General features: G+C 48.2%; 3 protein-coding genes across 5 annotated transcripts in view; 2 read left to right on the plus strand and 1 right to left on the minus strand.

Moving 5' to 3' along the window:
- LOC129715037 (polyadenylate-binding protein-interacting protein 2-like) overlaps positions 1-22,969 on the minus strand; it is an 87,651-nt gene extending 64,682 nt beyond the window's left edge. The window contains exon 1 of one of the 3 annotated variants that reach the window (XM_055664871.1): positions 22,817-22,969. The gene's annotated coding sequence lies outside the window, so the exon portion shown is untranslated. Of the gene's footprint in view, positions 1-22,737; positions 22,757-22,816 lie in introns of those variants that run through there. The other 2 variants (XM_055664869.1, XM_055664870.1) reach the window with 2 other exon arrangements.
- A 27,977-nt stretch (positions 22,970-50,946) lies between these two features.
- On the plus strand, positions 50,947-325,244 carry LOC129715027 (exocyst complex component 6B-like). The gene is made up of 8 exons (XM_055664851.1): positions 50,947-51,088; positions 109,545-109,710; positions 119,588-119,635; positions 121,206-121,296; positions 141,770-141,815; positions 199,878-200,082; positions 324,263-324,572; positions 325,201-325,244. Exons 1-8 carry the CDS (start codon positions 50,958-50,960, stop codon positions 325,242-325,244), a joined length of 1,041 nt encoding a protein of 346 aa, XP_055520826.1. The 5' UTR covers positions 50,947-50,957.
- A 98,576-nt stretch (positions 325,245-423,820) lies between these two features.
- Positions 423,821-437,596, plus strand: LOC129715028 (exocyst complex component 6B-like). Its single transcript, XM_055664852.1, has 6 exons — positions 423,821-423,859; positions 426,545-426,628; positions 426,854-426,900; positions 431,763-431,883; positions 433,592-433,663; positions 436,874-437,596. The coding sequence occupies exons 1-6, from the start codon at positions 423,821-423,823 to the stop codon at positions 436,973-436,975; spliced, it is 465 nt and encodes a 154-aa protein (XP_055520827.1). The 3' UTR covers positions 436,976-437,596.
- The last annotated feature ends 1,533 nt before the right edge of the window (positions 437,597-439,129 follow it).

Raw genomic sequence — 439,129 nt, forward strand, 5'->3', positions numbered from 1 at the left:
CCTACAATTTACTCCACCCCCTCCTCAATACACATTCTACCAAGCAAAAAAAACATTACCAACGTGTGAACCAAAGATTGTAAGGACAAAAGGAAAAAACAATCATGGAGAAATCACATAGACAAACCACACGTTCAAAGATATTAGACTATCTTTCAACATATCTCCACATTGATGGTGAGAGAAAAAAAAGATCTCATCACACCATATTTGTCTTTTGCAGCAATCAAGATGCCCCTTTTTCATCAAAGAAAAATCAAAACTGGTGCTATAAGTAGAAAGACTATGTTCAAGATTATTCTATGTTCTATGTTCAGATAACTATCTAAATGGTGTCAAGTTGGGAAAAGGGGAAGTACAGCCAGATCTGGGGGTCCTTGTTCATCAGTCTATGAAAGTATGCATGCAGGTACAGCAGGCAGTGAAGAAAGCGAATGGCATGTTGGCCTTTATAACAAGAGGAGTCGAGTATAGGAGCAAAGAGGTCCTTCTGCAGTTGTACAGGGCCCTAGTGAGACCACACCTGGAGTATTGTGTGAAGTTTTGGTCCCCTAATTTGATGAAGGACATTCTTGCTATTGAGGGAGTGCAGCATAGGTTTACAAGGTCAATTCTCGGGATGGTGGGACTGTCATACGCTGAGAGAATGAAGCAGCTGGGCTTGTACACACTGGAGTTTTGAAGGATGAGAGGATATCTTATTGAAACATACAAGATTGGTAAGGGTTTGGACATGCTCGAGGCAGGAAACATGTTCCCGACTTTGGGGGAGTCCAGAACCAGGGACCACGGTTTAAGAATAAGGGGTAAGCCATTTAGAACAGAGACGAGGAAACACTTTTTCTCAGAGAGTTGTGAGTGTGTGGAATTCTCTGCCTCAGAGGGCGGAGGAGACAAGTTCTCTGGATGCTTTCAAGAGAGAGCTGGATAGGGCTCTTAAAGATAGCGGAGTCAGGGGATATGGGGAAAAGGCAGGAACAGGGTACTGATTGGGGATGGTCAGCCATGATCACATTGAATGGCGGTGCTGGCTCGAAGGGCCGAATGTCCTACTCCTGCACCTGTTGTCTATTGTCTAATGTGAATGAATACGAGCATAACTTTCAACCTAGTACCCAAGCCATCATTTCTAATGTTTCCTTTGCGTGAACACATTGTTGCATATCAAAAAACATATTTTTCAATCCAAAAACGGTTTCCAGCCTTGCTATTGCACCCAATCACCCTGTTGCGATGATAATAATTAATTTCTCATTCTTCCCAATATGCCTAAAGTATTCTTCCTTCAATATCTCTTTGTAATCCAGGTTTATGAAACTGCAATAGTTTTTACTAACAAAGTTTAGCAGAGAATAATCAACAACAGTTTCTCTCCCCTTGTGTATATTACTACTTCTGGCGCCATGAAACTATTCTTAGTCCAAAGCTCTGCCACCCACATGCCAGTCCTTGGGAACACATTCAGGCTCATAATATTAGAAGATATGCCTACAAGGTGAACAGCTCAGGAACATTCAGCTAAGGTTCAATGGTTATTTTATTGGTCACATACACCTAGGTGTAGTGAAATGCTTCTTGCCAATGCAGCACATAAAGAAAGAATACAGACATAACAGTAATAAAGAAATTTAAACATAAAAACATCCCCCCACAATGGTTCCCATTATGAGGGAAAGCACAATGTCCAGTCCCCATGCCATGTCCACCCATAGTCGGGCCTATTGAGGCCTCCACAGCTGCCTTTACGGAGGCCCGATGTTTCAGGCCGTTCTCGCCGGGTGATGGTGCTCCGGCGTCGGGAGAATCCTCTCAGCGGCTTGGGAAATCTGGAACGGCCGCTTCCCTTACCGTGGCTTCCGAAGCCAACAAGGCCACGCCGGATGGAGCTTCACCACTGGCGATTTCGGCGAGAGATTCCAGGATCACGATGAAAAGTTCAGCACCGCTGCCGCCCGCTCCACAGACCCGCAGCTCCGCGATGTTTCATCGGCGGTCTTCAGCTCACCGGAGGAGCTCCAGCGCGGCGACCCAGGCAAGGCATCGCCCGCTCCGCAATAGTGCTCCAGCGCTGTGCCGCCGCCGCCGAAGTACTGGGCAGTCCCCTCAGGAAACGCCGCTCCAGGCCCGCTGGTAGGCCGCGAGGACGGGTCGAAAGTCAGTGCAGCCCAGAGAAAAGCTACCTCTCCGACCAGGTAGGGACCCTGAAAAGTAGTTTCCCCCTTCCTCTCCCCCACCCCACACATAAAAAAACACTAGAGCTCCAAAAACAAAACACTAAAACTCACTAAAAATAAAAAAGAGTGAAAAACGAACAGCTGCAGGTTGGGCAGCCATACTCCACTCCAGCTAGAAAAAGGCTGTAAAGACCATGGAAAAGGGGAAAATCTGAAAACTAAGATACTTTCTACTCTATAATACATTTCAACCTGTCCTAACAGCCGATCAGACATGAGGAAAACCTTTTTCACCCAGAGAGTTGTGAATCTGTGGAATTCTCTGCCACAGAAGGCAGTGGAGGCCAATTCACTGGATGTTTTCTTTCAAGAGAGTTAGATTTAGCTCTTAGGGCTAAAGGAATCAAGGGATACGAGGGAAAAAGCAGGAATGGAGTAATGATTTTAGATGATCAGCCATGATCATATTGAGGGCCTATTCCTGTACCTGTTTTTTTTATGCCTCTAGGCACAGGATAAGTACAGCATTCTACTCCCACTGTTCACTGATGAGGTTGAGGTTGTCCACAACATTCGTCATCTCAAACACCATTCACAAGCCATTCCATTCAAGGGTGTGCGAACAGGGAACGATGGGTACAAATGGTCCTTGATTATGTTGGTTGCTTTCCCGAGGCACAATTGACCACAAACTAAGACTCCCTTCCTTCGCAAGATTGACCACAAACCAAGTGGCACATTTGTAGTAACACTATATTCTGAACTGGTATTTTTCTCTTAGCACTACCAGTTGTACTTATGTATAGCATGATTGCACTCCCCCCTGTATGGTATGATTTGACCAGAGAGCACGCAAAGTTTTTCACTGTATCTCAATGTACTAGATAATAATAAACCAGACATAATAAAGCACACCTTAACAGCTCTTTGATCGAGCTTTTGTTTGTATCTTATGCCATAGTGTAGTCATTCCTGTGAAGCAGAAACATAAATGTGTTGTTCATCTGATGAATCCAGGAAGGAAGCCACCCTCAACAGCATGTCAGCCTAATCAAGTCATTCTTTGATGAAATAATAAATGAAATAGTATCTGCCGGCAGACCGATTTCAATTAACACAAAGGCCACAATTCCAAAGTAGTGCAGGTGGTTAAGTAAAGCTAACTGTTTCCTGAGGAAAAGGTATCATTTAATATGGCTATGAAAGTAGAACTTAGTTGGCAAAGTGAAGATTGTTTTTTTGGGCATCCTAATTATCAAGGCAAAGGAATCATGGCACCTACTTTAGGTATGTTACAAAACCTACCTGAATCGTGGCTGAACATCTGCCCTACCCCGTGTGCGCGATTTTGGCGCTGTTTAGAGGGGGCGGGTTTAAAACGTGATTTTTACTAGGCTGTTGCAATCGAAAATGTTCAGCCTAGTAAATCATTAACGGAAAATCGCTGAAAGACCCCGTCGCAAAAGGTATTATTAGTTTTTATGGCCTTGTATAATAGTTATAGTAGTTTAAAAATCACTCTCTAAACTCGCAACCTCTCGCAGCCCCAGGGTTTTATAAAGCAAACAATTAAAGGTATGTACCTTATTTTTACATTAAATGGGGCTTCTTAAGAACCCTGTATATAAAGTTTTCTATAGCGAGTAGTTCATTTTGGGCTCTTTATATCCCGCAGTATTTTTCTGGGCATTTGAGGGCACAAATCCAGCGCAATGTCAACGTTCTAAACCAGCGCGTTCCACAGGAACCCACTAGAAAGCTGATTTAAATTGACTTTAATTTACAGCAATTGAACACTAAATCCCTTCCATTTGGCCTATAAATTGATGTAAATGAGATTTAAAAGTCATGTTTTATTGTGAATTATTTGTGAATATTATTTGGACACTTGGGCTATTTAAAAATGTTAATCATTTATTAAGAAATGGATAGATGTTTAGATCTAGTAATTGAAGTTTGAAATTAGCTACAATTGGGTAACTAACTAATTATATGCTTTAATTTCAGGTCATCCAAGTAAGATTATTTTATATTTGTTTCAGAATGCTTCAATCTATGATAACTGAAAATTTCATTCAGTTCTCTTAATTTTTAAGAAGGTTATGGGCTTTTGACTGTCCACGATCACAGCTTTTTTGTTATGTCCATAGAAAATCAATAGGGAACAAGATGCTAATTTCCGAGTATGAAAATGGCCATAACTTTTTTATTACTTGAGATATGAAAGTGAATTAGGTGTCAAATTAAACTTATTGTTATGCTTTATCTGATGGGATAAATTGCAGACTTGATTTTTTAAATCTCAAAATTTTGTAACATTGCTACCTACTTAACAATAGATAATTCAGCGATAATTCACTGATAATTCAGTGAAGATTCTTCCAGGACAACTTAAAACCAACAACTTTCAGTTATGTATCATAGCAAATATCACAAGGCAAACATCACAAATAAATTTGTATTGTATTGTATATTAAGAGGCAGTGGAGGTTGGAATGCCTGTCCTCTATCATTTCCAAATAGAACTGCTTCACCAATGCCTTCAGCCACCAAGGTGTATAGCTCTGGGAAAGTTTCTTGCATCTTTGCCGTTATACTTTAAAAAAAATGTTTATCAGTGTTCAAAGTTTACTTCTTTGAGCAAACTTTCAGCTAATTGACCCAATATCTAATTGTGGTTCAGTATATTCAATATTACTTCTGTGCTGCAAGGCCAATGCTAATTTTACAATCATCTTTCACTTAAATTTCCCATTCCACTCCCACTTTGACAATAGTGGAGGAATGTCGGAGGCTGAAGACAACCATCATGTACACAATTCCATTTACCAGTTCTTGGTCCGTTGCCATTTATGCCTTGATGACTCGGGTGTTAATCCAGACACTTGATAAATGTTGTGAGAGAACCTGCCCAATCACCAACTTTTCAGGCAGTACCTTCTAGATTGCAACCGCCCTTAGGGTGAAATTTTCTTCCCCCATCCTTCTCAGATATCAAAACCTTACTCCACGTTAAACAGATGGCCTCCAGTCTTAGATATCACAGTAATGGGAAAATGTCTCTTATCGTCTTTCCTATTCATGCCTCTAATAATTTTGTAAACTATCAGGTGCCCATTCGGCCCACTCTGCTCCAAGAAAGACAGTTCCAGGCTATTGAGTCTCTCCTCATTACTGAAAAGTCACATCACAGGTAAACACCCTGGTAAAAGTAGAATCCCAAATACAAATGTCAACGATTTATTTTCCCTGCAATTGCTGCTCGAGCTGCTGAGTTGTATTTTGCTCCATCGAGTGTAAACCAGAATTTCACACAATTGTGACGATGTAGCACCAAGATTTTATAAAATTGACTCAAGACCTTTAGAGCCTTTATTTCTCTGCCTGGGTTAACGAATGCCAATATCCCATATACCTTCTTCATGGATAAACTTCAAATAGCTTTTACCACTTGAGCATAACTTGATTGTTCCTATATCCTCTCGTGCAGCTCAACTAATTACCCATTCAGATTATTATTTTCCATTCAATTTCACAAGCTACAAAATTTGGGAACTAACCTTAGATACTATCAAATGTTTTCAGATTGTCTACATTTACCGATTGCCATGTCAATTCTTCCCATTTCTTCACGTGTTCCCATCAGGACAGCAGAGTTAAGAGTCAGGGTAACAGAGAATAGAGCACAAAAACTGACCCTTCTGCCACCAAGTCTGCATTCGCCATCAAGCACCCATATTTAGAGTAATGTTCCTAAATCAATTTATCCTCCTCACTTTCTCATTAACTTACCCCACATCCCTGCCCCCATACAAAATTTTCACATTCATCATATTGTAACCAATTTATCTATTAACCCGCACATATTTAGGACATGGGAGGAAAGCGTGAAGTGTAGATAGAGTCAACGGTGGGGAGTCTGGTCTATGTGAAGGATTGGGCTATCCACAACTCTGCAATTGTTTCTGGTCTTGGGCAGAGCAATTCCAAAACCAAGCCGAGATGTATCCCAACAGTATGCTTTCTATGGCGCATCTGTGAAAGTTTGTACGTCATTGGAAACATGCCAAATTTCTACAGTCTGCCGAGGAAATAGAAGAATTGGTGCCTCCTTGGCTGTCACTTCATGTGGTTGGACCATGACAGAACAGTTGATAATATTTACACCAAGGAACCTGACGATCTCAATCAATTCCACTTCAGCACCAGTGCTGCCAGCAACATGTTCAGCAAGGACATTGTGACAAGGGCCTCTTCCCATGCTACACTTTTCTGTGTGTCATGTAATGTCACTGTGAGGCAGCATCTCTGCAAGCTGAACCACTGTGCTGCCCTAAATCCTATTCAGGTTTTCAGAATAATAGTAGGAGAATCCATTTTGTGTGTCCATTACTCTCTTCTGATATTTGGCATGAATGAGGTCAATGATGGGATCAATGATAACTCAACTGGGACTGTAGAATGGCATGCCAGCTGCAGCAAACATATTGCAATGAGGGAATAACCTATCTGAAGCCTAATTTCATACTGGAGAATATGTTTTTTTGTATTGAAACAGTTTCACAAGCAACAAATCAACATAGTATTCTATCAGTATACCACATTAACGAGAACAATTCATGTTGCTGACTAAGCGAACAAAGTGACAATTATTTGGTAATGGAAGAAAATTGACCGTGCAAGCAGTGTTTTAATTATAATAGGACAATTCTATCATAGCCTGATCAATCTTCTCCAAATGATTAAAAGCATGATTCATGGACCCATCTTCAAAACAAAGTGTCACAGATAATCAGCTCACTAATCCACAGCACTGGTTCAGCAGAATCATCTGGTTTTAAACTTCATCATCACATTGATCCAATAGGGATGCAAGTTAAACAGCAGAGTGAGCACTATCAATTCATTTATCTGCAGCACAAATGAATACTGTATCTAGGAAGTTGATCAAATGGAGTTGGGACACATGACAATAAACTCTTTTGACTTGACTTGAGCTACCCAATCATCTTCAGGGGCTTCATTATGGTCAAGAGTGGGAGTGATTACTAAAAAATAATGTTTGGATCATAGAGCACAGAAGCATATCCTCACTCCATTTCTTCTGTGACCAAACACCCACATACAATCACATGACTGTGCACAAATGCAGTCACAGAGAACATGTATAAACCATGCAGAAGGTATCCATGGTCAGAATCATACCACGGGTTTGAGCTGTGGGGCAGCAACACTAAATGCTGCATCAATGTACCACCCCTTCACAAATATTCAAATAATAAACAGCCCGACAAGTCAGTATGGCCAATAATATTCATGCACAAGTGTCTGACAACCAATCATCAAGAAGAAATATCCCAGCGAACAATTTTCAAAAACACAAAATCACTATCATAATAAACTTCTACCATCATTCATACTAGGTCTGCCAATGGCTGGAAACTTAATTTACTTGCCATAATAAATAGTGTACCACAGAGCAGTGAAGGAATGGGATTTGTGTAACATGACTAACCTCTCAAATACTGCCACCATGTACAGAATTCATGTTAGAGTACTATGGAACATCTGAAAACCTGCCAGGATAACGCTGCAACAGCTGAACCCCAAATTATATCCATCCAATTACTACCACAAACAAACGTTACATCTACAGGATGCAATGTAATAACAAACCAAGCTTAACCAAGATATCTCAAGTTTTAATCTATACCTGAAGAAGTAAATTGAATCACTTCCAACACGCCTCACCCCCCTTCAAATTACTCCCTAGACTGTAAATACGAAGGTTCACCATCGCAATGTTAAAATGTTAGAATCACAGCAACAAGCTCTGTAACAGCGCCCGCAGTAGTTGAAAACAGCACAATAACATCTACATCCTGTGAATAACTATATAAAAAATTTTTTAAAAGAGCTATAGCATCTCCTCCAAAAACCAGCTGAAAATTGTAGTTTTTTGCAGGAGGGACGGAAAATTAAATACATTTAAGCACTAATAAGAATATAATTTTGAATATTATCTACCGTGTAACAAGTGAAACATTGGTCTACAGCTGAAAGGCATCTCCTAACAGCCAAGCTTCAATAAAGATTTAGGAATGAAGCACTTGTCTTGTTTTTCCATTTAACTACAACCAAATATTTTACTGTTACTACTATGACATCACTATAACAACTGTTGTTCCCAGGGTTACACAACTTACCTAGCCAACCACCTCTCACTCCATCATTACCCCAAATCTTTGCTTTGAGCATAGAAATGTCTAAAGACCTCAATATTAATAACTACATGGATAACTAGTTGTTTTAATTGAATTGAGTGATTGATTGAAAGACACAATATGGAAACAGGTCCTTCTGCCAACCGAGTCCACACCGACCATCAACCATCCATTCACACTAGCTCTGTTATCCCACTTTCTCCTCCATTCCCTACACACTCAGGAAAATGTAACCATCAAACCTGCAAATGTTTCTGATGTGGTTGGAATCCAGAGCACCCAGAGGAAACCTACGCAGTCACAGAGAGGACATATAAACTCCACACAGACAGCTCCCAAGGTCAGGATCAATTCTAGGTCTCTGGCACTGTGAGGCAGCTGCTCCACCAGCCGCACCACTGTGTGCAGCTAAATAATAAACTGGGGATTTGTTATATTACTGGACTTTTTTTTTTAAACTTGTGGAAATTAAAATAAAGGTAGTAAAAGTGTTCAGATGGGCATATGCAACGAACTGCTGGTGGAGGTAGTTGGGGCAGGTTCTATCTTAACATTTCAGAGACATTTGGACAGATACATGAACAGGATAGGTTTCGAGAGACATGGGCAAGGTGGGACTAGTGTAGATGGGACATGTTGGTCAGCGTGGGCATGTTGGGCCGAAGCGTCTGTTTCCACACTGTATTAATCTATGACTCGCTTATACAACTATTGCCCAAAGTAGGATGCTCTCAATAAATCTCAATGCTCAAAACTCAAGATACACAAGTTCTCATTAAGGTGACTGTTTTTTTCCTTCCAATGGTGTTCCCTTAACTGCAGTATTTCCAGAATTTTCAACTGAAATAGAATTACTTACTTACTGCCACAATCTAAACGGGTGCAACTGGAACTAGACAACACTAACCACCTTTCACCAAGAATAATCAACTTTTTGCAGTTCTGAAGCAACTGCTGACATAAAGTTAAGGAATAATCTGCTCTTCATAAATCTGCTCTTCAGCATCATAAACTCACCTACTGCAGCAAATTATCTTTCAACCCATTTACAGAATCATAGCATAGAAACAGGCCATTTGACTCACCATGCCAACCAGTGGGCACTCTTCGGTGTTAATCCCACTGCCCAGCACTCTGTCCATAGCCCTCATGCCTAAGAAATTCCTACTGTCTTGTTCATCTACTCTTCTTTAGTCTATATACCTCAATCGTCCCCTCTTAATTTTGTCTAGAACTGATCTAGCTTCTCCAGCCTCTTCTGCATCCTAGGAAACATTGTGGCGATTCTACTCTGCACCCTCTCCAACATCATTCCAATAGCTTGATGACCGCATGCAGTGCTCTAGCCGAGGTCTTCCAAAGGTATAAAATTCCCTCCTTCAGTAGCCAGAAACCAGTGCCTGTGCTGTCAATATACCTTCGTAACCAAGTTATCTAAGGCGTTACCGCCTTGAAGATCCATGGAATTGCACTTCAAGGTCCCCATATTCTGCAATAATGCCCCAAACCCTACCATTCACGGTGTATGCTCCAACATCACATGTACTCCCATAATGCACAGAATGCACTTCCAAAAACCCCAACTATCCTGTTTTACGCTTTGGTAATCAAACCAGAATATTTGGTGTAAATAACATCGCAATAGAAAATATAATTATTAAGACAAAACACAGCTACAGGAGTGTGTGCATCCAGACAAAACCTATGAGACGTGAGGCAGGGATAGTGATAGAAAAGAATTGGTCAGTAGAAGTGAAAGAAAGAATAAACAAAAATAGATAAGATGTGCACATGATCAGATAAAGAACTCCCCATGTATACATGCAGATAAACAGACAGTCCTCAGTGGGATGAAGAACTCATTTCTGTGCTGTATCTCTCTAAAATAAAGTGATATACGGAAGGAACTAGGAAAAACCCTTCAATGAGATAAAATTTCACTCAAAGAATTCAGTTTCTAAATTAAGATGTTTTCAACACCAAATCACCAAAACAATCCAAAAAAAGCCCTGAATATTTACTTATCTCTACTTCAATGTATCTTCTACCACAATAACTTTTGGTTCTCTTAATGCCCTGAAATCAAACAATCTGTTTGAACAAAACTCAATAGGTTTCATAGGCCTAGAATTCCAAAAATCCACTGAGTTACTCCAGCATTTTGAGTCGATCTACAGTATAAACCAGCATCTGCAGTTCCTTCTTATTATGCCAGTCACTGTCCAGTTTCCAGAGTGTAGGAGTGCAGTGAAGCTTCACTAAACTTATTTGAGATGACTTTATAGTTTAGGTGTTTTGTTATATAAGATATTAGGGGAAATATACGGAAATCATATTGAAACATAGTGTATTATAGAATGTTGCACTCAATACATGGAGGGTGTTTTCCCTGGTTAGTATTTCTCCGAGTGCAGGTCTGTGACGGGGCGTTTTTCATGGACTAGTGCTGGGACCGTTGTTTTTTGTGATTATGTATAAAATATTTGGATATTTGGATGCTCTTGCTAGTACATTTGCAACAACTCAAATGTTGGTAGAGAGTTGTGGATGATAAAGAAAGTTGTCAAAGCGCACGATATAGGTCAACTGGCAGTTTGGTTAATGTGGACAAGCACGAGATGCAGCATTTTGGGAGTTCGAATGGAAGAAAAAATCATAAATATCACAATTCTGCATTGATGTACAGAGGGATCCTGGGGTGCAAGTCCATTTCTCCCGAAAGTGGTAACACAAGTGGATAGAGATGTAAAGAAGGCACATGGTGTGCAATTCTTGTCGCCACACAATGGGAAGGATGTAGAGGTTTATTATTAATGTTTTATGTATCATTCTTAACTGTCATTGTATGTCATGTTGTCACTTGTAGGTGGAGCACCAAGGCAAATTCCTTGTATGTGAATACTTGGCAAATAAACTTATTCATTCATTCATTCATTTAGGAGGATGTGTGGAAGAAGTTCATCAGGATTTTGCCAATATTGGAGAATGTTAGCTTTAAAGAGAGGTTGGACAAACTTGAATTGTTTTCTCTGGACATGGAGGCAGAGGGCAGATCTGATACGATGGGAGCATTTAATTAACATTTTGACAGACATATGAATTGTCAGGAAATAGAGGGATAAACACCATATGCAGGCAAATGGATTGGATTAATTAGCATCATGGTCGATGCAAACATAATGGAATGAAGGGCTTGTACCTACGTTGTGTTTTTCTATGTTCTATGACGAAAACTTAACTCAGTGGGTCAAGCAGCTTCCCTGGAGAAAAACGGATTTGTGACATTTCAGTCAGGGATCCTTCTGAAGAAGGGTTTTGGCCCGAAACGTTGCCTATTTCCTTCGCTCCATAGATGCTGCTGCACCCGCTGAGTTTCTCCAGCTTTTTTGTGTACCTAGGGATCCTTCAACTACTGGGGTGGGTGGGGGGGGGGGGGGGGGGGGGGGGAGAGAAAAAACTTGGAGAGGAATAACCAAGACAAAATCAGGGCCAGCAGCAGATGACATCAAACACGGGGAGGTTCCCTGATAGGCCGATTCTTGGCTAAGGACGGTGTGATCCCAAGAGGGATACATCGTTGCAAACTGGTTAACTGTTCTTTCGGAGGAACGGGAGGAGGAGGGCAATGTTTATAGAAGTTACGGAAAATTAGAGAATTCAACTGTCGGGTTGCAAGCTGGCCAACAAAATGTGAGGCTCTGTTTTCTCCAATTTGCGTGTGTCATCATGCAAAGTGTAACGGAGGCACAAGAAGCTTTCTAATGTTTAATGCAATATGCTGGAGTTCAATGAAGATTATAGTGTACAAGTCGGAAGAAGTTTGGATGTACCTTATTGTTTTTCATCAACAATAAAGAATTTATTAATCAAAGGACTATGTTTTGAAGATTTATCTGTGAAGAAGCTCTGACGATCTTGGACGGAAGCTCGCATGCAAATAATGACATTCCCCTTAACCGTGTAGTCCATTTAGCAGCTAGAGGGAGTAATTTCTTGAACGATATCAAAATTTGCCGCTACAGCGTGTACCCTCATTCATCCAATGGAGGCGGCCCAGGACAGACAGGTTAGTATGGGGACGCCAAAGGGAGTTAAAATGGTTAATATTCAGGAGATCCTGTAGGCCTTGGCTGATCGACAGAAGTATTGAATATGCGGTCACCAAGTCTGAACTTTGTCTCACCAATGTACAGGAGAGATGGCCTTTATTTAAGATGTAATGCAAATCAAGCCAGGGAACAACCAACAATGAACCTAAAATCATTGCTTGGAAAATTAGGGGAAGAGATTCTGAGACAAGATCTGCATGCATTTGAAAGGCACGGGTGATTAGGGATCATCAGCATGGCTTTGTGTGCTGGAAATCATGCCTCACAAAATTGATTTGAGTTTTTTTAAATAAGATTGATGAAGTGGATTGACGAGGTCAAGGCAGTAGCAGTTTTAAAACACATAAAGGTAGCATCTATGGAGCGAAGGAATAGGTGACGTTTCGAGTCCGCCTCCTCCTTTCTTTTTCCCGACAACCCCCCGACATCAGACCCGAAACGTCACCTATTCCTTTGCTCCATAGATGCTGGCCCACCCGCTGAGTTTCTCCAGCTTTTTTGTCTACCTTTGACATACAAGATAGTATTTTTCTAATTGGAGGTCTCTGACCAGCGTTGTGCCACAGGGTGCCCACTAATATTTCCCCCTGAGAAAAATAAAGTTTGTTCGTATCATATCGTACATCAACGATTTGGATGGCAATGCCGTTAACATTGTTAGCAAATTTGTAGATGACACCAAAATTTGTGGTAGACTGCGAGAATATTTTAGCTTACAATAAGATCAAGATCAATTAGGAAGGTGAGCTAAGGAATTGTAAATAAAATTCAGCTTTGGCCACTGATCGTTGGTATGTCAAGTACAGTTAATGGTCGAGCCCTGGAGAGCTTTGCAGAACAGAGAGATCTGTGAGTAGAGGTATATGGTTCCCAAAAACAGGCGAGTCAAATGGACAGTGTGGCATAGAGGCTTGCATTGTGTGCATGCTGGTACAACATGAAGTGGCTGTAAAAGTCGATTTTGGGACAGAGCAAGTTTACAGAACGCTGTCTGAATTAGAAAGTATAAGCTATAAAGAGAGGGTTACACAAAAAAGCTGGAGAAACTCAGCGGGTGCAGCAGCATCTATGGAGCGAAGGAAATAGGCAACGTTTCGGGCCGAAACCCTTCTTCAGACTATAAAGAGAGGTTGGACTAACTTGTTCTGTTTTGGCTGAAACATCAGAGGTTGAGGGGAGACCTGATAGAAGAAAAAATTATGAAAGGCATAGATAAACGGAATCTTTTCAGGCATAGCTTTACGGTGACATGGGCAAAGTTTAAAAGCGATGGGCAGGGCAGGTTTTTCCATGTGCTTCTAGTGATCGATAAGCATGCCCCATATTGAAGCTTACCACCATCGCATTACTGCCACTTTGTAACCATTCTTGCACATTCTCAATTCAACTAAAGTTGGTTGTCTGCTCAGTGAAGGAGCAGCAAGAAAATGGACACTGGAGGCAACATATTCCGATAGTTCATATGAATGCCCTATATTCAGTTATAAGATATGCTCCTGACGATATGTGACACAATGGAGGATTTCCCCAGTATGAAGGAGGGAAATATATGTTCAAACTTGATTAGTGAAGGTGTCCGAGGTTATGGGGAGAAGGTAGGAGAATGGGGCTAGGAGGGAAAGATAGATCAGCCATGATTGAATGGCGGAGATTATTTTATCGGCCCACGTCCACTCCTGTCACTTATGACATAGAAACATAGAAATTAGGTGCAGGAGTAGGCCATTCGGCCCTTCGAGCCTGCACCGCCATTCAATATGATCATGGCTGATCATCCAACTCAGTATCCCGTACCTGCCTTCTCTCCATACCCCCTGATCCCCTTAGCCACAAGGGCCACATCTAACTCCCTCTTAAATATACCCAATGAACTGGCCTCAACTACCCTCTGTGGCAGAGAGTTCCAGAGATTCACCACTCTCTGTGTGAAAAAAGTTTTCCTCATCTCGGTTTTAAAGGATTTCCCCCTTATCCTTAAGCTGTGACCCCTTGTCCTGGACTTCCCCAATATCGGGAACAGTCTTCCTGCATCTAGCCTGTCCAACCCCTTCAGAATTTTGTAGGTTTCTATAAGATTCCCTCTCAATCTCCTAAATTCTAGAGAGTATAAACCAAGTCTATCCAGTCTTTCTTCATAAGACAGTCCTGACATCCCAGGAATCAGTCTGGTGAACCTTCTCTGCACTCCTTTTATGGCAATAATGTCCTTCCTCAGATTTGGAGACCAAAACTGTACGCAATACTCCAGGTGTGGTCTCACCAAGACCCTGTACAACTGCAGTAGAACCTCCCTGCTCCTATACTCAAATCCTTTTGCAATGAAAGCTAACATACCATTCGCTTTCTTTACTGCCTGCTGCACCTGCATGCCTACCTTCAATGACTGGTGTACCATGACACCCAGGTCTCGCTGCATCTCCCCCTTTCCCAATCGGCCACCATTTAGATAATAGTCGGCTTTCCCGTTTTTGCCACCAAAATGGAAAACCTCACATTTATCCACATTATACTGCATCTGCCAAACATTTGCCCACTCACCCAGCCTATCCAAGTCACCTTGCAGTCTCCTAGCATCCTCCTCACAGCTAACACTGCCCCCCCCAGCTTAGTGTCATCCGCAAACTTGGAGATATTGCCTTCAATTCCCTCATCCAGATCATTAATATATATTGTAAATAGCTGGGGTCCCAGCACTGAGCCTTGCGGTGCCCCCACTAGTCACTGCCTGCCATTGTGAAAAGGACCCGTTTACTCCTACTCTTTGCTTCATGTTTGCCAGCCAGTTCTCTATCCACATCAATACTGAACCCCCAATGCCGTGTGCTTTAAGTTTGTATACTAATCTCTTATGTGGGACCTTGTCAAAAGCCTTCTGGAAGGCCAGATACACCACATCCACTGGTTCTCCCCTATCCACGCTACTGGTTACATCCTCGAAAAATTCTATAAGATTCGTCAGACATGATTTACCTTTCGTAAATCCATGCTGACTTTGTCCAATGATTTCACCACTTTCCAAATGTGCTGCTATCCCATCTTTAATAACTGACTCTAGCAGTTTCCCCACTACCGATGTTAGACTAACTGGTCTGTAATTCCCCGTTTTCTCTCTCCCTCCCTTCTTAAAAAGTGGGGTTACGTTTGCTACCCGCCAATCTTCAGGAACTACTCCAGAATCTAAAGAGTTTTGAAAGATTATTACTAATGCATCCACTATTTCTGGAGCTACTTCCTTAAGTGCTCTGGGATGCAGCCTATCTGGCCCTGGGGATTTATCGGCCTTTAATCCATTGAATTTACCCAACACTACTTCCCGGCTAACCTGGATTTCACTCAATTCCTCCAACTCCTTTGACACGCGGTCCCCTGCTATTTCCGGCAAATTATTTATGTCTTCCTTAGTGAAGACGGAACCAAAGTAGTTATTCAATTGGTCCGCCATATCCTTGTTCCCCATGATCAACTCACCTGTTTCTGACTGCAAGGGACCTACATTTGTTTTAACTAATCTCTTTCTTTTCACATATCTATAAAAACTTTTGCAGTCAGTTTTTATGTTCCCTGCCAGTTTTCTTTCATAATCTATTTTTCCTTTCCTAATTAAGCCCTTCGTCCTCCTCTGCTGGTCTCTGAATTTCTCCCAGTCCTCCGGTATGCTGCTTTTTCTGGCTAATTTGTACGCATCATCCTTCGCTTTGATACTATCCCTGATTTCCCTTGTTATCCACAGATGTACTACCTTCCCTGATTTATTCTTTTGCCAAACTGGGATGAACAATTTTTGTAGTTATCCATGCAGTCTTTAAATGTCTTCCATTGCATATCCACCGTCAACCCTTTTAGAATTAATTGCCAGTCAATCTTGGCCAATTCACGTCTCATACCCTCAAAGTTACCTTTCTTTAAGTTCAGAACCATTGTTTCGGAATTAACAATGTCACTCTCCATCCTAATGAAGAACTCAACCATATTATGGTCACTCTTGCCCAAGGGGGCACGTACAACAAGATTGCTAGCTAACCCTTCCTCATTACTCAATACCCAGTCTAAAATAGCCTGCTCTCTCGTTGGTTCCTCTACATGTTGATTTAGATAACTATCCCACATACATTCCAAGAAATCCTCTTCCTCAGCACCCCTGCCAATTTGATTCACCCAATCTATATGTAGATTGAAGTCACCCATTATAACTGTTTTGCCTTTGTCGCACGCATTTCTAATTTCCTGTTTGATACCATCTCCAACTTCACTACTACTGTTAGGTGGCCTGTACACAACACCCACCAGCGCTTTCTGCCCCTTAGTGTTTCGCAGCTCTACCCATACCGATTCCACATCCTCCAAACTAATGTCCTTCCTTTCCATTGCATTAATCTCCTCTCTAATCAGTAACGCTACCCCACCTCCTTTTCCTTTCTCTCTATATCTCCTGAATATTGAATATCCCTGGATGTTCAGCTCCCTGCCTTGGTCACCCTGGAGCCATGTCTCCGTGATCCCAACTATATCATAGTCATTAATAGCTATCTGCACATTCAACTCATTCACCTTATTACGAATGCTCCTTGCATTGAGACACAAAGCCTTCAGGCTTGTTTTTACAACACTCTTACCCCTTATACAATTATGTTGAAAAGTGGCCCTTTTTGATTTTTGCCCGGGTTTTGTCGGCCTGCCACTTTTACTTTTCACCTTGCTACGTATTGCTTCTACCCTCATTTTACACCCCTCGGTCTCTACGCTCACACATTTAAGAAACCCTTTCCCTTTAACTCCATCCTCCACTATCCCATTCGACACCCCACCCCCCTTATTGAGTTTAAAGCCACCCGTGTAGCAGTGGCAAACCTGCTGGTCCCACACCTGTTAAGATGCAATCCGTCCCTTTTGTACAGCTCCCCCTTACCCCAAAACAGATCCCAGTGATCTAAGAATCTAAATCCCTGCCCCGTGCATGAGTTCCTCAGCCACATGTTCAGGTCCCGTATCTCCCTGTTCCTGCTCTTGCCAGCACGGGGAACTGGAAGCAAACCGGAGATAACAACCCTGGAGGTCCTGCTTTTCAACATTTTTCCGAGCTCTCTAAAGTCACGCTGCAGAATATTCATCCCCTTCTTTCCGACATCGTTTGTGCCGACATGCACTACCACTTCCGGATGTTCACCTTCGCCCTTGAGGATTTTCTGCACTTTGTCCGGACATCCTGGATCCTGGCACCAGGAAGGCAGCACACCATCCTCGCATCCCGTCTGTTGCCGCAGAAACCCCTGTCCGTACCTCTCACGATGGAGTCTCCCACTACAATAGCCTTGCCTTTTTACCTTTTTGGTTTTGGCTCACAGCCCTATTCGCATCGCAAGCCAGTCCACCGCTCACGTCTTCTGTCCCAACAGCTTCTAAGCGGATTAACCCGTTTACAAGAGGTACACCACCCGTTTCTCGGACGAACCGGAGGTCATCCACTTGCTTCTCCAGTTCCCCAACACGGCCCTTCAGGAGCTCTACCTGGATGCACTTTTCGCATTTGTAGCAGGCAGAGGCACCACCGGTGTCCTTGACCTCCCACATACTGCAAGCATTGCACATGACCAAACTACACAGAACATTAAAAAGTACAGAATAGAAACTGTACTGTATGCACATCTGTGCCAAAACTAACGTAAATGTAAACTAATCTCATTTGACTGCACTGGATCTATATCCCTCTGTTCCCTGCATATCCATGTGCCTATCGCAAAGCCTCTTAAATGCCACCATCATATCTGCCTCCATCTCCATCCCTGGCAGCACATTCCAGGCACCTTCTGGGGGGAAAAAAACTTGCCACGCACATCTCTTTTAAACTCTGCCCCGTTCACTTTAAAGTTATGGCCACCGGTCTTCAAAATTTCCTCCTTGGGAAAATGGTTCTGACAATCTATCATATACTTCTATCAGTTTTCCCCTGTCTCTGATATTCCAGAAAACAACAATCCAAATCCGTCCAACCTTTAGTTGTTGCTAATACTACCTTATCCATGCAACATTCTGGTAAACCTCTTCTGCATCCTCTTCAAAGCCTCCACATCCTTCCTGTAAACCAAAGTTTATTATGCTACATCATGATTTTCTGACTCTTATGCTCAATGCCCTGACCAATGAAGACAAGCATACCATATGTATTTGTTACCACTCCATCTATTTGAGTTATCATTTCACGGAGACCAAGATCCCCCTACTCATCAAGGTTTTGCGGCACTCGACCTTCCAAGTTGCAACATCTCACACTTGCTCGGATTAAACTGCCATTTCTCCACCCATTTCTGTAGTTGATCTGTATCCTGCTGTATGCTGTAACAGCCTTCTTCACTGTCTGCAAATCCAGCAATCTTGGTGTCATCTACCAAACTATCTAGATTTACACCCAAGTCATTTACATATAGATCAGAGGTTCTGGCATAGATCCCTGCAGACTGGTCTTAAACCTCCAACCAGAACAACATCTGTCCACCACAACCTTTTGTCTATTATGATTAAGCCAGTTCTGAATCCATACGACCAAATCACAGTGACTCAAATGCATCTTAATCTGCTGAATCAGCCTACAGGTGGGAGGGGTTCTTCCTATCCATAGAATCTACTCCAATAACTTCCCTATCACTAACGTGAGGCTCACCATCCTAAAATCCCTTTGATTATCTTTACTCCCATTCTTAAACAAAGGGTCAACATTGGCTACTCCCTGGTCCTCCAGGACCTCGCCTGCAGTTAGAGAAGTTGCAACGGTCTTCGTCATAGCTCCTGGATTCTCCTCTTGCTTCTCTTAATAACCAGGATTAGATCCATCAGGCCCAGGGGATTTATCCGCCTTAATGCTCTTCAAGAGCCCCAATACCGTTTCATTCTTGATCTCAATCTGTCCTTGCTTATTAGCATTCTCCACACTGATCCCAGTCCTCTATGTCCTTTGTGCAGCAGATGCAAATTGCTCGTTTAGTAACTCACCTACATCCTCTGATTTTAAGCACAAATTCCCTCCTTTATCCATGAGTGGTCCAGACCTCTTCCTGGTTACCCTCTCTTCTTTAAATGTACATATAAAAAGCCTTGGGATTTTCATTAATCCTACTCACCAATGACTTTTATGGCCCCTTTTGGCCCTTCCAATCACAAGCTTGAATACTTTCCCACTTGCAGCTGTTTGAAAGCCCATCAAAATACTGTAGGCACACAACAAACTACAAAAGATGAACTGCCTTTCAACATACCAGATGATAAACGGGATTAATGGTGTAGAAACTAAGCAACCATTTTCTCCAGCTGGGGCTTCTAGAACATGCGAGTGCACTGTCAGGTTGAGGGGTCGGCCCTTTAAGAAAATGGGAAATTTCTTCTTGCAGAATATGGCACACGTGAAGAATTCTCCACCTCTTGATTAATACAAGGTTGACATCAAAAGATTTTTGTACACCAAAGAAATGAACAACACAGAGATCAGATGGGAATGTAAAATTGAGGCACAAGATCTGCTGTCATCATGTTGCCAGCAGTATTTTCCTGTCTTGTGTTTCCAAATAGCTTATGTGGTTAATATCCCATTGCTAATTGTGGGAGGTCGCCTTGCCCAATTCAGGTGTCATTTCAATAGGCACAACACTTCAATATATTTTGCTTCAAATTGATGTTGTAAAATTTTACCACACTGCTAATCCTTTGATTTTGATGACAAAACAATGCAATGTGCAAACAAAAATTACTTCTCCAGATATTACCGCAAGAGACAACAACAGAACACAATCTAGAAATGGCTGAACACATTCACAGCCATTTTAACATTATTAACAAGAAAACCTTCAAAAACATTTCCTTCGTAATCACAATCTTTGACATTGGATTGAAGGTGAAAGTGGATGGGGTGGGGGGGGGGGGGGGGGGGGGGGGGGGGGGGGGGGGGACTAAACCCAGAGATTGGTGGATTTATGAGTGGGGGGGGGGGGGTGGGGTGGAGAAGGAAGATGAGTAGGGATTGGTAGAGGGGGAAGGACTAAGCTCAGGGGTCGGGGTGGGTACAAAGAGGAACCAAGCCCGAAGATCATGGCATTTAAGGGTCAAACCTGGGAATTATCAGGGGAGGGGATCTACCCCTGCAATCTCACAGGGATGTGAGAGTCGACCCTTGGCTTATAAGAGAAGGCTGGCCCCTTGGATTGGAGAAGCATTGATACGTGGGATTGACTCCGGGGGTTCGGGGGAGAAGGATAAATCCAGGAATTTCAGAGAGGGGTTGCCTTGGTATAAAAACGGCTTTGATTCCATGGGTTGGTGGAGGCGTCAAATTATTGATTCTTGGGAAGGTTTAATTCCTGGAACTGGGTACTGTTCGGTCGAGTTCACCTGTGGATTTGGAGAGGGATTGCCCCTGGTATTAAGGGCAGTTGACCTGGCATATTAAACTCCTGCACTGGGGGGAGGGGGTCATGTGGATTGGGAGAGTTTATCAGTTTAGTTTGTCCTGACCGAGTTTACGGAGGTACAGTGAAAAGCTTTGCCCAGGTGTTGCCCCTGGATTTAAGGGGGATTGACCTAATAGATTGGGGGAGGTGTACAGCCCCTGGAAATGGGGAGGGGTGGGGGTCATATTCGTGGAATTGGGGGATGGTGACCTCATGGATTTGGGGGGGGGGGGGGGGATATAGGGGGTCCTGCCCTTGCTTCAAGGGCAGGGGACCAACCTTTGGAATTGGGGGGAAGAGGTGACCCAGTGGATTGGGGGACCAGCCTCGGAGTGGGGTGGTGGACTGGGTGAAGGGGTCCATCCCCAGATTTGGGGGATGACTGATCCCATCAACCGGGGAAAGGGCCCAGCCCCCGGAATTGGAGAGTGGGTGGCCCCAGGGATTGCAAGAGGGGTGGCCAGCACTGAAATTTTTAGGGGGGGGGGGGGGGGGGGGGGGGGAGGAGATTCCAGCCCCTGCAATTGGGGGGTGGTGGACCCCGTGGCTTGGGAGAGTTTGACCCCGTTTTCTAAAGGGGGGCTCTGCCCCGGGGGTTCAAAGGGGGACTCTGCCCCGGGGGGGGGGAGAGGGGGGGGTTTCAAAGGGAACTCGGCCCCGGGGGGGAGGGTTCAAGGGGAACTCTGCCCCGTGGGGTTCAAAGGGGAACTCTGCCCCGTGGGGTTCAAAGGGGAACTCTGCCCCGTGGGGTTCAAAGGGGAACTCTGCCCAGTGGGGTTCAAAGGGAACTCTGCCCCGTGGGGTTCAAAGGGGAACTCTGCCCCGTGGGGTTCAAAGGGGTGTTTATCCGGGGGCTACTTAAGGGGGAGTTTGACCGTTGAGTAAAAGGGGAGTTTGCCTCAGGATTTAAAGGGAAGTTTACCGCGTGAATTGAAGGGAAGTTTACCCCAGGATTTAATGGGGAATGTATGGGGGAGTTAACCCCAGGATTTTAAAAGGGGGGGGGGGGGGGGGGGGGGGGGGGGTTGATAGTGAGTTTTTACCCCCAGGATTTCACGTGAAATTTGACTCCAAGATCTAAAAGTGGAGCTTACCCCGGGATTTAAGGGAGTTTACCTCAGGGTTAAATGGATTTTACCTCAGGATTTACCATGGGATTTAAAAGGGAATTTGACCCCCGGATATAGAAGGGGGGGTTTAACCCTGGGATTATTAGTGAGGTTATTTAAGGGGAGTTTATGATCCCATAATTTACACGGAAGATTACCTGAGGGAAGGCACTCCAGGATTTAATGGGGGGAATTTACCCCTCTGTTTACAGGGAAGTTTATCCCGGGATTTAGAAGGGGGAATTTGCCTCAGGATTTTAAAGGGAGTTGATCCCAGGATTTAAAGGCAAGTTCACCCCCAGGATTTAAGGGGGAGGGGGGGGGGGGGGGGGGTAACCACAGGATTTAAGGGAGAGTTTGCACCCCTGAGGTGGTTTTTCAGGGGGAATTTTCCACACAGGATTTAACCAGATGTTTACCTCAGGATTTGGAGGGTGGATGTCGTGTCGTGCTCCCCAGGGGGAAAGTAAAAAGGCAAAGACACCAAAAAATGCTGGAGTGAGTAAGTCAGCTGGAGTGAGTGAGGACGGGCAGCATCTGTGGAGAGAAGGAATGGGCGACGTTTGTGGGGGTCGAGACCCTTCTTCGGGAAGGTTAAAAGGCGCTGGAGTGTCTCCCCCTCCCTCACACACACACACACACACACACGCGCGAGAGAGGGAGAGCTCCAGGCTTTCGGGCCTACCTACCGCGAGTGAGGCGCATCGCGGCCACTGGGTGAAGGGACACACGGCCGGGGAGGAATCCGCTCACACGACGGATATTTACCTCAAAAAAGAAAAAAAAAACCCTCCTCCTCCTCCTCCACCACCCCCTCCTGCTCCTCCTGCGGCTCCTGCTCCGGGTCTCGGTCGGTCGCTCGAGCTGCAGCTGCTGTTGGGCTTTGGCGGCGGCGACGGGCGGGCGGACGCGCGGACGCGGGCGGGCAAACAAACGAACTCTCTCTGGCTCGAGCAGCGCTGGGGGGGGGGAGGGGGGAGGGGGGGGGGGGGGGGGAGGGAAGGGGAGGGAAGGGGAGGGTCATTAGCCCCACCCCCCCCCCCCCTCCTCCATGTCCCACCGTCTCCCGCCTGGTGATGGACGGCTGCCTCACCCAATGCACATCGGGTCATTGGCCGAGGCCCTTCGTTTGATTGGTCGGTCAGGTGCGAGAGGCGGGACGACGATGAAGACCCGGACCTCCTATTGGTCCAAAGCCCCCCTCCCCAGGTCCCGCCTTCCGCTGGAGATGGACGGCTGCCTCAGCCAATGCACATCGGGTCATTGGGCGTTTGATTGGTCGGTCAGCTGCGAGAGGCGGGACGACAGTCAACAGCCGGAGCTCCTATTGGTCCAATGCCACCCCCCCCTCCCCCGACGGCGATGGACAGCGGGCTCAACCAATGCGCATCGCATACGGGGCAGAGGCCGACGTTTGATTGGCTCGCGGCTGGTGCGGGAAGCGGGAGCCGCAGGGAAGAGCCAAACCCCTATTGGTCCAAAGCCCCTCTCCGAGTCCCGCCTTCCGACGGGGATGGACAGCTGCCTGACCCAATCGGGATCGGATACGGGGCAGAGGCCGACGTTTAGTTGGGTCATGATCGGTCAGGTGCGAGGGGCGGGACTAGACGAGGGGCGGGACTAGGACACCAGATGGACAGCTCCACCGTCCAATGATCGTCGGTTGCGAGGGTTGGAGGCCTGGGTTTGATTGGTCGGGTTCCACGTCGGTCAGGAGCGAGAGTCGGGACAGCAGTGAATAGCTGAACCCCTATAAAGGGCTTAATTAGGAAAGGGAAAATAGATTATGAAAGAAAACTGGCAGGGAACATAAAAACTGACTGCAAAAGCTTTTATAGATATGTGAAAAGAAAACGATTAGTTAAAACAAATGTAGGTCCCTTGCAGTCAGAAACAGGTGAATTGATCATGGGGAACAAGGACATGGCGGACCAATTGAATAACTACTTTGGTTCTGTCTTCACTAAGGAAGACATAAATAATCTGCCGGAAATAGCAGGGGACCGGGGGTCAAATGAGATGGGGGAACTGAGTGAAATCCAGGTTAGCCGGGAAGTGGTGTTGGGTAAATTGAATGGATTAAAGGCCGATAAATCCCCAGGGCCAGATAGGCTGCATCCCAGAGTACTTAAGGAAGCAGCCCCAGAAATAGTGGATGCATTAGTGATAATTGTTCAAAACTCTTTAGATTCTGGAGTAGTTCCTGAGGATTGGAGGGTAGCTAATGTAACCCCACTTTTTAAAAAGGGAGGGAGAGAGAAAACAGGGAATTACAGACCAGTTAGTCTAACGTTGGTAGTGGGCAAACTGCTAGAATCGGTTATTAAAGATGGGATAGCAGCACATTTGGAAAGTGGTGAAATCATTGGACAAAGTCAGCATGGATTTATGAAAGGTAAATCATGTCTGACGAATCTTATAGAATTTTTCGAGGATGTAACTAGTAGAGTGGATAAGGGAGAACCAGTGGATGTGGTGTATCTGGACTTCCAGAAGGCATTCGACAAGGTCCCACATAAGAGATTAATATACAAACTTAAAGCACACGGTATTGGGGGTTCAGTATTGATGTGGATAGAGAACTGGTTGGCAGACAGGAAGCAAAGAGTAGGAGGGAGCAGGTCCTTTTCACAATGGCAGGCAGTGACTAGTGGGGTACCGCAAGGCTTGGTTCTGGGACCCCAGCTATTTACGATATATATTAATGATTTGGACGAGGGAATTGAATGCAACATCTCCAAGTTTGCGGCTGACACGAAGCTGGGGGCAGTGTTAGCTGTGAGGAGGATGCTAGGAGGCTGCAAGGTGACTTGGATAGGCTGGGTGAGTGGGCAAATGCATGGCAGATGCAGTACAATGTGGATAAATGTGAGGTTATCCACTTTGGTGGCAAAAACAGGAAAGTAGATTATTATCTGAATGGTGGCCGATTAGGAAAGGGGGAGATGCAACGAGACCTGGGTGTCATGGTACACCAGTCATTAAAAGTAGGCATGCAGGTGCAGCAGGCAGTGAAGAAGGCGAATGGTATGTTAGCATTCATAGCAAAAGGATTTGAATATTGGAGCAGGGAGGTTCTACTGCAGTTGTACAGGGTCTTGGTGAGACCACACCTGGAATATTGCGTACATTTTTTTCTCCTAATCTGAGGAAAGACATTCTTGCCATAGAGGACAGAGAAGGTTCACCAGACTGATTCCTGGGATGTCAGGACTTTCATATGAAGAAAGACTGGAAAGACTGGATATCTAGCGGTTTGTGCTCGCTAGAATTTAGAAGATTGAGGGGGGATCTTACAGAAACTAACAAAATTCTTACGGGGTTGGACAGGCTAGATGCAGGAAGATTGTTCCCGATGTTGGGGAAGTCCAGAACAAGGGGTCATAGTTTAAGGATAAGGGGGAAATCTTTTAGGACCGAGATGAGGAAAACTTTTTTCACACAGAGAATGGTGAATCTCTGGAATTCTCTGCCGCAGAAGGTCAGTTCATTGGCTATATTTAAGAGGGAGTTAGATGTGGCCCTTGTGGCTAAAGGGATCAGGGGGTATGGAGAGAAGGCAGGAACAGGATACTGAGTTCGATGATCAGCCATGATCATATTGAATGGCGGTGCAGGCTGGAAGGGCCGAATGGCCTACTCCTGCACCTATTTTCTATGTTTCTATTGGTCCAAAGCCGCCCCCCCTCCAGATCCCGCCTTCCGCTGGGGATGGACAGCTGCCTCACCCAATGGAGATCCGAGACGGGGCAGAGGCCTTCGTTTGATCTGTCGGATTCCCAATCCGTCAGCACTGAGGAGCAGGAACAGAGGGGAGGGTGGGAGCTCCCAATCCCAATCCTGATCCCAATACCAATCCTAATCCCAATCCTGACCCCAATCCTAATCCCAATCCCAATCCCAATACCAATCCAAATAACAATCCTAATCCCAAACCAAATCCCAATACAAATCCCATTGGTCCAAACTACCCTCTTGCTGCAGGTACAACAGGCAATGAAGAAACCTAATGACACGTTGACCTTCATTGCGAGAGGATTTGAGTTTAGTAGCAAGGAGGACCCACTGCAGTTGTACAGGGCCCTGGTGAGACCGCACCAGGAGTATTGTGTTTAGTTTTGGTCTCCATAATTATGGAAGGACATGCTTTCTATTGAGGGAGTACAGCATAGGTTCACCAGGTTAATTCCCGAGATGGCAGGACTGACATATGATGAAAGAATGGATCGACTTGGCTTGTATTAACTGGAATTTAGAAGGATGAGAGGGTATCTGATAGAAACATATAAAATTCTTAAGGGACAGGCTAGATGCAGGAAAAATGTTCCCCATGTTGGGGGAGTCCAGAACCAGGGGTCACAGTTTAAGATGAAGGGGTAGGACATTTAGGACTAAGATGAGGAAAAAGTTTTTCACCCAGAGAGTTGTGAATCTGTGGAATTCTCTGCCACAAAAGGCAGTGGAGGTCAATTCACTGGATGTGTTCACGAGAGAGTTAGATAGCGGTGTCGGTTGTGGTTCAGTTCCACGTCGGTCAGTGTACGAGAGGTGGGACTAGAGTGAAGGGCCGAACCCCATTTGGACGGGACCCGTCTATGTCCTGCCTTCCGCCGCCATTGAACCCAGTTCGAACCCTGCTATTGATTGGTCGAATTCCACGTCACACGAGGAAGAGGCGGGACCAGAACGAAGAGCTGAGCCCCTATTGGTCCAAATCCTGCTCCAGGTCCCGCCTTCAGCGGCGATAGACAGCGACGTCACCAAATGGCCGAACGGGAGAGAGAGGGATGGCCTTAGTAGAAGCAGGGTCACCTATTCCTTCTCTCCATAGATGCTGCCTCACCCGCTGAGTTTCTCCAGCATTTTTTGTCCACCTTCGATTGTTCCAGCATCTGCAGTTCTTTCTTGAACATCTATAAGAGATGGGGAGGGGAGGAACAACATGGTTATTTGTCAGCCGGAGAGTGTGGGAAGGCTGTGCCGTGGCGTCATCGCGCTGCAGCGTTCAGGGTCAACCAGGACAGAATTCGGCCACTCGGCCCATCGAGTCTATTCCAACATTCAATTGTGGCTGATCTATCTCTCCAACCTAACCCCATTCTCCTGCATTCTTCCGACAATTTCTCACACCATAATAATTAAGAATCTAACTATCTCCACCTTAAAAATATCCACTGACTTGGCCCCCACAGCCTTTTGTGGCAATGAATCCCACAGATTCACCACCCTCTGACAAAATATATTTCTCCTAATTTCCTTCCTAAAAGAACGTCCTTTAATTCTGAGGCTGTGACCTCTAGTCCTAGACTCTCCCACTAGTGGAAACATTCTCTCCACATACACTCTATCCAAGCCTTTCGCCATTCTGCAAGTTTCATAGAAACATAGAAATAGGTGCTGGAGTGGGCCATTCAGCCCTTTGAGCCGGCACCGCCATTCAATGTGATCATGGCTGATCATACAAAATCAGTGCCCCGTTCCTGCTTTCTCCCCATATCCCTTGATTCTTTTGGCCATAAAAGATAAATCTAATTCTCTCTTGAAAACATCCAGTGAATTGGTCTTCACTGCCTTCTGGGGCAGAGAATTCCACAGATTCACAACTCTCTGGGTGAAAAAGTTTCAATGAGGGGTCCCCACATCCTTCTAAACTCTGTCGAGTACAACCATCTATCCATGCCATAGAATCGTATAGTGATACAATGTGGAAACAAGCACTTCAGCCCAGCTTGCACACACCAACCAACATGTCCCAGCTGCACTAGTCCCACCTGCCTGCGCTTGGCCCATATCCCTCCAAACCTGTCCTATCCGTGTCTAACTGTTTCTTAAACGTTGGGATAGTCCCTGCCTCAACTACATCACCTGGCAGCTTGTTCCATACTCCCACCACCCTTTGTGTGAAAAGGTTACCCCAGAAATTCCTATTAAATCTTTTCATCTTCGTCTTGAACCTATGTCCTCTGGTCCACGATTCCTCTACTCTGGACAAGAGACTATGCATCTACCCGATCTATTCCTCTCATGATTTTATACACTATAAAATCACCCCTCATCCTCCTGCGCTCTAAGGAATAGAGACCCAGCCTGCTCAACCCCTCCCAATAGTCCTGGCAACATCCTTGTAGATCTTTTCTGAACCCTTTCAATTTTGACAATATCTTTGCTATAACATGGTGCCCAGAACTGAACACAATATTCTAAATGCGGTTTCACCAACGCCTTATACAACTGCAACATGACCTCCCAACTTCTATACTCAATAGGTTACACAAAAAAGCTGGAGAAACTCAGCGGGTGCAGCAGCATCTATGGAGCTGGAGAAACTCAGCGGGTACTCAATACTCTGACTGATGAAGGCCAATGTGCCGAAAGCCTTTTTGCCCACTTTATCTACCTGCGACTCGACATTCAAGGAACCCTATACGTGTACTCCTAGATCCCTCTGCTCTACAACACTACCCAGAGGCCTACCATTTACTGTGTAGGTCCTGCCCTTGCAAGATGTCCCAAAATGCAACACCTCACACTTCTTTGTATTACATTCCATCAACCATTCCTCCGCCCACCTGGCCAATCGATCCAGATCCTGCTGCAATCGTTCACAACCATCTTCACTATCTGCAAAACCACCCACTTTTGTATCATCAGCAAAGATCGGCGAGACCAAACACAGACTGGGCGAACGTTTCACAGGACACCTTCGCTCAGCCCGTGTGAACGAACCTGATCTCCGGTTGCTGGACACTTTAATTCTCCTTCCCATTCCAACACTGACCTTTCTGTCCTTGGTCTCCTCCATTGTCTGAGTGAGGCTAAACGCAAATTGGAGGAACAGCATCTCATATTTTGCTTGGGCAGCTCACAGCCCAGTGGTATGAATATTGATTTCTCTCACTTCAGGTAGCCCCGGCATTCCCTTTCTCTCCATCCCTCCCCCATCCAAGTCGCACTCGATTTTCACCCAACAAATAGCTAACAATGGCCTGTTTCCTTTAGCATGGTTACTTTTTTGCACATCTTTCATTCATAGAAACATAGAAATTAGGTGCAGGAGTAGGCCATTCGGCCCTTCGAGCCTGCACCGCCATTCAATATGATCATGGCTGATCATCCAACTCAGTATCCTGTACCTGCCTTCTCTCCATACCCCCTGATCCCCTTAGCCACAAGGGCCACATCTAACTCCCTCTTAAATATAGCCAATGAACTGGCCTCAACTACCCTCTGTGGCAGAGAGTTCCAGAGATTCACCACTCTCTGTGTGAAAAAAAAGTTCTTTTCATCTCGGTTTTAAAGGATTTCCCCTTTATCCTTAAGCTGTGACCCCTTGTCCTGGACTTCCCTAACATCGCGAACAATCTTCCTGCATCTAGCCTGTCCAAACCCTTAAGAATTTTGTAAGTTTCTATAAGATCCCCTCTCAATCTCCTAAATTCTAGAGAGTATAAACCAAGTCTATCCAGTCTTTCTTCATAAGACAGTCCTGACATCCCAGGAATCAGTCTGGTGAACCGTCTCTGCACTCCCTCTATGGCAATAATGTCCTTCCTCAGATTTGGAGACCAAAACTGTACGCAATACTCTAGGTGTGGTCTCACCAAGACCCTGTACAACTGTTCATTGTTCTTTATCTCTCCACACCACCGTCTATATCTCTTGTTTCCCTTGTCCTTAACCAGTCTGAAGAAGGGTCTCGACCTGAAACGTCATCCATTCCTTCTCTCCAGATATGCTGCCTGTCCTGCTGAGTTACTCCAGCTTTATGAGTCTACCCTCAGAATACTCTCTAGTAACTTACCAATTACAGAAGTTAAGCTCACTGGCCCGTAGTTCCCAGCATTTTCCCTGCAGCCCTACTTGAAAAGAGGCACAACATTTGCCACCCTCCAGTCTTCCGGCACCTGAATGAATGAATGAATGAATGTATGAATGAATTAATGAAAACTTTATTGTCATTCAGATATACACCTAGACACAGTGCACCTTGAACGAAATTTTGTTGCATTGAAATTACCTCTCCTGTATTTAAGGACGACTCGTAAATTTCAACCAGGGCTCCCGCAATTTCCTCTCCAGTTTCTCACAATGTCCTCGGAAATATCTGATCAGGCCCTGGAGATGTGTCTACCTTCATACACGATAGTATCTTCAGTACTTGTTTGATGGTAACACTGACTGCTCTCAAAGACACTTCCATTAACTGCCCCAAGTTACTCCACTCTAACATGCTAATATCTTCCCTCTGATTAGATTAGATTAGATGAGATTAGATTAGATATTGCTTTATTAATCCCCTTATTCAGGGGAAATTCAGATGTCCTTGCAGCACACTAATAAAAATACAACATAGCATTCAAGAAGTTTAACATTCAGGGTAGTGTTGTAGAAGGCACAAAGTCCAGTCCCCATCCTCTTGTTCACCCAGAGTCGGGCCTATTGAGGCCTCCACAGTCGCCGTTACGGGGCCCGATGTTCCAGGCTGTTCTCGCCGTGTGCTGGTACTCCGGCGTCGGGAGAACCCTCAGCAGCTTGGGGTGCCAGGAACAGCCGCCTTCTTACCGGAGACCGCGGCTTCCAAGCCAACAGACCGCGCTGAATGGAGCTTCACACACTGGCGATCTCGACGAGAGATCCCAGGCTCCAGGATGTAAAGTTCAGCGTCGCAGCTGGCCGCTCCACAGAACCGCGGCTCCATGATGTTATTATCGGCGGTCCCAGCATACTGGAGTTCCAGCGCGGCGACCCAGACAAGGCATCGCCCGCTCCGCGATAGCGCTCCAGCACTGTGCCGCCGCCAAAGCCGAGGTTCTGGGCAGGTCCCCTCAGGAAACGTCGCTCCAGGACCCGCTGGTAGGCCGCGAGGACAGGTCGAAGGTGCTGCTCGGAGGAAGGCAACCTCTCCGACCAGGTAGGGACTTGACAAAGCAGTTTCCCCACCACCCCCCACACATAAAAAGATTAGACCCCCCGACTACACACTTTAACGTACTAAAAATAATAAAAAATTAAGTGAAATAAAACCGGACAGCTGCAGGACTGGCAGCCGTACAGGACAGCGCCCCCACTGGTTCTGGGTGCTCATCTCCTTTAGCAGCCTCACGTGCGACACCTCTTCAAAGACCTTCTGAAAATCCAGGTAAACAACATCCACTGGAGCCACAATACTCATGTGTGTGCAACTGTGAGGAGCCCAGTGTGTTTGACGGCACTGGGCCTGTACTCGTTGGAGTTTAGAAGGATGAGGGGGCCCCTCATTGAAACGTACTGAATGACAGAACGTACAAACTCCGTACAATCAAGCATGTGAGGCAGGAACCCGCAGCAACATGACTTGCTGTGTCACTGTCCTCAATGCTAGCATTTATTTCATTATACAAAAACAGGGATGTAATGCTGAGGCTCTATAAGGCGCTGGTCAGGCCACATTTGGAATATTGTGAGCAATTTTGGGCACCATGTCTGAGGAAGGATGTGCTGGCTCTCGAGAGGGTCCAGAGGAGGTTTACACGAATGAGTAGGTTAACCTACGGTGAGAGTTTGGCAGCACTGGGCCTGTACTCCCTGGAGTTTAGAAGAATGAGGGGGGACCTCATTGAAACATACAGAAGAGTTTCCTTAGTCGAAGGGTAGTGAGTCTGTGGAATTCTTTGCCACAGAAGGCTGTGGAGGCCGTCAGTGGATATATTTAAGGCAGAGATAAATAGATTCTTGATTAGTACGGGTGCCAGAGGGGAGAGGGCAGGAGAATGGAGTTTGGAGGGAGTGACAGATCAGCCACGATTGAATGGCGGTGTAGACTTCATGGTCCGAATTCACTGGATGAATTTAAAAGAGGGTTAGATGGAGCTCTTGGGGCTTGTGGAATCATAGAAATATAGAAACATAGAAAATAGGTGCAGGAGTAGGCCATTCGGCCCTTCGAGCCTGCACCGCCATTCAATATGATCATGGCTGATCATCCAACTCAGTATCCTGTACCTGCCTTCTCTCCATACACCCTGATCCCTTTAGCCACAAGGGCCACATCTAACTCCCTCTTAAATATAGCCAATGAACTGGCCTCACCGAGAAGGAAGGCACGGGTTACTGATTGTGGATGATCAGCCATGATCACATTGAATGGCGGTGCAGGCTCGAAGGGCCAAATGGCCACTTCCTGCATCTATTTTCTATGAAGGGCTGCCCGAGAGCAGTTAGAAGCCCCTTGGAATACGCAAACAGATGCTGCATCCTCACATGCAAAACATGCTCTTCCAGTTCGCAGAAGTTGTGCGGCACGGTGGCGCAGCGGTAGAGCTACTGCCTCACAGCGCCAGAGACTTGGGTTCGTTCCTGACTACGGGTGCTGCTGTACGGAGTTTGTACGTTCTCCCCGTGACCTGCGTGGGATTTCTTGGGTGCTCCGGTTTCCTCCCACACTCCAAAGACGTACAGGTTTGTAGGTCAATTGGCATTGGTATCGCCCACCAAAGATGCATAAGGACTTTATCTCACAATTTGGTGATCTTATTGCTAGCTTGTTTCCCAAATTTGACCAGGTCCTGATTCTTGGTGACTTTAACATTCACGTTTGCTGTCCCATGAAGCCTCTTGTGAGTGAATTTATGAACCTGGTTGAGTCCTTCAATCTGTCTCCACTCATCACTGGACAAGCTTGGCCATACACTAGACCTAGTGCTTTCGTCTGGTCTCCCAACTTGTAACACAGATATTATTAATGCCTGCCAGTCTGATCATGGTGCTATTATATTTGATATATCTCTGCCTTTCCCTCCCTCAAAATCCCATCTCCCTGCTCGCTACTCCCGCTACGTTAACTCCACGACGGCCAGTAAGTTCTCTGAGGCTCTCATAGCCGCCCCCGACATCTGCACTATTGAGTCGTCTCCCCTCATCTCAGTACTGACGACCTCATTTCTTTATTCGATAATACCTGCTCTTCCGTCCTGGATTCTGTTGCTCCTCTTAAAATGAAAAAGCCTAAGCCTAAAGGTGAGCCGTGGCTCAATGACACCACCAGGGCCCTAAGAAGAGAATGCAGAAAATCAGAACGTAATTAAAAATCTGATAAGCTTCAAATTTCCTTTGAACTCCTGAAAAATAATCTTGACAAATACCAGGAAGCAGTAAAATCTGCAAGAACTGAATATTTTTCCACCCTTATCGCCAAAACCGCGCAAAATTCCAAGGTCCTCTTTAGCACCATCACCTCCATCATCTGTCCTGCCACCAGCACCAGCCTAACTGGGTCCCCTGCTAAGTGCCAGGAATTTACCACATTTTTCACCAGCAAGGTAAAGAATATATAGGTTGAATAAGTTAGGTCTTTATTCTCTGGAGCGCAGAAGGATAAGGGGGGACCTGATAGAGGTCTTTAAAATGATGAGAGGGATAGACAGAGTTGATGCGGACAAGCTTTTCCCTTTGAGAATAGGGAAGATTCAAACAAGAGGACATGACTTCAGAATTAAGGGACAGAAGTTTAGGGGTAATATGAGGGGGAACTTCTTTACTCAGAGAGTGGTAGCGGTGTGGAATGAGCTTCCAGTGGAAGTGGTGGAGGCAGGTTCATTGGTATCATTTAAAAATAAATTGGATAGGCATATGGATGAGAAGGGAATGGAGGGTTATGGTATGAGTGCAGGCAGGTGGGACTAAGGGGAAAAAAAATTTGTTCGGCACGGACTTGTAGGGCCGAGATGGCCTGTTTCCGTGCTGTAATTGTTATATGGTTATATGGTTATAAGAACAAATATTTCCCCTCCCACCCATGACCTGGCTGTCTCATTGGTCTGTTCTTCAAAATTAGACAGTTTCCAACACGTTACTCTACCCTCCCTGGTAAAACTGATCACCACCATGAAACATACTACCTGCCCCCTCAACACTGTCCCCTCTACCCTCCTAAAGGACATCATTACAACAGCTGATCCCAGCATTCTCGCCATCTTCAACAGCTCTCTGGCCACTGGCACTGTACCTACCTGCTTCAAGCACGCGGTGGTCCAGCCACTCCTGAAAAAACCTAACCTCGACCCCACCTTGCCTAGCAACTACAGACCCATTCCTAAACTGCCTTTCCTCTCAAAAGCCCTTGAAAATGTAATTTTAAGTCAGCTTATGCCTTACCTTCACCAAAACACTATCTTGGAAACTTTCCAAACAGGTTTCAGGGCCCACCACAGCACAGAGTCTGCCTTGTTGAAGGTACACAATGACCTACTCCTCACCGTTGACTCCGGAGACTGTGCAATCCTGCTCCTTCTTGACCTCAGTGCAGCATTTGATACTGTCGACCACACCATCCTCATTGACCGTCTCTGGTACAGGGTTGGTATTGATGGCACTGCCCTGAGCTGGTTCATCTCCTACCTCAAAGGTAGGAGTTTCTCGACTAACATAGGCAACTCTTTCTCCTCCCCAGCTAATCTCTGCTGTGGGGTTCCACAAGGTTCCATCCTTGGCCCCATTCTCTTCTCCCTGTATATGCTCCCCTTAGGCCAAGTCATTGAAAGGCACGGCATTTCCTTCCATTGTTACGCAGACGATACCCAACTCTATCTCCCCCTGAAGCCAAAAAAACAATCAAATCTGTTTAACCTTACCCACTGCCTCGGGGATATAAAGTGTTGTATGGCCCAGAACTCCCTCCAACTAAATGACAGTAAGTCTGAGGTCATCCTTCTCGGCCCCTCGGACTCAATGAAAATGATAGCAGGCAGCGTTGGAAGCCTTACCCCACTACTCAAACCTCACGTCAAAAACCTTGGCGTGATATTTGACTCGGCACCGAAATTTGACAAACAAATCAATGCCGTGGTAAAAGCTAGCTTGTTCCAGCTTCGGACAATAGCTAAAATAAAACAATTCCTCCAGTTTGATGACCTGGAAAAGATCATCCACACATTCATCTCCTCCCGCCTAGATTACTGCAACTCCCTTTACACTGGCATCAGCCAATCCTCCCTGTCCCGCCTGCAACTGGTCCAAAACGCCGCAGTGAGACTCTTGACGGGCACCCGAAAAAGGGACCACATCACCCCGATCCTGGCCTCTCTCCACTGGCTCCCTGTGCAGTTCCGTATAAACTTCAAGATCCTCCTCCATGTCTACAAAGCCTTCAATGGGCTTGCCCCCACCTACATAAAAAGTCTTCTCACCCACCACTCCACCTCCAGGCCCCTCAGATCGGCCGACTTGTGGTTGCTGAATATCCCACGGTCTAGGCATAAGCTCAGGGGCGACCGTGCCTTTGCGGTTGCAGCTCCTAGACTGTGGAACTGCATCCCCTTTCCCATCAGAACTGCCCCCTCCATCGACTCCTTTGAGTCAAGACTAAAGACTTATCTATACTCACAAGCCTTTCCTGACGTCCACTGAGTGAGGGCTACATGTATATATGTATGCAGCTTGTTTTGTTGTGGTAGTCTTATAACAAATGTAAAGCACTTTGGCCAACGAGAGTTGTTTTTTAAATGTGCTATATAAATAAATGTGACTTGACTTGACTTGGTAAAAAATATGTAAATTGTTCCCAGTGTGTGTAGGATAGTGTTGGTGTGCGGGGACTCGCTGGTCTCAGCGGACTCAGTGGGCAGATGGGCCTGTTTCTCTAAAGGAAACTAAACTAAAAGCGGCAGGTGATGGGCATGTACACCCTGGCTGGGGTTGCGGGCTCATAGTCACAAGAAGCGGCCGTTCCAGGCATCCCAAGCGTTGAGAAGATACTCCCGATGCTGGAGCACCATCACCAGGTGAGAATGGCCTGGAACATCAGGCCCCGTAGCGGCGACTGCAGAGGCCTCAACAGGCCCGACTATGGGTGGACAAGGGGGTGGGGACTGGACTTTGTGCCTTCCCTCACAGTGGGAACCATTGTGGGGGGATGTTTTTATGTTCTATGTTAAATTCTCCTTAATGTTGTGTTGTATTCTTATTAGTGTGCTGCAATGACAACTTGAATTTCACTACACCAATTGGTGTACGTGACAACAAATGAAACTTTGATGACCATTTACGTGCTGAAGAGAGGATATAATCTCTATTTATATCCTCATTCCTATACACTTTCTGGACATCAGCTAGAGGCAGTTTCTAGTCATAAATATTTTGTCTGAACACATGAAATGGAACAAGTATGTGGAAGGCGCAACAGTCAAAGCCAGCAGTGTCATCGGCTTTCTACGTCTCAATCTGCAAACCGCACCCAGAGAAGTTAAGATCCAAGCATGTAAAAGCCTTGTGTGTCCACATGTTGAATATTTCTGCTCTGTGTGGGATCCTTTCACTCAAGGGAACATCAATAAGATCCAGACAGTGCAAAACAGAGCAGCAAGGTTCATATCCAACAACTACAAGTAAGTGTAAGTAAGTAAGTTTATTGGCCAAGTATTCACATACAAGGAATTTGCCTTGGTTCTCCGCCCACAAATAACAACATGACACACAGTGACAGTTACGAATGACTCAGAAAACACTAAACATTAATAATAATAAAACATTAATGATAAAACACTATTGATCAAGCATGTGAACCAACACAATACCAGATCAAAGGGAGGCTACAGATTTTTGGCTGTTGAGTAGAGCAACTACTCGTGGATAAAAACTGTTTTTTATGTCTGGCTGTGGCAGCTTTGACAATCCGGAGTCGCCTTCCAGAGGGAAGTGATTCAAAGAGTTTGTGGCCAGGGTGGGAGGGGTCATAGATGATCTTGCCCGCTCGCTTCCTGGCCCTTGCAGTGTACAGTTCATCAATGGAGGGAAGGTTGCAGCCAATAACCTTCTCTGCTGATCGGACGATTCGCTGCAGCCTCCAGGTGTTGTCGTGTTGTCCAGGTACAAGTGGCAGAGCTCAGTCTCCAGCATGGTAAAGGACCTTAAACTTCATCCACCTTCTACTCGTCACAAGTTGACCAGACTGACAACATTCCACAAGATATAGAATACCACTACTGATTTAAAGATGGAGGACCAGGTCCAGTCAACCCAAGCACCCATAGGCAGGTCAACCAGAAGCTGCCACCCTGGAAATTATTTCATTCCACACGGCACTTCATTCGCACTTTCTAACTTGATTTTCTTCAAGACAGCAAGGGATTGGAATACCCTACCAGCCAGCATCAGAGATTCAATTCAATTCAATCCAACTTTATTGTCATTGCACAAATACGAGTACAGGTACAACGAAATGCAGTTTAGCGTCTGGTCATAGTGCAAGATAGTAGAAATAAAAATAAAAACACTGGTTAACAATGTGTGGACTGTGGATGAATTAAACTGGTACATAGGCAAATAAATGTATACAAATGCGAGAGTCTAGAGATAGCTAGTGACGGGACTGTGAGATCAGCAGTGTAATGGTGTTATTGAAGAAAGCTGTTCCTCAGCCTGCTTGTGCGAGACCCGAGGCTCCTGATCTCCAAAACATCAACACATACAAAGATACAACTCCAAAAGCATCTCACCTCCACCACCATCATAGTGCTGAGCGATGGTCTACCTGGAGCTTTTCAGCGTACTACATCCAGATCCAGATCTAGTCCTGTTGCATTGTGAATAGAAACCTAGAAATGTTTGACGCAGGAACAGGCCTCTCTAGCTCACTGTGTCCTTGCTGGCCACGATAGCGTAATCTCTTTGCATACGGTCCTTATCCCTCTGCTCCCTGTCTGTTCATGTTTTTGTCTAAATGCCATTTTCCACGTCCAGTCCGTGCTCCAGTTGTTACGAGCGGTGTCTAATCCAGGCGAGCCCCAGGCTGCTGCGGGGCCTCCAGCCGTCACCTTCCTTGGACGTGTGGATCGACCAGTGACCCCACGTCCCTCTCCTCCCCTCGCCCGTCCACCTTTGTACCATGGTGGGGTGGGGGCCTCCCGCAGCCGACTTCCAGGGCGCGGTGGGCCGGGCCCCGGACCCCTCTCCTCTCCTCCGGCCTCACTCCACGCCCCTCACGTCCGACGTCATCGCCGGTTCCATCCTCACGGTTTCTGGTCTTGGGGGAGATTTACGAGGATGTTGCCAGGACTCGAGGGTGTGAGCTATAGGGAGAGGTTCAGCAGGCTGGGACTATATTCCTTGGAGCACAGGAGGATGAGGGGTAATTTTATAGAGGTGTACTAAATCATGAGAAGAGTAGATCGGGTAGATGCACAGAGTAGGGGAATCGAGGACCAGAGGACATAGGTTCAAGGTGAAGGGGGAAAGATTGAATAGGAACCTGAGGATTTTTTCACACAAGGGTGGTGGGTGTACGGAACGAGCTGTCAGAGGAGGTAGTTAAGGCAGGCACTATCGCGACACTTAAGAAGCAATTAGGCAGGTACATGGATAGAACAAGTTTAGAGGGGTTTGGGCCAAATGTAGGCAGGTGGGGCTTGTGTAGATGGGGCATGTTGGTTGTGTGGGTAGATTTGGCCAAAGGACCTGTTTGCAAACTGTATGACTCTATGAGTCAGGTCCCCATTAAATCTTTCCCCCCTCACCTTAAAATCTATATCCTCTGGTTCTGATTCCCCAACTAGAAGACTATTCCTCTCATGATTTTGTTCACCTCTATAAGATCACCCCATATCATCCTGCACTTAAAGTCCCTCCCAGGCCACTCCTTCTACTCCCTTCTCCCAGCGGGCAAAAGGTACATATATAAGTGTGAAAACGCACAGCTCCGGGACAGTTTCTTCCCAGCTGTTATCGTGTGGCTCAGTGGCGCAGCGGTAGAGTTGCTGCCCTACAGCACTTGCAGCGCCGGAGACCCGGGATTGATCCCGACTACGGGTGCTGTCTGTACAGAGTTTGTACGCTCCCCCCCTGACCATGTGTGTTTTCCCCGAGATCTTCGGTTTTCCCCACACTCCAAAGACATACAGGTTCGTAGGTTAATTCGCTTGGTGTATGTGTAAATTGCTCCTAGTGTGTGTAGGATATTGTTAATGTGTGGGGATCGCTGGTCGGTGCAGACTCGGTGGGCTGAAGGGCCTGTTTCAGCGTTTTATTTCTAAACTAACCTAAAAAAACGGAACTATCCTACCAACAACTAGAGAGCAGTACTGTACTACAATCTGCCTCATTGGAGACCCTCAGACAATCTTTGATCGGTCTTTACTGGACTTTACCTTGCACTAAACGTTATTCATGTTATTTCCTTCATCGTGTATCTGTATACTGTAAATGACTCGATTGTAATCATGTATTGTCTTTCCGCTGACTGGTTAGCACGCAACAAAAGCTTTTCACTGTACCTCGGTACACGTGACAATAAACTAAACTAAATTGATAACCCCAATACTGGTGCAGTATACAATCCTTCTGCAGTTGTACTAGTGAGACCACACCTCGAGTATTGTGTGCAGTTTTGGTTCCCTAATTTGAGGAAGGACATTCTTGCTATTGAGGGGGTGCAGCATAGGTTTACAAGGTTAATTCCCGGGATGGCGGGACTGTCATATGCTGAGAGAATGAAGCAGCTCGGCTTGTACACGCTGGAGTTTAGAAGGATGAGAGGATATCTCATTGAAACATTTAAGATTGTTAAGGGCTTGGACACGCTAGAGGCAGGAAACATGTTCCCGATGTTGGGGGAGTCCAGAACCAGGGGCCCCAGTTTAAGAATAAGGAGTAAGCCATTTAGAACGGAGACGAGGAAACACTTTTTCTCACAGAGAGTGGTGAGTGTGTGGAATTCTCTGCCTCAGAGGGCGGTGGAGGCCGGTTCTCTGGATGTTTTCAAGAGAGAGCCAGATAGGGCTCTTAAAAATAGTGGAGTCATGGGATGTGGGGAGAAGGCAGGAACGGGGTACTGATTGGGGATGATCAGCCATGATCACATTGAATGGCGGTGCTGGCTCGAAAGGCCAAATGGCCTACTCCTGCACCTATTGTCTAACGTGCTCAATAAAACCAAAGGCAATCCATAATTCATCGGTTAATGTAGAAAGGAACTGCAGATGTTGGTTTAAACCAAAGACAAACACATAAAGCTGGAGTAACTCAGTGGGACAGGCAGCAACCCTGGACAGAAGGAATAGGTTAGTGTTGTGCAGTGTTCGAGAAGCCGATATTGGTCTCTGAAGGGGAAAGGTGAATGTTGTTGTGGAAGGCAGGGGAATAACAACGTGTTGTAAGACAGAGGGGATATAACAAGTTTCAGGACTCAATGATAAGTCACAAGGTCATAAGTGATAGGAGCAGAATTAAGCCATTCGGCCCATCAGGTCTACTCCTCCATTCAATCATGGCTGATTGATCTATCCTTCCTAACCGCATTCTCCTGCCTTCTCCTCATTACCCCCTGACACCCCTGATAAGTATCTTACTGCAGGGAGACTGGGGAACAGAAGTGATGAACGAAACAGAACCCTCGGTCCACCGAGTCCGCACCGACCACCGATCCCCGCACACTAGCCCCATCCCACACACAATTTACAATTTCACCAATGCCAATTAACTTACAAACCTGTGCATCTTTGGAAACCGGAGCACCCAGAGAAAACCCACGCAGGTCACGGAGAGAACGAACAAACTCCGTACAGACGGCACCTGTAGTCAGGATGGAACCCAAGTCTCTGGCGCTGCGAGGCAGCAACTCTATCGCTGCGCCACCGTGCTGCCCTTGGACTTCCAACATGTGGACTGGACTTTGGACTTCTCCATTTTTTGTGTAATTTGTAATTTTCTTTGTGATTTTAAAGCGGCGCAAAAATCTTCTACAGATGCGGCCCAGAAAGCATTTTATCAGGATCCATCCAGTGACTTGGCTTCCACTGCCCTCTGTGGCAGGGGATGCTATAACTTCACAACTCTCTGGGTGAAAAAGTTTCTTCTCACCTCAGTCTTAAATGGCCTCCCCTTTATTCTAAGACTGTGGCCCCTGGTTCTGGACTCGCCCAACATTGGGAACATTTTTCCTGCATCTAGCTTGTCCAGTCCATATAACCATATAACAATTACAGCACGGAAACAGGCCATCTCGGCCCTACAAGTCCGTGCCGAACAACTTTTTTCCCTTAGTCCCACCTGCTTGCACTCATACCATAACCCTCCATTCCCTTCTCATCCATATGCCTATCCAATTTATTTTTAAATTATACCAACGAACCTGCCTCCACCACTTCCACTGGAAGCTCATTCCACACCGCTACCACTCTCTGAGTAAAGGAGTTCCCCCTCATGTTACCCCTAAACTTCTGTCCCTTAATTCTGAAATCATGTCCTCTTGTTTGAATCTTCCCTATTCTCAAAGGGAAAAGCTTGTCCACATCAACTCTGTCTATCCCTCTCATCATTTTAAAGACCTCTATCAGGTCCCCCCTTAACCTTCTGCGCTCCAGAGAATAAAGACCTAACTTATTCAACCTATCTCTGTAACTTAGTTGTTGAAACCCAGGCAACATTCTAGTAAATCTCCTCTGTACTCTCTCCGTTTTGTTGACATCCTTCCTATAATTGGGCGACCAAAATTGTACACCATACTCCAGATTTGCTCACCAATGCCTTGTACAATTTTAACATTACATCCCAGCTTCTATACTCAATGCTCTGATTTATAAAGGCTAGCATACCAAAAGCTTTCTTTACCACCCTATCTATATGAGATTCCACCTTCAAGGAACTATGCACGGTTATTCCCAGATCCCTCTGTTCATCTGTATTCTTCAATTCCCTACCAGTCCTTTTATAATTTTATATGTTTCTGTAAGATACCCCCTCATCCTTCTAAATGCTTGACTAATGTTTACTCATTGACTCATGCTTGACTAATCTTCTGGAATGTTTTGAGGTTGGAACAAGTAGAATGGATAAGGGAGAGTCAGGGTATGTGGTATAACTTGACTTTCAAAAAGCCTTTGACAAGGTCCCACACGAGAGATTAGTGTGCAAAATGAGAGCACATGGTATTGGGGGTAGGGTATTGACTTGGATAGAGAATTGGTTGGCAGACAGGAAGCAAAGAGTAGGAATTAATGGGTCCTGGTCAGAGTGGCAGGCAGTGACTAGTGGGGTGCCGCAGGGTCGGCAGCAGGTGAAGGAGTGCATGGGGTTGACTGAGAGGTAAGCTCTTGGGAGTTTTTGTCAGTGTTTCTTTGCAGCAGCGGTTGGTTTAAAAAACGGGTGGGACCAGCCTAGAGCACATACCTTCAAGGTCGGCAGTGGAACAGGAGGTGAAGGGATTGGCTGAGGAATTTAAGTCGCAAATTGGCGAATTAGGCAATTAATCAGTCAAGGTTTGCTTTAGGGGAGCGGCCTTGTCGAGGGAAGTGGCTTGTGAGTAAAGTGCAAGTCTTTGTCTCAGTACTCGGCTTGTACTCGCTAGAATTTAGAAGATTGAGGGGGGATCTTATAGAAACTTACAAAATTCTTAAGTGGTTGGACAGGCTAGATGCAGGAAGATTGTTCCCGATGTTGGGGAAGTCCAGAACAAGGGGTCACAGTTTAAGGATAAAGGGGAAGTCTTTTAGGACCAAGATGAGAAAAACATTTTTCACACAGAGAGTGGTGAATCTGTGGAATTCTCTGCCACAGAAGGTAGTTGAGGCCAGTTCAGGACTATGGTGCCTGCCATCCTCACCTTGGTGCCATTTATGTTATGTTGTGTTGTGGACTTTCTGTGTTTGTGCTTTTTTTTAAATTCAATTTCAATTTTATTTTTTATATGTTTATTATTTATTTATTTATTTATTTATTTTTTATGATGATTTTTTTTTATGATACTGCCTGTAAGGGAAATTCATTTCGTTGTCTCAAATTGAGACAATGACAATAAATTTGAATACAATACAATACAATTCATTGGCTATATTTAAGAGGGAGTGAGATGTGGCCCTTGTGGCTAAAGGGATCAGGGGATATGGAGAGAAGGCAGGTACAGGATACTGAGTTGGATGATCCGCCATGATCATATTGAATGGCGGTGCAGGCTCGAAGGGCCGAATGGCCTACTCCTGCACCTATTTTCTATGTTTCTATGTCTATGTTTCTATGGTTCGAAATTTGTGATTTTTGTCCTCTGAAGAAATGGCAGGCATGGTTCAAAGATCCAATAGCAAAGCAAGAAAGTGCACTTGATGAAAAAGACGTAGTACGGTCATGGGCAGATTCGTGGGTAATCTTCGGCGCCATTTCCGTAACCGGCTTCCGTCTCCACCATCTTTGTCCACCATAGATGAGCAACGATATTAGTGCGGAGACAGAAGCCAGTTACCGAAACATACTCGTCCAAATCAAAGATCTTTGGTGAGAATCTTCTCCTCATATTCTCTCTGCCCCTCTGCCTCGTTAAAGAGGCTCACTGATGGGGGGAATGAGGACAGGCATGAGATCCGAAGCTGAGAACAGACGGCCTTTGGTTTCTTCCCCCATCATACTCTCTGCCCGGCTCCCAAACTCCGGACCGATCTGCTCTTCACTACTCCTCTGCGTCGCTGACTGTCGGACATTTATTCCTCTTTCTGCCAAAATGGCTGTGCTGGAACGGCCCTTTCGTTCGGCCAGCCCCAGTGCTGCAGCAGTTTGGTGGGGGTCGGGCTCGTACCCTGGTAGATTGGAAAGGTCTCCCCTTTTACACTGCCGTGTGGGTGCACCCTCTTTGCCCTCAGTGCCCCCTCTACCCTTGCACAGTCTAATCCCAATCCCAGGGCTTTGAATCCAAAAACATTAAAAAAAGAGGAAATTAACAGAATTATAATTTATTAACATATTAATCATTCACAAAAAAATAACAGAATTATGAATCATGAATCTAACACTATAATCACACATACACACACTGTTCCCCCGCATCACTGATTTAAACTGCGAGAGGGATATACCAAAGACCCTCTAGCAAGCTATAGGATCTTTGGGATATACAAAGTCGGGTCGGGTTACTGAAATGGCCGACGTTCCGCTCGGTTGCGTACTACACGTCAGCCCATTGGTTTTCGCAGGAGTGCACTATCTTGCTTTGCTGTAGGATCTTTGGGCATGTTGGTGCAGTGTGTTTCCTGCCGGATGCGGGAAGTCCGGGACACTGCCGGAGACTACACCTGCAGAAATTGTGTCCAGGTGCCGCTCCTGAATGAACGTGTTGGGGAACTGGAGAAGCAGCTGGATGACCTCCGGGCCATCCGGGAGAACGAGAGTTTCGTGGGCAGGACCAACAGTGAGGATCTCATGCCACGGATACAGGAAGAGCGAAGGTGGGTGACTGGGAAAAAGGGGAGTCGCCGTGGAATGCAGTGGCTGTGCCAAATGAAAACAAGTACGCCCTTTTGGGAGCTGTCGGGGCAGACGACCCTTCCAGTCCAAGCGCCGGACAGGTCGGTGGCTCCAATCCTAGCGATGAGACTCGACTGGCGAGACCGACGTCGGGCAGAGCTGCAGTGGTGGGTGACTCCATTGTCCGAGGTGCCGACATTCTGTTGCGGCTGGCAAGACTCGAGGATGGTCTGTTGCCTCCCTGGTGCCAGGATTCAACATATCACGACCCGACTTCAGAACATCCTCGGGAGAGAGAAGGTGAACAGCCGGCAGTAGTTGTGCACATTGGCACAAACGACATCGGGAAGAAGAGGAAGGAGGTTCTGCAACAGGAGTTCAGGGAGTTGGGAAGAAGACTTAAATGCCGAACTTCTAGGGTGGTTATCTCTGGATTGCTTCCAGTACCTTGTGCTAGTGAGGACAGGAACAGGGAGATAGGGGATCTGAATGTGTGGCTGAGGGGCTGGTGCAGGGAGCAAGGATTTATAGACCACTGGGATCTCTTCTGGGGTAGGGGTGCCTTGTACAAAAGGGACGGACTACACCTTAACTGGAGGGGGACCAACATTCTGGCAGGCAGGTTTAGTAGTGCTGCACGTGTGGGTTTAAACTAAATAGTGGGGGGGAGGGATTGACAAATTGGGAGTATAAAGATGGAGTTGAAGGGGAAGTGAGTACAGGAAAAATTACAAAAGGCTCTCGAGTTAATGGGAGGGAAAGTTCAACAAGGGATAAGAGAGCAAGATCAGGGCCAATAGTGCATTAGGGTTAGGGTTAGTGTGAGAGGGGAGGTGAATACGGAGGTCAAAGTGTTGTATATGAATGCGCCAAGTATAAGAAATAAAGTGAATGAGCTTGAGGCTCAGATAGAAATTGGCAAGTATGATGTTGTGGGAATTACAGAGACATGGCTTCAAGAGGACCTGGGCTGGGATTTGAATATTCAAGGGTATACCTCCTATTGAAGGGTTTCGGCCCGAAACGTTACCTATTTCCTTCGCTCCATAGATGCTGCCGCACCCGCTGAGTTTCTCCAGCATTGTTGTCTACCTGGGAAGAAGTGTAGTCCAGATACCTATGGTCAGTTGATTTGTAGTAGATGTCGGTCAGTAGTCCGTTACCTGCGATGGAGACGGTGAGATCCAGAAACGGGAGGGAGATGTCGGAGATGGTCCAGGTGAATTTGAGTGCCGGATGGAAATTAGCGGTGAAATGGATGAAGTCAGTGAGTTCTGCATGGGGGCAGGAGGTAGCACCAATGCAGCCGTCAATGTAGCAGAGGTAGAATTCTGGGATAAGGCCATGGAATGCTCTCACTACATCACCCGACATGCTCTTCCTCATCGCCTTCGCGCCTGAAGACCGGCAACCTGTCTGTCGTCAGTGTTTAAGAAGGAACTGCAGATGCTGGAAAAATCGAAAGTAGACAAAAAATTGCTGGAGAAACTCAGCGGGTGAGTTTCCTACAACCTCATCTACTGCATCCGCTGTCGTAGGTGTCACCTTCTCTGCATCGGCGCAGGCTTGGCGATCGCCCAACACCTCCGCACGGTTCGCAATAACCAACCTGATCTCCCGGTGGCTCAGCACTTCAACTCCCCCTCCCCATTCTGAATCCGACCTTTCTGTCCTGGGCCTCCTCCATGGCCAGGGTGAGGCCCACCGCAAATTGGAGGAACAACTTTTTATTTTAATTTCAATATATACTTTATTCGAGAAAGAAATATACACAATACATGATCCTTACAAAACTCCATCCGACATTCTTGTAGTTTGGAGTTTCCCCAAATCACAAATTTATCCCCCACACTTGCCACTCATGTGGCCCACTGGCGTAGGATCCCTTCACTTATTTTGAGGGGCGTCTCCACCACACTCTGCCCCCCATGTCCAGCAGCGGAAGGGCCCTAGACTGTGGTCCTCCCCCACCGAGCCTTGGCGTTGGCTGAACCGAGCTTCAGTGCGTCCCTCAGCACGTACTCCTGCAGTCTGCAGTGGGCCAGTCGGCAACATTCCCCGACGGACATCTCGCTCCGCTGGGTGGTCAACAACGGACAGGCAAACCAAAGGGCATCTTTCGCCGAATTGATGACCTTCCAGCAACACTCGATGTCCATCTGAATGTGTCCCTGGGAACAGTCCGTAAATCACAGAGTCCTCTGTGACGGAGCTGTTCGGAATAAACCGTGGTAGAGACCCTTGCAGACCTCTCCAGACTCTCTTTGCAAATCCACACACTGCAAAGAGGTGGGCAACTGTATCCTCCCCATAGGAGCCGTCCCGAGGGCAGTGTGCGCTGGTAGGTCTTGGTGCTTGTTGGTGAGTTCTGGCGATGAGGCATTTTGCCAGACAAGCTGGGCAGTCTGCTCTGGGAACCACGCCACCGGATCCATCGAGTCCTTTCCCTGCAGTGCCTGCAGGACATTCCGTGCTGACCACTGCCCGATGGACTTGTGGTCAAAGGTGTTGGTCCGGAAGAACCTTTCCACGAACGACAGATGGAGCGGCAATGTCCAGCTGACTGGCACATTGCGTGGCATCTGCGCCAGGCCCATCCTTTGCAACACCGGGGACAGGTAGAACCTCAGCAGGTAATGACACTTAGTGCCCACGTGCCTTGGCTCTACACTCCGCCTGATGCAGCCACACACGAATGTGGCCATCAGGGTGAGGGCGACATTGGGCACGCTTTTACCCCTGTTGTCTGCCGACTTGTGTATTGTGGCCCGTCGCACCTGGTCCATCATCGACCCCCAGATGAACTGGAAGACAGCCCGGGTGATCCATGTGGCGTAGGAGGGAGGGACAGGCCACACTTGTACCAAGTACAGCAGCCCTGAGAGCACCTCGCACCTGATGATTTTTTTTCTTTCTTTTTGTTCCTTGTCATGTTTTAGTTAATTTTGTTTTATTAAGTAGTGTATGTGTGTGGGTGGGGTGGGAGAAACATGCTTTGGTCTCTTCCTTCGGGGGATGCGACTTTTTCCTCGGTCGTATTCCCCGTCCCCGTCCCCGTCTGCGCCGAGGCCTAATGGCGGAGCTGGCGGCATCGGAGCTGTAGCGGCAGCAGCAGCGGTAGCGGAGACCCGACTCGGCCCCGAAGCTGTGGTGGAGGCAGCGACCACCCGCGGAGTTTGAACCATCGCCTCGGCGCAGAGGGAGAACAAAGATGGAAGAGACAGAGACTTTAAGATTTTGCCTTCCACCACAGTGAGGAGGTGTTTGGTGAACTCACTGTGGTGGATGTTAAATTTGTGTTGATTGTGTGTTTTTGTCATTAAAAAAAAAATTATATGTATGACTGCAGGGAAACAAAATTTCGTTCAGACCGAAAGGTCTGAATGACAATAAACTAATCTAATCTAAACGAATCTAATCTAATCTAATGACCAATTTTTTCCACGTTATAGAGAGTTGCTTCCACAGCTCCCCTCGTAATTCGCTTGGATAGTTTACACCGCAGTGGTATTGACTTCTCCAATTTCAGGTAGTGCTTGCTTTCTCCCTCCGCTTCTCAGTTCTCCGCCTCCTGTGTCCGCCTCTTCCTTTCTTTCCCCCACACATCACCCGAAACATCACCTATTCCTTCGAATAGTCTTGACTTGAAACGTCTCGACCCGAAACGTCACCTATTCCTTCGCTCCATAGATGCTAATGGTTTTCTAATTTGGTTCCCATAGGTCTCCTAATTTGAGGAAGGACATCCTTGTGATTGAAGCAGTGCAGCGTAGGTTCACGAGATTGATCCCTGGGATGGCGGGACTGTCATATGAGGAAATATTGAAAAGACTAGGATTGTATTCACTGGAGTTTAGAAGGATGAGGGGGATCTTATAGAAACATATAAAATTATAAAAGGACTGGACAAGCTAGATGCAGGAAAAATGTTCCCAATGTTGGGTGAGTTCAGAACCAGGGGCCACAGTCTTAGAATAAAGGGGAGGTCATTTAAGACTGAGGTGAGAAAAATAAATTTCACCCAGAGAGTTGTGAATTTGTGGAATTCCCTGCCGCAGAGGGCAGTGGAGGCCAAGTCACTGGATGGATTTAAGAGAGTGTTAGATAGATCTCTAGGGGCTAGTGAGTCAAGGAATATGGGGAAAAGGCGGTGAATGGCGGTGCTGGCTCGAAGGGCCGAATGGATGATCACAATGAATGGCGGTGCTAGCTCGAAGGGCCGAATGGCCTCCTCCTCCTGCACCTATTTTCTATGTTTCTATGCTGCCTCACCCCCTGAGTTTCTCCAGCATTTTTTGGATGTGGAGTACACTGAAAAGCTCTAAGTAGGACCTGCACGTCTTTGGATTGTGGGAGGAAACCGAAGATCTCGGAGAAAACCCACGCTGGTCACGGGGAGAACGTACAAACTCCGACAAACAGCACCCGTAGTTGGGATCGAACCCGAGTTCCTGGCGCTGCATTTTGCTGTAAGGCAGCAACTCTGTGGTGAGAGGGAAATAGGACTACACTTCCCGTCATGTCGTCTGCCCCCCCCCCCCTCAGCACACGGCTGTAGTCAGCAAAGATCCTATAGCGAGCAAGATAGACAACTTGACGAAAAAGGCGTGGTACGGTCATGGGCAGATTCATGGGTAATTTTCGGCCCCATTTCCGTAACCGGCTTCCGTCTCCGCACCAAAGATCCCGTAGCGGAGCAACGATAACTAGTGCGGAGACGGAAGCCGGTTACGGAAACATCCTTGAAAAAATAAAAGTTCTTTGGTAAAAATCTTCTCCTCATTTTCAGGATTATAATTTATTAACACAAACTGTCCCCCCGTAACGTTGATTACACTGTGAGAGGGGTCGGGTTACTGAAATGGATGAAAAAAAAAGGCTCCGTTGCGTACTACACGTCAGCCCATTGCATTTAGCAGGAGTGGTCTATATTGCTCCGCTATTGGACCTTTGACAGCCATTGGACTGATCTGACTACATCTCCTGTCATGCCGTCTGTCTCTTCTGAATTTTGTAGTCAGCAGGGACAGTACTCTGCATATCGCCAACTTGGACAATTTTTACATTTTTATCAAGCCAATTAATCAATCCAATTAACCTACAAACTGTACGTCTTTGGAGGGTGGGAGGAAACCGAAGATGTCGGAGAAAACCCACGCAGATCACGGGGGGAGAGAACGTACAATCTCCGTACAGACACAGCACCCTTAGTCGGGATCGAACCAGGGTCTCTGGCGATGCATTTTGCAAGGCAGCAACACTACCGCTGCGCCACTGTGACTGCCCCCCTCCCCCCAGCACATGGCTGTAGCCAGTGGACAGTGGACTGACTACATCTCCCGTCATGCCATCTGCCCCCCCAGCACATGGCTGTTGTCCATGGACTACACTGACTACATCAGGTTAACAAGACCTACACCAAACCCAAACCAATTAGGAGCAGACGAGGGCATTTGATCCAATTTGTGATCCCAGCTACAAAGACAGATGTGTACAGCAATTTGTTCTTCCCCCGCACAATTAAAGCATGGAATAATCTCCACCCAACTATAGTTACCCAACCTGATGCAACTAAATATAAAGTAGCTCTTTCTTACCTTTAACCCTTTCTGGGTTAAGCCCTCCCTTCACCACCCCCAGATTTAAATTCCATTTGGAATATTTTGGAGGACCAAGAAACCAAGAACCAAGGACCAAGAATGACGGGAGATGTAGTCTTGGTTCTTGATTTCTTGGTCCTCCAAAATATTCCTCTAGGATCTTTGGTAGCCAGTGGACCGTGGACTACTGGACTACATCTCCCGTCATGCCGTCTGTCCCCCCCCCCCCCCAGTACACGGCTGTAGTCGCAACTATAGTTGCGAATGGTATGTTAGCTTTCATTGCAAAAGGATTTGAGTATAGGAGCAGGGAGGTTCTACTGCAGTTGTACAGGGTCTTGGTGAGACCACATCTGGAGTATTGCGTACAGTTTTGGTCTCCAAATCTGAGGAAGGACATTATTGCCATAGAGGGAGTGCAGAGACGGTTCACCAGACTGATTCCTGGGATGTCAGGACTGTCTTATGAAGAAAGACTGGATAGACTTGGTTTATACTCTCTAGAATTTAGGAGATTGAGAGGGGATCTTATAGAAACTTACAAAATTCTTAAGGGGTTGGACAGGCTAGATGCAGGAAGATTGTTCCCGATGTTGGGGAAGTCCAGGACAAGGGGTCACAGCTTAAGGATAAGGGGGAAATCCTTTAAAAACGAGATGAGGAGAACTTTTTTCACACAGAGAGTGGTGAATCTGTGGAACTCTCTGCCACAGAGGGTAGTTGAGGCCAGTTCATTGGCTATATTTAAGAGGGAGTTAGATGTGGCCCTTGTGGCTAAAGGGATCAGAGGGTATGGAGAGAAGGCAGGTACGGGATACTGAGTTGGATGATCAGCCATGATCATATTGAATGGCGGTGCAGGCTCGAAGGGCTGAATGGCCTACTCCTGCACCTAATTTCTATGTTTCTATACCACATGGACTACATCTCCCGTCATGCCGTCTGTCCCCCTCCCCCAGTACACGGCTGTAGCCAGTGGAACGTGGACTACATCTCCCGCCATCCGCCCACCCCACTAACGTCATGACGTGATGACGCCCAGCAGGCCCCGCCCAGTGCCGGGGACCATCAGCAACAACACAACAGCCGGGGGGCGGGAGGGCGGGGGCCAGATGGCGGCGGCGGCGGCGGCGGGGCACGAGCGGCACGAGCGACAGGAGACGGCAGCGGCCGAGCACGAGCACGAGCGCATCCTGCGGGAGATCGAGAGCACAGAGTCGGCGTGCATCGGGCCCACGCTCCGGTAGGGCAGCCTGGGCGGGGGGGGGGCAGCAGCCGCGAATCCGGCCCCTCCTCTCCTGCTCAGAGGTCAGGGGTTGTCTAGGGGCAGTCGATGCCAGCCCGCGCCCTCTGACCCCTGACCCCCTCCCACTCGGTTTATGGCCCCTTTCCCTCACTGCCCCAGTCACCCCTGACACCATCCTCCCCCTTGATCTTTGACCCCTGACTCCATCCACCCTCTTTGCCCCTTGACCCTACTTTCCCCGTTGACCCATATTCACTCCGTCCCACTTGCCCTCTGACCCCATCCGTCCTGACTCCTAGCCTCACTCCGCTATAGGACCTACCTCACCAGGGACTAACTTTACTCTACCATTCTACTGTTTTGGTTTTTTTTTAAATTGGTGTTTTTTTTTTCCTTTTTCCATTTCACCAACAATATGTAAAATGTAAAAGAATATGTGATTCTGTTCCATTCTGTTTGTAGTTTGTTTGTTTTTTGCCCAAAGTCCGCGAGCATTGCCACTTTTCATTTCACTGCACATCTCGTTTGTGTATGTGACGAATAAACTTGACTTGACTTGACTTGGCCTCTCCCACACCCTAATTTCATGACTTCTCCCGCTCCCTGCCTCCTGACCAAAGATACTAGAGGAGCTCTTCTAGTATCTTTGCTCCTGACCCCGTCCTCCCCTCACTCACAATCCAGGGTCACATTTGCTTATTTCCAATTTTGTCACAGTTTTGATTTATGTGTTGCAAACTTTTATGTGCACCTGGTTTTTGTTGTGTTTTTTGCTGCATGCTTGCTGTCTGAAGTTCACGGTGATTGCCATGGATGAGTTTGTATGCGCATCTCAGGTAATCAGCAAATAGATGGGCTTGAAGTTCCTAAGTATAAATGCATCGACCAATTTGTCCTGGACCAGCCACATCAATGTGTAGAAACAGAAACTGCAGATGCTGGTTTACAAAAAAAAAGACACAAATGCTGGAGTAACTCAGCGGGTCACTCCGCCGTTTCAGTTTGGGGAGGCTTCTTCAGACTCAAGAAGAACTCTTAGTGTGTCAGTGTATCAGTCTGAAGAAGGATCCTGACCCCAAACTTCATCTATTCATCTTGTATTCACTGGAGTTTAGAAGGATGAGGGGGATCTTATAGAAACATATAAAATTATAAAAGGACTGTACAAGCTAGATGCAGGAAAAATGTTCCCAATGTTGGGTGAGTCCAGAACCAGGGGCCACAATCTTAGAATAAAGGGGAGGCCATTTAAGACTGAGGTGAGAAAAAACTTTTTCATCCAGAGAGTTGTAAATTTATGGAATTCCCTCCGCAGAGGGCAGTGGAGGCCAAATCACTGGATGGATTTAAGAGAGAGTTAGATTGAGCTCTAGGGGCTCGTGGAGTCAAGGGGAGAAGGCAGGCACTGGTTATTGATAGGGGACGATCAGCCATGATCACAATGAATGGTGGTGTTGGCTCGAAGGGCCGAATGGCCTCCTTCTGCACCTATCATCTATGTTTCTATCCATTTTCTCCAGAGCAGCTGCCTGACCCGCTGAGTTATTCCAGCACTTTTCCCCTTACAAAAAGATAAAATCTGAAGAAGGGTCCTGATCCAAAACGTCACCTATTCAAAACGTATCAAAAGGACACAAAGTACTGGACTAACTCAGCAGGTCAAGCAGCATCTCTGGAGAACATGCATAAGTGACGTTTGTGTCGAGACCCTTCTTCAGACACAAAACACATCAATGCTTCTACTTGCTTAAAAGGCAAAGGGAGGTCAACTGTACCAACTTGTCTGGTTACACCGCAAACAAATATCCTACTCAGATCTATCTCGGTTTGGTATGGCAGCATTTTGGCCCAAGAGCACAAGAAACTACAGAGAGTTGTGCACTGCAGAGAGTGTGAATGCAGCCCAGTCCATCACACATACCCGCCTCTCCCCTCACAACCCCCCCCCCCTCCCCCCCAAGCTCAAACCCTTGCCTTGCAGTCGTCCTCAATGGACTCCATCTACGCCACGCTTTCTCAGGAACGGAAGCAATATAATTCAAAAATTTACATAAACTGTGGTAAAAGTTCATAAGATCCAGGAGCACAATAAAGCCATTCGGTCAATCAAGTTGACTTTACCAATGGATCATGACTGATCTACCTTTCCCTCCTAACCTCATTCTCCTGCCTTCTCCCCATAACCCCTGACACCCGTACTAATGAAGAATCTGTCAATCTCCGCCTTAAAATATCCATTGACTTGGCCTCCACAGCCGTCTGTGGCAATGAATTCCACATATTCACCACCTTCTAACTAAAGAAATTCCATCTTATCTCCTTTCCAAAGGTATGTCCTTTAATTCTGAGGCTAAGGCCTCTGGTGCTAGACTCTCACACGAGTGGAAACATCCTCTCCACATCCACTCTATCCAGGCCTTTCACTGTTCGCTATTATAGGGTGATGCTCATCACAGGCTGACTCAGATATGGCAGAGTTCCAGACTCGGTGATCTCATTGATGATCTCATTGAAGTGTGCAGAATATCCATGGAGAGTTACGGGGTGGATGCAGTGTTGATGTTTCCCTTGGCTCGGTGTCCAATTCTTAGAGGATTGCACAGGCCAGATGTTAGGAAAAATGTTCCCAATGTTGGGGGAGCCGAGAACCAAGGTCTAAATGTTTAAGATTAAGGGGTAGGCCATTTAGGACTGAGATGAGGAAAAACATTTTTACCCAGAAAGTTGTGAGTCTGTGGAATTCTCTGCCACAGAAGGCAGTGGAGGCCAATCCATTGGATGTTTTCAAGAGAGAGTTAGATAGAGCTCTTTGGGCTAAAGGAATCAAGCGTTATGGGGGAAAAAGCAGTGAAAAGCTTTTGTTGTGTGCAAACTACTTAGGGGAAAGACAATCAAGCCATTTACAGTGTATAGATACATGATAAGGGAATAACGTTTAGTGCATAGAAACATATAGATTGTTAAGGGTTTGGACACGCTAGAGGCAGGAAACATGTTCCTGATGTTGGGGGAGTCCAGAACCTGGGGCCACAGTTTAAGAATAAGGAGTAAGCCATTTAGAATGGAGATGAGGAAACGCCTTTTCTCACAGAGAATGGTGAGTCTGTGGAATTCTCTGCCTCAGAGGGCGATGGAGGCAGGTTCTCTGGATGCTTTCAAGAGAGAGCTGGATAGGGCTCTTAAAGATAGCGGAGTCAGGGGATATGGGGAGAAGGCAGGAACGGGGTACTGATTGGGGATGATCAGACATGATCACATTGAATGGCGGTGCTGGCTCAAAGGGCCGAATGGCCTACTCCTGCACCTATTGTCAGTTGCAAGGTAAAGTCCGATTAAAGATTGTTCGAGGGTCTCCAATGGGGCAGATGGGAGGGCAGCACTGCTCTCCAGTTGTTGGTAGAAAATGCACACCTCCAGATTCAGGGACAGTTTCTTCCCAGCTGTTATCAGGCAACTGAACCATCCTATCAACAATTAGAGAACATTCCTGAGCTACTATCTACCTCATTGGAGACCCTCGGAATATCTTTCATTGGATTTTATTGGACTTTATCTTACACGTAATGTTATTCCCTTCATCATACACCGTGGACGGCACGATCGTAATCATGTATTGTCTTTCCGCTGACTGGATAGCACGCAACTCTACCTTGGTACCCGTGACAACAAACTAAACTAAACTAAACTTGCGAGGAAATAAGAAAATTCACATCTCCTTGTGCCAAGATCGGACTTTTCAAAGGCTTGGAAGTTATAAGATGCCACCGGAATGTGGCGTCTCTCTGCATGCTATTGTAGAAGAAGATCTGTTGGACTCATGTACAGTATGTTGATTAGTATATATTGATTAGTCGGGGTGTGATTGTTATGGGGAGAAGGCAGGAGAATGGGGTTAGGAGGGAGAGATAGATCAGCCTTGATTGAATGGCAGGGTATGGCCCAAAAGCCCTGTCCCACGGTACGAGTTTATTCCAAGAGCTCTCCCGAGTTTAAAAAAAATCAAACTCGTGGTAAGCACGGAGAATGAACGTAGCAGGTACGTCGGAGCTTGGGGACGTCTCATCGCGCTAACGGCAGGTACTCTGGAAGACTCGCTAACGGCAGGTAAACACGGGAAGATTTTTCAACATGTTGAAAAATGTCCACGAGAGCCCCGAGTACCGACGAGCGGCCATTATCGTAAATCTCCGAGTTCGAATCAGGGCAAACTCGGGAAAGCTCTTGGAATGAACTCGTACCGTGAGACAGGGCTTTAATTCTGCTCCAATCACTTATAAATTAGGTAATCTGACCGGGTAATACACAGAACAAACATTTTCACAGTTTAGTTTGGAGCAAGGGAGAGAGAGAAATATGTGGAGAGATGCGGATGGGAACGAGAGAGAGAGATGGAGAGGGAGGGAGTGAGGGGGGTACAGAGGGTGGAGAGGGAGAAAGAGGGAGGAGAGGAGGGATGGGTGGGATGAGGGGATGGAGAGGTTGGGAGAGAGAGGGGTAGAGGGAGAGAGAGGGAGGGGGACAGGGAAAGAGAAAGGGAGGTAGAGGGAATGAGAGGTGGAAAGGGAGGTGAGACAGAACGGGAGGTGAGGCGAGGGGTATGGAGGGTAGGGATGAGGAGAGGTGGGGGGAAGAAATCTTTCCTCTCTCACCTTAATCCAAGGGTTCCCAACCTGGGGCACATTTACCTCCAGGGGGTAGATTTCACCTACCCAGGGGGTAAATGTGTTGATTCTGGATGTCTACATATTTTTTCTCATTGACTGTGTTTGGTTCTGGTATACCGGTATCTGTTCATCATTAATTGTTCATAAATAAGTTAAATAATATTAAGTGCTATTAAAGTTGCCAGGGGTAAACAAGATGAAAAAGGTTGGGAACCCCTGGTTTAGAGATACACACGGAAACATGTCCTTCGGCCCCACCAGCGATCCCCGCACTTTAAAACTATCTACACACACCAGGAACAATTTTACATTTATACCAAGCCAATTAACCTACAAACCTGTACGTCTTTGGAGTGTGGGAGGAAACCCACTCAGGTTACGGGGAGAACGTACAAACTCTGTACAGACAAGCGCCCGTAGTCGGGACGGAACCCGGGTCCCTGGCACTGTGAGGCAGCAACTTTACCGCTGCGCCACCGTGACGCCTTGTACACGCGTACGTCTCCACACATGACCGTAATTAAACGGAACTAAAAAAATGGTGTGTTTTCAAACCGCTGCAGAACCAGTGTAGTGTTTCAGCCAGGGTTTATCCAGCCTACATTATAAAAGAAAGCCAAATAAGTCCGCTGAGAAAACATAGTGTCTCCACATGCTGCAGAATACACTTGGGTCCAACCCTGGGTTCATACTAATTTCATGGTGCTTGAGGAATTAGGCCACTTTCCCCTGATGGTAAAGTTATTTCTGAAGTATGAAAATGTACTGGTTGACCTCGCAGCTGCAAAAACACATGCAAGGCGCGCATCCCCAAGCCCCAGATCCTGATTGTGTAACTCAGCAGGATTGCCATGCATCCAAGCATTTACCCTCAACACAAAGTGTTTAGAATTTTGTCATACAGTGTGGAAACAGGCCCCTCGGCCCAGCAAGTCAGTGCCGCCCGACCAATGATCCCCGTACACGAGCACTCTCCTACACATTAGGGACAATTTTACCGAAGCCGATTAACCAACAAACCTGCACGTCTTTGGAGCGTGGGAGGAAACCGGGAGCATCCGGAGAAAACCCACGCTGTCACGAGTCCAAACTCCGTACAGACAGCACCCACAGTCAGAATTGAGCCCGGGTCTCTGGCGCTGTGAGGCAGCAACTCTGCCGCTGTTCCACCGTGCTGCCCCTAGTGCTGGCGGAAACAATACCTGGAGGACAGGGTAACTCTTGTGGACTGAGCTGAAGCGTTCTTTAGAAAAAATGGCACAGTGGCGCAGCAGAGCTGGTAGAGCTGCTGCCTCAAAGGACCAGAGACCTGGGTTCAATCCTTAGCTCTGGCGCTGTCTGTGTGGAGTTTGCGCGTTTTTGCTGTCACTGCGTGGGTTTCCTCCGGGTGCTCGGGTTTCCTCCGGGCACTTTTAGGTTTGTAGGTTAATTGGCCTCTATGAATTGCCCTTAATATCATCATCATGGAGCACGGATTGTCCGTGGATTGTCACCTTGTCGTGGTGGAGAAGCATGTGTGATCCTGAGAGCGATGCCGTCTGGAGCTATCTATGCTCCTGGTAGGGCCACCCATGGGGGTAAGGTCGAGGGAGAGGTCTTTGACAAAGAGCAATCCAACCAAGACCTCAGGCGGAGGACAATACAATATTTATTACATGTCATTTGAACCTCAGTGAGGCTCAAACGAAACTCCGTTTCCACAGCCATACAAATAAAGACAGTTTCCTAGAGACACATACACAATTCAATTTACAGAAACATCCATCACAGTGAATCTCCTCCTCACTGTGATGGAAGGCAAAGTCTTTTCTCTCCCCTGTTCTCCATTTTTCCCCCGATATCCAAGCCCCAGGCGGGCGATGGTAAGTATCACGGCCATTTTAGGCCGCGCCGGGCGATGTCCGGTCCCGCCCCCGGTCTAAAAGTCACAAAGTTGGAGCCCCCGGCGGGCGCTGCAATGTCCCGCGGCCATTAAGCCGCGCCGGGGGATGTACGGCGTCGCTCCGGGTCGTTCCAACCCCGCGACACTGGCTGGAGAAGTTACGTTGCGGGAGCTCCGGAAAGCGGTCTCTCACCCGGACCCGCGAGCTCCCGATATCCCGACAGTCCACAGAAGCTGCGTTGCTGGAGCCTCCGTGCTCCAGAGTCGGGCTGCAGCAGCGAGCCACCACCGCTCCCCACGCTCCGAGGCCGGCCAGCCCCAAGATGGTGAGACCGCAGGCTCCGAGACTGGAGCCTCCAGGTCGTTCCAGCTGGAGGCCGCTCCACGGTGCTAGGCCCCAACGACAACGGAGACCCGACAGGGAAAAGGTCGGGTCTCCAGTGCAGGGAAGAGATTTTTTTTAAGTTTCCCCCCCCCCCCCCCACATATACACAGTTAAAAACACAATTAAAAACACGAACAACTACACTTAACTAGAAAAAAAAAAAAAAAAAGACAGACAGGCTGTAGGGGCCGCTGCAACAGTGTCGCCCCGCCACTCTCTCCAACCTCCAAATAAGCTGCTGACCTTCGTGGAGCGCCACAGACGATGGCTGACCTTAGTGGAGCGTCACAACGGCTGGGCAGGCGGATGAAGGCTGCAGCAGAAAATGGTCTCCGGCCGTCTTGGACTCCATGCCACTGGATCGTGACCCAGATCTGTCAAGGACCGTGGTGTGGCTGTCTGTGCACCAGTCTCCCCACGTAAACAAAGTCACGCACTGGCATCCTCCAACCCTGGAGCCACCCATGGTCAGCCACGACTGAAGGGGGCCTAAGAGAAAGGAGCATGGAGTCAGGCCCTACGGCCCAACTTGTCCACGCTGAGCAACGTGTCAGGAATTAATGCAATGTGGAATAACATAGAACGAGTGTGAACGGGAGATTGATACCGGCTATGGACTTTTCTATGTTCTATGATCTTTATCCCACTGCAGTCATTCTTGTGAAGATAGGCACAAAGTGCTGGAGTTACTCAGCGGGTCAGGCAGCATCTTTGGAGAAGGAGGATCCACACCGACGGCACCTGAGATCAGGATTGACTGGTCACTGTGTACCAAAGGGCATGTTTCTGTGCTGTGAACCATCCTACCAACAGTTTAACAGTTCAATAGCCACAGTTTAAGAAGTGAAGGAAATAGGCGACGTTTCGGGCTGAAACCCTTCTTCAGTCTGAAGAAGGGTTTCGGCTCGAAACGTCGCCTATTTCCTTCGCTCCATAGATGCTGCTGCACCCGCTGAGTTTCTCCAGCATTTTTGTGTACCTTCGATCTTCCAGCATCTGCAGTTCCTTCTTGAACGCCACAGTTTAAGAATAAGGAGTAAACCATTTAGAGTGGAGACGAGGAAACACTTTTTCTCACGGATTGGTCCCTTCTGCTGTCACTCCGCTGGACGGCTCGCCCCTTCTTGCGCCATCACGTCTTTACTGCAGCTGCCGGGATGGCCGGCGTAGGTCTCAAAAAGGACACCATTTTCCGGACTCCCTCCTCCTGCACCTATTTTCTATGTTTCTATGTTAATATGTTCCAAGATGATCTGTGATAGAATATAGTTTTATTTAATTCCAGTTTTGCATCCTACACTCTGGGGGAAACATAGAAACATAGAAATTAGGTGCAGGAGTAGGCCATTCGGCCCTTCGAGCCTGCACCGCCATTCAATATGATCATGGCTGATCATCCAACTCAGTATCCCGTACCTGCCTTCTCTCCATACCCCCTGATCCCCTTAGCCACAAGGGCCACATCTAACTCCCTCTTAAATATAGCCAATGAACTGGCCTCAACTACCCTCTGTGGCAGAGAGTTCCAGAGATTCACCACTCTCTGCGTGAAAAAAGTTCTTCTCATCTCGGTTTTAAAGGATTTCCCCTTTATCCTTAAGCTGTGACCCCTTGTCCTGGACTTCCCTAACATCGGGAACAATCTTCCTGCATCTAGCCTGTCCAACCCCTTAAGAATTTTGTAAGTTTCTATAAGATCCCCTCTCAATCTTCTAAATTCTAGAGAGTATAAACCAAGTCTATCCAGTCTTTCTTCATAAGACAGTCCTGACATCCCAGGAATCAGTCTGGTGAACCGTCTCTGCACTCCCTCTATGGCAATAATGTCCTTCCTCAGATTTGGAGACCAAAACTGTACGCAATACTCCAGGTGTGGTCTCACCAAGACCCTGTACAACTGCAGTAGAACCTCTCTGCTCCTATACTCAAATCCTTTTGCAATGAAAGCTAACATACCATTCGCTTTCTTTACTGCCTGCTGCACCTGCATGCCTACCTTCAATGACTGGTGTACCATGACACCCAGGTCTCGCTGCATCTCCCCCTTTCCCAATCGGCCACCTGTAATCGGAAGTTTACAGAAAGCTAATAACCTACAAACCTGCACGTCTTTGGGATGTGGGAAGAAACCGGAGCAACCCACGCGGTCGCAGGGACAACGTCCAAACTCCGTATGGACAGCTCCTGTAGTCAGGAAGGAACCAGGTCTCTGGTGCTGTGAGGCAGCAACTCTACTGTGGTGCCACTCATACCCCAGCACTTTGTGTTTTGCTCGAGATTCCAGCATCTGTAGTCTATTGTGTTTCTTTTAGTTTAGTTTAGACATACAACGTGGAAAAGACATACACTTTTGGAAAAGAAAGTTATTTCTAAAGCTTCAGATTTAAACACTGAGTCCCACTGAGTCTGCACCGACCAACGATCCCCGCACGCTAACACTACCCTACACACACACACAGTTGGGCCAATTATACCAAGCCAATTAACCTACAAACCCGCACGTCTTTGGAGTGTGGGAGGAAACCGAAGATCTCGGAGAAAACCCACGCACGTCACGGGGAGAACGTACAAACTCCGTACAGACAGCGCCCGTAGTCAGGATCGAACCCGGGTCTCTGGCGCTGTGAGGCAGCAACTCTACCGCTGCGCCCTGCAGGCATTTAGCATTGTTGCTTCTGCAGGTGCAACTGAAATGTTGGAACACATTGAAGAGTGCATGGGCCAGTAGCCAGCTGGATCCCACCTAATCTATGTTTCTATGTTTCCAATGAGTAAATAACGCTGCTCGTATTAAGGCAGCAGAATAAGGCAGCATTGCTCTACACGTGAGCAACTATGCTTCCATTTCAAAGGCATCCTTGCAAGACTTGACATATTTGAGGCTTCCTCTGCCGTAAACACTATAATTGCTCTTGCAAGATCTCGTACTTGTTCTGAGTTGTTTGTACTATGTATACAAAAGGCTCGACCACTTTGCTGCTTGAAGCATAGAATTGTCACAGCACACGCCATTCAGTTCTTTTTTTATTTTAATTTCATTAGAACCAATTGTAAAAAGAGAAAACGTTCGGCATCTAGAATTATACAATTGTTATACAGTTCATTTTTAACCTTATAACCTCAATTGAAAAATTGAAACAAAGGGAAAGCAAGAAAAGAAAGGAAAAAGTGAATAGAATAGGAAGGAATGAGAAAACGTCCCCTGAGCTGCCAAAGCAGTGCAGCAGAGAGAAAGAGGAATAAGAAAAGATGGAGATATACCTTCCGCCCACCCCCTCACCCAACGTAGCATCGGATTTAAATTTAAATTTGTGTTTCACCATACTATTGTTGTAAAAATTCAGTAAAGGGTGTCCATGTCTTAAGAAATTCATCTGGTTTTTCCGCCAAGTGAAGCTAATGTTTTCCAAGTGTAGTGTCTCGGACATGTCTGTAATCCACATCTTCACTGTAGGGACTGTTGTCTGTTTCCAAAATTTAAGTATTCGTTTTTTCGCCGTTTTTAGGCCGTAATTGGGGAAACTTCTTTGAAATATTGTTAGCTTAGAACACGCCTCTGACATACCACGGCATTCAGTTCTACGTAGTTTTGCAAAGGTTTTTTGTTAGTGCAAATCCAGTTGGTCCTATTTTATATTCCGATTTTTCCAATAGTTTAGACACAAAAAGCTGGAATAACTCAGCGGGACAGGCATGGGTGAGAAGGAATGGGTGGCATTTCGGGTTTAGATGCTTCTTCAGACTATTAGTTTAGTTTGGCGATTACACGCGGAAACAGGCCCTTGGGCCACCGTGTCCGCGCTGACCAGCGATCCCCGCACAATAACACTATCCTAATGGGAGAGTCCAGGACCAGAGGACACAGCCTCAAGATATAAGGACGTACCTTGAAAAAGGAGATGAGGAGGAATTTCTTTGGTCAGAGGGTGGTGAATCTGTGGATTTCTTTGCCACCGATGGCTGTGGAGGTCAAGTCAGTGGATATTTTTAATGCACAGATTGGCATATTCTTGATTAGGACGGGTGTCGGGGGTTATGGGGAGAAGGCAGGAGAATGGGGTTGAGAGGGAACTCCTGCAACTTGTAAACCAATTAACTTTACGGTCATCAAGTATGAAGGAGGGAATTTTACCCCGTTTAGTGCACGTCAGTGGGTGAACCCACAAGTTTTTCATGAAAGAGCGTCCTCAGGATGGGCGTTGCAGGTAGGACTGATGTCTGTAAGCATGCAGGCACAACGGGCAGTGAATAAAGCTAATGGCATGTTGGCCTTCATAACAAGAGGAGTTGAGTATAGGAGCAAAGAGGTCCTTCTGCAGTTGTACAGAGCCCTAGCGAGACCATACCTGGAGTATTGTTTGCAGATTTGGTCTCCTAATTTGAGGAAGGACATTCTTGCTATTGAGGGAGTGCAGCGTAGGTTTATAAGGTTAATTCCCGGGATGGCGGGACTGTCATATGCTGAGAGAATGGAGCAGCTGGGCTTGTACACTCTGGAGTTCAAGATTCAAGACTCAAGAGAGTTAATTGTCATGTGTCCCAGATAGGACAATGAAATTCTTGCTTTGCTTCAGCACAACAGAATATAGAAGGCATAAATACAGAACAGATCAGTGTGTCCATATACCATTGTATCGTTTTTCCTATCCAGGTAAGTTGCTCGTTGCTGTAGGTAATCTACCTCTTCTGTTTTGCCGTTAGCAATAAGTCGCCGCTGGCTGGCGCCGTCTTGGATCTTTTTGAAACATATAAGATTATTAAGGGATTGGACACGCTAGAGGCAGGAAACATGTTCCCAATGTTGGGGGTGTCCAGAACCAGGGGCCACAGTTTTAAGAATAAGGGGTAGGCCATTTAGAACAGAGATGCGGAAAAACATTTTCACCCAGAGAGTTGTGAATATGTAGAATTCTTTGCCTGAGTAGGCAGCGGAGGCCAATTCTCTGGATGCTTTCAAGAGAGAGTTAGATAGGGCTCTTAAAGATAGCGGAGTCAAGGGATATGGGGAGAAGGCAGGAACAGGGTACTGATTGGGGATGATCAGCCATGTGCTGGCTCGAAGGGCTTAAAGGCCGACTCCTGCACATATTGTCTATTGTTGCCTCAAGAAAGTGCTGCAAATGTCATTAAGTTGGAAAGCTTGCAGAGACGATGTACAAGTATGTTGCCAGGGCTCGAGGACCTGGTCTAGACATGGTTTGAGCATGCTAGTACTTCATTCCCTGAAGCGCAGGAGGATGAGGGTGACCATATCAAGATGTACAAAATCATGAGGGGAATAGATAGGTTTCAGGTGAGAGGGGAAATATTTAATAGGAACCTGAGGGGCAACATTTTCACACAGTGTATGGGTGTATGGAACGAACTGCCAGAGGAGGGAGTTGAGGTAGGTACAAAAACAAGTAAGTAAGTTTAAGTAAGTACGTTTATTGGCCAAGTATTCACATACAAGGAATTTGCCTTGGTGCTCCGCCCACAAGTAACAACATGACATACAGTGACAGTTACGAATGGCTCAGAAAACACTAAACATTAATAAACAACATTTCAAAGATGAGTTTTGTTTATTGTTACGTGGACCGAGGTACTGTGAAAAACTTTTGTGGCGTGCTATCTATCCGGTCAGCGGAAAGACAATGTGTATGGAGCCATTCACAGTGTACACATACTGCATTAAGAACATAATTTTAGTGCCAGATAAAGATCAGTAAATTCCAATTAAAAGAAGTCCGAGGGTCTCCAATGAAGTAGATAATAGCTCAGGACCGCTCCCCAGGTGTTGCTAGGATGGTTCAATTGCCTGATAACAGCTGGGAAGAAACTGTCCCTGAATCCACTTCTGTACCTGTTGCCTGATGGGAGAGGGGAGAAGAGAGAGTGGCCGGGGTGAGACTGGTCCTTGATTATACTGCTGGTCTTGCCGAGGCAGAGTGAGTATTAGAGGTGTAAATAGAGTAAATGGAAGGGCTAAACGTGGGCAAATGGAACTAGTGCAGTGGGGCATTTCAGTTCAGATTCAGATTCAGATTCAATTTTAATTGTCATTGTCAGTGTACAATGGTACAGTTGGTATGGATTAGTTGGGCTGAAGGGCCTTAGTCTGTGCTCTATGGCTTTATGACTCTGACTGATGTTTGTGTACAGATAAGCCATGGTCTAAATGAACAGACAAATAAATAGGGTGGCACGGTGGCGCAGCGGTAGAGTTACTGCCTTATAGCATTGGAGACAAGGGTTCGATCCTGACGCCGGGTGCTGTCTGTACGGAGTTTGTATGTTCTCCCTGTGACTGCGCGGGCTTTCTCTGGCTGCTTTGATTTCCTCCCACACTCCAAAGACTTGCAGGTTTGTAGGGTAAATGTAGACTGTAAATTGTCCCTTGTGTGTAGGATAGAACTAGTGTAAGGGTGATCGCTGGTTGGTGTCAATGGGCTGAAAGGCCTGTTTCTACGCTGTATCTCTAAACAAAAGAAAACTAAGATGATAGATTCAAGTTATAGTCCATAATGAGGCCTGAGGGTATTCATACCATGGTAGAGATTTATGAAAGTTGTGAGTTGTCAGAGAGTTGGTGAGTCTGTGGAATTCTCTGCCTCAGAGGGTGGTGGAGGCAGGTTCTCTGGATGCTTTCAAGAGAGAGCTAGGATAGGGCTCTTAAAAATTGCGGAGTCGGGATATGGGGAGAAGGCAGGAACGGGGTACTGATTGTGGATGATCAGCCATGATCACATTGAATGGCGGTGCTGGCTCGAAGGGCCGAATGGCCTACTCCTGCACCTATTGTCTATTGTCTAGGGTTAGGAGGGAGGGATAGATCAGTCATGATTGAATGGGCCAAATGGCCTAATTCTACTCTTATCACTTATCTTGTGGCAACTGCAGTTGTTTAAAGTGCTTTATAAATAAAGTTATTATTGCTATTATTATGACCTTATAATCACACTTGTGCGAAAATTATTTTTCACACGGAGAGTGGTGAATCTGTGGAGTTCTCTGCCACAGAGGGTAGTTGAGGCCAGTTCATTGGCTAGATTTAAGAGGGAGTTAGATGTGGCCCTTGTGTCTAAAGGGATCAGGGGGTATGGAGAGAAGGCAGGTATGGGATATTGATTTGGATGATCAGCCATGATCATATTGAATGGCGGTGTAGGCTCGAAGGGCCGAATGGCCTACTCCTACACCTATTTTCTATGTTTCTATGACCTGTCTAAATGTTTCTTAAACTTTGTGATAGTTCCAGCCTCAACTACCTGCTCTGGCAGCTCGTTCCATACACCCATCGCCCTTAGTGTAAAAAAACAAAGTTGGTCCTCCGGTTCCTATTAAATCATTTCCCCCTCAACTTATTCCTATGTTCTCTGGTTCGCGATTCCCCAACTCTGGATAAAAGACTCTGCTCTTTACACTCTATCCCTCTCATGATCTTATACACCTCTATAAGATCACCTCTCATTCTCCTGCGTTCCAAGAAATAGAGCCCTAGCCTGCCCAGCCTCCCACGAGCCCAGCCCCTCCAGTCCTGGCAACCTTATAATAACCATATAACCATATAACAATTACAGCACGGAAACAGGCCATCTCGGCCCTTCTAGTCCGTGCCGAACACGTATTCTCCCCTAGTCCCATCTACCTGCACTCAGACCATAACCCTCCATTCCCTTCCCGTCCATATAACTATCCAATTTATTTTTAAATGATAAAAACGAACCTGCCTCCACCACCTTCACTGGAAGCTCATTCCACACAGCCACCACTCTCTGAGTAAAGAAGTTCCCCCTCATGTTACCCCTAAACTTCAGTCCCTTAATTCTCAAGTCATGTACCCTTGTTTGAACCTCCTCAGAAATCATCACTGCAACCTTTCCAGCTTAACAACATTTTCCTTTAACGGGGTGACCAAAACTGACCTTCTGTTTAAGTCTGATGGTTGTGGAGTATGTGTGGTATTCCGTGATGAACGTAATACATATTGTGTGCACAAAGAATTGATAAGACTATTGGAAACACTGTAGTATCTTTGGAATAGCCAAGTACAAGTTGTAATGATGATGGGTACAATGAACTAGACGTGTAATAAATAACTATTTGGATTTAATACTTTTGTTCTGATCCTTTTGACGCAACGTTGCAGGGGTGGTGCTGACCTGCATTTGGAGGCGGAGATCAGCCATGATTGACTCGATGGGCCGAATGGCCTAATTCTACCCCTTTAACGTGTGAATTTGTGAATATGTCTGGATTTACCAGGATGATGCGTGGATTAGAGGAGTCTAGTTACGGGGCGTGATTGGATAGGTTGCGTTTGGTTTTCCTGGGCTGTGAACTGATGGAGTTATATAATTGTAATTGTAATTCATTTATTAGCCAAGTATGTAAAAAACATACAAATAATTTGATTAACCATACAGTCATACTGAAAAAGCAACAAGACGCACAAGTACATAAAAATTAACATAAACATCCAGCACAGCGAACTGTGATGGAAAGGCAATGAAGTCTTATCTTCTTCCCTCCTTTTCTCCCGCGGTCGGGCCAGCCACACCATCTGCAGTCTGGGCGATTGGAGCTCCCGAAGTCACAGAAACATAGAAAATAGGTGCAGGAGGAGGCCATTCGGCCCTTCGAGCCAGCACCGCCATTCATTGTGATCATGGCTGATCATCCCCTATCAATAACCCATGCCTGCCTTCTCCCCATGTCCCTTGACTCCACTAGCCCCTAGAGCCCTATCTAACTCTCTCTTAAATCCATCCAGTGACTTGGCCTCCACTGCCCTCTGTGGCAGGGAATTCCACAAATTCACAACTCTCTGGGTGAAAAAGTTTTTTCGTACCTCAGTCTTAAATGACCTCCCCTTTATTCTAAGACTGTGGCCCCTGGTCCTGGACTCGCCCAACATTGGGAACATTTTTCAATTCGGAACAAATTCGATCCTTAATCAAGGCACCGCCAGCTCCACGATGTTACGTCCGCAGGGTCCCGGGGTTGGAGCTCCCGGTCGATCCCCAGCAGTAGGCAGCCAGCTCCACGACGTTAGGCCGCAGTGCGGACAGAGATACGATACGGAAAAGCCTCATCTTCGTCGAGGAAAGAGATTAAAACAAGTTTCACCCACCTCACTCCACACATAATACTAAACTAAAGATACACTAAAACCATCATCATCGGCGGTCACTTGAAACGAGTATGACTGTCCTCTCCACTCGATAGGGTCATCTACCTGTGGCTCTGCAGATGTCTATAGAGGCCGCACACCTTGGTGCAACGTGGGCGGTGGAGACTGGAGGTGGTTGGTAGTCGTCGAGTCCCCTTCTCTCTCCCTCTCTCTCCTTATGGTGCTGTCGCTTTGTCTGTGCCACACGGCGTAGTTCCGTTTCGTGACGTGCACCACCTTCCCGCACGGATTTCCTCCAGGAGCGCCTGTCCAGTGTAATGTGCTCCCAGTTGCTCGATGTGATGTGGAATTTCTTCAGGCTGTTCTTGATGTTGTCCTTGAAGCGTTTCTTTGGCCCGCCGGGGGCTCGCCGACCTTCCTTCACTTGAGACTACAGGATTTGTTCAGGGAGACGTGTGTTGGACGTGTGGATGACACAGCCAGTCCATCGAAGTTGTTGCTGCATTATTGTGGTGGTGATGCTGGTCATGTTGGCTTCCTCCAAAACCCTGATGTTGGTGCGTTTGTCCTCCCAGCTGATCCTCAGAATCTTTCGTAAGGATCTTTGATGGTATTGTTCCAGGGCACTCGGGTGGGTGCTGCAGGTCCATGACTCGGCTCCATACAACAGGGTGGGGAGGACAATGGCTCTGTGGACCGTTATGAAGTCCTCGACAGTGAACCCCATGGGCAATCACTACCAAAGTGTCTGCCCACACAGTCAGTACATCTCTCCTACACATGTCTCCTGTACTAAGTCACCCCAACCTTTCCCTCCCAACTCCAGTCCCGTCCCGACCCCCTGGGAAACTGAAGGGAGCGACAATCAACTGCCATGGATACAAATAATGTCATACACAAGAAAGGGCAGATGCTGGTTGACAAAGTGTACACACGGTGCTGGAGTAACACAAAGACACAGCAGAATTTTGGAAACGTCATCCCGTTACCCATTCCTTCTCTCCAGAGATGCTGCCTGTCCCGCTGAGTTAAAGAGTGCCCACGGTAGACTCACGCGTCACTACGGTAAACTCACGGGGCAACTACGTTCTTACAACGAATTTAAAAGTTTAAAACTTTTACTTTAAGAGTAAGGCTGGTGAAGAAACACATCTGCGCCTTCCTCCCTCGGAACATGGACCCGTTGCAGTTCGCATACCGTCCGAACAGGTCCACGGACGATGCGGTCTCCCAGGTCTTGCACACCGCTCTCTCCCATCTGGACAGCCAGAAGGGGGGCTACGTGAGGATGCTGTTCATAGACTACAGTTCAGCCTTCAACACGATAGTCCCCACCAGACTGGCCGGGAAGCTACTGGAATTGGGGCTCAACACCTCCCTGTGTGCCTGGGTCCTGGACTTTCTCACCGCCAGGCCCCAGGTAGTCAAGATGGGAGGGAATACATCGGAGTCCCTCACCCTGAGCACAGGATCGCCCCAGGGTTGCGTCCTCAGCCCCCTATTGTACTCCCTGTACACACATGACTGTGTGGCTAGGTTCAGCTCCAACTCAATAATTAAGTTTGCTGATGACACTGTGGTGGTGGGCCTGATCTCAGACAATGATGAGAAGGCCTACCGGGAGGAGGTGGCTGGTCTAGCACTCTGGTGCCAGGATAACAGCCTCCTCTTGAACATCAAAAAAACGAAGGAGCTGATCATGGACTTTAGGAGGGCACATCATCCGAGGACGTACACTCCATTGAGGATAAATGGGGATCCTGTGGATAGGGTGAACTGTTTTAAATATCTGGGAGTCCACATCTCCGAGGATATGACATGGGCATCACACGCCTCAGCACTCGTGAGTAAGGCAAGGCAGCGCCTTTACCACCTCAGGCAATTGAGGAAATTCAGAGTGTCTCCGAGGATCCTCCAGTGTTTCTACGCAGCGGCGGTGGAAAGCATCTTGTCCGGGAACATTACCATCTGGTTTGGGAATTGCTCTGCCAAGGACAAGAAGGCTCTGCAGAGAGTAGTGCGTTCGGCCGAACGCACTATGGGAACTTCACTCGCCCCCCTGCAGGAACTATACAACAGGAGGTGCAACTCCAGAGCAAATAAAATCATGGGAGACCCCTTCCACCCCTGCAACGGACTGTTCCAGCTGCTACGGTCAGGCAAACGCCTCCGTTGCCATGCGGTGAGAACGGAGAGATTGAGAAGGAGTTTCTTCCCAGAGGCAATTCGGACTGTAAACGCCTATCTCACCAGGGACTAACTCTACTGAACGTTTTTCCTTCCATTATTTATTATGTAAAAGAATATGTGTGTTATGATTGTGTTTATAATTTGTTTGGTTGTTTTGTTGTTTGTCTTTTGCACAAAAATCCGCGAGCATTGCCACTTTCATTAAACTGCACATCTCGTACGTGTATGTGACAAATAAACTTGACTTGACTTGACTTGAATGTGACTCGTGGAAATCTTTCATCATGTTGAAAGATTTTCACGAGTTAACAAGTTTCCCGAGTACCTGCCGTTAGTGTTACGAGCCCTAAGTTACGTCCACGAGTTCTGACGTTCCCGCTACGTGATTACCACGAGTTTGATTTGTTTTAAACTCGGGATCACTCGTGGGTGGACTCGCACCGTGAGACAGGGGTTTAAGGGTGTCAAACAGGGAGAAGGCAGGAGAATGGGGTTGAGAGGGAGAGATAGATCAGCCTTGATCGAATGCCAGAGCAAACTTGATGGGCTGAATGGCCTAATTGTGCTCCTATGTCTTATGGATGGAACAACTCTATCCAAGAGTCAGGACAGTTGTGTGTGACCTCGTCCTCATCGTGATTTCATGATCCACTGATTCTGTGGTTCTAAACTGAAGGATGTCTGTAACTCGTTCTCACCTAGCCCACAGCCAACAATGGCCTGTTTCCTTTATCATCGTTACTTTTTTCCCCATATCTTTCATTTATTTGTTCTACATCTCTCCTCATCACCGCCCATATATCTCTCGTTTCCCCCTCCCCCGGACCCTCAGTCTGAAGGAAGGTCTCGACCCAAGAGGTCACCTATCCCTTTTCTCCAGAGATGTTGCCCGTCCCGCTGAGTTACTCCAGCAATTTCTGTGACTCTGTTGTGTGGCCGTGTTTAATTCCCACTGTGACCTGTCATCACCGTAAATCAATGAAGATAATTCAGTTTTCCTCTGCAAGTCAGCACATCAAACTGCAGTTTGATTGTTGCTAGCGCTGGCACTCTGCAGCATCTATTGTGTAACTGTTTGCAGCCCTCGATATCGATGACTTCCTCGCTGGCTGCCAACTGAGGACACATTTGTGACGCGGGCAGTTTAACTCCAGCGTGGGAGCTGCGTTAAAGTGACTTGAGCCAAGATGCTTCAGTGACCTTCCCAGCTTTTTGTTGCGCAGTATATCGAAGAGGGCAGGATCGGTTTTGCGTCTGTGTGTGTGTGTGTGTTTGTCTGCGTTGCGACGCTTGCATTGCGGAAGAAAAGTATCATTTCAGCGGTGGAACAGGACAGTGTGCTTCCTGAACTCGTCAGGACAGGACTTGGGGATTTATCGGGTGACTGTAAACATCCATCAGCAGGCTGAAGCTAACTTAGCCGCCACCACCACCACCATAGTGCTGGCCTGGGCCGACACAGCAAGTCATTAACCCTCGAGCAGTGCCGCTCAATGCTGGTGCCATGGAGTGCGATGGAGCTGGATCTCTGGACATGCCTCGTTGGTGAGTGAAAAAGCATTCTGTCCACGGGCCGCATCCTGTCATGAGGGGAGTCAAAAGGGTGACTGCTGAGAGACCGTTACCCAGGGCGGGGGGAGTCAAGAACCAGAGGACACAACTTAAGTTGAGAGGGGAAAGTTGTGCATAGATAATAGGCGCAGGAGTTGGCCATTCGGCATTCAATATGATCGTGGCTGATCATCCAAAATCAGCACCACGTTCCAGCTTTTTCCCCCATATCCCTTGATTTCCTTAGCCCTAAGAGCTAAATCTAACTCTCTCTTGAAAACTTAGGAATCGTTTTAATAGGAATCTCAGGGGAATCGTTTTTATAGCGGGCGGTAGCTTCTTTTTCTTGTGTATGGCGTGCACAGCCTAACGTTGGAGGACAACTTGTTCGATTTGATCTTATTTGATTGTGCACGCCGGGTTGATTGCATTCGTCGAAACAGGGCGGACCACGTGAAGGTTGCAATCTCCCACCCCGGGCGGTAGCTATATGGAGCGGGCTGCCAGAGGAGGTAGTTGAGGCAGGTACAATAACAACATTTAACAGGGACATGTTCAGAGAGGTGGCACAATGGCGCAGCGGTAGAGTTGCTGCCTTACATCTCCAAAGATTCAGGTTTGATCCTGACTACGGGTGCTGTCTGTACGGAGTTTGTACGTTCTCCCCGTGACCGTGCGTATATGCTTCGGTTTCCTCCCACGCTTCAAAGACGTACAGGTATGTGGGTTCATTGGCTTTGGTAAAAATTGTAAATTGCCCCTAGTGTGAAGGATGTTGTTAGTGTACGGGGGTGATCGCTGCTCAGCATGGACTCAGTGGGCTGAAGGGCCTGTTTCTACGCTGTATCTCTAAAGTCCAGAGGGATATGGACCAAATGCAGACAGATGGGATTAGTTTAGATGGAGTATCTTGGTTGGCGTGGACAAGTTGGGTTGAAGGCCTGTTTCCAGGCTATATGATTCTCTGTCGTATATCAGACCATTCAGCCCTAATCTTACCGTTCCGCTGATTAACTCTGTTGCTGATTCGGCTCTGGTTGTGCTAAGGAGAGACAGAGTTTACCTTATCCTCGCCCTACTACATTCTGAGGTGCCCACCTGCTTCAAGAAGACCACCATCATCCCAGTGCCGAAGAAAAGCAAGACCTCATGCCTAAACGACTACCATCCAGTGGCATTGATCTTCACCATGGTGAAATGTTTTGAGAGGCTAGTTATGGAACGCATTAAATCCAGTCTACCCTGCGGCCTTGACCCAGTGCAGTTCAGCATTCCGCCACAACAGGTCCACGGACAATAGACAATAGGTGCAGGAGGAGGTCATTCGGCCCTTTGAGCCAGTTCCGTCATTCAATGTGATCATGGCTGATCATCCCCAATCAGTAGCCCGTTCCTGCCTTCTCCCCGTATCCCCTGACTCCACTATTTTTTAAGAGCCCTATCCAGCTCTCCCTTGAAAGCATCCAGAGAACCAGCCTCCACCGCCCTCTGAGGCAGAGAATTCCACAGACTCACAACTCTCAGTGAGAAAAAGTGTTTCCCCGTCTCTGTTCTACATGGCTTACCCCTTATTCTTAAACTGTGGCCCCAGGTTCTGGACACCCCCAACATCGGGAACATGTTCCCCCAACATTGGGAACAATGGCATCGCCTTGGCCCTATACTCATCCCTGGGACACCTGGATAAGATGGACACCTACATTAGTCCTATTCATAGACTACAGCTCTGCTTTTAATGCCATTATACCATCCAAGCTTGTCACCAAACTCACGCGACGGTGTCAGCACTCATCTCTGGAACTGGATCCTCGACTTCCTGACCAACAGACCCCAATCAGTGAGGATAGTGGACAAATCATCCTCCACCATAATCCTCAACACTGCTCAGCAAGGCTGCGTTCTCAGCCCCCATCTTTACCACTTGTAAACCCCCCACTGTGCAGCCGGGTACAAATCTAATTCAATTTACAAATTCACAGACGACACCACCATTGTGGGCCGTATATCAAATGATGATGAGACAGAGTACAGGGAGGAGATCGAGAACCTCGTGTCCTGGTGTCCAGACAACAACCTTTCTCTCAACGTCAGCTAGACAAAGGAGATAGTGATGGGCGTGAGGAAGTGAAGCGGTTCACACACCCCAGTCTGCATTGACGGCGCTGAAGTGGAGATGGTTGAAAGCTTCACATTCGCAGGAGTCAATATCACCAACAACTTCTCCTGTACCACCCATATTGAAGCAACGACCAAGAAAGTACACCTACTTCCTTAGAAGGCTAGAAGTTCGGCATGTCCGCTACAACTCTCACCAACTTCTACAGATGCGCCGCAGGAAGCATTTTATCGGGATGCATCACAGCACGGTTTGGGAACAGCTCCATCCAAGACCGCAAGAAATTGCAGCGAATTGTGGACGCAGCCCAGACCATCACACAAACCAACCTCTTTTCTATTGGCTCCATTTATACATCACATCGCCCCGGCAAGGCCAGCAGCATCTTTGAGGACCAGTCTCACCCCGACAACTCCCTCTTCTCCCCTCTCCCATCGGGCAAGAGGCACAGAAGTGTGAAAATACACACCTCTAGATTCAGGGACAGTTTCTTCCCAGCTGTTATCGGGCAACTGAATCATCCTACCCCAACCAGAGAGCAGTGCTGAACTACTATCTACCTCTTTAGTTACCCTCGGATTATCCTCGATCGAACTTTGCAGGCTTGACCTTGCATTAAACGTTATTCCCTTATGTATCATACACTGTAAATGGATCGATGGTAATCATGTATTGTCTTTCTGCTGACTGGTTAGCACGCAACAAAAGCTTTTCACTGTACCTCGGTACACGGGACAATACTAAATTGAACTGAATTTCTGGAGATAAAGCTCAATGTGCACAATGGGATAGAGGTGAATTGCACAATACACCTGAAATGTTATTTCTGTGAAGGTAGACACAAAAAGCTATAGGTAGACAAAAATGCTGGAGAAACTCAGCGGGTGAGGCAGCATCTATGGAGAGAAGGAATAGGCGACGTTTCGGGTTTCTCCATTGATGCTGCCTCACCCGCTGAGTTTCTCCAGCATTTTTTGTCTACCTTCGATTTTTCCAGCATCTGCAGTTCCTTCTGAAACACAAAAAGCTGTAGTAACTCAGCGGGTCAGGTAGCATCTCTGGAGAAAAGATGCCTCGGGAGGCAGGCTACTATTTTTGACCTGCATATTTAAATAAAGCTGAAACATACTTATTTAAAAAAATGATAAACACACACCTAGGGCACACGGTGGTGCAGCGGTAGAGTTACTGCCTTGCAGCACCAGAGACCCGAATTTGATCCTGACAACAGGTGCTGTCCATAGGGAGTTTGGACGTTCTCCCCGTGGCCGTGTGGGTTTTCTCCGAGAGCTTCAGTTTCCCCCCACACTCCAAAGACGTACAGGTTTGTAGGTTAATTGACTGTGTAATTGACTTAGTAGATTAATTGGCTTGGTGTAATTGTAAACTGTCCCTAGTGTGTGCAGGATAGTGCGAATGTGCAGGGATCGCTGGTCGGCGCGGACTCGGTGGGCCGAAGGGCCGGATTCTGCGCTGCATCTCTAACGAAAAGTAAAGCTAAAAAGGGGTAGGTAATGTTTTGGGTCAAGACCCTTCTGAGAGTCTCTCAGTCTGAAGAAGGTTCTCGACCCGAAACGTCACCTATTCCTTTTCTACAGAGATGCTGCTTGTCCTGCTGAGTTACTCCAGCGGAGATAACATTTCGGGTTAATTCCTGCAAGAGCCGATCAGTTTCCATATCCGGGAAACTTTGTTTGATATAAATGGATTTTCTTCTTTTTGATGTTCCGTTCTGATTCAGGAACAGGAAATTCTGAGCTCCCTCTGTGTTTACCACAGCTGCCTCCCCCTGATTTATCTTGTCTTTCCTTACACATAATTCAGCCTCGGTGTCGCCTGTACATGTTTTTTTCCCTTCCCGCACTAGATTTTGCAACAGAATCCCCTCCCGGATTTATTGTAGGTTCTTTGTTTTACCTGCGTGTTTAAATAAATCTGGAGCATCATATTTATTGTAAAAAAAAATTGTATAAAAACTCTCACATCGGGCGGTAGAACTGCTGCCTCGAACCTGGGTTCGATCCTGACTACGGGTGCTGTGTTGTACGCTTTCCCCGTGAAATCATGGGTTTGCCCCGGTTTCCTCCCACACTCCAAAGATGCGCAGGTTTGTAGATTAATTGGCCCGTGGAACTTGGAGTCAGCACTCTCCTCTGCATCTGGATCCTCGACTTCCTGAGCAAGCAATGAGGTGACAAATCATCCTCTACCATAGTCCACTGGTGCCCAGCCTCCTGTTATACTCATGACCTCCCCACCATCGAGGGGACCCATCGCAGTCGCTGCCTCAAAAAGGCTGCCAGCATCATCAAGGACCCACACCATCCTGGCCACACACTCATCTCTCCGCTGCCTTCGGGAAGAAGGTACAGGAGCCTGAAATCTGGAACATCCGGGTTCATGTACAGCTTTTTCCCCACAGCCATCAGGCTATTAAACACAACTTCAAACAAACTCGGAACAATAACAGCCTATTGCACTTTATCTGGTTATTTATTGTGTATATATATATATGGTCTAAGGTATACAGACACACTGAACTTTTATCTCCTGTTCTATATCATGTTCACATATTCTGTTGTGCTGCAGTAAGCAAGAATTTCATTGTCCTATCTGTGACACATGACGAGAAAACTCTCTTGTGTCTTGTCTTGTCTTGTCTTGTCTCGTCTTGTCTCGTGCACTCATGACTGTGCAGCAAAATACGAATCCAACTCAATTTACGGGTTTGGAGAAGGCTCCTCCATAATGAGCTGGATATCAAATAATGACAAGACAGAGTATGGAGAGGAGATTGACAATAGACAATAGGTGCAGGACTAGGCCATTCGGCCCCTCGAGCTAGCACCACCATTCAATGTGATCATGGCTGATCATCCACAATCAGCACCCCGTTCCTGCCTTCTCCCCATATACACTGACTCTGCTATCGTTAAGAGCCCTATCTAGCTCTCTCTTGAAAGTATCCAGAGAACCTGCCTCCACCGCCCTCTGAGGCAGAGAATTCCACAGACTCACAGCTCTCTGGGTGAAAACGTTTTTCCTCATCTCCGTTCTAAATAGCCTTCCCTTTATTCTTAAACTGTGGCCCCTTGTTCTGGACTCCCTCAACATCAGCAACTTGTTTCCTGCCTCCAGCGTGTCCAATCCCTTAATAATCTTATATGTTTCAATAAGATCCCCTCTCATCCTTCTAAATTCCAGAGTGTACATGCCCTGCCGCTCCATTCTCTCAGCATATGACAGTCCCGCCATCCTAAATGGCCTACACCTTGTTCTTAAACTGTGCCAGGTAGACAAAAGTGCTGGAGAAGCTCAGCAGGTGCAGCAGCATCTATGTAGCGAAGGAAATAGGCAACGTTTCGGGCCGAAACCCTTATTCCTCCCTCTTAAAGTGTGCCCCCTGGTTCTGGACTCCCCCAACATCGGGAACATTGCAGATTGACGCAAAATGCTTGAGATTGGAACTGTGAGTGGCTGGTATGTTTTTGCAGCAAGTAGGTTGGAAAACGTACAATGTTATCAGTTAATACTGAGACATTGGTATGAGATTAGTACTGAGAGAGTTAGTCAGCTTTAGTTTATTGTCACTTGTACCGAGGTGACAAGGTAACTCTTAAAAGAGAGTTAGATAGGACTAGCGGAATCAAAGGATGTGGGGGAAGGCAGGAACGGGGTACTGATTGTGGATGACCAGCCATGATCACATTGAGAGAGTGCCTTTTTACTTCAACCCAAACCCAAACCCAAACAAACATTTGCAGGCAGTGCTTTTTTACCTCTAACCATATTTTCATTTTCAAACCAAATTAAGGGTACTCACAGTGCTGTAGACATTTGTCAGTGTCATTCAAAGCACTGATTGAGGCACACCACTTGCAGAGACTGATTGAGGCACACCACTTCCTGGTTTTATAGTCCCTCCCCCCTGCTGCCAGCGGGGGCAGCAGAGAGAATGGAGAATTTTGTAAAATCATTAATATCTCTGTCATATTTCATCGACGGGAAAAATCCTCGGCACACATACGTCGGAGGGGGGCTCTGAGCGAGGTGGCCAAAAATGACGGCAGTAGGTGGCGGCGTTCTCCCGGAAATCGCAGCACAGATCGCTAAAACCGGTCAAGAACAGAGTTTTAGTAATATAGATATATATATATATATATATATTCTATGGTTTATGGACACACTGATCTGTTCTGTATTTATGCTTACAATACTCTGTTGTGCTGCAGCAAGCAATAATTTAATTGTCCTATCTGGGACACATGACAATAAACTCTCTTGACTTGACTTGACATGTTGTTGCAGCAAGTAGGTTGGAGAACTCACAATGTTATAATGTAATCACAATGTGATGCTTTCAAGAGAGAGCTAGATATGGCTCTTAAAAATAGCGTAGTCAGGGGATATGGGGATAAGGCAGGAACGGGGTACTGATTGGGGATGATCAGCCACGATCACATTGAATGGCGGTGCTGGCTCGAAGGGCCAAATGGCCTACTTCTGCACCTATTGTCTATAACTTAATACTGAGACATTGAATGAATGAATGAACGAATAAGTTTATTGGCCAAGTATTCACATACAAGGAATTTGCCTTGGTGCTCCGCCTGCAAATGATAACATGACACACAGTGACAGTTAGGAATGACGCGTAAAACATTAAATATTAATAATAAAACATTATTGATTAAACACGTGAATTAAATAAAATACCAGAGCAAACGGAGGCTACAGATTGTTGGTTATTGAGACTGGGACTGAGAGAGGCTGCTAAGTTGTAGCAAGTAGGTTGGAGAACTCAATGTTATCACTGAATGTGAAGGGAAAAGAATGCAAATGTAGCATGTTCTGTTTATTTCCCTCTGGCCTTGAGACAGTATTTGGATTCAGTGTACAGAATTGGTTACCTTATTCAATGAAACATCAAGAATAGACACGTGGGGTGGTGCAGTGGCTTAGCTGGTCGAGCTGCTGCCTCGCCGCGCCACAGACCCGGGTTCGACCCTGACCACAGCTGCTGTCTGTACGGAGTTTGCATGTTCTCCCCGTGACCGCGTGTGTTTCCTCCGGGTGCTCCGGTTTCCTCCCACATCCCAAAGAACTGCATGCACCATTCCAACTGCGTCTGAACCAAAGTCCTGAATAGGTGCATCGTAGGAGTAAAGAGGTCCTTCTGCAGTTGTATAGGGCTCTGGTAAGACCACATCTGGAGTATTGTGTACAGTTTTGGTTTCCTAATTTGCGGAAGGACATCCTTGTGATTGAGGCAGTGCAGCGTAGGTTCACGAGGTTGATCCCTGGGATGGCGGGACTGTCATATGAGGAAAGATTAAAAAGACTAGGCTTGTATTCACTGGGGTTTAGAAGGATGAGGGGATATCTTATAGAAACATATAAAATTATAAAAGGACTGGACAAGCTGGACGCAGGAAAAATGCTCCCAATGTTGGGCGAGTCCAGAACCAGGGGCCACAGTCTTAGAATAAAGGGGAGGTCATTTAAGACTGAGGTGAGAAAAAAACGTTTTCACCCAGAGAGTTGTGAATTTATGGAATTCCCTGCCACAGAGGGCAGTGGAGGCCAAATCACTGGGTGGATTTAAGAGAGAGTTAGATAGATCTGTAGGGGCTAGTGGAGTCAAGGGATATGGGGAGAAGGCAGGTACGGGTTATTGATTGGGGACGATCAGTCATGATCACAATGAATGGCGGTGCTGGCTCGAAGGGCCGAATGGCCTCCTCCTGCACCTATTTTTTATGTTTCTATGACTTCCTGACTCGCATAGTGCAAAAGCGAAGTCCATAGTACAACTAAAAACGCAGTCCAAAGAAGGACATAGTTGCTGAGTAACTCAGCGGGTCAGGCAGCATCTGTGGAGAACATGGATAGGTGACGTTTCACAGAGTGCTGGAGTAACTCAGCGGGTCAGGCAGCATCTGTGGAGAACATGGATAGGTGACGTTTCAGGTCGGGATGCCTCTTCAGACCATGAAATCTTACACCACAGATGGGCGCCTGAAGAAGGGTCCTGACCCGGAATGCCGCCTGTCCATTCCCACCACTAATGCTGCCTGATCTGCTGAGTTGCTACTTTTGCATTATTTTCCCTTCGCATTCAGCACTTTGTCAGTTGCTCAGGTTTCCAGTATCTACAGTTTATTGTGTGGCCTCGGTAATCCTTTTGTGACTGTAGGTCACCTTGGGTAAGCGCTGCAGAAAAACATGTTAGTTTAGCTTATCTTGGAGATACAGCGCGGAGACCGGCCCTTCGACCCACCGAGTCTGCACCGACCAGCAATCTCCCACACGAACATTATCCTACGCACACCAGGGACAATTTACATTTGCACCAGGCCAATTGACATACAAACCTGCTCGTCTTTGGAGTGTGGGAGGAAACCGAAGATCTCGGAGAAAACCCACGCAGGTCACGGGGAGAACGTACAAACTCCGTACAGACAGCGCCCGTAGTCGGGATCGAACCCCGGTCTCTGGCGCTGTGAGGCAGCAACTCTACCGCTGCGCCACCGCGCCGTGCTGCACGGATAGGTGAATTGTTCGTGTCGGGACTCTTCTTCAGATCTTACAATATAGACTTAGATGGGGACTTGAAGAAGGGCTTCACCCCAATTAGGGCAGTTGCCTAAAGAGTCGCCTAAGTGGGACAGGCCCTTAAGGCCATTCGGCCCAACAAGTCTACTGCCATTCAATCGCTTGTTCACTCGTGTGCCAGACCACGTGTAGCTCGCTGTTGGCTTCTGTCGCCGTCTAACATGTTGACTGAACTGGTCGCCTGAGGCGTCGTTTCCGGGGATGGCCACGAGGAGGCTTCTGTCATGATCCCCAGCCATTCTGGCGGAACTATCTTTCCCTCTCAACTCCATTCTCCTGCCTCTTCGAACTATACAAAGACAAAACTGCAGAAGGGCCTGTCACCACTGGAGGAATCATAATCTGGACAATGCTTCCCCTTCGGAACTCATACAGAGACGATGTCTTCGCCAAGAGTAAATGGGCACATTCCTATTTCCATACATCCTGGTGCGGACTATATCCTGTGCAAATATTCTCTCCTGTCCCATTCCAGGCAGGATGGGAGAAATGACACATTTTTTCCTTTGCTGAGCTGTTAACAACAGTGCTGTCTTCTGCGTTCACAAGGACCATAGAGCAGCACAGCACGAGAACAAGCCCTTCAATGGTTCGTAGGTTACAGTAGTAGAATAAGGCCATTCGGCCCATCAGGTCTACTCCGCCATTGATGCTATTGAAGGAGTGCAACGTAGGTTCACAAGGTTAATTCCTGGGATGGCAGGACTGTCATAAGCTGAGAGAATGGAGCGGCTGGGCTTGTACACTCTGGGATTTAGAAGGATGAGAGGGGATCTTATAGAAACTTATAAAATTATAAAAGGACTGGACAAGCTAGATGCAGGAAAAATGTTCCCAATGTTGGACGAGTCGAGAACCAGGGGCCATAGTCTTAGAATAAAGGGGAGGTCATTTAAGACTGAGGTGAGAAAAAACATTTTCACCCAGAGAGATGTGAATTTGTGGAACATATAAGATTATTAAGGGTTTGGACACGCTACAGGAAGGAAACATGTTCCCGATGTTGGGGGAGTCCGGAACCAGGGGCCACAGTTGAAGAATAAGGAGTAAGCTATTTAGAACAGAGATGAGGAAACACTCTTTCGCACAGAGAGTTGTGGGTCTGTGGAATTCTCTGCCTCTGTGGAGGCAGGCCCTCTGGATAATTTCAAGAGAGAGCTAGATAGGGCTCTTAAAGATAGAGGAGTCAGGGGATATGTGGAGAAGGCAGGAACGGGGTACTGATTGGGGATGATCAGCCGTGATCACCTTGAATGGCGGTGCTGGCTCGAAGGGCCAAATGGCCTGCTCCCGCACCTATTGTCTATTGTTTTGGGTCGAGACCCTTCCTCAGGCTGACTGAAACTGATTGAAACAGCATTGAACTCAGGCTGATTGAAACAGCATTGGAAGAGAGTTGGGTAGGCAGTGAGCTAAGTGAGAGCTGGTTCAATGTATAACCCGTGAGCTTGTTTGCTGCACAAAACTACTTTATCATAGTGCTTATTATTTCCTAGTTTCATTCAAACAAACAAAAAAAAAACTTGTCCTGAATTCTGCACAGGGAGACAGGCGGTTGCCAACGTTTTGTATGGAAGAGTTTTTGTTCGACCCAACCCTTCCCCAGAGGATGTGTAAAAACGAGGTGGGGCAGGAAAGAAGTTGGAAGCTCTCCCCAAACATCTTGACGCACATGCCACAGCTCCCTGACGGACACCGCCTGAAAAATGGCAAGCATTCACAATTGTGGAACAGTACTGTTTTTACAAGCAAAAATGTTTTCCATCTCAAACCCGCTGGAAATATTGGAGTGGCTTCCTGTTTGGAGAATTGCTTGGATTGTGTTTCTCACTGCAGGGGCAGCATATTTTGACTCGCTGTGTCATACAGCGTGGAAACAGGCCCTTCAGCCCAACATCAAGATGTCCCATCTTCTCTGCACCCTTTCCAGATCAGTCTGAAGAAGGGTTTCGGAAGGAGTTTAGAAGGATGAGAGGATATCTTATAAGATTAAGGGTTTGAACAGGCTGGATACATAGAAACATAGAAAATAGGTGCAGGAGTAGGCCATTCGGCCCTTCGAGCCTGCACCGCCATTCAATATGATCATGGCAGATCATCCAACTCAGTATCCTGTACCTGCCTTCTCTCCATACCCCCTGACCCCTTTAGCCTCCCACAAGGGCCACATCTAACTCCATCTTAAATATAGTCAATGAACTGTGGCCTCAACTATCTTCTGTGGCAGAGAATTCCAGAGATTCACTACTCTCTGTGTGAAAAATGTTTTTCTCATCTCGGTCCTAAAAGATTTCCCCCGTATCCTTAAGCTGTGACCCCTTGTTCTGGACTTCCCCAATATCGGGAACAATCTTCCTGCATTTAGCCTGTCCAACCCCTTAAGAATTTTGTAAGTTTCTCTAAGATCCCCCCTCAATCTTCTAAATTCTAGCAAGTACAAGCCGAGTCTATCCAGTCTTTCTTTATTTGAAAGTCCTGACATCCCAGGAATCAGTCTGCTGAACCTTCTCTGTACTCCCTCTACGGCAAGAATGTCTTTCCTCAGATTATGAGACCAAAACTGTACATAATATTCCAGGTGTGGTCTCACCAAGACCCTGTACAACTGCAATAGAACCTCCCTGCTCCCTGGGGGCAAGGATGACAGGGAATCTCATTGAAACATATAAAAGTTGTAATGGGCTTGGACACGCTAGAGGTATGAAACATGTTCCCAATGTTGGGGGAGTCCAGAACCAGAGGCCACAGTTTAAGAATAATGAGTAAGCCATTTAGAACGGAGATGAGGAAACACTTTTTCCCCACAGAGAGTGGTGAGTCTGTGGAACTCTCTGCCTCAGAGGGTGATGGAGGCAGGTTCTCTGGATGCTTTCAAGAGAGAGCTAGATAGGGCTCTTAAAAATAGCGTAGTCAGGGGATATGGGGAGAAGGCAGGAACGAGGTACTGATTTGGGATGATCAGCCATGATCTCATTGAATGGCAGTGCAGGCTCGAAGGGCCAAATGGCCTACACCGGCACCTATTGTCTATTATCTAAACGTTGCCTATTTCCTTCGCTCCATAGATGCTGCCTCACCCGCTGAGTTTCTCCAGCATTTTTGTCTATGTCCCATCTACACTTGTCCCACCTGCCTGCCTTTGGCCCATATCCCTCTAAACGGAGGGTTCACATCCTGGGGTACATTTACCCCCAGGGGGTAAATTTCGCCTACCCGGGGGTTACATTTGTTGATTCTGGATTTGTACTTTTTTTTCTCATTGACTGACTGTGTTTGGTTCTGGTATATCTGTTCATCTGTTCATAAATAAGTGAAGTAACCTTGTCTCACCTGGAGCAGCGGGGGAGCTACGTGCGGATGCTCTTTGTGGACTACAGCTCTGCTTTTAATACTATCCTTCCCCACAAACTGGTGGACAAACTGGGGGACTTGGGACTTCCACACTCCACCTGTACGTGGATAAATAGCTTCCTGTCGGGTCGAAGCCAGAGAGTCAGAGTGGGCCATCACACATCCACGGCCCTCAGCCTCAGTACCGGCTCTCCACAGGGCTGCGTACTGAGCCCCCTGCTCTACACCATCTACACGCATGACTGCACCCCCGCCCACCACAGCAACACCATTGTCAAATTTGCGGATGACACTACAGTGGTGGGACTCATCTCCAGGGGGGACGAGTACGCCTACTGGGATGAGGTGGAGCAGCTGACAGTGTGGTGCGAAGAAAATAACCTGCTCCTCAACACCTCAAAGACGAAGGAGGTAATAATAGACTTCAGGAAAAAACAAACAGGACATGGTACCACTGACCATCAGAGGGGACTGGTAGAGAGGGTGGCGGATTTCCCGCTTCCTGGGATCCACATTGAGGAGGACCTGACGTGGACGTGAACACCACTGCGCTGCTGAAAAAGGTCCAGTAGAGACTGCACTTCCTGAGGGTGCTCAGGAAGAACAACATCACTCAGAGGCTGCTGCTGTCCTTTTATCGGTGCTCCATTGAGACATACTAACATACTGTGTATGCCACCAGCTGCACAGCGGCTCAGAGGAAAGCGCTCCAGAGGGCCATTGACAACGCCCAGAGGATTGTCGGCTGCCCTCTCCTTACCTTGGAGGACCTACACAGTTCCCGCTGCAATAAAAAAACCCAGAATATAATAAAGGACATCTCCCACCCCGGACACTCCCTGTTTGAACTGTTGCCGTCAGGCAGATGGTACAGATCCACAAGGACAAGGACAAATAGACTAAAAAACAGTTTTTACCCCACTGCTATAAAAGTACTAAATGTGGCCGCCAAGGAACGCAGGGGCGATACAGACTAAGGGACTGTGGTAACGGTGAAATCGACAGAAGGATGGAGGGTTGGGTGTGTATGCGTGCTTTGTCTGTGATTTTTATTTATTTGCTTATCTTTATTATTTTACCGTGGATGTTTCGTTAGCTTTAGAAATGTTTGAATGCTGCACTGACTGGCTGACATTTTAAATTTCGTTGTACATGGCCCATGTTACAATGACAATAAAGAAACTATTCTATTCTATTCTATTATGTGCTATTAAAGTTGCCAGGGATAAACGGGACAAAAAAGGTTTGGAACCCCTGCACTAGACCTGTCCTATCCAAGTACCTGTCTAAATGTTTCATCAACTCTGGAGTCGTATCCACTTCGACTACAGCTCGTTCCGTACACCCACCACCCTTTGCTTGAACAATTATCCCTCAGGTCCCTATTACATTTTTCCCCCTCTCACCTTCAACCTGTGTCCTCTGGTTCTCGATTCCCCCACTTTGGGCAAGAGACTCTGTATGTCTACCCGATCTATTCCTCTCATGATTTTATACACCTCTATGAGATCACCCCTTCATCTGCAATTCAAGGAAAAGCGTTCCAGCCTGCTCAACCTCCCCCTATAGCTCAGACGCGCTATAGCTCAGAGTCTTGGCAACATCTGGAAATCTTCTCTGCACCCTTTCCAACTTGACAACATCTTTCCTGCAATTCTTGTGATTGAGGCGGTGCAGCGTAGGTTCACGAGATTGATCCCTGGGATGGCGGGACTGCCATATGAGGAAAGATTGAAACGACTAGGCTTGTATTCACTGGAGTTTAGAAGAATGAGAGGGGATCTTATAGAAACGTATATAAATTATAAAAGGACTGGACAAGCTAGATGCAGGAAAAATGTTCCCAATGTTGGGCGAGTCCAGAACCAGGGGCCACAGTCTTAGAATAAAGGGGAATCCATTTAAGACTGAGGTGAGAAAAAACATTTTCACCCAGAGAGTTGTGAATTTGTGGAATTCCCTGCCACAGAGGGCAGTGGAGGCCAAATCACTGGATGGATTTAAGAGAGAGTTAGATAGAGCTCTAGGGGCTAGTGGAGTCAAGGGATATGGGGAGAAGGCAGGCACGGGTTATTGATTGGGGACGATCAGCCATGATCACAATAAATGGCGGTGCTGGCTTGAAGGGCCGAATGGCCTCCTCCTGCACCAACTTTCTATGTTTCTATGACTCTTTTCCTCAGTCTGGCGTAGGCTCCACTGGCACAACTCAGGCGATTGTTGACCTCAGAGTCGATCTTCTATGTTTCTATCTTTCTAACTTGATGCCCAAAACTGAACACAATACTCTAAATGCGGCTTTGCCAACATCTTATACAACTGCAAAATGACCTCACAACCTCTACACTTGCATTAACCATTTTGAGATTTAAAAAATCAAGTCTGCAATTTATCCCATCAGATAAAGCACAAAAAGAAGTTTAAATTGACACCTAATTCACTTTCATATCTCAATTATTTAAAAGGGTTATCGCCATTTTCATACTCGGAAATTAGCATCTTGTTGCCTATTGATTTTCTATGGACATAACAAAAGAGCTGTGATCGTGGACAGTCAAAAGCCCATAACTTTCTTAAAAATTAAGAGAACTGAATGAAATGTTCAGTTATCTTAGATTGAAGCATTCTGAAACAAATATAAAATAATCTTACATGGATGACCTGAAATTAAAGCATATAATTAGTTAGTTACCCAATTGTAGCTAATTCCGAACTTCAATTACTAGATCTAAACATCTATCCATTTCTTAATAAATGATTAACATTTTTAAATAGCCTAAGTGCCCAAATAATATTCACAAATAATTCACAATAAAACATGATTTTAAAATCTCATTTACATTAAATAAATAGGCCAAATGGAAGGAATTTAGTGTTCAATTGCTGTAAATTAATGTCCATTTAAATCAGCTTTCCAGTGGGATCCTGTGAACACGCTGGTTTAGAACGTTCACATTGCGGTAGATTTGTGCCCTCAAATGCCCAGAAAAATACTGCGGGATATAATGGGGCCCAAATTAGCTACTCGCAACATAAAAGTTTGTATAAAGGGATCTTAAGAAGCCCTTTTTAACATAAAAATAAACAGCCTACCTTCCGTTTTCCCCTGTATGAGATCTGGCCCGTTGTCGACGGTCGCGGGTTTAGAGATTAATTTTTAACCAACTATAACAATTAAATAAATCCCTTAGAACTAATAATAGCTCAAGCGATGGAATCTTCCAGTGATTTTTTGTTAATAATTAACTAGGCTGAAAATCCTCGATTTGAACAGCCTAGGGAAAATCGCGTTTTAAACCCGCCCCCCTCTAAACAGTGCCAAAATCGTGCACACGGGCTGGGACAGATTTTCAGAGACCTTCAGGTACGTTTTGCAAAATACCTACTTGCATAGGTCACAGAAAATAACAGAAAAGACCCACTGAGCTTTGTCCATCAGTCTTACATTTATTTTCATAGCGTCATAGAGTTTATTATTATTTATTTTGTGTCCTTACATGATTGTTTGCCAATAGCGAGCAACTTTTAATGCCACATCGTTGGCCTTTGCAAGGCCCTTCACTGTGCATGTGTCATACCGCATGTCAAGTTAAGAGAGTTTAATGTCATATGTCCCAGATAGGACAATGAAATTCTTGCATTGCTGCAGCACAACAGAATATTGTAGGCATAAATACAGAACAGATCAGCGTGTCCATATACCATAGAATATATATATATATATATATACACACACATAAATAAACAGATCAAGTGCAATAGGCTGTTATAATTCAGAGTTTGTTTGAAGTTGTGTTTAATAATCTGATGGGTGTGGGGAAGTAGCTGTTCCTGAACCTGAAGGTAGCGGAGAGATGAGTGTGTGGCCAGGATGGTGTGGGTCTTTGATGGTACTGCCAGCCTTTTTGAGGCAGTGACTGCGATACATCCCCTCGATGTTGGGAAGGTCAGAGCCGATGATGGACTGGGCAGTGTTTACAACTTTTTGCAGCTTTTTCCGCTCCTGGACGCTCAAGTTGCCGAACCAAGCCACGATGCAACCGGTCAGCATTGTGGCAAAGAATTCCACATATTCATCACCCTCTGACTAAAGAAAGTCCTCCTCATGTCCTTCCTAAAGGAACATCCTTTAATTCTGAGGCTGTGACCTCTGGTCCTGGACTCTCCCATTAGTGGAAACATTCTGTGGAAACAGGCCATTTGGTTCACTGCGTTCGTGCCAAGCATACACTATTTAGTACTATCCTACACACTAGGGACAATTTACAATTTTACAGAGCACATCAACCTACAAACCTGCACGTCTTTAGAGTGTGGGAAGAAACTGAAGCACCCAGTATACTGATTAGTATGGGTGTCAGGGGTTATGGGACGAAGGCAGGAGAATGGTTGAGAGGGAAAGATAAATTAGCCATGATTGAATGGCGGAGTGGACGTGATGGGCCGAATAGCCCAATTCTCCTCATAGAACTTATGAATACCTAGAGAAAATTCACGCAGTTCACGGGAAGAACGTACAAACTCCGTACAGACAGCGCACGTAGTCAGGATCGAACCAGGGTCTCTGGCGCTTTAAGGCCAGCCAGAGAGTTATGAATCTGTAGAATTCTCTGCCTCAGAGGGCGGTGGAGGCCGGTTCTCTGGATATTTTCAAGAGAGAACGAGATAGGACTCTTAAAGACAGCGGAGTCAGGGGATATGGGGAGAAGGCAGGAACGGGGTACAGATTGGGGATGATCAGCCATGATCACATTGAATGGCGGTGCTGGCTCGAAGGGCCAAATGGCCTATTCCTGTTGTCTCTTGTCTGAAGCAGTAGCTCTACCACTGTTCCACCGTGCCAATCCTGGTCTGATCACATTGATGCTATGGTGAGGAAAGCACCAACAATGGCGTTTCATAGTAGTGTGAACAATGCTTTGCTGATGGAGGTCTATGACCAGTGATTCATTGCTGGACTGGACTGTTGTACACTGAGACAGTGTACTGAGTCACCAGTTTGGCAGCCATTTTGAAGTCCCTGTTGTTGGAAGTGCAGGGATCTTGACCTGACCATGAAGGCCCGTTGTCATGGCGACGTTGCATAGTCGGCTTGGCCAAGCGTAGCCGTGGTGTCCTCCGCCACTGCTCCATTGCTGTAGGCTGCGTGCGATCAACGTGCTCGACCTCTTGAAGCGGCGCCCGGTGTGAATGTTGTTCTTATTAGTAATTGTTATTAATAATTAGTAAACAGTGTACGGATACATGATAAAGGAAATAACGTTTAGCTCAAGATAAAGCCAGTAAAGTCCGATCAAAGATAGTCAGAGGGTCACCAATGAGGTAGATAGTAGTTCAGGACTGCTCTCTGGTTGTGGTAGGATGGTTCAGTTGCCTGATAACAGCCGGGAGGAAACTGTCCCCGAATCTGGAGGTGTGCGTTTTCACTTTTATTCTGAATATCCAGTACCTGATGGGAGAGGGGAGAAGAGGGAGTGGCCCAGGTGAGACTGGTCCATGATTATGCTGCTGGTGTTTAATGCTGGAGTAACTCAGCGGGTCAGGCAGCATCTCTGGGGGAAAAAGGGTGGGTGACGTTTCGGGTTGGAACCTGAAGTCTTAAGAAGTGTCCCAACCCTAAACCAGAACCCGAGGAGGGTTCCAACCCACCCATCCTTTTTCTCCAGGGATGCTGCGTGAACCACTGAGTTGCTCCAGCACTCTGTGTCGGTCTTCACGAGAATAATTGAATCAGTTTGCAGCAGGAAGTAGATCTTAGCCCAGGGGTCGGCAACCTTGTTGAATAAAGGGGACTGTGGGGCCATGAGGGAGGAGCTGGCCAAAGTTGACTGGAAAGAGACCCAAGCAGGGATGACAGTGGAACAACAATGGCAGGTATTTCTAGGAATAATACAGAAGGTGCAGGATCAGTTCATTCCAAAGAGGAAGAAAGATTCCAAGGGGAGTAAGGGGCGACCGTGGCTGACAAGGGACGTCAGGGACAGTAGAAAAATAAAAGAGAAGAAGTAAAACGTAGCAAAGATGAGCGGGAAGCCAGAGGATTGGGTAATGTTTAAAGAGCAACAGAAGATTACTAAAAAGGCAATACGGGGAGAAAAGATGAGGTACGAAGGTAAGCTAGCCAAGAATATAAAGGAGGATAGTAAATGCTTCTTTAGGTATGTGAAGAGAAAATAATAAGTTAAAGTTGGACTTTTGAAGACTGAAAAAGGTGAATTTATTATGGGGAACAAGGAAATGGCAGATGAGTTGAACAGGTACTTTGGATCCGTCTTCACTAAGGAGGACACAAACAATCTTCCTGATGATCATGTTCTGTAGAATCAGGATCATTTCCTGTGGTTTGAAGGGTAGCTAATGTTATCCCACTTGTTAGGAAAGGCAGGAGAGAGAAAACAGGGAATTATAGACCAGTTAGCCTGACATCTAATCGGTGGTGGGGTAGATGCTGAAATAATGAAATAATCGCACATTTGGATAGCAGTAACAGGATCGGTCTGAGTCAGCATGGATTTACGAAGGGGAAATCATGCTTGACTAATCATTTGGAATTTTTTGAGGAACAAGGAAATGATGTTACAATGACAATGGACAAGGGGGAGCCAGTGGATGTAGTGGACCTGGAATTTCAGAAAGCATTTGATACGGTCCCACATAAGAGATTAGTTGGCAAAATTTGGGGCACATGGTATTGGGGGTAGAGTGCTGACTTGGATAGAGAAGTGGTTGGCAGGCAGGAAACAAAGAGTAGGGATTAATGGGTCCCTTTCAGAATGGCAGGCAGTGACAAGAGGGGTACCGCAAGACGCGGTGCTGGGACTGCAGCTATTTACAATATACATCAATGATTTGGATGAAGGGATTCAAAGTAACATTGGCAAATTTGCAGATGACACAAAGCTGGGTGGGAGTGTGAACTGTGAGGAGGATGCTATGAGAATGCAGGATGACTTGGACAGGTTGGGGGGAGTGGGCAGATGCATGGCAGATGAGGTTTAATGTGGATAAATAGACAATAGACAATAGGTGCAGGAGTAGGCCATTCGGCCCTTCGAGCCAGCACCGCCATTCAATGTGATCATGGCTGATCATCCCCAATCAGTACCCCGTTCCTGCCTTCTCCCCATATCCCCTGACTCTGCTATTTTTAAGAGCCCTATCTAGCTCTCTCTTGAAAGCATCCACCTGCCTCCACCTGCCTCTAGCGTGTCCTAACCCTTAACAATCTTAATAAAATGTGAGGTTATCCACTTTGATATCAAAAACAGGATGGCAGATTACTATCTAAATGGCGTCAAGTTGGGAAAAGGGGAAGCACAACGGGATCTGGGGGTCCTTGTTCATCAATCTATGAAAGTAAGCATGCAGGTACAGCAGGCAGTGAAGAAAGCAAATGGCATGTTGGCCTTTATAACACGAGGAATCGAATATAGGAGCAAAGAGGTCCTTCTGCAGTTGTACATAGCCCTAGTGAGACCACACCTGGAGTATTGTGTGCAGTTTTGGTCCCCTAATTTGAGGAAGGACATTCTTGCTATTGAGGGAGTGCAGCGTAGGTTTACAAGGTTAATTCCCGGGATGGTGGGGCTGTCATATTCTGAGAGAATGGAACGGCTGGGCTTGTATACTCTTGAATTTAGAAGGATGAGAGGAGATCTTATTGAAACATATAAGATTATTAAGGGTTTGAACATGCTAGAGGCAGGAAACATGTTCCCGATGTTGGGGGAGTCCAGAACCAGGGGCCACAGTTTAAAAATAGGGGGTAAGCCATTTAGAACGGAGACGAGGAAACACTTTTTCTCACAGAGAGTTGTGGGTCTGTGGAATTCTCTGCCTCAGAGGGCGGTGGAGGCCGGTTCTCTGGATACTTTAAAGAGAGTTAGATAGGGCTCTTAAAAATAGCGGAGGTAGGGGATATGGGGAGAAGGCAGGAACAGGATACTGATTGGGGATGATCAGCCATGATCACATTGAATGACGGTGCTGGCTCGAAGGGCTAAATGGCCTACTCCTGCACCTATTGTCTATTGTTCTATACAGGGGCCAGGACGCATGTCTGTGAGCGGATGGCGGGCCACATCTACTACGTGTACACATGGATCCTGCCCCCATCCCGCCCCGGATGGCAGGCATCAATAATAATAATAATAATAATAATAATAATAATAATAACAGTAATAATAATAATAATATCTTTTATTGTCATTGCACATAGGTGCAACGAGATTTGGTATGCAGCTTCCATCAAATCACGTATTCACATATATCCCGCTCCTTCGAGGACAGCACCCGGTGCACTGGCCCTTAGTTACGGGCGCTCACGAACATGGCGCACCTATGGACTTTCCTTCAATGCAGGATCTTAAGGGCCTGTCCCACTTAGGCAATTTTTTTGGCGACTGGACCCCCCACGCCAATGTCGACAACAAGCTACTGCCTAGTCGACGTCAAGCTACGGCAAGCTACCGACAACCGGCGACCCACCTACGACCACACAGGCAACAACCAAAGTCAACCTACGTCCACCCGAGACAAGCTACGACAAGCAACGACCCTGTCGGCGACAACTCAGTCGCCGGTACCTGTCGCCGGTTGACGGAGGTAGTCACCAATGGAATTCACCAAAGTCAGCACCGGCGACAACCAACGTCACCTGGCGACCACCTACGACAGCGCCTATAATAATAATAATAACTTTATTTATAAAGCGCTTTTAGACAACATCAGTTACCACAAAGTGCTGTACATGGGAAGTCAACAAAAAATTATTACAAACTACTAAAACCATTAAGACGACAGGACTATAAAAACAGTAAAAATTAAAAGACATTAAACGCACTAAAAACAGGAACAAAGTCTCAGCCAGTGTCGAAAGCCAGTGAATAAAAGTGAGTTTTTAGGGAGGATTTAAAGATGGACAGTGAAGGGGCCTATCTGATCTGCAACGGCAAGGTGTTCCAGAGTGCCGGGGCAGCAACAGAAAAGGCTCTATCCCCTCTGAGCTTCCGCTTAGACCTTGGTACCTCAAGGAGTAGCTGATCCGCTGACCTGAGGCACCGGGCAGGAGCATATAGGTGGAGCAGCTCAGAGAGGTAAGGCGGGGCGAGGCCATTCAATGATTTAAAAACAAATAAAATAATTTTATTTCAGGAGGAGACAAGCCCACAGTCGGCAAAACGTTTTGAACGTTTCAAATTCCAGTGGCGACCAGGAAAACGTTACGGCTCTTTAGGCGACTTGTGGAGACGACTCACGACCATACAGGCGTCACCCATCGACCATGTGGCGACAGCCTAGTCGCCTGTAGTCGCCGAAAAAATCGCCCAAGTGGGACAGGGGCTTAAATCCTGGAATACCTGACGGCAACACTGTGGAAATACCATCACAGTTTAAGAGGGTGACTCACCAGCGCCACCTCAAGGGTAACAAGGGTACTAATGTGTTGGAAGCAACTGCAGATGTTGGTTTACACTGAAGATAGACACAAAATGCTGGAGTAACTCAGCGGGCAGGCAGCATCTCTGGAGAGAAGGAACAGGTGGGCGGCACGGTGGCGCAGAGGTAGAGTTGCTGCCTGACAGCGCACGCAGCCCCGGATACCCGGGTTCGATCCTGACGACAGGTGCTGTCTGTGCGGAGTTTGTACGTCCTGCCCATGACCGCGTGGGTTTTCTCCGGGATCTTCGGTCTCCTCCCACTCACCAAAGACATGCAGGTTAATTGGCTTGGTGTATGTGTAAATCGACCCTAGTGTGTGTAGGATAGTGTTATCTCTGTATCCTTCTACAGTTGTACAGAGTTGTACAGAGCCCTAGTGAGACCACACCTGGAGTATTGTGTGCCGTTTTGGTCTCCTAATTTGAGGAAGGACATTCTTGCTATTGAGGGAGTGCAGCGTAGGTTTACAAGATTAATTCCCGGGATGGCGGGACTGTCATATGCTGAGAGAATGGAGCAGCTGGGCTTGTATACTCTGGAGTTGAGAAGGATGAGAGGGAATCTCATTGAAACATATAAGATTGTTAAGGGATTCGACACGCTAGAGGCAGGAAACATGTTCCCGATGTTGGGGGGAGTCCAGAACCAGTGGCCACAGTTTAAGAATAAGGAGTAAGCCATTTAGAACGGAGACGAGGAAACACTTTTTCTCACAGAGAGTGGTTAGTGTGGAATTCTCTGCCTCAGAGGGTGGTGGAGGCCGGTTCTCTGGATGCTTTCAAGAGAGAGCTAGATAGGGCTCTTAAAAATACCGGATTCAGGGGATATGGGGAGAAGGCAGGAATGGGGTACTGATTGGGGATGATCAGCCATGATCACATTTAATGGCGGTGCTGGCTCGGAGGGCCGAATGACCTACTCCTGCACCCATTGTCTATTGTCCCTTTCCCCTGGCTCAGTCTGAAGAAGGGTCTCGACCTGAAACGTCACCCATTCCTCCTATCCAGAGATGCTGCCTGTTCCGATGAGTTACTCCAGCAATTGGTGTCTATCCTGTGGAACTCCACCGGACGCAGACCTCCAGCATGAACAACACCACAACCTTCTGTCTTCTCTCATTAAGCCGGGTTTGAATCCACACGACCAAGGTTCATGTGAATCTTCTGAATCAGCCGACTCTTGTCAAGATGGCACTCTGCTGCCATCTACTGGTAATACCAAACGACTATGCCAGGCAGAATTCGAAATTGGCCGAAGTTCAAGTTCAAGTGTTCACGAGAGTTTATTGTCATGTGTCCCTGATAGGACACTGAAATTCTTGCTTTGCTTCAGCACAACAGAACATAGTAGGCATGAATACAGAACAGATCAATGTGTCCATATACCATTGTATATACATATATATGAAGAATAAATAAACTGATCAAGTGCAAATAACAGATAATGGGTTATTAATGTTCAGAGTTTTATCCGAGCCAGGTTTAATAGCCTGATGGCTGTGGGGAAGTAGCTATTCCTGAACCTGGTTGTTGCAGTCTTCAGGCTCCTGTACCTTCTACCTGATGGTAGCAGGGAGATGAGTGTGTGGCCAGGATGGTGTGGGCCTTTTTGAGGCAGCGACTGCGATAGATCCCTTCGATGGAAGGAAGGTCAGAGCCGATGATGGACTGGGCTGTGTTTACTACTTTTTGTAGTCTTTTCCTCTCCGGGGCGCTCAAATTGCCGAACCAAGCCACGATGCAACCGGTCAGCATGCTCTCTACTGTGCACCTGTAAAAGTTAGAGAGAGTCCTCCTTGACAAACCGACTCTCCGTAATCTCCTCAGGAAGTAGAGGCGCTGATGTGCTTTCCTGATAATTGCATCAGTGTTCTCGGACCAGAGATAGTTGAGTTTAGTTCATTGTCACGTGTACCGAGGTACAGTGAAAAGCTTTGGTTGCGTGCTAACCAGTCAGTGGAAAGACAAGGTAGACAAAACATGCTGGAGAAACTCAGCGGATGGGGCAGCATCTATGGAGAGAAAGAATTGCCGATGATTCGGGTCGAGACCCTTCTTCAGATTGATGTCGGGGGGGGGGGGAAGAAAGCAAGTAGGCGGACACAGTAGTACTTGTGGGAAAGCCAAAATTCTCGTAAAGACAATACATGATTATATCCACAGTGTACACACACATACATGATAAAGGGAATAATGTCAATAATATTTAGTGAAAGATAAAGCCAGCAAAGTCCGATCAGAGATAGTCCGAGTGTCACCAATGAGGTAGATAGTAGTTCAGCACTGCTCTCTGGTTGTGGTAGGATGGTTCAGTTGCCTGATAACAGCTTTAATAATAACTTTATTTATAAAGCGCTTTTAGACAACATCAGTTACCACAAAGTGCTGTACATGGGAAATCAACAAAAAGTTATTACAAACTACTAAAACCATTAAGACGACAGGACTATAAAAACAGTAAAAAATTAAAAGACATTAAAAGCACTAAAACAGGAACAATGTCTCAGCCAGTGTCGAAAGCCAGTGAATAAAAGTGAGTTTTTAGGGAGGATTTAAAGATGGACAGTGAAGGGGCCTGTCTGATCTGCAGCGTTAAGGTGTTCCAGAGTGCCAGTGCAGCAACAGAAAAGGCTCTATCCCCTCTGAGCTTCCGCTTAGACCTTGGTACCTCAAGGAGCAGCTGATCCGCTGACCTGAGGCACCGGGTAGGAGCATATAGGTGGAGCAGCTCAGAGAGGTAAGGCGGGGCGAGGCCATTCAATGATTTAAAAACAAATAAAAGAATTTTAAAATGAACTCGAAAGTGCACTGGAAGCCAGTGAAGGGAGGCCAAAATTGGCGTAATGTGCTCCCTCTTTCGATTTCCGGTTAAAAGGCGAGCGGCAGCATTTTGGACCAACTGGAGACGAGCCAACGAAGCTCGTGAGACTCCAGTGTAGAGCGCATTACAGTAATCCAGCCGAGATGAAATAAAGGCATGGATTACTGTTTCAAAATGCTGCCGCTCGAGAATAGGCTTCACCTTTGCCAGCTTCCTTAGGTGAAAGAAGCTGGACTTAACCACTGCGCCTATTTGTTTATCTAATTTAAAATCACCGTCCATCATAAAACCCAGGTTTAAAACTGTTGGCTTTACGAACACTGCAAGTGGACCCAAGTCAACAGAGGGAGGTTCACGGCAGCCATTAGGGCCAAACAAAATCACTTCTGTCTTTTTTTCGTTAAGTCCCAGAAAGTTTAAGGCCATCCAGGACTTAATGTCCTCAAGACAAGACATAAGTGATTTTAGGGAATAATTATCTTCTTTCCTGAGTGGCATGTACAACTGGCTATCATCCGCGTAAAAGTGAAAGGAGATGCCATGCCTTCTTAAAATTGAGCCCAGTGGAAGTAGATAAAGGGAGAAAAGCAGGGGCCCTAAAATTGAGCCCTGTGGAACCCCATATGCCAAGGGAGCAGAGGCCAGGTTTCTTGAGTAATGGCTGCACTACAGCATGTTTAAATTTTATGGGGACAACCCCAGAAGACAAGCTACTGTTTATGATGGCGAGGACCGAATGCCCTATGCTCGGGAAGACCTCTTTAAAAAGAAGAGGAGGGACAGCATCACATGGGGAACCCGATGGCTTGATATGGGTAACCACATCCTCTAGACCCGACAGCGTCAGGGGAACAAACTTATCAAATGCCACCCGGCAAGGGGCCAGAACAGGTGGGTCTGAGGCAGGAGCTGAGATAAGAGCCCTAATAGAAACAACCTTGTTTATAAAGAAGTGCAGGAAGTTGTTGCACAATTCGGGCGATGCTTCCAGCTGGGAAGAAACTGTCCCTGAATCTGGAGGTGTGCGTTTTCACACTTCTGTACCTCTTGCCCAATGGGAGAGGGGAGAAGAGGGAGTGGCCGGGGTGAGACTGGTCCTTGATGATGCTGCTGGCCTTGCCGAGGCAGCGTGAGGTGTAGATGGAGTCAACAGGCCGTGCATACAATATTAGGGAATAATTCTTTATGAAGGGCCTTTCCTGCTAGATGTTGAAGCATTCAAACATGTTCAGCAGCTTTTTCTAATAATAATAATAATAATAATAATAATAATAATATAATAATAATAATATATTTTATTGTATTTGCACATAAGCGCAACGAGATTTGGTATGCAGCTTCTATCTGATGTCATAACTTAAATAATAATAATAACATTTAGATTTAGATACCCCGAGAACATGGTTTGTAAAAAGAACATTACAACTGTAAAATAGTTAAAACAGTTCAAACAGACTAAGGTGCAGATGTGTCTGTGCGACGTGACCATCCGAGGGAGACAGTCCGGGGGGGGGCACTCAGAAGGGCCGGTTCGGAGCAGCTATAGCTCTGGTAATTAAGCTGTTCCTGAGTCTGGAGGTTCGGGCGTAGAAGGCCTTGTAACGTCTGCCGGAGGGAAGTAGTTCGAACAGTCCATTACAAGGGTGTGAGGAGTCTTTATGGATGCTGACGGCCTTCCTGAGGCACCGTGTGTGGTAGATGCCCTCCAAGGCTGGTAGCTGTGTCCCAATAATCTTCTGCGCTCTGTGGACGACGCGCTGAAGAGCTCTCCTCTCCGCCTCCGTGCAGCTGAGATACCACACAGAGATGTCATACGTTAGTATGCTCTCTGTGGTGCAGCGGTAGATCAATGGGAAGCAGATTCAATGATCTACTTCCCATGCGCTGTCAGTCAGCAACTCTACCTCTGCGTCACCGTGTCGCCCACCCATTCCTTCTCTCCAGAGATGCTGCCCGCCCGCTGAGTTCAGAGGCCAGTTCATTGGCTATATTTAAGAGGGAGTTAGATGTGGCCCTTGTGGCTAAGGGGATCAGGGGGTATGGAGAGAAGGCAGGTACAGGATACCGAGTTGGATGATCAGCCATGATCATATTGAATGGCGGTGCAGGCTCGAAGGGCCGAATGGCCTACTCCTGCACCTAATTTCTATGTTTCTATGTTTCTATGAGTTAATCCAGCATTTTGTGTCTATCTTCAGTGCAAAACAACATCTGCAGTTGCTTCCAACACATTAGTACCCTTGTTACCCTTGAGGTGGCGCTGGTGAGTCACCCTCTCAAACTGTGATGGTATTTCCACAGTGTTGCCGTCAGGTATTCCAGGATTTAGCCCCTGTCCCACGGGTGATTTTTTCGGCGACTATAGACGACTAGGCAGTCCACCTGAGTCCACCTGAGCCTATAACACCTGGAGGAGAGGAACACCCACGTGCGGATGCTGTTTGTTGTATTCAGCTCAGCATTTAACACGATAATCCCCCAGCATCTGGTGAGCAAACTGGCACCCTTAGGATTCAATACCAGACTATGCAACTGGATCCTGGATTTCCTTTCTGAAAGACCACAGTCTGTGCGGGTGGGGAGGAACACCTCCTCGGTCATCACACTGAGCACCGGCTCCCCTCAGGGCTGTGTCCTGAGTCCGCTGCTCTTTACATTGATGACACATGACTGTGTCGCCAGGTCCACTACTAACCATATCATCAAATACGCGGATGACACAACAGTAGTGGGCCTCATCCGCAATAACGACGACCAGGCATATAGAGAGGAGGTGGAACAGCTGGTGAGCTGGTGCAGCAGGAACAACCTTCTCCTAAATGTGAACAAAACCAAGGAGATTGCCGTCGATTTCAGAAGGAAAATTCAGCCCAGTCACACTCCACTTTGCATCAACAACTCAGCAGTGGAGCAGGTGAAAAGCATCAAGTTCCTGGGGGTGCATATAACGGACACCTTAAACTGGTCCACAAACATTACATCTCTGGCAAAACGGGCACAGCAGCGGTTGTACTTCCTCCGCAGGTTGAGAAGTTTACACCTCCACCCTCCCATCCTCACCATATTCTACAGAAGCACAATTGAGTCGGTCATGACCAGCTGCATCTCTACGTGGTGCGGCAGCTGTACAGCTGCGGACTGGAAGTGCCTTCAGAGAGTGGTAAGGACAGCGGAAAAAATCATTGGGACTTCTCTTCCTTCCATCATGGACATGGGGTACAAGCGCTGTCTGATTAGAGCTAAGGGCATTACCAGAGCCCCCACACACCCACAATTTGGACTGTTCATACTGCTTAACTCTGGGAGGAGGTACCGCAGCATGAAGAGCGGGACAACCAGGTTCTGCAACAGCTTCATCGCCCAGGCCATAAGATACTGAACAATCAACAAAACCGAGGCTAGAACTTTTTAAATATCGACACTTGTTAAAAACTTTTAATATATATATATTTATTTTACAGAACCATGCACATGAGGCATTTTTTTATGGACGCACCTAGCACTTTTTACTATTACCTGATTTTGGAGAGGCAAATGCAACGAAATTTAGTTCAAGATGCACTGTGTCTAGGTGTATATCTGAATGACAATAAAGTTTTCATTCATTCATTCATACATTCATTCATTCATCATACATTCATTCATTCATTCATTCATTCATCATTCATTCATTCATCCATACATGCATTAATTAATTCATTCATTCATACATCAACTCATTTATTCATTCATCATTCATTCATTCATTCATTCATACATCAACTCATTTATTCATTCATCATTCATTCATTCATGCAATCATGCATTCATTCATTCATTCATACATCATTCATTCATTCATCCATTCATTCATTCATACATTCATCCATTCATACAAACTCATTCATTCATTCATTCATTGAATGGCTGTGCAGGCTTGAAGGGCCGAATGGCCTACTCCTGCACCTATTTTCTAAGTTTCTATGTTTCTCCTGTCGTAGGTGCTGTCGTAGGTGGTCACCAGGATGGCGTTGGTTGTCGCCGGGGTGGTGACATCGGTGAATTCCATTGGCGACTACCTACGTCAACTGGCGACTGATTTGTCTTCAGTTGTGGCCGACAGGGTCGTTGCTTGTCGTAGCTTGTCGCGGGTGGACGTAGGTTGACTTTGGTTGTCGCCTGTGTGGTCGTAGATTGTCGTCGGTGTGGTCGTAGGTGGGCATCCTATCGGGTCGCCGGTTGTCGGTAGCTTGCCGTAGCTTGACGTCAACTGGGTGGCAGGTTGTCATAGACATTGTCGTGGGGGGGGGGGGGGGAGTCCGGTCGCGGTTTTTCAGCGACCTGCTACGACTGTGTCAGTCACCGGCAATCACCGAAAAAATTGCCAAAGTGGGACAGGCCCTTAAGATCCTGCATTGAAGGAAAGGTGCCACCTTTTTAAGCCTCACACCTCACACTCATTGCGATGAAATTCCATCTACCCACACTCCGTCCAACTTTCCATCACGTAGATACAATAACGGCTCTAGATAGGCACAAGATCATCAAAGACCCCTCACACCCCAACCATAGACTGTTTGCCCTCCTCCCATCAGGGAGGCGGTACAGGAGCCTCAGGTCACGTATTAGTAGGATGAGGAAAAGCTTCTATAACAACACAATCACACTGCTGAACTCGGAGTCCCGACGATAGATTTCTCTGGTCCCTCCGTCCCCTTTGTTTAATCATTCTGTATTTCCTGATTATTCTGTATCTTCCCTCTATCTATTTTTTTTTGTTTTTCTTTATGTGCAACTACTACTGACTGACGCAAAACTGCATTTCGTTGTACTCATACTTGTATTTGTGCGATGACATTAAAGTTGAATTGAATTGAATTGAATTGAATTGAATTATACATTGATATGCAGGGAATGGAGATATATGGGTTATGTGCAGATAGGTATGAGTTAGTCTTGGCATCATGTTTGGCACATGCATTGAGGGCCAAAGGGCCTGCTCCTGTGCTGTACTTTTCTATGGTCTAAGACAGGGGTCGACAACCTACAGCCCCCGGGCCGAGTGCGACCCGTAACCCAGATTGAGTGGGCATGGGTTTAAGGTGAGAGGTGAGATTTGTTAGGAACCTGAGGGGGAACCTTTTCATTCCGAGGATGGTATGTATATGGAACAAGCTGCCAGAGGAAGAGGTCGACGCAGGTGGAATAACAACATTTAAAAGATATATGGGCTGGTACATGGGTTACGGCAGAGACTGTCATATTCTTGATTAGTGCGGGTGGGTGTCATGGGTTATGGGGAGGAGGCAGGAGAATGGGGTTAAGAGGGAAAGATAGATTGTGATTGAATGGTGGACTAGACTCAATAGGCCTAGTGGTCTAATTTTGTTCCTGTGACTTATGAACTCACCTGCCTATCAAAAATCTCTGCTCAACTATCAACCTGTATCTGAAGAAGGGTCTCGACTCGAAACGTCACCCATTCCTTCTCTCCACAGACGCTGCCTGTCCCGCTGAGTTACTCCAGCATTTTGTGTCTATCTTTGGTGTAAACCACCATCTGCAGTTCCTTCCTACGCAACCAATTACCTGTCAGAATTTGTACTGCCCCCCCCCCCCCCCACCCCAACTATCAGTCTGAGGAAGGTTCCCGAATCGAAATGCCACCTAGCCAACTTTTGCCGTCACTGGGCCTGTACTCGCTGGAGTGCAGAAGGAGGATGAGGGACCTATTTGAAACTTACCGAATAGTGAAGGGCCTGAATTGAGTGGATGTTGAGAGAGTGTTTCCACTCGTGGGAGAGTCTAGGACCAGAGGTCACAGTCTCAGATTAAATGGACGTACCTTTAGGAAGGAGAGGAGGAGGAATTTATTTAGTCAGAACCTGTGGGATTCTTTGCCACAGACGGATGTAGAGGCCAAGTCAGTGGATATCATTTAAGGGAGAATTGGATAGATAGAGAAGGGAATTCTTTATTAGTACAGGTGGGACTAAGGGAAAGGGGCACGGACTTGTAGGGGAGATGAAGGCAGGCTGTAATTGAATGGGTTATAGGAGGGCCAAGTCAGATATAGAGAGATAGAGTTCTTATGTACAGGTGTCAGGGGTATGGAATGGCAGACCTGGGGTTGGGCTGAAGGATGTCCTTATTCTGGGCTGAATGTGACTTATGAACATGAACTTGAACTTAGGGGGTCTCAACCCAAAACGTTGCCTATTCCTTCTCTCCACAGACGCTGCCGGTCCCGCTGAGTTACTCCAGCATTTTGTATCTATCTTGGTGTAAACCAGCATCTGCAGTTCCTTCCTACTCAATGTATTACCTACCAGGCTCCCATCTCCCTCCTCCCCCTCTCTCACTCCCACTATTCCTCTGCATGAGGGCCCCAACTCGAAACACCAGCTATCCATGTTCTCCAGAGATGCTGCCTGACAGGCCGAGTGACTCCAGCACTTTGTTTTATTTTTGCAAACTTGTTTCCACTTCTCACAGTGACCTTGCTCTCCCCGCCGGTCAGTAGGTGGCAGTGTTGAGCTGCTAATACAATTTGAAGAGTCAAAGCAAGTCAATGGGAATGAGAAAGACCATCTAGTGATGAATGCAGAAAGGCACAGAATTCTGGAGTAACAGCGGGACAGGCAGCATCTCTGGACAGAAGGAATAGAAACATAGAAAATAGGTGCAGGAGTAGGCCATTCGGCCCTTCGAGCCTGCACCGACCGCCATTCGATATGATCATGGCTGATCATCCAACTCAGTATCCTGTACCTGCCTTCTCTCCATACCCCCTGATCCCTTTAGCCACAAGGGCCACATCTAACTCCCTCTTAAATATAGCCAATGAACTGGCCTCAACTACCTTCCGTGACAGATAATTCCACAGATTCAACACTGTGTGAAAAATGTTTTTCTCATCTCGGTCCTAAAAGATTTCCCCCTTATCCTTAAACTGTGACCCCTTGTTCTGGACTTCTCCAACATCGGGAACAATCTTCCTGCATCTAGCCTGTCCAACCCCTTAAGAATTTTGTAAGTTTCTATAAGATCCCCCTTCAATCTTCTAAATTCTAGCGAGTACAAGCCGAGTCTATCCAGTCTTTCTTCATATGAAAGTACCTGACATCCCAGGAATCAGTCTGGTGAACCTTCTCTGTACTCCCTCTATGGCAAGAATGTCTTCAACTTTAAGGTGAAGGGGGAAAATATTTATTAGGAATCTGAGGGGTAACCTTTTCCACACAAAGGGTGGTAGGGGCATGGAACGAGCTGCCGGAGGAGGTAGTTGACCCAGTCAAACAATGGCACGGTGGCGTGGCGGTAGAGTTGCTGCCTCACAGCACCAGAGACCCGGGTTCCATCCTGAATACGGGTGCTGTCTGCATGGAGTTTGTACGTTCTCCCTGTGACCTGCATGGGTTTTCTCCGAGAACTTTGGTTTCCTTCCATGCTCCAAAGGCGTACAGGTTTGTAGGTTGAATTTCTTGGTATAAATGTAAAAACTGTCCCTAGTGTGTGTAGGGTAGTGTTAATGTGCGGGGATCGCTGGTCGGTGCAGACTCGGTGGGCCAGAGGGCCTGTTTCCACCCTGATCTCCAAACTAGAGCGGGTCTGTCATATGCTGAGAGAATGGAGCAGCTGGACTTGTGCACTCTGGAATTTAGAAGGATGAGAGGAGATCTTCCATCTACTTTCAATGACTGGTGCACCATGACACCCAGGTCTCGTTGCATCTCCCCATTTCCTAATCGGCGACCATTTAGATAATAGTCTACTTTCCTGTTTTTGCCACCAAAGTGGATAACCTCACATTTATCCACGTTTCGGGTGACGTTTCGGGTCAAGACCCTTCTCCAGACTGAGAATCAGGGGAGAGACAGAGATATGGAAGGTCAAGGTGTGTGTTCTTACTGAAGGGCCTGTCCCATTTGCTGATTTTTTTCGGAGACTGACGGCATCATTAACTGACATATCGGGTCACAGAAAAAGTCGCGGCGTGACGTGGCATGACGACGTATTGACGCACGGCGTCTCCTCATGTACCACAACATTTTTTTTGTTGCCGCTGGATTTTGAAATATTCAAAATCTTTCGGCGACCCTGATACGTCAGTCAATGACCTGGGCAGTCGTCGAAAAAAATCGCCGAGTGGGACAGGCCCTGAATAGATTCTTGCAAAACATTTCTCCTTTGTAGGTATAGACCAAAGATTCTAGAGGAGCACATTCCCCGACCCCCCCCCCCCCCCACTCCCCCCCCCCCCACCCCACCCCACCCCATGAATGATGTCTTTGCACTAACTATTTATTTTCAATAGCTGTTGAACTTTACTTTGATGTTAATATTCCCGATTTATTCCCCCCGGTCTCTGTTTTGCTCCTTTGCTGTGTTGCACTATTTGGCGAGATTCCCAGCAGCTTGGTTCCCTTAACAGCCACTGATCAGTGTTGTAAACTTCAGCTGCCACCGCTGGCTGCAGGCAGGGATTAACGGGGAGTCTGCCTGGATTCCCCACTTGCCCCTGGGGTTATCACGGAAATAGACTGTTGGGATCGGGGTTGACAATAGACCAGGGGGACGAGTGAGTGTGAGTATTTGAGCCACCGCCTTCAGGAGCCACCACCTCCACCACCTTAAGTACGCCATGTTGATGAGCGCCCGTAACTAGGGGCCAGTGCTCGTCCTCGAAGGTGGCGGGATCTATGTGAACACGCGATAGATGCCGTCCGCTCACAGGCATCGTCCCGGCCCCTATGTAGAACAATAGACAATAGACAATAGGTGCAGGTGTTGACCATTTGGCCCTTCGAGCCAGCACCGCCATTCAATGTGATCATGGCTGATCATCCACAATCAGTACCCCGTTCCTGCCTTCTCCCCATATCCCCTGACTCCGCTATCTTCAAGAGCCCTATCTGGCTCTTTCTTGAAAGCATCCAGAGAACCGGCCTCCACCGCCCTCTGAGGCAGAGAATTCCACAGACTCACAACTCTCTGTGTGAAAAAGTGTTTCCTCCTCTCCGTTCTAAAGGAAAGGCTGTATCGTTTATCAATTCATCTAGTTCACCACGGGAATGAGTGGGTTAACCTATGATGAGCGTTTAGACAATAAACAATAGACAATAGGTGCAGGACTAGGCAGAGAATTCCACAGACTCACAACTCTCCGTGTGAAAAAGTGTTTCCTCGTCTCCGTTCCAAATGGCTTACCCCTTATTCTTAAACTGTGGCCCCTGGTTCTGGACTCCCCCTGGACTCCCGGGAACATGTTTCCTGCCACTTGCGTGTCCAAACCCTTAATAATCCTATCTGTTTCAATAAGATCCCCTCTCATCCTTTTAAATCCCCTCGCATCTACCTCTGCGCCACCCTGACCGCCCTGTTTAAAGTTGTGAAAGGTTTTAAAGATGGTAAAGGTTTGACATGGTATATGCAGAGAATTGAGGTGAAGGCATCATGTACAGGCCACATGAGATCATGTCGACAAAAATGCTGGAGAAACTCAGCGGGTGCAGCAGCATCTATGGAGCGAAGGAAATAGGCCGTTTCAGGCCGAAATCCTTCTTCAGACTGATGTAGGGTGGGGGGGGGGGGCGGGAGAAGAAAGGAGAAATGAAGAGGAGAAGCCCGAGAGCTGAGAAGGGGAGGCGGGGAGTTGGGGGGGCGGGGGAGGGGGGCGGCAGTCAGAGAGGAGGTTGTAAAACTGTCTTCGGAGAGAGGAGGAGAACCTCTTCAAAGTAGGCATACCGTGAGGAGATTTCGCAGGAGATCATGTCGTCTTGGCATCATGTTCGGCACAGACATTATGGGCCGAAGGGCCCGTTACTGTGCTGCACTGTTCCACGTTCTATAAATGCAGGTCTTGTTTTGATTTTTCCTATGTACACACCATCTAAAAGCTCTATAATGGTAACGCTATAACACTGTAATATTATATCCCGTGGTCTGGCATTTTTCTCTTTGCACTATTGTAGTACTTGTGTGTGTCTTGATTGTACTCAGGTTCAGCATGCTTTGACTGGATAGCATGGGGGGAGGGAAAAATCAGGGTATCTCGATACATGTTAAAATAATAATGTGTTCCCAGTAAAAACGCCTCACGTTGTACAGAGCTAATACATTTCACATTGCAGAGATGGGAGAATAGAATTTATTTGGGATTGAGACATGTTCAGGGGACAGGATGAAACACTGGATTAGTCTGGCATTGTTGCCACAAGATGAGAGCATAGACACAAAACATAGAAACATAGACAATAGGTGCAGGAGTAAGCCATGCGGCCCTTCGAGCCTGCACCGCCATTCAATATGATCATGGCTGATCATCCAACTCAGTATCCTGTACCTGCCTTCTCTCCATACCCCCTGATCCCTTTAGCCACAAGGGCCACATCTAACTCCCTCTTAAATATAGCCAATGAACTGGCCTCAACTACCGTCTGTGGCAGAGAATTCCACAGATTCACCACTCTGTGTGAAAAACGTTTTTCTTATCTCGATCCTAAAAGACCTCCCCCTTATCCCTAAACTGTGACACCTTGTTCTGGACTTCCCCAACATCGGGAACAATCTTCCTGCATCCAGCCTGTCCAACCCCTTAAGAATTTTGTACGTTTCTATAAGATCCCCCATCAATCTTCTAAATTCTAGCGAGTACAAGACCTAGGCTGGGGACAATCTTTACATTTACACCAAGCCAATCCACCTATAAACCTGTACGTCTTTGGAGTGTGGGAGGAAACCAAAGTTGCCTTAGAAAAGCCACGCAGGTCAGGGGGAGAACGTACAACTCTGTACAGACAGCACCCGTAGTCAGGATCGAACCGCAATCTCTGGCGCTGTACGTGCTGCAAGGCAGCAACTCTACCGCTGCACCACCGTGCCACCCATGCTGCCATTGCTGTGTCTTAAACCAAACCAAACCTCAGTGTATAGGAAGTAACTACAGATGCTGATTGATATTGAAGGTCGACACCCCATACTCTGGAGATTAGAAGGATGAGAGGGCATCTCATTGAAACATATAAGTTTATTAATGGATTGGACATGCTAGAGACAGGAAACATGTTCCCGATTGTGGGGGAGTCCAGAACCAGGGACCACGGTTTAAGAATAAGGAGTAAGCCATTTAGAACAGAGATGAGAAAAAACCTTTGCACACAGAGTGTTGTGAGTCAGTGGAATTCTCTCAGAGAGAGCTAGATAGGGCTCTTAAAGATAGCGGAGTCAGGGGATATGGGGAGAAGGCAGGACGGGGTACTGATTGGGGATGATCAGCCATGATCACATTGAATGGCGGTGCTGGCTCGAAGGGCCGAATGGCCTACTCCTGCACCTATTGTCTATAGCCTGTCCAATCGCATAAGAATTTTATGTATCCCTATAAGATGCCCTCTCATCCTTCATCAGTCTGAAGAAGGTTCCGAACCAAAATGTCACCTATTCTTAAACTTGGTATGTAAGCTTCAGGTAATGTGTTGTTATGATTGCACTGTATTGGATTTAAATAAATGGAACATATTTTAATTATTTGTTCGTTATATTATCTATTGAGTACGATGTTTACCAACCTATTGTGCTGCCACTATAATTGACATTGTTACTTAATTAAGATATTTAAAGAGGAGAGTATGCGATTCTTGATTAGTAAGCTGTCAAAGGTTAGGGGGAGAAGGCAAGAGACTGGGGAATAGACTCAACGGGCCGAAGGGCCTACTTCGGCTTTTATGAATTATGAAGAGTCAGAAAGTCAGGTGGTGGCTTTACAAACTGGTTTGTAAGTCGCATTTGGAGTATCGTGTACAGTTCTGGTCCCCCCATTAATGGAATGATGTGGAAGGATTGGAGAAGATGGCGAAGAGTTTACAATACAATACAATACCGTTTATTGTCATTTGAACCTCAAATGAAGTTCAAACAAAATTTAGTTTCTGCAGTCATACAACAAGAAAAGAACCAAGACACACACCAACACAATTTACACAAACATCCATCACAGAGAATCTCCCCCTCACTGTGATGGAAGGCAAAGTCATTGTCTCTCCCCTGTTTTCCATTCCTCTCCCGATGTTGAAGCCCCCGGCGAGTGATGGCAAGTCTTACCATAATGCTGCCTGAATTAGGGCGTGTTCGCCAGGCGGGGAGGTCAAGTCAAGTCAAGTCAAGTCAAGTTTATTTGTCACATACACATACGAGATGTGCAGTGAAATGAAAGTGGCAATGCTCTCGGAACAACAAAACAACCAAACAAATTATAAACACAATCATAACACACACTATTATTTTCTCTACATAATAAATAATAGAAGGAAAAGAAGTTCTGTACAGTTATATAGACCCTGGTGAGAAAGGCGTTTGTACAGTCCGAATTGCCTCTGGGAAGAAACTCCTTCTCAACCTCTCCGTTCTCACTGCGTGGCAACGGAGGCGTTTGCCTGACCGTAGCGGCTGGAACAGTCCGTTGCAGGGGTGGAAGAGGTCTCTCATGATTTTGTTTGCTCTGGAGTTGCACCTCCTGTTGTATAGTTCCTGCAGGGGGGTGAGTGAAGTTCCCATAGTGCGTTCGGCCGAACGCACTACTCTCTGCAGAGCCTTCTTGTCCTTGGCAGAGCAATTCCCGAACCAGATGGTAATCAAGGTTTGACACACTTGCTGTAGGAGAGAACTGCAGATGCTGGTTTAAATCGGAAAAAGGCACAAAATGCTGGAGTAACTCAGCAGGACAGGTAGCATCTCTGGAGAGAAAGAATGGGTGACGTTTCGGGTTGAGACCCATCTTCAGACTTTTCACACTTGGATTGCTTTCTCTAAAGTGTTGGCGGTTGAAGGGACACTTGATAGAAGTATATATATGGTCTATGGTATACAGACACACTGAACTTTTATCTCCTGTTCTGTATTATGTTTACATATTCTGTTGTGCTGCAGCAAGCAAGAATTTCATTGTCCTATCTGGGACACATGACAATAAAACTCTCTAGACTCTTGACTCTTAAAATCGTGAGAGGCATCGTTCGGGTAGCCAGTCAGAACCTTTTTACCAAGGTAGAAAAAGACTTGATGGGCCAAATTCTACTCCTATGATCACAGGTCAGGTCAGGGGGAGTTCCCCCCCGCCTCAGGTACCCGTGCTACCTGCTCCATGGTTGGATAGTTGGTGACTAAACCGTCTCCCCCACCCTGCTTTGCCAGGTGAGGAGGGGGCTGTGGACCCCCAGCAGGACCACAGAAGCAAGACTAGTCAAAGGGCGGATGAGCTTCTAGCGAGCCGACAGCCATCCACACTTCAGTAGAAGTTGCGATCCCTGTGGTACACGGCATTGTAAGGAACGATGATAAAGCACACACACACCAAAATCCTAGACTTCCAGCGGTGGAAGTCCGCAGGAACTGGAGGACAGAGATGTGTGGTGCGTTCGTCACCGTTCCCGTCGGAAACCAACGCCATTGCGTCACTAATGTTTTCAATGGTGATGAATGAATGACTGATGAACACTCTCGACTCTTTTACACAAAGGGTGGTGGGTGTATGGAGCGAGCTGCCTGAGGAGGTAGTTGAGGCAGGGACTATCTCAACGTTCAAGAAATAATTAGAAAGGTAACATGGATGGGGCAGGGTTAGAGGGATATGGGCTAAACGCGGGGCAGGTGGGACTGGTGTAGCTGGGACATGTTGGCCGGTGAGGGCAAGTTGGGCCGTGGGATCTGTTTCCACACTGTATCACTCTATGACTGTAATGGGACTGGTGTAGCTGGGACATGTTGACCGGTGTGGGCATGTTGGGCTGTGGGGCCTGTTTCCATGCTGTATCACTCTGAAAGAGTTAGTTATTAATTGATTGTTGTCATATTTAAGCTTTCCTGTTGTAAAACGCCAATTGTAATGCATGATGGGATTTGGACAACTCCCATCATGACAATGTTTTTTTTTTAACTTAAGTTGAATAGTTCACAGCTATCTTACAAGGTTTTTTTTAATGTAAGTTGAAGAGGTTAATCAGATAAGAAGGGGCCCAGAGGATGCCATTGGGATGACTGGCTTTTGGCAAAGAAACCATATTTGGAGGTGGATGATGGTTTCTTGTACATTACATCATGCAATTGGTTTTATGTCTGTAGGTATATAAACTCGGGTTTTCTGGTATTTCTTTGTGTGTGCTGCTGGAGATTCAGACGTAAAACTGTTGCCTCTGGGTCTCTAGGTCCCCACCCGTCAGACGTTAAATTAAAGCGTTGTATGGTCTTAGGAATTTGTACTTTGTCTATCTTTTTAAGTGAACTTTTACAACTCTGTGACTACCTATGGAAGCTTTAAAATGCTTTAAACGTCTTTGTCCCGTTTCAGGTCGGTGTACGATGGAGTGGAACACTGGAGGTTCATGGAGAAACTGGATGCCCGGATCAGGAACCACGACCGGGAGATTGAGAAAATGTGCAACTTCCACTTCCAGGGATTTGTGGATTCCATCACGGAGCTGCTGAAGGTGCGGGGAGAGGCGCAGAAACTGAAGGTGCGTCGATCTTTCACGTCATTAGTTCCTAAATTCCAGGAGCACAGCGACGCCATTCAGCCCATCGTGTCAACTCCGCCATTCAATCGTGGCCGATCTATCTCTCCCTCCTAACCCCATTCTCCTGCCTTCTCCCCGTAACCCCCGACACCCGTACCAATCAAGAAACCGCCTTAAAAATATCCATTGACATGGCCTCCACAGCCGTTAACAGGGCTCGAAATTAACGGTTGCCCGGGTGCCAATGGCAACCTAAAGTCCCGCTTGGCAAGCACCCGGGACACCTATCGTTCAACTCTGAGCGGGCCCCCCTTCTCTATCTCTCTCTCTGTAACTCTCCGTCTCCGCCCGCCATCTGTATCTGTGTCCGGGCCGCCGGGTCTCCGCTCTCCGCCTCCGCCCGATCCTCATCTGCCGGCACGGCCGGCCGCCTTACACATACGTACTGCCACGGCCTGCACATCCTCCCCTGCACGTGTGCACAACCACGGCCAGCACATCATCGACCGCCCTGCGCATGCGCACTGCCACGGCAACTGGTCGGCGCTGGGCACTTTCTCCCTCGCTTTGAATTGTGGGCGATCTGGCCGCCATTGCTGTCCGGTTGCCGCCTCGCCGCGACCGCTGAAAACCAACGCAGAATCACTCTCTGGAACTGGAGGAACTCCGTGGAGTAACTCTTGCTTCTTGGTTTCCTGGTCCTCCAAAAATATTCCAAATGGAATTTAAACAGGAGTGGACCCACCACTGCCGAACTCCAAACTCTGAAAAATAACAGCCTATTGCACTTTATCTGTTTATTTATTGTATATATATATGGTCCATGGTATACAGACACACTGAACTTTTATCTCCTGTTCTGTGTTATGTTTATATATTCTGTTGTGCTGCAGCAAGCAAGAATTTCATTGTCCTATCTGGGACTCATGACAATAAAACTCTCTTGACTCTTGGCTTGGACAAGCGAAAATGGGTTCTTGGGGAAAAAGAGCTACCTTAAATTTAGTTGCGTCTGGTTGGATAACAATGGTAGGGTGAAGACTCTTCCATGCTTTAATTGTGCGGGTGATCTCCATGGAGCAGTCAACATTTCAGGATAGAAGAAATTGGGTGACGTTTCGGGTAGAGACCCTTCTTTAGACTCCCTCTGGTTTTTGTGTTTTTAGTTTAATTTAAAGACACAACATGGAAACAGGCCCTTCGGCCCACCGAGTCCACGCTGACCACCGATCACCGACCGCCCGTACATTAGTTCTATCCCACACAGCGACTTAAGTCAAGAGTCAAGAGTGTTTTATTCTCTCACATCCCAGTTAGAACAATGAAATCCTTACTTGCAGCAGCACAACCGAATATGTAAACATAGTACTCTGTAAACAATGTTATAAACGAGAAAACAAAACACTGTATATTTATATATGAATACATAACTATATATATATATGTGTGTGTGTGTGCGTGTGTGTGTGTGTGTGTGTGTGTGTGTGTGTGTATAATATAAATACCCACACACAGGCACACACAATTTCCCTCCTGGGATTAATAAAGTTCCATCGTATAGTATCGTGTGTGTAGGAAGGAACTGCAGATGCTGGTTTAAACTGAAGATAAGACACAAAAAGCTGGAGTAACTCAACAGGTCAGACAGAATCTCTGGACAAAAGGAAAATATTACTTTTTGGGTTGTGTCTGAAAAAGGCTCCTGCACACCTTTGGAATGTTGAAGGATACAAGAGCACCCGGAGAAAACCCATGTGATCAAAGGGAAAAGGAGCAAACTCCATACAGACAGCACCCATATTCTGGATCAATTCCGGGTCTCTGGCAATTTCAGGCAGCAACTTTATGGCCAATATACTGCCCCATAGTCTTGAACTGAATTAAAACATACAGTAGCTGTAAAGGGACATAGCGTCACTTAGAGATTTAAGACTGAAAATGGATAGTTTCTTTTTTTTTGGTAACCAAAGTTTTCAATGTATGATTTTTTGTGTGTTATACAAAATATAGTGGCACAACTGGTGGTCTTGCTGCCTCACACGCCATGGATCTGTGTTCGATCCTGTCCTCGGGCACTGTGTGTTGAATTTGCACATTCTCCCTGCAAGCGTGTGGGTTTCCGCCCACATCCCAAAGACGCATTGCATTGGCTTTGTAGGTTAACTTGTCTCTGTAAAATTGCCCCTAATGTGTAGGGAGTGGGTGAGGAAAGTGGGATAACACAACTTGTGCGAATGGGTAGATACAAATGCTGTAGAAACTCAGAGGGTGAGGCAGCATCTATGGAGCGAAGGAAATAGGCGACGTTTTGGGTCGAGACTATTCTTCAGACTGATGATGTGAGGGTGGGGGGGGGGGGGGGGGGGGGGGGGGAAGAGAAAGGAAGATGCGGAGACAGTGGACTGAGGGGGAGAGCTGGGAAGGGGAAGAGAAAGCAAGGACTACCTGAAATTGGAGAAGTTAATGTTCATACAGCTGCGGTATAAACTGCCCAAGCAAAATATGAGGTGCTGCTCCTCCAATTTACGGTGGGCCTCACTCTGACCATGGAGGAGGCCCAGGACAGAAAGGTCGGATTCGGAATGGGAGGGGGAGTTGAAGTGCTGAGCCACCGGGAGATCAGGTTGGTTATTGCGGACCGAGCGGAGGTGTTCAGCGAAACGATCGCCAAGCCTGCGCTTGGTCTCACCGATGTAGAGCAGCTGACATCTAGAGCAGCGGATGCAATAGATGAGGTTGGAGGAGTTGCAGGTGAACCTCTGTCGCATCTGGAATGACTGCTTGGGTCCTTGAATGGAGTCAGTGGGGGGAGGTAAAGCGACAAGTGTAGAATTTCCTGCGGTTGCAAGGGAAAATGCCAGGAGAGGGGGTGGTTTGGGTGGGAAGTAACAAATTAACCAGAGAGCTACGGAGGGAGGGGTCTGCAGAAAGCCGACAGGGAAGGAGATGGGAAGATGTGGCCAGTGGTGGGATCCCGTTGGTAGACAAAGCTGGAGAAAATCATCAGGTGATGCAGCTTCTATGGAGCGAAGGAATAGGTGACGTTTCGGGTTGAGATTCTTCTTCAGACTGATGTGGGGGTGGAGGGGGGGCAGGAAGAAGAAAGGAAGATGCGGAGACAGTGGGCTGGGGGAGAGCTGGGAAGGGGAGGGGAAGGAGGGAGAAAACAAGGACTACCTGAAATTGGAGAAGTTAATGTTCATACCGCTGGGGTGTAAACTGCCCAAGCGAAATATGAGGTGCTGCTCCTCCAATTTGCGGTGGGCCTCACTCTGGCCATGGCGGAAGCCCAGGACAGAAAGGTCGGATTTGGAATGGGAGGGGGAGTTGAAGTGCTGAGCCACCAGGAGTTCAGGTTGGTTATTGCGAACTGAGTGGAGGTGTTGTGCGAAGCGATCGCCAAGCCTACGCTTGGTCTCACCGAGGTTGATCATACGCTGAATAATCCAAACAGATTTTTGTTTGGAAGTGGAAAGAAATAATAGAAATTGCATTCATTGTAAAAAGAGTTGAGATACTGTGTTATAATTTTGCTGCATGTCATTGTGGGATATATCATGTCTTGATTGGTGAATATGTTTAGTTTGCAACTTTATTTGAAGCAGAAATAATATGTGAATGCTTCATTGAGCATAATTCCGACTGGTAACTACGCACTTCGTCCGAGCACATTATCGCACGTGTCATGCAAGCCGTCTTAAATGACCACCTAAACTGTCATTTGGCAACCTAAAAAGCTGCCTAGGTTGCCCGGCTGGCAACAGAGAAAAAAAGTTAAATGAGAGCCCTGGTGGTGGAGGCAGGTTCGTTGGTATAATTTAAAAATAAATTGGATAGGCATATGGATGAGAAGGGAGTGGAGGGCTATGGTATGAGTGCAGGCAGGTGGGACTAAGGGAAAAAAGTTGTTCGGCACGGACTTGTAGGGCCGAGATGGCCTGTTTCCGTGCTGTAATTGTTATATGGTTATATGGTTAGCCACCAGTAACCATGGCACTCTGGGCAGCAGCGGTAGAGTTGCTGCCTAGCAGCGCCAGACACCCTGCTTCTATCCTGACTACGGGTGCTGACTGTATAGAGTCTGCACGTTCTCCCCGTGACTGCGTGGGTTTTCTCTGGGTGCTCAGGTTTCCTCCCACACGCCAAAGCAATGTGGGTTTGTAGGTTAATTGGCTTCTGTAAATGACCCAGTCTTTCTCACAAACATGGTGCAACTGACTTTATTAAAAGATCCTGTCCCACTTAGGAAACCTGAACGGAAACCTCTGGAGACTTTGCGCCCCACCCAAGGTTTCCGTGTCGTTCCCGGAGGTTGCAGGTAGTGGAAGCAGGTAGGGAGACTGACAAAAACCTCCGGGAACCGCACGGAAACCTTGAGTGAGGTGCAAAGTCTCCAGAGGTTTCCGTTCAGGTTTCCGTTCAGGTTTCCTAAGTGGGACAGGGGCATTACAGTACACTGCTGTAGCATGTTGCTTCAGCTGTGTGGCGGCAAATAGACTAACAGCACAAGCTGGGTTGCGATAATATGAACCGTGTAGTAGGCAGAGCTCCTAATAATGAAGCACTACAAATGTAGACAAAAATGCTGGAGAAACTCAGCGGGTGAGGCAGCATCTATGGAGCGAAGGAAATAGGCAACGTTTCGGTTCCCGAAACGTTGCCTATTTCCTTCGCTCCATAGATGCTGCTGCACCCGCTGAGTTTCTCCAGCACTTGTGCCTACCTTCGATTTTCCAGCATCTGCAGTTCCTTCTTCAATAATAACACACTACAATTGGTTAGTGTGGAGTAACCAGTCTACAACTTCGGCATATGTAGCCGAGTGTGTAGGATAGAACTAGTGTACGGTGGTCGCTGGTTGGCGCAAACACGTTGGGCCGAAGGGCCTGTTTCCACACCGTATCTCTCAAAATGAATAAAATACACAGAGAACGGTACCTCACCTCTCCATGCTCTCCAGAGATGCTGCCTGACCTGCTGAGTTGCTCCAGCACTTGGTGTCTACCTTCGATTTCAACCAGCATCTGCAATTCCTTCCTGTGCATCCCTCAATACATTATATCTGTTGAGTCTTGTTCCTAATTTTATATTTTCACCTTCCATTTGACCTTGGTGCAACATCAGTCGAGGAAGTGAGCAACTGTGCCGGCTCTGGAGAGGGTCCAGAGGAGGTTTACAAGAATGATCACAGGAATGAGTGGGTTAACATATGATGAGCGTTTGACAGCACTGGTCCTGTACTGGCTGGAATTTAGAAGGATGAGGGGGGGGGGACAGTGAAAGCTTCATGTGTTTTGCACCAGCTTATGAGTGATAACATTCACCACAATTTTGGTTGACTCCCCAATTTTCCCACACCGACTAATGTTGTCCATCTACACTTGTCTCACCTTATAAGTTCACGGGGCGACTTGACGCAAGATGTAGCCAGAGTGAAGTGGTTGTGGTCTAGCACGATATCACACAATATTACGGGGGTGTAGACAAAGAGTTCCCACGGTACTCGGCATTTCTGTTATTTGTGCGAGTGACTTGTCCGTCTCCCGAGCTTTCCCGTTAAATCTTGAATGACATTGTAAACTGTCAAGTGTAATTAAATCATCACGTGGCACAAATGATGTCACTTTTTTTTTTTCACACACTATAAATATCCTCCCTTGGTTGAATTGGTATATACACACACAAAGCAGAGTTTTACTGTGTATGTGGGAGACACAGATGGAGTGAGCACAGTTACTCGGTCTTTACTGTGTGTGGGAGAGGGGGAGAAAGAGACGTACACTCACAGAGGCAGTCTCTCAGTCTGTGTGAGAGGGAGGGAGGGAGAGGGAGAAAGGCACACACAAGGTGGATGTGAAATCTCACCTGCCTGTTTCAGTGACAGACACCCGCCGCCAGTAAATGAAGACACCCCCATCTGTCTCCCCCTCCTCTCCCTCGACTCCCCCACCTTTCCCTCCCAACTCCAGTCCCGTCCCGACCCCCTGGGAAACTGAAGGGAGCAACAATTAACTGCTGCCTGCCCGCTGAGTTAAAGAGTTCCCACGGTAGTAAGACGATGTTAGTTGCGCCCAAGTTTAAATTTCCAACGTGTGTTTCAGAGTAAATCAAAAACTGTCTGAATCAGCAAGTTAGACACAAAATGCTGGAGTAACTCAGCGGGCCAAGCAGCATCTCTGGAGAAAAGGAATAGATTCCATTTTTGGTCGGGACCCTTCTTCGGGATGATTGTAGGGGGGAACTGGAAGCAAGAAAAGACCGGGACAAATCAGGGCCAACAACAGATGACCTCAGCAGGGTATTTTGAAGAGGGGTCCCGACCCGAAATGTCGCCTAACCCTTTCCTCCAGAGATGCTGCCTGACCCACTGAATCACTCCAGCACTTTATGTCTATATTTGGTTCCCTGATAGGCCAATTGTTGGCTAGGGATAGTGTGATCCCAAGAGGGAACCATCGTTGCAAACCTTGGACGGGTAAACCGACAATTACTGGATGGGGGGGGGGGGCAGGAGGGGGTGGGCGAGAGAGAGAGAGTGTAAGTTACCTAAAATTAAATAATTCAATGTTCATAGTGAACACGGACACACAATGTTGGTGTAACTCAGCAGGTAAGACAGATCTGGGAAGAAAAACATAAAAAGCTGGAGTAAGTCAGCGTGTCAGGCAGCATCTCTGGAGAAAAAGTATAGGTGGCGATTCGAATCGGAACCCTTCTTCAGACATCCTAATCGGAATTGATGTCTTTTTGTGTCTGTCTTCATTTTAAACCAGCATGTGCAGTTCACTCCTTTACACGGGTCTCTGGAGAACATTGATTGGTAGCGTTCCGGATCCTGCTTCGGAAAGGCATCGATCGCTGGTCGGCGAGGGCTCCGAGCTGTATCTCTCAAAGAAGTATATGTGAAAAATTTCTCACGGGCCATAAAAATGCAGGGCCTTTCAGTAAAGTCCCTTTTAAAGATTATAGTTATTTTCTTGAATCTCATTAACATAACTCATGAATAAGTTGATGTCCATATGCGGATGCAAATCTTTATTTTTTAAATTCAATCCCACAGAAGACAATTTTTACTCACCTTCTGTCCCCTCTGTCCAGCTTCCGGGTTCACCGTTCGCAGGAGTTCCCACGGTACACCCAAGAATCAGTACGGATATCGCACAGGCCATTACGTGCATATATTGTTGCAATGTTCAACCACAAGTGTACAAGTCACTCTTGGAGAAATTCAAGCTTGTTTGAATTTTCTCCCGAGTCACCAAGTTACACGAGTACCTGCCGTTAGCGCCACGGTGATCCACGAATGCCGTACGGTTATCGCAAGAGGTTCCCACGATGTTCAACTCTGGTTAACTCTTGCGTCAAGTCGCCCCGTGAAAAAGGGGTTTAAGGGAGTACAGAGAAGGTTCACCAGACTGATACCTGGGGTGTCAGGACTTTCATATGAAGAAAGACTGGATAGACTCGGCTTGTAGTCGCTAGAATTTAGAGGATTGTGGGGGGTTCTTATAGAAACTTACAAAATTCTTAAGGGGTTGGACAGGCTAGATGCAGGAAGATTGTTCCCGATGTTGGGGAAGTCCAGAACATGGGGTCACAGTTTAAGGATAAGAGGGAAATCTTTTAGGACCGAGATGAGAAAATCATTTTTCACACAGAGAGTGGTGAATCTGTGGAATTCACTGCCACAGAATGTAGTTGAGGCCAGTTCATTGGCTATATTTAAGAGGGAGTTAGATGTGGCCCTTGTGGCTAAAGGAATCAGGGGGAATGGAGAGAAGGCTGAGAGACAGGATACTGAGTTGGATGATCAGCCATGATCACATTGAATGACGGTGCTGGCTCGAAGGGCCGAATGGCCTACTCCTGCACCTATTGTCTATGAATGAATGAATACGTTTATTGTCATTACACAATACTGTGCAACGAAATTCCATTACATCTCCTCCGGTTAAAAAATGCAAACACGCCAACCATTGACACATATGTACACTTATTAGTAAAATAATAAATAAGTATTTAAAAAGAATTAAAAAGAATTTGGCGGCATTTCTTGGAATTACATTTTGCTTCCCCAGTGTTCTCTGTTGGAATTAAACTATTTTACCGTAGAAACTATTTTTTAGTCTACCGGTGCGAGCCTTCAGAGACCTGAATCGCCTCCCAGAGGGTAGCAGAGTGAAAAGGTAGTTGGCAGGGTGGGATGTGTCCTGCTTGATATTTGTGGCCTGGCGTAAGCATTGGGCCCTGTATATGTCATCCAGGGAGGGCAGGTTAGAGTTTGTAATGCTCTGCGCAGTTTTTATAACTCCCTGCAGCGCCCTCCTCTCAGCCACAGTGCAGCTAGCAAACCACACCAGGATTCCATAGGAGAGGATACTTTCCACGGCGCATCGGTAGAAGGACAGCAGCAGCGGCTGTGAGACGTTTGCTCTCCGCAGAGACCTCAGGAAATACAGCCGCTGATGTGACTTCTTCACGAGAGTGACGGTGTTCATTTGCCACTTGAGGTCCTGGGAGATGTTTATTCCCAGGAACTTAAAGCCAGTGACTCTCTCCACCATGTCTCCTTTGATGTATAAGGGAGCAGGTTCCTCTCCTCCTGAAGTCAACGACCAGTTCTTTTGTCTTTGCTGGGTTGAGTACCAGGTTGTTTTTGGTACACCAGACAGTCAGTTTTTGGACTTCATCCCTGTAGGCAGACTCGTCGCTGTTGTTTATCAGTCCCACCACAGTCGTGTCGTCCGCAAACTTGATGATCCTGTTTGTACTAAAGAGAGCCATTAAAGAGGCTTATGTTTCTATAAGTTCGATCGCTCGTGTGTCAGACGATGTGTAGCTCGCTGTTGGCTTCTGTCGTGGTCCAACATGTTGACGGAATTGTTGCCCAACGTGTCACAGAGTGCATCGCGTCGTCACTTCTAGGGATCGCCACCAGGAGGCGTCTGTCATAATTCCCAGTTCATACGTGAGTAGAATTAGGCCATTCGACACATCAAGTCTACTCCGCATTCAATCATGGCTGATCTACCTCACCTTCATAACCGCTGTGTTTGCCCCTTATCACAATCCAAATCACAATAATACTTTATTAGCCAAGTATGTTTTGCAACATACGAGGAATTTAATTTGCCAAGTCAGTGATACAAATAAAAAGCAACGGAACACACAAAACACATTTTAACATAAACATCCACCACAGTGACTCCTCCACATTCCTCACTGTGACGGAAGGCGGAAAAAAGTTCAAATCTCTTCCCTTTGCTCTCCCGCGGTCCAGGGGCCTCGAGCCCTCCGTTGACGGGATGATCTTGGCTCCCGTAGCTGGCGGCGTTTGGGCCCTCCGCGTCGGGGCGAACAGCTCCTGCATCAGGGGGATGTCAGCTCCCGCGCCGGCGATCGAACCTCGAGTCGGGCTGGTCGAACCTTCCACGACATTGGAGCTCCTGACATCCACGGCCTCGCCCGAGACTGCGAGCTCCCGATGTAAACCTATCCTATCCATGTACATGTCCAAATGTTTCTTAAGTGCTGTGATAGTACCTGTACCAGTATCTGGATACTTCCTCCAAATATATCTCCTTAGGATATCATAGAAAAGCCAAGTAGCATCCATAATAGACACAAAATGCTGACTGACGAAGGGTCTCGACCCGAAACCTCCCCCATTCCTTCTCTCCATAGATGCTGCCTGTTCCGCTCAGTTACTCCAGCATTTTGTGTCTATCTTCAATGTTAAACCAGCATCTGCAGTTGCTTCCTTCGCATCCATAATCATTTGTTTGTGTTTACAGCATGCATCTTGATGATTTAGCGCTAATTACTTGCATTTGTTATTTACTATCAGCATTTTAAAAGGACTTTTTTGTTGCCTCAGATCCAGGTGACTGATACAAATGACAAGCTGCAAGAGACGGGGAGGGAGGTGAGTTCCATTCCAATTATCGAACCAGATTTTACTCTGCGCCACTTGGTTCTTGAGTTCTGAAAACCGCTACATTTCCGGGGGACGACTTTGCCGAACAAGGGTGGCGCGGTGGCCCAGCGTCAGAGACCCGGGTTCCATCCTGACTACGGGAGGTGCCTGTACGGACAATAGACAATAGACAATAGGTGCAGGAGGAGGCCATTTGGCCCTTCGAGCCAGCACCGCCATTCAATGTGATCATGGCTGATCATCCCCAATCAGTACCCCGTTCCTGCCTTCTCCCCATATCCCTTGACTCCGTTATCTTTAAGAGCTATCTCTCTCTTTGACTCTCCCTTGAAAACATCCTGAAAATTGGCCTCCACTGCCTTCTGAGGCAGAGAATTCCACAGATTCACAACTCTCCGTGTAAAAAAGTGTTTCTTCATCTCCGTTCTAAATGGCTTACTCCTTATTCTTAAACTGTGGCCCCTGGTTCTGGACACCCCCAACATTGGGAACATGTTTCCTGCCTCTAGCGTGTCCAAACCCTTAATAATCGTACATGTTTCAATGAGATGCCCTCTCATCCTTCTAAACCCCAGAGTGTACAAGCCCAGTCACTCCATTCTATCAACATGTGACAGTCGTGATATGTCATGGTCGTGAAGTATTCTGAGAAAATTGCCGCTGTCTTTTTGGCCGTGATATTAGTTGAGTTTAGTTGAGATATACAGTGGAGACACAGGCCCTTCGGCCCACCGAGTCCATGCCGATAAGCAATCCCCACACTCTAGGAACAATTTACAATTTTACTGAAGCCAATTAACTGATAAACCTGTACATCTTTGGAGTGTGGGAGGAAACCGAAGCACCCAGAGAAGACCCACGCAGGTCACGGGGAGAAGTACGCACAGACAAGCACCCGCAGTCAGATTTGAACCTGGGTCTCTGGCGCTGTGAGGCAGCAACTCTACCACTGTGTCACCAGACCACCACTATTCCTCTTGGGATCTGATACACCTTCATAAGATCACCTGTATTACCAGGGGCCACAGTTTAAGAATAAGGGAGTAAGCCATTTAGAACGGAGACGAGGAAAAACCTTTTCACACAGTGAGTTGTGAGTCTGTGGAATTCTCTGCTTCAGCGGGCAGTGGAGGCCGGTTCTCTGGATACTTTCAAGAGAGAGCTAGATAGGGCTCTTAAAGAGAGCGGAGTCAGGGGATATGGGGAGAAGGCAGGAACGGGGTACTGATTGCGGATGATCAGCCATGATCACATTGAATGGCGGTGCTGGCTTGAAGGGCCAAATGGCCTACTCCTGCACCTATTGTCTATTGCCTAAATAAAGTCCTAGCCTGCCCAACGTCCCCCTATAGTTCAGGCCCTCGATTCCTGGCAACATCCTCGTGAATCCTCCCCATTCACTTTCTGAATGCATTCAGTGACGCATCCACCAGTGTCCCGGGACTGACTGTACAGCACTGCACATGTGTTGAATGCCTGTCCCTTGCCATCCACTAGCAAGATCGGTAAAACGCAGGTTAATGAAGTTGTTTCTTTTCCTTCCGATCCCCCCCCGCAGCTAATTGTGGAGATGGAGGAACTGAAGAAGTGTCGTTCTCAACAGAGGAACATCGCTGCCACCATGGACCAGCTGACCCTGTGTCTACCAGGTACGGCCAGCAACACAAGTTGATATCTCAGCGTAGGTTTACAAGGTTCATTCGGCCCTTCGAGCCAGCACCGACATTCAATGTGATCATGGCTGATCATCCACAATCAGTACCCCGTTCCGGCCTTCTCCCCATATACCCTGACTCCGCTGTCTTTAAGAGTTCTATCCACAGAGAATTCCACAGACTCACAACTCCCTGTGTAAAAAGGTTTTTGGGGGAGTCCAGAAGTTTAAGAATAAGGAGGAAGCCATTTAGAACGGAGACGAGGAAACACTTTTTCTCACAGAGAGTTGTGAGTCTGTGGAATTCTCTGCCTCAGAGGGCGGTGGAGGCCAATTCTCTGGATGCTTACAAGTGAGAGTTAGATAGGGCTCTTAAAGATAGCGGAGTCAAGAGATATGGGGAGAAGGCAGGAACGGGGTACTGATTGTGGATGATCAGCCATGATCACATTGAATGGCGGTGCTGGCTCAAAGGGCCGAACGGCCTACTCCTGCACCTATTGTCTATTGTCTATTGTAGATAGAACAAGCTGCTAAGGCGGTAGCGGAGGCATGTACTATAACAGCGTTTAAAAGACATTTGAACAGCCACATGTGATAGAAAAGGTTTGGAGTGATGTGGGCCAAGCGCAGGCAAATGGGACTAGCCCTTAGTATTTGGTGCTGTGAGGCAGCAACTCTACCGCTGCACCACCGACACTTTGAAATTGTTTGGGATATGTTTCTGTTTGACAACTATTTAATCAATGTGAGTTGTTCTGTGTCGAAGAGTCAACCATTTGATCCCTTGTGCCTGTTTCATGTTCCGTCCCAGGAAGGCGGATCTTTATCCTCGGTACAACCTTCCTGTATGAATCCCTTGTGGCTCCTTATGTAGCTTAGTCCCCTTAGCTGGGGCATCTTTGGTCAGCCTCGACAAGGTGGTCCAAGGGGTCTGGTTCTGTGCTGTTCGACTATGACTGTGAACAGTTCAGCCACGACTGCATAGGTTATACTTTAGTTTAGTTTAGGGATATAGCGCAGAAACAGGCCCTTCGGCCCACCGAGTCCGCGGCAACCAGCGATCTCCGCACGCTAGACTGATTCCTGGGTTGGCAGGACTTTCATATGAAGAAAGACTGGATAGACTCGGCTTGTTCACGCTAGAATGTAGAAGATTGAGGGGGGATTTTATAGAAACGTACAAAATTCTTAAGGGGTTGGACAGGCTAGATGCAGAAAGATTATTCCCGATGTTGGGGAAGTCCAGAACAAGGGGACATAGTTTAAGGATAAGAGGGAAGTCTTTTATGACCGAGATGAGAAAATCATTTTTTACACAGAGAGTGGTGAATCTGTTGAATTTTCTGTCACATAAGGAAGTTGAGGCCAGTTCACTGGCTATATTTAAGAGTGAGTTAGATGTGGCTAAAGGGATCAGGGGGTATGGAGAGAAGGCAGGTACAGGATACTGAGTTGGATGATCAGCCATGATCATATTGAATGGCGGTGCAGGCTCGAAGGGCCGAATGGCCTACTCCTGCCCCTATTTTCTATGTTTCTATGCCAGCACTATCCTACACACAGTAGGGACAATTTACAAATTTACCAAGCCAATTAAACTTTTGAGTGCGGGGGGAAACCCGCGCTGGTCACGGGGAGAACGTACAAACTCCGTACAGACAGCACCTGTAGTCAAGATGGAACCCGGGTCTCTGGCGCTGTGAGGCAGCAACTCTCCCGCTGCGCCACCGACACTCCTTTGAAATTGCTTGGGATGTTTTTCTGTTTGACAACTATTTCATCAATGTGAGTTGTTCTGTGTCGGAGCGAGGAGTCGACCATTTGATCCCTTGTGCCTGTTTCATTTTCAGTTGAAACACGGCGGATTTTTAGCCTCGGTACAACCTTCCTGTACGAATCCCTTATGACTGCTTAATATCCAAAGCATATCAGTCTCTTTCAAGAGTACAATCATCAGCTAAGCCATCGCAGCCCCCCTGGGTAGAGGATGCTAGCTGTTCACTGCAGTCTCAATGACGTAATTCCCATTCATCTCAGCCCAGAATGACAGAGCACTTGGTTCCAATCCCACTGGTTCTCGACGTCCCAGCCAGACATCATCTCCATGTCTCTCTTGTCAAAACCCTGTGAGTGCTTTGTATGTTGCAATGAAGTCACCTCTCACTCTTCCAAACTCTCACAAGGGCCAACCCAGTCTGTTCCCCCCCCCCCCCCCCCCCCCCCCATTTGTGAACAATACCTCCTGTGCATCGGCTAGACCAAACGCAGGCTCGGCGATCGTTTTGCTGAACACCGCCGCTCAGTCAGCCCAGGCCCACCTGATCTCCCAGTTGCCAAACTCTTTAATTCCCCCTCCCATCCCCACACTGACCCTTCTGTCCTGGGCCTCCTCCATTGGTAGAGTGAGGCCCAGCACCGATTGTAGGAACAGCACCTCATATTTCGCTCGGGCAGCTTACACCCCAGCGGTATGAACTTTGACTTCTCTAACTTCAAGTAACCTTTGCCTTCCCTCTCTCTCCATCCCCTTCCCCTTCCCAGTTCTCCCACCAGTTTTATCCAACTACATTTTGTGGTTTGTTTTGTGGTCAGCTAACAATTTTCTCCGATCTCCATTCCCTTTCTCCTGTTTTCACACCTTGCTCTTCCTTATCTCAGTATCTACCTTTCTCCTGACATCAGTCTGAAGAAGGGTCTCGACCTGAAACGTCACCCATTCCTTCTCCCCAGAGATGCTGCCTGTCCCGCTGAGTTACTCCAGCATTTTGCATCTATCTTCGGTTTAAACCAGCATCTGCAGTTCCGTCATACACACCTCCACTAGCAGATTGAGTCCAGCTTGTCATGGGGGGTCATGCAGCGCAGAAACAGGCCGTCCGGTCCAATTTGGGCAGCACCTTCTCCCTGTGACCGTGTGGGTTTCCTCCGGGTGCCCCGGTTTCCTCCTACGTCCGAAAGACGGTGGGTTTGTAAGTCAGTGTCATAATCATGCATAGACTGGTTAGCACGCACCAAAATCTTTTCACTGTACCTCTGTAACTGAACTCAAACTAAACTAAACTAACCCATTCGATGTTGGGGGAGTCCAGAACCAGGGGCCACAGTTTAAGAATAAGGAGTAAGCCATTTAGAACAGAGACGAGGAAACACTTTTTCGCACAGAGAGTGGTGAGTCTGTGGAATTCTCTGCCTCAGAAGGTGGTGGAGGCCGGTTCTCTGGATGCTTTCAAGAGAGAGCTAGATAGGGCTCTTATATGTAGCAGAGCAGAGTCGGGATATGGGGAGAAGGTAGGAACGGGGTACTGATTGGGGATGATCAGCCATGATCACATTGTATGGTGGTGCTGGCTCGAAGGGCCGAATGGCCTACTCCTGCACCTATTGTCTATTGTCTATAACCTAATTGGCCCAACTGCGTGGGGAAATAATGGGAAAGTGGGATAACTTAGACCAAGTGTGAACGGGTGATCGGTGTGGACTCGGTGGGGCAAAGAGCCCGTTTCCTTGCTGCATCTCTCAGCTAAAGCAGTGCATCATGAAATCTTCCAACGTGGATGGGTGGGGAGGAGATGCTTTTGACCCAACATGTCTTAGTACATAGAAGAGTACAGCACAGGAACAGGCCCTTCAGCCCACAATGTCTACCGAATATGATGCCAAGGTAGATTAAACGAACTGTACACTGCAAGGGCAAGGAAGCGAGTGGGTAGGATCATCTCCGACCCTGGCCACAAACTCTTTGAATCACTTCCCTCTGGAAGGCGACACCGGACTGTCAAAGCCGCTACAGCCTTTTTTCCCCACGAGCAGTATGTCTACTCAACAACCAAAATTCTGTGGCCTCCTTTTCCTCTGGTATTTTATTTCATTCTGTCACCATTGTTTAAATTATAATATTTTATTTTTAATTGTCTACTGTATATCGTGTAGTTAGTTGCGAGCAAAGCACCAAGGCAAATCCCTTGTATGTGGACATCGTTAGCTACTAAAATGTATTCAATTCAATTCAATTCAAACTCCTCTGCCAGCACGTGGTCCACATCCCTCCATTCCCTGCATATCCATGAGCCTATCCAAAACCCTCTTGAAACATCTATATTGTATCAACCTCCACTTCTGCGGTGTGGCGGCGGCTCGACTGCAGTCCGTCTGCCTTTTAAAAAAAAAGTTTGTTCGTTAGATGTATGTTTTTGGTTCTAGTTTTTATTTTTTTTTACCTGTGTATATATAGAGAGAGTACAGAGGAGATTTACTAGAATGTTGCCTGGGTTTCAGCAACTAAGTTACAGAGAAAGGTTGAACAAGTTAGGGCTTTATTCTTTGGAGCGCAGAAGGTTAAGGGGGGACTTGATAGAGGTTTTTAAAATGATGAGAGGGATAGACAGAGTTGACGTGGAAAAGCTTTTCCCACTGAGAGTAGGGAAGATTCAAACAAGGGGACATGACATGAGAATTAAGGGACTGAAGTTTAGGGGTAACATGAGGGGGAACTTCTTTACTCAGAGAGTGGTAGCTGTGTGGAATGAGCTTCCAGTGAAGGTGGTGGAGGCAGGTTCGTTTTTATCATTTAAAAATAAATTGGATAGTTATATGGATGGGAAGGGAATGGAGGGTTATGGTCTGAGCGCAGGTATATGGGACTAGGGGAGATTATGTGTTTGGCACGGACTAGAAGGGTCGAGATGGCCTGTTTCCGTGCTGTAATTGTTATATGGTTATATGGTTATATGTGGGGGTGGGGGGGGGAAACCGTTGAATCTCTTCCCTGTACGGAGGACCCGACTTTTCCCCTGTCGGGTCTCTGGTGTCGTTGGGCCTAACATCGAGGAGCCGGCGGCGGATCTAACTGGAACCAACCTGAGGGCTCCAGTCGCGGAGCCTGCGGACTCGCCATCGCGGAGCTGGCCGACTTTGGAGCGGGGAAAGCTGTGGTGGCACACGGCTGCGACCCGACTTCGGAGCTTCGGAGGCTCCGGCCACAGGCCCTGTGGACAGGAACATCGTGAGCAGGGTCCCTGGTGGGAGACCGCTTTTCGGAGCTCCCGCAACGGCAACTTCTCCCGCCGGGATCGCGGGGTTTAAATGGCTCGGCGGGGTGCCTAACATCTATCGGAGCGGCTTAAACGGCCGTGGGACTTACCATCGTCCGCCAGGGGCTTTAACATCGTGAGCCCCAGTCGCCTCGACGCTGCAGTTGAACTGCTGGACCACGGGAGAATAACAAGAAGAAGAGATAAGACATTTGTCTTCCATCACAGTGAGGAGGTGTTGGAGATTCACTGTGATGGATGTTTGTGTAAATTGTGTTAAGTGTGTGTCTTGTTTTTTTGTGTGAAAAGCCGCCACTGCCAGTTGCTGTCTGACCAGAGGCGATGGATTGAAGACAATAGACAATAGGTGCAGGAGTAGGCCATTCGACCCTTCGAGCCAGCACAGCCATTCAATGTGATCATGTCATGAGTGTAGGAATGATATTTTGTTCAAACCCTGTGTGTTTGAATGACAATAAAAGGCATTCTATTCTATTCTATTCTAACCTCCGACGGCTGTTGTGGATACACACATGATACAGATACATGATAAAGGGAATAACGTGGATAATGTTTAGTGCAAGATAAAGCCAGTAAAGTCTGATCAAAGGTAGTCCGAGGCTCTCCAATGTGGTGGATAGTAGTTCAGGACTGCTCTCTAGTTGTATATATGGAAGGGACACACAAAATGCTGGAGTAACTCAGCGCGACCAGCAGCATCTCTGGAGTGAAGGAAAGGGTGACGTTTTGGGTCATTTCAGTCTGAAGAAGGGTCTCGACCTGAAACGTCACCCAATCCTTCTCTCCAGAGACGCTGCCTGTCCCGCTGAGTTATTCAAAGTATTCAAAGGTATTTTATTGGTCACATTCACATACACCGAGGTGTAATGAAGTGAAATGCTTTTTGCCATTTTGTAGCACACAAAGAAAGAATACAGACATAACACCAATGAGAGTCTTAAACACAAAGAACATCCCCCCCACCATGGCTCCCACCATGAGGGAAGGCACAAAGTCCAGTCCCAAACCCCAGTTCACCCATAGTCGGGCCTATTGAGGCCTCCACAGTTGCCGATGTTCCAGGCCGTTCTCGCCGGGTGATGGTGCTCCGGCGTCGGGAGAGTCCTCACAGCGGCTTGGGAAACCTGGAACGGCCGCTTCCGCACTGGAGGCCGCGGCTTCCGAAGCCGACAAGGCCGCGCCGGTTGGAGCTCCACAACTGGCGATCTCGTCGCGAGATCCCAGGCTCCCGGTGTAACGTTTGGCGCCACCGCCCGCAGCTGGCCGCTCCACAGACCAGCAGCTCCGCGATGTTGTTCCCGGCGGTCTCAGCTCACCGGAGCTCCAGCGCGGCGACCCAGGCAAGGCATCGCCCGCTCCACGATAGCGCTCCAGCGCTGTGCCGCCGCCGAAGCTGAGGTTCTGGGCGGTCCGCGACAGGAAACGCCGCTCCAGGCCCGCTGGTAGGCCGCGAGGACGGGTCGAGGCTGCAGCCCGGAGAAAAGCTGCCTCTCCGACCAGGTAGGGACCCTGAAAGGTAGTTTCCCCCTTTCCCCCTTACTCCAGCATTTTGTGTGTACCTTCGATTTAAACCAGCATCTGCACTTCTTTCCGACACGTGGTGTACATGGATATATAAAGAGCCGATGAAATGTGTTTCTTGGCCAATTTTTGTTCCCCTGGAACCACAGTTACCAGAAAGAAAAGTCACGGCTGTTTATGAGCTGTTAGTGTGTAAATTGGCTGTGGTGCTACTCTATGTAACGCAAACAAAATCTGCTTTGAAGCATCTGATGCACTTCAGTGATTGATGCCTGGTGATGCAGCAACGGATGATGTCCCATGCTGAGTTCTGCCGTGGCCGCGCCAGAACTTTTAACTGCGAGGAACTCTGAGTCTTGATGTGTTGAGTCCCAAGTGCAACGTGTACACCACCAGCAGCGGGTTGTAAAACAACCTTGGAGGCAAAACAGTATGTAAAACCCATTCTTCGAGCGCCCGGCTTGGCCGGCTGCCGACGTTCCCAACCACCCTGATTACGTGCGGCGAAACCGCAGTATGGGAATGCGACTGTCTGCGCGGTGCTCGGCCTGCCAATTGTTCAACCAAGGCTTTGTCGTTAAGTTTTATTGGAGGGATTTCGCTGGAACGGCAGGGAGCAAAAACCGCCACTGCCAGTTGCTGTCTGTGACCAGAGGCGATGGATTGAAGACAATAGACAATAGGAGCAGGAGGAGGCCATTCGGCCCTTCGAGCCAGCACTGCCATTCAATGTGATCATGGCTGATCATCCCCAATCATTACCCCGTTCCTGCCTTCTCCCCATATCCCCTGACTCCGCTATTTTTAAGAGCCCTATCCTTTAGGACTGAGATGAGAAAAACATTTTTCAGACAGAGCGTGGTGAATCTCTGGAACTCTCTGCCACAGAAGGTAGTTGAGGCCAGTTCATTGGCTATATTTAAGAGGAAGTTAGATGTGGCCCTTGTGGCTAAAGGGATCAGGGGGTATGGAGAGAAGGCAGGTACAGGATACTGAGTTGGATGATCAGCCATGGTCATATTGAATGGCGGTGCAGTCTCGAAGGGCCGAATGGCCGACTCCTGCACCTATTTTCTATGTTTCTATGTTTCTATTTTGCTCTCTCTTGAAAGCATCCAAAGAACCGGCCTCCACTGCCCTCTGAGGCAGAGAATTCCACAGAAATACAGGATAAAGAGAGTCGCCAACAGGTGACAGAAGGGAGATGAGAATCCTTTCAGGTAGCGTGTCATGATAGTTTGGTTTAGTTCAGAGAAACAGCGTTGAAACAGGCCCTTCGGCCCATCGAGTCCATGTCGACCATCGATCAATCGTTCACATCAGTTCAATGTTAGTCAACTTCTGTACCCATCTCCTGCACACTAGGGTCAAGTCAAGTTTATTTGTCACATACACATACAAGATGTGCGGTGAAATGAAAGTGGCAATGCCTGCGGGATTGTGCAAAACAACAGAACAACACAACAGAACCTGTATTTACTTTTTTTTTAAAGACGCCCTGGTGAGATCAGAGTTTACAGTCCTGATGGCCTGTGGGAAGAAACTCCGTCTCGTCCTCTCTGTTGTTGCTGCGTGACAGCGGAGGCGCTTGCCTGACCGTAGCGGCTGGAACAGTCCGTTGCTGGGGTGGTAGGGGTCCCCCATGGGCAATTCACAATGAATCTATAAACCTGAAGAATGGTCCCCACTCAAAACTTCACCTATCCATCTTCTGCAAAGATGCTGCCTGACCTGATGAAACTCTGCGGCATCTGCAGTAAACCAGCATCTGTAGTTCATTGTATCTACACACCTGCTGGTCTTTGAGATAAGGTAGCACATTATAGCACAGGAACATTCGGGCCTTTCAGCTCCATAATGTTTGGAGAGCATGCAAAACAAAGCTCTTCATGTTCCTCAGTAGTTGAGTCTATTATCGGATGAACCGAGGTACAGTGAAAGGCTTTTGTTGCGTGCTATCCAGTCAGTGGATAGACAATACATGATTACAATCGAGCCGTCCACAGTGTACAGATACAGGGTAAAGAGAATAACGTGGGTAACGTTTAGTGCAAGATAAAGTCCAGTAAATATGAAACATATAAGATTGTTAAGGGGTTGGACAGGCTAGATGCAGGAAGATTGTTCCCGATGTTGGGGAAGTCCAGAACAAGGGGTCACAGTTTAAGGATAAGGGGGAAGTCTTTTAGGTCCGAGATGAGGAAAACATTTTTCACACAGAGAGTGGTGAATCTGTGGAATTCTCTGCCACTGAAGGTAGTTGAGGCCAGTTCATTGGCTATATTTAAGATGGAGTGAGATGTGGCCCTTGTGGCTAAAGGGATCAGGGGGTATGGAGAGAAGGCAGGTACAGGATACTGAGTTGGATGATCAGCCATGGTTAGCCGGGAAGTGATGTTGGGTAAATTGAATGGATTAAAGGCCGATAAATCCCCAGGGCCAGATAGGCTGCATCCCAGAGTACTTAAGGAAGTAGCTCCAGAAATAGTGGACGCATTAGTAATAATCTTTCAAAACTCTTTAGATTCTGGAGTAGTTCCTGAAGATTGGCGGGTAGCAAACGTAACCCCACTTTTTAAGAAGGGAGGGAGAGAGAAAATGGGGAATTACAGACCAGTTAGTCTAACATCGGTAGTGGGGAAACTGCTAGAGTCAGTTATTAAAGATGGGATAGCAGCACATTTGGAAAGTGGTGAAATCATTGGACAAAGTCAGCATGGATTTACGAAAGGTAAATCATGTCTGACGAATCTTATAGAATTTTTCGAGGATGTAACTAGTAGCGTGGATAGGGGAGAACCAGTGGATGTGGTGTATCTGGACTTCCAGAAGGCTTTCGACAAGGTCCCACATAAAAAATTAGTATACAAACTTAAAGCACAAGGCATTGGGGGTTCAGTATTGATGTGGATAGAGAACTGGCCGGCAAACAGGAAGCAAAGAGTAGGAGTAAACGGGTCCTTTTCACAATGGCAGGCAGTGACTAGTGGGGTACCCCAAGGCTCAGTACTGGGACCCCAGCTATTTACAATATATATTAATGATCTGGATGAGGGAATTGAAGGCAATATCTCCAAGTTTGCGGATGACACTAAGCTGGGGGGCAGTGTTAGCTGTGAGGAGGATGCTAGGAGACTGCAGGGTGACTTGGATAGGCTGGGTGAGTGGGCAAATGTTTGGCAGATGCAGTATAATGTGGATAAATGTGAGGTTATCCATTTTGGTGGCAAAAACAGGAAAGCAGACTATTATCTAAATGGTGGCCGATTGGGAAAGGGGGAGATGCAGCGAGACCTGGGTGTCATGGTACACCAGTCATTGAAGGTAGGCATGCAGGTGCAGCAGGCAGTAAAGAAAGCGAATGGTATGTTAGCTTTCATTGCAAAAGGATTTGAGTATAGGAGCAGAGAGGTTCTACTGCAGTTGTACAGGGTCTTGGTGAGACCACACCTGGAGTATTGCGTACAGTTTTGGTCTCCAAATCTGAGGAAGGACATTATTGCCATAGAGGGAGTGCAGAGACGGTTCACCAGACTGATTCCTGGGATGTCAGGACTGTCTTATGAAGAAAGACTGGATAGACTTGGTTTATACTCTCTAGAATTTAGAAGATTGAGAGGGGATCTTATAGAAACTTACAAAATTCTTAAGGGGTTGGACAGGCTAGATGCAGGAAGATTGTTCCCGATGTTAGGGAAGTCCAGGACAAGGGTTCACAGCTTAAGGATAAAGGGGAAATCCTTTAAAACCGAGATGAGAAGAACTTTTTTCACGCAGAGAGTGGTGAATCTCTGGAACTCTCTGCCACAGAGGGTAGTTGAGGCCACTTCATTGGCTATATTTAAGAGGGAGTTAGATGTGGCCCTTGTGGCTAAGGGGATCAGGGGGTATGGAGAGAAGGCAGGTACGGGATACTGAGTTGGATGATCAGCCATGATCATATTGAATGGCGGTGCAGGCTCGAAGGGCCGAATGGCCTACTCCTGCACCTAATTTCTATGTTTCTATGTTTCTATGATCATATTGAATGGCGGTGCAGGCTCGAAGGCCGAATGGCCTACTCCTGCACCTATTTTCTATGTTTCTATGATTCTATGTAATAAGGAGTAAGCCATTTGGAACAGAGACGAGGAAACACTTTTTCTCAGAGAGAGTGGTGAGTCTGTGGAATTCTCTGCCTCAGAGGGTGGTGGAGGCCAGTTCTCTGGATTCTTTCAAGAGAGAGCTAGATAGGGCTCTTAAAAATAGCGGGGTCAGGGGATATGGGGAGAAGGTAGGAACGGGGTACTGATTGGGGATGATCAGCCATGATCCCATTGAATGGTGGTGCTGGCTCGAAGGGCCAAATGGCCCACTCCTGCACCCATTGTCTATTGTCTAAATGCCGATCAAAGATAGTCCGAGGGTCTTCAATGATGTAGATAGTATTTCCGCGCTGCTCTCTGGTTGTGGTAGGATGGTTCAGTTGCCTGATGAGGGTAGATAGTAGCTCAGGACTGCTCTCTAGTTGTTGGGCGAGTTGGTGGTACATATGACGCTCAGAAATTAAAGGCTCACATTGGCGCAGCGGTAGAGTTGCTGCCTTATCTTTAAACTGATCCTAAACCAAACAAAACTACCTACAGAAGACAGACACAAAATGGTGGACTAATAGCCCTGTCCCACGGTACGAGTTCATTCCAAGAGCTCTTCCGAGTTTAAAAAAAATCAAACTCGTTGTAAGCACGGAGAATGAACGTAGCGGATACGTCGGAGCTCGGGGACGTCTCTTTGCGCTAACGGCAGGTACTCGGGAAGACTCGCTAACGGCAGGTAAGCTCGGGGAAGACTCGTGAAGATTTTTCAACATGTTGAAAAATGTCCACGAGATCCCCGAGTACCGACGAGTGGCCATTACCGTAAATCTTCGAGTTCGAATCAGGGCAAACTCGGGAGAACCCTTGGAATGAACTTGTACCGTGGGACGGGTTTAACTCAGTTGGACAGGCGGCATCTCTGGAGAGAAGGATTGGGTCACATTTCAGGTCGAGACCCTTCTTCAGACTGAGAGTCAGGGGAGAGGGAAACGAGAGATATGGAAGGGGTAAGGTGTGAAAACGACAGATCAAAGCAGATGATGATAAGGAAATGTAGAGGTTCATTTTTAGCTGAGGGGAAAGTGACAATGTGGCATACTATCAATATTTAGCTGGGTGGCAGTGTGAACTGTGAGGAGGATGCTATGAGAATGCAGGGTGACTTGGACAGGTTGGGTGAGTGGGCAGATGCATGGCAGATGCAGGTTAATGTGGATAAATGTGAAGTTATCCACTGGCAGCAAAAACAGGAAGCCAGATTATTATCTAAATGGTGTCAAGTTTGGAAAAGGGGAAGTACAATGGGATCTGGGAGTCCTTGTTTGTCAGTCTTGAAAGTAAGCATGCACGTACAAGCAGTGAAGAAAGCGAATGGCATGTTGGCCATTTAACACGAGGAGTTGAGTATAGGAGCAAAGATGTCCTTCTGCAGTTGTATAGGGCACTAGTGAGACCACACCTGGAGTATTGTATGCGGTTTTGGCCTCCAAATTTGAGGAAGGACATTTTTGTTATTGAGGGAGTGCAGCGTAGGTTTACAAGGTTAATTCCCAGGATGGCGAGACTGTCATATGCTGAGAGAATGGAGTGGCTGGGCTTGTATATTTTAGGATGAGAATGGGATCTTGAAGGAGTTGAGTATTATCTAAATGGTGGCTTATTATCTAAATGGTGGCCGATTGGGAAAGGGGGAGATGCAGCGAGACCTGGGTGTCATGGTACACCAGTCATTGAAGGTAGGCATGCAGGTGCAGCAGGCAGTAAAGAAAGCGAATGGTATGTTAGCTTTCATTGCAAAAGGATTTGAGTATAGGAGCAGGGAGGTTCTGCTGCAGTTGTACAGGGTCTTGGTGAGACCACACCTGGAATATTGCGTACAGTTTTGGTCTCCAAATCTGAGGAAGGACATTATTGCCATAGAGGGAGTGCAGAGAACGTTCACCAGACTGATTCCTGGGATGTCAGGACTGTCTTATGAAGAAAGACTGGATAGACTTGGTTTATACTCTCTAGAATTTAGGAGATTGAGAGGGGATCTTATAGAAACTTAAGGGGTTGGACAGGCTAGATGCAGGAAGATTGTTCCCGATGTTGGGGAAGTCCAGGACAAGGGGTCGCAGCTTAAGGATAAAGGGGAAATCCTTTAAAACCGAGATGAGAAGAACTTTTTTCACACAGAGAGTGGTGAATCTCTGGAACTCTCTGCCACAGAGGGTAGTTGAGGCTAGTTCATTGGCTATATTTAAGAGGGAGTTAGATGTGGCCCTTGTGGCTAAGGGGATCAGAGGGTATGGAGAGAAGGCAGGGACAGGATACTGAGTTGGATGATCAGCCATGATCATATTGAATGGCGGTGCAGGCTCGAAGGGCCGAATGGCCTACTCCTGCACCTAATTTCTATGTTTCTATGTTTCTATGTCTATTTAATCAGGAGAGTATTCTTTAATCAGGACAATTCACTGTTGCACCAAACACCACAGCCCCACCGGGCTCGGACCTGCCCTGCAAAGAGTTGGTCGCCCTGAACCAGCTCTGTAGAGGGGTCGGCCGGTTCAACGCCAACATGCATCGCTGGGGGGGCAACATCCATCAGCAGCCTGTGTGTGTGGAACAGACCAGCAAACAGCGCAGCAGCCCCTCATTTTCGACTGCGCTGTTCTCCGCCCCCCCCTGGTGGAGGGGTAGACCTCATGGCCCTCGACAATAGCACGTTGAACTGTCTGCAGCGCCTGGAGGCCGTTACATAGCCTCTGCTGCCTCAAACGCAAGAAGAAGAAGGGCAGTAGAACTAGTTGGAGAACTCGGATGGGGGAAGGGACGGAAAGAGAGGGAAAGCAAAGATTATTTGAAGTTTGAGAAATCAATATTCATACATCAACATTCATGGGTTGTAAGCTACAGTTCCGTTTAGTTTATTGTCACGTGGACTTTAAGATGGCGCAAGAGTAATTGGATCTGCCCACTGAGTCATTGCTGGCTCTCTGTAGAGGAGTCCTCTTGGATGATGCATAACGGTAATGAGATTAATCTGTTTGAGATTTTGGATCGGGGTTAAAAGCTGGTCAAGAAAAAACTCCTCTGCCTTTTTGAGCTGTATCCTTGCCAATTTATTTGCCTCGAGTGCTTATCGGATTTCCTTTCCTGTTTCCACCTCCCTCGAAGACAATGTGCTCCAGGTGGCGCAGCGGTAGAGTTGCTGCCTCACAGTGCCAGAGACCCGGGTTCCATCCTGGCTACGGGTGCTGTCTGTACGGAGTTTGCACCTTCTCCCTGTGACCTGCCTGGGGTTTCTCTGGGTGCTCCGGTTTCCTCCCACACTCCAAAGACGTACAGGTTGTTTTAGATTAATTGGCATTGGTAAAATTTGTAAATTGTCCCTGGTGTGACAATTTACAAATTTGAGTTTAGTTTATTGTCACGTGTACCGAGGTACAGTGAAAAACTTTTGTTGCATGCTAACCAGTCAGCGGAAAGACAATACATGATTACAATCAAGACGTCCACAATGAAGAGAAACATGATGAAGGGAATAACTTGAATACTGTTTAGTGCAAGATAAAGCCAGTAAAGTCAGATCAAAGATAGAGATAGTCTGAGGATCTCCAATGAGGTAGATAGTAGCTCAGATAGTCGCCCTCTAGTTGTTGGTAGGATGATTCAGTTGCCTGATAACAGCTGGGAAGAAACTGATCCTGAATCTGGAGGTGTGCGTTTTCACACTTCTATACATTTTGCCTGATTGGAGAGGGAATGCATTTCGTTGTCTCTGTACTGTACACTGTCACTGACAATTAAAATTGAATCTGAATCTGAATCTGAATCTGAGGGGAGAAGTGGGACTGACTAGTGTCTGGAGTGATGGCTGGTCGGCACGGACTCGGTGGGCCGAAGGGCCTGTGCCCACACTATCTCAAAATTAGATCCATGGCACAGGCTGTGCAAATAAAGTTCTTCGATGCTATCTAGAAGGGCCTGTCCCACTTAGGTGATTTTTCAGCGGACTGCCAGCGACTGTCAAGTTGCCAGCACTCGCCTGAGAAACCGGGAACTGGAACGGCGACTGTCAGAATGGAACACACACAATGCACGCACACGCGCGCACACACACACACACACACACACACACACACACACACACACACACACACACACACACACACACACACACACACACACAGCATCCTTCACCAGGGACAGGGAGCGGGGGGAGTGCTGTCTGAAATTCACACGGTGCAAAGCCAAGGTAATACAGACACACATCACGATAAAAAGGAAGGTTAAGACGGCTAGCACAGTGTAAGGTAAGTCCTTCAAAAGAGGTGAGGTGGGGGGGAGAAGGGGTGGAGCCAACTTTTAAGAAGCCAGAGATACACGGCTGTGATGCTCGGCGGGCATTTAACATTACCAGTCGGTTATCCTTGGTTCTGAAAACTCCTGCTTACGTTTTTTCCCCGAATGAGCCAATGAAAATGCCCGGTCAGCAAAAGCGATTAACTAAAACTACCTGCGACTACCTCGACTACTTATAACTACATGGCAACCCCACGACAACTGCACCTACGACTATATCGATTATCTCCATGGCGACCAATTTTTGGTCGCAGAAACGTTTTCAACATGTTGAAAAATTCACGGCGACCATACTGAGGCCGCGACTCGTTCCCAGAATGTGGGAACTCCTCGCGACCATGAAGGAGACTCACCAGAGACCACCAGCGAACATGTGGCGACCATGTGGTGAGCGCAGAGACTCCTGCACGCGCCTAAAAAGTCACCTAAGTGGGAGAGGCCCATTAGGATCTACTACCCTTAGAAATATAATGTGAGCATTCATTATCTCCAGGGCTCTGCTATTTACTGTGTAGGTCCTGCCCGGGTTTGATACATTGCAACACCACAACAGAGTTAAATTCCATTTACCATTCACTGGAACGCATCTTTAGAGATACAGCGCGGAAACAGGCCCTTTAGCCCACCGAGTCCACGGCGACCAGCAATCACCCTTTACACTGGCACTATCCTGCACACTAACGGACAATTTACAATTTTCATTGATGCCAATTAACTTACAATCCCGTAGGCCTTTGGAATGTGGGAGAAACCAGGAGCACCCAGAGACAACCCACACGGCCACGGGGAGGACGTGCAAACACCGCACAGACAGCGCATTTGTACCTTGTACCTTCCGAAGAGTCCAGCAGGGACTATACTGGAAGTTGGACGATTTTATACTGGACCATTTTTACATTTACCAAGCCAATTAAACTGCAGACCTGCACGGCTTTGGAGTGTGGGAGGAAACCGAAGATCTCGGAGAAAAGCCACGCAGGTCACGGGGGAGAACGTACAAACTCCGTACAGACACAGCGCCCGTAGTTGGGATCGAACCCAGGCTGCATTTTGCTGTAAGGCAGCAACTCTACCGCTGCGCCCATAGTCAGGCTCGAACCCAGGCCTCTAACGATGTCAGGCAGCAATTCTACCGCTGTGCCACCATGCCACTTCACCCCTCCCTCTATTCTAGATGCTTTGTGTAAAGTAGATATCCTTCCTCACGGTCTACGATACTGCCTGTTCTGGACAGTCAGTCGAGATTTTTGTCCATGCTCATTGCGACGGGGTGTTTCTGACACAAGACAGGGTCGGTTCAGCAGTGGATGAATGAATCAAGACTTTATAACCATGCAAGTGTGAGGCGTCGCTCTTTGGGAGGTCGAATGTAAGGGGAAAGTTGCCATTCATTGACTGTGTTTATGGTGGCTGGCTGCTGGGTGAACTAATGAACCAGGATCTCCCACGTTGAGGCTAGTCATACCCTTGCTCACAAATGGTGGCAGTTGTTATACCCCTGGGACGGATGGTGGTTCTTCACTCCCTGTCTGACTCATAAGACTATTCCAGCCCTGGCAGGGCAAGGAAACATCGTTAGAATGAGCCCACTGTTACAAGTCAAGCAGCAGGCAGAGATTTGGATCGTGCTTCACTCCTCTGCACTCACTCACCATAATGGGCCTCTCACTTAGGCCACTTTTCACCTCTGTGGCAGGGAAATCCACAAATTCTCAACTCTCTGGGTGAAAAAGTTTTTTCTCACCTCAGTCTTAAATGACCTCCCCTTTATTCTAAGAATTCTCGTGCCGTAGGTGGGTCGCCAGGAGGTTGAAGGTTCTCGTAGGTTGTAGCCGGTGCTGACCGGTGGATTTCATTGGCTCATTGGCGAAAAAAGGCGTAAGCAGTCGTTGTATCTCTGGCTTCTTAAAAGTTGTCTCCACTCGTTCTCCCTCCCTCTCCCCCTTCTCCCCACCCTCTTTGAAAGGGCTTACCGTACACTGTGCTTTAGCCGTCTTAATTACAGCGCCAACCTTCCTGTTCATCGCGGTGTCACCTTGGCTTTGCGCCGTGTGAATTTCACTCAGACAGTGTTTCCCCGCTTGTCCTGCATAACGGGCTGGTGAAGGAAGTGATGTGTGTGTGTGTGTGTGTGTGTGTGTGTTCCACTCTGACAGTCGCCGTTCCAGTTGCCAGTTTTTCAGGCGACTGCTGGCAACTTGACAGTCTCCGGCAGTTGCCTATGTGGGACAGGCCCATTATTCTCTGCTACTCTCAAATCTTCCCTCTAAACTGCATCTAGGGTGCACGGTGGCGCAGCGGCAGAGTTGCTGCCGTACAGTGCTTACAACGCCAGAGACCCGGGTTCCATCCTGACTACGGGCGCTGTCTGTATGGAGTTTGTACCTTCTCCCTGGGTTTTCTCCAGGATCTTCGGGGTTTCCTCCCACACTCCAAAGTCCTACAGGTTTGTAGGTTAATTGGCTTGCTGTAAGTGTAAATTATCCCTAGTGGGTGCAGGATAGTGTTAGTGTGCGGGGATCGCTGGTCAGTGCTGAGTCAATGGGCCGAAGGGCCTGTTTCCGCGCTGTATCTCTAAACTAAACCAAACTAAACTAATCTGCTACCAAGATGTGGCTTTCCATTCTAGGACATCGGCAATATCCTGTTTCTTGAATGCTTTACTTTAGTCTTCGATACAGCGCGGAAACAGGCTCTTCGGCCCCACCGTGTCCATGCCGACCAACGATCACCCCGTACACTAGCGCTATCCTGCACACACTAGGGACAATTTACGATTCTTTTACCTAAAGCCAATTAACCTATAAACCTGTAAATCTTTGGAGTGTGGGAGGAAACCCACATAGTCACATGGAGAATGTACAAACTCCATATGTACGGCTATGGTGCAGATTTCACTGTCTTCCACACGTTACTCACACAAACCCGCAATGGATCTTAACTGTACTCCACTCTGTGGGCCTCAGTCACACAGACTTGTTTTTTTAAATGTTATTCTCGCATGTACCGAGGTACAGTGCTAACCAGTCAGCGGAAAGACAATACATGATTACAATCGAGCCGTCCACAGTCTATGATACAGGCCTTAGATACATGATATCTACTCTACCGCTGCGCCACCGTGGGATCTTGTTCTGTTTTTCCCACCAAGGGTGGCGCAGCAGTGGAGTTGCTGCCTCACAGCGCCAGAGACCCGGGTTCGATCCTGGCTACGGGTGCTGTCAGTACGGAGTTTGCACGTTTTCTTCCCGTGACCTGCGTGGGTTTTCTCCGAGATCTTCGGTTTGCTCCCACGCTCCAAAGACGTGCAGCTTTGTAGGTTACTTGGTTTGGTGTAAGTGTAAATTGTCCCTAGTGTTAGTGTTGTGGGTCGGTACGGAACTGGGTGGGCCGAAGGGTCGATGTTTCCGCGCTGTATCTGGAAAACTAAAACTAAAAACTAAAGTTGTCAAGTGCCTCAGAGAAACAAAACAGGCATCCAGCTTCGATGATCTGAATCAACGCCGACCGCCATTCAGACTCGAGCTTGGCACAAAAAACATTGCGACCCCAAGCCCAGATCAATTTGTTAGCGTGCGCTGACAGCAGCTCTGGGGCGTGAGTGCACTGACGAGTTTAGCAGCTGGGTGAAGTGTGCAGGGGGGGGGGGGGGGGGGCAGCAAAGGTGTTGGCAGGCCGCTGATGAATCGCATGTGACACTGTGAGATGAATGATTCACCTCCATCTCAGGCCACCTATTTATCACTCGCAGCTGAAGACCGAGCGAGAAATCTGGCAATGAAAATCTAGTTCCCAAAGTGGAATTGTAAATATTCTTTGAGGGAGGCAGCTCTCTGCGTTTCATAACCCAGTGACAGATTTGAAGGGAGTCAAGAGTGTAAACGTATGTTTACGTATGTAAATGTATGTAAATGTATGTAAACGTATGTAAACGTATGTAAATGTAAATGTAAGAGAATAAACGTATTGTATTCTATTAATTGTCAAAATAAGGGCAGTTAATGTGTGAAACATGAGGACATAGGTTTAACATAGAAACATAGAAAATAGGTGCAGGAGTAGGCCATTCGGCCCTTCGATATGATCATGGCTGATCATCCAACTCAGTATCCTGTACCTGCCTTCTCTCCATACTCCCTGATCCCTTTAGCCACAAGGGCCACATCTAACTCCCTCTTAAATATAGTCAATGAACTGGCCTCAACTACCTTCTGTGGCAGAGAATTCCACAGATTCACCACTCTCTGTGTGAAAATTGTTTTTTTCATCTCGGTCCTAAAAGATTTCCCCTTTATCCTTAAACTGTGACCCCTTGTTCTGGACTTCCCCAACATCAGGAACAATCTTCCTGCATCTAGCCTGTCCAACCCCTTAAGAATTTTGTAAGTTTCTATAAGATCCCCCCCTCAATCTTCTAAAATCTAGCGAGTACAAGCCGAGTCTATCCAGTCTTTCTTCATATGAAAGTCCTGACATCCCAGGAATCAGTCTGGTGAACCTTCTCTGTACTCCCTCTATGGTAAGAATGTCTTCAACTTTAAGGTGAAGGGGGAAAATATTTATTAGGAATCTGAGGGGTAACCTTTTCCACACAAAGGGTGGTAGGGGTATGGAACGAGCTGCCGGAGGAGGTAGTTGACCCAGTCAAACAATGGCACGGTGGCGCAGCGGTAGAGTTGCTGCCTCACAGCAGCAGAGACCCGGGTTCCATCCTGACTACGGGTGCTGTCTGCATGCAGTTTGTACGTTCTTCCTGTGACCTGCGTTGGTTTTCTCCGAGAACTTTGGTTTCCTTCCATGCTCCAAAGACGTACAGGTTTGCAAGTTGAATATCTTGGTATAAATGTAAAAACTGTCCCTAGTGTGTGTAGAGTTGTGTTAATGTGCGGGGGTCGCTGGTCGGTGCAGACTCGGTGGGCCAGAGGGCCAGTTTCCACCCTGATCTCCAAACTAGAGCGGGACTGTCATATGCTGAGAGAATGGAGCAGCTGGACTTGTACACTATGGAATTTAGAAGGATGAGAAGGAATCTCATTGAAACATATAAGATTTTTAAGGGTTTGGTCACGCTAGAGGCAGGAAACATGTTCCCGATGTTGGGGGAGTCCAGAACCAGGGGCCACAGTTTAAGAATAAGGGGTAAGCCATTTAGACAGAGATGAGGAAACACTTTTTCACAGAGAGAGTGGTGAGTCTGTGGAATTCTCTGCCTCAGAGGGCGGTGGAGGCCAGTTCTCTGGATGCTTTCAAGAGAGAGCTAGATAGGGCTCTTAAAGATAGCGGAGTCAGGGGATATGGGGGAGAAGGCAGGAACGGGGTACTGATTGGGGATGATCAGCCATGATCACATTGAATGGCGGTGCTGGCTCGAAGGGCCGATTGACCTACTCCTGCGCCTATGTCTATTGTCTAAACTAAACAGGTACTGATGACAGTGTGTGATCTTTGTCCTTCTTCTCCCCCTCAGTTCTGGAGATGTACAGCAAGTTACGAGAACAGATGAAGACTAAAAGGTAAGTTGCAGTCTTGCTTTACAACTTTCTTTTACTACTCCTTGGCTGCCAAGGGCATTGCATTGAAGCTGGAGTATCTGGAGACAAGGAATAGGTGATGTTTCGGCTTGAGATGCTTCTTCAGACAGAGAGTCGGGGGAAAGTTATATACGAGAGCTATAGACGGTGATGTGGAGAGATAGAGAACAAATGAATGAAAGATGTGCAAAATAGTAACGATGATAAGGGCATTATTAATAATAATATAATACATTTTATTTTTGGGCGCCTTTCAGAAATCTCAAGGTCACCTTATAGAGAGTAACAGGAATAAAAAACATATAATCAAAATAAAATAAATAATAGGGACATCACAGAAACACAAATTAAAAACAGAATTCAATCCAAAAACAAAAAATCAAAAACACAACATTATTGCACCATTGGGCTAGGTGAAATCGAGTAACAGACAATGAGACTATACACGTCGACTTTGAAGATAGACACAAAATACTGGACTGGCAGCATCTCTGGAGTGAAGGAATGGGCGAAGTTTTGGGTCGAGACCCTTCTTCAGACTTTGTTTGACGAAAAAAGTCGACTTTGAATCCCGTACAACAACTTTGGTGGGGGAGAGACGGAGAGAGAGGGGACGCAAGGGTTACTGGAAGTTGGAGAAATCATTATTGATAAGAAAATGTCCGTGCGGCGCCCGTTTCTGATGGTTGGCGTGGACAAGATGCCCCTTTGTTATTCTGTGTAACTCCGACTCTGCAATGGACAATTGGCTGAAAAATCGTCTGTGTGAAGAAAATGCAAAATCGGAACGGACTTTCATCAGAAAATATCCAATGTTGGATCCTAATGCTAACCCTGGAAAATGAAAAGACAACATTTCTAACTTGGGGGTGCATATTTGGCTGCTGTTCCCCCCCACATTGCTTGTTCATTTATGTAACTCCGACTCTCCAATGGACAATTGGACAATTGGCTGAAAAATCGTCTGTGTGAAGAAAATGCAGTCGGAACGGACTTTCATCAGAAAATATCCAATGTTGGATCCTAATGCTAACCCTGGAAAACGAGAAGACAACATTTCTAACTTGGGGGTGCATATTTGGCTGCTGCTCCCCCCCACATTTGCTTGTTCATGCCATTTTAGCAGAGAAATCTCAGCTGGTGACAGGATCTTTATTGGGATTGAGTAAGATGCAAAAACATATTTGTAACTCTTCCATCGTAAGTTGGAACTATGAATAATACCCGGCACAACCTTCCAATTTGGAAGAACGTTATAATCCTACAAAGCAATTCATTCGTCATGTCAGTGGTGGCTGTCAGTGGAGTGCATGTTGTCTGGTTGCATGACGGCCTGGTTCGTCAACTCGGATGCCTAGGAGCGAAGGAGACTGCAAAAAAGTGCTGGACACTGCCCGGGTACTGACCTCCCTTCCTATTGTGGACGCAGCCCAGACCATCACACAAACCAACCTCCCTTCCATTAACTCCATCTACACCTCACGCTGCCTCGGCAAGGCCAGCAGCATCATCAAGGACCAGTCTCACCCCGGCCACTCCCTCTTCTCCCCTCTCCCATCGGGCAAGAGGCACAGAAGTGTGAAAACGCACACCTCCAGATTCAGGGACAGTTTCTTCCCAGCTGTTATCAGGCAACTGAAACATCCTACCACAACCAGAGAGCGGTGCTGAACTACTAGTTCAAGTTCAAGTTCAAGTGAGTTTATTGTCATGTGTCCCTGTATAGGACAATGACATTCTTGCTTTGCTTAAGCACACAGAAAAATAGTACTACCTACCTCTTTGGTGACCCTCGGACTATCCTTGACTGGACTTTGCTGGCTTTACCTTACACTGAACGTTATTCCCTTATCGTGTAACGGCTCGATTGTAATCATATATTGTCTTTCTGCTGACTAGATAGCACGCAACAAAAGCTTTTCACTGTACCTTGGTGCACGTGACAATAAACTAAACTGAACTCAAAGGGATTTACCGGAGTCGCTGCCTCAAGAAGGCAGCCAGCATCGTCAGGGACCCATATCATACTGGCCACGCGCTCATTTCACCCTGCCATCGGGAAGAAGGTACAGGAGCCTGAAAACTGTAATGTCCAGGTTCAGGAACAGCTTCTTCCCTACAGCCATCAGGCTATTAAATGCGACAAACCGTCTAATTCCAAAATCGGAGGTTCAAAGAGACTTGGGAATGCGGGTGCAGGATTCCAAATTGGCTTGAAGGGCCGAATGGCATCTATTGTCTATTGTCTAAGTAGTTAATATGCAAGTAGAATCGGTAGTATGAGAGAGCTAGAATACAAACACAGGGATGTAATGGTGAGGCTTGAGAAGGTGCTGGTCAGGCTGTATTTGGACCATTGTGAGCAGTTTTGGGGCCCATATCTGAGGAAGGATGTGCTGGCATTGGAGAGGATCCAGAGGAGGCTTACGGGATTGATCCCAGGAATGAGTGGGTTAACATATGATAAGCATTTCAAGGAACTGGAGTTTAGAAGAATGAAGGGGGGACTCCATTGAAACTTACTGAATAGCGACTTGCCTGGATAGAGCGGATGTGGAGAGGATGTTTCCATTAGCGGGAGAGTCTAGGACCAGAGGGCACAACCTCAGAATAAAAGGATGCACCTTTAGAAAGGAAATTAGGAATTTCTTTAGTCAGAGGGTGGTGAATCTGTGGAATTCATTGTCACAGACGGCTGTGGAGGCCAATGGATATATTTAAGGCAGAGATAGGTTCTTGAATAGTACGGGTGTCGGGTTATGGGGAGAAGACAGGGGAGAGAGATAGATCAGCCATGATTGAATGGCAGAGTAGACTTGATGGGCCGAATGGCCTAATTCTGCTCCTAGAAATTATGAAATTATGAACTACAAATAAGCTGTGAACTGGATAGACTTGGGGGCATTATTTTTGTATTTGCACTATTACTGTTTTTTTTAATATGTATATATACAGAACCTTTTTTGTTGTTTAGCATGGTGTTTACAGAATATTATGTTTATATATCTGTTACGCTGCTGCAAGTAAGAATTTCATTGCTCTGTTTGAAGACATTTGACAATACTTGACACTCTTGGAATTGTCAAGCAATTAGGAATGTGATTTATGTTACATCGTTACTGTTGACATTGTTAAGAATTTCATGCAAGTTTTTTTATAAAAACAGAATTGGCTTCCGGTTATTGGTATTGGTTTATTATAGACAATGGGTGCAGGAGTAGGCCATTCGGCCCTTCGAGCCTGCACCGCCATTCAGCTGATCATCCCCGATCAGTACGCCGTTCCTGCCTTCTCCCCACATCCCCTGACTCCGCTATCTTTAAGAGCCCTACCTATCGCTCTTTTGAAAGTTTCCCACCGCCCTCTGAGGCAGAGAATTCCACAGATTCACAACTCTCTGTGAGAAAAAGTGTTTCCTCGTCTCCGTTCTAAATGGCTTACTCCTTATTCTTAAACTGTGTGGCCCAAGGTTCTGGACTCCCCCAACATCGGGAACATGTTTTCCATCTACTCCTTGCCATCGTCCTCTTCTTGCGTGTGGCGTGCACAGCCTAAAGTTGTAGGCCAAGGGCAGACATCCAGGCCAGGACAGCATCAGTTGGTGAATGGCTTTGATGCTACCAGGGAAAAGCCTCAATGCGCAGTCATTCACGATGTGTGGGATGGTCTGGTCCGGATGTCCGCAGTCGCAAGCAGGACTGTCTGTCGCCCTCCCCACTTATGCAGGTGATGGGCTGTTCTTGCATGGAGGGTGCGCATTCTGTTCAGGGTTAGCCATTGCTTGCGATTCAGGTCATATCCCGATGGTTTCACTGTGGGGTCTGCGATCACCTCTCCGTTGTTGGTGTTGGCATCTTTCCAGTCTCCGCGCCACTCAGTCTTGGAGTCCAAGTCTTCCAGGGATTTAACGGAAGGGTTTGTGGGACTTCAGGCGTATGATGGGCAGATTGTTCACATTGCCATGTGAATTTCTCTTTGACTATTTCAATCTCAGGACAGGAAATCAAAAGCTTGGCAGTAGAGTTAGACAGTCCGAACATTTTTTGCCAAGGTGGAAATATCAAAGACTTGAGGGCGTAGCTGAGAGTCACAGAGTCACCGCCATTCCAGTCCTGTTTCCGCCGCCCTCAAAGACCATGCGCTCCAGGTTGCGCAGCGGTAGAGTTGCTGCTTCACAGCGCCGGGGACCCAGGTTCCATCCTGACCACGGGTGCTGTCTTCTCCCCGTCACTTGCCTGGGTTTTCTCTCGGTGCTCCGGTTTCCTCCCACACACCAAAGACATGCAGGTTTATAGGTTAATTGGCTTTGGTAAAATCTGTAAATTATCCCTAGTGTGTGTAGGATAGCGCTAGTGTTTGACTTTAGTTTATTGCCACGTAATAACGCCCAAGTTTCTTAACTGTTTCTTAAACGATAGGATAGTCCCAGCCTCAGCTCCCTCCTCTGGCAGCTCGTCCCATACACCCACCACCCTCTGTGTGAAAAAGTAACCCCTCGGATTCCTATTAAATCTTTTCTCCTTCACCTTGAACCTATGTCCTCTGGTTCTCGATTCCCCTACTCTGGGCAAGAGACTGTGTGCGTCTACCCGATTTACTCCTCTCATGATTTTGTACACCTCTACATGATCTCCCCTCATCCTCCTGCGCTCCATGGAATAGAGACCCAGCCTACTCAACCTCTCCCTATAGCTCACACCCTTTAGTCCTGGCAACATCCTCGTAAATCATTTCTGAACCCTTTCAAGCTTGACAACATCTTTCCTATAACACGGTGCCCAGAACTGAACACAATACTCTAAATGCGGTCTCACCAAATCTTATACAAGGCGTATATAGAGGTGTAGTTTAATTTAATTTAGTTAAGGGCGGAACTGTGACGCAGCAGCAGAGTTGCTGCCTCAAAACGCCAGAGATCGTGACCTTGGGTGCCGTCTGTACGGAGTTTGTCCGTCCATCCCGTGACCTGCGTGGGTTTTCTCCGGGTGCTCCGGTTTCCTCCCACACTGCATAGACGCAGGTTTGACGTTTAATTGGCTACTGTAAAATTGTAAATTGCCCCTGGTGTTTGTAGGATAGTGTCAGTGTATGCAGATCGCCAGTCGGCACGGACTCGGTGGACCGAAGGGCCTAATTCCATGCTGTATCTCCAAGCTAAACTAAATTAAACTAAACTTGGAAATCAAAAGCATGATCATAGAGTTAAGAGCCTGTCCCACTTGGCGATTTTTTTGGGGGTCTGCTGGCATCATTGACTGACATATCAGGTCACCGAAATGTCGCAGCGTGATGCGGTGTGACACGTCGGGGACGCGCCATGATGACGTATGATGCGCGGTGTTTTTTTTCGAGTCTCGCAACGTATTTTTGTCACCGCTGGATTTTGAAATGTTCAAAATCTTTTGGCTACATGTATATGACTCCGAAAAAATCGCCAAGTGGGACAGGCCCTTTGGGGACAGTCAGAACCTTTTCCCCAGGGTGGAAATACCAAAGACGAGATGGTATAGCTTTAAGCTGAGAGGTTTAGTTTAGTGTAGTTTATCGTCGGATGTTGGGCTGCTGCTGCAGGAGGGGTTTGAGAGTTTTGAGCAATAGTAATGTGTGATTGCAGATCCACTTCTGTAGCCAGCACACAAAGGTTTAGTATGGTGTACGTTTATTGTCACGTGTACTGAGGTACAGCGAAAAGCTTTTGTTGCGTGCGAAAGGGCCTGTCCCACTTTCACAACTTAATTCAAAACCTCTGCCGAGTTTAACGGACCGTTAAAAAAAAAAATCAAGATCGTGGTAATCCCACGAACTTCCACGACTATGTTCACGAACTCCTACGAGTATGTCTGCGAATTCCCACGACTATTTCGATGCCCTCCTTACGAGTGAAAAGTTGCGATTTCTTTCATCCCCACCATTTTTTTACTCGTGGATATTTTTTATCGGGCTGGAAAAAACTTCCCGACTTACCTGATGCCACGAGTACCTACGGCTGGCGTAGCGGGCCGCTACGATATATCTACGAACTCGAACGACCTCCTACGGACTTGTTACGAACATTTGGCGAGTTTGAATCAAGGGGAAAACTCGGGAGAATTTGTGAATTACCTCGTGAAACAGGGACAGGCCCTTAAAGAGTCAGCGGGAAGACGATACGGGATATGAGTCGCTAGGTTTAGGCGCCATCTTGGATCGGGTTTATACAATACCAAGCGGTTACAACGACGGTGGGAGGGTGCATGGAACGCGCTGCCAGGGGTGGTGGTGGTGGTGGTGGAGGCAGAGACTATAGTGGTGTTTAAGAGTCTTTTATAAATGCACATGGATACACTTTTTCTCACAGAGAGTTGTGAGTCTGTGGAATTCTCTGCCTCAGAGGGCGGTGGAGGCCGGTTCTCTGGATGCTTTCAAGAGAGAGCTAGATAGGGCTCTTAAAGATAGCGGAGTCAGGGGATATGGAGAGAAGGCAGGAACGGGGTACTGATTGTGGATGATCAGCCATGATCACAGTGAATGGCGGTGCTGGCTCGAAGGGCCGAATGGCCAACTCCTGCACCTATTGTCTATTGTCTATTGATAAGCAGGGGATGGAGGGATAAGGATCGCAATAAGCACGCGGATGAGATTAGTTTGTCTTGGCATCATCTTCGGCACAGACATTGTGGGCTGAGGGACATGTTCCTGTGCGGCACAGTTCTGCGTTCTATGTTAAGGGTGTCTTGTGGCTTTGGCAAGTCTCTTAACATTATGAGATGAGGTGCTAGCTTCACGTCTTGGCCACTGGACCTCCTTCAGCCAGTGTAATGGACAGACTGATGCCTCATGTTGTGCATCGTGTGAGAAGTGACTGCTGTTAGCATTGGCCAAGCTTCATGGCCGTCTGATTCCCGTAAATAGTTTCTTTGTCTTTTCCTCCATCTGTTCCCCATTTGTGTGACCTTACCAGCTCTGCAACCATCGCTGCCTTTGCTTGCATGTGCACTCCGAGTTGTCCTGAACACAAGTCTTCTTGGTGTCTCTCCTGCGTTAGCTCATAGAAACATAGAAAATAGGTGCAGGAGGAGGCCATTCGGCCCTTTGAGCCAGCACCGCCATCCATTGTAATCATGGCTGATTGTCCCCAATCAATAACCTTGTGCCTGCCTTCTCCCCATATCCCTTGACTCCACTAGCCTCCAGAGCTCTATCTAACTCTCTCTTAAATCCATCCAGTGACTTGGCCTCCATTGCGCTCTGTGGCAGGGAATTCCATAAATTCACAACTCTCTGGGTGAAAAAGTCATTCTTAAATGACCTCCCCTTTATTCTAAGAACCTCCCCTTTCACCATCGAAGGTTGCTGCACAAAAAGCTGCCTCAAGAAGGCAGCCAGTATCATCAAAGACCCACACCACTCTGGTACATGGATAGGACAGGTTTAGCGGTGCTGGCTCGAAGGGCCGAATGGCCTACCCCTGCACCTATTGTCTATTGTCTAGAGGGATGTGGGCCAAACACGGGCTGGTGAGACTGGTGTAGATAGAGTCATAGAGCGATACAGCGTGGAGACAGGCCCTCCGGCCCAACTTGCCCACACCGGCCAACATGTCCCAGCTACACTAGTCCCACCTGCCCGTATTTGGTCCATATCCCTCCAAACCTGTCCTATTCATGTACCTGTCTAACTGTTTCTTAAAAGTTGGGATAGTCCCTGCCTCAACTACCTCCTCTGGCAGCTTGTTCCATACACCTACCACCCTTTGTGTGAAAAAGTTACCCCTCAGATTCCCGTTAAATCTTTCCGCCTTCACCTTGAACCTATGTCCTCTGGCCCTCGATTCCCCTACTCTGTGCAAGAGACACTGAGCGTCTACCCGATCTATTCCTCTCATGATTTTGTACACCTCTGTAAGATCACCCCTCATCCTCCTACACTCCAAGGAATAGAGTCCCAGCCTACTCAACCTCTCCCTAGAGCCCACACCCTCGAGTCCTGTCAACATCCTCGTATATCTTCTCTGTACCCATTCCAGCTGGACAACAGAGTACGTTGGTCCGTGTGGGCAAGTTGGGCCGCTGGGACCTGTTTCCGCGCTATATGACCCTGTGCCTTCATGGCATTAAATCTTTCTGTTTAAGAAGGAACTGCAGATGCTGGAAAATCAAAGGTAGACAAAAGTGCTGGTGCTGGAGAAACTCCGCTGGGTGCAGCAGCATCTATGGAGCGAAGGAAATAGGCAACGTTTCCTTCGCTCCATAGATGCTGCTGCACCCGCGGAGTTTCTCCAGCACTTTTGTCTACAACTAAATCTTCATCCCTGTCAAGTCCCCCCTTCCCCCCCCACATGCTGACGACTGCTGTTAACACACAGCGTGAGTTGCAGCAGCTCCCTGTCCATGATCCAACTCGTTGTCACAGAAGCATCGCGGCTGAGACACATGTTGTCCACTTCCGGATACGATACGAGGCTCATGAACTTGGCATCGCTGCGCAGTTCTGAGAAGCAGATGGCAGCCACAAGCCGTGCTCCTCTTTCAAAACTGCTCGTGGGCCTGGATGGGGGCAGGGCACCGCATCAAGGGAAGGACGCAGACTGAAGAAGGGGCACGCATATAAGCTAAAGGGCCTATCCCACTATCGCGACTTTTCAGCGAGTGTCTTCGGCCTTCAAGCTCGAGGGCACTCGCCTGAAAAACCTCGAGCTGGATCGACCGTCAGGGATGAAACCGCGAGCCGGATCGACTGACTGCGCACACGCACGCACACACACACGCACGCACACGCACACACACACGCACACACACACACACACGCACGCACAAACACACACACACACACACACATGGCAAAGGCGGGGGCCAGGGAAAGCGGGGGAGCGCTGTCTGAAATTCACACTCGCGATGAAGAGGAAGGTAAAAGACGGCTGCACAGTGTACGGTAAATCCTTTAGAGAGCGCGGGGGGGTGTGAGAGAGAGGAAGAGAAGGGGAGACAAGGGGAGAGAAGGGGGGGAGAAGATTTGGAGACACTTTTAAGAAGCCAGACAACTTATAATAAAGTGGGCATTTAACATTACCGGTTTTCCTTGGCCCTGAAAACTCCAATGAGCCAATTAAAATGCCCGGTCAGCAAAGGAGATTGCCTACAGCTGCCCTCGACTGACTAGCGACCCCACTCCATTGCACTACGAGTTCAAAAGAACCATGCCAACCAATTTCTACTCGTGGAACATGTTTCAGCATGGTGAAAAATTCCCCTCGACCAAACTGTGGCCGCGAGTATGCGGGAACTTCCCTCGAGCATGAAGGGGAGTTCCAGTGACCTCATAGGACCACGTGTTGACCATGCTGCGAGTTTGAGTCGAGGGCAAACTCTTCCTAGACTCGCAGATTAGGTTGCCGCCCTTTACCGCGTACCTTTATTATACAAATACTTTTATTCGGAAAATAAAACTAAACATACAGACCATTAACACGACCAAAGGCTGCCTATATGGACAGTTTCCATACAAACGCTCACCAGACTAATACATCGGCAACTTTATCAACAATACACTCGACCTCCCGCGGCGACCAGCCTCCAGTGTCCTCCAGAGTCCCCTTGGACACCGCGTGTTTCCTCTCCACGGACGTAGGCCCAGTAAAGGGGCAGGCACCCAACCCTGATGCAGACCAATTTCCCTCGGGGGATGAATAAAGTTCTATCGTATCGTATTGTATCGTCTCGATGCTGCCAGTCCCGCTGAGTTATCCAGTTATTTGTGTCTATGGTTTAAACCAGCATCTGCAGTTCCTTCCCACACACAATTTTTTTTCGTATTTTGACTTGGAAAGATAAGAACATTGGATCCGACTATTTATTGAAATACACAGGGTCCAAGAGAAATATTTGGCTTTAGACAATAGGTGCCGGAGTAGGCCATTCGGCCCTTTGAGCCAGCACCTCCATTCAATGTGATCATGGCTGATCATCCACAATCAGTACCCCGTTCCTGCCTTCTCCCCATATCCGCCTGACTCCACTATCTTTAAGAGCGCTATCTAGCTCTCTCTTGAAAGTATCCAGCGAACCGGCCTCCACCGCCCTCTGAGGCAGAGAATTCCACAGACTCACCACTCTCTGTGAGAAAAATTGTTTCCTCGTCTCCGTTCTAAATGGCTTACTCCTTATTCTTAAACTGTGTGGCCCCTGGTTCTGGACTCCCCCAACATCGGGAACATGTTTCCTGCCTCTAGCGTGTCCAAATCCTTATATGTTGTGGCCCGGTGGTTGGGCCACCAGCTACACGAACCCTCGGCAGTCGGCCATGTGACTGGGCAATGGCAAGGAGGAGTTGTCACCGGATACAGGGGTGTGTCCTGGGATATAAAACAAACCCTGGTACAACCTTCTTCTCTCTCTCTCTTACTTCGAGCTGACCAGCTCTCTCCTCTCTTTGGGTGAGTGTCCTTCCACCTCAGCAGGGGCTCAGCTCGAGCCCACGAGGCAACATCCTCGCAGCAGCAACTTTATGTTAGAGGACCAACGTACATGTATAACGGACCTTTTATGCCTGAATAAAGTAACCCATTTGTTCACCGTGTTTGGTGCCTCTACACTGTTTCAATAAGATATCCTCTCATCCTTCTAAACTCCATAGTGTACAAGCCCAGCCGCTCCATTCTCTCATGGGGAGTCGGGGTATGGGGAGAAGGCAGGAACGGGGTACTAATTGGGGATAATCGGCCATGATCCAAGCTCTTGATCCGCTCTTTACTCAGAGAGTGGTAGCGGTGTGGAATGAGCTTCCAGTGGAAGTGGTGGAGGCAGGTTCATTGGTATCATTTAAAAATAAATTGGATAGGCATATGGATGAGAAGGGAATGGAGGGTTATGGTATGAGTGCAGGCAGGTGGGACTAAGGGAAAAAAATTGTTCGGCACGGACTTGTAGGGCCGAGATGGCCTGTTTCCGTGCTGTAATTGTTATATGGTTATATGATCACATTGAATGGCAGTGCTGGATCGAAGGGCCGAATGACCTACTCCTGCACCTATTGTCTATTGTCTATTACCACAATTGGATGTGTGCCTCTCTTTAAGATGGTGATGATTACTGTATCTTCGAGACTTCTGGTATGCCCTCCTCTTTCCAGATGTTGCAATAGTGTTTTTGAAACTGAAACTCTTTGACTTTTAAAACTTCAGTGCTGGCCCCAATTTGCTCCCAATTCCTTGTTTATTTTTGTTGGGACGTGACCTTCTGGATCTCTCTCTCACTGGTCTGGCAAGTCTGGCCCACATGGGTTGGTGTGGGACGGATGAATTAAAGGACACTTCATTCCTTTTTCTTTAGTCAGAGGGTGATGAATCTGTGGAATTCTTTGCCACAGAAGGCTGTGGAGGCCAAGTCAGTGGATATTTTTAAGGCAGAGATAGACAGATTCTTGATTAGGACGGGTGGAATTCTGTGGAATTCTCTGCCTCAGAGGGTGGTGCAATGAGGTTCAGGTTGTGGGTCTCTTGGCAACAATCCCACGGAGAGTTACTGAGCACTTTCCGTTTGCAAAAGCTCTGTGGCCGGAGGAGATGGTGTCGGGCACTGCAGGCCATCTTGAGAAGAGAGCTGAGCCAGGAGCCCCAGCTGGAAGGTCAATGAGACATGTTCCCTGGCGTTGGAGGCCTGCCACACCTCCTCCCCATCTGGATCGTGTGTGTCTTTGTGGCGCAGATGTGGGTCGCACTTCCCCAGGACTGGCAGCAAGATGTTAAACCCTGCCCTGGTGGTTTTGCTGAGTCTTCGAGCGTGGGATTCGAGGCGGGGAAGTCGCGGCGAGCGGCAAGGTGGGAACGTGGATCATAATGTCAATAGACAATAGGACCGCCATTCAATGTGATCATGGCTGATCATCCCCAATTAGTACCCCGTTCCCGCCATCTCCCCATATCCCCTGACTACGCTATCTTTAAGGATCTATGGGGTCGATGAACTCGGCAGTTCCGCATGCACGCGTGCACAGCTTCATCGAGTGTCAAATCTGGCCATCTCAGCTCTGATCTGAGGTTTAAATCACTAATGCCATTCACTAAAATGTCCCTCGTTAATTGATCAGTCAGCTGATCGATCGGCCATTGGCTATAGTTAAGAGGGAGTTAGATGTGGCCCTTGCGGCTAAAGGGATCAGAGGGTATGGAGAGAAGGCAGGTACAGGATACTGAGTTGGATGATCAGTCATGATCATATTGAATGGCGGTGCAGGCTCGAAGGGCTGAATGGCCTACTCCTGCACCTAATTCTATATTTCTATAAGCCCTATCTAGCTCTCTCTTGAAAGTATCCAGAGAACCTGCCTCCACCGCCCTATGAGGCAGAGAATTCCACAGACTTACCACTCTGTGAGAAAAAGTGTTTCATCGTCTCTGTTCTAAATGGCTTACCTCTTATTCTTAAAACTGTGGCCCCTGGTTCTGGACTCCCCCAACATCGGCAACATGTTTCCTGCCTCTCCGTGTGTCCAAGCCTTTAACAATCTTATATGTTTCAATGAGAAACCCTCTCATCCTTCTAAACTCCAGAGTGTACAAGCCCAGCTGCATTTCTCTCAGCATATGACAGTTCCGCCATCCCGGGAATTAACCTTGTAAACCTACGCTGCACTCCCTCAATAAAAAGAATGTCCTACCTGAAAATAGGGGGCCAACACTGCACACAATACTCCAGGTGTGACACACAGACTTTACAGACACACAGAATACGGAGTAAGCCATTTAGAACGGAGAGGAGGGAACATTTTTTCTCACAGAGAGTGGTGAGTCTGTGGAAGTCTCTGCCTCAGAGGGCGGTGGAGGCCAATTCTCTGGATGCTTTCAAGTGAGAGTTAGATAGGGCTCTTAAAGATAGCGGAGTCAGGGGATATGGGGAGAAGGCAGGAACGGGGTACTGATTGGGGATGATCGGCCATGATCACATTGAATGGCGGTGCTGGCTCGAAGGGCCGAATGGCTTACTCCTGCACCTATTGTCTATTATCGATTAACACAAAGTGCTGGAGTAACTCAGCGGGTCTGGCAGCATCTCTGGAGTAAGGTCAAATCTGAACAAGAGTTCCGATCTATTCCTTTTCCCCATTGTGTTGGAAGGAACTGCAGACGCTGGTTTACACAAAAGCCAGACACAAAAAGCTGGAGGAACTCTGCGGGTCTGGCAACATCCCTGGAGAAAAGGAAGAGGTGATATTTTGGGTCGAGGCCCTTCTTCAGACTGAGAGTCAAGGGACATGGTGGTGAATCTGTGGAATTCCTTGCCACAGAAGGCCGTGGAGACAGTGGATAGAGAGGATGTTTCCATTAGTGGGAGAGTCTCGGACTAGAGGTCACAGCCCCAGAAGTAGACATTCTTTTAGGATGGAGATGAGGAGAAATTTCTTTAGTCAGAGGGTGGTGAATCTGGGAATTCTTTGCCACCGAAGGCTGTGGAGGCCAAGTCAGTGGATATTCTTAAGGCAGAGATAGATGGATTCTTGATTAGTACGGGTGTCAGGGGTTATGGGGAGAAGGCAGGAGAATCGGGTTGGGAGGGACAGATAGATCAGCCATGATTGAATGGCGGAGTAGACTTGATGGGCCGAATGGCCCTATTCTACTCCTATCTCTTATGATCTTACAACAATTAGTGGGTGTAGTTGAAGGAGAGGTTGTTAACAGTGAGGACCACAGCTCCTCTGATGGAGGAGAGTGTTAGTAGGAGGGAATTTGGCTGGTTCTTCAGTCGAGGATGAAACAGGCTTTAAGGCCTTCCTGTTGGGGATAGAGTGACTGAACATCCCTTGACTTCCCTGGTGCTCAGTCTGAAGGAGAGTCTCGACCTGAAACATCACCCATTCCTTCTCTCCATAGATTGCTGCCTGCCCCGCTGAGTTACTCCAGCGTTTTGTGTCCATCTTCGATTTCAACCAGCATCTGCAGTTCTTTCCTGCACACCAAGTCTGCCCGACCTCTCCTTGCAGTCAATACACCCTACTCCGGGCATTAGTCTGGTGAATAAAAGGCACACGGTGCTGGAGTTACTTAGCGGGTCAGGCAGCATCCGTGGAGAAGGTGGGTCGCTGACGTTTCGGGTCGGGGGCCCTTGTTCGGACTGATTGTCGGTGGTGGAGGTGGGGCAGGTGATGGGAAGATTGCAACCTTCACGTGGTCCGCCCTGTTTCGACGAATGCAATCAACCTGGTGTGCACAATCAAATAAGATCAAATAGAACAAGTTGGCCTACAACTTTAGGCTGTGCACGCCATACGCAAGAAGAAGGTGATGGGTGGATATAATATTGTTCCATACATTGTCCTATAGAAATGAACCATTAACTTAGTTCATAACTTCATAAGTTCATGTCAGAAGAGCAGAATTAGGCCATTCGGCCCATCAAGTCTGCTATGCCGTTCAATCATGGCCAATAAATGTGAGGTTATCCATTTTGGTGGCAAAAACAGGGAAGCAGACTATTATCTAAATGGTGGCCGACTAGGAAAAGGGGAGATGCAGCGAGACCTGGGTGTCATGGTACACCAGTCATTGAAAGTAGGCATGCAGGTGCAGCAGGCAGTGAAGAAAGCGAATGGTATGTTAGCTTTCATAGCAAAAGGATTTGAGTATAGGAGCAGGGAGGTTCTACTGCAGTTTTACAGGGTCTTGGTGAGACCACACCTGGAGTATTGCGTACAGTTTTGGTCTCCAAATCTGAGGAAGGACATTATTGCCATAGAGGGAGTGCAGAGAAGGTTCACCAGACTGATTCCTGGGATGTCAGGACTGTCTTATGAAGAAAGACTGGATAGACTTGGTTTATACTCTCTAGAATTTAGGAGATTGAGAGGGGATCTTATAGAAACTTACAAAATTCTTAAGGGGTTGGACAGGCAAGATGCAGGAAGATTGTTCCCGATGTTGGGGAAGTCCAGGACAAGGGGTCACAGCTTAAGGATAAGGGGGAAATCCTTTAAAACTGAGATGAGAAGAACTTTTTTCACACAGAGAGTGGTGAATCTCTGGAACTCTCTGCCACAGAGGGTGGTCGAGGCCAGTTCATTGGCTATATTTAAGAGGGAGTTAGATGTGGCCCTTGTGGCTAAGGGGATCAGAGGGTATGGAGAGAAGGCAGGTACGGGATACTGAGTTGGATGATCAGCCATGATCATATTGAATGGCGGTGCAGGCTCGAAGGGCCGAATGGCCTACTCCTGCACCTAATTTCTATGTTTCTATGTTTCTATCTATCTTTCCCTCTCAACCTCATTCTCCTGCCTTCACCCCATAACCCGAAGTGATCAAGAATCTGTCAATCTCTGCTTTACAATCCCTGGTTTTTCCCGTCTCACATGCTAGCCTGACTTGCAGAGTGTCTTATGCCTTCTCAGTTCTTATTTCAGATTTCCAGCATCTGCAGTTTTGTTTCATTTTCTCTTGTCGTGTGCTGTCTGTCTTTAGGTGGCAGTATAACATAAGGCCAGCACTTGGAGAGCAGGGAAGCCACAAATACTGGAGCTAGAACAGTCAATGCCGGAAACGCAGAACCTGTCCATGAAAACATAGAACAGTGCAGCATAGAGTGGTGAATCTGTGCAATTCTCTGCCACAGAAGGCTGTGGAGGCCTAGTCAATGGATATATTTATGGCAGAGATAGATAGATTCTTGATTAGTACGGATGTCAGGGATTATGGGGAGAAGGCAGGAGAATGGGGTTAGGAGGGAGAGATAGATCAGCCATGATTGGATGGCAGAGTAGACTCGATGGACCGAAAGGCCTAATTCTGCTCCTATCGCTTATGATCTTATGATCTTGAGCACAGGACCGGGACAGGCCGTTTGGCCCACAATGTCTGTGCTGTACATGATTAAACTATTCCAGCTGCTTGCACGCTATCCATCCCTCTCCATTCCTGGGCAGGGAAGAACTGCGGATGCTGGTTTAAATCGAAGGCAGACACAAAATGCTGGAGGAACTCAGCGGGTCAGGCAGCGTCTCTGGAGAAAGGGATTAGGTGATGTTTTGGGTCGAGACCCTTCTTCAGACTGAGGGTCGGGGCGAGAGGGAGACGAGGTATGAAAAGCCAGTACCAATGACCAAAGAGCCCACAATGGTGCATTGTTGGATGTGGAGGAGGTGGTAAAGAAGAGGTATGGACAGGAAAGCTAGAGAGGGAATGCAAGGGTTCTTGAAATTAGAGAAATCATTCCTTTTCTTGCATATTAGGTTTATGGCTATTATTGTCACGTGTACCGAGGTACAGTGAAAAGCTTTTGTTGTGTGCCAACCAGTCAGCGGGAAGACAATACATGATTATAATCGAGCCATTTACAGTGTACGGATACATAGTATAGTATAGTATAGTATAGTATAGTACAGTATAGTATATCTTTATTGTCATTTTCCTGAGTACTCACATACCCAGAGGAAACAAAAAAACGTTGCTCAACCAGTGTCCATTCAGTGTGCAGTAAAAAATGCATAGAAATAAAAATACATATATCATGAACAAATTAAACACTCTACTCTCTACTAAACATCAACAGGCGTTCCGATCGGCAGCGGCACGACAGTGGCTCTGCTGCAGTGTGTCCAGGTTGGTGGTTGGTGCGCGATACTTTGGCAGGGGGCAAAGTCCGTTTAGCAGTCTTATAGCCTGCGGGAAGAAGCTGAGGAGCATCCTGCTGGTTTTGCAGCTAATGCTCCTATACCTCTTCCCAGATGGCAGGATGGAGAATATGTGATGCGATGAGTGGTAGGGGTTTCGGCCCAAAACGTTGCCTATTTCCTTCGCCCCATAGATGCTGCTGCACCCGCTGAGTTTCTCCAGCATTTTTGTATACCTTCGATTCTCCAGCATCTGCAGCTCCTTCTTAAACAATATCCACCAACCTCTTCAGGCACCCACCTGCTTTAAATCTCTCACCTCAAAGCCACGCCTTCAAGTGTTTGACATTTCCTCCCCGTGGTAAAATGTTCTGTCTGTCCACCCTCTCCATGCCTCTCATCATTTTATACACTTCTGTCAGGGCTCCCCAACTTCTGACGTTCCACAACTCAAGTTTGCCCTTCCCTACCTCCCCGACCCCCACCCCCTCTCTACTTTCAGTCTGAAGAAGGGTCCCTATCCAAGACGCCTCCCAATCCTTCTTCTCCAGAGATGCTGCCTGACCTGCTGAGTTACTCCAAGGTTGTGTTTAGTTTACATACAAACATAGAAAATAGGCTCAAGAGTCGGCCATTCGGCCTTTCGAGCCTGCACCGCCATTCAATATGATACCCCTGATCCCTTTAGCCACAAGGGCCACATCTAACTCCCTGCGAAATATAGCCAATGAATTGGCCTCAACTACCTTCTGTGGCTGAGAGTTCCAGACATTCACCACTCTCTGGGTGAAAAATGTTTTTCTCATCTCGGTCCTAAAAGATTTCCCCCTTATCCTTAAACTGTGAACCCTTGTTCTGGACTTCCCCAACATCGGGAGCAATCTTCCTGCATCTAGCCTGTCCAACCCCTTAGTTCAGTTCAGAGATACAGTGCGAAAACAGGCCCTTCGGCCCACCGAGTCCGTGCCGACCAGCGATCCCCGCACAATGACACTACCATACACACACACTGGGAACAATTTTTTGTTTACATTTATACCAAGCCAATTAACCTACAAACCTGCACGTCTTTGGAGCTTGGGAGGAAACCGAAGATCTCGGAGAAAACCCATGAAGGTCGCGGGGAGAACGTACAAACTCTGTACAGACAGCATCTGTAGTCGGGATTGAACCTGGGTCTCTGGGGCTTGCTGTACCGCTGCGCCTCCGTGCCAAGGTGTTTGTCCAAACTCTGATGATACGTGATACCCTCTAATCAAGGCAGCATTGTCCTGTGGACAGACACAAAATGCTGGAGTGACTCAGCGGGACAGGCAGCATCGCAGGAGCGAAGGAATGGGTGACATTTTGGGTCGAGACCCATCTTCAGACTTGCGTCACCTCTGAACAGAATGATTTAATTGGAGGGGGTTTTGCATTCCTCCTACCAGCCCATGTCAGCAACAAACGCTCTTTTCCTAAATATTACGCCTCCTCCGCAGTCTCACTAACGTTGGAGCTGACACAGCGTCCTGTCCCCAGCTCCTGTTTTCTCAGGTTAACCTCATTTGTCTCACACCTGCCACCTTCTTGCAATCTGCCAGAGCGTGCTGTCATCCGTGGCCCAGCACGAACCAGTTTAGTTTTAGTTTTAGAGATGCAGCGCAGAGTACAGGCCCTGCGGGCCACCAACCAGGGGTTCTTAAGGGGTTGGACAGGCTAGATGCAGGAAGATTGTTCCCGATGTTGGGGGAGTCCAGAACAAGGGGTCACAGCTTAAGGATAAGGGGGAAATCTTTTAGGACCGAGATGAGAAAAACATTTTTCACACAGAGAGTGGTGAATCTGTGGAATTCTCTGCCACAGAATTGTTCCGGCCAGTTCATTGGCTATATTTAAGAGGGAGTTAGATGTGGCCCTTGTGGCTAAAGGGCTCATGGGGTATGGAGAGAAGGTTGGTACAGGATACTGAGTTGGATGATCAGCCATGATCATATTGAATGGCGGTGCTGGCTCGAAGGGCCGAATGGCCTACTGCTGCACCTATTGTCTATGTTTCTATGACCAGCGATCCCCGCGCATTAACACCACCCGACATACACTGGCAATCTCAATTTACACTTATACCAAGACACTTAACCTTCAAACCTGCACGTCTTTGGAGTGTGGGAGGAAATCGAAGATCTGGTAGAAAACCCATGCGGTCACGGGGAGAACGTACAAACTCCACGCAGACAGCACCCGTAGTCGGGATGGAACCCGGGTCCCTGGCCCCACAAGCGCTGTAAGGCAGCAACTCTACCGCTGCGCCATCATTCTTGCCTCTGATTCATTCCGGAGACTTGAACTCAAAAAGCCCAACTAATTTAGAGACACAGAGTGATACAGTGTGGAAACTTGTCCACACCGGCCAACATACCCCATCTACACTAGTCCCACCTGCCTGCGTTTGGCCCATATCCCTCTACACCTGTCCTAAGCACGTACCTGTTCAAATGTTCTTTAAACATTGTGATAGGACCTCGCTCAATGTTTAAGAAGCATTGGACAGGTACATGGATAAGACAGGTTTGGAGGGATATGGACCAAACGCAGGCAGGTGGGACTAGTGTAGATGCGACATGTTGGCTGATGTGGGCAAGTTGGGCCGAAGGGCCTGTTTCCACTCTGTATCACTCTGTGAAAGAGGCTGCAGAAAGTGTGGACATTGCCCGGTCCATCACAGGTGCTGAGCACCCCAGTATCGAAGGGGTTGTATGGATGTTGTTGGCTGAAGGGACTGGTTTCCAGAGGGTTAGTATGGACATTGTGGGTTAGTATGGACATTGTGGGCCGAATGGATTATTGGGCTGGCGGCTGTTGTGCTGGCAGCTCACTCACTCACGGCTGGTGGGCTGGCAGTTGACTCACGGCTATACTTTGAAATTCCATTTCAAGCAGGGTGCAAGACCACCAAATTCAAGTTCAATTTCACATCATTTCAAGCAGGGTGCAAGGCCATGGCGTGATTGACAGGAGAGAGAATCTCAACATTTTTTAAACACTAATAACTCTTTTATTTTTCATCGATGGGAAAAATCCTCTGCACCTGATGAGCGGAGGGGGACTCTGAGTAAGATTGTCAAAAGTCACAGCCGTACGTGGTAGCGTTTTTTCTAAAATCAATATAGTGCGGAAACAGGAAGTGCTCAAGATTAGACTTTTAATTTTATAGAAGGCAAGGCAACCTTAATTAGGCACGGCAACTTTAATATGGCAAGGCATCTTAATTAGGCAAGGCAACTTTAATTAGGCAAGGCAACCTTAATTAGGCAAGGCAACTTTAATTAGGCAACACAGCTTTAGCATTTCCAAACCAAAGGCAACACAGCTTTAGCATTTCCAAACTATATTTTCAAACCACATTAAGGGCACTGACAGGTCAGTAAAGCCACTCACGGTTTAGTAGACATGTGTTCAGTGTTATTCATAGCTCAGACTGAGATACGTGACCCTCTCGCTCCCCAATCTTGCAGAGACTGAATGAGGCACTTAACACTTCCGGGTTTTATAGTCCCTCCGGAAGGGGCGTGGCCTTCAGGAGAGAGAATCTCAACATTTTTTAAACACCAATAACACTTTTATTTTTCATCGATGGGAAAAATCCTCGTCCTGCGCAGTGGAGGGGGAATCTGAGTAAGATGGCCAAAAATCACAGCCGTAAGTGGCAGCGTTTTTTCTAAAATCAATATACAGAACAACAGGAAATGGTCAAGATAAGACTTTTAGTAATATAGATACCCCGGCTCTCTCCCCCAGCCTCCCTCCCCCCCCGCCTCTCTCTTTCGCCCCCCCCCCCCCCCCCCCCCCCTCTCTTCCACCCCCCCTTCCCCCACCTCTCCCCCCTCCCCACTGCCCTTCCCTCCCTCCCCTCTTCCTCCCGCGTTGAGGGGACGGGACCCAACGGGTCCCGCTTGGACTAGTATATATATATATTATATATATGTGTGTGTGTGTGTGTGTGTGTATGTTTATGTGTGTAGTATGTGTATATATATTCACACTGAACTAATTTCTCTCATGTATGACATTGTTTACAGTGTACTGTGTTATTCTGTGGTGTGCAGCAAGTAAGAATGTCATTGTTCTGTATCTGGGACATATGACAATAAAACACTCTTGACTCTCTTGACTCCTGGCAGAGTTCAACAAACAGTTCAGGTCCGCTGCAGGTTGGCCTTTATTGTGAACAGGTTGGAGTTTAAGAATAGGGAGGTTTTGTTCCACTTGTGTTGGTTCAAGAGTTCAAAAGTGTTTATTTTGCCGTACGCACTGGATGTGAACCGGAGCGGTGGAATCCTTACCCGCTGCAGCTTTTGCAGGCAGATTAAACGCAACAATAACAACAATAGGTTTACAGTAATTTACAGTTATTCCCAGTAAACCAGACTATGAACCTGCCAATAGCAAAGTACGCAGAGCGGTGGAAGGGTCTCGACCCGGAAACCCGGGTCTCCCATTCCCTCTCTCCGGAGATGCTGCCTGTCCCGCTGAGTTACTCCCAGCATTTTTGTGTCTATCGTCAATGCAAAGTCTGTTGTGGTTCGATGCTGAGACAGGTTTGTATGCCTTCCCCCTCAGCAACTAACAATGTACCATTCTACATTGTGTAGGAAGGAACCACCGGTGCTGGTTTACACCGAAGATCAACTTCAAATGCTGGAGTTACCCAGCGGGACAGGCAGCGTCTCTGGATAGAAGGAATGGGTGATGTTTCAGGGTCGAGACCCTTCTTCGGACCACTGAAGAAGGGTCTCGATCGGAAAAGTCACCCATTCCTTCTATGCTGTTCAAGAAGGAACTGCAGATGCTGGAAGATCGAAGGTACACAAAATTGCTGGAGAAACTCAGCGGGTGCAGCAGCATCTATGGAGCGATGGAAATAGGCGACGTTTCGGTCTGAAGAAGGGTTTCGGCCCGAAACGTTACCTATTTCCTTCACTCCATAGATGCTGCTGCACCCGCTGAGTTTCTCCAGCCATTCCTTCTAGGCTGCCTGTTTTGCTGAGTTGCTCCAGCATTTTGTGTCTATCATTCTGCATTTCCTTACCATCGTCCCCGTTATCGTCTAGAGTGGGAAAGATAGATCAGCCATGATTGAATGTTGGAGTTGACTCGATGGGCCAAATGGCCTCATTCTGCTGCTATGACGTGAAACTTATCACATTGAATGGCGGTGGAGGTTTCAAGTGGTATCTGGCACACTGCTGCTACAGTTTCCTTGCTTCATTTTCTCTTGAGAGCTACAGTGGCCTTTTAACCCACCAAGACCTGGATAGAATGGATGTGGAGAGGATCATTCCACTGGTGGGAGAGTCTAGAACCAGAGGTCACAGGTTCAGAATAAAAGGATGTTCCTTTGGACACGCTGGAGGCAGGAAACATGTTCCCGATGTTGGGGGAGTCCAGAACCAGGGGCCACAGTTTAAGAATAAGGAGTAAGCCATTTAGAACGGAGACGAGGAAACACTTTTTCACACAGAGAGTGGTGAGTCTGTGGAATTCTCTGCCTCAGAGGGCGGTGGAGGCAGGTTCTCTGGATGCTTTCAAGAGAGAGGTAGATAGGGTTCTTAAAAATAGCGGAGTCAGGGGATATGGGGAGAAGGCAGGAACGGGGTACTGATTGTGGATGATCAGCCATGATCACATTGAATGGCGGTGCTGGCTCGAAGGGCCAAATGGCCTCCTCCTGCACCTATTGTCTATTGTCTATGGTCTATTGTGGCTTCCACAGCCTTCTGTGGTAATGAATTCCACAGATTCACCACCTTCTGACTAAAGAAATTCCTCTCCATCTCCTTTATAATGGAACGTCCTTTAATTCTGAGGCTGTGACCTCTGGTCCTAGACTCCACCACTAGTGGAAACATCCTCTCCGCATCCACTCTATCCAGGCCTTTCACTAATTCTGCAAGTTTCAATGAGGTCCCCCCCTTATCCTTCTAAACTTCAACGAGTACAGGCCCAGTGCTGTCAAACGCTCATCATATGTTAACCCACTCATTCCAGGGGTCATTCTTGTGAACCTCTCCAGAGCCTGTACATTCTTCCTCAGATGTGGGGCGCAACACTGCTCACAATACTCCAGCTGCTTTTGCAAATTGGGAAATAACATTCCTGCTCTAAGATTAGAAGAGTTGTTCGAGTTTAATGAGTTGAGATCTCGCCTCTGGCGGGTTACATACTTGTCATACAGGAATACGCCTAACGTTAAAGATTGGGTGACCTTTAGATGAGTTTAGTTTAGAGATACAGCGCGGAAACAGGTTCTTCGGCGCACCGAGTCCACGCCGACCAGCGATGCCCGCACATTAACACTATCCGACAAGCACTAGGGACAATTTACATTTATACCTTCTGCAGTTGTACAGAGCCCTAGTGAGACCACACCTGGAGTATTGTGTGCAGTTTTGGTCCCCTAATTTGAGGAAGGACATTCTTGCTATTGAGGAAGTGCAGCGTAGGTTTACAAGGTTAATTCCCGTGATGGCGGGACTGTCATATGCTGAGAGAATGGAGCAGCTGGGCTTGTACACTCTGGAGTTTAGAAGGATGAGAGGATATCTCATTGAAACATATAAGATTGTTAAGGGTTTGGACACGCTAGAGGCAGGAAACATGTTCTCGATGTTGGGGGAGTCCAGAACCAGGGGCCACAGTTTAAGAATAAGGAGTAAGCCATTTAGAATGGAGATGAAGAAACGCTTTTTTCACATTGAATGGCGTTGCTGGCTCGAAGGGCCGAATGGCCCACTCCTGCACCTATTGTGTATTGTCTATACCGAAGCTTTGTAGTGTGGGAGGAAGCCGAAGAACTCGGAGAAAACCCACGCGGTCACAGGGAGAACGTACAAACTCCATACAGGCAAGCACCGATCGTCGGGATGGAACCCGGGTCTCTGGGGCTGTAAGCACTGCAAGGCAGCAACTCTACCGCTGCGCCCTGTTTGAGCCCTGGAAACCTCTTCTTGGTTGACGATTGTCGACCACAGCCTTCCGCCTGCCTCTTCCATCATCATCTCACACCTTTTGTCTTTTCAACTCTGGCTCCCCCCTACACCCCTCACATGTATCCATCTGAGGAAGGGTCCCGTCCCGACCCGAAACGTCACCTATCCATGTTCTCCTGAGGGGCCGGGTACTTTTCGGCGCTGCCGTTCCGGCACCGTCGATTCGGCACCGCTGTTTCGGCGCCTCCGTTTTGGAGGGTTATGGTTAGGGTTAGGGTTATGGTTAGGGTTAGGGTTAGGGTTAGGGTTAGGGTTAGGGTTAGGGTTAGGGTTAGGGTTAGGGTTAGGGTTAGGGTTAGGGTTATGGTTAGGGTTAGGGTTAGGGTTAGGGTTTGGGGTTAGGGTTAGGGTTAGGGGGTTAGGGTTAGGGTTAGGGTTAGGGTTAGGGTTATGGTTAGGATTAGGGTTGGGTTAGGGTTAGGATTAGGGTTGGGTTATGGTTAGGGGTAGGGTTAGGGTTTAGGTTAGGATTGGGGTTAGGGTTAGGGTTAGGGTTATGGTTAGGATTAGGGGTTAGGGTTAGGGTAGGGGTAGGTGTAGGGTTAGGGTTAGGGTTAGGGTTAGGGTTAGGGTTAGGGTTATGGTTAGGGTTATGGTTAGGGTTAGGGTTAGTTAGTTTAGGGTTAGGGTTAGGGTTAGGGTTAGGGTTAGGGTTAGGTTAGGGTTAGGGTTAGGGTTAGGGTTAGGGTTAGGGTTAGGGTTAGGGTTAGGGTTAGGGTTAGGTTAGGGTTAGGGTTAGGGTTATGGTTAGGGTTAGGGTTAGGGTTAGGGTTGGGGTTAGGGTTTAGGGTTAGGGTTAGGGTTAGGGTTGGTTATGGTTAGGGTTAGGGTTAGGGTTAGGGTTAGGGTTGAGTCAAGTTTTGAAAGTGACCAATGCTCCTGTTCTTTACAGCATCAGCATCAGGTGCATTGGTACAGCTGTAGACACAAGGAATTGCAGATCAGTTTAGTTTAATTTAGAGATACAGCACGGAAACAATAAACAATAGACAATAGACAATAGGTGCAGGAGTAGGCCATTCGGCCCTTCGAGCCAACACCGCCATTCAATGTGATCATGGCTGATCATCCCCAATCAGTACCCCGTTCCTGCCTTCTCCCCATATCCCCTGACTCTGAGCTCTATCTATTGTTTAAGAAAGATCTGCAGATGCTGGAAAAACCAAAGGTTGACAAAATGCTGGAGAAACTTGGCGGGCGATTTCCACATATTAACACTATCCTACACACACTCGGCTAGTGCAAGATGAAATACAGTAAAATCCAATTAAAGATAGTCCGAAGGTCTCCACTGAAGTAGACAGTAGCTCAGGACCGCTCTCTAGTTGTTGATAAGGTGGTACAGTTGCCTGATAACAGCTGGGAAGAAACTGTCCCTGAATCTGGAGTTGTGCGCTTTCACACTTCTGTACCTCTTGCCCGATGGGAGAGGGGAGAAGAGGGAGTGGCCGGGGTGAGACTGGTCCTTGATGATGCGGCTGGCCTTGCCTTGCCGAGGCAGCGTGAGGTGTAGATGGAGTCAATGGAAGGGAGATAGACACAAAATGCTGGAGCAACTCAGCAGGACAGGCAGCATCTCTGCAAACTGTAGAAGGGCACGTCACCCATTCGTTCTCTCCAGAGATGCTGCCTGTCCCGCTGAGTTACTCCAGCATTCTGTCTATCTTCGGTTTAAACCAGCATCTGCAGTTTCTTCCCACTCAATAGAAGGGAGGTTGGTTTGTGAGATGATCTGGGCTGCGTCAACAATTCACAGACAGCACCCGTGGTCAGGATCGAACCCAGGTCTCTGGCACTGTCAGGCAGCAACTATACTGCTGCGTCACCGCGCCTCCCTACCTGGGGAAGAGAACCTGTATGTGTATCCGATCTATTCTGAAAGTACGTATGCAGGTACAGCAGGCAATGAAGAAACTGAATGGCATGTTGGCCTTCATAACAAGAGGAGTTAAGAAAAGGAGCAATTTGTACAGGGCCCTAGTGAGACCACACCTGGAGTATTGTATGCAGTTTTGGTCTCCAAATTTGAGGAAGGATATTCTTGCTATTGAGAGAGTGCAGCGTAGGTTCACGAGGTTAATTCCCGAGATGGCGGGACTGTCATATGTTGACAGATTGAGCGGCTGGGCTTGTGCACTCTGGAATTTAGAAGGATGTGAGGGGATCTTATTGAAACATATAAGATTATTAACACGCTAGAGGCAGGAAACATGTTCCCAATGTTGAGGGAGTCCAGAACCGGGGTGATGGAGGCCGGTTCTCTGGATGCTTTCAAGAGAGAGCGAGATAGGGCTCTTAAAGATAGTGGAGTCAGTGGATATGGGGAGAAGGCAGGAACGGGGTACTTATTGGGGATGATCAGCCATGATCACATTGAATGGCGGTGCTGGCTCGAAGGGCCGAATGGCCAACGCCTGCACCTATTGTCTATTGTCTATTGTCGATTCCTCTCAGTCACACAAGCATATTTTCTGAGAAACAATGAACCTCTTAGAGGGCCGCATGGAGCGGAAGTCTTTAACTTAAGACAAATGACGGTGTGTATCAGGCGCGCATGATATTTTCCAGGTGCGAAAGAAAGCACAGGAGACCCATTACGCGCTCAATTCCTTCCTCACTGCTGGAGTGGAACAAGGCGGCGCAACATGAGAGCACCGTGATCCTGCACTTGCTTCATGTCTGGGAGAGCAGGTCGGCGCTCCAGAGGTTGACAGTTCAAGTACCACCAGAGCGAGCTGTGAGATTGAATTCAAGAGCAGTCTGCACGTTGGTGGACTGGCTTTGCACCTCGGCAGGGAATTTAATTTCCTCAACGTGCCTGGCCTGGCTGACACGGGATCATTTACTTTTCATCGAAACATAGAAACATAGAAAATAGGTGCAGGAGTAGGCCATTCGGCCCTTCGAGCCTGCACCGCCATTCAATGTGATCATGGCTGATCATCCAACTCAGTATCCCGTACTTAGACCCAGACTTAGATCCTTTATTTGTCATTCAGACCTTTCGGTTTGAACGAAATGTCGTTGCCTGCAGCCATACATATAATAATAAACAACAAAACACACAATAAACACAAATTAACATCCACCACAGTGAGTTCACCAGGCACCTCCTCACTGTGATGGAGGCAGAAATCTTAGGGTTGCTGTCTCTTCCCTCCTCTTCTCCCTCTGCGCTGAGGCGATACCCCACCGGGCGATGGTAGTCAGTCCCGCGGCTCAACCGAGCTCCGCGAACGGGCCGGTTCAAGCTCCGCGGCCCGGGGTGGTCGAAGCTGCCGCCCTCCAGTCCAGCGGACGCAGCTGTTGCCGCGGGAGCTCCGGAAAACAGGCACCAGCCTGTGACTTGCGAGCTCCCTACAATGTCGTCCACTGGCCCGCGGCCGAGCCCCGGATTCAGGTCACCGCCGCCAGAACGCCGCCTCAGCCACCGGAGCACTGCCTGACCGCCTGTACCTGCCTCCTCTCCATACCCCCTGATCCCTTTAGCCACAAGGGCCACATCTAACTCTCTCTTAAATATAGCCAATGACCTGGCCTCAACTACCCTCTGTGGCAGAGAGTTCCAGAGATCCTTTTCAAGATACTTTCTTCTGGGGCGGCACGGTGACACAGCGGTAGAGTTGCCTCCTCACAGCGTCAGAGAGCTGGGTTCCATCCCGACTACGGGTGCTGTCCGTGTGGAGTTTGCACGTTCTCCCCGTGACCCGTGTGGGCTTTCTCCGGGCGCTCCAAAGATGTGTGGGTTTGTAGGTCATTTTGCCTTCTGTGAGTCGCTCCTAGTGCGTAAGGAGCGGATGAGAAAGTGGGATAACATAGAACTAGCGTGAACGGGTGATCGCTGGTCGGTACGCACACGGTTCGCTGAAGTGTATAAGAAAGAACTGCCGATGCTGGAAAAATCGAAGGTGAACAAAAACGCTGGGGAAACTCAGCGGGTGAGGCAGCATCTAAGGAGCAAAGGAATAGGCGGCGTTTCGGGTCGAGACCCTTCTTCAGACTGATGATATCTGTTCATCAAGACCCTTCATCCGTCTGAAGAAGGGTCTCGACCCGAAACGTCAACTATTCCTTCGCTCCATAGATGCTGTCTCACCCGCTGAGTTTCTCCAGCAATCTACCTTCAATTTTTCCAGCATCGGCAGTTCCTTCTTAAACAGGTTTGTAGGATAATTGGCATCGGTGAACAAACATAAATAGTCCCTAGTGGGTGTAGGATAGTGTGTGTCTACGGGGTGATTGTTGGGCGGCGCGGACCCAGTGGGACAAAGGTCCTGTTTCTGTGGTATCGCTAAACTAAACTAAGCTAAACGAAAGTCTGAGCTCACTGCCTGAGCCCCAGTCCCTGCAATTCCTTCCCAGTCAACACTTCAACCACTCCATCTCTCCCCTTTCGCAACTCACCCTGTGACCGGGTCTCCAGTCACCTGCCCTGCCCTGCCCTGGCACGTTGTTCTTCTGGCCAGTTGCCAGGTTTTGTCTGAACACAATTCTGAGAAGTGCTTGCGGGATCCTTCACCAAGTTAAGGGTGTTAATTAAATAGACGTTGCTGCTGTTTTCACACATCAGTCCTCTCTCTCCCTGCTCAGAACGATGATGATTCAGGCCCCAGAGGACACAAAGTAAGAATGTCATTAATCCATCTGGGACATATGACGAGAAACCACTTGTAGGAAGGAACTGCAGGTGCTGGTTGAAACCGAAGATAGACACAAAATGCCCGAGTAACTCAGCGGGACAGGCGGCTTGGTATAAATGTATAAATTGTCCCTAGTGTGTGTTGGATCTCTGGAGAGAAACTCGCGGATAGAAAAACATAACAAACACATAGAAAAAAAACGTTAGGTGCAGGAGTTGATATGCCATTGGCGGCCCCGGTCGAGCCTGCACCGCCTGTATTCAAACTATGATCATTGGGCTGATCGATCCAACTCAGAGATCCAATAGACAATAGGTGCAGTACCTGCCTTCTCTCCATATCCCCTGACTGCTATTTTTAATCAGGCAGCATCTCTGGAGAACACAAATCGGTAACGTTTCAAGTCGGGATTCATCTTTAGTGATCAATGTTTCTGGGTATAAAGAAGGGTCTTGACGAGTAACGTCACCTATCCTTTTTTTCCAGAGATGCTGCCTGACCCGCTGAGTTACACTCCAGCACTTTGTGTCTGACGATGTTTCAGGCTGATTGGTTTCAGCATGTGACACTGTGTCACTGATGCACGGCCCACCGAGTCGGCACTGGCCAGCGATCACCTCCCCCCGTACACTAGCACTATCCTACACACACCAGGGACAATTTACAATTTTACTGAAGCCAATTAACCTACAAACCTGTACGTCTTTGTGGTGTGGGAGGAAGCCGGAGAAAACCCACACGGTCACGGGGAGAACATACAAACTGTATCTGGAATGAGCTATCGAAGCGTCTACAAATAGGACTTTAAAAATACATTTGGGCAGACATATGGAAAGTTTAGTTTATCATTGCGTACAGGGTAAGGAAATAACGTTTAGTGCAAGATAAAGTCCAGCAAAATCCAATTAAAGATAGTGTGGAGCAAAGATCCTACAGCGGAGCAAGATAGACCACTCCTGCTAAATGAAATGGGCTGAAGTGTAGTACGCAACGGAGCGGAACATGGGCCTTTATATCATCCATTTCCGTAACCCGACCCGACCCGCAGTGTAATCAACGTTGCGGGGGGACAGTTTGTGTTAATAAATTATAATTCTGAAAATGAGGAGAAGATTTTTACCAAAGAACTTTTATTTTTACGAGGATGTTTCCGTAACCGCCTTCTGTCTCTGCACTAGTATCTTTGCTCCGCTACGGGATCTTTGGTGCGGAGACGGAAGCCGGTTACGGAAATGGGGCCGAAAATTACCCATGAATCTGCCCATGACAGTAGTACATCTTTTTCGTCGCTCGCTATAGGATCTGTGGTGTGAAGGTCTCCAATGAGGTATATGGGAGGTCAGGGCCTCTCTTTACTTGGAGATAGGATTGTTCGGTTGTAGTTAGGAAGAAACTGTCCCTGAATCTGGAGGTGTGCGCTTTCACACTTCTGTACCTCTTGCCCGATGGGAGAGGGGAGGAGAGGGAGTGGCCGGGGGTGAGACTGGTGCTTGATGATGCTGCTGGCCTTGCCGAGGCAGCGTGAAGTGTAGATGGAGTCAATGGAAGGGAGGTCGGTTTGTGTGATGGTCTGGGCTGCGTACATAATTTGCTGTAATTTCTTGCGGTCTTGGATGGAGCTGTTCCCAAACCGTGCTGTGATGTATCCCGATAAAATGCTTCCTGCGGCGCATCTGTAGAAGTTGGTATTTACAGGAACGCTTTTGGCTACATCCCTTGGTAGTGTGACACCTTTCGCACACTACCCAGAGGGGACAGACTGCATCTCTGGATAAAAGGAATAGGTGACGTTTTGGATCGTGATCCTTCTCCAGACATGGTTTACTTCAGTCTTGATTTTCTCGTTTTCACACCTTACACTTCCATATCTCTGTGTTTCCCCCCTCCCTTCATTATCACCACTTCCACAGCCAACAATGGACCTGTGTGGGCTCTACCTCTCTTTCATCAGCGGTGCCAGCTCTGATGATTTGTTCTGTACCTTTTAATCCCTCTGGTTTCCCTGTCCACTGACTCTCAGTTTGAAGAAAGGTCTCGACCCGAAACGTCACCCATTCCTTCTATCCAGAGACGCTGCCTGTCCCGCTGAGTTCCTCCAGCATTTTGTGCCTATCTTTGATGTATAATGTTTCAGCTGACTGGGATAACATGCAACCAAAAGCTTCACCTGAAGTGGCGTTTGTCCATTTCCTTCCACAGATGCTGCCTGACCCGGCAAACGTGACACAGGGAACTGCAGGTGCTGGAATCTTGTGTACGACACAAAGTGCTGGAGGAACTCAGCGGGTCAAGCAGCATCTGTGGAGAAATTGGACAGGCGACCTTGTGGGTCATGACCCTGCTTCAGTCTGACCCGAAACATTGCCTGTTGATGTACCTCACCAGACCCGCTGAGATTGTCCAGCACATAGTGCATTGCTGCAATTGAAGGTTTTTCTTGTCTTGAAGTGAGAGGAAAATAGGATTTGCCCACGGCTGCCCTATTTTGTTTAGCTTAGTTTATCATCACCTGTACCGAGGTACAGTGAAAAGCTTTTGCGTGCTAACCAGTCAGTGGAAAGCCAATACATGATTACAATCGAGCCGTCCACAGTGTGCAGATACAGGATCAAAGGTACAGCGCTTCATGCAAGATAAGTCTGATTAATGATAGACCAAGTGTTTAAGAAAGAACTGCAGATGCTGGTAAAATCGAAGGTGGACACAAATGCTGGAGAAACTCAGCGGGTGAGGCAGCATCTACGGAGAGAAGGAATAAACGACGTTTCGGGTCGAGACCCTTCTTCAGACTGATGTCCGGAGGGGCGGGAAGAAGAAAGGAAGAGGTGGAGACAGTGGGCTGTGGGAGAGCTGGGAAGGGGAGGGGAAGCAAGGACTTGGAGAAGTCAATGTTCATACCTGAAATTGGAGAGGTCAATGTTCATACCACTGGGGTGTAAACTGCCCAAGCGAAATATGAGGTGATGTTCCTCCAATTTGCGCTGGGCCTCACTCTGGCCATGGAGGAGGCCCAGGACAGAAAGGTCGGATTCGGAATGGGAGGGGGAGTTGAAGTGTTGAGTCACCGGGAGATCAGGTTGGTTATTGCGAACGGAGCGGAGGTGTTGGGCGCAGCCTGAGCTTGGTGGTCTCACCGATGTAGAGAAGTCCAAGGGTCTCCAATGAGGTAGATAGTAGCTCAAGACCACTTTCTAGGATTGGTAGGATGGTTCAGTTGCTGGTTGACAGCTGGGAGGAAACTGTCCCTGAATCTGGACAGATTCAGGTTGTCTTTCCAGGTGCGGCAGAGGTTCACCTGCACCTCCTCCAACCTCATCTATTGCATCCGCTGCTCTAGGTGTCAGTTGCTCTACATCGGTGAGACCAATCGTAGGCTTGGCGATCGCTTCGCCCAACACCTCCGCTCAGTTCGCATTAACCAACCTGATCCTCCAGCATCTTGTGTCTATCTTTAGTTTATTGTCGCATGTACCGAGGTGCAGTGAAAAGCTTTTGTTGCGTGCGATCCAGTCAGCGGGAAAGACAATCCACGATTACAATCAGCCATTTACAGTGTACAGATACATGATAAGGGAATAAGGTGAAGCCAGCAAAGTCCGATCACGGATAGTGCGAGGGTCTCCCATGAGGTTCAGCGCCGCTCACCCCAACCTCTGGCCCCTTTGGGCGGAAGGCAGAACCACTGACTGAAGGTCTCCCTTTCAGTCTGAACCAGGCTCCAGCCCTCAGGTAACTGGCTGAGTGTATAGCCTTCATTATAGTGAGCACATCTCCCAAGGACCGTGCTCTCTGTGTGAATTACATTTTGAAAAGTGGTGCCAAGCATTTGTTCTGCAAACCTGCGCTTTTTTCCTACCCCCCCCCCCCCCCCCCCCCCCCCCCCCCCCCCCCCCCCCCCCCCCTTCTCCTTCTCCTTCAAAGTTCACATTGTGCCCCAGGGTCCCTGGGGGGATTTGCCGAGGCCTGACCTCAATTAAAGAATAATTATTTAAATATGAACCCTGACAGTCGAGATTACGGGTGATTATTCAAGGATTTTTAATCCTGTATTAAGGTTTTTATGTTTAGGTCTGTGGTTGTTAGCGCAAATTAATTCACTTTATTCTTTCTTGAGAAGCTGGGTTCCACTTTAACCCCTCGGTGACCACAGCGGGCAGAGCACTCCGTTCGTCTGCCTCTGCTGCTGGTTAAACCCCTGCCTTGAAACCACGATTGGGAAAGAGAATAACGCTCGCCAATTCATAAAGGGCGGTTGGATGGAGAATGGACGGCTGGGCTTGTACACTCCTGAGTTTAGAAGGATGAGAGGGGATCTCATTGAAACATATAAGATTGTTAAGGGTTTGGACACGCTAGAGGCAGGAAACATGTTCCCGATGTTGGGGGAGTCCAGAACCAGGGGCCACACAGTTTAAGAATAAGTTGGATGATCAGCCATGATCATATTGAATGGCGGTGCAGGCTCGAAGGGCGGAATGGCCTACTCCTGCACCTAATTTCTATGTTTCTAATAAGGAGTAAGCCATTTAGAACAGAGACGAGGAAACACTTTTTCTCACAGAGTGTTGTGAATCTGTGGAATTCTCTGCCTCAGAGAGCGGTGGAGGCAGGTTCTCTAGATGCTTTCAAGAGAGAGTTAGATAGGGCTCTTAAAAATAGCGGAGTCAGGGGATATGGGGAGAAGGCAGGAACGGGGTACTGATTGGGGATGATCAGCCATGATCACATTGAATGGCGGTGCTGGCTCGAAGGGCCAAATGGCCTACTCCTGCACCTATTGTCTATTGTCCATTGTGTCTTGTCTATTGATGAGCTGCTAGCAAGCCAATGGCCATCCACACTTCAATAGAAGTTGCCATCACTGTCGTGCATGAACGATGAGAAAGTGTACAAACCCACCAAAATCCTAGACTTCCAGCGGGCGGATGTCCACAGGAACTGGAGGACAGAGATTTGTGGTGCGTCCGTCACTATTCCCAGCACCACTGCGTCGCTAATGTTTTTCAGCAATGATGATGATGATGATGAGTCAATAAGTTTCAGGAGCAGAATTAGGCCATTCGGCCCATCTAGTCTACTTCCCCATTCAATCATGGCTGATCTATCTCTCCCTCTCAACCCCATTCTCCTGCCTTCTCCCCATAACCCCTGACACCCGTTTTAATCAAGAATCTATTAATCTCCAACATAAAACGATCCACTGACGTGGCTTCCACAGCCATCTGTGGCCTCTGACTAAAGAAATTCCTCCTCATCTCCTTTCTAAAGGGACGTCCTTTTATACTGAGGCTAAGGCCTCTGGTCCTAGACTCTCCCACTAGTGGAGATATCCTCTCCACATCCACTCTATTGAGGCCTTTCACTATTTGGTAACTCATTAGAAAGTATTAAACTCATCTCGGCCGAAGCAATTGAAGCAGATTCAAAATGTCCGACTCAAAACGTCACCTATCCATGTTCTCCACAGATGCTGCCTGACCCGCTGAGTTACTACAGCACTCTGTGAAACATCACCTATCCATGTTCTCCACAGATGCTGCCTGACCCGCTGAGTTACTCCAGCACTCTGTGAAACGTCACCTATCCATGTTCTCCACAGATGTTGCCTGACCCGCTGAGTTACTCCAGCACTCTGTGAAACGTCACCTATCCATATTCTCCACAGATGCTGCCTGACCCGCTGAGTTACTCCAGCACTCTGTGAAACGTCACCTATCCATATTCTCCACAGATGCTGCCTGATCCGCTGAGTTACTCCAGCAGTCTGTGTCATTTTTCCCCTCAAAAGTCTCTGCCTCATTCGCATTTAGATTCCCGTAGTTTAAGATTTTAGTTTAGTTTAGTTTAGGAATACAGCACGGAAACAGGCCCTTCGGCCCAGCGAGTCCTCGCCGTCCAGCGATCACCCTGCACGCACTTGGAACAATTTACAATCTTACTAAAGCCAATTAACCTGGAAACCTCCCCGTCTTTTAGAGTGGGAGGAAAGCGGAGAAAGCCCACGCGGGTCATGAACTTAGAAACATAGAAACATAGAAAATAGGTGCAGGAGTAGGCCATTCGGCCCTTCGAGCCTGCACTGCCATTCAATATGATCATGGCTGATCATCCAACTCAGTATCCTGTACCTGCCTTCTCTCCATACCCCCTGATCCATTTAGCCACAAGGGCCACATCTAACTCCCTCTTAAATATAGCCAATGAACTGGCCTCAACTACCTTCTGTGGCAGAGAATTCCACAGATTCACCACTCTCTGTGTGAAAAATGTTTTTCTCATCTCAGTCCTAAAAGATTTCCCCCTTATCCTTAAACTGTGACCCCTTGTTCTGGACTTCCCCAACATCGGGAACAATCTTCCAGCATCTAGCCTGTCCAACCCCTTAAGAATTTTGTAAGTTTCTATAAAATCCCCCCTCAATCTTCTAAATTCTAGCGAGTACAAACCGAGTCTATCCAGTCTTTCTTCATATGAAAGTCCTGACATCCCAGCAATCAGTCTGGTGAACCTTCTCTGTACTCCCTCTATGGCAAGAATGTCTTTCCTCAGATTTAGGAGACCAAAACTGTACGCAATACTGCAGGTGTGGTCTCACCAAACTCCGTACAGACAGCACCCGTAGTGAGGATGGAACCAGGGTCTCTGGCGCTGTGAAGCAGCGACTCTACCGCTGAGCCACCGTGCCGCCCTTGGATAGCTCTTTACTCACCACATTCCTCCCATTATACGAGAGCGGGGAGATACATCAGTGCAGATTGTCTTGACATGTATCGGAGTGTACACTCATAAATCTATTACACCTCGGCCTTTAATTATAAAATGGGCAGCAGAGTGGTGCAGCTGTGCGCTGGTTCCTCACAGCGCCAGAGATTCCCGGGATGGCGGGACTGACATATGATGAAAGAATGCATTGACTGGGCTTGTATTCAGTGGAATCTAGAAGGATAAGAGGGGATCTTATAGAAACATCTAAAATTCTTAAAGGTACACAAAAATGTTGGAGAAACTCAGCGGGTGCAGCGGCATCTATGGAGCGAAGGAAATAGGCAACGTTTCGGGCCGAAACGTTGCCTATTCTCCTTCGCTCCATAGATGCCGCTGCACCCGCTGAGTTTCTCCAGCATTTTTGTGTACCTTCGATTTTCCAGCATCTGCAGTTCCTTCTTAAACATAAAATTCTTAACGGATTGGACAGGCTCGATGCGGGAAAATTGTTCCCCATGTTGGGGGAGTCCAGAACCAGGGGTCACACGCAGTTTAAGAATAAGGGGTAGGCCATTTATGACTGAGATGAGGAAAAACCTTTTCACCCAGAGAGTTGTGAATCTGGAATTCCCTGCCACAGAGGGCAGTGGAGGCCAATTCACTGGATGTTTTCAAGAGAGAGTTAGATAGAGCTCTAAGGGCTAGTGGAATCAAGCGATGTGGGGAGAAGGCAGGCACGGGTTATTGATAGGGGACGATTAGCCATGATCACAATGAATGGCGGTGCTGGCTCGAAGGGCCGAATGGCCGCCTCCTGCACCTATTTTCTATGTTTCTCTATTTCTATCACACGCGGTCACAGGGAGAACGTACAAACTCTGTACCAACTCTGTACAGACAGCTCCCCTAGTCAGGATAGAACCCGGGCCTCTGGCACTTCTTCTTCTTGCGTATGGCGTGCACAGCCTACAGCTGTAGGACAGCTTGTTCTATTTGATCTTATTTGTTTGTGCACGCCGGGTTGATTGCATTCGTCGAAACAGGGCGGACCACGTGAAGGTTGCAATCTCCCGCCCTGTCTCTGGCGCTGTGAGGCAGCAACTCTACCGCTGTGCTAATGTGCTGTAGCTACTCAATGGGTCACAGGTCCCCAGTTTCCGTGCTGTATCTCTAAACTAAACTACACTAACCTGAATGTTTTTCATCGAGAAGCCTAATGCTTTAACATGGCGACTTGTAATGCCTTTGAACTTTCAGTGGCTGCTGCGTTCAGTAGGGTCCACTTGTTTGCTTGCCTGGATAACATTGCCCGCATGTCACACAGCATGGAAACAAGCCCTTCGGCCCAACTTGTCTATGCCGACCAAGATGCCACATCTATGCTTATGTCATTTGCCCTGAACGACACTACTCTGACATACACCTGTCAAGGTCTCTTTTCAATGTTGTTATAGTGATTCATAAATTCATAAGAGATAGGAGCAAAATCAGGCCATTCGGCGCATCAGGTCTACTCCGCCATTCAACCATGGCTGATCTATCTCCCCCTCTCTACCCCATTCTCCTGCCTTCTACCCCACAACCCATGACACCCGCACTAATCAAGAATCTGTCAACCTGCGCCTTAAAAATATCACTCTGAAGAAGGGTCTCGACCCGAAATGTCACACATTCCTTCTCTCCAGCGATGCTGCCTGTCTCACTGAGTTACTCCACCATTTTGTGGTCTGCCTTCGATTTAAACCAGCATCTGCAGTTCTTTCCTACACCTTAAACATGTCCGATGACTTGGCCTCCACAAGAGTGAATCCCACAAGTGTACATGTTTCAATATAGTACCTGCCTCAACTACCTCGTTCCATATAGGTACCATCCTCTGAGTGAAAAAGGTGCTCCTCGGGTTCCTATTAAATCTTGCCCCCGACAACATTAAACTTTCGTCTACAGGTGCACAGTAGAGAGCATGCTGACCGGTTGCATCGTGGCTTGGTACGGCAATTTGAGCGCCCAGGAGCGGAAAAGACTACAAAAAGTAGTAAACACTGCCCAGTCCATCATCGGCTCTGACCTCCCTTCCATCGGGGGGATCTATCGCAGTCGCTGCCTCAAAAAGTCTGGCAGTATCATCAACGACCCACACCATCCTGGCCACACACTCATCACCCTGCTACCTTCAGGTAGAAGGTACAGGAGTCTGAAGACTGCAACGTCCAGGTTCAGGAATAGCTACTTCCCCACAGGCTATTAAACTCAACTGAAACAAATCTCTGAACATTAATAGACCATTATCGGTTTATTTGCACTTTATCTGCTTATTTATTAAATGTGTGTATATATTTAAATAATGGTATATGGACTCACAGATATATTTTGTATTCATGCCTATAATATTCTGTTGTGCTGAAGCAAAGCAAGAATTTCATTGTCCTATCTGGGACACATGACAATAAACTCTCTTGACTTGACTTGACTCTAGAATAGGTGACCCTTTATTTTTAAACATTGTCGTCTGTGTCCTCTGATTCTTGAATCCTCTACTGTGGGTAAAAGTACCGAACCCTTCCCCTCATGGTTTATATAACCTCTATAAGATCATTCCTCATCTTTTTTACACTTGAAGGAATATGATCCTAGCCTACCCTACCACTCCCTCAAGCAACATGGAGCGTGGTTCCTCAGGTTCCAATTAACTCTTCCCCCCCCTCACCATAAGCCAATGTCCTCTTGATCTTGATTCCTCTACTCTGGGTAAAAGACTGTGTACGTTAACCTTACTTATTCCCCTCAAGATTGAATACTCTTAAAACACCAATACCAACGTCGCTTAGAAGAGTAGAAAGGCTCTGGGATGAAGCACAAACTCTGTGATTCCTGTCGGGTGGCATCCCAGGATCGCTGCTTCTCTTCGGATAAGGAGTTAACTCGCGATCCCTTCTGCCTGTCCACGTGCGCGGAACATTCCTGACGGGATGGCGATCAGACGAAGGTTTTATTTCCTTTTGAAGGCCCCCGCATATTTAAGACGTTGAAGCAACAACATTAATCTGTGCGGACTAAAAGCAGTGATTCAATGTCATTGTGAAATGGTATTACTGTGTAGTAATCAAAACCCGATTATCAGCTTCAGGTCATAAGATTTCTAACCCTTTGCCCTAGATTTAACACTGCCTTGCGTAATGGTTTTACGTTTTAATGGAGGCCGCTGTACAATTTCCTAACCGCTAAGCTTGCGATTTAGAAAGACGCAAGAATGGATCGACTGGGCTTGTGTTCACTGGAATTTAGAACGATGAGAGGCGATCTTATAGAAACATATAGATTTCTTAAAGGATTGGACAGGCTAGAGGCAGGAAACATGTTCCCCATGTTGGGGGAGTCCCAGAACCAGAGGTCACATTTTAAGAATAAGGGGTGAGCCATTTAGGATTGAGATGAGGAAACATTTTTTCACCCAGAGAGTTGTGAGTCTGTGGAATTCTCTGCCACTGAAGGCAGTGGAGGCCAATTCACCGGATGTTTTCAAGAGAGAGTTAGATTTAGGTCTTAGGGCAAAAGGAATCAAGGGATATGGGAAGAAGGCAGGAACGGGGTACTGATTTTAGGTGATCAGCCATGATCATTTTGAATGGCGCTGCTGGTTCAAAGGGCCGAGTGGCACCTATTTTTCTAAGAGACCACAGATGTGGAATCCTGAGGAAAAAACGGCATGCTGGATGAACTCGGAGGTCAGGCGGCATCAGTGGGGGGAATGGACAGGTGACGTTTTGGGTCGGGGCCCTTCAGACTGGCAAGGTGGCGCAGCGATAGAGTTGCTGTCTTGCAGCGCCCGAGACCCGGGTTCGATCCTGACTACGGGTGCTGTCTGTACGGACTTTGTACGTTCTCCCCTCTGACCACGTGGGTTTTCTCCAGATGCTCCGGTTTCCTCCCACATTCCAAAGACATACATGTGTGTATAGGTTGACACAAAAGGCTGGAGTAACTCAGCGGGACAGGCAGCATCTCTGGAGAGAAAGAATGGGGACCCTTCTTCAGACTTCTTTGGATAAACAAAAATGCTGGGTCGAGACCTTTCTTCAGACTGATGTGGGGGTGGGGGGGGGGACAGGAAAAAGAAAGGAAAGGGCGGAGACAGTGGGCTGTGGGAGGGCTGGGAAGGGGAGGGGAAGGAGGGAGAAAGCAAGGACTACCTGAAATTGGAGAAGTCAATGTTCATACCGCTGGGGTGTAAACTACCCAAGCGAAATATGAGGTGCTGCTCCTCCAATTTGCGGTGGGCCTCACTCTGGCCATGGAGGAGGCCCAGGACAGAAAGGTCGGATTTGGAATGGGAGGGGGAGTTGAAGTGCTGAGCCACCGGGAGATCAGGTTGGTTAATGCGAACTGAGCGGAGGTGTTGGGCGAAGCGATCGCCAAGCCTGCGCTTGGTCTCACCGATGTAGAGCAGCGGCTGCAATAGATGAGATGCAATCGAATGTAAGATGCTGGTCCTTCAACTTGCAATTTACTGACTTCTTTCGATGTTTTAAACATCGTGGAGAATTTAGTTTCTCCCTATTTCATGTCATTATGTCCAATGTTAAAAAAACGTCGCTCACGACAAGCACGTCCCAAAGATGAACGTTAGAAGAAAAGGTCTCTCTATTCAAGGGAATATTTTTACATTGAACAGAAACTATTCAAAGTCCTGCATTGCATTTATCCTTCAAGCAGCTCTCTTAAAAGGGAATAATTCACGACTTGTTCTAAGGCTTGGCTGTTGGACTTGTCTCTCTGTGGAACTTTGTTGGTGTGTTCAGCCAACACTTCAAAGGTTATCCACTGGCTGTGAAGCTCCCTGGGACATCGTGAGAGTGCGAAGTATTCCGAATGAACCTGTTTTTTATTCCTGCACTGGATATTTCAGGCTAGGACTTCACTTCTGGGAGGGCAGGAGGCTGAGGGGAGGCCTGATAGAGTTTACGTTTGAGTTTGAGCTTATTGTCATGTGGGTAGGCCTGGATAGAGTGGTTGTGGAGATGATGTTTCCACTCGTGGGAGAGTCTTGGACCAGAGGACATTGCCTGTAAGATTACTATCTAAATGGCGCAAAGTTGGGAAAAGGGGAAGTACAACGGGATCTGGGGGTCCTTGATCATCAGTCAATGAAAATTAAGCATTCAGGTACAGCAGGCAGTGAAGAAAGCGAATAGCATGTTGGCCTTCATAACAAGAGGAGTCGAGTACAGGAGCAAAGAGGTCCTTCTGCAGTTGTACAGGGCCCTAGCGAGACCACGCCTGGAGTATTGTGTGCAGCTTTGGTCCCCTAATTTGAGGAAGGACATTCTTGCTATTGAGGGAGTGCAGCGTAGGTTTACAAGGTTAATTCCCGGGATGGCGGGACTGTCATATGCTGAGAGAATGGAGCGGCTGGGCTTGTACACTCTGGAGTTTAGAATGATGAGAGGGTATCTCATTGAAACATATAAGATTGTTAAGGGTTTGGATACGCTGGAGGCAGGAAACATGTTCCCGATGTTGGGGGAGTCCAGAGGTCACAGTTTAAGAATAAGGGGTAAGCCATTTGGAACGGAGACGAGGAAACACTTTTTCTCACAGAGAGTGGTGAGTCTGTGGAATTCTCTGCCTCAGAGGGCGGTGGAGGCCAGTTCTCTAGATACTTTCAAGAGAGAGCTAGATAGGGCTCTTAAGGATAGCAGAATCAGGGGATATGGGGAGAAGGCAGGAATGGGGTACTGATTGGGGATGATCAGCCATAATCACATTGAATGGCGGTGCTGGCTCGGTGCTGCCTACTTCTGCACCTATTGTCTATTGTCTATTCTCAGAATAAAAACATGTTCCTTTAGAAAGGAGACGAGAAGGAATTTCTTTAGTCAGAAGGTGGTGAATCTGTGGAATTCATTGCCACAGACGGCAAGTCAATGGATATTGACAGATTGTGTGTCGGGCTGTGGGGAGAAAGCAGGAGAATGGGGTTGAGAGGGAAAGATATATCAGCCATGATTAAATAGGAACCCGAGGGGGTAACTTTTTTAGACAAGAGGTGGTGGGTGTATGGAACGAGAGGAGGTAGTTGAGTCAGGTACTATCACAACGTTTAAGAAACATTTAGACAGGTACATGGATAGGACAGGTTTAGAGGGATATGGGCCAAACGCAGGCTGGTGGGACCAGTGTAGATGAGACATGTTGGTCGGTGTGGGCAAGTTGGGTCGATGGGCTTGTTTCCACACTGTATCACTCTTTGACTATAAAATCTGCTTCTTCAACTCTCCCCCAAGTGCTTTCTCGATGGTGATGACATTTGCGTGTGGTTTAGATAACAAGGCCACAAATTGGTCTATGATAGCCACTGGAGAAAATGCTTCAGGAAAACTTGGAAGCATTTTTGTTCAGCCAGATTTGTGAGTAAGTGGAACTTTACTTGTGAGTAAGCTGCCGTACAGCGCTTGGAGCACGGCCGATCGAGACGAAGAGGCGTTGTATTGCTGTCTTAATGGCAGGAAACATGTTCCCGATGTTGGGGGAGTCCAGAACCAGGGGCCACAGTTTAAGAATAAGGAGTAAGTCATTTAGAACGGAGACGAGGAAACACTTTTTCTCACAGAGAGTGGTGAGTCTGTGGAATTCTCTGCCTCAGAGGGCGGTGGAGGCAGGTTCTCTGGATGATTTCATGAAAGAGCTAGATAGAGCTCTTAAAAATAGCGGAGTCAGGGAATATGGGGAGAAGGCAGGAACGGTGTACTGATTGGGGATGATCAGCCATGATCACAGTGAATGGCGGTGCTGGCTCAAAGGGCCGAATGGCCTACTCCTGCACCTATTGTCCATTGTCTATTGAATGTAGTGCTGGGACTAGTGTGGATGAGGCATGCTGGTCAGCGTGGGTAAGTTCATCTCATGTGATAGGAGCAGAATTAAGCCATTCGGCCTATCAAGTCTATTCTGCCATTCAATCATGGCTGATCTATCTTTCACTCTCAACCCCATCCTCCTGCCCTCTCCCCATATCCCCTGACACCCGTGCTAATCAAGAATCTATCTATCCCTGTCTTAAAAATGAGCCGTAGAGGCCTGTTTCCACATTGTATGACCCAATTTAGTCAGAGGGTGGTGAATCTGTGGAGTTCTTTGTCACAGAGGGCTGTGGAGGCCGTGGATATTTTTAAGGCAGGGATAGATAGATTGTTGATTAGTACGGGTGCCATGGGGTTACTGGCAGAAGGCAGGAGAATGGGGTTAGGAGGGAGAGATAGTTCAGCCATGATTGAATGGCGGAGTTGACTTGATGGGCCGAATGGCCTAATTCTACTCCTATTCCTCATGACCTAATGACTATGTTCGGGGCAGACATTATGGGCTGAAGGGCCTCGTCTGCTGTTCTAAATGCTACATTATTCGGTCAGGGTGCTGGTAAATGATTGCGTGAACTGTGAACCGGCCTAGTTTCATGTTGGGCCTGCCCGTGGGACTGGTGGTGGGGGGGGGGGGGGGGGGGGGGGGGGGTGGGGGGGGGGGGGGGGGGGGGGGGGGGGGGGGGGGGGGTTGTATATGGTGTGAACAGAGAGAACTTGGTGATGTGGTGAGGAAAAGGAATTTGTCTTGTGAGATCCTGTTTGGTAAAGCATGTTAAAAATCTGCGCTATGTCCCCCCAAAACCACATCAGTGGCTCGCCACAGCTTGGAAAGGCATGTGAGCCGCTCGGAGAAGCCCGTGGCTGGGATGTGGATGCGAGCGTTCGTGAGCAGAGTGGGCCCAGCGCAGAATGTTCCGGCTGCTCCGACGATCACCCGCTCCGCCTGCCAACATCTCACGGGAAAGTTTGTCACCGGAACGCCCCCGTGGGGGCCTTGGGATTGTACTCTCGGGGGGGAAGGGTTAGTGAGGGCAACCCAGCCATGCTCGATCTTTCCTTCTTTAGTTCTCCAGCCAATAAAATCCACTGTTCTATTCTGGGTGGCGGAAGACCTCAGTTTTTGAAAAATAATAATGCCGAACTTCTGTCAAAACTGCGCTGGGACTTTAGACTTAGGAGAGACTTTACCTCATAAACAGGCTTCTCGGCCTTCCGAATCCCCAGCGACCAGAGATCACACCGTACACCAGCACCATCCAACACACACTAGGGGCACATTTGACCAAAGTCATTCAACCTGCAATCCTGTACGTCTTTTGGAGTGTGGGAGGAAACCGGAGTACCCTGAGGAAACCCACGCGGGTCACGGGGAAAATGAACAGACTCCGTACAGACGGCACCCGTAGTCAGGATCAAACCCGGCTGTGAGGCAGCAACTCTACCGCTGCGACATGCCTATATTTTTGTGAATGAACTGTCTGCGGTTCGAACATAGAACAGTACAGCACAAGAAGAGGCCCTTCAGCCCTCAATGTCTGTGCCGAGCATGGTGCCTACACCGAATCTTATATGCTTGCACATAATCCATATCTCTCCGTTGGCCTGCATAACCATGTGCCTATCCAAATGCCTCTTAAATGTCTCTATCGTATCTGCTTTGAGCACCATCCCTGGCAGTATGTTCCTGCCACTCACCAGCTTCAGTGTAAAAGTTCTGCCCCCCCCCCCCCCCCCCCCCCCCCCCCCCCCCCCCCCCCCCCCCCCCCCCCCCCCCCCCCCCCCATGTCGCCTTTAAACATTGCCCCTCTCACCTTAAAGCTAGGCCCTCTAGTATTTGACTTTTCCACCCTGGGGAAAAATGTAACTGAATGTCCAACCCATTTATGCCGATCATCATTTTATACACTTCCGTCAAGTCTCCTGCCAACCTCCAGCGCTCCAGAGTAAATAATCCGAGTCTGTGCAACCTCTCCCTGTAGCTAAGGCCCTCTAATCCAGGCATCATTCTGGTAAACCTCCTCTCCCAAGCCTCCACATCCTTGTAATGGGGGTGACCAGAACCGTATGCAATACTCCAAATGCGGCCCGACCAAAGTCCTATAAAGATGCATCATGACCTCAAGATTCAAGATTCAAGAGAGTTTATTGTCATGTGTCCCAGATAGGACAATGAAATTCTTGCTTTGCTTCAGCACAACAGAATATTGTAGGCATAAATAAATACAGAGCAGATCAGTGTGTTCATATACCATTGAATAAATATATATATACACATAAATAACCAATAAAGTGCAAGAGGCTTTTATAGTTCAGAGTTTGTTTGAGTTGAGTTTAATAGCCTGATGGCTGTGGGGAAGTAGCTATTCCTGAACCCGGATGTTGCAGATTTCAGGCTCCTGTACCTTCTACCTGAAGGCAGCGGAGAGAGGAGTGTGTGGCCAGGATGGTGTGGGTCCTTGATGATGCTGCCAGCCTTTTTGAGGCAGTGACTGCGATAGATCCCCTCGATGGTAGGGAGGTCAGAGCCGATGATGGACTGGGCAGTGTTTACTACTTTTTGGAGCCTTTTCCGCTCCTGGACGTTCAAGTTGCCGAACCAAGCCACGATGCAACCAGTCAGCATGCTCTCTACTGTGCACCTGTAGAAGTTAGAGATTCTTATAGTCAGTTGCCTGAACTCCTGATTCTTATTCTCACTTGCCCAACCTATGAAAGCAGGTATACTTACTACATGCCTTCTTTACCACTCCACTTACTTGTGTCGCCACTATGGCAACCTTATTGGCGAGTTTAGGAGAGTCTGCGCTCACCGCAAGCCCGCAGCATGGTCGACACGTGGTCGTAGGGGTTCTCTGTGCATTTCGTTGTGCATTTAAGGCATCTAATGCATTTCGTTGTCTCTGTACTGTACACTGACAATGACAATTAAAATTGAATCTGAATCTGAATCTGAATCTGAATCTCTGTCAGTATCCTTCATGGTCGAGAGGAGTTCCCGCATAGTGGTTACTACTCGCAGCTTCAGTTTGGCCGCGGAAAATTTTTCAACGTGTTGGAAATTTTTCTGCGAGCAAAAATTGGTCAGCATGGAGAAAATTGATATTTTTTAACTCGGAGTACAGTGGAAGTTGGGTCGCCATGCCGTTGTCGGTAGTCGAGGTAGCCGTAGGTAATCTCCTTTGCTGACCAGCCATTTTAAGTGGCTCATTGGGGAAAACGAAACGTAAGCACGAGTTTTCAGAACCAAGGAAAACGGACCGGTAATGTTAAATGCCCGCTAAACTTCACAGCTGTGTGTCATAGAAACATAGACACATAGACAATAGGTGCAGGAGTAGGCCATTCGGCCCTTCGAGCCTGCACCGCCATTCAATATGATCATGGCTGATCATCCAACTCAGTATCCCATAGAAACATAGAAATTTCTCCATACCCCCTGACGGCATGGACTTGTAGGGCCATTCAATATGATCATGGCTGATCATCCAACTCAGTATCCCGTTCCTGCCTTCACTCCATATATGATCCCTTTAGCCACAAGGGCCACATCTAATTACTCCCTCTTAAATATGGCCAATGAACTGGCCTCAACTACCGTCTGCGGCAGAGAGTTCCAGAGATTCACCACTCTCTGTGTGAAAAATGTTTTCCTCATCTCGGTCCTAAAATACTTCCCCCTTATCCTTAAACTGTGACCCCTTGTTCTGGACTTCCCCAACATCGGGAACAATCTTCCTGCATCAAGCCTGTCCAACCCCTTAAGAATTTTGTAAGTTTCTATAAGATCCCCCCTCAATCTTCTAAATTTTAGTGAGTACAAGCCGAGTCTATCCAGTCTTTCTTCATATGAAAGTCCTAACATCCCAGGAATCAGTCTGGTGAACCTTCTCTGTACTTCCTTTATGGCAAGAATGTCTTTCCTCTGATTAGGAGACCAAAACTGTACGCAATACTCCAGGTGTGGTCACACCAAGACCCTGTACAACTGCAGTAGAACCTCCGTGCTCCTATACTCAAATCCTTTTTGTCAGCAGTGTCTCTGGGGTATTAAAAATTGGCTGGCTCCTGTTTGCCTGATACACTAGTCCCACCTGCCATCATTTTGTCCATATCCCTCCAAACCTGTCCTATCCATGTACCTGCCTAACTGTTTCTTAAATGTTGACATAGTCCCTTCGTTGACTACCTCATCTGGCAGCTCGTTCCATACACCCACCACCCTTTGTGTGAAAAAGTTACCCCTCAGATTCCAATAAATCTTTTCCCAATCATCTTAAACCTATGTCCTCTGGTCCTCGATTCACCACTCTGGGCAAGAGACTAACCTCCAATTCCTCTCATGATTTTGTTCACCTCTATAAGATCACCCCTCATCCTCCTGCGCTCCATGCAATAGAGACCCAGCCTACTCAACCCCTCCCTATAGCTCAGACCCTCTAGTCCTGGCAACATCTTCGTAAATCTTCTCTGTACCCTTTCCAGCTTGACAACATCTTTCCTATAACATGGTGCCCAGAACTGAACACAATACTGTAAATGTGGTCTCACCAACGTCTTATACAATTGCAACATGACCTCCCAACTTCTATACTCAATACTCTGACTGATGACGGCCAAAGTGCCAAAAGCCTTTTTGACCACCTTATCTACCTGCGACTCGACCATCAAGGAACCATGCACCTGTACTCCTAGATCCCTCTGCTCTACAACACTACCCAGAGGCCTACCATTTACTGTGTAGGTCCTACCCTTGTTCGACGTCCCAAAATGCAACACCTCACACTTCTCTGTATTAAATTCCATCCACCATTCCTCCGCCCACCTGGCCAATCGATTCAGATCCTGCTGCAATCATTCACAACCATCTTCACTATCTGCGAAACCACTCACTTTTGTATCATCAGCAAACTTGCTAATCTTGCCCCGTACGTTCTCAGCCAAATCATTGATGTAGATGACAAACAGTAACGGGCCCAGCACCGAACCCTGAGGCATACCACTAGTCACAGGCCTCCAGTCTGAGAAGCAACCTTCCACCATCACCCTGTGCTTCCTTCCATGGAGCTAATTTGTTATCCATTCAGCTATCTCTCCTTGGATCCCATGCGATCTAACCTTCCAGAGCAGCCTACCATGCGGAACCTTGTCGAATGCCTTACTGAAGTCCATGTACACAACATCTACAGCTCTGCCCTCATCAACCTTTTTGGTCATGGCTTCAAAAACTCAGCGGGTGAGGCAGCATCTATGGAGCGAAAGAATAGGCGATGTTTCGGGTCGAGACCCTTCTTCAGACTGATTAGTGAAGATGAGGGGGTGGGGACCTGGAAAACGGAAGTGATGAAAGAGACAAAGAGCGGTGAGGTGTCTTGGACATAGGAAGGGAGGGATTTGACCAGGGAGGATAAGATGGAGTCGAGTTATGTTGAAATAAGTTTGGTGGGACAAGAACTAGCAGAAACAATGGATCTGCCAGGACAGGCTCTCGACCCGAAACGTCGCCTATTCCTTCGCTCCATAGATGCTGCCTCACCCGCTGAGTTTCTCCAGCTTTTTTGTCTACCATCAATTTTTCCAGCAACTGCAGTTCCTTCTTAAACTCTTCACGAAACTCAATCAGATTAGTGAGACAGGTGACGAACCTGCGTGGGTTTTCACCGAGATCCTCGGTTTCCTCCCACACACCAAAGACGTACAGGTTTGGAGATCAATTGGCTTGGTATAAATGTAAAAACAAATTGTCCCTAGTATGAGCAGGCTAGTGTTAATGTGTGGGGATCGCTGGTCGGCACGGTGGGCCAAAGGGCCTGTTTCCACGCCGTATCGTTAAACCAAATTAAACTAAACTAAAGTAAACTAAATATTGACTCAAGATGTTGGGGCTTTGGTCAACAAAGTCAATTCCCTTTCCTTTGTTTCCTCTCATCCCTTCATGGACATCGTTGAAATTATTTATTTAGGCAGTGTTGCTGTTGAAGGGAACTTTCCAAGTTGAAATTGGCCACCATGTTCCTATTCTAAACTAATATCGATGTTTTTATGAGTGAAGAATGAGTCTCGACCAGAAACATCACCCATTCCTTCTCTCCAGATAGCTCATCAACACGTGTCCCACCTGCCTGCGTTTGGCCCATATCCCTCTAAACCTATCCTATCCATGTACCTGTAAAGGATTATTAAAGGTTATTCATTCATTATTCATTCAGTCTAACTGTTTTTTTAAACATTGCGATAGTTCCAGCCTCAACTGGACATGCTAGAGACAGGAAACATGTTCCCGATGTTGGGGGAGTCCAGAACCAGGGGCCAGAATTTAAGAATAAGGGGTCAGCCATTTAGAACGGAGATGAGGAAACACTTTTTCACAGTCTCTTGCCCAGAGTAGGTGAATCGCGGATCAGAGGACATAGGTTTAAGATGACAGGGAAAAGATTTAATAGGAATCTGAAAGGTAACTTTTTCTCACAAAGGGTGGTGGGTGTATGGAACAAGCTGCCAGAGGAGGTAATTAGACAATAGGCAATAGGTACAGGAGTAGGCCATTCGGCCCTTCGAGCCATTCAATGTGACCATGGCTGATCATCCCCAATCAGTACCCCATTTCTGCCTTCTCCCCATATCCCATGACTCCGCTATTTTTAAGAGCCCTATCTAGCTCTCTCTTGAAAGCATCCAGAGAACCTGCCACCACTGCCGTCTGAGGCAGAGAATTCCACACTCACCACTCTCTCTGAAAAAAAGTGTTTCCTCGTCTCCGTTCTAAATGGCTTACCCCTTATTCATAAACTGTGGCCCCTGGTTCTGGACTCCCCCAACATGTTTCCGGCCTCTAGCGTGTCCAAGCCCTTAACAATCTTATATGTTTCAATGAGATCCCCTCTCATCCTTCTGAACTCCGGAGTGTACAAGCCCAGCCGCTCCATTCTCGGTCGTCTCGGCCCCGGTGGGCCGAAGGGCCTGTTTCCTCGCTGTATCTCTAAACTGCAACGTGACCTCCCAATGCTCTGACTGATGAAGGATAATGTGCCAAAAAGCCGGGTTTTTTTTCGTTGAGGGAAGCTTTGCGTGTTCTCTGATCGGGCCAAACTGAGTAAAAGCATGAACTTGCCATTAAAATGCCACAAAGGTTTGCACTGTGTTATACTCTTTGAGGAACGCCATAATGAATATCATTGCAACTATTTTTTCCCCCAAAAGGAAAACATTACATGAGTTACTTATAAAGAAGCTGAACCGTTGCCAAGGCCACTGTTATGAGTTGGGTCTCCAAGCTGCTCCGACTGTCCAATCCTAAATTTGTTACATTACCGCAGTAACCTATGTTTTTATTTGTAAAGGAAAGGAACAATGATTTATGCAGCTCCTGAAAATAGCGGTCTATTCGTTTGGAAATGCTAACGAGAAGCATTTCTACATTTCCTCAGCCCCACTAATGGCTCTCGTTGTATTTTTGGTTAAGCTGGCTTGGGCTGGCTCGGGGTCATGGCCAGGTCACCACCGACTTTACACTCCATAACCCAGCCGCGCAAACCACCAGTTTATAGTTACATTGGCCCGTGCAATGTCGTTCAGTTTAGTCAAGTCCCGCGGGGCGGCACGGTGGCGCAGCGGTAGAGTTGCTGCCTCACAGCGCCAGAGGCCCGGTTTTCCATCCTGACCACGGGTGCTTGTCTGTACGGAGTTTGTACGTTCTTCCCGTGACCTGCGTGGGTTTTCTCCAGTCTAGGAGCAAAGAGGTCCTTCTGCAGTTGTACAGGGTCCTAATGAGACCGCACCAGGAGTATTGTGTGCAGTTTTGGTCTCCAAATTTGAGGAAGCACATTCTTGCTATTAAGGGAGTGCAGCGTAGGTTCGCCAGGTTAATTCCCGGAATGGCGGGACTGTCATATGATGATAGAATGGAGCGGCTGGGCTTGTACACTCTGGTACTTAGGATGAGAGGGGAATCTTATTGAAAGATAAGATTATTTAGGGTTTGGCTGTGCTTGAGGCAAGAAACTTGTTCCCGATGTTGGGGAGTCCAGAACCAGGGGCCACAGTTTAAGAATAAGGGGTAAGCCATTTAGAAAGGAGACGAGGAAAACCTTTTCCACACAGAGTGTTGTGAATCTGCGGAATTCTCTGCCTCAGAAGGAAGTGGAGCCCAATTCTCTGGATGCTTTCAAGAGAGAGTTAGATAGAGCTCTTGAAGATAGCAGAGTCAGGGGATATGGGGAGAAGGCAGGAACGGGGCACTGATTGGGGATGATCAGCCATGATCACAGTGAATGGCGGTGCTGGCTCGAAGGGCGGTATGGCCTACTCCTGCACCTATAGTCTATTGTTCATTGTCTTCGGTTTCCTCCCACACTCCAAAGACGTAGGTTAATTAGCTTGGTATAATTGTAATTTGTCGCTAGTGTGTGTGTAATAGTGTTAATGTGCGGGGATCGCTGTTTGGCGTGGACTCAGTGGGCTGAAGGGCCTGTTTCAGTGCGGTATCAACAAAACGAAAGTTTGGACATACAACAAAGAAACAGGTCCTTCAGCCCACCCAGCCTCTCGTTAAGCATTAATCACCCGTTCATGCTAGTTCTCTGTCATCCCATCTTTGCATCCAACATGGTCGGCATGGACAAGGGCCTGTTTCCATTCGCACAGCTCTATGACTTTATAAGTGAGTGATGGATATTTGTCTGAAGAAGGACCTTGACCCCAAATGACATCAATTTGTTTTCTCCAGAGATGCTGCCTGACCTGCTGAGTTAAGGGCCTGTCCCACTTTCACGATCTAACTCACGACCTTTTTTACTCGTGGACATTTTTCATCAGGCTAGAAAAAACGCCCCGACCTACTTGATGCCACGAGTACCTACGACTAGCATCACGGCCTGCTACGACCTACCTGCGACCTCCTACATAGAAACATAGAAAATAGGTGCAGAAGTAGGCCATTCGGCCCTTCGAGCCTGCACCGCTATTCAATATGATCATGGCTGATCATCCAACTCAGTATCCCGTACCTGCCTTCTCCCCATACCCCCTGATCCCTTTAGCCACAAGGGCCACGTCTTAACTCCCTCTTAAATATAGCCAATGAACTGGCCTCAACTACCTTCTGTTTAATTTTTACTGTTTTTATAGTCCTGTCGTCTTAATGGTTTTAGTAGTTTGTAATAACTTTTTGTTGACTTCCCATGTACAGCACTTTGTGGTAACTGATGTTGTCTAAAAGTGCTTTATAAATAAAGTTATTATTATTATTATTATTATTATTATTATTATATTCTGTGGCAGAGAATTGCACAGATTCACCACTCTGTGTGAACCTGGTGACAACCATGCTGCGAGTATGAGTCAAGGGCAAACTCGGTAGAGGTGGTGAATTAGGTCGTGAAAGTGGGACAGGGCCTTAACTCCAGCTTTTTGTGTCTGTCTTTGATGGAAGTTTAGTTTAGTTTAGTTTATTGTCACATGTACTGAGGTACAGTTGTTGCGTGCTATCCAGTCAGCGGAAAGACTGTTCACGATTACAATCAAGCCGTCTACAGTGACAGATGCAGGATAAAAGGAGTAGCGTTTAATGTAAGATCAAAGGCCAGTAAAGTTTGTTTAGAGGTAGTCTCTTTTCCAGCGAGGTGGACAGTAGCTCAGGACCGCTCTCTAGTTGTTGGTAGGATGGTTCACTTGCTAGAACACAGCCAGGAAGAAACGTTACCTGAATCTGGAGGTGTGCGTTTTCACACTTCTGTGCCTCTTGCCCGATTGGAGAGGGGAGAAGGGTCAGAGTCATAGTGTCATCGAGTATTACTGTACAACGTGGAAACAGGCCCTTCGACCCTACTTGTCCACACCGGCCCAAGAGTGTATAAAATCATGAGAGGAATAGATCGGGTAGATGCACAGAATCTCTTGCCCAGAGTAGGGGAATCAAGGACGTAGGAATCGAGGACCAGAGGACGTACGTTCAAGGTGAAGGGGAAAAGATTTAATAGGAATCTGAGGGGTAACTTTTTCACACAAAGGGTGGTGGGTGCATGGAACAAGCTGCCGGAGGAGTTCAAGTTCAAGTTCAAGTGAGTTTATTGTCATGTGTCCCAGATAGGACAATGAAATTCTTGGTGTTTAAGAAGGAACTGCAGATGCTGGAAAACCAAAGGTACACAAAAAAGCTGGAGAAACTCAGCGGGTGCAGCAGCATCTATGGAGCGAAGGAAATAGGCAACGTTTCGTCCCGAAACGTTGCCTATTTCCTTCGCTCCATAGATGCTGCTGCACCCGCTGAGTTTCTCCCGCTTTTTTGTGTACCAATGAAATTCTTGCTTTGCTTCAGCACAACAGAACATAGTTGAGGCTGGGATTATCCCATCGTTTAAGAAACAGTTGGACAGCTACATGGATAGGACAGGTTTGGAGGGATATGGACCAAGTGCAGGCAGATGGGACTAGTGTTGCTGGGCGGTGTGGGCATGTTGGGCCGAAACAGAAGGGGCTGTTTCCACACTGTATCACTCTATGACTCTATATGATGGAGTGTCTGAGGGTGAGAAGGATGGGAGGGGGGAGAGGGGCGTGAGCCGAAGGGCCTGTTCCTGTGCTGTGCTCTTCTATGAGGTTGTGAGGTTATCCATTTTGGTGGCAAAAACGGGAAAGCAGACTATTATCTAAATGATGGCCGATTGGGAAAGCGGGAGATGCAGCGAGACCTGGGTGTCATGGTACACCAGTCATCGAAGGTGGGCATGCAGGTGCAGCAGGCAGTAAAGAAAGCGAATGGTATGTTAGCTTTCATTGCAAAAGGATTTGAGTATAGGAGCAGGGAAGTTCTACTGCAGTTGTACAGGGTCTTGGTGAGACCACACCTGGAGTATTGCATACAGTTTTGGTCTCCAAATCTGAGGAAGGACATTATTGCCATAGAGGGAGTGCAGAGACGGTTCGCCAGACTGATTCCTGGGATGGCAGGACTGTCTTATGAAGAAAGACTGGATAGACTTGGTTTATACTCTCTAGAATTTAGGAGATTGAGAGGGGATCTTATAGAAACTTACAAAATTCTTAAGGGGTTGGACAGGCTAGATGCAGGAAGATTGTTCCCGATGTTGGGGAAGTCCAGGACAAGGGGTCACAGCTTAAGGATAAGGGGGAAATCCTTTAAAAACGAGATGAGAAGAACTTTTTTCACACAGAGAGTGGTGAATCTCTGGAACTCTCTGCCACAGAGGGTAGTTGAGGCTAGTTCATTGGCTATATTTAAGAGGGAGTTAGATGTGGCCCTTGTGGCTAAAGGGATCAGGGGGTATGGAGAGAAGGCAGGTAAAGGATACTGAGTTGGATGATCAGCCATGATCATATTGAATGGCGGTGCAGGCTCGAAGGGCCGAATGGCCTACTCCTGCACCTAATTTCTATGTTTCTATGTTTCTATGGTCTGTGTTTGTAGAAATATTTCCTGGAACCTGCCTGGCTCCAATATTTAGATTATGCTCCCTGACCCCAAACTCCGCACCCTGTGGAAATAATCTCTCTCTATCCACTTGATCAAATCTCCTTAACATCTCAAAAACTTAAATCAAATCACTTCATAACCTGCACATTTCAGTGGGAGTACAGCCGTTGCGTGCATTAATCATAATTTAACTCTGTGTAGATCAAGTATCATATTGGTTCATTTAGACTTTAGAGATACAGCGTAGAAACAGGCCTTTCGTTCCACCGTGCAGCGCCGACCAGCGATCACCACGTACGGTAAGAACAGTCTGGAATTCATTGCAACAGACGGCTGTGGAAGCCAAGTCAGGGGATATTTTAAATGCAAGGGATAGATAGATTCTTGATCAGTACCGGCTTCAGGGGTTATGGAGAGAAGTGCAGGAGAATGGGGTCAGGAGGGAGAGATAGATCAGCCCCGATTGAATGGTGGATGGAATGGACTTGATGGGCTGAATGGCCTAATTCCCCTCCTATCACATGAATTATCCTACACATTAGGACCAATTTTACAAATCACCAAAACCAATTAACCTACAAACTTGTATGTCTTTGGAGTGTGGGAGGAAACCGGAGAAAACGAATAAGGATAAGGAGTAAGCCGTTTAGAACGGAGACGAGGAAACACTTTTTCTCACAGAGAGTGATGAGTCTGTGGAATTCTCTGCCTCAGAGGGCAGTGGAGGCAGGTCCTCTGGATGCTTTCAAGAGAGAGCTAGAAAGGGCTCTTAAAAATAGCGGAGTCAGGGGATATGGGGAGAAGGCAGGGACGGGGTACTGATTGGGGATGACAATAGACAATAGGTGCAGGAGTAGGCCATTCGGCCCTTCGAGCCTGCACCGCCATACAATGTGATCATGGCTGATCATCCAACTCAGTATCCCGTAACTGCCTTCTCTCCATACCCCCTGATCCCTTTAGCCACAAGGGCCACATCTAACTCCCTCTTAAATATAGCCAATGAACTGGCCGGAACAATTCTGTGGCGGAGAATTCCACAGATTCACCGCTCTCTGTGTGAAAAATGTTTTTCTCATCTCGGTCCTAAAAGACTTCCCCCTTATCCTTAAACTGTGACCCCTTGTTCTGGACTTCCCCAACATCGGGAACAATCTTCCTGCATCTAGCCTGTCCAACCCCTTAAGAATTTTGTAAGTTTCTATAAGATCCCCCCTCAATCTTCTAAATTCTAACGAGTGCTAGCGAATTCTAGCGATTTCTAGCGAAATTGTCCCCGAGTGTATGTGGGATAGTGACAGTGTACGGGACGGGGGATCGCTGGTCGGCGCGGACCCGGTGGTCTGATGGGACTGTTTCTGTGCTGTATCCTGAACTAAACTGAATGTAAACGGAGACAGAAGCCCAGCGTGGCAGGGACATTCATGGCCGGAGCGCTAAACGACACAAGGAGACGGGGGGGGCGTCCGACTTGTTTGGGGAGAACGTGCGCAGTTTCTTTGGCAAGCATCTGCCGTCCACTATTGACCCGACTCCCAATCTGTTGCTGTTTATACCAGTTATGAGGGTCAGTGCTCCGATGTTAATAAGAGCCTTAATCAATAAAGTACTTAACACTGGAGAGGAGACTGCAGCAGAGGATTTAACTCGGATTAATTTCCAATATTGACCTAAAGGACCAACAGTCAGGACCTTGTAAATGCACTGAAAGGCTTTCGTTGCCTGATAGATATAATTTGAGTTAAGCAGCTTTGGATGAAATGTTCGCGGGGAGTTGGTGGGCCGCTAACAGATGGGGAGATAATAACGTTTGCTCCTCGTAATCGCATCGCTGGGCAGTTTGGGACGAGGGACGGGGACAGACTGCGATGGTATAAAAGCCGGGGGTTTGGGGGGAGGGGGGGAGGGAATGTGGGCGTGTGGCGAAGAGGAAGCTTTGCAGAAGATTATCAGTAATGAGTGTAATCCCTGGGATTGTTGCTCAAACTCATCATATCATGCAGAGCTACATGCTTTTAAGTATCTGCAACTGATTTGCCAGTCCGAAAATATAATCCGATGCAGACATTTGGGTTTTTTTCCTGCTCCTTTTCCCTAATCTCTATTTGGATACAAATAATATTATGTAAGGCAAATATATTTGCCCTGTTTGTTTTAATTTAGTTTTGCTTTCAATGTAAAGTTAAGAGCAAGTTTTAAACTTACTGTAGACTGCAGTAAAACACGTTCTTCCCATTTGCTCAACTTGAGTTTCACTTGGTTGTATTTATGTATGGAATTTATCACTTCATTCGACAATAGACAATAGGTGTAGGAGTAGGCCATTCGGCCCTTCGTGCCAGCACCGCCATTCACTGTGATCATGGCTGATCATCCCCAATCAGTATTTAAGAAGGAACTGCAGATGCTGGAAAATCGAAGGTACACAAAAATGCTGGCGAAACTCAGCGGGTGCAGCAGCATCTATGGAGCGAAGGAAATAGGCAACGTTTCGGGCCGAAACGTTGCCTATTTCCTTCGCTCCATAGATGCTGCTGCACCCGCTGAGTTTCGCCAGCATTTTTGTGTACATCCCCAATCAGTACCCCGTTCCTGCCTTCTCCCCAAATCCCCTGACTCCGCTATCTTTAAGAGCCCTATCTAGCTCTCTCTTGAAAGCATCCAGAGAACCTGCCTCCACCGCCCTCTGAGGCAGGGAATTCCACAGACTCACAACTTTTACTCCTCTCACCTTAAACCTGTGTCCTCTGGTTCTCGATTCCCCTACTCTGTGCAAGAGATCCTGAGCGTCGACCCGATCTATTCCTCTCATGATTTTGTACATCTCTATAAGGTTGCTTCTCATCCTCCTGTGCCACAAGGAGTAGAGAAATACTCCCGCACTTTGCGCCTTTGTTTCTCAACCAGCTTCTGCAGTTCCTTCGAAGTGAGGGAAGATAAGCGGAAAAGGAAAATGGGTGAGGGGGGAGATTGGGCTGGGATTTCACATTAGACATCAGCATCTGGACCCTGAATATAAGATGTGCCCTGGGAGATGTTTTGAGGTGACATCTTTCCATTAAGACATTAAGCAGAGCTTCCCTCCAGCCCCTTGGGCAGACATGAAAGATCCGATGCCACTGTTTATAAAACAGAGCCATCCGTTCTCCCGCTCCCTAGACTCTGAACAAATGCCACCGCAATACATTAGCTTTCATTTATTTAATTTAACCCCTATATATCGGCGAGACCAAGCGCCGGCTTGGCGGTCCTTTCGCTGAACACATTCCGCCTAAACCTACCTGATCTCCCGGTTACTCAACACTTCAACTCCCCCTCCCATTCCCAATCTGACCTTCCTGTCCTGGGCCTCCTCCATTGTCAAAGTGAGGCCCAGCGCAAATTGGAGGAACAGCACCTCATATTTCGCTTGGGCAGCTTACACCCCAGCGGGACATGGACATAGACATAGAAAATAGGTGCAGGAGGAGGCCATTCGGCCCTTCGAGCCAGCACCGCCATTCAATGTGATCATGGCTGATCACCCCCAATCAATACCCCGTTCCTGCCTTCTCCCCATATCCCCTGACTCCGCTATGTAGCTCTCTCTTGAAAGTATCCAGAGAACCTGCTTCCACCGTCCTCTGAGGCAGAGAATTCCACAGAATCACCACTCTCTGTGTGAAAAAGTGTTCCTTCATCTCCGTTCTAAATGACTTACTCCTTATTCTTAAACTGTGGCCCCTGGTTCTGGACTCCCCCCAACATCGGGAACATGTTTCCAGCCTCTAGCGTGTCCAAACCCTTAATAGTCTTACCTGACCAGCTGAGTTACTCCAGCACTCTGTGAAACGTCACCTATCCATGTTCTCCAGAGATGCTGCCTGACCCGCTGAGTTACTCCAGCACTCTGTGAAACGTCACCTATCCATGTTCTCCAGAGATGCTGCCTGACCCGCTGAGTGACTCCTGCACTTTGTATCTTTCCTTGGTAAACCAGCATCTGTAATTCCTTGTTTCTATAATTGCCTGGTGGTAGAAGTCTGTTCTGATTCTCATTAGTCAGAGGGTGGTGAATCTGTGGAATTCTTTGCCGCAGAAGGCTGTGGAGGCCAAGTCAGTGGATATATTTAAGGCAGAGATAGATAGATTCTTGATTAGTGCGGGTGTCAGGGGTTATGAAGTTTAAATCTGCTTCAATTGCCTCGGCCAAGATGAGTTTAATACTTTGTAATTAGTTACCAAATAGGGAAAGACCTCAATAGACTGGATGTGGAGAGGATATATCCACTAGTGGGAGAGTCTGGGACCAGAGGCCTTACCCTCAGTATAAAAGAACGTTCCTTTAGAAAGGAGATGAGGAGGAATTTCTTTAGTCAGAGGGTGGTGAATCTGTGGAATTCATTGCCACAGACGGCTGCGGAGGGAAGTCAATGGACATTTTTATGTTGGAGATTAATAGATTCTTGATTACTACGGGTGTCAGGGGTTATGGGGAGAAGGCAGGAGAATGGAGTTGAGAGGGAGAGAGATAGATCAGCCATGATTGAATGGCGAAGTAGACTTGATGGGCCGAATGGCCTAATTCTGCTCTTATCACATGAACATGAACAATGACTAATCAAATTCTATTCTTTCTCCCATCTCCCTCTCCATTCCCTCTCCTTCCATTTCATTTTCACTCTCTTTTTCTTTTGGCCTCCTTTGTTTTTGCCCCCTCCCCGACCACCTCACCCTTCTGCCCACCCCCAATTGCCTCTGTCCCCCTGCCTGCTCCTCTCTGCCTGGCTGCCTGCCGTCGCACTTTTGTCTCCCCCCCAACTCAGGCACTACCCCGCCCTGAAGACGATGGAGTACATGGAGCACACCTTCCTGCCCCGGGTCAACCCCTACCGCTTCTGCAGCATCATGCTGGAGAACATCCCCAGGCTGCGGCAGGAGATCAAGGAGGTGTCCATGTCCGACCTGAAGGACTTCCTGGAGAGCATCCGCAAGCACTCGGACAAGATCGGGGAGACGGCCATGAAGCAGGTGAGGCTCTCTGGGCCGGTGGCACGCACGCGCGCCTAGCACCAGAACCTTCTTGGCAACGAGGGAGGGAGTTAACCTACGAACAGCGTTTGACGGCACTGGGCCTCTACTCGCTGGAGTTCAGAAGAATGAGGGGGGGGGGACCTCATTGAAACTTTCATTTCACTGCACATCTCGTATGTGTATGTGACAAATAAACTTGACTTGACTTAAGAGCCTGTCCCACTTTCACGACCTAATTCACAACCTTTTTTGCTTGTGGACATTTTCAAGTTCAAGGTCAAGTGAGTTTATTGTCTCGTGAACCTGATAGGACAATGGCATTTTTGCTTTACATCAGAACACAGAACATAGTAGGTATTTTGCATAGAAACATAGAAAATAGGTTCAGGAGGAGGCCATTCGGCCCTTCGAGCCAACACCGCCATTCATTGTGATCATGGCTGATCGTCCCCAATCAATAACCCGTGCCTGCCTTCTCCCCATGTCCCTTGACTCCACTAGCCCCTAGAGCTCTATCTAACTCTCTCTTAAATCCATCCAGTGATTTGACCTCCACTGCCCTCTGTGGCAGGGAATTCCACAAATTCATCACGCTAGAAAAAACGTCCCGACCCACTTGATGCCACGAGTGCCTACGACTAGCTTCACGACCAACCTACGACCTACCTACGACCTCGTGACGACCTCGTGACGACCATGCTGCGAGTACGAGTCGAGGGCAAACTCGGTAGAGGTCGTGAATTAGGTGGTGAAAGTGGGACACGCCCTTTACCGAATAGTGAAAGGCCTGGGTAGAGTGGATGTGGAGAGGATTTTTTTTTCCCCTAGTGGGAGAGTCTCGGACCAGGTTCAAGTTGAAGTTCAAGTAAGTTTACTGTCATGTGTCCCTGTATAGGACAATGAAATTCTTGCTTTGCTTCAGCACACAGAACATAGTAGGCATATTACTACAAAACAGATAAATGTGTCCATATACCATGATATAAATATATACACACATGAATAAATAAACTGGTAAAGTGCAAATAACAGAAAGTGGTTATTAATAATCAGAGTTTTGTCCGAGCCAGGTTTAATAGCCTGATGGCTGTGGGGAAGTAGCTATTCCTGAACCTGGTTGTTGCAGTCTTCAGGCTCCTGTACCTTCTACCTGTAGGTAGCAGGGAGATGAGTGTGTGGCCAGGATGGTGTGGGTCCTTGATGATACTGCCAGCCTTTTTGAGGCAGCGACTGCGATAGATCCCCTCGATGGAAGGAAGGTCAGAGCCGATGATGGGCTGGGCAGTGTTTACTACTTTTTGTAGTCTTTTCCTCTCCAGGGCGCTCAAATTGCCGAACCAAGCCACGATGCAACCGGTCAGCATGCTCTCTACTGTGCACCTGTAGAAGTTAGAGAGAGTCTTCCTTGACAAACCGACTCTCCGTAATCTTCTCAGGAATTAGAGGCGCTGATGAGCTTTCTTGATTATTGCATTAGTGTTCTCGGACCAGGAAAGATCTTCAGAGATGTGCACACCCAGGAATTTGAAGCTCTTGACCCTTTCCACCATCGACCCGTTGATATAAATGGGACTGTGGGTCCCCATCCTACTCCTTCCAAAGTCCACAACTAGTTCCTTGGTTTTGCTGGTGTTGAGGGACTGGTTATTGCGCTGGCACCATATGGACAGTTGCTCGATCTCTCTTCTATACTCTGACTCATCACCCATCAGTGATACGCCCCACAACAGTAGTGTCGTCAGCGAACTTGATGATGGAGTTCGCACTGTGACTGGCTACGCAGTCATGAGTATAGAGGGAGTACAGCAAGGGGATGAGCACTCAGCCTTGAGGTGCTCCCGTGCTGATTGTTATCGAGGCTGACACATTTCCACCAATACGAACAGACTGTGGTCACAGAGGTCACAGCCTCAAAATTAAAGTATGTTCATTTAGGAAGGAGATGAGGAGGAATTTCTAGTCAGAGGGTGGTGAATCTGTGGAATTCTTTGCCACAGACGACTGTAGAGGCCTCGTCAAAGGATATTTTTTAGGCAGAGATAGATAGATTCTTGATTAGTACTGGTGTCAGGGGTTATGGGGAGAAGGCAGGAGAGTGAGAAAGATAGATCAGCCATGATTGAATGGCAGTGTAGACTTGATGGGCCGAATGCTAAATGGTTCCATGGTACTTTATTTATCATGTTTACTGAGGTACAATTAAATTAATTTTGGAATACAGTTCAGTACAAGTATCACTATACATAAGCATTTAGATACATCTTAGATCAGCATATCAGATACAGTACAAGTGTACAGCAGTAGAACACACTGAGACAGTATACAGAGTCGCCAGTTTGGGGCCATTTTCTAGTCCCAGTTGTTGTAAGTGCAGGGATCTCGACTTGACCACAAAAGTCTGTTGTTCCCGGGATGGCGGGACTGTCATATGCTGAGAGAATGGAGCGGCTGGGCTTGTACACTCTGTAGATTAGAAGGATGAGAGGGCATCTTATTGTAACATATAAGATTATTAAGGGTTTGGACACGCTAGAGGCAGGAAACATGTTCCCGATGTTGGGGGAAGTCCAGAACCAGGGGCCACACAGTTTAAGAATAAAGGGTAAGCCATTTAGAGGAAACACTTTTTCACAGAGAGTTGTGAATCTGTGGAATTCACTGCCTCAGAGGGTGGTGGAGGCCGGTTCTCTGGATACTTCCAAGAGAGAGCTAGATAGGGCTCTTGAAGATAGCGGAGTCAGGGGATATGGGGAGAAGGCAGGAACGGGGTACTGATTGGGGATGATCAGCCATGATCACATTGAATGGCGGTGCTGGCTCGAAGGGCCGAATGGCCTACTCCTGCACTTATTGTCTATTGTCTATTGTTGTCATGGCAACGTTGCAGGGTCGGCCTGGTCAAGCGTAGCCGTGGTGTCCTCTGCCGCCACTCCACCGCTGAAGGCCGCGTGACTGGCTGATAGCGATTATGTGCAGGCAGATAAGAGATGGCCTCGCCATCATTTCAAGCACAGTCATTGCGGGCCGAAGGGCCCGTTCCTGTGCTCTGTTCTATTTTAAGGGCCACACCTCCTCCTATTTATATGCTCTTTTTGTGTTTTATTTTCAAAAACAGCTGTTGATCTCACATCTGAATTTCCTGGCAGCTCACTTTAGTGTGACCTGTATCATCGTCTGATGCCAAACTCATTGCTTGTGAAAACACTGACATATTTTATTGAGCAACAGCCACCAATTAATTCTGAAACTGTGCTTGAAAAGCAAACAATAACAGCAGATGTTGGAATTCGCAGCGTCCGAGATTCAAACACGGATGGGCCTGGATAGAGTGGATGTGGAGAGGATGTTTCCACTAGTGGGAGAGTCTAGGACCGGAGGTCACAGCCGCAGAATTAAAGGACGTTCCTTTGGGAAGACGAGGGTGAATTTCTTTCATCCGAGGGTGGTGAATCTGTGGAGGTTGTTAGTGGTGGATATTTTTAAGGCAGAGATAGATAGATTCTTCTATTGATTTTTACGGGTGTCAGGGGTTATGCAGAGAATGGGGTTACGGGGCTGTTCCACTGTACGAGCAAATTCCAGAGTTCTCTCGAGTTTGCCCCGATTCGAACTCGGAGAATTACGGTAATGGCCGCTCGTGGGCTCTCGGGGCTCTCGTGGACATTTTTCAACATGTTGAAAAATCTTCACGAGTCTTCACGAGCTTACCGCGTTTCCCGAGTACCTGCCGTTTATGTTACGAGCCGCTAAGAGACGTCCCCGAGCTCCAACGTACCCGCTAGGTACATTCTACATGATTACCACGAGTTTGTTTTTTTTTTAAACACGGGAGAGCTCTTGAATTACCTCGTACAGTGGGACAGCCCCTTTAGGAGGGAGACTCAGCCATGATTGAATGGCAGAGTAGACCTGATGGGCCGAATGGTCTAATTCTGTTCCCATCACTTATGAAACAGCACGAAACAGGCCCTTCGGCTCATCTTGTTCATGCCGACCATGATGCCCCATCTAAGCTAGTCCTATTTGCCTGCTTTTAGCCCATATCCCTTTAAACCTTTCCTGAACATGCACCTGTCTTTTAAATGTTGTTTATAGTACCTGCTCAAACTACTTTAGTTTAGTTTAGAGATACAGCGTAGAAACAGGCCCTTCGGTCTACTAAGTCCACGCCAACCAGCGATCCATACACACTACACTACACACATACACTACACACACCAGGGACAATTTACTTCTTTTACCAAGACAATTAACCTACAAACCTGTACATCTTTGGAGGGTGTGAAGAAACCGAAGATCTCGAAGAAAACCCAGGCAGGTCACCGGGAGAACGTACAAACTCCGTACAGACGGCACCCGTAGTCAGGATCGAACCTAGGATGTGGGTCTCTGGCGCTGTAAGGCAGCAACTCTACCGCTGCGACACCATGCCGCCCTCTGGCAGTTTTGTTCCACATAGCCATCAACCACTGAGTGAAAATGTTGGCTCTCAGGCGTCTAAATCTTTCTCCCTTCATCTTAAACACATGTCCCCTGGTTCTTGATTCCTCTACTCTGGGCAAAAGACTGTGTGCCTTCACCCTATCCACTCCTCCCATGATTGTTCACACTGAAATAAAAAATCTGAATTAAAAACGGAATTCCAGTGAATTCTATTTTCATTTCTTAGTTAATATTGTTTCTTTTGTACAATTGTCAGCTCCTAAGGTGGGCCTTTTTAAACTTTAGACCTCGATGTAGCACAGAAGCAGGGGCTTCGGCCTACCGATTCCACGCAGACCATCAATTACTCTGTACATGGCTACACGATAGGGGCAATTTTACGATTTTGTTTAACTGAAGCCAATTAACCTACGAACCTGTACGCATTTGGAGCGTGAGAGGAAACCGTAGCACCCGGAGAAAACCCACGATGTCACAGTGAGAAAATGCAATCTTTGTAAAGACAGCAGCCGTAGTTACTATCGAACCTGGGTCTCTGGTGCTGTGAGGCAGCAACTCTACCGCTGAGCCACCGTGCCGCCCCAGTTAGGAAATTGCTCCATGTTTAAACCATGGGCAGCACAGTGGCACTGCGGGATAGTCACTGACTTAACAATAGACAACAAACAATAGACAATAGGTGCAGGAGTGGGCCATTCGGCCCTTCGAGCCAGCACCGCCATTCAATGTGATCATGGCTGATCATCCCCAATCAGTACCCCGTTCCTGCCTTCTCCCCATATCCCCTACTCCGCTATCTTTAAGAGCCCTATCTAGCTCTTTCTTGAAAGCATCCAGAGAACTGGCCTCCACCGCCCTCTGAGGCAGAGAATTCCACAGACTCACAACTCTCTGTGTGGAAAAGTGTTTCCTCGTCTCCGTTCTAAATGGCTTACTCCTTATTCTTAAACTGTGGCCCCTGGTTCGATCCGACCTCAGGGGCCGTCGGTGCGGAATTTGCAGGTTTTATCCCCGTGACCTTGTGGGTTTCCTCCCACATCAAAAAGATGTGTGGGTTTGTAGGTTAATTGGCCCGCTGTACGTTGTCGCTGGTGTGGGGGGGGGAGGGAAGCGGGTGTGAAAGTAGGATGACAGGACTAGTGTGAGAGGGTTGGCGGGGAATCGGTGGGGTGAATGGCCTGTCTCCAAAACTAAACAAAACTAAAGGCATTATCCTATTCTGAAAAGACAACATGGGCGCTGAAACATAGAAACATAGAAACATAGAAAATAGGTGAAAGAGGAGGCCATTCGGCCCTTCGAGCCAGCACCGCCATTCATTGTGATCATGGCTGATCGTCCCCTATCAGTAACCCGTGCCTGCCTTCTCCCCATATCCCTTGACTCCACTAGCCCCAAGAGCTCCATCTAACTCTCTCATAAATCCATCCAGTGACTTGGCTTCCACTGCCCTCTGTGGCAGGGAATTCCATAAATTCACAACTCTCTGGGTGAAAAAGTTTTTCTCACCTCAGTCTTAAATGACCTCCCCTTTATTCTAAGACTATGGCCCCTGGTTCTGGACTCGCCTCACATTGGGAACATTTTTCCTGCATCTAGCTTGTCCAGTCCTTTTATAATTTTATATGTTTCTATAAGATCTCCCCTCATCCGTATAAACTGCAGTGAATACAAGCCTAGTCTTTTTAATCTTTCCTCATATGACAGTCCCGCCATCCCAGGGATCAATCTCGTGAACCTACGCTGCACTGCCTCAATCACAGTGGTTGTGGTAGGATGGTTCAGTCGCTTGATAACAGCTGGGAGTACCCAAGCACAACCCCAATTAGCAGGTGTACAGAAATAGTCCTTTCATTCCACAAGTAAGAGGCACCATGTTTTGGCGGCATTTTCATATTCCAGTCCGTGCTCCAGTGGTTCTGATCCAGGCGAGCCCCAGGCTTCTGCGGGGCCTCCAACCGTCGCCTTCCTTGGACGTTTGGATCAACCAGCAAACACGATGTGTTGTAATGTGCACTGTGAAATATTACTAAAAAGTTATACAGGGCCCTAGTGAGACCACACCTGGAGTATTGTGTGCAGTTTTGCCCCCCTAATTTGAGGAAGGACATTCTTGCTATTGAGGGAGTGCAGCGTAGGTTCACAAGGTTAATTCCCGGGATGGCGGGACTGTCATATGTTGAAAGAATGGAGCGGCTGGGCTTGTACACTCTGGCGTTTGGAAGGATGAGAGGGTATCTCATTGAAACATATAATATTATTAAGGGTTTGGAAACGCTAGAGGCAAGAAACATGTTCCCGATGCTGGGGGATTCCAGAATCAGGGGCCACAGTTTAAGAATATGGGGGAAGGCAGTTCGAACGGAGACGAGGAAACACTTTTTCTCACAGAGAGTGGTGAGTCTGTGGAATTCTCAGCCTCAGAGGGCGATGGAGGCCGGTTCCCTGGATTCTTTCAAGAGAGAGCTAGATAGGGCTCTTGAAGATAGCGGAGTCAGGGGATATGGGGAGAAGGCAGAAACGCGGTACTGATTGTGGATGATCAGCCATGATCACATTGAATGGCGGTGCTGGCTCGAAGGGCCGAATGGCCTACTCCTGCACCTATTGTCTATTGTCAAACAGCACACAGGCGGTAGAGTTACTGCCTCACAGCCGCAAAGACCCGTGTTCGATCCTGACTACAGGTGCTGTCTGTACGGAGTTTGTACGATCACCCTGTGACCACGTGGGCTTCCTCCAGGTGCACCGGTTTCCCCCCACATCCCAACGACGTGCAGGTTTGCAGACGAATTGGCTTCTGTGTAGGATAGAACTGGTGTGTGGATGGTTGCTGGTCAGTGCAGTCTCAGGGGGCCGAAGGGCCCATATCCATGCTGTATCTCTAAACAGTTTCAGTTTAGTTTATTGTCACGTGTACCGAGGTACAGTGAAAGCTTTTGTTGCGTGCTGGTCCAGTCATCGGAAAGACAATACATGATTACAATCGAGCCATTTACTGTGTACAGATATATGATGAGATAATAACGTTTAGTGCAAGGTAAAGCCAGCAAGGTCCACTCAAGGATAGTCCGAGGGTCTCCAATGAGGTAGATAGTAGTTCAGCACTGCTCTCTGGTTGTGGTAGGATGGTTCAGTTGCCTGGTAACAGCTGGGAAGAAACTGTCCCTGAATCTGGAGGTGTGAGTTTTCACACTTCTGTACCTACGAAACTGAACTAAAGTTAAATTAAACTAAGTAGGCCGTTCCGCTGGTTGTGTAAGATAGTCTTTAAAATGAGTCATCCATTGAACCCATTCCTCGAATGAATGTCATCACTCCGCAAGTTGTTTACAAGTCGCGGCCCAGTTTCTCGTTGGCTCCGTGTTATCTTCTGTCAGCCTTCAGGCGGATATTCAACATCATGTCAGTTCACGAAAAAAAAAATCCCTCTCATCTTCCCTGAGAACAAGGTCTTTCCGCTTGTTCGGAAGCAAGATGCAGGAAATGAGGAGTTTCTTTTCACGCAAGAGGTGACGGAAAGCAGAAACCGTTTAACCGGTTTGCCCAACAGCTGCTGTAGAGTCATACGGCACGGAAACAGGCCCTTCGGCCCGACTCACCCATGCTGGCCAAGATGCCCCATCCACACCAGTGCCACCTGCCCGCATTTGGCCCATATCCTTCTCAACCTGGTGTAGAGAGGAACTGCAGATGCTGGCGTAAGACGGAGATAGACACAAAGTGCTGGAGTAACTCAACGGGGTCAGGCAGCATCTGTGGAGAGAAAGTCAAACTCAAGTTCTGTAGGTGGGACAAAGGGGAAGCAAAGCCCCATTTTTTTTCTCCACAGATGCTGCCTGACCTGCTGGATCACTCCAGCACGTTGTGTCTATCTCGCTCCAAACCTTTCCAATCCATGCACCTGCCGAAATTGAGAAAACTGCTCGGTTAAGAAGCTGCCGTTGAGACAATGTTGGATTACCTTTGAAAAGTAGGAGGAGGATGCGAACTCAACGCAAATAAGCTAGTTCTGCCCCACATACTCGGGATAATTTACAGAAGCCAATTAACCTGCAAACTCTGCATGTCCTTGGAGTGTGGGAGGAAACCCGGAGCACCAGGAAGATACTAACATGGTCATGGAGAGACGTACAAACCCCGTACAGACAGCGCCCGTGGTCAGGATCGAACTCGGGCCTCTGGAGATCTGAGACAGCACCTCTATCGCCCTGCCACCGTGCCGGACAATCTGGAGAAACGTGATGTTATTCACTTCCTGAGTAAAGATTACGGAGATTCGGTATGCCAAAGAGGACTCACCTGAACTTCTACAGGTGCACAGTAGAGAGCATGCTGACTGCTTGCATCGTGGCTTGGTTCAGCAACTTGAACACCCAGGAGAGGAAAAAAAATGCTGAAAGTTGTGACCACTGCCCAGTCCATCATCAGCCCTCACCTCCCCACCATCGAAGGGATCTATCGCAGTCGCTGCCTCAAAAAGGCTGGCAGCATCATCAAGGACCCACACCATCCTGGCCACACACTCATCTCTCCGCTACCATCGGGAAGAAGGTACAGGAGCCTGAAATCTGGAACATCCAGGTTCAGGAACAGCTACTTCCCCACAGCCATCAGGCTATTAAACACAACTTCAAACAAACTCTGAACGATAACAGCCTTTTGCACTTTATCTGTTTATTTATTGTGCATATATATGGTCTACGGTATATAGACACACTGAACTTTTAACCTGTTCTGTATTATGTTTACATATCCTGTTGTGCTGCAGCAAGCAAGAATTTCATTGTCCTATCTGGGACACATGACAATAAAACTCTCTTGACTTGACTTGACTAACGAATACTAAAGATTTGCCACAAAACGCAATCTCTCCGCATTCCTGTCTTAAATCGGTGACCTCATTCTGAAACTCAATACTTTAGATCCAGATTCCCTTAAGAAGAAACATCTTATCAGCATCAAACCCTTTCAGCATCTTATGCATCAATCAGATCAATTAATCTGTCTTTATACAAAAAGCGTACGGGCCCAAACTTCTCATTCGTTACTCATCAAGCAAGCTTTTATTCCAAGAACCAACTGCGAACATTCCTTGAACTAGCTGACATGAAGGTATTCTCCCCGCTGCGATAAGAGCAGGACGATCATGACTGCACCAACCCCCGGGTGGAATTTCACGCAGAGTGCAACAAGGCTTCCACCCTTTTGTAGTTTGTTCCTCACGGAATAAAGGTCGACATTCCATTCCTCGTCCCGGCTCCTCGCCCTCTCCACTCGCCAGCTACCTGTGTTACATCTGCAATCTCGATCTTGAACGGGGACCTGAGCTGCAGGGAGAGGTTGAGCAGGCTGGGACTCTATTCCATGGAGCGCAGGAGGATGAGGGGTGATCCTTTAGAGGTGTACAAAATCATGAGAGGAATAGATCGGGTAGGTCTTGCCAAGAGTTGGGGAATCAAAAACCGAAGGACGTAGGTTTAGACAGAACCGTCAATAGACAATAGACAATAGGTGCAGGAGTAGGCCATTCGGCCCTTCGAGCCAGCACCGCCATTCAATGTGATCATGGCTGATCATCCCCAATCAGTACCCAGTTCCTGCCTTCTCCCCATATCCCCTGACTCCGCTATCTTTAAGAGCCCTATCTAGCTCTCTCTTGACAGCATCCAGAGAACCGGCCTCCACCGCCCTCTGAGGCAGAGAATTCCACAGAATTCCAATTCCATTGGTTTAAGGTGAGGGGGCAAGATTAAAGAGGAACCTAAGGAGCAGTTTTTTCCTCACAGAAGGTGTTGGGTATATTGAAAGAGCTTGATTTAATTTAGTTTCGAGATGCAGCACGGAAACAGGCCCGTCGGCCCACCGAGTCCGCTCTGACCAGCGATCCCCGCACACTAACACTATCCGACACACACTAGGGACAATTTATAATGTTACCATGCCAATTAGCCAACAAACCTGCACGTCTTTGGAGTGTGGGGAGGAAACCAGAGCACCCGGAGAAAACCCACTGAGAACGTACAAACTCCGTACAGACAGTACCCGTAGTCAGGTTCGAACCTGGGTCTCTGCCGCTGTAAGGCAGCAACTCTACCGCTGCGCCACCGTGCCACCCTGCAAGACGAAGTTGAGGCAGGTCCTATATTAATGGTTCAATAATGCTTTTATTGTCATTGACATCGAAAAGGCATTTGAACAGGTACATGGATTGGAAAAGCTGAAGCTGAGAGGGCTATGGGCCAAATGGAACGAAGGGCCTGTTTCCACGGGGTATGACTGACAACATTGCTGAGTACCACGTCATTCATAATCTCTCACCATTCACAAATCCACAGATATACAGTATCATATAAACCGATGACGGAGTAACGAAATACCGTGGCTCATGTTTCACATGCTGTGACTTTTCCAGGCACATTAATGCAACAACACAGTAATTAAATACAGTATTCAATAATCAATTCATGTAATGGCCAATTCAACCAATGGCCAAGAACACACACCCACGCCTCTACTTCCTTAGAAGCCTCGGGAAGTATCCTCAACACTGGGACTCCACAAGGCTGCGTTCTCAGCCCCCATCTTTACCCCTTGTAAACCCACCACTGTGCAGCCGGGTACAAATCTAATTCAATTTACAAATTCACAGACGACACCACCATTGTGGGCCGGATATCAAATGATGATGAGACAGAGTACAGGGAGGAGATCGAGAACCTCGTGTCCTGGTGTCCAGACAACAACCTTTCTCTCAACGTCAGCAAGACAAAGGAGATAGTGATGGACGTCAGGAAGTGAAGCGGTTCACACACCCCAGTCTGCATTGACGGTGCTGAAGTGGAGATGGTTGAAAGCTTCACATTCCCAGGAGTCAATATCACCAACAACTTCTCCTGGACCACCCATACTGAAGCAACGACCAAGAAAGCACACCAACGCCTCTACTCCCTTACAAGGCTTAGAGAGTTTGGCATGTCCCCTACAACTCTCACCAACTTCTACAGATGCGCCGCAGGAAGCATTTTATCGGGATGCATCACAGCACGGTTTGGGAACAGCTCCATCCAAGGCCGCAAGAAATTGCAGCGAATTGTGGACGCAGCCCAGACCATCACACAAACCAACCTCCCTTCCGTTGACTCCATCTACACCTCACGCTGCCTCGGCAAGGCCAGCAGCATCATCAAGGACCAGTCTCACCCCCGGCCACTCCCTCTTCTCCCCTCCCCCATCAGGCTAAAGATACAGAAATGTGAAAACGCACACCTCCAGATTCAGGGATTTTTTTTACCCAGGTGTTATCAGGCAACTGAACCATCCCACCTCCAACTGGAGTGCGATCCAGACCTCCCATGTACGTCGATGTAGACCTTCGGACTATCTTTAATCGGACTTTACTGAATTTGTCATTCCTCCTGCTTAAAGAAGAGTCAAGAGAGTTTTATTGTCATGTGTCCCAGATAGGACAATGAAATTATTGCTTGCTCCAGTACAACAGAATGTAAAGATAATACAAAACAGGAGAGAAAGGTTAAGAAGAAGATAAAGGTTCAGTGTGTCTATATACCAAAGACCATATATATAAAGAATAAATAAACAGATAAAGTGCAATAGTAATAATAGACTATTAATGTTCAGATTTTTGTTTGATGTTGTGTTTAATGGCCGTGGGGAAGCAGCTATTCCTGAACCTGGATGTTCCAGATTTCAGGCTCCTGTACCTTCTTCCCGATGGCAGCGGAGAAATGAGTGAGTGGCCAGGATGGTGTGGGTCTTTGATGATGTTGGCAGCCTTTTTGAGGCAGCGACTCCGATAGAGTATTCTGTATCGATACGCTACCACTATTTGATGCAACAGGGACAATTTACCATTCTTTTAGACAAAGCGAATTAACCTGCAAACCTCTGCACGTCTTTGGAGTGTGGGAGGAATGGTCAGACTCATCATGCAACGGTGAAAGCAACAGGTGTCCTAAACTTTCTGAGGCGCAACTTTCATCATTGTTCAACTTCTGTCAAGGAGAAGCTATACTTCACCCTCGTTAGACCTCATTTGGACTACGCAGTTGCAGCATGGGACCCATACACAAATAAAAACATTTCTTCCATCGAACGTGTCCAAAGACAGGCAGCTCGATTTGTTACTAACACCTATGAGAGAGAAGCGAGTGTCACCAAACTTCTGAATTCTCTGGGGTGGAACCCTCTCCAAGACACACGTGAAGCTCACCGTTTGACCTGTTTTTACAAAATGTTAAATGGTCAGCTCGACATAGACTACAAGACCTACACCAAACCCAAACCAATTAGGAGCAGACGAGGGCATTCGATCCAATTTGTGATCCCAGCTACAAAGACAGATGTGTACAGCAATTCGTTCTTCCCACGCACAATTAAAGCATGGAATAATCTCCACCCTACTATAGTTACCCAACCAGATGCAACTACATTTAAAGTAGCTCTTTCTTCCCAATAACCCTTTCTGGCTTAAGTCCTCCCTCCACCACCTCCAGTTTAAATTCCATTTGGAATATTTTGGAGGACCAAGAAACCCAGAACCATGAGGAATCCGGAGCACCCAGAGAAAACCTACGCAGGTCACGGGGAGAAGGTACAAACTCCGTACAGACGGCAGCCGTAGTAGTCGGGATGGAACCCGGGTCTCCGGCGCTGTGAGGCAGCAACTCTACCGCTGCGCTATCATGCCGCTCTCGGTCTTACCAGCTACTCACCCTGTCTACACACCAACTAGCCGTGTTACATCTGCTAAACCTCTGTCCTGCAAGTACTGAATGCAGAAACAAGGCAGCCACATATGTTGGTTTACAAAAACAAAACACCACAAATTGCTGGAGCAACTCAGCGGGTCAGGCAGCATCTCCGGAGAACGTTGGCAGGTGGCGTCTTGAGTCTTATTCTGACTGATTGTAGTGGGGTGGGGGTGGGTGGGGGGAAGGGAGAAGAGAGCAGGGGCAGGCTAGCTGGATACAGGTGAGGACTGGGGGTTGATTGGCAAATGGTTGGACAAAGGGATGAACAGATGGAAGGTGTGAGAGACAAAAGGATGAAGAGTAGCAAATTGTGAAGCTAGAGGAATAGAAACATAGATCCATTGAAAATAGGTGCAGGAGGAGGCCATTCGGCCCTCCGAGCCAGAACCGCCATTTATTGTGATCATTGCTGATCGTCCCCAATCAATAACCCGTGCCTGCTTTCTCCCCATATCCCTTGACTCCACTAGCCCCTCGAGCTCTATCTAACTCTCTCTTAAATCCATCCAGTGATTTGGCCTCCACTGCCCTCTGTGGCAGGGAATTCCATTAATTCACAACTCTCTGGGTGATCTCAGTCTTAAATAGCTCCCCTTTATTCTAAGACTGAAATCCATCCAGGGGCAAAATGGGGAGAAGGGGATTTGGTTGCCTCCACAATGTTCATACCTCTGGGGTGTAAGCTACCTAGGGAATTCCCTCCAGTTGCGCTGGGTCTCACTCAGTGGAAGAGGCAAGGACTCTCTGGTTGGCAACTGGGAGATCCACGTTTTTGAAACTGTTTTTTTTCAGATTCTTATACCTGGTCACAGTCCCTTCGCAATACCAAGATGTCCATCCCCTTTATTCTCTCTGATAGATCCATTTACCTGTTCAAGTAGAGATAGTGTTGTAGTAGAAATCCTCTGGTCGTTCCATATACACAACACCCTCTGAATGAAAAAGTACAGGCGGTTTCATTCAGCACTTACCGAGGTACCTTTTTGTTGCAACCGCCATTACACTATACAATCGAACCATTTACAGTGTTAGATACATGATCATATAGACACCTGGAGTAACTCAGCGGGACAGGCAGCATCCTAGAGAGAAGGAACGGGTACGTTTCGGGTGCCTTCTCTTCCTATACCCTCCGATACTCCCTTAGCTTTGGTTTCACAAGGGCCACACTCTAACAAGGTCCCGATCTTAAGATATAGCCAATGAACTGGCTTTGACTACCCTCTGTGGCAGAGAGTTCCAGAGATTCACCTCTCTCTGTGTGAAAAAAGTTCTTCTCATCTCGGTTTTAAAGGATTTCCCCTTTATCCTTAAGCTGTGACCCCTTGTCCTGGACTTCCCCAACATCGGGAGCAATCTTCCTGGATCTCTTCAGCCTGTCCAACCCCTTTGCTTCATCTGTGTGGCTTCAACTCCAGGAACTTTTGTAAGGTTTTCTCTAAGGTAAGTCAGATCTTAAAGATAGCAGACGGGGATGAAAGGCAGGAATGTTTTGTTGATCTCACCTCAGTGGCCTTAATGTTTCTCTAGCATCATGACCTCCCCACTTTAAATTCTAAGACTTTTGCAATCCTCTTTTATATAATTGGTTCCTCTGGCATTTTGTGCTTTACTCGAGATTCCATCAACTGCCGTCTCTTGTTCGACTATTCTTATCGAGGTGTATAAAATCATGAGAGGAATAGATCGTGTACATCTCTTGGAGTTGGGGAATCATAGTTAAAGTAGGGTAAAAGATCTAGAGGGTGGAGGCCATAACTTCTTCACACAAAGGCCTGCCTCACCAAGGTCTATCTAAAGTGATACTTGGCCTCCACTGCCCTCTGTGGCAGGGAATTAGGCTTACATTCCGTCCATCAAGTCTCCTCTTCCATTCAATCATGCCTTCGCCCCATAACCCCTGACACTCATACTAATCAAGAATCAATCTATCTCTGCCTTAGGTGTGGGTGGTGGGTGTATGGAACAGGTTGCCAGAGGAGGTAGTTGAGGCAGGGACTATCACAATGTTTAAGAAACAGTTAGACCAGGTACATGGATAGGACAGGTTTGGAGGGATATGGACACAATGTGGGCAGGTGGGACCAGTGCAGCAGGGACATGTTGGCATTCCTGGGCAAGTTGGGCTGAAGGGCCTGCTTCCACACTGTATCTCTCTATGGCTCAATTCTTAGACTCTATCCAAAAGATGGTTCAGAACTTTGAGTCGACCATGTTGGAATGCCAACCTCTGTATTGGAGGAATTTAGGAGCCCTATAGTAAAGAACACCTATAGTGTTTCCACTAGTGGGAGAGTCTCGGACTCGAGGCCATAGCCTCAGCATTAACATAGAAAACATACATAGAAAATAGGTGCAGGAGTAGGCCATTCGGCCCTTCGAGCCAGCACCGCCATTCAATATGATCATGGCTGATCATCCAACTCAGTATCGTGTACCTGCCTTCTCTCCATACTCCCTGATCCCTTTAGCCACAAGGGGCACATCTTACTCCCACTTAAATATATTGCCAATGAACTGGCCTCAACTACCTTCTGTGGCAGAGAATTCCACAGATTCACCATTCTCTGTGTGAAAAATGTTTTCCTCATCTCGGTCCTAAAAGATTTCCCCCTTGTCCTTAAACTGTGACCCCTTGTTCTGGACTTCCCCAACATCGGGAACAATCTTCCTGCATCTAGCCTGTCCAACCCCTTAAGAATTTTGTAAGTTTCTATAAAATCTATAAGATACAAGAATGATCCCAGAATTGAGTGGGTTAACATACGATGAGCGTTTGTCGGCACTGGGCCTGTACTCGCTGGAGTTTAGAAGGATGAGGCGGAACCTCATTGACACTTACCGAATAGTGAAAGGCTTGGATAGAGTGGATGTGGAGAGGATGTTTCCACTAGTGGGAAAGTCTAGGACCAGAGGACACAGCCTCAGAATAAAAGGACGTACCTTCAGAAAGATGAAGAGGAATTTATTTTGTTGGAAGGACAAAGGACAAAGGACAATGTATTTGTCACGTACACCAATTGGTGTAGTGAAATTTGTCTTGCCATGCAGCACACAGATAAAGATAAGACACAACATTAAAGAATTGAACAATAAACATAAAAAACATCCCCCTACAATGGTTCCCATTATGAGGGAAGGCACAAAGTCCAGTCCCCATCCTCATGTCCACCCATAGTCGGGCCTATTGAGGCCTCCGCAGTCGCTGCTGCGACGGCCCGATGTTCCAGGCCGTTCTCGCCGGATGATGGTGCTCCGGCGTCGGGAGAACCTTCTCAGCGGCTTGGGAAACCTGGAGCGGCCGCTTCCTAACTGGAGACCGCGGCTTCCGAAGCCAACAGGAGCTCCACCACTGGTGATCTCGCTGAGACATCCCAGGCTCCCGGTGAAAAGATCAGCGCCGCCGCCCGCGGCTGGCCGCTCCACAGACCCGCAGCTCCGTGATGTTTCATCGGCGGTCCCAGCTCACCGGAGCTCCAGCGCAGCGACCCGGGCAAGGCATCGCCCGCTCCGCACAGCGATAGCGCTCCAGCGCTGTGCCGCCGCCAAAACCGAGGTTCTGGGCGGTCCCCGACAGGAAACGCCGCTCCAGACCTGCTGGTAGGCCGCGAGGACGGGTCGAAGGTGGTGAATTTATGGACCATTGCCGCAGTCGGCTCTCGAGGCAAGTCAATGGATATTTTTAAAGATGAAATTGGTAGATTTTTGATTAACAAGGTTGTCGGGTTATGGGGAGATGACAGGAAAATGGGTGTGAGATGGAGTTGTGGATCAGCAATGATTGAATGGCAGTGACCTGATGGGCCGAATGGCTTAATTCTGCCTCTGGAACTTATGAACAGCAAGTCAGGCAGCATCTGTAGAGCGAAACGTCGTCTGTCCATTTTTAGTTTAGTTTAGTTTAGATATACAGCGCAGAAACAGGACCTTTAGCCCATCGAGTCCGCGCCGGCCAGCGATCCCCGCACGCTAACACTATCCTACACACACTAGGGACAATTTACATTTATACCAAGCCAATTGACCTACAAACCTGTACGCCTTTGGAGTGTGGGGGTAAAGCAAAGATCTCAGAGAAAACACACGCAGGTCACGGGGAGAACGTACAAACTCCGTAGAGACAGCGCCCGAAGTCAGGATCGAACCTGGGACTCTGGCGCTGAAAGCGCTGTCAGGCAACAACTCACCGTACCTTCCACAGATGCTGGCTGACCAGCCAAGTTCTTCCTGTACTTTGCAATTTGATCATAAGTACGAAGTATGCAGTTTCGCGAGGAAAGGGTGAATCGCAAAGCAGAGGAAAAGGAGTGAGTCTTAATGGCAGAGGGACAGCAGCGAGTGTTTCACCATTGGTGGTTTTGACTAAGTCCCCTCTGCACGATATCTTGTTTCACTCCTTTCCCATGGCTGCTGAGCAGAGAAATTTAGAGGGAAAAATGTTGGCTCCTGTTCTTTTTAATGTGAAGCAAAAAAAAAACCTTAACATGCTTGCTGGCAGATGGAGTTCTCAACACTGCCAGTTCCCTAAACCCACCATCTTAATCAGCATCACATAAAACTTAACACATGCTTTGAAATATGCACCAGACTCGGGGAAGGGAAAAAAAACCCCTGGGCCTCGAGGGGATACTGCAGAAGAAGGAAAAAAAAAACCTCGCACAGCAGAGCAAACCTCAGCTCCTGCAACAATTATCTTTCAACTCTGGCTGAACCAGCAGCAGACCCTGGCTGCCAAACGGAGGAAAGGTCACAGGGTCAGAGCAGCCAACTTGCACAATCCGACAGGCACATGTTCCCTTTAAAAGGCGTTCAGGACGAAGAGGCTTTACGACGCCCGCACGCGAAGGCGCAGTGGGTAGAGCTGCTGCCTCACGGCGTCGGAGACCCGGGTTCCATCCTGACCACGGGCGCTGTCTGTAACGGACTTTGTACCTTCTCCCCGTGACCTGCGTGGGTTTTCTCCAGGTGCTCTGGTTTCCTCCCCACAATCCAAAGACGTACAGGTTACTTGTAGGTTAATTGGCTTGGTATAAATGTAAATTGTCCCTAGTGTGTGTAGGATGGTGTTAGTGTGCGGGGATCGCTGGTCGGTGCGGACTCGATGAGCTAACTATCCTATATTTCTAAACTAAACTCAACTAAAAATGGATTGGGTAAGTGTGTAGGATAGTGTTAGTGTGTGGGATCACTGGTCGGCGCAGACTCCCTGGGCCTTAGGGCCTGTGCCCACCACTGTATCTCTGAAGTCTCAAGTCTAAACAAGTGCAAGAACCTTGGGCCCAATGAACCAAAGGGGGCATGGGGCAGTGGCGCAGCGGTAGAGTTGCTGTCTCACAGTGCCTGGTTCGATCCTGACTACGGGTGCTGTCTGTACAGAGTTTGTTCGTTCTCCCTTATAAGTTGATAACTCATAGAAGCAGAATTGGGCCATTCAGCCCATCAAGTCCACTCCGGGCTGCCTGTGCCCCCGTGGGTCTCCGGATTCTCCGGGATCTCCAGTTTCCTTCCACACTCCAAAGACCTACACGTTTGTAGGTTAATTGGCTTGGGTTAAAAAATTGTACAATTGTCCCCAGTGAGTGGGATAGTGCTAGCGTATGTGGGTGATCACTGGCCAGTGTGGACTTGGTGGGTCGAAGGGCCTGTTTCTGAGTTGGGTCTTTAAAGTTTAAAGCTTGTGTGCGGGAGCCAGAATGTGGAGCAATTGCAAAAACCTGGGCTCATCAAACCAGAAAATATATAGTGGAGCTTTTTACAGTCCCCAATGGACTGGCCGGGAATCTTGGACTGTTGCTCCATAAATGTTCGTTCGTAGGATATCGTTGGCTGGTGAAAGTGTCAAAGGGCTGCCTTTTAGTTTAATTTAGAGATACAGCGTGGAAACAGGGCCCTTCGGCCCAACGAGTCCACACTGACCAGCGATCCCCGCACACTTGCACTATCCCACACACACTAGGGACAATTTACATTTATACCAAGACAATTAGAAACATAGAAACATAGAAAATAGGTGCAGGAGGAGGCCATTCGGCCCTTCGAGTCAGCACTGCCATTCATTGTGATCATGGCACATGTGATCATGGAGATACAGCGCAGAAACAGGCCCTTCGGCCCACCGGGTCCGCCCCGACCAGCGATCAACGCACATTCCACCCGGGACAATAGACAATAGAGGAGGCCATTCGGCCCTTTGAACCAGCACCGCCATTCAATGTGATCATGGCTGATCGTCCCCAATCAGTACCCCATTCCTGCCTTCTCCCCACATCCCCTGACTCCGCTATCTTCAAGAGCCCTATCTAGCTCTCACTTGAAAGTATCCAGAGAACCTGCCTCCACCGCCCTCTGAGGCAGAGAATTCCACAGCCATTCACCCAGCCAATTAACCTACAAACCTGTTCGCCATTGGAGTGCGGGAGGAAACCGGAGCACCCGGAGAAAACCCACGCGGGTCACGTGCGAACTCCGTGCAGACAGCACCCGTAGTCAGGATCGAACCCAGGTCACTGGCGCTGTGAGGCAGCAACTCTACTGCTGCGCCACCGTGCCTTGTTGAACCCCTGTGTGGTTTGTAGTGGAAGCAGTGCTCTTAATGAGTTCCAGAGGAGGCTGACCCGGTACATTTTCAATGAAGGATGCCGTGGATGTTTGAAGGGAACTCAGTGTTCCCAAACACTCTCTGCTCCTTTCATTCATGGCGGGGGGGGGGGGGGGGGGATGTGGAATTTAGAAGACATTGTGAAAGGAAGCCCTGCTGAGTTGCTGTAACAAAGCCGACAGAACAGGCATGACGGGGATAGGAAAAAACATACTGTCAACGTCATGTGTAAGTCCATCAACTGTATCCTGGGGCTCTCCTGGATCGGACTCCGCTGATGAGAACTAGCGGGCAGACAGGACGTTGAAAACCGCTCCAAAAGATGGCGCCTCTTGCACGTGAGATCAGTGTAGTTTAGAGATACAGCGTGGAAACAGGCCCCACCGAGTCCGCGGCGACCAGCGATACCCGCACACTAACACTATCCGACACACACTGGTGACAATTTTACATTTACACCAAGCCAATTAACCTACAAACCTGCACGCCTTTGGAGTGCGGGAGGAAACCGAAGATCTCGGAAGAAAACTCACGCGGGTCACGGGGAGGGCGTACAAACTCCGTACTGACAGCGCCCATAGTCGGGATCGAACCCGGGTCTACGGCGATGTAAGGCAGCAACTCTACCGCTGCGCCACCCTGACCGCCCTCAGTGGGCTGAGGACTGAGGGATCAGTTGGTCATTTCAGGACATTTGCGAAACGGGGATGTGCTTGGGTTCGGCAATACTCGCAATAGTGTGCGGACAGGAGCCAAAGCCAAGATGCAGAAAGGATATGACGTTGAAAAGCCATGATGCTGAATGGGCAAGAAGCCAAAAAGCTTCTATGGTTTAGGGTTAGGGTTAGGGTTAGGGTTAGGGTTAGGGTTAGGGTTAGGGTTAGGGTTTAGGGTTGGGGTTAGGGTTAGGGGGGGTTATGGTTAGGGTTAGGGTTAGGGTTAGGGTTAGGGTTAGGGTTAGGTTTAGGGTTAGGGTTAGGGTTAGGGTTAGGGTTAGGGTTAGGGTTAGGGGTTAGGTTTAGGGTTAGGGTTAGGGTTAGGGTTAGGGTTATGGTTAGGGTTAGGGTTAGGTTTAGGGTTAGGGGGTTAGGGTTAGGGTTAGGTTTAGGGTTAGGGTTTTGTGTATTCTTGCAGTGAAGATAGAATTTTGTTTCATAGTGTTTCATATCTATTTATAATTTCCGCCTCATGTCGGTTTGGCACCATGGCTTTTTGCCGTCATGTCCTTTTTGTCCATGTCCATCTTGGCTTTGGCTAAAGTGCATTTTGCGTCCTGTCTGGTTACCGCAATACTCTACGGGACTGGTTGTAAGAATTTCACTGTGCGTTTGCACTTTGCATAGGCACAGAGCCTTGCAGCATGAAAACAGGCCCTTCCGCCCAACTTGCCCACACCCACCAACATGTCCCATCTACACTAGTCCCACCTGCCTGCGTTTGGTCCATATCCCTCTTTACCTGTCCTATCCATGTACCTGTCTACCTGTTTAATAAACGTTACAATAGTCCCTGCCTCAACTACCTCCTCTGGCAGTTCGTTCCATAGTCCCACCACCCTCTGTGTGAAAAAGTTTCCCCTCAGATTCTAAATCTTTTCTCCCTCACCTTAGGCCTATGTCCTCTGGTTCTTGATTCCCCTACTCTGGGAAAAAGACTCGTTCACCCGATCTATTCCTCTCGTGATCTTATACACCTCTGTAAGGTCACCCCTCACCTTCCTGCGCTCCAAGGAATAGAGTGCCGGCCTGCTCAACCTGTTCCTGTTGCTCAGGCCCTCGAGTCCTGGCAACATCCTCGTAAATCTTCTCTGCACCCTTTCAAACTTCAGCAACTGTGATCAATCGTGTAGGAAGGAACTGCATGGTTTACACTGATACGATCAACACAAAATGCTGGAGTAACTCAGCGGGACAGGCAGCATCACTGGAGAGAAGGAATGGGGGACGTTTCGGGTCGAGACCCTTCTTCATACCTACCATCTATCTTCTTCTTCATGCGTACGGCGTGCACAGCCTAAGGCTATAGGACAACTTGTTCTATTTGATCTTATTTGATTGTGCACACCAGGTTGATTGCGTTCGTCGAAACAGGGCGGACCACGTGAAGGTTTCAATCTCCCACTCCCCCGATGATCTATGATCAACTATGGTCAGTTAAGGGCCTGTCCCACTGTACGAGCTAATTCAAGAGTTCTCCCGAGTTTCCCCTGATTCGAACTCGGAGAATTACGGTAATAGCCGCTCGTAGGTACTCGGGGCTCTCGTGGACATTTTTCAACATGTTGACAAATCTTCACGAGTCTTCACGAGCTTACCGCGTTTCCCGAGTACCTGCCGTTAGCGTTACAAGCCGCTAAGAGACGTCCCGAACTCCAACGTACCCGCTACGTACATTCTACCGGCATTCTACATTCATCTGGTGGGTGGCGCGACTCACGTCGCAGCGGCCTCTGCAGTCCGTCTGTCTATTTATTATTTTTTGTCCCGTTTTAATGTAGTTTTTATTATTTTTTGTGTGTGGGTACGTGTGTGGGGGGCGGGGGTTGGGGGTTGGGGGAAACTTTAAAAAATCTATCCCCTGCACGGAGAACCCAACCTTTTCTCTGTCGGGTCTCCGTTGTCGTTGGGGCTGCACCGTGGAGCGGCCTCCAGCAGGAACGATCTGGGGCTCCAGTCACGGAGCTGTGAACCTACTCACCATTGTGGAGCTGGCCGAGTTCGGAGCGAGAGGAGCGGTGGTGGCGCGCTGCTGCGACCCGACCCCGGGGATTCGGAGGCTTACCGCAGGTCTGGCAGACAGGAACACCGGGAGCCCGCGTGGGTCCCTACTGGGAGACCGCTTTTCAGGGCTTCCGCAACGGCGACTTCACCCGCCCGAGTTGCAGGGTTGAAGATTATCTGGAGCGGGGCCTTACATCACCGCCCCGTGCGGCTTGGAATGGCTGCGGGACTTTGTCCGGGGGCTCCGACAACAAGACCCGGTGCGTGGCCTTGCATCACCCGGCGCGGCGTTAATGGCCGCTGGACAATTGTCATCGCCCGCCGGGGGCTTTGACTTTAACTCTGACATCGGGAGGGGAATGGGAAGTGCAGGGGAGAGATAAGTCTTTGCCTTCCATCACAGTGAGGAGAATATGCGCTGTGATGGATGTTTGTGTAAATTGTGTTGTGTCTTGGTTTTTTTTTGTGTGTATGACTGCAGAAACAACATTTCGTTTGAACCTCAATGAGGTTCAAATGACAAATAAATTGTATTGTATTGTATTGTACGTGCTTGATGTTTTTTAAACTCGGGAGAGCTCTTGAAGCACCTCGTACAGTGGGACAGGGCCTTTAGTGTCCACAGTAAACCATTAATAAAAGAACTATGGATGAAATGTGATCCACCGATTGAGGAAGAAGCTGCTACGATACGATAGAACTTTATTACATCCCAGGAGGAAAATTGATCTGCCAACAGTCATAAAACACAAAATACATGAAGCATGAAATTAAAGTGACCAGTGGAAAGGATTGAAGGTAGACAAAAATGCTGGAGAAACTCAGCGGGTGAGGCAGCATCTATTGAGCGAAGGAAATAGGTGGCGTTTCGAGTTGAGGCCCTTCTTCAGTGGAAAGGATTTTATTATTTTTATTATTGTGTTATTATTAATGCTTTATGTGTCATCCCTAACTGTCACTGCATGTCACGTTGTCACTTGCGGGCGGAGCACCATGGCAAATTCCTTGTATGTGAATACTTGGCCAATAAACGTATTCATTCATTCAAAGGATTGGGGATGTGCAAATATAATGGTACCACGACAGTGAGGAGATGTTGTGAGAGCTTCAGGTTCCTTGCTGTTCATTTTGGTTCAACCAGTTTAGTTCAGCGGTAGTCCCGAGGTCGGGATCGAACCGGGTCTCTGACGCTGAGAGCGCTGTAAGGCAGCAACTCTACCGCTGCGCCGCCGTGCAGCCCCGAATATCCGCAACGATCGGCCGCGGATCAAGCACAGTGTTTTCCGACGGCCAAGAAGGAAGGCACACCAACGCCTCTACTTCTTTCGGAGAGAGTGTCAGGAATTTTGGCATGTCCCCAAAATCTGTTACGCACTTCCAAAGATGCACCATCAAAAAAAGCATACATGTCGGCTTGCATCACAGCTTGGCTTGGGAACAGCTCTGCCCGAGACCGCAAGGCATTGCAGAGAATTGTGAACATAGCCTAGTTTGTCACGCTGGCCAGGCTCCCCACCATCGACTCCGTCTACACCTCACGCTGCCTTGGAAATGCAGCCACTATAAGTCAAATATAGACACCACATGGCTGGAGTAACTCAGCGGCTCACGCAGCATCTCTGGAGAAAAGGAATAGGTGACGTTTCGGGTCAAGACCCCACCCCAGTCATTCCTTCTCCTCCCCGCTACCGTCCGGCAGAAGGTACAGAAGCTTGAAAGCGCGCACCACCAGACTCAGGAACAGCTTCTTCCCCTCTGTTATCAGGCTTCTGAACAGCCCTTCCATAAGCTAGGGTACTGTCTGAAGAAGGGTCTCGACCCAAAACATCACCTATTTCCTTCGCTCAATAGATGCTGCCTCACCCGCTGAGTTTCTCCAACAATTTTGTCTACCTAGGGAGGGTACTGTCCGATTCACCTCTACCCCATTGCGGACATTGGACTTTGTCTGTGGAACTGATGCGCTACAATGCTGAGAACTATATTCTGCACTCTGTATCTTCCCCTTTGCTCTACCTATTGTACTGGAGTTTAAACCTTCTTTGAACTTGAGTTGGACTTGATTGTATTACACAATCTGATTTCACCGTACCTCGGCACATGTGACGAGATTAAACCTAAACGCAAAGATGAACTTAGGTTGACCTTGGAAATCCTTGCGAAAATCCGTTGTTCTATTGAAATTTATGTGTTGTTTGGAGTGGCACGGTGGCGCAGTGGTAGAGCTGCTGCCTTACATCGCCAGAGACACAGGTTCGAACCTGACCACGGGTGCTGTTTGTGCGGAGTTTGTACGTTCTCCCCGTGGCCCACGTGGGTCTTCTCCGGCATCTCCAGTTTCCTCCCACACTCCAAAATCGTGCAGGTTTGTAGCTTGATTTGTTTCGGTAAAATTGTAAATTCCCCCTTAGTGTGTAGGTTAATGCGTAGGTGGACAAAAATGCTGGAGAAACTCAGTGGGTGCAGCAGCATCTATGGAGCGAAGGAAATAGGCAACGTTTCGGGCCGAAACCCTTCTTCAGACTGATGTAGGGTGGGGGGGGGGGAGAAGAAAAAGGAAGAGGAGGAGCCAGGGGGCTGAAGGAGAGCTGAGAAGGGGAGGAGACAGCAAGGGCTACCGGAAATTGGAGAATTCAATGTTTATGCCGCTAGGGTGCAGACTGCCCAAGCGGAATATGAGGTACTGCTCCTCCAATTTCCGGTGGTGCTCACTTTGATCAAACACTTGTAGGTTACTAGCCGGCATGGTCTTGGCGGGCCGAAGGGCCTGTTTCCATGCTGTATCTCTAAAGTCTGTCGATCTTTCACAAAAAACAAAATCTGTCTCCATGGTCATATTTGTAAGCCTGTAAGACCTGTTGCGGCGTTGATGAAAAAATATTTTAAAAGTTATTGAATGATTCACAGCCTCACGAAGCCTCGCGGCATTTTCTAACCTGCAAAATATTTTTGACTTCTCAAGACTTGTAATAAAGCTGGGAGCCAATTTGAGTGCACCAGAGTCCCACAGCAGAAATGAGATGGCAAGCAGATAGGGTTGGGAGGCCCCCTCCCTGACTTTCAGTCTGAAGAAGGGTCTCGACCCGAAACGTCACCTATTCAGGTTTCAGTTTAGTTTATTGTCACATGTACCAAGGTACAGTGAAAAGTTTTTTTTTGCGTGCTAACCAGTCAGCAGAAAGACAATACATGATTACAATCGAGCCGTTTTCAGTGTACAGATACATGATAAGGGAATAACGTTTAGTGCAAGGTAAAGTCAGTAAAGTCCGATCAAGGATAGTCCGAGGGTCACCAATGAGGTAGATAGTAGTTCAGGACTGCTCTCTGGTTGTGGTAGGATGGTTCAGTTGCCTGATAACAGCTGGGAAGAAACTGTCCTTGAATCTGGAGGTGTGTGCGTTTTCACACTTCTGTACCTTTTGCCTGATGGGAGAGGGGAGAAGAGGGAGTGACCGGGGTGCGACTGGTCCTTGATGATGCTGCTGGCCTTGCCGAGGCAGCGTGAGGTGTAGATGGAGTCAATGGAAGGGAGGTTGGTTTTGTGTGACGGTCTGGGCTGTGTCCTCAATTCACATTTCTTGCGGTCTTGGATGGAGCTGTTCCCAAACCGTGCTGTGATACATCCCGATAAAATGCTTCCTGCGGCAAATCTGTAGAGAGTTGGTGAGAGTTGTGGGAACATGCCGAAGCCTTCTAAGGAAGTATGGGCGCTGGTGAGCTTCTCAATCTACTTCCTGTCCTCCGTCTCATCATGACTTGATATCTGGCCCACAATGCTGGTGCCGTCAGCAACATTTCCTCCAGAGATACTGCCTGTCCCGCTGAGTTCAGGGCCTGTCCCACTTGGCCGTCATTTGCGCCTCATTTACGTGTTATATGTAAATTAGTTCGACGTGTGAAGTGCGCATGCGTTGCGCATGGTGAGGCGTGGAAACGTATGCGGTATTGCGCGGCACTCCAGGATTTAATACAGGAACAAAATCCTCGCACGCCACCCGAAACATTGCCTATTTCCTTCGCTCCATAGATGCTGCTGCACCCGCTGAGTTTCTCCAGCACTTTTGTCTACCTTTTAAATGGCCCTATTGTGTCATATGCTTTCCCTCTTTTATCAGGTGTGTGAACATAGCTTCCATATCCTCGGGAGATCGATAGGTTATTGATTAGTAAGGGTGTCAAAGGTTAAGGGCCTGTCCCACTTAGGCGATTTTTGGGGAGACTACAGGCGTCTGCCACAACATGTTGAAAAATATTCGGCGACAGTGGGGACAATTTTTGTTCTTGAACCTAGTTGCCATAGGTTGTCACCAGGTGTCGTAGGATGCGTTCCATTAAAATTAGTCTCCTGGAGTCGCCTAAAGAGTCGCCTTAGGCCCGTTAGGCGACTCTTTAGGCGACTACCAGGGACTAGTGTAATGGAATTCACCTACGACACCGGGCGACAACCTACGACAGCACCTACGACATCCTACGACAACCGAAATTGTCGCCACTGTCGCCGAAGGTTTTCAACATGGAATCGCCCCAAAAAAATGCCTAAGTGGGACATGTCCTTAAGGGTGCAAAGTTAGTTTGTTAAGTACTTAGTTAGTTAATTAGTTTTTAGTTTGTTGTCACATGTACCAAGATGCAGAGTAAAGCCTTTGTTGCGTGCTAACCAGTCTGCGGAAAGGTAATACAATCAAGCCGTCCACAGTGCAAACATATACGATAGGGGAACTTCATTTAGTGCAAGGTAAAGCCAGTAAAGTCCGATCAAGGATAGTCCAAGGGTAACTCTTTCCTCAGGGAGGACAGTAAATTAAGAACTCTCTCCCCCCACTTTTTTAAAAAGGGAGGGAGAGAGAAAACATGGGGAATTACAGGCCGGTTACTCTAACATCGGTGGTGGGGAAACTGCTGGAGTCAGTTATTAAAGATGGGATAGCAGCACATTTGGAAAGTGGTGAATTCATTGGACAAAGTCAGCATGGATTTACGAAAGGTAAATCATGTCTGACAAATTTTTCGAGGATGTAACTAATAGAGTGGATAAGGGAGAACCAGTGGATGTGTTATATCTGGACTTTCAGAAGGCTTTCGACAAGGTCCCACATAAGAGATTAGTATACAAACTTAAAGCACATGGTATGGGGGGGTTCAGTATTGATGTGAATAGAGAACTGGCTGGCAGACAGGAAGCAAAGAGTAGGAGTAAACGGGTCCTTTTCACAATGGCAGGCAGTGACTAGTGGGGTACCGCAAGGCTCAGTGCTGGGAACCCAGCTATTTACAATATATATTCATGATTTGGACGAGGGAATTGAATGCAACATCTCCAAGTTTGCGGATGACACGAAGCTGGGGGGCAGTGTTAGCTGTGAGGAGGCTGCTAGGCAGCTGCAAGGTGACTTGGATAGGCTGGGTGAGTGGGCAAATGCATGGCAGATGCAGTATAATGTGGATAAATGTGAGGTTATCCACTTTGGTGGCAAAAACGAAAGTAGACTATTATCTAAATGGTGGCTAATTAGGAAAAGGGGAGATGCAACGAGACCTGGGTGTCATGGTACACCAGTCATTGAAAGTAGGCATGCAGGTGCAGCAGGCAGTGAAGAAAGTGAATGGTATGTTAGCATTCATAGCAAAAGGATTTGAGTATAAGAGCAGGGAGGTTCTACAGCAGTTGTACAGGGTCTTGGTGAGACCACACCTGGAGTATTGCGTACAGTTTTGGTCTCCAAATCTGAGAAAAGACATTGTTGCCATAGAGGGAGTACATAGAAGGTTCACCAGACTGATTCCTGGGATGTCAGGACTTTCATATGAAGAAAGACTGGATAGACTCGGCTTGTACTCGCTAGAATTTAGAAGATTGAGTGAGGGATCTTATAGAAACTTACAAAATTCTTAAGGGGTTGGACAGGCTAGATGCAGGAAGATTGTTCCCGATGTTGGGGAAGTCCAGAACAAGGGGTCACAGTTTAAGGATAAAGGGGAAATATTTTAGGACCGAGATGAGAAAAACATTTTTCACACAGAGAGTGGCGAATCGCTGGAACTCTCTGCCACAGAAGGTAGTTGAGGCCAGTTCATTGGCTATATTTAAGAGGGAGTTAGATGTGGACCTTGTGGCTAAAGGGATCAGGGGGTGTGGAGAGGGCAGGTACAGGATACTGAGTTGGATGATCAGCCATGATCATATTGAATGGCGGTGCTGGCTCGAAGGGCCGAATGGCCTACTCCTGCACCTATTTTCTATGTTTCTATGTAACATGGTCTCTGTCCTTAATAAATCATTGGACTGTAGACATTAGAGATACAGTGTGTAAGCAGGCCCTTCAGCCCACTGAGTCCGCGCTGACCAGAGATTATCCCATTCACCAGCTCCATGCTACACACTAGGGACAATTTACAATTTTTAGCAAAACCAATTAACCTGCAAACCTACGATAAACACAAAATTCTGCAATAGCGTGACAATAAACTAAATTGCCTCCTCTGGCAGCTCGTTCCATATACCCACAATCAATTCATTGCCACAGAGGGCTATGGAGGCCAAGTCAATGGATATTGTTTTAGGCAGAGATAGATAGATTTTTGAATAATACGGGTGTCAGGGGTTGTGGGGAGAAGGCAGGAGAATGTAGTTGGGAGGGAGAGAGAGATCAGCCATATTTCAACGGTGGAGTAGACTTGATGGTCCGAATGGCCTAATTCTGCTCCTGTGACATGACTATGACCAAATGTGCCAACTGAGTGAAAACGTTGCTCTTCAGGTTCCCATTAAATCTTGAACCTCTCACCTTAAACCAATGTCCTCTTGTTCGCAGATTCAGATTCAATCTTTAGCAAAAGGATTTGAGTATAGGAGCAGGGAGGTTCTACTGCAGTTGTACGGGGTCTTGGTGAGACCACACCTGGAGTATTGCGTACAGTTTTGGTCTCCTAATCTGAGGAAAGACATTCTTGCCATAGAGGGAGTACAGAGAAGGTTCACCAGACTGATTCCTGGGATGTCAGGACTTTCATATGGAGAAAGACTGGATAGACTCGGTTTGTACTCGCTAGAATTTAGAAGATTGAGGGGGGGATCTTATAGAAACTTACCAAATTCTTAAGAGGTTGGACAGGCTAGATGCAGGAAGATTGTTCCCGATGTTGGGGAAGTCCAGAACAAGGGGTCATAGTTTAAGGATAAGGGGGAAATCTTTTAGGACCGAGATGAGGAAAACATTTTTCACACAGAGAGTGGTGAATCTCTGGAACTCTCTGCCGCAGAAGGTAGTTGAGGCCAGTTCATTGGCTATATTTAAGAGGGAGTTAGATGTGGACCTTGTGGCTAAAGGGATCAGGGGGTGTGGAGAGGGCAGGTACAGGATACTGAGTTGGATGATCAGCCATGATCATATTGAATGGCGGTGCAGGCTCGAAGGGCCGAATGGCCTACTCCTGCACCTATTTTTTATGTTTCTATGTTTATTGTCATTGTGCAGTGTACAGTACAGAGACAACGAAATGCAGTTAGCAACTCACCCAGAAGAGCGAACATAGAATAATGAGCAATAAATATATATACGTACATACAGTCATAGTAGTGCAATTTTTCTGGGGGAAGGAGTGTCTGGGGGTGGGGGCGGGTGGTGGTGATTGGCAATCACCAAGGTGCAGAGTTAAGTAATGTAACAGCCGCAGGGAAGAGGCTGTTCCTGGACCTACTGGTCCGGCAACGGAGAGACCTGTAGCGCCTCCCGGATGGTAGGAGGGTAAACAGTCCATGGTTGGGGTGGGAGCAGTCCTTGGCGGTGCTGAGCGCCCTTCGCAGACAACGCTTGCTCTGGACAGACTCAATGGAGGGGAGTGAGGAACCGGTGATGCGTTTTGAGAACCCTACTCTGGGTAAAAGGCTTTGTGCATTCTCGCCTTCCATTTCTTATCCAGGCTAAGTCCCCAGTATTAAGTTGCACACAAACAGCCACATTAGGCAGGTCACGTCATTAAATAACTTATCCTTCCAGTTGATCTCTCACTAAAGTTTTGAAAGAAAACATTTTGCAATACAGCTTGAAAATGTTAAATGGGCCCCAGACATACGTTGCAAGAAGTCCCAAGGCCAGGACCACATTTTAGCAACAAAACATTTTCTTTTTCAGTAAACGTTAATATTTCTCCAGCAGAGCAAACAATTCAAGCATTCTTACAATGTTGAAGCATTGACATTTTTTTTGCTGAGAGCTTTATTCTGGGAATATTGTGGTTTCTGATCTCTTTGGCTCTGTGGATTGTCACCTTGTCGTGGTGGAGAAGCTTGTGTGGACCTGAGATCCTGAGAGCGATGCCGTCTGGAGCTATCTATGCTCCTGGTAGGGCCACCCATGGCGGTAAGGTCGAGGGGGAGGTCTCTGACAAAGAGGAATTAAACGGTGGAACAGGCGGAGGACAACGGCTGGGAAGGCGGATGAAGGCTGCGGCAGAAAAGGGTCTCCGGTCGTCTTGGACTCCACGCCACTGGATCCCGACCCAGATCTGTCAAGGACCGTGGGGTGGCTGTCTGTGCACCAGTCTCCCCACGTTAAACAAAGTCACACACAGGCGTCCTCCATATAGGGAATAGCACCCTGGAGACACCCATGGTCAGCCACGACCGAAGGGGGACTAAGATGATCTCTGTCATCAGGAAACTGTATGAATGAGGATGTCAAAATAGGCACGGCAGTGCGGTGCAGCTGGTAGTGCTGCTGCCTCACAGCGTGGGTTCCCAGGTTCGATCCCGAACTCGGGTGCTGTCTGTGTGGAATCTGCATGTTCTCCTTGTGACCGCATGGGTTTTCTCCTGGTGTTTGGTCTTTAGACTTGGGCCTTTCGTTCCAACCGAGTCCACGTCAACCAGCACATCGCCCCGCACACTAGCACTATCCTACACGCTAGGGACAGCTGTAAATTAACCTACAAACCTGCACGTCTCTGGAATGTGGCAGGAAACCGGAGCGGCGGCAGCAAACGCACGCGGTCACAGGGAGAACGTCCAGACTCCGTGCTGGGTCTCTGGTGCTGTACGGCAGCAACACTACCGCTGCGCCACCTTGCCACATCCCAAACACGTGCGGGCTGCTCGCCAAACTTGCCGCTGTACATTTGCCCCGATATTGCCGTGCAAGTTGATGTAAGGAGTTAATGAGAGAGTAACATGGAACTGGTGCGAACGGGTGATCCATGGTCAGCATGGATTCGGTGGGCCAAAGTTTCCTAACTTCATCAGTGATAATAAACAATAGACAATAGGTGCAGGAGGAGGCCATTTGGCCCTTCGAGCCAGCACCGTCATTCAATGTGATCATGGCTGATCATCCCCAATCAGTACCCCGTTCCTGCCTTCTCCCCATATCCCCTGACTCCGCTTTCTTTAAGACTCCTATCTAGCTCTCTCTTGAAAGTATCCAGATAGGGATAGGAGCAGAATTAGGCCAATGGGCCGATCAAGTCAATTCTGCCTTTCAATCTTAGCTGATCTATCCTTCCCTCTCAACCCCATTCTCCTGCCTTCTCCCCATAACCCCTGACACCCGCACTGATCAAGAATCTGTCAATCTCCGCCTTCGAAATATCCATCAACTTTGGTCTCCATGGCCTTCTGTGGCAAAGAATTCCACAGATTCACCGGCATGGTGGCGCAGCGGTAGAGTTGCTGCCTTACAGCGAATGCAGCGCCGGAGACCCGGGTTCCATCCTGACTACGGGTGCTTGCCTGTGCAGAGTTTTTTACGTTCTCCCTGTGGCCTGCGTGGGTTTTCTCCGGATGCTCCGGTTTCCACCCACACTCCAAGGACGTACAGGTTTGTAGGTTAATTGGCTTTGGTAAAATTGTAAGAGCAGAAGCTCTCAGGACTGTGTCGATTTCCCAGAGGAAGGCGGGCGGATGGATGTGGTTGCAGGGAGCAAGGAGGGGGTACTATCGATCCCCACACACTAACACTATTCGACACACACTGGGGGCAATTTACAATTTACCGAAGCCAAATTAACCTACAAACCTGCAGGTCTTTGGGGTATGGGAGGAAACGGAGCACCCGGAGAAAACCCACGCAGGTCACGGGGAGAACGTACAAAGTCCGTACAGGCAGCGCCCGTAGTCAGGATGGAACCCGGGTCTCTGGCGCTGTGAGGCAGCAACTCTACCGCTGCGCCACCGTGCCTCCCTAGTGCGGGTGTCAGGGGTTATGCGGGGGAAGACCGGAGAATGGGGTTGAGTGGGAGAACTCGGCCTCAGAGGGTGGTGGAGGCCGGTTCTGGATATCTTTGGATACTCAAACCTCACGTCAAAAACCTTGGCGTGATATTTGACTCAGCACTGAAATTTGACAAACAAATCAATGCCGTGGTAAAAGCTAGCTTCTTTCAGCTTCGGACGATAGCTAAAATAAAACAATTCCTCCAGTTTGATGACCTGGAAAAGATCATCCACACATTCATCTCCTCCCGCCTAGATTACTGCAACTCCCTTTACACTGGCATCAGCCAATCTTCCCTGTCCCGCCTGCAACTGGTCCAAAACGCCGCAGTGAGACTCTTGACGGGCACCCGATAAAGGGACTACATCACCCCGATCCTGGCCTCTCTCCACAGGCTCCCTGTGCCGTTCCGTATAAACTTCAAGATCCTCCTCCATGTCTACAAAGCCCTCAATGGGCTTGCCCCCACCTACATAAAAAGTCTTCTCACCCACCACTCCACCTCCAGGCCCCTCAGATCGGCCGACTTGGGGTTACTGAATATCCCGCAGTCTAGGCATAAGCTCGGGCGACCGTGCCTTTGCGGTTGCAGCCCCTAGACTGTGGAACAGCATCCCCCTTCCCATCAGAACTGCCCCCTCCATCGACTCCTTTAAGTCAAGACTAAAGACTTATCTATACTCCCAAGCCTTTCCTGACGTCCACTGAGTGAGGGCTACATGTATATATGTATGTAGTTTGTTTTGTTGTGCTATTCTTATAACAAATGTAAAGCACTTTGGCCAACGAGAGTTGTTTTTTAAATGTGCTATATAAATAAATGTGACTTGACTTGACTTTAAAGAGAGAGCTAGATAGGGCTTAAAAATAGCGGAGTCAGGGGATATGGGGAGAAGGCAGGAACGGGGTACTGATTGGGGATGATCAGCCATGATCACATTGAATGGCGGTGCTGGCTTGAAGGGCTGAACGGCCTACTCCTGCACCCATTGTCTATGGTCTATTGTCTATTGATTGAATGGCGGAGTGGACTTAATGGGCCGAATGGCCTGATTCTGCTCCTGGAACCTACGCGCATGAAGTTCCTCAGTGGTCGGCTGCAGGCGAAGTGTGAATGAGCTGGCGTCAGGTCACCCCCTGTTCAAGCCCACAACGCCCTCTTGTTCTCCCTCTCTGTCAACTTCAAAGCTGTCACATAAAGAGCGGTGCGCCCTGGAACACATGCAGGCCTTGCTGCGGCCCACCCCGTTACCTTTGAAGGGCTGTAGTGGGTAATCACTCACTCGCTCTCTTGCCCGCTCGCTGCCCCCAGCTCCTTAGTCACGGCGGGACCCGGTAGATGGATTGTGACGGGGGGGAAGTGAGAGCGGTCGACAACTGGAGCTGGTGCACTCTGCTTCCCCGACTGCCTTCAAACCGCACGCACGCACGACTCCTGATCAAAGCCCAGCACTCCGGCCCTCTCCCACACTCAGTTCGCAACGTGAAGTGTGACGGGTTTATTAGTGAAAACTGGACCTTTTTATAGTTGATTTTAGTTTAGATGGGCACAGAGATATGCAGGGAATGGGTTAGGAGTCCATGAGTTCATGAGTAGACAAAAATGCTGGAGAAACTCAGCGGATGAGGCAGCATCTATGGAGCGAAGGAATAGGTGACGTTTCTGGTCGAGACCCTAAGGGCCGACAAACGCTCATCATATGTTAACCCACTCATTCCTCATTTCTGGATACTTTCAAGAGGGAGTTATTAATCAATCGATCAATCAGTTTTATTCGTCAATTGCACATAAAGTGCAAGTGAAATGAATTTGCCAGTAGCAGTACAATGAAAAAGGACACATAAAAACGCAACAAAAAAATTTAACACAAACATCCACCACAGCATTCACCACTGTGGTGAAAGGCACAAAATTTGGCCAGTCCTCCTCCATTTTAAGATAGGGCTCTTATAGATAGCGGAGTCGGGGGATATGGGGAGAAGGCAGGAACGGGGTACTGATTGGGGATGATCAGCCATGATCACATTGAATGGCGGCGCTGGCTCGAAGGGCCTACTCCTGCACCCATTTTCGATTGTATCTATTGAGAACTTTCTTCAGACTGAGAGTCAGGGGGGGGAGGGAAACTAGAGGTATGAAAAGCAACAAACAACACCTGAATGAAAGATGTGTAAAGAACAAATCACAGCCAATCAAGCAAAGGTGGAGCCCACAATGGTCCATTGCTGGCTGTGGAGAAGGTGATAGCGAGTGGATACAGACAGTGAAACTAAAGCAGGATGACAGTGAAACCAGTGGGGTGAGGGAGGGACAGAGAGAGAGAGAGAATGCAAGGGCCACTCCAAATTAGAGAAATCAATACGCCGGGAATATTGTGTGCAGTTTAGGTCCCCTAATTTGATGAAGGATATTCTTGCTATTGAGGGAGTGCAGCGTAGGTTTACAAGGTTAATTGCCGGGATGGCGGGACTGTCTTATGCTGAGAGAATGGAGCAGCTGGGCTTGTACACTCTGGAGTTTAGAAGGATGAGAGGGCTTCTTATTGAAACGTATAAGATTATTAAAGGTTTGGACATGCTAGAGGCAGGAAACATGTTCCCGATGTTGGGGGAGTCCAGAACCAGTGGCCACAGTTTAAGAATGAGGAGTAAGCCATTTAGAACGGAGACGAGGAAACGAGGAGAGTGGTGAGTCTGTGGAATTCTCTGCCTCAGAGGGCGGTGGAGGCGGGTTCTCTGGATGCTTTCAAGAGAGAGCTAGATAGGGCTCTTAAAGATAGCGCAGACAGGGGATATGGGGAGAAGGCAGGAACGGGGTACTGATTGGGGATGATCAGCCATGATCACATTGAATGGCGGTGCTGGCTGGTAGGGCTGAATGGCCTCCTCCTGCACCTATTGTCTATTGTCTATTGGCTAATATTGGCACTGCTGGGTTGTAACTTTTCCGCCGCGCCACCGTGCCGCCCAAAAGTCTTTGGGATGTGGATGGAAACCGGAGCACACGGAGGAAAGCCAGGCCACCACACTCACAGGGAGAACACGCAGACTCCACACTCACAGCACCCGAGGTCACGATGGAACCCTGGTCTCAGGCGCCGCGCGCGATGCAGCGGCTCTACCAGCTGTGCCACCGTTCTGCCACGTGTGTGGGCATTTAATGTATTGTGTGTGGTGAGATTGGGAAGGCTGAAGTGTGGAATTCCCCGTTCACACAGTCACTGCCCGCCCGAGAGACTGAAAATTGGCATTGAGTGCAGCTGTCGGGAAGCCAAAATCCTCAGCCTATATCCTAACCCTGCCAAGAAACCCTGCCATCAGGGGAAAGAGTGTATATTTTTTTAGTTCTCGCATCCACTGTTTCAAAAAACACTTCCCTCTAAGTTTAGCTGCAACTCAGTCAAACTCCGCGTGGTTTACTAACAGCGGGTCAGAGCAAATTGCAGGCTTCTAACGTCAGAATCATCCTTGTAATTATATCCTCATAACCGACACGCAACAAGTGTAAGTGATTTGTAAGACGGAACATCATCAACAAAAATGTAAAAATGGATATTATATACTTGTCTGCTGCTCTTGTTGCTAAACCCTCAATTAAGCGTTTTTTATATTTAAAAATCACTCACGTTCACTCAGGTCGAGAGTTCAGACTTCATTCAAGAGAGTCGAGTGCATAATCTGGGCTGGATGGGGTAGTGACAATAGACAATAGGTGCAGGAGTAGGCCATTCGGCCCTTCGAGCCAGCACCGCCATTCAATGTGATTATGGCTGATCATCCCCAAACAGTACCCCGTTCCTGCCTTCTCCCCATATTCCCTGATTCCGCTATTTTTCAGAGCCCTATCTGGCTCTCTCTTGAAAGTACCCAGAGAACCCGCCTCCACCGCCCTCCGAGGCAGAGAATTCCACAGACTCACCACTCTCTGTGAGAAAAAATGTTTCCTCGTCTCCGTTCTAAATGGCTTACTCCTCATTCTTAAACTGTGGCCCCTGGTTCTGGACTCCCCCAACATCGAGAACATGTTTCCTGCCTCTAGCGTGTCTAAGCCCTTAACAATCAATGAGATACCCTCTCATCCTTCTAAACTCCAGAGTGTACAAGCCCAGCTGCTGCATTCTCTCAGCATATTACAGTCCCGCCACCCCGGGAATTAACCTTGTAAACCTACGCTGCACTCCCTCAATAGCAAGAATGTCCTTCCTCAAATTAGGGGACCAAAACTGCACACAATACTCCAGGTGTGGTCTCACTAGGGCTCTGTGCAGCTGCAGAAGGACCTCTTTGCTCCTGTATTCGACTCCTCTTGTTATGAAGGCCAACATGCCATTCACTTTCTTCATTGCCTGCTGTACCTGCATGCTTACTTTCCAAAGTTGTTGAGTCCCAGCTGCTCCCTCTATTTTATAACAAAACTCCAATTCTGCAGCGTTACGCGGCAGTGTTCAGTAGTGGTGCCTTCAGGGGACTGACCAAAGGAAATAAATTTAAAAAACTTAAATTTAAAAAGGTTTGCCAGAGGGTAGGATCTGTTCAGGGGAACTGCATATTTCAAATATTTACGTGTCATAAAATCCCCCTTGCAGAATCCTGCTGCTGGAAGCTGAGTTCAATTAGTTGTGCAGGAAGGAACTGCAGATGCCGACTTGCACCGAAGATAGACACAAAAAGCTGGAGTAACTCAGCGGGACGGGCAGCATCTCTGGAGAGGAGGAGGGGATGTCAGGACCCATCCTCAGACTGAAAGATAAGAGATTAGTATGCAAACTTAAAGCACACGGTATTGGGGGTTCAGTATTAGAAACATAGAAACATAGAAATTAGGTGCAGGAGTAGGCCATTCGGCCCTTCGAGCCTGCACTGCCATTCAATATGATCATGGCTGATCATCCACCTCAGTATCCCGTACCTGCCTTCTCTCCATACCCCCTGATCCCCTTAGCCACAAGGGCCACATCTAACTCCCTCTTAAATATAGCCAATGGACTGGCCTCAACTACCCTCTGTGGCAGAGTTCAGAGATTCACCACTCTCTGTGTGAAAAAAGTTCTTCTCATCTCGGTTTTAAAGGATTTCCCCCTGATCCTTAAGCTGTGACCCCTTGTCCTGGACTTCCCCAACATCGGGAACAATCTTCCTGCATCTAGCCTGTCCAACCCCTTAAGAATTTTGTAAGTTTCTATAAGATTCCCTCTCAATCTCCTAAATTCTAGAGAGTATTGATGTGGATAGAGAACTGGCTGGCAGACAGGAAGCAAAGAGTAAGAGTAAACGGGTCCTTTTCACAATGGCAGGCAGTGACTAGTGGGGTACCGCAAGGCTCAGTGCTGGGACCCCAGCTATTTACAATATATATTAATGATTTGGACGAGGGAATTGAATGCAACATCTCCAAGTTTGCGGATGACACGAAGCTGGGGGGCAGTGTTAGCTGTGAGGAGGATGCTAGGAGGCTGCAAGGTGACTTGGATAGGCTGGGTGAGTACACAAATGCATGGCAGATGCAGTATAATGTGGATAAATGTGAGGTTATCCACTTTGGTGGCAAGAACAGGAAAGTAGACTATTATCTGAATGGTGGCCGATTAGGAAAAGCGGAGATGCAACGAGACCTGGGTGTCATGGTACACCAGAAATATGTTGGCGTCTTGGCTTCCAAACGCAAGTTTCCCTTAATCACCACCACCACCCTTGGCAGTGCAGTGCGTTCCAGGCACACACCACCCTCTGTGTAAACTAAATTGCCCCGCACATCTCCTTTAAAGTTTGCCCCTCTCACCTTAAAACTATGCCCTCCAATATGTGATATTACCACACTGGGAAAAAGGTTCTGACTGCCCACCCTGTCATTTTCAAATTCTTATGCTGAGAGAATGGAGCAGCTGGGCTTGTACACTCTGGAGTTTCGAAGGATGAGAGGATATCTCATTGAAGCATATAAGATTGTTAAGTGTTTAAGAGGGAACTGCAGATGCTGGAGAATCGAAGGTTACGCAGGTTACACAAAAAAACTCAGCTGGAGCAGCAGCATCTATGCAGCGAGTGCAATAGGCAACGTTTCGGCCCGAAACGTTGCCTATTTCCTTCGCTCCATAGATGCTGCTGCACCCGCTGAGTTTCTCCAGCTTTTTTGGAACCTACGCTAAGTGTTTGGGTCACGCTAGAGGCAGGAAACATGTTCCCGATGTTGGGGGAGTCCAGAACCAGGGCCACAGTTTAAGAATAAGGAGTAAGCCATTTAGAACGGAGACGAGGAAACACTTTTTCTCACAGGGCGGTGAATGTAGGTTCTCTGGATGTTTTCAAGAGAGAGCTAGACAGGGCTCTATAAAAATAACTCCAACCCCATAAGAAACCCACACGGTCACAGGGAGAACGCACAAACTCCACATGGCCAGAACCAGAGATCAGGATCGGATATGGGCCTCTGGCGCTGTGAGGCCTCAGCTTTACCAGCTGCGCCACCGTGCCACACTTGTGTAAGAAGGTGCCAAGTGGCAGGCCAGACTAAAACGTGAGGCAAAGCTGCAGGTGTTACATCTGGCTCTGAGCCTCGTAGCGATGGGTTTTCAGGAACTTGTAAAGAGATGATGAGGTGAAGATGGTGAGGAAGGAAGTTCTGGAGTTTAACGCTTCAACAACTTGAAGCCTGGCTGGCAACGATGACTCGTAATATAAATATTTATAAGCTATATTATATCTCTCCGAGGTGTTAATCTCTCTCCTGGATGTTTCTTAGTGACTCAGATTTGGTCCTCACTTGTGAAGGAGGTGCTGGGCTTTTATACAAGCACTGCTTTAAGGGCCTTTCCCACTTGGCAGTTCCGGCGACTTCTGGCAACATTTATAACACGAGGAATCGAATATAGGAGCAAGGAGGTCCTTCTGCTGTTGTACAGAGCCCTGGTGAGACCACACCTGGGGTATCGTGTGCAGTTTTGGTCCCATAATTTGATGAAGGACATTCTTGCTATTGAGTACAGCGTAGGTTTACAAGGTTAATTCTTGGGATGGCGGGACTGTCATATGCTGAGAGAATGGAGCGGCTGGGCTTGTACACTCTGGAGTTTAGAAGGATGAGAGGGAAGCTCATTGAAACATACAAGATTAGAAACATAGAAACATAGAAATTAGGTGCAGGAGTAGGCCATTCGGCCCTTTGAGCCTGCACCGCCATTCAATATGATCATGGCTGATCATCCAACTCAGTATCCCGTACCTGCCTTCTCTCCATATCCCCTGATCCCCTTAGCCACAAGGGCCACATCTAACTCCCTCGTAAATATAGCCAATGAACTGGCCTCAACTACCCTCTGTGGCAGAGAGTTCCAGAGATTCACCACTCTCTGCGTGAAAAAAGTTCTTCTCATCTCGGTTTTAAAGGATTAACCCTTCATCCTTAAGCTGTGACCCCTTGTCCTGGACTTCCCTAAAGTCCAGGACAAGGGTTGTTAAGGGTTTGGACACGCTAGAGGCAGGAAACATGTTTCCCGATGTTGGGGGAGTCCAGAACCAGGGGCCACAGTTTACGAATAAGGATTAAGCCATTTAGAACGGAGACTGTGGAATTCGCTGCCTCAGAGGGCGGTGGAGGCAGGATCTCTGGATGCTTTCAAGAGAGCTCTTAAAAATAGCGGAGTCAGGGGATATGGGGAGAAGGCAGGAACGGGGTACTGATGGGGGATGATCAGCCATGATCACATTGAATGGTGGTGCTGGCTCGAAGGGCCGAATGGCCTAGTCCTGCACCTATTGTCTATTATCTATTGTCTATTACCTAGCGCCAAAGACCTGGGTTCGATCCTGACTACGGGTGCTGTCTGAAGGAGTCTATACATTCTGCCCGTCAACTGCAGAAGCTGGTTGAGAAACGAAGGGCAAAGTGCGGGAGTATTTCTCTACTCCTTGTGGCACAGGAGGATGAGAAGCAACCTTATAGAGATGTACAAAATCATGAGAGGAATAGATCGGGTAGACGCTCAGGATCTCTTGCACAGAGTAGGGGAATCGAGAACCAGAGGACACAGGTTTAAGGTGAGGGGGGTAAAAGTTGTGAGTGTGGAATTCTCTGCCTCAGAGGGCGGTGGAGGCAGGTTCTCTGGATGCTTTTAAGAGAGAGCTAGATAGGGCTCTTAAAAATAGCGGAGTCAGGGGATATGGGGAGAAGGCAGGAACGGGGTACTGATTGGGGATGATCAGCCATGATCACATTGAATGGCGGTGCAGGCTCGAAGGGCCGAATGGCCTACTCCTGCACCTATTGTCTATTGACTGATGTATCAGATTACAGAAAAAGCCGCGGCGTGACGACGTATTGTCGCGCGGCGTTCCCTCGTGCGTCTCAACATTTTTTTTGTCGCCGCCGGATTTTGAAATGCTCAAAATCTTTCGGCGACACTGGTACGTCAGTCAATGACGGCTGTCGGCCAAGTGGGACAGGCCCTGCAGTCCTCAATGATGGAGTTATTAGTTTTTAGTTTTAGTTCTAGAGTTACAGCACGGAAGGAGGCCCTTTGGCCCACCGAGTCCGCACCGACCAGCGATCCCCGCACATTAACACTACCCCGACACACACACACACACACATACAGTCATAGAGTGATACAATGTGGAAACAGGCCTTTCGGCCCAACTTGCCCACACCGGCCAACAATGCCCCAGCTACACTAGTCTCACCTGCCTGCGTTTGGTCCATATCCCTCCAAACCTGTCCTATCCATGTACCTGCCTAACTGTTTATTAAATGTTGCGATAGCCCCAGCCTCAACTACCTCCTCTGGCAGCTCGTTCCATACGCCCACCACCCCTTGTGTGAAAAAGTTACCCCTCAGATTCCTATTAAATCTTATCCTCCACACCTTAAACCTATGAACACTAGAGACAATGTTACACTTATACCAAGCCAATTAACCTACAAACATGAAGGTACACAAAATGCTGGAGAAACTCAGCAGGTGCAGCAGCATCTATGTAGGGAAGGAAATAGGTGATGTTTTGGCCTGAAACGTCACCTATTTCCTTCGCTCCATAGATGTTGCTGCTCCCGCTGAGTTTCTCCAGCATTTTGTGTACCTTCGATTTTCCAGCATCTGCAGATCCTTCTTGGACAACTTACAAACACGTACGTCTTTGAGAAGGAACTGCAGATGCTGGAAAATCGAAGGCAGACAAAAATGCTGGAGAAACTCAGCGGGTGCAGCAGCATCTATGGAGCAAAGGAAATAGGCAACATTTCGGGCCGAAGCTCTTCCTGTACGTCTTTGTGTGGGAGGAAACCGAAGATCGCGAAGAAAACCCACGCATCTGGCGCTGTGAGGTAGCAACTCTACCGCAGCGCCACCGTGACATTTTAATTCCCTCTCTCATTCCCACACTGACCTTTCTGTCCTGGGCCTCCTCCACTGTCAGAGTGAGGCCCAGCGCAAATTGGAGGAACAGCACCTCATATTTCGCTTGGGCAGCTTACACCCCAGCGGTATGAACATTGACTTCTCCAGTTCCAAGTAACTCCTGCATTCCTCCTGATGCCCAACTTTACCTTGCATTAAACGTTATTCCCTTCATCACGTATCTGTACACTGGGCGGCTCGATTGTAAACATGTATTGTCTTTCCGCTGACTTGTTAGCTTTCCGCTGCAGATAGACACAAAATGCTGGAGTAACTCAGCGGGACAGGCAGCATCCCTGGAGCGGAGTGGGTGACATTTCGGGTCGAGACCCTTCTTAAGACGTGCACTTCAGTACACGTGACAATAAACTAAACGCAGCCCCCTCTCCCCCCCCCCCTCCCCACCATAGTCGTCCTACCAGTTCCACTGTTCGAAGTCCCTCTTGTTATCGCATCTTCGCCAGCCAACAATGGACCATTGTGGGCTCCACCCTTCCTGAGGGCATCTGTTGCCCGGCCCTGGCCTTTTGTTGCCTCTGGTTTATTTCACCCCCCTCCCCATTCCCCAACTCTACTTTCAGTGTGAAGAAGCGTTCCGACCCAAAACATCACCAGGTATTTTTCTCCACAGATGCTGCCTGACCCACTGAGTTACTCCTTCACTTTTGTGCCGATCTTCTGAATTCTGACTGCACCGTCCTGTCAGGACTTTGAGTCACAGAGTCAAACGGCACGGAAGCAGGCCCTTCGGCCCAACTCGCCCATGCCGACCAAGGTGCCCCATCTGAACTGGTCCCATTTGCCCGCTTTTGGCCCAGATCCCTCCAAACCGTTCCTATTCATGTCCCCTTCCGAGTGTCTTTTGAGCACCTTTATCGCCCCTGCCTCAACTACTTCCTCTGTCGTTCCATACACCCACCATCCTCCGAGTTGAAAAAGTAACCCCTCAGATTCCTATTAAATCTTTTCCCCTTCACCTTAAACCCATGTCCTCTGGTCCTCGATTCCCCTCCTCTGGGCAAGAGACTCTGTGCGTCTATCCGATCTATTCCTCTCATGATTGTGTACAGCTCTATAAGATCACCCCTCATCCTCCTGCGCTCCAAGGAATAGAGTCCCAGCCTGGTCAACCTCTCCCTATAGCTCACACCCTCTAGTACTGGCAACTTCAAATGTTTTTGCGATTAATTGAGAGGAAAAAAAGCCGGCATGTTTTTGGAACGTGTTCGGAAGTCCGTAGGAAACCCCCCGCGGTCACAAGGAGGTATGTGCAAACTCCGCACAGACAGCACCCAAGGTCAGGATCGAACCTGTGTCTCCGGCGCTGTGAGGGAGCGGGTGGACCAGCTGCGCCACCGCGAGGGAACTAGAGGTCGATGCTCTCAGCGTGCCAGCTGCCCGTGTCCCTCCAGATGGTGACGATGATGAGTTTACGATGTACCAAGGCAAGCTGATCGTCAATTTTCCCACCAGTCCCACCACTACCAGCAGTGCAAATTAGATAAAGCTGAACGCGTGCACTAACTTTAAAACAGGAACATTTGCTTCAATTGGTCATAAAATAGAGAAATAGCCATTCAGAAAACTTTCACCGTCACAGCCATAGAACTATATGGAGGAGGTATCACAGAGACCCGAGCTCGAACCTGATCGCGGGGTGCTGTCTGTATGGAGTTTGCACGTTCTCCCCGTGACCTGCGTGGGTTTTGTTCCAGGTTCGATTGGGAAAAGGGGAGATGCAACAAGACCTGGGTGTCATGGTACACCAGTCATTGAAAGTAGGCATGCAGGTGCAGCAGGCAGTGAAGAAAGCAAATGGTGAGTTAGCATTCATAGCAAAAGGATTTGAGTATAGGAGCAGGGAGGTTCTACTGCAGTTGTACAGGGTCTTGGTGAGACCACACCTGGAGTAATTTGTACAGTTTTGGCCTCCTAATTTGAGGAAAGACATTCTTGCCATAGAGGGAGTGCAGCCAGATGCGACAAAGGTTCACCTGTATCTCCTCCAACCTCATCTACTGCATCCTCTGCTCTAGATGTCAGCTGATTTACATCGGGGAGACTAAGCGGAGGTTGGGCGATCGTTTCGCCGAACACCTCCGCTCAGTCCGCAATAACCTACCTGAACTCCCGGTGGCTCAGCACTTCAACTCCCCCTCCCATTCCCAATCTGACCTCTCTGTCCTGGGTCTCCTCCATTGCCAGAGTGAGCAACACCGGAATTGGAGGAACAGCACCTCATATTCCGCCTGGGTTGCTTGCGTCCGGTTGGCATGAACGTTGAATTCTCCCAATTTTGCTAGCCCTTGCTGTCTCCTCCCATCCCCCCGCCCTCGGGCTCCTCCACCTTCCTTTTTCCTTCCTTCTCCCCCCCACCCCCCATCAGTCTGAAGAAGGGTTTTGTCCCGAAACGTTGCCTATTTCCTTCGCTCCATAGATGCTGCTGCACCCGCTGAGTTTCTCCAGCATTTTTGTGTACCAAAGTTCACGAACGCTCATCGTATACAAACGCTCATCGTATGTTAACCCACTCAATTCTGGGATCATTCTTGTATCTTATAGATTTTATAGAAACTTACAAAATTCTTAAGGGGTTGGACAGGCTAGATGCAGGAAGATTGTTCCCGATGTTGGGGATGTCCAGAACAAGGGGTCACGTTTAAGGATAAGGGGGAAGTCTTTTAGGACCGAGATAAGAAAAACATTTTTCACACAGAGAGTGGTGAGTCTGTGGAATTCTCTGCCACAGAAGGTAGTTGAGACCAGTTCGAAGGGCCGAATGGCCTACCCCTGCACCTAGTTTCTATGTTTCTATGTCCAGAGCCAAAGTGTCACCGATTCATGCTCTCCAGAGATGCTGCCTGACCCAGCGAGTTACTCCAGCACTCTGTGAAACGTCACCTATCCACGTTTTCCACAGATGCTGCCTGGCCCGCTGAGTTACCCCGGTACTTGTGTTTTCTGTTTGAAATAAAATGTTGGCTATCCTCAGCAAGAGTGATTGGTTTAGTTTAGTTCAGTTTAGTTTAGGTTAGAGATACAGCGTGGAGATAAGCCCTTTGGCCCACCGGGTCGGTGCCGACCAGATCCCCGCACATTAACACTATCCTACACACACTAGGGACAATTTACCACCAAACCTGTACGTCTTTGGAGTGTGGGAGGAAACCGAAGATCTTGGAGAAAACCCACGGGGGCATGGGAAGAACGTGCAAACTCCGTACAGACAGCGCCTGTAGTCGGGATGGAAGCCGGGTCTCCGGCGCTGTGAGGCAGCAACTCTACCGCTGCACCACCCTTCTTCTGTAAAGACTATTAACAAACTCAGTAACTTGCTAATTTTTTATTTCTCTTACCATTTTAACTAATTGAACATAAAACTTGTAAGTTTAAACTTGTCTCTAAACTAAATTAAACTAAGTTGGAATATGGCCTTCCAGCGAGTCCATCGATCACCCGTTCACACTATGTTGTTCCACTCCCTACACACTAGGGGCAATTTACAATTAACTCACAAACAAGCACGTCTTTGGGATGTGGGAGGTAACTGGAGAACATAGAAATCTAGAAACATAGGTGCAGGAGTAGGCCATTCGGCCCTTCGAGCCTGCACCGCCATTCAATATGATCATGGCTGATCATCCAACTCAGTATCCTGTTCCTGCCTTCTCTCCATACCCCCTGATCCCTTTAGCCACAAGGGCCACATCCAACTCCCTCGTAAATATAGCCAATGAACTGGCCTCAACTACCTTCTGTGGCAGAGAATTCCAGAGATTCACCACTCCCTGTGTGAAAAATGTTTTTCTCATCTCTGAACTGGTGAACTTTATTTATAAAGCACTTTAAAAACAACCACTGTTGCAACAAAGTGCTGTACATGACTAATCATAAACATAAAACAAAACCATAAAAACATTAAAAGACTGTAAAAACAATAAAAAAACAACAATAGAAACAAGAGCAAAGTCTCATGCAGGGGCGAAAGCCAAGGAATAGAAAAGGGTTTTAAGACTAGTTTTGAAAATGTCCTAAAATGTCTTTTCTCAGTCCTAAAGGATTCCCCCTTTATCCTTAAACTGTGACCCCTTGTTCTGGACTTCCCCAACATCGGGAACAATCTTCCTGTATCTAGTCTGTCCAACCCCTTAAGAATTTTGTAAGTTTCTATAAGATTCCCCCTCAATCTTCTAAATTCTAGCGAGTACAAGCCGAGTCTATCCTGTATTTCTTCATATGAGGCACAATAATTCTCCCAGTTGCATCTCACTTGGAATAAAGTCACTTTCCCTTGGGTAACCTCTGCAATATTTTAGTTTCAATAGACTGTAGGGATGTTTAATTTGGTTCAGTTTGGTTTAGAGATACACGCCGACCATCGATCGCCCCTTCACGCTGGTTCAGTTTAGTTCAGCGATACCACGCAGAAACAGGCTCATCGGCCCAGCGAGTCCGCCCCGACCAGCGTGTACCGAGTCCGCACCATCCCCTGCTCATTAGCACTATGCTGCGTTTGGGACATTTAAAAAAAAAAAAATTTATACCAAGCCAACTAACCTTCAAAACTGTACGTCTTTGGAGTGTGGGAGGAAGCCGAAGATCTCGGAGAAAACCCACGCAGGTCACGAGGGAGAACGTACAAACTCCATACAGACAGCGCCCGTGGTCGGGATCAAACCCGGCTCTCTGTTGGCTGTGAGGCAGCAACTGTACCACTGCGCCCTAAATTACATAGAAGTCAAACTCATGGACATTCCTCATAAGACATTAAGTTCATGAGGTCATAAGGGTAGGAGCAGAATTAGGCCATTCGGCCCATCGAGTCTACTCCGCCATTCAATCATGGCTGATCTATCTCTCCCTCCTAACCCCATTCTCCCCATAACCCCTGACACCCGTACTAATCAACAAAATATCTCACTCTGCCGTAAATATATCCACTGACTTTTGGCCTCCCCAGCCTTCTGTGGCAATGTATCCCGCAGATTCACCACCCTGTGGCTAAAGAAGTTCCTCCTCATCTCCTTCCTTCCTTCAAAGACACATGGCCTATACATAGACGTTGATTGCCTCTAAACCAGGGTCTCTGGCACTGCGAGTGCTGTAAGGCAGCGACTCTACCGCTGCACCACCGAGCCACGGGATTGATCTTAAATCGTGGACGTTTCTAACTAACCTTTGAACAAGATGCATATTGCATAAGGAATCCACCGACAGTAGGAACTGAAATTAACTCCCAACCCTCTCATGCTCCGAGCCCGACCCGGGATTCCATGAATCACATCAACCAGAAACCATCTGTATCTACATTAGAAACAGCTTCTCACTGGCTGCTCACTGGCGGAGGAGAGCTCAGAATCTAGTGGGGAAAAACAGTCATAAGGTCATAAATGATGGGAGCAGAATTAGGCTATTCGGCCCATTGAATTGCATTCATACATTGCATTCAGAAAGTATTCAGACCCCTTCACTTTTTCCACATTTTGTTACGTTACAGCCTTATTTTAAACTGGATTAAATGCATTTTTTTAAAAATCATCAATACCCTAGAATGAAGAAGCGAAAACAGGTGTTTAGAAATGTTTGCAAACTTATTAAAAGGAAATAACTGAAATATCAAATTTACATAAGTAAAGACCCTTTGCTGTGACACTCAAAATTGAGCTTAGGTTCATCCTGTTTTCACTGATTATAGAAACACAGAAAATAAGTACAGGAGTAGGCCTTTCGGCCCTTCGAGCCTGCGCCGCCATTCAATATGATCATGGCTGATCATCCAACTCAGTATCCTGTACCTGCCTTCTCTCCATATCCCCTGATCCCTTTAACCACAAGGGCCACATCTAACTCCCTCTTAAATATAGCCAATGAACTGGCCTCAATTACCTTCTGTGGCAGAGAATTCCACAGATATCTTTGTGATGTTTCTACAACTTGATTGGAGTCCATCAGTGGTAAATTAAATTGATGGGACATGATTTGGAAAGACACACGCCTGTCTATATAAGGTTCCATAGAATTAGACCAATCAGCATATTCAATCATGGCTGATCTATCTCTCCCACCCAACCCCATTCTCCTGCCTTCTCCCCATTACCCCTGACACCAGTACTAATCAAGAATCTATCTATCTATCTATCTCTGCCTTAAAAATATCCACTGACTTGGCCTCCACAGCCGTCTGTGGCAAAGAATTCCACAGATTCACCACCCTCTGACTGAAGAAATTCCTCTTCAACTCCTTCCTAAAAGAACGTCCTTTAATTCTGTGGCTAGACTCTCCCACTAGTGGAAACATCCTCTCCACATCCACTCTATCCAAGCCTTTCACTATTTGGTACATTTCAATGAGGTACCCCCCTCATTCTTCTAAAATCCAGTGAGTACAGGCCCAGTGCTGACAAACGCTCATCAAATGTTAACCCACTCATTCCTGGGATCATTCTCGTGAACCTCCTCTGGACCCTCTCCAGAGCCAGCACATCCTTCCTCAGATATGGGGCCCATAATTGCTCACGATATTCCAAATGTAGCCTGACCAGCGCCTTATAGAGCCTCAACATTACATCCCTATTTTTGTATGTAACAAGATCCTTCCTAATCCCATTCTCCTGCCATCTCCCCATTAACCCCTGACACCCGTACTAACTGTTTAATATTTTGGCTTCATTTGTTTGTTTAGTTTAGAATTGTCTCGCTAGAATTTAGAAGATTGAGGGGGGATCTTATAGAAACTTACAAAATTCTTAAGGGGTTGGACAGGCAGGAAGATTGTCTCCAATGTTGGGGAAGTCCAGAACAAGGGGTTACAGTTTAAGGATAAGGGGGAGGTCTTTTAGGACCGAGATGAGGAAAACATTTTTCACACAGAGAGTGATGAATTGGTGAATGGTGAGTTAGTGGTGGCCCTTGTGGCTAAAGGGATCAGGGGGTATGGAGAGAAGGCAGGTACAGGACACTGAGTTGGATGATCAGCCATGATCATATTGAATGGCGGTGCTGGCTCGAAGGGCCAAATGGCCTACTACTGCACCTATTTTCTATGTTTCTATGTTTAGTTTAGAGATACAGCAAGGAAACATGCCTTTCGGCCCACCGAGTCCACACCGACCAGCGATCCCCGCACACTAACACTATCCTACACACACTCGGCACAATTTACCAAGCCAATTAACCTGTATGTTTTTTTTTTTTAAACTGCATGTAAAAAACAACAGGTATTTATTTATTTAAATAAATACAAATTTCACAACATGATCTTGGTGAATACCGGTCCAAAAATTCAGATTCTGCATTTGTTTGTGAAACAAATCAAAAATATCGGCACCTTTCAATTCAAGTGTCATGATCATTTTGATAGACAAAATGCTGGAGTAACTCAGGGGGACGGGGAGATCTCGGAGAGAACCCACACAGGTCACGGGGAGGACGTACAAACTCCGTACTGACAGCACCCGTAGTCAGGATCGAACCCGTGTCTTTGGCGCTGTGAGGCAGCAACTCTTCCGCTGTGTCACCGCAAATGCCGCAGTGCACTTACATTTCGTTCTGTCCTTGGTGCCCGCAAGCCAAGCCAGTACGTATAGAGGCGTTTTCGTGAATGGGACAGAATAACGTTACATACACTCTTCATAAACTCATAGGTCCTAAGAGCAGAATTAGGCCATTCGGCCCATCGTGTCTACTACGCCATTCAATCATGGCTGATCTATCTCTCACACCTCACCCCATTCTCCTGCCTTCCCCCTATATCCCCCAACACCTGTACTAATCACGAATCTATCAATCTCCGCCTTAAAAATATGCATTGCCGTGGCCTCCACAGCCGTCTAAGGAAATTAGTTCCACAGATGGGGGTGGGGGGGGGGGGGGGGGTGTTATGGGGAGAAGGCAGAAGAATGGGATTGAGAGGGAAAGACAGACCAGCCACATTTGAATGGAGGAGTAGACTTGATGGGCCGAATGGCCTAATTCTGCTCCAATCATGATGTTATGAATTCATGATGAGGTAGTCTGTCCGTGCTCGGTGGCTCTGAGTCGTTCAATCCAACTGACTGCCAATATTTGCCGACACATTTGCAATGCAGGTCGTGCGTTGAATGCGAATGAGGAGAAAACGTTATATACTTTGACAGCACTCTTTCACTGCTTCTGAACATCCCAAATCACTTAACAGCCAGCAGAGTATTTATTTTGATATGTAAGCAATGCTTTGGCCGGGGTATCAGATGGATGAAAATTGTTTCCATCTATCTCTACGGCACATTGGAGCAGAGGAATAGGCCCTTTGGGCCGCAGTGTCCATGCCGAACATAATAGACAATAGGCCAGTTCGGCCCTTCGAGTTATAGCCCTGTCCCATGGTACGAGTTCATTCCAAGAGCTCTCCCGAGTTGAAAAAAAAATCAAACTCGTGGTAAGCACGGAGAATGAACGTAGCGGGTACGTCGGAGCTCGGGGACGTCTCTTAGCGGCTCGTAACGCTAACGGCAGGTACTCGGGAGACTCGCTAACGGCAGGTAAGCACGGGGAGACTCGTGAAGATTTTTCAACATGTTGAAAATGTCCACGAGAGCCCCGAGTACTGACGAGCGGCCGTTACCGTAAATCTCCGAATTGGGGCAAACTCGGGAGAGCTCTTGGAATGAACTCGTACAGTGGGACAGGGGTTTAAGTGGGACAGGGATAGCTGGTCGGTGCGGACTCGGTGGGCCGAAGCGCCTGTTTCTGCATCAGATAAAAAAAACAAATAAATATGGTGACATGCATTATGTGAGCTATGCTAAAAGAATCTCAATGTACAGTGAACAAATGACAGTAACAAACTATGTGGAAGAAGGAACTTTAAACCGAAGATGGACATAAAATGCTGCAGTAACTCAGCGGGACAGGCAGCATCACTGGAGAGAAGGAATGGGCGACGTTTCGGGCATTGCGGGTATATAGGGTGGTCCAAAACGCTTTCTCAGTCTTTATCGGTCAGAATTTTGAGTATAGAAGTTGGGAGGTCATATTACAATAGACAATAGACAATAGGTGCAGGAGGAGGCCATTTGGCCCTTCGAGCCAGCACCGCCATTCAATATGATCACGGCTGATCATCCCCAATCAGTACCCCGTTCCTGCCTTCTCCCCAGATCCCCTGACTCCGCTATCTTTAAGAGTCCTATCCAGCCCTCTTTTGAAAGAACCAGCCTCCACTGCCCTCTGGGGCAGAGAATTCCACAGACTCAACTGTGTGTGAAAACGTGTGTCCTCGTCTCCGTTCGAAATGGCTTACCCCTTATTCTTAAAGTGTGTGGCCCCTGGTTCTGGACTCCCCCAACATTGGGAACATGTTTCCTGCCTCTAGCGTGTCCAAACCCTTCATAATCTTATATGTTTCAATGAGATCTCCACTCATCCTTCTCAGCTCCAGAGGGTACAAGCCCAGCCATATGTATGGATGTATAAGAAGTTGGTAAGGCCACATTTGGAGTATTGTGTTCAGCTTTGGTAATACTGTTATGGGAAAGATGTCAAGCTGGAAAGGGTGCAGAGGAGATTTATGAGGATGTTGCCAGGACTCGGTGGTCTGGGTAAGATTTTATTCCTTGGAGAACACCACGAGGCTGAGGGGTAATCTTACAGAGGTGTATAAAATCACGAGGGGAATAGACAGTGTGAATGTACAGTTTTTTTTACCCGAGTGGGGTAGTCAAGAACCAGAGGACACAGGTTTAAAGTGAGTGGGACCCAGTTTAATAGGGACAATGTCTTTACCCAGATGGTGGTGGGTGTATGGAACGAGTTGCCAGAGGAGGTAATTTGAGGCAGGTATTTCAACAGCTTTGCAATGGTTAGGAAAGGTTTCAAACAATATGGGCAAAACCCAGGCAAATGGGATTATCTGAGACGGCCCTAATCTGAGGAAAGACATCGTTCCCATAGAGGGAGTACAGAGAAGGTTCACCAGACTGATTCCTGGGATGTCAGGACTTTCATATGAAGAAAGACTGGATAGACTCGGTTTGTACTCGCTAGAATTTAGAAGATTGAGGGGGGATCTTATAGAAACTTACAAAATTCTTAAGGGGTTGGACAGGCTAGATGCAGGAAGATTGTTCCCGATGTTGGGGAAGTCTAGAACAAGGGGTCACAGTTTAAGGATAAGGGGGAAATCTTTTAGGACCGAGATGAGGAAAACTTTTTTCACACAGAGAGTGGTGAATCTCTGGAATTCTCTGCCGCAGAGGGTAGTTGAGGCCGGTTCATTGGCTATATTTAAGAGGGAGTTAGATGTGGCCCTTGTGGCTAAAGGGATCAGGGGGTATGGAGAGAAGGCAGGAACAGGATACTGAGTTGGATGATCAGCCATGATCATATTGAATGGCGGTGCAGGCTCGAAGAGCCGAATGGCCTACTGCACCTATTTTCTATGTTTCTATGTTTCTATGGATAGGTAGGGCCCAATCCACCTGGCATGGTGGAGTTGCTGCCTCACAGCACTTGCAGCGCCAGAGGCCCAGGTTCGATCCCGACTACAGGTCTGTACGGAGTCTGTACATTCTCCCCGTGACCTGCGTGATTTTTTTCTCCGAGGTCATCGGCTTCCTCCCACACTCCAAAGACGTGCAGGTTTGTACGTTAATTGTTTTGGCATTAATGTAAATTGTCCCTAGTGTGTGTAGGGTGGTGTTAGTGCGCTGGGATCGCTGGTCGGCGCAGACTCGGCGGGCGGAAGGGACTGTTTCCGCGCGTGACTCCGTGACACTTGAGGGATCAGCGTTTGAGCCCCATCTCTTCATATCAGGTGTCACCATTTTAGATGCGAGGCGGTTACGGTGGCGCAGCGGTGGAGTTGCCGCCTTACAGCGAATGCAGCACCGGAGACCCGGGTACGATCCCGACTACGGGCGCTGTCTGTACGGAGTTTGCACGTTCTCCCCGTGACCTGCATGGGTTTTCTTCCAAGATCTTCGGTTTCCTTCCACACTCCAAAGTCACAGGTCAGGTAGCGAGCGGGCAAGATCTTCTCTGACCCCTCTCACCCTGGCCACAAACTCTTTGAATCACTTCCCTCTGGAAGGCGACTCCGGACTGTCAAAGCTGCCACAGCCAGACATAAAAACTGTTTTTATCCACGAGTAGTTGCTCTACTCAACAGCCAAAAATCTGTAGCCTCCCCTTGATCTGGTATTTTGTTGGTTCACATGCTTGATCAATGGAGTTTTATCATTCATGTTTTATTATTATTAATGTTTAGTGTTTTCTGAGCCATTAGTAACTGTCACTGTAAGTCATGTTGTTACTTGTGGGCGGAGCACCAAGGCAAATTCCTTGTATGTGAATACTTGGCCGATAAACTTACTTACAGGTTTGTAGGTTAATTGGCTTGGTAAATGAAAAAACATTCTCCCTAGTGGGTGTGGGAAGGTGTTGATGTGCGGGGGTCGCTGCCCGTTGCGGACCCGGTGGGCGGAAGGGCCTGATTCCGCACTGTATCTCTAAACCAAACGAGGAAAGAAGTCGGGAGGTCATGTTGCTGTTGAATAAGACGTTGGTGAGGCCATATTTGGAGTATTGTGTCCAGATTTTGGTCACCGTGTTATAATGAAAGATGCTGTCAAACTGGAAAGGGTATGAGAAGATTTACGAGGATGCTGCCAGGACTCAAGGGCCTGAGCTATAGGGAGAGGTTGAGCAGGCGGGGACTCTTAACTTGGAGCGCAGGAGGATGAGGGGCGATCTTATAGAGGTGTACAAAATCATGAGAGGAATAGATCGGGTAGATGCACAGAGTCTCTTGCCCAGAGTAGGGGGAGTTGAGGAGCACGGGGGCTGATTTAATAGGGACATGTTTTTCACTCTGCTGGTGACGGGTATAGGTAACGAATTGCCATAGGAGGTAGTTCTTCTTCTGTCGTGTGTCTTTTAGACCTGCAGCTCCGTTGAGGCGAGCCAGGCCAACGTGTCATCGTCCAGGTCTATCAGACCTCGTTCACCATTCGGTGGCCAACCGGTGTTTGGGGCAACTGGTGACCATGTGCTCCACTGTCTGTGTTGGGTCCCCACACTCGCAGGAGGCGCTCGCTGTCCACGAGGCCCCCACCTCTTCATCGCTTCTCCATAGCGTTCGACGCCCGTCCTCAAGCGGTTGAGGGTTGTCCACTGCTTTCGGGGGCAGGTCCTGGCCAAGGACGTCCATGGGGTCATCGATGTAATGGATGTAGCATAGATGGTTCCGCTGACTGACAACAGCATTGAAAAGACACTTGGACAAGTACAAGGGGTAGGAAAGGTGCCAAGCGATGTGGGCCAAACTTGGGACGGGCTCCGAGAGGGCATCTTGGTGGGCGTGGGTACGTCGGGCTGAAGTAGTTGTTTCCGTGGCACGTTGGTTCCGTGACGCTTCAGAGATCTAGCCCTTCATAACTGGTGTCGCGTTTTTAGATGAGAGATCCAAATGTAACATTTAGATTAGAGATACAGATACAGTGCGGAAACAGGCCCTCCTGCCCACCGGGTCCGCGCCGACCAGCGATCCCCGCTCACACTAACACTACCCTACACCCACTAGGGACAATTTTTGACATTTACCTCAAGCCAATTAACCTACAAACCTGCCCGCCTTAGGAGCGTCGGAGGGAACCAAAGATCTCGCTAGAATTTAGAAGATTGAGGGGGGATCTTCTAGAAACTTACAAAATTCTTAAGGGGTTGGACAGTCTAGATGCAGGAAGATTGTTCCCGATGTTGGGGAAGTCCAGGACAAGGGGTCACAGTTTAAAGATAAAGGGGAAATCCTTTAGGGCCGAGATGAGAATTTTTTTTTTCACACAGAGAGTGGTAAATGTCTGGAACTCTCTGCCACAGAAGGTAGTTGAGGCCAGTTCATTGGCTACATTTAAGAGGGAGTTAGATGTGGCCCTTGTGGCTAAAGGGATCAGGGGGTATGGAGAGAAGGCAGGTACAGGATACTGAGTTGGATGATCAGCCATGATCATATTGAATGGCGGTGCAGGCTCGAAGGGCCGAAGGGCCTACTCCTGCACCTAATTTCTATGTCTATGTCTATCTCGGAGAAAACCCACGCCATGCAAACTCCGTACGGACAGCGCCCGTAGTCGGGATCGAACCCATGTCTACGGCGCTGTGAGGCAGCAACTCTACCGCTGCGCCACCCTGACCGCCGGTGACTTGGAAGAAAATGTCTAAGTTTTCCCATGATTTGGAAGTGAGTGTGATTGTGCGCTGCCAGGAAGATGTAAGAGTGCTGGTGGGTGATTTAGACAAGTTGAACGAGAGGCAGATGTGTGTAATGTAGATAAATGTCAAGTTATCCTTCTGGGCGAGAGAAAGAACAAAGGGGAGAATGTCATTTTGAACAGATTGATTGTAAACGTTGATCTACAAAGAGATCCGGGTACCCCAGTTCCGCACTCGCTCAGAATGAACGTGCAGATGCAGGAAGTAGTTGAGACAGGACACGTTGGCCTTCATCGCAAGGGGTTTGGAGTGCAGGAACAAGGAGACTGCAATTATGCAAGAACGTGATAGGAGCACACCTGGACCGCACTGTTTTGATCTCCTTGCCGAAGAGGATTGCAAATAAAAACTCGGTTCAGAGGGCAGATTCCCGAGGAGACCAATATTGAGCGGGGTGTGTGGAGGAATGGGAGGAAATCACTTTAAAAGGCAGTGGCGTGCAGGAAGGGACTGCAGATGCTGGTTTCTGAGGCCTAATCTGAGGAAAGACATTCTTGCCATAGAGGGAGTACAGAGTATAGGAGCAGGGAGGTTCTACTGCAATTGTACAGGATCTTGGTGAGACCACACCTGGAGTAATTTGTACAGTTTTGGTCTCCTAATCTGAGGAAAGACATTGTTGCCATAGAGGGAGTACAGAGAAGGTTCACCAGACTGATTCCTAGGGATGGCAGGACTTTCATATGAAGAAAGACTGGATAGACTCGGCTTGTACTCGCTAGAATTTAGAAGATTGAGGGGGGATCTTATAGACACTTACAAAATTCTTAAGGGGTTGGACAGGCTAGATGCAGGAAGATTGTTCCCGATGTTGGGGAAGTCCAGAACAAGGGGTCACAGTTTAAGGATAAGGGGGAAATATTTTAGGACCGAGATGAGAAAAACATTTTTCACACAGAGAGTGGTGAATCTCTGGAATTCTGTGCCACAGAAGGTAGTTGAGGCCAGTTCATTGGCTATATTTCAGAGGGAGTTAGATGTGGCACTTGTGGCTAAAGGGATCAGGGGGTATGGAGAGAAGGCAGGTACAGGATACTGAGTTGGATGATCAGCCATGATCATATTGAATGGCGGTGCAGGCTCGAAGGGCCGAATGGCCTACTCCTGCACCTATTTTCTATGTTTCTATGTTTTCAATCGAAGATAGAGACAAAAAGCTGGAGTAACTCAGTGGGGGACAGGCAGCATCTCCAGAGAGAAAGAACGGGAGACATTTTTTCAGTGTTCTTCACTGTGATGGAATTCAATAAAGTTCAGTCACCTTCCTCCCTTGTTCACCCGCGGTCGAGGCCTTGAATCCTCTGCGGCCGCCGCTACAGATGTTCAGGCCGTCTCGTCGGGATGATCGAGACTCCGATGTCGGGACAGATCGGAACACGCTTGGAGTTCCCGAATCGGCCGCTTCTTATCGGAGACCGCGGCTTCACGGTGTTAAAGGTCCACAGGCCCCGCACGGTCGGAGTTCCAACAGTGGCGATCCTCGGCAAAGGATCGCAGCTCCGCGACGTTAAGCCCTCGCCGCGCCCGCGGCTTGAAGCTCTGGGCCGGTCTCCGGTCTGAAGAGGCCGCGCCAATCCGTGCGCCGATCCAAAATCCTCTTAAACGCCACTATCGTATCTGCCTCAACCACCAAACCTGGCAGCGCGTTCCAGGCACCCACCACCCCATGTGTAAATAAAAACGTAACCTGTACATCACCGTTAAATTTTACCCCTCTTAGACGGTTTCCCCTCCTATCATTTTGACTATCAGTTTAGTTTAGTTTAGTTTAGAGATACAGCGCGGAAACAGGCCCCTTGACCCACGGAGTCCGCGCCGACCAACGATCACCCAATATGTTAAAGGGCCGGTCCCACGAACATGCAACTGCATGCGGCAAGCGCGACCAAACCGGAAGCGGGGGCCGCGCAGTGGACGAGTGATCCCGTACGAGTTGAAGTGCGAGCGAAGTCCGCGGGAAGTTCGCGCGTGACGTACGGCGTTAAGACGCTGCTTACAGCGTCGAGGCGGTGCGTACGGCCTCAATGCCGCGCGGAATTTTTGGACAGTGTCAGTTTTTCTGAGTCCCGCGCGATGTCGGGACCAGCTCTGCACAACTCCATACGGCTCCGGCGATCGAAGTGGGAGCGGCCCCGCGAGGCCGCACGGCTCAAGCGACCACGTTAGGTCGCGCTCGTGAGACAGGCCCTTTACGCTTTCCTACACACTCCAGGGACACGATATAATTATAGCTAGCCAATTAACCTACAAACGTGTACGTCTTTGGAGTGTGGGATGAAACCAGAACATCCGGAGAAAACCCACGCAGGTCACGGGAATGCTGCCTGACCAGCTTTTTGTGTCTATCTTCGGTTTAAACCAGCGTCTGCAGTTCCTCCCTGCACCTCTCGATGTACTTTCCGTCTCGATGAATAAAACTCACAATAGGTTTTTTTAGCCGTTCTCTCAACTTATCCCACCATCTTCAAGGTTTTATTTGCCTATTGCCCCAGGCCCCTCTCTGCTTGTGACCCACATTACAATTATGTCATTCCAACGACGGAGTCCCTTTGTATTCTCCCAACCTGACTGCATCACTTCACACTTGCCTGCACCAGATTTAATCTGCTCATATTTTTACTAGCGCCTTATTTAATTGCCGCAACGATCTCTGTAACTCACCAGGGCACACTACCAGAGTTGGAAGAGGCAGACACAAAAGTCACAATAAGACGTTGGTGAGGCCGCATTTAGAGTATTGTGTTCAGTTCTGGGCACCTGTTATAGGAAAGATGCTGTCAAGCTGGAAAGGGTACATTGATGATTTACCAGGATGTCGCCAGGACTCGAGGGGCCTGAGCTACAGGGAGAGGTTGAGCAGGCTGGGATTCTATTCCTTGGAGCACAGGAGGATGAGGGGTGATCTTATAGAGGTGTACAAGATCATGAGACTAATAGATCAAATAGACACAGAGTCTTTCACCCAGAAAAGGGAATACAAAACTGTGTGCCGTTTTGGTCTCCAAATTTGAGGAAGCACATTCTTGCTATTGAGGGAGTGCAGCGTAGGTTCACTAGGTTAATTCCCAGGATGGCGGGACTGTCATATGTTGATAGATTGGAGCGGCTGGGCTAGTATACTCTGGAAATTGGAAGGATGAGAGTGGATATATTATGCCCTTGTCCCACTTAGGCAACCTGAACGGAAACCTCTGGAGACTTTGCGCCCCACCCAAAGTTGACGTGCGGTTCCCGGAGGTTGCAGGTGGTTGCCGGAGGTTGCAGGTAGTGGAAGCAGGTCGGGAGACTGACAAAAACCTCCGGGAACCGCACGGAAACCTTGGGTGGGCCGCTAATTCTCCAGAGGTTTCCGTTCAGGTTTCCAAAGTGGAACAGGGGCATAAGGTTATTGAGGGTTTGGACACGCTAGAGGCAGGAAACATGTTCCCGATGTTAGGGGAGTCCAGAACCAGGGGCCACAGTTTAAGAATAAGGAGTAAGCCATTTAGAACGTAGATGAGGAAAAACCTTTTCACACAGAGAGTTGTGAGTCTGTGGAATTCTCTGCCTCAGAGGGCGGTGGAGGCCGGTTCACTGGATGCTTTCAAGAGAGAGTTAGATAGGGCAGGAACAGGGTACTGATTGTGGATGATCACATTGAATGGCGGTGCTGGATCGAAGGGCCGAAGGACCTACTCCTGCACTTATTGTCCATCACCTATTGCCTATTGTCTATAGAACAAATTCGTGAGAGGAATTGATCGAGTAGACGCACAGTCTCTTGCCCACAATAGGGGAATCGAGAACCAGGGGACATAGGTTTAAGGAGGGGAAGATTTAATAGGAACGTTTTCACACATGAGTTGTGGGTGTATGGAACAAGCTGTTGGAAGAGGTATTTGAGGCAGGGACCATCGCAACGTTTAAGAAACATTTGACAGGTACATGGATAGGACAGATTTAGGGAGATATGGACCAAATGCCGGCAGGTGGGACTACTTTAAGAATAAGGGGTAAGCCATTTGGAATGGAGACGAGGAAACACTTTTTCTCACAGAGAGTGGTGCGTCTGTGGAATTCTCTGCCTCAGAGGGTGGTGGAGGCCGGTTCTCTGGATGCTTTCAAGAGAGAGTTAGATAGGGCTCTTAAAAATAGCGGAGTCAGGGGATATGGGGAGAAGGCAGGAACGGGGTACTGATTGGGGATGATCGGCCATGATCACATTGAATGGCGGTGCTGGCTTGAAGGGCCAAATGGCCTATTCCTGCTCCTATTGTCTATTGTCTAATGTCTATTGTAGATGGGACATGTTGGCGGGTGTGGGCAAGTTGGGCCGATGGGTTGCTTGCACGCTGTGACTCAATGCCTCCATATGCAGGTAGATAAGAATTGGGTTTGCCATCATGTTCGGCACAGGGATTGTGGGCCCATGGGCCTATTTCCGCCCTAATGTCCCGAATGTCTAACAACTAACGTCATGTTCGGCACAGACATGTTCGGGCTGAAGGCCCATGCTATGTTTCTAAAAACGTAAGGTTGGCACGTTACTCTGAGAGTAAATACCATTTCAGCCCTCAGAAACAGAAGTAGGAACCGGCTTTTTTGTAAAAGCGAGTTATAAAAATGTGGTGAGAAAAGCCGTTACTAAAGTACATGACCTGAAAAACAGGGTTTAATGCTCCGTGTTTTAAGTGTGATGGAATTCATTGTAATTGCTGGAGCATGCTGTTTTTGGCAATGGAATGGGAATTTGGGAATAGTTAGTATCCAGATGTTGGGAGATGGCCTCAAGGATTTGAGGATTTCGATATATTATAACATATATGTATATATATTTATAGATTTTTTTTTTTCGCGGACCACTGTGGGCCTCAGGAGAGCGACTTGTAAATTGAGTGGAAACGTCTTGAGGAGTTTGGTTAACAAAAGGCCGTGTTCCGCAGCCCGTGGCCATCCACTGGATTCTCGGAAGCCCCTTCATTTCATCATTCCAGTTCATCTTGTGGTCAGATGATTCCTGTAAAGTGAAGGGGAGAAAATTGTCAGTGGTTTCCCACCGGAGGAATCTTTCACGAGCCTCGAATGGGTTTCACTGCAACATGTTTTCGTGAAACCTTTCAACCCGACGTTTTTCCCTCTTCTCTTTCATGAGGGGAACCAGGTTCTTCTTCCTTCTGTGCGCATCCAGGCGTGTGAGTGCCAGCAAGTTTAAAGGCTGCAGTGCATCTTATAGAGCTTCTCGTTTGCCCATTAGGAAACAGAAGGTGAGGGGGGAAAAGATTGAATAGGAACATTCTTGCCATAGAGGGAGTGCAGAGAAGGTTCACCAGACTGATTCCTGGGATGTCAGGACTTTCATATGAAGAAAGACTGGATAGACTCGGCTTGTACTCGCTAGAATTTAGGAGATAGAAACATAGAAACATAGAAATTAGGTGCAGGAGTAGGCCATTCGGCCCTTCGAGCCTGCACCGCCATTCAATATGATCATGGCAGATCATCCAACTCAGTATCCCGTACCTGCCTTCTCTCCATACCCCCTGATCCCCTTAGCCACAAGGGCCACATCTAACTCCCTCTTAAATATAGCCAATGAACTGGCCTCAACTTCCCTCTGTGGCAGAGAGTTCCAGAGTTTCACCACTCTCTGTGTGAAAAAAGTTCTTCTCATCTCGGTTTTAAAGGATTTCCCCCTTATCCTTAAGCTGTGACCCCTTGAGGGGGGATTGAGGGGGGATCTTATAGAAACTTACAAAATTCTTAAGGGGTTGGACAGGCTAGATGCAGGAAGATTGTTCCCGATGTTCGGGAAGTCCAGGACAAGGGGTCACAGCTTAAGGCTAAGGGGCTAATCCTTTAAGACCGAGAGGAGAAAAACATTTTTCACACAGAGAGTGGTGAATCTCTGGAACTCTCTGCCATAGAGGGTAGTTGAGGCCAGATCATTGGCTATATTTAAGAGGGAGTTAGATGTGGCCCTTGTGGCTAAAGGGATCAGGGGGTATGGAGAGAAGGCAGGTACGGGATACTGAGTTGGATGATCAGCCATGATCATATTGAATGGTGGTGCAGGCTCAAAGGGCTGAATGGCTTACTCCTGCACCTATTTTCTATGTTTCTATGAATCCCAGGGGGTATTTTTTTTCACACGGAGGGTGGCGGTGGGTGTATGCAACAAGCTGCCAGAGGAGGTAGTTGAGGCTGGGACTATCCCAACGTTTTAACAAACAGTTGTAGACAAAAATGCCGGCGAAACTCAGCAGGTGAGGCAGCAGCGAAGGAATAGGTGACGTTTCGGGTCGTGGCCCTTCTTCAGACTGATGTGGGGGGGAAGAAACATAGAAACAAAGAAACATAGGTGCAGGAGTAGGCCATTCAGCCCTTCTTGCCTGCACCGCCATTCAATATGATCATGGCTGATCATCCAACTCAGTATCCTGTACCTGCCTTCTCTCCATACCCCCTGATCCCTTTAGACACAAGGGCCACATATAGCCAATGAACTGGCCTCAACTACCTTCTGTGGCAGAGAATTCCAGAGATTCGACACTCTCTGTGTGAAAAATGTTTTTCTCATCTCCGTCCTAAAAGATTTCCCCCGTATCCTTAAACTGTGACCCCTAGTTCTGGACTTCCCCAACCTCGGGAACAATCTTCCTGCATCTAGCCTGTCCAACCCCTTAAGAATTTTGTAAGTTTCTAGTCTGAAGAAGGGCCTCCACCCGAAACGTCGCCCATTCCTACTCTCCGCAGATGCTGCCTGTCCCGCTGAGTTAGTCCAGCTTTTCTGTGTCTGTGTCTTCTGAGGTAAATTGCCCTGGGCTCCTCAGTCTTTCTTCCCAGCCACTATTTACCATTCCTGAAGTCATCTTTGTAAATCATCTCTGCACCCTCCTGAGTCCAGACCTGTCTTCCACGCAATGTGGTGACCAGAACTCTTTTACCGTCTACAGTGATCAGAGTGTGTACATGAACTGGTGCGCTAAGCTTAGTAAAACCACACTTGTTCTTACTCTGGGCTCAGGCTGATGAAACACTTTCTTTTTAACCATTAAGATGCCTGCTGCCTTTAAGAATCCACAGGTTGGCTCCCAGTTCAGTACACTGCCATTCGCTGGGTAAAGTGCAAAACTGTACTCGCACAGCGGTAGAGTTGCTGCCTCACGGCGACAGGGACCCGGGTTCCATCCTGACCACTGGTGCTGTCTGTGTGGAGTTTGTACGTTCTTCCCCCGTGACCGCGTGGGTTATCTCCGGGGGCTCCGGTTTCCGCCCACACTCCAAAAGACGTACAGGATTGTAGGTTGAATGGCTCTGGTAACACTCCAAAAGACGTACATGTTAAAGAAACAACTGCAGATGCTGGGCAAATCGAAGGTAGACAAAAATGCTGGAGAAACTCAGCGGGTGAGGCAGCGTCTATGGAGTTTCGGGCCGAAAGAAGGAAATAAGCGACGTTTCGGGCCGAAGCCCTTCTTCTTGAGACGTACAGGTTTGTCGGTTAATTGGCTGTGGTAAAAATGTCAAATTGTTCCCAGTGTGTAGGATAGCGCTCGTGTGCGGGGATCGCTGGTCGGCGCAGACTCGGTGGGCTGTAGGGCTTGTTTCCGCTCTGTGTCTCTGAATTAAACTAAAACTAATCATTCAGTATACAGACTGCCATTCACTGTGCAAGTGTGAAGCCCGACCTACACTTAAACTCTCTTCTCTTGCCAACGTGGCAACTCTGACGGCACGGTGGGGCAGCGGTAGAGTTGCTGCCTCACAGCGCCAGAGACCCGGCTTCGATCCTGACCGCAGCTGCTGTCTGTTCCTTCTCCCCGTGACCTGCGTGGGTGAGTGCTCCGGTTTCCTCCCACGCTCCAAAGACGTGGAGGAGAGGTCTGCAGGTTAATCGGCTTCGGTAAAAATTGTGAATTGTCCCGAGTGTGTGCAGGACAGTGCTGGCGTACGGGGGCGATCGCTGGTCGGCGCTGACTCAGGTGTTCCTCAGGGCCCGTTTCCGCGCTGTGTCCCTAATCTAAGGTAGTGCAGCGTAGGTTTACAAGGTTAATTCCCGGGATGGCGGCACTGTCATATGCTGAGAGAATGGAGCAGCTGGGCTTGTACACTCTGGAGTTTAGAAGGATGAGAGGGAATCTCATTGAAACATATAAGATTGTTAAGGGTTTGTACACGCTAGAGGCAGGAAACATGTTCCCGATGTTGGGGGAGTCCAGAACCAGGGGCCACAGTTTAAGAATAAGGAGTAAGCCATTTAGAACAGAGACGAGGAAACACCTTTTCTCACAGAGAGTGGTGAGTCTGTGCAATTCTCTGCCTCAGAGGGCGGTGGAGGCCGGTTCTCTGGATGCTTTCAAGAGAGAGCTAGATAGGACTCTTAAAGATAGCGGAGTCAGGGGATATGGGGAGAAGGCAGGAACGGGGTACTGATTGGGGATGATCAGCCATGATCACATTGAATGGCGGTGCTGGTTCGAAGGGCCGAATGGCCTACTCCTGCACCTATTGCCTATTGTCTAGTGTCTATTAAACAAAACTAAACTCGGCATTAGACCATTCACAGAAGAAACCTTTGGGAAAGGTTTGGACGAATCTTATAGAATTTTTCGAGGATGTAACTAGTAGAGTGGATAAGGGAGAACCAGTGGATGTGTTATATCGGGACTTTCAGAAGGCTTTCGACAAGGTCCCACATAAGAGATTAGTATACAAACTTAAAGCACACAGTATTGGGGGTTCAATATTGATGTGGATAGAGAACTGGCTGGCAGACAGGAAGCAAAGAGTAGGAGTAAACAGGTCCTTTTCACAATGGCAGGCAGTGACTAGTGGGGTACCGCAAGGCTCAGTTCTGGGACCCCAGCTATTTACGATATATATTAATGATTTGGACGAGGGAATTGAATGCAACATCTCCAAATTTGCGGATGACCCGAAGCTGGGGGGCAGTGTTAGCTGTGAGGAGGATGCTAGGAGACTGCAAGGTGACTTGGATAGGCTGGGTGAGTGGGCAAATGCATGGCAAATGCAGTATAATGTGGACAAATGTGAGGTTATCCACTTTAGTGGCAAAAACAGGAAAGTAGACTATTATCTGAATGGTGGCCAATTAGGAAAGGGGGAGATGCAACAAGACCTGGGTGTCATGGTACACCACTCATTAAAAGTAGGCATGCAGGTGCAGCAGGCAGTGAAGAAAGCGAATGGTATGTTAGCATTCATAGCAAAAGGATTTGAGTATAGGAGCATGGAGGTTCTACAGCAGTTGTACAGGGTCTTGGTGAGACCACACCTGGAGTATTGCGTACAGTTTTGGCCTCCTAATCTGAGGAAGGACATTCTTGCCATAGAGGGAGTGCAGAGAAGGTTCACCAGACTGATTCCTGGGATGTCAGGACTTTCATATGAAGAAAGACTGGATGGACTCGGTTTGTACTCGCTAGAATTTAGAAGATTGAGGGGTTGGACAGGCTAGATGCAGGAAGATTGTTCCCGATGTTGGGGAAGTCCTGAACAAGGGGTCACAGTTTAAGGATAAGGGGGAAATCTTTTAGGACCGAGATTAGATAAAAAATCTGCACACAGAGAGTGGTGAATCTGTGGAATTCTCTGCCACGGAAGGTAGTTGAGGCCAGTTCATTGGCTATATTTAAGAGGGAGTTAGATGTGACCTTTGTGGCTAAAGGGATCAGGGGGTATGGAGAGAAGGCAGGTACAGGATACTGAGTTGGATGATCAGCCATGATCATATTGAATGACGGTGCAGGCTCGAAGGGCCGAATGGCCTACTCCTGCACCTAATTTCTATGTTTCAATGAAAGAATGCGGGAAGGGCAACTGAAGAAGGAACGTCAAAGCAATTTTCCCCTTTTCCCAGTTTCTTATGGGATACATGAATTGTTGCCAATTCTTTATAGTTAGCAGATGGCACTAATTGAAATGGTCACTTTGGCATCTCTATAAAACAAATGTTTAGTTTTTTTTGGGACTCCGGGGAAATTATATTCAGAAACTCAAATGTCAAATACTTTTTACAAGGTCAAGTACTCTTATAATGAGTTTATTTTTTCTTTCCACTGTTTTAAGCTGTTTTTTTTTTTCAAACAATTCCCAATTCAACCTTGCGGTGCTGACAAAGAGAAAACACAAATCCCGAGCAGTTCCCAAAATGATTATTAATGGGAAGGCAGCCATGGAGATCCCGTGTAAAACGGGAGGGAGTGGCCTTCCTCAGTGGCGCTACTTGTAATAAACAAGGGCTTCTTAAAAAAAAAGGAATTGATTGCAGCCTCCATTATTAAAGCTGAGCTCAAATCTCCAAGGCAGAGGAATGGATAACCTTCAGAGGTTCAGAGGATCTGGGAGCAGATTTAGGCCATTCGGCCCATCAGGTCTACTCCGCCGTTCAATCACGGCTGATCAATCTCTCCCTCCTAACCCCATTCTCGCCGCCTTCTCTCCATCACCCCTGACACCCGTACTAATTAAGAATCTATCTATCTCCGCCTTAAAGATATCCACTGACTTGGCCTCCACAGCCGTCTGTGGCAAAGAATTCCACAGATTCACCACCCTCTGACAAAAGAAATTCCTCTTCATCTCCTTCCGAAAGGTACATCATAAGGTCAAAAGGGATAGGAGTAGATTTAGGCCATTCGGCCCATCGAGTCTACTCCGCCATTCAATCATGGCTGATCTATCTCTCCCTCCTAACCCCATTCTTCTGCCTTCTCCCCATAACCCCTGACACTTCTGCAAAAATGCGGGTGCTGTCGGTTCGGAATTTGTACGTTCTCCCCGTGACCCGCGTGGGTCTACTCCCAAAGCTCCAGCTTCCTCCCACATTCCACAGACGTGCAGGCATTTAAGTTAATTGGCTCTGGTGGGAGATTGCAACCTTCACGTGGTCCGCCCCGTTTCGACGAACGAACGCAATCAAATAAGATCCAATAGAACAAGTTGTCCTCCAACTTTAGGCTGTGCATGCCACACGCAAGAAGAAGAAGAAGAAGAAGAAGGCTTCGGAGAAAAAATAATAATCCTAGTGTGTGTGTGTAGGAATATTAATGCACGAGGATCGCTGGTCGGCGTGGACACGATGCGCCGAAGGGCCTGTTTCTGCGCTGTATCTCTAAACAAAACTAGTCTGGACTAAACCAAACTAGACTAAACTAAACTATAAGATGACCCCTCAGCCTCCTGTGCTCCAAGGAATAATGTCCGAACCTGCTCAACCTCTCCCTGTAGCTCAGGCCTACAAGTCCTGGCAACATCCTCGTAAATCTTCTCCGCACCCTTTCACAGTGTAATTGTTTCCTTAAATTTCATAGACCAAAAGTTGCCGTGATTTTAAACTTCTACTTTTGACTTTTTAACATGTGTTGAATATATTCAGTGGCTCCTGATCAAACTGGTTTAAGCCTGCAGGAGCCTGGAGCTTGGATAACTTACTCTGGGATCTCAGGAGGATCTGTTCTAAGCTGACAACAAGTGGGCAGTCTTAGGCTGCATGGTGTACGAGCAAAGGGGATTGCCTGCTCAGTTCACTTCAGTGCAGGTTAGTTTGTTGTCACGTGCAGTGAGAAGCTTTTTGTTGCGTGCTCTGTGAATCACTTTCCTCTTTGAATCACTTCCCTCTGGAAGGCGACTCCGGACTGTCAAAGCTGCCACAGCCAGGCATAAAAACAGTTTTTATCCACGAGTAGTTGCTCTACTCAACAGCCAAAAATCTGTAGCCTCCCTTTGATCTAGTATTTTGTTGGTTCACATGCTTGATCAATGGTGTTTTATCATTAATGTTTGATTATTATCAATGTTTAGTGTTTTCTGAGTCATTCGTAACTGTCACTGTAAGTCATGTTGTTACTTGTGGGCGGAGCACCAAGGCAAATTCCTTGTATGTGAATACTTGGCCAATAAACTTACTTACTTACTTACTTATCCAGTTAGCTGAAAGACAATCCACGATTACATTCGAGCACGGTGGCACACCGGTAGAGTTGCTGCCTTGCAGAGCTGGAGACCTGGGTTCGCTGTCTGTACGGAGTTTGTACGTTCTCCCCATGACCTGCGTAGGTTTTCTCCGGGTGCTCCGGTTTCCTCCCACGCTCCAAAGACGTGCGGGTTTGTAGGTTAATTGGCTTCGGTAAAATTGTAAATTGTGTGTAGGAGAGTGTTAGTGTCAAGGGTGATCGCGGGATAGCATGGACTCGATGGGCCGAAGAGCCTGTTTCCATGCTGCATCTCCAAAGTCTAAAGTCTGAAGTCTAATGAATAGGAATCTGAGGGTCAACTTTTTTCACACATGGTGGATGTATGGAACAAGTTGCCAGGGGCGGTTGTTGAGGCAGGGACGGTAACGACATTGAAGAGACATTTGGATTGGTACATGGGGGATGGGAAAGGTTTAGAGGGATAAGGGCCAAACACGGGCAGGCGGGACTAGTGCGGTCACGGTGGCGCAGCGGTAGAGTTGCTGCCTCACAGCAAATGCAGCGCCGGAGTCCCGGGTTCGATCCTGACTACGGGCGCTGTCTGTACGGAGTTTGCACGTTCTCCCCGTGACCTGCGTGGGTTTTCTCCGAGATCTTCGGTTTCCTCCCACACTCCAAAGACGTGCAGGTTTGTAGGTTAATTGGCTTGGTAAATGTAAAAATTGCCCCTAGTGTGTGTACGGTAGTGTTAATGTGCGGGGATCGCTGGTCGGCATGGACCCGGTGGGCCGAAGGGCCTGTTTCCGCGCTGTATCTCTAAACTAAAGATGGGACATCGTCATAAGATCGAGGAGTAGAATTAGGCCATTCGACCCATCAAGTCTACTCCGCCATTCAATCATGGCTGATCTATCCCTCCCTCCTAACCTCATTCTCCTGCCTTCTCTCTATTACCCCCGACACCCGTACTAATCAAGAATCTTGATCGGCAAGGGCAAGCTGGGCTGAGTGACTTTATGCCGAACTCTTGCTCACCAGTTAGCTAAACCTAAACCTGATTGTAGTGGTTATCATTTTCTTACACAAGAATAAACCTCTATGAAGCCTCTATTCATCATGCATTCATTGAGTCTCCAAAGCTGATGGGCGAATGTTATTGTATTTAAAATGAAGCTGGTGTATATGAGGAATCATTGAATACGAAAATATCCATCCGAGCATTGGAGGCTGAGGACTGAAGTCCTAGGCTGCCCGCCATGAATGAAGTCCTAGTGAGACCACACCTAGAGTATTGTGTGCAGTTTTGGTCCCCTAATTTGAGGAAGGACATACTTGCTATTGAGGGAGTGCAGCGTAGGTTTACAAGGTTAATTCCCGGGATGGCGGGGCTGTCATATGCTGAGAGAATGGAGCAGCTGGGCTTGTACACTCTGGAGTTTAGAAGGATGAGAGGATATCTCATTGAAACATATAAGATTGTTAAGGGCTTTGGACACGCTAGAGGCAGGAAACATGTCCCTGATGTTGGGTGAGTCTGGAACCAGGGGCCACAGTTTAAGAATAAGGAGTAAGCCATTTAGAACGGAGACGAGGAATCATTTTTTCCAGAGTGGTGAGTCTGTGGAATTCTCTACCTCAGAGGGCGGTGGAGGCCGGTTATCTGGATGCTTTCAAGAGAGAGCTAGATAGGGCTCTTAAAAATAGTGGAGTCAGGGAATATGGGGAGAAGGCAGGAACGGGGTACTGATTGGGGATGATCAGCCATGATCACTTTATATGACGGTGCTGGCTCGAAGGGCCGAATGCCCTACTCCTGCACCTATTGTCTTTTGTCTATTGCCATCTCTCCATTAGTGTAGGAAGTTAACTCCAGACGCTGGTTTAAACCAAAGGTAGACACAAAATGCTGGAGTAACTCAGTGGGACAGGCAGCATCGCTGGAGAGAAGGAATGGATGATGTTTTGGGTCAATAGAATTCTCTGCCTCAGAGTGCGGTGGAGGCCAGTTCTCTGGATGCCTGCCTGCCTGCATTCGGCCCATATCCCTCTAAACCCGTCCTCTCCCTGTACCTGCCCAAATGCTCCTCAGCTCGGGCTTGTTTCATCGGCACTGGTTCCCCAAGGGTTAATGGGAGTCAGTGAGTCAGGGGCAGGAACATGCCCATGGAGGGAAATGAATACAGTGTGTGTCTTGTATGAGCAGAGATGATTTAAAGCTGTATGAAACCATAAACCAGAACCTCGTAGCGATCCTGTGAACCTTTCATCGATTCTTTCTCATGGCGTCTAAGCTCCTTACTGCAATTTACTCAAAATAGATAACTCGGAACCACATGTGGGAACAACCTGTATCCACTTCTGGAATAGTTTCACACTGGTGGGCAGATCTGGGACAAATGAAAGCACACTTTCTTTAAATCCACCTGCCTCCTCACCTCCAGAACAAGGAGCACACACACACACACGCACACACACGCACACACACACACACACACGCATTCGCCGCATGCACACACACGCACACACACGCATTCACGCACACCACACACACATTCATTCGCTGCATTCACGCACACACACACATGCAGGCGCATGCGCGTACACACACACACACACACACACACACACGCACACACACACACATGCAGTCGTACACACACACACACATGTAGACTCACACACACACGCACTCGCCGCATGAAACCATATGCAGACACGCACACATGCAGACGCACACATGCAGACACGCACACACACACGCACACACATGCGCGCACACACACGCGCACACTCACGCATACACGTGCACACAAACCCGCACGCACTCACACACTTGCGCACGCACATGGATACACGCACACACACACATGGATGTACACATGTAGACACACGCACATATAGACATGGACGCACATACGGAAAGGCACACGGGGACACACGCACAACATGTGCACACGCACATGTACAAGGATGCACACAGCCACACACACATGGACATACACACGCAGGCACTCTCACACACACATACACGCATATAGACACACGGACCCACATACAGATTTTTGCACATTGACACACACACACATAACACCTGCACACACAGGCATGCACACAGACACCCATACACATGCGCACGCACGGACGCACACACACACCCCCATGTTTTGATGGCGATTTCCGCCCCTGCTCATTACAATCGCTCCACTCTTTTAAACCTCTACTCCAATGGCAGCATTTCTTACTCTAACTCTGGTCTTCTTATTCCCCTCTCTGATGTGTCGAGTGATGCCAAGGCCAACCTTTATCCTCGTCTGTTGCGTCCCACACCTGTCCTCTCCCCTCCCCGGCTACAGTGCAGTTCCTAATCTTTCAATCATCATTAATCTGCTTCTACTGGACTTTACCTTGCACCTCACAGCGCCAGAGCCCCGGGTCCCAGGTTCGATCCTGGCCACGGGTGCTGTCTGTGTGGAGTTTGTACGTTCTCCACCCTGACCTGCGTGGGTTTTCTCCGAGATCTTCGGTCTCCTCCCACGCTCCAAAGACGTACAGATTTGTAGCCCCGTTGGCTTGGTGTAAATAAAATTTGTCCCTCGTATGTGTAGGATAGTGTTAGTGTGCGGGGATCGCTGGTCGGCGCGGGCTCGGTGCTGCGACTTGTCCCGCTGAGTTACTCCAGCATTTTGTGTCAATCTTCTGTGACATCTTTTAGTTTGGTTCAGATTAGTTTGTTGTAACGTGTACCGAGGTACAGTGAAAAGCTTTTGTTGCGTGCTATCCAGTCAGCGGAAAGACAATACATGATTACAATCAAGGCTTCCACAGTGTTGAGATACAGGATAATGGGAATAACGTTTAGATAAAATCCAGTGAAGTCCAATTAAATATAGTCCGAGAGTTTTCAATGAGGTAGATAGTAGTTCAGGACTGCTCTCTGGTTGTTGGTAGGATGGTTCAGTTGCCTGATAACAGCTGGGAAGAAACTCTCTCTGAATCTGGAGGTGTGCGTTTTCACACTTCTGTACCTCTTGCCCGACGGAAGGGGGGAGAAGAGGGAGTGTGTATGGCATCTTTTGATGTAAGGAGGCTGATGCACGGACTGCCCAATGAAAGGGCTAGTTAGAGTGGATGTGGAGAGGATGTTTCCACCAGTGGGAGAGCCTAGGACCAGAGGGCACAGCCTCGGAATTAAAGGACGTTCCTTTGGAATGGAGATGAGGAGGAATTTCCTTCGCCAAAGTTTAGTTTAGTTTAGATCAGACACAAAAAGCTGGAGTAACTCAGCTGGTCAGATGGCATCGCTGGAGAAAAGAAATAGTTCACGCTTCAGCTCGAGATCCTTCTTAGTTTGTTGAAAAGCTTTTTGGTGGCGTGCAATCTAGTCAGCGCAACGCCAATGCATGATTACAATGAAGCCGCTCACCACTGTGGTTTCCTCCGGGTGCTCCAGTTTCCTCCCACATCCCAAAGACGGTTTACTGCCATTGTGCAGTGTACAGTACAGAGACAACGAAATGCAGTTAGCATCTCCCTGGAAGAGCGAACATAGAATAATGAGCAATAAATAAATATATTTACGTGCATACAGTCATAGTAGTGTGATTTTTATCTGGTGGAGGAGTGTCCGGGGGTGGTGGGTGATTGGGAATCACCGAGGTACAGTGTTGAGTAATGTAACAGCCGCAGGGAAGAAGCTGTTCCTGGTCCTGCTGGTTCCGGCAACGGAGAGACCTGTAGCGCCTCCCGGATGGTAGGAGGGTAAACAGTCCATGGTTGGGGTGAGAGCAGTCCTTGGCGATGCTGAGCGCCCTCCGCAGACATCGCTTGCTTTGGACAGACTCAATGGAGGGGAGCGAGGAACCGGTGATGCGTTGGGCAGTTTTCACCACCCTCTGCAGTGCTTTCCGGTCGGAGACAGAGCAGTTGCCATACCATTCTGTGATACAGTTGGTAAGGATGCTCTCGATGGTGCAGCGGTAGAAGTTCACCAGGATCTGAGGAGACAGATGGACCTTCTTCAGCCTCCTCAGGAAGAAGAGACGCTGGTGAGCCTTCTTGACCAGAGTTGAGGTATTGTGGGTCCAAGAGAGGTCATCGGAGATGTTGACCCTCAGGAACCTGAAGCTGGAAACACGTTCCACCTCGGCCATTTGGCCGCTGTAAACTGCCCCGAGTCCGTCGGGAATGGATGAGAATGCTGGATAACATGGAACGCGTGTGGACAGCTGATTGCTGGTCGGCACGGACTTGGTGGGCCGAAAGGCCTGCTCCATGCTGTATCTTGCAGAGAGTCATCCGGCACACAAATAGGCCGTTCGATCCAACTTGTGCATGCCGACCATAATGCTCCCTCTGCACTAGTCCCACCTACCTGCATTTGGCCCATATCCCTCTAAACTCTTCCAATCCATTTACCTGTCCAAACGTATTTTTTTAGTTTAAAAAAATATATTTTTATTAGAAGTGATGTACAATAAAATAAGACATGAATAACATATTACATTTCATGTACAACTTCTTATTTTAAATTTAAGAGTAGAAAAAAAAAGGTAAGAAAAGCAAGAAATATAGAGAGAGAGAGTATTGTATAGCTCGGAAAAGAAAAGCAGTGGTGATGTGAACTAAGCAAAAAGAGAAAGAATAGGAAAGAGAGAAGAAAATAAAAAGAAAGAAATTGAAGGGAATGTGCCTCCTTCATATCTTTACCCACCTCTCACCCGGTTCTGGGATTGTGTTGCACCACAGGCTTGTAATAGATCGATAATTAGAGACCAGATCTTTAAGAATTGGTCTGATTTGCCTGATAGGACGAATCTCATATCTTCAAGGTGTAACATTTCCGTCATGTTTGAGATCCACATTTTGAGCGTCAGCGTGGGTGCGTTTTTCCAGAATTGAAGTATACGTTTTTTATTTGCCGTTACTAAGCCATAATTGAGTAGAGATTTTTGAAACGTGGTCAGCTTACATCCGTCTTCCGTTGATCCAAAGATAATCAGTTCTGTATTGGGGTTCAATTTTATTTTAAATAATTTTGTGTAAATTCCAAAGATTTCCTTCCAAAATGTTATGAAGTTTTATGCAAGAGATAAAAGAGTGTACTGTAGTAGCGTTTTGAGGGGTGACGGAGCCCTTCTTCAGACTGGATATTTGCCAAACGCAGGCAGGTGGGACTCGTGTAGATGGGGCATGTTGGTCGGCATGGGCAAGTTGGGCCGAAGGGCCTGTTTCCACGCTGCATGACTGTCCAGAATAACTCCTCTACGCATCAAATGATACGGTCTTAAAAAAAATCAAAAACAAGGGAGTTTTGTGAAAGCAAGTTTTTAATAAACCAGATAAAGACTAACAAATGTCTGGCAGGGAGTTGAAAGTGGAAACCTGATCGTGGTGGTTTCTGCTTGTGTTCCTCTGCTGCTCTGGTTTCACTCTTGGCCTTTGAGATGCTATCGGGACCACTCAATTAAGCTGCAACCTTGTACCTCGCTACCAGCCATCTGTTCCTCTGCAGGCTTTCGAAAGCTTTTGTGAAGTATGCTCTGAAGTTGTTAATGAAGTCGAGGAAAGGTCGCTGAGCTCGAGATTCCCTCGACACTGGGACAGAACCCTTGGACCATCCTGTCCGAGCCACCCAACCAAGCTATCTACACCAATCCCACATTGTCCTGTTAAGGGCCTGTCCTACTTACGTGTCCTTGGCACGCAAATTACGCGACCTCGTGGTTGCGTTGAGGCGCACGGGCATCGTGTGGCCGCGGGGGGCCGGTCCCATTGAGAAACGCGGAGGGGTATCTAGTTGTGCGCAACATTGCGCGGTGCTCCGAACTTTTTGTAAGCAATGAAAACTTTGCGAGCCAACGGCCTGTCTCGGAACTGACGGCCAAAGTGGGGACAGGCCCAAGACCCTGGCGCGACGCAACATCTCACCTACAACAGCAGCAGAAGCAGGCAAACCATCGGCGAGCTCGGCCTGGGGCTCACGGCCATTGCGGTCCGGATCCGCTCCCCACTTCTACTCCCAGAGCGGGGCCAAGAAAATTGAAGATGGACACAAAATGCCGGAGTAACTCAGCGGGACCGGCAGCATCTCTGGAGAGAAGCAATGGGTGATGTTTCGGGTCAAGACCCTTCTTGCAGACTGAAGAAGAGTCTCGACACGAAACGTCACCCATTGCTTCTCTCCAGAGACGCTGCCGGTCCCGCTGAGTTACTCCTGCTTTGAGTCCATCTTCAAATGACGTCACGCGCTCCAGACGGCTGTGCGGACGCATGAAGTCGTGCGCGATCTTCGCGGGACCACGTAATTAGCCACGTGCGTGCCAAGGACACGTAAGTGGGACAGGGGCTTAAGGCCTCTATTTAGTTTAGCTGAGTTTAGTGTGGAGATACAGCGTGGAAACAGGCTTTTCCGTGCGGGGACCAGCGATCCCCGCACGTTAACCCCCATTCTACACACACCAGGGACATTTTTTTACATTTACACCAAGCCAATTAACCTGCAAACCCGCACGTCTTTGGAATGTGGGGGGAAACCGAAGATCTCAGGGAAAACCCACGCAGGTCACGGGGAGAACGTACAAACTCCGTACAGACGGCACCCGTAGTCAGGTTCGAACCCGGGTCTGTGGCTCTGCATTAACTGTAAAGGGCCTGTCTCACTTACGCAACTTTTTCGGCGACTGCCGGCACTCGTCATAGGTCGCCGAAAAATGTCAACATGTTGAAAATTCAGCGCCGACCAGAAATATGCTACGACTAAACCTTGGCTTGTATTGAAAAGACTAGGCTTGTATTCACTGGAGTTTAGAAGGATGAGGGGGCATCTTATGGAAACATATACAATTATAAAAGGACTGGACAAGCTAGACGCAGGAAAAATGTTCCCAATGTTGGGCGAGCCCAGAACCAGGGGCCACAGGCTTAGAATAAAGGGGAGGTCATTTAAGACTGAGGTGAGAAAAAAAATGTTTTCACCTAGAGAGTTGTGAATTTGTGGAATTCCCTGCCACAGAGGGCAGTGGAGGCCAAGTCCCTGGATGGATTTAAGAGAGAGTTAGATAGAGCTCTAGTGGAGTCAAGGGATATGGGGAGAAGGCAGGCACGGGTTATTGATAGGGGATGATCAGCCATGATCACAATGAATGGTGGTGCTGGCTCGAAGGGCCGAATGGCCTCCTCCTGCACCTATTTTCTATGTTTCTATGACTCTGGGTGGCTGGGAGACTACTCACCACATGTCGCAGGGTGGAGCCTGTATGGTCGTGAGTAGTCGCCCGAAGAGTCGTAGCTTATTCTGGATTTTCAACATGTTGAAAAATTTTCGGAGAGCTGCTGCGACTATAACGGGTGCCGACAAGTCGCCGAAAAAATAGCGTAAGTGGGACAGGCCCTTAAGACAGCAACTCTACCGCTGTGCCACCGTGTCTTACTAGACGATTCAGAACAGCACAGTCAGAGAGTCCTACAGCACAAGAATACTCTGTTTGAAAGAGTTGCCCTTCAAGTTCCTATTAAAAGCCCTGTCCCACTGTACGAGTTCATTCAAAGTGTTCTCCCGAGTTTGCCCTGATTAGAACTCGGAGATTTACGGTAATGGCCGCTCGCAGGTACTCGGGGCTCCCGTGGACATTTGTCAACATGTTGAAAAATATTCACGAGTCTTCCCGTGCTTACCTGCCGTTAACGCCCTGTCCCACGGTACGAGTTCATTCAAGAGCTCTCCCGAGTTTAGATAGAAACATAGAAACATAGAAATTAGGTGCAGGAGTAGGCCATTCGGCCCTTCGAGCCTGCACCGCCATTCAATATGATCATGGCTGATCATCCAACTCAGTATCCCGTACCTGCCTTCTCTCCATACCCTCTGATCCCCTTAGCCACAAGGGCCACATCTAACTCCCTGTTAAATATAGCCAATGAACTGTGGCCTCGACTACCCTCTGCGGCAGAGAGTTCCAGAGATTCACCACTCTCTGTGTGAAAAAAGTTCTTCTCATCTCGGTTTTAAAGGATTTCCTCCTTATCCTTAAGCTGTGACCCCTTGTCCTGGACTTCCCTAACATCGGGAACAATCTTCCTGCATCTAGCCTGTCCAACCCCTTAAGAATTTTGTAAGTTTCTATAAGATCCCCTCTCAATCTCCTAAATTCTAGAGAGTATAAGCCAAGTCTATCCAGTCTTTCGTCATAAGACAGTCCTGACATCCCAGGAATCAGTCTGGTGAACCGTCTCTGCACTCCCTCTATGGCAATAATGTCCTTCCTCAGATTTGGAGACCAAAACTGTACGCAATACTCCAGGTGTGGTCTCACCAAGACCCTGTACAACTGCAGTAGAACCTCCCTGCTCCTATACTCAAATCCTTTTGCAATGAAAGCTAACATACCATTCGCATTTAAAAAAAAATCAAACTCGTGGTACGTACGGAGAATGTACGTAGTGGGTACTTCGGAGCTCGGGGACGTCTCTTAGCGGCCCAATGATGTAATTAGTAGTTCAGCACTGCTCTCTGGTTGTGGTAGGATGGTTCAGTTGCCTGATAACAGCTGGGAAGAAACTGTCCCTGAATCTGGAGGTGTGCGTTTTCACACTTCTGTACCTCTTGCCCGATGGGAGAGGGGAGAAGAGGGAGTGGCGACTGGTCCTTGATGATGCTGCTGGCCTTGCCGAGGCAGCGTGAGGTGTAGATGGAAGGGTGGTGTGATTTGTGTGTTGCCAGGACTTGAAGGTCTGAGATACAGGGAGAGGTTGAGCAGGCTGGGACTATTCCTTGGAGCGCAGGAGGATGAGAGGTGGCCTTATAGAGGTGTATAAAATCATGAGAGGAATAGATCGGGCAGACTCACAGAGTCTCTTGCCCAGAGTAGGGGAATCGAGGACCAGCGGACATAGGTTTGAGGTGAAGGGGGGAAAGATTTAATAGGAACCTGAGGGGGTAACCTTTTCACACAAAGGGTGGTGGGTGTATGGAACGAGCTGCCGGAGGAGATAGATGAGGCAGGGACTATCGCAAAGTTTAAGAAACAGTTAGACAAGTACAGGTTTGGATGAATCTGGGTCAAACAGGGGAATGTGGGACTAGTGCAGCTGGGCGGTGTGGGCAAGTTGGGCCAACCAGACTGTGTGACTCATGACTGTATGACTCGACACTAGTCCCAATTGCTGCGTTTGACTCATATCCCTCTCAGCCCTTCCTAATAATAAATACTGTATTAATCCCCTTTTCAGGGAAATCTCAGATGTCCTTGCAGCACACTAATAAAAATACACCATAGCATTAAAGAAGAAGTTTAACATTAAAACATAAAAACACCCCCCCACAATGGTTCCCATTGTGAGGGGAGGCACGATGTCCAGTCCCCGTCCCATGTCCACCCATAGTCGGGCCTATTGACTTCAGAATTAAGGGACAGAAGTTTAGGGGTAATATGAGGGGGAACTTCTTTACGCAGAGAGTGGTAGCGGTGTGGAATGAGCTCCCAGTGGAAGTGGTGGAGGCAGGTTCATTGGTATCATTTAAAAATAAATTGGATAGGCATATGGATGAGAAGGGAATGGAGGGTTATGGTACGAGTGCAGGCAGGTGGGACTAAGGGGAAAAAAATTTGTTCGGCATGGACTTGTAGGGCCGAGATGGCCTGTTTTCCGTGCTGTAATTGTTATATGGTTATATGGTTATATGGTTATTGAGGCCTCTGCAGTCGCCGCTATGGAGGCCCGATGTTCCAGCCCGTTCTCTCGCTCCAGCGTCGGGAGAATCCTCTCAACGGCTTGGGAAACCTGGAACGGCCGCTTCCCTTACCGGAGACCGCGGCTTCCGAAGCCGACAAGGCCGCGCTGGATGGAGCTCCACCACCGGCGATCTTGACGAGAGATCCCAGGCTCCCGATGTTTAAGGTCAGCGCTGCCGCCCGCAGCTGGCCGCTCCACAGACCCGCAGCTCCGCGATATTCAATCGGCAGGTCCCAGCTCACCGGAGCTCCGGCGCGGCGACCCGGGCAATAGCGCTCCAGCGCTGTGCCGCCGCCGAAGCCGAGGTTCGGGCCAGGTCCCCTCAGGAAACGCCGCTCCAGGCCCCGCTGGTAGGCCGCGAGGACGGGTCGAAGGTGCTGCTCAGAGAAAAGCCACCTCCCCGATAAGGTAGGGACTTGAAAAAGCAGTTTTCCCCTCCCCCCCCCACACATAAAAAGATTAGACCCCCAACTACACACTTTAACGTACTAAAAATAATAAAAAATAAGTGAAAAAAACGGGCAGCTGCAGGACTGGCAGCTGTACAGGACAGCGCCCCCTTCCTATTCATATATTTGTCCTAATGTCCTTTAATTGTTGCTGTAGTTTAGTTTACTTTAGAGATAGAGACAGGGGCGGAAAACCCGGGGGGAGGCCAGAGGGGACACGCCCCCTCCATGTTTTGAGAGGTGGGGGACATCCCCCCCCAAGTTTTTGTCTTCCGGATTTTAAAACCCCGTGAAATCTCCGCTTTCCGCGAGACAGTGGGGGTGGGACTGGTGATCGAGGGCGTCGATTGGACAAGAGAGACGTCGGTCAGCAGGCAATGGGGGCGGGACATGATAATTCAGCGCGATGATTGGAGGAGGGAGGAGTGGGGGAGGGGTGGGGCTGAGGATAGAGCGCGGTGATTGGAGGAGGGAGACGTGGCACAGACCTGCGCCTCATCCGCAGCCAGGATCGACCCCGGCCGGGTCTCCGGCGCTGTCCCGAGTGCGTCCCGCCCCCCCACGGGTGGCCGGAGAGGTCGGCAGCAAAGATCCTCCGCTATAGGATCTTTGGTCGGGAGCCAGACGGGCGCGGTGCCCCCAGGCCCACAGCCAGCGCAGAGAAACAGCGCTAAACCCAGCTCAACTCTGCCTGTCCTGCCAGGTGAGCCTACAGCCCTTCCTGGACTTGCGGGAAATATGGCCAGCGCAGAGAAGCAGCGCTGGTGTCCCGTCAGGCCAGACAGGGCTGTAGTTAACCCGGCGAGACAGGCAGAGTTGAGCTGCATTTAGTGCTGGATTGAGCCTCCTCGCGCGTGTGTGTGTGTGTGTGTGTTAAGTGTGCGCATGTGCGCGTGGCCGCCAACAAATTGTGTCCCCCGGTCTCCATGTTTTGATAGCGAGTTCCGCTCTTGGATAGAGCACAGACACAGGCCCACTGACCCACCGAGTCCGCAGCGAGCGGTGATCAATGTACACTAGGGCACAATCCTCGGGACAATTTACAATCTTTACCGAAGCCAATCAACCTACAAACCTGTAGAGAGTTAAGGGCCTGTCCCGCTTGGCGATTTTTTTTGCATCTGCCGGCGTAATAACAGTGTCGCCAAAAGATTTAAAACTCCAGCGGCGACAATAAAAACGTTGAGGAAACACCGTGCCTCAATACGCCGTCACGCCGCAAAATTGTCGGTGACCTGATATGTCAGTCAATGATGCCGGTGGTTGCCAGGTGGGACAGGCCCTTTAGATTTAGCTCTTCGGGCTAAAGGAATCAAGGGATATGGGGAGAAGGTACTGATTTTGGATGTTCAGCCATGATCACGTTGAATGGCGGTGCAGGCTCGAAGGGCTGAATGGCCTACTCCAGCACCTATTGTCTATGTTTCTATGTGAGAGGCACCCGGAGAAAACCAATGAGGTCACGGGGAGAACGTGCAAACTCCGTAGAGACAGCACCCGTAGTCGGGATCAAATCCCGGGTCTCAGGTGCTGTGAGGCAGCAACTCTACCACTGTGCCACCATGCCGCCCCTTGCTATTGTACTTGCCTCAACTACCACCCATGGCAGCTCGTTCCATACACCAACCATACACTGTTTGAAAAAGTCACCCTACAAGTTCCTATTAAATCTTGCTCCTCTCACCTTCAACCGATGTCCTCTAGTCTAGTTTAGTTTCGAGATACAGCGCGGAAACAGGCCCTTCGGCCCACCGGGTCCGCGCCGACCAGCGATCCCCGCACATTAACGCTATCCTACACACATTGTGGGACAATTTTTACATTTACACCAAGCCAATTAACCTACAAACCTGCACGTCTTTGGAGTGTGGGAGGAAACCGAAGATCTCGGAAAAAAAACCACGCAGGTCACGTGGAGAACGTACAAACTCTGTACAGGCAGCACCCGTAGTCGGGATCGAACCCGGGTCTCTGGGGCTGCGTTCGCTGCAAGGCAGCAACTCTACTGCTGCGCCACCCTGCCTTACCTTGGGCCAAAGCCGTTCATGGCCAAGACTTAAGTAGCTGGCCATAAACAAATATAGTCAGGTAGGGAAATAATCTCGGCCTTGTTCATAAATGGCCTAGACTTGAGGGCCTGTGCTATGGGGACAGGCTGGGCAGGCTATGTGTTTCCTTGGAGAGCAGGAGGATGAATAGTGATCTTATAGAAGTGTGCAAGATCAGGAAGGGAATTGCTAGGGTGAATGTACAGGGTCATTTCCCCAGTATATGACAATAGACAATAGGTGCAGGAGTAGGCCATTCGGCCCTTCGAGCCAGCACCGCCATGCAATGTGATCATGGCTGATCATCCCCAATCAGTACCCCGTTCCTGCCTTCTCCCCATATACCTCGACTCCGCTATCTTTAAGAGCCCTGTCTAGCTCTCTCTTGAAAGCATCCAGAGAACCGGCCTCCACCGCCCTCTGAGGCAGAGAATTCCACAGACTCACCACTCTCTGTGTGAAAAAGTGTTTCCTCGTCTCCGTTCTAAATGGCTTACTCCTTATTCTTAAAAGATGGGAAGGGGAGTTAAAATGTGCAGCAACTTGGAGAAATGGGACAAACCAACCTAACCTCCATCTACACCTCATGCTGCAAGGCCAGCAGCATCATCAAGGACCAGTCTCACCCTGGCCACTCCCTCTTCTCCCCTCTCCCATCGGGCAAGAGGTACAGAAGTGTGAAAACAAACGCACACCTCCAGATTCAGGGACAGTTTCTTCCCAGCTGTTATCAGGCAACTGAACCATCCTACCACAACCATAGAGCATTCCTGAGCTACTATCTACCTCACTGGAGACCCTCGGACTATCTTTCATTGGACCCTACTGGCTCTACCTTGCACTAAACGTTATTCCCTTATCATGTATCTGTACACTGTGGACGGCTCGATTGTAATCGTGTCCGGTCTTTCCGCTGACTGGAGCTTTTCACTGTATCTCGGCACACGTGACAATAAACTAAACTAAACGCAAGACTCAGATGGCGTGGGCCACGGTGTATTGCCAGCGCATCATCCGCTGGCTCTGTTTTTCTCCTGACCTTTTAATAAACTCCGCCGAGGAGTCTCTTTGTTTCCACACATGCTGAAGGATTTTTTTGGTTTTCGTGTTTCAAAGGCAATAAATAGCAAGGGAGGCGGGAATTCAAGCTCGTGTTCCCGCTAGCGAAGGAGACTGAGCCCACTGCCAATTGCCCCCTTCAATTGCGATGCGCAATTAGAACGGAAATGCTTTGATAATCTGGCTTTTAATTGATTGCAAATGTTTGCATTTTTTTTTCCCCTCTGCCATCCACGCACAGTGACAGTTGCTGGACTTCAAAGCAACCCGTCCGTTCCGTGTGAAATAGCTCCGCAGCGACTTCGGGAAGGACGACATTGTGTGCGTCTCTGCACTAGCCGGGAGCGAGGGACCAACGGGGGGGGGCGGTAGTGGGCAGAGCAGGGGTCAGAGGAGGTGACACATACTGCCCGAGTCACCCAGCGGGTCGGGCAGCATCTCTGGAGAATGTGGGTTGCGGTGGGATGGTTCAGTTGCCTGATAACAGCCGGGAAGAAACTGTCCCTGAATCTGGAGGTGTGTGCGTTTTCACACTTCTGTACCTCTTGCCCGATGGGAGAGGGGAGAAGAGGGAGTGGCCGGGGTGAGACTGGTCCTTGATGATGCTGCTGGCCTTGCCGAGGCAGCGTGAGGTGTGGATAGAGTCAATAGGTGAAATATCGCTAAACTAAAGTACAAGGGTGAAGCAGTGGTACTGATGGAGGTCGGGGGGGGGGGGCGGGGGGGGGGGGGGGGGGGAAGGTCTTTATAAAATATTAATTAGACCTCTGCTGTAGATCTGTATTTCTGATATGAATGCTGCGTTGGAGTGCAGAAGAGATTTAGCAGCGTACAGGCAGGGATTAGAGGAGAGGACAGCTTCAACAGAAGGTAAAAGGAGATTTACAGGAGGTGTTTGAAATCATGTGGTGGTTAACTGAAGGGCACATATAAGATAATTGGTCAAAGATCCTCTTGAGTTTGGAGAATGTTTTTCTTTTGATGTAGAGGGATGTTGCTGTGTGGAATTCACAGCCCCATAGGGCAGTTTACTTCAGTTGAGAGATATGGCGAGGAAACAGGCCCTTCGGCCCACCTACCTACCATGCCGACCAGCCATCACCCATTCACAGTCTGAAGAAGGGTCTCAAGTCAAGTCAAGTCAAGTCAAGTCAAGTCAAGTCACTTTTATTTCTATAGCACATTTAAAAAACAACTCTCGTTGACCAAAGTGCTTTACATTGGTGGAGGTACTAACGTTATACAACAGTGGTTCATAGATTAAGAACATACATAAATACATACATATAGCCCTCCCTCAGAGGACGTCAAGAAAGGCTTGAGAGTAAAGATGAGTTTTAAGTCTTGACTTAAGTCCCGCCCCGAAACGTGAAATAGCCCTTACTTTCTCTCTCTCTCTCTTAGACAATAGACAATAGGTGAAGGAGGAGGCCATTTGGCCCTTCAAGCCAGCACCGCCATTCAATGTGGTCATGGCTGATCATCCCCAATCAGTACCCCGTTCCTGCCTTCTCCCCATATCCCCTGACTTCGCTATCTTTAAGAGCCCTATCTAGCTCCCTCTTGAAAGCATCCAGAGAACCGGCCTCCACTGCCCTCTGAGGCAGAGAATTCCCCAGACTCACAACTCTCTGTGAGAAAAAGTGTTTCCTCGTCTCTGTTCTAAATGGCTTACCCCTTATTCTTAAACTGTGGCCCCTGGTTCTGGACTCCCCCAACATCGGGAACATGTTTCCTGCCGATCAAGGTACGAACCCTCACGTCTTTGGGAGTGTGGGAGGAAACCGGGTGCAGCTGGGCGGAAAACCCACGCTGGGGTCACGGGGAGAACGTACAACCTCCGCGCAGGCAGCACCCGCAGTCAGGATGGAACCCGGGCCTCTGGCGCTGTGAGGCAGCGACTCTACCGCTGCGTCACCGTGTCGCCGCAATGGAAGCTTACTCTCCTGTAACTTTCAAAAGAGATCAGAAAAGTTGGAGTGCATTCTTTGGAACCCAGGAGGTTGAGGGGTGATCTTATGGAGGGGTGATCTTTAGGAGATTGAGAGGGGATCTTATAGAAACTTACAAAATTCTTAAGGGGTTGGACAGGCCAGATGCAGGAAGATTGTTCCCGATGTTGGGGAAGTCCAGGACAAGGGGTCACAGCTTAAGGATAAGGGGGAAATCTTTTAAAACCGAGATGAGGAGAACTTTTTTCACACAGAGAGTGGTGAATCTCTGGAACTCTCTGCCACAGAGGGTAGTTGAGGCCAGTTCATTGGCTATATTTAAGAGGGAGTTAGATGTGGCCCTTGTGGCCAAGGGGATCAGAGGGTATGGAGAGAAAGCAAGTACGGGATACTGAGTTGGATGATCAGCCATGATCATATTGAATGGCGGTGCAGGCTCGAAGGGCCGAATGGCCTACTCCTGCACCTAATTCCTATGTTTCTATGTTACAATGTTCCCCTATCCTGAGGGGAATAGCCAGGGCGAATGCAGAGAGTCATTTACCCAGAGTCTGGGGATCAAGAACCAGGAGACGTAGTTTCAAGAGTAAGGGTGGGGCGGCACGGTGGCGCAGCGGTAGAGTTCCTGCCTTACAGCTCCGGAGTCCCAGGTTCGATCCTGACTACGGCTTCTGTCTGTACTGAGTTTGTACGTTCTCCCCGTGACCTACGTGGGTTTTCTCCGGGTGCTCTGGTTGGCCCTCACACCAAACACGTGCAGCCTAGTTGGTTAATTGGCTTCGGTAGAAATAGTTTAAAAAAATTCTGCAGTGGCGAGTCTGTGGAATTCTCCGTCTCAGAGGGCGGTGGAGGCAGGTTCTCTGGATGCTTTCAAGAGAGAGCTAGATAGGGCTCTTAAAAATAGCGGAGTCAGGGATATGGGGAGAAGGCAGGAACGGGGTACTGATTGGGGATGATCAGCCATGATCACATTGAACGGCGGTGCTGGCTCGAAGGGCCAAATGGCCTACTCCTGCACCTATTGTCTGCTGTCTATTGTCAGTGTTTAAGATTGTATTGTATTGTATTGTATTGTATTGTATATCTTTATTGTCATTTCCTGAGTATTCACATACCCAGAGGAAACAAAAAAACGTTGCTCAACCAGTGTCCATTCAGTGTACATGAAAAAATAAATAGAAATGAAAATAAAAAATACATGTCATGAACAAATTTAACACTCTACTAAACATTCAACAGCCGTTCCGACCGGCAGCGGCACAACAGTGGCTCTGCTGCAGTGTGGGGGTTTGTGTGCGATACTTGGCAGGGGGCAAAGTCCATTTAACAGTCTTATAGCCTGCGGGAAGAAGCTGAGGAGCATCCTGCTGGTTTTGCAGCTAATGCTCCTGTACCTCTTCCCAGATGGGAGGATGGAGAAAATGTCATGCGATGGGTGGTAAGGGTCTTTGATGATGGAGATGGCTCTGTTGATACATCTCTTCTTGTCTATGTCCAGCAGGAAGGGGAGTGGAGCACCAATAATCCTGCTGGCGGTCTTCACTATCCTGTCCAGTTGGTGCCGTTCGTACGCCTTGCAGCTCCCGAACCAGGAAGTGATGCCGTATGTCAGTGTGCTCTCGACAGTCCCCCTATAAAAAGTCCGTAGGTGTGTGGTGGGGAGGCCTGCTTTACGTAGTCTTCGGAGAGGGTGAAGTCGCTGCTGGGCTCTCTTGACCAGAGCTGTGGTGTTGGCCGTGGACGTCAGGTCATCAGACAGATGTAGTCCTAAGAACTTCATGCTGCTGACCCTTTCCACATCAGCTCCGTCGATGTGCAGAGGTGCATGGTGATGTTTCCCCGCCCTCCTGAAGTCAACCACCATCTCCTTAGTTTTTCCCACGTTAAGAATGAGGTTGTGGGATTTGCACCAACCTGTGAGCAGCTCCACCTCCATCCTGTACACCAATTCATCATTGTCACTGATGAGACCCACCACTGTTGTGTCATCAGCGAACTTGTTGATGAAGTTGTTATTGAGTCTGGCAGTACAGTCGTGTGTCAGCAGACTAAACAGAAGGGGGCTTAGGACACAGCCTTGGGGTGAGCCAGTGCTCACGGCTATGGTTTTTGATGTCCTACTGCCCACCCTGACTGTCTGCTGCCGTTGCGACAGAAAGTTCAGGACCCAGTTGCATGTGCCAGCATCAACCCCCAATAGCTCCAACTTCTCCACCAGCTGCTGCGGAATGATTGTATTGAAAGCAGAGCTGAAGTCTATGAAGAGGATCCTGGCATAGGTATTTTTCCGATCGAGACGTGATAATACGAGGTTCAGTGTTGTTGAGACTGCGTCCTCCGTGGATCGGTTGGCTCTGTAGGCGAACTGCAGTGGGTCTAGGTCGGCAGGTAGACTATTTTGTGCCGACAAGATCGTGCTTGTGTACAGAGATCGCCAGTCGGTGTTGCCTCGGTGGGCCGAAGGGGCCTGTTTCCGCCCTGTATCTCTGAACTAAACTAAAAATTAATGGAGTAGCAAGGAACTGGAGGTGGGTGTATGGAACCAGCTGCCAGAGGAGGTAGTTGAGGCTGGGACTATTCCAACATTTAATGAACATTTGGACAGGTACATGGATAGGCACGGTTTGGATCGATATGGGACATATGTGGGACCAGTGTCGATGGGGCATCTTGGCTGGCATGGACGAGTTGGGCCAAAGGGCCTTTTTCCATGAAGTATGACTCCATGCCAACTGTCCAAGTGTGTTTTTTAAATGTGGTTCTAGTAACTGCCTCAACTATCTCCTCTGGTATTTATTGTATCTACTGTATCCGTTGTTCAAGATCTGGGCTCTTATACATCGGCGAGACCAAACGCAGACTGGGCGATCGTTTCGCGAGACACCTTCACTCAGCCCGCCTGAACCAACCTGATCTCTCAGTTGCCAAACACTTGAATTCTCCTTCCCATTCCCACACAGACCTTTCTGTCCTCAGTCTCCTCCATTGTCAGAGTGAGGCTAAACTCAATTTGGAGGAACAGCATCTCATATTTCGCTTGGGCAGCTCACACCCCAGTGGTATGAATATTGATTTCTCCAACTTCAGGTAGCCCCGGCATTCCCTCTCTCTCCATCCCTCCCCCACCTAAGTCGCACCAGCCTCTCATTCTCACCCATAAAACATCTTAACAGCGGCCTGCTTCCTTTACCATTGTTACATTGAATCTTTCATTCATTGTTCTTTACTTCTCCACATCACCGTCTATCATTGGCCAAGTCATCATTGGCCATTTAGAACGGAGACGAGAAAACTTATTCTCACAGAGAGTGGTGAGTCTGTGGAAATCTCTGCCTCAGAGGGCGGTGGAGGCAGGTTCTCTGGATGCTTTCAAGAGAGAGCTAGATAGAGCTCTTAAAGATAGCGGAGTTAGGGGATATGGGGAGAAGGCAGGAACAGGGTACTGATTGTGGACGATCAGCCATGATCACATTGAATGGCGGTGCTGGCTCGAAGGGCCGAATGGCCTCCTCCTGCACCAATTGTCTATTGTCTATTGTCTATATCCCTGGTTTCCCTTATCCCTAATTAGTCTGAAGAAGGGCATCGACCCGAAACGTCACCCATTCCTTCTCTCCGGAGATACTGCCCGTCCCGCTGAGTCACTCCAGCATTTTGCGTCTATCTGCAGTCTCTTCCTACATATCTCTTCTGGTAGCTCGTTCCATGAGTCCAAGTACTATTTTCTAAGAAAACAGATGTACAAGGCACGGAGTGGGAACAGATGACCGGGTGTAGCAGGATCTTTCTGACATGGAACTGGCAAAGTCATCATTGGCCGTAGAGTCTACCATTCTTACAATCAGTCCCAAGTTCTAAACTTAAAGTGAACGCTTTCAAATGACTTCAAGTGCTGGAGGAACTCAGCGGGTCAGGCAGCACCTGTGGAGGGTGGGGCCCTCAAGTTCAAGTTCGAGTTCACATTCATTGCCACACGCACCAGTCGAATTTGATTTACCATCCAGACACACACAATAAAGATCACAATACACAATAGAATATGAAGTGAGCATCCGCCACAGTGGGATCAGCATTCTTCACTGTGTTGGAAGGCAACAACGTTCAGTCAGCCCGCCCATCTCCTTTGTTCATCCATGAACCCTCCGCATTCGCCGCTAACGACGGCCCGATGTACAGGCCCTCTCGTCGGGATGCTCGAAACCCCGACGTCGAGTTCCCGAATCGGCCGCTTCCTACTTGAGACCGCGGCTTCACGCTGTTATAGATAGATAGATAGATAGATAGATAGCCTTTTATTGTCATTCAGAAATCTGAACGAAATTGCAGCAGTCATACATATAATACCATACAATAAAACAACAATGAACACATATTAACATCCACCACAGTGAGTCCACCCAGCTTCTCCTCACTGTGATGGAGGCAAAAGTCTTAGGTCGCAGTCTCTTCCCTCCTCTTCTCCCTCTGCGCTGGGGCGATACCCCCCCCCCCGGGCGATGTTAAAACAGTCCCGCGGCTCAAACACCGCGGCCCGGGGTGGTTGAAGCTGCCGCCCACCAGTCCTGCAGAAGCAGCTGCTGGCCCACGGCCGAACCCCGGACTCAGGCCACCGCCGCCAGAACACCGTCCCAGCCACCCTCACGTGAGTACTGCGCCGTCTTCAGCCTCGGGCTGGGCCGCCCCGACTTGGGCGCCGAACCTCCCCCGGACGGGCCGATCCGGGCGCGAACCTCCCCCGGACCGGGCCGCCCCGACTGGGCGTCGCTTCTCCCCCGGACCGGGCCGCCCCCGACTTGGGCGTCGCTTCTCCCCCGGACCGGGCCGCCCCGACCTGGGCGTCGACTTGGGCGTCGCTTCTCCCCCCGGACCGGGCCGCCCCGACTTGGGCGTCGCTTCTCCCCCGGACCGGGCCGCCCCGACTTGGGCGTCGCCCCGACATTGGGCGCCGAACCTCCCTCGGGCTGCCAGCCCCGCACCTTCCCGAGCTCGGCCGCTCCGACGGGAGCCTCGTTCCACCCTCGGGCTGGCCGCCCTCACGGGAGCGTCCCAGCCTCTTCCAGCCCTGAGCGGACCACCCTCACGGGAGAGAGCTCAGAGCAAGTCCTGACGGTGCTCTGCCTCCGGAGCCTCGAGGTCGTCAGCTCCATTAGGCCTCAGCGCAGACGGAGGCAGAGAAGGGGAATACGACAAAAAGGTCGTATTCCCCCGCAGGGAGAGACTGCAAACCCCGTTTCAACCCCCCCCCCCCCCCCAAAAACACAAGCTAAAACCAAAAACTAGACTAAACAAACAAAATAAACAACATAAAAAACACAAAGACAACGGGACCGCCGGTAAGCCGCTGCAGCCAGAGCCGCGCTGCCACTCCGATAGGCCGCAGGCTGGCGGTAGGAGCTCTTCTCTCGACTGATGGAGCCCTCCCTCCGCATTTCTATGTCCCTCCTTCTCTTCTCTCCTTTACTGTACGCCCTTTTGTCACCCTTTGTCACTGGCACCATCTGCCAACCACCCCCATCTCCTGTATCCACCTGTCACTCCCGCAAAGACCGCTCCCTCCGTAACTCCCTTGTCAATCCTTCCCTTCCCTCCCGCACCACCCCTTCCCCGGGCACTTTCCACCGCAAGAGATGCTACACTTGTCACTTTACCTCCCCCCTCGACTCCATTCAAGGACCCAAGCAGTTGTTCCAGGTGCGACAGAGGTTCACCTGCATCTCCTCCAACCTCATCCATTGCATCCGCTGCTCTAGATGTCAGCTGGTCTATATCGGTGAGACCAAGCGCAGGCTTGGCGATCGTTTCGCCGAACACCTCCGCTCAGTCCGCAATAACCAACCTGATCTCCCGGTGGCTCAGCACTTCAACTCCCCCTCCCATTCCGTATCCGACCTCTCTGTCCTGGGCCTCCTCCACGGCCAGAGAGAGCAACACTGGAAATTGGAGGAACAGCACCTCATATTCCGCTTGGGCAGTCTGCATCCTGGGGGCATGAACATTGAATTCTCACAATTCTGTTAACCCTTGCTGTCTCCTCCCCTTCCTATCTCTCCCTCAGCCCTCGGGCTCCTCCGCCTCCTTTTGCCTTTCTTCTCCCCCCCCACCCCCCATCAGTCTGAAGAAGGGTTTCGGCCCGAAACTTTGCCTATTTCCTTCGCTCTATAGATGCTGCTGCACCCGCTGAGTTTCTCCAGCATTTTTGTCTACCTTCCACCTATCACTTGCCAGCTTTGGTCCCTTTCCTAACCTCTCATAGAGTGACACAGCGTGGAAACAGGCCATTCGGCCCAACTTGCCCACAGTGGCCAACATGTCCCATCTACTCGAGTCCCACCTGCCTGCATTTGGCCCATATCCCTCTATACCTGTCCTATCCATGTAAATGCTTCGTAAACAGTGCGATAGTCCCTGCCTCAACTACCTTATTCCGGCAGCTCGTTCCACACACTCACCACCCTTCGTATAAAAAAGTCGCCCCTCTGTTTCCTATCAAGTAATTTCCCCGTCACCTTAAACCTACGTCGATTCCCCTACTCTGGGCGAGAGACTCTCTACGTCTCTGTCTGTTCCCGTTGAGCCACTCCAGCATTTTGTGTCTATCTTTGTTGTACTTGCTACACTCTGTGCCTGCTCGATCTGTTCCCCTCCAGATGTTGTACACCTCCACTAGATCACCCCTCATCCTCCTGCGTTCCTGAGTCCCAACCTGCTCAACCTCTGCCTGTAGGTCAGGCCCCCTCGAGTCCTGACAGGGTCCTCGTAAATCCTCTCTGCACCCTTTCCAAATTCACAACATCTTTCCTATAACACGGTGCCCAGAACTGAACGCAATACTCTGAATGCGGCCTCACCGATGTCTCATACAACTGCAACATGAGCTCCCAGCTGGGCACAAATAAAGCGGGGCTAACTCAGCGGGCCAGGCAGCATCTCAAGGGGGAATAGGAACAGGTGACGTTTGGGGTCGAGGCCCTCCTTCGAACCTGCAAATGTCTCCAATTCCGTTTCTCCATAGAGGCCGCCTGACCCGCTGAGTTACTCCAGCTTTTTGCATCTGTCTTCAGTGTAAAGCAGCATCTGCAGTTCCTTCTTACACACGACCTCCCAACCTCTGCACTCTAGTTTTGGTTCCTGGTGAAGTGGTCCCCGACCCTCAGCCTTCTGACCCAGCCGCAAGGACAAAGCCCAACAAGGTCATAAGGTCATAAGTGATAGCAGTAGAATTAGGCCATTCGGCCCATCAAGTCTACTCCGCCATTCAATCATGGCTGATCTATCTCCCCCTCCTAACCCCCGTCTCCCCATAACCCCTGGCACCCGTACTGATCAAGAATCTATCTACCTCTGCCTTAAAAATATCCACAGAAAAAAATTTTCTCACAGAGAGTGGTGAGTCTGTGGAATTCTCTGGCTCAGAGGGCGGTGGAGGCAGGTTCTCTGGATGCTTTCAAGAGAGAGCTGGATAGGGCTCTTAAAAATGGCGGAGTCAGGGGATATGGGGAGAAGGCAAGAATGGGGTACTGATTGTGGATGATCAGCCATGATCACATTGAATGGCGGTGCTGGCTCGAAGGGCCGAATGGCCTACTCCTGCACCTATTGTTTATTGTCTATTGACTTGGCCTCCACGGCCGTCTGTGGCAAAGAGTTCCACAGATTCACCACCCTTTGACTAAAGAAATTCCTCCTCATCTCCTTCCTAAAAGAATGTCCTTTAATTCTGAGGCTGTGCCCTCTGGTCCTAGACTCTCCCACCAGTGGGAACATCCTCTCCACATCCACTCTATCCAGGCCTTTCACTATTAGCGGGACAGTTTCTCAGATCGCCCACCGGCGCTCGCGAGAAACGGCGGCGCAGCGGCAGAGTTGCCGCCTTACAGCAAATGCAGCGCCGGAGACCCGGGATCGGTTCCGATTACGAGTGCCGTCCATACAGAGATTGTACATCTCTCCCCGTGACCAGCGTGGGTTTTCTCCACGATCTTCGGTTTCCTCCCCCACTCCAAAGACTCGCAGGTTTACGGGCTAATTGGCCTGGTATAAATGTAAAAACTGTCCCTGGCGGGTGTAGATTGGTGCGGGAACCGCTGGTTGGCGCGGACCCGGTGGGCCGAAAGGTCCCGTTTCCGCGCTGTGTCTCGAAACCAAACCAAACTATGAATGTGCATCTGCAGGCCCGCAAACAGTTAAGATCCCGAAGGGATTATAAAAAAACAAGGCCATACACCTACCTATGCTGTGCCTGCACATGTACAGAAATCTGTCCCCATCTGAAAACATTTAATTGCAGATTCACACTTTCCAGTCTTGAGTCATTAGCAATCTGTTTCCAGTTTATTTCAAACAGAACTATGTGCCGGGAGCGACAATCTGCCTCTCACTCACATCGCTCTGCATTGAGTGGTGGATTTTTTGAATATCTGAGAGCCCACATCTTTCAGCTTTTTTTTGCTAAATATATAAAATAATTTATGAATAAAAAATTAAAAATACAAGGGAGCTGAAGAAAGCCCCTGGGAGTTTTTTTTTAATCCTCCTCTTTATATTCCACCCACCCTGCAGCCCAAACTGCAAGACCCTGTTAATCTAAAACATAAAAAGATCTTTTTTTTTTTTTCCCTCCCCTGGAAACTAAGAAGCATGTTGCATTGATTTACTCCATTGGGCTCCCAGTAAACAAACACAGGGGACTCGTGGCTTTGTGCTGCCAGATTTGTTCAAGAGGTTTCATGTTCGTTAATTCCCACCCAATCTTCACCTGATCGTCCGGGCGTTTCGCGGTGAAATAACGCGGGGCGGCCGGTGACGCCGGCACGGGTGTGGACGGGTGATCGGTGGCGGGCACGGAGTCGGCGGGCCTGTTCCTCTAAATCAAACTATAAACCTCTTTATTTTTAGGCAGTCAGATAGATTCTTGATTAGTACGGGTGTCAGGGGAGCAGGCAGGAGAATGGGGTTAGAAACATAGAGACATAGAAAATAGGTGCCGGAGGAGGCCATTCGGCCCTTCGAGCCAGCACCGCCATTCATTATGATCATGGCTGATCGTCCCCAATCAATAACCCGTGCCTGCCTTCTCCCCATATCCCTTGATTCCACTAGCCCCTAGAGCTCTATCTAACTCTCTCTTAAATCCATCCAGTGACTTGGCCTCCACTGCCCTCTGTGGCAGGGAATTCCACAAATTCACAACTCTCTGGGTGAAAATTGATTTTTCTCACCTCAGTCTTAAATGGCCTCCCCTTTATTCTAAGATGACCTCCCCTTCATTCTAAGATTAGGTTAGGAGGGAGAGATAGATCAGCCATGATTGAATGGCAGAGTAGTCTTGATGGGCCGAATGGCCTAATTCTACTCCTATTCCTTACAACCTTATGACCTTATCTACTCAAGTCCATTAGCGTAACGCACCCACACAACATTGTGGTTGAGAGGAGATAGCCGAGCCTTGACATCAACAACCCAGCAGCTATTGTTATGCCCCTGTCCCACTTAGGTGATTTTTTTAGGTGACTACAGGTGACAACAGGCGACTAGGCTGTCACCACATGGTCGCCGGGGTGTCGCCTGTACGGGCGTGAGTCGTCTCCTCAGTCGCCCAAAGAGTCGTAGCGTCTTTCTGGCTGCCGCTGGATTTTGAAATGTTCAAGACTACCTACGCCAACCTACTTCAACCGGCGACTGAATTGTCTTCAGTTGTCGCCGACAGGGTCGTAGCTTGGCGTAGGTTGTCGCGGGGTGGACTCAGGTTGTCGTAGGTGCGGTCGTGGGCGGATGTATAACGGGGCGCCGGTTATCGGTAGCTTGCCGTAGCTTGACGTCGACTGGGAGGTAGGTTGTTGTAGACATTATCGTGGGGGGGGTCCAGTGACAGCCGCCGGCAGTCGCCGAAAAAAATCGCCTAAGTGGGACAGGCCCATTAGTGTGTTGCGTCTGATACTGCGACTGTTAGCTGATCACCCTCTCAGTCTCTGTGTGAGAATAACAGAAGCACAGGACAAAAAGTTCTTCAGTAGTCTTCTGCGTGGCAAATAGTTGAATGCAAGTAGCATTGGCAATCCCAGTTTGAAACGAGGTGCCAAAAGTTACACGTCTTAATGGCCGTTTTTAGAAGAAATGATATGCAGCATTCTGTAACTCTTGAGCAGGACAGCACCGTGTCTGAGGAAGGATGTGCCGGCTCTGGAGAGGGCCCAGAGGACGTTTACGAGAATGATCCCAGGAATGAGTGGGTTAACATATGATGAGCATTTGGGCCTGTACTTGCTGGAGTTTAGAAGGTTGGGGGGGGGGGGGGGGGGGGGACCTCATTGAAACTTACCGAATAGTGAAAGGCCCGGATAGAGTGGACGTGGAGAGGCTGTTTCCACTAGTGGGAGAGTCTAGGACCAGAGGTCATAGCGTCAGAAATAAATGAGGTAGAAAATAGGTGCAGGAGTAGGCCATTCGGCCCTTCGAGCCTGTTCCTTTAAGAAGGAGATGAGGAGGAATTTATTTTGTCAGAGGGTGGTGAATCTGTTGAAATTCTTTGCCACAGAAGGCTGTGGAGGCCAGGTCAGTGGATATTTTTAAGTCAGAGGTAGATAGATTCTTGATGAGTACGGGTATCAGGGGTTTATGGGTAGAAGGCAGGAGAATGGGGTTAGGAGGGGGGGGATAGATCAGCCACGATTGAATGGCGGAGTAGACTTAATGGGCCGAATGGCCTAATTCTGGTCGTATCACTTATGACCTTATGACCTAGAACAAGCCGATCTGCCCTCAATGTCTGTGTTGATCGTGAAGCCAGGTCCAGCTCCTAGCTGTGTAGGAAGGAACTGCGGATGCTGGTATACATCGAAGATAGACACAACATGCTGGAGTAACTCAGCGGGCTAAGCAGCATCTCTGGAAGAAAGGAATAGGTGACGTTTCGGGTCGAGACCCTTCTTCAGACTGAGAGTCAGGGAGGGGGCCCCCCCAACCTTATCCACTTGCCATCTCATTTCTGCTGTGGGACTATGGTGCACTCAAATTGGCTCCCAGCTTTATTACAAGTCTTGAGAAGTCAAAAATATTTTGCAGGTTAGAAAATGCCGCGAGGCTTCGTGAGGCTGTGAATCATTCAATAACTTTTAAAATATTTTTTCATCAGCGCCGCAACAGGTCTTACAGGCTTACAAATGTGACCATGGAGACAGATCCATTGAATTTTATGTTGTTTTAATTATGTTGTGAAAGATCGACTGACTTTAGATGAAACGCCACCCATTCCTTTTCTCCAGAGATGCTGCCTGCCCTGCTGAGTTACTCCAGCATTTTACCAGTTGCCGTCTACCAACTCCGATTTGCCTGAGCGTACGGTCATGAGGACAGGAGTAATAGGAGTTGAATTAGGCCATTCGGCTCTGCTCCGCCATTCAAGCATGGCTGATGTATCTCGCTCCACCCCCCGAACTTTTCCAGAGTTGCTGCCTGATCCGCTGAGTTACTCTAGCTTTACATGTCCATCTTCGGCTTAAACCAGCATCTGCAGTTCCTTCTTACACCCTTCCATTGACTCCATCTACACCTCACGCTGCCTCGGCAAGGCCAGCAGCATCATCAAGGACCAGTCGCACCCCGGCCACTCCCTCTTCTCCCCTCTCCCATCAAGCAAGAGGGACAGAAGTGTGAAAACGCACACCTCCAGATTCAGGGACAGTTTCTTCCCAGCTGCTATCAGGCAATTGAACCGTCCAACCACAACCAGAGAGCAGTGCTGAAGTACTATCTACCTCTTTGGTGACACTCGGACTATCCTTGATCAGACCTTGCTGGCTTTACCTTGCACTAAACATTATTCCCTTATCATGTATCTGTACACTGTAAATGGATCGATTGTAATCGTGTTTAAGAAGGAACTGCAGATGCTGGAAAATCGAAGGTACACAGTCTGAAGAAGGGTTTCGGCCCGAAACTTTGCCTATTCCTTTGCTCCAGAGATGCTGCTGCACCCGCTGAGTTTCTCCAGCATTTTTGTGATTGTAATCATGTATTGTCTTTCCATTGACTGGTTAGCATGCAACAAAAGCTTTTCACTGTACCTCGGTACACACGGCATTACAATAGAACTTTATTCATCCCCGGAGGGGAAAGTTTTTAAAATTATTTTGACAATAAATAACAAAACTAAAGTAAACTACATTTTGAGCTTGACCTGTGAATGATAGAGTGAAAAAAAAGTGTAAACTCACTATTTTGTGAATAGTGTACTTGGTTTTTCTTGTCCCCTTGGTTAGCATTGGCCTTGACCAGTTTATGCCAAAAAGGGCCACCATTTGCATTGGCAGTCTTTCGCATGTGTGAAGCATAGAACATAGAGCATCAAGTTGGGAGGTCATGTTGCAGTTGTATAAGACGTTGGATGAGGCTCACATTTGGAGTATTATGTTCAGTTCTGGGCACCATGTTATAGGAAAGATATTGGGCTGGAAAGGGTGTCAAGAAGATTCACAAGGATGTTGCCAGGACCCGAGGGCCTGAGCTATCAGGAGGGTTTGAGCAGGCTGCGACTCTATTCCTAGGAGCGCAGGAGGATGGGTGGGTGATCTTATAGAGGTGTACAAGATCATGAGAGGAATGGATCGGGCAGATGCACAGAGTCTCTTGCCCAGAGTAGGGGAATCGAGGAACAGTGGGCATAGGTTCAAGGTGAGAGGAGGAAAAATCGAATTGGAATCTGAGGGGTAACATTTTCACATAAAGGGTGGCGCGTGTATGTAATGAGGTGGTTGAGGATGGGACTATTGCAACATTTACGAAACAGTTAGACAGGTACAGGGATAGGACAGGTTTAGAGGGATATGGGCCAAACGCAGGCAGGTGGGACTGGTGTAGCTGGGACATGTTTGTCGGTGTGGGCAAGTTGGGCCGAGAGGCCTGTTTCCACGATGTGTCACTCTGAGCACAGGAACAGGATTTCTAGCTCACGATTTCTGCGCCGTCCACACTGCCGAATAAAAGTTATTCTATCTGCCTACATGTGGTCTGTATCCCTCCATTCCCAGCATGTCAACGTGCGTGGAGAAATGCCTTATAAATGCCACTATCAAAGCTGCCCCACCATTCCCCTTGTTGCATGTTCCACACACCTATCATTCTCTGTGTAAAAAAAAACTTCCCCTGCATAGTTTTTTTTAATGTTCCCCCTCTCATCTTAAACCTGTGCCCTCCAGTATTTGACATTTCCACCCGGAAAAAGGATTCTGATTATTACAGAGTCACAGAGACATACGGTGTGAAAACAGGCCCTTCGTCCCATCTTGACCACATGTTCCAGCTACACTAGTCCCACCTGCCTGCGTTTGGCCCATATCTCTCCCAACCTGTCCAATTCATGCGCCCGTCCTAATGTTTCTGAGACCGCGTGCGTTTTCTCCAAGATCTTCCGTTTCCTCCCACACTCAGGCGCAAAGGCGCAAAGGCGTACAGGTTTGTAGGTTAAATGGCTTGGTATAAGTGTAAATTGTTCATACTGTGTGTAGGATGGTGTTAATATAACCATATAACAATTACAGCACGGAAACAGGCCATCTCGGCCCTACAAGTCCGTGCCGAACAACTTTTTTCCCTTAGTCCCACCTGCCTGCACTCATACCATAACCCTCCATTCCCTTCTCATCCATATGCCTATCCAATTTATTTTTAAATGATACCAACGAACCTGCCTCTACCACTTCCACTGGAAGCTCATTCCACACCGCTACCACTCTCTGAGCAAAGAAGTTCGCCCTCATGTTACCCCTAATTAATGTGTGGGGATTGCTGGTCAGTGGGCTGAAGGAACTGTTTCCGTGCTTTATCTCTAAACTAAACCAAACTAAACTAGTGTGAAGGGGTGATCGCTAGTCAACGTGTGCTCAGTAGGCCGAGGGCCTGTTTCCTTGCTGCAGCTTTCAAATCAACTCAATTCCCTCAACTCAAGCGAAGATTCGCTGCCTCTGGATGAGGAGGAGAAGAGGGGTCTGAGGTTTACTCCCCAGCATTTTACATGTGGTCCTCATTTACAGCCTTCAACGCTGGCACCCTGTGTGGTGGACCCAGTAATGACATTATATTAAGATGATCTCATTAGACAAGTTTCAGTGCTTGCAGCTATGTAAAATTAATGATCTGCATGTATGAATGAGTTCTGAAATCAAAGGTTCCTGAGCGTTAGATGTGCTCAAAACCTTATTGTAGATTCTTTTGAAGTCAAAATTGTACCGAGCTCTGCTCACCATTTGGGCTCTCCTGGGAATTAGAATGTATTTCAAAGTCTGGATGTTATAGACAAGACATAGCCTCCTCCCCCCCCCATTTTGTAGTGAATTTTCTTTTTAGTTCAATTTAGTTTAATTTAGAGATTCAGGGCAGAAACAGGCCCTTCGGCCCACTGAGTCCCTTTATTTAACGTTATTCCCTTTATCCCTGTATCTGTAGACTGTGGACGGCTCGATTGTAATCATGTATTTTCTTTCCGCTGACTGGATAGCACACAACAAAAGCTTTTCACTGTTACCCCGGTGCATGAGACGACAAACTAAACCAAACTAAACTAAACTAAAAGGTGTCACAGAAGATTAACAAAAAATGCTGGAGTAACTCAACGGGATAGGTCGCGGGCACCGAGTCCGCGCCGACCAGCGATCCCCGCACACTAACGCTATCCTACACACACTGGGGGACAATTTACATTTGTACCAAACAAATTAGCCCAGGAAACTGAGATCTCGGAGAAAAACCACACAGGTCACGGGGGGGAACGTACCAATTCTGTACAGACAGCGCCCCGTAGTCGGGATGGAACTTTTCCTTTCATTTCTCCCTCCCCTCTCTTTCACCCGCTGGTCAATTCTCCAGCACAGAAACTAAACTGAAGTGAAGTGAAGGGCCGAATGGCCTCCTCCTGCACCTATTTTCTATTTTCTATGTTTTCTATGAATGAGGGTTATGCAAACCTCTCTTTTCTGGCCTTACAGTCCCATGTATCCAGTATTCTTCAAGTCTCACAGCGTGGAAACAGTCCCTTTGGCCCAACGGGCAGGTTGGCAGAAGGGGCGTGTTTCCCCACTGTATGACTCTCATGACTGTATCTCGGTCAATGTGGCCGAATTATTTTTATTTATTTATTAGATTTTTAAATATTTATTTTTATTAGAAGCAATCGTACAGAGATAAAACATTCGGAATCTAAAATTATACAATTGATGGTACAGCTTCATTTTTAACCTTACGACGTAAACTATGAAAATGAAAAAAAGAAAAGAAAAAGAAGAACAAGAAAGAAAAAAAATGCAAAGTGAAAAGATAGATCGAAAAAGAACAAAATAAAGTCTGTGGCAGAAAGATGTAGAAAAAAGAAAAAAGAAAAAGAAAGGTGGAGATATACCTTGCCCCTCATCCCCCCCCCTCTCGCCCACCTCACCCAACCCAGCATCGGATTTAAATTTAAATTTGTGTTTCACCGTACTATTGTTGTAAGAATTCGGTAAAGGGTGGCCACGTCTTAAGAAATTGATCTGGTTTTTCCGCCAAGACATGTTACAGAGATAGGTTGAATAAGTTAGGTCTTTATTCTCTGGAGCACAGAAGGTTAAGGGGGGACTTGATAGAGGTCTTTAAATGTAATTACGGCGGCAGGCGCGGGCACACCGCGACGCCCTGTGTCTCCCTTTCAAGGGAGATGCTAAAAATGCATTTCGTTGTCTCTGTACTGTACACTGACAATGACAATAAAATGAATCATTTCATTTCATTTCATTTTTTTAAAATGATGAGAGGGATAGACAGAGTTGATGTGGACAAGCTTTTCCCTTTGAGAATAGGGAAGATTCAAACAAGAGGACATGACTTCAGAATTAAGGGACAGAAGTTTAGGGGTAATATGAGGGGGAACTTCTTTACTCAGAGAGTGGTAGTGGTGTGGAATGAACTTCCAGTGGAAGTGGTGGAGGCAGGTTCATTGGTATTATTTAAAAATAAATTGGATAGGCATATGGATGAGAAGGGAATGGAGGGTTATGGTATGAGTGCAGGCAGGTGGGACTAAGGGAAAAAAAGTTGTTCGGCACGGACTTGTAGGGCCGAGATGGCCTGTTTCCGTGCTGTAATTGTTATATGGTTATATGGTTAATGTTTCCCAAATGTAGTGTCTCGGACATGTTTGTGATCCACATCTTCATTGTAGGGACTGTTGTCTGTTTCCAAAATGTAAGTATTAATTTTGGACGAATTATAGGGTCACAGAGTCACACAGGATGAGTTGGGCCCAAGGGCTGGTCTCTTAGTTTACAGATATAGATACAGCGCGGAAACAGGCCCTTCAGCCCACCGAGTTCACGCCAACCAGCGATCCCCGCACACTAACACTATCCTACACACAGTGGGGACAATTGGACAATTTTACCAAGCCAATTAGCCTACAAACCTGCACGAGATAACCACTGATGTTGTGTTTGCGCAGTAATCAACCAGAACCAAGCCTGTACGTCTGGAGTCTTTTCTTCTGCAGTTGTATAGGGCTCTGGTGAGAGCACATCTGGAATATTGCGTACAGTTTTGGTCTCCTAATTTGAGGAAGGACATCCTTGTGATTGAGGCAGTGCAGCGTAGGTTCACAAGATTGATCCCTGGGATGGTGGGACTGTCATATGAGGAAAGATTGAAAAGACTAGGCTTGTATTCACTGCAGTTTAGAAGGATGAGGGGGAATCTTATAGAAACATATAAAATTATAAAAGGACTGAACAAGCTAGATGCAGGAAAAATGTTCCCAATGTTGGGCGAGTCCAGAACCAGGGCCCACAGTCTTAGCAAAGGGGAGGCCATTTAAGACTGAGGTGAGAAAAACCTTTTTCATAGAAACATAGAAATTAGGTGCAGGAGTAGGCCATTCGGCCCTTCGAGCCTCCACCGCCATTCAATATGATCATGGCTGATCATCCAACTCAGTATCCCGTACCTGCCTTCTCTCCATACCCTCTGATCCCCTTAGCCACAAAGGCCATATCTAACTCCCTCTTAAATATAGCCAATGAACTGGCCTCGACTACCCTCTGCGGCAGAGAGTTCCAGAGATTCACCACTCTCTATGTGAAAAAAGTTCTTCTCATCTCGGTTTTAAAGGATTTCCCCCTTATCCTTAAGCTGTGACCCCTTGTCCTGGAGAGTTGTGAATTTATGGAATTCCCTGGCACAGAGGGCAGTGGAGACCAAGTCACTGGGTGGATTTAGGAGAGAGTTAGATAGAGCTCTAGGGGCTATAGGAATCAAGGGATATGGGGAGAAGGCAGGCACGGGTTATTGATTGGGGCCGATCAGCCATGATCACAATGAATGGCGGTGCTGGCTCGAAGGGCCGAATGGCCTCCTCCTGCACCTACTTTCTATTGTCTATTGACACCCGTACTAATCAAGAATCTATCTACAGTATCTCTGCCCTAAAAATATCCATTCTTGGCCTCCGCAGCCTTGTGTGGCAAAGAATTCCACAGATTCACCACCCTCTGACTAAAGAAATTCCCCCTCCGGAAGGAACATCCTTTAATTCTGCGGCTTGTGACCTCTGGTCCTGGACTCTCCCACTAGTGGAAACATCCTCTCAGCATCCGCTCTCTCCAGCTTGACAACATCTTTCCCGCAAGCCCGGCTGCCAGAACTGAACACAGTGCTGTACACGCGGCTTCACCATGTGACTGCAGCAGGGGCTCCCAAACCTCTGTAACTCTACTCTTGTGTCTGAAGGACGTGTCCGGCAGCTGGGTTGGCACACACACACACAGTGCTGGCCACGGCTGGGCATCTTCCCTGCTTGACGGGGAACTAATTGTGACTGCGCCTTGTCACCGTAAACACATGGTGTGCCGTAAAGAGTGTCCAGCATCCCAGACCTCCTGCTCGCCATCAATGCATCGTAAATGTCATTCACCCCGCGCAGTGAGAGGCATGCGGTGGAGTTCCACATGTGCATCTTTCCAAAGTTCATCAGCTCCACGTTCCATACATAACCTTTGATGCCATTTATTACAGGCCAGAGAGCCAAGAGTGTTTTATTGTCATGTGTCCCGGATAGAACAATGACGTTCTTACTAGCTGTAGCACCACAGAATAACATAGTACACTGTATACAATGTCATAAACAAGGTAAATTGTGACAATAGACAATAGGTGCAGGAGGAGGCCATTTGGCCCTTCGAGCCAGCACCGCCATTCAATGTGATCATGGCTGATCATCCCCAATCAGTACCCCGTTCCTGCCTTCTCCCCATATCCCCTGACTCCGCTAACTTTAAGAGCCCTTAGCTATATATATATTTAGCCCTACACACACACCACGACACACACACGTACACACACACCCTCCCACACACACACACCACACACACACACGCACACACACACACACACACACACACACACACCACACACACACACACACACACACACACACACACACACACACACACACACGCACACACACACGCAGCCACACACACACACTCACATAGACACACACATATACCCACACGCACACACGCACACACACACGCACGCACGAACACACGCACGCACACACGCACGCACACACACACAGACACACACACGCACGCACGCACACACACACACAGCTACACATTCACACTCATACGTACTCATAAACAAATAAACAGTAATAGTGCAATAATAACAATAATAGTCTGTTGTGGTTCAGAGCATATTTGATGTTGTAGTGTTTAATAGCCTGATGGTTGCAGGGAAGAAGCTGTACCTGAACCTGGACGTTACAGTTTTCAGGCTCCTGTACCTTCTTCCCGATGGCAGGGGTGAAATGAGTGCGTGGCCAGGGTGGTGTGGGTCCCTGACGATGCTGGCTGCCTTTTCGAGGCAGCGACTCCTGTAGATCCCTTTGATGTTGGGGAGGTCAGTAACCGTGATGGACCGGGCAGTGGTCACTTCGTTTTGAGGTCGTCTTCGCTCCTGGGCGTTCAAGTTGCCGAACCAGGCCGTGATGCGACCAGTCAATGTGCTCCCCACTGTAAACCCGTAGACACAAGAGAATTCTCTCCGACCACACCGAATTTCCATAATCTTCTCAGGATGTAGAGGCGTTGATGTGCTTGCGTTATAATCAAGAACATAGCAGTCTCTCTATAGCTTATTGCAGGAACATTGCCTGATAAGAGGGGGAATGATACAGTATGAAGATTGCATTTAAGAGTCTTTTGGTTAGGCACATGGATATGCAGAGAGTAGAGGGATATGGGAGTGTGGTGGTGGGGGGAGGGGGTGGTTATGTGCAAGCAGATAAGGGTTGGTCTTGGCACATACATTGTGGGCCGAAAGGCCTGTGCAGCAATAGGTTAATGTTCACAACTTCTAGAAGCAGAATTAGGCCATTCGGCCCATCAATTCTACTCCGCCATTCAATCATGGCTGATCTATCTTTCCCTCTCAACCCCATTCTCCTGCCTTCTCCCCTTAAACTCTGGCAACCCTACTAATCAAGGATCTATCTGTCTATCTCTGCCTTAAAAATATCAATTGCCTTGGCCCCCACAGCTGTGTGTGGCAATGAATTCCACAGATTCACCACCCTCTGACTAGAGACATTCCAGAGTGTACAAGCCCAGCCACTTCATTCTATCAGCATATGGCAGTCCCGCCATCGCGGGAATTAACCTCGTGAACCTACGCTGCCTGTCCCGCTGAGTTACTCCAGCATTTTGTGTCCAACTTCATTCGCAAAGCTTTTCCCTCCTTGTCTCCATTTTAAAGGTAGGTCCTTTTATCCTGAGGCTGCGGCCTCTGGTCCTAGACTCTCCCACATAGAACATAGAAACATAGAAAAAGGTGCAGGAGTAGGCCATTCGGCCCTTCGAGCGTGCACCGCCATTCAATATGATCATGGCTGATCATCCAACTCAGTATCCCGTACCTGCCTTCTCTCCATACCCCCTGATCCCTTTAGCCACAAGAGCCACATCTAACTCCCTCTTAAATATAGCCAATGAACTGGTCTCAACTACATTCCAGAGATTCGCCACTCTCTGTGTAAAAAATGTTTTTTCTTATCTCAGTCCTAAAAGATTTCCCCCTTATCCTTAAACTGTGACCCCTTGTTCTGGACTTCCCCAACATCGGGAACAATCTTCCTGCATCTAGCCTGTCAACCCCTTAATAATTTTGTAAGTTTCTATAAGATCCCCCCTCAATATTCTAAATTCTACCGAGTACAAGCCGAGTCTATCCAGTCTTTCTTCATATGAAAGTCCTGACATCCCAGGAATCAGTCTGGTGAACCTTCTCTGTACTCCCTCTATGACAAGAATGTCTTTCCTCAGATTGGGAGACCAAAACTGTACGCAATACTCCAGGCAATACATCCACTCTATCCAGGCAATTCAAAAGACATAATGAGTTTGCAGCATCAAGTTATTAAAAAGATATTATATTAAATGTTACAGCTTAATAAATCTCGCTGCCAATTATACCACATCATGCCCTCACAAAACACACTGACAACAAACAAATAATCTGCTTTCTGTTGTTAGTTTAGTTTTGTTTAGAGATACAGCACGGAAACAGGCCCTTCAGCCCACCGGGTCCGCACCGACCAGCGATCCCCGCACACTAACACTATCCTACACACACAAGGGAAAATTTACATTTATCTCAAGCCAATTAACGTACAAACATGCACGTCTTTGTAGACAATAGACAATCAAGGGATATGGGAAGAAAGCTAGTAATATTAACGTTAATAGACAATAGGTGCAGCAGTGGGCCATTCGGCCCTTCGAGCCAGCACCGCCATTCAATGTGATCATGGCTGATCATCCCCAATCAGTACCCCGTTCCTGCCTTCTCCCCATATCCCCTGACTCTGCTATCTTTAAGAGCCCTATCTAGCTCTCTCTTGAAAGCATCCAGAAAATCTGCCTCCACCGCCCTCTGAGGCAGAGAATTCCACAGATGCCGGTAAACAGTTCCTTGAAGGTGACGTCACAGATAGATAGGGTGCTCAAAAAAGCTTTGCGCATGAAGTTGGACACAAAATGCTGGAGTAACTCAGCGGGACAGGCAGCGTAGGTTTACAAGGTTAATTCCCGGGATGGCGGGACTGCCACATGCTGAGAGAATGGAGTGGCTGGGCTTGTGCACTCTGGAATTTAGGATAAGAGGGGATCTTTTTGAAACATATAAGATCATTAAGGGTTTGGACACGCTAGTGACAGGAAACATGTTCCCGATGTTGGGGGAGTCCAGAACCAGGGGCCACAGATTAAGAATAAGGGGTAAGCCATTTAGAACAGAGACGAGGAAACACTTTTTCACACAGGGAGTTGTGAGTCTGTGGAATTCTCTGCCTCAGAGGGCGGTGGAGGCCGGTTCTCTGGATGCTTTCAAGAGAGACACGGTTCTCTGTATACTTCGCAAGAGAGAGATATTTTCAAGAGAGTGCTCTTAAAGATAGCGGAGTCAGAGAATATGGAGAGAAGGCAGGAACGGGGTACTGATTGGGGATGATCAGCCATGATCACATTGAATGGCGGTGCTGGTACGAAGGGCCGAATGGCCTGAACCAATTGTCTATCGTGTATAGTCTATCTCTGGAGAGCAGGAATATGTGATGTTTCGGGTCTCAACCTTTCTTCGGACTTCGGATCTCAACCCGAAATGCCACCCATTCCTTCTGTCCAGAGATGCTGCCTGTCTCGCTGAGTTACTCCAGCATTTTGTGTCTATCTTCGGTTTAAACCAGCATCTGCTGTTCTTTCCTACACAAGGCTTTGGGCACATTGGCCTTCATCAGTCAGAGTATTGAGTATAGAAGTTGGGAGGTCATGTTGCAGTTGTATAAGATGTTGGTGAGGCTGCATTTAGAGAATTGTGTTCAGTTCTTACTTTACTTTACTTTACTTTACTTACAAAATTCTTAAGGGGTTGGACAGGCTAGATGCAGGAAGATTGTTCCCGATGTTGGGGAAGTCCAGGACAAGGGGTCACAGCTTAAGGATAAGGGGGAAATCCTTTAAAACCGAGATGAGAAGAACTTTTTTCACACAGAGAGTGGTGAAACTCTCTGCCACAGAGGGTAGTTGAGGCCAGTTCATTGGCTATATTTAAGAGGGAGTTAGATGTGGCCCTTGTGGCTAAGGGGATCAGGGGGTATGGAGAGAAGGCAGGTACAGGATACTGAGTTGGATGATCAGCCATGATCAGATTGAATGGCGGTGCAGGCTCGAAGGGCCGAATGGCCCACTCCTGCACCTAATTTCTATGTTTCCATGTTTCTATGTTCTGGGCACCATATTATAGGAAAGATGTTGTCAAGCTGGAAGTGGTACAGAACTTGAGCTATTGGGAGTGGTTTGAGCAGGCTGGGACTCTATTCCCTGGAGCGCAGTAGGACGAGGGGTGATCTTGTAGAGGTGTATAAAATCATGAAAGGAATAGATCGGATAGACGCACAGAGTCTCTTGCCCAGAGTAGGGGAATCGAGGACCAGAGGACAAAGGTTTCAGGTGAGGGGAGAAAGATTTAATAGGAACCTGAGGGGTTCTTTTTTCACACAAAGAGTGGTGGGTGTATGGAACGAGCTGCTGGAGGAGAGAGTTGAGGCAAGGACTATCCCGACGTTTTTCACTGAAGCTTTTCACAAAGCGTATCGCTGTGTCTCGGTATACCTGATAAAATACTAAACTAACTATAACTAACCAACGTTTAAGAAACATTTACATAGAAACATAGACAATCGGTGCAAGGAGTAGGCCATTCGGCCCTTCAAGGCAGCACCGCCATTCAATATGATCATGGCTGGTCATCCATAATTAGTACCCCGTTCTGGCTTTTCCCCACATCCCCTGATTTTCTTAGTCCTTAGAGCTTGTTCCATACACCCACCACCACAGTGGCGCAGTGGTACAGTTGCTGCCTTGCAGCGAACCCACGCCGGAGGCCCAGGTTCGATCCCGACTACGGGCGCTGTCTGTACGAAATTTGTACGTTCTCCCCGTGACCTGCGCGGGTTTTCTCCGAGATCTTCGATTTCCTTCCACACTCCAAAGACGTACAGGTTTGTATGTTAATTGGCTTGGTAAATGTAAAAATTGGCCCTAGTGGGTGTAGGATAGTGTTGATGTGCGGGGATCGCTGGTCGGCGCGGACCCGGTGGGCCGAAGGGCCTGTTTCCGTGCTGTAAACTAAGAAACCAGCCCTTGGGCCCAACTCATGCTGTGTGACTCTATGTATCTTTTCAAACCTTTTCAAACAAGAGGACATGACTTCAGAATTAAGGGACAGATGTTTAGGGGTAATATGAGGGGGAACCTCTTTACTCAGAGAGTGGTAGCGGTGTGGAATGAGCTTCCAGTGGAAGTGGTGGAGGCAGGTTCATTGGTACCATTTAAAAATAAATTGGATAGGCATATGGATGAGAAGGGAATGGAGGGTTATGGTATGAGTGCAGGCAGGTGGGACTAAGGGGAAAAAACATTTGTTCGGCACGGACTTGTAGGGCCGAGATGGCCTGTTTCCGTGCTGTAATTGTTATATGGTTATATGGTATCTCTAAACTAAACTAAACTAAACCCACCACCCTTTGTGTGAAAAAGTTACCAATCAGATTCCTATTCAATCTTTTTCACTTCACCTTGAACCTGTGTCCTCTGGTTCTCGATTCCCCTACTCTGGGCAAGAGACTCTGTGCGTCTACCCGATCTATTCCTCTCATGATTTTGTACACCTCTATAAGATCACCCCTCGTCCTCCTGCGCTCCATGGAATTCTCCACGTAACCCCTGACACCCGCACTAATCCTCTTTCCTTTCCCATTTTTACTGGGTTGTATTTGATTGTATTGATGTACAGTGTTGTCTGGTCTGATTGGATCGCTTGCAAAACAAACTTCTCCTGCGCTCAAAGGAATCGAGTCCGAGCTTGCCGAGAGGGTTGAGGGGAAAATAGACAATAGACTATAGGTGCATTCGGCCCTTTGAGCCAGCACCGCCATTCAATGTGATCAAGGCTGATCATCCCCAATCAGTACCCCGTTCCTGCCTTCTCCCCCATATCCCCTGACTCCGCTATTTTTAAGAGCCCTATCTAGCTCTCTCTTGAAAGCATCCAGAGAACCTGCCTCCACCGCCCTCTGAGGCAGAGAATTCCACAGACTCACCACTCTGGTCCTCGATTCCCCTACTCTGGGCAAGTGAGAAAAAGTGTTCCCTCGTCTCCGTTCTAAATGGCTTACTCCTTATTCTTAAAACTGTGGCCCCTGGTTCTGGACTCCCCAAACATCGGGAACATGTTTCCTGCCTCTAGCGTGTCCAAACCCTTAACAATCTTATATGTTTCAATGAGATCCCCTCTCCTCCTTCTAAACTCCAGAGTGTACAAGCCCAGCTGCTCCATTCTCTCAGCAAATGACAGTCCCGCCATCCCGGGAATTAACCTCAATCTCATTAACCTCATGATCGAATGGCAGAGCAGACTCGATGGGCCGACTGGCCTAATTCTGTTTCTGTGCTTGATGATCCTATGTAAGGTGCAGAGGATGGTGAGTGGTTGCTTAATTTAGTTCTGCCATGAGTAAGAAATGCGTGTTCGCTGAATTGGTGAAATTGCAGTCCAACGTTATGTCAAAGAAGATAGGCACAAAATGCTGGAGTAACCCAGCGGGACAGGCAGCGTCTCTGGAGAGAAGGAATGGGTGACGTTTCGTGTTGGATGTGGAGAGGATGTCTCCACCAGTGGGAGAGTCTAGGTCTAGAGGTCACAGCTTCAGAATTAAAGGACGTTCCTTGAGGAACGAGATGAGGAGGAATTTCTTTAGTCAGAGGATGGTGAATCTGTGGAATTCTTTGCCACCGAAGGCTGTGGAGGCCAGGTCAGTGTATATTTTTAAGGCAGAGATTGATAGATTCTTGATTAGTACGGGTTTCAGAGGTTATGGGGAGAAGGCAGGAGAATGGGGCTCAGAGGGAGAGATAGATTGGCCACGATTGAAAGGCGGAGTAAATTTGATGGGCCGAGTGGTCTAATTCTGCTCCTAGGACTTATGACCTTATGACTGACTGACTGGGTGAGTAACTCCCAACGCTAAAGAACGAAGGAGATGGTAGACAGTGGTGAATATTGCCTGGTTCTTCATGGGAACTGACTTCCCCACTATCGAAGTCAGGAAGACACAGAGCGCTGGAGTGACTCAGCGGGTCAGGCAGCATCTCTGGAGAACAAGGGCAGGTGACGTTTCTGGTCGAGACCCTTCAATCAGTCCCGATTGGAAGGACCCCTACCCAAAACGTCAACCATACATGTCTCCACAGATGCTGCCTGACCCGCTGAGTTACTCCAGCACTCTGTGAAACGTCACCTATCCATGTTCTCCACAGACGCTGCTCCAGCACTCTGTGACACGTCACCTATCCATGTTCTCCACAGACGCTGCCTGACCCGCTGAGTTACTCCAGCACTCTGTGAAACGTCACCTATCCATGTTCTCCACAGATGCTGCCTGACCCGCTGAGTTACTCCAGCACTCTGTGAAACATCACCTATCCATGTTCTCCACTGATGCTGCCTGACCCGCTGAGTTACTCCAGCAGTCTGTGAATCGTCACCTGTCCATGTCCTCTACTTATACAGACTGACCCGCTGAGTTACTCCAGCAGTCTGTGGAACGTCACCTATCCATGTTCTCCACAGATGCTGCCTGACCCGCTGAGTTACTCCAGCACTCGGTGTCTTTTCTTTTTGTCTCTCTTGCACTTTTATTTGCTATTGAAGTGATTGTTTTTGTAATAAATAGAAAGTGAATGTTGGGCGCATTGTTCTGTTGAAGATAATAAACCCCTCCCGCGCCAAGCATATGTCTGAGGCTGACTCCGACTTTGCTTTCAGCTGGGCAGATTGAATAAGAAGAGAGATATGAACACGACCTGACACAAGGAAATGATTTAAATGCTCCATTGTTAAACGCTGTGGTATTTTAGTCCTCCTGAAGCATTTTAGGCACTCCATTTACCTCTTCTCATGCTCCCTCTCTCCCTCGATGGAATGATGTTGAACCTCTGCCAAGCATTCCGCCTGCTCGCAGCAAAACACAAAGTGCTCTCGTCAAGAGTGTTTTATTGTCATACGACCCGAAAGGGAACAATGAAATTCTTACTCGCACCGTACAGTCGCGCAGCAGGTTTGTAAGCACAGGACTCGAAAAGGACCATAATTAACAGCGACAAATGCTTGCTGGTGATTTATGGTTAAACAGATATGCCATACAGATACATACACACACACACACACACATATATATATCTCTTGTAGACACCAAATGCTGGAGTAACTCAGCGGGACAGGCAGCATCTCTGGAGAGAAGCCATGGGTGACTTATCGGGACGAGACCCTTCGTCAGACATATCTGTGTGTGTGTGTGTAATATGTGTGTGTGTGTGTGTGTCTATATAAAAAAAGTTATACACACACATACACATATATATATAAGGTACACAAAAATGCTGGTGAAACTCAGCGGGTGCAGCAGCATCGATGGAGAGAAGGAGATAGGCCGAAACTCTGGGTTTCAGGAACGTTGCCTATTTCCTTCGCTCCATCGATGCTGCTGCACCCGCTGAGTTTCTCCAGCATTTTTATGTACCTTCGATTTTCCAGCATGTGCAGTTCCTTCTTAAACACACACACATATATATATATATATATATATATATATATATGAACTTTATTTATTGTTATGGAGTTTACAGAGTAACACGTTTCCATATCTGTTGTGCTGTTGCAAGTAAGAATTTTATGTATATAACATTTTATTTGTGTGTGCAATCTATATATACATATATATATATATATATAACACAGCTTTAGCATTTCCAAACCAAAGGCAATACAGCTTTAGCATTTCCAAACTATATTTTCAAACCACATTAAGGGCACTGTGACAGGTCAGTAAAACCACTCACAATTTAGCGGGCATGTGTTCAGTGTTATTCACAGCTCAGACTGAGAGACATGACCCTCTCGCTGCCCCATCTTGCAGAGACTGACTGAGGCACTCAACACTTCTGGGTTTTATAGTCCCTCCGGAAAGGGCGAGGCCTTCAGGAGAGAGAATCTCAACATTTTTTAACACAAATAACTCTTTTATTTTTCATCGATGGGAAAAATCCTCTTGTCCTGCGCAGATGAGTGGGACTCTGAGTAAGATGGCCAAAAATCACAGCCATAAGTGGCAGTGCTTTTTCTAAAATCAATATACAGAACAACAGGAAGTGGTCAATATCAGAGTTTTAGTAATATAGATAAGGTAGGCGCAAAATGCTGGAGTAACTCAGCGGGACAGGCTGCTTCTCTGGAGAGAAGGAGTGGGTGATGTTTCGGGTCCAGACCTTTCTTCAGACTGAAAAAAATAAATATATAAATATATATATATCATATAATAATTTAATTTAAAAAAAGATATACACAAACAAATAAACAAACAATAGTGCTGAGTAAAAAAATAAAGTCCCCAGGTCTATTTGGATCACAGCTTATTTGAGGTTGTTGTGTTTAATAGCCTGATGGTTGCTGGGAAGAAGCTGTTCCTGAACCTGGACGTTACAGTTTTCAGGCTCCTGTACCTTCTTCCCGATGGCAGGGGTGAAGCGAGTGTGTGGCCAGGGTGGTGTGGGTCCCAGACGATGCTGGCTGCCTTTTTGAGGCAGCGACTCCTGTAAATACTCTTCGATGGTGGGGAGTTCAGTACCCGCGATGGACCGGGCTGTGTTAACCGCTTTGTGCGGTCTTCTTTGTTCCTGGGCGTTCGAGTTGCCGAACCAGGCCGTGATTCAACGGGTCAATGTGCTCTCCACTGTGCACCTGTAGACGTTCTCCGACATACCGAATCTCCTCACTCTTCCTCTAATTTGAGGAAGGACATTCTTGCTATTGAGGGAGTGCAGCGTAGGTTTACAAAGTTAATTCCCGGGATGGCGGGACTGTCATATGCTGAGAGAATGGAGCAGCTGGGCTTGTACACTCTGGAGTTTAGAAGGATGAGAGGGCATCTCCTGACCTCGGGCTGTCTGTGTGTGTGGAGTGCACGTGTCAATTCAGTTCAGTTTAGTTTGCATGTGTTGAGGTACAATTCAGTTCAGTTTAGTTGATTACAATCGTCACGTGTACAGATACAGGATACAGTGAAAAATGTTTTAAGGTAAATTCCAGTAAAGTGCGAGAGTAACCATAAACCATATATATAACAATTACAGCACGGAAAACAGCGGAAAAGGCCAACCGTGCCGACACGACTTTTTTTCCCTTAGTCATGATTACAATCGATTCCGTCTCATAGTGTATCCAGATAAAATGATACCAGGATAACTGGAAGAATAACTCTCTGAGTAATTCCCCCTCATGTTTAGTGTATGGTGAATCATGTCCAGTAATCTTCCCTATTCTCAAAGAGAGTAAGAAACTCTGTCACATCTCACATTTTAAAGACGCATCTAGAATAAAGATGTATCTCTGTAACTTTTGTTGAAACACACTGAAGTCAAGTCTGGCTCAGTCTGTGGAACCTAGGAACAGACTGGGTGACAACCAAGAATAGTTTGGTGACTACCGGAGAGACAGTTGACGGCACGGAAAGCTGGCACCTGGGACAGGCTGGGTTAGCACCCCAGTTGTGAGAAAGACACCCAACTAAGCTACAGAAAGGCCTAAATAACCACCGTGGCCTAAAAATCCATCAGGCGCGAATGAAATGCTCGGAGAAGGAGAAAGAGGTGCAGCGCACGCACAGGCCTTGAACCTGGTGAGACGCAGGAGGAGCCTGGCCAGGACTCACCCCACAGTCCCTCCACGCACTAGAGTCTCCCAAACCCTGCAGAGTGGTTACTAAGATGGCTGATCCGTGGGCGGTTGGTGCTGGGACGCAAGTCGGGGCCTGATTAACCCCGGCTGGGCGAGGTCTGGTCTGATGTTGTGAGGCCCGACGACCCCAGGTCACATCACCGAGGATGCCTCCCAGCGCATCTAGAAGATGTGTATTTTTCACAAAATAGTGGAAGGTTCGCAAGGTGTGGTTGCAGATCTACGCCTGTGACTAGCGCTCAGTCGCCTAGGATGGGCGCCATCTTGGATAGCAAACAAACAAAGCTTTTCCCTGTGCAGGGAGGAAGAGAAAAGGTGGGGGCCTACCGCTGGTCCACTGTGATGCCCAACAGCAAACAGACCCTTTGGCCCACCGAGTCCACGCCGACCATCGATCAACCCTTCACCCTATTTCCATGTTATCCCACTTTCTCATCCACTCCCCACACATCAGGGACAATTTGCAGAGGGACAATTGACCCACAAACCCGCACGTCTTTGGGATGTGGGAGGAAACTGGATCACCCAGTGGAAACGCATCATTAAGAATGGAGCAGCTGGGCTTGTACACTCTGGAGTTTAGAAGGATGAGAGGGAATCTCATTGAAACATATAAGATTATTAAGGGTTTGGACACGCTAGAGGCAGGAAACATGTTCCCGATGTTGGGGGAGTCCAGAACCAGGGGTCTCACAGTTAAGAATAAGGAGTCAGCCATTTGGAACGGAGACGAGGAAACACTTTTTCACTTTTCAGTTGTGAGTCTGTGGAATCCTCTGCCTCAGAGGCCGGGTTCTCTGGATATTTTCAAGAGAGAGCTAGATAGGACTCTTAAAGGTAGTGGAGTCAGAGGATATGGGGAGAAGGCAGGAACGCGGGTACTGATTGGGGATGATCAGCCATGATCACATTGAGTGGCGGTGCTGGCTCGAAGGGCCGAATGGCCTACTCCTGCACCTATTGCCTATTGTCTATAATTTGTTCCAAATAATTAGTTTAGTTTAGAGATAGAGTGCGGAAAGAGGACTTTTGGCCCGCACACCCACACTATCCTACACACGAGGGCCAGTTTACAATCTTTAGTGAAGCCAATTATGTGTGCGACTTTGGAGTGCGGGAGGAAACCGGATCACCCGGAGAAAGCCCACGCGATCGCAGGGGGGCCGCGCAAACTCCACACGCGAACGGCACCTGAGGCCAGGATCAAACTGGGGTCTCTGGCGCTGTGAGGCAGCGGTACTACCAGCTGCACCACTGTGCCGCCCGATTTTCGAGGGGAGCCTTGTTGTCTTTGTGGTGGTTGCTAGTGGAAGCCTGCCATTAATTCCCAGATTTTTATAAATAGTTCCAAATCCCAAACATTCACAGTTGGACTTGAACTCATGTTCCCATCATTATTAGCTCAGGGATCTGGCCTGAGGCCGTGCCAACATTTGGTACACTCAGAATGTTGTGGGTTTGGAATGCAAGTCTTCAGCATGTTAATGAGGAGCAGATCCATTTTAGATGTAGAATGCTATTAGTTTAGTTTGGAGACACAGGCACGCGGAAACAGGCCCTTCAGCCCACCGAGTCCGCACCGACCAGCGATCCCCGCAGACTAAAGGGCCTGTCCCACTTGGCAATTTTTTTCGGCGACTGCCGGCATCATTGACTGGCGTATCAGGTCACACCGGAAAATTCGCGCCGTGACCACGTATTGACGCGCGGCGTTTGTTTCAAGTGCCACAACGTTTTTTTTGCTGCCGCTGGATTTTGAAATGTTTAAAATCTTTTGCCGACCCTGAAAAATTTGCCACAAAAAAAATCAGCAAATAAGACAGGCCCTTAACACTATCCTACGCACGCTGGTGACAATTTACAATTGTTACCGAAGCCAATTAACCTACAAACCTGTACGTCTTTGGAGCGGGGGAGTTAAACCAGAGCACCTGGGGAAAAATCACCGGGTCACGAGGAAAACGCACAAACTCCGTACAGACAGCACCTGTAGGTAGAATGGAACCCGGGTCCCTGTGGCTGTGAGGCAGCAACTCTAACGCTGCACCATCGTGCCTCCCAATTAAAATGTTTATGTTTCATTTTACGCTACAGTCTGCTTCCCCAGAAAAGACCATGCATGTCAGTCTTGTTAGGAAATGCTCTGTTAAACTTTTAATAGAAACATAGAAAATAGGTGCAGGAGGAGGAGGCCATTCGGCCCTTCGCGCCAGCGCCGCCATTCAATGTGATCATGGCTGATCGTCCCCTATCAATAACCCGTGCCTGCCTTCTCTCCACTCCACTAGCCCCTAGAGCTCTATCTAACTCTCTCTTAAATCCATCCAGTGACTTGGCCTCCACTGCCCTCTGTGGCAGGGAATTCCACAAATTTACAACTCTCTGGGTGAAAATGTTTTTTCTCACCTCAGTCTTAAATGACCTCCCTTTTATTCTAAGACTGTGGCCCCTGGTTCTGGACTCGCCCAACATTGGGAACATTTTTCCTGCATCTAGCTTGTCCAGTCCTTTTATAATTTTATATTTTTCTATAAGATGCCCCCCCATCCCCCTCATCCTTCTAAACTCCAGTGAATACAAGCCTAGTTTTTATAATCTACTATGAGTCCAGTCTAACCTCGTCTAAATGATCTACTTTGAGAGGTAAAGATAGCGTAGACTCTGAGAACCTTCTTTCCAGAGTGGGAATGCCCAACACTAGAGGGCTACACTTTAAAGTCAGACAGGAAAATCTAAATAGACACAAAATGCTGCAGTAACTCAGCGGGACAGGCAGCATCTCTGGAGAGAAGGAATGGGCGACTTTACGGGTCGAGAACCTTCTTCACGCCTCTTCAAACCCATTCAAACCAAGTTCAAGTTCAAGTGAGTTTATTGTCATATGTCCCTGATAGGACAATGAAATTCTTGCTTTGCTTCAGCACAACAGAACATAGTAGGCATTGACTACAGAACAGATCAGTGTGTCCATATACCGTAATATAAATATATACACACATGAATAAATAAAATTATAAAGTGCAAATAACAGATAATTGGTTATTAATAATCAGAGTTTTGTCCGAGCCAGGTTTAATAGCCTGATGGCTGTGGGGAAGTAGCTATTCCTGGACCTGGTTGTTGCAGTTTTCAGGCTCCTGTACCTTCTACCTGAAGGTAGCGGGGAGATGAGTGTGTGGCCAGGATGGTGTGGGTCTTTGATGACACTGCCAGACTTTTTGAGGCAGCGACTGGGATAGATCCCCTCGATGGAAGGAAGGTCAGAGCCGATGATGGACTAGGCAGCGTGTGGGAGGTTACCCTTCATCCGAGGAAGGGTATCTTCCCACACTCCAAAGACATGTGGGTTTGTAGGTTAATTGGCTTGGCAAATGTAAGGCGTAGGATAGTGTTAATATGCAGGGATCGCCAAGTGGGACGGGCCCTTAACACTATCCTACACACACTGGGGACAATTTACAATTTTTACCGAAGCCAATTAACTTACAAACCTGTACGTCTTTGGAGCGTGGGAGGAAACCGGAGCACCTGGGGAAAAATCACCAGGTCGGCGGGGACTCGATGGGCCGAAGGGCCTGTTTCGGTGCTGTATCTCTAAACTAAACTAAACCTTTCTGACTTATTTTAGTTAAACTAAACTAAAGTAAACCTCTCTGTCCTGGGCCTCCTCCATTGCCAGAGTGAGGCCCAGCCCAAATTGGAGGAGCAGCACCTCATACTTTGCGAGTGTCGTTTACACCCCAGCGGTATGAACATTGACTTCTCCAACTTCAGATAGCCCTTGCTTTCTCCCTCCTTCCCTGCGCTCTTCCCAGTTCTCCCACCAGTCTTACTGTCTCCGCCTACATTCTTTCTTTCTCCCCCTCCCTCCCTAGGCCCGAAACGTTGCCTATTCCTTCGCTCCATAGATGCTGCCTCACCCGCTGAGTTTCTCCAGCACTTTTTGTCTACTTCCAGCTTTTTGTGCCCATCTTTGGTTTTAAGCCATGATCACATTGAATGGTGTTGCTGGCTCGAAGGGCCAAATGGCCTACTCCTGCACCAATTGTCTATTGTCTATTGTCTAACCAGCATCTGCAGTTCCTTCCTACACAGGAAGAGATAAATGTTGATGCGTTACAGTGCTAAGAACTATATTCTGCACTCTGTATCTTTTCCCTTCCTTTGATCATTTGTACTTGAGTTTAACTGGATTGTATTTGTGTGTAGTATTATCTGATCTGATTTATGCAGAAGGAGCTGAGACAGGTACTATAGAACATTTAAGAAACGTTTAGTCAGGAAGATTTATTCAGGACAGGTTTAGAGGGACATGGGCCAAATGCAGGCAGGTGGGACTAGAATAGCTGGGACGTGTTGGTTGGTGTGGGCAAGTTGGGCTGAATGGCCCGTTTCCATGCTGTATCACTCTATGACTATTAGATAGCATGCAAAATAGCAACATTTCTGAGTACCTTCTCCCCCATTCATGAACAGTCTTGTCCCCTCCGTTATCAGGCTTCTGAACGGTCCTTCCATAAGCTTGGGCACTGTCCGATTCACCTCCACCCCATTGTGGACATTGGACTTTGTCATAGAAACATAGAAAACAGTTGCAGGGGGAGGCCATTCGGCCCTTCGAGCCAGCCCCGCCATTCATTGTGATCATGGCTGATCGTCCCCTATCACTAACCCGTGCCTGCCATCTCCCCATATCTCTTGACTCCACTAGCCCCTAGAGCTTTATCGAACTCTCTCTTAAATCCATCCAGTAACTTGGCCTCCACTGCCCTCTGTGGCAGGGAATTCCATAAATTCACAACTCTCTGTTTTTTTTTCTCACCTCAGTCTTAAATGGCGGTCACCTTTATTCTAAGACTGTGGCCCCTGGTTCTGGACTCGCCCAACATTGGGAACATTTTTCCTGCATCTCTAGACAATCCAGGATTGTCTGTGGACCTGGTGCGCTACAATGCTGAGAACTATATTCTGCACTCTGTATCTTCCCCCTTGCTCTACCTATTGCACTTGAACTTGTCTGGATTGTGTTTATTATGTCATCTGATTTGGAAACTTAAGGAACTGCAGGTGCTGGTTTACAAAAAAAAAAGTGTGTCTTTGCATTGGTGAGGCCAATTCTGGAGTATGGTGTACAATTTTGGTCGCCTAATTATAGGATTAAAAGAGACAAAATAGAGAGAGTACAGAGGAGATTTACTAGAATGTTGCCTGGGTTTCAGCAACTAAGTTACAGAGAAAGGGTGAACAAGTTACAGCGCATTAAGCTTGATAGAGGTTTTTTAAAATGATAGAGGGATTCAGAGTTGACGTGGAAAAGCTTTTCCCACTGAGAGTCTTCCCAAGGGGGACATGACTTGAGAATTAAGGGACTGACCTATAGGGGTAACATTGGGGGAACTTCTTTACTCAGAGAGCGGTGGCTGTGTGGAATTATTCCATGGTGGAGGCATTCTTTTTATCATTTAAAAAAAATTGGATAAGGAACTGGGAAGGGAATGGAGGGTTATGGTCTGAGCGCAAATGGGACAAGGAGATTATGTGTTCGGCACGGACTAATCGAGATGGCCTGTTTTCCGTCTTCTATGGTTATATGGTTATATGGTTATATGGTTATATAGTGTGCTGGAGTCACTCAGCAGGTCAGGCAGCACCTCTGGAGATTATGGATAGGTGTCATTTTGCTCGGGGCCCTTCAAAAGTGTCAAACCAGAGGCTTTTGGCTGGGAGTGGGGGGTTGTGCAGAATTCGGGGCCATTCCGCTGCCGCCCATCAAGTCTACTCCGCCAAGTTCATATCAAAGTTCGGGAGGTGCCTAGTTCATAAGGTCATAAGTTCGAAGCAGAATTAGGCTTCCGCCCATCAAGTCTACTCCGCCATTCAATAATGGCTGGTCTATCTCTCCCTCCAAACCCCATTCTCCTGGCTACCCCCCATAACCCCTGACACCCGTACTAATCAAAAATCTGTCAACCTCTGCCTTAAAAATATTCATTGACTTGGTCTCCACAGCCTTCGGTGGCAATGAATTCCACAGATTCACCACCCTCTGACTGAAGACATTTCTCCTCATCTCCTTCCTGAAGATATGTTCTTTCATTCTGAGGCTGTGCCCTCTGGTCCTAGACTCTCCCTCTAGTGGAAACATCCTCTCCACATCCACTCTATCCAGGCCTTTCACTGTTTGAATGAGGTCTCCCCCCTCATTCTTCTAAGCTCCAGCGAGTACAGGCCCAGTGCCGTGAAACGCTCATCATACGCTAACCCGATCATTCCTGGGATCATTCTCGTGCCAGCACATCCTTCATTCATATACGGGGCCCAAAACTGCTCACGAGCTTCCAAATGCGGCCTGACCAGGGCCTTGTAGAGAGCCTCAGCGGGTACAGGCCTGGTGCCATCAACATAGAAACATAGAAACATAGACAATAGATGCAGGAGTAGGCCATTCGGCCCTTCGAGCATGCACCGCCATTCAATATGATCATGGCTGATCATCCAACTCAGTATCCTGTACCTGCCTTCTCTCCATACCCTCTGATCCCTTTAGCCACAAGGGCTACATCTAACTCCCTCTTAAATATAGCCAATGAACTGGCCTCAACTACATCCTGTGGCAGAGAATTCCACAGATTCACCACTCTCTGTGTGAAAAATGTTTTTTCTCATCTCGGTCCTAAAAGATTTCCCCCTTATCCTTAAACTGTGTCCCCTTGTTCTGGACTCCCCCAACATCGGGAACAATCTTCCTGCATCTAGCCTGTCCAACCCCTTAAGAATTTTGTAAGTTTCTCTAAGATCCCGCTCAATCTTCTAAATTCTAGCGGGTACAAGCCGAGTCTATCCAGTCTTTCTTCATATGAAAGTCCTGACATCCCAGGAATCAGTCTGGTGAACTTTCTCTGTACTCCCTCTATGGCAAGAATGTCTTCCCTCAGATTAGGAGACCAAAACTGTACGCAATACTCCAGTTGTGGTCTCACCAAGGCCCTGTACAACTGCAATAGAACCTCCCTGCTCCTATACTCAAATCCGACCTTCTCAAGGACCTAGTCAAAGCCCTTCTGAGAATAATTACTGAACCTGCATTCATAGCAAAATCCTTTTGCTATGAATGCTAAAACGCTCGTCATATGTTGTACGGATACAAAATGCTGGAGTAACTCAGCGGGACAGGCAGCATCTCTGGAGAGATGGAATGGGCGACGTTTCGGGTCGAGACCCTGTTCTATATTGTCTGTTTACTGTTGCCTGAGAGGGAAGCAGGTTCAGTAATTATTCTCAGAAGGGCTTTGACTAGGTCCTTGAGAAGGGAGGGGGGGAGAAGGACTTGGTAAAGCCCTGGGGAAAGAGCAGGGGAGAGGGACTAATTGGATAACTCATTCATAGACGTGGCTCGGGCAGGGGAAGATTGTGTGTTGTATTATTTTTAAATCCGACCTTCTATTAATCCAACACATCTGCCGATGGAGCAGTGACCAGGTTCGGTGGGATCCTGGGCCATCGAGCAAACTTATTTCTCCTCTTGGCTCAGCGCACGAGAGATCCTGTCAGTTCATTATCCTGCCGTATTTATTAAAAGCTCTCGCTTTGTTTAGCTGGAGGATTTTTTATGTCCTGTTCCCCCCCCCCCCTCCCCCCCTCCACCCCCTCCCTAATCGCTCTAAAAAGTAACGCTCTAATCTTTTTGGGATTGTTATCCGAGTCCTTTGTCAGGCTGATGTTTGCGACTTGCTTGTATTGGCAGGGGAGCGGGCTGAAACCCGCATTAGCCGGGCTGGTTCACGCGCCGGGTGACTGGCCGGTCACAGAGTCAAACGCAGGGCAGGACTCTCCGCGTCACCTCACCCCATCCGTTAGCCGGGAGTCAGATCGGATCAGGTTGGGGAAGGGAGATAACAGTCGCCGGGGCAGACAAGTCAGACAGGCCCTTATCGTTCCTGCCGCTTGCCTTTCGGCGCGGGAGAAAGGGGAAAAATAACGTTGAACTTGTTGACTTTGACCGTCCCTCTGAAGTTTCTGCACTTGTCTGATTGAGGGGCAGACAAGAGGTCGTTGTGATTCCTGGCTCGCCGCCATTGTTTATGTTGAAGTGTTGTGTGTAGCATTGTTTGGCGCTCCCTTTCAGGACTGTTTTGGGTACTTTAAAACTCTTTATTTCAGAAACCTGAGTCCCTGCACTCTGGCACAGACTCTCGTTAACTCAAACAAACCCTCGTGGCCTTCCCCTGCTTGCGTCTCGTAGAGTGGCCGCTGTTATTGTTTCCGTAGACCAGTGGTCGCACTGTTTGTGTGCTGGAGGCCAAGCTAAAGGGGGAGATAAAGGGGGTACAGTCTAGGGGTTCACTTCTGCCTCATACTGTGGAGTTTAACATAGAAACATAGAAAATAGGTGCAGGAGGAGGCCATTCGGCCCTTCGAGCCAGCACCGCCATTCTTTGCGATCATGGTTTTAGAAGGATGAGAGGGTATCTCATTGAAACATATAAGATTATTAAGGGTTTGGACATGCTAGAGGCGGGAAACATGTCCCCGATGTTGGGGAGGTCCAGAACCAGGAGCCATACACAGTTTAAGAATAAAGGGTAAGCCATTTAGAACGGAGACGAGGAAACACTTTTTCACACAGGGAGTTGTGAGTCTGTGGAATTCTCTGCCTCAGAGGGCGGTGGAGGCCGGTTCTCTGGATGATTTCAAGAGCCTGCACCGCCATTCAATATGATCATGGCTGATCATCCAACTCAGTATCCCGTACCTGCCTTCTCTCCATACCCCCTGATCCCTTTAGCCACAAGGGCCACACCTAACTCCCTCTTAAATATAGCCAATGAACTGGCCTCAACTACAATCTGTGGCAGAGAATTCCACAGATTCACCACTCTCTGTGTGAAAAATATTTTTCTCATCTCGGTCCTAAAAGATTTCCCCCTTATCCTTAAACTGTGACCCCTTGTTCTGGACTTTCCCAACATCGGAAACAATCTTCCTGCATCTAGCCTGTCCAACCCCTTAAGAATTTTCTAAGTTTCTATAAGATCCCCCCTCAATCTTCTAAATTCTAGCGAGTACAAACCGAGTCTATCCAGTCTTTCTTCATCTGAAAGTCCTGCCATCCCAGGAATCAGTCTGGTGAACCGTCTCTGTACTCCCTCTATGGCAATAATGTCTTTCCTCAGATTAGGAGACCAAAACTGTACGCAATACTCCAGGTGTGGCCTCACCAAGACCCTGTACAACTGCAGTAGAACCTCCCTGCTCCTATACTCAAATCCTTTTGCTATGAATGCTAACATACCATTTGCTTTCTTCACTGCATGCCCACTTTCAATGACTGGTGTACCACGACACCTAGGTCTCGTTGCATCTCCCCCTTTTCCTAATCGGCCACCACTCAGATAATAAGCCTGTCCTATGCTGTGTGACCGATACAGCCATGGAGTCATGTAGCCCAGAACCTATCCTCTCGAAATCTATCTCTCAGGATGAGATGATCGAAATCTCTGCCGCTTGTTCACTGACGTCAACCAAGTGCCCGATGACGCACATGAAGAATTAATCTAAACAATGCCGCGGTTTTAAAATGGTTATCTCAGATTTCAGATGCCTTTTTGACTTCGCCCTTTTTCGTAACTCTGTAATCTCTTCCGCAACCATAACCCATGCAGATCTCAAAGCTGATAGTGACTTCTTGATCTACGTGTTCATCACCGTGGTGACATCAACTGGTGGTGCAGCGGGTAGAGCCGCTGGCTCACAACGCCGGGGCCCCGGGTTCGATCCCGACCTCGGCTGCTGTCTGTGTGTGTGTGGAGTTTGTACACGTTCTCCCCATGGCCGCGTGCGTGGGCTTCCTCCGGGTGATCTGGTTTTCCTCCCACATCCCAAAGATGTGCGGGTTGGTACGTTAGTTGGCCCTCTGTAAATTGCAGAGAATCGATGGCATAAACTAGCATCTATATCAAGAGGGCTTGTGACGGAACTCAAGTTCAAGTTCAAGTGAGTTTATTGTCATGTGTCCCTGTATAGGACAATGAAATTCTTGCTTTGCTTCAGCACACGGAACATAGTAGGCATTTACTGCAAAACAGATCAGAGACTGAGACTAAGACTTTTGCCTCCATCACAGTGAGGAGGTGAACTCACTGTGGTGGATGTTAATATGTGTTTACTGTATGTTTTGTTATTTATTGTTACTGTGTATGGCTGCAGGCAACGTAATTTCGTTCAGGCCGAAAGGTCTGAATGACAATAAAGGAATCAAAATCAAATATACTATAATATAAATATATACACACATGAATAAATAAACTGATGAAGTGCAAATAACAGATAATGGGTTATTAATAATCAGAGTTTTGTCCGAGCCAGGTTTAATAGCCTGATGGCTGTGGGGAAGTAGCTATTCCTGAACTTGGTTGTTGCAGTCTTCAGGCTCCTGTACCTTCTACCTGAAGGTAGCAGGGAGATGATTGTGTGGCCAGGATGGTGTGGGTCTTTGATGATGCTGCCAGCCTTTTTGAGGCAGCGACTGCGATAGATCCCCTCGATGGAAGGAAGGTCAGAGCCGATGATGGACTGGGCAGTGTTTACTACTTTTTGAACTGGAGGAGAGAAAAGGCCAGAACAGATCAGGGCCGGGCAACAGACGACCTCAGGAAGGGTGGAGCCCACAATGGTCCATTGTTGGCTGGGGAAGGTGTGCCAACGAGCGGGGTGACAAGAATGCGGACAGTGGAACTACTCGGACAACTAGGGGGTGGGTGTTTGGAGTTACTGCAGTATCTGCAGGAGTTACTGCAAAGGGGTGAAGTCAATGTTCATACCTCTGGGTCATAAGCTGCCCAAGCGCAATACGAGCTGTTGTTCCTCCAATTTGCGTGTGACCTCACTCTGACAGATCGCCAATCACTGGTCAGTGCGGACTCGATGGGCCGAAGGGCCTGTATCATTAGTCTAAAGTCTAAAAGACTATACATGATTCAATTCAAGGTGTCCACAATGCACAGACAAAGGAGAAAGGGTCCAACATTTAGAAACATAGAAAATAGGTTCAGGAGGAGGCCTTTCGCCCGTTCGAGCCAGCACCGCCATTCAATATGATCATGGCTGATCGTCCCCTATCAATAACCCGTGCCTGCCTTCTCCCCATATCCCTTGACTCCACTAGCCCCTAGAGCTCTATCTAACTCTCACAAATCCATCCAGTGACTTGGCCTCCACCGCCCTCTGCGGCAGGGAATTTCCACAAATTCACAACTCTGGGTGAAAAAGTTTTTTCTCACCTCAGTCTTAAATGACCTCCCCTTTATTCTATCCCCTGGTTCTGGACTCGCCCAACTTAAAGTGCAACTTAAAGTGCGAGACGAGTGGCACGGTGGCGCAGCGGTAGAGCTGCTGCCTCACAGCGCAGGAGACCCGGGTTCCATCCCGATTACGGGCGCCGTCTGTACGGAGTTTGCTCGTTCTCCCCGTGACCTGCGTGGGTTTTCTGCGCGATCTTCGGTTTCCTCCCACACTCCAAAGACGTGCAGGTTTGTAGGTTAATTGGCTTGGTGGATGTGTAAATTATCCCCAGTGTGTGTAGGATAGTGTTTCGATGGGCCCGAGGTGAATTCGATGGGCCCGAGGCCTGTTTCCGCGCTGTATCTCTAGACTACACTAAAGTTAAAAAAAAGATATTTAGAGCAATGGGGATCACAGAATCATTGTCAGAGTTTGCTGAATTTAAATTCTATCCGCTAATAATAAATGGCTAATTTTAATGGTGTCTCTTCCAGGCTCATCAGCAGAGGAACATCGACAACGTGGTCTCCCAGCAACACAAGATGGGGAGCGGGAAGAAGCTGAAGAAAGATGGCGGCTCTGTGTTTGACGCGGAGGTGGGCAGCACCAGCCCCATGTCCGAGCAGGATTCTGGGATCCTGGACGTGGAGGACGAGGAAGACGAAGAAGAGGTAATTCATCGTTTTCCGCAAATATCCGGCGGCACGGTGGCGCCGCGGGTAGATTCGCCGCTCTGCAGCGTCGGAGACCCGGGTTCGATCCTGGCTACGGGCGCTGTCCGTACGGGGTTTGTGCGCTCTCCCCGTGACCTGCGTGGGTTTTCCCCGAGATCTTCGATTCCCCCCCCCCCCCCCCCCCCCCCCCCCGCTCCAAGCTCCAAGGACGTACAGGTTTAGACAATGGACAATAGGTGCAGGAGAAGGCCATTCGGCCCTTCGAGCCAGCACCGCCATTCAATGTGATCATCCACAATCCGTTCGTGGTGCGAATGGAAATTGTCCCCAGTGTGTGTGTGTGTGCAGCAGAGCGTTAATGTGCGGGGATCGCTGGACGGCGCGGTCTCGATGGGCCGAAGGGCCTGTTACCGCCCTGTATCTCTAAAAAATATATATTGATAGAACCTTATAGTGAGCAGGGTGAGGACAGAAGAGAATCATAGGCATAGAGTCACACAGTTTGCAAACAGGCCCTTTCGGCCCAACTTACCCTTGCCGGCCAACGTGTCCCTTCTACACTAGTCCCACCTGCCTGCGTTTGGCCCATATCCCTCTAAACCTGTCCTATCCGTGTATCTGTCTAAGTATTTCTGAAACGTCGCCTGAAATATTACCTGCCTCAACTACCTCCTCCGGCAGCTCGTTCCATACACCCACCACTGCATGTGGTCAAAGATGGCGCCCAACTCTGGCGACTATTTGCGCGCGGGCCACAGAAAGCAGATCAACGATCACATATTACAATCGCTCCACACTCTGAAATCTCCATTCCGACATCAATGTCTCTTACTTTAACTGTGATCTTGTTAAACTTCTCTCAGCCCTGCTGTATCTCTGCACTGTAAATGGATTGATTGAACAATAATTCCCGGGATGGCGGGACTGTCATATGCTGAGAGAATGGAGCTGCTGGGCTTGTACACTCTGGAGTTTAGAAGGAAGAGAGGAGATCTCATTGAAACATGTAAGATTGTTCAGGGCTTGGACACTCTAGAGGCAGGAAACATGTCTCCGATGTTGGGGGAGTCCAGAACCAGGGGCCACACAGTTTAAGAATAAGGAGTAAGCCATTTAGAACGGAGACGAGGAAACACTTTTTCTCACAGAGAGTGGTGAGCCTGTGGAATTCTCTGCCTCAGAGGGCGGTGGAGGCAGGTTCTCTGGATGCTGTGAAGAGAGAGCTAGATAGGGCTCTTAAAAATGCGGAGTCAGGGGATGTGGGGAGAAGGCAGGAACGGGGTACTGATTGGGGATGATCAGCCATGATCACATTGAATGGCGGTGCTGGCTTGAAGGGCCGAATGGCCTACTCCTGCACCTATTGTCTATTGCTTATTGATTGTAATCATGTGTTGTCTCACCGCTGACTGGTTAGCACGTGACAAAAAGCTATTCACTGTATCTCAGTGCACGTGACAACAAACTGAACTAACTAACATGCGACTACTGCATGCCTTAGTCCTTGCAAATCCTGTTGACGTAAGCTTGCAACCTTCACCAGTTTGTTGACAAGGCACAAGAGACTGCAGATGCTGTAATCTGGACTGGCCTTTATCTTGCACTGAATGTTATTCCCTTTATCCTGTGTCTGTGCACTGTGGGCGGCTCGATTGTAATCACATTTTGTCTTTCTTCTTTCTGGGAAGCACGCAACAAAAAGCTTTTCGCTGTACAGAAGTTCATGTCCATAGGTGATAGGTGCAGAGTTAGGTCGTTCGGCCCATCTAGTCTACTCCGCCGTTCTGTGTCGTTGCTGATCTTTCTTTCCCACTTAATCCCAAGTAACTTTGGTACACCTGACAATAAACAAAACGACATTGGGCTTGTATACTCTGGAGTTTAGAAGGATGACAATAGACAATAGACAATAGGTACAGGAGTAGGCCATTCGGCCCTTCGAGCCAGCACTGCTATTCAATGTGATCATGGGATCATGGATGAGAGGGGATCTGATTGAAACAGATAAGATTATTAAGGGTTTGGACACGCTGGAGGCAGGAAACATGTTCCCGATGTTGGGGGAGTCCAGAACCAGGGGCCACACACAGTTTAAGAATAATGGGTAAGCCATTTAGAACGGAGACGAGGAAACACTTTTTTCACACAAAGAGCTGTGAGTCTGTGGAATTCTCTGCCTCAGAGGGCGGTGGAGGCTGGTTGTCTGGATGCTTTCAAGAGAGAGCTAGATAGGGCTCTTAAAGATAACGGAGTCAGGGGATATGGGGAGAAGGCAGGAACGGGGTACTGATTGGGGATGATCAGCCATGATCACATTGAATGGCGGTGCTGGCTCGAAGGGCCGAATGGCCTCCTCCTGCACCTATTGTCTATTGTCTAATTTAATCTAACCTGGAGCAGCAGGGATACAAACGGCCGTAGCAACTCAGCGGGTCGGGTGGTACCTGTGGGGGCACAGGAATGGTCGATGTTGCAGGCTCGACCCAAAATGTAGACCAACCCTTCTACCTCTGCAGAGGCTGACTGACCTGCTGAGTTTCCCCAGCCAAACAAATAAAATCATGAGAGTTATGGAATGGGTAGACGTACTTAGTCACAGAATCGAGGACCAGAGGTTTGTAGGTTAATTGGATTGGTATACATGTAAAAATTGTCCTTAGTGTAGGATAGTGTTAATGAGCGGGGGATAGCTGGTCAGTGCAGACTCGGTGGGCCGAAAGGCCCTGTAAAACTAAAACTAAACCACATGGATACGCAGGGATTGGAGGGATATGGATCACGGGCGGGGAGAGGAGATTAGTCTAACCTTTTTCTCGTCATGTTCATCTGGGACATTGTGGGACGAAGGTTCTCTTCCTATTCTGTGTTCTACGTAAAAGGAACTGAGGGAATATCAGGCTTCAGTTTAAAGGCTATCTGGACTAGTGGACTCACCAGCCGTGATTGACTGAACTGTGAGTCCACCAGCCGTGAGTGAGTGAGTCCACCAGCCGCGAGTGAGTGAACTGTGAGTCCACCAGCTCCGAGTGAACTGTGAGTCCACCAGCCATGAGTGAGTGAACTGTGAGTCCATCATCCGTGACTGACTGAACTGTGAGTCCACCAGCCGTGCCTGACTGAACTGTGAGTCCACCAGCCGTGACTGACTGAACTGTGATTCCCCTAGACGTGAGGCTGAAATCATCAAAAGGGTTACTGAGCCCTCTAGTGAGCCCTCTAAGGGTCACAGTCATAGTAATACAGCGTGGAAATAGGCCCTTCGGCCCACACCGGCCAACATGTCCCATCTACACTAGTCCCACCTGCCTGCGCTTGGCCCATATCCCTACAAACCTGTCCTATCCATGTATCTGTCTAAATGTTTCTTAAACGTTGGGATAGCCCCTGCCTCAACTACCTCCTCTGGCAGCTCTTTCCATGCACCCACCACCCTCTGTGTGAAAAGGTTACCCCTCAGATCCCTATTAAATCTTTTCCCCTTCACCTTCAACGTACTGTATGTCCGTCCTCTGGTTCTCGATTCACCTACTCTGAGCAAGAGACTGTGCATCTACCCGATTGATTCCTCTCGTGTCTGGGGTTATGGGGAGAAGGCAGGAGAATGGGCTTGAGAGGGAGAGAGATAGATCAGCCACGATTGAGTGGCGGAGTAGACCTACGGACCCGCACTTCTTTCGGATGCGGGAGGAAACCGGCGCACCCGGAGGAAACCCCCGCTGTCACCAGGGGAACGTGCAAACGCCGCACAGGCAGCACCGAGGTCCGGATTGCACCGGGGTCTCAGGCTCTGTGAGGGCGTGTTCTCGACCAGATGCGCCATTGGTCCCGCCTGATGATGGGGTAGAGGTGAATCGGACAGTACCCCATGTCCAACGGTACGAAGATCGATTCCTCTAACTTCAAGCAACCCCAGCATTCCCTCTCTCTCCGTCCCGCCACCACTCCCAAGTCCCACCAGCTTCTTGTTCTCACCCAACAAACAGCTACCAATGGCCAGTTTCATAGAAACGTAGAAACATAGAAACTAGTTAAATAGAAAATAGAGGAGGCCATTTGGCCATTCGAGCCAGCACCGCCATTCACTGTGATCATGGCTGATCGTCCCCAATCAATAACCCGTGCCTGCCTTCTCCCCATATCCCTTTACTCCACTAGCCCCTAGAGCTCTATCTAATTCTTTTAAATTCATCCAGTGAATTGGCCTCCACTGCCCTCTGTGGCAGGGAATTCCACAAATTCACAACTCTCTGTGTGAAAAAGTTCTTTCTCACCTCAGTTTTCAATGGCCTCCCCTTTATTCTAAGACTGTGGCCCCTGGTTCTGGACTCGCCCAACATTGGGAACATTTTTCCTGCATCTAACTTGTCCAGTCCTTTTATAATTCTATATCATCATAACTTTTTTGCACGTCTTTCATCCGTTGTTCTTTATCTCTCCTTGTCACCGTCTATATCTCTCGTTTCCCTCTCCCCCGACCAGTCTGAAGAAGGGTCTCGACCCGAAACGTCAAATTACAAGGTTAATTCCCGGGATGGCAGGACTGTCATATGCTGAGAGAATGGAGCAGCTGGGCTTGTACACTCTGGAGTTTAGAAGGATGAGAGGGGATCTCATTGAAACATATAAGATTGTTAAGGGCTTAGACAGGCTAGAGGCAGCAAACATGTTCCCGATGTTGGGGGAGTCCAGAACCAGGGGCCACACAGTTTAAGAATAAGGAGTAAGCCATTTAGAACGGAGACGAGGAAACACTTTTTCTCACAGAGAGTGGTGAGTCTGTGGAATTCTCTGCCTCAGAGGGCGGTGGAGGCAGGTTCTCTGGATACTTTCAAGAGAGAGCTAGATAGGGCTCTTAAAAATGCGGAGTCAGGGGATGTGGGGAGAAGGCAGGAGCGGGGTACTGATTGTGATGATCAGCCATGATCACATTGAATGGAGGTGCTGGCTCGAAGGGCCAAATGGCCTACTCCTGCACCTATTGCCTCTTGTCTATTGTCACCCGTTCCTTCTCTCCGGAGATGCTGCCTGTGTCGCCGAGTTACTCCAGCTTTTTGTGTCAGTGTTATGGAAGGGCCGTTCAGAAGCCTGACAACAGAGTGGGGAAGAAGCTGTTCCCTGAGTCTGGTGGTGCGCGCTTTTGAGCTTCTGCAACTTCTGGCGGGGGAGGGCAGGGGGGTGGAGGGGGAGAAGAAGGAATGGCCGGCACGGGCCAGGGACAAGTCTTTGATGGTGTCGGCTGCTTTTCTGAGGCAGCGTGAAGTGTAGACGGAGTTAATGGTGGGGAGACTGAGTGGCTGCCTGAGATGGCGGTGTTGACATTTTGGACGGCGTTTGGAACTCCACACCTCTCGACAGCGAGCCTGTGAGCCTCCTTGCTAGCAGGCACACGTCATCCAGGGAATTCGAAGCGCTCTCTCTCGCTCAGCTCAAAATAATGGCTTTCAACCCAAGCGGAGGAATTCAATGATCTCCTTTCCAGTCGCCAGCGTCTCGTTTTCACCCAACAAACAGCTGACAACGGGCCTGTCTCCTTGATCATCGTAACTTTTTTTTTTGCATATCTTTCATTCATTGTTCTTCATCTCTCCATGTCACCAAGTTCAAGTGAGTTTATCGTCATGTGTCACTGTATAGGACAATGAAATTCTTGCTTTGCTTCAGCACAACAGAACATAGTAGGTTACACAAAAAAGCTGGAGAAACTCAGCGGGTGCAGCAGCATCTATGGAGCGAAGGAAATAGGCAACGTTTCGGGCCGAAACCCTTCTTCAGACGGTGAGTTTCTCCAGCTTTTTTGTGTAACCTTCGATTTTACTTCGGAGTCACGTGAGTGATTCCGTGAAGAACCCAGCAGGTACTGCGCATGCGGCATTATCGCACAGCTGTGCAACGCGGCCAGCGGGAGTCGGGCGCTCCCGCATCCAAGGAACGAGAGGTAAGTACTTACCTTAATCGGGCCTTGTGGTTTTTGCTCCAGGGGGAGCAAAGTAGAGAGGCATGGTGAGCGGCCCCCGTTTCGACTCCAGCGTGGAGCCGACAGTGGACGGGGAAAAAGCGCTACCCGGACCGCAACGCTGCGGACCGCTGCAAGGAGCTGCGCTATACCGGTCCGCTGAACAGCTGTTTGGTAACAGCAGCGGACCGGCGGGAAGTTTAAAAAACCCGACCAGCAGCCCTGCAGACTCCTGACTAGGAGTATCACCGCCCGGGAACCGCTACAATGCCGCCTGAAAAACGGCAGGCAGCCTCTACATACAGGTAAGATAAAAATCTTCCCAATTTAACAGGTTCTACAGGAGCCAACTTCCTCCAAAACTGGAACAGGTTGGAGAAGGCAAAATAAGTATGTCTGTCTCCCCAAGCCAGAGGAGGTCATGGAGTTCACCTCCAGGAGAAAAGGGGCACTGGCTGAATGCCAAGGGAGCTGACTCCTACCCCAGTGCTATTGCACTAGCCATCTCCCTTGTCAAGGGATTGATGCAACAGCGGAGTTTGAGCTATGCCTCCTCCAATTTAGCACACCCTTTTGCTCCCTCTTTTGAGGCTAGCTAAGGAGGCCAGGGCTGGGCTGGCTTAAACGCTGGGCAGGCGGACGAGAACAGCAGTATGCCAGGGGAGCAGGATCAGGAAGAGCTACTGGGTGTCGTGGGCCACTACATGGCTCCTCCACGCGACCATCTTCCCAACAAAAGTCCTGCAGGAGCAGGCCTTTCCAGAGGCAAATCCGCAGGCAGCTGGGTCAGCAGACTCGCAGACAAGCAGCGAATTCTACAGAAGGGTCAAGATGTTACCGCCTTTGCTCGCCCTTTCCACGGATTATACTCTCCCAGGATGAGACTATCCCATTGCACTACCAGGGTGCTGACGCCTAAGATGTTCCCAAATTTGGGATACTCGACTGAACAATGGTGCATATAGACCTGCCCGCAACCCCAAATATATGGGGCTATGCAAACCGCTGCTGCGGGAAGAGAGGCAGATAAACCTGTGCGCCTCATGAAGGCAGGCCATGGAACGAGCAGGACATCGCATCCAACACCCAGCTGGCAGCACCCCTCGGCATCCACCAGCGATATCAAACAAGGACTGGTGAAAGCCTGGCGACCGCTTCACTTTACCCCCAAAGTTCTTTTTAGACGGGGCCCAGAGCGGAGCCGTGGGAAGATGCGCCGCCCCACCGACAGCACCAGCATACCAGCAAACTACGCCTTCATGAAAAAACAACAAACATGGAGGTAGGTAGTCTGGTTCCTCCCGTTTACACTAAACAAGGGTGTTCTACTAACTGCGTGGGGGGGCATTTACACTTGTGGATAAAGCATGGGATGCTGTCACAAATAACTAAAATATACTCAACAGTCTTAGAGGATAAAAACGAATTCAAATTGGGCATATTACCGCCAGTTCAGCAATGCGCCCAAAGGGCATTTTCTCCCTCTAAGAAAAGAGAAGTGAGAAGGTCAAGCTGAACTAGAAAGGCTCATTACTAAACGGATCATGGGAGTAAACATGAGCCATTGGAATTTGTATCGAATATATTCACCAAAACTACAAAAGATGGTGAATGTAGCATCATCATTGATCTAATATCACTAAATAAATCTGTTGAGTATATACACTTTAAGATGGAGATGGGTTCTTGTCACTGCCAGACATCTGATCTCCCTAGGATACCTATGGGGAGCATTGATATGGAAGATGCTAACTATCTTATACCCATACACTAGGATCATTATAGATACCTAAAAAATTTTTACCTGGATAATGGATATCCCGGTTAGGGCAACCATGGGAGCATATAGCATTCCCTATGGTCTAACCTCAGCCCTAAACTATTATAAATGGCCATGAAAATATTAAGAAAACAAGCATAATCATGGCATATATTGGATGATATCCTCATATTAGGGGAAACAAAGGAATTAGCTGTGGCAGCAGTTCTAGCTACGAAACAGCTCCCTAAAGCTGAGGTTTATCCCACGCCCAGATAAACCAGAATTGAAGCGTTAACTACCAAGGATTATCTGGGCTTCAATAATAATTCCGTCCATATGACTGTTACTTTGTCAAGGTACTTGGGTCACTATAATCAAATCATGAATGTACCCACTGAAGCTATATCACAATTAAGGTGGTGGGCAGACATATATTTGGCATAGTTTTCAGCCCTATTATCATCACCAATCCCAACCTGGTTATTAAAAACGGATGCCAGTACTTTAGGCTGGGGAGCAACTAAACTCCATATCCAGCACAGGTAACAGATGGACCAATTCACAAACATCGTTACTACACATACCGGGCATCAACTACTTGGGATTGGTGATCGCCTATTGGGCTAAAAAGCATATGCATTTCAAATGCAGCACGTACATATGTGGTTACGGATTGATAATACTATGGTGGTGGCTTATATCAACCATATGGGGAGCATAATAATCATTATTGTGCAACAAATTGGTCAAACAAATCTGGCAATGGTGTGTCAAAAGACATTTTAACTATCAGCTGCCTATGTCCTAGGAAGCTAGAACACAGTGGGAGACACCATGTCACGGGGTAAAATCTATGATTACATTGAATAGATGTCAAACCCAAAATATCTGCTAAATTTATTAAGCAGTTTGAAAGCCAGATATCAATTTGGTTGCACAAGACGGAATCACCAGTAACCCGTGTATGTGACTTAGGAACCAGATTAGAGGCAGCAGCGATAGATGCCTATACGCTGGAAGGGGGAATTTCTGCTTTGCCTTCCTCCCTTCTGCCTCATCAGACGGGCACTTCGCAATACAGAGGGATCTGTCTCCGAGATATTGAACGTGCCCGACCGGCCTACACAGCCATGGTTCCCAGTTCATCACGACACGGTGGGCGAGTCACCTATGGATTTCCCTAGTGGACCATGGTTGCTGACTCAACCCAGTATCAGGCACAAGCCACCCATGCCAGGGGAACATCAAACTCCTGGGTGCAGGGTTTGAATAGACCTTACCAGGGACTGGGATTATCCAAAGGAACCATTACCACCATGTCGGCATCCCTGCGAACAGTCACTAAAAGCTAACATGGGTAAAATACTGCCACGACGCAGGGACAACGAACTATTCAACCACTGACGTATTGGAGTTCCTGGAACATCTACACCATGACTAAAAGGTGAGTTACAGTGCCGTAAATACAGCATGGAGCGCCTTATCTGCTTATCTAAAACAGCATGTCAGCAGAGCATGGGATCCCATCCACTGAAGGTAACTTATGAAGGGCAACTATAATATAAGCCCCAAACACCCAGGTATATACCCATGTATGGGATATTGGTGTGACATTGACATGTCTCAGAGATGGCACCAGCCAGATCCCTCAGCTTGCTTAATCTATGTTTTTAAAAAACGCTCATGCTTATGGCTCTCGTACACGCTCACAGAGTCCGGTCACTCCATAAACCAGACTGGATAACATGGTGATTACCCCAGACGCATCACGTTCATATTTAGGTCTGGTAAAATCTAACTCGCAGGTATATGGGACTAGGCGAGATTATGAGTTCGGCATGAACTAGTAGGGTCGAGATCGCCTGTGTTTTCCGTGCTGTAGTTGTTATATGGCTATATGGACCAGGAACGCCCAATTCACTGGTGGGATTCCGGGCCTACCCACCAGCGTCCAGGTTGAGTGTGGTGACCCATCTACTACTATATATAGACACAACCCACAATCTTAGAGGGAGAGGAAAGCCTATGGGTCAACCACAGTAACCCAAGACGGGGTACGAGCCAAACCACTCCAAGGTGGCTCAAACAGGTACCGAAAGCTGCCGGAATAGATAATAATACATTTAATCCCATTCCACTAGGGCAGCATTGGTATCAGCGGCTGAACGAATGGACATCCCGGTTGACCACATTTTCAATACAGCAGAATGGTCAAGGGAACGGCGTTCAGAACATTTTGTTTTTATTGTAAACCGTTGATAAACCTGATTTAATTGCAGAAAGAATATTACAAACTGCAATATTAATTTAAGCTCAGGGGAGCTCTTTATGTTGTTATTGTTAACAAATACCTTTCTGTTTCTTTTGAAAGCAGATCCACTGGTTGATTACGATAACACTTCCTCCCTCATAAACTTCGGCAGTGAGTGAAATAAAAACTGTTACACGGTTTGAAATCACAGACCTTTGAAGTCTTCACGGAATCACTCACGTGACTCCGAAGTAAAATAGTTAGATTAAACGAGTACTTACCAGTATGAAGTTTGATCTGTATTTTATGAGGAGTTACGGTGAGGGATTACGTGCCCGCCGCTCCCACCCTCATTATATAGATCAAACTAATAAACTGATGTCTCGTGATCTTTACTATCTTACTTCAAATATTGTGTCTATTCTGTGATTTCACACCGCTGCTTCGAAGTATGCCGCATGCGCAGTACCTGCTGGGTTCTTCACTTAATCCCTCACCGTAACTCCTCATAAAATACAGATCAAACTTCATACTGGTAAGTACTCGTTTAATCTAACTATTCTCCAGCATCTGCAGTTCCCTCTTAAACACAGAATATAGTAGGCATTGACTACAAAACAGATCAGTGTGTCCATATACCATGATATAAATATACACACACATGAATAAATAAACTGATAAAGTGCAAATAACAGAAAATGGGTTATTAATAATCAAGAGTTTTGTCCGAGCCAGGTTTAATAGCCTGATGGCTGTGGGGAAGTAGCTATTCCTGAACCTGGTCGTTGCAGTCTTCAGGCTCCTGTACCTTCTACCTGAAGGAAGCGGGGAGCTGAGTGTGTGGCCAGGATGGTGTGGGTCTTAGAAACATAGAAACATAGAAATTAGGTGCATTCGGCCCTTCGAGCCTGCACCGCCATTCAATATGATTATGGCTGATCATCCAACTCATTATCCCATACCTGCCTTCTCTCCATACCCTCTGATCCCCTTAGCCACAAGGGCCACATCTAACTCCCTCTTAAATATAGCCAATGAACTGGCCTCGACTACCCTCTGCGGCAGAGAGTTCCAGAGATTCACCACTCTGTGTGTGAAAAAAGTTCTTCTCATCTCGGTTTTAAAGGATTTCTCCCTTATCCTTAAGCTGTGACCCCTTGTTCTGGAGGGGTCTTTGATGATACTGCCAGCCTTTTTGAGGCAGCGACTGCGATAAATCCCCTCGATGGAAGGAAGGTCAGAGCCGATGATGGACTGGGCAGTGTTTACTACTTTTTGTAGTCTTTTCCTCTCCAGGGCGCTCAAATTACCGAACCAATCCACGATGCAACCGGTCAGCATGCTCTCTACTGTGCACCTGTAGAAGTTAGAGAGAGTCCTCCTTGACAAACCGACTCTCCGTAATCTCCTCAGGAAGTAGAGGCGCTGATGAGCTTTCTTGACGATTGCATCAGTGTTCTCGGACCAGGAAAGACCTTCAGAGATGTGCGCGCCCAGGAATTTGAAGCTCTTGACCCTTTCAACCATCGACTCGTTGATATAAATGTGGCTGTGGCTCTATATCTCTCCGATTCCCGTATCCCTAGCCAGTCTCAAGAGGGGTCTCCACCCCTGGAGGAACACAGCGGGTGAGGCAGCATCTGTGGAGAGAAGGAATGGGCGACATATCAGGTCTCGTCCCGAAACGTCGCCCATTCCTTCTCTCCACAGATGCCGCCTCACCCACTGAGTTACGCCAGCTCTTCCTATCTACCATCTCTCGTCTCCCTTATCCCTAACCAGTCTGAAGAAGGGTCCCGACCCGAAATGTCACCCGTTCCTTCTCTCCAGAGATGCTGCCGGCACCTTCCCGCTGAGTTACTCCAGCATTTTTTGTGTCTGTACCTGGTTGGGAAGGAAGTCCCGTACCTGGAGTTTGCTTTTGCCACTTTCCCCCTTCACTCGAGAAAAAATAAACCACTCACGAGGTTTAAAATTCAATCGTAAACCAATCGCTCAGCTGCGGTGGCGAGGAATTCCTTGCAACCCCGGCCAGTGTACGCAGATTGAGTCCTTCAACTCTCCCTCCCTCCCTCCTCTGTGCTTTGCATCTGTGGAAGCATTCTGTGTATAAATTACGTTGATGCAAGGGACAGAGTTTGTGCGAGTGCCAGTTGCACCTCCTGAACTTAATGTGTCCCCCTGCTAGCCTGATTTAATGTCACATCCACAGGGGCTGTTCAATCTGACGCAGGCAGTAACCTAAGAACATTATAAGCGTGCAGAAGTAGGCCATATGGACATTTCCAGCATGCTCCACCAGTTAATAAGATTTCACGGGGACCTGTGTTTCCTCCGTTCTACCCCCTCCCCCATCCTGCACCACCACACCAGATTGTTTTCAGAACTTATCGGGCTTTTCGGCAGCAGAGTGGCGCAGCGGTAGAGTTGCTGCCACGGAGACACTCGGACTATCTTGTACACTGGGCCTGTATCTGTACACTGTGGGTGGCTCGATTGTAATCATGTGCAGTGCATTCAGGAAGTATTCAGTCTGAAGAAGGGTTTCGGCCCGAAACGTTGCCTATTTCCTTCGCTCCACAGATGCTGCCGCACCCGCTGAGTTTCTCCAGCACTTTTGTCTACCTTCAGACCCCTTCATTTTTTTACACATTTTGTTACGTTACAGCCTTATTTTAAAATTGCTTAAATTCATTTTTTTATCATCAATCTATAGACAATAGACAATAGGTGCAGGAGTAGGACATTCGTCCCTTTCAGCCAGCACCGCCATTAAATGTGATCATGGCTGATCATCCCCAATTAGTACCCCGTTCCTGCCTTCTCCCCATATCCCCTGACTCCGCTATCTTTAAGAGCCCTATCTAGCTCTCTCTTGAAAGTATCCAGAGAACCGGCCTCCACCGCCCTCTGAGGCAGAGAATTCCACAGACTCACCACTCTCTGTGAGAAAAAGTGTTTCCCCGTCTCCGTTCTAAATGGCTAACTCCTTATTCTTAAACTGTGGCCCCTGGTTCTGGACTCCCCCAACATTGGGAACATGTTTCCTGCCTCTAGTGTGTCCAACCCCTTAATAATAAAGTTCTATTGTATCGTATCCATTTGATCAACAGCGAGAGAACGGTCTCTGAACTCATTGGTGACCCTCAGAGTATCTTTAATCAGACTTTACTTGCCTTACCTTGCACTAAACGTTATTCCCTTTTTATGCCCCTGTCCCACTTAGGAAACCTGAACGGAAACCTCTGGAGACTTTGCAGCCCACCCAAGGTTTCCATGCGGTTCCCGGAGGTTTTTTGTCAGTCTTCCTACCTGCTTCCACTACCTGCAACCTCCGGCAACCACCTGCAACCTCCGGGAACCGCACGGAAACCTTGGGTGGGGCGCAAAGTCTCCAAACGTTTCCGTTCAGGTTTCCTAAGTGGGACAGGAACATTATCATGTATCTGTACACTGTGGATTGTAATCACGTATTGTCTTTCCGCTGACTGGGTTGCACGCAACAAAAGCTTTTCACTGTACCACAATGAGGTAGATGGGAGGCCAGCGCTGCTCTCTGGTTGTGGTAGGATGGTTCAGTTGCCTAATAACAGCCGGGAAGAAACTGTCCCTGAATCTGGAGGTGTGCGTTTTCACACTTCTGTACCTCTTGCCCGATGGGAGAGGGGAGAAGAGGGAGTGGCCGGGGTGAGACTGGTCCTTGACGATGCTGCTGGCCTTGCCGTGGCAGCGTGAAGATAAACTAAACTAAACACTTATCATTGTAAGAGACTGAACCAAAGCTGATAACATGAAAACAAAGTATCTAGCAGGTTCTGAAATTGGCAGGGGATGGAAACTGGGCCTGAATTCAAGTTGGTAGCATACATTATTGAGGCCAGGAGAGAACTGTGGTTGGACTGCATCAACTCACTATGTTTATTAACCATTTATATGCATGTGATGAGCGTTTGTCGGCACTGGGCCTGTACTCGCTGGAGTTTAGAAGGTTGAGGGGGGACCTCATTGAAACGTACAGAATAGTGAAAGGCCTGGATAGAGTGGATGTGGAGAGGATGTTTCCACTAGGACTAGGACTAGAGGTCACAGCCTCAGAATGAAAGGATGGTCTTTTAAGAAGGTAATGAGGGGATATTTCTTTAGTCAGAGGTGGTGAATCTGTGGAATTCTTTGCCACAGAAGACTGGAGGCCAAGTCAGTGGATATTTTTAAGGCAGAGATAGATAGATTCTTGATTAGTGCGGGCATCAGAGGTTATGAGGAGAAGGCAGGAGAATGGGGTTAGGAGGGAGAGATAGCTCAGCCATGAAGATTCAGATTCAGACTCAGATTCAGATTCAGATTCAATTTTAATTGTCATTGTCAGTGTACAGTACAGAGACAACAAAATGCATTTAGCATCTCCCTGGAAGAGCGACATAGCAAACGATTTGAATAAATAATAATAAGTGTCCGGGGGGGGGGGGGTGGTGGTGATTGGCAGTCACCGAGGTACGTTGTTGAGTAGAGTGACAGCCGCCGGGAAAGAAGCTGTTCCTCGACCTGCTGGTTCGGCAACGGAGAGACAGAGGAGAACGAATGGCAGAGGAGACTTGATGGGCCGAATGGTCTATTTCTACTATCCCTCATGTCTTGATGACCTTGTGACCGTTCCCTGGGGCCAATCAGAGGCTGCTTGGATTACAAAGATGTGGCACGACTTTCTACTTGATCTATTTTTGCACAGGAGAGGATTTATTCAAAGTTTGGGGACACGGAGCGGAAACAGGCCCTTCGGCCCACCGAGCCCCCACCGACACTAGCACCATCCTACACACACACTGGGGACAATTTACATTTACACCAAGCCAATCAGCCGACGAACCTGTACGTCTTTGGAGTGTGGGAGGAAACCGGAGATCTCGGAGAAAACTCACTGGGGAACAGAAAGGGAAAGGTGATTCAGACTAATTCTTACACTTCTTTTTTTGAAGTCGTTACGAGTCCCACTTAATTAAGGCAGTAAAAGTGGAGGAATAGGTATTTCAGTTAAGAGAGTCTGCTCGGAATAATCGAAAACAGCGTTGAGCGGTCATCAGATGTCCAGCTGCTAATGTGGAATTGTAACATCTGGTTTGCTGGGTTGATGTTTTGGTTAACACGTCTCTTCACCTTGCTCTCAGCACCTTCGGCTGGGAACGTTCCAACTCGATAAGCCTCCCCTTCCCCCCCTGCAGAACCTCAGGCCAACAGGGCTAGTAAATCTTTTACAAGACTTCCGTCTCACATCCTCTTCAATGGCCCTGGGGGGTGGGAGAGAGGGGAGGGGGAGACAATAGACTGTAGGTGCAGGAGTAGGCCATTCTGCCCTTCACATTATCAAAGGTATCAAAGGTATTTTATTGGTCACATTCACATACACCTAGGTGTGGTGAAGTGAAATGCTTCTTGCCATTTTGCAGCACATAAAGAAGGAATACAGACATAACGTTAATGAGAGTTTTAAACATAAAGAACATCCCCCCACAATGGTTCCCATTATGAGGGAAGGCACAAAGTCCAGTCCCCAACTCCAGTTCACCCATAGTCGGGCCTATTGAGGCCTCCACAGTTGCCTCTATGGAAGCCCGGTTTTCCAGGCCGTTCTCGCCGGGTGATGTTGCTCCTGCGTCGGGAGAGTTCTCCCAGCGGCCTGGGAACCCTGGAAACGGCCGCTTCCGTACTGGAGGCCGCGGCTTCCGAAGCCGACAAGGCCGTGCCGGTTGGAGCTCCATAACTGGCGATCTCATCTAGAGATCCCAGGCTCCCGGTGTAAAGTTCAGCGCCGCCGCCCGCAGCTGGTCGCTCCACAGTCCCGCAGCTCCGCGATGTTTTCCCCAGCGATCCTCAGCTCACCGGAGCTCCAGCGCGGCGACCCGGGCAAGGCATCGCTCACTCCGCGCTAGCGCTCCAGCGCAGTGCCGCCGCCGAAGCAGAGGTTCTGGGCGGTCCCCGACAGGAAACGCCGCTCCAGGCCCGCTGGTAGGCCGCGAGGACGGGTCGAAGCTGCAGCCCGGAGTTAATTCCACATTAACCCTATGTCCCCTTGTTCTCCATTCCCCCGACTCTGGGCAAAAGACTTTGCATTTACCCGATCTATTCCTCTCATGATTTTGTACACCGCTGTAAGATCACCCCTCATCCTCCTGCACTCCAAGAAATAAAATCCCAGCCTGCCCAACCTCTACCTGTGGCTCAGGCCGCTCGAGTCCTGGCAACATCCTCATAAATCTTCTCTAATCTCTTCCTAACTTGACAACATCGTTCCTGCAACATGGTGACCAAAACTGAACTCAGTACGCTGCGTGTGGCCTCACCAATGTGTTATAGACAATAGACAATGGGTGCAGGAGTAGGCCATTCCGATCACGGCTGATCACCCACAATCAGTACCCCGTTCCTGCCATCTCCCCCATATCCCCTGACTCCGTTACCTTTAAGAGCCCTATTTAGCTCTCGCTTGAAAGCATCCAGAGAACCGGCCTCCACCGCCCTCTGAGGCAGAGAATTCCACAGACTCACCACTCTCTGGATGAAAAAGTGTTTCCTCGTCTCCGTTCTAAACGGCTTACCCCTTATTCTTAAACTGTGTGGCCCCTGGTTCTGGACTCCCCCAACATCGGGACCATGTTTCCTGCCTCTAGCGTGTCCAAGCCCTTAACAATCTTATATGTTTCAATGAGATCCCCTCTCATTCTTCTAAATTCCAGTGTATACAAATCCCAGCTGCTCCGTTCTCTCAGCATATGACAGTCCCGCCATCCCGGTAATTAACCTTGTGAATCTACGCTGCACTCCCTCAATAGCAAGAATGTCCTTCCTCAAATTAGGGGACCAAAACTGCACACAATACTCCAGGTGTGGTCTCACTAGGGCCCTGTACAACTGCAGAGGGACCTCTTTGCTCCTATACTGGAGGGGAGGGGAGGGGAGGAGTGGGGGACATAGAACCTCATGCAAAAAACAAGACCGTGTCCCCGCAAGGAATAGGTAGGGTGAAGAACGCAGCCTTCAACCCAGGGTCAGGGAATCAAAAGCCAGTGGTCTGAATGGAATGGAGCGGCTGGGCTTGTATACTCTGGAATTTGTAAGGATGAGACAGGATCTCATTAAACATGTAAGATTATTCAGGGTTTGGACACGCTAGAGGCAGTAATCATGTTCCCGATGTTGGGGGAGTCCAGAACCAGGGGCCACAGTTTAAGAATAAGGGGTAAGCCATTTAGAATGGAGATGAGGAAAAGCTTTTTCACACAGAGTTGTGAATCTGTGGAATTCTCTGCATCAGAAGGTGGTGGAGGCCAATTCTCCGAATGCTTTCAAGAAAGAGTTATATAGAGCTCTTTAAAATAGTGGAGTCAAGGGATATGGGGGGAAGGCAGGAACGGGGTACTGATTGTGGATGATCAGCCATGATCACTGTGAATGGCGGTGCTGGCTCGAAGGGTTGTCGCCAGTTTAACCTACAAACCTGTACGTCTTTGGAGTGTGGGAGGAAACAGAAGATCTCAGAGAAAACCCACGGGGTAACGGGGAGAACGTGCAAACTCCGTACAGACAGCACCCGTAAGGCAGCAATTCTACCGCTGCTCCACCATGCCACCAACAATCACATATTGCCTTTCCGCTCGCTGTACCTCGGTTCACGTGACAATAAGCTAAACTAAACTAAACTAAAGAACATGGATAGGTGACGTTTCTCATTGGGACCCTTCTTCATGACCCGAAACGTCACCTATCCATGTTCTCCACAGATGCTGCCTGGCCCTCTGAGTTACTCCAGCACTCTGTGACCAGCTTTGCAAGAGACATTTGTTTTGCTCAGTTAAAGCCCTGTCCCACGGTACGAGTTCATTCCAAGAGTTCTCCCGAGTTTGCCCTGATTCGAACTGGGAGATTTACGGTAATGGCCACTCGTCGGTACTCGGGGCTCTTGTGGACATTTTTCAACATGTTGAAAAGTCTTCCCGTGGTTACCTGCCGTTAGTGAGTCTTCCCGAGTACCTGCCGTTAGCGTTACGAGCCGCGAAGAGATGTCCCCGAGCTCCGACGTACCCGCTGCGTTCATTCTCCGTGCTTACCACGAGTTTGATTTTTGTTTTAAACTCGGGAGAGCTCTTGAAATGAACTTGTACCGTGGGACAGGGCCATTATAGGCTCTAAAGCCTCTTCACCTCCCCGAGACCTCCAACTGTGTTGGCCCACGCAATGCTCTCCTCAATAAAAATACCTGCAAACCATGGTGGCTTTATGACCACATTCCCATTGTTTTATTCTTCCTGTGGTATTCGGAGACTCATAAAACCACTCTGCTCCACAAATCCCAGGGTGTTGGAACAGGAATGTGCGCTGGATAAAGAGATCTACGATCTTGTGTACTTGTGGAGGTGATTGCCTGTCCAAATGCAGCAGAAAGTAAAGGGCCTGTCCCACAGGCGATTTTCTTGAGGCCACTACAGGTGACGAGGCTCAGAGTCAGAGTCAGAGTCAATTTAATTGTCATTTGGACCCCTGGAGGTCCAAACGAAATGCCGTTTCTGCAGCCATACATTACATACAAATAGACCCCAGACACAACAATAATTACATTTAACATAAACATCCATCACATAGCTGTGATGGAAGGCCAAATAAACTTATCTCTCCACTGCACTCTTCCCCCCCCCCGATGTCAGAGTCAAAGTCATAGCCCCCGGCTGGCGATGGCGATTGTCCCGCGGCCATTAAAGCCACGCCGGGTGGTGCGAGGTCGCACACCGGGTCTTGATGTTGGAGCCCCCGGTGTGCGCTCGCAGAGTCCGCGGCCATTCCAGCCGCGCGGGGCAGTGGTGTCAGGCCCCGCTCCAGGAGCTCTTCAACCCCGCAACTCGGGCGGGAGAAGTCGCCGTTGCAGGAGCCCTGAGAAGCGGTCTCCCTCCAGGGAGCCGTGGGCTCCCGGCGCCGTCGTCCACAGACCTGTAGAGAGCCTCCGACTCTCCGGCAGCAGCAGCAGCAGCAGCAGCAACAGCATCAGCAGCAGCAGCGCTCCTCCACCGCTCCGGACTCGGCCAGCTCCGCGACGGCAACGGTGAGTCGACACCTGAGTCCCCGGTCTCTTCCTGTTGGAGGCCGCTCCTCGTTGCGGCCTCAACGACGACTGAGACCCGACGAGAAAAGGTCGGGTCTCCAGTGCAGGGAGAGATTCAAAAAGTTTCCCCCCCCCTCCCACCCCACCCCCACCCCCCACACACACACACCCCAAAGAACATACGACAAAAACTACATAAAAACACAGACAAAAATAATAAAAACGCGGACAGGCTGCAGAGGCCGCTGCTGGCCAGAGCCGCGCTGCCTACCGGAACTGCCACATGGTCGCCGGGGTGACGTCTGTATGGTCGTGAGTAGTCTCCTCAGTCGCCCAAAGAGTCGAAGCGGCTTTCTGGTCGCCGCTGGATTTTCAACACGTTGAAAGTTTTCCGGAGACAGTCGGCGACGGTGGGTTTGACGCCAAGGAGCGTAGCTTGACTTCTCCTGACGTAGGTGCTGTCGGAGTTGTCGTCAGGTTAACGTAGGCTGTCGCAAGTTCTGACTTGCGTTTTTTTAAATTGTTAAAGTAATGATTCTATTTCAAATTCTCGACAGGGCTCTATATCGTAGGGGGGTCTAGTCGCCAGTTTTTCGGCGACCCGCTCTACGACTATGACAGTCGCCGGCAGTCGTCTAAAAATAGCCTAAGTGGGACAGGCCCGTAGTTACGGGTTCAGTGAAACGGAAGTCAAAACATCAGCTCAGTTCAGTTTATTGTCACGTGTACTGAGGTACAGTGAAAAGATTTTTGTTGCGTGCTATCCAGTCAGTGGAAAGGCAATACATGATTACAATCGAGTCCTCCGCAGCGGAAAGACAAAAGACAAGGGAATAGTGCAAGGTAAATATGGTGGTAGGTGGAGAGTAGTTTTTAGTATTTTAGTTTTTAGTTTTAGAGGTACAGAACAGTGTGGAAACAGGCCCTTCAGATCACAGTGTCCGTGCGACCAGTGGTCACCTGTACACTAGTTCTATACTGCACACGAGAGACAATTTACAGAAGCCAATTAACATACAAACTTAAGACAGACGCAAAAAGCTGGAGTAACTCAGCCGGACTGGCAGTATCTCTGGGGGAGACCCTTCTTCAGACTGAGAGTCAGGGGAAAGGGGAATGAGAGATATAGACGGTACGTAAGACAAATGAATGGAAGATATGCAAAAAGCAGCAATAATCAAGATATGGAGCCCACAAAGGTTCATTGTTGGCTGTTGGATAGGAGATAACGAGTTAATGCAGGCAGTGGAACTCAACAGGATGTACGAACTTGCTGCCTTTAGAGTGCGTGAGGAAACTGGAGCACCCGGAGAGAACCCACGCAGGTCACGGGGAGAACGTAACGCAAACACAGCGTCCGTAGTCAGGATGGAACTCTACCGCTGCGCCACCGTTAAGGGCCTGTCCCACGAGCATGCGACTGCATGCAGCAAACGCGACCTAACGTGGTCGCTTGAGCCTAGCGGGGCCGGTTCCACTTCCATCACCAGAGCCGTATGGAGTTGTGCGGAGCTGTTCCCGACATCGCGCAGGGCTCTGAAAAACTGACCGTGTTCAAAAATTCCGCGCGGCAACGGCCTGCTGAGCCGCCTCGACGTGCACGCAGCGTCTTGATGCCGTACGCAGCGTCTTGACGCCGTATGTCACGTGCGAACTTCCCGCGGACTTAGCTCGAACTTCATGTCAACTCGTACGGGATCACTCGACCTCCGCGCGACCGTTTTATTCAGGTAGTCCCTGCTTTCTCTTGCCCTTCCCAGCTCTCCCTCAGCCCACTGGCTCCACCTCTTCCTTTCTTCTTCCCGCCCCCCCCCCCCCACCCTCACATCAGCCTGACGAAGGGTCTCGACCCGAAACGCTGCCTATTTCCTTCGCTCCATAGATGCTGCCTCACCCGCTGAGTTTCTCCAGCACTTTTTGTCTACCGAAACAAACAAATGTTCAGTAAAAAACAGACAAAATTGTGGTCGAGCTGGAAAGGGAGCAGAGAAGATTTATGAGGATGTTGGCAGGACGAGAGGGCCTGCGTTACAGACAGGTTGAGTGGGCTATGACTTTATTTAGGTCAGGAGGCAGCAATAGATCAGCCACGATTGAATGGCAGAGTAGACTAGATGGGCCGAATGGCCTAATTCCACTCCTATCACTTATGATCTATGACCTTGTGACTTTAGAGCACAGGAGGATGAGGAAGTGTGGGGGAAACCGGAGCACCCGGAGAAAACCCACACAGGTCACGGGGAGAACGTGCAAACTCCGCGCAGACAGCACCCGTTGTCAGGATGCACTAATTGTCAATCTCAATCTTTGAGCTCTCTGTGTGTGGGAAGATCAAAGGTTTCCAATGAGGTAGAGGGGAGATCAGGACCGCTCTCTAGTTGGTGATAGGATGGTTCAGTTGCTTGATAACAGCTGGGAAGAAACTGTCCCTGAATCGGGAGGAATCGGGTGCATTTTAGACAATAGACAATAGGTGCAGGAGGAGGCCATTCGTCCCTTCGAGCCAGCACCGCCATTCAATGTGATCATGGCTGATCATCCACAATCAGTACCCCGTTCCTGCCTTCTCTCCATATCCCCTGACTCCCGCTATCTTTAAAAGCTCTATCTTAACTCTCTCTTGAAAGCATCTAGAGAACTGGCCTCCACCTCCTTCTGAGGCCGAGAATTCCACAGATCGACAACTCTCCGGGTAAAAAAGGTTTTTCCTCATCTGTGCCAATGGTCGAAATCTGCGCTTCTCATCCAATCTCTCGCCTCGGTGGTGGTTCTGACCTCCTGACCTCCGGCTACGAACTATGGGGCTGTTGGCTGACTCCCAGCTTTGTCCAACATTATGTCGCTGACCCAGTCAGGATAAATATTTACAGACGATATTTACAGTCCCTGTGTAATGCTTCCCCCCACACGCCCTCACACCCCCCCCCCCCCTATCTCCCAGGAGATGGGTGGAGCTTTATTACAATTAGCGCTCAGAAGAAGAGAGAAAAAAAACACTGCCTTATTTTTAATCATTCTTCGGCGAATGTTGGTGTCAAGCTCTTGACTCCTTCCCTCTGAACATCGACCTCAAACCTGACGCAGCGGATGGATGGATTACAATGTCCTTTGTGTGTTTTGAGCTTCCTGACTGAGTTTGCTGCCACTGGCCTCCAAAGATACCTCAAAATGACCCCCTTCCCAGCTGCCCCACAGCCCACTGTCTCCGCCTCTTCCTTTCCTCCTCATCTCCTTCCTAAAGGAGCGCCCTTTAATTCTGAGGCATCCTCTCCACATCCACTCTATCCAGGCCTTTCACTATTCGGTAAGTTTCAATGAGGCCCCCCCCCTCATTCTTCTAAACTCCAGTGAGTGGAGGCCCAGTGACATCAAATGCTCATCATATGTTAATTCCCTCGTTCCTGGGCTTGCGGGCCTGAGTTGGTTGGGCAAGGAGCGTCGGAGGCTGAGGTGCGACCCTATTCAGGTGTACAAGATCTTGGGGTGGCGCAGCGGTAGAGTTGCTGCCTCACAGCGAATGCAGCGCCGGAGACCCGGGTTCGATCCCGACTACGGGCGCTGTCTGTGCGGAGTTTGCACGTTCTCCCCGTGAGCGCGTGGGTTTCCCCCGAGATCTTCGTTTCCTCCCATATTCCAAAGACGTACAGGTTTGTAGGTTAATTGGCTTGGTAAATGCAGAAATTGTCCCTAGTGGGTGCAGGATGGTGTTGATGTGCGGGGGTCGCTGGTCTACGCAGACCCGGTGGGCCGAAGGGCCTGTTTCCGCGCTGTATCTCTGAACTAAACTAAACTAAGAACTAATGCTGAGGAGGTGGGGTTGTGGAAAATGTGGTTGAGAGGGAAAGATAGATCAGCCACGATTGAATGGCGGAGTAGACTTGATGGGCTGAGTGGCCTAACTCTGCTCCTAGAACTTGTGAGCTTATGAATCTATCCGCAGATCGCGACCAGCAATAAAAGCATTCAATGCCATCTTCAACATCTTTGTTGAGGAATCATGAGAGGAATAGATCGGGTAGGTGAATCGAGGACCAGAGGACTTTGGTTCAAGGTGAAGGGGAAAAGATTTAATATGAACCTGAGGGGTAACTTTTTCCACACAGAGGGTGGTGGGTGTATGGAACAAACTGCCGCAGGAGGAAGTTAAGGCTGGGACTATCCCAACGTTTAAGAAACAGTTAGACAGGTACATGGATAGGACAGGTTTTGGAGGGATGTGGGCCAAACGCTGGCAGGCGGGGACTAGTGTAGATGTTTCCACGCTGTATCACTCTATGAATCTATGACTCTATGACTGATGAAACAAAATGTTTACAAAGAAAATGTGAAAAAACGAATTGCAATGTTTTTTTTTACCGCTCCCGTGGGGCAAGACAGAGTGGTTAGATTACTGGATGAGTGTTCAGCGTTCCCAACTTGTTGATCCAGAACGAAAAGTTCAAAACCCCACTCTGGTAGCTGGGGACTTAAAGTTCAAGTAATTAAATAAATCTGGAATTAAAACAACAACTGTTCTCACAACCAAATTTCTGTTAAAAAAAACCTTTCCAATTAACACGAGGGCCAATAGCTTTCGGCACATTGGCATTCATCAGTCAGAGTATTGAGCATAGAAGTTGGGAGGTCATGTTGCAGTTACATAACTGATGTTGGTGAGGCCACATTTAGAGAATTGTGTTCAGTTCTGGGCACCGTGTTGCAGGAAAGACCTCTATCAAGTCCCCCCTTAACCTTCCTTCTGCGCTCCAAAGAATAAAGCCCTAACTTGTTCAACCTTTCTCTGTAACTTAGTTGCTGAAACCCCGGCAACATTCTAGTAAATCTCCTCTGTACTCTCTCTATTTTGTTGATATCCTTCCTATAATTGGGCGACCAAAATTGTACACCATACTCCAGAATTGGTCTCACCAATGCCTTGTACAATTTTAACATTACATCCCATTACACAACATTACATGATGTCAAGCTGGAAAGGGTGCAGTGAAGATTCATGAGGATGTTGCCAGGACTCGAGGGGCCTGAGCTACAGGGAGAGGTTGAGCAGACGGAGACTCTATTCCTTGGAGCGCAAGAGAATGAGGGGTGATCTTATAGAGGTGTACAAAATCATGAGAGGAATAGATCGGGTAGATGCAGAGAATCTCTTGCCCAGAGTAGGGGAATCGAGGACCAGAGGACGTAAGTTTAAGGTGAGAGGGGGAAAGATTTAATAGGAACCTGAAGGGTAACTTTTTTATGGAAAGGGTGTTGGACGTATGGAACGAGCTGCCAGAGGAGGTAGTTGAGGCAGGCACTATCGCAACGTTTAAGAAACATTTAGACAGGGACATGGATGGGACAACTTTAGAGGGATATAAGTAAGTAAGTTTATTGGCGAAGTATTCACATACAAGGAATTTGCCTTGGTGCTCCGCCCGCAAGTAACAACATGACATACAGTGACAGTTACAAATGACTCAGAAAACACGAAACATTAATAATAATAATAATAATAAGACATTAATGATAAAACACCATTGATCAAGCATGTGAACCAACAAAATACCAGATCAAGGGGAGGCTACAGATTTTTGGCTGTTGAGTGGTGGATGTAGACCAAACACGGGCAGGTGGGACTGATGTAGATGGGCGGTGTGGGCAAGTTGGGCCGAAGGGTCTGTTTCCACGCTGTGAGACTATGACTCTATGTTCAATAAGCAGGGAGAGTGCAGGATTTCTGTTTCCTGGTGATGCATTCCGATCAGGATAACTTGCTGACTTGGAACAAAGTAATGTCTATAAATCACCCCCCCCCCCCCTCTCCAGATTAAAGAGAACCATCCCAGCCACCCTCATCTCCCTACACAGCAGTCACACATACTGTTTGAGTAAAAGTCCCTCCCTGCCGGGGAGAAATATGTCACCTCAAGAAGCAAGGCTTTGATAAATGGATGACTGGGCATGTTTACAAAAAAATCAAGAGTCAAGTTGAAAGCGTTTCATTGTCGTAAGTCGTGTCAATGCAACAATGAAATACATACCTACTGCAGCTTTAAAGCCCCTAAAAGCAACGAGACGCTGATAAATATATAATAATAATTAAAAATACAATAATCATGGGCTATGCGTGAGTGGATGGGGCGGGGGATGGGGTAAAAGGAGCGAATTAATAATATTAATATAATATCAAGGGGGGTGGTTAGTGTATGTGTGTGTGGGGTGGTTTGTGTGTGTGTGCGTGTGGAGGGCGGTTAGTGTGTGTGCGTGAGGGGTGGGGTGTGTGTGTGTGTGTGTGTGTGTGTGGGGGGCGGTTAGTGTGTGTGCGTGAGGGGTGGTGTGTGTGTGTGTGTGTGACGCTGCAGGCCGCCGTTCCCCGCAACCGTGCGTTGAGGGGACGGGACCCAACGGGTCCCACCTGGTCCAGTAATAATTAAAAATACAATAATTAAGAACCATAATACTAGGTAGCCATAATAGCTTCCCATCATTGGGTCAGTCAGAGTGTGATACAGTGTGGAAACAGGCCCTTTGGCCCAACTCGCCCACACCGACCAACATGTCGCATGGGCAGTCACGGTGGCACAGCGGTAGAGTTGCTGCCTTATACGAATGCAGTACCGGAGACCTGAATTTGATCATGATTACGGGCGCTGTCTGTACGGAGTCTCTACGTTCTCCCCGTGACCTGCGTGGGTTTTCTCCGAGATCTTCGGTTTTCTCCCACATTCCAAAGAGGTACAGATTTGTAGGTTAATTGGCTTGGGAAATGTAAATATTGTCCCTAGTGGGTGTAGGATCATGTTAATGTGTGGGGATCGCTGGTCGGCGCGGACCCGGTGGGCCAAAGGGCCTATTTCCGTGCTTGCCTGCGCTTGCCCCATATCCCTCCAAACCTGTCCTATCCATGTACTTGTCTAAATGTTTCTTGAACGTTGCGATAGTACCTGCCTCAACTACCTCCTCCGGTAGTTTGTTCCATACACCAACCACCCTTTGTGTGAGGTGTTGGCTGCATCTACACCTCACGCTGCCTCGGCAAGGCCAGCAGCATCATCAAGGACCAGTCGCACCCCGGCCACTCCCTCTTCTCCCCTCTCCCATCGGGCAAGAGGTACAGAAGTGTGAAAACGCACACCTCCAGATTTCAGGGACAGTTTCTTCCCGGCTGTTATCAGGCAACTGAACCATCCTACCATAACCAGAGAGCAGTCCTGAGCTACTATCTACCTCATTGGAGATCCAGAGATCCAGAGGGGAGTTCAGAACCAGGGGCCACAGTTTAAGAATAAGGAGTAAGCCATTTAGAACGGAGACGAGGAAACACTTTTTCTCACAGAGAGTGGTGAGTCTGTGTAATTCTCTGCCTCAGAGGGCGGTGGAGGCCGGTTCTCTGGATGCTTTCAAGAGAGAGCTAGATAGGGCTAGATAGGGCTCTCTGATTGGGGATGATCAGCCATGATCACATTGAATGGCGGTGCTGGCTCGAAGGGCCGAATGGCCTACTCCTGCACCTATTGTCTATTGTCTATTGAGATGCTTGGACTATCTTTAATTGGACGTTACTGGACTTTACCTTGCACTGTATGTTATTCCCTTATTTTAATCATGATTGTAATCATGTATAGTCTTTCCACTGACTGGTTAGCACGCAACAAAATCTTTTCACTGTACCTCGCTACACGTGACAATAAACCATAAACTAAATGAACTCAACAGAAGCGTTAATGTTGTCCAGTGTTTAAGAGCCTGATGGCTGCAGGGAAGAAGCTGTTCCTGAACCTGGACGTTACAGTGTTCAGGCTCCTGTACCTTCTTCCCGATGGCAGGGATGAGATGAGAGCGTGGCCATCCAGGGTGGTGTGGGTCTCTGACCATGCTGGCTGAAATGCAGCAGACGTTGTATTTTGTTGAAGGCCGGCACGGTGGCGCAGCGGTAGAGTTGCTGCCTCACAGCGCCAGAGACCCAGGTTCCATCCTGACTACCATATAACCATATCACCATATAACAATTACAGCACGGAAACAGGCCATCTCGGCCCTACAAGTCCGTGCCGAACAAATGTTTTTTCCCCTTAGTCCCACCTGCCTGCACTCATGCCATAACCCTCCATTCCCTTCTCATCCATATGCCTATCCAATTTATTTTTAAATGATACCAATGAACCTGCCTCCACCACTCCCACTGGAAGCTCATTCCACACCGCTACCACTCTCTGCGTAAAGAAGTTCCCCCTCATATTATCCCTAAACTTCTGTCCCTTAATTCTGAAGTCATGTCCTCTTGTTTGAATCTTCCCTATTCTCAAAGGGAAAAGCTTGTCCACATCAACTCTGTCTATCCCTCTCATCATTTTAAAGACCTCTATCAGGTCCCCCCTTAACCTTCTGCGCTCCAGAGAATAAAGACCTAACTTATTCAACCTTTCTCTGTAACTTAGTTGTTGAAACCCAGGCAACATTCTAGTAAATCTCCTCTGTACTCTCTCTACTACGGGTGCTGTCTGTACGAAGTTTGTACGTTCTCCCCGTGCCCTGCGTGGGTTTTTCCCCGGGTGCTCAGGTTTCGTCCCACACTCCAAAGACATATAGGTTGTCAATTAATCGGCTTTGGTTGTAAATTGTCCTTGCTGCATAGGACACAACTGGTGTAGAGGGATTGTTGGTCGGCACGGACTCGGTGGGCCAAAGACCCTGTATCTCAAAACTAAACTAAGAACCATAAATGATTGCAGGATAAATAGAGTCATATAGAGAGAGTCACAGAGCCATACAATGTGGAATAGACAATAGACAATAGGTGCAGGAGGAGGCCATTTGGCCCTTCGAGCCAGCACCGCCATTAACTGTGATCATGGCTGATCATCCCCAATCAGTACCCCGTTCCTGCCTTCTCCCCATATCCCCTGAATGCCAGGGGTTAGTTGAAGTTAGAGAAATCAATATTCATACCTGACTCCGCTATCTTTAAGAGCCCTATAGAAACGTAGAAACATAGAAAATAGGTGCAGGAGTAGGCCATTCGGCCCTTCGAGCCTGCACCGCCATTCAATATGATCATGACTGATCATCCAACTCAGTATCCCGTAACTGCCTTCTCTCCATACCCTCTGATCCCCTTAGCCACATCTAGCTCTCTCTTGAAAGCATCCAGAGAACCTGCTTCCACCGCCCTCAGAGAATTCCACAGACTCACCACTCTGGGAGAAAAAGTGTTTCCTCGTCTCCGTTCTAAATGGCTTACTCCTTATTCTCAAACTCTGGCCCCTGGTTCTGGACTCCCCCAACATCGGGAACATGTTTCCTGCCTCTAGAGTGTCCAAACCCTTAACAATCTTACATGTTTCAATGAGATACCCTCTCATCCTTCTAAACTCCAGAGTGTACAAGCCCAGCCGCTCCATTCCCTCAGCATATGTGTGTCCAAGCCCTTAACAATCCATAACCTTCGGCCCAACTTGCCCACACCAGCCAACATGTCCCAGCTACATCAGTCCCACCTGCCAGCGTTTGGCCCATAGCCCTCTAAACGTGCCCTATCCATGTACCTGTCTAACTGTTTCTTAAATTTTGCGATAGTCCCAGCCCCAACTGCCTCCTCCGGCAGCTCGTTCCATGTGTGAAAACGTTAGATACTTGGTATGTTGCTCTGGATCATCGGGGTTTCTGATCAAACCCACATTAACCAGAAGAATCTTCGCTTGAAGTAACCACTGTCTTCCTGCACGACCCACAAAGCCACTCAAGCTACACAAGGTGCCAGCAACTTCTCCCGCCAGCCCAAAACACAGTGACTGAGCTTTATGGTTCATAAGGTCATGTTCATAAGTGATAGGAGCAGAATTAGGCCATTCGGCCCATCAGGTCTACTCCACCATTCAATCATGGCTGATCTATCTCTCCCTCCTAACCCCATTTTCCTGCCTTCTCCCCATAACCCCTGACACCCGCACTAATCAAGAAACTACCAATCTCTGCCTTATAAATATCCACTGACTGGGCCTCCCCAGCCTTCTGTGGCAAAGAATTCCACAGATTCACCACCCTCTGACGATAGAAATGCCTCCTTATCTCCTCACTAAAGGAACGTCCTTTAATTCTGAGGTTGTGACCTCTGGTCCTAGACTCTCCCACTGGTGGAAACATCCTCTCCACATCCACTCCATCCACGCCTGAAGTCACGTTTAAGAAAGAACTGCAGATGCTGGAAAAATCGAAGGTAGACAAAAATGTTGGAGAAACTCACCGGAATGGGCAGCATCTATGGAGCGAAGGAATAGGTGACCTTTCGGGTCGAGACCCTTCTTCAGACTGAAGTCACAGTGACCGCAGTTTATAGTCTGTATTTCTTCTCATAGAGAACAAAGAAAATGGGTGCAGGAGGAGGCCATTTGGCCCTTCGAGCCAGCACCGCCATTCATTGTGATCATGGCTGACTGAAGGCTGATAAATCCCCAGGGCCTGATGGTCTGCATCCCAGCGTACTTAAGGAAGTGGCTCTATAAATCGTGGACGCATTGGTGATCATTTTCCAATGTTCTATTGACTCAGGATCAGTTCCTGTGGATTGGAGGGTAGCTAATGTTATCCCACTTTTTAAGGAAGGCGGGAGAGAGAAAGCAGGGGAAGATGCTGGAGTCAATTATAAAAGATGAAATAGCGGCACATTTGGATAGCAGCAACAGGATGGATTTACGAAGGGGAAATTATGCTTGATTAATCTTCTGGAATTTTTTGAAGCTGTAACTAGGAAAATGGACAAGGGGGAGCCAGTGGATGTAATGTACCTGGACTTTCAGAAAGCATTTGATAAGGTCCCACACAGGCGCTTAGTGGGCAAAACTAGCACATATGGTATTAGGGGTAGAGTGCTGACATGGATAGAAAATTGGTTGGCAGGCAGACAGGAAACAAAGTGTAGGGATTAACGGGTTCCTTTCAGAATGGCAGGCAGTGACTAGTGGGGTACCACAAGGCTCTGTGCTGGGACCGCAGCTATTTACAATATACATCAATGGTTTAGATGAAGGGATTCAAAGTAACATTAGCAAATTTGCAGATGATACAAAGCTGGGTGGCAGTGTGAACTGTGAGGAGGATGCAATGAGAATGCAGGTTGACTTGGACAGGTTGGGTGAGTGGGCAGATGCATGGCAGATGCAGTTTAATGTGGATAAATGTGAGGTTATCCACTTTGGTAGCAAAAACAGGAAGGCAGATTACTATCTAAATGGTGTCAAGTTGGGAAAAGTGGAAGTACAACGGGACTGGGTGTCCTTGTTCATTAGTCTATGAAAGTAAGCAAGCAGGTACAACAGGCAGTGAAGAAAGCGAATGGCATGTTGGCCTTCATAACAAGAGGAGTTGAGTATAGGAGCAAAGAGGTCCTTCTGCAGTTGTACAGGGCCCTAGTGAGACCACAACTGGAGTATTGTGTGCAGTTTAGTTCTCCAAATTTGAGGAAGGAGATTCTTGCTAGTGAGGGAGTGCAGCGTAGGTTTACAAGGTTAGTTCCCGGGATGGCGGGACTGTCATATGCTGAGAGAATGGAGCTGCTGGGCTTGTACACTCTGGAATTTAGAAGGATGAGAGGGGATCGTATTGAAACATATAAAATTATGAAGGGTTTGGACACGCTAGAGGCAGTAAACATGTTCCCAATGTTGGGGGAGCCCAGAACCAGGGGCCACAGTTTAAGAATAAGGGGTAAGCCATTTAGAACGGAGATGAGGAAACATTTTTCGCACAGAGATTGGTGAGTCTGTGGAATTCTCTGCCTCAGAGGGCGGTGGAGGCAGGTTCTTTGGATGCTTTCAAGAGAGAGCTAGATAGGGCTCTTAAAGATAGCGGAGTCAAGGGATATGGGGAGAAGGCAGGAACAGGGTACTGATTGGGGGTGATCAGCCATGATCACATTAAATGGCGGTGCTGGCTCGAAGGGCCGAATGGCCTACTCCTGCACCTATTGTCTATTGTCTATTGTCTATTGACAGCTGCCGAGAGGGTGAACCTGCTTTCAAGAGGTACATCCCCCGGGGTCTCCTGTACTCCATGCTTCCTTTCCTTCCTCATCGTCACCCACCTTCTCTCTTCTGGTATCTTTGGTGTAACGATCCGGCCTCCACCGCCCTCTGAGGCAGATAATTCCACAGACTCACCGCTCTCTGTGATAAAAAGTGTTTCCTCGTCTTCGTTCTAAATGGCTTACTCCTTATTCTCAAACTGTGTGGCCCCTGGTTCTGGACTCCCCCCAACATCGGGAACATGTTTCCTGCCTCTAGCGTGTCTAAGCCCTTAACAATCTAATATGTTTCAATGAGATGCCCTCTCACCCTTCTAAACTCCAGAGTGTACAAGCCCAGCTGCTCCATTCTCTCAGCATGTGACAGTCCTGCCATCCCGGGAATTAAACTTGTAAACCTACGTTGCACTCCCTCAGTAGCAAGCATGTCCTTCCTCTAATTAGGGGACCAAAACTGCACACAATGTCATGCAGGAGAATGGGGTTGAGAGGGAAAGATTGTTCTGCCTTGAGTGAATGGCGGAGTAGACTTGACGGGCCGAATGGCCTCATTCTGCTCCGAGATCCTATGAACTGATGAGCTTATGTGTAATAGATGCAATAGGAATGTCTGTGGTCAAATGCCCATGTGGGAAATGAATCACCAATGAACCATTGAAAACCTCAGGAGAAGCACAACAAGATGCCCCTCATTGGAAAAGGAAGATCTAACAACTGGAGCAGCAGTGAGGCTCATAGATAGACTCAAGATGCTGGAGTAATTCAGCGGGAAAGGCAGCACCTCTGGAGGGAAGGAATGGGTGACGTTTCGGCTCGAGACAGGGTTAATTCCCGGGATGGCGGGACTGTCCTGGAGCGGCTGGGCTTGTACACTCTGGAGTTTAGAAGGATGAGAGGGAATCTCATTGAAGCACATAAGATTGTTAAGGGCTTGGACACGCTAGAGGCAGGAAACATGTTCCCGATGTTGGGGGAGTCCAAAACCAGGGGCCACAGTTTAAGAATAAGGGGTAAGCCATTTAGAACGGAGATGAGGAAACACTTTTGCTCACAGAGAGTGGTGAGTCTGTGGAATTCTCTGCCTCAGAGGGCGGTGGAGGCCGGTTCTCTGGATGCTTTCAAGAGAGAGCTAGATAGTACTCTTAAAAATAACGGTGTCAGGGGATATGGGGAGAAGGCAGGAACGTGGTACTGATTGGGGATGATCAGCCATGATCACATTGAATGGTGGTGCTGGCTCGAAGGGCCAAATGGCCTCCTCCTGCACCTATTGTCTATTGTCTATTATCTATTGAGACCCTTCTTCAGAAACCCTGACTGGGAGGAGAGAACGCTCGTCACCACATTCAGAGTCAAAGAGGGTGTGGACGTGCAGGATTACACAGCAGTTTGGTTGTGCCGTCATTGAAACAGATACAATATGTACGCTTGGCCTCGGAGTATTTCCTGTTGAAATGCCTTTGAGTCTGTCAAAGCCACAAGTCGTCAGTGCACGGAGCGGCAATTACCTCCGAAGTGAATTGTGGACATGCGTCAACAGCAATTAGATTGAACTCACAGCGGTGCCCACGCAATAACTCTCAGCCGTGGAGCACAACTCCCAGCTTAAGCAGAGTGACAGGTCTTATCTATCCAAATGCAGTCACGTAGGGAAAAGGGGAAGTACAACGGGATCTGGGGGTCCTTGTACATCAGTCTATGAAAGTAAACATGCAGGTACTGCAGGCAGTGAAGAAAGCGAATGGCATGTTGGCCTTTATAACAAGAGGAATCGAATATAGGAGCAAAGAGGTCCTTCTGCAGTTGTACAGAGCCCTAGTGAGACCACACCTGGAGTATTGTGTGCAGTTTTGGTCCCCTAATTTGAGGAAGGACATTCTTGCTACTGAGGGAGTGCAGCGTAGGTTTACAAGGTTAATTCCCGGGTTGGCGGGACTGTCATATGCTGAGAGAATGGAGCGGCTGGGCTTGTACACTCTGGAGTTTAGAAGGATGAGAGGGAATCTCATTGAAGCATATAAGATTGTTAAGGGTTTGGACACGCTAGAGGAAGGAAACACGTTCCCGATGTTGGGGGAGTCCAAAACCAGGGGTCACAGTTTAAGCATAAGGAGTAAGCCATTTAGAACGGTGATGAGAAAACACTTTTGCCCACAGAGATTGGTGAGTCTGTGGAATTCTCTGCCTCAGAGGGCGGTGGAAGCAGGTTCTCTGGATACTTTCAAGAGGGAGCTAGATGTGGCTAAAGGGATCAGAGGGTATGGAGAGAAGGCAGGTACAGGATACTGAGTTGGATGATCAGCCATGATCATATTGAATAGCGGTGCAGGCTCGAAGGGCCGAATGGCCTACTCCTGCACCTATTTTCTATGTTTCTATGTTTCTATAGGGCTCTTAAAGATAGCGGAGTCAGGGGATATGGGGAGAAGGCAGGAACGGGGTCAGGACTTTCATATGAAGAAAGACTGGATAGACTTGGCTTGTACTCGCTGGAATTTAGAAGATTGAGGGGGGATCTTATAGAAACTTACAAAATACTTAAGGGGTTGGACAGGCTAGATGCAGGAAGATTGTTCCCGATGTTGGGGAAGTCCAAGACAAGGGGTCACAGTTTAAGGATAAAGGGGAAATCCTTTAGGACCGAGATGAGAAAAACATTTTTCACACAGAGAGTGGTGAATCTGTGGAATTCTCTGCCACAGAAGGTAGTTGAGGCCAGTTCATTGGATATATTTAAGAGGGAGTTAGATGTGGCCCTTGTGGCTAAAGGGATCAGGGGGTATGGAGAGAAGGCAGGTACAGGATACTGAGTTGGATGATCAGCCATGATCATATTGAATGGCAGTGCAGGCTCGAAGGGCCGAATGGCCTACTCCTGCACCTATTTTCTATGTTTCTATGTTAAAGTTTCTTTATAATGTTGTGTTGTATTCTTATCAATGTGCTGCAATGGCAACTTGAATTTCACTGTCTGACAATAAATGAACCTTATGAACCTTATCCTATGAACCTCAATAAGATCACCCCCTCATCCTCCTCCCAGCCTGCTCAGCCACTCCCTGCAGCTCAGGCCCCTCAGAGTCCCGGCAACATCCTCATAAATCTTCTCCGCACTCCTCCCAGCAGAATGACAAATATCTTCCAGCGGAGAAGGAAATTTAAAAAAACAGGGAACCTGGGTTGAATTTTAATTCACTCCCCACTCCCCCTCCCCCCCCTCCCCTCCCCACCCAAACATATTGTTTATATTTGAGGTTCTCTGTAATTGAGAATTAACCTTGTGAGTGGGTTTGATTTGGTTTTCATTGATGTCATGCCACTTAGAATGTATGCCATTACCTCTCATTAAAACCAATCATCATTACTGCTAATCGCATCCAGAGACAGCAGACGAACATACTTCAGACAGCGTGGAGTTCCCACTTAGAAGTCCCAAGGATGTGATGGTGAATTGAGGCTCACGTTTCCCAATTCGAGTTCCTTGTGCCTCACAACGTCACATTCGACCACTTGGAGATGCACTCGTGCAGGGCAAGGGTTTGTTTTAACCCTGGTCGTAAATCTGCTGGCAGTGTTTGCAACTGGGCAGACTTGGGCCCCACGTCTGAGGAAGGATGTGCTGGCTCTGGAGAGAGTCAATAGACAATAGACCCTATAGACAATAGAGTAGGCCATTCGGCCCCACGAGCCAGCACCGCCATTCACTGTGATCATGGCTGATCATCCCCAATCAGTACCCCGTTCCTGCCTTCTCCCCATATCCCCTGACTCTGCTATCTTTAAGAGCCCTATCTAGCTCTCTCTTGAAAGTATCCAGAGAGCCGGCGTCCACCGCCCTCTGAGGCAGAGAATTCCACAGACTCACAACTCTCTGTGAGAAAAAGTGTTTCCTCGTTTCCGTTCTAAATGGCTTACCCCTTATTTCGGAGTCAGGGGATATGGGGAGAAGGCAGGAACAGGGTACTGATTGGGGATGACCACATTGAATGGCAGTGCTGGCTCAAGGGGCCGAATGTCCTACTCCTGCACCGTTTGTCTACTGTCTACAACACATTGGTGAGGCCACACACAACGTACTGTGTTCAGTTTTGGTCACCATGTTGCAGGAACGATGTTGTCAAGTTGGGAAAAGATTAGAGAAGATTTATGAGGATGTTGCCAGGACCTGAGGGGCCTGACCTACAAGGAGAAGTTGAGTAGGCCGGGAATCTATTTCTTGGAGTGCTGGAGGATGAGAGGTGATATTATAGAGGTGTTCAAGATCAAGTCAAGTTTATTTGTCACATACACATACGAGATGTGCAGTGAAATGAAAGTGGCAATGCTCGCGGACTTTTGTGCAAAAGACAAACAACAAAACAAGCAAACAAATTATAAACACAATCATAACACACATATATCATGAGAGGAATAGAGAGATGCCCAGAGTAGGGGAATGGAGAACAAGGGGACATAGGGTTAATGTGAAGGGGGCAGGTTTTACTAGAAACCTGAGGGGTAACTTTTGTCACACAAAAGGAGGTGGGCGTATGGTACGTGCTGCCGGCGGAGGTAGTCGAGGCTGGTGCTATCGTTACATTTAAGAGACATTTGGACAGGTACATGGATAGAGCAAGGTTACACAAAAAAGCTGGAGAAACTCAGCGGGTGCAGCAGCATCTATGGAGCGAAGGAAATAGGCAACGTTTCGGGCCGAAACGTTGCCTATTTCCTTCGCTCCATAGATGCTGCTGCACCCGCTGAGTTTCTCCAGCTTTTTTGTGTAACCTTCGATTCTCCAGCATCTGCAGTTCCCTCTTAAACACATGGATAGAGCAAGTTTGGAGAGATATGGGGGAAAAAAGAGGCAGGTGGGACTAGTGTAGATGGGGCATGTTGGCCGGTCTGGGTAAGTTGGGCTGAAGGGCCTGTTTCCACTTGTGTGCAGTTATTTGAATGGAAACCAGTCCTTCTGGTGAGCCATGAGCTGGTGTCTCCAGATACTCTCTGGAAACCATTTTAGGCTCAGTCACTAGACCACCGTGGCCCAGTACCACATTCCAACCGTGGTTAGGATTATTGGTTTTAAAGAGCCTCCGAGAAGTTTCAAAACCGCAAGAGCAATTTGGGCCTTTTCATTTGTGAATTGCCTTTTTTTATTTTGTGTGTGGATGCCCAGCTGTCAATTTTCATTGAGTTTGCTTGGGCAGCTTACAAACCAGCTTGGTTCCTCGAACTTCAGGGAGCCCTTGCGTTCACTTCCCCCTCCGTCCCTCACCCACCCTAGTAACGGTCATGGAATCATGGAGTGATAAAACGTGGAAACAGGCCCTTCGGCCCAACTTGCCCATAGCGAACCACAATGCCCCATCTATACTAGTCCCACCTGCCTGCGCTTGGCCCATATCCCTCCAAACCTGTCCTATCTTTGTGGTTTGTTGACATTCTCTGTGGACCCAGATATGATTACAGACCTTCTGAACATTTGCAAATAATAGCTTCCAGTCGGCCAAACGTATAGTCGGTAATGTATAGTAGTTGGCATGTTGGCCTTTATAACATGAGGAGTCGAGTATAGGAGCAAAGAGGTCCTCCTGCAGTTGTATAGAGCCCTAGTGAGACCACAACTGGAGTATTGTGTGCAGTTTTGGTCCCCTAATTTGAGGAAGGACATTCTTGCTATTGAGGGAGTGCAGCATAGGTTTACAAGGTTAATTCCCGGGATGGCGGGATTGTCATATGTTGATAGAATGGAGCGGCTGGGCTTGTACACTGGAATTTAGAAGGATGAGAGGGTATCTCATTGAAACATTAAGAGATTGGTCACGCTAGAGGCAGGAAACATGTTCCCAATGTTGGGGGAGTCCAGAACCAGGGGCTACAGTTTAAGAATAAGGGGTAAGCCATTTAGAAAGGAGACGAGGAAACAATTTTTCACACAGAGTGGCGAGTGTTGAATTCTCTGCCTCAGAGGGCGGTGGAGGCCGGTTTTCTGGAAACTTTCAAGAGAGAGCTAGATAGGGCTCAAGAAGATAGCTGAGTTGGGGGTTATGGGGAGAAGCAGGAATGGGGTACTGATTGGGGATGATCAGCCACGATCACATTGAATGGCGGTGCTGGCTCGAAGGGCCGAATGGCCTACTCCTGCACCTCTTGTCTGTTCTTCTTAAGGTTTTGTACACCTCATAAGATCACCCCTCATCCTCCTGCACTCCAAGTCCTAGCCTGTTCACCCTTGCCCCTTAGCTCAGGCCCTCGAGTCCTGGCAACATCCTGCTGTACCTCTTGCCTGATGGGAGGGTGTCCACCAGTCCCCGTGGAACTGCTCATAGAAACATAGAAAATAGGTGCAGGAGGAGGCCATTCGGCCCTTCGAGCCAGCACCGCCATTCGTTGTGATCATGGTAGATCGTCCCCTATCAATAACCCGTGCCTGCCTTCTCCCCATATCCCTTGACTCCACTAGCCCCTAGAGCTCTATCTAACTCTCTCTTAAATCCATCCAGTGACTTGGCCTCCACTGCCCTCTGTGGCAGGGAATTCCACAAATTCACAACTCTCTGGGTTTAAAAGTTTTTTCTCACCTCAGTCTTAAATAACCCCCCCTTTATTCTAAGACTGTGGTCCCTGGTTCTGGACTCGCCCAACATTGGGAACATTTTTCCTGCATCTAGCTTGTCCAGTCCTTTTATAATTTTATATGTTTCTATAAGATCCCCACCCCCCTCATCCTTCTAAACTCCAGTGAATAGGCCAGTTCATTGGCTATATTTAAGAGGGAGTTAGATGTGGGCCTTGTGGCTAAAGGGATAAGGGGGTATGGAGAGAAGGCAGGTACGGGATACTGGGTTGGATGATCAGCCATGATCATATTGAATGGTTCAAAGGGCTGAATGGCCTACTCCTGCACCTATTTTCTATGTTTCTATGTTTCTATGTAATAGTTTCCAGTGAGAGTTAGTTAGAGCTCCAGTGAACAGTGCTCTTGAGTTTGCTACCCCGCTAAAATATCCTACTGGAATATAACACTGGAATATCTCAGCCTATTATGTGCGATTGATTCAGAAGGTTTAAACGCAGAGAGGGCCTGCGACTGATTTAGTGTTAAGTGGTAACATTTCAGGAGACCATTCCCCAAGTGTGGGACTCGCATTCCACAACGGTAAACCCCCTTCAGTCCGAGGTACACGGCTGCATAAAAGCTGCAGGAAAGAATTGCAGATTCCGCAGTGCAGAAGTGCATTTCGTTGTCTCTGTACTTGTACACTGCACAATGACAATAATCTGAATCCGAATCAGATGATTCAGATTCAGATTCAGATTCAATTTTAATTGTCATTGTCAGTGTACAGTACAGAGACAGCGAAATGCATTTAGCATCTCCCTGGAAGAGCGACATAGCAAACGATTTGAATAAATAATAATAAGTGTCCGGGGGGGGGGTGGTGATTGGCAGTCACCGAGGTACGTTGTTGAGTAGAGTGACAGCCGCCGGGAAGAAGCTGTTCCTCGACCTGCTGGTTCGGCAACGGAGAGACCTGTAGCGCCTCCCGGATGGTAGGAGGGTAAACAGTCCATGGTTGGGGTGAGAGCAGTCCTTGGCGATGCTGAGCGCCCTCCGCAGACAGCGCTTGCTTTGGACGGACTCAATGGAGGGGAGCGAGGAACCGGTGATGCGTTGGGCAATTTTCACCACCCTCTGCAATGCCTTCCGGTCGGAGACAGAGCAGTTGCCATACCATACTGTGATGCAGTTGGTAAGGATGCTCTCGATGGTGCAGCGGTAGAAGTTCACCAGGATCTGAGGAGACAGATGGACCTTCTTCAGATGCTTGTCTAAATCGAAGGTAGACACAAAAATGGAAGTTAGACACAAAATGCTGGAGCAACTCATCGGGACAGGCAGCATCTCTGGAGAGAAGGACTGGGTGGCGTTTCAAGTCGAGACCCTTCTTCAGACTGAGAGTCAGAGGCGTGGGAGACTAGTCATATGGAAGGGTAAGGGGTGAAAATAACAGGTCAACACAAACGATGTTCAAGGAAATGAAGATTGGTTCTTCATTGGTCTGAAGAAGGGTTTCGGCCCGAAACGTTGCCTATTTCCTTCGCTCCATAGATGCTGCTGCATCCACTGAGTTTCTCCAGCATTTTTATGTACCTTCGATTTTCCAGCATCTGCAGTTCCTTCTTAAACAAAAAGATTGGTTCATTGTTTGCTGTGGGGAAGGTGACAGCGAGGCATACTGATCTCTCAAACTTCAAATAAGCCCGGCATTCCCTCCTCTCAACATGCCTCCCCCACCCAAGTCGCCCCTGACCAACTCCCGTTTTCACCCAACTCCCGTTTCCTTTATTATTGTCATTTTTTTGCACACCTTTCATTCATTGTTCTTGATCTCTCCACATATAGAGGCGTATAAGATCATGAGAGGAATAGATCGGGTAGATGCACAGATTATTTTGCCCAGAGTAGGGGAATCGAGGACCAGAGGACACAGGTTCAAGGTGAAGGGGAAAAGATTTAATAGGAATCCGAGGGGTAACTTTTTCACACAGAGGGCGGTGGGTGAATGGAACAAGCCATACAGAGGAGGGAGCAGAGGCTGGGACTATCCCAACATCGAAGAAACAGTTAAAGCCCTGTCCCACGGTACGAGTTCATTCCAAGAGCTCGTCGCAGTTTGCCCTGATTCGAACTCGGAGATTTACGGTAATGGCCGCTCGTCGGTACTCGGGGCTCTCGTGGACATTTTTCAACATTCTGAAAAATCTTCACGAGTCTTCCCGTGCTTACCTGCCGTTAGCGAGTCTTCCCGAGTACCCGCCGTTAGCGCTAAGAGACGTCCCCGAGCTCCGACGTACCCGCTACGTTCATTCTCCGTGCTTACCACGAGTTTGATTTTTTTTTAAACTTGGGAGAGCTCTTGGAATGAACTCGTACCGTGGGACAGGGCTATTAGACAGGGACATGGGCAGGACAGGTTTGGAGGGATGTGGACCAAGCGCAGGCAAGTGGGACTAGTGTAGCTGGGACATTGTTGGACGGTGTGGGCAAGTTGGGCCGAAGGGCCTGTTTCTACGGTGTATCACTCTATGACTCTATGCCTCCATCATAGTCTATATCAGACCATATAAAGAATATTAAGGGTTTGGAACACGCCAGAGGCAGTGCTGAGGACAAAAAACGTTGTGATGTTCACTGTGCAAGTGCTGCAGTGACTGTAGAAGAGTTATTTGATTGATGTAGGGGGGGGGGGGCGGCGCATGCCTGAATTCACCTCTTATTTTTTTTCTTTTCCACCATTGTGTTGTGTGCGTCGCTCATGTTTTTGGACAGGCTCAGCGTTGCAGGGCTCTGGTTGGAATTATCCCCGTGACTGGTGAGTGAACATTTACACCGCGGCTGGTGAGTCGGTCCGCGCTCGAAAGCCGTTGGTTACTTCCAGTCGGGCTGCAGGGGGGGGGGGGGAGTGATGGGGGGGCAGAGAGGGAAGGGGGAGAGGTGGGGGTTGCAAGGAGGGTGGTGGAGGTCGCTTACGTTACCCCAGCATTCGCGATCTCAAAGCAAAATAGGTTAAGAAACTCGGACTGCGGCCTAGCCACTCCACGTCACTGGAGCTCATGGCTGGCTCAATAGGACCAAACACACTAGGTGCAGGAGTAGGCAATCAGCCCTTCGGAGCCTGCACCGCAATTCACTGGATCACGGTTCAATAGTACACAATAGGGCAGGGAGTAGATTTCGCCCATGATCATTAGCCGATTCCATAAGTCAGACTGCACCCGCTACGTCACACTTTGAGCATGCTGGTGCGCAATAGTTTCATACAGCATGTATGGCTGCAGGGAGAAGGCCTTGATGTTTCTGTGCAAGCCAGCAACGCCAATCAATTGACTGATCATGACCGATTCCATCAGATTGAATCAGGACCGAAACGTGGCTTCTGCCTTCTCCCTCATAGATGCTGCTGCGACTGAATTTCTCCAGAGCACTATTAGCTCTTTTGAGAAGTCATGCGGAGCACCGGCCTCCACCGCCCATGCCAGGATACGCCAGCAGTATCACACCTTCGGCTGTTTCTAAAAATGCAGTCCCCGTTCCGGAGACTTCTACAGACACTTACCCTGGGACTCTCCTGGACAGGAGTTTAGACCGGGCAACAGGCGACTGCTGCGTGAGCAACTCGCCGCCCAGGCCGGTGGCCCACTTCCACTCGTCCAGCTGCGGAGATGGCCTTTTAATGCCAAGGGGCCTGGAGGGTTTAGGAAGTGAGATAATGGGTGGATAGGTCGAGCGTACTGGGACGTTGGGAGATAACTGAAACCGAGGACCTGGGACAGGGAGGGACCAGGAACGGAGGCGGAGTTAGGATACAGGAGCTTCGGGGGACAGGGGCCCTGAACAGCCAACGTGCACACTTACACTCGACTTTTATTGTCCTGCTGCGAGTAGAGGGACATAGGGATTCCATCCTAGTGAGGCTATATGGGAGGATCTCGCACAAGAAAGGGATGATCACCTTGATCATGGCTGTCAATAAGCAGAACCCCCCGAATAGTCAACGGAATTAGAAGACAACTGTTGCAGGAGTCAGCCAGGGTGATTCAGTACCCTGCGCAGCTGGGGACGTTGTAATAACTGTTGAATCAGGATGTAGGGGGTGGCAACTCAATGTTCCAATACACAGCTGTACGGAGACCGGGGTGATGGGAGAGCATGAAGGGTTGCATTGTTGATGGAGGTGATCATGGCTGTATCAGAGGTGACATTAGGGATGGTTCTCCATCTGTATCAGGGAGGTTTCAGGAAGAAACCATTGTGGGGTATTCTTCCACGGGAATTAGAAGAACCAGGGAGATGCTGCCGCATGTCAAATAAAGTTGTTCTAGTCGGGATTTCTCAAATACACTTTATCATGGTTGGTGTGTACAGGAGGATCTTCTGAACAGAGAAGATGTAAGACTCATTCGTAAAATATATCATGCCTGGGAACAGCTTTTAATATCTAAAACGATTCAATAAGCATCTCTTCTCCGTACAAGGCCTTATGCACTTTTGGCCTTCATCAGTCAGAGTATTGAGTATAGAAGTTGGGAGGGCATGTGCTGTGTTGTAATAAGTACGTGTGAGGACCGAATTTCGCATGTTCTGGGTGCACCTTGCTATAGGAAATAGATGTTGTCAAGCTGGAAAGGGTTCAAGGGTAAGAGAAGGAAGATCTTCTGCAGGCTGTTTGCCAGGAATAGAGGGTGTGAGTACAGGGGGAGGTTGGACCAGGCTGGGGTATATTCCATGGCGCAGGAGGGATGAGGAGGGATGTATAGAGGTGGTATAGAAAATCATGAGAGGATAGATCGGGTAGTTGCACAGAGCTCTCGCACAGAGTGAGGGGGAATCGAAGAAGCCAGGAGGCAGAGGGTTTTACGTGAAGGGGGAAGAGTACGAGAGACTCGAGGGATTGCTCTTTCACCACAGACGGGTGGTGGGTGGGTATGGAACAATGCTGCCAGAGGAGGTAGTGAGGCTGGGGATCGTAACCCATGTTTAAGAAAGAAACAGGTGGACAGGTACCATGGAGGTTACGTGGGGGTTAGGACCAAGGCAGGCAATGTGGGACGAGTGTCAGTAGCTGGGACTTGTTAGGCCAGGTGTGGCAAGAGTGGGGCGGGAATGGCCTGTTTCCACGCTGTCTCACCTAGGAGAGGGATCGTGTGAACCACACAGAATCTCTTGCCCAGAGTAGGGGATCAAGGACCTAGCGGACAAACTGTGAGGTGATGAGGAGAAAGGTTTCTATAGGAATCTGAAGAGGGTAATGTTTCACTGCATGTGGTTTGGGTGGTCGGTGTATGGAACGAGCCTGATGGAGGAGGTAGTTGTGGTAGGTAGTAATGGAATGGAAACATAGAGGAAACATAGAAAATAGGTGCAGGAGAGAGGCACATCGGACCGACTTCGAGCCAGCACGGCCATTCATTTGTGATCATGGCTGTCATCCCCATCAATAACCCGTGCTCTGCCTTCTCACCATAATCCTTGACTACACTAAGCCCCGAGAGCCTTAACTTCTCTCTTAAATCCATCCAGTGACTGGGCCTCCACTTGACCTCTGGGCAGGGAATTCCACAAATTCACAAAACTCTCGGGAGTGAAAACGCTTTTTTTTATCACCTCAGTCTTAAAGGGCCTCAGCTAGCCTCAGTGTTAAATGGCCCCACCTCACTCAGTCTTAGGTCCTCATCATTCAGTTTCCCATCGCGCCGCAGTTTTTAAATGGCCTCCCTCACTTCAGGATTAAATGGCCTCACCTCACCTCAGTCTTAAATGGCCCTACCATAACATCGTAGTCTTAAATGGCCTAGGACACTCAGTCCTTAAATGGATCTCATCACTCAGTTTTAAAATGGCATTCCTCGACTCAGGTTTAGAAATGGCGCTCCCCTCACCTCAGTCTGAACTAAATGGCATCCCCACAAGCCCAATAGTTTCCGCAAATTCAAGAAAACATTAGGACAGGTTAATGGGATGAAAGGTTTGGAGGGATATGGGCCAAAAGGCAGCAGGTGGATCTGGTGTAGCTGGGAAATCCGGCCGTGTGTGCAAGGTGGGCCTAAGGGGCATGTTCCGCGAGATGTGTCACTCTAGGGGGGGGGAGGGGTATGTATAGAGTTCGGGAAACTGTCCCTGTTGGTTTCTGGTCGTCCGCCCTCCATTGTATGCTCATTGCAGGTTGACCGTTTGTGCCTTGTCCAGAGGTACACCGGGAGGTCAGGGCAGGGCGACGGAGGGGCCGCAGGAGCCTGGAGAGTCCCAAATGCCCATCGGCAGCCGGAATCGGGGAATGTTCTTCGCTGCACTGGAGAACTGGTGTTTCCGACACAGGGATGCGTCACGAACTCTTTGTCAGGAAGGTCTCCAGGTGGCAAAGCCTTAGCCCATCAGCGAGTTGGTGATGGGGCAGGTCACGGATCCAAATTCCCCCGGGGACTATTGGTTCCAGAAGGCGGCCGGCACTCCATAACCCCCCCCACCTTGCAGAAGGCAAAGAGTTTCCTCCGCTACAGCTCCTTCCTGAGTCGCAGATCGCACGGGCTCAATAGCTGAGGAGTGTGGCGGCGGTTGTTTGTGCAGTTCGTCGGCCAATCTTGCATCTTAACAGCTCTGGGAAAAAACAGGGATAACCATCCGGGAGGGAAAAAGATCTCACATTCAGGGAGTCCGAAGCCCTGAATCCCAGCAATTCTGCACTTCTGTGTGGGAGAAGGAACTGCAGAAGAAGATGCTGGTTTTAAACCTTTGGACCCAAAAATGCTGGGAGTAACTCGGCGCGGGCAGCAAGGCAGCTGTCTCATGGAGAGACGGAATCCTCGGTGCGACGTTTTGGGTCAAGGACCTTCTTCAGATGGTTAGGCCGAAGGAGAGAGGATGACAGGTCTAGGACACAAAAAGCTGGAGGAACGGATATGGGCGGTCGTTTCGGGTAAGAATCCAGTTCCTTGCCTCCTCCCCCATCCCCGACTGCTATTTTTACGAGCCTATCCTCTCTCTCGAAAGCATCCAGGAGAAACGGGCCCTCCATAGTCCTCTGAGGGCAGAGAATTCCACCGGGATTCACCACTCTCTCGTGAGAAAAAGCGTTTCCTCGTCGCCCAGATCGAACCAACATTGCATACCCCTTATTCGTTAACCTGTGTGGTCCCTGGTTCTGGGCTCCCCCAACCACAAGGCAATGTTCCTCGCTACTAGGTGTCGCAGAGCCGGCTTAGGGAAGGCAAGCAGTCATATCTCAAGTAAGGGAGGCGATTCGGGAATGCGCTAGCAAAGGAATAACGTCCCAGCATGGTTTAAACTATCCCTATAGCCAACGTGAAATCCGGGGGTGCAACATCCTCATAAGTCTTCTTGCACCCTTTCCAGTCATAGAGTGTGGAAACAGGCCCTTCGTGCCCAACTTGCCCACACCGACCAGCATGTCCCATCTACACTAGTCCCACCTGCCTGCGTTTTGGCCCATATCCCTCCAAACCTGTTCTATCCATGTACCTGTCTAAATGTTTCTTAAACCTCTCCCTGTTGTTCAGACCGTGTTATAGCAAAGGCGTTGTCAAGGGTGGAAAGGGTGAACGAGAAGATTTCCGAGGATTCCTGGCAAATCGTCGGGCGCGGCACCTTTCCAGCTTGGACCAACGTCCTTTTCTAGCGCATGGTGCCCAGAATGGACACGCTTCTCTGATCCGCACTGTTTAAGAAGAACTGCAGATGCGGAAAAAAAAAAAAAAAAAAAAAAAAAAAAAAAAAAAAAAAAAAAAAAAAAAAAAAAAAAAATCGAAACCCTCGCAGGGGCAAAGATGGGAGAGAAACTCAGCGGGGTGCAGCAGACATTCTCTGGAGAGAAGGAAATAGGTGACCGTTAGGGTCCATCAGTCGAAGGAGCTCCACCCGAAAAGTAGCCCTATTCCCCTTTCCAGGAGGCTGCCTCACCCGCTGAGTTTATCCTGGCATGAGGGAAAAAGATCAGTTAGAGGGGTTGCCCGAAACATGTTGGTTAAGGAGAGGATACTCATGGCATGTATGTCCAGAGGTGACATTAGGGCATGGGTTCATCCTAGTGAGGCTATATGGGAGGAGCTGAGGAACAAGAAAGGGATGATCACCTTGTTGGGGGTGTACTACAGACCCCCCGAATAGTCAACGGGAATTAGAAGAACAAATGTGCAGGGAGATTGCAGACAGCTGCAGGTCAAATAAAGTTGTTGTAGTCGGGGATTTCAACTTTCCCAATATACACTGGGAAAATCATAGCATGAAGGATTCAGATGGGGTGCAATTCCCCATCTGTTCAGGAGAGTTTTCTTAACCATTGGACCAAGCTGTAAGACTCTATGACTCTGTAAAATATATCAATGTGTCTGTGTACATCTTTTAATATCTATAAACCATTCAAGCCATCTCTTCTGTACAAGGCCTTAGGCACTTTGGCCTTCATCAGTCAGAGTATTGAGTATAGAAGTTGGGAGGTCATGTTGCTGTTGTATAAGACGTTGGTGAGACCGCATTTAGAATATTGTGTTCAGTTCTGGGCACCGTGTTATAGGAAATATATTGTCAAGCTGGAAAGGGTTCAGAGAAGATTTACGAAGATGTTGCCAGGACTAGAGGGTGTGAGCTACAGGGAGAGGTTGACCAGGCTGGGTCTCTATTCCATGGAGCGCAGGAGGATGAGGAGGGATCTTATAGAGGTGGATAAAATCATGAGAGGAATAGATCGGGTAGTTGCACAGAGTCTCTCGCCCAGAGTAGGGGAATCGAGGACCAGAGGGCATAGGTTTAAGGTGAAGGGGGAAAGATTTACTAGGAATCCGAGGGATTGCTCTTTCACACAGAGGGTGGTGGGTGTATGGAACAAGCTGCCAGAGGAGGTAGTTGAGGCTGGGACTATGCCATTGTTTAAGAAACAGTTAGACAGGTACATGGATAGTACATGGAGGGTTATGGACCAAGCGCAGGCAAGTGGGACGAGTGTAGTAGCTGGGACATTGTTAGGCCGGTGTGGACGAGTTGGGCCGAATGGCCTGTTTCCACGCTGTATCACTCTATGAGAGGAATAGATCGGGTGAACACACAGAATCTCTTGCCCAGAGTAGGGGATCAAGGACCAGAGGACAAAGGTTTGAGGTGAAGAGGAGAAAGGTTTAATAGGAATCTGAAGGCTAATGTTTTCACACAAAGGGTGGTCGGTGTATGGAACGAGCTGCTGGAGGAGGTAGTTGTGGTAGGTAGTCATGGAAACATAGAAACATAGAAAATAGGTGCAGGAGGAGGCCATCCGGCCCTTCGAGCCAGTACCGCAATTCATTGTGATCATGGCTGATCGTCCCCTATCAATAACCCGTGCCTACCTTCTCCCCATATCCCTTGACTCCACGAGCCCCTAGAGCTCTATCTAGCTCTCTCTTAAATCCATCCAGTGATTTGGCCTCCACTGCCCTCTGTGGCAGGGAATTCCACAAATTCACAACGTGAAAACGTTTTTTCTCTGGGTGAAAACGTTTTTTCTCACCTCAGTCTTAAATGGCCTCCCCTCACCTCAGTCTTAAATGGCCTCCCCTCACCTCAGTCTTAAATGGCCTCCCCTCAGCCTCAGTTTTAAATGGCCTCACCTCACCTCAGTCTTAAATGGCCTCCACTCACCTCAGTCTTGAATGGCCTCCCCACAGCCCCCATAGTTTCGCAACATTCAAGAAAACATTGGACAGGTGAAAGGTTTGGAGGGATATATGCCAAACGCAGGCAGGTGGGACTGGTGTAGCTGGGACATTGTTGGCCGGTGTGGGCAAGTTGGGCCTAGGGGCCTGTTTCCACGCTGTATCACTCTATGAGTCTGTATAGAGTTCGGGCCTGTCCGTGTTGGTTTCTCGTCGTCCGCCCTCCATGTTGTCTGCCGGCGGCCAAAGGTTGACCGTTGTGCCTTGTCCAGAGGTCACCGGGAGGTCAGGGCACGGGCGACGGAGGGCGCAGGAGCCTGGAAGTCCCAAGCACCATCGGCAGCCGGAATCCGGGAATGTTGTTGCTCCCTGAGAACTGGTGCCACCGACACAGGAAGCGTCGAACTCTGTCAGGAAGGTCAAGTGTGGCAAAGCCTTAGCCCACGGGGTCAGGGGCAGGTCACGGCTCCAAATCTCCTCCCGGGCCTATTGTTCCCGATAAGGCCGGCCACTCCATAACCCCCCCACCTTGCAGAAAGGCAAAGAGTTTCCTCAGCTACAGCTTGCTTCCTGACTCCACTCGCACGGGCAAATAGCTGAGAGTGGTGGCGTGTGTTTGTGCACCCGGCCAATCTTGCATCTTAACAGCTCTGGGAAAAAAACAGGATAACAATCACAGGAGGAAAAGATCTCACATTCAGGAGTCCGAAGCCCTGATCCCAGCAGATTCTTCCCTCTGTGTGGGAAGGACACTGCAGAGATCTATCTATCTCTTTAAAACCCACTGACTTGGCCCCCTTGTGCTGGACACAAAAAGTGCTGGGAGTAACTCGGTTCGGGGCAGGCACGGCAGCGATAGAGGCTGCTGTTCAACTGACTGACAAGGAGACGGGCGACCTGTGTTAGCACGTTTCTGCAGCCAGAGTTGGCAAGACTCTCAAACCTCCTGTCTCCTCAGACTGGTTTCATCAATCTCTGCCTTAAAGATTATCCACTGACTTGGCCCCATGTGGCAAAATTCGACAGAGAAGGAGTTTCGCCTGCAATTATTCTTCTTAAAAGAAGAGAAGAACTTAAGGTCAAGATGACATCACAGAAATGCCGCCTGGCCACGTTCCAGCCAAGTTACTCACGAATAGCTCAAGTTTGTTCCAACGACTCAACGCCCTCTTGAGGACTTATTAAGCTTAGTGTGTCGTTGTGGTGTCGCGGTCGGGGGTAATGGGAAAAGTCCTAAGTAGGAGATCCTTCGCTAGTCCTCCTCACTATCACCACCTGTCCGGAACATTTCACCCCGAACCTTCCTGCAAAAAACAGTCGGTATGTTTCGTTCTTCTCCGCATGTTTGACGTTAAGGTCACCCTCTCTGGTTGCTTAAAATAGGACGGTAGAGCGGGTGAGAGAGAGTTCCTGGTTGTAAGGACTCGGACGCTGGCGTCGAGGATGAAATTTTTTGCAAGGGGGGCGGAAGGAAAACTCGGGAGTAGAACCCCACCGATTATCCTCCCCGGGATTTGGTGGGTAACTTTTTCCGAGGAAGAGTGGGACAAAATGTGCTACTTTCCCGGGTTCAATAAACACTAGATCTCTCACGTTAGGCGCAGGGATTCAAGACTTCGGGAATGTCCTTCGAATGCCCGCAGGATAGTCAAGATGTGTCATCCGGCTCGTCAGTCAGCCAGTGCTGAAAGCGGGGCTCACCAAATCCCTTTCTGATCGCATGCCTGCTGTAAAAAAAATGCATTAAGACGAGAACCCGAGGAAGGAGAGAACCGTGGGAAATTGGGTTAAATTGGGTTTGTCCAATACGGACCATAACGCGCCTTGTCCCGTATTTGACCGCCTGTACAATACTCAGAATCAGATACGAGGGGCTTCTATCTGCACTCCGTCGGAGCGCCGCGCTCCGCCCCGCCTTTTGGACCTTCGCTTACCGACACCACCACCACCCCCCCTCCCTCCTTCTCATGGCCGATCATCGGTTCGTGAGTTGGACGGGGCGCCGGACTTTGCGTGTCACGCCACGCGGTCCCCGGGCCAAAACTCCTCAGCTGGCCCCGCCGGCTGGGCTTTGTGTGCAGTCCAGCACCCGGGGCCAACTCATCATTCACCCAGCCACGGCCCAGTTGGTCAACAAATTGCCATGGGGAATTTGTCCCATATTTTGACCTTTTCTCCCTCATTTGGGAGTGAGAACCCTAGTGGCAACCCTACTTCGACCCAACATGCCTACAGCGACCAACATGCCCCATCTACATTAGTCCCACCTGCCTGCATCTCCCTCTAAACATGTCCTAGGCATGTGCCTGTTCAAATGTTTCTTTAATGTTGCGATAGTCCCAGCCTCAACTGCCACCTCTGGCAGCTCGTTCCATACACCCACCACCCTCTGTGAAAAAAGTTACCCCTCATGTTCGTATTAAATCTTTATCACCTCACATTTTCGCCAGAGACAGCTGCCTAAACAGCTGAGTTACTCCAGCATTTGTGTCTATCTTCAGTATAAACCAGCATCTGCAGTTCCTTCCTTTCTTTCCTGAGTTTGCGTTTGAGTTCAGTTTATTGTCACGTGTACCGAGGTACAGTGAAAAGCTTTTTGTTGCGTGCTAACCAGTCAGCGGAAAGACAATACATGATTACAATCGGGACGTCCACAGTGTGCAGATACAGGATAAAGGGAATAACATGAATAACTTTTTTTGAAAGGTAAAGCCAGCATAGTCTGATCAAAGATAGTCCGCGGGTCACCAATGAGGGAGATTGTAATTCAGAAGGTAGACAAAAATGCTGGAGAAACTCAGTGGGTGAGGCAACATCTATTGAGTGATGGAAATAGGCAACGTTTCAGGTTGAAAACCTTCCTCAGCTCCATAGATGCTGCCTCACCCGCTGAGTTTCTCCAGCATTTTTTGACCACCTTCGATTTTCCAGCTTCTGCAGTTCCTTCTTAAACAGCACCATTAGTTCAGCACCGCTCTCTGGTTGTTGGTAGGATGGTTCAGTTCCCTGATAACAGCTGGGAAGAAACTGCCCCTGAATCTGGAGGTGTGTGCGTTTCACACTTCTGTACCTCTTGCCCGATGGGAGACGGGAGAAGAGGGAGTGGCCGGGGTGAGACTGGTCCTTGATGATGCTGCTGGCCTTGCCGGGGCAGCGTGAGGTGTAGATGGAGTCGATGGAAGGGAGGTTGGATTGTGCGATGGTCTGGGCTGCGTCCACAATTCTCTGCAACGTCTTGTGGGTCTTGGATGGCGCTGTTCCCAAACCGTGTTGTGATGTATCCCAATGAAAACTTCCTTGCTCAGCCTCCCTGTTGAGATGAATATCTTATCCCTTGCCCATTGTCCTAGAAACATAGAAAATAGGTGCAGGAGGAGGCCATTCGTCCCTTCGAGCCTGCACCGCTAGGTTGCAAATGATCAGTCGCTGTCACCTCACAGGCTAGTCTGGACTTTGAACTAATGATATTCAATCAGATAGCTGTGAGTTATTCATAGAAACCAACTCAGTATCCCGTATCCTGTACCTGCCTCTCTCCATACCCCCTGATCCCCTTAGCCACAAGGGCCACATCTAACTGCCTCTTAAATATAGCCAATGAACTGGCCTCAACTACCCTCTGTGGCTTCTTGTTCCAGAGATTCACCACTCTCTGTGTGAAAAAAGTTCTTCTCATCTCGGTTTTAAAGGATTTCCCCCTTATCCTTAAGCTGTGACCCCTTGTCCTGGACTTCCCTAACATCGGGAACAATCTTCCTGCATCTAGCCTGTCCAACCCCTTAAGAATTTTGTAAGTTTCTGTAAGATCCCCTCTCAATCTCCTAAATTCTAGAGAGTATAAACCAAGTCTATCCAGTCTTTCTTTATAAGACAGTCCTGACATCCCAGGAATCAGTCTGGTGAACCGTCTCTGCACTCCCTCTATGGCAATAATGTCCTTCCTCAGATTTGGAGACCAAAACTGTACGCAATACTCCAGGTGTGGTCTCACCAAGACCCTGTACAACTGCAGTAGAACCTCCCTGCTCCTATGCTCAAATCCTTTTGCAATGAAAGCTAACATACCATTCGCTTTCTTTACCGCCTGTTGCACCTGCATGCCTACCTTCAATGACTGGTGTACCATGACACCCAGGTCTCACTGCATCTCCCCCTTTTCCAATCGGCCACCATTTAGATAAAAGTCTGCCCTGCCAGACTCCCAAGACGTTAAGAGACTGAAAGTTCAGAGATCGCTGGGTGCTTTAGGACCTGAAGTTGACAAGCAGCTTATTGGGGAGGTGGACTGCATTAAGGGACATTTCCTGAGGTGATCAGTCTAGGATGAGCTGCTGGCCAAAGGTTTCTTTTACTCTCTAATGGCCATAGTCGTCGACTGACCTAATCTCCCGGTGACTCAGCACTTCAACTCCCCCTCCCATTCCCTATTGTGTGCAGTTTTGGTCCCCTAATTTGAGGAAGGACATTCATGCTATTGAGGGAGTGCAGCGTAGGTTTACAAGGTTAATTCCCGGGATGGCGGGACTGTCAAATGGCGAGAGAATGGAGCAGCTGGGCTTGTACACTCTGGGGTTTAGAAGGATGAGAGGATATCTCATTGAAACATATAAAATTGTTAAGTGTTTGGACACGCCAGAGGCAGGAAACATGTTCCCGATGTTGGGCGAGTCCAGAACCAGGGGCCACAGTTTACTCCTTAAAGCCATTTAGAACGGAGACGAGGAAACACTTTTTCTCACAGAGAGTGGTGAGTCTGTGGAATTCTCTGCCTCAGAGGGCGGTGGAGGCGGGTTCTCTGGATCAGCGGAGTCAGGGGATATGGGGAGAAGGCAGGAACGGGGTACTGATGGAGGATGATCAGCCATGATCACATTGAATGGCGGTGCTGGCTCGAAGGACCGAATGGCCTACTCCTGCACATATTGTCTATTGTCTATTGAATTCGACCTTTCTGTCCTGGGCCTCCTCCATGGCCAGAGTGAGTCCCACTGCAAATTGGAGGAGCAGCACCTCATATTTCGCTTGGGTAGTTTACACCACAGCGGTATGAACATTGACTTCTCCAATTTCAGGTAGTCCCTGCTTTCTCCATCTTTCCCCTCCCCTTTCCAGCTGTCCCACAGCCCACTGTATCCGCCTCTTCCTTTCTTCTTCCCGCCACCACCACATCAGTCTTAAGAAGGGCCTCGACCCGAAACGTCACCTATTCCTTCGCTCCATAGATGCTGCCTCACCCGCTGAGTTTCTCCAGCATTTTTGTCTACCTTCCAGCATCTGCAGTTCTTTCTTAAACACTCTGAGTTACTCGAACATTTTGTGTCTATCTTCTAGTTTATAAGGTCTATGAGGGGAAATAGGCCATTCGGCCCTTGAAGTCTACTCTGCCATTCAATCGTGGCTGATCAATCTTTCCCTCTCAACCCTATTCTCCTGCTTTTGCTCCATACCCCCGACACGCATACTAATCAAGAATCTGTCATTCCACTAGTGGGAGAGTCTCGGACTAGAGGTCACAGCCTCAGGATTAAAGGAGGTTCTTTTCGGAAGGAGATGAGGAGAAATGTCTTTAGTCAGAGGGTGGTGAATCTACGGAATTCTTTGCCACAGAAGGCTGTGGAGGCCAAGTCAGTGGATATTTTTAAGGCAGCGATGGATAGATTTTTGATTAGTATGGGTGTCAGAGGTTGTGGGGAGAGGGCAGGACAATAGGGTGAGGGGGGAGAGATAGATCAGCCATGATTGAATGACGGAGTAGACTTGATGGGCCGAATGGTCTAAATCTGCTCCTAACACTCATGAGTGGTGAATCTGTGGAATTCTCTGCCACAGAAAGTAGTTGAGGCCATTTCATTGGCTATATTTAAGAGGGAGTTAGATGTGGCCCTTGTGGCTAAAGGGATCAGGGGGTATGGAGAGAAGGCAGGTATGGGATACTGAGTTGGATGATCAGCCATGATCAAATTGAATGGCGGTGCAGGCTCGAAGGGCCGAGTGGCCCACTCCTGCACCTATTTTCTATGTTTCTATGATCTTAATTGCAACTATGGAGCAACAGTGTTAAAGGAATGTATGTTTAATGGGGTGTCAGTTCAGTTTATTGTCACGTGTACCGAGGTATAGTGAGACACATTTTGGTTACGCCTTGTCTCGAATGATTTTGTGCTTTCATCATGGTTGGATCTGGACTTATAGAGGTGTACAAAATCATGAGAGGAATAGATTGGGTAGACACATAGGGTCTCTTGCCCAGAGAACCAGAGGGCATAGGTTAAAGGGAGGGGGGGGGAAATTAATAGGAACCTGAGTGGTAACGTTTTTACACAAATGGTGGTGGGTGTATGGAACGGGCTGCCGGAGGAGGTAGTTGAGGCTGGGACTATCGTGAAGTTTAAGAGACATTTCAACAGGAACATGGATAGGACAGGTTTAGAGCAGTGGTTCTTAACTCGGGGGTCGGGACCCCCAAGGGGTGTCGTTTGGGGTTTTACCTGAGACATGAAGGGGTCATAAATAACATATCAATTTGTTGAGCCCATTTTTGGGAACCTAACAAAGGTACATACCACATACAGTGTTTTGTTCGCGTATGTGCATACGTATGCCAAAAAGGTTAAGAACCACTGATTTAGACGGATATGGGACAAGCGCAGGCAGGTGGGACTAGTGTAGCTGGGACATGTTGTTCGGGGTGGGCAAGTTGGGCCGAAGGGCCTGTTTCAATAGACAATAGACAATAGGTGCAGGAGTAGGCCATTTGGCCCTTCGAGCCAGCACCGCCATTCAATGTGATCATGGCTGATCATCCCCAATCAGTACCCCGTTCCTGCCTTCTCCCCATATCTCCTAACTCCACTATTTTTAAGAGCCCTATCTAGCTCTCTCTTGAAAGCATCCAGAGAACCTGCCTCCACCGCCCTCTGAGGCCGAGAATTCCACAGACTCACCACTCTCTGTGAGAAAAAGTGTTTCCTCGTCTCCGTTCTAAATGGCTTACTCCTTATTCTTAAACTGTGGCCCCTGGTTCTAGACTCCCCCAACATCGGGAAAATGGTTCCTGCCTCTAGCGTGTCCAAGCCCTTAACAATCTTATATGTTTCAATGAGACACCCTCTCATCCTTCTAAACTCCAGAGTGTACAAGCCCAGCTGCTCCATTCTCTTAGCATATGACAGTCCCGCCATCCCGGGAATTAACCTTGTTGCTTGTATTAACCTTGTAACTACGCTGCACTACCTCAATAGCAAGAATGTCCTTCCTCAAATTAGGTGTCCTTCCTCAACATAGAAACATAGAAATTAGGTGCAGGAGTAGGCCATTTGGCCCTTCGAGCCTGCACCGCCATTCGATACGATCATGGCTGATCATCCAACTCAGTATCCCGTCCCTGCCTTCTCTCCATACTCCATTCTCAAATTAGGTGTCCTTCTTCAAATTCGGTTTCCACAGTTTCCACACCGTATATCACTCTATAGGAAGTAAAAATAGGCAGATGGAGGCAGAGCTGGTGTCGGCATCCATGGTCGGCACAGACATTTTGGGCCGAAGGGCCTCTTTCTGTTCCCTGTTCGTTGTGACGGGCAGTACATGCTGCTCTTGGCCGCAACACTCACATAATGGGACTGAATAAAGATTCCACGCCGGAGGTTGCCAATGTCCGGACTGGGATTCTCACCAGGAGCAAGCAGCGAGCTCCACCGGTACAGACCAACGAGAGCTAGTGTTCAAATAACAGGGAAATGGCCCCCGACGCGGCTGATTTAAGGAATCCTTGACTTGTGCTGAAGGGTTTATTGACGAAGGGGAAGGCAAGTCAGGAATATGAAGGCACAGTAATGAGCACAAGAGAGGAAAGCCAGACTGTGCTCTCGCTCTGCCAAATGGCAGCCACCACTGAAGCAGAAAGGATAAATGGGTCAGAGGCGAGAAACCGGGCCAATAAAACACAGAACAATATGTGGGAAGGAACTGCAGATGCCGGTTTAAACCGGAGACCAACACATAAAAAGCTGGAGGCACTCAGCCGGGGCAGGCGGCATCTCCGGTGAGAAGGAATGGGTGACGTTTCGGGTCGAGACGTTTCCTTCTTCGGGCCGACAATAGACAATAGACAATAGGTGCAGGAGTAGGCCATTCGGCCCTTCGAGCCAGCACCGCCATCAGGGGATATGCATAGATAAGCAAGTTTGGGGGCCCAAAAACAGGGCAAAGGGAATGGAGGTCAAGGATAAACAAAGCACACAGACACGGAGACAGTAGAATTGGTCGGAGAACCAGGAAGGGCTGTTGGTTGGGTGAGAATGAGAAGCTGGTGCCACTTGGGTGGGGGAGGGATGGAGCGAGAGGGGCAATAGATAATAGACAATAGGTGCAGGAGGAGGCCATTCGGCCCTTCGAGCCTGCACCGCCATTCAATGTGATCGTGGCTGATCATCCACAATCAGTACCCCGTTCCTGTCTTCTCCCCATATCCCCTGGATGCCAGGGGTTAGTTGAAGTTAGAGAAATCAATATTCGTACCACTGGGCTGACAAAAGTCTCGGCCCAAAACGTCGCCCGTTCCTTCTCTCCAGAGAGGCTCCCTGCCCCGCTGAGTTACTCCAGCGTTTTGTATCTATCTTCAATGTTCAAAGGTTCAAAGGTTCTAAGGTTCAATGGTTATTTTATTGGTCACATACACCTAGATGTAGTGAAATGCTTCTTGCCAATGCAGCACATAAAGAAAGAATACAGACATAACAGTAATAAAGAAATTTAAACATAAAAACATCCCCCCACAATGGTTCCCATTATGAGGGAAAGCACAATGTCCAGTCCCCATGCCATGTCCACCCATAGGCGGGCCTATTGAGGCCTCCACAGCTGCCTTTACGGAGGCCCGATGTTTCAGGCCGTTCTCGCCGGGCGATGGTGCTCCGGCGTCGGGAGAATCCTCTCAGCGGCTTGGGAAATCTGGAACGGCCGCTTCCCTTACCGTGGCTTCCGAAGCCAACAAGGCCACGCCGGATGGAGCTTCACCACTGGCGATTTCGGCGAGAGATTCCAGGATCACGATGAAAAGTTCAGCACCGCCGCCGCCCGCTCCACAGACCCGCAGCTCCGCGATGTTTCATCGGCGGTCTTCAGCTCATCGGAGGAGCTCCAGCGCGGCGACCCAGGCAAGGCATCGCCCGCTCCGCAATAGCGCTCCAGCGCTGTGCCGCCGCCGCCGAAGTACTGGGCAGTCCCCTCAGGAAACGCCGCTCCAGGCCCGCTGGTAGGCCGCGAGGACGGGTCGAAAGTCAGTGCAGCCCAGAGAAAAGCTACCTCTCCGACCAGGTAGGGACCCTGAAAAGTAGTTTCCCCCTTCCTCTCCCCCACCCCACACATAAAAAAAGACTAGAGCTCCAGATAAAACACTTTAACTCACTAAAAATTAAAAAATAGAGGCGAAACCTGCATCTGCAGTTCCTTCCTACAAAGAACAATGCAGAACAGGAACAAATCCTTTGGCCCACAATATCTGTGCCGCATGTGATGCCAAGCTAAGCTAATTTCCTCTGCCTGCGCATATATAGGAATGATGCTGTGAGATAGAAAGGGTGCAGAGAGCATTGACCAGGATGTTGCCAGGACCTCGAGGCTCTGAACTACAGGGAGAGGTTGGGCCAGGCTGGGATTGGAGCGCAGGAGGTTGAGGGTCGATCTTACAGAGGTGTAAAAGATCATGAGAGGAATAGATCGGGTAGACGCTCAAAGAGTCTCTTGCGCTGTGTAGGCGAATCGCGGACCAGAGGACATAGGTCGAAGGTGAATGTCCTTTCAGACTTAAAGGACGTCCTTTTAGGAAGGAGATGAGGAGAAATGTCTTTTGTCAGATGGTGAATCTGTGGAATTCTTTGGCACAGAAGGGTGTAGAAGTTGTCAGTGGAGAGAAAGATAGATTCTTGTTTAATGCAGGTGTTCGAGGTGCTGGTGAGAAGGCAGGAGAATGGGGTTAGGAGGGAGAGATAGATCAGCCATGATTGAATGGCGGAGTAGACTTTGTAGGTTAATCGGCTTGGTGTGTGTGTAAATTGTCCCTGGTGTGTGTAGGATAGTGTCTGTTTGATGATCGCTGGTCGGCATGGACTCGGTGGGACGTAGGGCCTGTTTAGATGCTGCATCTCTAAACTATAACTAATCGAAAACTAACGCTATCCTACACACACTAGGGATAGTTTAAGTTTATTCCAAGCCGATTAACCTACAAACCTGCATGTCTTTGAAGTGTGGTAGTTTAGTTTAGTTTAGATACAGCGGGGAAACAGGCCTTTCGGCCTACCGGGTCCGTGCCGACCAGCGATCCCCGCACACTAACACTATCCTACACCCACTAGGGACAATTTTTACATTTCCAAAGCCTATTAACCTGCAAACCTGTACGTCTTTGGAGTGCAGGAGGAGACCGAAGATCTCGGAGAAAGCCCGCTAGGTCACGGGGAGAACGTGCAAACTCCGTACAGGCAGCACCCGTGGTCGGGATCGAACCCGGGTGGCTGGCGCTGTGAGCGCGCTGCAAGCCGGCAACTCTACCGCTGCGCCACCGTGACCCGCCCAAACCGGAGGGCAAGGAAACTGCCAGGAAAACGGAGATAGATCCTCGATGAAGCCCACGCGGTCACGGGGAGAACGTACAAACTCCGTGCCGGCAAGCACGTGCGGCCAGGATCTATCCCAGCTCTCTGGCGCGGGGCAAGGCAGCAACTCTACCGCTAGCACTGCGTTCAGGTCTCCTCTCAGCCTTCGAAGGCACAGAGAAAAAAATGTACAGGGCTCGATGACAGGTTATGGAAATTGGAGTGTAACTAAGATTGGACTTTCCCACAAGGGAACACAGGAACGAAGACCAGTATCATACGCACAAAGAATTATTAGCAAAATCACGCAGGAGGTGATCCTTGCACAAGGCTCGCTGCCAGTAAACTTTCATCCCAGACTGGAAACATCATTATTCCGCCGTGCAAGAAAATTCCCAGTGGTATGAATATTGATTTCCCAAACTTCAACTAGCCCCGGCATTCCCTCTCTCCGTCCCTCCTCCACCCAAGTCCCACCAGCTTCTTGTTCTCACCCAACAAACAGCCCTTCCCAGTTCTCAATGTTCTTGGTATTGAGGGAGTGCAGCGTTGGTTTACAAGGTTAATTCCCGGGATGGCGGGACTGTCATATGCTGAGAGAATGGAGTGGCTGGGCTTGTACACTCTGGAGTTTAGAAGGCTGAGAGAGGATGCTATTGAAGCGTATTAAGGGATTGGACACACCAGAGGCAGGAAACATGTACCCGATGTGGGGGGAGTTCAGAACCAGGGGCCACAGTTTAAGAATAAGGGGTGAGCCATTTAGAACGGAGATGAGGAAACACTTTTTCTCACAGAGAGTGGTGAGTCTGTGGAATTCTCTGCCTTGGAGGGTGGTGGAGCTAGATAGGGCCCTTGAAAATAGTGGAGTCTATGGGGAGAAGGGGCAGGAACGGGGTACTGATTGTGGATGATCAGCCATGATCACATTGAATGGCGTTGCTGGCTCGAAGGGCCGAATGGCCTCCTCCTGCACCTATTGTCTATTGTCTATTGCGTGTGGATGGGGCGTGCGACCGAGAGCGGGGGCGACGGGGCGTGGGGGATGGGGGGGACGGGGGATGAGTGGCGAGTGTCGGAGCACCTTGTTTATAACGCCAGCATTGCGGCTTGCTGAGGTGTGCCAACTGCCCTGCAATGCTGTTATATTTCGCCCCCCATCCACCTTCCCTTGAAGTGCGGTGTTAAACAGAGGTCTCACCTTTCCCTGACCCGCTGGAGTTCATATTTTGTTGTGCTTGCCCTGCGCTTGCTCCCGGAATAGTGTCGGAGCGAACTGTAAACACATTTAATGTGCTCGAGATAGGATGAGATGATATGGGCCCCGATCACTCCAGCGATCTCTCGCCGGTTCCGTTGCTTATTGTGTTTTTATTTGTTGTGAACCCGGCTGGGAGATTCGTGACAATGGCCCTCTGTGAGTTAACTCCTCGCTTGCTGGCTCGCTGTGAATACCCTCCAAAAATCAGAAAATATGAAAGTAGGCATGCAGTAACAGCAGGCAGTGAAGAAGCGAATAGCATGTTGGCCTTCATAACAAGAGGAATCAAATATAGGAGCAAAGAGGTCCTTCTGCAGTTGTACAGGGCCCTAGTGAGACCACACCTGGAGTATTGTGTGCAGTTTTGGTCCCCTAATTTGAGGAAGGGCATTCTTGCTATTGAGGGAGTGCAGCGTAGGTTTACAAGGTTAATTCCCGGGATGGCGGGACTGTCATATGCTGAGAGAATGGAGCAGCTTGGCTTGTACACTCTGGAGTTTAGAAGGATGAGAGGATATCTTATTGAAACATATACAATTGTTAAGGGCTAGGACACGCTAGAGGCAGGAAACATGTTCCCGATGTTGGGGGAGTCCAGAACCAGGGGCCACAGTTTAAGAATAAAGGGTAAGCCATTTAGAACAGATACGAGGAAACACTTTTTCTCACAGAGAGTTGTGAGTGTGTGGAATTCTCTGCCTCAGAGGGCGGTGGAGGCAGGTTCTCTGGATGCTCTCAAGAGAGCTAGAAAGGGCTCTTAAAAATAGCGGAGTCAGGGAATATGGGGAGAAGGCAGGAACGGGGTACTGATTGGGGATGATCAGCCATGATCACATTGAATGGCGGTGCTGGCTCGAAGGGCCAAATGGCCTGCTCCTGCACTTATTGTCTATTGTCTATTGTCTAAAATCGAACCGGGAAAGCTCAGGAGAGTTACCAGTGTTACGCGGAGCGCGCTGCCAGGGGTGGTGGTGTAGGCAAGTCAAGTCAAGTCAAGTCAACTTATTTGTCACATACACATACAAGATATGCAGTGAAATGAAAGTGGCAATGCCTGCGGGATTGTGCAAAACAACAGAACAACAGAACAGAACCACTATTTACGTTTAAAAAGAAGACACAACAGTAAATTAGTAGGTAGACAAAAATGCTGGGGAAACTCAGCGGGTGCGGCAGCATTAATGGAGCGAAGGAAATAGGCAAAGTTTCGGGCCGAAACCCTTCTTCAGTAAATTAGTCCCTGGTGAGATCAGAGTTGACCGTCCTGATGGCCTGTGGGGAGAAACTCCGTTTGATCCTCTCTGTTTTCGCAACGTGACAGCGGAGGCGCTTGCCTGACCGTAGCGGCTGGAACAGTCCGTTGCTGGGGTGGTAGGGGTCCCCCATAATGTTGCTGGCTCTGGATCTGCAACTCCTGGTGTATAGGTGAATTCAATCGTATTCAGGGCAGTTACGATTAATTCAATAGAATACTTTATTGTTACATGTGACAAGTCACAGTGAAATTCTTTGCTTGCGTACCCAACGTATGCGAACGTATCTTAAGGGACAGAAGTTTAGGGGTAACATGAGGGGGAACTTCTTTACTCAGAGAGTGGTGGCGGTGTGGAATGAGCTTCCAGTGGAAGTGGTGGAGGCAGGTTCGTTGGTATTATTTAAAAATAAATTGGATAGGCATATGGATGAGAAGGGAATGGAGGGTTATGGTATGAGTGCAGGCAGGTGGGACTAAGGGAAAAAAAACGTTGTTCGTCACGGGCATGTAGGGCCGAGATGGCCTGTTTCCGTGCTGTAATTGTTATATGGTTATATGGAATAGTTGCTGCTAAAGGGCGCTGACAATTTTACAGATCCTCCCCTCCCCCCCTCCTCCACACCAGGTCCCCATTGTTTAGTTTAGTTTCGAGATACAGCGTGGTAACAGGCCCTTCGGCCCACCGGGTCCGCGCCGACCAGCGATCACCGCACGTTAACACCATCCTACACCCACTAGGGACAATTTTTACATTTGCCAAGCCAATTAACCTACAAAACCTGCACTGTGTGGGAGGAAACTGAAGATCTTGGGGAAAACTCACGCAGGTCACGGGGAGAACGTGCAAACTCCGTACAGTGGGGATCGAACACCGGGTCTCCGGTGCTGTGAGGCAGCGACTCTACCGCTGCACCACCGTGCCGACCACACTGTTACTCCAGCACTTTGTGTCCATCTGAGAAACATGTAAAATTATAAAAGGATTGGACAAGCTAGATGCAGGAAAAATGTTCCCAGATGTTGGGCGAGTCCAGAACCAGGGTCAGGACCAGATCATGTCCATCTAGCCTTGATCACAATGAATGGCGGTGCTGGCTCGAAGGGCCGAATAGCCTCCTCCTGCACCTATTGTCTATGTAACAGTTTAACTTGGCACCGTGTTTGGCTCTGTGAGCCCGAAGGCCCTGATCCTGCGCTTCACGATTCCTCTCCTTGTTCTGTGTTTAATTGACGTACGCACTGACAATGGCAGAGTGGAATTCTTATCTCCAGCAGATTAACAGACCCATAATACCACAGATAGTACTCAACAAACAAAACAAGTTCAGTGGTAACAGAAGTAAGGGACAGAAGTTTAGGGGTAATATGAGGGGGAACTTCTTTACGCAGAGAGTGGTAGCGGTGTGGAATGAGCTCCCAGTGGAAGTGGTGGAGGCAGGTTCATTGGTATCATTTAAAAATAAATTGGATAGGCATATGGATGAGAAGGGAATGGAGGGTTATGGTACGAGTGCAGGCAGGTGGGACTAAGGGGAAAAAAATTTGTTCGGCATGGACTTGTAGGGCCGAGATGGCCTGTTTCCGTGCTGTAATTGTTATATGGTTATATGGTTATATGGTAACCACCCTTCGAGGTGCTGAGCTGCAGGGAGAGGTTGAGCAGGCTGGGACTTTATTCTTTGTAGCGCAGGAGCGTGAGGGGTGATCCTATAGAGGTGCACAAAATCATGAGAGGAAAAGTAGAGAGTGTTTTCCAGACAAAGGGAATGAAACATACAAACATAGACAATAGGTGCAGGAGGAGGCCATTCGGCCCTTCGAGCCAGCACCGCCATTCATTGTGATCATGGCTGATCGTCCCCAATCAATAACCCGTGCCTGCCTTCTCCCCATATCCCTTGACTCCACCAGCCCCTAGAGTTCTATCTAACTCTCTCTTAAATCCATCCAGTGACTTGGCCTCCACTGCCCTCTGTGGCAGGGAATTCCACAAATTCACAACTCTCTGGGTGAAAAAGTTTTTTCTCACCTCAGTCTTAAATGGCCTCCCCTTTATTCTAAGACTGTGGCCCCTGGTTCTGGACTCGCCCAACATTGGGAACATTTTTCCTGCGTCCTGCAGCTTTTATAATTTTATATGTCTCTATAAGATTCCCCCCCATCCTTCTAAACTCCAGTGAATACAAGCCTAGTCTTTTCAATCTTTCCTCATATGACAGTCCCGCCATCCCAGGGATCAATCTCGTGAACCTACGCTGCACTGCCTCAATCACAAGGATGCCCTTCCTCAAATTAGGAGACCAAAACTATACGCAATACTCCAGATGTGGTCTCACCAGAGCCCTATACAACTGCAACGAAGTACCAAAGGACATAAGTTAATGGCGAGAGGGGAAAGATTTAATCGAAATCCCAGAGGCAACTTTTCCAGTGCAAACAAGGCACTGCAGATGCTGGTTTATGAACAAAAGGACACAAAATGCTGGGATAACTCAGCAGGTCAGGCAGCATCTTTGGAGAACGTGGATCGTTGACGTTTCGGGTCGAAACTCTTCTTCAGAACTTTTCACTCAAGATGGGGATACGGAATAAGCTGATAGAGGATGCAGTGGAGGCAGGCATTATAACAACCTGCAATTAATACTTCCACAGGTGCATGGATAGGATGTATAGAGGTATGTAGGGCCAAACATGGGCAATTAGGACTAGCTGAGAGGGGACGTCTTGGTCAGCATGGATGAAGTGGGCAGAAGGGCCTGCCACTGCGCTGCATGTTATCCACTTTGGTAGCAAAAACAGGAAGGCAGATTACTATCCAAATGGCGTCAAGTTGGGAAAAGGGGAAGTACAACAGGATCTGGGGGTCCATGTTCAATGAAAGTAAGCATGCAGGTACAGCAGGCAGTGAAGAAAGTGAACGGCATGTTGGCCTTTATAACACGAGGAATCGAATATAGGAGCAAAGAGGTCCTTCTGCAGTTGTACAGGGCCCTAGTGAGACCACACCTGGAGTATTGTGTGCAGTTTTGGCCCCCTAATTTGAGGAAGGACATTCTTGCTATTGAGGGAGTGCAGCGTAGGTTTACAAGGTTAATTCCCGGGATGCCGGGATTGTCATATGTTGAGAGAATGGAGCGGCTGGGCTTGTATCCCGAGAAAGCATCCAGAGAACCTGCCTCCACCACCCTCTGAGGCAGAGAATTCCACAGACTCACCACTCTCTGTGAGAAAAAGTATTTCCTCGTCTCCGTTCTAAATGGCTTACCCCTTATTCTTAAACTGTGTGGCCCCTGGTTCTGGACTCCCCCAACATCGGGAACATGTTTCCTGCCTCCAGCGTGTCCAAGCCCTTAACAATCTTATATGTTTCAATGAGGTGACCTCTCATCCTTCTTAACTCCAGAGTGTACAAGCCCAGCCGCTCCATTCTCTCAGCATATGACAGTCCCGCCATCCCGGGAATTTCCTGCCTGTATTTTGTATGTTTCTATGTTGCTGTGTTTCTACATTGAACTATCTGGCTCTTGCTTGTGTAGTTAACTGTTGAACGCTGTGTTTACAGACCTGTTACTCTGCTGCAAGCAATCAGTTCAGTTTTTCATTTGGTGCGGCCTCAGTCAGCCCCGCACTAATGACTGGACTGTTTATGAGCGAGCCTGGGTTTTTTTTTGTGCAAGACCTTGTTTGCCTTGGCACGTTGCGCCCGGCTTGTCCTGGGCCTGACCTAACATGGAACTTCTCCCCCAGCGGCTAACTCCAGCCTATCTCCGACTGATCGCTATCGCAGCGGCACCTACACACTGCTTATCACGGCCAAGAGTTTCTGGAGAGCTGAGAGAAACATCCGCACAGTCACACAGAGACATTCGGCCCATCGCACCCATTCCGTCATAGACTGATACGGTGTGGAAACAAGCCCTTCGGCCCAACCTGCCCATATCGGCCAACATATCCCAGCTGCACAGAGAAACATAGAAAATAAGTGCACGAGTAGGCCATTCGGCCCAACTTGCCCACACCGACCAAGATTGTTAAGGGCTTGGACACGCTAGAGGCAGGAAACATGTTCCCGATGTTGGGGGAGTCCAGAACCAGGGGCCACAGTTTAAGAATAAGGAGTAAGCCATTTGGAATGGAGACGAGGAAACACTTTTTCTCACAGAGAGTGGTGAGTCTGTGGAATTCTCTGCCTCAGAGGGCGGTGGAGGCGGGTTCTCTGGATGCTTTCAAGAGAGAGCTAGACAGGGCTCTTAAAAATAGCGGAGTCAGGGGATATGGGGAGAAGGCAGGAACGGGGTACTGATTGGGGATGATCAGCCATGATCACATTGAATGGCGGTGCTGGCTCGAAGGGCCGAATGGCCTACTCCTGCACCTATTGTGTATTGTCTATTGTCCGAGCTGCACATAGAAAAATAAAAACATAGACGATATCCCGTCCAATCCTTGAAGAATTTTATATGTTTCTCTACGATCCCCTCTCATTCGTCTAAATTCCAGTGAATACAAGCCCAGTCGATCCATACTTTCATCATATCTCAGTGCCGCCATTCCGGGAATTCACCTGGCGAACCTACGCTGCACTCCCTCAATAGCAAGAATAGAAACATAGAAATTTGGTGCAGGAGTAGGCCATTCGGCCCTTCGAGCCTGCACCGCCATTCAATATGATCATGACTGATCATCCAACTCAGTATCCCGTACCTGCCTTCTCTCCATACCCTCTGATCCCCTTAGCCACAAGGGCCACATCTAACTCCCTCTTAAATATAGCCAATGAACTGGCCTCGACTACCCTCTGCGGCAGAGAGTTCCAGAGATTCACCACTCTCTGTGTGAAAAAAGTTCTTCTCATCTCGGTTTTAAAGGATTTCCCCCTTATCCTAAAGCTGTGACCCCTTGTCCTGGACTTCCCCAACATCGGGAGCAATCTTCCTCCATCTAGCCTGTCCAACCCCTTAAGAATTTTGTAAGTTTCTATAAGATCCCCTCTCAATCTTCTAAATTCTAGAGAGTATAAAACCAAGTCTATCCAGTCTTTCTTCATAAGACAGTCCTGACATCCCAGGAATCAGTCTGGTGAACCGTCTCTGCACTCCCTCTATGGCAATAATTTCCTTCCTCAGATTTGGAAACCAAAACTGTACGCAATACTCCAGGTGTGTCTCACCAAGACCCTGTACAACTGCAGTAGAACCTCCCTGCTCCTATACTCAAATCCTTTTGCAATGAAAGCTAACATACCATTCGCTTTCTTCACTGCCTGCTGCACCTGCATGCCTACTTTCAATGACTGGTGTACCATGACACCCAGGTCTCGCTGCATCTCCCCTTTTCCTAGTCGGCCACCATTTAGATAATAGTCTGCTTTCCTGTTTTTGCCACCAAAATGGATAACCTCACATTTATCCACATTATACTGCATCTGCCAAACATTTGCCCACTCACCCAGCCTATCCAAGTCACCTTGCAGTCTCCTAGCATCCTCCTCAACAGGACATCCAATGTCCTTCCTCAAACTAGGAGACCAAAACTAGGCACAATACTCCAGGTGTGGTCTCACCAGAGCCCTGTACAACTGCAGAAGGACCTCTTTGCTCCTAGTCGGGATGGAACCGGGGTCTCTTGCTCCCTGAGCCCGCTGTGCACTTCGCTCCTCTTTGCAGCCAACTTACTTGTTGAAAGTGCTGTGATTTTACTCCGGCAATGAAAGAAGGCGGTGGTTTTAGGCAGAGCGAGGTCCCGCAGAGGACATTGAGTGAAAGGAGCCACTGGCCTGTATTTTTGGCGGTGAACCGGATCCTTTTATCAATAGCACCTTTCACATCTTTGGGATGTTTGCCTCTTCCATGCTTTTGCACGGAATACCGCAGTCAGGTTCATCAGAGGGTCGTCAAAGCTCGGAAACAGGCCCACTCCATTTTCTCTCCCAGAATACCACAATGTTTTCACGGTCACATTTGGGTTGCCAACTTTCCTCACTCCCAAACAAGGGACAGAAGATCAAAATACGGGACAAAGTACCCGACGGCAATTTGTTGACCGACTGGGCCGTGGCTGGGCGAATGATGAGTTGGCCCCGGGTGCTGGACTGCACACAAAGCCCAGCCGGCGGGGCCAGCTGAGGAGTTTTGGCCCGGGGGCCGCGCAACATCACGCGCAAAGTCCGGCGCCCCGTCCAACTCACGAACCGATGATCGGCCATGAGAAGGAGGGGGGGTGGTGGTGGTGTCGGCGGTAAGCGAAGGTCCGAAGGTCGGACAGTTGGCCGGGCTGCCGACCGACCGACGGGGCCACGGGCGAGGCGCTGCTGCTGCTGCTGCTGCTGCACTCCACGGGCTGCACTACGTCGGGACGGGTGAGGCAGGGCCGGGCGCGGCGCTCCGACCCCACAGTCCCCTCGACCCGAGTAGTAGCGGTCAAATACGGGACAAGGGCGGTCCCGTATGGGACAAAACAATTTAGCCCAATCTACGGGATGTCCCGGCTAATATTGAAACATTGGGATGTCCCGACTAATATTGAAACATATAATATTATTAAGGGCTTGGACATGCTAGAGGCAGGAAACATGTTCCCAATGTTGGGGGAGTCCAGAACCAGGGGCCACAGTTTAAGAATAAGGGGTAAGCCATTTAGAACGGAGACAAGGAAACACTTTTTCTCAGAGAGTGTTGAGTGGAGGCAGATTCTCTGGATGCTTTCAAGAGAGAGCTAGATAGGGCTCTTAAAAATAGCGGAGTCAGGGGATATGGGGAGAAGGCAGGAATGGGGTACTGATTTGGGATGATCAGCCATGATCACATTGAATGGCGGTGCTGGCTCGAAGGGCCGAATGGCCTACTCCTGTTCCTATTGTCTATTGTCTATTGGCTAATACAGGACGGTTGACAACCCAAGGTCACATAGTCATGTATCATGGAGACAAGGCCCTTCGGCCCAACTTGTCCATGCTGACCAAGATGCCACCCCAAGTTAGTCCCAGTTGCCTGACTTTGCCCATATCCCTCTCAATCTTTCCTGTTCATAGACCTTTCAAAAATCACTGAGATATGTGAGGTGTTTCATTTTGGGACGTCCGACAAGGGCAGGACCTACACAGTGAATGGTAGGCCTCTGGGGAGTGTTGTAGAGCAGAGGGATCTAGGAGTACAGGTGCATGGTATCTTCAAGCTGGTCGCAGGTAGGTAATGTGGTCAAAATGGCTTTTGGCACATTGGCCTTCATCAGTATTGAATATAGAAGTTGGGAGGTCATGTTGCTGTTGTATAAGACGTTGGTGAGACCGCATTTAGAATATTGTGTTCAGTTCTGGGCACCATGTTATAGGAAAGATGTCGTCAAGCTGGAAAGGGTTCAGAGAAGATTTCCGAGGATGTTGCCAGGACTAGTGGGTGTGAGCTATAGGGAGAGGTTGAGTAGGCTGGGACTCTATTCCATGGAGCGCAGAAGGATGAGGGGGGATCTTATAGAGGTGGATAAAATCATGAGAGGAATAGAGTCTCTTGCCCAGAGTAGGGGAATCGAGGACCAGAGGATATAGTTTCAAGGTGAAATGGAAAAGATTGAATAGGAATCTGAGGGGTAACTTTTTCACACAGAGGGTGGTGGGTGTATGGAACGAGCTGTCAGAGGAGGTAGTTGAGGCTGGGACTATCCCATCGTTTGAGAGACAGTGCATGGATAGGACAGGTTTGGAGGGATATGGACCAAACGTGGGCAGGTGGGACTAGTGTAGCTGGGACATTGTTGGCCAGTGTGGGCAAGTTGGGCTGAAGGGCCTGTTTCCACGCTGGATCACTCTGCGACTATGACTCATCATCTTTTAGGTTTACTTGCAGGCAATTGTCCCAGTTTGAAACTCTCCCCTGCTCCTGACAACTGCTGACTCATTGAAAAAAACACAAAGTGCTGGAGGAACTCAGCGTGTCAGGCAGCATCTGTGGCGGGAAATAGACTGACGCCGTTTTGGGTCGGGACCCTGTTCAGTTTAGTTTATTGTCACGTGTACCGGGGTACAGTGAAAAGCTTTTTGTTGCGCGCTAACCAGTCAGCGGAAAGACAATGCATGATGACAATCGAGCCGTCCACAGTGTACAGATGCATGATGAAGTGAATTACATTTAGTGAATTACAATGGCTCCATTACATGAGTATGGAGCCATTGCAATCTGGGAATGATAGAACAGCCATGGTTAGTTGTCACCCCAGCGGTATGAACATTGACTTCTACAATTTCAGGTAGTCCCTGCTTCCTCCTCCCCTTCCCAGCTCTCCCATAGAAACATAGAAACATAGAAATTAGGTGCAGAAGTAGGCCATTCGGCCCTTCGAGCCTGCACCGCCATTCAATATGATCATGGCTGATCATCCAACTCAGTATCCCGTACCTGCCTTCTCTCCATACCCTCTGATCCCCTTAGCCACAAGGGCCACATCTAACTCCCTCTTAAATATAGCCAATGAACTGGCCTCAACTACCCTCTGTGGCAGAGAGTTCCAGAGATTCACCACTCTCTGTGTGAAAAAAGTTATTCTCATCTCGGTTTTAAAGGATTTCCCCCTTATCCTATAGCCCACTGTCTCCGCCTCTTCCTTTCTTCTTCCCGCCCCCCCCCCCCCCCCCCCCCCCACACATCAGTCTGAAGAAGGGTCTCGACCCGAAACGTCACCTATTCCTTTGCTCCATAGATGCTGCCTCACCCGCTGAGTTTCTCCAGCATATTGCGTCTCCCTTCGATTCTTCCAGCATCTGCAGTTCTATCTTAAATGATCAGCCATGATTGAATGGCGGAATTGGCGCGATGGGCCGAATGGTCTAATTCTGCTCCTGTGACTTATGACCAGCTTTTTGCTGCGTGCTAACCAGTCAGCGGAAAGACTATACCTGATTACAATCGAGCCATTCACAGTGTACAGATACATACATGTACATATACAGATACGTACACAGAACATGTACATACGCATATACAGAATACACAGATGCATAATACAGATAAATTGGAGTGTGACCAGGGCCATCTTCCACATTGGAGACCCTCGGACTATTTTAATCGGACTTTACCAAATTTTATTTTGCACTAACTGTGACTCTCTTTATAATGTATCTGCACACTGTTGACGTCTCGATTGTAATCATGTATTGTCTTTCCGTTGACTGGTTAGCACGCAACAAAAGCTTTTCACTGTACCTCGGTACACGTGACAATCAACTAGACTCAACTAAAATCTAAAGCCATGAGATCATAAGGAATGATCGGAATGATCGATAGAATTCGGCCATTCGGCCCATCAAGTCTACTCCGCCATTCAATCATGGCTGATCTATCTCCCTCCGAACCCCATTCTCCTGCCTTCTCCCCGTAACCCCTGACACCCGTACTAATCAGGAATCTATCTATCTCTGCCTTTGGAGATGATAGATTTGGAAACACCTTTTCACACAGAGAGTTGTGAGTTTGTGGAATTTTCTGCCTCAGAGGCCGGTTCTCTGGATACTTTCATGAGAGAGCTAGATAGGGCTCTTAAAGATAGCGGAGTCAGGGGATATGGGGAGAAGGCAGGAACCGGGTACTGATTGGGGATGATCAGCCATGATCACATTGAATGGCGGTGCTGGCTCGAAGAGCCAAATGGCCTCCTCCTGCACCTATTGCCTATTGTCTAAAACGCACACCTCCAGATTCAGGGACAGTTTCTTCCCAGCTGTTATCAGGCAACTGAACCATCATATCACCAACTGTCGCATCACCCCCGAAATCAGTCTGAAGAAGGGTCTCGGTCCGAAAAGTCACCTATTCCTTCGCTCCATAGATGCTGCCTCACCCGCTGAGTTTCTCCAGCACATTTTGTCTACCTCCAGCTTTTTGTGCCCATCATTGGTTTTAAGCCGTGATCACGTTGAATGGCGGTGCTGGCTCGAAGGGCCGAATGGCCTACCCCTGCACCTATTGTCTGTTGTCTATGAAAAATATCCACTGACGTGGCCTCCACAGCCTCCTGTGGCAAGGAATTCCACAGATTCTCCGAAGAAATTTCTCCTTCCTAAAAGAGTGTCCTTTAACTCTGAAGTCAGGCTCGTGCTTAATATTTGTCCTCGCTGCTTTTCCTGGTCTATGCACGGGTACGTTTGCTGGACTATAACAGAGTTGGAATATCTCGACATGCCCCTGGCTCGAAAGAGCCGTACTGAGAACATTGCTCTTGGGTACCTGCGGCCAATGTTTTCCCAAACACAGTGCAGCCCATTTTACTTTACTAGGCCGGGGCCCAGTGCAATAAATCAAGAGGGTCGAAATGACTGCTGTGGCTGTTATCAGCGACGCAACAGAAAGCGGAGAAACAAACAGTCCTGATGTTGAAGAAAACTTCTGTTTTCCCAGATTGGATCTTTTCCCTGTGCCAAAGTTCACTGCCGCTGATTAGATGTGAGGCCTGCACGACACAAAGCCAGGGCAATTATGGATTTATAAACATAAATACGGTCATTTGAAATGTTGGCTTTTTTCCCCTGTTAATGTTCCTGCCAATCCCTCTCTTTCTCCCCTCCCCGCACCCCCCCCCCCACCCCCCCCCCAACCCTTTGTAAGCTGTCAAATCCTGTTGGGAGAGATACCAAGTGCCGGAGTAGCTCAGCAGTTCAGGCAGCAATCCCTGCAGAACATGGATAGGCGATGTTTCGGATCGGGACCCTTCTTCAGACTCGACCTAAAACATCACCTATTAACCTACTCCAGAGATGCTGTCTGTCCCGCTGAGTAATAGAGTCACATGGTTAAATACAGCATGGATTCAATCTCAGTTTGGTTTATTATCTCGAATACCGAGGAACTGTGAAAAGCCTTCGTTGCGTGCTAAAGTCTCGACCCGAAACGTCACCCGTTCCTTCTCTCCAGAGATGCTTCCTGTCCCGCTGAGTTACTCCAGCATTTTGCGTCTATGAGCGGAAAGACCATGCACTAATTTGAGGAAGGACATTCTTGCTATTGAGCGAGTGCAGCGTAGGTTTACAAGGTTAATTCCCGGGATGAAGGGACTGTCATATGCTGAGTGAATGGAGCGGCTGGGCTTGTACACTCTGGAGTTTAGAAGGATGAGAGGCACCCTCATTGAAACATATAAGATTGTTAAGGGTTTGGACAGGCTAGAGGCAGGAAACATGTTCCCGATGTTGGGGGAGTCCAGAACCAGGGGCCACAGTTTAAGAATAAGGAGTAAGCCATTTAATACGGAGACGAGGAAACACTTTTTCTCACAGAGAGTGGTGAGTCTGTGGAATTCTCTGCCTCAGAGGGCGGTGGAGGCGGGTTCTCTGGATGCTTTCAAGAGAGAACTAGATAGGGCTCTTAAAGATAGCGGAGTCCGGGACACGAGGAGAAGGCAGGAACGGGGTACTGATTGGGGATGATCAGCCATGATCACATTGAATGGCAGTGCTGGCTCAGAGGGCCGAACGGCCTACTCCTGCACCTATTGGCTATTATCTATTGTCTATTGTCTATTGAATCTAAGAGGTAAATTTTTCACACAAACATAGAAACATAGAAACATAGAAATTAGGTGCAGGAGTAGGCCATTCGGCCCTTCAAGCCTGCACCGCCATTCAATATGATCATGGCTGATCATCCAACTCAGTATCCCGTACCTGCCTTCTCTCCACACCCCCTGATCCCCTTAGCCACAAGGGCCACATCTAACTCCCTCTCAAATATAGCCAATGAACTGGCCTCAACTACCCTCTGTGGCGGAGAGTTCCAGAGGGTGGTGGGTGCATGGAACGAGCTGCTGGAGGAGGTAGTTGCGGCAGGGACTATCCCAACGTTTAAGAAACAGTTTGACAGGTACATGGATAGGACAGGTTTGGAAGGCTATGGGCCAAACGCGGACAGGCGGGACTAGTGTAGCTGGGACATTGTTGGCCGGTGTGGGCAAGTTGGGCTTCCACGCTGTGTCACTCTGTGACTGCTTGTGTCTACTGTTTTACTCGCGTGACTGCTCTGCAGAGCAAGTCGTGCCGTGCTCTGGCCACTCGGATGCAGAGGTCACCAGTTCAAAAACCTATCCGCTGTAACTTGTGAATTTGAATTTAAACACCAGCAAAACACGAAATTGATCCTGAGTGCTGGCAGATTGTCATTCACAATCTAAATGGTTTGCACATGTCAAAGAGAGGAAGGCAAGTTGCCACCTCTGTGTGGTCTGGATTGGATACACACTCTAATTCACACAATGTGCTTCACAGAGAAGTCCAATATTCATCAGTTCATAAGTGATAGGAGCAGAATGAGGCCATTCGGCTCATCAAATCTACTCCACCATTCAACCACGGCTGATCTGTCTCCCCCTCCTAATCCCATTCCCCTGCCTTCTCCCCATAACCCCTGACACCCGAACTAATCAAGAATCTGTCTGTCTCTGCCTTATACCCAATGATTTGGCCTCCGCAGCCTTCTGTGGCAAGGAATCCCACAGATTCACCACCCTCTCCCGTTGTGGTGGGATGATTCAGTTGCCTGATCGCAGCTGAATCTGGAGGTGTGCTGTTTTCACACTTTCTGTACCTCTTGCCCGATTGGAGAGGGGGGAAGAGGGAGTGGCCGGGGTGAGACTGGTCCTTGACGATGTTGCTGGCCTTGCCGAGGCAGCGTGAGGTGTAGATGGAGTCAGTGGAAGGGAGGTTGGTTTGTGTGATGGTCTGGGCTGCGTCACCTCTCGCTACTCTCAGTCCTGATGCAGGCTCCCCATGCAGGACGAAATGTCGTCCATCCCTCTGCCTCCACAGATGCTGCCCGACTCGCTGAGTCCCTCCTGCCGTTTGTTCTTGTTCCAGATCCCAGCCTCAGCAGAGGCTGCGTCTCCTCTCTCCCTATGTGGAGTCACACGGTGGCGCAGCGGTAGAGTTGCTGCCTCACAGCGCCAGAGACCCGGGTTCCATCCTGACTACGGGTGCTGTCTGTACGCAGTTTGTACCTTCTCCCCGTGACTTGCGTGGGTTTTCTCCGGGTGCTCCGGTTTCCTCCCACACTACAAAGACCTGCAGGTTTGTAGGTTGGTAGGTTAATTGGCTTCGGTAAAAATTATAAATTGTCCCTCATGTGTGTGTAGGATAGTGTTAGTGTACGGGGATCGCAGGTCGGCACGGACTGAGTGGGCCAAAGGGCCTGTTTCCGCCCAGTGCCATTTAGAACGGAGACGAGGAAACACTTTTTCTCTCAGAGAGTGGTGAGTCTGTGGAATTCTCTGCCTCAGAGGGCGGTGGAGGCGGGTTCTCTGGATGCTTTCAAGAGAGAGCTAGATAGGGGTCTTAAAGATAGCGGAGTCAGGGGATATGGGGAGAAGGCAGGAACGGGGTACTGATTGGGGATGATCAGCCATGATCACATTGAATGGCGGTGTTGGCTGTACTCCCTCTATGGCAAGAATGACCTTCCTCAGTTTAGGAGACCAAAACTGTACGCAATACTCCAGGTGTGGTCTCACCAAGACCCTGTACAACTGCAGTAGAACCTCCCTGCTCCTATACTCAAATCCTTTTGCTATGAATGCTAACATACTATTCGCTTTCTTCACTGCCTGCTGCACCTGCATGCTTACTTTCAATGACTGGTGTATCATGACACCCAGGTCTCGTTGCATCTCCCCCTTTCCTAATCGGCCACCATTCAGATAATGCTTCGAGCCTGCACCGCCATTCAATATGATCATGGCTGATACAGAAGTCTCTTCACGATAAATTCGAGACAGAAGAAACTGCAAAACGCAAATGTGATGCTATCTAAGAGGGAGTTAGATGTGGCTAATGGGATCAGAGGGTATGGAGAGAAGGCAGGTACGGGATACTGAGTTGGATGATCAGCCATGATCACATTGAATGGCGGTGCAGGCTCGAAGGGCCGAATGGCCTACTCCTGCACCTATTTCTATGTTTCTATGTATCTCTCTCATTTCCCTCTCCCCTTACTCTCAGTCTGAAGAAGGGTCTCGACCTGAAAAGTCAGTCACCCATTCCTTTCCTCCAGAGATGCTGCCTCTCCTGCTTGAGTGTTTCTCCGGCACTGTGTGTTATGCCACATAACCTTTAGTTTTGAGACACAGCGCGGACACGGGCCCTTCAGCCCACCGAGTGCGATCCCCACACACTGACTCTATCCTACACACACAGTAGGGACGACTCGCTTTTTATTTTTGACCAATGCCAACTCAACCGACAAAGCTGTGCATCTTTTGGAGTGTGGGAGGAAACCGGAGCACCCGGAGAAAACCCACGCAGGTCACGGGGAGAACGTACAAACTCTGTACAGACAGCACCTGTAGCCAGGATCGAGCCCGGGTCTCTGGCGCTGTGAGGCAGCAACTCTACCGCTGCGCCACCGTGTTATCTGAAAAGCAAGTGCCCGCTGCCATTCATCATGGACCTGCCCAAGTGAAATGTTTGCTATTTCTCTCATGCGTTCATAAGTGATAGGAGCAGACTTAGGACATTCGGCCCATCTAGTCTACTCCGCCATTCAATCATGGCTGATCTATCTCTCCCTCTCAACCCCCATTCTCCTGCCATCTCCCCATAACCTTCCGACACCCGTACTAATCAAGAATCTATCTATCTCCACCTTAAAAATATCCATTGACTTGGCCTCCACAGCCGTCTGTGGCAAAGAATTCCACAGATTCACCACCCTCTGACTAAAGAAATTCCCCCTCATCTCCTTCCTAAAGGTAGGTCCTTTAATTCTGAGGCTGTGACCTCTGGTCCGAGACTCTCCCACTAGTGGAAACATCCTCTCCACATCCGCTCTATCTAGGTCTTTCACTGTTCTGTAAGTTTCAATGAGGTCCCCCCTCATTTTTCTAAACGCCAGCGAGTACAGGCCCAGTGCCGACAAAGGCTCATCATAGGTTAACCCACTCATTCCTGGGATCGTTCTTGTAAACCTCCTCTGGACCCTCTCCAGAGCCAGCACATCCTTCCTCAGATGTGGGGCCCACAAGTGCTTAAGTTACTTTGGCAGTAAGTAACGTTTGATGGAATGCCTGCTATTGATTATGTGTTGAGAACAGCAGAGGGCATTGCAGTGCAGGGAAGAACTGCAGATGCTGGTTTAAATCGAAGGTGGACATTAAATGCTGGAGTAACTCAGCGGGACAGGCAGCATGTCTGGAGGGAAGGAATGGGTGACGTTTCAGGTTGAGACTGAAGAAGGGAACATGTTTCCTGCCTCCAACAGTGATACTGATTTACCATGATACTGAGTTACAGGAACGTCATTTTAGTTTAGTTTTCTTTTTCAGTAATGGCGTGGTATGGTATAGTACTTTTGGAAACGTAGAAAATAGATGCAGGAGGAGGCCATTCGGCCCTTCGAGCCAGCACCGCCATTCATTGTGATCATGGCTGATCGTCCCCAATCAATAACCAGTGCCTGCCTTCTCCCCATATCCCTTGACTACTAGCCCCTAGAGCTCTATCTAACTCTAAATCCATCCAGTGATTTGGCCTCCCTGTGGCAGGGAATTCCACAACTTCACAACTCTCTGGGTGAAAAAGGTTTTTTGGTATAATAATAATAATAATAATAATAATAATAATAATAATAATTTTATTTATAGAGCACTTTAAAAACAAACATAGCTGCAACAAAGTGCTGTACATCACTAATCATTGATAAAAAAGTTAATACACACCAAAAAATAACAATCAAAAGAAATAGTAGGAAAAGACATGTAAAATAAAGAAACATCAAAAACACCACAAACAGAAGCAAAGCCTCAGGCATGGTCAAAAGCCAGGGAGTACAAATGTGTTTTAACACTGGATTTGAAGATGGACAGTGAGGGGGCATGTCTGATGTGCAACGGCAGGGTGTTCCAGAGTATGGGCAAGTTGGATTGCTGGGCCCGTTTCTATATTCATTGACTGGAAAGGAGTGCGGACAAGATCTACGAGGATGTTGCCCGGACACAAGGGCCTGAGCTATAGGGAGAGGTTGAGCAGGCTTGGACTCTATTCCTTTGATGAACTTATAGATGTGAGAAAAAACTCTCTTTTTCGCACAGAGAGTTGTGAGTCTGTGGAATTCTCTGCCTCAGAGGGCGGTGGAGGCCAATTCTCTAGACGCAGAGAACTAGATAGGGCTCTTGAAGATAGCAGAGTCAGGGGATATGGGGAGAAGGCAGGAACGGGGTTCTGATTGGGGATGATCAACCATGATCACATTGAATGGCGGTGCTGGCTCGAAGGGCCGAATGGCCATCTCCTGCACCTATTGCCTATTGAATCTATATCATGAGAGGAATAGATCGGGTAGACGCAAACAGTGTCTCTTGCCCAGAGTTGGGGAATCGGGAACCAGAGGACATAGGTTTTAAGGTGAGGGGGGAGGAGCAGATTTAATAGGAATCTGAGGGGTACCTTTTGCGTACAGAGAGTGGTGGGTGAATGGAACGAGCTGCTGGAGACAGGGAGTTGAGGCAGGTACTATCGCAACGTTTTAGAAACATTTAGACAGGTACATGTATAGGCCAGGTTTGGCGCGATATGGGCCAAACGGGGGCCAGGTGGGACTAGTTTAGCTGGGACATGTTGGCCGGTGTGGGCAAATGGCTCCATGCTGAATGACTCTATAATATCGAATACTGTAAGGCCTGGATAGAGTGGATGCGGAGAGGATGTTTTACACTTGTGGGAGAGTCTAGGAACAGAGGTCGTATCCTCAGAATTGAAGGGCGTTCCTTTAGGAAGGAGATGAGGAAGGATTTCTTTAGTCAGAGGGTGGTGAATCTGTGGAATTCATTGCCACAAAAGACTGTGGAGGCCAAGTCAGTGGACATTTTTAAGGCAGAGATAGATAGATTCTTGATTAGCACGGGTGTCAGGGGTTATAGGCAGGAGAATGGGGTTAGGAGGGAGAGATAGATCAGCCATGATTGAATGGCGGAGTAGACTTGATGGGCCGAATGGCCTAAATCTGCTCCTTTCGTTTCACGAGTTCACAAGTTATAGGAGTAGAATTAGGCCATTCGGCCCATCGAGTCCACTCCGCCTTTCAATCATGGCCAATCTCTGCGTCCTAATCACATTCGCCTGCCTTCTCCCCATAACTGTGGAATTTCTGTGGAATTCTCTGCCTCAGAGGGCGGCGGAGGCCGGTTCTCCGGATACTTTCGAGAGAGAGAGCTAGATGGGGCTCTTAAAAATAGCGGAGTCAGGGGATATGGGGAGAAGGCAGGAACGGGGTACTGATTGGGGATGATCAGCCATGATCACATTGAATGGTGGTGCTGGCTCGAAGGGCCAAATGGCCTACTCCTGCACCTATTGTCTATTGTCTATAACCTTTGACTCCCGTTCTAATCAAGAATTTTCTCGATCTCTGCCATGAAAAAAAATCTACTGACTTGGCCTCCACTGCCCTCTCTGCGAACTCTTAAGGGCCAGTCCCACCAGCATGCGACTGCATGCGTCTAGTGCGACCTAACGTGGTCGCTTGAGCCGTGCGGCCTCGCGGGGCCGGTCCCACTTCGATCGCCGGAGCCGTATGGAGTTGTGCGGCGCTGGTCCCGACATCGCGCGGGGCTCCGAAAAACTGACCGTGTTCAAGAATTCCGCGCGGCAACGGCCTGCCGGCCCGCAGACGCATTGAGGCCGTACGCAGCGTACTGACGCCATACATCACACGCGAACATCCCACGGACTTCGCTCAAACTTCACATCAACCCGACCTCCGCGCGGCCCCCGCTTCCGGTTTGGTCGCGCTCGCCGCACGCAGTCGCATGCTCGTGGGACCGGCCCTGTATGAACTTGTGAAATACTGGAAACGCAGCCTAACCTTCCCGCAACTAAGCAAACTTAGCGGGCTTTTATTCACGATTTGATAACCTACCTTTAGGTTATCCGGCACAGTGTAGATGTCTTCTATCCGCCATCTCGGTCCCATTGGAATGGAGACTGAAGCACGCATTGTTGTTGGTGGGACAGTGTAGCAACAGTACCTGGAGTATAACGATGGCAATCAGATTGATTGCAACTTGAGAAGGCAGCCTTCCTTGTTTACCCGACCGACTCAGCTATTTTTTTTGTCTGTGATTGTGACATTTTAACTGCATCTAGGTCAACCCAAGTCAGATTCATTCAGGGGCAGGTAATTCTACTGTGTCTGCTCCTGGCAGGCGATGTGTGCACTTAAAACTTCCCAGCAAGCCGACAATGCCTTTGGTCTGAAGATAGACACAAAATGCTGGAGTCACTCAGCGGGTCAGGCAGCCTCTGTGGAGAACGTGGATAGGTGACGTTTCACAGAGTGCTGGAGTAACTCAGCGGGTCAGGCAGCATCTGTGGAGAACGTGGATAGGTGACGTTTCACAGAGTGCTGGAGTAACTCAGCGGGTCAGGCAGCATCTGTGGAGAACGTGGATAGGTGACGTTTCACAGAGTGCAGGAGTAACTCAGCGGGTCAAGCAGCCTCTGTGGAGAACGTGGATAGGTGACGTTTCACAGAGTGCTGGAGTAACTCAGCGGGTCAGACAGCATCTGTGGAGAACATGGATAGGTGACGTTTCACAGAGTGCTGGAGTAACTCAGCGGGTCAGGCAGCATCTGTGGAGAACATGGATAGGTGACGTTTTGGTCGGGACCCTTTAATAGTGTCATTTAAGAGACATTTGGATAGGCATATGGATATTGAGGGACTATAGGGCTATGTTTATGTTCATTAATCATATATGGCCTTTCCACTGACAGGATAGCATGCAACAAAAGCTTCTCACTGTATCTCAGTCTGTTTCAATCTTGACCGCCCCCCCATTGTTCTCGATGATCCACCTCCATCTTGCTCACGGGACTTAAAAATTCTAAAGCTAACCTAAAGATGCACGGTGGTGCAGCGGTAGAGTTGCTGCCTCACAGCGCCAGGAACCCGTGTTCCATCCTGACCGCGGGTGCTGTATGTACGGAGTTTGTACGTTCTCCCCGTGACCAGCGTGGGTTTCAATAGACAATCCACAACAGGTGCAGGAGTCGGCCATTCGGCCCTTCGAGCCTGCACCGCCATTCAATGTGATGGTGCTGGCTCGAAGGGCCGAATGGCCTACTCCTGCACCTATTGTCTATTGATCACGGCTGATCATCCCCGATCAGTACCCCGTTCCTGCCTTCTCCCCATATCCCGTGACTCCGCTCTCTTTAAGAGCTCTCTCTAGCTTTCTCTTGAAAGCATCCAGAGAACCTGCCTCCACCGCCCTCTGAGGCAGAGAATTCCACAGACTCACCACTCGCTGTGAGAAAAAGTGTTTCCTCGTCTCCGTTCTAAATGGCTTACTCCTTATTCTTAAACTGTGGCCCCTGGTTCTGGACTCCCCCAACATTGGGAACATGTTTCCTTCCTCTAGCGTGTCCAAACCATATAACCATATAACAATTACAGCACGGAAACAGGCCATCTCGACCCTTCTAGTCCGTGCCGAACACATAATCTCCCCTAGTCCCATATACCTGCGGTCAGACCATAACCCTCCATTCCCTTCCCATCCATATAACTATCCAATTTATTTTTAAATGATAAAAACGAACCTGCCTCCACCACCTTCACTGGAAGCTCATTCCACACAGCTACCACTCTCTGAGTAAAGAAGTTCCCCCTCATGTTACCCCTAAACTTCAGTCCCTTAATTCTCATGTCATGTCCCTTAACAATCTTATATATTTCAATAAGATCCCCTCTGATCCTTCTAAAGGATGTTTCATTTAGATTATTCATGCGTGTATATATGTATACAATGGTGAATGGACACACTGATCTGTTCTGTAGTCATGCCTACTATGTTCTGTTGTGCTGAAGCAAAGCAAGAATGTCAATGTCCTATCAGGGACACATGACAATAAACTCCCTTGAACTTGAACTCTCATCCTTTCCTCCGAGATCTTCGGTTCCCTCCCACACACTCCAAAGACGTACAGACAGACGTACGTAACTGGCTTGGTATAAATGTAAATTTTTCCCCAGTGTGTGTAGGTTTGCGTTAGTGCGCGGGGATGGCCGGTGGGGGCGGGCCGAAGGGCCTGTTTCCGCGCTGCGTCTCTGAACTGAGCTGAAATGAGTGCGTGCGGTCGGGCTCCGCTCCAGTGCTTGGCTGAAGAGGCTGTGGCAATGCTGTTTGAACTAACCATTCTCACCATCTGCTTGTTCTCCTGGATAGTGAAAATCCCATGTTGCTTAAAAGAGGAAAAGTGACTCCTCTGTGTTCGGGCCAAGACTCATCTCCGATCCAACTGCACTAAAACAAAATTGCTGGCTGTCTGTCCCACCGCTGTTGTGGGACCTGGCTCGGAATATATTGGCTGCCGCACTTGCCTCGAGAACAACTGTGTTTACACTTCGTAAATATGCTGTATAATTTCTAGTAGGTCCCGAGAAGGCCATGTGATTCGAATGCAAATCCACGTCTGTTTTTGTTAAGAAAAGGATAGACACAAAGTGGTGGGGTAACTCAGCGGGTCACAGATTCATAGGGTGATACGGCATGGAAACAGGCCCTCCAGCCCAACTTGCCCACACCGGCCAACATGTCTCATTGTGATCATGCTGAGAACTGTATTCTGCATTCTGTATTTTCCCCCCTTTGCTCCACATATTATACTTGAGATTAACTTGTGATTAGAGCCATAGAGTGATACAGCGTGGAAACATCCCAACTTGCCCACACCGGCCAACATGTCCCGTCTACACCAGTCCCACCTGCCTGCATTAGTCCATATCCTTCCAAACCTATCATAGAAACATAGAAAATAGGTGCAGGAGTTGGCCATTCGGCCCTTCGAGCCTGCACCGCCATTCAATGTGATCATGGCTGATCATCCAACTCAGTATCCCATCCCTGCCTTCTCTCCATACCCCCTGATCCCTTTAGCCACAAGGGCCACATCTAACTCCCTCTTAAATATAGCCCATGAACTGGCCTCGACTACCCTCTGCAGCAGAGAGTTCCAGAGAGTCACCACTCTCTGTGTGAAAAAAGTTCTTCTCATCTCGGTTTAATGGATTTCCCCCTTATCCTTAAGCTGTGACCCCTTGTCCTGGACTTCCCCAACATCGGGAGCAATCTTCCTGCATCTAGCCTGTCCAACCCCTTAAGAATTTTGTAAGTTTCTATAAGATCCCCCCTCATCTTCTAAATTCTAGCGAGTACAAGCCGAAACTATCCAGTCTATCTTCATAAGACAGTCCTGACATCCCAGGAATCAGTCTGGTGAACCTTCTCTGCGCTCCCTCTATGGCAAGAATGTCCTTCCTCGGATTTGGAGACCAAAACTACGCAATACTCCAGGTGTGGTCTCACCAAGAATCCATGTTATTGTCTAACTGTTTCTTAAATGTTTGGATAGTCCCAGCCTCAACTACCTCCTCCGGCAGCTCATTCCATACACCCACCACCCTTTGTGTGAAAAAGTTACCTCTTAAATTCCTATTAAATCTTTTCCCCTTCACCTGAAACCTATGTCCTCTGGTTCTCGATTCCGCTACTCTGGGCAACAGACTACCCGATCTAGTCCCTCTCATAATTTTATACACCTCTATAAGATCATCCCCACATCCTCCTGCATTCCCGGGAATGGAGTTCCGGGCTTCTCAACCTCTCCCTATGGCTCAGACCCCCCTCCAGTCCTGGCAACATCCTCGTAAATCTTCCCTGTGCCCTTTCCAACTTGACAGCATCGTTCAAGAACTGAACACAATACTCTAAATGCGGCCTCACTAACGTCTATAACTGCGACATGACCTCCCAACTTTTATACTCAGAAATTGCAGCTTCAGTCTTTCGAGACACAGTGTGGAAACAGGCCATTCGGCCCGCTGAGTCCGTGCCGACCAGCGATCCCCCCGCACATTAGTTCTATCCAACGTACACAAAAATGCTGGAGAAACTCAGCGGGCGCAGCAGCATCTATGGAGCGAAGGAAATAGGCAACGTTTCGGTTCCCGAAACGTTGCCTATTTCCTTCGCTCCATAGATGCTGCTGCACCCGCTGAGTTTCTCCAGCATTTTTGTCTACCTTCGATTCTCCAGCATCTGCAGTTCCTTCTTAAACAAAACGTTCTATCCAACACACTGGGGACAATTTACAATTTTACAGAGCGCCAATCAACCAACAAACCTGCACGTCTTTGGAGCGTGGGAGGAAACCGGAGCACCCGGAGAAAACCCACGCAGGTCACGGGGAGAAGGTGCAAACTCCGTACAGACAGCAACCGCAGTCGGGATCGATCCCGGGTCCCTGGCGCTGTGAGGCAGCAACTCTACCGCTGTTTTGTTCAATGGAGTTGAGTTTGTTGTCACGTGTACTGAGGTACAGTGAAAAGCCTGTTGTTGCGTGCTATCCAGTCAGCAAAGAGACTGTGCATGATCACAATCTAGTCGTTCACAGTGCATAATGATAAAGGCAATAGCATATAGTGCAAGATAAAGCAACATACGATGACAGATAGAGCGTAGTTCCCTCCCGTATTTTGGTCACCCGATCCATTTTAACCATATTTCCATCGCTCCATATATGCTGCTACACCAAAACAGGCCATCTCGGCATTTTTGTCTATGCCTTCGACAAATTTTTTCCCCCTTAGTCCCAAAGTTCCTGCACTCATACCATAACACCCTCCATTCCCTTCTCATCCATATGCCTATCCAATTTATTTTTAAATGATACCAACAAACCTGCTCCACCACTTCCACTGGGAGCTCATTCCACACCGCTACCAATCTAAGGCGCAAACTCCGTACAGACAGCACCCGCATTCGGGATCGATCCGGTCCCCTGGCGCTGTGAGAGCAGTCATGTCCTCTGCTTTGAATCAATGGATTTGAAAAGCTTGTCACGTCAACTCTGAGGTACCTCTGAAAAAGCCTGTTGTTGCGTTAACTATGCGCTCAGCAAAAAGACCTGTGCAACCTATCACAAACTAGTCGTTCACAGTGCAACAATGATAAAGGCAATAGTACATCTATTTTGCAACATACAGTCAATTTGGTAACCAAAATTGTACAGATAGTCCAGATTAGTCTCCCCAATGCCTTGTACAATTTTGACAGCAAACGTCTATACCATCCATTTTGTCCACAGATGCTTTCTGACCCGCTGAGTTAAGGGCCTGTCCCACTTGGGCGTCATTTGCACGTCACGCAGATGGCGCGCGAAGATTTTGAACGCCCCAGAATCCTGGGGGCGCCGCGCATCACGTGCATCGTGACACATAATTTACGCGCAAATGGCGCCCAAGTGGGACAGTCCCTTCACCCCAGCGTTTTGTGTCTGTCTTCTCCCTAAGCCAGAACTTGGTCGAGGGATACAGGCGTCTACAGGCAAAGAGGATGAGCGTTGTAAAGAGCTTACGTGTCCTTGGCACGCAAATTACGTGACCGCGTTGAGGCGTACGGGCATCGTGTGGCCGGTCCCACTGAGAAGCGCAGAATGGTATATATTTGTACGCAACATCGCGCGGGGCTCCGAAATCTTGTTGCGAACTAAATCTTCCCGCGCCAACGGCCTGTCGCGGAACTGACGGCCAAAGTGGGACAGGCCCAAGACCCTGGCACGACGCAACGTCTCACCTCCAACAGCAGCAGAAGCCGGCAAACCATCGCTGAGGGGTCGTTGCGGTCCGGATCCGCCCCTACTTCTTCTCCCAGACCGGGGTCAAGAACATTGAAGATAGACACAAAATGCTGGAGTAACTCAGCGGGACCGGCAGCATCTCTGGAGAGAAGCAACGGGTGACGTTTCGGGCCAAGACCCTTCTTTTCAGACTGAAGAAGAGTCTCGACACGAAACGTCAACGTCACCCATTGCTTCTCTCCCGAGATGCTGCCGGTCCCGCTGAGTCACTCCAGCTTTGTGTCCATCTTCAAATGACGTCACAAACCGGCTCCAGACGTACGCATGAAATCGCGCCCGACCTTCGCGGGACCGTCGCGGCTCAACGCGACCACGAGGTGGCGTAATTTGCACGCCAAGGACACAGAAGTGGGACAGGCCCTTTAGGCATCACTGCCGGCATGGATGAGTTGGACCAACAGGGCCAGTATGAATCTGCGATTAGGTGCCTGGTGTTCGGAGAGATTGGGCAGGCTCGGACTTTTTTCCTTTTGGAGCACCAGGAGGCAAGAGGCGCTGAAGTGTTAAAACGCACACCGACAGATTCAGGGACATTTTCTTCCAGCTGGTATCATGTAACTTTTTTCTTCTTCGAGAACCGTTGCAATCTCAGGTGTCGTTCTGCCAGTATCTGGCGCAGGCCACAGCTGGGTCGGGTCGGTTCAGCCAGGTCCTGGGGGCTGCACTGGGGGGCTGTTGTCACACTCCAGTAGGTGGGACATTGTCTGTACTGCTCCACAGCTGCATGTGTCTTCTGCCTGCTAGTTCCATGCTTTCATAAGTCCCCCTGCTCCACTCCCCAGTAATCTGTTGAGGGTCTTCCAGGTTGGCCATGGGAGGTGGTGCCCGCTGGCGAGGCATTCACTCAGAGTGATTCCTCTCTCCATCCAGTCGTGGGCTCGTGTGTTGAGCTGGTTCCATTCATCTTTCCAGATGTTGGTCCTTGCTGTTTCTTTGGTTGTCTGGAGAGGTGGGACTGTCTGCAAGAAACTGGCTCTAGTAACTGAACCATCCTTTCACTTATCAGAGAGCGGTTCTGAGCTACGATCTACCTCATTGGATACCCCTGGACTATCTTTAATCATAGACAGACACAAATAGGAACAGGTGATGTTTCAATAGACAATAGACAATAGGTGCTGGAGTCAGCCATTCGGCCCTTCGAGCCAGCACCGTCATTCAATGTGATCACGGCTGATCATCCCCAATCAGTACCCCGTTCCTGCCTTCTCCCCTTACCCCCTGACTCCGCTATTTTTAAGAGCCCTATCTAGCTCTCTCTTGAAAGCATCCAGAGAACCTGCCTCCACCGCCCTCTGAGGCAGAGAATTCCACAGACTCACCACTCTCTGTGAGAAAAAGTGTTTCCTCGTCTCCGTTCTAAATGGCTTACTCCTTATTCTTAAACTGTGGCCCCTGGTTCTGGACTCCCCCAACATCGGGAACATGTTTCCTGCCTCTAGCGTGTCCAAGCCCTTAACAATCTTATATATTTCAATGAGATAAACTCTCATCCTTCTAAACTCCAGAGTGTACAAGCCCAGCCGCTCCATTCCCTCAGCAAATGACAGTCCCGCCATCCCGGGAATTAACCTTGTAAACCTACGCTGCACTCCCTCAATAGCAAGAATGTCCTTCTTCAAATTAGGGGACCAAAACTGCACACAATACTCCAGGTGTGGTCTCACTGGGGCTCTGTACAACTGCAGAAGGACCTCTTTGCTCCTATACTTAACTCCTCTTGTTATGAAGGCCAACATGCCATTCGCTTTCTTCACTGCCTGCTGTACCTGCATGCTTACTTTCTGGCAACATCCACGTAAAACTGTACCCTTTCCAGCTTGACGTCGTCGTTCCAATAGCACGTTGCCCAGAACCGGACACAATGCTTGAAATGCGGCCTCACCGTGGGCTTATCTCTCTCTCTCTGTCAGTGTGTTTCACCGGTCACCAGAGGAGGGTGGAGGGTGTGGGCCGGCGGCTGCCGTCAACAGGCCGCGGTTGACCTCTGACACCTGACTATTATCTAAATGGTGGCCGACTAGGAAAAGGGGAGATGCAGCGAGACCTGGGTGTCATGGTACACCAGTCATTGAAAGTAGGCATGCAGGTGCAGCAGGCAGTGAAGAAAGCGAATGGTATGTTAGCTTTCATAGTGAAAGGATTTGAGTATAGGAGCAGGGAGGTTCTACTGCAGTTGTACAGGGTCTTGGTGAGACCACACCTGGAGTATTGCGTACAGTTTTGGTCTCCAAATCCGAGGAAGGACATTATTGCCATAGAGGGAGTGCAGAGAAGGTTCACCAGACTGATTCCTGGGATGTCAGGACTGTCTTATGAAGAAAGACTGGATAGACTTGGTTTATACTCTCTAGAATTTAGGAGATTGAGAGGGGATCTTATAGAAACTTACAAAATTCTTAAGGGGTTGGACAGGCTAGATGCAGGAAGATTGCTCCCGATGTTGGGGAAGTCCAGGACAAGGGGTCTCAGCTTAAGGATAAGGGGGAAATCCTTTAAAACCGAGATGAGAAGAACCTTTTTCACACAGAGAGTGGTGAATCTCTGGAACTCTCTGCCGCAGAGGGTAGTCGAGGCCAGTTCATTGGCTATATTTAAGAGGGAGTTAGATGTGGCCCTTGTGGCTAAGGGGATCAGAGGGTATGGAGAGAAGGCAGGTACGGGATACTGAGTTGGATGATCAGCCATGATCATATTGAATGGCGGTGCAGGCTCGAAGGGCCGAATGGCCTACTCCTGCACCTAATTTCTATGTTTCTATGTTTCTATGACCCCTGACGCTCGCACTAATCCAGGGGTAGACTTTCTGCCTCAGAACCCCGGTCCCGACTACGGGTGCTGCCTGCGTGTTTAGTTAGTGCGTTCTCCCCGTGCGTGACCTGCGTAGGTTTTCTCCCGAGATCTCCGAGCTTCCTCCCACAATCCAAAGACGGACAGGTTTGTGTGGGCCACTTGGCTGGGTATAAGTGTAAATAGTTCCCTGGTGACGTGGCACAGAACGCCACAGGAGATCCTTCTTCCCTGCGCCCGCCGGAGGCTCCAACATCAAGACCCGGAGTGCGGCCTTGCATCGCCCGGCGCTGCCTTAATGGCCGCTGGACTTACCATCGCCCGCCGGGGGCTTTGACTTTAACATCGGGAGAAGAATGGCGAGTAGGGGAGAGACAAGACTTTGCCTTCCATCACAGTGAGGAGAAGATTCACTGTGATGGATGTTTGTGTAAATTGTGTTAATTGTGTGTCTTGGCATTTTTTTTCTTGTTGTATGTCTGCAGAAACCAAATTTCGTTTGAACTTCATTTGAGGTTCAAATGACAATAAACGGGTATTGTATTGTATTGTGTATCAAACTGTACAACTCCTCCCCCTTCTGTCATGGGGTAGACTGACTCCCCTCCCCCCGCCCCTCCCCAAACTTTGCACACCCCCCAACCTTGGACTTCCCACTCATCATTTTAATTTCATGTTTCATGCATCTTGTATTTTTATGCCTGTTGGCAGACCAATTACACTCCTGGGGCAAATAAAGGTCTGTCGCGACGTATCATAAGGTATTAAGGTCATGAAGTGAGTGAGAGGAGTAGAATTAGGCCATTCGGCCCATCATGGCCATTCAATCATGGCCGATCTATCTCTCCGTCCTAACCCCATTCTCCTGCCTTCTCCCCATAACCCCTGACACCCGTACACTTGTATCATGTGAGAGAGAGAGAGAGAGAGAGAGAGTTAGATTTACCTCTTGGGGCTAACGGAATCGAGGGACATGGGGGGAAAAAAAGCAGGAACGGGGATGCTGATTTTCGATAATCGTCCATGATCATATTTAAGACTGAGGTTAGGAAAAACGTCTTCACCCAGAGAGTTGTGAATTTGTGGAATTCCCTGCCACAGAGGGCAGTGGAGGCCAAGTCACTGGATGGATTTAAGAGAGAGTTAGATAGAGCTCTAGGGGCTAGTGGAGTCAAGGGGTATGGGGAGAAGGCAGGCACGGGTTATTGATAGGGGACGATCAGCAATGATCACAATGAATGGCGATGCTGGCTCGAAGGGCCGAATGGTCTCCTCCTGCACCTATTTTCTATGTTTCGATGTTTCTATGAATGGCGGTGCTGGCTAGTAAGGCTGAATGGCCTCCTGCACCTATTGTCGTTTCTATGAGAGGCGGTGCTGGCTCGAAGGGCCGAATGGCCTCCTCCTGCAGCTGTTTTCTATGTTTCTATTAATGGCGGTGCTGGCTCGATAGGCCGAATGGCCTCCTCCTCCACCTATTGTCTATGTTTCTATGAATGGCGGTGTTGGCTCGAAGGGCTGAATGGCCTCCTCCTGCACCTATTTTCTATGTTTCTATGAATGGCGGTGCTGGCTCGAAGGGCTGAATGGCCTCCTCCTGCACCTATTTTCTATGTTTCTATTAATGTCGGTGCTGGCTCGATAGGCCGAATGGCCTCCTCCTCCACCTATTGTCTATGTTTCTATGTTTCTATGAATGGCGGTGCTGGCTCGAAGGGCTGAATGGCCTCCTCCTGCAGCTATTGTCTATGTTTCTATGAATGGTGGTGCTGGCTCGATGGGCCGAACAACCTACTCCTGCATCTATTTTCTATGTCGCCATGTTTCTACGTGTGTCGGGGAGTGTTAGTGCGTGCGGGGGTCGCTGGTCGGCGCAGGCCCGGTGGGCCGAAGGGCCCGTCTCCGCGCTGTATCTCCGCGCTAAACTGAACTGAACTACCTTCACTGGCTGGAGACAGGCTGGGACCGTTCTGCATCGGTGTCGCAAGGGAATCGCCTCCTTGAAGCAGCGTTGAACTTTTGAGCACATTCAAAACCGAGCCGTCCGCAAAAAAAATATTCCTAGAACTATCGCAGGATGTTGGACAGGAGGGAGACAGCTTCTGTCACTTTTGTGGCCGGCCCCACTCTGACCTGTTGCACACTGATTGAGTTACATTCTGTTTTAAAGAACTCAATTCCCTTATTTTTCCCCTCAGTCTTGGCCATTGTGTTGTGTAATCGCTGTGTAATTGTCCCGTATCCACTGTTTATGTGTGCGATACAATGCAGGACATTGATACCCACGGACTTCTCCGCTCACAGTCCCAGCAAGAAACCCACGCGGGCTGCTCGTCAGGTTACCTGCCGCCATTGAAACATATAAGATTGTTAAGGGTTTGGACACGCCAGAGGCAGCAAACATGTTCCCGATATTGGGGGAGTCCAGAACCAGGTTCAACTTCTCATTAGATCGGCTTGCACTCGCTAGAATTTAGAAGATTGACGGGGGATCTTATAGAAACTTACAAAATTCTTAAGAGGTTGGACAGGCTAGCTGCAGGAAGATTGTTCCCGATGTTGGGGAAGTCCAGGACAAGGTGTCACAGTTATAGGATAAATGGGAAATCCTTTAGGACTGGATGAGAAAAACATTTTTCACACAGAGAGTGGCGAATCTGTGGAATTCTCTGCCACAGAAGGTAGTTGAGGCCAGTTCATTGGCTGTATTTAAGAGGGAGTTAGATGTGGCCCTTGTGGCTAAAGGGATCAGGGGGTATGGAGAGAAGGCAGGTACAGGATACTGAGTTGGATGATCAGCCATGATCATATTGAGGGCCGAATGGCGTACTCCTGCACCTATTTTCTATGTTTCCATGTTTCTAAGTTCAAGAGATGTTTAAGAAAGAACTGCAGATGCTGGAAAATCGAAGGTACACAAAAATGCTGGAGAAACTCAGCGGGTGCAGCAGCATCGATGGAGCGAAGGAAATAGGCAACGTTTCGGGCCGAAACCCTGAAGAAGAGCCACAGCCCGAAACGTTGCCTATTTCCTTCGCTCCATCGATGCTGCTGCACCCGCTGAGTTTCTCCAGCATTTTTGTGTACCTTCAAGTTCAAGAGAGTTTCTTGTCATGTGTCCCTGATAGAACAATGAAATTCTTCCTTTGCTTCAGCACAGCAGAACATAATAGGCATAGACATTGACCAGGGGCCACAGTTTAAGAATAAGGGGTAAGCCATTTAGACCGGAGACGAGGAAACACTTTTTCACACAGAGAGTGGTGAGTCTGTGGAATTCTCTGCCTCAGAGGGCGGTGGAGGCCGGTTCTCTGGATGCTTTCAAGAGAGAGCTAGATAGGGCTCTTAAAAATAGCAGAGTCAGGGGATATGGGGAGAAGGCAGGAACGGGGTACTGATTGGGGATGATCAGCCGTGATCACATTGAATGGAGGTGCTGGCTCGAAGGGCCGAATGGCCTACTCCTGCACCTATTGTCTGTTGTCTATTGTCATTTAGGGGCCCTCCACGCACACAGGGAACAATGGCACATTCTGGGACTTCTCGTAGAGTAATGCCCCTGTCCCACTTAGGAAGCCTGAACGGAAACCTCTGGAGACTTTGCAGCCCACCCAAGATTTCCGTTCGGTTCCCGGAGGTTTTTGTCAGTCTCCCTACCTGCTTCCACTACCTGCAACCTCCGGCAACCACCTGCAGCCTCCGGGAACCGCACGGAAACCTTGGGTGGGGCGCAAAGTCTCCAGAGGTTCCTGATCAGGTTTCCTAAGTGGGACAGGGGCAATAGGGCAGCAGCATGGAGTAACTGACGCAGAAGGCAGACACAAAAGGCCGGCGCAACTCAGCTGGGACAGGCGGCAGCGTCTCTGGAGAGACGGAATGGGTGACATTCCGGGTCGAGACCCTTCTTCAGACTCCGGCTGATCTCCGGTTTAAACCAGCGTCTGCTGTCCCTTCCTGCAACATAGAGTGATACAGTGCGGAAACAGGCCCTTCGGCCCGACTTGCCCCCACTGGCCGACATGTCGCATCGACACTAGTCCCACCTGCCTTCATTCGGCCGATATCCCTCCAAACCTGTCCTACCCATGTACCTGTCTTAATTGCTCCTTAAACGTTGCGATAGTCCCTGCCTCAACTACCTCCTCCTGCAGCTCGTTCCATACACACCCACCCACCCTTTGTGCTCCATCCTGTGAACATATGACAGTCCCGCCATCCCGGGAATTAACCTTGTGAACCTACGCCTGCACTCCCTCGATGGCAAGACTGGACCAAGCGCAGGCAGGTGGGGCTAGTGTAGCTGGGACATTGTTGGCCGGTGTGGGCAAGTTGGGCCGAAGGGCCTGGTTTCCACACTGTGTCACTCTGTGGCTCTAGATCGTTAGGGCAGTGAGTTGGAACGGTATGTGCTTCTTGGGTCAGAAGCTTGTGGATTCCGCATCTTTCACAAGGTGTGCATAACGTCAACGATCACGGAGGCATTGCGTTTCATTGCCATTGTTATGAGGTGAGATATTAGCCTGAAAGTTCAGCGCGGAAACAGTCCCTTCGGCCCAGCGGGTCCGCGCCGACCAGCGATCACCCCGTACACCAGCTCTGTCCTGTACACAATTTACAATCTTACTGCTCAGAGACGCAGCAACAACAGCTCCAGAGACCCGGGTTCGATCCTGACTACAGGGGCTGCCTGTACGGAGTTTGCATGTTCTCCCCGTGACCCGGTTGGTTTTTCCCCAGGCTCTTCGGTTTCCTCCCACACTCTAAAGACGTGCAGGTTTGTAGGTTAATTGGCTTGGTATAAGTGTGAAGTGTAGGGTGGCGTTAGCGTGCGGGGATCGCTGGTCGGCGCGGACTCGGTTGGGACGAAGGGCCTATTTCCGCGCTGTATCCCTGAACCTCTTATCGAGTCCACACACAAGATTCGAAGTTGTTCAGCCCGAGCTGAACGCACTTCTCGGCGTCTGCATACAATGGTGTGTGTCTTGTCGCTTCTTGTCCGTGGCGGGGGAAACAGGGCCGCGACGTGAACGCTCTTTCCTTCACCCCCGCCATCTCTAAAGTCAACGAAACCAATTAACCTACAAACCTGCATGCCTTTGGGACAAGGGAAGAAAGCGAAACTCCGGGAGGAAAGCCACCCACGCAGGTCACGGGGAGAACGTACAAACTCCGTACAGACAGTACCCGTGGTCAGGGCCAAACCTGGGTCTCTGGCGCTGTGAGGCAGCAACTCTACCGCTGCGCCACCGTGCCTCCCTGAGGAAGTTTTCCAATGAGTTGCTTTTGTTGCGTGCTAACCAGTCAGCGGAAAGAACAATATATGATTACAATCGAGCTGTCCACTCTGTTCAAACAAGAGGACATGACTTCAGAATTAAGTGACAGAAGTCTAGGGTAACATGAGGGGGAACTTCTTTACTCAGAGAGTGCGTAAAAATAAAATTGGATAGGCATATGGATGAGAAGGGAGGAGGGTTATGGTAGCGGTGGGAAAGGGAAAAATATATGATTACAATCGAGATGGCCTGTTTCCGCTCTGTACAGATAGACACATAGACAATAGATGCAGAAGTAGGCCATTCGGCCCTTCGAGCCTGCACCGCCATTCAATGTGATCATGGCTGATCATCCCCAATCAGTACCCCGTTCCTGACTTCTCCCCATATCCCCTGACTCCGCTATTTTTAAGAGCCCTATCTAGCTCTCTCTTGAAAGTATTCCGAGAACCTGCCTCCACCGCCCTCTGTGGCAGAGAATTCCACAGACTCACCGCTCTCTGTGAGAAAAAGTTTCCTCGTCTCCGTTCTAAATGGCTTACTCCTTATTCTTAAACTGTGTGGCCCCTGGTTCTGGACTCCCCCAACATCGGGAACATGTTTCCTGCCTCTAGCGTGCCCAAACCCTTTACAATCTTGATAAAGGGAACAACGGCCAGTACGAGATACAGTCCAGTAAAGTCCTATATAAAGATAGTCTGATGGTCCCCAATGAGGTAGATGTTGCCTCTGGACCACTGGCTAGTTGCCCAAATGCGGGAATGTAGGACACGAGCAAGTTGGGCCGAAGGGCCTCTTTCCGTGCTGTTTGACTCCATGACACTCCTCATCCTCCCGCGCTCCAATCTCAGTTTGGTTTGTTATCTCCTGCACCGAGGAACAGTGAAAAGCCTTTGTTGTTTGCTAACGTCTCGACCCCGAAACGTCACCCGTTCCTTCTCTCCAGAGATGCTGCCTGTCCCGCTGAGTTACTCCAGTATTTTGCGTCTATGATCGAGCCATTCACAGGGTACAGGTACATGATGAGCGAATAACGTTTAGTGCAAGGTAAAGCCAATTCAGTCCCATCAAAGATAATAATAATAATAATAATAATAATTTTATTTATAGAGCACTTTAAAAACAAACATAGCTGCAATAAAGTGCTGTACATCACTAATCATTGACAAAAAAGTTAATACACACCAAAAAATAACAATCAAAAGAAATAGTAGGAAAAGACACGTAAAATAAAGAAACATCAAAAACACCACAAACAGAAGCAAAGCCTCGGGCATGGTCAAAAGCCAGGGAGTACAAATGTGTTTTAACACTGGATTTGAAGATGGACAGTGAGGGGGCCTGTCTGATGTGCAACGGCAGGGTGTTCCAGAGTGCCGGAGCAGCAACAGAGAAGGCTCTATCCCCTCTGAGCCTCCGACTAGACCTCGGTACCTCCAGGAGCAGCTGACCAGCTGACCTGAGGGACCGGGCAGGGGCGTATGGGTGGAGCAGCTCAGAGAGGTAAGGCGGGGCGAGCCCGTTCAGAGATTTAAAAACAAATAACAGTATCTTAAAATGAACTCGATAGCCACGGGATAGAGTCCCAGCCTGCCCCAACCTCTCCCTGTAGCTCAGGTCCTCGAGACCTGGCAACACCATCGTAAATCTTCTCTGCACTCTTTCCATCTTAACATAGAAACATAGACAATAGGTGCAGGAGACACAGAGAGACAGAGAGAGCAAGAACAGGAGAAGGAAGGGTAGAGAGAGAGTGTTTACGAAGGAACTGCAAATGCTGGAAAATCGAAGGTACACAAAAATGCTGGAGAAACTCAGCGGGAGCCGAAACGTTGCCTATCTCCTTCGCTCCATAGATGCTGCTGCACCCGCTGAGTTTCTCCAGCATTTTTGTGTAGCTAGGGTAGAGAGAGAGAGAGACAGGTGAGATAGAGTGACAGAGAAACAGAGAGAGCGAGAGAGACAGGGAGAGAGAGAGAAAGAGACAGAGGGAGAGAGACAGAGAGGGAGAGTGAGTCTGGGGGAGAGAAAGAGAGAGAGAGAGAGAGAGGCGTGAGATTGGGAGACATTGAGAGAGAAACAGAACGAGACAGAGAGAGAGCAAGAATGAGAGAGAGGGAGAGTGAGTCTCGGGGAGATAAAGAGAGAGAGAGACAGGTGAGAGATTGGGAGACACATGAGAGAGAGAGAGCAGAGAGAGAGAGAGAGAGAGAGAGAAAGAAGAGAGAGTGACAGGGACAGTGAGAGGGAGAGAGACACGGAACGAGTCTGAGGGGAGAGAGAGAGTGACAGGGACAGCGAGAGGGAGAGAGTCACAGTCTGAGGGAGAGACAGTGACAGTCAGAGAGAGAGAGAGAGAAAGGGAGAGGGAGATAGTGACAGAGAGAGAGAGAGCGGGTGAAAAATCAGGAGCTTTTACAGGAACACTCAAAAAGGACTTTGTACTAAATTGTGCGCTGCTGGAGACTCCTGAAGAGCTGGTGGCACAAAGGGAGAGGATAGACTTATGCCCGGTCCTTCAGACAGGACAATAGGGTGATGCAGCCCACCAGCTGAAGGTACAATGAGGCTGTAACAGATCACAATCAGACACTTCACTGGCCACTCTATCATGGTCTCTCCACCAATGTAAAAGGGTAAGGAGGTTGAGCACTCACAATGGGGGAGCTGAGCTGAGCTGGAAAACGCTGCAATGAGACTTTCACAAATGATTAGGTCCCACACAGCAAAACTGATAAGCCCCCCACCCCCACCCCCCCCTCTCCGACCACTACAACCAAACTATTTTCTCCTCCACATAAAAGGCAGGCGAATAAAGGACAAGGGAAAGCACGTGAAAACGATTTGAATTCTTTCAACAAAAGACATTCTTGAGACTTGAAGTAATGTTGTTTTGGGGCAGGGCTTGTCCCACCCCGGTCATTCCTTCTTCTCCCCCTCTCCGCACACCACTAGACTCAGGAACAGCTTCTTCCCCTCTGTTATCAGGCTTCTGTACGGCCCTTCCATAAGCTAGGGTACTGTCCGATTCACCTCTACCCCATTGCGGACATTAGACTTTGTCTGTGGAACTGATGTGCTGCAATGCTGAGAACTATATTCTGCACTCTGTATCTTCTCCCTTTTGCTCTACCTGTTGTACTGGCTGGACGAGGTTGACAACAGACAATGGACAATAGGTGCAGGAGGAGGCCATTCGGCCCTTCGATAGACAATAGACAATAGGTGCAGGAGGGCTAGGTTCCCGATGTTAGGGAAGTCCATTCGGATAAAGGGGAAATCCTTCGAGCCAGCACTGAATCCTGGATTCAAAGGTGTTGAGGCCAGTTCATTGGCTATTTTAGAGGGATCATCCCTTGTGGCTACAATCAGTACGGGATACCCCAGCCATGATCATATTGAATGGCGGTGCCTTCCTCCCCATATCTATGTTTCCCCCCGACTGCCGATATTTTCTGCTATTTTTAAGAGCCCTATCTACCTCTCTCTTGAAAGCATCCAGAGAACCTGCCTCTGAGGCAGAGAATTCCACAGACTCACCACTCTCTGTGAGAAAAAGTGGTTCCTCATCTCTGTTCTAAATGGCTTACTCCTTATTCTTAAACAGGTGCAGGAGTCAGCCATTCGGCCCTTCGAGCCAACACTTTCAGTCTGAAGAAGGGTTTCGGGCCGAAACGTTGCCTATTTCCTTCGCTCCACAAATGCTGCTGCACCCGCTGAGTTTCTGCAGCATTTTTGTCTACCTTCGATTTTCCAGCATCTGCAGTTCCTTCTTAAACACTTTGACGTTAAAGGGCCTGTTCCCACTTGGCGACTGCCGGCGTCATTGACTGGCGTATCGCGGGTTGCCGAAATATTTTGAACATTTCAAAATCCAGCGGCGACAAAAAAAATGTTGCGACGCTCGGGGAGACGCCGCGCGCCGATGCGCCGTCACGCCACGACTTTTCCAGTGACCCGATACGTCAGTCGCGAAAAAATCGGCAGGTGGGAACAGGCCCTTTGCGCACCTTCGGATGTCACCCTTTTGCGAGTAAGAGTCGCGGTGAAGAGCGTTTCATCGTCAAATGTACCGACAATGGAACGATGAAATTCTTACTTGCAGCAGCACAAAGACTAAAGTTCAGTTTGAAGTTCAGTTTTAGATTAGTATCACACGTGCCGAGGTACAGTGAAAAGCTTTAAGGGCCTGTTCCACTTGTAAAGGTTTCGCAGTTAGCGATATCGGGCGGGGAGAGGCAGAGCACATTCTGGCGGTGTTTGTGGTGCGCTGAGTGATTTCCAGTGGGCATTATGTGCCCCATAAGCAGTTGACGAAACTGCTGCCGACTGGGCTTTCAGCGGTTGCCAGGGAACTCTGATCTTCCAACATTATGTCAATCATGCTTAAGGATTCTTGGGGTCGTTACAACACTTGTTTTCTTTGCATGCGATTCTGTTTTGAAAGTGCTGCGAGTGCTGACCCTATTACTTTTGTTTAAAGAGATTTTGTCCCTTTCCCTTCTAAGCCGCAGCGAGCTAAGTAGCTGAAGGGCCTTTAGCCGCTAAACCCTGAATGGATTCTCCTTCCGCAAAGTCGGGGCGGGCCGATTGAAAGAGGCATCGGCTGGCAGCGAGGCCTCCCGGCCGCTGGCGCCTGGCATTCCCCAGTGACACGATCCCCCGTCGCTCCCAGTCCCGGCCGCTTCCGTTCCCTCAGCGCCGACGGCGTGGGAGCTTTCCGTCACTCCCAGTGTCCTGTCGAACACACGCTTCCACCTCCAGGGCATGTTGCCCCTCCCCCATCGCCCCCTACCCGAGAAAGAAGGATACAACAGCGGATGTGGAGAGGATGTTTCCACCAGTGGGAGAGTCCATTCATTCATTAATTCATTTATTCAATCATTCAATCATACATTCATTCATGCTTTCATTCATTCACTGGGAGAGTCTAGGACTAGAGGGCCCAGCCTCAGAATTAAAGGATGTACCTTCAGAGAGGAAGATGAGGAAGAATGTCTTTAGTCAGAGGGTGGTGAATCTTTGGAATTCATTGCCACTGTGGAGGCCAAGTCATCAGAAGTTTTTAAGGCGGAGATTGATAGATTATTGAAGGTACACAAAATGCTGGAGAAACTCAGCGGGTGCAGCAGCATCTATGGAGCGAAGGACATAGGCAACGTTTACGTCCGAAAGCCTACTTCAGACTACATTCGGCCCAAAACGTTGCCTATTTCCTTCGCTCCATAGATGCTGCTGCACCTGTTGAGTTTCTCCAGCTTTTTTGTCTACCTTCGATTTTCCAGCATCTGCAGTCCCTTCCTAAACACATTGATTGATTATTGACCAGTACAGGTGCCAGGGGTTAAGGGGAGAAGGCAGGAGAATGGGGTTGAGAGGGAATGATAGATCACCCAGGATTGAATGGCAGAGTAGACTCGATGGGCCGAATGGTCTAGTTCCACTCCTGTGAATTTATGAACATTTTATCAGTTCAGTTCAGGTCTGAAAAAGGGTTCCGACACGAAACGTCACCCATTCCTACTCTCCAGAGATGATACAATACAATACAATGATACAATTTATTTGTTGCCATTTGAACCTCATTGAGGTTCAAACGAAATTTGATGCTGCCTCTCCCGCTGAGTTACTCCAGCATTTTGTGTCTTTCTTTAGTTCAGTTCAGTTTAGTTTATTGTCACATGTACCCGAGGTACAGTGAAAAGCTTGTGTTGCGTGCTATCCAGTCAGCGGAAAGGCAATACATGATTACAATCGAGCCGTCCACAGTGTACAGATACAGGATAAAGGGAATAAAGTTTAGTGCAAGGTAAAGCCAGCAAAGTCCGATCAACGATAGTCCGAGGGTCACCAATGAGGTAGATAGTAGTTAGAAACATAGAAACATAGAAAATAGGTGCAGGAGGAGGCCATTCGGCCCTTCGAGCCTGCACCGCCATTCATTGTGATCATGGCTGATCATCCCCAATCGATAACCCGTGCCTGCCTTCTCCACGTATCCCTGGACTCCACTAGCCCCTAGAGCTCTATCTAACTCTCTCTTATATCCATCCAGTGACTTGGCCTCCACTGCCCTCTGTGGCAGGGAATTCCACAAATTCACAACTCTCTGGGTGAAAAGTTTTTCCTAACCTCACCTCAGGCCTTAAAAATGATCCCCGTCCCTTTATTCTAAGACCATTAGCCCCTGAGGTCTGGACTGCCCAACATGAGGGAAGGCAGGAATTCCATAAATTCACACAACTCTCTGGATTTTTTTTCTCACTGCGACCTCCCCTTTATTCTAAGCTTGGCCCCTGGTCCACATTGAAACATTTTTTCCTGAAGCTTGTCAGCACTGCAAGTTCGCACTGCTCGCTGGCCGTGGTGGGACGGTTCATGTGCGACTTCCCGCGCTGGATTGTCACGTGCGGCAAGGCACAGTGAGATTCTTTGCTTGCCTACACAATGTATAGAAATAACAGGCACCTACAGTGCTGACAAAGTTACGAAGCACGCCGGCTCCCCCCCTCCGCTTTGTTCCCCTCCCCCCCCTCGCAGTGGTCCTCCACGCCTTCCACGGAGTATTGTGTGCAGTTTTGGTCCCCTAATTTGAGGAAGGACATTCTTGCTATTGAGGGAGCCCAGCGTAGGGTCACCAGGTTAATTCCAGGGATGGCAGGACTGTCATATGCTGAGAGAATGGAGCAGCTGGGCTTGTACACTCTGGAGTTTAGAAGGATGAGAGGATATCTCATTGAAACATATAAGATTGTTAAGGGTTTGGACACAGCTAGAGGCAGGAAACATGTTCCCGATGTTGGGGGAGTCCAGAACCAGGGGCCACACAGTTTAAGAATAAGGAGGGAGCCATTTAGAACGGAGACGAGGAAACACTTTTTCTCACAGAGAGTGGTGAGTCTGTGGAATTCTCTGCCTCAGAGGGCGGTGGAGGCATGTTCTCTGGATGCTTCTCCCCACATCCCCTGACTCCGCTATTTTTAAGAGCCCTATCTAGCTCTTGAAAGCATCCAGAGAACCTGCCTCCACCGCCCTCTGAGGTAGAGAATTCCACAGACTCACCACTCTCTGTGAGAAAAAGCGTTTCCTCGTCTCCGTTCTAAATGTCTTACCCCTTATTCTTAAACTGTGTGTGGCCCCTGGTTCTGGACTCCCCCGTGGTTGCGTGCTAACCATTGAATGGCGGTGCTGGCTCGAAGGGCCGAATGGCCCACTCCTGCACCTATCGTCTATTGTGCCAATGCACAGAAGTTGGACCTCCAGATAAAGGCCGAGGACCTAACCTTAAGACGTCAGAGGATTATGGAGCCACTCGAGGTTGAGGCTACCCTGAGAGAAAAGGCAAGATTGTAAATAGTAGCGGAGAAAGAAAAATGGCTTCTCATTAAAATCGCCCGCAATCCCGTGTCATTTAGACTTTAATACCCCTTTTGTGTCTTTTTTGTTGTTGTCGTCAGAAACGGCTACAGTTTGTTCTTGTCTGTGAAAGGAGGCAGGAACTAATCTCGAACATTCGCCACCTTCTTGTAGAGAAAGTTGTATTCTCGCAGCGGGGGGGGGGGGGGGGGGGGGGGGGAGGGGGGGGGGGGGGGGGGAGGGGGACCGGATCCGGATCCGCCACTGGGAAATCTCTGCTACTGTCTTGCTGTTCATTTCAATACCAATGTACAAGGGACCGAATGGTTCACACGCCTGCTTCCCATTCACAGATTAACTCCACGGAGCAACCTTCAGGGGAGTCAATGGACCCACTCAGCATGGAGACTGGGCCCCTCGGCTATCCCGAGCCCACGCCAACCATCCACAGTGTCCACTTGCACTAATCCTACATTTAGTTTCCTTTACCCATTCCTTCTCTCTACGGATGCTGCCAGTCCCGCTGAGTTACTCCTGCATTTTGTGTCCCCGATGTAAACCAGCATCTGCAGTTCCTTCCCACACTTTAGTTTAGTTTAGAGATACAGTTTGCATCGACTAGCGTGAATACCGTTCAGTGCAAGGTCAAGCCAGTTAAGTCTGATCAAAAGATAGTCCGTGGTAGACAAAAATGCTGGAGAAACTCAGCGGGCGAGGCAGCATCTATGGAGCGAAGGAATAGGTGACGTTTTGACCCGAAACGTCACCTATTCCTTCGCTCCATAGATGCTGCCTCACCCGCTGAGTTTTTCCAGCATTTTTGTCTACCTTCCATTTTTCCAGCAACTGCAGTTCTTTCTTAAAGATAGTCCGAGGATCTTCAGTAAGGCCGATGGGAGGTCAGGACCGCTCTCTAGTTGGTGAGAGGATGGTTCAGTTGCCTGATAACAGCCGGGAAGAAACTCCCTGAATCTGGAGGTGTGTGCGTTTTCACACTTCTGTACATCTTGCCCTGACGGGGGAGAGGGGAGAAGAGGGAGTGGCCGGGGGTGAGACTGGTCTTTGATTATGCTGCTGGCCTTGCCGAGGCAGCGCAGGTGAGGGAGTGTAGAAGTGGAGTTGTCAATGGAAGGAAATAGGTCGGTTTGTGTAGATGGTCCATGGGCTGCGTCCACAATTCGCCCCAATTTCTTGCGGAGAGCTGCCTTCTCCCCAATCCCCTAACCGTATTTTTAAGAGCCCTATCTAGCTCTCTCTTGATAGCTTCCAAAACCCTTCCTCCACCGCACTCTGAATTTTCCGGGGACGTCACCACTGGTCCTTGATGTTTCCTCGTCTCTGTTCTAAATGGCCTCCCTCCGATTCTTAAACTGTGTGCGCTAGGGTTCGGGGGAGTGGGGGAAGTGGGGTTGTCAATAGACAATAGAAAATAGGTGCAGGAGTAGGCCATTCGGCCCTTCGAGCCAGCACTGTCATGGCTGATCATCCCCAATCAGTACCCCGTTCCTGCCTTCTCCCCATATCCCCTGACTCCGCTATCTTTAAGAACCCTATCTAGCTCTCTCTTGAAAGCTTCCAGAGAACCGGCCTCCACCGCCCTCTGAGGCAGAGAATTCCACAGACTCACCACTCTCTGTGAGAAAGAGTGTTTCCTCGTCTCTGTTCTAAATGGCTCCCTCCTTATTCTTAAACTGTGTGGTCCCTAGTTCTGGACTCCCCCAACATCGGGAACATGTTTCCTGCCTCTAGCGTGTCCAAGCCCTTAACAATCTAATATGTTTCAATGAGGTACCCTCTCATCCTTCTAAAAACTCCAGAGTGTACAAGCCCAGCCGCTCCATTCTCTCAGCATATGAGAGATATGTATATGTCATTGGCGTACGAGGCCTTTCGTGTTCTAACTCTCCGCCATTCCGAAAACGTTTCCGTGCGATCCCGCGCGGGTTTGTGGCGTTCAGCCAATTGTGCTCCACCGTGACCAGTCGGGGTGAAGGGGTTAGTTCCCACGGGACATGGTGTCTCCCCCTTCTGACTGTGTGGACGGGGAGCCTCGGCCGAAGGTGTTCACCCCTCCCCCCCCGCGACACCAGATCAGCCACTGATAGACACAAAAAGCTGAAGTAACTCAGCGGGACAGGCAGCATCTCTGGAGAGACCCTTCTTCAGACTGAGAGTCAAGGGAGAGGGAAACAAGAGATATAGACGGTGATGTGGAGAGATAAAGGCCAAATGCTTGAAAGAGACTAGATGGGCTCAAAGAAAGCAATAAGGGGCATATAGGGAGAAGGCGGAACGCAGTTTGATTGGGGATGATAACATTGAAGGCGGTGCTGGCTTGAAGGGCCGAACGGCCTACTCCTGCACCTATTGTCTTTTGTCTATTATCCTCCCCTATATCTCCACCTGACTAGTTAGAAGAAGGGTCTCGACCCCCGAAACATCACCCGCTCCTTCTCTCCACAGATGCTGCCTGTCCCGCTGAGTTACTCCGGCTTTTTGTGTGTGTCTTCGCTTGAAACTGGGGCTGAAACTGCAGTCCCTTCCGACACACAGATCAGCCATTGTCGGCCCTTTGGCCGTGGGGTGGGGGGGGGGTGGGGGTTGACTCTGTTTGCGGGCTCTCGACTCTGTTGGAGACATCCCCCTTTGACTTGCCTTTCATTCCTCCAGGGTGCCCAGGATACGTTTGAGAGCTACTACAGGAAACAAAGGAAGAAACAGGCTCGCTTAGTCTTCCAGCTCCCTTCGAACATGGTAGGTATAATCTCCCCATTCATATCCACTGAGCAAAGAACGTTGTATTCTTGACCGCATAAACTTGCCTTTTTGTTTTTAACTGCGGATTACTCAGCTCGTCAGATCAGTTTGACCCCCCCCCCCCCTGCACTCGGTCCATTTTCCCCCTGAGATTCTATTCTTTAGTTTAGCCTGCCGTCGTTCCGTTTATTGTCCTGACTCAAAATGCTTGTCTTGTTGCAGCATGAAACATTAGACGGCTACAGGAGGTACTTTCATCAAATCGTGGGGTGAGTGTTCGTCCTAGTTGTACAGGGTCTTGGTGAGACCACACCTGGAGTATTACGCACAGTTTTGGTCTCCAAATCTGAGGAAGGACATTATTACCATAGAGGGAGTACAGAGAAGGTTCACCAGACTGATTCCTGTGATGTTAGGACTTTCATATGAAGAAAGACTGGATAGACTCGCTAGAATTTAGAAGATTGAGGGGTGATCTTATAGAAATTTACAAAATTCTTGAGGGGTTCGACAGGCTAGATGCAGGAAGATTGTTCCCGATGTTGGGGAAGTCCAGAACAAGGGGTCACAGTTTAAGGATAAGGGGGAAATCTTTTAGAACCGAGATGAGAAAAACATTTTTCACGCAGAGAGTGGTGAATCTCTGGAACTCTCTGCCACAGAAGGTAGTTGAGGCCAGTTCATTGGCTATATTTAAGAGGGAGTTAGATGTGGCAATTGTGGCTAAAGGGATCAGGGGGTATGGAGAGAAGGCAGGTACAGAATACTGAGTTGGATGATCAGCCATGATCATATTGAATGGCAGTGCAGGCTCGAAGGGCAGAATAGCCTACTCCTGCACCTATTTTCTGTGTTTCTATGTTCTGCGTGCGAGAGTCAGAAATAAAAAAACGTTCTACCGGCGCGGTGCTTCCATAGAAACATAGAAAATAAGTGCAGGAGGAGGCCATTCGAGCCAGCACCGCCATTCATTGTGATCATGGCTGATCGTCCCCAATCAATAACCCGTGCCTGCCTTCTCCCCATATCCCTTGATTCCGCTAGCCCCTAGTGCTCTATCTAAAGGCCCTGTACCATTATCCCGAGTTACTCACGAATTCTCCCGCGTTTTCCCCTCGATTCAAACTCGGAGACGCCGGCCGTAGGTACTCGGGGCTATTTTTTTTACTCCTGGACATTTTTGAACATGATGAAAAAAACGTCCCGACTTACCTGATGCACCGAGTACTTACGGCCTGTATAACGAGCCGCTACGATATATCTACGGACTCCTACGGACTCGCTACAGACATTCTCCAAGTTTCAATCAAGGGGAAAACTCGGGAGAATTCATGAGTAACTCGGGAAAGTGGGACAAGGGCTTTACTCTCCCTTAAATCCATCCAGTGACTTGGCCTCCACTGCCCTCTGTGGCGGGGAATTCCACAAATCCACAACGCTCTGGGTGAAAACGTTTTTTTCTCACCTCAGTCTTAAATGGCCTCCCCTTTATTCTAAGACTGCGGCCCCTGGTTCTGGACTCGCCCGGCATTGGGAACATTTTCTAAGACGTCGGGCTTAGCCTTCCCGATCCTCGGGCAATCGCAAGGATTTAAGATGGTTTCAGTTTTGCGCAGTTTAGAAACGCAGCGCGGAAACAGGCCCTCCGGCCCACCGTGGCTTCCAAGATGGCGCCCTTCCCAGGCGGCTGCTTGCCTGGCGAGCCACAGAAGCAGATCCACCAACTCACGTTGCTATAGGGTGATTTCACTAAAGGTCACTGGAGCGTAGATCCGCACCCACGTGACCAAAATTCTCAAGTGGAGGACACTCGAGGGTTCGGTGCATGTTAGTGGATGGGAAAAAACGCATTTTCCCACCCGTTAAAAACATAGAAAACGGCGAGGTTGTGAGCTGCAATTTACTGTACCAGTCGGGGTGACCGTGAGGCACAGCTACCTAGATTTACAGGGGAAAAAAAAGATAGCAAGTAAGGTAAATTCAAGAGGGAGCTGAAGGTGCCAAACCGGCGGAAATGAACAGCCGACATTTGCCGTGGATATTTACAGGTCCAAAATCCTGAATTTCATCAAAAGTAAGTCATTATTAACTTACTTTTGATAAATTCAGCGACAAAAAAAACATGTTTTGGTCGTGGGTGCGGATCTACGCTCCAGTGACCTTTAGTGAAATCACCCTATAGGGCCGGTCCCACTTGGCAATTATTTTCAGCGACTGCTGGCGTCATGTCAGTGCCGCTAAATGGTTTTGAACATTTGAAAATCCAGCGGCGACAAAAAAATGTTGCGACACTTGATACGTCATCACGTCACCGCCACATCACGCCGCAGCATGCCGCAAATCTTTCTGTGTCCTGGTACGTCAGTCAAAGACGCCAGCATTTGACGAAAAATACACCATGTGGGACAGGCCCTTAAGCCTCCACGCTCGTAAACCTCGATTCCAACAGACCATGTATCAATACACTGTAAATGGATCGATTGTGATCACATGCATGAAGGAACTGCAGGTGCTGGTTTAGATCGAAGTTAGACACAAAGTGCTGGAGGAACTCAGCGGGACGGGCAGCATCTCTGGAGAGAAGGAATGGGTGACGTTTCGGGTTGAGACCCTTCTTCAGACCCTGAAGATTGTTAAGGGCTTGGACACGCTAGAGGCAGGAAACATGTTCCCGATGTTGGGGTAGTCCAGAACTAGGGGCCACACAGTTTAAGAATAAGGAGTAAGCCATTTAGCACGGAGACGAGGAAACACTTTTTCTCACAGAGAGTGGTGAGTCTGTGGAATTCTCTGCCTCAGAGGGCGGTGGAGGCCGGTTCTCTGGATGCTTTCAAGAGAGAGCTACATAGGGCTCTTAAAAATAGCGGAGTCAGGGGACATGGGGAGAAGGCAGGAACGGGGTACTGATTGTGGATGATCAGCCATGATCACATTGAATGGCGATGCTGGCTCGAAGGGCCAAATGGCCTACTCCTGCACCTATTGTCTATTGTCTATTGAACCAATCATGACCTGAAACATCACCCATTCCTTCTCTCCAGAGATGCTGCCTGTTCCACTGGGTTACTCCAGCATTTTGTGTCTATCTTTGATTGTAATCATGTACTGTCTTTTTACGCTGACTGGTTAGCACGCAACAAAAGCTTTTCACTGTACCTCAGTACACGTGACGATAAACTAAACTGAGTCCACGCCGACCAGCGATCCCCGCACATTAACGCTATCCTACACACACTAGGGACAATTTACATTTATAAGCATGCCAATTAACCTACAAACCTGCACGTCTTTGAAAGCCAAAGAACTAGGAGAAAAGCCACGCAGGTCACGGGGAGAACGTTCAAACTCCGTACAGACAGCACCCGTAGTCAGGATGGAGCCCGGGTCTCTGGTGCTGTGAGGCAGCAACTCTACCGCTGCGCCACCGTGAGAGGAATGTTTAATTGGACGAGTAAAGATAGCGGAGTCAGGGGAATAATGGGTAAGCCATTTAGAACAGAGACGAGGAAACACTTTTTCACACAAAGAGTTGTGAGTCTGTGGAATTCTCTGCCTCAGAGGGCGGTGGAGGCCGGTTCTCTGGATACTTTCAAGAGAGAGCTAGATAGGGCTCTTGAAGATAACGGAGTCAGGGGATATGGGGAGAAGGCAGGAACGGGGTACTGATTGTGGATGATCAGCCACGATCACATTGAATGGCGGTGCTGGCACCAAATGGCCTACTCCTGCACCTATTGTCTATTGAGTATTTCACTTTAGTCGTCTTCCCTCAGAACGTCTCCTCTGGCAAGGGGGGAGCAGAGGAGATTTACGAGAATGTTGCCAGGGGTGAGGGGTTGAGCAGGCTGGGACTTTACTCTAGAACTGTAGTCTGCATATTTATAAGTTCATAAGTGATAGAAGACAAATTAGACCATTCGGCCCATCGTTCTAATCCACCATTCAATCATGGCTGATCTATCTCTCCCTCCCAACCCCATTCTCCTGCCTTCTCCCCATTACCCCTGCCACCCGCACTAATCAAGAATCCATCTAACAGGTAGACAAAAATGCTGGAGAAACTCAGCGGGTGCAGCTGCATCTATGGAGCGAAGGAAATAGGCAACGTTTCGGCCCGAAACGTTGCCTATTTCCTTCTCTCCATAGATGCTGCTGCACCCGCTGAGTTTCTCCAGCATTTTTGTATACCTTCGATTTTCCAGCATCTGCAGTTCCTTCTTAAACACAATAATCTATCTATCTCTGCCTTAAACATATCCACTGACTTGGCCTCCACAGCCGTCTGTGGCAAAGAATTCCACAGATTCACCACCCTCTGACTAAAGAAATTCCTCCTCATCTCCTTCCTGTACGGAGTTTGTACGTTCTCCCTGTGACCACATGGGTTGGTTTTTTTCCGGGTGCTCCCGATTCCTCCCACACTCCAGAGACGTGGAATTTTTAAAGTTAATTGACTTTGGTTAAACTTTTAATTGGCCCCAGTGCGTTGGATAGTGCTAGTATATGGGCATTGCTGGTTGACACGGACTTGGTGGGCCGAAGGGCCTATTTTCGCGCTGTTTTTCCAAACTAATCTAAAAACGTGAACCAGAGGGATGTCAGTTGAGTTTAGTTTATTGTCACGTGTACCGAGGTACAGTGAAAAGCTTTTGTTGCGTGCTGTACAGTCAGCGGAAAGACAATACGTGATTACAATCGAGCCGTCCACAATGTTGATCCGCATGATACAGGGAATAACATGAATAGCGTTTAGTGCAAAATAAAGCCAGTAAAGTCCGATCAAAGATAGTCCGAGAGTCTCCAATAAGGTAGATAGTAGTTCAGGACCGCTCTCTGGTTGTTGTAGGATGGTTCAGTTGCCTGATAACAGCCGGGACGAAACTGTCCCTGAATCTGGAGGTGTGTGCGTTTGTTTTCACACTTCTGTACCTCTTGCCCGATGGGAGAGGGGAGAAGAGGGAGTGGCCGGGGTGAGACTGGTCCTTGATGATGCTGCTGGCCTTGCCGAGGCAGCGTGAGGTGTAGATGGAGTCAGTGGGAGGGAGGCTGGATTGTGCGATGGTCTGGGCTGTGATTTTGCTGCGGCTGACTTTTCCTCCACTTCTCTGACCTGTGGCCATTCTCCCTGCAGCTTCTTCGTGGTTGAGGACCACATCCTCCACACCACCCAGGGCCTGGTGAACAGAGTGTACATCGACCAACTCTGGGAGCTGGCCGTGTCCAAAACCATGTCAGCACTCCGCACCCATTCAGTAAGTAAGACTGTGTCGATTAGCCTTCCACCCACAGATGTTTTACAGATACAGCGCGGAAACATAGAAACATAGAAATTAGGTGCAGGAGTAGGCCATTCGGCCCTTCGAGCCTGCACCGCCATTTAATATGATCATGGCTGATCATCCAACTCAGTATCCTGTACCTGCCTTCTCTCCATACCCCCTGATCCCTTTAGCCACAAGGGCCACATCTAACTCCCTCTTAAATATAGCCAATGAACTGGCCTCAACTACCCTCTGCGGCAGAGAGTTCCAGAGATTCACCACTCTCTGTGTGAAAAAAGTTCTTCTCATCTCGGTTTTAAAGGATTTCCCCCTTATCCTTAAGCTGTGACCCCTTTGTCCTGGACTTCCCCAACATCGGGAGCAATCTTCCTGCATCTAGCCTGTCCAACCCCTTAAGAATTTTGTAAGTTTCTATAAGATCCCCTAAATTCTAGAGAGTATAAACCAAGTCTATCCAGTCTTTCTTCATAAGACAGTCCTGACATCCCAGGAATCAGTCTGGTGAACCTTCTCTGCACTCCCTCTATGGTAATAATGTCCTTCCTCAGATTAGGAGACCAAAACTGTACGCAATGCTCCAGGTGTGGTCTCACCAAGACCCTGTACAACTGCAGTAGAACCTCCCTGCTCCTATACTCAAATCCTTTTGCTATGATCCCGGCACATCAACACCATCCTACACACACTGGGGACAATCTACACTTTCACCGAAGCCATTTAACCCACAAATCAACCTGCATGCCTTTGGAGTGTGGGAGTTTGGAGTGTGGGAGGAAACCGGAACACCCGGAGATCGGGTGGAACCCGGGTCTCTAGCGCTGTGAGGCAGCAACTCTACCGCTGCGTCACCGTGCCACCCCCTCACCCCTGCCCACCCTTTACCGACCATGTTTGTCCCGTCTCTAATCTCTCTCCCAGTTTCCTCCCCCACCCTCTCCCTCCACAATAAGTCCCGAAATGCCTTTAAACAAAAAGAACACAAAATGCGGGTCAGGCAGCATCTGTGGAGAACATGGATAGGTGACGTTTCACAGAATGCTGGAGTAACTCAGCGGGTCAGGCAGCATCTGTGGAGAACATGGATAGGTGACGTTTCACAGAGTGCTGGAGTAACTCAGCGGGTCAGGCAGCATCTGTGGAGAACATGGATAGGTGACGTTTCACAGAGTGCTGGAGTAACTCAGCGGGTCAGGCAGCGTCTGTGGAGAACATGGATAGATGACATTTCACAGAGTGCTGGAGTAACTCAGCGGGTCAGGCAGCATCTGTGGAGAATGTGGACAGGCGTTTCATTAGTGCATACGTTGCAGGAACCGAATTATGGGGTTATGGGGAAAAGGCAGGAGAATGGGGTCAGGAGGGAGTGATAGATCAGCCATGGCGGACTAGATGGGCCGAATGGCCTAATTCTGCTCCTATCACTTGTGAGCTTGTGAACTTATGAATGAGGCCATTCGGCCCATCTAGCCCATCAGGAACAGCAAGTGCTGGAGTCTGTTGAGAACATGATGGATGACCCTTCTGACGATATATAACCTATGCATGCCCACCAGAGACGCTGCCTGACCCGCTGAGTTACTCCAGCACTGTGTTATTTTGTGTATTAAGCAGCATCTGAGAGGAGATTTACTACAAGATCTGGCATTGAACTATGATTTGTTTTGTTCCTCACCCTCAGTCGTACTGCTCGGACCCGAACCTGGTGCTGGATTTGAAGAACCTCCTCGTTCTCTTTGCAGACACTCTACAGGTAAGGACCTGATGCTTGCCCAAACTGATGAGAGGGATAGACAGAGGTGATGTGGACAAGCGGCCAAATTGTGAGCAATGGAACGATTCTTGGATGGGACATGACTTGGAATTAAGGGACTGTTTGCATCGTGTACATGTGTCCGTAACGTTCTTTACGCAGAGAGTAGTAGCGGACCTCAGTGGAGTTTAGAGCACCACAGTGGAAGTGGTGGAGGCACTCGCATTGGTACAGGCAGCAAATAAATCATGGCATAGGAGAGAAGGGAAGGGAGGGTTGTGGTATTCTCTGCAGGCAGAGGGCGGGGAGGCCGTTCGGCATGGATTGTAGGGCCGAGATGGCCTGTTTCCGTGCTGTAATTGTTATATTAATGGTTATCTGCAGTTCCTTGTTTCTAAGATCTGGCGTGGAACTATGATTTTTTTTGTTCCTCACCCTCAGTCGTACTGCTCGGACCCGAACCTGGTGCTGGATTTGAAGAACCTGCTCGTTCTCTTTGCAGACACTCTATTCAGGTAAGGAAAATTGATGCTTGCCCACAAGATGGGATTTAGAAATTACAAAAGGTGGAGGGGATTGGGGAGTGCCAAATTGTGGGGGGTGTGGAACGAGGGTGGATGGGTCATCTCAGTCCACCCCACGACAGAAGGGGGAGGTGTTGTGTCAGTTTGATAGTTTCATGTGAAAACGTTGACCTCCAGTTTCAGTTTAGTTTCTACACCACAATGCTGGAGTATCAGCAACAGGCAGCGTCCTGAGAGAGCCAGAGAAGTTCTGTGGAATTCTCTGCCTCAGAGGAGGCCGGTTCTCTGGATGCTTTCAAGAGAGAGCTAGTTAGGGCTCTTAAAAATAGTGGAGTCAGGGGATATGGGGAGAAGGCAGGAACGGGGTACTGATTGGGGATGATCAGCCATGATCACATTGAATGGCGGTGCTGGATCGAGAGGGTTCCCAGAATGGCCTCCTGGGATGTCAGGATTGTCTATATGAATATGTTATGATAGAACTTGGTTTATCCCGGGAAGGAAAGAAGATCATAAAACAGGGGATCTTATAGAAACTTACAAAATTAAAGTGACGAGACAGGCTAGGATGCAGGAAGATTGCTCCCGATGTTAGGGGTGTGGGAGAGGGGGTCACAGCTTCAGTCTCAAGTCCAAATCCTTTACAGAACCGGGAGGAGTTATACACTTTTTTCACAGCCAGAGTGTGAAAACTCTGAACTCTCTGCCACATTCAGTAGGGGCCAGTTCTTCCCAGCTGTTATCAGGGAACTAGAACCATGGCCCAACCAGCTAGTGGTCCTGACCTCCCATCTACCTCACTGGAGACCCTCGGACTATGTTTAATTGGATTTTACTGGACTTTACCTTGCACTAAACGTTATATCCTTCATCTTGTATGTGTACACTGTCGACTGCTAGATTGTGATCGTGTATTGTCTTCCTGCTGACTGGATAGCATGCAACAAAAGCTTTTCACTGTACCTCAGTACACGTGACAATTAAACTGTGCTGTACCATGCTATATTCTCGGTTGATAGAGTCATAGAGTGATACAGCGTGGAAACAGCCCCGTGGGGCCAACTTGCCCAACATGTCCCAGCCACACTAGTCCCACCTGCCTGCGTTTGGCCCATATCCCTCTACACCTGTCCTATCCATGTACCTGTCCAAATGCTTCTAAAACTTTCGCAAGTTGACAAAACTTCACCAGGTAGACAAAACTGCTGGAGAAACTCAGCGGGTGAGGCCACACCTACGGAGAGAAGGAATAGGTGATGTTTCGGGTCGAGACCCTTCTTCAGACTTAAGAATAAGGGGTAGGCTATTTTGTGCTGAGATGAGGAAAAACCTTTTCACCCAGAGGGTTGTGAATCTGTGGAATTCTCCGCCACAGAAGGCAGTGGAGGCCAATTCATTGGATGTTTTCAAGGGAGAGTCAGATTCACCTCTTAGGGCTAACGGAATCAAGGGATATGGGGGAGAAAGGAGGAACGGGGTACTATTTTGGATGATCAGCCATGATTGTGTTGAATTTGTGGAATGGTCTGGAACAGGAGATAAAACCTAGCACAAACATAATTCAGTTTAAAAAGATGTACAAAAACACATTTTTTTAAAGGATATTGGGCTGAGGATACGTGATTGTCAGTGGGATATTTGTTATACTGATTGTATTGGGAAAGGTGATTATAGGGTGACCGGTTGTCTATGTGACTAAGATACTGTATAGTATATGAGGTTATTTTCTTTTTTCTTTTTCTTTCTTTTTTTGTATGGCTTTGTAAATATTTGATTAGTGTATAAATGTAAATAATATGGTGTACATATAGCTGCTGGTGTACATATAACCATATAACCATATAACAATTACAGCACGGAAACAGGCCATCTCGGCCCTACAAGTCCGTGCCGACACAACTTTTTTTCCCTTAGTCCCACCTGCCTGCACTCGTACCATAACCCTCCATTCCCTTCTCATCCATATGCCTATCCAATTTATTTTTAAATGATACCAATGAACCTGCCTCCACCACTTCCACTGGAAGCTCATTCCACACCGCTACCACTCTCTGAGTAAAGAAGTTCCCCCTCATGTTACCCCTAAACTTCTGTCCCTTAATTCTGAAGACATGTCCTCTTGTTTGAATCATCCCTATTCTCAAAGGGAAAAGCTTGTCCACATCAACTCTGTCTATCCCTCTCATCATTTTAAAGATCTCTATCAGGTCCCCCCTTAACCTTCTGCGCTCCAGAGAATAAAGACCTAACTTATTCAACCTATGACACACCATATCATATACATATGGTGTACATATAGCTGCTGGTGTACATATGGTGTACATATAGCAGTTGAATAAGGGGTGGGAATTAATAAGATTTGGCTTCTTCCTGCTCCTTTGCAGACACAAATTCGACACAAACGATTTCATTTATGTACAGATATTGTTCATGACACTTTATAAATATTCTTGTGTTGTTTTTTGTTTGTTGTTTCACACTTGCTTTTTATTCTTGTATTCTGCTCGAAATAAAGAATTAAATAAAAAAAATTAAATAACAATGACGGTGCTTGCTTGAAGGGCCGAATGGCCTACTCCTGCACCTATCTGCTATGTTTCTATGTGTCTGCGTTGCGATAGAACCCGCGATGAACTACTTTCCCCACAAAGGACTGGTGTCTAAAGGACTTGCGTTCGATTTGCAGGGTTATGGCTTCCCCGTCAATCAGTACTTTGACATGCTGTTGGAGATACGTGATCAGTACGGAGACATTCTGCTCAAGAAGTGGTCTGGAGTCTTCAGGTAAGAATCATTAGATGTGATTCATAAGTTCATAAGCTTCAGGAGCTGAATTATGCCATTTGTCCCATCAAGACCCCACACCTGGAGTATTGTGTGTAGTTTTGGTCCCCTAATTTGAGGAAGGACATTCTTGCTATTGAGGGAGTGCAGCGTAGGTTTACAAGGTTAATTCCCGGGATGGCGGGACTGTCATATGCTGAGAGAATGGAGCGGCTGGGCTTGTACAACCTGGAGTTTAGAAGGATGAGAGGATCTTATTGAAACGTATAAGATTTACGAGCATTGTGTTGCGTGAGTTGGCCAGACCTGCCCCTGGGCCTGTGGAGTGGTTGGAGGTAGCCATGCCTCGCGCAGTCCATGGGAAATATTGTAGAAGGAATGGACATGTACACACACAGCCGACTGCTACTGGCTGGTGCATCCCTTGCCTTCAAGCAAGAAGCCGTCTCATTTTTGTCAAATTACTTCCTTTTTTGATTTACATTTTCTGCATGTTGGAAGGTGTGTGTGTGTACGTGTGTGTGCGTATGCCGGTGTGTGTGTGCGTATATATGTGTGTGTGTGTGCGTGTGCGTGTGTGTGCGCATGTGTGTGTGAGTGTGTGTATATGTGTGAGTGTGTGTGTGTATATGTGTGTGTGTGCGCGCTCGCGTGTGTGTGTGTGTGTATGTGTGTGCGTGTGCGTGTGTGTGTGTGTGCGCATGCCTGTGTGTGTGTGTGTGTGTGCGCATGCCTGTGTGTGTGTGTGTGTGTGCGCGCATGCCTGTGTGTGTGTGTGTGTGTGTGCGCATGCCTGTGTGTGTGTGTGTGTGCGTGCGTGGTCTGTGTGTGTGTGTGTGTGTGCGCATGCCTGTGTGTGTGTGTGGGTGTGTGCGCATGCCTGTGTGTGTGTGTGTGTGTGCATGCCTGTGTGTGTGTGTGTGTGCGCATGCCTGTGTGTGTGTGTGCGCGCATGCCTGTGTGTGTGTGTGTGCGCATGCCTGTGTGTGTGTTTGTGTGTGTGCATGCCTGTGTGTGTGTGTGTGTGTGTGGCATGCCTGTGTGTGTGTGTGCGTGCGTGCGTGCCTGCGTGTGTGTGTGTGTGGGCGCATGTGTGTGTGTGTGTGTGTTTGTGAGTGTGTGTGTAGCGACTACGTGTGTGCGTGTGTGTGCGTGTGTGTGTGTGTGTCTCGTCCGATTTCACCCTGTGTGTGTGTGTGTGTGTAGTCCTGGGTGTGTTTCTCCTGACCTGAGTGTATGTGCGGATCTACCTGTGTGTGTGTGTGTGTGGACGTGTGTGTGTGTGTGTGTGGGTGGACGTGTGTGTGTGTGTGTGTGTGTGTGTGCGCATGCCTGTGTGTGTGTGTGTGTGTGTGTGTGCGCATGCGTGTGTGTGTGTGTGTGTGTGTGTGGGTGTGCGCGCGTGTGTGTGCGCATGCCTGTGTGTGTGTGTGTGTGTGCGCATGCCTGTGTGTGTGTGTGCGTGCGTGCGTGCGTGTCTGCAGGAGTACGGTTGAATTTCTGGTGAAGATCTTGGCAGCATCGTCAGGTCATCATCCAAGAGCTGAGCACACACACAAGCCCCATTTCCTGCCCCTTTTTGCCTCATCCTGTGAAGACTTTCCTTGGTGATAAATCTGCAGCCAGATTTACTCTCCAGTGGCGGCTAAACGCAATGTGGTGGATGTTCTGTTTGACTTTGAGCTTTGAAGTTGTACTGCCTGAGCAGACTGACTTTCTTGGCAGGCCGCGTTGTGTACAATTAGGTGGAGTTTTCTTAGCTGTGCACGTTGAACTCTGCATTGACATTCCTCCTCGTTATATGAGGACGGGGTGGGCTGTAAAAATGGAACCCAATCCCCTTGCCAAAGTAACCCTTCAGTTCAGGTTTAGCTTAGTTTCGGGATACAGTGCAGGAACAGGCCCATCGGCCCGCCGAGCCCGCTTCTGTGGAATTCCCTGCCTCAGAGGGCGGTGGAGGCCGGTTCTCTGGATGCTTTCAAGCTAGAGCTAGATGGGGCTCTTAAAGATAGCGGAGTCAGGGGATATGGGGAGAAGGCAGGAACGGGGTACTGATTGGGGATGATCAGCCATGATCACATTGAATGGCGGTGCTGGCTCGAAGGGCCGAATGGCCTACTCCTGCACCTATTGTCTATTGTCTATTGCCGACCAGCGA

Source organism: Leucoraja erinacea, chromosome 48, assembly GCF_028641065.1.
Source record: "Leucoraja erinacea ecotype New England chromosome 48, Leri_hhj_1, whole genome shotgun sequence".
Classification (NCBI taxonomy): Eukaryota; Metazoa; Chordata; class Chondrichthyes; order Rajiformes; family Rajidae; genus Leucoraja; species Leucoraja erinaceus.

What these genes read in the sequence shown, in the direction of transcription:
- LOC129715027 (XM_055664851.1), top strand. Translation starts at nt 50,958, where the DNA reads ATGGCGGCGGCGGCGGCGGCGGGGCACGAGCGGCACGAGCGACAGGAG. An exon ending in TGCAAGAGACGGGGAGGGAG is followed by an intron (nt 119,636 to 121,205) that starts GTGAGTTCCATT and finishes CCCCCCCCGCAG; the next exon opens with CTAATTGTGGAGATGGAGGA. An exon ending in GAACAGATGAAGACTAAAAG is followed by an intron (nt 141,816 to 199,877) that starts GTAAGTTGCAGT and finishes CCCCCAACTCAG; the next exon opens with GCACTACCCCGCCCTGAAGA.
- LOC129715028 (XM_055664852.1), top strand. Translation starts at nt 423,821, where the DNA reads ATGGAGCCACTCGAGGTTGAGGCTACCCTGAGAGAAAAG. An exon ending in TCCAGCTCCCTTCGAACATG is followed by an intron (nt 426,629 to 426,853) that starts GTAGGTATAATC and finishes GTCTTGTTGCAG; the next exon opens with CATGAAACATTAGACGGCTA. An exon ending in TCTTTGCAGACACTCTACAG is followed by an intron (nt 433,664 to 436,873) that starts GTAAGGACCTGA and finishes TTCGATTTGCAG; the next exon opens with GGTTATGGCTTCCCCGTCAA.